This window comes from Triturus cristatus, chromosome 8, assembly GCF_964204655.1.
Source record: "Triturus cristatus chromosome 8, aTriCri1.1, whole genome shotgun sequence".
Taxonomy (NCBI): domain Eukaryota; kingdom Metazoa; phylum Chordata; class Amphibia; order Caudata; family Salamandridae; genus Triturus; species Triturus cristatus.
Window position 1 is genome coordinate 108,476,310 of NC_140591.1, and position 495,355 is coordinate 108,971,664.

General features: G+C 46.6%; 2 protein-coding genes and 1 non-coding gene across 4 annotated transcripts; 1 reads left to right on the forward strand and 2 right to left on the reverse strand.

The window, feature by feature from the left end:
- Positions 1 to 12,969: 12,969 nt before the first annotated feature.
- LOC146801649 (5S ribosomal RNA) lies at positions 12,970 to 13,088 on the reverse strand. The gene has a single exon (XR_014968346.1). It is a non-coding gene; the product is annotated as a 5S ribosomal RNA (ribosomal RNA).
- A 29,414-nt stretch (positions 13,089 to 42,502) lies between these two features.
- On the reverse strand, positions 42,503 to 266,902 carry TMEM39A (transmembrane protein 39A). Its single transcript, XM_085621131.1, has 9 exons — positions 266,502 to 266,902; positions 146,333 to 146,526; positions 128,119 to 128,341; positions 99,448 to 99,531; positions 78,945 to 79,099; positions 72,527 to 72,875; positions 59,093 to 59,280; positions 51,438 to 51,558; positions 42,503 to 47,270 (listed from the first exon to the last, which is right to left on the reverse strand). The coding sequence occupies exons 1-9, from the start codon at positions 266,538 to 266,540 to the stop codon at positions 47,037 to 47,039; spliced, it is 1,587 nt and encodes a 528-aa protein (XP_085477257.1). The 5' UTR covers positions 266,541 to 266,902; the 3' UTR covers positions 42,503 to 47,036.
- Positions 266,903 to 266,973: 71 nt separating this feature from the next.
- LOC146801651 (uncharacterized) lies at positions 266,974 to 326,756 on the forward strand. 2 transcript variants are annotated; one of them, XR_014967630.1, is made up of 4 exons: positions 266,974 to 267,209; positions 284,521 to 284,582; positions 286,037 to 286,073; positions 320,935 to 321,822. XR_014967630.1 is itself a non-coding variant. In XM_085621132.1 (4 exons), exons 2-4 carry the CDS (start codon positions 284,564 to 284,566, stop codon positions 324,113 to 324,115), a joined length of 429 nt encoding a protein of 142 aa, XP_085477258.1. In that variant the 5' UTR covers positions 267,031 to 267,209; positions 284,521 to 284,563; the 3' UTR covers positions 324,116 to 326,756. The 2 variants fall into 2 exon arrangements, 1 of the variants encoding a protein (XP_085477258.1); XM_085621132.1 differs by lacking the exon at positions 286,037 to 286,073 and adding an exon at positions 323,954 to 326,756 and having other exon boundaries at positions 267,031 to 267,209; positions 320,935 to 321,182.
- The last annotated feature ends 168,599 nt before the right edge of the window (positions 326,757 to 495,355 follow it).

Here is a 495,355-nt window from a genome sequence, read left to right on the forward strand (position 1 = left end):
GACCTTACCAGTCGTGACAGTAATTGTACTGAAGTAGTGTCCGGTGTACGTCCTATTCCTCCCCAGGGACTCTTTTTTTGCCTTCCACCATCAGTTCCCTGCTGCTGCTTGCCCTTCCTGATGTGTGACTTCAACTAAGACCCCAATCGCTATGGAAAGACCCGATACATTGTGTGACAACAAGAAAGAACTCAAAAGGAGCTAAGACAACAAGCATTCACTCGTCCAAATGTCTGCCTCATCCACACGCACACTCGAGCTTTCTTCACACACTCAGACACATGAACCAGCATTCAATACTGCATTACACCTCATCCAACTTTATAAAGCGTGACGCACGTCTTCACCTAGAATACAGGCAATTCTCATGCCCCCGCTAAAACAAATCTCTAAATTCTAAAACTACTCGCATAAACGCCCAGCATCCTGTTTTATTAGCCGTGGATTGCTCTGCCCCTTAAGATACGTAGTTTCTGCCCTTTGTGCAGTGTGTCCACTGTGGTGTTGTGTCCTCCCACTGTTATGCAATATGTCAAGGTATCTGGTGTTTTCTGGCTTGCCTGCTAGGCAGCTTGTGGTCCTGGGAATGCCTCTGGCATACTTCTTCATCTTCCCTCCTGGGCTGTTTGTGGTTTTTGGGTGAAGCTGTGCAACGTGCCTTCTTGGAAGCTCCCTGTATTGCCTAAAAGTGGTGTGGCGGTGTCTTGCAAGAGGAGGGTGTTGGCTCATCAGTGGATGCATGATGTGCGACCAAGTAGTTTTTACTGCCCTTCCTCTTTCCATCAATTTTCACAACTTTGGCGTTTCATGGCTGCTATACTGAGGAGCCATCTCGCTTGTGGAAAGCAGCAGACAGGCTCTCTCCATCTACTTGGAACTTCAAATGCTGAGGGACAGAGTGGAGAGGATTCCTCTATCTAGTCCCAGGGGCTTCTGGTGTTAGAATTGAAAGACGTGTACTTCCACATCCCTATCATGCCAACCCTCAGCCCTTCCTGCGCTTTTTGGTCGACTCCCACAACTTCTAGTTCCTGCTACTCCCCTTTTGCACCCAGGATTTAAATAAGGTTCTCACCTCTCTGGATTGGATATTACATTCTAAAAGGGTGAGGGTTTTTCCCTACTTAGATTACTGGGTAATTCCTGCCTCTTCTCTTCCTAAGGCAATGGAAGATACTGCTGTGTTGTGCTAATCTATGAGGGACCATCGTTTTCTCACTAACACTGAAATGTCCCACTGTCTTGCTTCTCTCAAGCCGACATCATCGGGACTCTTTTCCATACAGACCTGGAGTGAGTTTTCTCTTGTCTGTGGATCTAGTGGGCAGACTACAGTCTCAGGTCTCCATCTGTTGCAGGTGGCGCTGCCACTCTCTGTGACTGGTTGCACCTTAAAGGGGCTCATGTCAGCTGCTACTTGTGCATTTCCATAGGGCAGGTTCCATTTAAAGCCCCTGGTCAATTACATCCTGGGTCATCGATCTTTGGCCTCTGGAGTTCTGCCGGCTTTACGTTGCTCCTCAGTTAGGAGAGGGCAGGATGGGTTTTTGTGTGGCCAGATGCTCACTCAGTCTTTGACAACAGAGAACTTTCTAGAGATGAAGAAAGGTCTTTCAAACAGCCGCAGGCACCTGTTTGTCTCCTCAGTTCATTGCCAAAATACACTGGATTGAATTCAGAAGAGATTTAAAGGGTGGGGGACTCCTCTAGTTGATTTGTTTCCTTCTCCGGAGGATTCTCTTCTGCCTCTTATTTGCAAAGAGGCTCTTTATGCACAGGATGGGGAAGAGTGAGGAGGTGGATACCCTGTTCCCTTCTGTGGCCACGGGGGCTTCCTTATGTCTTCCCTATGTGTCTCCTTCCATTCTGCTCATCCTTGGGTTATTAGCTTGGCTTGAAAAGGTGAGGGGAGAGGTGGTAGCACCGGTGTGGCATTGCCATATTTGCTTCCTGGTTTTTCTGGACTTTTCTCGTGGTCCTCCCTTGTTTTTCCTTGTGCTGCTGTCTCCTCTCTCCCATCTCATGACTCCAGGGCTTTGGTGTCTGCTCATAATGGTCTGGAGGTTGATGGTCCTGTGTTTTAGGGAGGTGGCTCTGGCTATCCATCATGATTATCACTCTTATACCTTGAAGCCATATATGAAACACTGGCCCCACATCTCCTCTAGGTATGGTTTCTGGGGCTTGCAACCCCAAGAGTGTGATTGGTTTGGATGGTTTTAGTGGGAGATTGTTGTTTTTTATGCCTGGTTGTGTCAGCTCTGCACAGCCAATGCATAGCAGTTCAGGCCTTTATGGAATCTTAGTTTGTCTTATCCATGTTGATTACTCTACTTCTTGCTTTCTACATAGTTTTGTGAATTCTTGGCCTGTAGTTAACTGATAAGTTCCTTCCTTGGATCTGTCCTTCATCCTCCTTAGGCTGCCTTTTTATGAGTCTCTTTTCGATGTTCCCACAGATCTGTTTTTCGCTAAGATACTCTTTCTGGTGGCCACTACATTATTCAGAATGTTATCTTGTGCCATGACCCTTATATGAATTATTTCCCACCCACGGTTGTTCCAAAGACTAACCCATCTCTCCACGCTAAGGTGTTTACAGTCTTTCATGTTTCCAAGGAAATTGTTCTTTGTGTTTTTTACCCCGATCCTCTGTCCCCTGAAGCATCTCTCTTGTTGCCTGGAGATTCATATGAAGCTCCATCTTTACTTGTCTCAGAGGGATGCTTTTTGTAAGTTTGATGCCCTGTTTGTCACCTTCTGGGCTTCTACCAGAGGTGGTAAGCCTTCTGTGGGTACTGTGAGTCGTTGCATCAAATTGGCCATTTCCTCAACGGAGAGTACAGGCTGGTACTTGACTCAAGGGGAGTAAATATCTTGGTGAAGACAATACACTTCAAGATGCTCTTTGCTATAGGTTATCCCATTGGTGTCAGAAAATGACTTTCTTTCCACAAAAGCAAGCAGCATCAAACGTTCCTATGTTTCGAGGTGGATTCCTCTCATTTCCAATTCTGGGTGCTATTATTTGGCCTACAGTCTACGCCAAGTGTTTACCAAATTCCTAGCACCTCTTATTGGCGTTCTGAATCGCGAGAGCATTGCCAGACTTTCTATCTGGTTGACTGTCTGGTGGCCTCATCATCACGAGATACCACAGAGACGCTGGTCGCAAGAGTATTTTCAGTACTAAGACGCCATGGATTTCTAGGAAACCTAAAGAGATCTCCTCTGATGCCTGCTCAAGACCAGACGTTCATTGGAGATAGGTGTCGGAATAGCAAAGCGTTGATCACGCAGCCCAAAAGCAGGATCATCAAGATTCCCAGTCTACAAAATTCATGTGTCTGGACAATCCAAAAATGGCTGCTTGGTTACAGGTGCAGACGACCATATTCTTAGTATCTTGTTCAGACCTCTTCTGAACAAGATCATAAGGCACATTTTGGCCTATTGGTCTCCGTCATCCCAGTACTTGTCTCCAACGATTTCAATGACCCCGGATATGAAAGAAGAGCTTTCATGCCGGGTACTATCAGAGAACATTCTGAAGGGAGTCCAATTGTCACCTCAACACCCACTCCTACTGATGACCGATGCCAGTGCAACTGGATGGGGGTGGGCCTGGATGGGGGTGGGCCTGGATGGGGTCTAGACAGATCTGAGGTAACTGGGCCAGGGTGTAACAGTTGAGATTCTGCAGGTGGAGGGAGTTGGAGGCTGATTGGCCTGCACTTCTTGCATTTGTGCATCTTGTGGTGGGCAGAGCTGTGGTTATCAGAACTGACAACACAACCAAGACACACATCAACAAGCAGGGGGGCACAATGTCCCCAGCATTGTTGACCATTTTGGATCAGATCTTTCTGTGGGCCCAGAGCAAAATTATAGATTTGAAGGTGATCTATATTCAGGGGGAACTGAATGTTGGAGCAGACCGGTTAAGATCCTTCCTCATGCAAATTTTGCTTGTGCAGGCAGATGTTTGAAAAAATCTGTCAGAAATGGGGCCTTCCAAGGGTGTATATATTTTCATCAGCACCGAACACTTTTCTTCCTCTGTTCAGTCCAAGGGAGGAGAAGACTTGGGCAATTGATGCTCTTTTTTGCCCTTGGCCGGATGGAGTCCTCTATGCCTTCCCACCTTCTCTTTACCAATCAGATATATCAGATCAGATTGAGACAGGCGAAATCTACAGCGATTGTGATAGCTCCAGCATGACCCTGCCCTGCTTGGTTTCATCTGATTGTCGAGGAGGACTGACAAGGGGTTTCCTCTTCCAATACTTCATTCTCCTCTGTGATTTGCCTCCCCACCCCCCCCCCCCCGACGAACTTGAGAACTTTCAGGCTAACAGCCTGCAGGTTAGAAGGGCAGGGCTGATTAGGCAAGGAGTCTCATAAAGGGTGGCTTCTTCTATCCAGGATTCTAGAAGGACTTCCATTCTCTTTTCCAATGCTAGGCACTACACTTTGTTCTAGATATGGTGAGATTCCAGACCATTAAATCCTCACTCTGCTGAGCTGGTTCAAGAGTTGGATTTTCTGCAGGATGGAATTGTTTTAGGTGTGAAGGTATCAGCCCTTAGGATTCAATGGGCGACGGTTAGGGCCTTAAAAACCTCTCTGGGAATCTTCAGGATGAGGATGGTCTCGTTCACAGGTCATTTAAAGGGTTCCTTAACCATAATCCTTTCTCTTGGCCTGTCTGTCCTTCTTGGGATCTTTCTCTGCTGCTCGATGCTCTGAAGCAATCTGCCTTTTGAGCCTCTTGAGACCGTTAAGTGAAGGATGCTAACCATGAAAACTTCCATTCTGGTAGCGATTACTTCCAGGAGGAGGTTGAAAGAGTTAGGCTCTTTCTTGGTAAGGCATCCCTTTTTTCGAATGTTTGCGAACAGGGAGGTTCTACGACCAGGCCCATCTTTTGTGCCAAAGTGAATTATGTGTTTGACAGGGCACAGGAATTTGTTCTTCCAGTGTTTCACCTTAATCTTCGTTCTCCTGAAGAAGTGGAGTTGCACAACCTAGATGTGACTTGAAATTTGCATTTACTTGTGGACAGGGTTTCGGAGTTCAGGGGTTCTTCTTTCCTGTTTGTTTGTCGGACCGGCCAGGAAAGGGGAACCGCTTTCCATTCAGACTCTGAGTAGGTGTCTTTGATGCTTAATAGCCCAGCACAACAGGGAGTAGGGGTGCCCTTCTCTAGCTGGGGTGGAAGGTAGATCCACTGGACCCATGTCTACATCCCTCGCAGAATCTTAGGAAGTGTCTATGACAGAAATATGTAGGGCAGCGAAAGTGGCTACACCCCCTACTGTCATCAGGCGTTACAGGGTAAATTGGGAAATGGACATACGGGGGTTTTGGGATCCAGAGAACTTTCCACTATGAAGTAATAGAGGAGGGACTGAACACAAATAATCAACCTGAGTTGAGCATGAAAAGTCAGCTGTCCTGGTCTATGTCATTGCTTCATTCATCTCAACTAGTAATTAATCATAGTGAAAATGTGCGAGAGGTAATGTTCCAGTTACTTACCGGTAATTGTTTAACTCAGAGTATGTTTTCATTTAAATGAATTAGCCCTTCCCCCCCCCCCCCGCCGTGTTGTGTCCAGGCCAGCTGCGGTATTAGGGGGTTTGAGTCAACAAAAAGAGGAAGTGGTGAGGGTTTTAATACTTTTTCACTTTTTGAGGTGTTTGTGAGGCGCATCAGACTCACTTTGTAATTAATCTAAGCGGAATTATATAAGAGTAATGCAATTACTGGTAAATAATTGGAATATTAATCTGAGTTTTGCCTCCCACTGCCCCTTGCCCCTATGGATATCACCATAGGCTGTTTGCCACCTAGTGGAGGGTTTTTATTGCTAAGGAGAGCATGAATTGTTATTTTTTATTTTTCTCCATTGGTAGCAAGATAATTGCCTGCCTGTTTTCTATGAGCGGACTCCCCTCACACCGTTGCACTGTCACAAGGAAGGAGAGACTCAAAGTAATGAAGATTAGCAGTAAGTGATGAGGAAACTATCTCCCGTACCGCGCACGGTCACGCCTGTCACTTTGGGTTTCTTTGTGCACTCAAATGTAAATCTACTCTCTTCTCATGGGGGAAATAGAAGATTTAAATACTAATATGTAAATGTAAATGTACAGATATTTATATAGCGCAAATCACCAACCGGTCTCTAAGCGCTTGCTTAGGGAACCCGTCCTGGTATTCCCCTGTGAGATAACCCAGCAGGGCATCCACAAGGTGAAAGCCAGGCATCCCGCCGCGAGGGGCCATTGTGGAGATTAAGCAAGCTATTGCCCAGAGTCGCAGAGTGTGAACCCATGAATCGAGTATGCACTGGAGCGAGAATTATCGAGTCCATGGACAATTTATGGACTCAAGACCCAGCCGAGCCGGGAATTGAACCCTGGTCCCGGGCTGACCTCTGCTTCCAGGTCTGCCTACTCTAACCAGTGAGCCACACTTCTCCACTGTATATAAAAAAAATATGAGGTGAACTATAATAGTGACAAATATTTTTGTGTATATATGCAATAGAGGATGTCTATGTAATTCATGATGTATACCTGTCTGTATGACTTTTAATTTTAAAATCAATGAACTTCACGAATAAAGATGTTTTCCCAAACTGCTGAGATTTTTTTTCCCATCCATTCATCCTTTATTAAATCGGCTTTTTGCTCTTTGGCTCTGCAGAAGTGGGGAAGCAGTTATAGACATGTGCTAAAAGCCCCAATTACGAGCTCAGGGTGTTTGTGCAGGGATCGGAATTATGAGTTGTGTGATAATTATCAGGGTTGGGGTGCCCATAGGGCAGCGCTTAATGGGCTGCTCTGACAGTCGGTGTGTTTGACTTTTTTTGGCTGTTTGTGGGCCTGTTTTATGGTCGGGTGTGTCAGGTTTTGTTGTTTATTTCCCTGATATTAAAACAAACTGCCTGCAGGAAGGTCAAATCCATGCAGGCTTCCATATCTTGCAAAACAGTGTATCGTTGAAAGTTTAAAACTGCCCCAATTTTAAGCTCTCTGGTTCGCTAATAGGGGCCACTTTTATTTTGGTGCCTAGGCCTATTTTCTGTCCCCATCTAACCCTGCTCCTAATCCTGCTGCTGGGCTCAGCGCATTACCCCATAACACCGCTTCCTTTCTCAGGGTCTCTGGGAAGACAACTTCTTTACCGTGAAGCTCTGGCTGCAAGTCTCCATTTTTTTAGGACTCGCCTAGCGTTGCTGGGCACATGCGCAACTCGCTCAGCGAGATTTATTGTTAATGAGGAGTTTGAGAAAAGGGCTTGAAGCCCCGCCCCTTATTTCCATTGGCTTGCGTCACCGTTTATGGTAAAAGGTGGCATGCCATTGGAAATAAGCTTTCTGAGGTGCCTCCTTTTCGCTTTTTTGTCCGGCCCATCCGGACTGGATGGCCTGCTTCACGGCTGTCGTGAAGCAGTTTCTTATCGCAAGGAGGCGTGTTATGTAAACAAGCCGTGCGTTCCAGTTCGGCTGGGCCGTCCCAAAAGGGCACAACCTGTTTATTTTTGCATCGCGCTTTCACTTTAAAGTGAAAGTGCGATGCAAAAATAAACAGCGCTGCCTTCCCGCAGTGGCGAGCGATTGTTTTTCATTTGCAGCGCTGTCCACACGCTTGTTTTTCTTTTTTTGTTTAGCTTTTTTTCTGTCGGCCCCAAAGCTGAAGCTGGACATGTGCAGGGCCGACAGCATTCTCTTCTGACAGGCCACACCAGGTAATAAGTAGGGCGAAACATGTTCTGCAGGGCGAATTTTGACTGCGAAACTTTCGCCAACTTTTAGTTCTCACACACGTGCATGGCAGCGGCAGAGAAGGACTTGGAGAAGGGGAACGTGCACTTGGAAGGGATGAAGGGGGTGGGGTGGGAGAAGAAAACGTGTCACCACTTTGACTTGCCATCCACCAGGTCCTCGCCAACATGTCATAACAGAGCTGCCATTTTATGGCGCTGTCCTCAGCTTTCCCGGCCATGGCGCTGCCGGCGACCTTCATCTGACGCCACCGGGCCAAGATCAGACACCTAGTCAAGGGCCCCCCGCCGCTGCCTTGCAGGCCGTTTGCCTGTCAAGCCGCATCAGGGGTTGAGCACCGCCGGGAGCTCGGACCCATCCCCTCCGGTGCTTGTCCACAGGGCCGGCAGTGCGCTGCGTGCACGGTGGGGGCCAGAGTTAAGGATCTCGCAAGTGGGCGGCAAACTGCTTCACAGGCTGTGCGGGATAAAAATTTATTTGCACGGTTCTCGTCCGTTGTGTGTTGTGTGACGTTTGAGCCGATCAGGGATGGGGGAGGGAAGGGGTGTAATCGTACAGAATTAATATCTGCCTCTCCCCCATCCCACTCCCTCCCCAAAACACAGACATAACAGTTTCAGTGATACGGCGGGGGCACGGTTCAGATGTCACTGCACGCACACACAGGGGGACACACAGGTAGCAGCTGGAACCGAGCAGCTGAGTGCTCCTCACTGAAGGCCCGCAGCGGCACATGGAGGCGCTTGCACTCTCCCTCCGCGGCACACAACCCTAGGACAGGCCAGCCGGGAGGCGCTCACGCAGGTGGTTGTGCAGGACACCAGCCCTCCTTCTATCTATCTATCTGTCTGTCTTTTGTGTCCATTTATGTTGCTGTGTGTCTGCCATTTAATACCTGCTCTCATACTTCTCAGCCTGTTTGTGTATCATTATGCCTGTTTGCTCTGTCTGTCTGTCGGCAGTCTCCATCACTCTACTCTTGCCATTGGCGTGTTTCGTTAGATGTGTAGCCTGCTTTTACAAGAGGCCGCTCTCTTTGTAAACACACGCACATGGTCCACAGACAGGTGTAATCCTCGGCGATGTTCACCACGGCGCTGGTTTGCACAACTCTCTTAGGAACGAAAGTACCGTATTGTGTTTCACATCTACCAATCCGACTCTACATCAAATTGTAAAACAGTTATTTTGCCAAACTGTTTTTCTCACGAGAAGCCTTTCGCAATAAGACACATTTCTCTTCTGCTTGGATCGTGAAAAGATTGTGCTTAAATCACCATTCGAGCATCTGTGTGGTATATCACACGTACTGTTATTCCCACTAGACTATTTCAGAAGGACCCTGTCCTGCTAATACATTTATTACAGATGACGGTCCCACTGGTGCTTAGCCCCAGCTGTTTGTTTAGTGCTCTTCGCTTTGATGCACGTACGTGCGTGCAAGGCACCCGCAGCAGGCTAGTGCAATGCACGCACAGCGAGCTGGTCAGTAGAGTTTACACTTTAATGGAGATCGATTCAACATGGCTTGTGGTGTTATTAAAGCTTCGCTCAAGGCAGACCTGGAGCAACACTGGCAGACCGATCGAATGACACAGCCATGCACTGTCGGGCTGGAGCTACTAACGTCTGACTAACAGAACATGAATGGACACTCTAGAAAGTGTTTCCATTGATAATGGCCTTTTCATTGGTTATGCAGCATTGGGAAATTATCTCATGACAATGCCTACTAGATTACCCCTTACTGCTGTTTGGGTTAATATTGTAAAACATTCAGATGTAGAATTGGTACATTTGTTGCTTAGAATTGGAGTGAGCTAATGGTGAATAATTAAATCTCCACCTACCAACATTTTTCCCAACTACATCATATTATGCACTGGTGATAAAGGGGGCGACGTTGGATAGTACCGATTTTAGATTTAATTAAATTATCAATTAGAATTTAAAAAGAAAAGTAATCAAAGCTGGTCTGAAATCCATGAACAGGCAAGACGAACATGTATTCCCTTACTCCCAGATTACATATTCTCTGCCAGCGAGAGCGTTTTCTACTTTCAACTGCACACCTGAATGCTTTGGTCATGACTATATTTACATTTAGAATTACAATCTAAAAGAGGGCCTACGTTTGATTGTAGTCTCCTGCTAAAATCAGATCATCTCTGGTGCAAAATGAGGAATTTAATTGAACTGCATCATGTACATACGAGACAATGGATGCAATTTGCAGGTGAGTAAAAACATACCCCGGGGCCACTGGAACTGTGCAGCGATTTCCGCATAATTCTATTAATCATTAATGGATCAAGAGCTGGTAAAAACCCGGCAACACGTGTTGAGAGCTGGTAAAAACCCGGCAACACTTGTTGGTGCACAGTGGAAGGCCCTTCGCAAAGGATGACTAGTCACCTTTCTGTTGTTTATTGCCATATTTGGTTTAAACTATGCCCAGAGAGAGTTAAGAAGTGTAAAAATGACAAAATAATGGAGTAATACCTTCAAATCGAGCCAAATAAAGTTTGTTTTCATGGTTAAATGGTTAGTTAAAAGCATTGCATACCATTGAAACCAAATCAAGTACATTCAGAATGTTAAAACTGCTCAAAACAGTTCTAAAAACTATTTACATTTTTAACATTAAACAGTGCATTCTAGGTTTGTGCAAAATATCCTGCAATTAAAATATTATTACATAAAAAGTAATTTCAAATTGAGCAAGAATTTGTTTTCATCCTGACAAGGTGCAAGTCCGTGGTGCAGCTAAAGGCATAAATCTAGCTAGCTTGAAGTACCTGATCATGTGTTTTAACCTATAGAAATGTTACATTTTACTCCGGGTCCTACATTTTTTTTATTTTTTTTGTAATTTCTTTAAATAGCGGCATTAAAAACTTTATCCCCTTGCAAGCTAGAGGTACAGACGTGCCACTTAACCAAGTAGGTACCGCTTCCCCGCATGAGCCTATTTCCAGGTTTCTGTGGACTAGTTTTAGGAGAATTTTCCTTTTTGTGCCAATGGTACTGGAGAAACAGAAGATGTGGGCTAGTGACTCTTGATTATATCCACAAAGTCGCGAAGTTGGATTTTGCGACTGATGTTTCCAGAAGGGGATAAGATCTTTTGTCTCCATGTTGCCAAAATGAAATAACTAATAACATGAACTGGTGCTTTAATACCATTGAAAAATACGCTGCCAGGTACTCCTGGGGGTGTAAGTTGTTATAAGAGTTAATCACTGGTCAGGCGTGTCGCCTTCACACAAATATGTTCTTATCTATTTGGCGAGATGAGATCCGAGTTGACATATTTAGTGCTTTATTAAATGCAGATTTTCAAATGCTTGCTGCCCAGGCTTCTTGCATACCTAGATCATAAATGGCCTGATTTAGATGATTTCCCCAAGAGCCTTTTAGGTTGCTGATACTCAATTTCCAGCCAGCATAGGATGTTGATGGATCGCCTTTCAGAAGGTTGTAGTCTCCAGCACAGTTTGATAAACGCGCTCTTACACTGGCATGCTGGATAGTTCACGCCAAACCAAAGGCGTACTTGGGCTGATGAAGCTGACTTTAGGATATTAAACAAAGATTTATAAACCTTTGTTTGGATCCTGTTAAGAGTGGCTATTTCCCGACCCTGCATAATTCCATACCATAGGACAACATTGGCGCTAGCCGAGCAGACATAACCGTGAGCAGATGGGTGAATGACGGACAGTTCAGTTTGTATTATAATGTTTTGAACCCATAAATGAGCGACTGTGCTTTTGCCTAGATAGCATCTAGTTAGTATTACTCCATATGACCTGCAAATACTATCAGGAAATGTGCTGTATTATGCTGCATACCTTGCCTTTTCTTGCAGCATAATTTAGTCAACCCTGTCGTATAACTTGGTCCTCAACTGCCGCATAATTCCAGTGGCTCTGCAAATACTTCTAGCTGGCTATGTGGCACCATAGGATGAATGCCACTGCTGAGATATGCAGCGATGTGTAGGCTAGGACTTGGAAGCCTCAAAAGGTTGACTCAGCGTTACATATGGGATATAGTACCCCTTTACATGTATTACATGGATATTGCAAGTCATCAAGGAGTTCCATGACCATATTGAGGAACGAAGCTGAAGGCTGAGTTCCTTTATAAAGTTATGGAACTCTGAGGTGACTCACAATATCCTGATCAGGTACGACCGGGAGATCTTTTTTCCTTATAATACATGGTCACATCTTCACCTTTACCACAAACCACTTAAATCCTTGGTGCGTAGTGAGAGAAGTTGGCCTGGTATATGATGTCCACTAATTAAAGTGGGCACCTTGCACCAGTCCAAACAACCCTTATAGTGGTTTAAGAGGTCAAAGATAACCTTAGAAAGCTATCCAAGTGGTAGCTGTGGAGAGCAGCCTTCAGGCTCAGTCTTGAAGGAATGTTAAGCAGCTTGTTTTACCAGAATGCAATCTTGTTGGATTGGTTAAATGAAAGGAGAACCGCACAGTAGTTATAACAAGCATTTGCAATGCAATAGGTCACGCTTTTACGCAAGTTTAAGCTATTGGCATTGTAAATGACAATGCCCTTTATTTATGTTTTAAAAACGAAAACAAAAATAAAAGGCATTATTTGCAATGTCAATTGCACAAACTCACATAAGTGCGAGACCTATTGCATTGCAAATGCTTGTTTTAATCCAGGACAGGCTCCCCGTATGCAAATAATGTCCATGCCCCAGCCCTATGTGCGTATAGAAAAGAGAGTGAGGCGAGGGTCCGAGTACTGCCTGGGTCCATGGCCCTTAATGTCACCGGCCTGGCTCTCCGCCTCGGCGGCCCCCTGCTCCCGGGCTGCCTCGGACAGCCCAGCCGAGGGAGGGGGGCCCGGAACCGGGGCCGGCGCAGCCCATCAGCAGCAGCAGCTTGCAGCAGCTCCCCAGCCTGAGCTAGGGGTCCTCTGTCCTGTCTTAGGGCAAAGGTTTTCTTCATTTTTTTCAGTTTTTGATTGGAAAGTTAAGGGCCACGCATATTGTAAACTCGTTGCCGGTTTCTTTATGAATAAAATAAAAAAAAGACGAGAGCAGAATATTTTTTTTTTTAAAGTGCTATTAGCGAGTAAGATTAGGTGTGATTGTGCTACAAACGAACACCCCCTGGTGTCAGTGAGCGGCAAAATGTCTACAGCACCGGGAATTCCCAGGCGGTCTCCCATCCAAGTACTAACCAGGCCCGACCCTGCTTAGCTTCCGAGATCGGACGAGATCGGGCGCATTCAGGGTGGTATGGCCGTAGGCACGAGAGCGTGCCTGTTCAGGCCTCTTGTGCTGACGCAGCCCGCTGGTCCTCACCAGGCGACCCTCAAGTACCTTTGCACATTTCCCTTTAACACCTGCCCTCCATATCAAACTTCCTGCACACTGCCAAGCACAGCCCTCTCTTGCATACACTTGCTTACTTTACACTTTCGCACAGGCTGGGTGGGACCTCCCTTCTTTAGGGGCCGGCTGCTGGCACTAGCAGCAGTCTGCCATTTTTAACAAGCCTCGAGGCACTTGCTTCGCCCTGGCCTCCAAGGCACTCTGCTCAGGACACTTCTCTATGTGCCGGGGGCTGCAGGGACTCCCGCTCAGCAGCTGATGCTCACCCGAAATCCTAACTATCACACTTTAATAATTTTCTCCTGATAATGTCGGCAGGTTTGACCTCCTGAAACTTATCAGGAGAAAAGGCCTTTAAAAAGGCAAAAACATGCAGAATTCAGGGGCATATTATCAAGGGCCCATCGCTGCTTTAGTGGCACTTTTTTGCCGCTAAAGCGGAGATATTTTTATCGCCCTATTAGCAAGCTGTCGCTAACAGCCGTTAGCGACAGCTTACTGGCGATAGCGGCCGGTTTTATTATCGCCTTGCATGCCAGCGATATTTATCGCTAATGACATACAATTTAGGCGTTCTGTCTCTAAACTTCACAAAAACATCCACTAACCGCACTTCGCCCTATTAGCAAGCACGGCCCAGACCCGCGAAGCGATTAAAAAAAGTGTCGCTAAGGCCTGTTAGCTGCAGGAATTTAAGACCAGAAAAAAGCAGGTCTTAAAAATGTGGATAAGACTTGGGCCCACACTCATGCATGGTTTTGGTGCTGGACTGCGCTGCAAGCAATGTTGCAGCGCTGCCCTGTGACAAAAATATAGCGGCTGATTTACAATCCCCTTGCGACATTTTTACGACACCGTTGCGCCACTTATGTGAAGCAGCGGCATCGCAAACAATGCGCCACTATGTGACAGATGTACAACGTGACGTATCTAGTGAGATGCGTCACGTCGTAAAGTCCTGCGTTACATTATACCTGCGTCAGGTATAATATATGCAGGGTGGGCGTTCGGTCACAAGGAAGCCCCGTAAAAGTGACGCAGTGAAACCTACAAGATTTCACTGAGTCAATTTTACGTCCCCGCGGCGTCAAAACCTTACGCCTGCTTGTAGCAGGCATAAGGAGGGAAGCAGCATTGCAAGTATAGGATGCCCCTAAGCAGTGCTGGAGTAGCATTGCGCTTGCGAAACGACTCCAGCACTGCATCACCTATGCTCTGACAGATGCGTCACGCATCTGTCTCCTTGCGCCACGGTGCCCTGCATTGTAAATGCAGCGCATCCATGGTGGCGCAAGGAGTTCCTAACGTTACGTAAAATAACTAGCGTATCCCTGCTGATCTACAGGGATGCACCAGTTATTGTAAATCTGCCCCATAGTGCAGGAATGCGCACCATCACTAAGAGAGTGCACATTCCTGTGGCCTAGTCATGAAAAGGGTTTATGGGCTGCGACAAGACAGCGTTGCAACAATTCTCATCACGTCCTCCTTGCAACCGCTTGGATGCGCTGTACTCTCTGGACAGCGCTCCATGACGCAAGTAACGACAGAAACGTCATGAGTCCTGACGTATCTGTCTGTGCTAAAGTCATGCATTGCTGCAGTCGTGTCACAACCATGACGCAACTCCAGCAATGCATGGGGACAGCCCATCCCTGTGGCACAGCATCACCCTCATGCCTGCCATCAGACAGGCGGAAGGTACTGACGCAGTGCCGTTCATGATGGGTGCCTGAATGTCTGCGATGTTGGAGATCCATCGGTGGTGGTTGGGTGCTGTGGTGTCATCATCTGGAAGCATTAGTGGAGTTTTGTTGCGGAGGGAGTTGACGAGACGTTCTGCGGTGGCCTGGATCCAGCTGCGACGGGGTGCGATGTTAGTGCTGGCATCCGGTGGGCAAGGTGAAGACGTAATTCATCCAATGATGGTAGTGCAGGAGAGTCCGGTGTTGTGGCTATAGTTGAAGTACCCACTTGTGGAGGTGATGTGCCCGACCAAGTGGCCGGTTGAGGTGACTTGCTGCTTGCGTCTGATGTCGGTGACCTTCCACAGGAGGGAGTGGTGCTCTGGTCACTGGGGTTGCCCAGGTTGAACTTGAGTGCACCGAGTTGGATGTCGTTGGTGGATGGGAGACCCTGGGGTGCAATGAGGTCCTAAATGGGATTGGAGAATGGGGGTCCACGGCCCGGGGGGCCTGCACATGAGGGTGCCGCAGAGAATGTTCTTGGGCTTGGTCCAGATTTTGGAGTTGACGTGGTCCATGGTCACCCTTGGCACATTAGAGTGTTTGATCAGTCGAAGTGTGCCCCTGTAGGTGACGGCAATGCCTCCTTGACTGTTGGGGTGCTCCTTGTGGGTGATACTGCAGCCGTCTGTGATGGCGAAGGCGAAATCTGGTACGGAGCAGAGGTAGGTCCTGGCAGGCGAGCTGGAGTCCAGGGTTGATGGCGAGGAGGGTGCAGGCGGCGAAGTGGCCAAGAGGAATGCTCCTTTGTGCTGAGCGCGGACCAGGGGCTGACGGACGCAAACGGCGTAGCCTATGGGTTGCCTTAGTTACGGGAGACTACCATTACAATACAGGTGGTACATTGTTAACAACGCAACTCAGACAACGCGGGTGCCTTAACATCGCATTCGATTACATCGCATTGTGAGGTCAGTTATGGGGTAATTGTAACTTTTCCATGTTTGAATGTGTTTTAGTTGTCAGAAATGAAAATTGTTGTTTTTCTGGGGGTCAGATTAGAAGAATGGGGTGTGCTTTTGGGGTAAAATATGAAATTTGGGGTGTGCTTTCAGGGTAAAATATGAAATTTGGGGTGTATTTGGTGGTAAAATATGAAATTTGGGGTGTATTGGAGTAAAATATGAAATATGTGTTGTGGGATGAAATATGAAAAATGGGGTGTGCATTTGTGTCTCATGTGATTTTCCGGTGTGTTCTGGGGGTTCTAAAAAGGGATTCAAGGGTTCATGTTAGGTTTTGTTGTGCAAAGGTTAGTGTTGGGTTGCACTCACTGAAGTGGGAACAGTGATCTTGATGTCTCCGCCATGTAACGTCTACCCTACTGTTGCAATGTGCCTAGTATTAGTATGCATTGGAATGGAATGCAAGGTCGTGGCATGCGTCGCAAGTACATATGTGCCTTTGGCACACGAGTGGTACGCCCGCAGTGCATGGGCGCACAGCGGATACCAGTGAGAAGTGCAGGGGTGTCTGGGCAGCTGTGGGGTGGTAAACGCCGCAAAGAACACTGGATGCTGCATGAACGCAGGGATGTGTGTGTGAGCGGGTGTGGAGAAAATGTATTAAGGGAAGTCTTACTTCCAAGCCGGGTCCCGTGTCTTCTTGGCTCCTGCTCTCCTACGTCTGCTTCCAGGAATAGGAAGTAGCCAGCCAGGCTCCCTCCCCGGAGTCAATCACAACGCTGCAATGCAGTGGTGGGATTGGTAATTGGCAACGCGACAAGTCATGCAGCCCGAGACCGGAGGGGTGGGCATGTTCTCCATGTAGGCTGTAATGCAGCCTGCATTGCAAACAGAGAAGTGTGCATGACTGCATTGGGCAGCCTGAGTGGGCTGAACAAACAGTCGTTGTGCACTTGAGTGGGCATGCCGATCCGCCCATGCCCTGCTCCGTGTTTGGAGCAGTCCTACCCACCCTCACCCGAGGATACATAGCATGATTACATCAGTTAGTTAACCCTTATGTTCCCCCTTTATAAATTATTTTTTGGCTTCTCTTAACCCGCTCTTCTCGCCGCTGCTGCTGCTGCGGCCCGCACCCCTGTCCTCGCCCATTTCCGCCTCTCAGCTGATCGATCCTCCACCCTCCCCTCATACATGGCTGACGCATAGATTGCGTGCCTAATACAAGCCCATCTGCACCCGTCCGCAACACAACCACGACCATCGGCAGGGACCCTGGATCACGGCCACCCACTGCTACAGCACAGCCACCCTCCATGCACTCAATCTTGAAAAGTCAGAGACTGACATCAGGCCTCGGCTAACACAACCCACAGCCAGTTACCCTACCTCCACTGCCGCCAGAGTGTAATCACCACCCCCGGACTCCAACACAGCTGACCCCACCGACCTCAAGAAATACCGGCCCATCTCGCATCTCCAACTCGCGCACAAAGTTGCAAAGTGTACAGTCAACAGGGAACTGACACGAATCATTGATGGCAACGCCATCCTCGACCCGTCACAATCCAGACTACGAGCCAACCACAGCAACGAGGCGGTCCTACTCACCGCCACAGACGATATCCGCACCCTCCTGGATCAAGGCTACTCCGCAGACCTCATCCCACTTGAGCTTTCAGCGGCCTTCTACACCGTCTCCCACCGCACACCTGTCGGAAGAATTCATGACGCTGGCATACAAGGTACATCCCTAGACTGGATCTGATCAATCCTCCCAGGAAGAAGCCAAAGGATCCGAATGCCACCCTTCCTCTTCTATCCCACGTAAATCACATGCGGACTCCCACAGCGGTCATCTCTGAGCCCGACCCTGTGCAACATCTACATGGCCCCCCTCGCCGCCACCATCCGACAACACTGCCCCAACATCGTATTCTACGCTGATGACACCCAGCTCATCCTCTCCCTCACCAAAGGCCCCACCGCCGCCAGACTCAACTTCCAGGAAGGAATGCAAGACGTCGCAGTATGAATGACCAACAACTGCCTGAAGCTCAACGCCGAGAAGACAGAAGTCCTTATCCATGTAACCACCTCTTCAGCATGGGACTACACCTGATGGCCTTCGCCCTCATAAGCCCACCTACCCACTCGGACCACGCCAGCAACCTCGGCATCCTACTCGACCCATCCCTCACCATGAGCAGACCGATCTACGCCGTCACCTCCAGCTGCTTCAACACCCTCCATAGCCCTTCAAATGGATTCCCTCAGAGTCAAGGAAGACAGTCAGCCATGCACTTATCACCAGCAGAGTGGACTATGGAAACGCACTCTACGCCGCCATTTACAAGTCCCTACTCCGCAGAGTACCGACATTACAGTAGACCGCCACCATGGCTCGCCCTCGGCATTCCCCGGCACCAACACATCAGCCAACGCCTACGTAGACTCCACTATCTCCCCGTGGTGTAAAGAGTGACCTTCAAAATCATCACTCACGCCTATAAATGACTACACATCAACGTAAACAAATACCTCAACAACAGAATCAAATTCCATGTACACAAATGAGACATCCGATCTTCCAACCTCGCACTGTCCGAAACCCTGCACATCCACTGAGCCAGAGCAGGTGGGAGATCCTTCTCCCATATTGCATCCAATACCGGGAACGAGCTACCAGCAGACATCGGAGGTGCCCCCTCCCTGTACACCTTCATGAAGACACTCAAGAACTGGCTCTTCAGCTAACAGATCAGCGGCGCCCCAACTCAGTGCCTTGACACCCTCACGGGTGAGTAGCGCGCTTACAATTTCCCTGAGTGATTGATTGATTGTGTTATCATCATGTTATGATTGTTCCTCTTCTGCGCTGCTTGAGGTGGTGGGGCAACGCTCTTCCAACATAGTGGTAGAGCCGCCACTGGGGGTGCTTCATCTACATGTGATAGACATCAGCAACTCCCCTCCCAGGCCCTCATGCGCTACGTGTCCCACCTTCTCCTTACCTTTACATTGACCCCGTAGCACTGTCCACTGCACTCTCTCCAAATCTATGACTCAGCCAGCAGAAGCCTGAGCCAGGTGTGCTTTCGCTGGGCTGGGTACAGCAGTCACCGCGTTGTCTGCTGGTGGACCACTCGATGCCGTTGATGCAGCAGGGCTCCCTTAGGCATGTAGTTGCAGCGCTCAGACCACACAAGTGCGGTGTGGCACAGGGACCTCACCCTCCAGAGTATCCGGCCAGCCCAACATCATCCGTCCTGTGATGCAGGGAGACTGCACCCACCATTTGTGATCCACTACGTGCACCCCGGTGTAGTGGTGGATTGTAATATTCGATGCAGACCCCACTACGTTGGTGCGCATGGGCGCCTCTACCATTAACTGCTCCAAGGTGAACTTCTCACACAGGTCAGCAACGTGTCTCCATGTGACCTGCCAGAATTCACCACCAGGTACGGGTGATCATCGCACATCAATGTCTCCAGCCATGGCTCATCGACTCCACGGCTCCTCCACATCCCACTCCAGGCACCAGACGCAGGTCCAGCAAGGCATCCAGACACCAGACGCAGGTCCAGCGAGGCATCCAGGCACCAGACGCAGGTCCAGCGAGGCATCCAGGCACCAGACGCAGGTCCAGCCCGGCATCCAGGTACCATACACCGGTCCAGCGAGGCATCCTGGCACCAGACGCAGGTCCAGCAAGGCATCCAGGCATCATACACAGATCCACACACCAGACGCAAGTCCAGCGAGGCATCCAGGCACCAGACACAAATCCAGCAAGGCATCCAGGCACTATAAGCAGGTCCTGCGAGGCATCCAGGCACCATACGCAGGTCCTGCGAGGCATCCAGGCACCATACGCAAGTCCAGTAAGGCATCCAGGCACCAGACGCAGGTCCAGCGAGGCATCCAGGCACCAGACGCAGGTCCAGCGAGGCATCCAGGCACCAGACGCAGGTCCAGCGAGGCATCCAGGCACCAGACGCAGGTCAAGCGAGGCATCCAGGCACCAGACGCAGGTCCAGCGAGGAATCCAGGCACCAGATGCAGGTCCAGCGAGGCATCCAGGCGGTCATCCTGGTCAACATGGATGTTGGGTGGGTTGTTGATGTGTGCTGCACTTGGCCCTAGAAGCTGCATTGAACTTTTTTTTTTGGGAGTGTTTTGTATGGGGGGTGGACTGATTGGCTATTTTTTTCACACTTGCTGCTTAGCATGCGTTTTTTAAAAAGCTGATTGGCTTCATCGCTAGATTCCGACCACTATCGCCTATTTCCCTATCGCCATGAGATTAGCGGCAGTTTTCGCCGCTGATCCCTGAAGCGATCGCCTGTTATCGATGTGTTGGTAATACGACGCTAACATGGCGATAACTATCAGGGATCGACGGCGATAAAAAAAATGCCGCTAATATGCCCCTCACTGCTTCTGCACGTTACGTCTCGGTTTCCTCCTCAAACTCGGAATAGGAGGTATTTGCCAACCATGATCAATACAGCCCCCTGGCGTACTGGTATTTAGCTCGTGGTTGATACCCACCCTTATTCCGTGTAACTTGTAACGAAGGCCCAAGTGTCATTGATTACTAGTGAGCAACCAATGCTACCAAGGTACATTGAGCCTTGCACGGCACTGTTAATGTTAGTCTGTTCTGGTGTGACATGCCATGCACAGTCTGTTGTGTAATGCTTGGAAGTGGTTTTCATCAGACATGAGGTGTCGACCACTGGAGTGTCTGAACCCAGACTTTTCAATGCCATTGACAAGAACCCTCAGCTCTTTGGCATTTTAGACTCTTTTCCCTAGCACCATATTTAACCTGAAGTGACAGGGCTGTAAGAGGCCAAGAAGAAAAACATTGAAGAATTAGTGAGTTTCAGGGCATCTGTAAGGGTTTCCACTTACGATTGCTCGTGACCATCAAGGCGCATGAAGTGACTTCAGTGACGGCCAGAACCACCATCAGGTTCAGACCACCGTGTTGTCAGGGATTCTGGGAATATACAAGCATGAAGAGATGTACCTCAGACTTGTGTCTATGCCTTGGGTCTAGTTTGGAATGAGTTTATGCCGGACTCATTGACCACGATATAGCGGATGAAGTACATAGGTCACTAGCGCAGAGAGTGTGCCCAGCCTTTTGCCCAATTGCTGGACCCACGGGTGGCGGCCACAGCGTGGCCGGCCACAAGTAATCCTCCCAGTGTACCTGTGGCTTGTGTGTGGTGCAATATGCCCACACCATGGGCCAGATTTATCAAGGTTTTGCATGGCCCTTGCACTCCGCAAGGTGACGTAAGTGTGACACAAAACCCAAGTGAGATTTACCAAGCCATGGCTTGATAAATTTGGAGTAACACAAGGCAGCGCAAATCGATGTCTTGCGTTACTCTGCCACAGGGAGGCATTCCATGGGTGGAGCTGGGGTGTTCCAACTCATCCACTCTTGGATTATGGCCCATTCCCAGACTTACCCTTGATGGTAGACCTAGGGATGCGTCAGAATGCTATGCTTCCCCAGGTGAGGCATAACAAGAAAAAGCAGTGTAGCAAAGTAGCTTCCTGCATTGCGCTGGGTGAAAAAATAATAAATATGGTCTTAGTTTTCTACCCGCAGCTCTCTAATCTTCCCTCTCTCAGACATATTCTGTTCCAGCATTCAAATTAGCCAATTAGTATGGGGATGATGTAGACTTTCTAGATTGTGCCTTCTAATTGGCCAGGAATTATCTTTCCTTTGAAGACACCATCTGGACACCATTGTCCGTAACCAATTCTGCTGGAATCCTTTTTCTCACAAATTGTTTCTCCAACAACTCAATAACCATCTGTGTTTTACAAATGTACTTTCTGGCCAACGTGAAAAATAGTCTACAATGACCAAAGCGTACTTGGGGCCCGAACAAACCGCGTGGAAGGGCCCGTGTATATCAAAGGGGAACCTTTCCCAAAGCCTGTGTGGCCCATCTCCAGGCTGTTCTGGGTACGATGCAAGTATTTTTTTATGTCTCATTTCAAATGCATGGAATGCAATTACTTGGTATGTTGTCAACATCCTTGTCAAGAACGTCCGATCCGATTCTTCTTCTCACACTCGTACCAATATGGCTTTTGTGTGCCAACTTCACGACTCTCTTCTGTAGCCCCATTGGTAGCACTACCTCCTTCCTGCTGAAAACTAAATCCAGCAATGACAGTAATGTATCTTGACTCCAATGTTATTGCTCTCTCTTTGGAACCTTGCTATGATGTCATCCTACAAAATGTTAGGAGTCAAATCTTCACAGTTGACTGGGCTGAGCAGCATGCTGGCTGCTCCTGATGGGGTCTTGATATGTCTAGATCTGGTCTATTGTACCATCTTGACTAAAACTACCTGAAACCCATCTTGCGTACCTGACTCAATCACTACAAGTTTTTGGCGACGATCCTGAAGCGAACCTGCGTCTGTCAACTCTTCAAGAACCTCAAGCAACTTTAAAAATACAGAACCTACTGCAACTCAAGTTAAGCCAACTGGCATCCTGACCCCACCAGTGACCTCCCATCTGTCGCCCACAGCAGTCTGCCAGTTGTACCTGTGCGTCTGGGGAAGTGCTACTTCAAGAGCTACCCTTACAGTTTTGGGTGTCTACTCCCCATCATCTCTATGCGCCTCTGCTGTGCCTTCTGTGAGGGTAGCCTGCCATTCTACAACGTCTGTCCTCAGTGCCACACATCGCTGTCTACACTGTCTGGTGAAGAAGTGCGCTGTTTTAGGAGTGCGCCAGCCAAGCTGCTTTCTTGAGTGGCACTCACGCAACAGTGCCAGCTCCTTTCTAAACTGCAGCTCAAGTTTCTACGTGCTGTCCTTTTTCTCAATGACCGCATCTACTGGGATCACGTACTCAAATCTAGTTGTATGCCACTCCTACACTAGTAATTGTTCCAGACATCATCACGCTACAACCAGCTCTACCCTACCACAATTGTAACCCACGCTTCAAGGCTTTCCTATTTAATCCAACCCTGATTGATGCCCTCAGTTATCTGGGTGAGCCATCGCATCTGTTTGTTATGGGGCGGTATAAAGTCTGCGTTCTGCACATTGTGGTGAGTACTTCTTTTGACTTTATGGGTATTGGCGCTGCGTTTGCTTTCATCATGGCAGTTGACTCTTTGCAAGTTTCAAAACATAACGTAGCGCAAGCTTTAGTCAGTGCGCGGATTCTCACCTGCACTTCGAGGACGTGCTGATTCCTCCTAGACTCCTCTGTTATGAAGCAGTGACGATCCAATGCCTGTTGCTGGCTGCAGATGGACGTTCTCCTGCACAGGTGTGCAGGAAGCCACCCGGGACGACGTGATTTGCCTGCGGACATACTATTATTGGCGTTTTACACTGCTCTATTGGTTGTCACGTGCCACCATTTTTGGATTAGCAAATCTGTTCTACTTGACTTCCTGTCATTTTCACATATTTTCCTCCTCGCTGTTTCAAGATCGGTGGGATCGTTTCCTCCGTGTGTCTCTTCAGCACAACACAATTCAGTTTTTCCACTTGTTTGTAGTCCGAATCTGCATCACAGTCAGAGGAGTGTTTTGCCACATGCATTGATGCCGCAGTTTGTTGATCGCTTCGTTGAAACGCCTCAACATAAGTCTGGGCAGTGAGTTCTACTGTCTGTGGTCTCTTCACAAGCCCATGAGTTGCAAATCTTCTGGAACTAGTTTGTTTTTTCACAATACTATGTGCATACTTAGTCGTTTACTTCTCTTCACTCTGGTGACAGGCACACCATGTTTTAAGTACTGCCTGTCTGATTTAGGGTTACCATTCCTGTATATTTATGTGATTATTGTTACCCTTTCAGAAGGATGTTTCACGCAATCGTTGCCTGGGTGAGTATTCGCTCACTGGCGTTGGTCGAATGTCATGGTCGTTACTCTTTAACTGCTGTTGGACTTGGCCCTTTTTGCAGGGTCATCCCTAAACTTTTTGCCTTCTTCCTGCATTTTTTCTGGCCTTTTGTTGGCTGTTTTATGACTCTGGGCACTTTACCACTGCTGTTCAGTGCTAAAGTGCATATGCTCTCCCCATTGTAAATGTATATGTTGGTTGGATTCCATGATTGGCTTATTTGGTTTACTATCAGACCCCAGTAAAGTGCACCAGGAGTGCCAGGGCGTGTAAATACAAATGCCGCTGGTGGGCTTGCAGCACTGGTTGTGCCACCCACAGAAGCGGCCTGGTAAAATGTGTCTAGGTCTGCCATTGCAGAACCTGCGTGCCGTCTGGTACTGACATGCCGACTGGCAAGTGCACCCACTTGCCAGTCCCTAAACCTTCCCTTAACTTCATGTTAGTCACCCGTATGGTAGGCCCAAGGGCAGGGTGCATTGTACCATAAGGTAGGACAAGCCCTGATGTGTGTGGCATGTCCTAATAGTGAATTACAGCCATTTTCGCTTTTCACTATTGTAAGGCTACCCTGTTCTCATAGGCCAGAATGGGCTGTTAAGATTGTTACACCCTATGATCCTAGTTTAGTATGCCTGAACTCAGAATAATAAGGTACATCTTTTAGTAAGGTTTATATTAATATTCTGCGGTTGCAAATGCCACTTTTGCTTGCCTAACCATTTCAGCCCGCCTCTGCGTGATGTGGATCTGCTGTCTGGCGTGTGTGAGTGACAGGGCTGGGGAAACCCAGAGGGGCAAGACTAGGTAGCCTGGTGGTGAACAGGAAGATTGGCAGGTAGATGGGTGGGAGGAGTACACCTGGACTCTGAATAGGGCTGTGCTCTGCCACTACAATGCTGGCTCCGCCCCCTGTGGAGCATCTGATGGCTCTGCCCTGCACACTGAAAGAAGTAGCCTGCATCGCATCAACAAAGTGCTCCAGAACTGGACTGAACTAGGCAAGGGCCCCCCTGGCCTGGGAAAACAAAGGATTTGTGGTATAAATGTAGGAGCCCTGCTCCTAAGAAACTAGATCCTGTCCTGACAAGAAGAAACCTCTGTCCGACCTGAAGGAACTGGAAAAGCTGCATGGAGGAGTACTGTCCCTGACCTGGGGGATTGGCCTGCAGTGGTTGCCTTGCTGCTGAAGATCGCCTTGGAAAACGGACCGTTTTCCTCGCAACTTCGCTTCGAAGTGCTGTGTACGTCTCGCTGAGCGCAGCATACTCCCCGTAAGCTGATATCCCGCTGTCCGGCACAAACAACGCGTCTGAGGCCCCTCTACGAGCCATAGCTCGCACCGCAAAGGAAGGTACTGCCGGCCTGAGCAACGCGACTTACAGCCCCTACGAGCCGTAGCTTGCACCGTAACTGAAGGACATCGCCTGTACCCGCTTGCACCCCCCTGCGGATCGTACTCCAAGCGTACGCGCCTGCCCCCTGCTTTGGGAAAGGCTGCGGTGCGTCTGAGAGTCGTACGTCTCCTGCATGGAGCGTACTGTTCGCCTGTATCAGCAGCCTAAGTGAAGCCCAGCGATCCCGGTACGACGCGTAAACAGTGTCTGGCAGTACGAGCCGTACTCTCGCCCCGTCCCCTGAGCCTCGCACGCCCAAGGTCTCCTGTACCGTAGTACGCTCCGCCCGGAGGACATCGCACCGTACTGTGCGCCTGCTGCCAAGGAAGTGTCTGTGACGAACTCTGAAGCTTAAGGTACTGTGTGTCCGTCCTGCTCCCCAGCCTATCTTTAACCACGTATGAAGCGTACGCCTGGGAGCGAAGTGTACGACCCGTTCCCAAACCCATTTTCAACCGCGTACGATGCGTACGCCTGGGAACTAAGCGCACAGTCATTGAAATCATCGTTATACTCAAGAACTCTTTGCAACTAAGTATTGTGGGCCATTTGTAAACGCTAGTTTGGTCTTGTGCTAGGCCTGATAAATATATAAAGACTTATTTTTGATATATATCCCGTGTGGAGTCCATTTGTGGAGGGTCGCTGTATTACTGTGTGGGTATTCACAAATGCTTAACCTAAACGCCCTGAGATAACGCCTTGTCTGCTCGTGCCAAGCTACCTAGAGGGTGAGCAGGGGTTATCGTTAGAGTGTAACCCCTTACCCTGACTAGAGGAAAGGTTTCCTGCTTGACACAAGTACCTACCTGTGTCAACCAGAGAACCCGGATTCTAACATTGGTGGTCAGCGGTGAGGATTACGAATTTGCAATTGTGATACATACACAGTGATTGGTGAACGCCACATAGTGAAGGCAGACCAATAGCGCAACCCCTTACTTTTAATTTGCATTTTTGGGGAAATCGCCAGTTGTTAAAAGAATCATGCCTGGTTCAAGTGTTGTGGAAAGGGCAGCATCCCTCATCTCTGAAACTGAAGACGTGGAATGGGAAGAAAAGAGATTAGAGAGCTACACCAAGGCCCAGCTGTAGGGCTTCTGCAGAAAATTCAAAGTCCCCACTGTTGGATGTAAGCTCAAGGTAGATCTTTGCAAGGCGCTGAGGGCCTGGAGGGAGTCAAGAAAAGACTCTGATGAGGTGGAGGAAATTGAGCGGGCAGAGAGCATCGCTAGCTTGGGCAGAGGCCTGTCGCCAGAGGAGTTGGCCGACAGGAAGGAAACCAGAGCTCATGAGATAGAGATGGCGAAACTAAATGGGCAACTGGAGCTGGAAAGCAAAAAGCTGGCTCTGGAAGAAAAGAAAATGCAAATGGAGCATGACTTGATAATGAGGAAGCTTAACTTAGAGCTCGAGAGGCTTGAGACCATGAGCGTCTCAGCCCAGCAACAAGAAATATGTGTAGCTCAGAGATTGAGTTTTGCTGAGTGGGAGGAGGAATCCAGCTCAGATGGTGGCAGCAATATTGAATTTTCTAGTGCTGAGAGAGTAGTACACACACCCAGAGACATGGTACCTGACTTGAAGCAGGGGGTTAACATACACCAGGAGGTTCAAGGACATGAGGTAGCTCCAGTAGTGCACAGTGTCCCTGAGAGGGATAGGGTAACTGGTGCAGGGGTTCATGGTCCTAGTGGTGGGAGGGACACTCTACTGACTCTAGATGAGAGGTGCAGGGAGAGGGGTTCCCCCAAAATTGAAGTCCTGATATGTGAGTGTGAAGACCGCCCAGAAGAGTGTGGGTTGTGTGACAGAGACACTCAGATACTGTCTTGCCAGTCTCAGGAGAGTGGTGTGGAGTACGTGTGTGAGGCACTGGATGGTGAGGTGAAGGATAGTTTGGTTAACCCTGCTAGGGGGCTGTGTGATCCAATTGTGGGAGAGCATATTGTAAGTCCCTGTTTTCCAGAGCTATGCCAACACCTGTGGGAGAGTGAGTTCTCTGACCGTAGGGAGCTCACATTGGAGGCAGACCTTTTGGTGGAGTCCAGAGATCTGGAAAGGCATTGGGGAGTGATCCCAAGAGGAGTGGTTCAGGTATCTTCAAACCCAGTGTGGTGGAAGTGGCTCAGAGTAGCACAGCTATGTCCTGTAGTAGTGAGAGGGGTGTAGGGCCTCACGTCCTGTCTTAAAGGGGAAGGAGTGAGAACGGGTTATGTCCTGGTAGTGCCCAACCTCAGTCTCAGAGCTTGGATGGTTCTTTAAGGGAACACCAGGTGGGGAGCCTAGTCTGTCCTGAGGGGCTGCCTGTTGTGCGGGACCCCCTAGTGTCTGGTGAACGGGGAGTGTCTGTAAGCAGGCCTCCCTCAGTTCTGGTGTCTGGCAGTACCGCTCCAGTTGGGAGGGTGCAGAAGTCCAGATTGAGGGGTGAGAGGGGGAAAGAGTCCCAAGTGGAAGAACCAGTGGGTCAGGGGCCAGCCAGAAGGGCTGCGTCACCAGTGAATGACCATGGTGACACCACTTCTGTCCTGGGGGATCTTCGTGCACGGTCAGATGGACAGGGGTCGGGAGATCTGCGCCAGGCAGACGGTCACACGACACATGAGTTATGTGTCACCCTCTGGGGGGGGGGGGGGCATGCGTGCTCCCCGGGAAGTCCTGGTGCGCCAGGCGAGCGTTCAACCGCATGGGTTGGTCCCAGGGTTGGGAAGCCAGGTTCAGGTGTTGTCTGACCTGGAGGATGGGACAACTGTAATCAGTGTCCCTACCAGTCTGTCCTCTTGGTGTACCACTCCAGGTGGGAGGGTACAGCCATCTGGAAGGGGGTGCAGAGGGAGCGAGTCCTCGCCTCTGACCCCGGCTCAACTGAAGGGTTTAGACCCTAGGTTGGAGGGCCAGGTTCAGGGTGTCCCCCCTGACCTGGAAGCCCAGTTGCAGGATAGAACCCCTGAACTGGTGGCCGAATTGCGCAGGACACCTGCCACAGGTGCCCTGGCAATTCTGGAAGGGGTTACCACTACAGGTGGTAGGGTACAGAGCCCCGAGGAGGAGGACCGGGTGTGGGAGAAGCCACCCCAGTCTTTGGTCCAGCTGCCGGGTACCGGCCTGGGGCTGGTGGGTCAGTGCCAGGATGTCATACCTGACCTGACAGGAGAGAGAATGGACAAAGGTTGCCAAGCACCTGGGGCTACTGCCCCCCGCTCCCTGGCGCCACAGAGGTTTGAGAGCCCTGAGAGGCATAAGGCCTGGGTCTCATCCCGGACTACTGTCAGTAACCACTGTGGCATTTTGCTGTCTGTCTGTTGGGACGCACCTGTGAGCCAGTTAAGGCTAGGTGCTGCACAGGTGGTGTCCACAGGTGAGGAGAAGGGTTCCCCATGGATGGGCTTGGTGGGCCCTGAGAGTATGGACAGAGGGATTCCGTTAGGTTCAGAGTGGCGTAGAACTGGAGTCTGCCCCTGCAGTTGCCGGCCAGGTCCTTGTTCTATCGCCCCAAGCAGGAAAGACCATCACGGTGGTGATTGGTCTGCCCTGCGTTTTGGCTGGAAGGGGTTAGTGTTGGACTTGGCCCTTTTTGCAGGGTCATCCCTAAACTTTTTGCCTTCCTCCTGCATTTTTTCTGACCTGTTGTTGGCAGTTTAATGACTCTGGGCACTTTACCACTGCTGTTCAGTGCTAAAGTGCATATGCTCTCCCCATTGTAAATGTATATGTTGGTTGGATTCCATGATGGGCTTATTTGGTTTATTATCAGACCCCAGTAAAGTGCACCAGGAGTGCCAGGGCGTGTAAATACAAATGCCGCTGGTGGGCTAGCAGCACTGGTTGTGCCACCCACAGAAACGGCCTGGTAAAATGTGTCTAGGTCTGCCATTGCAGAACCTGTGTGCAGTCTGGTACTGACATGCTGACTGGCAAGTGTACCTACTTGCCAGTCCCTAAACCTTCCCTTAACTTCATGTTAGTCACCCCTATGGTAGGCCCAAGGGCAGGGTGCATTGTAGCATAAGGTAGGACAAGCCCTGATGTATGTGGCATGTCCTAATAGTGAATTACAGCCATTTTCGTTTTTCACTATTGTAAGGCTACCCTGTTCTCATAGGCCAGAATGGGCTTTTAAGATTGTTACACCCTATGATCCTAACAGACCCAGGGAACATGGTAGAAAATCGAGTTTAGCATGCCTGAACTCAGAATAATAAGGTACATCTTTTAGTAAGGTTTATTTTAATATTCTGCGGTTGCAAATGCCACTTTTAGAAATTTGGCCTTTGCTTGCCTAACCATTTCAGTCCGCCTCTGCGTGATGTGTATCTGCTGTCTGGCTTGTGAGAGTGACAGGGCTGGGGAAACCCAGAAGGGCAGGGCTAGGTAGCCTGGTGGTGAACAGGAAGATTGGCAGGTAGATGGGTGGGAGGAGTACACGTGGACTCTGAATAGGGCTGTGCTCTGCCACCACAATGCTGGCTCCGCCCCCTATGGAGCATCTGATGGCTCTGCCCTGCACCCTGAAAGAAGAAGCCTGCATCGCATCAACAAAGTGCTCCAGAACTGGACTGAACTAGGCAAGGGCCCCCCTGGCCTGGGAGAACAAAGGATATGTGGTATAAATGTAGGAGCCCTGCTCCTAAGAAACTAGATCCTGTCCTGCCAAGAAGAAACCTCTGTCCGACCTGAAGGAACTGGAAAAGCTGCATGGAGGAGTACCGTCCCTGACCTGGGGGATTGGCCTGCAGTGGTTGCCTTGCTGCTGAGGAAGAGGAAGAAAAAGACTCAAACTTTTATTTTGAATTGTGCTGAAAGATCTCCAAGGGCTTGTGAGTGAGCTTGCCCCCTGAACGAAGTCCCAGGACCAGTATACTTCACCGCCGTGAGATTGCCTTGGAAAACGGACCGTTTTCCTTGCAACTTCGCTTCGAACTGCTGTGTACGTCTCGCTGATCGCAGCGTACTCCCCGTAAGCTGATATCCCGCTGTCCGGCACGAACAACGCGTCTGGGTCCCCTCTACAAGCCGTAGCTCGCACCGCAAAGGAAGGTACTGCCGGCATGAGCAACGCGACTTACAGCCCTTACGAGCCGTAGTTTGCACCATAACTGAAGGACATCGCCTGTACCCGCTTGCACCCCCCTGCGGATCGTACTCCAAGCGTACGTGCCTGCCCCCTGCTTTGGGAAAGGCTGCGGTGCGTCTGGGAGTCGTAGGTCTCCTGCACGGAGCGTACTGTTCGCCTATATCAGCAGCCCAAGTGAAGCCCAGCGATCCCGGTACGACGCGTACACAGCGTCTGGCAGTACGAGCCGTACTCTCGCCTCGTCCCCTGAGCCGCGCATGCCCAAGGTCTCCTGTACCGTAGTACGCGCCGCCCTGCGCCGCCTGGACATTGCACCATACTGTGCGCCTGCTGCCAAGGAAGTGTCCGTGACAAACTCTTCCCCAGCCTATCTTTAGCCTGGGAACAAAGCGCACATTGAAATCTTCGTTAAACTCAAGAACTCTTTGCAACTAAATATTGTTGCCCATTTTTAAACGCTAGTTTGGTCTTGTGCTAAGCCTGATAAATATATAAAGAATTATTTTTGATATATATCCCGTGTGGAGTCCATTTGTGGAGGGTCGCTGTATTACTGTGTGGGTATTCACAAATGCTTAACCTAAACGCCCTGAGATAACGCCTTGTCTGCTCGCGCCAAGCTACCTAGAGGGTGAGCAGGGGTTATCGTTAGAGTGTACCCCCTTACCCTGACTAGAGGAAAGGTTCCCTGCTTGACACAAGTACCTACCTGTGCCAACCAGAGAACCCGGATTCTAACAACTGCCAATACAAATGTTTTTGCCATTGTTTTCTTTTTCCTGTTCACAATATGCTGTTGTTCTCATGTATATTTATTTACAGGTTTGCATGTCAAGTGTCTAAGAGATAAGTCATGGGTTCCAACCCATGTATTCGGGTTCCTACCCACATTCTACTTGAGCACTGTAATTTTCCCTCACGTCATGGGTAAGTCTTGGTTTCAGGCCGTGTCCTCTTGTATATATTACCCCACACAGGGTACATATACAGTTATCTTACACAGGGTGTACGCTGTGGGCCTGAGTCCGACCACAATTGTGTTCAAAGTTTATTAAACTGTTTTGGGTTATGTCATGAGTTCCTACTCATACGTGTTAAGTTAACACAGTCACATTACTGCTGTGCACGGCGTGGAATTTCCACACATGGATATCGTTTGTCAATTCATTTACTCTACATAGGGTGTGTATGGGGAGTACTCTAGTTCTACCCTTTCACAGGGGATCCATGCAAAGATTACAGTCCTTTTGCATTAGTGCAGGTTCCTACCCAGACACTTTCAGTTGTCGGGTCTCCACCCGGTCATCCACTCCACATGTTAATGTTTTTTGTTTCTATTGGTTCATGGACCCTAGATATACACCATGTAGGTACACAAGGGTTTCAGTCCTTTTTGCATTATCATATGGGTCCCTACCCATATCTGTTTTTGATATCACTCATCCTCTCTTAGTTTCTCTATGTAAACACTACAAGGACTATTGTTTCTATAGGTCTTAATCCCATCTGTCACTACTATAATCCCTTATCGTTTTAGGGGTTGCTGTTGGGCTATAGTCCTCCCAAACTTCACAGAGGTATATTATTATATTGAATATTATATTTACACTGTTGTCTTTACATTATATTTTACATTTTGTATTGATGATGGTGTTTCTCTTGGGTGAGGATTATCCTTCTACTTTTCCTCATCTTCCTTGTTTTCTTTCTTCATTTCTGTTCTCTTGGTGTTGTCTTCGTCTGGTGTCTTGTGTGGATTTTGAGCTTTACTCTGCTTTTCTGCCGTGGTCTCTTTCTCTGTATTTTCCACATCCTGTTGTCCGGAGTTTTGTTGGTCCTTTCCTCTTCTGCCTTCTTACATTCCTGTTCTGGCCAGTGGGTATGTTTTGGGACAGTTATTCGTAGCTCTTTTTCTTCTTTTCTCAGACGTTATTTTGTTCTTTTTCTTTTGTGTACAGAAGGGAGGATGGTTCTTATATCTTGGCTTTGCTTCTCTTTTAATTTTCTGATGCTCTATGCTTTAAATGGTTACTTGTTTCTGTTTTCCTCCGTTTCTCCTCATCTTTGGTTCTTCTTTCTTGTCACTCATTGTTGTTTTATTTATCTGTGGAACCTGGCTATGATGTCATCCTACAGAATGTTAGGAGTCAAATCTTCACAGTTGACTGGCTGAGCAGCATGCTGGCTGCTCCTGGTGGGGTCTTGATATGGTCTAGATCTGGTCTATTGTACCATCTTGAATAAAACTACCTGAAACCCATCTTGCGTACCTGACTCAATCACTACAGACAGTTAATACCTACACTCATAACGTCTGTTCTTCTCTCAGCTCACTCTTCTGCGGCCAACGTGGCTCCACATATTGACTGATGTTCTGCAGGACTTCATGCTTGGCAGTGTGTTCAATCCACTCTTAATGTGATATGCGTCTTGCTGTGCCTTTGCCCGTGCTTGCAACCACACGGGAGCATATTTCTCAACTTGTAACGGAGCGCTGCATTACAGGGAAACCTTAAGCAGATCTAAAGAATATCTATATATTTAAAAAACCATAGTTATGACACATTTGTACAAAGAAATGCACATATTTAGAAACATACATATAATCAAATTAAAAATGTTAACATACACAGCGATATGCTGTACATTAGTGTTTGAGTATGGTGGTTATGTAGGAAAAAGCCAACTCTTGAATAGTCTTCTGATAATTATCCGTGTCAGCTTCGAGAGGCTCTCTGACGCTATTTACCGGACGGCCGCTTTAAACAAGCATTTGCAATGCAAAAGGTGTCGCATTTACGCGAGACCTATTGGATTGCAAATGGTAGGCATCACATACAATAGGAGGGCAGGGGGAGAAGGCACGGACAACAGGAGGGCAGTCAGGGGGGGGGGAAGAAGGCACGGACAACGGGAGGGTGGTCAGGGGGGAGAAGGCACGGAAAACGGGAGGGAGGGCAGTGGGGGCATTAAGGCACGACAATGGGAGGGGGGGTGTAGTAAAGAAGGCACCACAGCATGTCGTGCCTGCAGTAGGAGAAACTCAAACAACCGAAGTAAAGGCGGCAAGTCGCCATGGAAGGTGACAAGTGAAGAGGAGGCAGTACAAAGGAGGGACTAACAAGCCTTCTGACGAATCAGAAGCCAGCATTTAGGATGGACAATAAAACAAGCCAATGGCAAATATGGGCAGAAATTGGGCGGGGCTTCTATTCCTACTCCTCTACAATAGGTCTCGCAGAGCAGCGTGTGCACGCTGGCTCTAGGCTCGACCTAAAAAGGACAACTCAAGAAAACCTTTCAGTACAAAGGGCTGGCCAAGCTTGTCGTTTTCATCAGAGCTCTAAAAAAAAGTACAACATCCTGAATAGCTTGCAGCACATGCTCCAAGCACAATGATTTTTCATTTCACAGTCACGCGTACACCCGCATACTATTACCAAAATGGCCGGTTTTTTCAGCACTTTCTCCGAGCATGTGTGCACAGGCATGGAATGTTGCGTCACTGCAAAACCCTCATTTCTACATTGATCCCGCATTATGTTCCTGGACCCTCTCTTCACAGGGCCCTGCGCTTCATCAACAATATGTGTTTCATAGGTGTAATTTTAAACAGAATGATCTTGCTTTAATAATAACTCATACCATTAGAGGACGCCAGAACCCACGTTTTTCTTTTTCCCTGGAGCACGTTTGGCTTTTTAGGTCTCGCCTGACCCAGCGCATGCGCTGGTCTGGCGAGACTTATTGAGAGGGCTCCAAAAAGTGCTATCAGGCCAGCCTAGAGCTACAGTGCATGTGCACGGGCACGCGCGCTGCGCTTTACCGCGATTACTTTCACGGCTGCTTTGCATAGCCAATAGGTCTCGCTTTTGGGACCTTATAAGTGTTTAGTTATGCAACCGTTGCATGGCTAAACACTTATAAGGTCCCAAAGGCGAGACCTATTGGCTATGCCAATGCTTGTTTAATACTTCAAACCAGGTGATTATGCCCCCTGGCAGCAACAGAACTGTCCGCAAACCCTGCATTAGATTTTTATCCAGGCCTCGCAACAACTTCTGGCAAGCCTGTGGAACACAATAATATCATTAGGAAGGGATCAGGAGACACAAGAAATAAAATGTCCTAATCAAATCTGTGGAAGCCATTAAATTCGATTAGGCTCTGAGCTGGATCAAGAGGGGCTGCTGAGGCATTACAGCATTGCAAGTAGAGAAAGTAATAGAGTGATCGTCTGAATCTGCTGCATGAACATAGTAGGAAAAAAAGCAGAAAGAGTCACGCCATTCCTGCCAAAGATAGCACAGCCGGATGTGATTGGTGGCCGCTTGACAACTCTGCAAAGGCTTCCGGTGGAACAGTGTTACTTGAAAGAATTGAACCCTGTTCTGTAGACTTTAAACCCTTCCTTGTGTTCCTTTCATCTTCTAAATAGATTCTTTTGAGTCACTCGTTACAAAGGTTTGCAGGTGTTTGGCATTTGCTAGTTCATGGTGTGTGTGTGGGGGGGGGAGGGGGGTTGTACTCATAGAGTCATGGGAAGAAGTCACTAGAGGGGTCACAGCATCTAAAGTAGAGGCCATCCAAGCACTGGAGCTGGTGTTTTCTTGAGCACTGCCATGTAAGTTACAAGATGGCGCCTCAAACCATGAACCAGTTCTAGAGGGGGAGAGGTTTCCAACTTCTGCTTGGAAGCGCAGGATGGAGATGCAGTAGGGGGTAGACGCCCCGCTTCTTTGAGTAATGTCTAAAATCCTTCATTTCAAAGTAAAATAAGCTATCAACGTTGTCAATACTTGTTAAGATTAAGAGCAGGCCAGGGTTCTTCCATTGAAGAACCTCTTAAAAATAAATAGATAATCGTGAATTAATGGACATAGGGCAAAATTTGTTAGGATTTAAAGACCACTTGAAAAGAGCATTTTGCAGAGACAAGACTTCTGGTGACATTTAGTGACAAATTACCTGTTACATCAGTCAAAACCTGGCAGGAATAGCACACTTTACACAAGGATCCTTGGCGCACTTTGCAATTTTCCATACCTACCCAATATCCACTTTTCAAATGGAGTAATTTGCAATTTGCCCTTTTTTGGGCACATTTTTGTAATTTTCAGAGGGTTAGGGTAGCTAGCATACTCCACAGAGCTAATAATGCCACAGCTAGAAATCTTTGCTGTGGACATAATGCATTAGACGAGGCACTCTGACATGCAATGGAAATGATGGAAAAATTACAAATTTCATAATTTGCGAGTGAGTACTTTTTAAGTTTCCATAATGCCGCAGGTAAGCAAAACTTGATGATCTTCCATACTTGCCCAGCTAATAAACACGGTTTATTTCCATAAAACATTGGCATCGATTTGTAAATTGCCCTCACGGCACTTTGCAAATTTGGGGTCACTGGGTGGGGGGAGGGTAGGAGGGAGTGAGGCGGGAGGAGCCTACCGACTTCTAGTGTGTTGACTGGCTAGTCTCGACCAGGCAGTCACCATAGACCGTTTTGTGACCTCCTGAGGCGAGAGCCTTGCTCTCGGAGGACAGGAACAAAGCCTGCTCTGGGCCGGGGTGTTCACACCTCCTACTAGCAGGATGGACATTCTAAAGCGGCGGGAAGCTTCAGAAGCTCTGCCGCCTTTATGTGACCCCGGCCCTCTCCAGATAGTGAAGGTGTCCACCCCCCCCCAGTCCTGCCCCACTTTTTGGCAGCAAGACAGGTGGCAAAATTAGTTAGATTAGGAGGTGTCCACATTCAGCCAGCACCTCCTCTAGGGTGGGCCAGCTTACGTGAACCCCTCTTTTCAGAATCCTCCATGTTATTTTGGCAGGAATTAGCCTTCTAGGGTTAGGGTTATTCTCACTTCACAACCTCTTTATGACCACTTCCTGTGGGAACACCCTAAAGGTAGGTAGACCATTGGCTACTACCTGTAACTCCCCTAAATTGAGTATTTAGGTGGCACCCCTGAACACAACTCGGATTCGACGGATCAACAGAAGAAGAACGAAGAAGAGTCAGTCACTGCCTGGCGAGACCAGAGGCAGAACATTTGCGCGAAACCCTACCATCCTCGGCCCTCTCTCGACAATCGCGACAGGATGACTAATCCTGGAAGCTGGTGAACTACCAAAGCCTTGGGTAGCCTGCCAGTACTTCAACAAATAACAAATGTCTTTCTTGGAGTAGAGGAGCTCCCTGCAGTCCGCAAGCACCGACAGAGTCGGATCCACCGTCTTGCGGCTCCCCAGCCTGACTGACCCCGCTGAAAGGTCAGATATGTCTCCCCACCGAGTGTGAAGACACCAGGACCAACCGGAGCTGTGCTGTACAAACCTCCTTGGTACCAGACGCCCCGCACCGAATACCAACCACGAGTGTCCAGTCCAGATCCTCACTACACCAGGACCAGGCAGCCATTGAGGGATGTCCGCATCACTGAGACCCACTTCGAGAGCAGCCCAGCTGCATTAATTTCTCCTCTTCCAGCTGTTTGACCCTGACAGCAAGGTGCATCTTTGCCCACCAGCCCAGCCGACCTAACCACTTTGCTCCTGAGCCTCCCAGCACGGGTCACGATGAACCGGTTGTGCTCCCCTGCTTCAAGACCCCTCATGACCTGAGCCCGTTTGTGATCCCTAGGACTTGCCCCTATGTCCCCCTGTGCAGTCTCTTTCCAGGTGGCCCCCCTTCTACGTAGTGCGTCTAAGTATCCACAATTATATCAGTCAATAATTGACATTTATCAAAAGGCCAGATTTTGGTTGTAGTGAAGTGTTCAGGTTTATTCCAGAAATATCATAAGTAGTCTTGACAGCCTACACGTTTCGTCCTTTGCTGGACGTTCATAATCGGAAGGAGACGGATCGGAGGCCACCAGCCTATAATTGACCCGTATCAAGGGGGAATTGGAATATTTTCAAGGCAGAGGTATATAAACGGTAGCAGACTTATGGAATGAATTACCAAAAGACTTAAAGGAATTAAGGAGCCCTGATGACGTCCAGCAAAGGCCGAAACACGTAGGCTGTCAAAACTACTTGATACGGAACAGATGACGCGGTTTATGATATTTCTGGAATAAACCTGAACACTTCACTACAACCAAAATCTGGCCTACCAATTTTTGGGTGGGGATAAATGTCAATTATGGACTGATATAATTGTGGATACTTAGAAGACGCTCCTTTTCCATAAGTAGTAATTGAGATATAAAAAGAAGTGTGGGTTTTCTAAATTGGTCTCGGATTTATTCTTGAGTGTGTCTCGTTTATAGCCTCTGTGAGTACAACAAATGTCTAGCACTACCCTCTGATAAACCCAACTGCTGGCCCACGCTACCACAAATAGAGCATTAGTATTATCTACTTTAGCCTCTGTAAACCAATTGGGGACCTGCTGGGCTCTCTGCACAGTGTACATCATGATAGAACACTGTATAGAGAGCCAGCTTCCTTCTGTTATCATTTACAATCTATTTTATTAAACTATTACGTATATGAAAAATAACATTTACAATCTTTTAATTTAAAAAACAAAGCTTAATTTAAAATGTTGTATACTTTATTTGATATGTTTCCCTATGTTTTAATGTTATTCCCTACCTCCAATAATTTCTATGGGAGTGTGTTGCAATACCAGTGGGTGGCCATGTTCGACTTACTCCAAAGCCACAATAAACTGTATGCGGAGGCTATTATAGACTCTGGCTTATCCAAGAACTCCCTTCCACGTCCTCTATGGCCTCTTGGTTTTGTGTGTCTTCTGGTGTGTCCTCATGACCCGCTTCACAGCATGAGCAGAATCTACCGATCTACAAATGGAGCCCAGTGCATGTACATTCAGTAAGCAGATATGCTGCCCATTGAGGATTATCTTGACTTCAAACTGGTGCTAATACATTTGGAAGACTAACCCCCTACCAAAGGCCCTTGGTAATAATAGTTGCAGCTATAGCGTTCTCTAAAATGTGAGCAAGCGCAGTAGTTTGAGATTTACAACTAGCAGACATCAGTACCACAAGAGCAGCCATGAAGTAATTTATGGGGCATTCAATGTTCTAGACCTTGCAGCCTGATGTGTGGTGAGCCAAATTCAGGGAATGGGGGAGCGGAGGAGTTGGTGGCGCATCATGGAGGGTGTCACAGTTACCAGATCCTGTGGACAGGAGTACAGTCTCTTCAGTGTATTATTACAAGCGGCAACCTACACTGTAATTTAAGTAAATTGTTTCCAGTCTACCAGCATTACAAGAAGGAGGACTGCTTGTAGAGACCACGCCAAATGTGTTATGGGTTGAGAGATTTGGCTACTGAAAAGTATTGGTGGCAACTTAGACGTAACTACCACAGATGATGGAGTGGACGGACAGCAGGCAACATGATCCCTATACGCGCCCGCTCTCATCCACAAATAGTTTGTGTACTGACCGGATGAGGTGCTCCATCATGCCTTCAAAAAGCAGGCATATGTTCAGCCTTTTTAGGAGTCGTATGAAGTTCTCAGACAATAGGAGAACATTTTCCCCGATAGTAGTCACGAGCCCATGGCCCCACCATCGAACGAGGTCCATTCCAGGATATTACATCAAGAGGGAGCACAGAAGGAGATCTTGCAGAACCTCTAATGAAAGCTTGGAAGAGTCCTGACTGCCATTAGCAAGGAGCTGGACCACCCATTGAGGGGCATCGCCTAAACCAGTTTGGTCAGATCTGGGCGTCGGAAATTTAATGAATGGGCAGTCAATGCAGCTGCCCGATCCCAACCTTTTGGCTATCAGGCGGCCTCAAACTTCTGTCAGAAGGAAAGCTCTAATAGAGTCAGTGTAGGCTTTGGCACAAGCGGGTCCGGCAATCTCTCATCACAAAGGTTAGGGGATGTATACTGTGTGGCATTACAGGGGCTGAAATGTGTGTCGATCTCAACTAATATTAGACTTGAAGTGGTCACAAGGTCAGCAGGGTTCAAATTGCAAGTGTTCTGGACGTTACTACCCTTTAATGACAAATTGGCATATAATAATATAGGATATACCTTTGTGGCCTGCTCATAAGAGGCTTCGAGAGTTCCTACACTCGCTGGATACAGGGGAGGCAAATACTGCCCTTTCCAAGTTTTATTTGAGTTGCCCGCCCAGGTATTCACCGGATCGATGGAACCACTTGCAGGAATGTTGCATGACAGGTGAGGGGTTGTGTCCTGCTGTGCATAGGCAGCCTCAGAACTTGTATGCTTGTCCCATTTACCCTGTGGCTCCTTCCTTATCCCCCTGACGTCCCAGCATCTGCCATCCAAACATTTGGCATTCATAGGCGTTGGATTCTGAAGGACCGTGATCCTACTCAACATGGAAGCTGCCAAACTGAGGGACCAACTGTTGAAGCGGATGTAGAAAATTAGATCAGTGACTGAGTTGTGGGTGATATGGTGATACTTAGAACATCAGCCCTATTGGTGGAGTGGCAACTTTGGTGTCCCTGTGACGCTCCTTTCATCTCCCTCTCGGATGCCTACGTTTAAGGGATGAGCAATACATGGAGGCCACCTAAAATAGGTTGTCCCACGCTCACATGCCAGCAGGACGTTTTCTCGGTCGGATTGTCTTTTTACACCGTCTACGACCATTATGGCTATTCAGGGGTCAATATCTTTGAGGACCAGTTAACATGTTTCCCCTTCTCTCATTTAGAAGGGGTCTTGATCATCAATGCACTCACTTTTAGTTATTTTCCCCATTGCCTTCAATTCTCAGGCTCCTGACACATCCCCAGAGAGGACTTCTATGTGGTATTGAAAGTCAAATTGCAGCTGATGAAGTCAGTTTCCTTTGGTGGCACCAACTAGCGGCAGCCCAGGAATGGTTACTCCTGCTTCAGTCAAATCCTCTGTTGAGCCATCTGTTCTCGGCTCTCTCCTGTCATGAGTCAAGGCTATTATCAAGGAAACTGAGGGGACAGCGCTTCCTCTGTTCAGGCTTCAATGGCGCTCTTCTTCATAAGGTCAAAGGAACTCCAGTGGCCATACTTTCAGTCCTTCTGTAAGGTTCAAGGAGGACGGCACAAATTGAAATCTAGTTCCGTCCGGAGGGCTTTGATCTGGCTTATTCGGCAGCTGCAGTATCAGTGGAATAGATGACTATTCTGAAAATATGGGCATTCTGGCAGCTATAGAGGACCAGGCCATTCCCAGGGAGTTGTGTGTTTCCAACTGTTTTATAAGCTCAGCAAGAGACACGTAGTTTACAGGAGAACCCTCAAAAGCTCCGCTCCTCGGGGTTCCTGGATCCGAAGAGTTTCAGAGCAGCAGCAGCAAATACCCGCCACAAAGTTGCTAGAACAATGAAGTCTAATGGAATATTGATGGACCAACTGTTGTATAATTGTGCCATATGTTGCAACATCCCATTGTGACTCTTACTTTGATTTATCTGTCAATGCCTTTCATCTTGCTCTTTCAACCCTATGTACAGCGCTCTGATACCCATGGGTCATGTGTGTGCTTTATAGAACACTCTAAATGAAAAATAAAAAATAAGCTAGCTGCTTACTCTTGCCCGGTAACACGCTGGCTTTTGTTTCCTTTTGGAATCCTGCTAAAACGCACTAAGTGGAGTTAGTCTGAAGTTGAACGACTGTAACAAACAGGGTTTGTGCCTAGCACTCTCCCATTTTTGGCGGTTGGAAATTCTTTCATTTGTGCCAATAAACATCTTGCTGAAAACTGTTTCTTCTCTCGTGGACGGCCCTTTTTCCTTGTGCCTTCTGTTATGACGTGTTTTTCCTTGCATACGGCATATCCATAGTTGTTTTCTGTTTCGTCAACGGTGAGGACCTCGTCAATAGTAGTTTTTTCGTCATCAACGATGACCTTGTCGATGGTAGCTTTCTCGTAGACGGTGATTCCTTTCTTACCGGCTACGATCTACGACATCATACTTTGATCATGTTGTTTCTCGCTCGTCATCCGATCTTTAGTGGACGATATTCTAGCACGCACAGTCGGAGGCTTGACCTTCTGTCTTTCAAATGGAGCATCTCCCTCACCTGAGGCACATTTCTTCTCCTTGCTCTTCCTGGCAATTTGCCCTCCGATGCTTTTCCAATTAAAGCATGAAACCTGCCAATGTCTTCTGGTGGCGGATGCCTGTATACCGACTCTGGACTCCTCTTTCGAGACTATAAATTGATTCCGTTCAGAGTCATCATCATGATCATCAGAATCTGCATTATCATCTCGATCACCATCTCCCTACCCCGCTGGTGACATTTGACCACAGTCCGAATATTGGTCAGCAAGATCAGATTTTACTCTAAGGATCTGTGCTACAAGAGACAAGTATAATCTTAGTTACCATTAAAGTGCCGTTTAAGTGTCCATTCGGGAGCACAGGAAAGAGGATGTCACTCACGCACCATTGCCCACACTGGCCATGCTTTCCCTCCTTTAAATAATGTTCTATCTAGAGGTGATAGGGAAGAGCTGTGGCGCCGCGGCCAGGGCGACTGACTTCGGAATCTGGGGATCACGGTTCGATCCCTGGTGCCGGCGGCAGATTAGCCCAGCACCATGTGACTCTGGGCAATAGCTTGCTTAATCTTCCCGACAGCCCTCAGCGCCTAGAGACCCTTACGGGCGATTGTTCGCGCTTTACAAATGTGGATTATTATACAGATCAGGCAGGGTTAAAGTCAATCAGGATAGAAATATACATTATTTGGACTTAGCATCTGCCTTGGAAGGGGGTAGGAGCCTTGAGTCAGTTAAAGCAGGCTATTTTTAGCACCAGACGTCCACTTCACCATCCTGTATGTATGAGGCAGGCACCTAAGGCATGATATTTATTCAGAAATGGCCCAGGAAAGACAACTTTTCCCCCATTTTGAACAGTTCTAACTTAATATGTTCTATCTACCATAAAGCGGTTGGTCAAAAAAGTAAATGTTTGTACCAATTTTATATTGTGGACATCAATAGTTGTTTCCATCATACCATCTCAATATGATAATATGATATTGAAGGCTAAATAGTGCCAACAGGTGTTCTGAGAGCCTTTTCAGTTGGCACTTTGCATCTTTACAACGCTCATTACCTTCCAACCCTGAGCACTTCAGATGCCGAGATATCCTTTTCACTGACGAGCGAATGCTGCAAACGCAAATCATTTTTGCAATGTTTAGCTAGAATAAACAAGTATATGTGCATATAAGTTCATTAACATCTATAGATTTACTGTAGAAGCCACACTCCATTTTTCAATACGATTAAAATATGAGACAAAATGCAGGCAATTGTACGAAATTCTTCTGTTTATTACTGTCCTCTGTCAACACTATCAAGCTTTGCGATCATCGACACAGGCATATGGCACTGAAAATGAGTGAGGCAACCTCGGTGGCCAGGTGCACAATTCCATGGCTCCATTTCGGTGTGTGTTTGTATACAGCTTGCATTTTCAATTCTGGAAACAGTATGGGACAACACAAAAAATAGGATATACATGCACTGATCAGACACAACCATTGGCATCACAGGTGTCACACATTTGCAGGCTGTGTTTGTAAGGTAGCCTCATCACACCGATGCTGAGCTAGCAAGTGACAGCAGAGCAGCTTAAGCCAGTGGCATTAATGTGGATTCCAACCATGGCTGGTGACAACACAAATCATTCCCAGCAGCCCAACCTGCTGGACGCGATACCAGAAGATAATGCAACACTTTCATCGGAGATGGCAATTTCAGGACACTGGTTCCAATAACGAACTGAACATGAATCAGACCCTTCCTTGATCGAAGAGGCAAGCTACGCTTGTGATCAATGGCAACAGCCAATCTTTCCGCCGTGTTGCGAATGATGTGGCTGTCGGATAGACCGTGCTGGACATCCTTCCATATGTAGTACGTCAAGATGAAGTCAGCAATACTGAAATGCTTTGTCCTTTTTGCAGTTTTGCATTTATAAGTTCCTCATCGCACAAATGGTAAAATGCTGCTAGAGCAACGCATATTCTGCTACTGACACCATGTTATCCAAACTGGCCGCACATTTGCGCAAGGTAAAGGAACATGACGCATTATAACAAGAGATGTTACTACTAATACTGCCAACGGCTGATCCCACAACCTCTCCAACCTAATCCCAACCAACAAAATAGCCCTTTTCAATCATTTTTAACACCAAGATACCCAGGTTCTTAAAAACAAAGGCTTTTGGGAGCTTTAGTTCCTAATGAGAAATAATGTGAACCAGGGCAATAATACACAATGGAATTTCTGCTACCTTACAATTTTGCTAGTTGTACTTAAACTTGGACTCTAATTTTCGTCACATGGTTGACAACTAGGAACCCTTAATTGAGGGCAACTGTATTGCACACGTCCAAGCCCAGATCTCGAGATCCATATACCATGCTTGATGCACAATCCTAATCCATCTCTCACGTGTCTGAAACATACTGGTCATATCTGCAGATGTAGCAGGCGGGCGGTGGCCCCCAAGCTCCATACACTATTTGACAACTCATGTAGGGAAGAACATTTTTGTTCATGAACCACTTTTCTGCATCAGGATGAAAAAATCTGACAGTGTGATCCTTCAAAAGCAGCCACCACTGGTAGTGTGATGTGGTTTTTGAGGTCAAAAAAGTTTTTAACTTACGCTTTCTCATCAATTATGACCAGGAGGAATTATTTTAAACTTTAAGAGACAGTTCTAAACTGGTTTCATGGTGCCCACAGACCTTCATGAATAACATTATAGCTCCGGGAGCTTCTTCCTGGGAAAGCCCCAGAGGACAAGGCCATGAGGTGGGACTGGAGGTCAGTCTGGCTGGTTGAGTCGTATAGACAACTAGAATTTTAACTCACATAGGATGCTATGTTAGAGGCTATTGGCTAGGACACATGCAACACAGTGCATTACAGCAATTGGGAGATCTCATTTTAATAGTAAGGAGAAGGACCAACGAGAATGTGATGGAATAAGAGACACAGGAGTTAGCAGCAGCGGTCAAAGATGTATTAACAAGACCTGGTTCCCAGCACAGACATGTAGATGGAGTCGGAGACCTCCTCTGGCAAGCTTACAATAGTGACACCGGCAGACGCAGAACCCTCCCCGCAGTGGTAGGCACAGAATGATCAGCAGAGAGTAGACAGAAAAGAGTTCTTTAAATTCTATAGGTGTGAGTACCTGAGCAATTAGGACTGGGCTTACAATCACTCATAATGGAGCCATTTACTACTCCAACATCCTACAAGATAGAGAGGCAATAGGTACAATGTCTAGAAAATGCGAACAGAGAGCAGCCTCACATTTGTTGGCCTCCACCTCAAATGGTTGGACATAATACACACAAATACATTCTAAGCATCATTTTGGTGGGCAAACGTTCGTGTGCAATGTAACTAAACAACAAATTAAGTCAGATACCACCATGTTCGGCATTTCCATCGAAGAGAGGACATATGGTACAGGAACCCGTTCCATGACTGACCCTGAGAGCATTCATATTTTTCACAAAATATTTATTGCACAATCTCTTCTACGAAGAAAAGCCGAGAAATTGCAAATTTAAAGATGATTATTTATAGTAGGATGGTGAAAATAATTATTTGAAGGCCAAGTTCACCGTGATTTGGCAATTTTTCACATCCATCAATATGTACAATATATGTAACGCTGTACATTTTTTCTGGGCCTTAATGCAACACGCACAGGTGAACATGGCTGTCAAAAATAGAAATTTGGAAATCTAATGCAAGATTTAAAAATGTGCATTCCTGCATATCTACGTACGCAGTATGCTTGCGTCCCAGAATGACAAAGTCTATGGATTTTTCACCAAATCAAGGCACCCGTGTTGCCTCCGGACCGCATGTGCGTGAAAGTACTCGCATTTGATTCAATAACAAGCAGAACCTACTGGAAAAAAGAAATGCATCAAGGGGAACAGGGAGGATCTCTTCAAACAGGACAGAGTAAAGCCAAGTCAACATACATAAATCCACTGGGGTCAACCGTAAAAAATGCCTTGGCTTACTTTGGTCAGCTTGAGAGGTCATTGGGATGCTGCCTACATTGCCTACTTACTTGCCACCTGTTTGTGGGTACTGTTGGGTGCTTGGGTTGAAGACCGACCAGGAGGTTGGCTCGGTCCATGAAATGTACATTCTGTTATAGGTGCAACAAAGCTTTCCGAATCTTCTTTAAAAAACAAGGAGGGCGAATTTGTATCGATCGGTGCTAAACATGGAGAATGGAATATGGTGTCAACGGAGGGATCCACATTCGTATAGGACAGGCATGCTCCGATTTCAGCGTCTGTATGAGATGGTAAAGTGTTCCATAAGAATCGCAGATAAAAGATTCAGCCTGTTGCAATCAATACATTCATAAGGAGTCCCTTAGAAGTGCCTGCTCGTTTCTGGTTACGTTCAATGAACAGAACACTCGACTTTGGATAAATGCAAACAACTATTGGTTTTACCTGCTTCTGATGATTAAACTCATCAAGTGGATTACAGGTGGATGAGAAAATCTGCAGAGGTGCTCAATGGGGAAAGCAGGTCACCAGACCACATGGAATGCGCCTAAACTTTGGTGCTTTGCCCAGGAAAAGCGGAACAAGACATCAGCCTTAGGGTAATGGGGCACTGATTAGTATAACAACCGCGTTCTTGCTTTCTACAGCCGAGCACCTCCAACACTGCTTAACCCAGGGCTTTCTGCAGTATCTCAGTAATACAACATACAAGCTCCAAGAAAAGGCAACGCAGCAAACCCACTCAAGCATCAGGAGAGAAAACCAGGCAAGTGTCGAAAGAAGCAGTAAGTGTGTTTACCTTTAAATAGATGCTCTGGGACTGCTAATACTGTGGCCTGAATGACCTGCAAACCAAGCTACACAAAGCAATCCGCACCAGGGCAAGATAAGAATACCATTACTGATGGAAAATGAGGCCTCTATAGACTATTGTGGTCAGACCATATCTCGATTACGGGTGTATTCCACAAAGTAGCAACCTTCACTTTGATATATAGAGTAACACTGGTAAACGCTGGCATCTATTTACTACGTACATTTCCTGCTTTGGTTTAGATTTTTAACACATTTTGTATTGGGAAATTTGTGTTCCCACAACACCAATTTTCTTGTTTGATGATAAATCATTATTATAAAAGGCAACTCTCACCCCTTCTTATTAAGACAGACATAAAGCATACACTGTAAACACTGTCTTACTCCTAGATGTGACTCCAGAAAGCTCTTTCAAGCGCCACCTTGGGCACCATGGTGAACACATGCGAACCAGGAAGCACATTTCAGGCAGAATCTATTCCCAGGTCATTCCTACCTCTTGAAATCCAAAGATCACAGCAACTCGAAGTCCTGGACCCCTTACATACATGTATATCATCCCCACCATCGGATACCTCAGTCCCGTGCACGATAACGCCCAGTGGTGGACTTTTAAATCTTATTTCTTAAGGTAAGACCAGACTATAATGGCACACGTGGCACGAGGTATGCAGGCATGTAAGGTAGATATAGAGAGACACACTCACACAATGTATATACACATATGTATATCAAAATACACACACATATATATACACGTATAAAACAACACCTGGTTTAATAAACGGAAAGACATTTAATAGCACATGATGCCCTCCCACCAAACAACATAGTATACAAAATATAAAATATCTTAAATATTTATAAACATTGCAAGAAAAAAATAGAACTGTATGAAAAATATTTTTTTCTTTGTGATCCCTGCCCTCCCCTAGTTCCTTGCGCCAGTTCTCGCAGAACGGGCTTAGTGCGCCTTCAGTCCAAAGCTGCTGTTGGGGTAGGAGTACGCCCTGCCCAATACAATGCGGTCCCGCAGAAGCTTGAATAGGACGTAGTAATTGCAGAAAAGGATCAAGGCCATGGAGAGCGTGTGGTTCCACTTCTCCGACCGCAGTAGGGAGTAGAGCTGGTACAGCACGAGGCTCCCCTCAATCAGGATCAGCAGGTTCAGCAGCCGTAATGGGCGGTGGAAGAGGAACTGGAGCGGAAGGAAGGCGGGAAAAACAAAAATTACAATAAAGAAATGTCAGCCATGTTGACACTTGAAATTAAGTAGCAATTCAGATATTCCCTATGCTGCTTTGCACTCTTCATCTAAACTTTCTTTCGATTAGGTACTGAACAACCGCACTTTACTGTATACTGGGACGATTCTGTACAGTAAAAACGTATATCTGCGGTACGACCACTTATGGAAGGACTCTCGCTAGACAAATTCCTGGATCCACATGAGAACTAGTCTATCGGTACAGGGGAAATGAGCCCATAATGGCATCTTGTTTGAACACAGGGAACTCCATTCCCGGACTAGTGTCGCAATAAGATGGGTGATTCCAGTCAGTAAAACCAAAGAGCACATGAGGTGTGGGACCATACTCCCTGCTGAGCAACAGAGGCATGTGCATTCTCTGCTGGTTGATAGGAGGCGTGAGGCTTTGGGAAAAAAACAACCCCCCCCCCCGACAGTTTTCAAACTATAATATTTCCAACTTGATTTTACCTCTGTGTGCAATCATCGCATGGCTAAAATATCTATGATTTAATATTGCTTTCCTTAAAATAACTTTTTATGAATAAAAACTGGCACAATATATACACACTTCTCATGTGCCCGGTAGGAATTAGTATAATTCTTGCATGTACACAAATCCTTCTTCCTAAAGTTGCCTTCTCTTTGCCACATTAACGTTTGAGACATATCTTGCACTTGTGCTGCTTGGATTGGTTTCACAGAAACGCCGATCTTGCTGACACAGAACACTTTGTGAAAATCCTATCACACTACCTTGGCATTTGAGGCAAGGCTTCTCACGTGCGTAAGACAATTGAGTTTTATCATTACATCCATACGGTAGCACAGATCTCTTTAGAACACAAACAATGGTTGCCCGATTACAATCTCGACCCAAGGCAAGGATGCCATTTTCTATTTATAGCCTTTTGCTTCCTAACATAATCAGCGGAGACACTTTTGCTGATCTCGAGGGGTCCCTGCATGCCGAAGCTTTCGTCTAGCAGCTGACTGACATCTCCGTGAGGGGTGTCCAGTTCGTGACCAAGACGGGGTCATACACTCTCACCCATCAGATAAAGGACTTAGATCATCCAGATGGGGGTTTCTTGGCAAAAAGCATATATTTATACTCCGGACACATAGGGTAGGTTTAGCATCATAGGCGAACACTCACTTTTTATAATATTTTATATGTAAGCATACATACCCTGTCTCAACAAGATGGTGGAGTACTTTGTTTTATTCTCTGTGTTGACACTCATTATACCTTTCATCTGCTTCTGTCTAATAATCATAGCAGCCCATATATTCTGTATAAGAATCACTCTGGGGAGTGGGCACTAGCAGAAGAAGTGCATATGCGTAACACCAGGAGAGATAACAAACTACCAGAAGTGCTACTAGCGTGGGGAGTTATGATTCACGAGATAGCCACGCACACCGCTCAATCCACACAGACAGGTTCAGAGCCGCTGCATTCTGCGGGGGGGGGGGGGGGGGGGGGGGGGGGGGGGAAGGCCCCAGATCCTAAGGAACAGACGCAAGGGGACCCAGTATAGGCGATACGACACATGGACCTCGAGTTACCCAGACCCAGCAGGATGGGGGGGGGGGGGAGAGGGAAGGGATGGGAAGCGACGAGAAGGGGTTCAGGGAGAGTTAGTTGGGGTAGGGGGAGATAAGTTGCTGTTAAGTTTTGATGATGTTTATAACACTGAATAAGAACAATATCGAAAAGTGACCGGGAGGACTCCTCCACTGATTAGACTGGTGGTCTAATTCCTGATTTGTATTATCACAAAAGCAGCAGAGGCGGAAACGATTGCTGTTGCTTGATGTACATTGTTTGCTGTGCTGGAGAAACACCTAATAAAGAAATTGAAAAAAAAAAAAAAAAAAGAAGAATCACTCTGGTTCAATAAATATTGAAAACGCCCCTTAGTATATTTCTCTGTGCAAAAGAAAAGCACGAGTGACTGAGCAAAAGTTTGCGGTCTATCACCAATGTTGCTGAGGGAACAGAGTTGTAATGGTCAGTGGTTGCCAGAAGCGTTCGCTCTCTGTTTCAGTTGAAGGGGGTGGGGGCAACAGCGGCACTGTGAGCTAGCTGATCCAAGGGACATGTCCTTCAGGGATGCGTGGAATCGGTCTGACACCATACTAAGTTTGTCGTTCGCAAACGCGCAGCTCCTACTAATTGGTGGAAACTACACAACACCCTTTATCCATATTCTTACGAATATTGCACCATAAGGCAGCATTGAACCACATTTTTATGAAAAAGATGTCTGCCATCTCATGCACGTCCTTTCCACCCACAAACACCTCCTCTCCTCTTTAAGACTTTTGCTCATCAGCCAGACATACTTGCTGAGTAACACTGGAATATTGTAGAACCCCTGAAGTTTTAGCTACCTGATGCCCACGGCCAGTGAGTAAACTGTTTCAGCACCAGCGTAAAGACCTCACCACCAGGGGGGTTGTAAACTCTCCCGCTCTGATCTTTGGAGGATTAAAGGACACAGTGTGCGTTATGAAGATCACCAGCACCGTAACATGAGTCAAAACTGGTGCAGATTCAGAGGCCACTTTATATGGAGAGACGGAGTGTTCTCACCCGAAGATCTACAGAAAACGTAATGTAAATAACGTAGTTTAACTATATAAGTCTTGTAATGTTGGTCAAAAGAACGGTAGGATATATATGACCACTTCTGAAGTGGGGATCGAAGTTCTCGCCAAAGGTTTATTTCGGATTGTGCGACAATGTGCATTTTATAGCAAAACTGTGAAATTGTGGAACTTGGTTGGATGTAAGACCACTTTACAAGGGCGTGGTTTTATAACTTTCCATAATGCTACTGGTAAGACACTGTGCAAATTGACATGATGCATCTTCCAAAGATTCTGCTCTGTGGCTTTCCACACTGCCTTCACTATGTAAAGGTTGCAAATTCCAGAATAGTATTTTAGACAAATTTACAGCAGGCAGACAATATATTTCAGATCCTAATTAAGAATGAACATTTATCCCTATCCTTCTAAGCTGCATGTCATTCACCTTACATTGTGAGGATATTCTGCGCCATCATTACATAATCATCCCACGTTTTCAGACTTCTCTAGCAAGCACCAGATGCAGTTTTCTTTAAAGCCCTGCGAGCAAGCACAGCTATGTTCCACAGTGCCATAGGCATCACTTTAATTTTTGCACACAGTGATCCATTTAGTTTACTTTGAAAGCCTCCACAATACTAACACAATGCATATTTTTGGCTAATTCCATAATCCCAAGTCTTCCCACCTTCATGCACCATAAACAGCTAGTAAACACTCTTTCCAAGTTTCCGTGATGTCCTCGATGGCGCACTTTGCACATTTATAATACTCTCATTAGCCCACCTGACTGGGTGGTTCAGTCCAAGCACATTAACTGGAGCAAATGGACTGAGGTAAGACTCTGTGATGTTCACAGATACTCACTCCCCCCATGCATTACAAGCCTGGTTGTCTTAAAAGGAGAAGTCATCAAGAAGGGCACATCAGTGGCCATGCTTCAGGTAGAAGAGCAAGAGGGCAGAAGCAGGAGGTATATTATGCCCATCTTTCTCACTCACCCCTCCCCAGATGCTCTACTACTTACTTGATGCTTCCTGCCCTTGAGACCGTTGGGGCAGGAAGCTTGCACCCTTTATAAGATCGCCGCCCATCATAGAAGAGGGTCCTGCTTCATTGATTCAGATCCAAGCATCCTGGCACCTTTGGACTTTTGTTAGACAACGTCTTAGGGATATTAGTATCAGAGGAGAGACACCCAGGAAACAATACATCCGGAGAGCCCACTCATCCTCCTCTGACAGGAAATTAAATTTGTGTGCAGAACAAAAATAAATATTGCAGGGTTGGACGAACTGGTGAGCAACATTTTACGGTGCAGTGAGTAACATGTTGATCAAGAGCTAAACAACAGGGAGGCTGATGTAAGGAATGGTTATCACCTGCCCCAGGGTTGGTAAGTGAGCTCAAAGATAACCAAACACAAACATTTCTGCAGAAAAGATAAACATGACATTACCAGAAGAAACACCCCACTTCAGATATGGAATAAAGACCCAAATGTGCTATACTTACGTAAAATCTAGCATGAGAAACATCTGAAGGCACTGCTACATTATAAGACCCAACGGCCTTGTACAAACATCGACTGTGTCGTACCAGCACCCCCTGGGGCCATATCGTGTTTTCGGACCAGCTGTAGAAGGAAGGAAGATACAGATCAGGAAAAGGAACATGCATGGTTTTTTTGGACAGTTGTGATTGTGCACTAGCTATGGGTGCAACAAGCTGAAAATATTCTTTATTGGCATAACAATATTCCACCTGACAGCTTGTTAATGCTCCCAATGGCAAAACAATATTGTGCCAGACAGTTTATTTGCTGTCCCACACTGGACCAACAAAAAACAGTACATGTCCTCCCAGTCCAGTGGGTGGCCATTAGGGTGCTAAAATACCCAATTTCTTTACGTAATTATCTTGGTGCCGTTCGCTGTGTATGGTCTTGCAAAGTAATACAACAGCTAAGGAACTCAGACTTTACAGGCTACAGGACAGGACTTGAGAGTGAGGGAACACAGCTCTCTCCAACCACACTCTGCTATACCAATGTATTGATTTAGCCAATTTGGTGAAAAAACCCCCCACATTTGCAGAGCAGCCAAGTCTCTTGGCCGTGTGAGAGATGGACATGAGAACTCAATGTTTAAAATGTGGGAATATTTAATCAGTAAATTGTAAATCTATTATACATTCTTTCAAGTGGTAAGTTTTTTTGTATCCAAAAATACTCCTCATTGCTTCCTAAAGTCCTTCCAGGTTTTTATCTCAACAAAGTCTTCCTTTCTAGGTTTCCCCACCTCCGCTGTTTGAATCCAAACAAACCCTTAAGTTATTTGAGTGCCCTGTGTTTTCATTAGCAGCATATAAAATACATCTGCAAGTATAGGTCTTGCCTTCTAATGTCCTTGGAAGTGAAAGATGCACTATAGGACATGTGATATCACCAAGTACGCAGTGGACATGAAGATTGGTCATATGCCTGCTGCTGGACAATATCACAGTAAACTCAGAGGGAAAATGCTACTTACCAGTATGCATCTGTTCTTGGCATGTAGAACTGCAGATCCACATACTTAGCATTAGATCGCCATCTGGTGTTGGGCTCGGATGCTTGCACCTTGTTGTTGTCTTGGAAGAAGGCTAGGGGACTCCTCCCTTGGACGATAGTGCTCATGGGCATCGACTCCATCCTCAGATTGTTTTGCGCCATGATGGGAAATGATGGAGTTAGTAGAAAAGAAAAGGATGTCCATGTGTGTATATCTAAGTAAGACACTACTGGAACCTATACAGGTCCCGGGGAGGCGGGTGGGCGTGTGTGGATCTGTAGCTCTACATGCCAAGAAAAGATGCATACTGGTAAGTCGCATTTTCCGTTCGAGGCAAAGGAGCTGCAGATCACACACTTAGCATATACTGTACAGCAGTGTCTCTCTTAGCGGTGGTCACCTGTATCGGTTGCAGTAGTTTGAAAAAGTGTTTTAAGAACAGCTTGGCCTACAGAAGCTTGTTGCTTGTCCTTCACATCAACACAATAGTGTTTAGTGAAGGTGTGTGTTGTAGACCATGTGGCTGCCTTACAAATGTCTTCTAGGGGAATGATCCCTAAGAATGCCATGGAAGCCCCTAGTTTGCGTGTTGAATGCGCTCTAGGTGGAATTAATGTGAGTTTAGCTTTTTGGTAGCATATTTGGATACATCTAACAATCCACCTTGCAATCCCAGCTTTGGAGATGGGATTATCTTTATGAGGTGGGGAGAAAGCTACAAACAAATGTTTTGTCTTTCTAAAGGATTTAGTCCTGTCAATGTAATAAAGTATAGCTCTTTTGACGTCTAGTGTGTGAAGAGCTCTCTCTGCTACGGAGTCTGGATTTTGAAAAAATACGGGTAACTCCACTGATTGGTTAAGATGGGATGCAGAGATGACTTTAGGAAGGAATTTTGTATTTGTTCTGAGAACCACTTTGTTACGATGTATTTGTAAGAAAGGTTCTTGTATGGTTAAAGCCTGGATCTCACTCACCCTTCTGAGAGAGGTGATTGCAATAAGGAAAGCTACTTTCCATGTAAGAAACTGAAGTTCACATTTATGCAGAGGTTCAAATGGGGGACCCCTGAGCCTAGTAAGCACGATGTTGAGATTCCACACCGGAGAGGGTGGTAATCTGGGAGGAATGATTCTTTTAAGACCCACCATGAAGGCTTTAATTGCTGGGACCATAAAAAGAGATAGGTGTTTTCTGTTTTGTAAGTAAGCGGCAAGTGCTGCTAGATGTAGGCGTATGGATGAGTATGCAAAATTACATCTTTGCAAATGTAGTAAATAGCAAATGATGTTCTGGATGGATGCATCAGTGGATTGATATGATTGTTATTGCAGTAAATGGCAAATCTCTTCCATTTTGCCGCATAGCAAGCTCTAGTGGTAGGGCGCCTGGCTTCTTTAATGATGTTCATACAGTCCGGTGGAAGTTTAAGGTAACCGAACTCTAGGACTTCAGGAGCCAGATTCAGCGGAGTTGGATCGGGGTGCCTTATCTCTCCATGGTTCTGCGTTCGTAATGATGGGGAGAGGCGTAGTTTTTGGTGTGGGATTAGTGAGAGTTCCAATAGTGTTGTGAACCACGGTTGACGTGCCCATGTGGGAGCTATTAGGATCATTTTGAGAGACTGTTGTCAGAGCTTGCGTACCACTAGTGGAATGAGTGGGAGTGGCGGAAAAGCATACGCAAATCTGCCTGACCAGTTCATCCATATCTCATTGCCCTTGGACAGCGGGTGTGGAATCCTGGCGTCGAAGGTTGGGCATTTTGCATTTTCGTGTATGGCAAATAGATCTATGTCTGGTTGGCCCCACTTTTGGAAGAATGGTAGAACAACTTGTGGATGTAGCTCCCATCCGTGAATCTGTTGTGTCTGTCGACTCGACAGATCCACAATCTGATTGTGAACTCCTGGAAGGTGTTCTAGAAGGAGGTATATGTTTTGTGGGATGGCCCATCTCCAAATGTTCTGTGCGAGCTGGGACAGCTGCAGAGAATGTGTGCCTCCTTGTTTCTGTATGTAATACATGGCTGTCATGTTGTCCGTCCGGATGAGGACAGCCTTGTTCTGTACATGTAGTTGGAATGATTTTAGTGCTAGGAATATCGCTAGTAGTTCCAGCTGATTGATATGGAGCACTTTTTGTTGAGTGGTCCATTTACCTTGGGTTGTGTGATTGAGGAGATGGGCTCCCAATCCTGTGAGTAATGAGTCTGTTGTCAGTACTATCTGTGGAACAGGTTCGAGGAACGGACGCCCTTTGGATAAGTTTGTTGTGTTCCACCACTGCAGAGAGCGATGTGTGCGGCTGTCCACCAACACCAGATCTGTAAGTTGTCCTTGAGCCGGATTCCACTGATGTGCTAGATATTCTTGTAAGGGACGCATTTGTACTCTTGCATAAGGTACAATAAATATGCAAGATGCCATCATGCCTATGAGTTGCATGAACACTCTGTCTGGGAGAGAGTGTTGGGCTTGAAATTCGGTGAGGAGAGCTTGTATGCTGGCTATCCTGGCTGGACTGGGATATGCTAGAGCTGTGGCAGTGTTTATCGTGGCCCCCAGATATTGGTGTACATGAGAGGGCTGGAGATGGGACTTGGTGTAGTTGACTGTGAACCCCAAGTTGTGCAACGTTTGGATGGTTTGAGGAGTGTGGTGAACACACTGGTTGAATGACTTGGCTTTTTTTAGCCAGTCGTCCAGATATGGGAAGACATGGATTTGTTGTCTCCTTAAGTGTGCTGCTACCACTGCAAGGCATTTGGTGAATACTCTGGGTGTCGTGGCGACTCCGAATGGAAGGACTTTGAACTGGTAGTGTTGTCCGTCCACTACGAACCATAGATACTTCCTTTGAGCAGGATGTATGGGAATGTGGAAGTAGGCGTCCTTGAGATCTAGTGTGGCCAGGAAGTCTCCTTGTTGCAGCAGTGGAAGCACTTGTTGTAGAGTGATCATGTGAAAATGATCCGAGTGTATATACCGATTGAGGGGGTCGGAGGTCGAGTATTGGCCTTAGAGTCCCGTCCATTTTGGGGATTAGGAAATACAGCGAGTAAACCCCTGTGCCCGGATGTGGTAAGGGGACTGACTCTATGGCTTGCTTTTGAAGCAGCGGGAGAACTTCTTGTTTTAAAAGTGTAAGATGTTCTGTGGACATTGGACGCTGCTTGGGTGGTATGTTTGGGGGGGGGGGGGGTATCAGTAAGTTCCAGGTAGTAACCATAGTGGATAATCTGTTTTACCCACTTGTCTGTTGTGATAGAGTTCCAGACAGGTAGGAGCTGTGTGATCTTCCCCCGACCAGAGTGGAATGGTCTGGGGGGAGCAGAGGGAAGTCAGTTTTTATTAGCAGGGGAGGTGCGAGTGCTGTTGTTACCTCGGCCTCTCCCTTTGGTGTTATTCCCCCGGTATCCTCCTCTAAAATATCCTCTGTTGGGGGATGTTTGAGTGGTATTTTTGAACGAAGATGAGGTATCTGCACCAACGTTTATTGGAGGCTCCTCTGTAAAAAGAGCGCCGAAAAGAGCCATGTGTGTGTGGAGACTGCAGTGCTCCCATGGACTTTGCAGTCTCTGTATCTTTCTTCATTTTCTCGAGGGCAGTGTCCACAGCCGGTCCAAAACTTTGTTCTTGATTGAACAGCTGATTTAGAATGGCTGTCTGGACCTCTTGCTTGAAGCCAGGAATGCGCAACCAGGCATGCCGTCTGAGCAGAACACTAGTATTAATAGACCTTGAGGCAGTGTCTGCTGCGTCAAAGGCGCATTTAATGGAGGCATTAGTTATTAATTTGCCCTCTTGAATTAAGTCATTTGCTTGAGTTTTCTATTGGTCGGGCAAATGCTGTAATAGGGTTTCCAGCTGGTCATAATGGGCCCTATCATATCTAGCCAGCAGTGCTTGAGTGTTGGCTATGCGCCAGTGATTGGCCGCCTGCGCAGCTACCCTTTTGCCAGATGCATCTAATAACTTGGATTCTTTATCCTGGGGTGGTGAATTCCCAGAAGTTTGTGAATTGGCACGCTTCCTTGCTGTGGAAACTACTAGTGAATCTAAAGGCAGCTGTCCTTTAATGTACGCAGGGTCGTCAGGGGCAGGTCTATATTTTTGATCGATTCTAGGATTAAGAATCCTAGCTCGTACAGGACCTTTGAATATTTCAGGGACATGTTTAATGACCCTCTTTAATCATTGGTAGTATTTGTACAGTTTTTTGGGACTGTTAAAATGTATCTAAAAGGAGGAAGTCCTCCTCTGTCGTGTCTGAGTGCATGTGCACACCGTGAAAAACAGCAGCCCTATTAATGAGTTGTCCAAAACCAATATTATCGTCTGGGGGAGATGGTTTTGTTGGGTATGGTTGGGGGCTTGGGCTGTCTGGTCGATCTATTGGGTCGTTGCAATCCCAATCGTCTTGTGGTATGTCGTCTGGATCCGTGAACGGGTGATTAGAATCTCCCCCCCCCCCCTCCCAAGTCATCATTATCATCATCTTGTGTTGGTGTATGTGGGGGTGAAGTTACAGGTATAGGGCGTGTAACAGGTTTTGGGAGAGGAAGGGAATTGAAAGGAAGGACAGGAGAAGAAGCAGGCATAGGTGAAGTGGCACAGTCCTTCTTGACAGGCACTGGAGGGGTATGTGCTGTGTCTGCCTTCAGCTTCTTGCATGGCACAGCGTGACATGTCCTGTTTTGGGATTAATGTAGATCTTTTTCTGTTTGGGATCGACAGGATCCAGATGAAAAAGTTCCTCTTCCTCGATAACCGCTTTCGGCGCCGTTTTTTTCAGTTCTAAGCGGGGCTGGGTTTTGTGATCTTTGGCCTTAGGAGGTGTGGTAGAATCCTTTGGCTTGGTTTTCGGTTCCGAAGGCTTGGGTTTCAGAGCCGAAGTATGATCTTTTGGTTTGAAAGTATTCGAAGCCGGTTTATTTATCGGCGTGGATTTTGGAGCCGAATGTTCTTTAGGCTTTGGTATCGAAGGCGCCGGTGAGACTAATACATGGGGTTTGCTCGGTCCCGAGCACCGGTAGGCTTGTCTTTTTTCTTCAAAGCTGGACCCGGAGGCGGGGCTTCTGAAGTGTGTTTTCGGTCGCAACTGGGGCCAACAGGCGGAGTCTTGACCAGTGCCTTCTGTTTTGGTGGGGTTGTGGTAGGGGCAGTAGTACTCACTCGTTGACCAGGAGTGATGGGGTCATCTGAGTCTTCTGCCTCTAACACGATTTGAAGATCTTATGAATCTTCTTCTGGGACATCTGGGCCTTCGTCGAAGATGTCCACTGGTTCCGGAGCTGATCTCTGCGCCATGATGTGACGTCGAGCCCGACGATCGCGAATGGTCTTTTTCGATCGAAAAGAGGTGCAGGCTTGGCAGCTGGGCTCGTCGTGTTCTAGCGAAAGGCACAGGTTACAGACCTTATGATGGTCAGTGTGTGGGAACTTCGCTCCACACTGGGGGCATTTTTTGATCAGCGTCCTTTCCATGAGCCGTAGGCCTTAACGGCGTCGATAGGCCCAGTGGCCCGCGTCGACGACTGGAATCGAACCGATGAAAGGCTTGTCGAAGATTTCGATGTTGGAAGTCAATTCGAAGAGGTAGAGAAAGTTTTGCGCATCGAAAAAAGTTTGAAAACAAATTTTGAACAGGTGCGCAAAAATTGCATCTGAACCCAATGGCGGAAAAAAACAATCTGAGGATGGAGTCGATGCCCATGCGCACTATCGTCCAAGTGAGGAGTCACCTATCTTGTGACTACAAAGACTTCTTCCAAGACAACAACAAGGTGCAAGCATCCGAGCCCAACACCAGATGGCGATCTAATTATAAGTGTGTGAGCTGCAGCTCCTCTGCCTCGAACATATCAGTTTTCGTGAAATTACTACCCATGTTAAGTAACTTTGCTTCTCCCACAACAGAGGTGCACTGGCAGCATGCAACAACTACATCAAACTGTCCCAGGACAACTGCAATGCTGTGCTATATTATGGACACAAATCAAACTCAGAAGATACCTACACTTTTCTGAATAAGTAAAAGTAGTGATTTGAAAAGTCATTATAGCAACTGCGTGAGTGGTTCCCACATATTGAGATCTGGCACCTTTGAACACAATGCCAAGTGGATGAAAGCAGTGAGAGCTGCCTGGCGCGGCGGCTAGTGTCGATGGTGACCACAGAGGTCTGCATGGTCGGGTTGCTCGGCAAAGAAGTCCACCAAGCGTGCTCAACGCCTATTCATGATAACCCTCATTTTAACTCCGCTCGTTCTGCTCTGATTAAGGGATCACAATGGTCGCTGTTTCATACTGTGAACTTCTGGGATGGAGGGCTACTCTCACATGGAGGTCTCCATCAACAGGTGTGCAAGACCAAGCTGAGACAATGCAAGAGCCTGATTTATGAGCATTAGATTGGTCACGAGGCATGAGTTGGTGTTGTTCACTATGCACCTGATAAACTCGATGTTACGAAAGCTTTGATGATTGGCACCACAGCAGTACATTCCTTTCAATCAATCATTCATCTGGCTCACCGTGTAACTAGCCGCTACAGGCAGATCACACAAAAGAGATTCTACACAGGCTAGGCAGGCCTACTTTGGATGGTGTACTTACATGTGCTGTGGAGTGTTGCTGTAAGACCCGTGTTCCAGTTTCTGCCACTTCCCCAGGTGTGCAGCAGACTTGTGTAGCAGATCGCAGTATTTGGGTGGCAATAGCTGTGTTGTGAGCATAACAAAGGCGTTGATCCACACCATGATAAGATGCTCACAGGACCATCGCATGTCGTAATACTGCGTACTCTGCAGAAGAGCAGGTAGGAAAGGTCAGTCTCAGAGAATCACAAGTACTTTTTTGAATGTTAAGCAAAATTATTTTTAAGTTGCTATTAGGGGAAGAAACTTCACATCACTGATCAACAAATGAGAATGTTTAACACAGAGTATGCCCAAAAATAGGCAACTTGACAGTGAACAGCCCATCTAGCAACCTGAACATACATTGATAGGCAGAGAGTCCTACTGGAAACATTCTGAATGTGCAAAGCAATGTGAGGACAGCAAAAATCTTCCTCCAGGAATTCTTACTAGTGCCAATGTGGAAGGGGATCCAAGTGTAATTAGGTGCCCAAGTGAAAGCTGTCAGTACATTAGCTTTTAAGGATATTAAAAATTACATACCTGTAACAATTGGTTTAACTTTCGTGGTGGTAGATTCTAATGTTGTGCGCTCTCCTACCATCTAGTGTTGGGTCTGGACTACAGCAAAGTGCTGCGCTCTCGAAGTCTTAAGTCGCAAGAGAGCGACAAATGGCACGTTATGCTCCCTCAATCAGATAATGCACAAGTAAAGAGACTTCACCTCAGATTCTGTACATATTTTATCCCATTGATAAGTGAATGTAATACAATTCTGCATTTTGTGACTTTAAGGCCCCCCTTTCTGGCTAGGTGGGAGGGAGGAAAATGAATCAACAACACTCCAAGCTGCAAGCAGCCTGCTACAGGCGAGTCACTTTTTGATTTTTTAGTATGTGTTTTGCAAGAGGTTTAAGCGTAGCAGATGGGAACAATGACTTCTTCAGAAAAATCTGACACACTCATGCTTCGTTCCTGGAATTTACATCCACAAGGGAGAGTTTTGTGACTAAAGTCCATGATTTTTTTTAATAGAAATTTCAGCAAACGCCATAGGCACTCCCTTCACTGCAAATGGAGTGTGAACACTCGGTGTTTGTTTTTCCCTTCCACGACAAACCTGAATGAATCTAACAATCAATTTAACTATATCTGCTTTGCAAATTGCCTTACTCTGACCTGGCTGCGCAAATTCAACACAAGTTTGCGTGGTCTTTCTTTTTAATTGGTTTAGAACAATTAATGTAGTAAATCAATGCCATCCTAACATCAAATGTAAGTACGGATCTGCTTTGTGGACTGGTAAAATAGTTAAAAGATGGATAAATATGAAATTACAATACCACCTTAGGCAGAAAACATGGGGTGCGTATGTAGGACTATCCTGTTTTTATGCATCTGCAAGTATGCCAAACACTTGACAAAGCCTGACACACAGCCATTAAGTTATAGTTACTAAGAAGATAAACTTCCATGATAACATGTCAGTGCATAAGTGTACTGCTCTGAAATGTGGCCACACGAGTCGAGTAAGAACAACCTTTAGAACCCAAGGCGGTGCTGGAAGTGCCCTAGGTAAAATAACTCTTGTAAATCCTTCCATTGTACCCTATAAATCAATGCATGTTTCCTGGTTTGCAAGCAAGTAGCAACTGCAGCCAAATTAACTCATAAATGTGGTAGCCATGCATGACTTCTGTAGCGATGTATGACTTCTGTAATCGGAAAATGCACCTAATATCCTGTATTGATGCCAGAAGAGGGTCCACTAATTTTCAAATGCTTTAGATGCAAAGCGTTTCCACCCTGCTGTAAATCACGCTCTTTCTGTCAGATGCCATACGTCAAGAATATCCATGCATTATCTGGAAAAGTTACTAAATTCTAAGATATCAGGTGCCAAATCCTAAGCTTCACTGACAACAGATTTGAGTGCAATATTTACCCTCTGCTAAATGTGCAAATGGTATTTGGCAGCTTGATAAATGGATATACCGATATTTCCTGCAGAAAGGGAAACCATGGCTGATAATCCTATGTTCGAGGATAATCTTTGTCATGAAAGCAGACACCACCTGCACATAGCATTTGGAATACGAGTTAGCGCGAGTCCTACTGGCGGAGCATGCAAAAGCCAAAAGCATGGCAATTCGATGAGGAGGCAAGGTGCCACCATTTTGTGTTTTGGTTCCTTCCATTGAAGCAACATCCGGGACACACTCTGAACCTGTATCCACGATCATCTGGTAGTGGATGGTTCTCTGATAAGTCCCTGGGTTCCCAAATGATGAAGCGAGCAACTTCTAGTGGGTGATGGGAATCTTTTATGCATACATAGACTTTTAATGCATACACATATCCAGTGTGATATTTTTGTGTTAACATTCAGACTTGTTGCAGTACTTGTAGTGTAGCACTTTCAAAGGTCACTTGATTTTTTCAGACCTCACAGTTTTCTTTGTTTGGTATGTTGATTTGATGATTATATACTGTTTGAGTCTCTAAAATCTTATCCCTTAGACCCCCACTCTATCTTGAGATATCTTATTATTGTTATTTGAGCAACTGTTTGGCTGCGGGTCTCTTTTTCTCCTCCTAAGGTTTCTGTCCCAACAGACAATAAGACCCTTTCACTGCTCTTTGGAAACGCGCACTATTTTTAAGCTATGGCGGAACTCACGGGCTTGTCCTTCGATGAAGACATGCTTCAGTCCATCCTGAGTACTAATCCTAGTATTCTGGATAATTTACCAACAGTCACCAGTAACACACAAGATGACTGGCAGATTTTAGTTAATTTGAAAAAAGCACATTCTCGCACTTTCATACACGGTGCAATAATGACGGAATACCTCAGGAACAAGTGCGCACCAATGGGCCTAATAGTAACGAATGCCCCTCGCCTGTTCCTTACAGACAAAACATTTCTCAAAGATTGGTCAATCATCGCGTGGCGGTGCACCCACGATTGGTTAATTTTAATTATCAGCACCGCTAAGAAAGCAGCGGATGTCATACTGTTGGAGATACAGACATTAGAGGGCCAGATCAAGGCATCAATTATGAGTGCCTTATACAAAAGGAACCTGGAAGAAACCAATAAATCCAATAAAGACCATAAAGATACCATCCTTCTGACCAAAATCGATAAATTTAAAAAGGATTTAGCTCGTTTCTCTTTTGAGAAAGTTTATCCTTATACGAGTGAGAACTATAACCCTCCAGAGTTCAACAGGAAAGGGAGAAAGTACGGGTCCAATTATTCCTCATCAGGCTCAGACACTCACTCGACAGATTCAGATGGGTCAAACACATCAGCGCCTTCTAATAGGACCTATTTTCCACGCTCCCGCCCCAACCGTAGGCGAGGCACACAGAACCAATATGAACAACTGAACCCTTGGTGGCCCCCTTCTCCATGGGGCTATCAACCATTGCCCTTTGCACAATCTATGCCCCCCTTCCCGTGTCAACCATCATTCTTCGGCCAGCAACCTTTTTTAGGACAGGGCCGAGGACGAAACAGAGGCAGGAAAAGAGGAGAGGCACAACCACATGTACACTGGCAATCAGACCAACCTCCACAGAACATCCGCAACAGGAAGGGTATACCACCAGCAGGGCAGAGTACGGATACGACGACTTAGTTGTGAATCTGAGTCAGAGGACAATTACTATAGCAGAACTTAACGTTCTTAATAGGGGTCTAGGATTTGTACCTACTAATGTAGGTGATCCCTTCCAGCTGAGACAAGAAATTGAAAAATTCTTTAGAAAAATACGTCTGCATTTTTTTCTTTAAAAATAAAGACCCAATGGTCGCAGATGCATCTGACCCTATGTATTTTTCAAACACTGGTTTAAGACCACCTTCTAACTTCAATCCTCCTGCTTATCTTACACCAGACCAGGTGAAAGTCTTTGAGCAAGCGGTTATACATGACATCACTCTACTCTATTCTAAGAGTGATCGAGTATATCAGAATTTATCCAGCATTGAGAAACAGGCTTTGAAAACACTCCAGAATGACGAGAGTATCACTATCAAGCCCGCCGATAAAGGCGGTGCTATAGTCATTCTGGACACTGTCACCTATCGAGATGAGTGCCTAAGACAACTAAATGACACCAAATCATACCGGGCTCTTGCAGAGGATCCTACAACAAGATTATCCATCGAGATTCACAATCTTGTCAATGAAGCTAGAGAGTCAGGCTGGATTACTTCGCAAGAATCTGAGTTTCTCATCACCAAATTTCTGATTATGCCGTATTTTAACATACTGCCAAAAATACACAAAATAACAAGACCACCACCCGGACGTCCTATCATATCAGGCATTGGTTCACTTCTGGAACCCTTATCCACCTTTGTCGATTTTTTCCTAAGACCCATGGTCAGAGAAATGCCCACTTTCCTTCATGACACCAAGGATGTCTTATGACTATTACCACAGATTGCTTTCAACATCGAGACTGACCTTCTGGTCAGTTTCGATGTTGAATCACTGTACACTTGCATCCCTCAATAAGAGACCCTTGAAGCCATCAGGGGTCTCCTGGACAATAGAGACCGTGATACCATAACACCTACACACTTTATCATGGAATGTGCCAGACTGGCGATGACGGGGAATTTCTTCAGATTTGAAGAAACCATCTTTCTCCAAGTCTCCGGTACATCAATGGGGAGCATTTTCGCACCCAGTCTGGCTAATCTCTATGTTCATTGTTTCGAACAGGATATTGTGCTCACTGACCAGAATCCTTTGAGGGCAGATTGCCTGCTGGAAGAGATACATAGACGATATCTTGGTGGTCTGGCATGGCACAGTGGCCACCCTTCTGGATTTTCACTCTTGGCTGAATTCTCAAAACAACTTTTTGAAATTTACCGTCACGCATGACAAGGCCAGACTTCCATTTTTAGATATCATGATCTACCCCACATCGGGCACTTTGGGTAGTGAATTGTACAAAATGCCTCAGACGAAGAATCCTCTTCTGAGATTTCACAGTCATCACCCTAAATCTCTTCGACAAAATCTGCCAGTAGGACAATTCCTGCGTATTCGCAGGAACTGCTCTACGAAAGATAGCTTTCTATCTCACGCTGATGAACTCTCCAAACAACTGAAAGCCAGACAATACCCGACCCACTTGGTAAAAAAAGCCTACAAACGGGCGACCAACAATAACAAAGACGCCCTTCTTGAACCTCCGGGTCCTAAGGTACCACTGACAAGAATGACTTTAGTCACCACCTTCAGTACACTATCCAACAATGTACAGAAGTCAGTACGCAAACATTGGCACATTCTTAATGTTGGAAATGACAATATGCCACTCCCCTTGTTTTCCTTCAAACGAGGAGCCAGTTTGCGTGACAACCTCATTCATACAAGACCTAAAGTAAAACCAGGTATGAAAGCATTAACATTATGGGATTTGCCACCCATACAGGGCCACTATCCGTGTGTGTCTTGTTCAGCATGCCCCCAGACTCAACAAACCAAATCGGTTGATTTAGGGTTAGACAAACCTTGGATCTTACGTAAACACACGAATTGCAACTCAGAAAAAGTGATTTATCAAATAACATGCCCTTGTTCACTCCGATACGTAGGGATGACAACACGCAAGATCAAAATCCGTATCGGTGAACATAAGAGTACCATAAGATGCAATAAACAAGCCACCAGATTAACCAGTCATTTTCTTGCTCTGAATCAGAAACCTGAGGATTTGAGATGGCTCATCCTGGAACAACCTCTCATTCCACCACACATTACTGACATAAAGAAATTTCTTTTCCTCCGAGAGCAGAAATGGGTTTTCAAGCTTAAGAGCGATGTCCAGGGACTAAATGACCAGATACCGTGGACATCGCTGTGATAAACTGGTAGGAAGTTGCATAACATTCTTAAGTGGAGGGCGAGCCACAAACTTGTAATTTGCTCTTTATTTGCAATTCATGCGATCACAATCGTTTGATACTGTGAGTCTATATATTTAAATATTCTCTAGTAATTGCTAATTGTTTTGGGGTCACAAATGATATGAATACATGTCTTTCATTGCTATGCCATCAACACCCTTCTGGCCTATCCGCGATTTTGCATATGACTTTCAACAACCTGATTGGTTATCTGCACCCTGTATAGAAAGCCTACATTTCCCATGTTAGCTCAGGCTACACGTGACGACGTCTCTATGTCATCACTCGGCGCCTCCCTCCTACGTCGAACCAACACTATGGGTTCCTGTTTTATAAATGACCAACATCACCATGGTCGAGTACCTCCCCTTCTGGCTCGGCAGCCGTTTGAGGTACCGACGGATAGGTAAGAACTAAAGCGCATACCTTTTTGTTCCTACTTTGCAAACAACGGACTTCTGTCTTTAATGAGACACGGGTTTTGCTCGACTAGTGGGGTTTCGTTATCTGCTATTTTCAACCGATTAAGAGCAGATGTAGTCATCTCTACGTTAAAATAAGTTTTTGAAAAAGGCTAGTTGTTTGGCATTAATCGATCTCCATGGCATACCTTTGTTGATTATATTAGTCACCACGTATGTAGTCCAGCATGTTATAACAACTAGCCTAATGTGGTGTTTTCTCGGTATTGTGGGAACGAGATATGGCACTGCTCATATGAGTAATTATGCTCAAACACGACAAGCCCTTACTACTACGGATACTTTTGGAGTACAGTCTAATAGTATTTGACGCCATTGTCCTCGAATAGCCATCACTGAGGCTTAGGTATCACTTACTACAAGACCTGACACGTCTACACAGAGGCATAGTTTTCTCGGCAGCCAGACTCCCGTGCTTTCCTCACCTGCCTTGGTTTTAAAGAAGTGCGTGTTTATATATTAAAGTATTGTTTGACTCATAGCATTAGATTATACAATACCTTTTATCTATTTCCTAGAGCGGTGCCTCCTCAGCCTGAGCAGTTGCCAGGTGAGGCGAGGCACATACCCAGAATTTTTCGGGTAAGTGATAAATAACTAGCATCTCAATCATTTGATGTGGTGATTATACTAACAAGTATTTTGCATAATTGAATAACTTTTCTTATGCGTCTTGTGACCTAATTATGTCGCTGCACACTTGTCGTTTACTTCTCACGTTGTTTGTTTCCACTTCTACAGGTAATTTCTCCTATACCTATCACAGGTTCAGGTTGTATGATTTACCTGTTTTTCACTTATAAAATTGCAGTAGCTTGTTATGGTCCTGACGAAAGCTGGGGTATAATCTATCCATAAGCTGAAACATGTAGACCAGGTTTTCAACACAGTTATTTGTTTAAACTGTTCTAGCACTGTTTTAATTTGGCATCAAGGTAGCACTCAAATAAAAGTTCTTTGTGCCTTGTTAACCAATTTTATTCATCACACCTCTTTCATCACTCGCACTGCATACATCACCCCGCACCATTTTGTGTTTTGGTTCCTTCCACTGAAGCAACATACTCATAGTTGCATCCGGGACACACTCTGAACCTGTATCCACGTTCATCTGGTAGTGGATGGTTCTCTGATAAGTCCCTGGGTTCCCAAATGATGAAGCGAGCCACTTCTAGTGGGTGATGGGAATCTTTTATGCATACACAGACTTTTAATGCATACACATATCCAGTGTGATATTTTTGTGTTAACATTCAGACTTGTTGCAGTACTTGTAGTGTAGCACTTTCAAGGTCACTTGATTTTTTCAGACTCATAGTTTTCTTTGTTTGGCCTCTGCAAATATCCCATATCAATGGAATGAGACTCCATGCGGGTCCACCTTCAAAACATTATCAAGGACGACTTCCACCGCCCTGCGATCTAGCCTGACACACCACCACCTGGCCCGCCCAAGTAGCAGCAGCTTCCTACTCGCCCGACTCCTAGTGCCGACGTCAGGCCAATCTGTTTATCCCGGTTTATTTTAATTCCTACTCTCACATGGTTACTTCACATAGCATTGTGTCATTCCTGAAAAACGACTGAGGTGGTAAGCTTACCCACAATGTCTCTACAACTTGTAATTGCTCATTCTGTGCATTACAACAAATACTACTCTGATACTGTCTGTAATGTAAGCATCCAAGCAAGAAAAGTATATCCAATTGCCCCTGACCAATCTATCCCCCGCCAAAAGACAAGGTTTCCTCTGGAATTATCCATTATCCTTTTGCTGTAATTTCTTGGAAACTTGAGATCCTGCCTTGCATCTAAATTTTCAATTAAAAAAAATTCCAAGATGGCAAAATGGCCAGGTATGAATAATATTGCATGGAAGGGGAGGCTTGGGATTCTCCACCATGAGGCCTCCCTTGTTCTGAATCTTGATTTGCCTTGAAAATTCCCCTGGTTATAGGATGACTCTGCGGAGACGTCTGGGATGTCTATGGTTGATGCTAGTGCAGCTGCCTTGGGTGATGGCGGCATGCTGTCTTTGGCTTAGTTTGTAATAGGGGCCAAGCTTTTGCAAGTAGCCCACTTTAAAAAAAAAAAAAAAAATACATATAAACTAGTCTAAGATTTCTTCCACTTTAAAAAATATGTCCTTCTTAAAATGTCACATTTAAAAGGTTTCGTGGAACTTGTCGAAATCCAGAGATTTTAAGCCAAGCAAGCCTTCTCAAAAGCAGACTGGTATTAATTTGCGTCCCAGCTATCTCTTTTACTTTCAAGGAACAGCAGATTTCTGCCTTCGAGAGGATCTTTCTTTCCTCAGCAAGATTTTGTACTTTTTTTGAAGGGTAGTGAAGGTCTTGGAGGAGCATCTCCACTGCCTCCCACTGGTATCTAATATCTCAATAACAAAGTCTGCAGATTGGTAAGCCATGGCTACCCTTGATGCTAATCTGCTGCCAGCCTTTTACTCTCATTGTCTGGAGAAGGGCCAGCCCTGCACTTCAATAGAGGTCTCTTCCTGACTCTGAACAACCAGTCTGGTTGCAGAAAGTCCCACAATGTAAATTGGATACAGCGGTGTAGCATTGCACTTCCTCGCCACTTGTGGAGTGATGAATCTGGCTTTGTCAGGCTTATGGAAGTTTCCTTCGTTGATTTTAAGATTGCCTGGAGGCCAGAGAGGATACCATTTTATTTTCTGTACAAATCTAAATCCCAATCAGGAACCGTGCTCTTCTGCATCTACCTGCCTGGTGATACTGTGATGAGCAGCTTATCATCAAGTGCTACTTTAATGAAGTAAACACTAAAAACCCTCCTTTACCAGGAAAACATGAGGATTCTAATTCCAATCAATGTTTCATTATTGCACTTTTGGGGAATTGGGGGGAAGTTTTATATAGTGCAAACTCGTCCCGAAGGTATCAGAGCGCTTTACACGAGCGCCAGTTACATTACAGACTGACACCTTTAAAAAAAAAAAAATAGTAAGGCACGGGGAGATTAAGTTATTTGCTCAGAATCACAGGATGTTGAGTATCCCTGCCGAGACTCGAACCCGGTACCCCAGCTTCGAGGTCAACTGCTCTAGCCATATCCTCCCAACTTAATCTCCCTGATCCACTTCTTCAGCCTCAGGGTCTACCTGAGGTGGTGCAGAAGAGCATACAGGGCAGTATCTGGAGCTTGTGTCTCTGGCGCAATAACTTCAATTTCTCTGGAACTGGATAGGATCTTAAGTCAAAAGAAACAACTTCCTCTAAGGTTTATCTTCGTTTTATCTGGGCGCGACCCTGTGTAAATGAGTCTGCCATTGTGGATCTCGTGGTTGTGCCAATATAAAATATTGTGCACACATGTCAAAGTTTGCCGTACATATAATCTCTGCGAATCATGGAAAACAATATGGTGGATTTAGGATAGGCCCAAGGTAATATTTCAGCTTAGGTCTTTTTGACATCAAATGTCCTTTGTAGGTTGATCTTACTTTAGCGCGTGGAATTTTTATTGTCTTTCTTTTCAAGTCAAGCTGCCTTTTAGCACCGAAAGGCTTTACACGCTGAGATCATAACTTAGAGGTGAGTACTTAGTAAACAGATTTCAGGCATTATGACTTACTGATGGTAGCAGGTGTTGAAGGACGGGCAACAATATTTGAACTGGCATATTTTCCAAAACACAAGGTCCTATATTCTGAAACCAACAGTAGATGGCAAAACAGTGCAGATCATGTGTATATACAGAATACATGCTAGAAACATTACATTTGTGTATACAGCAATTATAGTCAATATTACAGTATGCTAACAATCCATAGGGTAGAAAATGCACTAATCAACATTGAGTAGTGTCCCCCTTATAGCACAGCCATGGGCAACGGGATTGCAAAAAATTAATCAAGGTTTACGTAGTAGTTTACAACTCAAATGTTTATTGTAGATAATTCATCTGTGTTTCAATCTTCGTTATAGTCACAAGATTTGTAATTTGCAAAAGTAGATAATTCACTAGAACCAAGGACGTGTGGAGTAATCCTCAATGCATTTCGGGTATGGTTCTACCCTTCATCAGGATAAGTCCTATAAAGATATAATAAAAGGAGAGTTGTGTCGACCTGTTTGACTAAATATAAAAATTATAGTGAAGGTGAATGTTTTCATAACACCTAAACCCAGAAACACAACGAAGATTGAAACACAGATGAATTATCTACAATAAACATTTGAGTTGTAAAGTACTACGTAAACCTTGATTAATGTCCCTGCATAATGGCGGTCCCTTGATTTAAATTAAATTTCTCAAAAATAAAATCAAGTAATAAGGACAAAGATATATAAATGTAACTTTGTTAGGGTCTCAGTGCAGTCTGTCACAGACTTCCAAAGAGAACATCTTTCAAGAATCATTGGGATCTTTACATTTAATTATCGCATTTCATTCATTGCCGGACATCTGATGATTGCGGTTAGTTTTGTTGCCTGTGGCATCCAGGCTGCGCCATAGATCATTTTCCTTTCTTGCTCTCTCTTTTTGCCACTAGTGATTTTCAGTTCTTCCTCCAATACAATTTTCTGTCCTGCTACTCTTAAATTCTCCTGGCCATCCATGACCGTGTGAAAGAGGTACAAGTCTCTCCTGGATGAAAGAGCCTTCCATGCCTCCCCAAACACCTTTCTTTGGGCACTGATCTTATTCAGTGAATTATGGTCACTTCTAATTTGTTTGCTTCTCTGCGGAACCGTACTCTGCTTTAAGAAAATACATTTAAAACAAACAATTTTGGCCCACTATTTGATTTATGCCAAAATTCCAATATCAACAGCTGGTTCATCTAGAAGCTGACCGATCTCTGGGAACATATCATTTTTATGATCGATCTGCATTGGTGGGAGGCACATTCACTCGTTCAGGAGACAGGTGCATCGTCAAAAATGTTCTTCGGTCTCTATTTCAGATCATCTATTGTGTTAAGCAGCTTAGTTATTGAGTAGAAAGACCGATATTTTTCAGAGACTCGGCATCAATCATATCTTGTACAGACAGCATATAAGTTTGTCTTCTCAAATCAGCATTCTAGGCACTATTGATCCCCTCTGAAAGTAATCTTGCTGTCCAACTCAGAAACTAGATACAACTTTTTGAAATTTTTTCTTTCTTTTTTTGATTTACTTGTTGCTGTTCTACGATTCTCTTGCTACACTACTTACAACTGAGCTGCTTTTAGTCTGATTGTTCTTCTTCTAGTGGGGTTTACATGTAGTTAAGCAATGCAACTTGAAATTTGAGTTCTTACGGAGTTGTGCAAAAAGGTGTAAGTAGGAATTTTTGATCTCAATTTCTATTACCATTCTACAATTGAGATGTTTTGACCATGAGATTTATAAGTGATATTTATTGTAGAGGCAATGGGCGGTTATCTGTTCTTTTTTTAGATCAATTAATGTTTGGTGGGGTACTTGTTGACACCACGCTTCATACTTTTGTGAACTTGTCGCTCCTTATTGCGAGCTTTCTGAAGAGATCATAAACACCCTAAATTTGGGTTGACTGACAGTAAAGTTAATCCTGCCAGGACTGCCTCTCCTGCCAACACCAATCCAATCGCACTACCTCCTGAGCTTGATCCTCCCAGGACGACTTCGGAGTTTCGTAAAGTCTTAAATTCAGCAACACCAGAGGTTTCTAAGGTACACAAATACAGGAAACTAGAGCAATTTTTGCAAGACAAAACATAGGCCGAGTTTTCGGTGAAACAGAGGGAGAGTTAATAATGGAGGGCCTAGAACAACAGAGGGACTGCTATCTTTGGTAAGATATCTAAGGGACAGATTGGAAAAGCGCAAACTTGCTGAGATGTTTTGGGGGCCAAAGGACAAACCATTTTCCTGATGCGCAGTCTGGGAGATGGATCTTCACAGAAGGAGCCAAACAGGCTCTTCCCACTGCTCCTTCCCGTCTCTCCTTTTGGAAATCGTAATCCACAGAAATTTCAGAAAAGCGGATGGTCTTTCTCTGGGATAAAACAGGCGTCTTCCCACCAGACAAAAGGACTTTAAGACAGTTGCCTCAATGCTAACCTTTGCACGTCTAACAAAACCAGTCTCGAGTACACTACACTAAGATAGTTCCCTCCCTCACCGTTAATAAAAGAGGCATGAGGAGTCGCAGTACGCCATGCTTAAGTTCCTACTGATACATTAAAGCATCAAGATTATCAGTGACGGGTACGTCTCTCCCCACAGCCCGAGCACTACTTTAACTTTCAAGACATGGAAAAGCATATGCAGGGAATACATAGTAACAAAACTGGCTAAAATATGTAAGAAATGTGCAGAAAGGTTACATCCCAAGTAGTACAGATGCAAGGAACTGATAGTCAAGGTTTCAATGTCCATATGGTCTTTTCCATCTAATGGTACCCATGTCACTACCTTTGGATGAAAAATATGCATTAGAAAATAGTACTGGAAAATAATTAGAAAATTCTGGATCCTTAGGTGTTGCCTCACAATTGCAATGCATTAAAAACTAGCATTGAAAGCGTACACCATCGCGATCGCTCTGAAAGCGAAAGTGATCGCGATGACGCACGAGTTTTCAAAGTGCTGCTGAAGGCTAGCGGTTCGCGCGTGCACGCAATTTCTAGGCCGGCCAGCAGCACTTTGAAAACTCACCTCCAAAATGTCTCTCCGAGCCAGCGCATGCGCTGGGCTCAGCGAGACCTAAAAATAAAACCTCTATTTACTATTCGGATCTGGAGTATACATACCACAGCAACACAAGCTTTATTGCAGCACTGTCACATTGTTTACAAAAATATTCACACTCCTTTCTTATTCATCCAAGTTCAGTGTAGTGTTTTATTGCCCATGTAACTAACTGCCTACTACGCTTCAAAGATTACAACCCTTTATCATGTGTAATATGTAGGCGGGTAGCACGGAACGCTGGCTGCTTTCAATTATTTAGATTACAAAATATCTACACAACTCACCTTTACAAAACAGAGCGGCAGAAAGGCTACATAGTAGGCACTGAAAAGAGAGTTAAAGAGAACCTCCTTGATCCTGCGGTTAAAGTCCACCTTCAAGCATTCGACCTCATTTCGTATGAGATCTGGCGAGAGTGGACAGCTGTGGGAAGGAATGGTGGTGGGGTTATTGAACTGTTCTTTCAGTGACTCTCGAAGAAGTGAGAGGAAGTCTTTGGGTTTGACCAGACTGCTGACGCTGGACGCACTGTCTTCGACCAGGTGGTCCTGCACTAGGTAGCCGCAATCTGTAGGAAGAGGCTGAGTTCGGCTGTCCTGGTGAAAGCAGCAGAGCGGTACGTAGACACCAAACCTGGAGAGGGAAGAAAAGGGTTCGGAGTCAGAGTTATACAACCTAGGCAGGGAGGAAGGGGAGTATAGCGAGGGAAGGAAAGACTGAGAAAGACTAATGTACCAGAAACAAGTTAAGGGTCACTGCAGGTGAAATAGACTTGCAGTGTGTAAAAGAAAGGTAGAGGGTCAATGCAGATCTCAACAGTAAAGTGTCAAAGTTACAGAGAGGTGCAGGGAAAAAGAAGCAGGAAACAGGCAGTGTTAATAGGATGGGGAACAACGAAACAGAGGGAACCTGAAGCAGAGAACAGCCCGCTGAAGAATCTCTGATGTGTGGACCAGACACATGAAGGGTCCTTAAAGTATAAATAGAAAGGTGGATGACAGTGCAATGTGGAATGGATCGGCAGAGAGTTATTCCAGAAAGGAACAAACAGGCAGAGGGTCGATACAGCATGAAACAGAGGAGGAGATGGGTTGAGGATCATTGCAGCGCGGAGAAGAGAAGAGGGTCCCTCACACGGAGGTGTAGACATGTGGAGGGTCCCTATGGAAAGAATGAGATACGACATCCAGGTTTGCGTTTTTCCTCTACAACTGATCTATTGATTGCGGATTCAACAAGTCATTCATTTCACAGAAATATAATTGCAGTTGAATTACTATGTTATAATGCGCCTGGACCAAAACCCATAGCGCCTCCCATTTAAATTGCTGGCTTCTTACTCGCCTACTTCATTTAGGTATACAAAGGGCACGTTGGCTAACCAATTGTAGACAACACCCTGGAACATTAAGGAGAAGAACCAACAAGAATACTGTTGGGAACTCCTGTAGCAGCACCTGGACCTTGAGAAAAGGCATCGTAAAGTGTGGAACAATCAGAAGAGGGGAAGAACATTTGTGGAAATGGAACAGTCAGAGGAGGGAGGAAATGCCCTTGTTTGGAACAGTCAGGAGATGACAATAGTGCAGTGTATATTTAGACCAGGACAGTCACTGTAGCAGCTGCTGTACACTTGTGCCCTGCCTAGGAGCCTCCAGAGCGGTCTGTGGAAATGGTGCATACGGACAGCACAGGGTAAGGTTTTTATTACAAGATTCAGGAAATGTTCTCCTATTTAGAGTTTTAACTCAAAAAAAGGCCATAACAAAGAATTCAGTGCCATACAAAATTTTGCATGTCTTTAATTACCTGACATTTTCCCCCCAAATACATTTCATCAGGTTTTACCTTCTGAAACGGCACTGGAGAAAATTGCAGAGGAGTAATGTGTAGTGGTGATGTTTTCCCTTGACAAACAGGAGATCGCACAGGAACCTGAATTTAGCCCCGGCCTCAGAATTTAACCTTAATCTATCAGGCCCTTCCTCTTTAAAGGGTTATGTGCTCCACTACAGATGGGTGGGACCTTAAACCTGCGAAGCGGTCAAACAAGTGGGCACTCCAACACATTCATGACTTGGTCCATTTCCACGCTCCACGCTCACTGCAGTTTCCTTCCACCCCACGATGAAGGCCCTCACGAGTAGACTCAAGAAAAGCAGATTGTGAGTGAATCTCTTGCCTTGAGGGACAGGCAGAGTACAAAAGTCACCATAGTGAGTAACTTGTGTGCTTTGTTGCTCAGTCCTGTATGTGCTGGGGTATTTCTAAGCATGACGTTCTGCAGCACTACACTGCAGCTGTCAAGGACCTTGAAGCATGTATTCAACCCTGAAAGCAAAAAAGCAAAACAAACTGTTTGCTAAAGAAATCTCTGGGAAATCAGAAGGAAGTGTTGACAGCTCAAGTGTTGTTGGACATAAAAAATGGGTGGTGAAGTGTGCGTGTCCCACAATGGTTGGACACACACGGAGTTATTTAAATACCCCTCACACACCAAGAATGACCCATGGACAGCCGTTCGAGGATGCCGACGCAGCCTTTCATGTTACGAGCAACTTTCTGGAGGTAACAGCCATGTCCCCTTCTCCGTTTCCTTTTTGCTTTTTCATTTAGCATTGAGGCTCCTTCATTTCTCCACCCGTTCTCAAGGTTCATGAGGCAAAAACCTCACATACACATAAGTATGGATTCTTTTTTTCACTGTGTCTATCTCTATTATTAGAGAATAGTTCACGCAATTCATAGAGTGTGTGTTTTTTGTTGTTTGTTTGTAGTGTCATGTACGGTCTCTATTTCTTACAGGTCACCGCACTTTTTTCCTGCAATATTAGATCTATGGCTAACGATCACGTTTTGGTCACATTTGTGGCGCACCTCTTATGTTTGCAGGTACAATGTTTTTACTTCCTGGGACACTAAACACGTCCTTTCTTCTTTTTTCTTTTTCTTTTTCAGAATATACAAGTATACTATTAGGTATCGTATATTTATGCATTATTAGTTGCATCTTCACTTATGTTAATAGTGTTTTCATAAATAAGTACACGCTTTCCACATAGGAGGGATCTTAGCCCTGTCCGGATGAAGATGCTTCCGCATTGAAACATGTTGACGTATTAGGAGTAACCACACATTAAGTAGGGAATCTCCGCACCACCTTTTTACCAGCACCAACCCCCTCGACATATTAAAGTTTTTGTCTTAAGGGGCCAGGTCCTTTTTAACTCACATTTACATTCACCCCAGACCCTCCTTTTGCATCACACATAGCACTTTATCATCAGTGCTCCCGCGTAGTCGCAGGTCGTAGCACGCCCCGTCCCGCAGCGGGGCGGGAAGACCCCTATGATGAAGCATGACACCATGGGTCATTCTTGGTGTGTGAGGGGTATTTAAATAACTCAGTGTGTGTCCAACCATTGTGGGACACGCACACTTCACCACCCTAGTTTTCTGAACCCAGGTTTCTTGTTTTTCTTCAAGAGGTGGATCCTTATGTTTGGTAACTAATTCTGAGTGGAGGACGTATCCACCTCCAGTGCCCGTGTAGGGCTTTTCACCTACACTCCCTAATCCTGTTATTATTGGACATAAAAAAAGACCATCAGGCAAGCCACATTCAACAGCAAGGTTTTACAATCATCTTAAAAGAAAACAAGCCAATACTTCTCTGGAACCAGTGTGAAAGCAAAAAACTACTGGTTTGTTCCAGAACAGTTTCTCTACCAAACCAGACAAACCAGTTGGTGGAGCCCTGCTGCTCCCAAACAAGCTGGATGGGAACTTGACATCTTTCCGAACCCTTATTCAGAAAGTGTCAATAGAGTCATTCTTTTCTGGGCAAACTGCACTATTTTTCTTCATCTCAAAATCCGACCAATTCTGAACTACACATTGTCCGAAAGTACGCAACAAAGTGTTGTTGTCAGATTACCTTAGGAGGGCTTTCTTTAGGTCTACATTTCTAGTTTCACGTTTTACCTTGGCTGCTTTTAATAAGTGACTTTTTACATTCGTCAAACGTACTCGATGTACTGAGAAGTAGTTGCACATACAGTTCACTTCTTGGTAAGTTTTATTATCATGTTATTCGTACACTCTGTCCAAGGATGGGCACACAGAACGCGATGCCCCTACATTTACGTTGTCCGGTTGGAGACCGCTCTAGCCTTCTAGATACACCATCGCATCAGCTTTGCACCTTTGACACAGTGTGATTGGAGCAGTGCTTTTAATATATAAACGGCCTCTGAGCTACATTCGGCACGGGAGCACCTGGGCTGGGATTATCCTGCAACGAGACACAATGTGACTGAGATGCAGCCCTGCTGACTCTGACCTTTATCCTGCAAAGGACAGTAGCCTGCTCCACACCGGATCGACTTCCTGTTACATCATACCCAGTTATGGGGGTTAGGCTATCCAAAGGACCTGGCAGAGGGTACTCCATCTATGCTCTCAATGGTGTAGGTAGTGTTAGGTAGGAGTATAATCACACACTAATGCTATCATGGTTGAACTGTTTCTTTTTATCCCCATTTGCATACTGCTGCTACAATGCTTTGTTTCATCGGCCTAATAATTGCAGTACACGCTTTTTATACAGGATTACGATTGATTCAATAAATGTTTGATAATCCAATGTGCATCTTTCTTGTGTTTACCTTGATGCAAAAACAAACAGCGAGAGGGTAGATCTGTTTCCATGAATTCCATGGGGAATAAGACTGGTCGTGTTCGAGGTTGCCAAGACCATTTGGTACCCTGGTAAGGTTAGTGGTCCGGGTGGAGCACTGTGAGCTAGCGAGGAATTAGGGCAACATTTTCTGAATATATGTTTGATATGATTCCCCATATTTTGACGTTTATGTTGTCCAGATACACAGTCCTACTTAATTCGAAGGAACCATATAACAGTGTATTCTCAATTTGAAACTACATGTACCCACATCAGTATTAATGTGCTTTTACGTAGTGCTTCATACCATACTTCTGCCATTTCTAAGTGCTGTAAATAACAGATGTTACTATTACACAATTGAATGGCACCGACATGCAGGCTGCGAAGAACGAAGATCAGGTTCCGCAGACTATGTGAGTCTTGCAGGGAACAGGACACACCTGACTTTAATGAACGACCATTCAGATACTGGAGATCCTGAAACACCGCCTTCTGATATTCCAAGATTCAGTGATGAAGTGGCCGCTGCTTCTCCAGCTCCACATAGACCTCAGCCTCTTTAAATAGGTGACGAAACAGAAGACATTATTGACTAAAGTAAACCGTGCTTGATCAGTCTTTCTATAAGCCACACCCGTTGTGTTTGCGCATCCGAGCCTTCATATCCCTTCCTTTCCTGTGCACTCAAAGGCAGATGTTTAGAGAGCAAATTAGAAATGCAGACATGCAGTTAAAAAGGGGATCTACTGGATGTTAAGAGTTCAAGCAAGATTATGGTTAAGACTGGCTTTACCAAAAAGAACAGCTTCTCTACAATTAAACAATAGCTTAGAGCTTGCTGAAAAAGTGGGGCTATCTCTGGGTCTACCTTGCAACTCGCCTGAAAGGTATGTCACGTAGACACCCATGGAGAGAATAAGAATCTAGTACAGATACAACAAAAAAGTCTTTAATTGGGCCAAAGCCGCCATAAGCTCTGTCAGAAGTGCATCCAGACTATGAACGATTCTGGTTAAACGTGCAAGCTCTCCTAATATACAGAATGTATAGAGCCATGCACCCTTTAGACAACTGCCTCGGGAGGAACACCGTGAACTAGATCTCCTGATTCTGATAAAAATCCAATAAGAATGCAGGAACACGTTAATAATACTAAATTACATAAGAAGAGACAAGCACTTTGGCCTTATTGACATGTGCCCACTTGCAAACTGTGAAGGTCCACACATCTTGATCACAGTCAATTTCCAAGGGGACATTTGAACTGAGCTTGTGGCAAAGAACCCTATGATTTCAGATAATTTTTGATTTCATTCTGTGGTTGATATTTTGCAACTAAAGTACAGGACAACAAAGGGACCTAATGAGTTTGGAGATACACTTAAGTAAGATCTAGGGAGGGAAGGACTTCAATCTCCTTTGGTTCCACCCAAATGCCCTGATCTGGAGGCACAAAGTGATCCGAGGACCAACGATCCAAGGAACAGGATGAGCGAAGGTCCAATTGTTTGAGGGCCTCCATCACTGAGCGGGCCTAATGATCAGGCACTAAAATCCTTTCTAGGAAAGTCACTTGAAGTCCATCAGAAGGACAATTGGAAAACTGTACCTCAAGAAAAGGTGAGACTGAAGCCAAGGCTTAAGAGAAAGAAAGACACACCTTCACCGAGCAGCACCAGGAAAACGTATTACCTTGAAGGTGGCTCCAGATGTCTTACAAAGAATAATTCAGGGGCATGAACAACCACACTGCAGTGGAGCACAGTTGGGAGCGTGCAGGTATAGCACTGAGCTGGGATCAGAGGTGAATTCTGGGTGCAGCACCACAGCAGCGTAGTGTTGTGGGACTGGAGAGGAAGCGCCTGTGCAGCTACAAAAAGGAGTGGAGGACCCCGCAGCGAGGGTGAAATGTGTAATCTGACTATGAGAATGAGAAACCTAGGAAGAGCACCGATGTGAAGTTACAATATACATTGAAGGGAACATGGATTAGAACAAAAGGTGAAAAAAATACTCACGGGTAGCCGAGGAAGAGAAGGTTTAAAACAGAGTGGTTCCGGAACAGGTTGACCAGCGTCCAGCAGAGCACCCATCCACAGAGCGTCAACAGCACCAGGCGGGCGCTGATGAGGGCTGTGTACTGAACCATGGACGTCGTGCCCATCTGGGAGGCCTGCAAGCGACATGGAACCAGAGTTACAACAGGAACTGAGGGTAACATTCCTATCACACACTGCCCAAGAAAGACACTGGGGGAAAAAGAAACCGAGACCCACAGAATTAATTTATTCACCGAACCAAGGTACACATGGGAGCTCAAACATGAATGGCCACATTAGCCTCCATTCGGCGACGGTTTTGTTATGTTCTCTCTTTCTGGACAGCATTACGAATGCCGCTTGAACGAATTTGAACCTTTCCGTTAGGTAGAATTTCAACTATATAATTAATTTAAATGAACTACCCCAAAATTTCGGCGACAGCCTTTCATCCTATCTGAGCAATCAAACATAGCTAAGCTAGGGGAATATAATCTGTCTGGATACCGTATACATCTGCACGCACCACATCAAGTGAATGCAACCACTTTTATATGTGGGGAATCTAAATTATTTCAGTAAAGTGACCTGCTACTGTTGTTTATCTGTCATAATCATGCCTGGTTCCTGCTCTATGTTTAATTACGTTTTTTGCAACTACATACGCCTGAAGACTCAGAGCACCCCAACGGAATACACTGGACAAACAGATTCTGGGAAAAGGTTGAAGAATCTCGTCTCGACCAGCACCCCCAAAAAATACAGGCACAATCAGTATTTCTACACAGTCCTGATATGGGAAATGCAATCACCTTTTCATATTGTTTCATGTTATTTATAGTAAAGAGATTTTGGTATTGCACACATTTTCAGAAATAGTCTAGAGTGAACTCCTAGGGGGGGGACTACTCTGATGCCAGTTGTCCTTAAAGTGTCCCTCCAAAACATGTCACTAACTCACACCTATATTTAGGTAGTAGGATTATGCTTTTTTTCCCCACAGATGTGTCAATCATCCCTCACTTTTGATTTATGTTGACCCCCCCACTGAAAGCCAGGCACCCCACCTAAGAAATGTATCTAATTTGTACCTCAAAACAATACACAAAAATATAGAAACAAGTGTACATCGAATACTTTATGTAATTCAGAAATAAAAATATATGCAAAAATCTAAATTCTAATTGGAGGGCTGGAGCGTTTCAAAATTTAGTTTTCTTTCTAAAAGATGGCGTGATACGTTGGTCTCCTGCATACCAATTTGTCTTTTTTGCTCCAAATGCATGCTCTCTTTTTTATCATCTTTTTTCAGTGCTTCACTTGGGGCCACCGATTGTACTCCATTCCTTTTGCTGTACATGTGCTGCTCCCCCAAATCAAGATTATGATATAAATATAATATTCATCCTCCAATTTCAAATTTATTTATATTGAGTATTCTAAAAGAAATGTTTTAATGTATATATGCTTTCTTAATCTGTTAATATTATTTAAGTTTCTAAACAGTAGCAGACTCACTGAGTAGGCGTCGTAGCCCAGTAGGGGACCAGGCACCGCACAGATATTTAAAAAAAAAATCACTTCCTATCCACAGATCCCTAGTCTTGTTAAGCTCCCCAGATGCCACACTGGGTTCAGGAGCACTTGCAATAGCATCTGTGTGCCGGATGTTGGCACCATCAACGTCTGTTGTGATTCCGTCCTGCCTCCCAGCAGGACACAGAACAGAAGTTTAATTATTCAACCATCCGCATCCTAGAAAGCAGAATTGATAATTTACTGGAAGGTGAGACAGCTAACTTAATACCTTACTAATTACCAAAAGTCCACTCTGCAGAACAGGGAAGTAGGCAGGGGGTGAGCAATTTGCTATTACTTTTCGTTCTGCTGCTAAAGGTATATAGTGCAGTAGATGAAACTACGAACTGCGGATTTCTTACATTCTGTATCAATACCCAAGCAATGCCCTATCCAAGGAGGTGAGCAAAAATAATGGGGTGACCCGGTGTCCCTCAGAACCTGGGTGGGCGTATTATATAAATACAATGGTTCTGTCGGGAATTTCTAATTTCTTTTAGAAAGTTCAAAAAATATTCATTACATGTAACAGATATCAGATAAATGAGGAAAAAAGCACACACCAATAAAAAGTTAGCAATTTGGTAATTTAAGGGAATAAAGTATTATGGGCTGTCATAATACCCAAGTTCAAAAGAGCAAAATATTGGTGACTTGTGGTGATAAAGTGACATGTGATGATAAATAGTATATACAATCTATTTCAAATGCAGTAAAAGTGAATAAGTAGAATAGAAATGTACATTATTTCTTGATATGTCTTTATGGTTTTTCACATATGCTACAAGATCCTATGTGAATTAATGTCTGATCAGAAGCATTATGTAGACATATAAGGGTGCGTCTACGTTTCGACCCCGTGTACTGCGCAAAATATAATAAGCGTCACGGCGGGTCTTCCTCAGGACAGTGCAGATCGGTATACAGTCCACGTGCAAATTTTGGTTAATATCTGCGGGCGAGAAGGTTTTCTCAGTCAAAGTTGTAGTCCTGGTGAATCAGGAGGAGACCTTGAAGATTTTTGAGGTAAAAGGATGATGTCTTCAATAAATTTGGGGTTTTAAGCCAGTCGCATCATTTACGTGATCTGTAGTTCAGCACGTCTTGTCAGCTCTCAGTCTTGTGGAATACTCCACCAGAGTGACTTCCAGGAAGTCACTCAAGTGACTTCCTGGAAGATGCCCAAAACAGGAAAGCCCTGAACTAAAACAGTAGTCGCGGCCTTTCCTTTTGTGGAATGACCCAGACCCTTTCTAGAAGATTTTTTGGCCAGGTTATAATAGTTTGATGCAGAGGATAATCCACATTTCTGGACAACCTTTCTTCACCTCAGAAAACCCAACAAACAGCTGATCATCCACCAATACTTCTTAGTCCATCAATGTAGAAATGAACGGCCCTCCACTGATCCAACTGTTGTAGTCTTTTCTCCTCCTTAGAAGGAAGTGGTGGAGAAAAGAACAAAGGAAACATGATGGACTGTGCCATGTGGAAAGGTGACAACACCTTTAAGAGAAAGCATGCACGCTTCTCAGCACCAACTTGTAGTTTACAGAGGCTGAACTGACAAGGATTGCAGCGGACTGATGCGACACTCAGAAGAGATCGTAGTGAGAAACGCGGCCTTCAGAGTTAGGAATTTCAAAGTATAACTATAAAGAGGCTTGAAAGGAAAATACATTAAAAAAAATATTAGAACCAAATTGACCGCCCAGTCCTGTATAATGAATAGGGCAAGAGGAAACGTATGTGAATGTCCATTTAGAAACCCATTTCAAAGCGTGACTAGAATAGTGAGGTCAGAGCAAGCAAACAAAGGAAGGCTGAAAGGGCCAAGAAGTAACCTTTAACCCACAGCAAAGCCTTGATGGGCCAAAGATAACGCAAATATAGGTATGACTGACAATCTAGGATAGGCACAGGATCTACTTGCTTCTCCTTGCACCAGGAAACAAACCTGTAATGGCGGCCCGCAAAAAAATGTGTTTGGTGGAGGAGCAATGATTATCCAAAATTACATCAACCCCCTTGGAGATTAGATCAAAGCCCCATAATTGGTTCTGCTCAGTCTCCTCGCAAAAAGATGTATATTGTGGAGGTTCAGGTGCAGCTTACGGATATGCTGCTGGGACAGCACATACAACCAAGGAGGTAGCCGAAGTAGATGGCAAATACACAGAGAATGCAGTTCGGAGACCCAGACCCTCCTGGCACAGTCTGGGACCAGAAGGATCAGCTGTGCTCAGTTCCAAAAGACTTTCTTGAGGACCCACGGCATCATCGGCAGAGGCGGATATGAATGTAGGAGGCCGGAGACTCACTGAAGGCAGACCTTGTCTCACAGACACTCTTGAAGAGGCACAAAAAGATAGATGATGCGTATTGTGGAGGTAGAAAATTGGTTTTCCGAGGATATACCCTACCAAGCAAAATACCATTTGACACCTCTGGCTGCAGACGCCTATCATAATCGGCAAGATGATGTCTGCTGAGTATTTCGGCCCTGATGAACAAGTTACTTACCTTCGGTAACGATGTATCTGTAAGAAACATTAGTTAGTTAGATTCCTCACCTTAGAATATCCCCAGGCGTCAGACTGGATCCGGAAGATTTTTCGTCAGCAATACCCCTTGCGCGTCGCTAGGCGTCGTCTGCGGCTCCGCGTCCGTCGTCGGCGTCGTGCGCCGGGATGACGTCGTCGGAGTACTTAGACGCCGCCCTCGCGCGCTGACGTCAGTTCTTGTACATAGCCTTCCGCGCCAGGAACGCAGAGCCATGCAAAGACCGACACTGGTGCCAAAAATAAAATCTAGGGGCCTGAAAAGGATAACCTTAACCCTAGATGTCAGTTCGCAGAACGGGGAGGATGGGAGGGTCGGTGAGGAATCTAACTAACTAATGTTTCTTACAGATACATCGTTACCGAAGGTAAGTAACTTGTTCATCCGAAAGAAACACGTTAGTTAGATTCCTCACCTTAGAATAGATACCCAAGCAATACCATCCCCGGTGGTGGGTCTGCGAACCAAGATCACACCAGAAAGTCCTGGAGGACAGAACGGCCAAAGAAGCCATCCCTCCGGACTTGGCTGTCAAGGCAATAATGCCTGGCAAACGTGTGTAGCGAAGCCCACGTCGCCGCCTGACAGATGTCCTGCAAAGGGACTCCCCGTCCCAAGGCAGTAGTAGCCGCCGTGGCCCGAGTAGAATGGGCGCGCAGCCCAACAGGAGGGTCCTTTTTAGCCAAGGAATAGCAGATTTTTATACACAAAACGACCCACCGAGAGATGGTTCTTTTGTGCACAGCTTTCCCCTTCTTAGCGCCCACGTACCCAACAAAAAGCTGGTCGTCCACCCGGAACTGTTTTGTGCGGTCCAGATAAAAGGAGAGCGCACGTTTTGGGTCCAGACGGTGGAGCCTCTCTTCCTCTTTGGAAGGATGCGGAGGCGGAAAGAAGGTGGGCAAGGTGACAGACTGCCCAAGGTGAAACGGAGTCACCACTTTAGGAAGAAAGGAGGGACGAGGCCGAAGGACAACCTTGTCCGGATGAACAGACAGAAAAGGAGGCTTTGAAGATAAAGCCTGGAGCTCACTCACCCGTCTAGCCGAGGTGATGGCTACCAGAAAAGCAGTCTTTAGAGTTAGAAGACGAAGAGGGCAATTGTGAAGAGGCTCGAAGGGAGCGCACATCAGGAATGTCAATACCAGATTCAAGTCCCACTGAGGCATTACAAAGGGGACAGGAGGGAACGTGTGTGTAATGCCTTTGAAAAAGCGTGTAACCACAGGGGACTTGAAAAGAGAAGGCTGATCAGGAAGCCGCAAGAAGGCGGAGATGGCAGCAAGATAACCTTTCAGAGTGCCCAGGGCAGAGCCCTGCCGGGCCAGAGAAAGAAGGAAGAGGAGAACCTCAGAAAGAGGGGCGGAAAGGGGATCCACAGCCTTTGCTGTGCACCATGCCACAAATTTGTTCCACCGGCAGGCGTATACCGACTTTGTGGAGGGACGCCTGGCTGCCAGAATGATATCACAGACTTCAGGAGGCAAGTCAAATGGCATCAACTGCCGCCGCTCAATCTCCACGCATGGAGGTGGAGGCTGGACAGGTTCGGGTGGAGGACCGTCCCCTGCTGCTGCGACAGAAGATCCTCCCGAAGGGGCAGACGTATCGGGGGATCGGTCAACAGACTGAGTAGCTCGGGATACCAGTATCTTCGTGCCCAATCCGGAGCCACCAAGATGACTTGGGCCCGGTCGCGCCTGATCTTCTTCAGCACTCTGGGCAGAAGTGGTATAGGCGGAAAGGCGTACAACAGACCGCAACTCCACTCATGACGAAAAGCGTCGCCGAGCGAGTGCCGCCTTGGAAATTCCAACGCGCAGAACTGCTGACATTGCGCGTTCTCGTCGGTGGCGAATAGATCTAACCAAGGCTCTCCCCACTGCTGAAAGAGGCCGTGCGCCACTTCGGAGTTCAGACGCCATTCGTGATCCATCATGCACCGGCGGCTGAGTTCGTCTGCTCTGGCGTTCAGAGAGCCCGCCAGATGTTGAACCACCAGGGTGACGCCCTGGTGTTCCAGCCATGTCCAGAGGCGCAGAGCCTCCTGACAAAGGGTCCACGACCCCACCCCGCCCTGTTTGTTGCAGTACCACATGGCGGTGGTGTTGTCCGTGAACACCTGCACGACACTTCCCCTGACAGAGGGAAGGAAGGCTTTCAGTGCAAGCCGGATCGCTCTCAACTCCAACAGGTTGATGTGGAGACGAGACTCCGCCGGAGACCAGAGGCCTCTGATCTCCGCCTCTCCCATATGGCCACCCCATCCCAGGAGGGACGCATCCGTCACTACGACATGCTCTGGTTGGGGAAGGGAGAGGCTCTTGCCCTTGACCCACTCGCGGTCCGTGAGCCACCACTGCAACTGCTGTGCAGTGCCCTCCGAGATCAAGACATGGTCGGACAGGTTGCCGTGATGCTGGGCCCACTGAAACTTCAGGTCCCACTGCAGAGCCCGCATGCGCCGCCTGGCGTGATGCACTAGTAGGATGCAGGAAGCCATCAGCCCCAGAAGCCGCAACACTAGCCTGACCGAAACCCGGGATAGAGGCCGAAAGATGGGAATCAGGGCCTGTATATCCCGGACCCGCTGTTCCGGTGGATGGACCCGGAACTGCGCCGAATCGAGAACCGCTCCGATGAAGAGGAGCTTCTGAGAGGGACTCAAGTGTGACTTCGGCACGTTGATGGAAAACCCCAGCAAATGCAGGAGATCCGCCGTAGTCTGGAGGTGGGAGACGACTGCCCGGGGCGAGCCCGCCTTCAACAACCAGTCGTCGAGATAGGGGAAGACTGGAACCCCTGATCTGCGCAGATGAGCTGCGACCACCGCCATCACTTTCGTGAACACCCGAGGGGCACTGGTGAGGCCGAAGGGGAGCACGGTAAACTGAAAGTGCTCTTGGCCCACCGTGAACCGCAGGTAACGCCGGTGGGCCGGCAGGACGGGGATATGGAAATATGCGTCCTGCAAGTCCAACGCTACCATCCAGTCTCCAGGGTCTAGGGCAGCTAAAACCTGAGCCAACGTGAGCATCTTGAACCGTTCCTTTCGGAGGAAGGCATTGACGTTCCGGAGGTCCAAGATAGGGCGTAGGCCCCCTTTGCCCTTCTTGGGAACCAGAAAGTAGTGGGAATAACAACCACGACCTACTTCTGGACTCGGAACGCGCTCGACGGCCCCCTTGGCCAAGAGAGCCGAAACTTCCTCGCGGAGAAGATGCAAATGATCCCCCGAGATACGGTGGTGCTGCGGAGGCATGGCTGGAGGGGTCGTCTCGAAGGGGAGGGAGTAGCCCCTTCGGACGATTTGCAGCACCCACCTGTCCGATGTTATGGACCGCCAGTGGAGCAGGTGATGGCGAACTCTGCTGCCCACTGGCGTGGTATGGGCCTGAAAGCTCGGACTAGGAGGGCTTTGAGGCGGATGCTGCAGGGGTGGAAGTGGGCTGACCACGTCGGCCTCCATTTCCGCCACGGCGGAAGCCACGTCCGCGACCGCGCGCAGGTTGGTTCTGCGGCTGGTGGCTTTGCGGACGTGAGGAGGCGCCCCTTCCTTGGCCACGAAAGGGGCGAAAAGCGGAGGTGTGCGCCCGCGGAGCCGAGAGGCCCAAGGACTTGGCCGTAGCCCGGGAGTCCTTAAAGCGGTTCAGCGCACTGTCCGCCTTCTCACCAAACAGGCGAGTGCCATCAAAGGGCATGTCCATGAGGGTGGTCTGGACATCCCCGGAAAATGACGTGGACCGCATCCAGGCGTGGCGGCGGAGCGCCACCGTGGTCGAAATCGCCCGACCCAGCGAGTCCGTGGTGTCAAGCCCACATCGTATGGCGTGCCGTGCTGCATCCCTCCCATCGGCCAAAGCCTGGGTAAGACGCGTCCGGACCTCCTCCGGACACAGGGGCAGCACGTCCTCCACCGTATCCCACAGGGAATGGGAATAACGGTCCAAGAGACAGGCGGTATTTAAGGACCGCAGGCCCAAACTAAGGGACGAAAACAGTTTCTTGCCGAACTGCTCGAGTCTCTTGGAATCCCGATCCGGCGGAGCGGTCGGGAAGGAGGATTGGGAAGTAGAGGCCTGGATAACCAGACTCTCGGGGGTGGGGTGTTGGGACAGGAAACTGGGGTCGCCCGGAGCAGGGCGGTGGCGCCTGGCAACGTTCCTATCCACAGGAGGAACTGTGGAGGGCTTGGACCAGGTGCCCTGCAGAACGTCAGTGAGGGCCTCGTTGAACGGCAGCAGAGGCTCAGTGGAGCTTGCTGAGCTTTGAAGCACCTCAGTGAGGATGTTAGTCCTCACAGCCACAGCAGGCAACTCGAGCCCAAGGGCCTCGGCCGCCTTGCGCAGCACCACAGAAAATGCTGCACCCTCCTCCGAAGCCACGGTCGGAGGAGAAGTGAATCCAGTGTCTGGCGAGGTGTCCAGCCCACTGGCCTCCCCCAGTTCATCTGCCCAGTCCTGAGAAAGCTGTGACTGAACAGCCAGAGGGTCCTCGAACCCCTCCCAGTCGCCCCCTTCTTCCGATTCCTGATAAACAGGAGGAATGATCGGAACCGGACTGTAGAGATGGTAGGACTCAAGCGGCGTCGGATGCGGCGTCGGCGGACGCCGTGCCGGCAACGGGTCCGGATGAGGGCTAAACTGGGGCGTCGGCGTCACAGGCGTCGGCGGCGCCGGTGACGGCGTCGGTGGTTCAGGCGTCGGCGCCGGTGGAGGAGTGACTAGGTCAACCGGCGTCGACTGGGGCCCAGGCAAGGGCCCCGCGGGGACCTGCGGCGTCGAGACCGGAGTCGTCGACGGCGCCGGGGCCGGAGCCGCCGGCACGCGAGGTCGCCCAGTCGAGTCCGCGGGGCCCGAAGGCGCGCCAGCGGGCGTCGACGGTGGGGCCAGGCTCCTCATGGCCGAGAGGAAGGCACTGATCTCCGCCGGCGCCGCGTCAGCCCCAGGGACCGGAAGGTATGGGGGCGGACGCGGCACCTGCGGCTCCGCCGGAGCCGCGGGGGTGGAACCACTTGGACCCTCGGCCGAGTCGCGCGACCGGCGAGGGGAGTCCGAAGAGCGATGTCGCCGCTTGGACTTCTTAGAGTGTTTGGACTTACCCGACGACTTGGAGCCCGACGATCGATGGTGGCGTCGGCTAGGGCTCCGCGAGCGATCCTTGGACCTCCTCCTGGACCGGGATCGCGCACGACGCGGAGCCGAGTGGCGAAGCTCGAGAAGCTTGCGGGACCGCTCCCGCCTAGCCTTCGAAGTCAGGGCCTGACAGTCGTTGCACGACTCCGCGTCGTGGTCGGGGCCTAAGCAGTAGAGGCACCGGCGGTGGTGATCGGTCACCGACATCAGTCGATGACAATCCTCGCAAGCCTTGAACCCAGGCATCCTACCGGCACCAGATGTCGACAGACAAGGATCAAAAATGATCAAAAAAGATTTAGTCAAAAAAGACTAAAAGGGGTAGCTCTCCCGGATCTGCGCTTACTGGCGCGGAAAAAAGAAGAACTGACGTCAGCGCGCGAGGGCGGCGTCTAAGTACTCCGACGACGTCATCCCGGCGCACGACGCCGACGACGGACGCGGAGCCGCAGACGACGCCTAGCGACGCGCAAGGGGTATTGCTGACGAAAAATCTTCCGGATCCAGTCTGACGCCTGGGGATATTCTAAGGTGAGGAATCTAACTAACGTGTTTCTTTCAGATGTTGAGGGATGCCAGCAGGCGACTGATAGCAAGGGACATTCCATGAAATACCAGCCATCATCAAAGCCTCAGAGCTTCCAGACAGAAAGCATGAGACCCCACTCTGCCATGCTTTGTTGCAGTGTCACATAGGGGTCGTCCATCAGCTCCTGGATTGACCCGCCCCCGATAGAACGAAGAACAGTCTTTGAGGCCAGCTGGATGAGCAGCAGTTTCAGAAGGTTTAAGAGGTGATGCTGCTTCTTCAAAGACCAGAAGTCTCATAGCTACCTCGTCCAAGTGACCAGCCCAGAGATGATGCATCCGCTGCTACTGTGAGCTCCAGATGGGGCATGGAAAATGGTCTGCCACACCTCAGTTTGGTGTTTGCCATCCACCAGAATAGGTCCTTACCTGCATACTAGAGCTGGGCCCACAAATGCAACAGATTCCACTGAAAGGGTCACACATGAGAATGGGCGCGAAGTACCAGTAGACTGCAGGATGCCAAGAGCCCAAACAGCCCCAGAACCCTCAAGACCAGATCAGAAGCGGTCATGTAAAACGCTGGGAATCTTAGTATGGATATCCTGGACTCACTGCAGGGCAGGAAGGCCTTCAGGGCAAGGGGGAGAAGACCAGAGCCGTAAGAATTGCAGGTTTTCCAAGAATGTTATATAAAAAAAGACTTCGATATCCTCAAGCGTTTATGAAAATACGGGGCGGAAACACTACATCTGCATTACGTTCTAAGAGACCGCGACCCAAATGCTGACCAAATGCTGTGCTGGGAAGGTTCTACTGGGTGCAAAATGGACTAGAGCTTCATGTATTGGTGTAAATTCACTCTGTATTGACTGGGGCACTACTCCGTGACTACCACCCAGCACATATGTTTTTATTATCTATATTGCTTTTTAGTAAATACAGAATACAATACTTAAAAAAAAAATCATATTTAGGTTTCTGAAGCTAAAGCAGTCTCCTAGTTTTTTTCTTTTTGGGACACTAAGACAAGAAGATAAAAATCCCTTTTAGGAGGAGTTATCTCTGCAGCATCTGCTGTCAACAGGGCATGGTCTTCCTGATGATTTTTGCCACTTAAGTGTAGTTCTAGAGGACCTGACAGACACTGGAACTGAAAGACCTAATATGACTTCACTTTGTCCAAGGCTAACTACTCTACTACTCTACAACATCAAGTCCTTTCCAGTTATTAGAGAAAGAAACATGTCCCCCCCCATCCATTGGAAAAGATGAGAAGGCCTTCTCATTCGTGCTTTCTGAAGCAAATCTCAGCTGTGGTCCACTTTTGCCAGTACCCGTGATTGTCACTGGGACATCCCGATGTGTCCATGCAGACATGCGCAACAGGCGACTGAGGTCGAACAGACAAGGTACTAAGGCAATTACCTCCAAAAGGTTCATCTTGCAGTAAAGTCATCAAGTGTCAGGCAGCAACATTCATTTCTTTAGAACACAGTTAAAAAGGCCGTTCTCACAGAAAAACACCAATATGTTTTGCTGAATGTGAAGAAACCCTCTGACCTCATTGAGAACAATAAAAGGATCTACTCAACCTCTGTGCAGGTGTCATCCTGAAGGCATTTACTGCAATAAATACCGTTAGCGGCAGATGGGAAAGTGAAACTATAGAAGTCTACCGCATCCCGTCTCTTGAACTGTGGGTTCCTTACAGGGCCATCTTCCATTCTATGGACGATGAGAACATGAATGCCACTGAGTTGGGCAGCAATATCAACTGCTAATAAACAATCAGTCTGTGTCTTGTGTTATATATAATTATATTAATAATAAAACTTTACATGTCATAGGCACCCAGTTACACAATATATATTATGAAAGGGCATACTATTCAATTCCCATGCCTATCATGAATGCAGGATGCAACATGTCTGGAGTATCTTGCGGTACCTGTTCTTCCGGCAGGAGCAGTCTTCTCCAGGAATGCACTATAAGATGGCTGGTGACACCGCAGCAGATGATTCAACTCATGATGGAGGCATCACAGTCTGCTCCGATACCGCCCCGTTTAGCACGGGTAACAAAGAATCCTTTTGATGTTATTGCATTTATCTAAAATATTCTTTCTGCCTTCTGCCTTTACTGGGAAGAGCTCAGCCGTCTTATCTTGCGGTGGACAGTCAGATAAGCTGAGCGGAACACCTGACTGCTGTCCATCAACTACTTACAGGGGATATCAGGAAAATGACGAAACAATAGATCTTAAAACCCCAGCCGACATCATCAAACAAAGCCATGTTCTACAATAACTATTGGTGATGATTTTTAAGAGATGTTCAACAGACAAAATCTTTATAAGATGCCAATCTGCCATCTAAAGTACACATGAATCACTACTTGTCCCCTAAAAGAAGGCAGCACTTCACCCATACCCATAAAGGCGTCGGAGAAGCAGATGGACTTGGTCAATTTTAGGGTGGGAGGGGGGAGTTTGGAGGGGGTTGTTGGTGTGTTTATATGGCTGGCAGCTCTCACAGGAAGTGGGATATCTTTATCGCTGTCCTATCACTCAAGTGCAAGTGGAAACGGCACTCAAACTTTGCACACTTGTGTCATTGGGCACATCGCATGAGGATCACCACCATCCCAATACAGCAAATGTCCTGCTGCGTGACATGACCAGGGCTACAACGAATACCTGGGATTTCTACTCACGCACTTGGTATGGCCGGACATCCAGCAAGAGGGCGCAGATGCTGTTCAGATCCAAAGGATTTACTGCACATATTAAAAGAACTTTTAAAACCTTCACTTCTTTGTGCTGTTCACGTTATTGCAGAATCTGTTCTGTGTAGTTCGGAGCAAAGACTGGTACACCAGATACTCCCAAAGTTTGATACAAATGGTTGTTGGAGGATCGATACAATGGCGGTTAGGTTTCAACTTCACTCTCCTGCTAGTATGAATGTGTGGCTAATGTTACGTATATTGTTGATTGGATATTTCTGTAGATTGTGTTTTCATGAAAATAAGTATCAGTAATTAACCTTATTTGTTTTAACTTGCTATCTCCTTTTATAGAATTTCAGTCTGTTTTTAAGGAAATTCTTATACTTATTGGTTAGGACGCGGTGACATTTTAGGTGCTGATAATTCCGTAGGAAGTTGCAACAATTCTTGTCCTTTTTTCTTCTCTCATTTTTAATTTGCTCATACTCAATTTAGATCCTGGTACGTGTACAACAAATGATCAATCTAGTAACAAATAACCCTTGGTGGCACTGGTATACACACGTATGGGCATCAATTTTGGAATGGGTCTCCCACTTCGCGAATGCTTGCATGATGCATGACACGTGCACATATGTATTACGATGTATACCTGCGTCGTGATGAGTTAGTGCGCATGCGTCACAACATAGGTGCACATCTGGCATGACAACTAACATTTAACTTTTTTAAAATTTAGTTTACCTTTTCTAAGATGGTGGATGCACATCATGGTATGGAGATTTTTTTTTAAATGCGTACAATAGTAAAGTGTTCCCTGGTAGTAGATTTCAGCTGCTTGGCTCTCCCCTCCACCCGTCCCCCCCCCAAAAAAAAGACACTGGGGATAATGTGAGCACTGGAAGTCAACTCCCTCAAGTGGGGAGAGCAAGAGGGGAAATGTACCAGCTTAGGGGGCAGTATGAGGGGGTACAGGGTCACACAAAGGGGCAACTGCAAGTAAAAAACACACGCAGTCCCACCAAGGAGTGCTCAAGCGTAAATGGAACAAACTTTAGAAAAGCCAACAGGTCTGCCGTTGGCTACAAGCCTTTTGGCTTTTTCAATGCTTGTTTTGACTTGTCATGGTGTTTGTAAATGTTTATTGTTGAGGGATCTGCGAGCCCCCCAACACGATAAAAAATAATAACTGGATAAAATCCTAAATATTTTTTTGGTCTTAAAAAGCACACTTGGTCAAAGTGGTTCCTGGCACTGAAGGGAACTATGGATGTGCTGCGTGTGAAAGAGCATAATGCTGTCACTCACAGTGAAGTTAGCCAATAGCTGAAGTGTGATGACCCTCAGGCCCATCCTGTTTTATATAATGGGTGGAAGAAATATGCGAAGGACAACAACAGACAAATGGATGAAGAGGGCTGGCGGAGAGCATGTAAAAATAGGTATTCTAGAAATATAATTTTACAAAACCAAAAACTTTTGGCTATGCCGGACCTAGATGAAAGAGTCCCCTCAACTAATCAGTGGAAGGGTACAACTCACCCAATCAGGTGCAAGAACAAAATACTCCTCTGCTTGACAAACATGATGAATAGGGAGAAAAGCCACTGAATCAGAAGCAGGGAAGAGATCTAGACATCAAAGCCATCCAATCATGAACAAATGGCAAACCATCTATGATTGGATTGAATTCATCGTGCCGGATAGTGCTGGCGGTGTACAGCCCTCTGCGGCCCACCCCGCTGATTAATGACCTGTTACATGAAGTAGTCAGCGACCTGTGTACGAAGTACCAAAAGATTCTTGTCCTAGGAGATTTTAACTATCACAGGGACTCCATACCTAGAGATCGTGTGGCTAGTGGGTTCGGGGATAACATGACTATGATAGGGCTGAGACCAATTGTGGAGACACCCACCCACGAGATGGGCCACACCTTAGACCTGATCTGGACTACCTCCTCATCTACGCTAGTAACAGAGTGTAGACCCTGTAGCTGGTCAGACCATTATCGGATCAGCTTCGAATTTTCGTTATGCAGCCAACTAGATCACCCTCCCCAGTGTTGATGTCGGTACAGGAACTGGCATAAGATAGAGGAGGCGAGTCTGAGGGTAGCACTAACCAAGTCGGGTTACCAAGAGGCACAGTCAGACGATCCGGATGTGGGGTATGAGAAATTTACTCATCGGCTGAGGACAGCCATTGATGTAGTGGCCCCCAAACGAAGGGAGAGGATAGTGGACAGAACAAAGGGTGCCCCTTGGTATACCGAAGAATTGAGAAGTGGAAAACAGGCGGAAATCATATGCGCCATTGACTCGGGAAAACTACAAAATACAACTAGCGTTTTACAAAGCATTTCTGATTGCCGCAAAGTCTGCATTTTATGATTTGAAGCTCAGGGAACCCACTGACACTGAAAAGGAGATGTTTAACGTACTCAGGAAGCTGAGTAAAAAGAAGGAATTGAGGTCTGTCGCTAACCAGGAGGACTGCGACAAGATACAGGAATTCTTTTTAACCAAGGTTATAGAGACTATTAGGGAAATAGGCACTACTCGTATTAGTCGGTGTCCTTTCCTGGTGCGTGACCCACCAGACTTTGAGGGAGGCTCACTTTCTGTCTTCCCTGCTCTCGATTTAAACAGTCTGGTCCATATTATGACTAAAGTAAAGTCTGGGTCACCGGAACAGCCTTGCCCTCCTAGGGTGCTCAAAACGGTCCTCTCAGTGGTAGGGCAAGAGATACTGGCCCTGCTGAACTTGTCCTTGGCAACAGGGAAGGTCCCACACAAATTCAAGGAAGCCATGGTAACCCTTTTGCTAAAGAAAGCAGGGGCAGACCCGAAGAACCGGAAGAATGTTCGACCTATCTCCAGACTGCCATACCTGGCTAAAGTGCTTGAGCAACATGTGCTTAGAGTGCGCTCATCCTTTTTGGAAGATCATCAGCTGCTCCATGCCAGGCAAGCGGGATTTAGAGCCCACAATAGCACGGAGTTGGTGATGCTCTCAGTGCTAGAGGGGCTACGTATAACAGCTGATAGGAAGTCCCCTTCGGTGTTGATCCCATTTGACCTCTCAGCCGCGTTTGACACGGTGAACCACGTACAACTGGTGGATCGTGTCCGTCGGCTGGGAGTTACTGGGACAGTCCTCCAATGGATTGCTTCCTTTTTGGAGGGTCGGTCCCAAAAGGTGCAAATAGGGGAACGTAAATCTAGTCTTGGCGCCTTGCCATGGGGAGGGGCTCTGCGTTGTCCCCTCTGCTTTTCAATATTTATCTCCAGCATTGGCTAAACTGGATTGTCAGATATATAAATATGCTGACGACACTCAATTAATTGTCCGCATTGATAATTCTTCTCAGGCACAGCTCAAGGTACAGAACATCCTTCGGTTTACTATGAATTGGAGGACTCTGAATTCACTCAAAGTAAATCCGGATAAGACGGAGGTCCTTGCTATTGCTACGGGGGCTAGCACCTGGTCCAGTCTCTTCTGGCCACAAGAGCTTGGCACTACTCCGATACAAGTACCAGCAGTGAAGAGCCTGGGTATCAGGTTAGACTCCAAGTTAACGATGGATAACCAGGTAGCTGCTGTAGTGGGGAGCTGTGTGGGATTGATGAGGCAATTAAGGAAACTTGTACCCTTGCTGCCTTTCGCTACCATGCGCACTGTGGTGTCGGCTCTAATCCTGTCACACCCGGATTAGGCAACGCAGTATACCTAGGACTCCCCGATAAACTTCTGAGGAAACTTCAGGTGGTTTTAAATGACGCAGCGAGACTGATCCTTAAACTGCCGAGAAGAACACATGCCACACCATTGCTACGGTAGTTACACTGGCTCCCTATTAAGCAGAGGGCCAGGTTTAAGGGCCTGTGCATTGCACATAAGGCTAAGTATGGAGCGGCGCCTAGCTACATCAAAAACCGTCTGAAGCCTTATGTGCCTGGTCGTTGTCTTTATTCATCAGGGACACACCTGTTGGCCTGTCCGCGCTTTTACAGAACCACCTTGGGGGGTCATGCCTTCTCGGCTGTGGTTCCCCAAATCTGGAATAAATTACCATAAAGTCTGCGCCGGGAGACGACTCTCCTTCCATTTAGGAAGAAACTCAAGACCATCCTGTTCACCGAGGCGTTTGGATAAGTTCACCCCAATTCTGCCCTATCTGCAGGTGAAATGACATCCCGGGTTCATGGTAATAGCGCTTAGAGACCGTTGGTGATTTGGCACTTTACAAATATAGCATAACTTAACAAACCCACAGCCCACTTGTATCCATAAAATAAAAAGGCTGTCCAATAACTATGTAACGGAGACCTAAAAAGGACAGAAGAAAGCTTCGGAATGGTCAGGAAATTACAGCAAATTACAAGGTCACATGTACGAGCTGTGGAGACAATGGCAGATTTAGGAGTGATTATACAGTTTGACCTCTTATTTTAGGCCATATGATCATTTGCAATAATTCTGGATACATAAAATCTGAGCTCGAAAAATTTAAAAAGTGTTAAAAAGTAGTCAATTTTTCTCTGTGATATGGCACTGCAGCTCTTCAAAGTATTCTCCGGCTTTCTTCTAGTTTTTTTACTACTTTTCTGTCGTTCTCTCCAGCTAACCCCTAATCTCTCCCCTGTGCCACAGGAGGGATTACCGCTGTCCTGCTTCACTGCCTGTCCATCCCTTCCTTCTCTCCGCTGCTTCTGGTTTGCACCTGTACCTCTCCTTAGCCACTGTCGACAACTCCTAATGTGTAGGGTGGCCTCTCCTCCAAATGTATCTTTTTCATGCAGTTTGGGCTTTTTTCGACTACCAGACAATGATGATAGGTGGACACACAAATTCTAGGTCTGGGTTGACAGTGCAGCTGTCTGAAAGGTCTATTACCACTTCTTTAACATACACGTGTGCTTTGGCTCCACCACCATCCCACTGACCAGAAGATTTATCATTCCACCTTACAGAGTGTGCATCTATTTCAGGGGTCTCCAACGGGGAGCTCAGGAAGTCGCCAGCACCCTGGGAAGTAGCTGCCTGAAGGGCACCCCAGAACAGTACTTAATTCAGGTCTACTATAGCCTTATCACTTTGCAAGATTTTCTTTGAGTGTGTTAAATTAAAAAGAAAACAAATATTTGATAGAAAACCAAGTATTTTGACAACCAAACATGCTGATGTTTGAAAACAAAATGACTGAAAATCCCAAACAGATTTAAATTACTCTTTGAATGATAGGTCATACCAAGATGTGGAGATTTATAACTTTTAGTATTTTCTTTGTTCCAATGGGCACTTACTGCTTTGGCTCTTACTCAGGCCTGGGCGGCGAACTCTGATCTGTTCGCTGAGGTTTTCGCACTTCGCAGAGTTCTGAAAAACTCTGCTCCACGGACCGGAGTTTCTTCCTCGCTCGCGCTCACCAACAGTAAGTTGGCGAGCACGGAAAATCCAAAGCGAGACCGCTTCCCATCGAGATTTCTCAAAGCGGGCCGTTGCGGATGGTCGCTACCGTTCACGTTGACACAACTGCTGCTAGAGTAGAATTCTACTCGAGTGGCAGAAAGAAGCAGAGCCCTATTGCCCTGTGCGTGATGCCATTTGCGCTGATTTTACAGCATGGGACAAACACCCGGCACTAAAAATGAGTGCAAACGGCGCAAGGTAATGCACTCCACCACTCGCAGAACTCCGCATAGCTTGGCGGAGTTTTTTGTCACTTGCGGAACTCCGCCTAGGCCTACTCTTTATTTCATTAGTCATGAAGAGGCATTTTATTATGATACAGTTTTCCCGACGTTGCTGTTAGTAACTCTGTCTTATGTGTCGGGTGGACGGTGTTCTACTAGAATATCACATTTGAAATATCGACCAGCCAGTATATAGTATACAGAATATAGACTACAACAATATCATGAAAGTAAATATATAAAGGTAAGTATAGTTTTGTTTACGTTCTAAAAGTCCACATCTATTTTTCGTGAAGGTACATAGGTGTGGATTTTTGAATAGTAAATATATACTTACTTGTATATTTACTTTCACGATATTGTATTAGTCAATATTCCGCAAATGATATTTTGGCATCATCAAATATTGCAAAATACATCTGGGCAGCCACTACTGGTAATCCTGCAAGGTGTGTCCACTACTGAGATTGTCCCTGATATGGTCTGGATAAGCCCTGGACTTTTGTCGTTGATCAAAAGTAGCTCTTGTTACAGAAAAGGTTGGAGATGCCTGATTTTGGGACACACAAGGGTCTATTTTACATCTGAAACGTAATCTCAATCATCACACTGTCCGTCACATTCAATTTTTTCCCTTTCTAAATGCATTCTGCACCAAAAGCAATCCTCTTTTGCTATTTTCCCACCACCATTGGCAAAGCCAATAGGGCAGGCTTTAATTTGATAAACAGCATTTGTGCATAATATCAGTGGCCTCTGCCCCAGTTTTGGGGTGGGGAGGCAATGCATGGGGTGGTGGGTGGGATGGGAGATGGGGTGAGGGAAAAATAGTAAATTTAAAAAGGAACCTGCTTCTGTGGCCGGCACTGTGTGCTCCTCTTCCGACGCTGGCCATGCTGCACAGGCTCCCAGGGGGCAATCGCAGCGCTGCTATCATACTTATAATGCCAGCATGACCGCATCGCTGTGATTGGCAGGAGCAGGCTGACTTGACGCTCGCTCAAGCCTAGGGAGCCTGGGGCTTTTCTCCAACACAGATGGGTTGGAGAAACATGAGTGGGCATATCTGTTTGGCCGGCCTGAGACAGCACTTACAAATGCCAAAACACTCCTCCTTGACTGTGACACTCTGGAGGATGGACCCACCCCCACACTAACCTCTGCTGGGAGTAATGAAAAATAAAATGATAATAAACTGGTTTTTATCATTTTATTTTTCAGTGGGGCAACTCTCCTCCGCCACAACGGAGGAGCCGCCCTGCATAATATATGTAAACAACATCTTCGGATGACTGTGCTTTGTTGTGCTGGCACATTTAAATGAGGCTTTGCCAATACTTGCTACATTAAGTTATTTTTATTTTCTAAAGAATGCCATAAAACACCAGCTGACGCACTCGAGCGAACACAGAGATGCCGACACAGCGAGGGATTGCCTGCTGATTTTTTCAGCTCCCATAGTGCATATCAAGATCCTGTGGACTTTGTTACCGACGTTGGATATGGCATAAAGGAATACGTGTAGCGGGTGTACCCACCGATTGAGAGGGAGGTATTGTATCGGGGGCGCTGTGATTTCTTTCTCACTCGAACTGTCTATATATTATTGTATAAACCCCTGTCCTGAAGAGGCCTAAGAAGAAAAGGCTGAAACGTGGTCACGTCGACACTCTTTTGGAGGAGTCTTTGAATTGACAGTGATTTTTGGAACTGTGTTGTGTCACACTAGAGTTAGGCTAACCAGTGTAATAGTCATTTAGTGTTTCACTTTTTTGACTTCCTCTAAGTGGTTCGCCTAGAAGTATAGGGGGAACACTTGTGTGAATAATTTTCTTAGGGTTATTGTTATTTGTTTCATGTTTGTTTTTTATTGTAATGTAAAACATACTGTGGTTGATGTCAATTGTTTCGCCTTGAATAGGCGTCACTGCCCGTGTGTGATATACTGATTTTGATATATTAGCTATGAATAATGATTATTGCTGAGAGGGTAATTAAATGTGCTCTACTTGGAAAAGTGTTTCGTATCGTTTCCTTTATACCATTTTTTTATTGTATAAAACTACGTCCCATACCCAGGTATTAAAGGATAATTTGGGTATACCCCTAGTGTTTATGTATAAAATATTAATAGCCACAAAAAAAGAGTTACCTATTAAAGATCATAGCTGGCACACATGCTCTCAACGTTTGTTCACTGATGACAAAGTAAGAGGGAAAATAAAAGGGGCTGTGTAAAATCTTTACCTCTGAAATGAGAGCCCACACCAACCTTCGTGCCAGCATGACGGTGATGAATGCTGCCAGGTGATAGTCTATCAGGTGAAAGTTCTGAAAGAAGTAAGAGAGGGAAAAGTTATTTTAAAAAAAAGATCAGACCCACTGTGCAACACAAAATAAATAGAAATGTGAGTCTTCCAATGGAAGACCAGCAGCAGCCCCCTGGCATGTCTGCAGTCCTGACTTTCTTCACGATGGAGGCACAGAGAACAGTGTGCACTTACCTGAAGACGTTTGCTCTCCTTGTGCACAGATAGATGCGTTCACACGAGTACTTCAGCACAATAATCCTTTTCAATCTGGTCCTCCGACCACCAACCAAAATTGCAATTCACAGTTAAAAACACAAAAGCTACTGCCTCTCCTTTAAGCACACGTTTTTTATATTCCACCATTTCTGTCATTTTGAATCATTTAATGTTGATTTAAGTCTCTTGTGGATTGTGATGTAGTACCTCAGGTTGCCGGGGGCATTATAATGTCACAACGCACAGCAAAAAACCACAATTTTATTTGGTTTCCGAAATATATTTTAAACTGTATTTTTTGCTTTCATTTAAACATTCTTCTTTCAGAATTCATCAATCTTTAAAATGTATTCATTGTTATTTATAATGAAAATGATATAAATGTTTTTCAATTTCTCAATGCATTTCAATTTCTTATATATATTTTTTCCAAATTCCATTTGCGTATCAGTCAAAAAAGGCACACATATAAAACTCCAAGCTATGGGCACAAACAGTGTATAGTCTAAAACATCATTAACCAGTCTACCTGAAACAGTGTTTGGACTGCGCGCCCTGTGTCCCTGGCCAAATAAAAAGACGCCCGCCATTACAGCATTACTTTTCCTCAAAAGTCTGATCCCTGCTACTATTGTAGTGCGTGTTAGTTACATCCATTGGGCTTCTCTGGTGGCTACGTATAGCAAGTGTCCACTTCAATACACTTGTCCAGCAAATAGCTACCATCTGCCAGCACATACCAAGAGACTGCATTTGTGAACAAAGTGTTCTCCCCACTTCCCCTTAAAGAGTTTTGTGTTATAATGCGTGGAAGACTGCAATCTCCTTATGAGGGCTTTTATTATAATTCTGATACCAGAAAGCACCTGTAATAAGAAAATGATATCACTACTCACCTGCTCTAGATTATTACAGGTTACTTTCTACCACAGAAAATGAGAGTAACACAAAATGTGTCTCAATAAAGAATCTTAGTAGAGCATAATTGGATGGGGAATAAAGAGAGTGCTTAACAGAACTGAAACACCATGTAATTTCTAATCCGGTAGAGATCAGACATTAAAAAACACTATGAAGTACTTTGAGGAAGATAAAGACAAGGTGGTTACAAAAGGCAAAAGAGGGGACATTCTTAAAAAAATTAACAAAAAATAAAACATAAAAAAACTTCCCTCGAGGTTTTGAACCCCTCTCCATTGCCAGGCCCTAACAACGGTGTAGCTGCTCTCCCTCTGCAACAGTGGAGCAGGGGAACCTGATGGGCCTCTTACGCAGTTTGAGAGTGTGCTTCTTTAGGAGATTCTTTCCACAGTTTCAATCAACAAATAAACACATGATTTATGTGATGCAGCTGTATTATAATGCAGAGTACTTTCATAAAACATGTCTTGATTGTTCCACCTCCAACTCCCTCAGCAAATGTCCATATACACTTCACGCTTTAAAGTTCGGTCCTTCTCAAGCCGTGTATTTTGTCCCTCTCACTATCCCGGGTCTTTCGACGGGTCACCGGCCCCCTTTGTTGCTATTATCCAGCCCACTTTATGATAACTTAGGACGGTCACAATCGAAGTTACCAATTGAATTTACTATAATAAATATTAATAATAATATCAACATCAATAAAAAATATTACCTGCCAAATTTAATGGGAAATGCTTAGGTGACTGCTCATTGTTAGAAAAGCTTCGGGTTAGACAGTAGCTTTAGGGCATCTCTCATCTGTGGTTTGTTACCACAGTCTGGGTAGGACAGATTAGAATGAGAGAGGTCTTGGCCTACATTGCATTATGCCCACTAGTTTTATGGTGGTGTTAAACGGCAACTTCTGGATCACGGCGAGACGATCACTTGCCTCCTAATCTAGTGTCCATTCGTAAGAGGCGTCTCTCACTGCCCGGCAGTCACCCTGGGGGCTCTCCGGGGATCGGAGCACCTTCCTAGTTGGAATTTCGCTTGGTTGTCAGGCAATTTACCAAAACTGACAAAACTCTTGTGACGTCCCAGGTGTCTTCTTAAGGTTACCAACATGAGCACCAGTTACAGCAACAATGGCTGAAATCAGCACAATGACATATGAGGAGTAAATTCTTAATCTTTAGGACCAGGGATTCGTACTCTCAATTTGATACTTTGGGATGAATAAGAACCCTCCACACTTTACTAAGGTAGGACACACAGACGTCTTGGGTAAGAGCGATACCTCAGAAAATCGGACTAAACAAAAAAGAATAATCGTAAGCACTGGTTGACAAACTCAAGGTTTTAAAATTATTCTTCAAAAGTTCACCCGTGGAGAAAAATGACAGTCGATGCAGAGTGAAAAGTATGTTAGAGGCGATTATCTCAGTAGTGTGAACAGAAATTATTATCCAGCCTTAGCCGAAGAATTGTAGGTATAACATACAGAGGAGCTACTAGATGGGGATAATGCATGTGTACGTGCAGTAAGTCATGCAGGCAAATTGCTGACTGCAGCCATGACATCACAAGACTATCATCTTCCAGAACTTGATGGCACCTATAACGATATGTTGAGATCTACGATACGTGGTGTGATAATTGCTCTTCCTTGCATTTAGGGAGACTCTGAATATGAATGCCGTTCCCCAAATTTGAAAAATGACTTATTAAATACTTTTAGAAAGGGGGAAAGAAATATTGCCTGAAATTATCACATAATGGCATTAATAGATCATGCTAGTAAAGAGTTTACTGGCTAAACAATTACTTGCGTGTGCAATTACAGTACTGCGTTATAGACTATTGTTTACGGCACTATTCTTAAAGGGGGCTTAGGGAAAGATGCTCCACTGCGCATAAGAAGCGCACTAGAAGAATGTCCCAGTAGCAGCGGTGAGGAGAACTGCATCACTTAATTGTGACTTTGCAGACTTCTTCACTGGCTTTGAAGGATGCACCCAGCACTTCTATGGAAAAAAAATATTCTAGTTCGCTATTCAGGGAATGTACAGGAATACTTGGAACAGCGTAATGTTTGGCAGGTGGGTAAATTGCAAAAGACGCTTTACATGACTAGAGAGTTAGACAAATTGTTTAACCAATGGACAGCCGGTTTGCATGCTATCGTCTTTGACGTATGTTGACCCTAAAACTGGGTGGGGTATTATGTGGTCCTCACAGATGAAAGCTTTAATATGGATCACACCCTAACAGAGCTACAAAGTAGCTCAAAAGTTTTATAACATTACTGCAAATGGGTCATTAATGTAGTAATTCACATCAACTCTACATAGATCACTTTGGGGATGAGCAATGAAACATACTTGGGAAACTGGACACATTAGCCCAGAAAGTGCATCCAAATAGCATTAAAAGTAGCAAACCATGTCCTGCTTCGTCATATCCAACGTAGCACTACTGGAATTTTAATTTAGTGTTTTGTTGCAAAATCCACAAATTTCATATTTTTAGAATTCACCTATTTGATCATATGATCTTATTAGACAAAACTAATTTTCGAGCTTTTCCCAATTCTCTATTTCAGCATTACTTATGCGGCTTTTCTAGGCTTAAGGGTGTTCATATTGGAGCTTTTCATATTATGTTTTAGATATTGAACTTAATTTGCTTCTTTAGCACTTGAGGCAATCAAAGACGGACTATTAAACATAAAATACCCTCAATTTCCTGTAATGAGGATATTGAAAGTCACATCTAAGTTATACGGACTTATGAATTACAAATGCTGGTATTTCATTTATTCCATTTCATTGTATATGAAGGCAATTATCCTGTTGGCTTTTTGCCTCTATAGCCCTTGATTACGAGCTGAACGGTACTGGTGGGGTGGTAACGCTACGCTCAAACAACAGTACCTTGCGGGAGCACTCCTCAGTACCATGCAATTATCAGTTAATACTTATGAAATGGGGAATAATTACTCAGGCCGGTCTTTACTGGGTGGAATTCTGCATGGTATTATTCCCTTTTTCATGTGGATTGGAACTCTTTGGTGACGTGTAATGTCCTGAATCAAAATGAGATATGCAGCATCAGATGGCTTTCTTCTGGCAAAGCACACTGTTCTGTAGAGTTGCTTCTGCATGTAAAAATAACACTTCAGTAAAAGTAGGCCTACTATTTGTGGCCGTCTGACTTCTCGTTCAAGCACTTCCTTCAGCTTTGCAGTGGCTGCCACGGTTATTTCCCCACCCCTGAAGCAGGCTCCTGTTGGCGCCATACAAGGTAACACGCAGAGAGCCAAAGACGCCACAAAAGGAGGATGATGGGCACTTCCTAATCGCGTGCACCCAAAACGGACTCAACATATCACGGTGCCACCTGACGTTCCACAACCCAATCAATTGACACATATTTTGGACAAAAACAACCACAAGAACGCCCCATTAAACCTTTAAACACTAGCTGCGCTGGAGCGTTTCATACATTGGCCACGGCACAAATTCACTTCTCCATGGCCAAGATGCACTCCTTAAGATTACAAAACGAAATGTAAATCGTGTGGTTTAACACATTTTTTTTTTAGCAAATGTGCATGTCCATCAAGTATGTACTCGGAGGATGAGTTTTTTAAAGATTTGTTTCTGTGCAAGACAAAAGCCGCAAGACTATTTTTTCAGCACACGGTTCATTGTAAACTCATTTTTAAAATTGCACACCTATCAGATAAAAAATAATTATATATTAGGACCAGAAAAATTAATATGGAGTCATTAAATTGGGCAACATACAAGAGTGTCTAAAAGAATGTACAGACAAATGGAAAAAGAGAGTGGGGATAGGGGTTGTCAAATGCTGGGATCACAATGATGGAAAGAGCAATTAACAATTAAGCCAATACACCATCTAATGCATCATTTTAGGAACTAAACCGTAAACATAAACGCTAAAAAATACACATCCCAATACATAATGAGTGTTCTGTTAGCCCGGGAAGTATGAAACCTGAACAGAAGCTACACACATTTTAACTTTTAACCTATGTTTTTGAAGTCAGGCAAAGCATTTTGCTCGGTTTGCCAACTTTTGGCGATTTTCACTAAAAGCAATTTTTTCCAACATGAAAAATGACTTTTCGAAGAGAATTTCTATTCTAAAACACTTTTGCAAGAGAACCCTTGCATCGAAATTTTCTTTCACTTTTCTTCCACAAACCTGATGTTAAATGAGGATTTTCCACTAGCAAGTTGTTTTGTAAAACCTAATAACCTTCATGAAATTTATTAAAATTATGAAGGTTTATGTTAAAAACCTAAAACAAAACCTCACCAAGTTGTAAAGAAGACAATATTTGCGCACTTTTAGCGCCGCCATTAATGGAAGGCAAATCCAGGAACATTAATGGGTATGAACAACAAGCTTTTTACAAAAAATGTTAAATAAAGGAATCACTCTTTTCTTCTGCCACGTTCTCCACAGAATATGATTATTTTAAGTCGTTTAGTTATGGTAAGTTAACACTTAATTGGCCAATAGACAAATATTTGGCGGTGTCTCTCTTTTCTGTGTATATTTCTAAACTAGTCTGGGTGGAAACTGAGTTTCAGGTAAGGAGCATGGTATGGGGGGGGGGGGAGAAAGTAAAACATTACTTGCTGACTTTTCATGTGCAGTAGAGGACTTTGTTAAACAGGGAAAAACTTAAGTTTAACCCTAACAATTTTACTAGCTTTTTAAAATGATAGGATTGTTGTGGTGCTTGGAGGGTGAGATCTTTCTGAGGGGAGGGGCTGCTCTTGTGGGAGGGGCTGCTCTTGTGGGAGGGGCAGCAGAGTGACTTGCTGGATTTAGGATGCGTTACAAATTGACGGTAACAGTGTTACTGTTGGTAATTCTTCCATTTATACGGATATATTCTAAATACAGAGACTGGCTAGTACTGTAAGCTTAGTAATCAGAGGCTAGCGCCCCGGTAGAGTAGCATTTATTAACTCCTCCACTCAACGCCTTCCTGGTTTTCAGGGTTTGACCCAAAGGGCTTCTGGAGACCTGGAGCCACCAGCTCCTTTTGCAGCAACAGTCCTACCTGCTCTAGAACCTGCCATTGCAACAGAGATGCCCATGTTGCTCACTGGTGCCATCTAGTGTCCGGTGCATCCCACACCACTCATGAATTACCCCCTCAAGGATCCAGCTCAGCTTTACAACACTCTGTGTTTGTGTCACCGAACAGCGCGGAAGGAAACCGGTACCTTTACTGTTAGTACCCCAGAAAAAGAGAGCAGAGAAGGAATTCCACCCCACGGCACCCCTACTTTCAAGACTATCATTTCGTCTGTCAAGCAGAAACCAAATTGTGGCAGAAGTCTTACGATTATAAATAATTTTAGAATACTAGGGAAAGGTTACAATGTATCTATGTGCAAAATAAATGGAACGATGGATGCATTTACTTACCCATTAGAAAGTAGAAATAAGCTGATTTTTCCACTATCATGGTCATTCCAATGTGAATTATGTTACCCGCAAGACACCAAACATGCAGAAAACGAAACGAAGAAACATCCTTTGGCTAAAGCCTGCACAGAACGCTGTGCAAATGGACTTCTTCATAGTAAGCCGGTGGCTTGATTAAGAACCAGGAAGCACCACTGTCCCCTATATTGCTGTTCAAGAGAGTCGGTGAGGTCACCTGGCCCCGTAGCGGTTTCCATCCAGGATACAGCAGCTGGGAAAAACAAGCACTGGCAAATCTAATAGGTCTCACCTATATAAGATCTATTGCCGTTGTCAATGTTTATTAGCCATGTTGCAAAGCAGCGGCTGCAGTGCGACATGGCTGAAAGTAAAGAAAAGTGTGGACATGTCATAGCGCTTTCTTTTTAACTTTCAGCTATGTTAACAGTAGCTGCTATACAACATGGCTGAAACGTTAAAATAAACAAGCATTGGCATAGCCAATAGGTCTCGCCTTTGGGACCTTATAAGTGTTTAGCCATGCAACAGTTGCATAACTAAATACTTATAAGGTCCCAAAAGCGAGGCCTATTGGCTATGCCCAGCGGCCGTGCGGCCGCAAAAGTGAAAGTAATGGCGGTCAAGCGCGGCACGCACGCCCACACACATGCACTGTAGCTCTGGGCTGGCCTGGTAGCACTTTTTGGAGCCCTCTCAATAAGTCTCGCCAGACCAGCGCATGTGCTGGGTCAGGCGAGACCTTAAAAGCACTATGAATCGGCCAGCAATGCTCAAGTCATAGCGCTTTTTTACTGCTGCGGGAGGACGAGGGGCAAGAGGGAGGGTGTGTGTGGAGGGTGCAACACAGACAACAGAGGAATGTGTAAACAAGGAGGGAGCGAGAGGGAGGAAGAAATAGTACCTGAATCACAGCGCGAGCAGTGGAAGGGCACTAATTAAGTTGAATTAATCTGTGCTTGGTCCACGCTCAGCAAAAAAAAGAGGAACGGACGCTTAGCCTGTGCCGGCTGATTAGAAGGCACCAAGAAGGCACCAAGTAAGAATTACAAAGAAGCCAACGAATGGTATGCATTAGGTGAGCTGAAAGCCCCTTGTTGTACACAATAGTCTTGCAAGTGAGAGCGCATGCGCGAGCAGAGCATTTACTGTTGTAGGTGAGATGTAATGATACTCATGGCTGCAATTTCCTTTTCCTTCTGGATTATCAGAACTTTGATTAATAAAACAGACTGGATAAGGCAACATTCTCAGATTTTCTCTACTTTGAAAACACCAGAAAAATGGATCAAACTTTGAAAAGGCCTGTGATCATTGACAATAGTGACCCATTGTGGTAGAGGATTTCCAATCACATTTTACGGACACTACTGGGACCCTCAACACCTCCCCTCTCCTCTAGCCTTACTGAGACCTAATGATACGTATTCTCTAAATGGGCATACACGTCAATCACTGAGCTCAGGTCAAAGAGTTGGTCCCTTAATTCAAGGCATAGCTGGGCGACCAGGTGGAGGCATATAGCCAAGGACGTATCTTCAGAGGAGGTGGTTGTTTGGGGTGTGAGCCCCCACTATCTCCCCCAACACCAAATAAATGCATTCTTGACTCTCTACTTGGGCCAGAGAGCCCTCAGCCGGGTCTGCTATCTATGTGTCAGTTTTTCTCCCTTGCTCCAAGAATGAAAGACAAAATAGTAACCTCTGATGTAAATGGGAGGGAGAGGCAGACAGAATATATGTCCATCTGGAGGCTGAATTTCACAATGTGAATCTAAATAACCTGGAATCAATACCTGCTTCCATGCTTGTCCAAACTGTGCGATCCAAGGCAATTTTGTTATTTCACAGACTCCCTTTTAGGTCGAGCCTGGGCAGCGCATCCGCTGCTCTGAGAGTCATGCTGTACTGGAGTATGTATTGAAGCCCCGTCCACTCTCTGCCCATATTTGTCATTGACTTGTGTCACTGTCCTTCGTAAATGCTGGCTTCTGATTCTTTAATAGGCTTGTTAGTCCCTCCTTAGTAACGCCTTATCTTCATTTGTAACCTCCCATGAGGACTGGCCTTTTTTGCTTCAGTACGTTTTCTTTAGTCTGTCAGCACTATTTTCTTTAATGAGTTTCTCTTACTGCAGAAGGGCCTCTCGTGCGCAGTTGTGACCACCGGCTTGTTTATTTAACTCGTAGCAAACATTTAGAATGCAATAGGTCTCGCTTTTGCAAGAGTTTAAGCTATTGGTATTGTAAATGACAATGCCTGGTATTTATGTTTTAAAAACAAACATAAATAAAAGGAATTGTCATTTACAATGCCAATACCTCAAACTTGTGTTAATGCGAGACCTATTGCATTGCAGATGCTTGTTGTTTATTATTGCATATGAGAGCACTTTTAAATACCAGATTTCAATACGTGCGCTGTACTAGCACTGCCTATTTAACAGATTTATCAGAATATAATGCTGCTCCATCTACTATAAGATTGTAGGCCAGGTTTAGGAAGTTACATGACTACTGACTTGCCTCTTAGTTCACTAATGGCATCATCATGGAGGGGTGGGGATGGGGGGAGAGCCAGGCCTATCGCTTTTAATAAATGTCTGTCTGTGCAGTGATATAATCTGATGTTCTAAGGTAAAACACTTCTGCATGTTCAAGAAATAAAAACAACAATTATGTTTGTAGCACAAAATACATGCCAAACATTTTCACAGATCGGCTCGTGCACGTACTCTTAGAGCCGAGCCAATGCCTTATAAACGGAGAGGACTAGAAAAAAAAGAGCTTTGCCTCATGCACTGATGTGATAACTCCACCAGCACGGCTTCTTGTAGCAGAGACGAAGAAGTGTGTGTGCAGTGAAAATGCATATCAAATAAGTGATTCGATGGTGAGGACTCACGGTCGTTGTGCTGTACATGCCCGTAGTCATGAGTTCCCAGGGACAACTACCAGGCCCAGGTGGGACAGACAGGGGTATCGCTTCAGTGGGGGGATGACACCCCTCAAATGCTTTCTCGGCTTGGTAGCTGGGTCTGGGAGCCCCGAGTCAGGTCTGCTACGTCTGTGTTGGTTTTTCTCGCTGCTCACATTTCACTAAGAGGTTTTAACTTGTTTATCTTTTGGATCAGTAACTTAAGTCTATGTAGTGACCGGTTTACCAAAAAAGTAGCAAATCGGCACCAAAATAAATATTCCTTCAAAGGGTGCAAATGTCCTACTTTTTGGACTTCACCAACACTGGCAGTGGTAGACCTGGACAGCTGCACCAGTCACAAGATCCGGGAATACTGCTGGCAATCCAACACCCAAAACAGAATGAGATGACTGCTTGGAAAGAGTCTCACCAGTGGCAACCGCTCGGGTTACCGTTCCAACCCATCGTTTTTCGCCTGCTGTGCCACTCTAGACAGAGGCCCACCCAATGCAAATCAGCCCTAGCCTATTCCTCTTGGAAGCAGTCCACCCCAAACTTGTGTCCTCTCATCCTGCAGCTCACTGCTTTTTTAGTTGGGAAATTTGAGATTCACGGCCCCCGAATCTCGCTCACTAATCTACACCCCACGTGTAGCACAAGACAAACAACGTTTTCACTTTCTACCTGTACGAGGCAGCTAGAAACGATCCAATGCCAGGGATGGGGAGTGAACAGCACAGGGGCCTGGAGGGTCTATTTAAACACAGTCTTGAGCCTCTCGCAGCTCATCTAGAGGGAATGTTGAACAGGTGGCATTACGCGTTCAGCAGAGTGTCGCATATCAAAACAGTGTGCTACTAATTCAAAGCATCCAACTAAACAGTCGGTGCCCACTGGATCTGCGACAATGATTGCAGCACAAATCTGGCCCCATGCAACACCTAACATGTCCTACTTGAGTCACCAACAATCCACTCAAGCACCTTCCAACTGCCTGCAAGAGGTCAAGCATGCAGTCCATCAGACAAGGCAATAGCGCAACAAAGCCACACCAATTGCAGCCATGAGCTGTACAAATACCAATGATGGACGCTCTTATGAGGAGCAATGACATGGGAGAAGACTGGCTCGCAAACTAGAGCCTACAATAAAGAGAGGCTGCTGGTGATTTTACCACCTGATGGCATAATGCCAGCTGAAAGAGTTTTCAAAGAGGATACCACCCACGTAGACTCTGCTTTTTATGGTGTATCAATCAACACAAGGTGCCTTAGTATAAACAAGGAAAATTGACTTAACCCCTGAACATGCAAAAAAACTCTTCTAGATGTTGGATATAAACAATCCCTTGGTCCCACAAGGTGGCCTTTGGGAGAACCTGATCTCCTATAACGGCGCAAACCCTATATGGGAAAGACGTTTAAGACAAAATGAGGTACATATCTGGTTGGCACACTTGAACCCACAGAAATATTTATTTATTTAGTTTTACAATTTATTAAGCGCGTTTGCCCGTAGGCGTCTTGGCGCTATGACTTTCAGCAATAATCAGAAGGGATGAAATATAGCAGATGCAGTAAGCATGATTATTGGTTAAATAACCAAGTTTTCAGTAATTTCCTAAACTGAAGGAGAGTGTGACTTCGTTTGATGTGTGGTGGTAACATATTCCACATTCTAGCTGCTGATACCACAAAACGTATGTCTCCCCAAGACACAGTTTTTGTACGTGGGACAGTGATTTGTAAACTAGTCACAGATCTTAGGGATCTGGTGGGTTGATATAAGGTTAGTTGATCTTGAAGAACTTGTGGGCCTTGCTTGTTTAGGGCTTTGAAAGTAAGACATAAGGTCTTAAATTTGATCCTATTCCTGATTGTAAGCCAATGATAATCCCTGATGGTTTGACTAATAGAAGCAAATTTGGGGGTTTTAGAAAGCAATCTTGCCGCCGCATTCTGGATTGACTGCATTTTCGCTATCACCCATGTTTGAGCATTTGCAAAAAGGCCATTACAGTAGTCTAAAGATGAGAGAACTAAAGTGCTCACCACTGTTTTAGCCGCATTATCAGGTAGGAACGGAATGACTTTTTTAATAATCCTTAATTTCTGAAATGCAGTTGAGGCCATCTGATTTGCATGAGAGGCGAAATTAAGTTTATCATCGAAGATGATACCTAGGTTCCTAACTTTAGATACCGGAGTCGGCAGCGTTCCCATGGATGGAGGCCACCAGACGGATGACCACCCTGGGGAAAGTTTCCCAAATATGATCACCTCTGTCTTCTCAGAATTTAATTTCAGGCAATTCTCTGCCATCCAATCTCGGATTGCCAGCATACCATCCTGGAACCTTGCCGCTACCTCCTCCCCATCGTTCTTAATGGCAAGCACAAGCTGGGTATCATCTGCGTAAGAGGTCAGGCTCATCCGGTGTTGTTTAATAACCCTAGCTAAGTCCGACACATAGATATTGAATAGTGTCGGACTTAGGGATGAGCCCTGCGGAACCCCACGAGGCAACGCCAGGCTTGCAGATTTAAAAGGGCCTAGCGTTACCGCCTGTGTTCTGCCTGATAAGAAGGAGGCGAGCAGATCCTTGGCTTTTGCTTGAATGCCTAGATTTCCGACACGGTCAATCAAGATGGAATGATTGACCGTGTCGAAGGCCGCCGAGAGGTCCAGCAGTATTAATACTATAAATAATAAATATTAAAGATGCAAAACTATTATTGGGGAAGCTGCAGACTCAGACCCATATTAAAATAAAAAAATGCTAAAAAACACAACTTTTCTTTTTCTGGCTATAAAAGCAAAAATCACTATTGTAGTCTCTGACACTAAAGGAAATTGCTTGATGTGCAGATGTGTTCCTTGTAAAAGAGTGCCGTCACTCAAACTGAAATTAGGCAATGGCTAAAGTTGGGCGAACTACTGCCCAATGCTATATGCTGTAGTGAGCGGAAGAAAATGTGAATGACACAGCAACTGACCGGTGGATGAAGAGGGCTGACTGAAAACCGGATGAAAGAACGCTAGTCCAATTCTTGATCAGGCAGAGCGATATCCCACATATCTGCCATTCACAAACAAGCCAAAGGCTTGGTAATGCACCGGTGGCTTCCTCTTGCAAGCTTTGGCAAAGCTTCAGTCTTAATCCTGCTAGACATGGAGGAAACACCTCGGACAATGCAATCCAGATATGAGAAAGAACTACAAGCATAGATGAAGGAGGATATAAAAATAGTGAAACTATTTTAGCTGCAGAACATTAACAAGCATTAAAACTGCAACAGGTCTCGTCTTTGTCGAAGTTTGAGCATCTGGTGCAACAACATCAACTGTTGCATGGCTAAACACGTATAAGGTTCCAAAGGCGAGACCTATTGGCTATGCCAATGCTTGTTTTAGGACTTGTGCTCTGCCCACAACATGCACTCCCACTATGGAGTATGGAAAACTGGCAATGGGTTTTCCCAAACCGGAGGGCCTTGCTCTGGATAAAGGTGTCCCAACTCTCAGCGTGTGTGTCCTTGCGCTCAGTTTATTGTGCTATGACTCACTCCTAGAAGCACCACTGCAATTCTGATTCTGGTTGTTCGCTTTTTTTCTCTTGCTGACCCTCAGCAGAGAGCCGAGGGTCAGAAAAAAGGAACAGAGGGCCAAGGGGTTCAAAGAAAAGCAGTGGAGAGGCAGAGGGTTAGAAGAAAGCAGGCCAGGGTGTTAGAGGAAGAAGAAGTAGAGAGTTGAAGTGTGAGAGGAAAGGAAACCAAGAGGAGAGGAGGGGGAAGAAAGGAAGCAGGTGAGGGAGTTGAAGAAAGGAAGCAGGCGAGGGAGTAGAAGAAAGGAAGAAGAAAGTCGAGGAGTGAGAAGAAAAGAAGCAGAGAGGTGAGAGAGTAGAAGAAAGAAGCAGCGAGGGAGTACAAGAAAGGAACCAGGGGGCCAAAGAGTGAGAGGAAAAAGAAGCAGAGAGCCAAGGAGCGAGAGGAAAGGAATCAGGCGAGGAGTGACAGGAAAGGAAGCAGAGAGACAGTAGTGATAGGAAAGGAAGCAGAGAGGCAAGGAGTGAGAGGAAAAGAAGCAGAGAGATGAGGGATAGGAAAGGAAGCAGAGGCGAGGAGTGAGACGAAAGGAAGCCCCGAGGTGATGAAGTAAAAGAAAGGAAGCAGGAGGCCAAGGAGTAAGAGGAAAAAGATGCAGAGATCCAAGAAGTGGGAGGAAAGGACCGGTACCCACGCATAGGCAGAACCATCCGCTGTCAGCATATCCTGCGCAGACCGCTAACTCTCAGCAGATCGATCTTAATTAAGGGGGTCAGAAAGGTAGGGAAAAAAAGAATATATAAACCCAATTAATTACTTAAGTATTTAAAGTCGGATCCTTCTCCCTGAGCGCGGGATGGGTATATTTCACGCGGCGGCCGTGGCAGCCGCCGGAGATCCCGGCCTCGCCGCTGTGGCTTCAACTCGTCAGGGTGAGTGATGCTGCCAGCAACTAATCGTATGCCAAATAAAAGATATTTTATGTAATAAATAACCGCTACACGCAATTCAGATGTCATTTAGCAGTTTTATTATCAGTTATGCTATGTCCCCTTCCTCCATATTAATCACAATCTGATTTTTTTTTTTTTTTTTTTAAAAGAGCAGTTTTGACAGCTCTCAGCAGCAGTCGAGGGCGAGGCGTGGGGCTCCAAAGGAAGGAACCAGCCCTGGGTGCCTCACGCCGATACGGCGCATGCGCAGGGAGGCCAACCGACAGGAACCTCGCCATATTGAGTGACCCGGGGGAGAAAGCGGTTCACACCAGCCATAACTGACTGACTATCTGACAGCTTCGTCGGAGTCCGGGTAAAAAAAAACAAACATTCAGGAGCACACCCCTTCTCAAACACGCCGTACACCCAACAAGCACCAAAACGACCACCCCAGCAGAGGTATATCACAACTGCATCATGCCGTATACACCACATGTCCACTAACACAGTGACAGCAGGCTTCACTGCGGACATTAGAATAGTTTGCTGCATTAGCCAAATACGTCTGCTCCATAATCTGCTGATTTACACTGCAAAATGTGACTTTTCTTGCTACAACATTTAGTTAACCCTGCCGCATAATTTGGTATTCCCCGGTTGCATAATTCCAGTGCCCGCTCTGCCTCTACGGAATCCCGCGGGTCCACAGCTAAAACGCTGCACACCCCGGCCCTTCCGCCCTCAGAGGGCTAGACACGCAGTTGAATGGGGACAAGGCACTGCCCTGTAGGGCAACGCATGGGCTACGTAGGCGGACAAAAGGCCTGCAGAGGTACACCACCAACGGCACAGAGCACATAGAGATAATAGAGGAAAGTACACGTTATGCAGAGGTAGGAACCGAGCAAGGCGCCAACTCGGCTCTAGCTCAGCTCTTGTGCCATAGAGACTGGGGAGCAAAAACAAGCACTGACAAAGACAAATCTACTACTGAGGTAATTCATGGTCACCCTGTACTGTCCTCTGCGCCAGGTGTCCCTTAGAAAGAAGCATTGGGAAAGACCAGTGTACTACCAGGGGAGGGGGGTTACTGGTCATGACTCGCATTGTTCTCCTCTGAAGCTACCCCCCCCCCAAATCTCTAAGCGATCTCTTCGAGGCTGCGGCTGGTTCGGTTGTTTCTGAAGTGCTCGGCTCTAGTGATGCTTTGGGTCACCCCTTGATTGAGTTGGTGATGCCCCTTTAACAGGTCTGTCAGTCCTCTTAGAGACACCCCGGCCCCCAAATCTTTGGCTGCGATTTGAATTCCTGTTGACGGGCTGCGGAGCCGCCCCTCCTCCTTCAGACCGGGCTGTAAGCACAGCTGTGCCCCTCATGCACCCCCTGAAGCCCCCCCCCCCCCTGTTCGGCCGGTCAGTCCACTCACGGACTGATGCTCCACTTCAGGTAGGAAAATATTACTTGCAGCCACTGGGGCGGGAGACGCAGGAGACGAGAAGCACTGGGGCAGAGTCTGCCCCTGCGACCAATGAGAGGACCGCACACATTTGACGGAAGAGTCGCAGTGTCGTGAACGTGTCTCAGCAACACCCGTTCGTGCGCGTCACGGACTGATGCTCAACTTCAGGGAGAAAAATGCCGTCATTGTCCAATGCTGCGTTCTGTGATGGATGTAGGCAGATGTGAATGACACGCCAACAGATCAATGAATGAAGAGAGTTGACTGAAAGCCCCACAATGTGATATCCGAATTGACAACTGGTACTCGGTTCAGTACCGCAGCAACATGTAACAAGCGCTCCCATGACGTTTTCGTTTCTTTTCTGCCGTCCCACTTGGACGGCCTCGCCTTTTGCGACGAACGCAAAGCAGGCGAGGCCATCCAAATGGGACGGCTCAAAAAGCAAAGCAAATACGTCACAGACACCTCGTTTCCAATGGCTGGCCACCGTTTAGCATAAACGGTGATGCCAGCCAATGGCATCACCATTTGTTGGCATGTAGAGCTGTAGATCCGCATACTTTTGCACACATCACCATCTGGTGTTGGGCTCGGATGTTTGCACTTTCTTATTGTAGGAGTCTTTGTAGTCACGAGAACGGTGACTCCTCTTTGGTTAGCAGTGCTCATGGGCATCGACTCCATCTCCAGATTGTTTTTGCCATAAAAGGTGATGATGGAGCTAGTTAGAACTAGAAAAGATGTCTATGTGTAATGTATCTAAGTAAGATAGTACTGCAACACATATAGGTGTCCGGGGAGGCAGGTGGGCATATGCAGATCTACAGCTCTACATGCCAAGAACAGATGCATACTGGCAAGTATCATTTTACGTTCGAGGCATATGAGCTGTAGATCGCATACTTTTGCATAGAATAAACAGCAGTTACCCTGTTAGCGGTGGCTACCTGTATGTGTTGCAGTAGATTGAAAAAGTGTTCTTAGTACAGCCTGGCCCACACTAGCTTGTTGTTTTGCCTGCACATCTACACAGTAGTGTTTTGTGAAAGTGTGCGGTGTACACCATGTTGCGGCTTTGCAAATGTCATCCATGGGGATGTTTCCTAAGAATGCCATGGATGCCCCTATTTTGCGTGTGGAATGCGCTCTAGGGGGAATGGATAAAGTACGCTTTGCTTTTTGGTAGCATATTTGAATGCATTTAATGATCCACCTGGCAATTCCAGCTTTTGATATAGGATTGCTCTTGTGCGGTGGTGAGAAAGCTACGAAAAGTTGTTTAGTTTTCCTGAAACTTTTTGTCCTTTGAATGCAGTAAAGAATAGCTCTTTTGATGTCAAGCGTATGAAGAGCCCGTTCAGCTACTGAGTCTGGTTGAGGGAAGAATACTGGGAGCTCAACAGACTGGTTAAGATGGAAAGCTGAAACTACTTTAGGTAAGAATTTAGGGTTTGTCCTGAGAACCACTTTGTTGTGATGCATTTGCAAAAATGGTTCTGGTATGATTAATGCCTGGAGTTCACTTACTCTTCTGAGAGATGTGATGGCCACAAGGAAAACTACCTTCCATGTGAGGAACTGTAACTCACATTGATGTAAAGGTTCAAATGGGGGACCCATGAGCGTAGTAAGGACAATGTTTAGATTCCATTCTGGAGAGGGTGGAATTCTGGGAGGAATTATTCTTTAAGGCCTTTCATGAATGCTTTGATGGGAGGTACCCTAAATAAGGACAGGTGTTGTCGGTTTTGTAAGTAAGCTGCTATAGCTGCAAGATGTAATGGTATAGATGTGTATGCCAGATTACATCTTTGTAGATGAAGGAGATAACAGATAATATTTTGAGTTGAAGCATCTAGTGGATTGATTGTGTTGTTATTGCAGTAAATAACAATCTTTACCATATAGCTGCATAGCATGCTCTAGTGGTAGGACGTCTAGCTTCTTTAATGACGTACATACATTCTGGTGGGACATTAAGGTACCCAAACTAAGACTTCAGGAGCCAGATCGCTAGGTTCAGTTGAGCTGGTTCTGGATGTCTTATCTCTCCATGGTTCTGTGTGAGAAGCTTTAGGGAAAGGTGCAGCTTTTGGTGTGGAACTACTGAGAGTTCCAGCAGTGTGGTGAACCATGGTTGTCGAGCCCATGTTTGAGCAACCAGAATCACTGTGAGAGACTGTTGCTTGAGCTTGCGCACCAGTAACGGAATGAGCGGGAGAGGCGTAAAAGCGTACGAAAATCTGCCTGACCAGTTCATCCATATCGCATTGCCTTTGGACAATGGGTGTGGATACCTGGAGGCAAAGTTTGGGCATTTTGTGTTTAAATGTGTGGCGAACAGCTCTATGTCTGGATGACCCCCACATTTGATAGGATGGATGAAGAACTTGCGGATGAAGTTTCCATTTGTGAATCTGCTGTTGTTGACGACTGAGCAGATCCGCAATTTGATGGCGTATCCCAGGTAGATGCTCTGCTAAGAGGTATATCTTTTGAGGGAATGGCACATCTCCAAATGCTCTGTGCTAAGCGTGAAAGCTGCAGAGAGTGTGTCCCCCCCTGTTTATGTATGTAGTACATTGCTGTCACACTGTCCGTCCGGACGAGGACAGTTTTGCCTAGGAGATGTTTCTGAAATTACTTTAGGGCGAGAAATATGGCCAGTAACTCCAGGTGATTGATGTGGAGGAGTTTCTGTTGATGGGTCCACATACCTTGAATGGTATGAGTTAAGAGATTAGCTCCCCAGCCGGTGAGTGATGCGTCCGCTGTTAGTACTATTTGTGGAACCGGGTCTAAGAACGTCCGCCCTTTGGAAAGATTTTGTGTGCTCCACCACTGTAGAGAGCGATATGTGCGGCTGTCCACCAACACCAGATCTGTAAGATGGCCTTGAGTTTGGTTCCACTGTTGTGCTAGGCATTCTTGTAACGGACGCATTTGGAGTCTTGTGTAAGGGACAATTAAGATGCAAGAGGCCATCATCCCTATTAATTGCATGAACACTCGAGCTGGTAGTGAGTGTTGCGGTTGAAATTTTGTTATGAGGGCTTGCATACTGGCTATCCTAGCTGGGTTGGTGTATGCAAGGACTTTGGAAGTATCTATTGCACCTAGATACTGTTGGGTGTGGGACGGTTGGAGATGTGACTTGGTGATGTTTATTGTGAATCCTAAGTTGTGCAGCAGCTGGATCGTGTTGTATTTGTTGTACACAATTACTGCGTGACTTGGCCTTTATGAGCCAGTCGTCTAGGTAAGGAAACACATGAATGTATTGTCTTCTTAAGTGGGCTGCTACCACAGCAAGACATTTTGTGAAGACTCTGGGTGCTGTTGTGACCCCGAAAGGAAGGACTTTGAATTGGTAATGTTGTCCGTCCACTACGAACTGTAGGTACCTTCTGTGAGCAGGGTGAATAGGAATGTGGAAGTAGGCGTCATTGAGATCTAAAGTGGCAAGGAAATCGCCTTGTTGGAGCAGTGGGAGGACCTGTTGTAGCGTGGCCATGTGGAAGTGGTTGGATTGTATGTACAGGTTTAACGGTCTAATATTGGCCTAAGAGAGCCGTCCTTTTTGGGAATGAGGAAATAAAGGGAGTAAAACCCTGTACCTTGCTGGTGTAGGGGAACCGGTTCTATTGCATGTTTTTGCAAGAGAGAGAGAACCTCCTGCTTGAGAAGCGTGAGATGTTCTGTGGACATTGGACATTGTTTGGGAGGTACGTGGGGGGGTGGTAGAAGCAAGTTCCAGGCAGTAACCATACTGGATAATTTGTCTTACCCACTTGTCTGTGGTGATGGAATTCCAGATAGGCAGGAACTGTGATAGCCTTCCCCTGACCGGAGTGGAGTGGTCTGGAGGGAAGTCACTGTTTTGTGGTGGGGGAGTAGCGGGTATTAGAGCCACGTCCTCTGCCCCTGTTGTTATTGCCTCTGTAAGTCCCTCTAAAATATCCTCGGCTAGGGAAAGTTTGAGTGGGGCATTTATTTGTTGAAGAGGTGTTTTTTGTGCCAGTTGTTTTGGGGGCGCCCCTATAAGAGGAGCGACGAAAGGAACCTCTACTAGTTGTTGCATTTAGAGCCCCCATGGATTTGGCTGTCTGTGTCCTTTTTCATCTTTTCAAAAGATGTGTCCACAGTAGGTCCAAACAAGTGTTCCAGAGCCAAGGGTTGATTGAAGATGGTAGACTGTATCTCTTGTTTGAAACCAGATATGCGTAGCTACGCATGCCTGCGCAGTAATACACTTGCATCGATTGTGCGAGATGCTGTATCTGCTGCATCTAGGGCACATTTAACTGAGGTGTTTGTAATTAATTTCCCCTCTTGTACAAGATCGTTTGCCTTGGTCTTATATTGGTCTGGGAGATGCTGCCGGAGCTTTTCAAGATCATCGTAGTGAGCCCTGTCATACCTTGCTAGTAAGGCTTGTGAGTTGGCGATACGCCAGAAGTTTGCTGCCAGAGACACAACTCTTACCTGATGCGTCTAGTAGTTTAGACTCTTTGTCTGGCGGAAGTGCCTCACCTATGGTCTGGGAATTTGCCCGTTTACGGCCATTCGCCACTTCCAAGGAGTCCAGAGGAAGTTGACTTTTTATGTAAACTGGATCACTTGGAGCTGCTTTGTATTTTTTCTCAATTCTAGGACTGCGTACTCTTGCTCTGACAGGGTCTTTAAAAACCTCAGGGGCATGTTTAATCATCCCTTTAAGCATAGGGAGTGTTTGTTGTTTTTAGAGGCTGCGAAAAAGTCTCTAATAAAAATCCTCTTCCAGGGGGTCTGAATGGAGTTGAACCCCATGGTATTGTGCAGCTCTATTTATTAGTTGCGCAACCCTAATGTCATCTGGAGGGGATAGTCTGGAGGGGTATAAATCTGGCTCAGGTACATCTGGGACATTATAATCTTCTCAAGAGTCATGAGGTGGAATACTGTGGGTGTCATCATCAGTATATGTATCATGATGTGGTGGCTCTATGTCTTCATCCCCCCTAAATCCTCATCGTCATCTTGTGTTGCAAGTGATATAGGAGGTATTGGAGAGTGTGCTGGAGAAAGTATAATGGCCGGAAGCTCTGGAGGTAGTGACAAAGGCCTCATAGGTGAGGTGGCTGAGTCTTTTTTCTTTGAGGGTATCTCAGGTGTTTCTAAGGTGTACAATTTCCTCTTTTTAGGTGGTATAGAGGTGACTTGCCCAGTAAGGGGGTCAATATGCAGTGTCTTCTGCTTAGGATCCGGTGGATCTGGATGGAAAAGTTTCTTGGATGCACTGTCTTTTTTCGGCTCTGAGTGGTGTTTTGGCCTATCTTCCTTAGCTTTAGGAGGAGTTGTTGTGTCCTTCTGCTTAGGTGGTGTTTTCGACTCCGAAGATTTTGGCTGTTTTTTCGGATCCAAAGTTTTGGATTGAGTTTCTGGTATTTTGGGTTTTGGTGCCAAAGAGTCTGGAGGCGACGGTACCTTGGGCTTATGTTTCGGTGCCGAAGAGGGTTTTTCGGCACCGTGATGTGTCTGGCTTGATCCCGAGCTGCCTGAAGGCTTAGTGGGCTTCGGAGCTGGGCCCGGAGGCGGGGCTTCAGAAGCAGTATCACGGTGTCAACCCAGACCCGAAGGTGAAGGTGAAGGTGTTACCGGAGCCTTGTGCTTTTTCGGGGCCAGGGCGTCGACGTCAGTACTCATGATTCGCTGACCTGGCGTGATCGACTGGTCGTCTGATTCGTCGGCTTCGGAGACGCTGGTTTGTTCATCTCCTGTCTACGGTTCCGGATCATTGGGGCCTGCCTCAAAGATATCTTCCGGTGCCGAGACTGTTGATCTGGACATTTCGTGACGTCGAGCTCGGCGATCACGTATTGTCTTCTTGGAACTGAAAGAATCACAGGCCTGGTAGTGTCGACTCTCGTGTTCTGGAGAGAGACAGACTGGAGACCTCGTGGAGATCTGTGTGTGGGAATTTAGCCCCACACTTGCATTTTTTAAATGGAGTCCTTTCCATATGCTGGTTGATGGCGCCGATCGGCCTAACGGCCCATGTCTTCGACCAGACTCGAAAATCTCTTTGGAAAGTAGATGCGCGGCGAGAGATCGCAATCGAAACAATACCATCGAGAGCTTTGTGCTTCGTAGGGGAATCGAAACGACACCGACCCGGAGCGAAGCAAATCAGATCCGAACCCGATGGCGGAAAAAAACAATCTGGAGATGGAGTCGATGCCCATGCGCACTACTAACCAAAGGAGGAGTCACCTATCTTGTGACTACAAAGACTTCTACAATAACAAAGTGCAAACATCCGAGCCCAACACCAGATGGCGATCTATGCAAAAGTATGTGATCTACAGCTCATATGCCTCAAACATTACTTTATAGATAATTGCAACACCCCCTCCTTTCTTCCCAGCTCAATCACATGTTAGTAACTTATAGTCAGCTGGTATGACTAGGGATAAGCCCGGCATGCTATGGTTGCTTAAGCATGTATCAGTGATAAATACCAGACCTGGCTTAGTACTATTAATAATGTCCCAAACCTCCATACAGTGTTTGGGGATTGATCTGGAATTAAAACAGACACTGAAGCTCTAATCCGTCCTTCTTAATCTGCTTTCATGTGGGTCTTTCCCCCACTCTGTTTCTCCCTAGGTGAGGGGTGTAGGAAACAGCCTCTTTATGACATGGTCACCCCCACTTTTTGCCTGGTATCTCATGCAATTTTGACAGACAGAAGCGCACTGGGTTCCTCCTAACCAGGTCCCAAAAGCCAGATCGCTTTCCTTAAAACTGTTCAATTGTTCACCAATTGGCAACACCTTTAGCACACTCTGAAAGTTCCTAGCAAATGGTACCGCTGCTACCTAGGGCAGGGAGGCTAAGGGCTGCAGCATGTATTGTGCCACACTAAGGGACCCCTCGGCTCCTGTGTGCCATGCCTGCAGACAACGCATGTAATATAAGTGAGTCACACCTACAGCAGGTCTAACAGCCCCAAGGCAGTGTGCATTATATTACATGTGAGGACATATCTGCATGAGCAGATATGCCCCTGTGATGTCCATGTCGACTCTTGACATTGCCAGTGAACAGAGAAGTAATCTCGAGTATATGTACTGGGCACTGATGATGAAGAGTTCCCCAGCTACATGATGGCTTCACTGAAACTAAAAATGGTTGGTATCAAACATCTCATATTAAGTCCACACTGATTCCAGTGATGGATTCATTAATGCATGCACCCAGAGGAGAACTTAGAGGTGCCCCCTAGAAACCTACCAGCCTCTTGTGTACTGGCTGGCTGGTGTAGGCCAGCCTGCCACCACAGAACGGTTTCTGACCCCTTGCAGGTGAGAGCCTGTGCTCTCTGAGGGCAGAAACAGTGCCTGCTCCGGCCTGAGGTGTTGTCACCTCCTCTAAGCAGGATGGCTAAGTGATCATCATATCAAGGCAGGAGGCTTCAAAGGACTCTGCTGCATTTGATATGCGACTCCGACTCAACCCAAACTTGGGAGATGCCACCCACTGCCTTGAGGCTCATTTGGCAACAGGATAGGTGGGAAAATTAGCTAGCCAGGAGGCATTTTCCTATCAGGCTAGTACCACCCCTAAGGAGGGCTACCTAATACAAACACAAAAACAAGAATTACACCATCTTGGTTTTTCGTGGAATTCGGCTCAATGGGTCAAGGTTATGCCCACTTCACACAGAAAGTGCTCATACAGAGGGTGCAGTTACCCTAAAGGTAAGTAACCCATTGGCTACTACCTGTTGCTTCCCTTAACGCCCCTAAATTGAAAATTTAGGGATACCCCTGATGTCAGGAACTTAGATTTCAACCGATGTAGAAGAGCACAAAGAAGAGCTGCGAGAGAACTGAAGACTTGCTGTGGACTTCTGGTGCAGGCAGGGTTTGGCGCCAATCTCGACAATCGTGACCGAGTGACTTGTCCTGCAGCTGAGCAACTACAAGAACCTCAGTAGACTGCCCGCCCTTCACAAATTGCCAACAATCTCCCTTAGAGTAGAGAAGATACTCCCCTGCAGTCCGCCGGCACCGAACACAGAATCAGGTTTACCGTGTTGCCGCTCCCGGGCCAGTTTGACACTGCCACCCCCCCCAGGACAAAGTACCTGTGCTCCTGAAGGTCAGATCTGTCCAACCAATGAGTGGGAGGACACCAGGACTGACTGGAGACACACAGCACCAATTCCCGGGGTACCAGACCCCTTGCAGCAATCAAGGCCTGTTTAAGTCCAGTTGGGACTCTAACAGCACCAAGACCAAGCACCATATAGGGACGTCGGCACTGCAGAGAGCCACTTTCAGAGTAGACCAGTGGTCCTGATTTTGCACACTCCAACCGTGAGGGCCTTTCTTGCACAGAGCCCAGCCAACCTATCTACTCTGCACCCGAGCGTCCCAGCCTGGGTATCAACGTACCCCCTTGCTCTCAGGACCCTTGTGACCCGAGCCGCACCTTGGGAGCTCTGGGACTTGTTCCGAAGTCCTCCTCTGCAGCCTGTTTTTAGGTGGCCACCCCTTCTTTCCAACAGCATAGCGCGGAGGGCTACCAACATGACCAGCACCTCTGCACCCAGACACTCCAGGGCAGGTAACAAGTAACTGCTGGTAGTACTTTGGACCTTGGCCCCCAACGACTAAGTCCAGAAGGAGACCCCCAGAAACCGATGATAAATACCTGTATGCAACATGTGCCTTTTTTCCCCAGAGGAAAGCATTGCTGCGTAAAAACGCATTCAAGCGATCATTTTACTTTCCTGTAAAAACAAATATTTTAAAAAAATACTCACTTGATAACGAAGTTCTTCGTGCCAAAGTTTACGTAAAAATAGGACTTATTTTTCTAAATTAGTAACAGATTCATTCTTGAGTGTGTGTTACTTATTGCCTCTGTGAGTACAGTAAATTCTTGGCACTACCCTCTGATAAGCCTAAAAAGGATTGCCCACACTACCACAAAAAAAGAGCGTTTAGTGTTATCATTGTTGCCTCTGTAAACCAATAAGGGTTGCTTGGAATCTTTACACAGTGTACCTCGTTTTGGTCAACTATATAAAGAGCCAGCTTGCTGCAAGTGGTCTATCCTGTGCTCTTCCCAACTTGCTTACAACTCTCTTTGGAGCATACTAGTCTGTCCGCAAATAGCAGAAGAAAAAGAGCCACAAACCTTCCCTGGCCTACCCTTGTAGCTGCTAGCAATCCAATAAGACCTCACAAGAATATAAGCACCAGTTCTCATTAGCGCTTGTGAAATGCGCAGGGGTCCTGGCGACTGGCAACCGCCGGGCTTGCCTTTGGCGTGCCTGCCGCATGGCTGCACCGCACCAGTGTTTAAATCTATCCTGCCGGTCATGAACTAGACAGTGCCTTCTCCATTCCACCCGTCCATACCCCCAAAATGACAGATCCGAGTTGTGTGAGCAGCATTATAGATCCTGGTGGTATAACACTGCTGGGATCCATAAAATCGTTTTAAAGTGCCAAATGTAACCCCAACATTAAAACACACATCAATTAAAAACAGTAAAAAACAAATTGTGCAAAACCACTAAAGAGTCTCACAAACCAGCTTTGTATAATCTTTGTTCCCACGTGCCACACCTGTATTTAAATATATCCTGCTGGTCATGAACTAGACTGTGCACTCTCCTTTCCCGCCTGTCATTACCCCTAAAATGGCGGTCAGTGTTAGAGAGTTCGGTGGCATAACATACCACTGGGATGTAAAAACTCTTTAAAGTGCCAAATGTCCCCCAAACATTAAACCACGCCAATTAAAAACAATTAAAATGCAGTAAAAAACGAGTGTGGAAAACTACTAAAGAGTCTTACGAACCAGCTTTGTATGCTGAGTAGCATGGAAAGGCAGGGCTTAGCACTGTGCTAATTTGGGGGGCGGGGGGCAGAGAGATTGATCCAAGGCTAGTGAATCTCTCCAACTCAGAGAGGTTGTGACTGAAAAGAAGCAAAAAAAGGTTCTCCCTCACCACTGCAATTTCCTCCTTAAATTCCCTTCTTATACCTTCCTTATGGAAGAATGAATCCAGCTGTGAATTATTTGTTTTGACAAACTAAGCTAGTCCTTTTCAGCTTGCTTATATGTCAACTATTTGGCTTGTACTGCTCAAAAGGGCAATCCACCAACACTTCACTCAGGGAGGAGCCGATTGATCTACGATTCATGTAGTTGATGACAAGGCGCTAGCTCCTTTAGATGATAGGTGTGTCAGTGCTGTGCTAAGGGCAACTACATCCATGACAAGACATGACACGACATACAAGGACAACCTGTCTCAGTTTCCAAATCTTATATTTAACGCAAAGGTTTCAAATCTGTGAAACCAACCCATATTGCCGAACCTGTAGGCTGGATAAAGACAATATTTTGTCTGCAGTCTCTTCCGGGCAGAGTAACTTTCAGTGCAAGATCGGTAGCCACTCTACACACAGCTCTGAACAACCTGCAGCAGCGGCAGAGTGATCTGGCGAATGCTTGCTATCCTATTAAAATCACAGGTACAATTTGCATTATTATATCAAAGACAGTGAAATGGCATCACTCTTCAGTACAGATTCCTGGGCATAAGTTGTCTATATCCAAATTTTAATTTTCCACTACTTAATCCCATCCAGAATTAAAAGCATTCTAAAAACATTGCAGAGCCGGGGAGGAGGGCTTGCGGTTATCCGCAGGGTTCCCTACGAGTCAAATATTAGAGTTATCCTATAGGGTTCCACTAATTTTTTTGTTTATTTAGTGTACTTTGTCCCCTCAAATGACTGCGCATGCCTTACTCGTGTACTGCCCAGCTGCCCATGAGCCTACCCTGGCAGATAATGCTCCATACCTCACGAATAACGATTCATCAGCGTTGTCTCATTAATATTAACACAATATTTTGATGTGTATGCAGAAATGCTTTCACTTGCAATTTCATATATTTTCTTATATACTATGGAGGACTTGTGTTTTATTTGGCCCAATTTACAAATGGGAATCGACAGTGGATCGGGTCAGTAAACAAGAAAACAATACCCGTAAGGTGGGCTGGTATGCACACCGTAAATCCATCTTCCTCTTTCTATGGAAGAATCTCTGCTACTTTATAGGTGCCCCATCGCCAGTAGTAAACCAGTCTATGAATGGGTTACGTTTGACCATTTACAGGTCAAGCAAAAAAAAAAAAAAAAAAAAAAGAATTAGTACTAAGAATCTGGAGACAACATTACTACCTAAGCTGACCAATTCTTAAGAAGGTACAAAGCACAATTTAGGATGCCAATAAAGTATTCCTCAAGGTTAGTATTGCTAGTTATTCCTCGAGCCACAAAAAACACTCTTTGCTAATCTCAAAGAGTTAAAATCTCCAATGGCCTTTGTTTCAAAAATACAACCATTCCAGAAGATCTGTAGTAGCTTACAAAGATTCTACTCTTAGAAATTTGAGGAAATACTACGCAGATATTGACTTGAAACTCAAACCTCAAGCTAATCTCATATTGTACGCCAAATCTGATCTAACAGCTGTTACTGTCGTATAACCCATCCCAGGAGACTTTGCTCCTCTGGTTTTAAAGCCAGGTTGTAGTGGCTGTAAAGAAAAAGAGCCCAGGATCTTCCCTTAAATGCAAGTTCTGTGTCTGCTGTTAAACGGGTCGCCTCCATGTACGCGTGGCAAAGCTTTGGTAAAATCTTTCACTATCGATCCAACTCAAATTTACCTTATCCTGTCAAATTTGTCTCGGGACACTGCCAGGTGTCGGAGGGGCTTTACCAATGCTCCTGGACAATAAACATTCTTGTGCAGAAATTACAGGCATCCGGTGAGTGCAATGAAATCACCCAAGACATTGTACAGACAGATGTCCATTCTGGACCACGACACCCAAGAAGAGAGGCTGATGTCAGGCGTGTCAGACCACTGATTCTTTTGAAAACGTCAGCAATATTTGACACGATCATTCTGTTAGGACTGACGGACCAGCAGGCAGACGTAAAACATCTTGCTCGGAAATGGATATCCTCTTTATCTTCCTTTCAGCAATGGCTTTTTCCACCCCCTCTGTTCAAATCTCCAGATATCTCCATTCTCTAAAGTTGAATGTGGCCTGAAGGGGGGCATGCAGTAGACGGGTAACTGCTGAGCATTGTAGATGTATGAGAGTTGAATCCACGCCAGACAGAACAAGTAACTTCATATTTTGTGATCGTTTTCCTTTTCATGGCATTGTATGCAAAAGTATCTTATGTGGATATCCTAAATATATGATGTAGATCTCACTTTCCAGGACCTATGTTAAACACACCCACTGTAGGGTGAAAGGCAGGAGGAAAGGTTCGATTCATTGTTAGTTTTCCAAGGTTCTGTATCAAGAGTGCATTTAAGCAAAGGAAGACGGTCACACTGTTTTAGATTTTTGTCAATACTATGGTAGGAATTCATCTTCTGCTGGGTCTAATTAAACAGGCTTGAAAGCCTTGGAGATTATTTTAAATAACATACATGACTATTTTGTAGCACTGGTGAGTATGGCCAGAAAATGGACCTTTCACGCAGAGAAGATGGCCTAATGCTTTTAAGGTGGAGCAGCTTCTGTAAGGTTCGAGGCCGGATATGGTGGGATCGACTTATCCAGGGTGATTTAGTCTTTTCCCATTTATTTGTGGGATCTCAGGTAGTTACTCAATAAATAATTAGATTTCTTGCTAGTGTGGGGTATTTCGGAGAGAGAGGGGCATTGACTATTGTTTGAAGGGTCACATTAATGAGAGATGTTAGTATGTTTTCTGGGAAATTGTCATATGGAACTACAGAAATTCTGTTAGTGATTGTGGTTTGTAAGTAGATGGTCTGGAGCAAAGTGGGGTTACTGCTGTTGTAGATTCTGGTCTTGAAGGGAATGTCTTGGTGGCCTGTCCAACACACATCTGTGCAGCCAAGATTGCTGATCATTATGTATTTGGCCAACACTTAAAAAAAAAAGCAGGGCAGAGTGAGGAAAAGCAAATGCTTATGATGTGTGAAAGCGTTTCACGATTCTAGCGACTGTCATTTCTCCAGTGTAGCTAATACAACTAGCGCAGGTGGGTGCAGGACGCTGCTGCTTACCAGGGAGGTACAGGAGGCAGGATGGTTGTAAGGGTACCACCACACCGTCTTATAGATGTTGATGTACTGGATGAAGAGGGCCACCAGCAGGTAGATGAAAAAGAGGAACTCGAACAGAAGGCTCCCGTCCAGCGGCAGGTCAGGGATGTGGCAGTGGCGTACCGGTCCTGGGGTGATCAGGGCAGTGATGGGAGGCGCCGAGAGGCCGATGGCACTTCCATTCCTGAGAGACAGAAGGATGGAAAGTAAGAAAAGTCTCCCAGCATGAGCCAACAAATCATGGGTTCTGCAAAGTCTTAACAGATGTCTCCATTGTTTCTAGAAATAAAGAATGCAAAATATATCACCCAATCAGTTTTATCCCACATTAAGAGGGAGAATGATGTTTTAATAACTCACCCATTGTTCACTAGAGTTATATACAACATTGCTCTACTTGCCAGCTTCCCCAGAACCCATTGGGTCATTGAAGAGAGTCCCACAGGCAGCAGCCCAGCTCATCGAATGGCTATGTTAATGTAATGGCCCTCTCCTCCGGTCTGCATCACATTCCAGATATGCTGCATCGTCTACAAAATGGTCAACTCTAACACCACACCATACCTGGCAACCAACTTCAGGAGCCCAGGGACTGTCGGCAAGGCATGAAGCAACAGCAGCCCAGGTTGATAGCCAAGAAACGCAAGAAGGAGAAATTGCCAGTAATTCTCCAGCTGCTCCCTGAGGGCTTAGAACTCTGCCCCAGTCCAGGTGTGCCAAGCTCCACACGTGCACTTAGGGAAAGTGCTAAGGAGCTTACGCTAAAGAGCTTCCTCTTCATGCCGCCTCTGCGTCTCAAAGTTGCCGCCGGACTATCCAGCTCATCGAAGGAGCGCTTCTCAGCCCCACATTCCTTGACTTACTTACTACCCCATTCTGCTCCCTCCCAGATACCACTTACTGCACTAATACCAGCTAAGCTTTTGCAGGATGGCATCATTCTGAGGCCACAAGCTCTGGGGAAGAAGGCTCCCACAAACAGCTTTAGGAACCTGGGCAACCCTATTACTGTAATTATTTAATTGTAGCAAATGGCAAGACATGGGGCAGGGGTCTGTCTGGGGAAAGAAGAATTAGTACAGAAACACAAACTTGCAGGTTTTTGAGTTTTCACAAACATTTTGCAGGAGTGCACCACGAGGGTGAGAAAGGGGAGGGTGAACCCCAATATGACAGCACCATTTTTCATGGGGCTGTAGAGAATATCTATTTTAACAGAGAAATGTGTTTTGCCCATGAAGGATTATTTTAACTTTTAACGGAGTTCTCAAAGTAATCCACCATGCCGTATCAAGCAAATTGCCAGCGATGCTGATGTATGGCCAGTGGGCAAGGAGTTTGCCTTTGAAATCTACACTTTTTGAAGATTTCCACTCATACCAACACGGTTCTACGAATCCTCAGAAATGTGTAAATGTACGCACATCATAGACCTAGTTCTATGAAGTGTAGTTGTACTCACTGTTTTTTTGATCATGCGGTAAAACACTATCTATCATACATACACATTCTTCCACTTTTCCATCAGACTGCACACATTTAAAATCTTTTCTCTGTTTTCATAAGATCTCTATACAGTGTCTCATTTCCCTCTAACTTTGGAGATGCAACTTCAAGACCTGGCAAGTACTTTGGGAAACTGCATCACCAAGGGAAGACAGAAGAGACAACCAGAAGCAGTGAGGGGGTAGGAGGTTGCACGCGGTACAGTTGCCTCTCCTCCTTCATTTAGACCTCTTAAAAAAAGTCAATTGCACCATACTCCCAGCAGGAACATGTTGGGTGAAGTTCAAAGCAAGCTTCACTCCTCTACAAAGCATAGAATGCTATGAAAGCAATGGGTGACTTCAAAGTCCTACATCTACTTTTTCAAAACACTTGTCATTAGACAGGATGACTGCTTGGTGGGTTGAGCTCCCACTGCATAGAAAAGAGTGTACCCTGCACAGGTAAGGCAGACTGACCCTTTCCTGCATCCGGAGCCGACATTATGCATGGTACTCAGTTGTAATAGTAATAAGAGGCAATTCTCTTTGTGGGGTGCACTATGTTATAATCTGTGTACGCCTCTACCAGCCAGCCAGAAAGACACTGTTCAAGTTTGTGCACCCAACCTTTCACAAGTCCCATCACCTCACACATGCGGCCTGTCCTCAGGGCGTGTGTGTACCCAGATTATACCCATGCCAAGCCTGGCTCTGCAGCAACCCGTTGTGTGATACCAAATAGTCAGGTATGTCAGCGAGCGAATGCATCTCCTGCAGAGATGTGCGTGCAACCTGCAGGTTCCAGCTTGCGTCCAGCTGGGCGCTACCAAAGGCGTGAACAAGTGGGTTTTGGTCTTTGTAAGATGCAGGAGGCGTATTTTCAGCGAGCCATTGCAGTTCCGCAACTTTTCTGTTGTCAGTGAAGCCATTAATTGCACAATAATGCACACAGTGAGGCATTTTTAATAAAGCCCTTGCTACTTGGCCAGTCTGCCAACTTGTAGGGCTGTAATCATTAGTGTCAGTATTATTCAGCTTAAGTGTTCATTACAGTAACATCCAGCCCCAAAACAGTACCCCTGTGAAATACAATAGTGTTGTTTCCCCCAACGTCCATTTCGACCTCCAAGACAAGTAAATATTTTCAGTTTTCTAAAGTTCATCCTCTGGGACCATTCTCACCAGGATGTTGCAGTGCCTGCCTGCATCATCAGAAAGCCCTGCTTGCAATTACGATGATGATGTCCCATCACTGCCCTTTCAGCAGTAGCTTCACGTTTAACCTGCAGATCACACTCTGGTTACTGTCAGGTGCTACTCAGCCTTTGATCCTTCCAAAGCTGATGCAAAGACAGCAGTTCCATTGGGCAATTCCAGCTGCTGGCTTTACAGTTCTGTGATGCCTCGAAAAGAAAGCAGCTACTCACCTGCAACAACAGCTTTGCCTCTTGTAACTCTTCTAGAGTCACATGCAGTTCAATATGTCGCAATCTAGTGTTTGGTTTCAGAAAATATCTTTATATATACTTTTGGGTGTTGCAGCGCCATCCTGACCCATCCAGATGCCAACCATAAGTTCACAATGCAATTCACATTAGGTTTTCTCTGTTCTGCGAGATGTACATAAAGATTAATGTAGCCAATCTTTAGTCGTGTTACTTTAGGGATGCACTACTCCCTTCAGCAGGGAGGCAGGAGGGTCTTGTGAGTTTAGAGGAGTTTCAAGCCATACCACTAGGGTTACAGGTAAGTAACTAGTTCCTTTGGCAGCATTCACATGCTGTGCAACAACTATACAGTTCTATTTCGCCTATTCAGTAAAGGGACTTACCTGTTGAGTAGAAGCAAACAAATGCCATAAAGGCACCACAAGATCTTTTGATGATACTGTTAAGTTAAAGATGTTTCTCCAAACTATTTCACCTCATGATATGGACACAAATATTTGTAAGTCTTAAGAAAACAAATTATTTTTTCACTTGTACTTAATATGTCTACCTTCACAAATTTCTTGAATACATGGCTTTCTTCTTTATATCTATTTTCTTTTTTCTTCTTTCTCTGATATGGTGTTGACACGTCCCTTGTCACTTTTGCATTCCTTTCCTTTCAGATCTGGTGTATTAGCCTTGATCGGTCTCTTCTTCTATTTCTCGAACTCTTCTTCCCCCCTTATGACTAAAGCTTATTTACGTACTTGAGTATCTGGACAATAATGTTCATTCAAAGTGTGCACTGATAGTCATGTAGCAGCTGCGCATATGCTCTTAATGGACACATTGCCAATGCAAACTGAATAACCTCCCTTTTCACCTGCTGAGTGTGACTTGGATTTTCCCATTATGGTTTTCCCTGCACAGTAGCACCATAAATGGAGTTTTTCCAATTGACATATTGCTAAGGAAGCTCCTTTTTGACCTTGTTGGGCGCAGTTTGTTTTCTCCCAATAAGGTTTTACCTTCCAGGGAGAAATGTAATTGGAAGGCTTCTACAATACGCCTTGCAATAGTTCCTTTTATAACAGGCTAGCCCTTCATCAGATTCGGCCCTCCAACAAAAAAACTATTGTTTTTCTTATGAATTCTATCTGCTACATGTATAATACTATCCTAACATCCAGCGTACGCAGTAATTGTTCTGCCAATGTTTTAGGGTTTTGCAAAAATACTGGTAGTTGAATGGCTTGATTAATGTGGAAATTAGACATGAATGGCATTTGAAGTGTCAACTGCGTATATTTCGCTAACCATATGCAAAGAAGTAATCATGATTAAAATGGGGTCTTAAGTGTTAGATGATTTAAGTTAACCTGGTGGGCTGGTACAAAAGATAAAAACATTGGTCTACTCAAAACAGTGTTTACATTTGAAAACAATGGCGGCTAGATATGGGGCGATACTCTTTACTCCGGATAGGAAGATTTATTAGCAAGTATCACAAATAACATTTAGTGTCATTTCTCTTTAGTATATGCTGCTATAAGCAAAGAAACATTATGTAACCCCAGGTTCGACATCTTAGACTAGCCCCCAGGCGCCCACACTGTATCAGGAGAATTTTGCAGCAATGTTTTTGCACAAGGACAGGTGGCGTTGCATGGCTCTGCGCGGACTCTATCCTGCACCAAAGTGATAGATCGGAGCCACAGATATGTACCACCCATGCAATCGGACGTCAATTTCACGGGTTTTCCCTATGCACACCCTCAGACAGAGCGAGTGGCAATTGTTCATAACAGAGTGCCCAGTACTGGCTCGGGATCTTTTAGATGTGAAAAAGAGGCCACCCCGGAAAACGAGGAGGTGGGATGGTGATGAAATTAGATGGAGTATCCACTAGAAAGAGAGTTATTGAAGGTAAGTAAATTGTTCTTCTGCTGGATACTTCGAACTGGAGATTTCCCACCTTAGAGCGGATACCAAAGCAGTACTTCCCCAAGGTGGAGGACCCTAGAATGAGCTTAGGCCACAAAATTTTATAGAACCGAGCAGGCAAAATGTCCCTCCTGCCAGGCCGGAAACCCTGTAAGAAATTCTGGATCACGGTGGTAGACCAGCTGTGGTTCTATTGGATCGGAGTGCCAAGTTTGAAACGGGGTCTCACTCCACAATTTTAACACGATTATAGCTTAGTGGTGTTGAAAGAAAGGTACTGGCTTTAAAAAAGTAGAACCCGAAAAGTGAAGCTTGAGGAGTACTATTCTACTGCCACGGAAGTCCATCAGGGGTACCCCGTGATCCCCAAAAACTCTATGTGGCGCGACAGGCTGCACTTATCCGCTTCTACAGATTTCAACTTTGTCCCCGTGCAGATGACACAAAGACTGATCTATTTTAGTGAAGATAAACCACCTATAACTGGGAACTTCCAGCATTGCCTAGAGATGACGGCGGAATAGAAGTAATCTAATTAAATGTGGATAAGACAGCGGTGCTAATACAAGGCGGACCACTTGCGATCTGGTCTTCCTCTTGGTGGCCGGATTATTTAGGCCTACCTCCATCCCCAGAGCAGGCAGCAAAGAGTTTGAATGTGTATATCGAGAAGCTCTCTATGAATATACTAATTAATGCATTCTGTTGCGTCAGCTTGTTTCATATACATCAGTCTCAAAAGGTACTGCCTCTATTACCAGTGAAACAGTGAAAAACAGTGATTCAATTAGTGATCTTACCAAGGCTAGACTACTGTAATTAACTGCATGGAGGTCTGCTCCGTAAACTTCAAATAGGTTGCAGCTTGAACAAAATGCTAGGGCCAGGTGGTTACTTAATAGGCCGGCGAGATCAGTCTGCATGGAGGCAGATGCAAGGGCTACAATGGCTAACGATACAGACATTTTTAAATCGCTCTGTAACTATCATAAACCTTTAGCAAAGGGATAGATGTGATTAAATACCGCATTAAACTGTATTAACTTGCATGAGCTTTACAATCTGCATCAAGGTTATTATTGAGATGCCTTGATTTGAGAAGGCACATGTTGGAGGCAGACCTTTCTTCAACCAATCTATAAAAATTTGGAATGATCTTCCGATTAGCATCAGATTTAAACTCGATCACTTAAGCTTTAGGAAGAAATTTTAGGCTGGGCTGTTTGATCTGCTTCTGAATTCTTTCCTTCATATTTTAATTTTTTGGGGCGTTTTATATAGCACGAATTTGACCCATAGTTATAAGAGCGCTTTACATGAGCACCAGTTGCGTTATAGACGGACACATTCATTTTGTTAGGCAAGGGATGATTAAGTGATTTCCCAGAATCACAGAATGTTGAGCGTCCCTGCTGAGACTCGAACCCGGTTCCCCTGCTTCGTGGTTGACCGCTCTAGCCATTAATCGCATCCTCTCCCCTTAACGCTAGGACACCCTTGGTGCGTATTAGTCTGAGCTTTATAAAGCCAGGAAATATTTGACTCTATGAACCTTGTGGTTAAAATTACAGACTTGTACTGTACAAAACCTTGCATCCCAGCTGTCAAGACAAACCCTCTATTACGGCTTAACTGCTCTAAATAAACTACAGTCAAATGACATCCTGTTGTTTGCATTTCTTTTAATTAGCATCAACCATTTGTTTTAAATGCCTCTTTGGAACTGGATGTTTAATACTAAAGGTAAATAAAGTGTGACACAAATTATCTTGGCACTGCAGCCAAGCTGGCTATTTTCCAGGTCTGCTCCACCATCATACTCTGAATTCAAGGCTATTTCTTCATTGAATGTCAAATTTCACACTGAAGGGAAGCAAGGGAGTGTTGGTGGTTTATTAAACTGAACTGATTGCTGAACTGTATGCATGGAAACTCTGCTATTGAACGATATTCCCTCACTTTGCCTGTGTTTCCAACAGTGAGCCAAAGACCTTGAAGGACTTTGTGTGAACCGGTTGGACAAAGTCACAGGGAATTCGATCAGTTTTAATATTTCCTAAGCTGTGGTTCACTTGAATACAGGATACAACAGACATAGTGGAAGCGTCTTGATGTCTTGCTGGATTACAGTCAGGACAATGGTTCAGAGAGAAGCGGTCGCCCACATTTTGACCTGAATCCATCTATGGACCTATTTGTAAATTGCTGCAGAAGGGCACCGAAGCATCACACTCAAACCAGGAATGACAAAAAGACGAGCTCACTGGTTGAGAGAGGAATTCTGCTATGGTCAGAAGTGCAGTATTTTAGTGACTTTAATTAGATTTCTTTTCATTACAAAAAGTAGCAGTCAAAGTAAAGCGTAGAGAGCTAGAAATAAAGCGCATCAGGGCTATAAAAGTGATATTCTGGCAAATCAAAGGTATATCAAATATATCTTATAAAATATGACAACAACCACCTGGAACAAGAGAAGATCAAAACTACAAGAAGGGGGGCCTGAAACTGGAATCAGGACAGCAAAGTTAGAATCTGCAACAAAGGACAATGGTCACAGATAAGCTGGGGCAGTCATCGTCATGTTATTATTTACATAAAGTAAAAATTGATTGCAGATATTCACCATATGGTCACATCTAGCATCCATAATACAGTCCAGAACGTGCACATTTGTAATGAGCAAGTGGAACATAATCCGGGCTCCTGTTTGCACCAAAAGAAGCGCCAAAGACAAAGGCCTTTCACAGCGCTAAATGAGATCCGGCCAAGAACGCTGGTTCCTACTACGGCTATGATCATGCAATTGGAGCAGAACATTGAAAACTGCAGCTTCAGACAGCAGAGAACCCTAAACAGACGATTGGATCCATTATAACACTAGAGAAGAGAGCTAAAATTGAAGGGGGATAAAACCCCAAGAGAACAGGAAGCGGACTCTAAACACAAGTTATTGACCTACATCAGGTGATCAATACAATAACACCTCTCAGCATGTAAATGAAGTCTGAACTCGAGACGCTTTGAGGTGCTCAGAGAATTAGAAAAAGCGTGCTCCGCATTCCTGTAGGTATTGAGGAACCAGATAGGGAGGATTTGGGGCTTCCTGACGGTGTAAAAGCTCTTGTGGCGAAAATAAGTTACAGCACTACCGTCCAGGTATAAAAAAGTAAATGTCAACAAAAGCAGGACTTTAATAATCAGATTGGAAAATTAGGAGGCCCACAAATAAATCTGTTAAGTCTGCAAGAGGACACACATGCACACAGACTCACCAGGAAGGACTCAACTAACAGGTACTTGGTATTTTACCCTCTAAATTATTCTGGAGCATTAAAAGTCAGCACCACCAAACATGGTTCCTCTTAATTCTGGTTCATGGTTCCTCTTAACAGCTTTAATGAAAGCGAAATATCATCATGTCTGAATGGATCACCTCAGTGAAAGATGAACCATGGTGTTTGAATGAAAGGACACTAGTGCCTTTAAAATCAATCAGGATTTCGCAGTTAAATGAAAACTAAATATTTGGGAGAGACAAAGGAACTTGAGAAAAAGCAGGAAGCTCTGGAAGACGTTGAAATAGAAGAAAGACTGTAAACAGCGATCCACTTCCCAGCGAAATATCATGAAGAAAGGCGAGCCAGCTTCTAAACACTGGCCACAAAGCAGCTCCCTATGGGGAACAAAATGGCAGCTTCAAAGAAGGCAACACAAAACGAGGATGGACTGAATGCTGAACATCGTCAAACATTCACCCCCAGTCACAGATCTGGATGTAATCCATCATTATTTTGCTTGCCACTTCATTCCAGTTTGGACCCAACCATATGCAAATCAGCCTCGACCCTACTCTCCGTGGGTACAGTCCACTCCGAACTGCCAGACCAGGTCCTCCTTGGAACGAAAAACAAGCATCCTGGGACCAGTTTCGGGGCATCACCCCTCATCAGCAGGCTAGCTTGAAACCAGTGGCGTAGCGAGCACGGGACCCACGTATGGGAATACCCTTCCCACATAGGGCAAAATTGCAACACTGGAGGTGAGTGTCTGAAAAGTTTCAACGCTCCGTCCATCATCTTCTTGTGCTGCTAATTTCAAAGGAAGACCAAGAACCAAAAATCTGGCTTGCCTCTTTTCATTTCTAGAGAAACTTGAGTGTGTGGAGGATTTAACTTTGAAGATAACTAGGATGAAAGGAATGAGTAGTTGTACTGTGAAGAGTCTTACTTTACTCAGATCTCAACTCCCGGTACGGAATCGTCAAGATTAGGATCAGGAAAGCCTGAGCTGTGCCAACAAGACAAGTCTACTACCAACCGGGATGTTGTGTCAGAACAAGTTGACTGAATGAACCTTTGTTGACGCCTTCAGCTCTCTGTTCATTCCCTGTGCTAAAGTATATCCACCTGGGTGCGGGATGCTGGCACACAAACATGCAGCAAATATTCACACACATACTTAATATAACTGTGGACCTCCTACCTGACCAAAGAAAGAGAATTTAGAATGGAGAATCAAACAATTGCAAAACTGTAAATTAATATTCCCTCTTCTCTACAAGTAATTGAGAAGACAGTCGTTTTATCTTGGCTATTACAACCTAAACTAATTCTTGAAGTCATGTAACAATTATTAGTAAAAGATTAGTAAACGAAAAACCAACATCATCAACACATCTTATGGATTAAAAAAAGAAATGATTGAGCGAGTGAAGCATTTATGAAAAACAAAATGCAACAACATGCCCTCTGGCACTTGGCCTGCAACATGGCAAAGGCAGCAGAGACGAATTAAAGGCTGGAACAGAGGCCTCGCAATGCTTTGGCCAGGCATTCCAAAGGGAGCATGCCTGACAGCAAGTGCTGGTCACGAGATTTCCTGAAGTGCTTGCAGATTTCAAAGTCTACAGGACACTAAAAATCTGAAGAGATGAACGGAAGGGTAAAATAAGAGAAAAGCTAAAGAGGGAACGGACCACAGTGGGGAGAGGTCATGATTCTCCATCTTAGCTAAGGTACCGCCCCTTTAAGAGGCAGCACTTGGGCTTTGTTTGGAGACGCACTGTGCTCCCTGACATTCTAAGGTTTATTTCCAACCCCATGGAAAACATTCAAGCCTTTTTTGCTTCTGTGGATAAATATGTGGTTTGTGGCAGGTAGGCCACTTGTTCCATAGTATACATTTTATAAAAGCCCTTGCTCGCAGCTTCCTATCACAGGCCAAGGATGAGTGAAGGAAGCAGTACAGCTGTGTTCAGATGGGATTGACCCCTGCAGAGTAAACAGGTGTGTACCCATGCCCTAAGTGCCCAACTGCATGTGAAACTAATGGTATGCTGACATTCACTGCAGGCCCTGAAATCAAGTTAATATACTAGTATGTGTAAGGAAGCCTAGGCCTGCCCCGGACAATGCAAAATCATGGACAGCGAGAGATGCACAATGTGTGCCCTAATAGTATGCAGCGAACTACTACCCAAGCCCTGGTGTATCAGAGTGGTGTTGGTGGTGTACCATGCTTTTGCATCTGTAAAACAGAACTCCAGTTACTGAGTCCAATGGAATTAGGGGTCCAGTGAGTATGAGGGTGTCTGACTTAAAACCCACCCAAATCAGACTGCTCAGGAGAATTGGAGATTTTTCTCTCTATCCAATAAGTGGGCTGCCATTACAAACGGCAGCCTGGGGTATCGTGGGCCAATCTAAGACATAGGTGAGCTCTAGGGAGAATGCTTGTACAATTCAGAGGTGGGCATTGCCTTTATTCAGTGAAACGGATGAACATTTGGTCTGACAACTGTAGATTTAGTGCCCATGAACCCGGAGGAAGCACATGATGGTTGCAATTGGGCAGTATCTTTGGAAAAGCCCACGATCAGCATCAAGGGCTTCACCCAATGTCTGCCGCTCATTTTCACCGATTCAGTGATCATGATGAGAATAGGTTTGCGGATGAAAAGGCAAAAATAAGCTTACAAAACACCATAAACTCACAGAAAAAATATGTTACAGAGCATCATGTTTAAGATGAACTCTAAAAACCACTGAAGCCAGCTAGTTATGGTTAAAGGACCAGTGACCCATAAAGCTCTCTCCATAACACTCAAATGACACTTCGATTTAGGGTGTTTGAGGTAAGGGTGCTTCTGATAACCCAAGATTGTCAATTTCTGGACCAACCATCAGTCTGCTTCGTCAGGCAGGCCTGCAGGTGGGACGGTCAGTTCTGAACTTGCAGTGAGTTCCATGTAGAGCCATTTGTGATTGGCTAAGACGGGGGTGACCTGATGAAGCTTTCCAATATTAAAGATGAAGGAAGCCTCGTGTGCACGAGCATCCTAGGGACTCACAGGACAGATTTTGCATAATCCTGCTAGTAGGACACGCCCATAGTCTATGTGAAAGATGACAAGGTGACCAGGTCATCACAATGAATCCTTGTAAAGGGAGAACCGCCAGTAGCTCATGCTCTTGGTTGCCTCTTTGGCTAAGTTTCTAATGTGGGAGTCAATATTCAATTTAGAGCCCAGAGTGAACCCAACTCACTTAGCCCTGCTGACACTTTTGGTGACGGTATCTTTGTACTTAAGGGCAACGACCTAATATGCCTCCATTCTCCATCAGCAAGCGGAGAGATGAGGAGGACTTCTAGTTTCCTTGATTACACTTTGAGTCTTCTTTGGGATAAACAAGATTTAATCTTAATTAAGAGTGTGTGCGGTCAAGGAATTCAGTTCAATTTATCCTTAGGTGTAGCTGCCTCTGGAAGGAAATAGATGCACAATTTCTGGAGGACTCTGCCTAGTGCTTCCCAGGTAAGAGATGATGGGGGGGAAAAATGGAACCCTTGGGACTCCGTAGAGAGTCAATATAGGCAGAGTGAGGCATTGACCCTAACTTAGTCCAACATTCAGCTGGGAGTTTGTGCGATAGCCGGTTTCAAACGCTGCAGATCGATCAAGAGGCTTGGATCTCCCAATCAAAGATCCCTAGGGATTTACCTTGAGAGTGAGGTTTATGTGCTATAATGAGGCAGCAAACCAGAAAGGTGATCACCTACAATGTCACTTGCTGTAACACAGTCCTTTAGTGGACACACAACTTGCAGACGTTTCATCAGGAAGGGACGGCCAGCAACAGGACGGAAATGAATGATGTTTTTGGAATCAGCAGTGGGTTTCTTTGAAGGGGGATTCGCATGACCACGTTGCAGAGTTTGGGACTCGGGGCTGAATTTGTTCCAGATAGTAGGGGATTTTCTCACCATGCTGATGTGGGAACAAAAGACAAGCAAACAGTCTCTGCTACTTTGGTAATGAACTTTTCACGGAAGAAAGGCACGCATTCTTTGTATTGTGTTGCTGAGAGTATGTGGTTATCAGATTTAGTAGTTTGATTTCTTATAATTTAAAAAAGTCTCTTTTTGCAGTTTGTGGCAATTTCAGTTTGGAATTTGAGAAAGCTGCTGTGATCTTGAGAACCTGTTCTCATAGCCCTCTCTGTTTGAAATCAGAGAACGGAGTGGTACAGATGCAAGGGGCTGCGCCAACTATGTTCCAGGAGTCGCTGGGATTTACTCAGAGATGGATACCAACAACATCAGGTTATTTTGCATCACAACATAAAGGGGTTTCTCAAGGGACAATTAATCCAGGGTGATTTCTCTGTGCTATTTGGTGTCTCTAGCACAAATCTTCTGGGTTATTCCTGTTGTAGAGCGAAAGGCTTAGGGGAAAGAGAGACCTCTGGATGGGTAACCAACCAGCCAACCGTAGAGGGGGTTAAAAGCTTACCGCTTGTCTAGTTTGGAGGTAAGGTCTAGGATGGGGCCATGACTGTGCATAAGTTAGTAACTTAGTTGTGAGAGGCCACTTCTCTGTCTAATGATGCTCTGTTTGGGACGTCACCCTCCAAAATAACCATCGGAGGTTGAAGACCCCTAAAGAGATACAATCAAATGAGGTTAGTCTTGTGGCAACACGTTTAATACATTTAACCACAGAGATGAAGTTGTTCTCTGGATGGTGTTTGATGGCACTGGACTTTAAATGTTTGGATGGAGTGAACTGTTTTTCAGGAAGCGGTTAATGGAATAATGAAGGATTCGACAAGTGAAGCTGCGCCACCACTGCACTTTTACCAGTCAAGTGTACACTGGAATAACCTTGTGGGAGGACTGGGTCCATAAGTTGTTGGGTGGGTCGAGTGATCCATGTCTCAGTCAGGATCACACCATGGGATTGGTCTCAGGTTTTCGACCGTAAGGGTGCTAGATACAATACCAGTAACGTATTGCTTTGAAGGGCACTGTGCAATATTTTATAGTTGTTTGTTCGAAGGAAGGTTCTGCTCCAGTAGAACGAGTTAGGGGCTTATATTCACACACTATCGCAGGCGACTGATTTACTTTGTATAATTTATGTGGTGTGGTGCGTGTAATCTGCTCCTCACAAGAGTATGGCGAGTGCATACAAGGGGTTTTTCTAAGACAGTCCAGTTCAAATCAAATGAGTCCACATTTTTTAACTGACTATTTCATGTGTGGTGATGGGTCATGTTCAATCTATGAACCTCTTCGAGGTGACTGTTGACAGGAGCTTGTAATCTCAGCTGAAAGCAATGAGGGCTTGACGTGATCTCTCAAGTGTTCATTTGTGATGTCCATGTGTCGTTAAGTCAGACAGGGCACAAAGTGTTTTTGGTCAAGAGTGGACAAATGGAGGATAAAGGGAACGGCTGGATTGAGTAAGCATTACTGGTTTTCTAACTTCGAGGGAGCTCATGTGGGCCGATCTTTAAACTTCCAACTTGAATAGTCAAAGATGAAGATCAACGCTTTTCCGGGTGCTGGAAGGTTGGAGGATGCCGACCTTTCTTCTCAGCATCGGGAGGGAGAGTTTGTGGTTTTGTAGCCGCTCAGCTGGTTTCCAACTTGCTTAATTTCTTTATGGTGTGAATTTTGTTGCATGCTGGTGTATGGGATATTGCGGTAGTAGCTTCACTTGGTTGGTCCTGGATGAGCAGTAATCTGTACTTTTTATCATGGGGTCAACAGTTGTGTCAAGAGTTTGAGGGGCAGGCTTGCTGGCAAGGTACTGGTTCCGGCATAGGGAGGTCCTTTGAGGAGCTTTGTGAGATGCCAAGAGATAATCCAATACGACAGTCCCTGAACCAAGAACTACCGCTTGATGGAGGGATCCAAGACAAGGTTTTGTATCCTTAAGGGCATTCCCTGACACTGGCATCTGTCCAAATTACAGCTTCAGAAGAAAAAGCGAGCAGCTTAGTCCTCATTTTTCTATTGATTATTTTGCAGTACCACAACAGTAAAGAGACAAATCAATCATTCAAAATGGTACAGCACCAAATTTGCTCCAAATACTAAAACAAACCACAGTTCAGGTACAGCTAGCCATACAAGGCTAATCTCCTGCATTCCCCGGATGAACAATGGGAACTTCGCACAATTCGATGTCTGTGTGTGACAGTGTACGATTTGGAAAATACTTGGTGGATGGGAATCTGGGAGCTGCACTGATAATAATGAGACAGTCTTTGCCGCTCTGAAGTGTTATCACTGAAGGGTATAATAGCGGTCTCTTAAATGATAGTTTTGCCATGTTTTCTGTACTTTTTTCCAGCCAACCCTGCGGTGCTAAAGAAGAGGGTTTTTTTAAGGTAACTGCAGATGTTACTCACTACATAGATGTGGGGCTCAGGCAGGGGCAGCATTGCAATAATGAAGTTGTATGTTTCTTTAACGGATGGGCAATTAGGGGCATGCAACTATGGGATGAACTATGCCGCTGCACAACTACAATGGCCGATCATGTGGCTAGCCGCCAGACTTAGTCCAAAATTGGAGGACGCATCGAAGAACCTACAGGCACAGAATGTGTCGGAATTGTTAATGGGCGAGACAAATGTTATCAATAAAGAGGGGAACATGCGTAATGGGGACAGCCAAGTGGTGCTGGAAAGTGAATGCGCAGATGCAACACAGACCCTTTAGACCTCCAAACTCCGCCTGTGGTCACTACCAACTGTACCAGATCGGGCATCTTCTATAACATAAGCCCATTGACCGATGCAGCGATTACAATTTGGGGTGATCTTTTCGATAATGTTTCGTTTGATAATTTGCTGCAAGTGTACGAGCTGGACCCTGGACATTTTCTCTTGCATACAGCCTTAACACACCAATTGTTTCTTCATTGGAGCACAATATATGAAGCACCAAGGGTCTCCCCCTTGATACAGGTTCTACCAACACATGGACATGATAGGAAAGCAGTGACTATTTTGTACAATGCAGTGCAGAGTCATAGCAGGGCGAGATTGCCTCTGCACAGGGAGTGGCAGGAGATGTGTCTAGGAGTGCATTTTTTGGACGATAATTGGACAAGGTGCTTCAAGGGCGCAAAAGAAGTCTAAATAAATGCTAGTTCAATTGTCTTCATTACACTTACCTGACTCCTTAAAGAATTAATCGGATCTATCCTGGGGCCACAAATATTTGCCCTAGATGCCCAAAAGATTAAACTGATTTTTATCATATGAGACGGCATTCAGTGGCAGCTGCTGCCAATCCGACTAGGGGGGCAGCTTGGGGAACATATCTAAAAAAGTACTGCCAGTCGCCACAATCTTCTGCTCTTGTGCCATGCCTCGCTGCTCCCGGCACTGCAACCCCCAGGAGCACAGCAGGGACTGGGAGCCTCTGCCCCATGAGCACTGCTGATATCTCAGAGGAACAGCCTGAAAATATCAAAGCACGCATGTCGATCGGGCCACCCTAAGACGGCCGGCCAAACAGAAATGCGTTTGAGTGCCTACCACTCCTGCTCCCCCTGCTGCTGACACAGAGACATTGCCCGTCCCCACCCTAGACTTCGGCCTGGAAGTGAAAAATAAAAAGACAATAAAATAGTTTGTCGTCATTTTTTTTTCTTCGGTCTGTGGCATTTTACCAGTGGGGCGACGCCCCTCTACCACAGCGGAGGAGCCGCCCCCGACGGCATTGTCCAGAGATATACAAATGTGAAGAAGTGCTGGAATGTGTCTCTAGTCTGACTGGCAGATGGATACCTAGAGAAGACTCAAGATGCATTCTGGTGCTGATGGTCGGTACAAAGAACACAAGACACCTCTAAATGTATTTATCTGGATTAGTCCTGGCCAAAAGGGGCACAGTCATGTCTTGGAATATCTACTGCAGCATCAATTAGGGCATGGGTCTCAGATCTAAAGAAATAGGTGTATGCAGAAATCGATATGTTGTTTCGAGCACTGTGTGGGGATGACAAAGATATAGAAGAAATAGGGAGATTATCTGGAAATATTGGAGGAAAAGTAAAAAAAACAGACAACCTTGAAGATCTATATCCTTTATTTGCATTGCTGCAATGCTTCAGATTAATGTATGGTCACTTTTCACAGTCCTTTCAAGTTCAGCTAATCGATTTGTGGGAGTTAATGCAGATATACATATATAATTAAAATGCAGTGGAGGTGGTCTGTCGCTTGGTCCCAGCATGATCTGTTATCTACGTGCAATGGGGGCACTGAGGATTGTTTGTAATTCTTTGTCTTCTTTCTGTCATTTTATATTATTCAGCAGTTATAATCTACAGAAAAACGGACAAAAATTATAATTTGTTACCTTGGTCATGAAGAGTGAAAATGCACCGAACTCGTGTGAACACAAGCCCTGTTTAGGGACTATAACATGTTAACCACACCTTACAATACACACAGACACGCTGCTTGGTATGTATACGAACATGTATACGTCTTATTAGCTAGGAAAACAAAAGACAAAGAAATACTAAGAAAAAAAAGTAGCCATAGGAAAGTAACAGCATTCTCAGAAACTGAGTGTGCTATTTTCTAGGGGTTGCCCCCACAAATGGGGATGAGTCATCAACACAATACAAATACGTCTGAGTTTAATGTCCTAGAAAGATGGGGAAATGGAACAAGGCAAGAAAGTGACTTACATAATTATAACTCACTTATAATTGGCACAATTGGAATGTCATGAAGTCTTATCAACTTGATTGATGCCACTCCCTGCGGTTAGATTGTCCTTAAATTATTGGTCTAATCTGAAACTTCTGGACAGACCCAACACACATCAACAAAACACGGTCATAGTAAATATTGCTCACAGCACTAAGGTCAATGAAGACCACTTTGGAGTTATAAAATTGAAAATCCAGCCTCCAAAAGTAACAAAAGATTAGGAAGGAAGCGTGCAGAGTGCAACACGATGAAAAGAGCATCAAGATGTCCAGAGTGGTGGAAAAGAGGGCCGTGTGCAGAGATTCACCATTACAGATACCATTTAGGATGACAAGAATAAATGAACTCGAAAACTGAGTGCTGCATTACTTAGATTTAGTGGGGTCAATAAAGGACACAAGAATGGGCGCTTGCATTACAGAACATTTCAACTCTTATTAGCTGACGAGCCCGCGCCTAATGCAGCAAGAGGGCAGTGGTGTTTTCGACAGTAACCTCAACTACTTCATAAATTACGTATCCAGCATGGACTTCAAGGCACCACAGATACACAAGACTAACACATAAGGGCAGTGTTATGATTGGGGAACCACTAAAATGAGGTTTTAAAGTTCTAACATGTCACAAATTTCCAAAAAGACTAATGAAATTTTCTTGAAGTAAAAATGGACAGTGGAGCCCCTCATTGCCAGTACATTCCCTAGTCCCATAGTCAGACTGTCTACAGAGGGCAACGGTTCATTCATGTTCCTAACCACCAATGATGGAGAAGGCAAACATTCATTCATGTTCCTTACCACCAATGATGGAGAGGGCAACCGTTCATTCATGTTCCTAACCACCAATGATGGAGAAGGCAAACATTCATTCATGTTCCTTACCACCAATGATGGAGAGGGCAACCGTTCATTCATGTTCCTAACCACCAATGATTAAGAGCAACAATTCATTCATGTTACTAACCACCAACGATGGAGAGGACAACCGTTCATTCATGTTCCTAACCACCAATGATGGAGAAGGCAAACATTTATTCATGTTACTAACCACCAACGATGGAGAGGACAACCGTTCATTCATGTTACTTACCACCAACGATGGGGGGAAAGGAGGCATGTCAAAAGGCTTAATTTTCCATTCTGACAACACCACTATTTCGGTGGTGCCGACTTTATATACCCCCGCTTCAACAGTCACCCTACAGGAATCCAGTGATTGAATCAATTCCTAGTAGAGAGTAAGGAGTAAAGTAGAGAGTAAGCAGGAAGAATAAAGCAAAGTAAGATCTCACCTGTTTCTCAGCCCGGTGCCATTGCCACAGGTCCCGCCAACCAAAGTCTGGAGAGATGGCAACGCTGAACGGCTTAGCTGCTGCCGACTAGGACCCCTTCTTCCACCGGGCATGACCAGGAACCAATCCACTTCCAGCGCCACCAGCAGGCTCCTCCCCAGGACCCAGAAAGCAACCTCTAGACCTGCCACGCTCTAAGCAAAGAAAAACATTTAAAGTTAATTTTGTAATACATTAATTTAATAGCATCAAGAAACGTTATTTTGCAATACAATGAAGGTAAAAGCATCACAAATTTATAACGAGAGAATAAAGGTCAGCTGGCAACAATAAATCATAGTTGCTAAGTAAAGTTTTGCCAATCTTGTAAATTTTCCTACAAAAAAATAGTAGGTCACCCATCATTGCCACTCAAGGCAAGCCTATTTAAAGTTTATCCCAAGAAGTTCGAAATGTAATTACACAAACGCAGTCCACATTAAACATGCAGATAAATCACACTAAACATGTAAAGCATATCGACTCTGCAGCAAGAGATTGGTAAAGACAAAATTAATCTTGAACACCAGTGAGAAGAACCACAGGCTTCCCATTAGGAACAAAGGCACCTTGAAGACTCATCAAGATGCACAAAGCACTCTATAAAACTACCTCCTTCCTACCACTGAGGCAAATTACAAACATGTACGCCTAACCTACACTCCTTAATTAAAGCCAACCACCAACTAGTCACTCTAGCTGCCAACCAATCAAGCAATGGCAAATACCATCCACCTAGGGGCCAAACCACCCCCATATCCAAGACTGTAGGCCACCTTCTTTTCTTAAAGTCCCTAGGAATTCCTCTCTCAACCAAAAAGGTAGACTCGAAGAAACACATGACCACAATTAGAGGTTTAATGCCATGAAAAGAAATAAAACGCATAGACATGAACATTACAAAAATGCAAATAACCAATTATTTATCCAACATATCTTCTTACTAGCCATTGAACTGCAATTTGCAAGTCTGATTTTATTTTAAATCCAAGAGCTTAGCACAATTGTATCGCCCCTTGATCTTCAACCATATGGAATTCAGGTAAGAAGCTCATGAGAGCCCCGGCTGTGAGCGCTTTGTCCCGTTCTCAACCTCGCATCCGATTTTGAGAAAATTCACAAAGATTTAACAGACTAGTGAATTTATAATTTTAATCAAATTTATTTCATGGTAATTTAAACGCAAATGTTGTTCGTTATGGAGTAAACGCTGCTGCTTGCCTTAGACGATACGCTGGAATCCGCACTCAAAATAAGCGTTTCCAGATATGGTAGTAATGCTGGATTCATTCTTACGTGCTTAAGTGCCCGGGTAATTGAAGCCAGATTTCTATGTAGTCACATAACACAGAGCTATTCTGTGCTCAAATTTCCAGTTCTAAAAATGCTAAATGACTTCTATCCAATGTGCCAACTATTACACTATTTCCAATGAAAAATATGGCTAATGAGGATTGTTGGTACGGGAATGCCCATTGCACGGTGTACTGGCGTGCACCCCACCCCCTTGTGAATCAACTGCTTGTGAAACTGGTACCTGACTTTTTGCTGACCCAGCTCAAACACTGATCCTTTTATTTACCATTTTTCCAGAGCTCCATTGCACCTTATGATGTTAGAGCACCTTAGACAAAAACACATAATACATACAATTCTGACAGAAATACATTTGGAGAAAACAGCAGAAGCAACAGCAGTGGAGTTTGGGAAGGGGAAGGGGGCAGCAGGCGGAGCAAGAACACTGGAGGCTGGAGACAGAAGGGGGAGGGGAGCGGATGGACAGGGACAAAAATGAACCAACATGGGATTCACAGTGGTTTGTGAATGAACCAACAGCAGATTGACCAGATGAAAGTACAACCAGACATTTGAACAGCAGAACCTAGGTACTGGAGATTACATTAGACTCTGATACCCCTAGGAAAAATTTGAATAGGTGAGAATTTAGAGCTTTTTAAAGGACAAGATGAAGATACTAATCACATCTGCAGACAGTGAATCACAGGAGGGCGCAGTTTTGTCAGAGGAGGATTGTTTTATTATTATTATTTCATACTTATAAAGCGCCTGGTTAAACTCAGCCAGTGTGTCCCCGCGCTACGGTGAGAGCCGCTAAGGTATGCTACCGAACCATTAACCTGAAGGAAATAGAGGAGTCTTCAGATTTTTCCTAAAAACGCCCTCTGAGGGCTCCAAACGGAGACTCAATGGAAGTTTATTCCAGAGTTGAGCCGCCAAAAGGCGAAAGGAGCGGCCACCCATCCTGGCTCTCTTTACAACCGGAACACATACCAGCCCTCTCCCCTCAAACCTCAGGCGTCGAGTTGGAACATAAGGGGTGAGGAATTCCAGTAAATAGACTGGCGCAGTCCCATGAATAATGCGGTGGCAGACACAGCGCCTTGAACCAGACTCGTTCCCGAATCGGTAACCAATGGAGGTTTTAGAGCTTGGGAGGTATGGAATTTGGATGTGTCCAACAGGAGGGAATTTCTTATCCTGCTAGGTCTCATGCCTCTGGAAACGTTCGAAAGATCCGCTAAGTGTGCACGAAGGGACAGGTCATTCCCTGGTAATGCCAAGGTTCAAAACCGGTTCTGTGACTTAGGAGAGCACCAGGAGTACCCGCTCTTACCGATGGAAGACTATTGTCCATGTCCTGGGTTACGGACAAGAAGTGATGGGCGGGGAGGAGCCTAGCGCGCAACCAAGATGGCCGCGTAGGTGCGAGGCTCCCGAGGACCTCCGCGACCTCCTGAATTAATCCTGGCGATATCCTGTCCTTGTTGAGGGGACTGTGTCGGGGAACCCGAGCTGAGGCGCCACCCGTTTTTTGGGCTCGAATCGGACCCCGAACACCGGTGGGAGCATCGATCGAAGGTTGCGGCCTTCTCCTCGCCGGCCCCCCGGATTGGAGTAGTGGGGCGATCCGGGGACAAAGTGAATAACAGCGGCGAGCGGGGCTGGGCGACTCGCGTACCCCGCACTTTCACTTTCGCTTTTGCGCCCTCCTTGCTTCAAGCGGGGTCGGGCTGCGGAGCGGGGTGCGGTGGTGTGGCCTTGTCCAGGTGCCCGGCTGACCCGCCGGCGGTGGGTTGACCCGCGGCCCGGTGGTCGCCCCCGCCCCCCCCCCCTGACACCCGTGATTTGGTGTGGCGGCCCGTCTGGAGATCTTGGCACGACGGTGGAAGAGCCAGCATGTCCACCAAACAAGATGGCGACCGGGCGAAGATGAAGACAACTCGCCGTGGTACGGCGCACCAGGCCAATAGTATGGATCGCTACACGCTCCAGAAGGGTTCTCCGGAGACATCGCGGACATCCCCGGTGGGCCTGACGGAGGCACCAGCCCATCCGGCGGATCTGACCCTCCGGGACGTCATGGGCGCCATCGCGGAGATGAAGGCCTCAGTGGACCAGCGTTTCGATACCTTGGCGCAAAAAATTGACTCGGTCCTGGTGGATGTGGGCCTTGTGAGGGCAGACTTGTCAAAAACAAACGACCGAGTCGACTCCCTGGCCCACACCACAACGAGCCTCACGACGGACGTGGTGGCCCTCCGGAGGGAGGTGCGCCGGCTTGGCCAGGTGAGCGCCCTGATGGGCCGGCGACTAGAGGATTCCGAGGGTCGGGCCCGGAGGAATAATGTCCGTATTATTGGTGTGCCGGAGGGCCGAGAGGCGGAGGCGGCGGATCTCTTCGTGGAAGAATTGATCCTGACCCATCTCCAGCCCCGGGGGCTGAGTAAGCTTTTTGCGGTGGAGCGTGCCCACCGGGTCCCTGGGGGCCGCCCTAAGACCGGTGCCCCGCCGCAGCCTCTTATTGCCCGGATCTTTAATTTTCGGGACAGAGATGCCATCCTCCAGACCTCCAGGCAACAGGGACCGGTCAGGCTGGACAACATGGATGTACACTTCTACCCAGACTTTACTCCGGCGGTCCAGAAGCAGCGACAGAGCTTTCTTGGTATTAAACGTCGCCTAAGGGACCTAAACCTCAAGTACTCAATGCTCTTTCCGGCTAAGCTGAGGGTGGAGGTGGATGGCCGTACGCACTTCTTCGACCGGCCCGAGGCGGCTGGGGACTGGTTAGACACTTTGCCTGGAGATCGGGGCGGGGGGGGGGCGCGGCTGGCGAGGAGGGCCCGCCGGATCAGAATTGAGGGGTGACTGTATAGGCCTTGCTCTGGATGTTGTTCCTTTACCATATATTGCTTTCGTATGTTCCCCTCCCATGGAGGTCGGGTGGGGTCTGCTGGGGGCTTCCCTCCTCCTCTGGGGGACTAGTTAGTATTTAGCTATGGGGCGACAGGCACACTGCACTTTGGGGGGGCTGTCTGGGCTCATGCAGGGGTGCAGGGAGGGGGGAGTTCTGTTGGGACCGGGGGGTGGGGGGGGTGTGTTGTTTGTTAGCACCGCAAGGCAAACCCGCAACTGTTTTGTCGTTTTTAAGATGCTCGGTGGGGGACGACCGATTGTTTCGACGTATGATGGGGGGTAGGGATTTGACTGTGTTGTCATGGAATGTTTAAGGCCTGGGGGATAGGATTAAGCGTGGTGTGGTCCTGCAGTACTTAAAACGTATTTCACCAGATGTTGTCTTCCTGCAGGAGACGCACCTTATAGGTAACACCTTTCATGCAATGAATCGGCGGGGATATCGTTTGGCGGCCCACTCCGGCTTCACCTCGGGCTCGCGGGGGGTGGGTATTATGGTCAAGAACTCGCTCCCGTTGGAGATTGACGAGGTGCGCCATGATGAGAGGGGACGCTACACTGTTCTGGTGGGACGAATGGAGGGTAGAGTGTTTATCTTTATATCAGTGTACGTCCCGCCTGGGTTACAAGCCACTACATTTGCGGACCTGGGGCGCCTCCTTTTGGACCTTCCGAGTGGCCTGTTGGTGGTTGGAGGGGATTTTAATGCGGTTGCCTCCGGGTCTATGGATCGCCATCCCCCTAGGGACCTCCCCCGGGCACAGGCATGGCTGCCCGGTTTTTTAGACACGCTGGGCCTGGTGGACTGCTGGCGCTTAAAGCATCCTGGATTGCAACAGTACACCTTCCACTCGGGGGCCCATGGTAGCCTCTCGCGGCTTGATTACATCCTTGTCCCGGCGGCCCATGCAGGGAGGGTGGGGGAGGTGCGCCATTTGGCACGGGGTATCTCAGACCACTCCCCATTGTTGTTGCATTTCGATGTCTTCCCGAGGGGGGATGGCAGGGTGGCCCCGATTAATGCATGGTATTTGCGCGACCCCACCATTCGTGCCGACTTGATCAAATCCTTACAGCGCTATTTCGATGAGAATGTGGGGTCGGTCCCGTCTGCCATCTCTCTGTGGGAGGCTTTCAAGGTGGTTCTTAGAGGGGAGGCCCTCTCCTTTATTTCCAATGCCCGGCGGCGCGAGCGGGAGGAGGTGACCCGGGTTGAGGCCGAAATTGCAGAACTGGAGGGTGACCTGGGGAGCGGGGTAACAGACGCCAAGTTGCATGTGTTGCATTTAAAGCAGGCGGCCTATCGGGCCCTCGTCACGGAGGCGGCCAGGGGCCTCAGTAGAGAGCAGCAGGGGCGATTGTATGATGTGGGTGACAAGGCTGGCAAGTTGATTGCGTGGTTGGATAAGAGGGAGAGAGCGAGCCGCGTGGTGCCTTTGATTGAGAGTGTGGATGGAGTGTGTGTCACCGAGCCGGAAGCCATTGTCTCCTGCTTCGCGGACCATTTCCGCGAAGTCTACTCCCCGGTTTCTCCCTGCTCGGAGGAAGATTCCCATGCCTTGCTTCGGGACATCGCACTGCCCTCCCTTACGGGGGAGGACAGGGATTCGCTGGACGCCCCGCCCACCTCGGACGAAATTGCCTCGGCTATTCGCTCGGTTGCATCCGGCAAGGCCATGGGCCCCAATGGTATTCCCATTGAGCTATACAAGCTACGCCCGGATGTGTTGGCGCCCCACCTGCGCGCGATATTCCTTGCGGCCCACTCGCAGGGCTCCCTCCCGCCGGACCAGCGTCTGGCTACAATTGTGGTGATCCATAAGGAGGGGAAGCCCCGTGAACGGGTCACATCCTATAGGCCGATTTCGCTTTTGAACGCGGAGCCCAAAATCCTCGCCAAGGTGTTGGCTAACCGGTTGGTTGGCGTGGTGGGCGATTTGGTCCACCAAGACCAATCGGGCTTTATACCACACCGCAACACCGCGCTTAATCTGCGGCGCTTACACGGGGTGCTCGCGCGTGTCCCATTTGTGCGGGAGCCAGCCATCTTGGCGTCCTTGGACGCCACCATGGCGTTTGATACGCTCGAATGGCCATATATCTGGGCGATGCTGGCGAAGTTTGGGTTCGGCCCGGGTTTCGTCAGCTGGGTCAAATTGCTATATTCGGGCCCGTTGGCGCAGGTGGTGGTGAATGGGCGAGTATCGGCCCCATTCGCGCTGGGGCGGGGCACGCGACAGGGTTGTCCCCTGTCGCCTCTCCTGTTCGCCCTGGCCATGGAGCCCCTGGCGGAGTGGCTGCGGTGGCACCCTTCTATCCGTGGTCTCCGCTGGACCCCCGAGCATGAGGACCGCGTGTCCCTCTATGCTGACGATATCCTTTTGTATCTCGCCTCCCCGCGCAAATCACTGATCGTCCTGGTTGATGTTTTGCGCTCCTTCGGTCGCAACTCAGGCCTGGTCATCAACTGGGCGAAATCCTGTGTCTATGTGCTTTCCGGGGAGGCTCCGGCCCTACCACGGGACTGTCCGATCCAGATTGCCTCCCAAGGTTTTCGGTACCTGGGTATCTATATCACACTTGACCCGGAGGCCCGCTATGAGCGGAATTTGCTACCCCCCCTCCAGCGCTTGAAGGAGGACGTGGTGCGCTGGCGGCGTCTGCCGCTCTCGCCGCTCGGCCGAGCGGCCTTGTTTAAAATGATGTCCCTGCCGCGCTTCCTCTACGCCCTCCAGAATACTATGGACTTGGTCCCGGCACGCTATTTCCGTGAGGTGGAGGGCCTCCAGCGGCGCCTGTTCTGGGACGGGAGGCCGCGCATTGCTCTGGCTAAATTGACGCTCCCGTGGTACGATGGGGGGGTCGCCCTCCCGGACATTAAACGGTATTACTGGGCCTCCCAACTAGCTGCAATTAATCATGGCCTTTATGGGCCCGCCTTGAACCCGGCATTTGAGATGGATAAGATGCTCCTACCCGGTGGCGATTACAATCGCGCGCTCTACTCTGGCGCGCCCGACTCCCGTTTGACGGGACCGACGCGTGTCATGGTGCGTGTCTGGCACGCGGCTAATGCAGCTATGGGGTGGAAGGACCGTTTGACCCGGGCGTCACCGCTGTATGCGTCTGAGAGGCTGGGCTCCCTGTGGACGTCGAAGGGCTTCGAGAAGTGGGACACGATCGGAATCAGCACGGTGGGAGATCTCTGGACGAGGGGGGGATTCAAAACTTTTGAGACGCTGCAGGCGGAGTTTCAGCTGCAGGGCAGTGAGTACTTTCGGTACCTACAGGTCCGCCATGCGCTGGGCTCCGTCTTCCCGGATGTTGCATCCGTTCCGGAGTCTTCCCCCCTGGAGGACAGAGTGCTAGATGGCCATGTCCCGGACAGCACGATCTCCCTCATATACAAAAAATTGATTAACGATAGATCGTGCCTGCTGACTAGTCTCCGCGCGGCTTGGGTTGCCGACGGGCTGGAGCTGGACGACGAGGATTGGATTTCCGCGGTGGCCTCTCCGAAAGAGGTGGCCATCCCGGCTCGCCTTCGTTTCGTCCAGCTCAAGATCCTTCACCGGGTCTACGTGACGGGGCCAAGGCTTCTACGTATGGGTTTTGCCGGTGATGGAATGTGTAAGCGTGGCTGTGGTGCGTTGGCGACTTTCATGCATATATTGTGGGAGTGCCCGAAGGTGGAGCGATTCTGGCGTGGTGTGCATGAGGTTCTACGAGTGGTTACGCGTGTCGCGCTGCTGCCTGAAGCGAGGAGATGCTTGCTGAATGTCTGGGAACCTAATGACTATTCGGTCCCCCAGACGCGGTGGGTGACTCTGGGATACATGATAGCTAAGCGTGATATTGCCCAATTGTGGGGATCCCAGAGGCCCCCTGCGGTGTCGGCCTGGAAAGAGCATATGGATTGGTGTATGTTTCGTGAAAAGGTGGTGTATGTGGCGAGGGGTAAGCCTGGGGCGTGGATGAAACTCTGGGGCCCCTGGAACGCCTACCGCGGGGGTATTTGTGAGCCGCCACTACTACCGGCTGCCTCGCCTGCTCCGTCTCCCTAGATGGCCCCCCTCCCTCGGCCGCGGGCGCGCGGTCCCCCAGTCCCTGGTCCACTCCCGTCCCCCTCTTCAGAGTCTTGCTGCTGTTTGGATCCCCCACTTATGGAGCACGTGTTGTCACTTGGATCGCGGGTTGCCTTGCGGTTGTGGTTGGTTGATGTTGTTTTGTTTTAAGAAAATGGAACCGTACTGTGGGCATGGAGCTATGAGGCCTGCACCATTGATTACCCCTGTTTTCCTACTGTGCACCGCTGAGAGACTTTTTGCTGTATGTGTGTACTATGCTTTTGATGCTCTAGCGGCCGGCCGTGTGGTTGTAGGCCCATACCTGTAACTTCTATAAACTGCAATAAACGGTTTCAAAAAAAAAAAAAAAAAAAAAAAAAAAAAAAAAAAAAAGAAGTGATGGGCACCTTACTGACTTCTGCTAACTAATATTCCTCACTGTGCAGAGAGGAGTGGAGCCTACCCCCCGCACTCGAGGTTCAATTCTGCTTCAATGTGGCACCCAGATATTTGCACTGACATGGAGTGTGCGTGTAGAGTACGTATCTACATTGTGCATGTGTGAATCGTACGGGACAGCCAGACTGTGTGCAATAAAAGTATTGTGCGAACCAGTGAGATTACTTTTGGATGGCCCCTGGTTATAGCATGCTGCAACTTGGACAGGGGATATGAGCTGCTTGCATTCCTGTGGCTGGAAACTCAGAGGCTGAGGTGAGGGAGAATGGAGACACTGCTACCCTTAGAAAGTCAATGGGGACCTTTTAGTAATGGACTGTTTAGATTTCCTGAGCACTGCCATTTGGTGGAGGGTGGAAGGTGAGTAAGAAGATTCTGTATGCAAGCCTACCTCCATTAATTTTGAGTGTGGTATGGTTTCTTTTTTTAACTGAAAGGAAAAGAAGGTTTTTATTATGTATCTGACGTGAAAACTAGAAAAAAACAAAAAAACATTTGTTTCTTTGACAAAGCCTGAACTAAAGATTTTACAGTGCTTAATTTGAGGCAGTGGTTGCCGGTGGGGGCCTCTGGCACACATTACTGTGGACCAGCGCTCATTTTTCCTGATCTGACATTTTCCAAGCGGGGGGGGGGGGGATAAGATGAAAAGAACCACAAAGGGAGAAAGCAGGAACCTGCAAAAGTGAGCTGAAGGGGGTGTCCGATAGTGGATTAAAGAGGTGTGAGGGGCACTGAAGACTGCGCAGCCTTGGTATTCGATACCCTGACATTTAACAGTGAGGGCGCAGGCTTCTGAGCAGAGCTTAGGGCACAGAAACTCATTCTTTTACAAATCAAGTACTGAAGACTCAGCTTAGTTACTAGCTACAAAACACTTCTTCTAGAGGATACCTTAATGCATGCACGAGCCAGGAGGCCTGTACGGGACCCTACTGGCATCATAGTGGGTGGTGGGAGTAAACCACAAACCCAATAAGTCATACTTGGCATCACACCGGATTGTGAACACCACCAAGTGTTGGTGCTCACTTTGATATTCTTTAGAATGTCTTGGCAGGATATCAAATATGTACAGCCTGGGTTACTGGATGACCACCTGCTTGTGAGAGCTGCTATCCACAGGCATTAAAGGCTGCCTGCTTTCTGGTACCCAGAATGATATCCCAAAGCATAATAAGATATGGCCACCACTACTAGCATGGAAGTGGGATTAGAGGTTCACTCTTTGAATGTCTGGTCTGACTCTCGAGCTTAAGTGGCGATGGATTGTAGTCGCATTGTCTTTATGTAGATGCTAAAACCTCTTAAGGTGGTTATCAATTATAAGCACAGATCAACAGATACAATATGATATAATAAATAATAAAAATCATCACACAGAAAGACAATGTTCCTAAAAATCGAAAAATACATTTTAAAAAAACCAAAATAAAGTACAGACCTGATCACAAGCTGTTTTAAAAATAGATATTTTCATCATAATGGATATATACATATTATTCCATATAAACATATAATATCATTAAATGAAATCATAAGATTTATCATGTAAAATAAAGATATCGAAAAGGCTTTAAAACATATGTACTAATCAGTTTTTTTGTCAGAGTAGCGTCAGTAGATTTGTCTGCATGACAAGCATTTGCGATAATATTCCGTAAGAAAATATCGCTTAGGAAGCGCAAGTATACTTGTCTCAATATAGGACATAAAAATAGATCATGCCTGAGGTACTGAATAGAAGAGAAGCCATATTGACTGTCATTTCTGCCTTATATCATCTGCCCAAAGGTGTTTCTAGTAATAAAGCATTAGTTCAAAGATCAATAAAAAAAAAAAACTTACTGCATGTACATTCAGTATTTTAAGACATAGATGATAGATGTTCAGTACAGCTGTATTAGTAATTATTGTCAGAGTGTTTTGTTGTAAACAATAAGTTCTATCATTTGAATAACCACATTTTCTGATACTCCTTTACCTGGGCTATACTGGTCCAATTTGTATAGTTTTCAGAGTTAAAATGAAAACATTTCGGAGTTACTGCCAGATTTTTCGACAACGCAAAATTTAACTGCAGACTGTCCTCCAATTCACTTTTAACTAAATCTTGGGGCCTATTCGGTTGGGCCGCTTTCAAGCAAATGCCCCGGTGAACAAGATCGTCAAGCACTTCCGCACAGGCACTCATGATGCCAAATTCCAGATGAAGTGTATGTACAGAGAGAGAGGGGCTTCTGGATGGAAGTGAGTGATTTCAAAATCTCTCCTTCTCCTCGATCTCAGAATGCGCGTTTTTCTGAAGGAATGTATTCAACACAAATCTTTCTCGTTAGGGGGAATTGTGGCGTTAAAAACTTTCAGTAAAGTCGTTGTTGGTCTCTTACTGATGGCGGTGTAGAATGGAAGGCCTGCTCCATGCGACTTCACGTTCCCCTCTTTAGGTCTGATGTGCAAGGTATGGGAGTTTATCAGACCGAAACATGTCTACATAGGTGTAATTTTGAAGTCTGACCAGTCTTCGTCCTCCGATTATCCATCCAGACAGTCAATTTAAGCCCTGCTGCAGGGCAGACGGTTTCAACTAGGTGCAGTGAGCACTGGACCTTGCTGACTTGCTCCTGCTACAAAGTTGGAAAGGTTGTAAGGCCTTCCTAGGTCTTTTTTTGGAACTTTTTATTAATCAGTTGCTTATTACACTTGGAGTATTTAGACGATACAGGTTACAATAGGGCATCATGATAACTTCTATAGCAGTACACATTACAATAGTGCTGAGCTTTCCCACTGTACCCACCATACCCAGTACCCTCTCCCGGATTGCCATGTTCCAACCACCAGCACTCAGTCATTCCTATATTTGTCCCACAAATTCCACATTTTCTCCCATTTCTTGGGGCATCCTCTACTCTCGTAAACCACCTTTTCGGCTTGCTGACACCAGTGCAGGTCTGGTTTCCACGCCCCCACTTTCAGTGGTTCTACCGCCCCCCACGCTCTTGCTATGCTCAGTTTTGCCACACCTGATGCCAGCGTCAACCATATTCTTGTGTATTTGGGCCAAGAAGTCTCACCCGTCTCAGTCAATATGTGCCATCGACAGGGAACTGTGAACCCACCACCGCTGCCATCACTCGGGAAACCCCCTCCCGGTATCTCTGAATCCTGGGGCATTTCCAAAGAATGTGGAATAAGGTACCCACCTCCCCACATCCCCTGGCACACTGACCAGAGTAACATCTGCCCAACTTCTGCAGCAATGTTCGAGCCATTTAGGATCTATGCAGAATCCTAAGTTAGACTAGCCTAAACCTGGCACGGATAGCCATTTCCCTAGGGCTCTGCATGGCCTCCGCCCAGTCGTCATCCTCCTGCAGCCCCACATCCGACTCCCACGCTTCTCTTAAGGGGCCCAAAGGGTCTGCCAGATTATTCATAAACTTGCGATATATAAGCGATACGGCCTTGCCCACCATCGGGTCCATCAGCAATCTATCCTCCATTGGAGAGTATTCGGGGACCTGCTCTCCTACTGTTACATGGCGTTTCATAGCATGCCTCAGCTGTAGGTAGCGGAGCCTCTCCCCTTACACTAAATTATATTCTGACTGAAGGTTTTCAAATGTATTCATTTCACCATTTTGATAAACATCCCCAAGCTTTTCAATACCAATGAGGTTCCACCTACGGAAGCCCTCCAGGCGTCCCACCTCGGCCAAATGGTCAAAATCCCACAATGGGGTCTCCTCGGTCAGTCTAGACTCCCACCCCAACAGCTTTCCGGCATCACGCCATGCCTGGACAAGCGTCTTTGTATGTTCCAGCAGATGTGGTTGACGCCCCTTTCTATACAATGCCGCCGGGTAACTCCCCGCCCACAGTAGGGCCCGTAATTCTGCATCAATTGTTCGAAACACTGCAATCGGGATCCGATATGGGGTATTCTGAAGTATGTACAGTAACCGAGGGAGGGCCATCATTTTGAACATGACCGCCCGTCCTGCAAGAGATACCGGCAGTCTCCGCCAATGCATCACATCTCTACGCAATCTTTCTGTCTGTGGCTTTAAATTCAAAACTAAAGACCTCTCTGCCGACCTAGTGACCCAGATTCCCAAGAATTCTTCCCGTTGCTGCAAGGCCACACACGCCGACGTGAGCTGCAGTTTTTGCCCCGTTAAAGAGAAGACCAATGATTTCTTCCAATTTGTTTGGTACCCAGAGTATTTGCCAAACGTTCTAAAACATGGAGCAATCTATGAATTGTGTGGCGCGGTCTATGTACATACAGCAGAACATCGTCCGCATTCAGGGAGATATCAACATCAATCCCTGCACCACAGGATCCCTGCATACCCAGGCCGCCAAGGCCTTCCCAATTCTTGTTACGTGTATGTGGACAAGAAGAAACAAAACGCATAACAAATTAAAGCAGAAAAAGGCTACAAACCTATGAGATTTTTCCTGAACTTGGCCAAATCCCTGCAAATTCTCCTCCGCCCATTGTCTATCTTATCACTACTTCGCGGTGGGTGCTTTGTCTGAATATCAAAAAGCAACTTCCCCGATAGCCACCTGTCACCATCATCCCCTATCAGCTCTTGCTTAGCCGTAGTCAAGATACACAAATGACTCTTCCCTCAATCATTGAATTGCCACCGTGCTAGGGACACCTCGCTCTCTTTACATCCCATCTCACACATGAAGCAAGTAATTGAAGAGGTCATTCGATAAGCTTTTCAGACGTTGTGCACACAGAGTGAATACCACTTGGTGTTTACCAGGGGACGTGGCTCTATCAGCTCACGACACTTTTCCGCCCTTGGATTGTTTGCTTCAGGTCACCGTGGTTGCAATCGTTTACAACAGCATCATGCGGTTGGGTTTACTGCAGATTAGGTCGCTAAGCACTCTATCGCCAGTAAGGGACTAGACATTACTAGTCACTGTGCCAGGTGAGGACAGCCATTGCCTTGGTTCTGCGACACTACCTCGACTAAGCAAATTTTGCTACAACGACATCATCAGAAATACCAACTTTGTCAGGCACAAACCATGGGAAGTGCAGTGTGGTGTGGTGTAGGGTGTGATATACAGCATCGGAGAGTTTAATCTCCCTATACATGCAAGCTTTCTACTTTTTCATTGGAGACAAGTTTTATTGTTAGAACTTGCCCGTAGTAAACAAAATATCAAGACACTTGTAACAATTTACCAGTAGTGAAGTCACAAATGCCCCCGATGATTGCACGTGGCAACGCAGGTTCACGCCTTGCACTGCCTCCTCTTCACTTGGACACTGCAGGAGAGTGCAAGTAGGCAACACTGGTGGACTCCCACATTACTGTTCCTAAGACTTGCCGCGTTGCTTCTGATACAACCACATTTATACAGAAACAAGGGCATGTAGACAACATAAAGACTGTCCTATGTGAGGTCATCTCTCCTGCAGGAGCCAACAGTCCTTCACTTGTTTCCTAAAGTCATTTGTCTCCAAAGGACACCTCTGTGTCCATGGTCAGTCCCACAAAACCCCTCTCCTTGTGCATACACATGAAAAGGGAGAGCTGCACTTTAAAAAGCAGGAAGCATTTGTGTTGCTGGTCATCTCAAAGAATAGATTTGTACAAACTATCGCCTTATGTAGAATTGTGCTGCAAAACACTAGACTTCAATGTTTTTCAATTTTAAAAGAAAAATCACACTGAAGCTAAACGGCCCATGCAGCTGGCGCCCTATGGTTGATGGGTGCTGGGGGTCATTTGACCCTTCCCTCCCCCTAGGGTAGAGCCATCGTGGTACAGGGAAAGATTAACAACGGTTTCCGATAGAGATGGCCGCAGTCCTGGGACTTGTTAAATGTTTGTTCGTCAATGAACCTGCCCCCGAGAGCGCACACTTCCCTCTCCAAATGTGTTGCTGGTTTCAGCTTCTTCAGGAACGTGTGGGTGTTGTGTGTTCGTCATCACAACAAGTGCTCCAGGGGCAAGGCAGTGAGAGTGAGTGGGTGCAGAGGGAGGTTTTCTTTATATTTATGCTCCAGTGCTTAGTCTTTCTTCTAACATTTACTAATGCATTATGGTAGTTGAAGTCATGTTTAAATTTCGACTTGGTGGAAATGTTATTGTATTTATCAACATGGTGTACACAATAAAACTGCATGTACCTATTTTATTTAGGTACTCGTACTGATTTTTGCTCTCCATTTGCTCTCCTTGCCAAACACGCATTACAAGTCTACACTTCGACAACTTCCAGGAACCCTGAAGTTCATCTTTTTTTATTCCTATATACTTATGGTTCATATATTACATGGAATAAAGTAATGTGTAAGTAATGAGACTTTGGCAAGTAACCTTGGACATCCATGAACTTAAAAGGGCCCTCTGCTGTCCTATACGATGATGGAATTATTTACAGTTTGGGTACAGCTGGGGGTAACTTTACTACATATCATATTCTTAATATTACGGCAGACCTAAAACAATTTCCTTCCTTTTATTTTTTTTATTCCATGTTGCTTTTATCTCAGAAGTAGAGTGCAGCAAGTTCATGCTTGGGGGTTTTATAAGTCACAATGCTGTCACAGTCGGCACAAAGCCTTACCAGACCCAATGAGACCGGCAGCTAATTCCAAGTAAGTATTGAATGTTTAGGGGCGTGGTCTGGCAAAATGGCCAATCACACGCAATAAGCTGAGCCTCTCCAGGCCCCATAATCATCCTGCCGTTTCTGTGTCCCAAAAGAGAGCACATGGGCTTTCCAATACGACGCCCAGTATAAAAAGTTCTGGTGCGTTGCACTTCACAGCGCTGACCCTGCGAACCAGTTCACCTGTCACAATGTGTCATAGATCAACAAGAAAACAAAATTACTACTTGAAGTGAAAGTGAATATGGAGTACTGAGGTTCAAGCCGAGGTATCCAAAAACACCATCGAATACAACACCCAGAGAAGAACAGACCGGCGCGCGTTGCATGACCACAATAGAAAACCCGCTCTCCAACCAGACGAATCGGTGGTTATCATGCCGCGTACTCTACCAGTGAGCTTCCTTTTGTGCTCTGTTTTCCCTAAAAAAATTGCTTCATAGTACAAGTTACGCTGCTCCCCAATTATAGACTCTCCCTTAACTCTTTCGTTCTTTGCAGCTACTCCAAAGGCAGTGACCTCGTGCACAAGAGGTCTGGTAACCACATCTGCCTATGTTTCAGCTTCCCACTCTCACCTATTCATAAATACTTACTAGCATACTTGCATTATATTTCTTTCTAGATTTCTGAATCAAACTCTGGGACACATCATATCCACGTTTTCCGTGCCTTAGACTATAAATGTCCTACTTAACCCTGCTCATGTTAATGTTAATAAAATTTATTGAGCGCACGAATACCCGGAGGGGTCTTGGCTTTATGGAATCCCATGGGTAATAGGTAATTACTTATGTAATTCAAAATATACTTACATTGGTGCTTATCGGGCGTATCAATCACTATTTTGCTAAATCTTCATAACTTAAACAATTGTCACTGCTCCAATAAACACCTGGCCTCTGAAGCTCCCTTAAACCTCCAATGCTCATCTCTCTGAATGATGGAACTGACCAACTCCACGCCTAGAGCCCACCACACAAACCAAGACTATAATATTTTACATTCACCAACCACCATTTAATGGATCAAATTGAAGCTTTTGCATTATTTAGCAAACATTTCTTATCATATCTCTGGTGTTATTTTATATTGCATTAATTGTATATACCTAGGATTTTCATTTCTTAATGGCATTCGTCACTTTCTTGGCATTTTATGTTTTTGCAGACTAACTCTTACGTTATAATGTACTAATCGTATACCATTTATTTATATTGCTTTTTATTCTCTTATGCACTTTTGTTGTATTGTCCTCATACGCTAAACCCTATTTGCTTGTGAATGTTCCACTATCTTACTCTGTAAATATTCTAATTATTCTCACTTCTGCCCTGACAAAGCGACATTTCAACTGATTTTTGTTGCAAATCGTGTTGACTTGAGGTCTTCAAATTTGTTATATTGACGACTTGCTACCAACTCACGTGATCGAAAAATAAATGTATAATTTCAATCAAAACATTTTTGAGATTATTCCATGAATTACCACAAAAAAAAGCCTTCAATATGTCTGCATTTGTAGTTTTTTCTTGTAAAGCTTGGAAGGGGCTTTACACGTTGGAGCCTTTAGCAGCAGGTGTGATTTTGGGTCCTTCATCCACATCAGCATCAGTTTTGAGACCACAACTCCGCCACGGCCGGTCCTGAGCCCACCTGTGAAAATAAGAGGGTTATGCATGGGCTACTCCACCATGGGAAAAAAATCCCAGCTACAGAAACGTCAACCAAAAGACATCCCGGCATTGGGGAGAGAGGAATCTCCTTCACAGAGAGCTACGACACCTCGCGGTAAAAGCCAGAGATCCCTGGAAGCCACAAAGCAGATCCACCTACTTTCAACAAAGACCATCACCATCGGGACATGGAACGCGAGGACCATGCGCAACAGGCAGTGGAGGTGAAAAAAGACAACCTTGCCCTGCTTGGCATCAGAGAGACCAGATGGACACAGTATGGACAGCAAAGACTGGCTCCAGAAGGAATGCTGCTGTATTCTGGACATGAGGAAGAGAACGCCCCACATACTCCGGGAGCAGCACTGATGCGAATGCCAACAGCCAACAGCACTCATATTGGAAGCTCACGGTCCCGGAATCATCGCAGCGACCTTCCACACAAAGAAAAAGAGGATCAACATGAATGTTATCCAGTGCTGTGCACCGACAAATCACAGCATGGAAAAGAAGGGAAAAAAAGACTCCAGTCCATCCTGGAGAAATGCCCTGAGAGAGACATCACCATACAGGTGGGGGACCTCAATGTCAAGATTGGAAGTGACAACACTAGGTAAGGAGATGTCACGGGCAACCATAGTCTTATTGACAAACTTTGGATTATACCAAACAGGAGGGTCTAAGGAAGCGAATTGAGTGTAAAATTGAGAGCAGAGGTATAGAGTTCCAGTAACAAAGACTGTCCTACTGTAGGACGCTGGCTCTCTGTATAGTGCATTAAAACGAAGTACACTGTGTAGCGAGTCCAGTGAGATCCAGATAGATCTACAGAGGCAAAAGTAGATAATATCAACGCTCCGTCTGTGGCAGTGTGAGCGAGCAGTGAGGCTCATCAGAGGGGGGTGCTAATTTGTTGTTCTCACTGAGGCCATAAAAAAGACACACTCTCGAATAAATCTGAGGCCAATTTATGAAAATAACACTGATTTTATGTAATTTTTCAGATCAAGAAATTAGTTCTACCGTTTTCAAAATGAATTACACTTGTGCGCAAGTAAGCACCATCGACGTCGATGGGAAAAAGAGAAAGAAGCATATAAAATAATCACAGTTGGATTTAAAGGATCACCTTCGGGATCTAAGTAGGCAGCATGGCCAGACCCAATGATCCACCCGAGGTTTCTCCGGAGCGTACCGGATTCGGCCCACAAAGGGACTTCTAGGTAAGTCCAAGCGGAGCAGCAAGTTGACAAACCGGACTTCACGGGTTTGGTGCCGGAGGACTGCAAGGGAGTAGTACCTCTACTCCAAGAGATTTCCTAGGGGATTTGTAGAAGGCTGGAGGAGCTCCGGGATTCTTGGAGACCACACAGTTGCAGGACGAGACAGCACACCACGACTGTGGAGTCCTTAAGGCAGTAGGCAGGGTTTGGCACCAATTTTCTTCAGCAGGGCTTCAGTCTTTGGGTTAGCAGCTCTTCTTTGTCCTTTTCTTTGTGTCCATGGAATTGGAGTTCAGAGTCTAGGGATACCACCTAAAAAATAAATGTAGGGGTGTTAAAGAGGGGTGAGAGGTAGTTGCCAATGGACTACATACCTTTAGGGTGTCTACAACCGCTAAGTGACTACTTCCTGTGGGAAGGGGCACTACCCTGACCCTAACTGGCTAATTCCCTCACAAATTAAAATAAAAGAAAATGAAAAGTGGGCTCCACATCACCTGCCCCACCTTCAAGGTGGTGCTGCCTGAATCAACTAATTTCCCACCTGTCCTCCAGCCAAATGTGAAGCAGGAAAGGGGGGTGGCATCCAAAAGCTGCCTAGGTCGTATTTCAAAAGTGACATCGCCTTTGAAGCTTCCTGCCCTGGAAGGCCATCCTGGGCTAGAGGAGGTGTGAAGCACCTCCGCCCAGAGCTGGCTTTGTTCCTGGCCTCAGAGTGCGCTGGCTCTCACCCCATGAGGTCAGAAACATGTCTGGTGGTGGCAGACTGGCTAAGACTAGCCAGAGACCACACCAGTGTTAGGGAGGTTTTCAGGGAACCCTCTAAAGGGTCTCATGTGTGCATTTAATTATACAGCCAACCCTGGCATCAGTGAGGATTTATTAAGATGAAATGATTGGTACCAAACATCTTGGGGTACAGTGAAGCCACCATGGAGATAGGAAACTCGTGATGACAAGTATCCAGCCCATATACTCTCTATGGCTTTCCTGTGCACTTACAAAATCTAAGTATGTACTTGATATTGTAGGGTAGCAGATACGTCCACACATGGGATATAGTGCACCCAGCCGAAGGGCTATGAGGCCTGCAGTAAGGGGTACTTACTTATACCTCATTCAGTGTATGTGGGCATGGCACACAGGGCTGTGTGCCATTTCGACTCTTCGGTTTTCTGAGCACTAAGACACGCAGTCTGCAATGGCAGTTTGCATGGTCTTGGTTACGGGTCTCTGAGGTGGCACAATATGGGCTGAATTCCCAGTGGTCCCTCTTCAGTACCTATGCCCTAGGTACCAGGGGTACCATGTACTAGCGACTTACTGGGATGCTGAAGCTGTGCCAATCGTGGTACGGTTTTGGCGAAAGAGATCTGGCACTGGGAACCTGGTTGGAAAGAACCCAGTGCACTTTCAATTCGAAATCACATCAGACACCAGGCAAAAAGTGGAGGCTAACCATGCCAAAAGAGGCACTATCCTACACCTACCGACCAGAAAGAGACTTGAAAGTTATTCTTTTTATCACCAGGAAACAGCAAAGACTTTCAAAATGAGAGATACGCAAAATATGATGAGGGAGACTCAGGGTAAGGCATGCAGCCGCCATCCCAGGACACTTTTTACTTCTGCCTCTAAGTGTAGTGGACTCCTTATGCATAGAGGCCAAAACTAAATCGCACAAAGAAGTGCAACAAGGCAGTCAGGTGTCTGGGATTGCTTGTCTCCTGCAGACAGAACATGATCCTGGCAGCTCAAACCAGACTAGTGCTTTTGGTGGCAGGGTTGAAGCGATACACACACAGTCAGTCTTCTTTTGTGATGACACATACGAGCAGCTAAATTCATGGAAAACGCTGCCTGGCCTAGTCTTATCACTCTGGCAGGGTGGATCCCACTCTTTGAACATCTTCTGCACTCACAATTCTTGTTGGGTCTTCCTCCGCAAAGGCTGCATTCCCTTTGAGACCACACATAAAACTTGTGAATTTACTTGCACTAATCGCATTAGTCACAAGTCTTCTCCAGTGGCCACCATTTTATTCAGAATCTCCTTCTTTCTATGCTTCCTTCAGCAAATACAGCATTGCCTTATTGTTTTACAGGCTTTCTTGCTCTCGCCATTTTGGTACATTTTCTGCTCATCGTGTTCTTCTTCCTCTGGGGCCATTAATAAAGAAGCTCAGGTTATTACACTCTCCAGGATCTTCAGATTACATATCGGCTTCACGAGTTGGTCTATGACATGCACTTCACCCTGACTAGAACATTAGCCGGATGGCTTCGCAGCCCTCACCCATATCTGTCCACCGACTAATTTGTACCCTGAGCTGCAAAGGGGAATTTGCAGTGTTCCAGTACCCGATTTGTTTAGAGCCAAACGTCTTCCTAGTTTCATTGTTGTTTCTATAAATATATTGTTAATTACGGTCTGCTTGCCACTGTCCTTCCTCTGGTTGGTGCCTAAACAGTGTGAAGCTCTCTGCACCCAAACAGTGTAATAAGGCTGCCAGCTTTGTATCCTCTCAGAATCTTTACCCACAAGAAGCTATAAGTAAACTTTATATATTCCTAGTGTCCCTTTTAGACTAGGAGTTCTCCATGAGATGGTAAGAAACGAGACAGGGGAAAAAGACTGCCTTGTTTCTATGCCATTTACTTTTATTCACAACTAGAACACAACAAAATTCAAAAAACAAATATTCAGGGAAATTGCATAGTTCACACCATGTTGTCCTGTTAACAATAAGTCTGTACTACAACTACAAACGCGCAAGAAGCTACATCCTCAAGCCAGGAAAGAGTACCTACCCAGATGATTTATAGGCAACCATGATATAAAGCACTGCCTGGTGGGGTTCTCAAAGCTGGCCCTATCTCAGACTGGAAAAGACACACAATTGATGGATGGAATGCAGAACAAATCAAAACATTCTCCCCCAGTCAAGAGATCTGGGTTAAATCCATCATTCTTTTGCTCACCATGCCACCCCAGTTTAGACCTGGCCATATGCAAATCAGCCTTGACCCTGTGCCTCATGGGACCAGTCCAGCCCGAACTGCCAAGCCAGGTCCTCCCTGGACCGGACACAAGCAACCTAGGACTGGTTTCGGGGTGTCACCCCTCTTCAGCCAGGACAGCTTGAATCCAGTGACACACGTCTAGTCATACCCGGCACACTGAGGGCGAGAAAGCAAAAAGACACACAATTGATGGACGGAATGCAGAACAAATCAAAACATTCTCCCCCAGTCAAGAGATCTGGGTTAACTCAGACTGGAGCACTGCTAAGCGGAACTTTAATATGTAATGACTGTTCTGCAATCGCAGTAAGCCATTCACGGATTGTTATGATGCAATGGTTGATCTGATACCCTTTTGCCAACTTATCGCTTGACCCTTTTGCCAACTTATCGCTTGATCTCAGGCAAAGTATGCACCCCAGACATGCAAAACAACTCTACATTCATGGTTGTGAAAGCTCTGCAGCTGGAGGATCCCAAATGCTTGATCAATTCTTCTAGGGTGCCCTAACCCTCGTGGATCTTCTCCAAATATGCATGGTGCAGTTCTGACAATATAAACATGCTTATCTAGTGCACTCATGCAGGCTTATGCCAACCTCCATCATGCCCGGAGATGGTCTTCTTGCAGAAGCCCAAAGCACAATGCCTCACCGACAACAGGTTGCACACCAATCACTAAGCTACAGCGTTCCCACGCTGATGCTCCAGTTCAAAATATACTTCCTATTTGTCCACTTAAGTTTCCACAAAGCATACCTGCTCACTATCTAAAATCACTGGTAACTGTCGGAGGAGGCTCAGGCGCTTCTACAAATGTTATTAGAAGCCACAAACACATCCGAGCAGCGCATCTGATCCAAGGCTCAGCAGCAACTCGTCATCACCCAGCAAGAGCTCGCGACATTCGCCTCCACTTTACTCCAATGATTGACACTTCCTCACTTCACACATAGTGTTCATTTGATTGATATTGAATTTCCAATACTTTGATAATAGCCATTTTCGGGAGGATATATCTTGTGAATGTCCTACATTCTAATGACCTCAGAGTACTTCTCTCTGTAGCCGTGAAGGTCCATCAGATCCATCCTGAGCACCAAGAACCTAAGGGAATTAGAGGTCAGCTGGGGTGGCCTTATCTAGTGTCTGGATAGGGAACTGGATCCCAGATCAGCCCATTGTGGAGGCAGCAAACTCTATAATGTGCATGTCCACCAAGCCATGACATCGTTTCCCATCATTCAACCATCACGGTCTTCTTTAGTGGTCCTCATTTGGCAAGAGCCCCTTTGCTTCCAGGTTTTTTTAAAAGCATGCACCTTTGGCAACAGCTTAAAGCCAGACGCAACAACATGTGGGATTTTAAACCAAGATCTTCAACTTTCTTCCACCTTAGCACGATAGCCCTCATCTCTCCATGAAACTTTTTTTTATAAAGTTGACAACCAGATGAGGTGTTTTAGGGTCACAGGGGGATCTAAGACTGCCTCTTCCCTGATACGCTAGTCATTCCTCAATTCATATCCCTCCCAGTTTGGGGTGGAGGGCGTTCTGCCCTGCAGGCCTGTGAGTGCATGCAGGTGTGTGAGTGCATGCAGGGAGTGGTGCAACTGCAGCGGAGCATTTTTCAGCTTATCGCAAGGATTTCAAGTATTACGAGGCCCAGAAGGAAGCGGATCTTGTGCCTCTGTCAGGAGGAAGGATGGAGCAAGCAGTGGTAAAGTAACAGGCTTTAGCATCAGTGACGGGCACTAGGAGTATGTACCAGAGTGCAGGAGTGGTGAAACTTTGCAGTTTGAAAGGCAGTTGGTCTACAGCTAGCTTGTGGTGAGGGCGGGGGAATTTATCTGCATTCGCCTGGATTGTTGAATATCCTGTTAGTAGACTGATTTCCTTTAACAGCTGCATTTTGTTCCTGTATTATATTTAAGAGGAAGGAATGCTGCTCAAGCGAGGACTTTCACTACTGCAAACCAGGAACCAGTGGTATCCCTGGGCGTTGTGATTTGCTTCTTTTTATTTATTTGTGGGACAATATAAAGAACATCGCAACAAGAAATATTGTCATATCATGGATTTTGAAGAACAAACCTCGACAATTGACAGTTTGGAATATAACAAGCAGGATGGTGCTACGAGTGCATGCGAGTATCGATGGAAGATTCTGCGTGTATTAAGAAGACACTATTATATCTCACACAGTGCATTTACAAGGAGACACAATTTGTGCGTAGACAGTTCTACGGGGGCAGGAGGTGACAGAAGACGCCAGCAGTCTTCAGTGTGGAATTCTGTTCACCAGTTTTATAAGGCGCATGGCTACCCGAAAATTGGGCTTCACAGCGCTATCAAAAAGGTTGGCGCTATCAAAGAGGTTGGAGTGAGAGCATAAGCATTAAAAAGATTAAGAGAAAAGATAAGTCTTTAGTTTAAAAGAGAGGAGATGGAGCACAGATGAGTGGGGGATGAGTCTGAGTGATGAAGTTCAAGTAAATTAAAAGATGAGAACCCAGAGAGAGCACATGGAGATTTCTAGCGCACCAAGGAGGTTTTGTTACGCAGAGTGAAGACCGCGGTCAGGTAAGTCCCCGGCTACGATGTAGGCTTAAGCACAGGGGACAGACCATTAAGAGTTTTAAGACTAGGGCAAGTGGCTTGTACAAATACTGCACACTCTGCCGGTCCCCCCCCCCCCCTCCCTCCAAGCCACAGAAGTCCCACCAGCTGACATGCACCCCATGTACTGTGCGTTTAATTACAAATAGGAATTCAGAGGGAGGGGGGTTTCCTGGACTTTTTTTGTTTCCTTGTTTTTCTTTTCTTTTTAATTTTTTATTTTTTATTTTGCTTTATCGACAAATTACAAAGTCAATTAACTCATCTTTTAACATCACCCCTCCTCCCCCCACCCCGGGTCCAAGGAGAAAAGAAGAAAAAAAAAAAAAGAACAGAAAGGGCACATTATATTTACACGCATTAAGGCACAGTCATTCGATGGAATGCAAATTTCAACATTTTCTGTATATTAACAACAAGAAAAGAGTAGAAAATAGCTATCTTATCTAGGAAAGGAGAGCAGAGACATACAGGGGCCAGACGGGGAGGAGGGGAGAGAGGAAGGAAGGAGCCAAACATACAAAAGCAGTTCATTATACATCTTAAGTATTCAAAATGTCAAGCCATCTAGTCAGAGGATCCCAAACCACCAGGCCCTTTTCTCCTGCCCTTCTTCCCTTTTTAGCGTAGATTGCTCTTTCCAACCTATAAGTGGCAAGTCATCTAGCTTGCCATTGGCCAAAAAACGGGGGATTCGGATCTTTCCAATGCATAGCAATGCATATCCGCAGGATGGTCATTGCCACAAACAGCAGTGCGCCCCCTTCTTTGAGATCAAGTCGGTCGTATATGCCTAGCATGATAGTAGTTGGCATAAGTTGAGTATCTGAAGTGAGGATTCTACTTAAAAACAATTGTACCTTTTTCAGTAGAGGCTCAAGTTTTGGGCATATAGCAAACATGTGCACAGAGTCCGCACTATATTCTGTACAACGCGGGCCAGTAGTTCCAGGACCGGTTGCCCATTTGGCGATCCTACTAGGGGTTATATACATAAAATATCCCGTCTTATAGAATTGCGCTTGTGGTTTAGGGGATAACAAATATGTTTGTGCTAGGCCCAAGGCGGAGCAAAAGGCGTTAGGTGGGGTATTTAATTTCATCTGCCATTTAGCGTCCGTTTTTCTTAAATCATCTGGTCGTTGTTCATTCAATATGCAATAGATGTCTCCTATCCTCGGTAAATTAGAACCAAGCAGTTTGTCTATAAGGCCTACCACTGCAAATCCAGCGGACCCCCCAGTTATATTTACTAGATAATTCGTAATAGCATTATACTGGAATGTCTGATTGTTATTCAAATTATAACAAGTTTTCAGCTCTTCGAATGACCGAATACGGCCAGCGCTATACAAGTCTCCTAATCTACAAATGCCCACCAGATGCCATTGTTGCAAATATGCGCTTTTAAATATTAATGGCAGGTTATCATTGTTTCTAATGGGGGTATAAGGATTCAACTTAGCGATTCCAAATACTTTGCGAATATTACAAAAAACCTGGTAAGCACTAATCATCGTCTTAAATCTAACTCACTTATAATAACTGGATTCCAAATGGCGCCACAGACACCCCCTTACATTTTCCCCTTGAAGTAAGAGATAGGGAGAGGGCAGGCCTGACGGGCTTATGATGTGATCCTCATGCATTAGTTCACAACAGTGTTGTAGGGAAGCAGCCCAATAATCTAGTTTTAGATGGGGAAGAACCCAACCTCCCCTTTCCCCAGGTAAGGAAAGAAAATTGAAGGCCCTTCTCGGCTGTGTGTATGCCCGATGAATTGAGAAAACATTTGTTCAAAAACTAAGAGTATGCGACTGGTAAAAACAAGCGGAATTGTACGGAAAAAATAACGTAGTTTAGGAAAATATGTCATTTTTAAGACATTGCATCTTCCCACAATAGTTAAGTATAAGTTATCAATTTTCAGGAGTGATTTCCTCATGTCAGTAGCCAGAGGGGTCAAATTTTCTGTAACCAAAGTATCTAAGTCTGAAACAATGTTGACTCCTAGGTATTTTGCTTTCTTAGTAATTCTATTGTCTACCCAGGTTATATTTTTGTTAACAACAATCTGCATTTTTGTTCTATTCAGGGCATAGCCAGAGATCAGTCCAAATTCTTGAGCTTCTTGATCCAGAGCCCTGATAGCCAACTCAGGTTCCGGGGTTACTATGGCTACGTCATCGGCATAAGCCATGATTTTTGTATCTATACCAAGCCTAATCACTTGCGGAATTGAGGGATTAGCTTTGATTCTTCTTATCAGGGGGTCGATATAGAAGGCAAAGAGTAGAGAGGAGCAGGGACACCCCTGCCTCGTTCCTCTTGTTATCTTTATTTGTTCTGACAGCTGACCATTAATAAATACTTTGGCTGTTGGGTTCTGGTACAATGCTTGTAGGGCCTGGATCATTCTTGCTCCAAAGCCGGTCTGCCACATGATAGCCCAGAGAAATTGCCAGGAGACCCGATCAAATGTCTTTTCAGCGTCTAAAAGAATTAGCGAGATTGGGTCTCCTGTCACCTCTGTGGCATCAAATAAAGTGATAGTCCGGCGGACATGTTCGGTGGTGCCTTTTTTTGGAATAAATCCATGCTGCCACCTGGATACTAATGGCTCGATATTTGAAGATATTCTTATGGCAATAACTTTAGACTTTTTTTTAGAATCAGTATTGATTAATGTTATGGGTCTATATGATGTCATCTCCAGGGATGATTTATCCTTCTTAGGATATATCACGATTTTAGCTGATGACCAGGAGTTCGGTGGAGGGGTCCCCTCAAAAATGGACCTTACTACATTCGTAAAGAGATCTTTTATTTGTTCTGAGAAGATTTTATAAAATTCGACTGGTATACTGTCCATCCCAGAGACTTTGCCATACGGGAGGCTGGCCAGTGCAACTGCGATCTCCTCCCAAACTGGAGAGTTTTCCAGTACGTCGTGTACATCAACGTTCAGTTTAGCTGTCGGTATTCTCTCTAAATATTCTCTAATCTTAATATCTATATCTTTGGCTGATCCTCTTATCTCTTCTAAGTATAGCTTCTCATAAAACTTCCTAAATTCCTCTATTTTTTTGGGATCGGTGATTAACCCTTCAGTGTTAATTGAGGTGATAGTATTTGCAGTTATCTGTTGTCTGGTAGAAATGGCGAGCTGATGACCAATGCGTTTGCTCCACTCATAGCATTTCTCTCTCGATGCTGCCCATTTAATAGTTAATTTTTCTGCTAAAACAGTCCCCTTCTCTGATTTGGTAACCGCCACCATTGTCTGTGCCTCTAGTCCTACCTGAACCGCCTGTATTAATTTTTTTTCTGCTTCTATCATCTGCCTTTGTAATAAATCAATTTGTGTTTTTTCCTTTTTATTCTTTCGGATTGAAAAGCGTAATGTCTCTCCCCTTATGCCTGCCTTAAGGGTATCCCAAACCACCATTACAGATGCGGTCCCGATATTTATATTCAGAATTCCCGTATCCAGCCAGCCATATGTTCTCGATAGTTACTAACGTATAGCAGAGCCTTTTCAAATGTCCAATTCGAACTTGGTCTCTGGTTGCCCCAGCCCTCTAGGTTTAGAATAAGAGGATTATGATCCGACAGGAGTCGGGGGGGCAACATCAATAGAACAATCATGGATTAAAGCGGATGAAACATAAAAATAGTCCAGTCTTGCTAGCGACTGATGAGGAGCAGAGAAGAAAGTAAAACCATTCTGGTCAGACTTTGAATAAGCCCAAACATCTTTTAAGCCACGAGTATTTATTAAATTACGCAAAGCCCGAAAGACTTTGGGCTTTCTTCCTTCATAGCTCCATGAATTATCTAGGTCCCAGATACTGGGCAGATTTAGATTACCACATAGAATTACCGGAAGCGGCCAAAGCGCTAACTCTTGATTAACATAATTTATCACACCTGGATCGTCTAAATTACTCGCATAGACCGAACAGATCGTAAATAGAAGATTGAAAGATAAAGAGCACCTCCCCATAACCCATCTTCCTAATGAATCAGATTTAACCTGATTCACTACTAATGGTAATGTTTTACGCGCCTGAATCCCGACCCCCTTTACCCGGGCACCCTGCAAAGTTGCCCCAATAAGTTTAAAACCTAAAGAATTCAACAAAGATTTCTGGCCCCCTTCAATATGAGTCTCTTGAAGACATACTATATCCGCCCCCATCAGTTGTAATGACTGTGTGGTTTTCTGTCTCTTCAGTGAATCATTCAAACCGCAGATGTTTAACGAAACAATTCTAAGCTTGTTTTGTGAATTCATTGTTTTTTATTCTAATAATACCCTGTATGGTAACCTGTATGTAATCCTCAACAACCAAGTCCCCCCCGACCCACATCCCGCGACCACCTCCCCCCGCCAACCTCTCCAACCCTACACCCCATGCCCTCCACCTCCCAATCCCACCCACCGTCCAATCCCAGCCGTCTACAACTTGTCCAGAATCAAGCGGCCCGTCTTATTCATAGGCTCCCTAAAACCAGTCACATCACCCCCTTGTTGAAAACCCTTCACTGGCTTCCCATCAAGGAACGCTCGCTTTTTAAAATAGGATGTTTGACCTTCATGTCCCTAGCTGGCACCGCCCCCGCTTTCATCAGTGCCAAAATCAACTCCTATGTTCCCACCAGAGATCTCCGTTCTTCCACTCAGTTCCTTCTTAAAATTCCCCGCTTCCGTAAGAAAAAAACTGGTGGCTTCAGATTCACCATCCTTGCCCCTACTTTCTGGAACTCACTTCCCCTTGCTATCCGTTCTATCCCCTCCTATTCTGACTTTCGGGCTAAACTTAAAACCCACCTGTTTTCCCTAGCTTACCCTTCTTAATTCTCTTACTTTCCCCCCTCTGGTTTGATTCTGACCTATAGCGCCAAGAAACCGCATGGTGATAGAGCGCTCAAGAAATTCTTTTCAACTTCATAAAGCCTCACTTCCTGCTCTCCTATATTGCAAGTATAAATGTTTCCTAAAGTATAGCGTTGAATATTTTTAGAAAGGACAGCGCCAGCCTTTTAACCTTTAGCACCAGAGCATTCAATACGGACCCAGTCACCCTCCCCCACCCCCCCAAAAAAAGACAGTCAGGGAAACCCTGAATGATGGAAAGTGAGTGTGAGGCCCCCAGCCGCCGCCGCCCCGCTCAGTATTTAGTCCCTTAATTCCAGAGATTACAGAGATTTGGCTAGCCTAACTGACCCCAGTGAAAGAAGAAAAAGAATGCAAATAGTTTGATTTGTAGAAAAAATAAAAGGTGGGCATACAAATTAGATTTTTTTATTTTTTCCCCCCACTTTTAGTTAGGAAGAAAGCCAATCAGGCCCCCCCCCCCCCGATACGTTAAAGCTTACATTTTGGAAAGTTCGTCCCAAAGTCCAGGGCTTCATGCTTCATTTTCTCTTTCTCCCCACTATTTCCTTTAGATACTCTCCAGCTTTGATCAAGGAAAAGAAAACCCCGGGTCGATCCTTCAAATATGACTTTCAGCCTTGCCGGGTTCATCAAGAAAACTTGGGCCCCTTGTTGTTGTAGGGGAGTAATCATTTGGCACAGTCGCCATCTTCGCTCTACTGTTGCGTGGCTAAAGTCTGGTTTGGAGAAAAACTTAATTCAGTCTGCCTCTTTCTGGAAATTAGGCCTGGCCTGATCATATATTAATTGTCTTAAAAGAAAATTCCCAAAGAAAACCAAAAAAGCTCTAGGTTTCTCATTTCCAAAATTGCTGTCGTCCCGTTTATGCTTCAAATTAAAGGGAAAACGGTGCGCACTTTGGATCTCCTGATCCCAATTCCAACTAGTCTGCGATGGGAAGGCAGACCGAAGTAATTTTACAATGTATCCTCTAGGGTCATCTCCCTCCACGCCTTCCGGTATCCCTAATAATCTCAGGTTATTCCTCCGTAGCCGGTTTTCCTGTTCCCCAAGCTTAATCATCATATCAGTAAGGCAGGCCTCATGGGATGCACCTTGTTCTTTTACTTGAGAAACTTCAGCTTCGAGGGTCTCTGTTGGCACTTCTACCATTGAGACCCGATCACCAATGTCAGTGCAGATTTTATTTAATTTCCTAATTCCACCGTGAAGTTTTTTCGATGCTCCCTTCGCAGCGAGACTATCTGTTCTGACTTCTTCCTGGAGCTGCTTGATGGATGCAAGAATCGAAGATAAAGAAGGTTCAGACGGGTTTTCGATGGCTAGCTGTGGACTTGCGCCTAGTTGCAGATTGGGACTCCCATCAGGCAGAGACCCATGTAAGTCTAAATGAACCCGTTTTGGCTGGCTGCGCTTTTTGCTTTGGGCCTTTTTTTGTTTAATAGTTCTGGGAGCAAAGTCGTTTATCTCCCCTTCAGATTTGCTGGTTTCTGTTGTGCTCATTTGCTCATTGTCAGTCTCGGTTAGGGATCCGTCTGAGACCTAGAAGAAATTTTCATTTACTAGGTCTGGGGTCTGTGGATCTATTGATCTCGGGTTCAAGTTTTCGGGGCCACTTTCCTCAGTCACTTTATTCATCCAGAGAGTCATTCTTCCGGCTTCGCAATCAGGGGCAATAATAGCAGAGGCAGTGGAAGTGGCAATAACAGTGATGGCAGCGGAGGGGGCAGTAGTATCGGTAACCGCGAAAGCAGTAGTAGCGGTGATGCTGTCTTGGCCGCAAAGATTGAGCTCTGATATCTGGCCTGTCTCGCACACAGGAGCCTCTCCACCGAGTTCAATCATAGCACTTTGCGCTGTTTGCAGGGGGGACGGTATGGCCCCTTGTTCTAAGAGGACCTCAGTTGGACTACTTAGTGCGGTTGAAGCAGGGGTAGGTGTATTTTTAAGAATAGTAAAATGTCTGGCAATAGATGGGGAACCTCCAGTATTTCCCACTGTGTTCTCTTTTGAGCAGATTACACCTCCAAGCCTCCCCATATTTTTTTTGTTTGCCCCTGGGTCCCTTTTACCTTTAGGTGGAGGGTCCGGTCTATCCGTCTTTTCCGCTTTATCTTTCCCCCCCCCCCCCCCCCCCCCCCGTCTCCTCATGGATTGCAGTGGACTTTGGCTTGAGGGTCATTTCGTTGCTGCTGCTGCTCCTCTTCGAGTTTTTTGCCGCCCTTTCGCTGCTTCCGCCACCACTACCGAGCAAATCCAACCGCACTCGGACCCCCTCTGGCAAGGCCGCAGCAGTTCGACACTTACCCTTGCCTGAAGCGAAGCCCGCGTTACCGTGGAAGCGCAGCACCACGGAGACCCAGATGCGAGATTTTACCCCTCCTGAGCCGCTCCAAACATGGACAGAGGCTCTAGGCGTCCGGCGCTCGGGTGCAGGTAATGCCGAAGCAGCCGCAAACATCTGCCAGGTGAAAGTCCTTTGCTGTCGGGTCAGGTCTGCTAGCCGATCGCAGAGGCCGACAGATCAGAGCACCTTCGTGTAGCGAGCGGCGCGGCGGCCGGGAGAGAAAACGCTCACACTAGCGCCATCTCCTATCTATTTTCTACTTGTGTATCTTTTTGCTGGTTATTGTGCTGTATTTCGGAAATGTTTAAGTTTGTAGATGATAAAACAAGACAATATGTTATGTAACTGACACTGGATTGCTTCTATGTTGGTGAACATTGTATCTCTGAAATAGGTAATGAACCTCGGAAGGAAGTGTTTGTTTTTCACATTGTATGCCTAACTGAAAACAATTAACACAACTTTGACAAAACTTATTTGGCCAAAATATATGCCGTCATTATGGTGAAAAAGATTACATTTTCTGATTCCTAGAATTAATCTCTCTTCTTTTTGACGTATAGAAGATAGGGTCATAGATTAACAAGCATTTGCAATGCAATAGGTTTTGCATTTACGAGAGCTTGAGCTATTAGCATTATAAATGACAATTCTTTTTATTTTTGTGTAGTTTTTAAAACAGATAAATAAAAGGCATCGCCATGCATTGCAAATGCGTTCGGAGCCCGAACTATCAAAATAAAAGTGTTAGGAGAGAACGTGTCCTGCTTGCAACAGCAGGCAGGGCAAAGCTATTTGAGAAAATAGTGCTTGGAGGTTGTAATTAAAACCTACTGAGTAACAACGCACGTAACAGGGGGTGTCGCCATGGGAGGTTACAAAATGAGACAAGGTGGTATTAAGGTGGGACTACTAAGCCTATTGACCAATGAACAGCAACAGTTTACAGTGAACAATGACACAAGCCAATGAAAAATATGGGCGGAAAGTGGGTGGTGCTTCAAGTCCCTACATGAATGCAGCTTGCCTCGCAGCGCATGCACTGCCCAGGCTCGACCAAAAAAGTGTTTATATAAAGAATGTGATGTACAATGCACCTTCAGTTGTGGAGATTTTACCAAGCTGAATTGTTTTATATCTAATCTGATAGGGGGAAAAAGTGAAGCTTTTTATTATTACATATATTGCTTTTAGAAACTTTGTTATCGTACAAAATTGATTGTAGTATTATTGATCTAAAGGTTGGTTGCTCTTTTTTTGTATTTGTGCAGGTTAGCTTCCTATATGTGTAGTATTCATGCTTTTACCTTCTTATCGTATCTGCTTCCTTGTACAGTGCTCTGATACCCCTTACAGGTCATGTTCGCGCTATATAAAACTTTTCGAATAAATAAATGTTATTAACCAATTTCAATAAAGTTGTTAAAAAAACTTCTCCTCTCTCTTCGTCTGTCTCCCTGCCTGCTCTCTCCTCAGTTTTCAGTATGACTTCTCTTTCGCCTCCTATGATGACTTTGGTTTCACTCTCATATTCTTTTTCGTTTCCTCCGTTTCATCGTCGGTGCTATTCCTAGTCTGGCCTCCACCGAAGGCCTTTTCACTGGTTCCACCTGTGTTCCCTCGCGCACCCGTCATTCTTCCGGTTTTCATGCATCTACACTTGAGTTCTACAGTCTCACTTTCGCTTCCTCTCACATCTTCGCTCAGCTGTCTCTTCTCACTAGCTGAACTTTGCATCACTTTTCTACTCCCCCTTTCACGGTTTGTACCACTTTTATTTGCTTGCACCGCGGTTTAGTATAAGCAGTATAAAAAGCCAATAAAACGAACTGAAATGTCCGGTTTAGTGCAATGCTTCTATCATTGCACCCATCTCCTGCTTCCTGAAACAACGAAAATATATAATTTTTCTTGCCCTTACAAGTGCCTACCTTTGCTGTCCCTGATCGGCTAAACCACCGGCGATCTAAGCCGTGTTCATTGCTGATGTCACTGTCGCCCCACTATGACGTCACTTCCTCTTAATGACGTCGGGATCTGTGGGGGCTGTAATTACGCCACCGTGACGTCAGTGGCTTCTGGGATAGGATAGGAAGGGAGGGATGTGGGGTAAGCAGGTTCTGAAAAACAACTGGGCAAGAATTGACGAATAAAAAAGTAAGATGTAAAACCTGAAATAAAAAAAAAACATACAGGCAAGGATAGTTGACACAAAAAGAGAAATCTAATAGTTTATATTCGAAGCCTTTTTTACTGTACAATAGTTGACCTGGAGGGCAAGGCATACTTTCACATTTCCGGCCCTATTTTCAGGTAGTTTTGTGAAGTAGTTGGATGGCCTGGCGATCTGCAGCTGCAGGCCCTTCCCTCATGTTGAATATTCAGCATTTATCCGGGACCATTTGCACCAATCCATGAAAAAAGTAAATGCAGTGCTCTCACGCTGCGGTTTATGAAACACAAATTAAGCTGATGTGGGAACACTAACCCTCTCCATGTAGACCAATGTGAAGTTAGCCCACAACTGCACATTAGCAGTAAAAAGCACCTGGAGAAAAAGCCTAATGGGACAACACATCAAAGATTTCAGCTTCAAACATCACCCAGGTGCCATCTGTATGAAAGCACAATCACCCAGAGGAGGGCCAGAGAAGCGGTCTCCTCCCATGGATGCGCCCCCCCCCCTCCGCTGGACGTGGCAGACAGGGTATGGGTCTCCTCCCATGGATGCGCCCTCCACCCCGCTGGACGTGGCAGACAGGGTATGGGTCTCCTCCCATGGATGCGCCCCCCCCCCCCCCCCCCCGCTGGACGTGGCAGACAGGGTATGGGTCTCCTCCCATGGATGCGCCCTCCACCCCGCTGGACGTGGCAGACAGGGTATGGGTCTCCTCCCATGGATGCGCCCCCCCCCCCCCGCTGGACGTGGCAGACAGGGTATGGGTCTCCTCTAGGGGATATGTAGTCTTTCTGCAGGCTAGGGTTGGCGTTGTTGTCTCCTCTAGAGTTACAGCTCGAATAAATACCTACTTATTGATTTGATGTCCTCATACAGGTGGGAGGGGTGGGGGCAGAATCATTCTCTCTGATGGAACGGTTATTATTATTCTATAGGTAGGAGTTGTGTTTATCTACTTTAGTGGGCAGAGTACGACCTCTTCCCGATCGATCCGTCCGTCCGTCCATTGATCAAACCGTCTGTCCGTCCCTAGATCAAACCGTCTGTCCGTCCCTAGATCAAACCGTCTGTCCGTCCCTAGATCAAACAGTCTGTCCGTCCATAGATCAAACCGTCCGTCTGTCCATAGATCAAGCCGTCCGTCCATCCATAGATCAAAATCATCCGCGCGTCCATAGATCAAACCATCCATCCATCCATCCATCTTGATCCCATCCATGCATGCATACATAGATAGATACATACATAGATATACATAGATCCATTGTAGGATGCCGGCTCACTATATACTGCACTAAAAGGAAGTACACTGTGCAGAGAGTCCAATGAGACCAGATTGGTACACAGAGGCATAAGTAGATAATACTAACACTCTTTGTAGTGTGGGCGAGCAGTTCGGCTTATCAGAGGGCAGCGCTAAGCATTTGTTGCACAGAGCCAATAAACGAGATACACACAAGCATAAACCAGAGACCAATTTATAAAAATAACACCGATTTGTATGTATTTTTTAGACCAAGAACTTCGTTCTACAGTAAGTACTTTTCAAGATATGAGGGCTACTACAGCCTGGAGTGGGGAGTCATTTCCAAAGAGACAGTCAAAAGGGGTGGGGGGGGGGGTCTTTACTAACTACCACCCTTCTCAAAATAAGGGACCCAGCTATTTCTAGGGGTAATACAGCCACAGGCCAATCAATGACCTCCCGTGGGATGACCTTTACTCTTTTGGCCTCACCTGGGATATACTGCTCGGACAGAACTAGCCAGTCATGCACCACAGTGTGACTGCCACAGGCATCCATCCGGGCCGTGGCTGGGATTCCATTCACCAGTAGGTGGTGGAAGTGTTTACTCCTCTCTAGAATCTTCAGCTCGCCTTTTGGGCCCACTTTCCGGATAAAGGCTGGGGTGACCTCCTCGTCTGAGGAGTTACCTCAAAAGCTACACTAGGGTCCCCTGAAGGTGTACTAGTGGGTTTGTTTTTAGGACAAGGGTCCCCGGCTAGGTGCCCTGTCTTGTTGCAGTTAAGGCACCAAGTCTTCTTCGGATCCCAGTTCTTTTCCTGCTACCCCACCTTTATTTTGTGAGTTGTCTTGGGCCCACCAACCTGGACAGGTTTTTGGAGGCCTACACAGAACCCCTTACTTTTATCTTTTTCAGAGTGATCCACTTTCTTTTCCAGGGGCGTGAGGGGTCTTTTTGGCCTCTTTCTTTTGGTCATCCCCACCATGTCTAGTTTTGAACACTCTGGTTTTTACCCAATGTTCAACCTTCTTCCCCAACTCTTGGCGAGAGGCTGGCCCCAGGTCTACTAGGTATCGATGCAACTTTTCCTGCACACAATTTACTTAACAAATGCTCGGTCATGAGCAAATTATAAAGTCCATCAGGATCATGCATTGTTTCCTTGCAACCAACCACCTAGTGTTCATACTGAAAGGTCTACAAACTCACCCCAGGACTGACTCTGTTTTTTCTTAGTCTCCCTGAATTGTGTTCTGTATTCTTCGGTGAATAGTCCAAAGCCCTCAATCAGGGTACCCTACATGAGGTCATAAGACCCAGCATCGTTCTCATTCAATGCCAGGAGTCTATCCCTGCATTTTCCTGAGAAAAGTTCACACAAGATTGCCTCAATGCTTTTTGGCTACCCTTCTGCTAATGCAGGCTCTCTCAAAAGTAGTACACCACTTGGTGATGTCATCACCTTATGCATATTTAGGGCCAACTCCTTTGGGGAGTTTAGGGTCAGAAAAGTCTCCTCTCTCCCTAGGTATTATGATATTGCTGCCACCAGAGATAGGTCCTAGGCCCATCTCGTTTCTTTGTCTTTCTATGTCCAGAAGTTGAGCTTCTAAGTTCATCCTCCTGGCCAATCTTTCTAGGGCAAGCTCCTCCTTTTGGGGGAGCCTCCTCTCCTGAGACAGGGGTCTCCACCACCTCCTCAGCATCTTCTTCTCCTGTAGGATTCTCACTAGAATTATTTTCATCCGCTGGATGTTCTCTCTCATGTTCTGCCAAAAGCTTCATAAGCTTTTCTTTGGTAGCACGAGCTCCAGTTGCAACACCATAACCCCTACAGAAGGCCCACAGCTGGGAATATTACAACTGTATGGTGTCAGGTGGCGCGCCTGAGCTTGCTCCAGTGGGTTGTCCATTATTTCACTAAAGTTGGGACCTTTTTGTAACTTTAAAAAACCTTAACACTTTATTTGTCCTAACTAGAGTATGATTTTTAAATTCTAACCACTGAATATAGGGACTTAACCAAGGCCCTAACAGTTACTTTTAAAATTTAGAAAAATAGACCAATTGAAAAATACAACTGGCTAAAGGCAGTTTTAGGATTTATTCGTGTGGTCACTCATTGACAGAGTGGCATCAGCAAAAGCAAAGCTGTAGACCCCACTGCTGATCCACGTAGGACGCTGGCTCTCTAGATCGTGCACTAAAATGAAGTACACTGTACAGAGTCCAGAGACCCAGATTGGCATACAGAGACATGTAATGCGAACACTATTTGTGGTAGTGTGGGCGAGCAGTTAGGCTTATCAGAGGGTAGTGCTAAGCATTTGTTGTACTCACAGAGGCAATAAATGATACACTCAAGACCAAATCAGAGACAAATTTATTTTAAAATACACAGTTCTGTATGTAATTTTCCAGACCAAGAACTTCGTTCTACAGTAAGTACTTTTCAAGATATGAATTTTCGAAAATCTGTAAATGAATTAGTTTTGTACCATTCCGAAACATTGAAGTCAATGGGAGAAAACAGAAAAATGCATACAAAATCAAACAGTTGGATTTCAAGGTTGATTGATTGATTGATAAAAATTTATAACGCGCAAAACAATAACCCGCAGGTATCAAGGCGCCTAACAATACGATCAGAATTGAAGCAAACATCCTTACATATAGGCTTGCCGAAAGAGGCAAGTTTTGAGGGCACTACGGAATTTCTGTAGGGAGGGTAGGGATCTGAGGTCCAGAGGAAGGTCATTCCACCATTTGGGGGCCAGAGTGGAAAAGGCCCTGCCACCCCACTTAGCTCTTCGTATGCGGGGAGCTGTCAGAAGCGATTTCCCGGAGGAACGCAAGTTCCTTCCTGGAGTGTAGTGAGAGATGATGGAACCAACTCCCGAGTCGCTGTTTTTTGCAATGGCTCTATATGTCATGCATAAGACTTTGAACCGTATTCGATGTTCTACCGGTAGCCAATGCAGCGTTTTCCTGGCCGCCGTGGCCGAAGAGCGTCTGGGAATATCCAGAACAAATATAGCTGTGGCATTTTGAACTACCTGTAAGCGCTGCAGGAGGCTCCTGTTTAGCCCCGCATACAGCGCATTACAGTAGTCTAAGCGTGAACCAATGAGTGCGTTTCACATCCAGGATTTAGGTAGGAAGTAAGGACATGCCCAATGTTACAAAGCGGATTTTTGGGAGCGTCCCGGATTTGGACGGGAGCAGGGTGCAGAGGTCGTTGGTGTGAGAAGGTGGCCTGATATATGCTGTCCACTAGTTCTAGTGGGCACCTTGTATCAGTCCAAACAACCCCTTATGGTGAATGGTTAAAGACAACCTTTATTGAAAGCTATCCTAGTGGTAGCTATGGAGAGCAGCCTTCAGGCTAAGTCTTGAAGGAATGTAAAGCAGCTTGTTTTACCAGTCTATAATCTCTTGAATGATCAAATGAAAAGACAACCACACCAGGTATATATTCAAAATATATGTATTTAAGGTTAAACACACCCTTCTAGTCTCTTTATGAGACTGGAGTTCGAAGTACTAAATTTACAAGTGATTAAGCATCAGTAAAAGCACAAATACACATTTGAGCCTTAGGGGCGTACCAAATCATATACTAAAAAATTGTTATAAGAACCACAAATGTAATAGGCACTAGGCCTATTACCTCTAGAATCACTGGGACCCCAAGAAACCACCCAAGGTAGTGACACAGAGGACCCACGGGAACTGTATGCAGTGTGGAAACACAACCGAGGGTTCCTATTATCTTCTATGGGGAATGTCGCGGTTGGAATTTTAAAGATTAGGGACACTTCTAATCGAGTCAGGACCAAACCCTCTTGGACTTGGGTAATTCTAGGGCTAGCACCCACAAGAGTACTGGAGTACTCGAGTTACCTCACCCAGGGAAGCCGGGTACATAGGTGTCTTTTGGTATCAGGTTGTGTCGTCGATTTCAATGGAAGCCTGCAAGGAACTGCTGCTGCCGTGAAGAGGAGAAGTGTCCGGAGAGATCCAAGCCTGGATCTAGGATATAAGGAACCTGAAAGCAGAGGGGACAGAGTCTGGGTCACTTGCCAATGACCTAGGGCAGGATGGACCAATGCCCACAGATGTCGGGTGCTTCAGGTGAGTTGATGGGTGTCTTGACTTCAGCCACGAGGTCCAGGAGGCGTCGACGAAGTCCACGAGCCGGCTTCGAGCTTTCCCACGAAATCTGTTGAGTGCTGCGGTGTCGGCGACCAGAAAGGACCCAACAAGCCTTGGCAACGGCAAGTCACAGGAAATCAGAGAAAGGACGCGGTGCAGACCAGCAAGGTCTTATGGACTCACCCAGTGAGGGTAAGTAAGGGCAAGTCTGGAGCAACCAGAAAAGCCCCAGCAGAAGTGGAGTTGCCTTTGTGGGGACCTGCTAGCCAACGGGCTAGTGATCGCTAAGGTGCCTCGAGCGGTCGCACTTGGGGCTGGCCCACAGGTCACTCGTGGAGAGGAGGCCAACAATCTTCGGTGCAGGAGGTCCTCAAGGCTGGGGCTACTCGGAGCCCAAAGCACAACTTCGAGGATGACCAGGAAAATAGTGTTGCTGCAAAAGTTCACTGTGTTCAGGGGTCACGGTTCCACATCACCCACGATAGCCACAGGCCTCAGCTTTGCTGTGGACTCAGGGTAGCCTCGGGGAAGTCTGGAAATCCACCTCTGGGGATGCAGAGACTTCGGCATCCGGCGGGAGCTTCAGAATTGCAGACCGGTCAGTTGCTTCTTTGGTGCCTGCCAAGCAGGGGAGTCACTCCTTGACCCCAAGGCAGATTTCTTCCGTCTTCTAGTCGTGATAGAAAGTCGAAGGTCCAGGATATATGTTGCAGAGGTTCTTCCAGGGTAATCTAAAGTCCTGGGGACTGGATTCCTATACTTATACTAAGTTTAGGGGATGGACTAACTCCAAGGCCCCACCTATGGGTGGCCCTGGGGTGGGGGTGGTTACCCCCCTTCCCCTTTATCCAGTTTCGCACCAGAGCAGGGGCTGAGTGCCCCAGCAACCGGTTTGAACCGGGCTATGCACAGGGACACCTTGTGTGCCCCAGGCAGTGTCTCAAAAGCATTCTCTGAATGCACCCACCCTGCCCCAATACACATCTGCCTGTCTGGGGAGGTGGTTACACCTCCCTGTGACAGGAAACCTATTGTCCAGGCCTCCCCTGCCGGACTTTCCCTCAGCAGCAGGAGGCCAGACCAGTGTCTGTGGAAGTGGCATCCATTTTGTGATGCCAGGGCTTTGGAAAGATTTAACCGGGTTAAGCCAGTGTGAACATGTCTCTCCCTGTAGAAGGGTGGAATGCTACCCACGCCGCCAGGACTGGCCGGGGGGGGGGGGGGGGGGGGTGTAGTATTCCAAAGCGTTTGACACCAAACACAACATGTTTTGATGCAGCCATCCCAAAGTTAGCATTTACCGGGAGGTTATAATGCACTTAAGAGTATTTGGTATGGCTGTATCACAGAACAAAAACCTTTTACAGCAACTTGGTACTGCATTTCCGATCGTACAGCCACAAAGAAATGCTTACAAACTTGTTTTCTTCCAAACTTAATTTATTCCTTGTAATCCAAATTCATCAGTGCTTTTTCTTTCTTTCTTTTTTGTATTTATAATTCACGATAGGGCTGATCAAAAACCCAATTTTTTCAAATGAGGCAGTTGTGCCCATCCAGGCCTCTTACTACATCACGTGGGCATTGCAATTCATGTTGAGCAGTTATGATAAAACGTATCCCAATGCATTTCGGGCCCATATTTAGCCCTTCGTCAGGGGAAGCTGTACAGATTAAAATAAAATGCACCCTTTACGCTAGCGTAATGGGGTTTCGTTTTTTGTGAAATGCGTTTCGTCAGGATGTAAGAGGAGAGGCACAAATCCGGTCGGCACGCAAGCAGGAATAAACAAAAAAACATTCAAGCAAATTGATAAAATCGACGAAATTGGTGTGCATCTGCTACCTTTTTGTGTATCACAGAACAGCCATAAGGAAGCATTTCCGAATGCTGCAGAGGGGCTCAGCTCATGCTTGGGCACCCTCTCACATAAAACCAAGCACTCTGCCTTCAGGATTGTCAAGGCCTGCCATAGGAGTGTCTTATAGGTTTATATGTGTCTGTATAGGGTAGTGATATAGGTAGCCTATACCACAGTAAGGGGTGCATGCACACCCTTACCCAGGCTGCAGTAGCAGACCTGTGGTGTCATTTTGGAGTGCTTCCCAGAGGTGGCATAATACATGCTGCAGCCCCTGGTAGGTCTCTGAGGTACCTATGCCCTAGGTACATAGTATATCATATACTAGGGGCTTATAAGGCACTCCAGAATCCAATTAGATATGTACCTAATGTACATGGAAACCATTTTACAGAGAAAGCAGATAGACTGGGGCCCTGAATAGCAGGATCCCAGTCCAACTGAGTCATAAACCAGCAAAACACCAGGAAAAAGTGGGGGCAACCGTATAGTCAGATTCCACCTTCCTACAGTTGGTAGCTGGCACACTACAAAGAAGGGGGCCACCTGAAAACACGCTGCACACAGGGACTTAAAGGTAAGTCTGAGGGGTCTCACTCAAGGGAGCAGGTCATAAAGGCCTCAGGACCACGGGAGCACCGCTGGTTCATCAGTACCCATGCCAGGGGTGGGCTGGGTGCAGAGTAGATAGGTCAGCCAGGTGACGCGAGTCAAGATGTCCTTGTGGTCAGCAGCATGCATCTTCGAGAGGAGATTCCAGGACAGCTGGGCCACTGGGGTCTCGACGTGCCTCGATGGGTGCTTGCTTCCTGGGCAGTTGGAGTCTTGTTTGGACTCTTCGTCTCGGTGAATGCTGCAGAGGGTCTGGTACCCAGGGTATTGGTGCAGCATGGCTCGGGCAGCTCTTGGTGTCTTCAAACTTGGTGGGGAGGCCGTTCTGACCCTCTTGAGCTGGTGTACCACTTTTGGTTCGGGTGCGGTGTCAGAATTGCCGGGAAGCAACAAGTGAGTGCAACCAGATTCTGTGGTTCGGTGCTTATGGACTACAGGGAAGCGGTGCCTCCACCTCAAGGGAGTTCTTTGGCAATTTGTAGAAAGCTGGAGGAGCTCCTGGGTTCTTGGAGGCCTCACAGTTGCAGGACGAGACAGCACATCAGGACTGTCCAGTCCTTAAGGCAGCAGGCAGGATTTCGCACCGATTTTCTGCAGCAGGGCTTCAGTCCTCTGGTCAGCAGCTCTTCTTTGTCCTTTTCTTCTGTGTGTCTGTCAACTCTAAGTTGAAAGTCCAGGTTCGCCACCTAAATACTAAATTTAGGGGCATTTAAAGGGGATGACAGATAGTAGCCATTGGGCTACCTACCTTTAGGGTGTCTACACCCTCAAGGTGCTCACTTCCTGTGGGAAGGGGCACTACCCAGACCCTAATTGGCTTATTCCCTCAAAAACCAAGATGGAAGGAAATGAAAAGTGGGCTCCACATTACCCGACAGGGGTGGTGCTGGCTGAATGGGGACCCATCTTCAAATTTACCTATTTTTCCCACCTGTCCTCCTGCCAAACGTGGAGCAGGAAAAGGGGGGTTGGCATTCTGCACTAGCTGGAGCTGCCTCGGTCACATTTCAAAGGAGGCATCACCTTTGACGCTTCCTGCCTTGGAAGGCCATCGTGTCCTGGGAGAGGTATGAAGCACCTCCGCCCAGAGCAGGCTTTGTTCCTGGCGTCCGAGAGTGCAGGCCCTCCCCCCCATGAGGTCCGAAACAAGTCTGGCGGTGGCAGGCTGGCTAAGATTAGTCAGAGACCGCACCAGTGCTTGGTTGGTTTTCAGGGGACCCTCTAAGTGGTCTCCTGTGAGAATGTTGTAATAAATCCAACACTGGCATCAGTGAGAATTTATTAAGACAAGATGTTTGGTACCAAACATCTTAGGGGACAGTGAAGCCACCATGGAGATAGGAAACTTGTGATGACAAGTAACCAGAGAGTACCCTCTATAGCTTCCCTGTGCACTTACAATATCCAGGTATGGCTCAGATATTGCAGGGCCATATCTGCTCATGCATATACATCTACACATGGGATATAGTGCGCTCTGCCTCAGGGCTGTAAGGACTAACGTAGGGGGGACTTACCTATACCTAATGCAGTGTATGGGGGCGTGGCACACAGGGATGTGTTTCTGGGTAAGTGATCGGAGGCACACCATCTTAATTTTCCAATTGTTCTGAATTGCTCTACGCACGAATAATTTCCTCCCATGTGCAGACTTGGCCGGTGCCCTGCCTCACTGGCACAAATGTATCAATCTAAGAAAAACAGAGCACGCCCCCCCATGCCAGTCACACAGCAAACTCCTTCAGTACTCAGACTCCATTCTTAACTTGATAATCCTTTTCATTAAATTTTGTTCTATTTTTTTATCAAATCTTAATTCTTCAACGTCCTTGACAGTCGGATTCGTATACATCCAATGCATTTCGGGCTCCATAGCCATGCATGTAGATACGAGAAGGATGGGGCGGGAGGACACATTTGGGATTACTATAGGGCAATATAATTTGGTCACTGTACAAGGGGGATTATATGTTGGTGAAGACGGAGTTAATTTATTTTTTTTAAATGCATGTAGTGCATGTTTTAGCATAATGGGATAGGATAAGTATAGCTTACTCTGTATGTCTAAAGTAGTAAAATAATCAATAGTGTTTTTTAACTTTAGTTACCCCTGACGAAGGACTATGGAGGCTGAAATGCATTGGGTCTATGTGAATCAGACGGTCAAGGATGAACGTTGTATTCCCTGGTGCTACAGAAAAAGGCCTTGATAGGCATATCTGCAGCATTTGAAGCTATGGGAAAGCGTGAAGCCTGCCAAGTGGTTGGAGAAAGGAAAGAATTGATATTTGACCAAATATTTAATAAAATTGAATAAAAAGGATTATCAATTTAAGAATGGAGCCTCTTGAGTACTGAAGGAGTTTGCTGTGCAACTGGTATCGGAGCGCAACCAAGCCCCATTTTGCTTGGATTGACAGTGATGTGTGTCGACTTTTCAGTTTTCTCTGCACCAAGACGCGCAGCCTGCAATGGACGTTTGCATGGTCTTGGCAAAGGGTCTCTGGGGTGGCACAATTTGTGCTGTAGCCCCTGTGGACCATCTTTAGTCTCAATGCCCTAGGTACCAGGGGTGCCATTTACTACGGACTTATAGGGGTTGCTGAAGCTGTACCAATTGTACAGTTTTATGGAAACAACATTGGTACTGGGAACCTGGGTAGCAGGGACCCAGTACACCTCAGTAAAAGTTGCATCCGATCGTCCATCCATCAGTCCGATCGTCCGTCCATCAATCCATCTGTACCTCCATCAATCCATCCCTCTGTCTGTCTGTCTGTCTGTCTATCCATCCATCCACAGATCCATCCACAGATCCATCCATCCGTCCGTCCACCCATCCACCCACCCACAGATCCATCCGTCCATCCATCCATCCATCCACCCACCCACCCACAGATCTGTCTGTCTGTCTGTCCGTCCATCCATCCATCCATCCATCCACAGATCCATCCGTCCGTCTGTCCGTCCGTCCATCCATCCATCCATCCATCCGCCCACCCATCCATCCATCCATCCGCCCACCCATCCATCCATAGAACTGTCTGTCCCCCTGCAGATCTGTCCGTCCGCAGATCTGTCCGTCCGCAGATCTGTCCGTCCGCAGATCTGTCCGTCCGCAGATCTGTCCGTCCGCAGATCTGTCCGTCCGCAGATCTGTCCGTCCGCAGATCTGTCCGTCCATCCATCCATCCATCCATCCATCCACAGATCTGTCCGTCTGTCTGTCCGCAGATCTGTCCGTCCGCAGATCTGTCCGTCCGCAGGTCCGTCTGTAGGTCCGTCTGTAGGTCCGTCTGTAGGTCCGTCCACAGATCCGTCTGTCTGTCGATCAGTCCATCCCATCCATCCATCCATCAATCCAATCCATCCAATCCATCCAATCCATCCAATCCATCCAATCCATCCAATCCATCCAATCCATCCAATCCATCCAATCCATCCAATCCATCCATCCCTCCCATCCCTCCCATCCCTCCCATCCATCCCTCCCATCCATCCCTCCCATCCATTCCATCCATTCCATCCATTCCATCCATCCATCCATCCATCCATCCATCCATCCCATCCATCCATCCATCCAATCCATCCATCCCTCCCATCCATCCATCCCTCCCATCCATCCCTCCCATCCATCCCTCCCATCCATCCCTCCCATCCATCCATCCCATCCCTCCATCCATCCATCCATCCCATCCCTCCATTCCATCCCATCCCTCCATTCCATCCCATCCCATCCCTCCCATTCCATCCCATCCCTCCCATTCCATCCCATCCCTCCCATTCCATCCCATCCCATTCCATCCCATCCATCCATCCCATCCATCCATCCCATCCATCCATCCATCCATCCATCCATCCAGTCAGTCAGTCAATCAGTCAGTCAGTCAATCAGTCAGTCAGTCCCTCGCTCCCTCCCTGCACAGATCCATCCATCCATCCTTCTTCTTCTTCTTCTTCTTCTTCTTCTTTCCCTCCACAGATCGATGGATACAAAGGTAGGTAGGTCCACAAATCCGTTCATCCATCCACAGATCCGTCCGTTCACAGATCCGTCCCTCCCTCCCTCCCTCCCTCCATCCATCCATCCATCCATCCCTCCCTCCCTCCCTCCCTCCGATCCATCTGCAGATCCATCCGCCCATCCTCAGATCGGTCCATCCATTCAGCCGTCCATCCGCAGATCCGTCTGTCCAGCAGCTCCTGTCCCTGCTGCTGGGGTCAGACCCAGAGCCTGTGGGACACCAGCAGCTCCTGTCCCTGCTGCTGGGGTCAGACCCAGAGCACGTGGCAATGGTACCCTGGACTGGAGACTCACACGGCTGGCCAACGGTACGCTGACAGGGACATCCCTCTCGCAGCCTGGAGTCCTTGACCCCCCCCCCGCCCCCCCCAACCAACCAACCAAGCAGCAGAGCTCTCGGGGAAAGGAGGGAGTAGCAACGGGACCCCCTGGTTCTCGCTCCTCTCATCCTCTCTCGGGCCCGGGCTCAGCGGGTGAGTGCACTGATCGGGGAGGGATGCTGCCGGTGCCTTCCTGGTCACACTTCTGGGGCGCACTGACCCTGGGACGTGGAGGGGACCGAAAACTGAGAGGACAATGAGAACGCAAAGTGGCAGTGAACCTAGAAATGTTGCTTTTGGGGGGGGGTGGCGCACTGGCGTAAAAAAGCCCCCCGCAGAACGAAGGGGGAGGCGAGCTCCAGAGAGCCCCCCCTCAGCACACTTTCCTGGCCTAAGTGCTCCTAAGTGACTCCGGAGTGGCCCCTCCATGTATTTTGCAGGGGTGGCAAGTTACGTATCGCCCTGTGTGTATGGGGGGCGCAGAAACTAGGCTGGGGTATAACACGGCGCCCAAACAGCGCACACATGCATCATCATAGTTGGCGCGCACACCCACATGTGCAACGTAAGAAGGGCTGGGGCCAGGCCCATGTCAACCAATCAAGAGCAAGGGAGGGTAGAGGCAAAGAAAGGGGCGTGGCACAAACTTCCAATGCACCACAACGTTTGACAGCTGTGGGATAGATAGCCGCATCACTGGACCAGTGTGTCGGACTCGGACCCACACACCAGACCACAATCACAGACGTCAAGGACGTTCAGACCCCCCCTCAAGCCACGGCCGGCGCGAGGCGACCGCCCAGAATGTGAAGACACCAACGCGCACCACATCACAAACACAAAACTGATGTCAAGGAGACGTTGGCAGTCAGGGGAAGGGACTCCCAAACCTACCAAGTGTCAATCAACAGGAGCAAGACACACCCACTAGACAAACCGGGGCAGAGCGCTCCGGGGCAGGCAACACAATCAAAGGCACAAACACACAGGTGCAGAGTGCAGACACCACCATTGAAGGCACAGAGACACTACGGGCCCGAGTCTGACCGCGGGATCCAATACCAGCAGCAGCAGCCGGCTTCTGGAACAACCTCTCACCAGGCCGTAAACTAACAGCGCCTGGAGGCCCTTAGAAACTTTGGATGTGTTTTTTCTGGAACCATCCAAACACACTCCAAAGAGGCACCGAGTGCGTAGCAGCGTGGCCCCCATCCCGCCTTGCAGAAATGAACCCGGGCCGTGCATGAAGCGAGTGGGCGGAGGCAGCGCGTCGAGTGTGCCAGAGGCCAGCCCAGGCACGATAGGCGCTATATTTACACGTGGGGTGACACAAGTCGCGTGCCGAAGGCATGTCTGTCCTGGGCCGGCGTTTACCGCAACTGTTGAAAGCTGCGCATCTTATCTAACGTGCCCGCCATGTGCTTCCGCCCCTGCCGGGCTGGAGGAAGTGAAGAAAACCGGGACACGCTGCTGCGGAGCAGCAGACACTACTGCGCTTACTCAGCAGGGACAAGCTGCGGAGCAGGAGGCACTACTGCGCTTACTCAGCAGGGACAAGATGCTGTGGAACAGGAGACACTACTGCGCCTACTCAGCAGGGGCAAGACGCTGCAGCGCAGGAGACACTACTGCACTTACTCAGCAGGGACACAATGCTGCAGCGCAGGAGCCAGCAGGTGACACTACTGCGTTTTACTCAGCAGGGACAAAAAATATCTGTAGCAGGGACAACAGGCTGCCGAGGAGGCACTACTGCGTTTACACAGCACGAACAAGATGCTGCAGAACACAAGACGCTACTGCATTTACTCAGCATGGCCAAGATGCTGCAAACAAGGCACACTACTGGGTTTACTCAGCAGGGACAAGATGCTGCGTAACTGGTGACACTACTGGGTTTACTCAGCAGGGACAACATGTTACTCAGCAGGGACAAGATGCTGCAGAGCAGGAGCCAGCAGGTGACACTACTGCGTTTACTTGGCAGGGACAGGATGCCGCAGAGCAGGCGGCACTACTGCGTTTACTTGGCAGGGACAAGAGGCTGCAGAGTAGGAGAAACTACTGCGTTTACTCGGCATTTACACTCAGACGTGAGTAGCTGCTGATGCCCCGCTTTTACGGGTTGAATTTATTTCTAATAAGGAAAAGAAAATGAGGGCAGATAAAAGTCTGCCTCCAGCTCCGTGGGCCTGCTCTCCTGTTTGACCTGGCATCCTTGGCGTGGTTTACCCCTTGCCTTTAGACCTCCTGTTTGTGCGGACTGCGTTTTTGCTGGCCTTAGCACTCTGCACACTTTAATACTGCTAACCAGTGCTAAAGGGCTTGTGTTCTCCTTCAGATGTGTTGGTTTGGCTTATACCCAATTGGCATATTTAATTTACATGTAAATCCCTAGAAAAACGGCACTACCTTTGACCAGGACCTGTAAACTACATGCTACCAGTGGACCTGCAGCATTGATTGTGCTACTCACTTAAGTAGCACCTCGGTTTCAGGCCTGCCATTGTAGCCTGTGTGTGTGTAGTTTTAAACTGCCATTTTGACCCTGCAAAATAAACCTGATGCCAGGCCCTAACCTTTCTTTTTATTGCATACAATTCATCCATAAGGTAAGCCCTGGACAAGGTGCAGTGTACTAAAAAAGCCACACACAATGGGGAGCTTAGGTGTGACTGGATGGGTCGTCCCTGGCAGAATGGGAGGGATGAGTTGTGCCCAGCCTCACTTACACTTGAATAAGCTGTGCCCTTTCTCCACACAAAGGCTTCATAACTCTTACAGTTGGCCTGAAGCCAGAGCCAGGAAGGCAGGGCACCTCTGCACTTCAAAAGGCATGCCTCTAGAAGCTACTCCCCACTTTGAGGTCCAGTATTTATACCCAGTTGTGCCTTTAGACACTACCACTTTAGTGCACTTCTGGACCTGTGCATAGTCTGCCAGGAAGAATGACTGCCACTCTGCTGCCCTGCTGCTCTGAAAGACCGCTGCCCTGCTATGCTGACCTGCTGCCCTCTTGCCTGGGTGGAAAGGACTGGACCTGCATCTCTTGAACCCAGAACACAGAGTGACTCCAAGGGCTAGGTGACTGGTCTCCTGATCTGATATCTCAGGGACATAACATGCTTCCAACAACCTGGCACCTGCACTCTGCCATCTGTGAGTTTACCCTGCCAAGTGGTGCCACCCCAGTTCTGAACCCTTAGAAGAGGGCTTGAGGTTGTTCTGCCAGGCTCTGAGGATCCAGCGGAACAGGCGCATCTCATCTGCTGCGCGGCGCAACTCCAAGCAGAACCAACACATCTCTCCTGCTGTGTGGATTGGACCCATCACAAAGAATTGCATTGCATCTGCTTCCCGCAATGCTTTCGCAACCGCAGCGGCACGACGCATCCTCGGCGCAAGCCCTCGCACAAGTGGTCGACGGCAGCCTCGATGACGCCATACTCCACATCGCCGGTTTGCAGCTCCTCTGAACCAATGCAGCGCACTGACTGCGTTTCACATCCTCGATGCTGGACTTCGCATCGTAAGCCCCATCGATGGCATCCTGGGCTCGAACACAGGCCCTTACATCACAACCCCACTGCATTTCGGAACAGACACAGCACTTCAGCAGCAAGACAGATCCTTGACGCTAACCCTCGCAAAGATCCGAAAACCAGGATTTGAGGTACCTTGGTCAGCGCCCTAATTGGGTCCTTGTAGCTGGACTGCGGCCGACTTGAACTTGTGACTTTGTCCCAGTTCAGTGTGACCAGATATCCGCAGTTGGCGCTTTGTGCTTTTTGGTGCTATTTTTTTCTAAAATCTTTAAAATTGCATTTCTCGAGCTCTTGGATTTTTGTTGTTTTGGTCTTGTTTTATTTATTAAAGAACGTTCTATTTTTCTAACTTGGTGTGGGATTCTGTTCGGTGTTTTCACTTTATTGCTATTAGAAGTGTCGCACAAATACTTTACTCACTGCCTCTAAGTTCAGCTGGACTGCTCTGTGCCCACCTACCAGAGGGCTGAGCACAGGTAAATTTAGGGTCGGCTGATGCCTCAACCTGACAAGGATTGCGGCTGCTGCTTGACCAGGGCTAATCCTCCAGTAAACCAACAACTCAATTTCTCACATCTCCCTTCCTTAAAGTATTAGGTTCTGTGACACGTCACTTTACAAGCTGGCTGAACACTTATTGTATTAACCTCTGCCTTACAAAGTCAATAAAAGGAGTACCGCTCGATTTGATTAAAAGCTACCCGTAAAATAAGACGATGTTGTATTGCAAAAGCCTTGTATTGTAGAAGGTGAACAGGAGATCACCCCAATCACACAGATCCCTTCCACTATCAACACCATTGCTGCGATAAATGGTTTGCTTTTTTTCCCCATTTATTAAACATGTTCCTGAGAAGGACCTACCAAGTCGGAATGGCAACAGGGCGTTTTGACACTGCACGAGTGACATGGATCCAACATACATGCACATACACACATATACACAAAGGCATTCAATGTACACAGATTGCAACGTAGCCTAAGGACATTGGAATGAAAAAAAGCAGCAAAAGTGTGCAGTCCAGGGTTGTCGTACTTTTTGCGCCAGTGTAATGTTTATGCGACACAACGCGTGCCCCATAGGGCCCAGAAAGCGCTAGACATGACTGGTTATGGAGAATAAGTCTCGATGAGTTGGAACTGGACTCTTAGCAAGGGTCCAGTGACTCTCAGAGCACCATAACCACTATATATGAGGCGCTCTCGAATGAAAGACTTTGCATACACTCAAAGAGAGCAGAGCAATGCACCTAATATGGTTTTTACGGCTGCAATGAAAATATATTATTGGCTTTGAATTATTGCAATGAATACATTATTGTAAACTCACAAAGAGTATTCTAAAATAAGAGGGGAAAAGAATTAAAAGAAAAGCATTGGCAAAAGTTTGGCTCACCAACCCAGGCACAGAAGTGCTCTTCTTTTTAGGCGAAAGTGCATTTAAGACCAGGCAAAAAGCAGTCACTCCCAGTGCAAGCGGGCCATTGGCTAAAGCAGGCTGCCCCATTGCCCCATGCTGTTGTTGTGGTAGGTGGAACCAGAATGTGACGGACAGCTGAACAGACCAATGGATGAAGAGGCTGGCAAAACTGAGACTTGCCTGTTTGGTTCTGACCTACAGACAGCTTTAGCAAAGACCACTTTCATTTCAAATACAACATCAGATCTACTTGCAAGGAATGTTTATTTTTTGGCAGCTTTCATTTTTAAGGAGCACTTTATTTTTGTAATTAAAGGGCTTTTTTTGTCTTTTGGGCAGGATTCCATATTTGATGTCGAGACTCTGGAAAGGGCAGTGTCCTCCTTTAAAGCCGTGTTGGTGAACCCCGCACACCAATTTACACAGTCCAATCTGAAGTTTTCTTCTCACCTTTTTGAACATACAGGTCGCCCGACTTACGTCTATCTTTGTTTTCTTTAGAAATTCACTCCCTGACGAAGGGCAAGACAATGCATTGGGGTTTTCATTCGAATGATGTATTTAAGAACTATGAATAACCCTTTAACGGATTCACTTCAAAGGAACCGCCATATCTCATGAATACAATGAGGATATGATATTAGATAAAGAACTATTCAAATAAATCTTTTTTGAATTCACCAAAACTTTATTGGTTATTTTTACAAACTTTTGAACATTTATGCCATTGGCAGGGCGCATGGAGGGACATCTCCCGAGTAGGGATATGCTACCTTACTCCTTTAAAGCCGCACACAGGTGACTAGTCCACAAGGCAGGGCTGTAACAGGTACCGGGGCCAAGCGCCACATGTGGGCCCTGAACCTTCAGCGCCCTCCTCCCCACATCATCATAAGGCCTATGAATATTCAAGAGATGTGGGAGTCTCAGGGGTTCCTCAATCTGCGGGGTGGGGGTTTGCATGACTGCGTTATGCCACTGCCGCAAGCCTGAAGCGTGCGTTGATCCATTGACTTCCTTGATAGTGAATCCGCGTTCTCTCACAGGTCCACCCAGAGCAAGAGCCCACAGATTAGTGTATTTTGAACCTGGCGGAATGTGGTGGAAGCTGTTAGACGGGAGAGCGGTGTATGCCTGAGCTCCCTCTGTCCCCAGCCCTATTTAATATTTACCATAGATCACTCCTGGCCTGGATCCAAGACCGTGTACATTGGTGATACCCGGATAGCCCTGTGGAGCAATGGTAATGAAATCCAATATTTACTCTTGCACAAATGCCTGCAAATAATATTAGAACGTAAGCGCTCGGATCAGCAACATTCTTTGCACTCCCAATGCACAGGTGACATGCACAATGTCTGTAAGGTCTCGAATCGCTTTTGGAGTCTGGGTGCCGTTTACAGTTCTGGGATTCTTGTTAAACACATTCGAAGATGCCCAGTAACTCTGCATTTGTTTAAATTAGAGAATTGCCAGCAAGGACGGGGTAGAGTGACGTATTGTTTAGTGATACAACAAACAAATGATGGACGGAATGCTGACAATGCAGACATTCTCCCCCAGTCAAGAGATCTGGGTTAAATCCATCGTTCTTTTGCCCACTACCCCACCCCAGTTTAGACATGGCCATATGCAAATCAGTCTTGACCCTGTGCCTCATAGGAACAGTCCAGCCCGAACTGCCAAGCCATGTCTTCCCTGGACCGGAATCAAGCATCCTAGGACCGGTTTCTGGCTATCAGCCGTCATCAGCCAGGATAGCTTGACTCCAGTGGCGTAGTGAGCACGGGTCCCAGGGTCAAGACTGATTTGCATATGGCCATGTCTAAACTGGGGTGGTGTAGTGGGCAAAAGAACTATGGATTTAACCCAGATCTCTTGACTGGGGGAGAATGTCTGCATTGTCAGCATTCCGTCCATCATTTGTTTGTTGTAACGTATTGTTTAGTGATGGCATATACTGGATCCTAGAATGTGTCTGTGAGAAGCCCTGTGTGTGGGGATGTGATGTGTGTGGATCTGCGGTGTGGGGCTGCATTGCTTTGTCTGTTCCATTCTTCGGAGGTGTATGGTTGCCCAGTGCTCACCCTCCAGTGGCTCTTATGTTCGAGGCATATTTGCCCCTTGGGTGGCTTCACTGCTGTTCTTTGTGGCTGTGGTACGTTGAGGTGATCTTCTGGGCGGGCGGTATATAAGCTGATTTTAGGGGTTGAATAGGGCATTATAACTTGAATAGATGAATTGCAGAGAATTAGCGGCATGGATACATCTTACGCACATGCTCTTGCCATGAGTTGTTATACACAACTCATTGTTGGTTGGTTGTGGTAAACCAATGTGTGTTTAAACAGAAGAAGAAGAATTCTTTATTTGGTTTTTTACAACCATAAAAACGCTTAAAATTAGGAAAAATTTAAAGTTAAAACAAATTCACGATAAAGTGCATCCTTATGTCAGAATATATACAACATTTTTTTCCCAACTCATTAACAACCATGTTCGCTGGTTCACAATAAAATAAATCATTATGTCCGCATATGGGCAGGATCTTCCAACTTATTAATAGCCAAATTCACAGGTTCAAAATCTGCTTTCCTTAAGAGTGTGTCAATCAAAGTTAAAAACGTTACCCCTCGACAAATTCGAATATTTGATGACCCCCCCGCCCAGTGAGTAATAGTCTGCCTACAAGGACGAATGTTAAGGACTTTTAAGATTGGTTTTAGAAGCGTTCTTCTTGCTTCGCTGACAGTAGGAGAGACACACATCACATGGCATAGGGATTCATTACGATATCCACATAGTCTACAAGTTGTATCATGATATGTCCCTTTCCAACTTGGTTGCAAATCCTTGGTTTCATGAACCCCAAACTGATACGGCATATACTTCTTCTTTAGAAACAGTCTGAAGTGCGCTGCTAGGAAATCTTGAGGTTTTAGTTTTACATAAGAATTTATTACTGTCCAAGAATGTCGTCTTTTTGCCACTGCGTTTTTATCATCCAAGAAAGATAATTTTTTTGCGGCGCCGTTGCACACTCTATTAAACGCCATCCTCTCCATCTTACTGTCCCATGCCTCTTGAATGTCCAAATCCACCAGAGCTAATATTAGATGTTCACCCCATGATTCCGTTTTTTTTTGTTCAAACTGGGCCCTTATTTCTGTCCAGCATAAATTGTTCAAGGCGCCGGATTCCGAGGAGCGAAGTTTCCAACATAATTTCACAAAAAACGATTGCCTCTGGAATTTCTGGTTTTGTGACCCAAATTCCAGGCGAATCTGAGCTGGTGACACTGCTCTAGGGAGGTTAAAAACAGCTTTATACACTTTTGTCTGTGAATCATTTAAAATTCCAAATTCCCGACCATGCCATATTTCCAAACCATATGCCAGCGCTGGAAGTAATTGTGCTGCCATTGTTTTTAAAAGATGGCTATAAGAGGGGCAACTCAATTTCATTTGTAGCTGTTTGTATGCGAAAATTAAGGTTTGTGCCTTCGCTCTTATTGCACTTTTTTGATCAGTAAAGGACATACATCGCCCTAAATTAATGCCCGGATACTTGTAGGTGCCAACTTTTTCTTTTCCCTTGGCAAAGCACTTGAATTTTTTGGGTCTCGGGCCTACTAATCGCACCACTTTTGTTTTTTTCCTATTTATCTCCAGCCCCTGACAGTCAAAGTAGTCAGGTAATCAATGACTCTTTGTAAGCCAATAGGGGTTTGGCTAAGGACCATTATATCATCTGCATATTGCAGATACTGAATGTGGTCCTCTGTCAATTTCGGAGGATGGCCGTTTACTTTTGACAAATGGGTGTGCAAATCAGCAAGGTACAAGTTAAAAAGGCTTGGGGCCCAAAACACACCCCTGTTTCAGACCATTTTTAGGTCTTGCCTGACCCAGCGCATGCGCTGGTCTGGCGAGACTTATTGAGAGGGCTCCAAAAAGTGCTACCAGGCCAGCCTAGAGCCAAAGTGCATGTGCGCCAGCGCGCGCGCTTTACCGCGATTACTTTCACTTTCGGCCGCTTTGATGTTTGATCGCGATCACTTTCGCAGCCGCAGGGCCGCTTGGCATAGCCAATAGGTCTCGCTTTTGGGACCTTATAAGTATTTAGTTAAGCAACTGTTGCATGGCTAAACACTTATAAGGTCCCAAAGGCGAGACCTATTGGCTATGCCAATGCTTGTTTATATTGATCTTAGATGATGCTATGCTACCATCTCCCAGCTTTACCAGGGCCCAGGTTTCGCTACGGAGGGCTACTATGGAGTAAATTAGATCTTGCGGTACACCCCATCCTTTAAATTTTGTCAATAATCGTTCACGTGGGACTCTATCAAAATGTGTGTATACAACTTGATCGGTTCAATTTAAGTGCACAAAATTTGCCATCTGCGTGTGCAAATGTCAGTGCCGGACTCACCTGATCCAGCATCTATGTTATGAAAAATACACAAGAAATACAGATTTTAAGCAGTTTTAAGGCATAGTGTTGGGGGGTGGGGGAGGTTAAAGGTATTCCCAACGGAGGATCAGAGCGAGGCAACCGGGAAGGTGGGACACCAAGAGTCATATTGTGCTGTGAATTAACAATATGCAAACCTACAGTGGATGTTAAAAACGGGTTGAATTATCGTGAAAAACTAAGTAAACAGCAGGAGAGGCCAGAAAGGTGCAGGAAAAATATTTTTCATGTGAAGCTTAAAGAACGTTAAGGGGGGGGGAACATTTGGACTTTAATCCGAACAATAAATGTAGATTTACATCAGCGGAAATGTTGCTGTTTTATGGAAAATAAATCTGTCAAAATTGTATTCTTTGTTTGCGGGATTTTAGTGCATTCCAAGGAAAAAAGTACTGTTAGTGACGTTGTAAGCAGCAGCTTGCGATCATGAAGTTAATATTTCTCTGTGAATGTGCCTCTAAAAACCGATATGTTTTGGTTTCCAGGGAGGCGTGGTGGTCTACAGTATATTCCAATGCGCCCCATGTTTTGAGTGTCAAATACACCTGCCACGTCAGCACAGAACGTGGTTAGCAGCTGCAAACGCGACAGGTCTCTGGTTTTGAAAATCGAAGCGCTTATCAAAACTACTTCTTTGCAGCTCCATAAACTCGAGATAATTTCCCCCGCACTCTGGCAGTTTTGAGAGCCCTTGAAGTCAAGCACGCGGACACGTAGTGTCTCTAGGACGTGAACATAAGAGCGCCGGGAATTCTATCGGAAAGCCTGGACATTGGCAAAGTCAAGGCGCGCTTCATGTTTGGGGCATAGAAAGCCCGTCTTGCAAAGCAGGTGTCCTCTACAATTCCTTGGCGGGAAATTAAGTAAGGTCCAAATCTCCCTCCATCTTGCACGAGTGCTTCTGGGCCTGGCCTTCAGACACTGATGCGGGGCTTACACAGGGCCGGCTCTAGGGCGGTGCGATCGGTGCCACCGCACCGGGCGACGGGTGGGGGCGCCATGTTTATTGTTTTAAAAGCAGCTGTTGCCACGTTCCTTGTCCCAGCAATTTTCAAGCATCAATAAACATGTCAAGATAACTGCGTGATTATTGTTCGTTCTGTAGAGAGACCGGAGCTTTGTCTGGTAGTAGAATTTTTGACTCGTCGTAGCGCAGAGGGTTAATGTGCCTGCTGCAAAGAATGTGTTCCATTCAGATCACAAAGTGCATCTGCTATAAATAGGTCAATGGGTTATCGCTTTTGTCAGTGAGATCCTTTTGTTACTTGCAGTTTAAAAGTTAAAACCCTAATATAGAGCAGTGAGCTATTAACTTTAAAGAGCTGTATGCAAATTGCAAGGATTATATTACAGGTACATGTTTTTTTGCCCAGTCTTTCCTTATCCTAATATTGCAAAAAGGGTGCATTTGGGTATAAATCAATTCTTATTATTAAAGAAATCCTCTACCAACGTTGTTACATTTTAAATTCTGAATTTGAGCATTTCCAGACCAAGGACTCTTAAACTATACTGCCTACTAGTATGGATGACACGTGACTCCTACACCTTGTAGGCCTGTCTTATCTAACATTTCCTAAACACTGATTTACACATGTATGATTGTCTCCGTGCAATGTATGTGTGATGTAAAGTGTTCTGACAACTTAAACTGGTATGAATGGCGCTATAAAACCAAATGAATTCAAGAGACAATGGTTATGGAGACTTGGGAGGGGGACATTGTCAATTGGAGGTTGTGAGGGAATCCGTGGCAAGGTTGTCATTGGGGGAGCGCCAACAAACATTGTTGCACAGGGCGCCACCAGTACTAAATCCGGCCCTGGGATTACATACAAGGTTATAATCCTAATGAGTGCCTGGGTCTGGTACTCCACCCCCTTGCAGAACTGAGGTTTACGCTTGACTGGAGAAGGGTTTCTGCACGGGCCATAGACTTTAGACCCTTTTCATGGATTTAACAAAGCTAAAAAAAAAAAATAATAACATGAAACTTATCACTTTTCACATCCCATATTGTTCTCTCCTGCTGGCCAGGGTTGTCTCTACCACTGTATTACTCTGGTACAAAAACCGGCCATCCACACCTACAGCTAACTGGATCAGGGGAGCCCCAGGGGAGTACGAGAATGCCTTCATTGAACATTTTGCTGCTCACAAGTGTCACTGTCTTGCTAAGAGAGGGCCATCGGATGGCATCATTGAGATAAGGTCCCAGCCCTAAACATTTTCCAATGAACGCAATGCATCCTGGGAGTTGAAGTCCTAGTTCCCCTTCAATTGTAGACTACAATGGTTTGAAGAAGAAAACGCTGGACTGGACTATCATGCCCCTGATGACCTGGAGTTATTAAATTCAGTAACTAAATTAAGTGGCACAGGAGCAAAGCACACCTGCTCAATTTTCCCCATACATGCAGCTCTTCCTACACACATTTTGAAACTTGTGTATGGGTCGATGCACTTCACTGCACTTCTACCTGGTCAATTTGGGTGTACATCAGTTATTCAGATAGGTCCGGCAAGCTTAATGTCAAAAACTTGTGATCAGTCCTAATCTGTGTGTGTACATTAAATTTACATTATAAATCCTTGCTGCCACATCAAACGCTGCTCTGGCCATGCATAAAATTTGATACATTTGGAAACTAAACAGAAGTGCACAAATACTCTGCAGGCAGTATGCACAGGTAAAGACTCTAGCACACAGACTGAACATCTGCTTTCTTCTGTGAATCGTGTAGCGAACACACACAGCTCTCTGGTTTTGAAAAATTCAAAGTAGTGAAAACTAATTAGCATATTGAATGAAATCCTAGTACGTGATATCTAGCAAACGTTGACAACAGTGACAATATAGGAATTTTCATCAGTTAAATAATAAAACACAATGGATGTAAAAATAATAGTATAACACCAAAACCTCAGTAAGGTAGATGACGGGGCAGCACTTCGACGTGTCCGAAGAGGCTCATCAAATGAAGGCCTCTGTGTGATGGCCCCTCAAGAGGCGGTCTTCCCTTTTGAAACTTTTGCAGTTGCTAGAAGTTCCTCTACACAATGCAGAGCTCTGAACAGAGGTGCAGTTGCACGCCAGGATCTAGCCCCTCCTAGCAAGTGTGATATTTAGCTTGGGGTGAGTGACAGCTCAACCCAACCTCCAAATGTGTGAGTCTCACTCATGATGAGTGGGACCGGAGGTCTCTGCACAGAGCTCCCCAGCGACTCTACGTCAGATTCACTCACACCTTCAGCTTGTCCTGCCTTTTTTAGACACAACACTTTGTATGCTGGGTCGTTTGGGTCCATTGTTAAAAGTGAAGCTTAAATCCTAGAAAGTAATGTGTTGTTAATTAAAAGGCTACGATTGCTTGAATGCGTCACTGTTGACACGGCGGCGCATAGCAGCAACATCAAACGCAGCGCGTGCATGCGTACAGCAGACCTTTCCCATGCTTACGCCCAACTTATTCAGGGTACATACCGTTCCGACTCTCAACCTGTGCTTTTTTTACGTCCATTTAAGGAAGAGGAACGAGAAAGCAATGAAACGCCAGATCCATTTCTAAATAGTTGTAACAGATTATTCAATATAGAGGTATGAAAAGACAGTGCCCAGACACCGAATTTTCCCTTGTGAGCCATCAATGTATGTAAGGATCGTTATACTGCGTGAACATAGGTAGTTGGTCCCTACTGCATTGTATCTATGTATGCAAGGACACGTGTAGGAACTATACAACTAGGTTGCTCTACTGAGGGAGAAGACACTGGTAAATACCTTCTCTTTGGAACGTCAAACAGTTTGCCACTTTTATTCCTTCACTTTATTAGGGTGGACAACTGTGATTGGTCCCATTCCTGCAAGTGAAGTCTCTTTCCAAAAACGTGTTACTTGCTGGATTGATAAGAACGCCAGATGATCGCATCTCGAAGAGTGTAGCCACCCAACTCCAATCTAGAACTTCAGTCCAGATGTTCAATAGAGCTGATGTAGGAACAAAGCTCTCAAGTTTCTGGACGGGATGAGCGACTTCTGCATTCTGATCAGAACATTGGAATGTGTTGTTGAACTACAACCCCCAACACACATCAGGCTGTTAAATGTGTCCCTGATAAAATGAAGGCATCCGGAGCCTTATCGTTTAAGAGACCAAGGCCTCAGGTTCGTCTTCATCAACATCTCACTCACACAAACGCAAACTTGTAACCTCAGGGTGATTTGCAGGTCTCCATAAGATAGGCGATGGCGATAATAAATGCAAGAGGGCTGGGTCCATGCCAGATCACCATAAGAAAGATATACATACAATGAAACAAATGTACATTGTGATAAGTTATCCTAAAAACCTGGCATGTATTTAGACCTATGTAGGACACCGCTGCTCTAGACAGATATAATTGACCCCTTCTAAGAAAGCGAAGGGGTACGTGGTCACCCAGACAAGAGAAGAGATGCCACTTGCATTTTCTTCAAACTACCGATGGGCGTTTGTCTCTACCCATTCTAGTCCTTGTTTTGGTCTGTAAATCGTGTTATCATCTTGTCACATTTGCTTTGCATTCAAAGACAGAGGTCAAATATCAGACTCTGTCTTCTGAGGGAACTTGGGGTTTACTTTTCTTTCTCGGACTAGAAATTGAGAGGATTTATGTGAGAATGGTGCTGGATACTGAGGGTAGGAAAGGGTTTTTCCTAGCACACAACAACTTTTAAATGAACTGTGCATGTATTTCCAAATATATTAGAATTAAGAAACACAAATGAAACATATTTGTAGGTAAATCAGGAGTAAACAAATAAAATAATTTCAGAACAAATACTTTAATATGATCAGCTCAAACCAATACACTAAGCGATGGCATTTCCAAACCTTGTTGGTGAACTGTATAGTTTTATTAGTAAAACTATATGTCTGTGCAAATGTAATGGCCATTTCAATTGAAAATGTCTGGTCTGCAATGATAGTGTGCTACCGCACCATGCATACTCCATGTCACTGCACTCTACTCTGCACACCACTGCACTCTACTCTGCACTAATCTACTCTATGCCAATGCACTTTACTCTACAGAACTGCACTCTACACCACTCCAGTCTAGGCCACTCCAGTCTACTCTACTGCGCACAACTCCACTGGACACCACTCCACACTCAACTCTACCCCACTGCGCTCTACGCCAATCCACTGTATGCCACTCTAATCTGCACCACTGCACTCTATACCACTTTACTCTACATACTCTATACCACTTTACTCTATGCCATTATTCTACTCCACTTGCGCCACTCCACCCTATGCCACTGCACTCTACTCTAAACCAATGCACTATATGCCACTGCACTCCTTGCCACTCTCCACCACTGCACTCTACGACAATCTACTCTGCAACACTGCATGCTCCACCACTGAACTCTCCACCACTCTGCTCTGTACTACTGTGCTCTTTGCCACTCCACATCACTGCAACCTACGCCACTGCACTGTACCCCACTATGCCACTGCACTCTACTATGACCCACTGTAATCTATGCCATGGCATTCTATGACGCTGCATTGTATGCCACTGAATTGTATGCTGCTGCACTCTGTCACTAAACTCTGCTACACTCTATGCCAATGCACTCTACACCAGTTCACTCTACTGAACTCTACACCACAGCATTCTACACTAATGCACTCTACGACACTACCCTGCAACAATGCACTCTACGCTACTGAACTCTTCTCCACTCTACACTACCGCATTCTATGCTAATACACTCTATGTCTCTGTACTCCGCACCACTCTAATCTGCATCACTCCACTCTACGCCACTGCACTCTGCAACACTTCACTCTATGTGACTGCACTGTATATGACAATCGACTCTGCAACACTGTAATCTACACCATTGCATTCTACGATGCTGCATTGTACGTCGCTGAATGTATGCCATGCACTGTACGCCACTGCACTCTGCAACACTCTACCCCAATGTCCTCTACACGACACTATGCCACTTCACTGTACTCTCCGCCATTCTACTCTATGACACTCCACGGCACTCACCTCAACGCCACTAACTTTTAGCCATGTAGAACAGCAGCCACGCTGGTGTACAACAAGGCTAAAACACACGGATCCTTCCTTTGGCAAAACATACTGGCTTTGCCAGTGCTTGTAGTTTTTAAGCACACACGCCTGTTTGCTCAGGGATTACATGGTCACTCAACGCGCCCAAGGTACAGGACCAGTTCCAACGCAAACAAAGGTTTTGGAAAGTGAACAAAAGCACACCGCTGGCCTGCTGACCCGTCTGCACCGAGGAGGCGTGCGGCAATGCTGAAACACACCCCTGCACTGACCAACTGAAACCTGCAGCATACATGGTATATTTCAGAAACTTTGCAACAGTGGGAAAAAAGAAGAAAAAACAAGGACACATCTATTTTGCAACTACTCTATTGCATTTTTCACAGTGCACATAGGCGAGAAAGACTTGTTTGGGAACTTAGTGGGGAAATGGAAATTATGTGGGGGCGTGGTCCGGAAAGAAACGTGTACGGAAGCCCAGAGGGTGCGCATGTCAGACTGTTGACGACTATCGATGTTTAATCAGGACAATGCTATTCCTTGGACAGGAGATGGCAAGCTGTAGAATAACTGATAATGGCCATCGCTGAGACTGTATGGAGTTGTGACCTGAAGCAGAACTCAGTGAGAAGCCCGGGAACTAATTAAACAACTCATCCATCTATCTTCAAGAGAAAGAGTACAATAAATAACCAGCGCCAAAGGCAGAGCGGGTGGCCTGCTGTGTGCATAACAGACTTATGGCCCGATTTAGATGTCGGAGGACGGGTTACTCCTTCACAACGGTGACTGATATCCCGTCAGCCGAAATATAAATCCCATTGGGTATAATGGGATTTATATTTCGGCAGACGGGATATCCGTCACTGTTGTGATGGGGTAACTCGTCTGCCGAGATCTAAATCAGGCCCTAAGAGAGGCATTTAAAGGAGGGGGGCTGGTCCTATATCTATTACACAAATTATTATTATTATTTTTTTTTAACAACCAAATACAGTGAACCTACAATTTCTTTAAAACAAAAATGAGCTTCGACAGCAAAACAAATATTGTAGTCCATAAATTCAGTCTTGCAGAAATGAAAAAAAACAGGGTTTCGTTTGTTTGAGAAAAAGAAAATGATAAAGAAGTTATCCCACAACAGGTCGCCACTTCATATAATGGTGATCAGCTCTTAAAAAGACACAAGTATCAATTATCCAACAGCTCCCTCTCCACCAAAGCTGTAGAGAGAGAGAGCAGCAGACGCCTGGCCACCAGGCGCCAGAGAGGATCAGAGGAGCCGGCAGCAGGCACGTCAGGCAGCAGGCGAACGCAGGCGAGGCGCACATTGGCCTGCTAATCACCAAAGTTACACGTATATTAAGGCGGCATTTCAGTTGCTCTGAAATACTGAATTCCAGCCTTTGCTCAAAGTAATAACGCAAATTCCTAACAAAACCAGAAATGCACTTTTGAGTAAAAGTTGTTTTATCTCATGCTAAATCATAAAATATTCTCTAAAGTTTTATGCTTCACTTTTCTAAAATGTGAATTTTGTGTGTTCATATCGGCCTCATGTATACAGTGGAGCAGGCACAGAAAGGATGTACAATGTGATCCATTACATTAAATACACAAAACTGCGATTGTTGCCTTGACGTCAAAGCTTGGCCAACACAGACAAACTGAACTTCAAGACCCAGGTTTTGGACGGAAATGTTTGGATCCCAGACATTGTTAATGGCCTGTGCAGACAGATCAAAATGTCCGCCCACACCTCTGCGCGGGCAGGTGAGGAGCGAGGGGCGCGTCAATGAAGGCTTTGTACTCACTGAACCCTGGGATAATTGGAAGGGAGCTTTATAAATCAAGCTACTGTATGATGATCACACAACCGACGTGGTGACTCACAGCTGGGCTGATTGTTTTCGACATGGATTTTTGGGATCGAAAAGGACACTGCGTCCATCTGTTCCTTATAATTACGTTTAGGGGCTAGTGCAGTGTTTGCTTTGTGTTGTGCAGTAGAACCGACAAGATGTCAACTTAACTAGCTCGCGGTGACACCGGAGCAGTAGCGAATAGAAGGCTCATCCCATCGAGGGCGCTTGTAGAATCTCTACAGCCCTCGGGCAGGGCTAGGAGGACTGGAGTATGCGGGTCGTGGCCATCACAAATGCTTCTCACAGCTTCTCCCTGATACTTGAGATGTCAACTTTTTAAACTTGCGTTAGTTTAAGGCTCCCTGAGACAAGTTTTACATTGTTCAAACTATTTGTAGAACACACTAGATCGACCGATCAAGCATGAGGGCTGTGGAGGCTACGGAAGAGGGGAAGGAAAGAGCAACAATGTTTTATATTACAGCATAGCCTACTGGATGGGAGGACACACGTGTCAATTCCACTCTTGATGAAAGTCAACCTACAGCACATTTTATGTACCCTTCAAAAACACAATACAATAAAAGAGAGTGGTGCAAGTTGGATTGATATAGGGCCAGAAGCCACAGGCATCCCAGCTCTTAGAGATCTCCCCAGTAATGTGTCTCCTTAATTTCTAGCCAACGTTAACCTCTTCTGTGCCCATGACGAGATAGTCTCGTCATGGAGCACGGTCGCGCTGTGCCCATGACGAGACTATCTCGTCATGAAACCCACCCGCGTGGGAAACGCCCAGCACAGGAGGGGGAAAGGGCGTGGCACCGAAGCGGTTAATATTGAAAAAGTCGATGTGCGCAATGATACATGTGTGCATAAAAACAAAATCGAATTACTGTTGTCGAAATCACCCGATATGACCTCTCCATCAACCCAGAGTGAGAAATACATGGTCAGGCAGGCCCTGCGACCAAGGCCTGAGGCACCTGATTGACAGATCACAGGTGGGGTGGCACGTAACCAGCAGGACAAACGCGGGAACAGGAAAAACCTAGATTAGTGTCACAGATAGGCAGCGACACCTCAATGATCCTGGGAGATTGGCCTCAATAAAGCGCACATGGCAGGAGAGGCGCACGTTCCCAAACCACCATAAAGTTAGATGCCACAAGAAGTACAGAACACTCAGCCAATCAGGACACAGTATGTGCAACATACGCAATGATCAAGCGCTCTCCATGCCGGACACGTTACCCACTGGCCCTCATTGGCTCCACACAAGGTCGAGACCCACCTGCATTTGTTATCAGGAGGGAGTCATTTATGACTCCATGAGGAGGCCCACATTCCTTTTCTTAAAAAAAAATGATTTCTGAATTGTTTTATGATGCTCCAAGAAATGAATATAATGTCGCTCCGATCGACTGTACTTTGAGACAGTCCTCGGACCCCGCCTCTGTAACGGTTCTCCTGCCCGATGTGTTAGATTAAACCACCTGTTCCTGTCTTGCCAAACACCTCTTGTCTTTTCTTCTTTCCAAGGTAAATTCACGTTCAAGCAACACCTTGAAGCAAGCCAACCAGCCAATCTTAGTTCACCACACTTTCCCAGCACTTCTATTATTGGAAACCACCTCTCTGATTGGTTAGGACATGGGATCCAACAAGATACGGCTGTTCTAATCAGAAATACAGCATGAAGGACATTTGTTCATAGATGCTGCTGTTAAGAAAAGCCCAACTTTCAAGAGGGATGTTCTATAAGCAAAGTAAAGCAACATCCTCAAACCCAGCCCGCCAGCATCCGGTTAAAAGATCTACAAGTGCGCAATCAATCATACTGCTCTTCTAATCAACGTTCTCGTTCCTTCCAAGGGTCTAGTTCTTCTCACAGCACAACTTTTCAGGACTTGTTTTAATTATGCCTTCTCCGGGAACAGGTGTCTGTAATCTTTTCTATAATAGGAGCCTCTTGTGCTCAGTGAAATTCACCCAGAGTCACTAATAATGTTAGTGCTGTAATAATGACCACATTAGACGGGATTACATTGGCGGGCACCCTATGGAAGATTACCAGCAGTGGTCACCTCAGGGCAGGGTGGCCTGCGGTCATCACTCCGGTGCACCAGGCAGGGTTGTAAGCAGCAATGTAAATAAGGCTTTGTTAATTTGGACCGCCGTGCTCCTGCGGCTTCACGGTTATCGATTTAAACTACGGACCGAAACCAACCACTGCCTCTTGTATTCCATCCAAGCTCAAAATCCTTTACCGAGGAGAATGCTTTCTAAAACAACAACAAGTTATCTGCCAAGCTTTAATAGACACAAGTAATCGTATTACTCGTTCACACTTCATGGAAGACATTACAGCAAGGAGTGATTATTAGGAGAATTCACTACACAGTGCGTATGAACATAATGTTGCAAGTCTTGAGTGAGTAGGACTTGGTCACTTTGAAAAAAATCTAAAACCTTTCTTATCCGCGTTCAAGGAGATCACGATCCCCCAGTGCTTGAAATGGAAAAATAAAAGTGCAGGTACTCTGTAGCAGAGTACCCACTTGTTTCGGAAAAGTGCCGGTGCTCTCCAATTAAAAGTATTGCATTTCTCTTGAGAAGTGCTGGTACTCTCCCTCTCAAAATAAAAAAAGTACTGGCACTCTGTATCCGGACCACTTATAGCACTGCTATCCCCCTTATAAAGTGAAGCCGGGTCGCCAACTGCAGTGGACGCCATATCGGCAGCTTCAAACAGAAGGCTCCTGGCCACGCCACCACTGTGAACGGCGCATTTGCTGTGATAGGGCGCACTGCCCCGGTCCAAGTCTGGTGCATGCACTCAAGGATGCACTGAAGTGGAGAGTGGGACAGTAATGCAGCCGTGGCATCCTTTTGGAGGGCGAGCTCAATGGAAGGTCTTAGGAAAAAAATTATGATAAATATTTATACCCATTTCGACCAACCTCGGGATTGAGTCTCAATTAGGATGGTTTAAGGTCCTGTTCTCTGTAACTGCAAATGGTTTTTAAAGTATTCCTCAACTGAAACTTATTTTCTTACAAACACAAAATTGATTTTTGCTATCCAGTAGGACACAAGTTCTCCCCTCCCCCCGTAAAAACATTAAGTAATAATTAAAACATTTACATTTTATAGAGTACAACACAAGGAAGAGAAGGGATAGTTGAGAAAAGTAAGTCAAGCATTCAATTTTTACCCTGGGTACGTATGGGACAATACAAACGTACCACGCTTTAAAGGTAAAATATTTAAAAACACAATACACAAAATGCTGCAAACTTCCCAATCCTTAACTTTATATCTAAATAGTACTGGAGGCTGTAGATGCCACTTGGTTAGTGGTAAATTTTACCAGTTACTCTAGGAGATAAACAGGATACAAAATACTGTCCATGTAGTTTCACCCACTTCTGCTCTTGAGGCCAGCGTCTCACAGCCTTATTCTGCAAGTAGGCGTGGCATACGCCGAGAAATGCAGCAGAGCAGGTCATGACTAAGTGTGGAGTAAGCCACACTTCCTTAAAGAAAACAACTTTGTGAATTAGGCAATCAGTGAAGTGCTAATGCCCCTTTAACCATAACATTTCTGTTCACTCACTGCAAGGGGATCCAAGTCTATGACAGATGTCATTTTATGCCCCTGGGGTTTATCTTAAACTCTTGCTCCAGGCTAAACCAAGGTTCCTTTACCCTACACGTCATACAAATTACTCTGCAGGTTTATTTTCATTTTCAAGGTAAAACCTGTCCTAGAAAACATAGAAATGCACGGAGGCTACTGAAGCGGTAGATGAGGCGACGATGGTCAACACAAATCCAACATCCATTTACAATAGCTGAAGCGACACGAGCACAGTCGCCAACTTGGCAAGCGGCACTATGCATTGTAAAGCTACTGACTTCGAAATGGAGAAATTTAGTAAACACCTAGAAAATGCATGAGTACTTGACATACTGGACGGGGAGCAACTGAGAAGCGTAAGAGGTGGATACAGCATGTCAACGCTACTCAGCGGCGAGAGCAATGGCGAGAAATAGCAGGGCTGAGGGAGTGGGGTGCAGAAAACAAAACTTAAAAGAAAAGCAGAACAAGACAGGAAGGGACAGGGGAAGTGCCGGAGGAGCTTAGCAACATGGACAAAAGCAGGGTATTGAGATTTGAGAAAGGAAGGGCAACACTATGAGAAGAGCAAGAAAACACATGCGCTCCCCATAGAGTGCTGAAAGAAAAATAGGATACAAGTCATCCAATCAAATGCTTCATGGATGGGACCAACACAAAAGGAAGGAAAACTGTGCAATAAGAAGCAAGCAAATGAGACTGACAAGAAAGCCAACCAATGAGAAGCAGCGGGCTCTCCCTAAGACTATCTTAAGAATGGGTGTTGTAGAAACAGTACTAACTCTGACAACATGCATCTAAAAGCTGTCTGTAGACCAGACCTAAAAGCTGCCAGAATAGTACTTTCTTAATAAATGGCGTCTCCTGATCAGCTGTTTTATTTCCTCGCCATACCCCCAAAATAGCAATCAATAAATGTTAGTGAAAATAAATGTTGCCAAATAAAGTTAATTAATTATTCGGTGCAAGTGAACTAATAAACGAGCATTCATCCATTTAAAAAGCAGTGCAAATGACACATTGCATCTTATTGTCACAGTACGGGTTGGACTCAGGCGCTTCTTTGGGGTGTTTTGCTCTGGTGCAATACTTTTGTTTCGCTTTAAACAATGTCCGGAGATCCATAAAGGGTAATATGTCCTTCATTACTAATATATGGGGGAGACCCAATATGGCCTACTCAATTCCTCACTTCTAGTGAGTCACTGCCCTCCCCATCCTCAACCGTGGTTATAAATAGCATATTACACTCTGCACAGCCGTATGCAAACTATTTATAGTACAGATGTTAACTGGGGCAGCTTTCCTATGCTCAGACGTCATGAAGGCAGTGGCAGAAACCACATGCAAACAGGAATTAAAGGGTTTTCTATTCCTTGCTCTTTCTTTAGCTGCTCAGCAGCAAACAGGAAGCGCTTGTGGGGACGTGTGTAGCACCAGGGGTCAACTCTGAAGTCACCGAGGTCAAAGGAAGTGTCACTTCCGCTGTTCCTGGCACTTGGATGAATCAACATCTGTTTTATATTTCCCTCAGTTTCATGACATTGCATCCCCGCAGAGCACACGAGATGTAGCCCCTTTTCTACCTTGACAGTGATAGAATAGAAACCTCTAAGTAATGTGCCTCCTTAACTGTCTACGCCTTCAAGCAAGCCAACCAGCCAATCCTAGTTCACCACACTTTCCCAGCACTACTATAATATGAAACCACCTCCCGGATTGGTTAGGACATGGGATCCAGCAAGATGAGGCTGTTCTAATCAGAAATTGAGCATGAAAAGACATTTGTTCATAGATACAGCTGTTAAAAAAGCCCAGCTTTCAAGAGGGATGCTGTGTAAGCCAAGTAAAGCAATAATCAGTTGGGGCAACATAAATCTACAGGCAGGAGCATCGAGGGCACCATGTTTGGCCAATGCCCACCACACATTAGGCACTTTTTGAGCCTAAGCATAAACTGTGATTCTTGCAATACCCGAGTCGCCATCTATATCACTTACTACACATTTCGAACAAGAGGCGAATGTGTTCCACTAGATCAAAATATAAAAAATACTATGTTTTGGGCTGGGCAGTGCACACTTCCATTCTCCCTAGTACATCTTCCTTGTAAGATGTTGATTCAGGATAAGAATGGAGAATGTCTTTGAAAAATTAACAGGATCGAGCAGATGGTTGGTGTCTTCAATTAGATTAGAGGACATTATTTGCACTCTTCTTAATGAAAATGTGGGCATTAAATCTGCACCCCAGTTGCCTTCAGCGTCACCAGACGACATAAACAAGCACATTTGTCTTTCAGGCGAACTCCTTCCTCCAAACGACACCCACGGTCCAGCGAAGCATCTCGATTAGGTTCGCCCTGCAGACAGATTTAGCTCTTGAGCAAGCCTCGTGTTTCCCAAATAATTTGTTTTGGGTCAGTCCTCTTTATTTACTGGTCTGTTCAAGTGTCATTCACATTTTTCTTCAGCCTATCACAGCATAGTGGGTCCGCCCACTCCACCCATGTCTTGAACGGTTAGTGACTGCATTTTTTTCCAGATCACAGAGGCACAGCCACCAGAAAGAGTGCACTTCCGGGCCAGGGGTGGTAAGCATGAGCTGCTGGGCCATGCCTTTATTTCTAAGTCTAGAGTTGGCCAAGACCTTTTGGTTTTACTGAAATCATATAAATAGCATGCTTACTTATAGGGGCTTTCAGCCAACCCACCTCTCCCTTTAGTCTGTTGTGTCATTAAAATTTTTCTTCCGCCCACTGCAGTATGAGATTGTTCCAATAATTACAGAGGTTACTATAGCAAGAGGTGTATGTTGTGAAGAAAAAATATTTCTATTTTTATTCAATTTTTATAATTGGTGAAATAACTGACCATGCCTGATTGAGTAGTATTGTGTGGATTGGCGGAGTGACTGAAGGGGATGGAACAGAAACCATCTTTGGAGTCGAAAGACCGGAGAGCAAACACACCATCCATTAAACAGACGGCCTGATGGACTTCGCAAAGGTTATACGCGATTTTCACTCAGAATAGAAAGCATACCTCTGAAATATTCCATTCGCTCAAAGTTGTTTCCAGAGTGCCAGAAATGCCATCGACTAATGTTTGTCTTCTGCAGCAAAGTGGCTGGTGGTGCTCGTGGCCGCCGCGCTGCTCTTGTACCCAGGGGTGTGTCCCTCTTTACTCTTCACAGCTCCCCTGCACAGCCAGCATTACCAACGGACTGGACTGGCACGGCATGGCACAGCAATCTCCCTTTTCTTTGGCTCTCCAAAGTCGCCCAGGTTCTGACTGTGCCAGGCGGCTGCCTCCTGCCCTCGAGTACAGAGCACTGGTCCCTCAGGTGGCACTTTGAAACCCCAGGTGTTCGGCTCTGAATGTTCCCGCTGTGTTTTTACATGCGACACATGCCAACATGAGCCTATGACTCTGCACAGAGAACTGACGTCTTTTCTCTGAAGCGGTTTTTGGTCCTCGGTCAACCCTATCTTTCTTGACTTGCACCTTGAGAAATTCAGCATTCGGATGGCTTGCTGGTGCCATGTTTATTTTAAAGAAGCTGGGGTCAATTTCTGGTATCATGACACGCTATGTGCTTATGGGCCATCTACCCTGCGTCAATGATGCTCCCCACGAGATCATTGACAAGCCGTCTCACTCAAGACCTATCAACGCTGGCACATTTACCATCATCATTACATTGTCACTCATTCCAAATGTGACTTCTTACCAACACCACCCTTGCCACCCGGATAGCTCCTTCCCCTGCTCCAAGTGTGTGCATCACGGGGTCAGTTGAAGCACTTTACGCTACCCACAGGTCACCACTGACTTCACTCTACTTGTCCACTCCCTTGCTGAATCACACTACGGCTCTTGACAAGCATCCGGAGAGCTGCTGTAAGAGTGCTTGGTGCCCCACCCTCTAAAATATCAATCACAGAAGTGGGAATATATCTCAAATCTACCCATATCATGCAGTAGGCGTAGCGGAGTGCGAACCAATGCCCCATTGTGGACGTGCACTCATTAACCATCCTCACAGGTTGCCCAATGTACCACAGCTGCCACCACAAGAACCAATGGCATCAAAACACCCAGGTCCATTCTTGATGCTTACTGGCACGCTACTTGTGACAGCAAATCTCGTATTACTACTACCTCTGTGCTACTCGGCCGCCGTTATAAGGCCCTGGTATGTTGTAAATAAGCATTGCGATCTTGTTTCCTTGAACCAATGCTTCTTGCACTGTGTTGCAAAGCCCCAGAGAATTCCACTGGATGTCTACATTGACTGTCTGGAACACAGATGAATGAAGGGATTTTTGCTGCTGCTTCATCCAGTCTTCCCTCACCTTTAGTTACAGCACGACTTAATAGCGCCAAGAAGCAGGGAGAAGGCTATACTGCTTGCACTACACCCGCTCTTTCATGAGCAGGGGTAAACTTGCGCTTTTAATATACCTGTGGTGCCTATTTCCAGAGGGAGTAACAGAAGTTTGCACTGCTGCCAATATGGCCCTTGTTCTGGGTCTGCGTGTGAAAGAAGCTTGCACTCCATCTGCCTGTTTTGCCCATGATTGAAGCTTGGATCACGTGTTACCCATTCTACACATGTGTTTTGGTCTAAGTACAGCTGCTGACTATGCTGTAAATGTTTGCTTAGTGGAAAGCTTGCTTTCTCTGCTGAAGTCCTTGCGGTGCATGTTGTGAGTGTGTGAGGGATGCTTATACTACTAATGCCAGAGGGTGTGAGAGAGAGCGAAGCTTAGAAACAGAATATTCAGTGATGGTGGTTGTGCTGTACGTATTCTGTATGCATAGGAATCTTTCAACCTGTGCTCCTCCATTGCAATCTAGGCTTCTCCCCTGCCCACTTCAAGCCTCCTCCCCCTTTCCTCCATCCAATCCCCTATACACCATGGGTTCCTCATCCCAGATAGTTACCTTTGTGTAGTGAAAAGCTTCCCTTACATCCAGGGTGGAAACCGCTCACGTAGCAGCAGAGCAAGCTTTCCTGACTTGAGTTACAGGACAAGTGACCGCATCTTATGCTGGTTTACACACTCAGAAGAGGTACAGGTGCACCTGTGTAGGTTTTAGGTCAATTTATGCTAAAAAGAGCCTTCAAGATCTTGAATCATTAGCAAAGGCAAAAAGCGCTAGTTTCTATAAGACCGAAGGAAAGTGGAAATAATAAAACTCCACATTTGTAAAGCGCGAACAATCACCCGTAAGGGTCTCTAGGCGCTGGGAGCCGTCGGGAAGATTAAGCAAGCTATTGCCCTTAGTCACATGGTGCTGGGCTAATCTGCCGCCGGGGATCGAACCATGATCCCCAGATTCCGGAGTCAGTTGCCCTGGCTGCGGCGCCATACCTCCAAGAAATTGGACGTCAAGATGAAAACCGGACAGACCTGCGGGGTTGGCTTGAGGATTCCCATCTACTAGCGGGGCAACAACGTCATCAAATTAACCTTTTATTGAAACTAGAAAGGCTTTATAGGTGTTTATGAATGGCGGAGCCCTGAAAGTTTAGATCTGGATTGTATAATTGTTATCACCTGCTGCTACATATCTCTACTCTCTCCACAAAAGGTCTTGTATTAATTCCTTGGTCAAGTGAGACACTGTTTACTAGCTCTGATTAAAATATATTCTCCGACCTAGGTTGTTAATCTTAGTGAACACTCAGTTGATCCCAAATTAATAGTTAAAATAAAATACAGACTTTATTAATCCATACTCACATTGCATCCCCAAATAATATCACATTCATACAAGATTTATGCATGGTACAACTTGCAACATTTGTGATACCTACTTCAATTAGCAAAATTATTAATAAAGAGTTGTGTTTCTTTAAAAACAATAGGTGGCTGCAATAAAGGACTTCCATTAGGTGTAGAATTAACCATCTGCTATTGATACCCAAACACTCCATTTTCGGCTACAACTCAAGATAGTTAACATCAGCATTGGCATTGCCGATCCTCCTTAACTCGGGACACACCACCATCTTGGAGCTGTGACGCACATCAGAATCTTCCTGAATTTCTCCTCTAATACGCCCTTCGTTGACAGACCAATTACCATCGCGAACACTCTCCAAAGTGTGGCTTGCCAGAGAAGCAGAATCCGGATTAACAACACAATCCGAGGGATTATGGTTTCCACCCAAATCAACATCTCGGAATAGATTATCTTCGTCCTGCAGCAACATTTGAGAATTACTTCTTGACTTGTACATTTAACCAGTTTGTTGGGATTCCAACAATTTTCATCCTCCAGTCTGGCTGAAGACCTGCCAATATAAGCCACTTTCCGTGCAGCTGAGCACTTAGACACCCCCTTGGTAACAGGTCCACCGTTGTGGATTTTGACCAAATCACCTACAGCAATTGTACTAAAGTTAGTTTCTTTCCTAGTATTATGTAACAACTTAACTTACTCATAATTTGAACAACAACTTGTTTTTAGCTTCCTCATACATTTTAGGATCATAGACCTTTTAGAAGTGAAATGCACGAGCCGTCTAGGACACAAATCGGAGTAAGGCACCAGTTTGTTTAACCCTTCCAAAGGTGAAAGACCTAGGGTAGAGTGCGGTTTGCGATGATATGCCCACATTTTTTCTTCAAAGAAATTCTTAACTGTTTGAAGCCACGCTTTGGAGAATGCCATCGGCTGTAGTCAGTTTGTCAACAAACGACAAATTGATGATATGCAGGGCTGGACTGGCCGTAGCGGGCATCGGGCGATTTACCGGGTGGGGACGGTTTTGCAGCAGTGGGGGCTGTTTTTTTGTTACTGGGGGCCAGTTTTGTAGCGGATGCTGCCATATTGCCCCCTAGTAACAAAAGCAGCAGTGCTTCACACTTGCACCGATCTCCCCCCTCCCTTTGCTGCTCCCGGGGCTGATCCTACAAAATTGCCAGGGCTCCTTTGGGTTCCCAGTCCGGCCCTAATGGTATGCATCCCATCTCCTGACCTATGTCCGGCCAAACATCAAATTTCTTTAGCACCTGAAACCCATCATTTAACATTAATTGCCACTTTGAATGGGGCTTTTTGTTCGATAAGCATGCAGTTTGGCCTCACATCTTTTCCCTCTGTGCTTTACAGACTGATGGACAAACTGTTTGGAGACACGGTGAGAGTAGCTGCATGTAAAGATGACATCTTGATATGTGCTATCACACTACAACACAACTCAAAGCGTTCAAGGGTTCTGGGCAAGTTACAAGGGGATGATACTCCAATTGGAAAAATGAAGACTTCTATCTAGAGGGGTGGATTGTTATGGTAAAAAAAAAAAAAGTTTTTAAAAACATGTTCACAACTACAATAAATAGCACACATATAATTATCTCACTGCTTGTTGCCTGCACCTCTCTAATCCCTCCTTGAAACCAGGCACTCACGTGAGAAGCGAGAAACCATGTTTAAAAGCCCGTCATGGTCTTAAGAGCCTGCGGAGAGGCGGGCAGGAACCATGCATGGGCGGAGCAGCCGCAGACTCAGAACTGCGCTTAATTCACGCCTCTGAAGCATATAACCACGGCTTGAGAAGGGAAGAGAAGTGTAAGACCAGGCAGGCTCTGAGCTACTAGAAAAGGGGGTAGCGAGGCCAGGCGCGCCCCGCCTTTTGAGTGTTTTAAGCTTGTCGCGCTTTTCAATTCCAGTCTTCGGTCATCACAAGGAAAAACTGCATTTTAGATCTGGCTCTGGTTATATTATTAAGTGCCACTAATAAACCCTATACAAGCGGCTGGCTTGCAAGCAGCATCCTGGAGGGGCTTCGAGGGTCAGGGAATGATGAGATCCAGAGGCGGAGGCATTTTTTCACACAGTTATGAATTTGCAGCACTTACCACATAAATCATAATCCGTGGAATAATCTGCAGATTTTAACACAAAAACGGACTAGCTCAAACGGGTCAAAAGTTACAAAAAACACAGCAACATGCGTTGCTGAGCAGTGGAAAGCCATCAGGGTCGGACTGGCCGTAGCAGGCACCGGGCAATCCCCCGGTGCGCCGCACGGGTGAGGGCCGGTTTTGGGCCCCTGGGTGCCGTTTTTGTTACAGGACCGTTTTTGCAGCATAGCTGCAAAATCGTCCCTGTAACAAAATCGGTCGAAAACCGGCCCTGGCAAAGAGCTTGGCGGCACCCCCAACCCCCGGGGGGCCGGCCGAGCACTTTGCCAGGGCCAGTTTTGGTTCCCAGTCCGGCCCTGAAAGCCATACGCGGAAGCTGACTGGTCACCTTTAAATGGCTTATTGCTGTATCGGAGCTTTAAAGTTGCACTAATGAGGTAAAACCTTTGCTAAAACAGTGTTAATATGGGTAGGAAAATGACAAAAAAATTAAGTAACGCGGTCACAAAGTATGGCGCATTACACAGCACAATTTGCCATTTCTTGCCACATTAGTCAACTCAGCCACATTATTCCAGTGGCCCTGGCCATGAAACACAATTAATAAAATCGGAGATCATCCTTAAAAGAAATCAACTTTGTGCGACCTTTCAACCTGACTGCAAGAACCACTTGAAGAAAAAAAAGCATAGTGTCCCTATTTTCATTAGAAAACTGGCCCAGAATGCCCCGCCCCTGGCCAACCCACTTCCTTCTCTTCTGATGCAACAAAATAAACTAGTTCATCTGCAGCCTTTCAGGCGGAGATTTTAGGTGTAATTTTAGAAATCATACATTTAGAACCTGTTCACAAAGTTTTTTTCAGAACAATATTTTTTAAACTCCAGAAGGAATTGTGCCCCAGTTATGTTACATTTTTGTTCACTGAAAAGTACAGACACTGGCTTTATTGCTTTCATTGCACGAGAGCGGGGGATGGGGGGGGAAGGGGGGGGTTGGCATGACTCGGGTATTCTACAAAATATGTCTTCTGATCATGAAGTGCATTGCGAGGTTCACTAACCTTAGGCCTCTCCTCCATCTAAAGGGAAAAAAGATACTCTCTGGTGTAGATGGCACTACATACAAATACTCGGCTCGTTAATTCAAACTAGTGACTTGAGTCGCCATGTCTAAAGGGGATGGATACGCAAGGAGTAAACCATCCTGCTTTAACCGAGAAGAGGAAGCAAAGTACGTCTCACTGTTGCAGCAAATAACCAGGTTTTGGAAAGTTTGCGGAAAGAGAGCTAGATAACTAAATAGACTCATACAAGCATTTGGGATGCAATGGGTCTCGCATTAGTGAAACTTTGAGCTATTGGTGCAGCAAATGCTAATGTTTGGGGACTTTTTTTTTTTTATATCCCAGCAATAGCATAACTAATAAAACAAAAGCTACTAAGCAAGGAAAGAGTGAAGTACCGCAGGCTTTATCTAGGTGTTTCTGTAGAGTTGTAAAAGGACCTCTATTAGCCACATAAGGTACTGCACCTTTTCCTTGCTTCAGCAGGCAGGACAAAACTATTTGAGAAAATAGTGCTCGGAGGCAGTAATTAAAGCCTACTGAGTAACAACACACGTAACAGGGGGTGTCACCAAGGGAAGTTACAAATCTAGATAAGGCGGTACTAAGGAGGTACTACTAAGCCTATTGACCAATGAACAGCCAGTTTACAGTGGACAATGACACAAATCAATGAAAAATATGGGCAGACCTTCAAGTCTCTACCTGAATACAGCATGCCTCGCAGAGCAGCGCATGCGCTGCCCAGGTTCAACCCATAAAGTGGGAGAGCGTGTAGTGCCTGCAACAGCACCTAGGAGAAAGTAATTAAAAAAGTAGTGCTGACACACTGTAAATAAAACATACTGAGTAACAACACAAATTAAAGGGGCTGTCCTCATGGGAGGTAACAACTAAAGAGAGACTACTAAGCCTATTCACAAATCAAAAGCCAACATTTACAAAGGACAGTAATAGGAGCCAATTAAAAAAGATAGGCGGAAAATGGGCGGAGCTGAAAGTCCATACCTGAATACAACATGTCATGAAGAGACAGCGCAAGCGCTGCCTAGTCGAGACCAAAAAACAAAATGGCAAGCTGTAAAGTGCTGCTTAGGTGTTAAACACTGAGGCCCCGCTACCAAAGACCTTTAGAAGAGGATCAGAAAGCAGAAAGGAATAATCGGTTGAAAAGGGCTCTGAAGTAAGCTGGGGGACTTGCCATGGGTGACATATTTAATAAAAACAAAAATAATGTGCTTCGCCAGAGGAAGTCAATGCAGTTTCACAAGAACTAGTCGGACAACCAAGTTCTGGATGATCTGAAGCCATGAGAGCACGAACTTAGAGAAACAAGGAGATCTAACCCACTGCTATAGTCAAACACGATGGCATCCCAGCTTCTGTGATGGGTGAAGCAGCCTTATCTGGCTCAAAGTTTTGAGAAGATGTCGATGCGTAAAATATGTCGCCGGCCTTAGAAGCCCTCTCGCATCCAAGCCGAACTCATCTGCTCTCCTGCTGAAGACCTTTCATGCAAGTACAGCAGAATCCGAATCAATACCATCAGCTACGAGGAGAAGGTGACCTTGGAAAAAGAAGGGGATGTTCAAAAGCCCATCAGATCATGCCCACTGTAAAGTGCAAAACAAGCACTGGCAAAGGAAATAGGTCTGGAATTGACTGCTAGCCTTTTGGGTATGTCAATGCTTATTTGGTCATGGTTTTCCAAACGTTTATAGTAAGGGAAGCTGCTAGGCCCCTATCAATCTAGAAAATAAATGGCTAAAATAAAAAACAAATATGGCCCCCAAACCACAATCTGCCATAGTTGTCCAAGGCGCTTGAAGGATCGACTCTGTGCATGGATGTGCACCTTGTGAAAAGGCAAAAAGCCGCCAGTCACAGTGAAGAGGCCCTTGACGTATGCTAGAGTCGGTGGAAGAAAAACCTGAAGGACACAACAGCTTATGGATGAAGAGTAATTTTAGTGGAAGCAAAAGGTCTTACTAACGCCTGGATTACATAATAAAAGTGAGGTCTTTGATAAGGGCTGCCTCCTGGAATAAGCATGAATTAAGGATTGGCTTGTTTACATCACAGAAAATGAATCAGTTTACCGGCTGTTTACAATACAATGTACTTTTTGTCCTACATTAAACACGCCCGAAGAGGAGTCGTAGGAAGCAAAAAGCACAGACATGAGATGGGGCGTGTCCGGAGCATGTCCCAACCACCGCCTGCCAGTCATACTTGGCCTGGGTGGAGAGTCAACCAACAGTAGGCCTGAAACGGTGCACGCCTGCTCTCCAAGAAAAACAGTCTCCAAACGCATCTCACAACGGGGTTACGCTTGGAAAAACAAGGCGAAATAACAAACATGATGTAAGCGGAGAAAGAGATTCCCAGCACCTGGATTCTGCAACTAAAATGATGGCAGTATTGGCAGGACTAAAGAATATATCTCGAGGCAGGAGAAGCTTGCTGGAAGATCTTACCTTCCTTTTGTCTTTATAATTTGCTTGGCCCATCGAAAATTACTCATTTTAACACCAGGTGAACTACGTGCTCGTCAAAATAGTCCAATTTCTGTGTTACACCTGATTTTACCTTATGAGGCAAACGAGGCTCTTTGCTGTCTGAAACCAGGTTCACTTTTTTTAACCGCTCCTGGTGACTATTCAGAAGTTCCTCTTCCCCAAGCACCTACATCTTATTTACGACACAGTCAACACTACCTCCACGAGTCGTTTCTAGACTTCTGTAAGATCGGCGTGGTCACCCCTCTCCTGAAAAACGACAGACCCATCATCATGCTACATGTGCTCTTGAAAAAATGCTTATTAGTTGCAGCACAAATCTTTATCCCTAATTTAGGTCACTAAAGGAGTGGAAGGCATAGGGCTGGACCCTGTGCCTGTCCTGAAGAAGAGCTTAGGGGAAGCTCAAAACATGTTGACACCCACTAGGGACACCCGACTCATCATAACCAGACCCCCTAGTGCCTCACCCCTTTTTAATATATCAACTAGGAGCAAGAATAAAAGTGATCAAGCCCACTAGTTCGATATTTTTAAAACTCACTCCACTCTATACACACCACTACACCAAACATAGTCTCACAACAGTGCTCCTACGTATTTCCGCAAGTTGTAGCACGCCTCCACCCGCACCGGGTTGAGATGGCCCCTATGATGAAGCATGTCACCATGGGGAAACTCTGGTGAGTGAGGGGACTCAAGAAAGGACATTTTTCCTTCTTCTTTCCATTTTTTTCACCTACATTTGAGCGATTATTTCCTGCTAGGTTCTCTATCTGAGGTTTCGGATTTTTTCATTACATATGACATAGGAGGGAGGACCTAGCATTTCCCTCTACCTGCCCCCTTTTTTTGATTTTGGGTTTTTGCACGGGGCACAGTACAGAAGCAGTGGTATTTGCTACCGTAGATAACTTTCATAATACGAGCAATCTTAATCAACCTGCTGGTATAGGGTTCATTTATCACTCTAGGGCACTGATACAGTCGCCCATGCCATCCTCAACCCTCTGGCAGCCCTGAGTTTCACAGGCCATGTTCTTAACTGGCCCAGATCCATTTGCGCCCGATGCCAGTATCACTACCCCTTTTCTCAAATGAGGATTTGGGTTTCCCAGGGTTCCCAACTTTCACCCTTTCGATTTAACCTTTACATGCAGTCTTCAGGAAAGCTTAGCAGAAGTCTGATTTTCAGACCCCATGCAACTAGACACACCTGCTTCTGAGCCTGGAACATATGCCAGAGGCAAGACCTTTCCACCGTAGGGGATGCCACTCTGCGATTTAAGGCTGGACGGCTTCAATTTCTCCAAGTGAAAGGCAACTAAACCGAAATCCTGATTATTGAGGGTTCTCCCTCTGCTTGGCTCGCTGGCGACCAGCCTGTCCCCACCTCCAAGGTGAGCAAACGGGGCATGGGGTAGACTTTCAAAAATCACAAACGGTGGGCACCAGCTTTCAACTCCTCCGCTCTCTGAAAATCATCCTGCCCTTTCGTCCCTTTGAGGAAGCACCACACCCAAGTAGCAGGTACATTTATCACGCCACATCTGGATTAATGTAATGCTCCTTTTGGGGTTTCCATAGGATCAGGTAAAAAAACTGCAGAGGATAGGGCAGGAAGACTGGCTCTCGCACGCATACATTTGATCATATTTTTAGAACCTGCCGGGCATTACATTGGCTCCCGTGGAAGCCGGCCCTCTGGTGCACGGGCTCACTACTGGAGGGGCCCCGAGATGCTCCCTCAACTTCTGGTGCCCCTCTTCTCCTCAAGAGCCTTTACGCCTGGCTCCCTTGCTCTACTCTCTAGTCCACATTACAACAACGAAGGATGAGAAGGAAGACCCTTCAGGTCTTGTGGCCTAAACCATAGAGTGCCCTCCAAAGAGACCCAAGACACTCCTCCATTTCAGAAGTCTGAAACTTTTCTTTACTGCTAACTTTTTGTTTTGTGTTTTTTAGATCAGTCTGTTGTGCCATCTTCTGGGGGTTTTGTGTTTACAGCCGTGATACTTTCTGGTGGATGGTCGAGATTTAGAAGTAAATAAATATAAAATTACTTAATAACTATCACATTCATTATGTCGCTGCAGGTAAGCAAGGAGTCAAACAAACAAGCATTGACAAAGTCGATAGGTATGGTTTCAAGAAGCTGATACTGTGTTTTTTTTTTCTTACTTCTCGCAAGAGAATGTCACAAAGAAAAACATGCTGCCTACTAAAAATGGTGTCCATGTGCTTGCAATAAAAAAAATTAATTAAAAAAATACATAAACAATTGTATATACATTTTTATAGAGTACGGTGCTTCCTAGCAGGCACGAATAGTAGGAAAAGGAACAGAATTTAGTTTTTGGTTTAGTGAATAGCATAAGATTTTAATTAGTGTACAGAAAAGATCTAAATTACTAGATTTGAATAACGAGAGTATCCTATAAGGATGACAAAAAAATTACAAATGATAAAAGAGCGATAAGGATAAAACAATGGCAACAAAGTGTTGGCCCACTGGCACTGGTGTACACTTGGAGGAACACACATGCACATGTGAACAGGGGAAGTTCTGTCACTCACAGTGCAAGAGAGACAATTGCTGGCTCACTGCGCCATGCTGTACGCTGGGGTGAAGTAAACTGTGACTGACAGGCGAACAGACCAATGATGAAGAGAGCTGACCAAAAGAGACCCTATATGTATATATGAATAAATGTATGTATAGGAGTATGTAAATATGTGTGTGTATATATATATTTTTTTATAAGAGTTTAATTACATAATTGTCACAAGTCCAGACTTAAAAGACCGGTGTAAAAACAAAAAACAAAAAAAAAAAACATTGCTTGCGTTTGATTTTCACTCGTCTCACCGTGTTCGTTTGAACACTAAAGAAAGCAGCATCACGTTTACTGTCCGGAGATTGGCAAAACTGCCGCTGTGACCTATAAATGACACTTTGTCAGTTTGGGAATGAATGTCGTTGTCCTTTGTCCAGCAGAGCTCGTCGACACTCCAGTCACAGCAGCCCGCACCCCGGGTATGACAGCAGGAGCAGTGAAAGTTATTCACATAAGGATACCTCGCACTCGCAAATCCATTTACTCGCGCTTAATATCATCCCTGGACAATGTCATATGTGGGAGTCAATTCACTGCCTAGGGTGGGCGGTTCGAGGCATGTTGTATTATAATTAAGGCTCCCTGTTTTCCGTTTTTACTGATTTTTACAGATAAATACAGACAGAAAAACATTTATTTTCTTGTCTGTATTTATTTTTAAATGTGGATAAAAACGGAAATTGGGTGCTTTTTTAGTGATTCCAAATACACTTTGCCATGACTGCCAGGCCATTAACTGTGTGGATTGATAGTTAAGGGGATAAAAAAGCAATTTTAGTAAAGAGGCTTAAACAGCAGTAGATATGCACAAGGCTGATACTGAAATGTGCATATTTTCATATAAGTGCATTGATTTATCTTCTGCAGGTGTTCATATCACTGAAACCTGGCAGGCATTCAAGCACGACTGAAGATTAATTGGTTAAATAAATGCGGAAATATACCAGTTTCAACTTTATTTTTTTCTCAAAACCCATAATAAATATGGATAAATACAGATAAAGTTGACAAAAAATAAATATGGATAAAATACAGACGGAGATGTCAAAAAAATAAATACCATAAAACCGGGAGCCCGAATTATAATTTATATTTACGTGTATAGCGCGCTAATCACCCGATTGGGTTTCCAGGCGCTCGCTGCGTGGCATGGTGTGCCTTTACAGTTCGGTCCACAAGCATGGAAAATGGAGCACGGGAACGGTTGGAGATGCGCTGCTGTCAAGGGCAGAATAAAAGCCTTTTTCGGAGTGAGACACCAACATCCGCAAACTTCGTTAGGGTGTAAGGGGCAGACTCTCTCCATAGGGAAAACATTTTTCTCATGAGAGAAGAAAAGGGGGGGGGGGTGCTACTGCACAAAATCGCTGCAATTTGACGGTCCATAGTTTCACTCCGATGGCTACTGTGTATCCACCAAGGAGCAGCGCACACGAGAAAAAAAGCAACATAAGAAATGAGTGTATGTGGCGAGATTTATTTAATGTAATGAAGCGATGAGAGACCCTAGTACCTATTATAAGCGTTCAGAGGTCGTGCCGCCTTAGCCACATCACGTGGACAAGTCTGAGCTGGTGGTCTTGGGTGAGACTGGCCAATGAAAGGCCCCTTCTGTTAGATTTAGGGGGTGGAGTCGTTCTGAAATACGTCATATTAAAGAAGCTGAGTAGGTACCCTTCAGATTCAGCGTTCTAAATTCGAGAGGTGAATTGTGTTTCCTCTGTCCTTTCAGTGCTGCTTTATGTGCCTTTCAGAGTGACCAACCGGGTCTGGTGGCTTAGTGGACTAATGCGTCAACTGTAGGGGCCGGTGTCCGAACTCGTGGACACAAGTTAAAATCCCGGCGGGTCCACTCAGCCTCTTATCCTTCTGAGGTCGATAAAACGAGTACCATTGAGCTGGCCAACAATAAACATCTGTTATTAAGCGCCAAGATACCCTTGGGTGAGCGTGTGCTTTACAAATACACGTTATGCTCTGATCACGGCGGCTGGTGTAGTCATCATGTTCCAGACTTATCGGGGTTCAAGCAGGGTATTCGCACTGTCCCATATAACCAAGGCAGCCTGCCAGCACCGGATGTGGCACTACACTTCCTGGCATTAAATGCTCACCATACAGCATTACTGTATGCAGACGCCAAAGACCTCCCCTTACCACTTCATGGCCAACCACTGCACACCGCACATCCCGCGAGGCGTCTGATGACGTCATCCACCCCTGGCTTCCTACAGTCTTTCGAACCTGGCAGGTGTTCTCATAGTGTTTGAGGGTAAACGTATAAAGTCATTTCACCAGCTGTGTACCAGCTGAACCGCAGAATAGCTAAGGGCAATGAACATCGAACATACTGAAGTCAGAAGGCAGCCGGAGACAAGGGATAAAACAAAGAGGAAGTACGTTGTGTTTCTTGCCAGAGAACTCAAAAGGAAGTTCTGACGCCTAGCTTATTTAATATGGAGTGGATATGTGAAATTATTTTAAAGCTTAAAAGGGGCGAGTGAAATACCGATCCACTTTGGTGCTTTTTTTTTAACCCCCTCTTAAAGAAGAGTTTGGCGCTGCAGTGAGTACAATATGCGGTTCCCGCATGAGGCTCCGGGTACCAGATTGTGGATGCGGCGCAGCTGCGGGATGTCTTGGGTTCTGCAAGGATGCGCCAGGAGCATGACCCCTGCACAGCGATGACTGGAGGCCATGGATTGGCGGGGGGTGTGTGCGAGCATCCCTGCCCACTGATTGGCTAAAATGAGTGAGGGGACTCTGGCATCATCTCAGAAGTCACTGGACAGGGTGATTTTCAGTCCTCCTCTGTGGTTTGTTGTACAGGTGAAAGGGAGTGAAGAGGGTCACACACCTCTCAGCGCTATGGGATTGCGGGTGAGTTTGACACTGAGTGAAAGGCCCTCTCTTCCAGTCTTGGAGGAGCGCTCTGCCTCCAGGAGGCGGGTGATCCCAGCACAGCTGAGGGGCAGCCAGCCATTTGCAGGAGTTCAGCTTGGATGCCTCGGTGTGGCACGCAGCAGGGTCTCCGCGCCTGCATCCACCTGGTCTTTACGGTTCTATCAGTCTGGGAGAGGCGTCCAAGGTGGCTTCTCACCCCCTCGACCCAAGCCGCGCAGGAGCTCCAGACCCCTCTTCCGATACCTGGTGGCTTCCAAGGGTCATTAAAATGGGCACATGGGGAGAAAATAATAGCCAGCCCCCCCACAACCTGGGTTTCAGAAATCTAAAGAAAGGGAAGGTATTCCTAGATTCACCGTGACTGCTGCACCTGAAAACGACTTGCTTCTCATGTGCCTTAATTTAGCCTTTTAGCCTGGTGCCGAGGGCTGTAACTGTTGTTAAAGGCCCTCAATCCGAGCAGCTCAGGCCTATAACAAGAGAGAGGGCCTTTAACAACCGGTTTAGCTTGAGGTAAAAGAGATACAAGACTGCTGGAGCATTTCACCACTGAAGACGGGATGGTCTAAATTAAAAAGGGAGAAACAGAAAGACAAACATTTGGATGATGGAGCAGAGGGCTTAGACCAGCCATTATTAGTCCAGGGGGGCTTCATTTTCTTTAATGGATCTCTCAGCATTCTAATTTAAGTCTATCAAACCTGTCTTGATGAGAAAAACCCCCAGGCTATTTGATGAGGGGCAACAGGACATCCTTCAAATACCTGGAAAGATTCCTGAAGACTCTGTAACGAAAAGAAGCAACGGGGAAAGATAGTGCTGAAGCAGGAAGGAAATTGACTGCATCTTGTTGATTTGAATGTAACAAAGGAAGGAGAGAGGTCAGCGGGGCAGAACGGGTAAACCCTGATACAGTAGGTTGTAAATAAGAATGGGCCACTCCACTTGGAGATAGGAGAGCAGATCTGGGCACCAAAATGGTGGAGACGGACCAAGACTCGATATCCCGTTGTCAAGGGCTCCAAGACGGATACTAGATGATGTATATGCGGATACCCTATCAACATCTGCATGCATCATGGACCCAGAGCATCCTGCTGACCGGCTAATATATTGAACGTGCCTAATTTAGGTGTACAGATGTTCACTAGTTGAACAGCCTCACTAAGAGAGCCAAGGCACCTCCGGGTATTCGCGCGCTCAATACATGTTTATAACATAACTACGCACAACAAGATAGTTCACAGAGCAAGCACTCGACTCCAGGCCTATGGATGCATGGCTTCTTATACTTCTATCCGTCCTGTGGATTTCACACGCTCACGACTTGTAAATAATAGAGTTTCCTAACGTTTTTTGACCAACCTTTGGCATTTACTGGAGCTAAGCAATTTCAGCCTGGAGTTAATGATGACAATCCTCATGGTGGCAAAGACAGTAAACAAAGCGTTGGACAGGGCCACAAATTAGCAGTTATCTCTACTATTGGTCAAATCACCCCAGACGTGTATTCTATGCATCTATTTTAAAATGTGCCACGATATATAATGTTCCAGGACGTGCTAGATCTGTGTCTAGCTCCACATCACTGAAGTCGACCCCACCTCCAACATGCAAGTATGGCTTTAGTATAGATACAAGTGGAAAAGGTTGTCCTTCTCTGGGGTGGTCCCAGTCGTTGCCGTCATTAGCAGTGGCGGGGCCCTGCCACTCCACCTTTTTCCGATGCAGGAAGAGTATCCGTCAGGATGAGCAAGGGTTAGCCCGACAGACCCTCTTCATGGTCTGGTCAGACAGGCACTATACACACGCTAAATGTGCAGGCGCCTGGCTGCCTGAGCCACAATTTGCTAGGCTGAAGATTTAACAGCCTGTGGGAGGGACCTCCCCAGCCCGGCAACGTCTTCTGTGAGTTCCCTTCCACCATGAGGAGGGGAAAGTCACTGATGGACTCAGATCTGGCTCTTCAGTTCCAAGCCCTGAAGTGCCCAGGGTCGAGTGTCCATCAGTGATGCTCGTCACAGAGTGGGGTGGGTACAGCTACGCCACTGACTCCCAATCTCACCCTGCAACGAGGTAAGAAAGGTCTTCCTCTTATTGGCTGAACTTTGGCAAAGTCAGGGAATTAGTGGATGCGGCGGGATCTTCCTTCCACCAGGAAACAAGAGAGGCTTCTCTCCCGCCACCCAAGCTCACTGCCAGCGCCCAGTATTTTTTTCTTGTATTTAATGTTGATTGCATGCTTGTGTACATGTATCAATGTTTGTGTTTTTGTGCCAGCGAGCATGCGGTGAATGGGTGTGTGCATGTGTATGTGCTGGGTGTGAGTGTGAAAGAGTATGCGGGAGCGCGCCCCACCCCTTCTGCACATGACGGCCACCTTAGGGTGGTCCATCACAAGAGAGGCAGAGCAAAGTCCGGGTCATATTAATTTACGCATTCGCTGTATCTTGACTCTAGAGTACTTCCACCAACAAACGATTGTAACTTGCTGAAAGGTCACGTTAAATAATTACAAATATGCAGCATATCTGAATAATTACTGTCATTATTTAACTACCCACAGGTACTCATTTTGTTTACATTTAAAATGAACTAAGAACAATTTTAACTTTTGACCCCCACATCTGCGATAGAATAATTGCCTTCTTCAAAACGTATTATGAATGTGAATTTGTGACCTCTGAACTTCGGAGCTCCATACCTGTGGTGCAAGCTAATTCTCTTCAGAAGCATTTCTCTTCAACTACTTTTAATTGGTGAGATTACATTGCCTTGCATGAAACCCCCCTGCTGTGTACTTTATTCCTTCTGCACCCTGGACAATGTCACTTCTTTCCCACCACTCCCCCCCGCCCCCCCTCTCCATCACTCCACAACTCCCTTAAGCATCTTTCTTTATCTTGCTCAGCAAACCCAGGTCTGATGCAAATGGTACAGGACACTCAGCATGCCCTCAAACTGCCCCCTACATGAAAAAAAATCCCTCCATGCCAGTTCAGTCCATTGTCCATTGTTCAACTTCTAAACTACAAATTCAGCACTTGCTGAACCAGAGTAAAGAGATAAAAGGTAACTTCTGATTCCAATACACAAAGGATCTTGAGAAAATCAATCAGTAACTAAATGATTAATGAAAAATAGATAAGGAAGTGCCAGTCTGTGCCACCCGAGCTATGGGGCGATGTCCACAATACACACCAGGCCCAGATCCGTGTAGGGATTCATAAGAGAAAACAATATGGTTTTAAATCTAATTTAGGGTAGGAAATCTCCTTCTGGAGTCATCACTCTCACGGCAGGATTAGGGAGAACAGAGGTTCCTGCCCCAAGGCTGTACACAGACCCCAAAAGGTAGCAATGGCGCCATCTCTTAGCACGGTTGAGCACTACGCTCAGCAGAAGGAATACTGCCCCATCCTCGATACGCAGCTACGTTTGTAACATCTCGATTGCGGCTCAAAGCATCAGTATTTTGGCCTTCAATCCTCTATGTGGATGAGTAGCAAAGTTTCTCAATGATGCACCATTTTTTAAATCAGGATGTAGTCTATACTAGATTCAAATGACGAGGATAAATTCCCATAAAAAACTTTGGGGACCAAGGACACCCAATGAGCACCCAACATTCAGGTCAGGAAACTCATAACTCAAACCATTAATCTAGTCATCAAATCGCAACTGGCAATTATTGCGACATTTCCTCTTACGAACTGAATTCTTGCATTACCATCAGAGGACGTTGGGCAATGAGGGGCAAACTGCACTTCAACATTTGACATTATACAGGGATCGAGGAAGAAGCTATACTTTGGATAATGTCTTTTACTCTAATCATTAACCTTCTAAAAAACTTTGCATTCAACTTTTACTACCTGCATTGTACTGCAGCTTACAACCGCTATCCTTATACCTGCCTCATCCGCGGAGGCACCAATTTCCATTTAGAATGTGCTTGCAGTCAAAGCGAGTAAGGAACCAACTGCAAATTATACTATTGTTCACGCCCTAACATAATTAGTGATTTCAATGTTTGCTAAGAGGGTCACATGTTCAAATTAAATTTGCACAATACAGAATGCTGTAAGGGTGCTGTGTTTGGAAGTCAGTGAGGGATTTGCCTGGCTTTGGTGGCCATGCCGTAAAAGAGTTAGCACACCCTGCTCATTCACTTGGAAAGTCAAAGATTAGCAATCTTAATGTATGATGCCTTTTACGCCCGCATTAGCAAAGGAAGTAAAACCTTAAAATGAATAGAACACACTTCAAATGAAAAACATCACAACCCGTGGCAATGATTCGACCCCGTGTCCCATCTCCAGGTTCTGAAGGATCAGTTTTACTCATTAACTCTAGGTACTGTAAACTAGATACTGAATTAACAGCACAATCTAGATTTGATTTCCGGTGACTGGCTATTCAGTATTTTAACAACTGACCAATGATAAGTTACAGCCGAAAAACCTGACTTTCAGCCAAACAATGCAGAGCAATTACTTTATTAAACAAACAAAAGGCGATAGGAAGAAAGGTGGCCATCTGTCCAAACCACTGCAACCGCTCCGGGTAGCATTCCAAACTATCGAAGGGTTGAAAGGCGACCCAGAGTGACTGCCAGTTGGTTATAGTATTTCAAGCCCTTCTGCAGTCTCCTTGTGTGTAAAATGACTTTATTAACCACTGTTCGGCTGCCCTACGCCGCGGCACGGACAGGGAAGCAGGCTTGGGAGCGCCTTCAATGAAAAAAATTTAGATTTAGTTGCCATTTCGCAAATAAGTTAATCATTTCAAGTATTCGTCAGGCCTTTAATTAAAAGATTGATTGGCAGGTGGCACTGAACATCTGTAAGGCACTTGCCCTAAATATGTTCCAAGTATTATCGGGCATGTGCACATCCGGGCACAGTGGCATACAAGTCGTTTTTCCAATTCCTTCTTGGTGTATTACAATGCCCCAGGATGTAAAAAAAAAACAACCCCCAATTATTCTCACAACTGACAAGTTTGAATCCAGTGTAGGTCTATCAGTGAGATCTAGGATAAAAGGATTTCGGGATCGCTTTAGGTTCAAGCAATCCACCAGGGAGGTGTGACGAGCACCTGTTCATCCTACCACTCGCGACTTGTTATCTTAGCACAGAGAGATTTCGGAGGCAGAATGACCTTACTGGCGACCAATGCTCACATCACCAGCGCATCATGAGCAGCACATGACATCATAAGAGGTCAAATAAGGATTTCGCAAAACAGCCATCTTTACAGTTCTGTTATAGATTAGAATCCCACCACACACCCAGTTTTTTTAAGACGTCATTTTAAGGTACAGTAGACGCAAAGCAACACGAAAGAGGCGTCAAGTGTTCAAACTGCTCACGCAGGGCCAGGACTACAGTTTGGTGACCAAAGCGCATAAAGCGGTCGCTGCTTCGCCCTGCCACGCAGCCACTCATGGTCGAAACATGGCCTTAATCTTCCGCGGTGTTGCTCAATGGACACCTTACTTACCACCCTGAAAGCACCTAGACACCAAGTAAAGGAGGTGGTGGTGCCTGGGACTGGCAGAAAATGTGAGTACACACACTAGGAATGGATTCTGTTTACAATTCAGACAAAGTCCTCACTAAAAAAAGTAACAAACTTAAATTGAGATTTTCGCGAACTTCCTCCATGGTTTCACTGCTTCGGATACCTAAAAAATTTCAGTTCTTAACAAGCAGAGAGAAGTATTTGCCACCAAAGTTTGACGCAAAGTGATTGAGTAGATATACCTGTCTTTAAATAGCTTTCAGCTGTTTATAAACTTAAGAAAATAAATACTTGGTCTTTGAGAACCGCTTCCCTGGCTCACCATCACGTCGTTGCTTGCAATCTCTGCACCTGAGATATACTCGGATCTAAATTTACCTACGGGTGGGTGCTGCGCAGGAAACATTTCTGCCACATAAGTTTCGTTATCACAGTCGCATTGAGACGGTGTAACACCCACTTGCACGCTTCTTCTAATGTGACCACTAGAGCGTGACCTCCCAGAAAACAAGGCATTGTTTTATTGGCCAGTAGACTGCTTTGGCCAGATCTCACTGCTTAAATGGCACAAACACAGCGGGAACACTTGTGTACTGTTGCAAGAGTGCCCAGGTGCCCCACAGCTGCATGCCCAGCAACTGGTCGCATTACAATATCTTCAGCAACTGCTGTACACTTTCATTCCCTACTAGAAGTCGCAACAAGCATTGTCAATGCCAATAGGCCTGGCTTTTGAATCAGTGACTCATCAGGCAATGAAGGGTTTAGGCATTCAATCAGTCATCTATACATGCACCCGGTCACTCGCCTTTGAAGTCGTGTCTATTCAGCCACCCACAGCCTAATTCTTGCTCTCTCCAACTTAGACAACCACAATAAAACACATACACACAAACTCAACACACACAAGATAAATTATTATAATAAAAAGTAGCAAAGGAAAACATGCAGCCGCCTAAATATTGCAGCCAAGAGCTTGCAACAACAAAATTAAACCTCTCCGCAGGTGAAAGTCCTGCAATGGTATTCTGCAAGGAGATTCCTTGATCTGAAGTTGCAGCACGGTCGCCATCTTCAGAACCCTTGTGCTGCTCATCTTAGAATGGTCAAAGTGAAACGATGGACACTACCATTCCATGACGACGGTCTGGTCTCGAGGCTTTTGTCTCATGGCACGTGGCACAAGGTAGATAAAACGAACAGTAAGCAAGCCGCCTGCTCGCACTGCCTGGGGAGCCATGGGAGAGCTCTAAAATAAAAAAAAGATGAGAAGGAAAGAAATGAGAAGACAAAATGGTAAACTAAAGGATTGGTGGCACTGAGGCGCACTCGTTTTCAGACTGTATTGGTGGTCAGAAGATCACGACACTCAGGGCAGCAGCCGACACATTTCTCATGATGGATGTTGCGATGGATGCAAGCACAGTGCGTCAGCCGCTGGCGCCATGGGCATTTGATGGACAACAGCATTTTCTGAATGAAAATTACAGTTGCCATAAATATATATATAGTCCTCGAAAGGGCTTACTAGGGATTATCCCATTTTACATCTATCCTCACGGTTGGTTAAGGTAGGTCGCCAACACCAAACCCCTTCCCTAAATCAAACCAACAGCATTTGTGAAGTGCCGCACGGTCACCCATATGGGTATCTGGGAGCTGGTCTTGCATTTCTTTCTGAAGTCCGCCAGCGAGGGAGCTGCACGTAGCGGGACAGAAAGGTCGTTCCAGGTATTGGCAGCAATGTAAGAGAGGGAGTGGCTACCACTGTGATGGCTGCAGGGGGGGGGGGGGTGGGTTTGCGAGGGCAAGTGAAGAGAAGTGCAGGTGTCAGGAGAGTTGGTGGAAGTTCATTCAGAGGTTGATATCGGCAGGCCCAAGTTCGTGGAGGGCTTCGTAGGCGTGCGTGAGGATCTTGAACGGCCATCTCCTCTGGATGGGGAGCCAGTAGAGGTCTCTCAGGTGGGGGGGGGGGGGCGATGTGGGTACGTTTGGGGAAGTCTAGAACGAGTCTGTCCGTATTGTATGGAGTCTTCTAAGGAGCAGAGTTGAGATGCTGGTACAGTGGACGTTGCCATAGTCAAGGCAACTAGTGACGGGGGCCTGCGTGACAGTCTTTCTGGTGCTGGTTCGAAACCATCTGAAGATTATGCGGAGCATGTGGAGTGTGTGGAAGTGGGAGGATCATTGGAGTGTCATCTGCGTTGGAGATTATGTTGAGTCCATAAGCCGACGTCTGCGAGGGGGGTCATGTAGATGTTGAACAGGGTAAAGCTGGTGGTTGATCCTTGTGCTACGCCGCATATGATGTCGTTGGGTGCAGAGGAGAAGGGAGCCAGTCGGATGCTCGGTGTGCGTCCTGCAAGGAAGGAGGCGGTCCACTTGATGGCGTCTTGCTGTATGCACATGTTGTAGAGATCTGTTGAGGAGAGTGTTGTGGGAGACGGTGTTGAACGCAGCGGAGAGGTCAAGGAGGATCAGGGCCACAGTTTCTCCACAGTCAAGGAGCGTTCGAATGTCGTCTGTGGTGGCAATCAGCGTGGCCTCACTGCTGCAGTTGGCACGGAACCCTGATTGTGACTCGTCCAGTAGATGGTTTTGTCCCCTACTATCATAAGTTGTGAGATTTCATTTAACAAAATACCGCCCTACAAGCATTTACCACGGCGGCGTAATAACAATCTACCGTGAAAAGCCCATTACCTTTAAATGCATGCTTTCCACAATAAATAAGCCAGGCCTACTTTGCATAATACACAGATTGGTTCTGTGAAATTTGTCATTTTTCCCAGTGAACCAATAAACTTTGATCATTGGCTTGATACCATAACCAACACATTCCTACTGTTAGCAGCCATCGTGCATACAGTTCCAAAATTTCAAATATTTATGAAATGACAATTAGTAAAGCAATACAAAACCCCTCACGAAACGACTGAACTAGGATTATCCATGATAATCTGCCCGGGGTTTGTCACAGGGCACGACTAACACCAAAATATCTGTCTACAGCCTGTAACACAGCACAAAACAATCCAATATTGAAGGAATACTGCCTTTAACAAATGAGCCAGTCCTACTGTCTTTGTCATAATGTTTTATAATAAAAGAGATCAGATCTATGAATTTGGCTTTAACTTTTACCAGTGACTCAGTCGGCCCTATACCATTCATCGTTGGCATACGGCCATAAACTACACAGGCCTACTGTACTAAGCGTGAGCTTTCCAACAAGGCAACCACCAGGCATTCAGACACAAAATTAGAAATGTAAACAACATTATGGTTGGTAAAGCAAACCACTAGGCCTCCTAAGAGTGCAAGAGTGCAAACCTTCTATCCCCCCCCCCGATCCCGCCCCTCCAGCAGGTCAGAGGAGGTAACAACACTAAAACAGTGGCCTGCTACAGTATGCGGAGAGATTTCATGTATCAAAATATAGCCCTGCAGAATATAATAAAGTAATAACAATCCTCCCTTAAATGACTAATAACTTTAACATATACTGTTTACAATATATAAGACAGGCCCACAGACGTCATCATAAAGTTTTCATAATAATTTTTTCTTTTTTTATAGTTTTATATAGCGCGAACTAGCCTTGAGACATCAGGTATCAGAGCGCTTTACATGAGCACAAGTTTCGTTACAGAAGGACACATTGATTTTTTTTTTTTATGTGTTAGGCACGGGGAGATTAAGTGATTTGCCCAGAATCACAGGATGTTGAGCGTGTTGCCGAGACTCGAACCCGGTTCCCAGCTTCAAGGTTGACCGCTTTGATTTAGCTTATATTGCGTTGCCCGTGGCTTGCCACCATAACCAACAAGGCCCTGGTATGTTGAAGCATACGTTTTCACACAAGGCAACCAGATAGGAACAACCAGCTTAATTACGCAATCCTCTAGAAGTTGTTTAATGGCATCACAGCACCATGTGGGTGACCTTCGACCATCACAGTGGCGTATGTGTGACTGAAAACAGAAGAGCTTTGCTTGACAAGGAGCTTGGCTCAAGCAACTCTTTGAATGATCACAGCTGTTTTGAGGGTACACACCGTCCGTGGTAGCACACTGTGCCAAATCAAAACATGTACTCAGATGAGTCAACATCTGGGCGGAGGCACAGTCCCTCCTGTAGGGCTCCTGGAAGTTATTTTTGGATCACATAAAGTCTAGCAAGAGCTACGCTGTCAAGCTAGGTCTAAAAAGCACATGAACTCTAGGGGCTAACAAGGCATCACCTTAGAGCGGGGTGTAGGACAAAGCAGCAGTTGGGCATATCTAACCAGTAGTGGTGCATTTCCATGCATTTCAAGGTGTCAATCGTAACTACGTTGTCGTTTCAGCTGGTGTTTCTCCCTGCTCCTCTTCTTGGTCTTTGCAATCCCTCTGACTCAAGTACTTGACCTTTGTCACAAAAACAAAATGTATACGTATGCGGGTGATACTCATACACATTTATCTGCGCAACAATAGGTTACTCAAAGACTGAAGTCCTTATCACTGGAGGTGCTGGGTCAAAGTCCCCTTGGAACAACTGGACAGTCAATCGAGAATCCCTTACTAATAGGTCAGGTCAGAAATCTGGTTGTATGATGTTACAACGCATTCCGTTGCAAAGCATGCCTTTACCACGCACGCATTACAACGCGAATGCCATTACCACGCATAACCTTTACCACAAATATTCCTTTACCACGCATACATTTACAACGATTTTCGTTGTAAATGTATGCATGGTAAAGGCACCTTCTTTCTAAAGGTTATCTCATTCCCCTTGTCCTTTTTTTTTTTTTTTTTTTTTTTTTTGAAAAAGTTTTTATTGAGCAACAATTCGGTCACAAGTATGGGCCTACAACCACCCGGGCCGGCCGCTAGGTACATAAGGAAATATACACATATCAAAGTTGCAATCCGTTCCCAGGGCACTGCCCCGCAGTGGCTCAAGATAGTTCTCGAAGAACAGCAAGCGTCAGTCCAACAGTAACAGAAACAAAAGAAAAACAATAAAAACAAAAGGCGAGTTACGAGGGATACCAGTGCGGTTCAGGCTCCCCCCGGGAAACTCCAGTCAGAACATTTGAACAATCCGCTAAAGAGAGGAGTACCGGGAGGCCGGGGACGGAGGGGGGGGGGGAAAGGGGGGTCAAGGAAGATGAACGTCCCTATGTAGTTGGTACAAAAAGCGCCAGGAACCGTCGAGGGTCAGGGGGACATGGCGATATCAGTGTCTACCAGGGGGGGCGTACAGATGCCTCCGCGATACGCATTCCATTGGCCCCAAATTCTACCCCATGCCCCCGGCTTGCCACGGGCCACATACACTGTCTTCTCCCGAAACATACACCAGTCCATATTCTCCTTCCATACTGACACGGTGGGCGGCCGTTGAGCGCCCCAAAGTTGCGCTATATCCCTCTTGGCAATCATGTTCCCTAGGGCCGCCCACCGAGTCTGAGCCGCGTTGTAGTCATTGGGCTCCCACACATTCAGGACACAGCGACGCACCTCCGGCAGCAGTACAACCCCGGTGACCTGTCCCATAACCGTGTGGACCCGGCGCCAATAGTCCGCCACCTCGCGACACTCCCAAAGGATATGAAGAAAGGTGGCGCTGAGCCTGCAGCCTCGTTTACAGAGCCCGTCGTCGGAAAATCCCATCGCGACCAAGCGCGGACCCGTAACATACACCCGATGGAGAATCTTGAGCTGTACCAACCGGAGACGAGCCGGAATGGCAACCTCCTTGGGGGACGACAGTGCAGACTGCCAGTCTTCGTCATCCAATTCGACCCCATCCCCAGTCCAAGCCTCCCGAAGGCGCACCAGGAGATCCGCCCGGTGATTAATCAATTTTTTATAAATTAAAGAAATAGTACTATCAGGGACATGTCCGTCAAGTACGCGGTCCTCGAGGGGCGAGGAAACAGGGACCGTGGTCCCCTCCCCGAAGACCGAGAGCAGGGCGTGTCGAACCTGGGCGTAGCGGAAGAACTCCCTGTCGGTCAGCTCGTATTCGGCCTGGAGCACCGCGAAAGTCTTGACCGCGCCCTTGTGCCACAGGTCTCCCACTTTGCTGATACCAATCGTGTCCCACTGGTCAAACCCCTTGGTGGTCCACAAGCTGCCCAGGCGGTCGGAGGCAAACAAGGGAGTAGCACATGTCATTCGCTCACTCCAGCCCGTGGCCGCAGTGGCAGCCCTCCAGGTCCGCACAGCAATCTTAGTAGGACCCGTAAGGGTCCGGTCAGCCAGGCGGGAATAAAGTGCCCTGTTGTAGTTCCCGCCGGGAAGCAGGAACTTGTCCATCTCATACGCCGGATTCAAGCCGGGCGCATACGTGGCGTGGTTAATGGCAGATAGCTGCGAGGCCCAATAGTACCTGCGAATGTCAGGAAGCGCGATGCCCCCGTCATACCAGGGGAGAGTGAGCTTGGCAAGAGCAATACGCGCCCGGCCGTTCCACACCAGTCTCCTCTGCAGGCTCTCCACCTCCCGAAAGTAGGCCACTGGGATAACGTCAAAGGAGTTCTGGAGTGCATAGAGGAACCTGGGAAGGGACATCATTTTAAACAGCGCGGCCCGACCCAGCGGGGACAGGGGCAGCCTGCACCACCGGGCCGTGTCCTCCCGCAGCCGCCGAAGTGGACGCAGAAGATTCTGCTCGTAGCGAGCCACCGGGTCCAGCGAAACGTATATCCCCAGGTACTTAAAGCCGCTCAGAGATATTTGAATCGGGAGCCGAGGCGGCAGGAGAGGAGGACCACCAGCGATGGGATAAACGCAGGATTTAGACCAATTGATCGTGAGACCCGAATTGTTCCCAAAGGAGGTCAGAACGTCAAAGAGGACGTTGAGTGACTGCCGCGGTGAGGTGAGGTACAGGAGAATGTCGTCCGCATACAGCGAGACCCGATCTTCAAAGCCCGGGCCCCACCGGATCCCTCTAAGCGAGGGCTCCCAACGGAGCCAGGCAGCGAGTGGCTCCAGGGCGAGAGCAAAAAGCAACGGGGACAACGGGCACCCCTGCCTCGTGCCCCTGCCGAGGGCAAAGGGCCGAGAGACCCGCCCATTCACCACCACTTGAGCCATGGGTCCCGTGTAAAGGAGCCTCACCCAGCCAATAAATCCCTCCCCAAAGCCGAATTTATCCAAGACGGCCCAGAGGAATGGCCACTCAATAGTGTCAAATGCCATCGTGGCATCCAAAGAGACCAGCACGGCCGGCTCGGTGAGGAGCTCCGCCCTGGCGAGGACCCCGTGCAGACGCCGCAAGTTAAGAGCGGTGTTGCGGTGCGGGATGAAGCCGCATTGGTCCGGATGAATAAGGTCGCACACGACACTCAACAATCGATTGGCCAGGACTTTCGCCAGGATTTTAGGCTCTGCATTGAGCAGTGAAATAGGCCGGTAAGAGGTACAGCGGTCACGCGGCTTGCCCTCCTTGGGGAGAACGACTATAGTGGCCAGGCGCTGGTCGGCCGGAAGGGAACCCGCCGCAAGAGAGTCGCGGAACATGCGGCCGAGGAAGGGCGCAAGCTTATCAGGACGCAATTTGTATAGTTCAATGGGCAGACCGTTAGGACCCATAGCCTTGCCCGAGCGAAGGGAACGAATCGCGGTCGCTATTTCATCCGACGATAAGGGGGCGTCCAGCCGCTCCCGGTCCTCAACGGACAGGCCGGGCAGAGCAATATCTCTCAATAGGAGGCGAGAGTCATCTTCGTCCCTGTCAGTCACCGGGGAGTACACCGCCCGGAGGTGGTCAGCGAAGCATTCCACAATCTCATCCGGTTCAGTCACACACCCACCATCCGCAGCACGCAACTCGGGGACCACACGATTCACTCTCTCCTTTTTGTCCAGCCACGCAATCAACTTTCCCGCCTTGTCCCCAGCGTCATACAATCGGCCCTGCTGCTCCCTATACATAGTTAGGGCCGCGTCAGTGACCAGGGACCTATATTCGAACTGTTTCAGGCTAAGGGCATGTAGCCCGTCCGGAGTAATATTCGCCTCCAAGGCCGACTCCAGCCCCGAGACGTCAGTCTCCAGCTTCACCACCGCCTCGCTCCTAACCTTCTTGGCCACCACTATCTGGGCGAGGGCGTGTCCGCGTATAACAGTTTTAAAGGCTTCCCAAAGGGACAACGCAGACGACACCGACCCCTCGTTTTCACTGAAGTATTGGTCCATGGCCTTAACCAGGCTGTCACGAGTCACAGGGTCCCGCAGGTACCAGGGGTTAATGGGAGCTATCCGCCCTGCGGACCGCGGCCCGGTGTCAAAGAGAAGCCACAGCGGAGAATGGTCGGAGATACCACGCGCCAGGTGTCTGACCTCTCGAATCCGACCAGTCTGCGCCGCTGGCATAAGGAAGTAGTCTAACCTGGAGAGACTCCCATGCGCCCCCGAATGAAAAGTGAACTGGCACTGGGTCGGATGCAGTAGTCTCCAACTATCCACCAAGCCGAAGGTCTCCAACATCCCACCCAGCCATGACTGGGCAGCGGGGAGGGTCCTCGGTGGGTGACGATCCAGTTCACCCGAAACCACAGAATTAAAGTCCCCGCCCATGAGCAGGAGGCCGTCCGGGAGGTCAAGCAGCATTCGACCCAAATCAGCAAAGGTGGAGTTCTGGAGGCCCGGGGGGACGTAGACTGAAACCAGGGTAAGGGGCTGCCCCTCCCACCTCCCAATCAGACACACATAGCGCCCTCTGTCATCCGAGACTATCCTCGTGATCTCCACCGGAAGGGAGGTTCGCAGGAGAATGCCCACCCCCCTGGAGCCAGTTGTGAAACCAGAATGGGCTACGAGGCGGTATCCCCCTCTGTGCATCGCATGGCAGACACTGCCGACCAAATGCGTCTCCTGGAGAAACACCACATCAGGAGTCAAACGGCGCAAATATTGCAGTACAACACCCCGCTTAATACGGTCCCCCAACCCATTGACGTTCCACGACATAAGCCTCAACCCGTCTCCCCCCATCCCCTCCAATAGAGCAAGAAGCCCCCAGCCCGCCGCACCGCTCCCAAATATGGATAAAAATCAATTCCTCGCCCTGTAAACAAAAAACACACAACTAAACAACCCCTCTTCCCCCCCAACCCCACCCCAAGTCCACCGCCCCCCACCCTGCACCCCTGCGGGCCTAAGCCCCCCCCCAACTTGCAGTGTGCCTGTCGCCCCGCTAACCCCATTCTACAAAAAGACCCCGGAGGAGGAAAGGGACCCGAACCCGCCCGCACCCCTCACGGGTCCTGGTAAAACACAGTATGCAAAAGAAGTAAGACCCAACTGTACAGTGCAAAAACGCAAAAGCAAGGACCAAAGGTCAGTCTAAGGGGACCCGTCACCTGCGGTGCCCCCAGAGGGCCCGGGCCGGCCACCCCCGTCCGGCAGCGAGTCCAGCCAGTCACTTGCGGCCACAGGAGTGTCAAAAAAGACTGTCCGCTCTCCATGCTCCACTCGAAGTTTCGCCGGGTAGAGCATCGAATACTTCAGGCCTAGCTCGCGGAGACGGCGCTTCACCCCCTGGAATCCCATCCGCTGTTTCTGGACCAGTTGCGTGAAGTCCGGGTAAAAGTTGACGATCGAGTTCTCGTAGCGGACCGGGCCACGGGTCCGTGAAGCCTGCAGAATAGCATCGCGGTCCCTGTAGTGGAACAGTTTAGCCACGATAGGCCTCGGGGGGGCCCCCGGCCGCGGCCGGCCGCCAGGAACCCGATGGGCCCGCTCCACAGCGAAGAATTTACTTAGGCCAACAGGGGACAGCTGCTGCAGGATAAGTTCCTCGACCACGAGGTCCACCGGGCGGCTGTCGGAGGACTCCGGTACCCCAATGATACGGATATTGTTTCGTCGGGCCCGTCCCTCGAAGTCCTCAAGCCGCCGGGCCATGTGGTCGTTGACCACTCTAATGTCCCCAAGCGCGGCCCGCAGATCCGACACCTCCGCACCCAAGGTGGAGGTCCGTGTATCAAGGGCCTGGACCTTCTCGTTGGTTTTAGAGAGGTCGGCCCGAATCAGGGTGACGTCGATCGCGACAGTGTCGATCTTACGGGCCAGGGCCTCATATTGCGTCGCGATAGTTTCCCTGATGCCCTCGATGGCGCCCATAATGTCCTGTAGGGAAGGTTCCGCAGCGACGGTCGTGCCTCCCCCCGCAGCATCCGGGGAGAGGCCAGCAGCGCCAGGGGACCCCCTGCCCTGGGTATAGCGGTCCATGTTGTTGCTCTGGACCGCTCCCCCGCGTAGTGAGGCCTTGGTCTTGCGCCCCTCCGGTCCCCCTTTGCCCGCCATGTGAGCGCCGTCACTCAATGGGACCTCCGATCAAGGGGTGCACGGGCGCCAGAGAAAGGATCACAAACTGTCGGTGTAGGGGTCGGAGGCGTCAGACCCGTCCGTAGCAGATGGAAGCAAACCTCGGGCAGAGGCCCAAGAGGCACCCCGCCACCTTGAGCACGCACGCCAGCTGATCTCCTGAAGGCCAAAATCGAAACCGAAAGTGCTGAATCGGTGACTGGCACCGCGCTGAGGCCGCTGTTGTTCAATTGCAGCCCGGCCCCACGGATCACCTCCACCCCGGCCTCCTCCGTCGGGTGGGTCCCAAAAGTTCCGGCGACGATAACTCAGGATTCCCAGGTCCGATTAGAATTTTGGAAAGAGCTATATAGTCAGCTGGTCTTCTTCTCTCAGATTCCATACACCAACTCAGGATAGTCTCAGGATTTATTCCGAGGAGCAGAAAGGGTCCGGGGAGCCCTGTGCTCACGCGACCATCTTGGATGCGCGCTAGGCTCCTCCCAACCCCCTTGTCCTTTTTAATTTTGAACATGGAGTGCCCACACAAGCTCTGCGTTGTGACCGGTTACCAACTGTCCATTTTGAAGCTTTATTGTAACACGCTCGAAGTGACGTGGTTTGCATTTTTTCAGCACTCTACTGTAAAACGCCTCCCGTCACAAGACTGCGGCACGTAGTGACGGCCGCGTCGGGTGGCTTGCCGGCAAGATGCGCTTCATAACGTTGCAGAGCAGCATGCGAGAGGTAAAACGTCACATAACCCGTGGGGAATCCGATATGGACGTAAGAAACTGCACGAGACGATCACGGAGAACAAAAGGTAGGCGCGTGCGTTCCATGGCTCGAGACACTTCTAATTTTAAATTCACACAGAGACAATATGCAGGCACTTTCCACGTTGTGCCCACATCTGTAAATTAAAACCTAGCGCATTTAAAACATGGTGCGTTTTTGGGGGGGTGGGGAGACGCCCCCAAGCCCCCTTTTTTAAAAATTTTTAGCCTTTACCACACGATACGTAGTAAAGGTATGCGTGGTAAAGGCTATTCGTGCTAACCACACATGCGTTGTAATGCATGCGTGGTTAAGGTTATGCATGGAAACGGCCGCATTGTAGTGGCCGTTTCCCCAGAAATCTGGCCATCAATTCTGACTAGGAACTCTATTTCCTCTCCCTCCCAAAATTACCGCAGAGCTCAAGGGAACCAGCCTCCAAATCTTTCTTTTGTAAAAAAGACATCTTGCTTCTCGAAACTGACCATCAAATAGAGGTTATATAAGCTCTGATCCTGGACTGACTGGACGACTTCAAACTATCTGCACAGGCCTCCCTCGAAAAATCACCCGCAGGCTGCAGATAGCGAAGAATGAGGAACCAGAGTAGGATCGCAGTTATGAAAATGTGACACCACACTATGCTGCGATGAAAGTTCTCCCTTGGTTCCCTGTAAAAATCAACATTTTAAAAACTACGCGTCAAGCATAAAGCGCACTAGGGTGACCGGCCAGCTACCTGCATGCTCTGGCTTGACTGCGTTCCAGGAGGAACCAAGCCACCCTGACCTGCACACCTGATCACAAGTGACTAAAGTAAGAAGTACCAGGGCCTGGAATGATTCTACAGCCTCAGCCGCCCTCCAAAGGACATTTCCTTATCTTCAGTCAAGAAAACTCCCCGAACGAAACTTTTCAAACAATTTTTCAACTAAACCCTACATTATAATGGGGGCAATCTCAGATCTAGGCTATGCATGCATCTCGAGTCCACCTCTGTGCCTTTTAGTTCTGCACATTGACTTGTGGTTTACTTTTCTTTTCAGTACTCTTGATTGCCCTAAGCGATGTGCAATGTTTAGAAAACTCTTGTAAGTACAATAATAAATAATGTGATTTATATGTTTTCTTTTCCATAATAAACATTTGCAACTTGTCTTTATAGAGAACAAGAATATCCCTTACCACAGCTTTCCGAGTAGAGTTAGGTCATAATGTAAATACATGAGGTCATACTAAATTAATTAATTCGAGACGGGAAGCGTACAGAGGCAAACTATTTTCTTTTTTTTCTTAGCACCCCTGATAGTTACGGGTCAGAGAAAAGGCTTCTGGCTGTGAAGGATCCATGTGCAAATAGAACATGCAAAACCATCTAGACTGCCAAAAACTCTACTTTAGATAAACACTTCCCTCTGACAAAACTCCTAAATCCAGCCAGACTCACACCCCGCCGACTGTAGCACTGGGTGAATTTACCTTTCCAACTCCAGTCCTGGCATGTTTTGGGGAAAGAGTCTGATAGCGGCTTTACATACATGGGGGGAGCGCACACACAGCACTGAGCAGAGGTGAATGGGTCAAACACAGACACATTTAGCATAGTAAGATGCAGATGCATTTTGCTTAAAATGACTCACTCGCATGCACATTTAGTGGCAAGATACACAGAGCCATTACCAGAAAAGTCAAGTTTCCCATTGCTCGTCACTTGAATAATCAATACAGTGCGGATGGGTCTGTTCCCCAATATGTCTTCCATATACACGTATTCAAAAAGTCATTGCTATGTAAACTGTCTTTTCGCAATTATCAATTCCCCCTGGTTCATTAATATGCAAATGGCCTCCATCAGGTGTGCACACTTCACCGCACATAGAAGCACAAGGAGGGACAGATGTCTGCGAGGGACAGCAAAAATCTATGCTCCAACCTTGCACCCGTATCGCAGCTACTGCAACTTGAAGAGGAAGGGGCTTGCAAGGCTAATCCCCGGTGTACATCTGAAGCGGGCATCACAAGAAATGGTCAACTTCCTGGGAGATGGCTTGCTCCTCAGCTGTTGCCTATACTGTAGGTAACCTCAATCCAGCTCACCAGGGACTACATGCCTGTATGATCCGTTCCAATGACCAACAGGTGTCAATCATCGAATGCTTTGCAACTACGTGAGCGATTGAAGGGTGCTGACAAAATCCCTTGTGAGGTGCAATGAGGGGGGACACACATTCAGCTTTGGCAAAACCCAATATTTCTCGCCTTTCAATGGTGTTACCAGAGCGTTTAGCTTTGCCACTCATTCTGCCATCGAAACGAAAAGCTTGTTAGTCAATAAAGGACAGCATTGGCAAATAATTAAAAATTGCGATGATGTATACACGTTCATGAGTCATGATACAATGGACATTTTTTTAATATTTAAATTTACCATTCCAAGATGGTGGACAACCATCTTGGAGAGGTAAATTAAAAAATTATTAAAAGTGCGGCCTAAGCATAATTTTTAAGATAGAAGTGGCCAAACTGCAAATTGTAGCTTCCAGTACTTCTAAAAAATAAAAATAAAAATGAAATGGGAAGAGAAACAGATGATCAGGGTGGGGCGTTGGATTTTCAGAGGTGGGAAAGGAAAACACAAACTGAGCGGGGGTAGGGGAGCAACAGAGAGAGAGCATGGGAGGCAAGATGTATGAGGAAAGTTGCACACAGGTGAGAGAGCAAGAAAACATATGCACTACCATGGCGAGCTGAAAACAAAATAAAAAAAATATTTCCCTGGTGTACAGCCATGCATGGTGATATGTTATCCTGTCAAAAGTATAGTAAAGAAGCTATGCTTTCGGGCAGGGACAAACACAAGCAGAGCAAGAAAAGTACTCAATTACGTCTAAGCAAATAAGATTGACAAAAAAAGTCAGCCCATAGTAAACAAAGGACTTACCCAAAGTTCAATACAGGTACTGGAATTGTCCTTTTAGGTCTTCGACAACTGACAGCTAAAAGAAGTCTGTAGGGGAGACCAAAAAAGGCCTGGCACCATAATCACTTCTCATTCCTATACCAATTGTCATGCCAATTCTGCACAGAGCTCACTTTGCAAATGCAAAGACACCCAATCCAAAAATCTGTTGTCATATATACTGCTTTTAAGAAAAAAAAGTTGTTTCTCACCTTAGTTACTAAGGAATGCACTCACTTTCTCTAAATTACTAGGATAGCCAAAATAAAATCCTCAATATTCTTCAGTTGCTCTAAATAATGTTCACGACAATTCCTCCAACTTTCGATTCGTCTAGTACAGCAAAAAATAATCTATTATTTTATTTGTGCTTCCTCTTTTCATAGGAAAACAACACAGCACAAGTTTACATACTGTGAAAATCGTTTTTTTTGTGTTTTAAAGGAATCTGCTGTGTAAGCAAAAAGACAGGTCTTGATGGATTTGAGTCCATCAGCTTTAGCAAGTCTGAAGTCCTGCTAGGTTCTGGTAGGTGTCAACTCAAAACCTATGGGTGCATTAACCCGCTGCAAAACGACCTGCCTAATAGACCCTAAATATGCAGGTCACAATTGGCAACCTCCTTTGATTGGTGACAAACACGAAGATGTCCGCCTGCAAGGAACAACAGGCGACCACTCCTGTGCTTGCATTTCCAACATGGTTCCCAAGAAGGAAGCTGTCAAACAGGGACAGGTTCCCTTTTACAACCGTGTTACCACCTCCTTGGAAGAGTCAGTAACTTTTCCATGGCCAACTGGAATTGCATCTGCGAACCACCAATGCACATCACACAGAACCACAATTTAGGTGGGAACGCTAATTTATAAATTTGAGATACTGTATGAGTCAGTAAACCCATTTTGGGAGTCGGAAATTATTTTCTGACTCACAAAATAGGTTCCACTCACACCAAAATGCCATTTTGCGATGTGTAGTGTCTGTGCCCGCAAACTAGCTTGTTTGTAAATGTGGCCCTTACAACCTGTGTTTTCAGCAGATCAGTTTCATTTAGCTAAGCCCCAACATTTCTATTAAAATTTGCATTCCGTTTTTAATATTGGTTTGTGAATTAAATAAAATAGTTCATGGTTTGCGTATCTGTGTTTTTGAGAAGTGCAAGTTACTGTATCTTTGGGTTTTGTTTTAATGTTCAAATCATGGAAATTGTTTTCGAATCGGGGTCCCAGGCTTCCAGTAAGGACTCAGTTGGTTGGTCACCGGAGTCGAATGTTTAATGGGGTTCCCTAGCTTAGACTAGTAATGAATAAGTGTGGGGGGGGTCTACAGAAGTCAAAAGGTTAAAACCACTGCAATAGATCCGACGTGCCTGCAACAAGCCCTTGAGAGTAACCTGTAATCTCTGTGATGTGGGCAATGAGAAACGTGAGGAAAATAAATATTTGCAATTGCCCTCGTCTAGCGCCACAGGGCATTTCTGATTGATGGCTTTAACGAACCGCTGGAGCATCGGTTTTGGCAGAAAGCCACAACAGAGAGTGCGTACAGAAGCTTTTTAAAGGAGTATTGTACCCTCCCATATAAGACCTCGTCCATCACTGGGGCAATCTGAGATGCAATTACACTGCCGGCTATGTGAAGTACACCAAGGCCCCTATTCAAGAACTCCGATTAATATCTTTCTTATTATCGCAAGGTATTTCTGAATGTTCCGAATAGTGAGACTGGAATTTTTAATCAGGAGACCTAACAGAAAAAACGGCGTAAAATTAACACTTTTAGACTATTTGTTTAGGTGCGGGTTTTGGCTGCAGAGCTGACAACCAGACCTACAAGCTACTCCGAGCAGGCTTCAGGTCCGGCCCTTTCAACCTTTTTCCTAGTCCAGCCTCTTTCCGCCATTGGTTTGAATCTGTGCCAATCACGTCATGGCTCAGCCCAATGGAGAAATCATCTCTCACTTGACGCTACTTGCTGTGTGTGTGTATCCTTCCACTTCACTGCACTGAATTGCAGGAAGGACTTCTTGGCAGCCATAGCGGTCTTTTAGTCTTGCTCGAATCTGCGAATATTGCAGGAATTACCACATTAAACCAGGCCTATTGGCTTCGCTACTGCTTGTCTACCATGCCATGAGTTTCTCCCAACAATCCAGGAGGAACTTAGCTCTCCCGTCACCCTCAGAAGCTTGAGTCTATACCAGGAGTGTGGAGAACTAGAAACATTTAAACCCACACAGTTACTGTTTTCATTTCCCATTGAAAGTTGCTCTGAGTTTTAAGGACTCCAGCTGCCGCTGCCTTTTAGAAATGCATAAACTACTGGACTCGTGGTGTTCAATTTAAAACAAACCAGTAGACAGCCACCAGGGAGAGGGCGTCCCTGGTCTGTTCATTTAACTAGCTCAATTTCAGAAGAAAGAAAAGATTAATCTTTCATTTGGTATTGGTTTTAGAAAAATCAGTCCATGTGTGTCTTGGAACGTAATTAAAAAATCATTCCCCCCCTGAGATTTAAGCATCTCTATGATGAGTCTATGAAAGTGCTTCTGCGTCAAGCAGAGGGTTTTGGTACAGCGTAAACTAGTCATTAAGCTCTCATAAGTGCGCCCGTCATTGATAAAACTTAACTAATCTGGTTAACTGATTTACAGAGCGTGCCCTCTGGTCAAGCTGCAAGTAATGGGTCTGCACAAGCTGCCTTTCCTCTATTTTTGACAGATTTAAGAATCATGGAAAGGTTAGGCTCGGTTATTGATTTCGCAGTTTGCCCTGAAGTTAAAACTGACAGATATCTTTGCCTAGAAGCTTAGACAACTCATCGCATCCTCTGAAAAACAAGTCTGAGGCCCCAAGGTTTTAGCATTTGGAAACAACCAATGGCAAAGCTAATAAGTCTAGCCTTTGTAAGCCGTTAGCCGATCTTTTGACTTTATCAATATTCTGTGCGGTTGTTGTAGAAGATTGGCAAAAAGAAAAAAAACAGACATTACAGAGAGCATAAAAAAGCAGTGTTGGGCTCCCCAGCACGATCATATATGTGTGCATCTTATCCTCCGTGAATGTGCATGTATGTGTCATGATGCTGTGGCAGCATGATGACGAATATGCGTCCGTGTGTCCCCACACATGCATGCAGACATTCGTCATGATGCTGGAAATAACTCTTATCCTTCCAAAATAGCTGATATGATGCTTGAACAGTTAAAGGGGAAAAAAAGCTGCGGGTGCCAGGAGCAACATGTATGCAGGGAGGGAGGGGTGGGGAAGCACAGGTGAAAGCAAGAAAAACACATGCCCTCACATGGAGTGCGCAAAGAAAAAGAAATAATAGTTCTCTGAATAAAGGCAGTCGAAGGATACAACTCATCTAATCAGAAGAACAGTAACGCAGCTTTGCTCCAGCGGAGGGACAAACACAAGAAGAGGAAGGAACGCCAAGAAGCAAGCAAATGAGATTGACAAGAAAGATCAACCAATGATAAGCAGTGGAGGACCTAAAGCCCGCTGTAAGGACTGGTACTCTACACAATAGGTCTTTTGACAAGACATGGATAACCACACGGCAGATGCAAGGTATGGAGGGAGGCTTGCTGGAGGCTTATATCAAACGTTTGCCCTCAATAGAGATTTTCGTAAGTCACATATCCTTCCAATATTATGGAATACCTTACATTGGATTCCTCCATCGTAGTTTTAATTTTTTTTATATAGTTTCTTGTTTGTAGAATTTCATATTTGAGGCAAATTGTTAAAATGCAGTATTGCCCTTCTTTTACTAAAACTGTATATTTTTAAAGAACATTGGCTTCCTTCCTTTAAACAGGTCTTCCAGTTCTTGTCCCAGTGTCTTTGGATCAAGTCACAAAAAGTTTTAGGATTAGTGGGTGTGCAGGCTGAAAAGAAGTCGTGCACCTGCAGAAACGATGATGCGTGTGCACACACTGCTTTGTCCAAACACATCTACTCATTGCCAGATCTGTGCACGTGGCTTGATCAAGGACTTGATCCAAACACAGCGACTGTTCCTCTTTGGCGGTCCGGACCTGGTATAGGGTTGCTACAGGAGAAGGTGCAAAAGAGGATAGAAATACATTGTCCATATTGCAAGCTCAAATACCCCGATGGAAATCATGGGCAGTGGACTACACAATTCAATTCCTATTCCTAGGAGAAGTTTGCAAACTTAAATATACACGTTCAACAACAAAAGACAAACAAGTTTTGCACGCGAGATTGTGGATCATGTTCCACGTAGGTGCAAGTGCCAAATGCATGCCCACCCCAGCAGACTGGGTGTCTTCACCCACATTGTTTGCGTGTATAGAAGGACATACCTCACCAGCAAGGATTACTGGCTACAATACTTGTGCTCACGGGTGACACCCATGTCACTTTAGACTCTGAAGAGATTATGTTTTCAATTCAGAATTATCTGCAATTTAAAGAATATCTCAAACTAAGTCATTCATCCAAGGTTCTAATCGTTAAACTAAGTGCACAATCTAGAACTAAAGTTTTTTTTATCCAGACTGAGCAGAAAGAAGCAGTATGCAAACATGTATGTTAACCTCTTAACATACGCATTCCACCATATTGTGTATTTCCAGACCCTGCATATCAAGCCATGAGCAAATAGGACTTTTTATGGTCTGGGTTGACAGTGCAGCTGTCGCCAGACATGTGAGACTCACCAGGACAGATTAGAGGGGTATAGGCTGAAGTAGCGCAGAGTCGAGTGGCACAGAGTGGCACGTAGAACAGCACTGTGTGGAGTGGCATAGAGTAGAGTGCCGTAGAGTGACATTGTGTTGGTTAAAGTAGAGTACCATGGAATAGAGTGGAGTAGAGTTGCAGAGAACAGAGTGGCAGAGAGTGTCGGAGAGAAGCATGAGTAAAGTAGAGAGGAGCAGCGTGGATTAGAGTGGAGTGGCACAGATCAGAGTGGATTGATGTGGAGTGGAGTGGAATAGAGTGGTGTAGAGTGCAGCGACGTGGAGTAGCATAGAGTGCAGAGGGTAGTACCGTTGTGGGTGTAAGTAACTAAAGCATGATCTATAGAGATGGCAGAAAGAGTGAAAGCAACATATATGAATCCATAGCTTGTGTTAAAAGTAGGAAAGCACATTGTACGTCCAGAACGAATACCGAAATGCTCATAAAATAAAATAAAACTAGTGCATTGTAAAAAGACAAGGAAAAACAATCAAAGACAAGGAAGAACAAGAGCTTGGTCCATGCTCCAGCTCCAGGGAGAAGCTAACATAAGAAAGGAAGGGAAGTCTACGGGAGCTAAGCAATCGAAAGATTGCAAATGACAGTGACAAAGAAAACACCCAATGGTACGCTGTGGGCGGGTTGTAAGCACACTGAAATGTAAACAATAAGTCTCACAGCACTGTGTAGGTGAGACCTACAAATGCATCTCGGAAATTACAATCACAGCATCCTTTTTTAATTTATGGATCACGTTCTTCGCTGCTTTCTGTGTTGTAGTTAACGATTTACAAAGATCTGGCCGATATGTCATAGTCCCAGCACATGATCCCATCTTAAAAAGTCAGATACTTCATAAACAAACTTCAGATAAAGATGTCAATAGGAAACTAAAACCTCTTTTAAAAATAGGGCATAATTGTATGCCGTGTCATATCTTTGTTTTAACATTGGGATCAGACGTATGTTAGTTGCTCGAATTACGCTGTGGTCGTGTATTAGGCTGGATCGATAACTCTGCCATCAGCATCTTCTTGTGGTGTAAGAGTGATACCATGCACAAGGCATGTGCAACGCCTCAGATTTCTGTTTAATTATTTTGCTGAGGCAAGACAAGCATGACAAACTCACTACAACAATGGGAAATTGTGCCTTAGTTTGTTTCACAAGACCTGAATGGTAGGATTTACCTTGTTTCTAATAGCTCTGGGTTTTAGCACAAAAAGGCAAGTAAACTGGTGGTAAGCCGATAGGCCACATTTCACATTATATGGTATATTTGAAAGGCTGGCATCACAACTAAGTCATCAGTGCACGGCTGGATAAGGATTTAGAACTTCGGGTTATGTAGTTATTGAGATCACCAGTATGCAGGCACCTAGTACAGCACGCTCTTCATGTACTAGTGAAAAGTTCATTTTGTTGCCTGTAATATCCATTAGTCTGCTTCCGTTGGATGGAGCAGCTTAGCAGTGGACTGCATGACGAGAGCCTCTAACGCAAAGTTCAAAACGCATACCAGCCAGCCCCCAGAACAGCAGAAATTACAATTCATCCGCATCTTTAACTGTTCGGAGACTGTTGTCAACCAGGTCAAGGGTTATCTACCCAGGAGCCAGTTTCTAGTCAAACATTACCACTAGAGTTGGGACCTGCTGTGCCAACTCCCTGGGCCACCTCAAACACAGCAATACAACAAGATCTAAACCCCAGACCAGTTGGTACACAGAGGACCTCAGGCAGACGAAGCGCCACTGCCAACAACTGAAGAGCAAACGGAGAATAAGCCAGGACAGACAGGAGCATGTTCAAATCCAACCTGAAACGCTCCCACCAAAAGATACGGACGACCAAAATGGGCTAATCTGGCAAACTGTATTGATGCCAGCACGAAAAAAAGAAAAGAAATCTTTATGAAGGATTTCACCTTCCCAGCAGCCACCTCTAACGCGATAAACCCTCCCAGAACCTCTGCAACAGTCTCTCTCAAATCTTCAGCAACACAATCCCCGCCATTTACAGCAACTTCAACCGCCGGCACCATGGAGTCCATCCACTCAACGGACTCCTGCCCCACCACTCTCTCTCCAGAGAACTGCAACCCATTAGAACCATGTTTACAAACATTCTGAACGCCTCCACCTTTTCTGCGACCTTCCCCGATGCTTGGAAACACGCAACTGCCCTCCCACTGCTGAAGAAACTGTCTGCAGACCCTTCCGCACTCAGCACCTACAGATCAATCTCCCGCCTACCATTCCGGCCATGGTCTTCGAGAAAATCATCAATAGGAGCCTCGCCGAATACCTCAATGACCACCAACTCCTCGATACCACTCAGTCTGGTTTCAGACCCAACCATACCACAGAAAATGCCCTCATTGCGGCCATGGATGACAACTGCAGGACTCTGAATGGAGGAGACACGGCAGCCCTCAGCCTCCTAGACCTCTCCGCCGTGTTTGACACGGTCATCCACCCCATCCAATGCCTACATGACACTGGAACCCAAGGACACGTACTGCGGCGGATCTGTTCTTTCCTGACTGGAAGGACTTAGTCAGCCTGGCGCCACACACCTCGAATGGCGCCACACACCTCGAATGGCGCCACACACCTCGAACGCCCGCTATTTCATGTGTGGAGTTCTATTGGTTCTTGATATGCAAATGAGCACAATTCAAACTCCTCACCCACACTTTTAAGCCACCACACAACACTGGCCTAGCATACCCCAACAATTAAATTAACTTTCACAAACCTTCCAGACACCTCTGCTCGTCTGGACTCTCACTTGCACACACCCCACACACATGGAAAACCTTGAATATCGCAAGAAGCTGAAGACCTAACTTTGAGTAGTCCCCCTAGGTTTGGTTAGAGTCACAACTCCTTAGAACCAGGATATGTGTGATAGCGCGATCTAATCACATCACCGAGAAGCACTCGTATCAGCAGTCTCAGCAGAAACTAAAAAAAAACCCTTAAAGAACAAGGATTTAACTGCACAGCAGGAATAACCAAGAATAGCGGTTGTTTTGTGTGGATCGATGCAAGCACTGCTCCGGTGTCCTTTGGACAGTGGGGTTCATAAACTAACTTCCCACCATGACTAACTTCACTCCATAGCTGTAAAAAAAAAAAAAAGAAACAACCTTAAGTATTTAACTTTGCTGTCCTGTGTTGCTAGGCTTTCATGTCACGATAATTGATAATGCATATTACATGCAAGACGGGCCTGGTTGCACGCAAACACAACTGCATTTAGCGATAAGGAATATGTGCAACAGGCACAGGGCCTAGAAGAGCAGAATAATCACTTGCAGGGGTAATGCTCGCAGTCCTACGTGCAATCACCATACTACCCGTTTAGAAACTCCAGGTTTTAAAACCAGTTCAAATTAACAAGACAGGGAAGTAAAACTCGCAACTCCTCTTGCTCGAGCGCTGTAAACGCAGCTTCCAGGGAAGATGCTCTTGTCGCGATCCCTATAGCAAGGAAGAACAGCCAAGTAGCGTTTGCTTCCAGGGTTTCTGCACGCTTCCCCAAAAGGGTATTGTTCATACACTCTGTAGCAAAGCAGGAGCAGAGCGTGAGGGGCCCTCCTCACTCCAAAAGACACCATTAGTGATAACGGTATATATGAAAGTACCGGTGGAGGGGCAGAGTTAGTCACATGGACCACTTGCTGAGGGGCTGAATTCAGACTGTTGAGCGGATGACAGCATGAGGTAGGCAGGGAATCCATACAGCTAGGAAAGTGGTTCTTAGCCTGTGGTCCGAGAGCCCTTCGAGGTCCGCGAAGCCTACTCAGAGGGCCCGCGGCCATTAAAACAAGCATTGGCATAGCCAATAGGTCTCGCCTTTGGGACCTTATAAGTGTTTAGCCATGCAACAGTTGCATAACTAAATACTTATACGGTCCCAAAAGCGAGACCTATTGGCTATGCCAAGCGGCCTTGCGGCCGCGAAAGTGATCAAACATCAAAGCGGCCGTGCGGAAAGTGAAAGTAATCGCGGTCAAGCGCCGCGCACGCGCCCGCGCACTGTAGCTCTAGGCTGGCCTGGTAGCACTTTTTGGAGCCCACTCAAAAAGTCTCGCCAGACCAGCGCATGCGCTGGGTCAGACGAGACCTAAAAATAGTAATAATATTAAAAGCAATGCAGAATCTACTGCACCAGCACACATGTTTAGATTAGGGCATATTTCAACTGAGGAGTGCCGGGGGGGGGGGGTGTACTCAGAAGGGAACATTCTTTCATATCTTGTGGGATTATCCGGTTATACAGACCTATTGGATAAGGGTGATCCGCATCATGACACAGAGGTGTTGGAACAGGAAATCCCTTTGGATGCTAGATGGCATTTATTGTGTGTGTCTGGAGAACTAACTTGGCCCAAATATCAAAAAATCTGGTTACAGGTGGCTGCTATGGTTGCTAAAAGGAACGTTGCCGGGGCATGGAGAGCGAGCCAATCGCCTAAGGTCTCTCAGTGGAAACGAGATATGGACTGCTGCTGTGCGGCAGAAAAGACAATTTATGAAAGCCGGGGATGTCCCAAGAAATGGAAAAAAGTTTTGCAGCAATTGGAAGATTACAGGGGAATTGGGGGGGAGGGGGTGGAGGGCATTGATCAGTTAGGGGGGGTGGGCTCCGATTCTGACTATTAATATACGAACGGGTCTTGATTAACAGAACGTGTACGCTAATGAAACTACATGCAACCCATTGTAAGCATATGACCATGTATGTTAAAGCTGACTATTGTTTAATAAAAAGTAGTTAAAAAAAAAAAGTAATGCAGAATATACAATTAGCGAAGCCAAATTTAAAACTTTTTCTATATTTGCTTGTGTATTAAACAAAACAATTTAATATCTGAGCATTTTGGGGGTTTATAATCGTTCTGGTATTTTTTTTGTATTATATTGAGTTTCAAATCATAGAAATTGTTTAGGCCGGAAGTCCCAGACTTCCAATAATGATTCAGTGGGGGTCTCAGCTTTAAGTAATCGTTCAGTGGGGATCCCCATAAGTAAAAAACGTTAAGAACCTCAGAGCTACATAATTAATACACTGGTAGTATCGAAATGTGTGACGAAAGTTCGCCATGATTTGCATATTATCTGCAGATTTTTTTTTATAATTGTAATTATTCTGATACATTTAAATATAAATAGACGAATACTGCAGAACACAATCAAATAAATGAGAAATAGCATTCATTGTGGGAGTGTATCGATATGGGGGTTTTAAGGGCAAGAGTCCACTTTATTATCACCTGCAGATAAGAGATTCTGGGACAATCAATCAATCAGGGTTCTTATAAAGCGCGGCTAATCACCCGTTAGGGTCTCAAGGCGCTGACAGGTTTGTCCGACTCTCAGCACTCCAGACCTTACCGAGCATACCTGGCTAGAAAGGGGATATGAGAGACTTTAATCGAAAAAGTGGCATTTCCTTTTGGGGCTGTAGGGATTGGCCATGTTGGCGATCACGACCTTGCATAACGTGCAACGTAATTTCGATCACCATAACATCTCAGCTGGCGGTGCAAGAAGTCTTGGAGGAGCAGGCACGTGCAGCCAACTCAACCCATGGTTATGAAAACTTAATTCGCACTCTGCTGTATAATGTAGTCGCTCTATGGTTTTAGGTCAAACGTTTTTGTTGCTAAACTCTCTCCGACAACAGGTTTGAATAGCATAGGCAATTTTAGCCAATCAGAATTGCTCCCTCGTGGCAGAAACCAAGAACAATATATTTTTTTTTAATAATAGGCAACTGTAAGAACAAAGGTTTTGCACGTTAGAGCTCGCCTCTTTTAATGAAAAGCTGGTTTGCGATCACGCCCATGTCTTCCTCACCTGCAGCACGGAAAGCCCAAATGACTGGAGACTCTAAGATGGTTTTGAACTTTTATCCAACATGCGCATGACGCAGCCAACAAATGATGTAACTTTTTTGTACGCTTATGTTAACACCCTCAAGCCATGGTAAAGATGGTACACGGGCAATCAACGCATCTGCAGCTGTTCTCTGCAGAAAACATACATGAACATGCCACCACAGAACATGGCTGGGCTCGGTGAACCTCTCAACAGTAAATGCCAGTCAATTTTTCGGGACATATTAAGTTTCCCAGGTTATTGTTTTTACACGGACAGAAAATCTGTTTCCCTGCTTGCATTTATCCTTAAATACAGAAAAAAACAAAGTCTGTGTTCCTTCACGTAAATCTCAATGTGATCAATCAGGATGACCAGACCTATAGTTATGACAACATTGGAAATGTATTTAAAAAAAATAAAAATAATAAAAATATATCACATTTCTTAATGAAGCTCAAATAGCTGCAGACGTGAACATGTTTGCACTACAGTACTGATTTCTGTTGAGTGTACTGTATTAAACATGTATGGCTTATTGCAACACGAAAGCTGTACAGGCATCCAAATATGGGTCTATACTCGTCGGATAAATAAATGAGGAAATATACTAGCAGCAACATTTGTTTATAGAACAAAAAAAATGTGAATATGCCTGACTAACCTCAACACAATACAAAAATAAATATTTGACAAACGCATGCTAAAATCTAAAACATACCATAAAACTGAGAGCCCTTGTGATATGCACAAGTAATAGTTATACACCTTGGGTTTCAGGGGAGATTTTGTGCATGCCTTTACTATTTGGAGGGTGGGACGGTCTGGTGCAGGGTGTGTGTGAGCTCAGCCTTAAAATTCAAAGAAAATCAGTGCTCCAGAAATGGCTACCAATCATTTCCATATTATAGGTGCTACAGAATGTTTTTATGGCGCGCGCCGTGACACCAGGAGCGCATTCCTGGCCTACAAGTCGCAACATGCTGGAGATAATCTGGAAAAAAAAGGGAGGAAAATGAATTGCACACATGAAATGGGTCCAGGCAGGTAAATTAATTTTTTATTCAATTTCCTTTCTGAACTACTCTGCTGGAAGTCACTTTACGCTTCAGATTTAACCATTAGATAAGCAAGATTTTGGGACCAGTACTGGCGAGCATGAGCACAGAGTTCCAAGTGAGCCAATGCCTGCCAGGACTGAGCCCTGGGCAAGCAAAACAAACACTGGCAAAAGCCAAAAGATCTGCCTTGTATTTCGGCCCCGACTAAACATTAAAGAAAGCCTGCAGCGGTGAAGCTCAAAGCACAAACATTTGCTTTCTGTATACAATGCATAAAGAATTCAAAGTGTGGTGATTCAATGTACTTCAGAGAAGCAAAATCGGTAGAGAGCTCATACAAGGCACGGTGATGCACCAAACAGCCAATGCACAACACCATGTACATTTTAATTAACTGGTAACAGTAGGTAACACAGTCAGCTGCACCCTCAAGCCAGACCTAAAAGCCAAAATTGAACCAGGGCTCTACCAGGCCCTCTATTTCTATCCTTGGTTAACCGAAGAAAAGAAAACCAGCGCCTGCCTGCCCATCTCCGACAAGCTGGAGCTACAACCCTACAATCAGTCACTTGTAGAGCTCACTACTTACCCGTGAGGGTCTCAAGGCGCGGAGGGGAGGGGGTGCTGCTACTGCTCGAAGAGCCGGGTCTTGAGGAGTTTTCTGAAGGTGAGCAGGTCTTGGGTCTGCACCACCAAAGGTTTGGTTTCTGACACAGGGACAAAGTGTCATGGGGGATAAGATTGTTTTTCACTGGACTCCCAGGCCAAAAGGTACCATTGTATTCCAACTAAAGTTATCACGGCTTACTTTTGCTTGTACATGGTCTGGTGTTTTGTCTTCAATAAGCCCAGAAAATGGTGCTATACAAGTATCTAGTTGTTGATTTCGGTTTTGCGTTGTCCAATGAGATTCGGTTTATAACTGTGTTAAGCAAATGAACACTACTTCACTCGTATAAAACTACTCCCTTAGGCCTCGCTACCTAGATATGTTACTTAGGCCACACCAAGTTTCAAGTATTTTTTATTTGGAATTACGGAACCCTGAAGCAGCCACACCATTTTTGATCCTTCAATTCGTTTTTCACTTACAGCGCTGCAGTTTTACGAGGGGATCGGCATTGTGCACCCAGTGCCACCAGTAAAACTACCGAAAAAGTATGAACGTAGACAAGTTGCAGGAATTTCCCTTTGTGATGTGGCACAAACGGGGCATCTATCTTGTAGGTTTACCAAGCAAGGAACAGCTGAACCACATCCACAAAATGGAATGCAGTGTTTCCTAAAAATTGCCTTTGTTTGTACCACAATTCTCCATTGTGACTCAAGTTCACCAGAGTTGTCCCCTAGCTAGCTCTGCTTTCGGCATCATCTTAGGCGCATGTGTACACGTACAGGTATTCACACAGGGCAGACGTGACTGGTAGCAATAGAGTGCTGTACAGGGTAGAGTTCAAGAGAGCGTTCAGAGAGTCATTCGCGCCACGGAGTATCGAAGGTGTCGAGATACAGTGCTCTTTGAAGAGATGAGTCTATAGCTGTTTCCTGAACTGAGTAAGAGTCGAAGCACTTCTGATGGTGAAAGAGACGGTATTCCACATCCTGGAAAGATCTCTCGACAAGGCTTGTTTAGTCAAGTTTTAATGGTTTCTTTTTCACAGTAGGTCTTCAGTTTGATGATGTTCTGGCTCAGAATGTGGCGTGGTCCAATGTTTTTCTGTGGAATTTGTAAAGAGTTTGGAGTCTTTTTTTTACCAAACCCATCAAAGTAACCAGCAAATGCATATCAGAAACACTGTCCTTTGTTACCAGAGGTCCATTCTTGATTAAGGCTTGCAATCGATCGATCCGACCGGAGATCACCTCATCGCCATCTTCTGCTAAGCCAAGTTCGATCCACAGTCTGAGACGTTCAGTTGATGCCGAATGAAAGTGAGGTGCTACTAGAGACAAGCAGTGAAACAAGCGCTACATAAAATTGACACCTGAACGAATACATTGAAAAAGTCTACCATTATAATCATTATGCACATTCTACAGCAACAGAGCAAAAGTCTGCTTCATGCATCCTATGGTTCAACATTCACCAAGAAGGAGGGGAAACGGCCTTTACAACGCGGGCAGAGCCACGCGTGCCGTTTCCCTGCAAACGCAACCACACTTGCCTTAACCAAGCATGTGTGTGGTTAAGCCAGTGTGCGGTCTAGATGTCAAGAACAGGAAGCGTTGGGACAGAAAGCTTGACGCGGACAGGTAAGAGGGGCTCGGGTTTTAACTGTTAGGGATGGGGTTGGGTTGTTTATACGGCAGGGGCAAGAGTTTTAGGGCAGGGATGGGGTGGTTTGAAGGGTTCGTGGGGGGGGGGGGGTTAGGTTGTTTATAGGGCAGGGGCCAGGGATTTACAGCACAGGGCGGGGGGGGGGGGGGGTTAAGGGCTTGGGTCAGGTTGTTTATGGGGCCAGGGTTGTAGGCCTCAGGGAGGGGGGGCTGGGATGCGATCTTTATCACACATCCCTTTACCAATCATGCCTTTACCACGGAATTGCGTGGAATAGGCATGTGTGGTAAAGGAATGCGTGGTTCAGATGCATTCATCGTTAGGGCTGTATTGTAGAGGCGCGTGCGGTTTAGCCAGGGGTGCCTTCGTCATACAACCAAAAGGAGGGAGAGGAGGTCTGCAAATCAAATTCACCTGTGTGAAATAGAATGTTGACAACTTTTCCAATGAGAAAACCTGGTATAGAAAGACGGATTGCTGTTGTTGAATAAACAAGATGCCATTGTAAATGCATACTCTCAGGTCGCCATCTAATACAGATTCACAAGAAGTACAAAGCAAGCATTGGCAAAGCCAATAGCTTTGGAGTTGGACAGACGCCTTTGGCTTTGTCAATACTTTATTGTCTGGTCATGCTTTTTGAAAGACTTAAAAAATTGGCTAACAGCAAAAGTATTTTTGGGGCCTAAAAAGCACTCTCTGTCTTAGTAGTCTGTGGGACGTAAGGGAACTACCTGGTGTGGGTGTGGCCCTCGTGAGCAGAGGGCAGTGATTCGCAGTGAAGTTACACAGTGACTGAAGTAGGCAAATCCATTGTCCCGTTCTGTATGCGGTGTGGCCCGATGAAACTATGTGAATGACACAATAACACACCAAGGGATGAAGACGACGGGCCGAACAGACCCCAAAAGTATATAATACACACAATTTTAGTAAAATCAAAAGGTCCTGCCAAACCAAACATAAAAATTAATAAAGAAGTGTCATAAGGATGTAGACCAAAATTACATGTAATTCACTAAGATACCTCCAATCCAAAAAAGTTGTTTTCTAGGTACACCTATAATCACAAATCAAGTATGCCAAGAAATATGTACGCAGCTGGCAAGACAGAAAGAGGGAGAGATTAATAGCAGCACAAATGCACCCCGGCGTGACTACTGCAGGAATTCGAAAAAAGAATGCCAATAAGGTTCAAGGAATAGGTTTTCTGTTGTGCACCCTTATACATTTAATTCTCCAAAAATCCATGTTATGCTACTTTTTATTGCACGGTCCAAGAACTGACAATTAATTAATATAACTCGTACTCTTTTGAGGTCCTATATCCAAGTTTGAAGGATAGCATTAAACAAGTTCGATAGAAGGTGTTAGTAGCCAACACATAAATAAAGTCACAAAACCGGCCACTATCTTAGCATACCGTTCACCGGGTATCGAAATGTGCTTACTGCACTAGATTAATGCAGCGTCTGCCAACCTCTCTTTATACCTGGTTATTGAACCAACATTCATTAACTCTCAGGATCACATAGGCGTCCTCATCCTCCAGCACACGTCACAATAAACAAGAATCACATCCAAACACGCCCACTGGATAAGATCCGTCTGGAGAGAGGTGAGGATTGGGTGAGCATTTTCCATATGTCGAGGCAGAGCAACATTGTGTCTTCTCAAGCACTCCTTATAACTGAAAAAAGGGAATTTTCGGACTCTCTGTATTAATTTTACATTAATATGACTCCGATTTAAGGTGCCACTCAAACACTGAGGCCATGTTCCACCCTATGAAAGCATTAGCTGTTGGTGCTGTTAGTATCAGAACAGACAAGTGTCACTGACCGATCACTTCACGTCATGGTGTTTCCATCCTTGGGCAATCGTCTAACAAGCTAGAGCTTCTGGGAGATGTACCAATAGTTAACTTCACTCGAACCAACTGCACTTTAGAACCAGTGGCAACGTTCTCCTTAAAGGGGCCAGCCAGTTAATGATGTCACAATAGGTCTCAAAACCCCAGCTGGCAACATCAAACAAAGGAACATTCTGGAATGGTAATTGTTGGCGACTGTTATGGTGAAGACTGGGCAAAGAGACAAAGGGTTTTCTATTCAATTGATGAGGTGTTTGATAATTGGAGGGAGGTCAACTACATAGTTGCAAAACGGCTCCTCCAGTTCAGACAGTAGACAGGTCACTGCCTCCATGGATGTTCATTGCCACTGCAATTCAACTACTACATGCACAACTAGAGCAGTCTAGGCACACGTGTCACCTAAGAAGTCACTCAGCACACGCGTAGTCAAGCCAGCCCTCAGGCACACACCTTGCTAGAGCAGTCCCTCAACAGACTAAAGCAACTGACTGTACATAATAAGAGTACATCTGGAACCTTCTACATATATGTAAGATTAGCAAATGGAGCCTTGACATTTGGACCACCACAATCTAGCCCTAAGCTTTCATTTAGGAATATAAGGTTTCTGCAAAGTGTAACTTCCTGTATTTTCAAATGAACCAACGCGACTAAAATGCCAGAGTACAAGAGTTTGCAAAACGAAAGCATATGACAGGAAGATGCAATACACTGTGACAGTCACTTCGAAGCCCTACGTGTGTATCCAGAGTTTTAAAGCTGTTTAACTGGTTTTGTGCGTGTAGCCTGATGTTCATTCTGCATACGTGTAGACAAAATTCACTTATACAGCTGTGCAGCCAGAGTTAGCATCGTATGCATCTTTAGACCGCAATCTCTTCCACAAAAAGTTGCACTTTATACACAGAAGGCAGACTTGTCTCCTACAGCATTGTAGGCACAACTGCCCCTCACATCAAAAGTTATCCCTTTACACATACGCAACCGTATTGAATCAACTGGAATAAAAACAGGCTGCTTAACATGTTTTTGCAACATAAATTATGACGTAGCATCCCCAAAGTGTAAACTCAGATGGTACATTCCTAAATTAAAGCCAGGCTCTCTAAAGCAGGCTGTAAAGCGAGATACTCACACATGGAAGTGCAGAAGGGGGGTGCAGCAGGACAGTCATCAGATGAAGAAGCCCTCACAGCACACACCGGGCAGAAATACTTTAAGGCAATTGACTCGGGGAAGGGTTTGGAACATGCACCCAACCTCCTGGGAGTCGGGTGGCGATATAAAGAAAATCCAACTATTGCATGATGGGAAATTGGGAAAAGTTGCACTGGCAGCTGCTGGTCCTGGTTCCGGGTGCAGGAGGAGGCAGTGAATGGCGGTGTAGGTACAGTCTTGGGTGGGAGGGGGGGTGCTGCAGCCCAGATGTGAGGGGTCCCCTCCCCTCTCTAAAAGCAGCCTGCTCTCTGGCAGAGACCTGCCACTGTTGCAGCTGCCCAGAGAGACGTGGCAGTGCGAGCTGGCAGCGTCATCTGCGCGCGACTTTCCCCCTAGGCTCCATTTGCCACTCAGAAGATGGCCGCCGAGGCCGGTCACGGTGGGCAGCCATGCTGGAGGTGGCATCGAAAGGCAGCTGCTTGTCTACTTACCGGCGGTGAAATAACGAGTCTGTGGAACCTACAGGGAAATATTAATGGCCAATACAAATCAAGGAAGCAACCTACCAGCCTCTTCAGCCAATCCGTTAACGAGTACCATTCCATTCCATACTCCAGCTTGAGGCACTGATCGGCAAAACAGAAAGTTTTTATTTACCTCTCCGTGAACCTTTTTGAAACTAAAGGTGGGTAAGGCAGGTGAGGGTGGCAGGCAGAGGCGCAACTAGAGCCAAATTTCGGTGGGGGCTGAGCAAAAATTTCGGGGCGGGGCTGAGCAAAAATTTCGGGGGGGGCTGAACTTTAAGCAATAGGCAGAGTGGAGCTGCAGGGGCTCTTAGAAGGGGTGAAACAACAGCGAGGCCTCATTAACATGCAAATGGTCTTTTAAAGACCTGTGAAGTGCTCGGGCGCGGCTGCTTTTATGCCCGGGAAGGTGTCTCATCCCGGGCTGCCACACACGACGGGGGGGGGGGTGGGGCTGAAGCCCTGTGAGTCCAATGGGTGTTGCGCGCCTGGTGGCAGGGGCCTAAGTTCCAAAACACGCCCGAGTCACGGAAAAGTCCATCGTGTGTAACTTACAAACAAATAGTTGTAATGTTGTAGGGTGCCAGGCAATATGTACTTTCCCCCACAGACACTCTAGAGACGTTCTAATTGGTAATTGCGCCTTTATTACACTTTGTATGCACCTGTGGAGAGAGCGCCGGGCAACACGCTCCGATCGCGTCTCTCGTTCGCGCCGTTGTCCTTCGCGCATGCGCTGTAGCGTCCAACGTCCGCTACACGCCTTTGCGTCACCACGTAGTGCGCGCGTCCACTAGACCGCGACACTACATATCTCCCCCTTTTCACACCACTCACACAGAGTCCCCGACCCGGAGGTCAGTCCATTTCAAAGTCTCTGAACTTGGATGGTCTCACCACTGCTCTTCCCCCCCGTGTGTGCCTTACCGGAGTGGAATGTCCTTCTCGGCTTCCCTCTGTGACCAGGCCTCCATCTGTACCTTTCGGAGAGCCCTGACTCTCTTTCTCTTTTACCTCGCCATCTTCTCTCGTGGTCTCTCCCCCAGGTCTTCTCCCTGGGTTGTCTCTCTCTCTCTCTTGCTCACCGCCCATGTCCTCCCTGGGGCCTCCTTCGGATGAGTCTGTGTCCTTTATCACCCCCTCTGCCGGGTTTTCTTCTTCCGTGCACTCTCGGGGCCACTGTAAGATCTTATTGCATTTTGCCATGTGCTCGTGTGACCACACGTTACCGTCACTGAGCAGTGCTGCCCTGTCATACACCTCTTCTACTCTGAGGGGTGGGGAGTATTTGCTTTCTCCTTTCCGCTTAAGGATCGCCAGCTTCACTCTGACCCACTCCCCTTTTTCCAACGCAGCATCTTTTGTCTTCTTGTGGCGGTTGTAGTGCTCCGTGTAGATGCGTTGTGCCTTCTGCAGGTTGTGCTGCACCACTGCCGGAGACCATTTGCTAGTGATGGACTTCTCCTGCCATGCCACATTGTCTTTGGTAAAAGGTTGCCGTCCCCGTAAGATCTGGAAGGGACTGTACCCCGTTCCCGTGGGGGTGATGCGGTATGCCCATATCGTGCTGAGCACCTCCTTTTCCCAGTCTTTACCTCTTGTGATGGCCGCCTGTATGGAGCCCATCAGCACCCTATTGAACCTCTCTACTTGTCCATTGCTGGATGGGTGGTAAATCGAAGTATGTTTGAGTACTATGCCATTTCTGTTCGCGAACGTGACCCACTTGTCGGAGATGAACTGGGGGCCATTGTCACTGATGATGCTCCTGGGTATGCCTTCCCGAAGAAACATCGCCTTGAGGAAGCGTAGGATCTCGTCCGTGTCCATGACCTCGTTGATGTGCACTTCTGGCCATTTCGAGTATCTATCCACCAGTACACATAGATATTTGGGGATGCCTTGGTCGTCCAGTATTGGTCCCAGGATGTCCACTGCTACCTCTTCCCAAGGGTTGCTGGGATTAGTGAATTTCCCTAGGGGTGGTCTCATCGGTTTGAGAGTCTTGTCTGCCCCTTGGCATTGCGCACAGTCCTTCACGTGCCTCTCAACGTGCGTGTCCATTCCTGGCCACCAGTAAGTTTGTTTTGTTCTGGCCTTTGTCTTCACTATTCCCAGGTGGCCTTCGTGAAGTATGGCTAGCAGGGTAGGTACGATGTTCTCCGGCGGCACCACCCTGTCACCCCTGTAGACGAATACTCCATCGTTGCCCACCGACAGCTCTTCTCTGACTTCGTAAAACTGCCTGATTTTTGGACCTTGTCGCCTCCTGTCCGGCCATCCCCGCACAATGCACGCCTTGATCTCCTCCATGTCGGCATCCACTTCATATGCATCCTTCCAGTCCTGCCTGCTGATGGCCTTTTCCGGATCGTCCGTCAGAGCCACCATCTCGTCGTCGTCTCCCCTGTCGTTGGACGCGTTGTCCATCGCAGATGCCCTGCTGAGATAGTCCGCTATTTTGTTCCTGGAGCCCGGGATGTATTCCACGTCGTATCTGTACTCCAGGAGTTTCAGTGTCATTTTCGCTATCCGGGGTGTGGCGCTGGCATGGCCATCGGATGTCAGTACTTTCACGAGAGGCTTGTGGTCTGTCTTCACCTGGAATCGGGTCCCCCACAGGAACTGCCGGTACTTCGCCATGGCCCATACTACCGCTAGCATCTCTTTCTCTATCACGCTGAACTTTTGTTCCGATGCTGTCAGCGTCCGGGACGCGAAGCTGATCGTTTCCGTGCCACCTTCTGGTCTTTCTTGCATGAGCACGGCTCCCAGTCCCTTTTCACTCGCGTCCGTCATCAATATCGACCGCCCCTGGGGGTCGAATCCTTGCAGCGGGACTGCTCCGCCAATCTCCCGTTTCACGGTGTCTAACTCTTCTTGCGTCTCCTCCGTCCATCTGAACGCCGTCTTGTCCCTCGTGAGCTGCCTCATGTGGTGGGTTTTCGTGGCAAAGTGGTGGACGAATTTACTGTAGTACTCTGCCATCCCTAGAAACGACCGCACTTCCTCCTTGGATGTGGGTGGCGGTGCTTCGCAGATGGCCTTTACGTTCCCTCTCTTCGGCGTTATTCCTTGTGCCCCTATCTCGTGTCCCAGGTAGGTGACAGATGTCATCCCAAAATGGCACTTCTCCCACTCTGCTGTGAGGCCCTTCTCCTCCAGGATCTTCAATACTGCCGACAGTTTCTTGTCGTGGTCCTCCTGCTCCGTCCCCATCACTAAGATGTCGTCCTGGAAGTATTGCACTCCCTCAATGTCCTTGAATAGGCGGGCCATCAGCTTCTGGAACACCGCCGCTGCCGAGGCGAGACCGAAGGGCATGCGGCAGAATTGGTAGCAGCCGAACGGCGTGATGAACGATGTCAACTTTTTGCTCGTCGGATGTAGTGCTACTTGATGGTACGCCGATTGCAAGTCTATGGTGGAGAACCATTTCACTCCTTTCGTGCGGGCCAACATTTCCTCAATGCGTGGCAAGGGGAACCTCTCCACCACTATGCACTTGTTCAACTCCCTGAGGTCCACACAGAGGCGCACTTTGCCTGACGGTTTCATGGCCACCACCAAGGGGGCCAACCACTCCGCGCTGTCAATGGGCTCAATGATTCCTCCTTCTTCCAGTCGGAGGAGCTCCTGTTGCACCGCTTCCCTAACGGCAATCGGGATGTTCCGTACCTTGTGTGCGACTGGCCGGGCGTTGTCTTTGAGGATGATTTTGTGGGAGAACTTCTCCAGCTTCCCTATCTTCCCGCCGAAGACCTTCGGGTGCCCGCTCCGCCATTTTCCTGCCGTCGACTCCTCTCCGTCCAGTGTCGCCAGCACTTGGGTGTCCCCTCCTGCGTTCAACTGTATACCCAACACTCCTTGGTCCATCCAGCCCAGGACTGACGGTCCTTTCTCTGCGACGTACAGCTTGCAGGTTGCGCTCCTCTCCTTGAATTGGAACTTCATTGTCTTGAACCCTACCATCGGGATCGGGTCCCCTGTGTAGGTGACAGGTCGGATGTCGGGGGGTTCCAGGTGTGTGCCCCACGTGGGTCTGAACTTCTCGCTCCATACTGAACGTTGGATTATCGTGTAAGGAGATCCAGAGTCCGCCACGATGGTGATGGGTATGCCTCCTACTATCATGTCGCATTGGGGCTTGCGCGATCTTCTCTCCTCTATGCCCAGTACCTGGTCCTCAATACACAGGACTTCCTCGTCGTCTTCACGGCCTTCTGCTTCTTCCCCCTCGTCCTGTGCCACGAATTTCACCGCCTGCTGTCTTCCTTTCCTGCGGCAAACCTTTTCGTAATGGCCGACTAGGCCGCAGAACGCGCACTTGGCTCTGAACGCGGGACACCGTTTGTCGTGCGCTGCATGATTCGAGCTGCCGCACCTGTAGCATTTCATGGCCTCGCCTTTGCCCTGTTTCCATGTCGGTCCGGGTCTTGGTTTCCCTGTGGCCGCTCCTCTGTACTCCCCCGTCGTTTGTTTCCCCCGCGTCTGGTGGTCCGCGTCGTCTACTTTGTTGACTGTGAGTCTGGGGGCCTGTTCTCCTTTGGCTGCATCCGCACAGCGTTTCGTTAGCTCCGCTCTCTTCACTATGGCGATCACTTCATTTAGCGTTGCATCTCCATTCGCCCATAGTTTGTCCTGTACTGACTTGCTTGTCGTGTGCATGACGATCTGGTCCTTGATGAGTTCGTCCTGCAGTCCGCCATACCTGCACGTCATCGCCAGCTTCCGCAGTGCCGCCACATAGTCATCCACGGATTCTCCCGCTCCTTGCTTCCTCTGCTGGAAGTTATAGCGGTCGATTGAGGTGCACACTGCCGGTCGGTAGTGGTTGTTCAAATCTTCTATGGCGTGGGTGAACACGTCTGTGTCTCCTGCTGGTCTGGTGATCGGTGTGAGATTTTGGAACACCCGTATTCCTTCTGGTCCTAGGTTGTGTAGGAGTATCCTCTTCCTCCTGGCGCTAGAGAACGCCTCCTCGTTCTCATCTTCTAGCGCTTCCAGGTAGTTCCTGAAGTACTCCCTCCAGTCTTCCCACTTCATTATGGGTTCTCCCGGGCGTGGTAGGAACGGTATCGGCGTCGTCAGAGTCGCTGACTGTGCACTCATTTTGGCGTCCACTGGCTTCCTTGGGCTGCCTGGTGCGTCCGTCCCCACACCCCTACTTCGGGTACCTGGGACTGCGTTCGAGCCGGCTGCTCCGTCGTCCCCTGACTCCGCCAGGATCTCTTCTGCGGCTCCGCCGTCCGTCCGCGATATCCCCTACCACGTGGCTGGCTCTTCGTTGCCTACGTGCCACTCTCCGGCTTCTTTCTGCCTCTGCCGCGCTCTCCCGGTGTGTAGGCGTCTGCTGTTTCGTCTCTCCGGTCTCTCACCGTGTATGGTGGTGTCTCTCCTGGCTGGCTTCTCTGTGCTGCAGGTTAGGGGGGCACCTTCCGCCTGTTGCACCTGGGGTTCTTCTTGTCCCAGTCTCGTCGCCACTGTAATGTTGTAGGGTGCCAGGCAATATGTACTTTCCCCCACAGACACTCTAGAGACGTTCTAATTGGTAATTGCGCCTTTATTACACTTTGTATGCACCTGTGGAGAGAGCGCCGGGCAACACGCTCCGATCGCGTCTCTCGTTCGCGCCGTTGTCCTTCGCGCATGCGCTGTAGCGTCCAACGTCCGCTACACGCCTTTGCGTCACCACGTAGTGCGCGCGTCCACTAGACCGCGACACTACAATAGTGCCGTATAAAAGACTGCTTAGAACAAATAGTGCGTATAAAAGACTCCTTAGATAATATCTATATCAAATAAATGTAACTATATATGATTATATTAAAATAAACACAAAGGTGCACCACTAAACACAACAGAGATTGGACACATAACTAATGATCAGGTCTGTGTCCAAAATATTCGTTCATCAATTTTCTTCTTTTTATTCAGTTTGCATAAAAGACATTGGAGGAAAACAGCCGACACGTTTCGTCCAGTAAATGGACTTCTTCAGGGCGATTACATAAAGTTGGCACTTCCAAGCAAGGATTTCGTGGGAGTAACCATCACAGACGCAAGTGGGACAATATGATAAAAGTAATTTCACCAGGGTTTGATAGAAAAGATGAGATTTGATCCCAATAGATTATAGGGAAGTCACTAGGTATGTATACCCGATTAAGCTGAGTCAACAGTCTCACTGGAAGAAGGCAAGCCATAAGTATTATACATGTTCACCGTCTCATACCTTCAGTATGGACACACGGCGACCTGGTAGCATCCCGAGCAGAGCCTTCCAGATCTCGTTGTGTGAGGTTGCGGTGGCGAAGGAGAGGTGCCTGCCCCAGGTACAGGTGATGCAGAGGTAGTTGTATGAGTTAGACTCTACATTGGATAAACAGACCTCAGTTTGGATAGCTAGAGCAGACAAACATCTATGCAGGAGCTTGAAATGCGACGAATCTCTGGCAGTGGACTTTCCAGGACGTTGAGCGGTCACTATATGTCCATTGCTCTTCATAACCTGCAAAAATAACAGTTGATGGACAGAATGCAGAACAATGTCATACATTCACCCCAGTACAGCGATCTGGGCCTAAATCCATCGTTTTTTTGCTCACCATGCCACCCCAGTTTAGACCTGGCCATATGCAAACCAGTCTTGACCCTGTGCCTCATGGGAACAGTCCAGCCCAAATTGCCAAGCCAGGTCCTTCCTGGACCGGAAACAAGCATCCTAGGACCGGTTTCGGGGTTTCACCCCTCTTCAGCCAGGATAGCTTAATTCCAGTGGCATGGAGAGCACGGGACTCATGTCTGAGCATACCCGTCCCACTCAGGGTGACAAATGCAAAAACAACAGGTGATGGACAGAATGCAGAACAATGTCATACATTCACCCCAGTACAGAGATCTGGGCCTAAAGCCATCGTTTTTTTGCTCACCATGCCACCCCAGTTTAGACCTGGCCATATGCAAATCAGTCTTGACCCTGTGCCTCATGGGAACAGTCTAGCCCGAATTGCCAAGCCAGGTCCTCCCTGGACTGGAAACAAGCATCCTAGGACTGGTTTCGGGGTTTCACCCCTCTTCAGCCAGGATTGCTTGATTCCAGTGGCATGGAGAGCACAGGACTCACGTCTGAGCATACCCGTCCCACTCGGGTGACAAATGCAAAAACAACAGTTGATGGACAGAATGCAGAACAATGTCATACATTCACCCCAGTACAGAGATCAGGGCCTAAATCCATTGTTTTTTTGCTCACCATGCCACCCCAGTTTAGACCTGGCCATATGCAAATCAGTCTTGACCCTGTGCCTTGTGGGAACAGTCCAGCCCGAATTGCCAAGCCAGGTCCTCCCTGGACCGGAAACAAGCATCCTAGGACCGGTTTCGGGGTTTCACCCCTCTTCAGCTAGGATTGCTTGATTCCAGTGGCATGGAGAGCACAGGACTCACGTCTGAGCATACCCGTCCCACTCGGGTGACAAATGCAAAAACAACAGTTGATGGACAGAATGCAGAACAATGTCATACATTAACCCCAGTACAGAGATCAGGGCCTGTCAGGGGGTCCCCACCTGCCATGAGCCGGGGGAGGACTTTAATCCCTGTTCGTTTCCGCCCCGACTGCAGGACGGACATGGTCCCTTTAAGACAGACCGGACAGTCCCGGAGGAGGGAACCCCGCCTCTGACGTCTCCGGCCGTCCTCCAATCAGATGCCTCATTGCCGTTCAAAAGACGACGTCAGGGAGAACACAGCGCGACGCAGCCAGGAGAGGAGACGCCGTCCAGAGCAGATACGGAAGTACTTCTGAGCCAGGAATCGGAGGAAGTCAGAGCCTTGCCGCCACCGGAGGAGAGAGACGGTCCCGAGGATTCGGCGTCCCAGGAGAAGAAAAAGCCGGGAGGCCAACAAGACCACGCTCCGCCCCGCCACACTTCTGGAGAAGTGTGGCACCACAAAGTACGAGCCAGATTACGGGGACTCGTATTCCCACCGAGAGGGAACAAGTAGGGGTGGGTGACGGTGGTTACGGGACAGTCGGGTGGGATTTTAGAAAGCTCACTTCCCCTACACGGATACGCTGTTGCACGGTGAAGGTTCCCTGGTGACCCCGTCACTTCCCCGCCTCCTCCTTTTTCACGATCAGTATCCCAACATTGGATATAACCCCCAACTTCTCTTTCCTTTCTACCCGAGAGTCACCTCTGGATCCCTGTCAACCTCAAGTCGGAAACGTCCCGGGCTGAGAAGGAGAACGACCAGACTAGACGACTAAGAGCTCCCCGAGAACTCCGGCTTCGTCACAGACTGTTCCTTGGGCGAACGCTTGCTTTCTTTCTTTCTTTCTTTGAGCTAGAACTACGTTAATAAAAGTCCAGATCCTTTGAACCCACTGCAGATCCTGGTCTTTATGTTGTCTTTAAGTGCGACCCTCCATCACTTCTTACAAGTGGCGAGCCAGATAGGAGATAACAACGACCATCCTCTGACACAAGATGGAAAACCTCATTCAACAAATGAAGGAAGGCCAGGATAAACTGGAGTGGGCAATCGGACAAACCTCCACTCAAGCTGAAGCCGACCGCACAGCCTTTACCACTGCCATACAGACTCAGGCCGCTAGCCTCTTGAAGCTGGCAGAGGGTCAGAACCAACTCATGGCAGCCCTAGGACAAGGGAGAACAAGTGCCCCTCTCCCAGGAACGGTTGTCCCTCTACAGAAGTTCACTCAAGGGGAGGATCCTTTGGCTTTCTTTTTGAACTTCGAAAGGGCCGCTAGGGCCAGCGCTTGGCCCGGTGAGAGGTGGCCTTTCTATCTTGCCCCTCTATTAACAGGGGAGGCGCAAGCCGCGTATCAGATAGTTAACAAGGACGGTACTTCCGGTTATGCTCTGGTAAAACAGTATATACTCGACCGCCTAGGGGTAGATGAAGAGACACATCGACTTAAGTTCCGTCAAGAACGCGGTTCCCCAGGAGACCTTCCAAAGACTCTGTTCTTTAAATTAAAGGCAGCCGCTGACCTGTGGCTCAAACCCCAGGAGGGTAATATGGAAGAGGTGATGAATAAAATATACCTCGAACAGTTTGTGGAAGCATTACCTTATGGGACACAACGGTGGTTAAAACAGCATGCTGGCTTAACGCTTGAACATGCTGTTGAGATGGCTACATCTTATGCGAGGGCCCAGGGACGACCCCCTATAAGAGAACCCGAGAGAACCACTAAGACCAACCCGGGCAAACTGGAAAAGAAATATATGAAGCCTCCTTTAGAGCCTTACCGACCACGCCCCCTCAAACCGGACGTCCAACCCAACTCTGGTCCTCAATGCTATGACTGTGGGGAGTGGGGACATATATCAAGGTATTGCCGAAAAAGAAAAGAAAAGGAAGAAGAACCTATGGACGTGAGCTACGCCCCCTATTCTCTTCTATACGCCCAAGAAACAGGCCCCATCTTCTATGTGAGTTTGAATATATATGGGAAAGTGGTTCGCGCTTTACTTGATTCAGGATGCAGGCATTCGGTGGTTAGAAAAGAATTGGTCCCCCCCTCATGCCTTATAGCGGGGAAACAGGTTCACATAAAATGCGTACATGGGGATGTAAGGGAATATCCCATAGCTAAGATCGCCATCTGCACTGCCGCAGGCACCCGAACCGAAGTAGTCGTTGGGGTTTTACCTACTCTACCAGAACCCGTGATCATAGGTACCGACAATCCGGGCTTCGTCACTCTCATGTCTGATGCCTTGCAGGGCACTTCCCATACCAACCTTCTTGCTTCCGAACCATGGGCTAGGGATACTCATTTTAGGACTGCTCAACTAAACGACTCTTCGCTTACTAATGCTTGGCATATTGCTCGTTCAGGTCAGGACCCGATAACAGTCACCTATCCCACATTTATTGAAAAAAACGGGTTGTTATATAGGGTAGCCAAACCCGATGCAGTGCCCCAACTCCTGGTACCCGTTGCCTTTAGGGACCAAATACTTTTCTTTGCACATGCGCACTTACTGGCAGGACATTCAGGGGTAGAAAAAACCGGGCAGGCCATTTTGCAACACTTCTTTTGGCCAGGGATCTATGCACAAATACAACGGTACTGTCAAAAATGTCAGATCTGTCAACGAAGAAACCCCTATGTTCCACCTCCGGTACCTTTGAACCCATTACCGATCATAGGTAAACCTTTTGATAGGATAGGCATGGACCTTATAGGTCCCTTACCGAAATCAGCTAGGGGCCACCTGTATGCATTGGTCTTAGTAGACTATGCAACTCGATACCCTGAGGCCTTTCCCCTCCGGGCGGCTACATTGACAGCAATCGCCCAAAAACTCGTCGAGGTCTTCGCTAGGATGGGCTTTCCTCGCAAAATCATTACCGACCAAGGAACACCTTTTGTCTCACGCTTAATGACCCAGGTCTGTAAACAACTCCAAATCACCCACATAAAAACCTCTGTCTACCATCCCCATACGGACGGGTTGGTCGAACGCTATAATGGGAGCTTAAAACTCACCCTGAAGAAACTCCTATCTGGGGATGGTAAAAACTGGGACTAACTGCTGCCATTGGCTCTGTTTGTACTTCGGAGCCAAAAACAAGCCAGCCTAGGCACCTCTCCTTTTGAATTATTGTTTGGTAGAACTCCAAGAACCCTCTTGGAAATTACCAAAGAAAGCTGGGAAAAGGAAGGAGTACACGAAGCAGAAACCTTGCTAGATTACACCCGACAACTCCAAACCAGGTTGCATAAACTAAGGACTATGGCACATGAGCACCTAGCCATAGCCCAGGTCAAGCAAAAAACGTTTTATGACCGGGGCAAGAAATGGAGGGAGTTGGATGTTGGGGAATGGGCCTTGGTGCTGCTGCCCTCATCCACTCATAAACTGAGGAAAGAATGGAAGGGCCCTTTTAAGATTATCAGGAAGATAGGTAGAACTACATACATCCTACAAATTCAAGGTAACAAGACACAGATGTGCCATATCAATTTGTTAAAAAAATGGCTGGGAACACCTCCTCAACCGGTCAATACTCTTACAGTAGCCGAGCATACCGTGTATGACACCCCTATTAACTCTGACCTAACAAGCGGACAGCGTGAGGAAGTACTATTAGTTCTTCTCAAGTACGCGGATGTCTTCTCAGATCAACCAGGGAAGACCAACATAGCAATACATTCCATCCCTACATCTCCCGGGACGGTGGTCAAACAAAAGCCCTACCGTATCCCCGAAGCTAGGAGACAGGCCTTCCAAGAAGAGGTTAATCAAATGTTGCGCTCTGGGGTGATAGTACCCTCCCACAGCAACTGGTGTTCTCCGGTTGTCCTCGTCCCCAAACCGGACGGCAGCATTCGATTTTGTATCGACTTCAGAGCCGTGAACAGGGTGTCTAAACAAGACGCATACCCCCTTCCTCGGGTAGACGAGTTACTAGAACGCCTTGGGGAGGCTCGTTATATCACCACTATCGCCCTCACCAAGGGGTATTGGCAGATTCCCCTCAACCCTGCAGATCAAGAAAAAAACGCTTTTTCTACCCCCTCTGGCCATTATCAGTTTACAGTCCTTCCATTTGGGCTACACGGTGCTCCGGCAACATTTCAAAGAGCCATGGATAAGGTATTGTCTTCTCATACTCACTATTCTTCCGCTTACGTGGACGATATTGTCGTCTACAGTAAAACATGGGAGGAACATTTGATACATTTGGAAAAGATACTCTGTAGTTTAAGGACAACAGGTTTTCACATCAATGCGAAAAAAACTAGAATAGCCTTGAGGAAGGTGAAGTATCTAGGATATGTCTTGGGAGATGGTAGGATAGAACCCCAGACCGAAAAAATCAAGGCTATCCTTGAAGTTTCCTATCCCAAGACCAAAAGAGATCTGCGAGCTTTCCTGGGCTTAGTGGGCTATTATAGGAGGTTCATTGCTCAGTTTGCCGACTTAGCTGGCCCTCTCACTGACCTCTTAAAGAAAACCCAGTCGTCCCCTAGACTACCTGCCCCTACTCCCAGGGAAATCCGTGCCTTTGAGTCTCTAAAGACCGTCCTCACTACTGCACCCGTGTTGATTTCCCCGGATTTCTCTAAACCCTTCATCCTCCAGACGGATGCCTCAGGAGTGGGTATAGGGGCAGTCCTGTCACAGGTGGATCCAGGGGGGTCGGAGAGGCCGATCCTCTTCATCAGTCGTAAATTGTTCCCCAGGGAGGCCGCTTACTCCACTATCGAGAAAGAGTGCTTGGCAGTACGTTGGGGAGTGGACAAACTCAGATATTACCTGGAGGGCCGACCGTTTGTTTTGTATACGGACCATGCCCCACTGACGTGGCTACAAAGGAACCGGGGTCACAATGATCGCATTCTCCGATGGTTCTTGGCTCTCCAACCCTTTCAGATTGAGGTTCGGCATCGGAAAGGTCTGGAGCAGGGGAATGCGGATTTCTTGTCCCGCTTCCCCGTTTCCCCCGATCGGGGAAATCCCGGGGGAGGGATGTGTCAGGGGGTCCCCACCTGCCATGAGCCGGGGGAGGACTTTAATCCCTGTTCGTTTCCGCCCCGACTGCAGGACGGACATGGTCCCTTTAAGACAGACCGGACAGTCCCGGAGGAGGGAACCCCGCCTCTGACGTCTCCGGCCGTCCTCCAATCAGATGCCTCATTGCCGTTCAAAGGACGACGTCAGGGAGAACACAGCGCGACGCAGCCAGGAGAGGAGACGCCATCCAGAGCAGATACGGAAGTACTTCTGAGCCAGGAATCGGAGGAAGTCAGAGCCTTGCCGCCACCGGAGGAGAGAGACGGTCCCGAGGATTCGGCGTCCCAGGAGAAGAAAAAGCCGGGAGGCCAACGAGACCACGCTCCGCCCCGCCACACTTCTGGAGAAGTGTGGCACCACAAAGTACGAGCCAGATTACGGGGACTCGTATTCCCACCGAGAGGGAACAAGTAGGGGTGGGTGACGGTGGTTACGGGACAGTCGGGTGGGATTTTAGAAAGCTCACTTCCCCTACACGGATACGCTGTTGCATGGTGAAGGTTCCCTGGTGACCCCGTCACTTCCCCGCCTCCTCCTTTTCACGATCAGTATCCCAACATTGGATATAACCCCCAACTTCTCTTTCCTTTCTACCCGAGAGACACCTCTGGATCCCTGTCAACCTCAAGTCGGAAACGTCCCGGGCTGAGAAGGAGAACGACCAGACCAGACGACTAAGAGCTCCCCGAGAACTCCGGCTTCGTCACAGACTGTTCCTTGGGCGAACGCTTGCTTTCTTTCTTTCTTTCTTTGAGCTGGAACTACGTTAATAAAAGTCCAGATCCTTTGAACCCACTGCAGATCCTGGTCTTTATGTTGTCTTGAAGTGCGACCCTCCATCACTTCTTAGAGGGCCTAAATCCATTGTTTTTTTGCTCACCATGCCACCCCAGTTTAGACCTGGCCATATGCAAATCAGTCTTGACCCTGTGCTTTGTGGGAACAGTCCAGCCCGAATTGCCAAGCCAGGTCCTCCCTGGACCGGAAACAAGCATCCTAGGACCGGTTTCGGGGTTTCACCCCTCTTCAGCCAGTATAGCTTGATTCCAGTGGCATGGAGAGTACGTGACTCACATCTGAGCATACCCGTCCCACTCGAGGTGACAAATGCAAAAACAAACAGTTGATGGACAGAATGCAGAACAATGTCATACATTCACCCCGGTACAGAGATCTGGGCCTAAATCCATCGTTTTTTTTCTCACCATGCTACCCCAGTTTAGACCTGTACTCGGGTGAATGTATGACATTGTTCTGCATTCTGTCCATCAATAATTCTTTTTGCATTTGTCACCCTGAGTGGGACGGGTATGCTCAGACATGAGTCCCGGGCTCTCCATGCCACTGGAATCAAGCTATCCTGGCTGAAGAGTGGTGAAACCCCGAAATCGGTCCTAGGATGCTTGTTTCCAGTCCAGGGAGGACCTGGCCTGGCAGTTCGGTCTGGACTGTTCCCATGAGGCACAGGGTCAAGACTGATTTGCATATGGCTGGGTCCAAACTGGAATGGCATGGTGAGCAAAAAAACGATGGATTTAGGCCCAGATCTCTGTACTGGGGTGAATGTATGACATTGTTCTGCGTTCTGTCCATCAATAGTTCTTTCTTCGTAACCTGCAGCAGGTCGGCTTCAACTGGAGCGTCAGACTTGCGCTTCACCAGGATTCGGTCTCCCTCTTTGAAGGCCGTGTCCCTAGTGCCTCAGCGTTCATCAGCATATGTTTTCATCTTGGATTTGTTCAAATAATCTGGTTTGCTTATCTTGTCCGCGTCGGTCGACATCGCCTGGTTCCATTGTGGCAGTTGCGTTCCCATGGCTCTCCCAAACATCAAGGTGGCAGGGATTTCACCTGTGGTGAAGTGGAGAGTAGACCGGTAAGTATGAAGGGCCAAACACAGACCAGGTCAGAGGTCATTTCCTTTTAGCACAGCATGCTGAACCACTCTCTTTAGAGTGTCCATGAACCGTTCAACAACCCCATTCGACTCGGGCCAGAGAGGTGTGCTTTTCTGATGCTTGACATTAATGCTTGTAAGAAAATCTCTATTCTTGACTGTTGAAAGGTGGGTCATCGTTAGATGTTCGAATGGATAGAACACCCCAGGTTGCAAAACCATCGTTCAATACCTCATTGAGTTTATCAGGTGTAGTTGACAACATGTCTTCCATGAGGGGAAATCTTGAGTATTCATCATTTATTACCATGAGGCCATTATTGAGCGGTCTGAAGAATTCAACAGCAATCTTCTCCCAAGCTCGTTTTGGAAGATCGGATATGGTTAACAGGTGCTTCGTGGTTTTTTGGGAGACAGACAGTTACAGAAGTGACAGGTCTTTAATTCTCTTTCGACTCTTTTATCAAGGTGAGGAAACCACATTCGGTCTCAGAGAGCTCTCTTAGTTGCAGTAATGCCACAATGACCATTGTGAGCCAATTCAATAACTTGTTGTCTTAGGCTCGCAGGAATGACAGTCCTCGTACCTCGTAATATAATGCCTTCTTGAGTCGCAGACAGTTCTTCTCTGACATTTGTGATTCTTGATATTTAAAGTCATCCATCAGAGGTCGAGTATGTTTCCCCCAGGATTGTTGTGGAATAGTGTCTTAGAGAATAATCGTATTGTATTGTAATTGCATTTATATAGCGCTTACTACCACTGATGAGGCGTAGAAGCGCTTTTTCGGTGAGTAGCACACTTCTCCGGGACCCAAAGAAGATTAGTGTTGAATTAGTATAGTGAAACATTCAAGTAAATTTTAAGTGGTGGATAGGTTAGTCATTTATTTGAATTCGGAAGGATAGCAGAAGGATAGAAGAGGAAAAAAAATGTTTGTATTTATATAGCGCTTGTTACCCCTGATGGGGTGTTGAAGCACGCTACTCCGGAAACCCATAATGGATTGGTGCTGAATTAGTATGGTGAAATATTTGAGTCGTGGATGTTAGTCAGTTATTTGGAGAGAGAAGGGTAGCGGAGGGATAAAAGGGAAGAAAGGTTTGCATTTATGTAGCACCTGTTACCCCTGATGGGTGTTGAAGCGCTTTTCTGGCGAGTAGGACACTACTCCGGAACCCATAAAGGATTAGTGTTGAAAATTAGTATAGTGAAGTATGGAGTAATTTGAGTGGTGGATATGTTATTCAGTTATTTGGATAAGAAGGGTAGGTTGCGGGACAGAAGAGGGAAAGAGGTTTGTATTTATATAGCGCTTGCTACCCCTTGATTGGGTTTTGAAGCGCTTTATTGGCGAGTAGCCCGCTACTTTGGAACCCATAAGGATTACTGTTGAATTAGTATGGTGAAACATGAAAGTAATTTGAGTGGTGGGTATGTTAGTCAGTTATTTGGATTGAGAAGGGTTGGGGAGGGGTAGAAAAGGGAAAAAGGTTTGCATTTATATTGTGCTGGTAACCCTGATGGGGTGTAGAAATGCTTTATTGGTGAGTAGCACGCTACTCTGGAACCCATAAAGGATTAGTGGTGAATTAGTATAGTGGAATATGGAATTTGAGAAGTGAACGTTAGTCTGCTATTTTGATTGAAAAGGATAGTGGAGGGACAAAAGAGTGAGATTTTTTTTTTTTTTTGAGTTCATAGCAGTCGGAGGAGGCTTTTGGATGAGCAAAGATGGGTTTTGAGGGGAAGAGTCAGAGGAAAGAGTTGAGAAAGGTTTGTTTTGCGGGATCGGTATAGTATAAAGAGGTGTCAGATGATGCAAAAAGGGGTAGAGTAGGAGAGAGTCTACAAAGGGTTATTTTGGGGATCATAGTAGTGGTATGGGGTGTGGGATAAATGAGAGTGGATGTAGGGGATATATTGATAGATGTATAGGGTGAGAGATGGGGTAGTGCATTGGAAAGAGTAGTAGAAAGAAGTTTGAGATGAGTCAGAAGGTTGGGCCAGAGGATATATTGAGAGACGTATAGGCTGAGAAATAGGGTAGTGCATTGGAAATGCTAAATTAGAAGAACGTGATAAATATATAGATCCATAAGTAAATTGAAGGTATATAGATGCATAATGGAGGTAAGTATATATAGATTAAGGATATTGATCGAGGTACAGGATGAGAAATAGGGGAGTGCACTGGACATTGTTTTTTAAGGAGAAAAGTAACAGACACACAGATCCAAGTACATGGAGGTGCATAGATGCACAATGGAAGGAGGTACATGTAGACCAAAGATGATTTTTATTTATTCATTTATTTACAATCACATAATTATTCTACATGTTTATACAAAGCAATACACAAAGATAGGTACATATCTATACTGAAAATAAATGCTTTTATACAGAGGGATGTGCTGTGTATTTCTGTTGGCGTGTGGTGCTTATGTGGGGAAGAGCCAATTCTTGAGTCATTTTCTGAAGATAAGGTGGTTGTCGGTGGATCTTATGTTGGGGGTAAAGAGTTCCATAGTTTGGCTGCTTGAACAGAGAAGGGAGTGCCACCCATGTATTTTTCCTTGTATCTTGGGATTTTGAGGCGAGATGCTCTTTTAGAGCATTGGTTCCTTTGCTGAATGTGTTTAGTGATTTTATTCCTGATGAAGAGCGGTCCTGTTCCGTATATCGCTTTGTGGGTGATACAAAGCAGCTTGAACATGGATCTTCTGGCAACCAGTAACCAATGCAAGGCTTTCAAGGCAGGTGAGATGTGGTCTTGAGGTTTGATATGCAAGAGTAGTCTGGCAGCCGAGTTCTGAATCCGTTGTAGTCTTTTCATGGTCCTTAAAGGTGTTCCGTGGTAGAGACTATTGGCGTAATCGAGTTTGAACAGAACAGGGGAAATGGTAGCAGCGTTTTTATAGTAACAAAGCTTGATCTTGCTAGTTTGTCCACTTGGGCTTTCATCGACAGCTTGGAGTCCATGGTCATGCAGAGATTTCTTACTTCCTTTAGGTGGTGATCCCAGTTCATCAGGCCAGGCGGCAAGCGGGTCATAATGTTTCCAATCGCCACACGTGAGTATTTCCGTTTTTGAAGCATTCAATTTGAGATGGCTCCAAGTCATCCACTGATCCACGGCTCTGAGACAACTGAAAATTGGGGATTTTTCAATGTCTTTGGGGCATTCCAGTTGGAGGAGTATTTGCGTGTCATCTGCATAGTTGTCAAAACCAACACTGGAGGTGGGCCAAAGGCAGTAAAGCTGGGCCGCTATTCATATATAACAAAAAAGCTGCTAATACTGCAACAAGTCTTCAAATTCAACTTCTCTTATGAGGACACATCTTGAAGTGAAACAAAAAGTGTCCGAGATCTTTGTTTTCCTTGAATTAATCAATTAATTCAAGGAAAACAAAGATCTCTGACACTTTTTGTTTCACTTCAAGATGTGTCCTCATAAGAGAAGTTGAATTTGAAGACTTGATATATGATCTGCATAGTTGTAGCACGTGAGGCTAAATTGATTGATCAGTACTGGTAATGACTTCATGTAGATGTTGAAAGGCATGGGCGAGATGATAGAACCTTGAGGGACCCCTGCTTTTGTGGAGCATGGTTTGGACGAGAAAGGTGGGGTATGGATGACATCAGTTCTGTTTTGAAGGTAGGACGTGATCCAGTCTAGAGCAGTTCCAACTATGCCGGCTTCATAGAGTCTTTGTTTCAGGGTGTCATGGTCAACCGTGTCAAAGGCAGCCGAGAAGCCCAAGAGGAGTAGCGCAGCAACCCCGCTGCGGTCAACTGTATTCTTCAGGTCATCCCAGATGGCAAGGAGGGCAGATTCAGTGCCTCTTCCCGGACAGAATCCTGTTTGGAAGTCTGAGAGTATGTCATTCTCTTCAATGAATTGTGACATCTGGGCCAAAGCTGCTCTTTCTATCAGTTTGCCCAGTAAAGGTCCATTTGTAATGGGTCTGTAGTTGTCAGGGTTCAGCGGGTCCAAGTTTGTTTGCTTCAGTAAAGGGCGTATGTGTGATTTTTTGAGTTCTTCTGGAAATATTCCGGTAGTTAAGGAATCGCTGATGATTCTTCATACTGGGGTGGCAGCAGAGGTTGTTAAAAGAATTGTCTTGAAAGTTTGTGGTGGACAGGGGTCCGAAGGGCTGCCGGCAGGCCTGCCTGCTTGGACCAGGTCCATACATTCATCGTGTGAGATGTGTTGGACGGGACGGAGAGGCTGGGTTACAGTATTCTTGGATTGTTGTTTTGTACAGGGGTTAGTGCTGGTGCTCTGTTTCTGTTTTAAGTACGAGTCCAATGTGTCTGCTTTGTCTGTGCAATGATTTGCCAGTTTGTGAAATTTTGAGTAACAGGATGAGTTCATTCTAGGCAATTTAGTTTCCGAAATTCATTGAATATTTTATAGAATTCTTTATTTGCACATTTAGCATTTTGAATTCTGTCTGAATAGTACCTTTTCTTAGCTTTTTTTGATAGCTGACTTGTATAATCTGTTAATTTTTTGTAGGTGAAGGTTGTCTTGTTTGGTGTTTGTTTTGAGCCAGGTACGTTGCAGCTTTCTAATTTGTTGTTTTATGTCTTTTATTTCTATGTTTCTCCAAGGCGCTTTTTTTTCTTTTGTGCTGTTGTGTGGTTTTGAGTGGTATAGATTTTGAACCGAAGATATTGTTTCCAGATTTCTAGGTGACTGTACCTCTACCTGCTAACAACGCTAGCGCTATTTGCAATTCGCTTTTAAAATTCCCGTTTTTGTATTTGCTTTGCTCTTTATTTTGTTCCCCCTGATCTTACTACATCATGTTCCTCATACTTGCACTTTAAAAGTTTACCTTCACCGCTGTTTAGCGGGTTCTCGTCATTGGGGATGTGTGGATGACTTGCAGACGCCATTTTGCTTTGGGAACTGCTAGGGCAATCTTGGGCGCCATATTGGAGGAGGAGGCGGGCTCTCTAGGCAAGGCCGGCGCATTTAAACCGGGCACTCGCTCGCGTCAGCTGGACTTGGTGACTGTACCTCTACCTGCTAACAACGCTAGCGCTATTTGCAATTCGCTTTTAAAATTCCCGTTTTTGTATTTGCTTTGCTCTTTATTTTGTTCCCCCTGATCTTACTACATCATGTTCCTCATACTTGCACTTTAAAAGTTTACCTTCACCGCTGTTTAGCGGGTTCTCGTCATTGGGGATGTGTGGATGACTTGCAGACGCCATTTTGCTTTGGGAACTGCTAGGGCAATCTTGGGCGCCATATTGGAGGAGGAGGCGGGCTCTCTAGGCAAGGCCGGCGCATTTAAACCGGGCACTCGCTCGCGTCAGCTGGACTAGGTGACTGTACCTCTACCTGCTAACAACGCTAGCGCTATTTGCAATTCGCTTTTAAAATTCCCGTTTTTGTATTTGCTTTGCTCTTTATTTTGTTCCCCCTGATCTTACTACATCATGTTCCTCATACTTGCACTTTAAAAGTTTACCTTCACCGCTGTTTAGCGGGTTCTCGTCATTGGGGATGTGTGGATGACTTGCAGACGCCATTTTGCTTTGGGAACTGCTAGGGCAATCTTGGGCGCCATATTGGAGGAGGAGGCGGGCTCTCTAGGCAAGGCCGGCGCATTTTAACCAGCCATTCACACGCGCAGCGGTGACGCGCACTGGTGGGCGCCCTCCCTGCGCCGGAGTCGTGCCAGAGTCCTGCCCGTCTGCGCTCGTCCACGCCTCGGCAGGGCTTGGCAGGCTGCGCAGGGGGATGACCATGTTTACGGCTGATAATTTGCGCAGCTTCAGAAACAGGGTGAGTGATTGTATGCATGGACCACTGGACCCCCTTTCGGGCCCTTACCAATGCCCTGGGTGCAGTTTTGAACTTCCTTTGCCCATGCCCGTTAGGGCATTAGAGCCCCCTTCCAATGTTAGTAACTCTGCTACTCGCCCTCTCGTCCCCCCTCGCTCATCCACTTTCAAAATACTTCACCTAAACGTAAGATCCCTAGTCTGTCATCATTTAGATGTCTTTACTGTGCTCACGGATGAAAAGCCGGATATAATGTTTTTAACAGAGACCTGGCTGCACGATAATGCCACGGCGGCAATTAACCTTGCCTTGCCTGCAGATTACACTATGCACACCTTACACCGTAACTCGAGAGGTGGTGGGATCGCAGCGGTCTTAAGAACGTGCTATCCTTGTCTATGGAACGCTGTGAGCATTGCGGGTTGTGAAAGTGCCCACTTCGCTATCTCGTTGACTCCCCAGTTTACTTTTTCGGGCTTGGTTATTTACAGACCCCCTGGTCCCGACGACGCCTTTCGGTCAGCCCTTCCAGAGGTAGTCTCTGCCTTAGCCCTTAGATCAGCTAATTTCAGTGTAATCGGAGATCTTAATATTCATATGGATGCTCCTCTATCCTCGGTGGTGGGTAGTTTCCTCACAGATCCTCAGGCACTTAGACTACATCAGCTGATCCATGGGCCCACTCATGTTGGGGGTCACACCTTGGACCCCTTTCTGACGAATTTGGATTGTGTGGAAGCACTGCCACCGAAACCAATTATCTGGACAGACCATTATCTTATTGACATTCGGATCACTTTGGCTGCTTCTCCTCCTAGAAATACTACATCTGTCATTTTTAAACGTCCTTGGAGGAAGTTGAACCTGGAGGCTTTTCAGCTGCTGTTGTCACAACACATACCAGAATCTCCCATTGATGTCACCTCTGGATATGACCATTTTTGCAATTGTTTTTTCTGGGCTCTTGACACCTTAATTCCAGCGGGCTGGAGTAAGACTAGACCGGGCCACTCTAGCCCATGGTATGACGAATCTCTCAGGCTCCTTAAGGTTGCCTGTAAAAGGGCAGAAAGAGCCTGGCGTAAGGCATATGACGTTACTCTCAAGCAGGTTTATCGAGCCAGTATTAAGGCATACCATCGAGCCATCTGCAAAGCACGTGCCTCCTTCTATTCCTTACAATTCAGGAACAGTGCAAATCCAACTAAGTTAATCTTTAAGGTTCTTAAAGATTTAACTAGCAGGAAAGCCGCTACGTTGGGGAATGGCTCCCAGGCTCATTGTGATGGACTAGCGTCATTTTTTGTTGAAAAAGTGGATGCGATCTATAGATCTTTTCCCCCCCCCTGCTTCCTCTCTTAATCCTGTAACGTCTATGAATGACTTTTCTAGTCCATTACTGGTGCTTCCTGCGCCTTCTCAGGAAGAATTTGACTCCCTGGTGGTGAGGGTCAAATCGGGCTCTCCAATGGACCCTCTGAGACCCGCACAATTCAGGGACCTGTCAGAGCTGTGTCTTCCGTTTCTTCTCAGTCTTATTAAGCTATCTCTCAGTACTGGGTCGGTACCTGTAAAATGGAAGCAAGCCATGGTTATGCCGGTACTGAAAAAGGCAACATTAGATCCTGCAAAGCCAGAGCACTACCGGCCCATCTCTTTGCTTCCATGGGTCTCCAAGATCGCTGAGGCTCATGTCAATAACATCCTATCTGGCCACCTTTTAAATACAGGTATCATTCACCCCTCCCAGAATGGCTTTAGAGCAGGCCATAGTACGGAGACAGCCCTGGTGGCTATGGTTGAGCATCTTCGTACTATGTTAGACTCTGGTCAGACGGCGGCACTGATCCTGCTGGATCTCAGTGCCGCCTTTGACACGGTTTCCCACCCGATCCTGCTCCAGAGGCTGAGAGAAGCGGGAGTTAACGGCACTGCTTTGGGTTGGTTTCGCTCTTTTCTGGCCGAGCGTACCTTTAAGGTTTGTACTCCCCCTTACGAGTCTTCTCCCCGCCCTATTTCCCAAGGAGTTCCGCAGGGTTCGGCACTTAGTCCGACCCTGTTCAATTTGTACGTGAGACCGTTGACGGAAGTTGCCAATAAATGGGGTCTCACTATGGTATCTTACGCCGATGATACCCAATTAGCTGTGGCTCTTAATGGGTCTACCACGCTGAATTCCTCTAATTTCCAACAAGCTCTTAGAGAGGTGGCAAGCTGGATGACCGACAATCGTCTCCAACTTAATGCCACAAAAACAGAAGTCTTAGTGCTGGGCAAGGAAATCCATCTTTGGGGAGACGACAGGTGGCCTTTAGAGCTCGGCCCAACTCCCATACCAGTCACCCAGGTGAAGAATCTTGGGATTCTGCTTGACGCCAATCTATCATTCATCCCCCACACAAAGAAAGTTGCGGGCACCTGTTTTGGCGTTCTTCAGAGTCTCAGGCCTATTCTTAAATTCTTCGACGCTTCTACCAGGCAACTTATAGTGCATGCCATGATTCTTTCCAGATTGGATTATGCCAGTGCACTCTTATTGGGCACCAATCAAGCAGAGCTTACACGCCTTCAGCGCGTACAAAACGCGGCTGCTCGTATGCTGATAGGTCTGCCTAAATTTTGCTCAGTTAGGAGCGCCATTTCTGATCTTCACTGGTTGCCCGTTAGGCAGAGGATAAAATTTAAAGTACTGTGCCTGGTTTTTAAAATTCTGAAACTGGCTTCCCCTCCTATTCTGTCTCAGACTATCTCCTACTACACACCGGCTAGAACACTTCGTTCAACCGGTCAATTTTTGGCCACAATCCCTCGCTTTAAAAAAGCCAGAATGGGCGGACGCTCTTTTGGTGTTTTGGCGGCCAGCCTTTGGAACACATTGCCGTTCAGTGTTCGGTCCATTCCGGACTTGCTTCCTTTTAGGAAAGCGGTGAAAACATTCTTGTTTCCTTTGGTCTAGCGATCTTGGTTAGCATGCTCATCTGTTGGTTGTGTTGCTCGTCCTTTGTAGCGCCAGGACGCCGCTTGGCTGTGGCATCTGTGCGCCTTATAAATGATAAATAACATAACATAACATAACATTTGTACTTGATGTTAGTTTTGTTTCTAAGTGTTCCAAATTGAGTTTGTTCCACGGCCGATAGGTGGATGGATGTAAGCTAGTTTTAGGTGAGTCCCTTAGTGTTGTTTTATGTTGGAAAGTAAGCAAGTGGTGGTCTGACCATGTGACTGGAGTTATAGTTTGAAAGGTAACTAGTTCAGTATTAGCAGAAATGACATCTAGGATGTGTCCAGCGATGTGTGTGGGTTTGTGGACGATCAGATGCAGGTTCAGTGCGTCTAGGCCAGTGATTGTTGTTTTTGGATGGGTCAAATTGGGTTTGTCAAACCAAACGTTGAGGTCACCCAGAATGCTTAAGTTGGAGTGTATTGTTATCAGGTTTGAAACCGTGTCTAGAAGTGCATCTGGGAATGTCGCCTTGCTAGGCGGAGGTCTGTAAAGCAGCAGGAAGTTGCAGGATGAAGACGGTGTAGGATTGCATCTTGTTAGAAGAGCCTCACAATTCTTTATGGACATGTCGTCAACTTTAGTGATATGTAATGTTTGCCTGAACACAACAGCTAGACCATCTCCTTTTTTGCCTATATGATTTTGGGTGATCGTTTGATAGCCTAGGAAGGGCTTCATGCAGGACTGGAGCCATATCATCTCCCAACCATGATCCAGTTATGAATAGTATGTCTGGTTTTGCATCTGTGCGAAGGCCGTACATGTGATGTTTGTTTTTAGAGAAGGATCGAGCATTTATTAGTAGACAGTTTAGAGAATGGCCTCTGGTGACAGTGAGACTTTGTTTTGTAGAAGAGTGATCAGTATTGTGTGGGTGTGTAGCAGGTGTGTTTTTAGTGCTGTATTAGGATAGCAATTGTGTACCTGTTCTGTATCATGTTCCTCATCCAGCATGCTAAGAAGGCCTTTTGATGGGTCTGCGTGTGTATGTGGTGGAGATGGTGTTTGAGAGTGAGTTGGTGTGCTGTGTTGTTTTCGTGGTGTAACGTTGTGCAGTAGACATGGGGAAGCAAAGTTGTGAGGTGTGGCGCATCGCTTATGTTGTTTGCGTGTGTTTATGGTGGAAGGTGTATGAGTCAGGGGTGGTGGTGCAGCATGTGGGTCATGTAGTAAGGTTCTAAATTGTCCAATGGATGAGAGGCGTTTGGAAGACAGTTGCTGTGTTGCTGTCTCTGTCTTAGGTGTGGTGGAAGAGAGAAAGCTTGGCATCGGAGTTTGGTCCTTTGTGTGGTTTGAAAGGTGGGTGTAAGTTTGTATTTTGTGATGGTAAGTATTTTGAGGTGTTGCGCTTTGAAGATCTTGTTGTGCGGGTGTGTGTGATATGTTTTGTTTTTGAGGAGTAGTGAAAAGGGGGGGTGCTGGTGTATTTGTTTCATGCAATGGATTTGGTTGTACAGTATTTTTTGTGAGAGGAGGTTGTAAGGTAGAGGGGGCGGTGATGTGTTTATGAGTAGAGTGTATGTTGTGTGTAGGAGGGAATGAAGTAGAGGTAAGAGTGTTTGTCTTATACTGGTTTGTTGCAAAAGTTAAAAAGTGTGTTGGTGTGCAGTGTGTGTGTTGTGCGTTAGTGTTATTATGGTAGTAGGGAGAGGAGGGTGTTGGTTGGACTAATGATGGAAGGATGAATATATGTTTCTTTGTGATAAAAGGTGCTTTGTTAGGAGTAATTAGAGCAGGGAGCGTGTGTCTGGATGGGATGAGGTTATGTATGGTGTTAAATGGGGTTGTGTTCGTGATGAGTGGATTGGTTAGTGGTATAGGACAGAGTTGTGTACTATTTGTAGGTGATGGTGGGTATGTGTGGTAGTTGGGATAGAAGGGTGTATAGATGTGGTTTGGTTGGGTTTGTAGTGCATGCTGGTACATTGGTCCGTGCATAGGGTTGTGTGTGATGTACATTTGGTGTGAATGTGTTACTATGTTTGTGGATGGTGTTGGGTGGCTATTACTGAATGCAAACATGGGCAGCATTTCTGGCCCTAGTCCCGAACAGGCTCAAACAGGTAATTGCCCTTGTCCTCTCCGCCCCTTAGCTGAGACGCCCTAAGCTTCGGCCTTTTATAGCCCTAGTAATCAGGTGACCCCTTCAGCCAATGGGAACTCTAGTCCTAACCCTATCCAATCACAACACTAGCCAGGGATGTGGAATTCCTCTAGCCCGACGCTCGGGACATATTGTTTGGTGTCAAGGGCAACAAGTTTCCATGTGTATTTTGTCCTTGGGACAAGTAGGCCCAACCCCCTACATCACAAACCCTTTGACTGCCAGTTTACAGTACCACATTATGGATCAGGGAAAGGCTTTGCCTGCAGTTAAGGTAATATTTGTGTCCATTTGTTAATGCTGTCCAAACTTGTATTTATGGTTCATTAATGCAAAACCTTTTATTATTATGGTGAGTAATTTAAGTACATGTAAGTTCAGACTGTACTACTGACAGTGGGTCCAGTATAAAAATGTGTACACACGTTTTCAATATTTAGCAATATGAGGCTATGCATACTGCTCCCAGAATGCTCTCTGATTAGATGCAAATATATGCAGAAGCTTGAAAGCAAGATTGATTATTCTGTGCTTTCAAAATAAAATGTTCACAAAAAAAATGCAAAAACAAACTACTGTAACATTTTAGGTACCATTTTCCTGCAGCATCATTTAGTCAAATGTGTTGATGTATGCTAGTGTTTCCCAGAAATGTTCATAATGGAAAATCAGTGTAAACCAGTTTTAATAAGATTCTGGGAAACAAAAATAAACAAGCATTGGTAAAGCCAATAGGTCTGAATTTGTTGGTCAGCCATTTGGTTTTGTCAATGCGTGACTTGTTTTGGCATGTTTTTTGTAAAACCTTATTGGTGTGGGAGCTACCGGGCCCTCATTATTACAACCATTGGCAAAAGCAAAAATTGTTTTGGTCTCAAAAAGCACACAGTGCCACAGTCGTTCCTGGCACTGAACAAAACGACTATGTGTCGATTATGCTCCTTGTGAAAGAACAGAATGCTGTCACTGACAGTGAAGCTAGCTGACAGAGAGAGAGACAGAATTTTAATATACACAAAATGTCATGGTTAACGCCAGACCTAATCAGGGGCCCAATTATTAAAGTCTCAAAAGTGCACTCATGCCCTTGCATTAAGTGCAGATATATGACTTTCATGAATTCACAAGACTGTACAGAAGTAGGCCAAGAAATAGTACTCCTAGAAAATATTTGTGAACTCTATTTTAGCATGAGCTAATATGCAGGTGTAGATGTGCTCATGCGAAAATCTGAGTGTTTGCAAGTTCACTTTCCCTCCAACCATTTTCTCCCCAACCCTGAAAGAAGTTTTATGTCTGCCATTGTCAGGAGTAAATTTCCAAACTTTCTCAGTTTGGGAAAAGATTAGAGAAGAGATGGTAAAAACCCTTAAAATATGCAAATTAGTAGGTTTGCACAGACTCAAAAGGGCATTCCAACCCTGGAACTGATGCTTACCTTCAGCGCTAGTATGTAGATCTGCTGAAACGTGGCAACATAAGGGAATTGCTAGTATTCAACCCCTACTGTGGAAGGAGCCCTGGCATAATCAGAGAGGCTATTCCGGAGCTCTTATATAATGAGATTGCTGCCATAATTTGTCACCGCATTACATGGCACTAAAGGGACAAGTGGATTTTGTTACAGGACAAGTAGATTTAAGAAGCAAACTGCCCCATGGACAAGTAGATATTTTATGAAATTCCACACCCCTGCTAGCCCTAAAATCTAGAACCAATAGGAGACCAGGACCTTACAGCCAATCTCAGCCCTAGTCCAAGCACACAATAACTTTCAAAAACCCTGATCTCTACGTCCAGTAGAGGTCCTAGCCCTACCAGTAGTCCCAACCCAATTCCAAGCAACCAATGGCACAGGAAGCCCTAGTCCCTACTTCCAATAGAATGCCTTACCCTACTCTTAGTCCCACACTTAGTTCAGCAACCAATCACACCAAAAGCTCTAATCTCTACTTCCAATTAAAGACCTAACTCTAGCCCTAGTCCCACCCTAGTCCCAACTACCAATAACACAGGAAGCCCTAGTCCCTACTTCCAATAGAAATCCTAACCCTAGCCCTAGTCCCAACCCTACATTGATTGAATCGCAGACCCAGAAACCAATCACAACCCTCAAATACCCAACCAATGAGGACACTAACCCTAATCCAATAGAAACATCAGATACAACCACCAATCGGTGCACACATGTACCAACCACTAGCAGACTATATAAGGTCCCAGCGACCTCAGACAAGGTTTGCTGGCCAGGGAGCTGGGAGCTGCTTCTCTTGTTCAGAATCTCCTAGGAGACAGACAGGCTCAATCCACACTTTGGACTTCTGCAGGTCAGGCCCCAACTTGTCCTCTGACAATAGTGTTTGTATAAAACGTTACTCCCTCTCCTGGCCAAAAAAACGAAGTGCACAGTCCCTATTAAACACAGTTTAAACAGCACACAGAAGATCACTGCTGCCTCAGAGCACCCTCTGATGTAGAATTTCCCAGTTGCTGGGGAGGGGGGGGGGGGGAGGAGTAGGAGGGGCTGGTTTCACTGACTTTGTAACACAAAATGGTGGCTGGGGGTGCACTGATTAACATACAGGTCTTAGCACAGAGACAAGGAAATTTGGAGGTAAAGCTGATACTCACCGGGAATGAGAGGGAGAAACTACAGAGATTTAGGACTGCAAATCCCACAATTCAACACGTTAAATGGAAGCAATCATGGGCAGGAAAAACCACAAGTTTGAACACAAAACAGGTGATTAAATCTGCAATCACGGGCAGGTTAAAACTACAATTTTAAACTGTAACAACCACAGGCAAAGACAGTAATCACAGATAGGTGAAAATCGTATTTTAAAACTTTTTTAGGAAAGAGGCAGCACTAGTCTGCCTCCTTACCACTTCCTGGACTCTACTCACTGCAATCTGGGGCACGGGTAGGCTGCAAATCACAAGATGGAGGAGAATGATTTGGGGTGCACCCAGCAAAGCCTTAAGGGCAGGTGTGAGAGGAGGGCTCAGAGTTGCCTGGGAGCTGAATAGCCAATCACCAGTCCTAGGTCTGCTGGGGGTGGGGGTGGGGGTGGGACTGGGGAGCTGCTTCTCTTGTTCAGAATCTCCTACGAGACAGACAGGCTCAATCCACACTTTGGACGTCTGCAGGTAAGGGCCCAACTTGTCCTCTGAATTTGTTGAATTCTGTTTTCCGCAGCCAGTACTTGTTCTACTGACAGAGTGTGAGTCGTGCTGGATTTGACTGTGAAGTTCACATAAGCCTCAGCCGCTTTGTACAGTGTATCATGACACTGTAAGGGCACTTATGAAAAGTAGTTTGTGGGATTTTGATCTTTCGTTGGCTGGTGCATAAAATGTAATCATATTCTTGCAATCTCAACCCCCACCTTTGAATTTGAGGGGGCATCTTGACTTTTGGATTCCCAAAAATGGTGAGCAACGCCTGATGGTCAGTGACAAAGGTGAAATGTTTTCCATTTAGAAACACATGGAAGTGTTCACAAGTCCAATCCACAGCAAGGCTTTCTCAGGTTGGGAATAAGCACGTCCAGTTTGTGATAGACTCCTGCTTGCATGAGCCGCAATGTGTCTCTGTGCATGTTCACGACCATTGTGTTGAGCCAGGATTGGACCCAACCCCACCGGGCTTGCATCGGCCACAATCTTTGTAAGTGATTCTGGATCAAGATAGGCCATTTCAGGAGTGCTCTCAATTGCATGTTTCATTTTCTTGAAGCCGTGATCACATTCATGCAACCAGCCTAGCACAGTATTCCGTTCTATCAAGACTCTCAATGGTGCACTCACCGTGGCACAATCACGAATGTACCTGGAACAGTAACTGGCCATGCCAAGGAAGGACCACAGCATGGTCACATCCTGTGAAGGACAAGTGGACAATAGAGCTTGTACTTTAGCCAGGTCTGGTGTCATCCCCCCTTTAGAGAGAACATGACAGAATTTGAGCTTTGTTTTGTGAAACTCACTCTTTTCTGCATTCAGTTTGAGACCTGCATCAGCAAGTAAATGGCAGACTTGTGTCAGGGCTCTAACACGTTCCTTTTGAGTGGCCCCGAAAACCTGTGTATATCATTACTGTAATTAATGGCATGAGTGACTGGCTGTATTATGCGGAGAATGACATCCTGAAAGAGTTTGTCAGCTGACAATACCTCAAAGCTTAATCGTTTATATCTAAATAAACCAACAAGGGTCGAAAAGATTGTAATGTACCTGCCATTTTCTTCCAGTTCAAGTTGTTGATAGCCCTTGTTCAGATCAAGACAGGTAAATACTTCAGCACCATTTAGCTATGTAATCATATCTGCAGTGTGTGGACCTGGATGTAGTTCTCGCACGATTCCCTTATTGGCCTGTCACATATTAACACAGATGCGCATGGCACCTCTACTGACCTTCTTTGGAAATACCACTATGAGTGAGACCCAATGCATTGGACCAGTGGAGCGCTCAATGATGTCATACTTTAAAAGCGTTTCCAGGTTTTTTCAAGTTTCCTGCAAGTGAAAAGCAATTTGAAGATGTCATTGAGCAACAAGACAAATGGCCTCATTAATGTGAAGCTGCACCTTCATGGTTTTAAGCTTTCCTAGTCCATGAAATAAGGACGGGAACTAACTTACTGTATGTGCGTGTACATTATAGTTGATAGAAATCTGACCCATTTCAACAGCCGTGGTGAAGCTGAGTAAGCATGCACTCAAAGAAGTGTCTCGAAGAACATGTATCGACGTTTGCACCTTTTGTCTTCTGGTGCCGGATGTTTGATACAAATGATCCTTGACTCTGTAGTGGCGTGGAAGCAGCCCAAGTGTATATCTTTGTCTTTGAAGGCGTACAATGGGGCACAGAAGACAGTTCATGGTAATTTTCTGCCTGCATGATGTTTATTGATGTACTGTTGTCAATGATAAATGGTATAGGTCGAGAACTGTTCACTTTGAGTGTGATCTTAGGGCACTGTCCAAAGAAGTTTGGTTGTTCCACGTGGCGACTTCTCTTAGATTTGGGCTCTTCCCTGCATGATGCAAACCTTATATGTGCATGTTGTTTACTAGTAGACACCATCTTCGCACAGCCATTTTCTTCACTGTCGCTCGACCCTGATGTCAAAGTCAGTGGTCGATGACTTAGAAGACGATTGCCTTCGCTCAGTTTCCACTTGCCTCACTTGATGTTGCAGTATGGCCTTGTGGACATGGATAGAGCACTTCTGTAACTTTCTGGCATCCTTTTTCTTTTCTCGACTTGATGTAGTTGGTTTCTGTTTCACTCTGCAAACCGTTATGAAATGGTTTTCTTTTCTGCAGCCCTTGCATACTGGTTAGATGGCAGTACATTTACCTTTGTGCAGAAAGGAGAATCGGCATTGGCTGCACAATTTCTTTTTCTTCAGAGACATCATTTATAGTCCTCGATCTTGTGTCTCTGCTTACTTTTTATGTTCAATGCTAATTCATTTCAGGCTACTCCAGCTTCCATATCTGCTGCCTGTCGATTGGATGTTCTTCTGCTCTCGCAGCCATGAGAACTCGCTCTAGACTGAGTGTCTCATGCAGCAAACTTCATCTGAATGGGTTAGACAGGCACCCATCAATTTCTCCGATACATATGGAACTCATTGAACTTGCATTGCTTGATGAGTCTCAAGTCTTTCATCAAATTCATCCGTCGTTTCTCCAGCTTGCTGTCTAGCTTTCTTGAAGATGTACCTTTCATAGTCGATGTTCGGCATTGGATTGAACTTAACCTCTAAAGCCGATTTCATCAACTTGTGGTATTTTCTTTATCGCTTCTATCACTCTATCACCTGCAAGGTTCCATGAGTATTTGTTGACCTTGTCATCTGCTTTTCTAGCACGTCGATGAAATAGTAGAATTTCTCAATTCAGGCAGTCCATCTTGACCCAATATTAAACTTTTTGGAGGCGTTGAATGGAAGCGGAGGTTTCAAAAAGGCGGTGGCATCGTAATGACCCTCCGGCGCTGTCTGCTGTCCGCTGCCTGCTAGGACCTGCACCATTCATGCCATCTTTAGGCCCCAGCTGCGTGCTTGCACCATGATGTAGTGTGACCCCTTTTTCATCTCTGTGGGTAAGTGTCGGGTTTATATATTGCACATGTTCATCGTCTCTCTCAACCTTGTGCATTGTACCGGGTCTTCACTGCTGTTAGCACTTCTTGGCGCCTGTATGCTTCTACTTTTGATGCTCTTCGCAGCTGGCTCTGTCCACCTGCTGTGCTTTTCATTATGTACGCTTAAAAGTTCATTGTTGTGTGATGGCTCAGTACCTCTTCTTTCGGCCTTACCAGCGGATTCTGGGCCAAGTGTAACAGAATTTTCTGTAAGGCCTTTGCCTTCTTTGAAAACCGTGTACTGGTTGGAGTGGCGCTTAAACTTCTCATACGCCAACCGTCGATCATCACTTCGACTAAGGCACACGTGACACGCATGAGCAGTTTGCTGGATCTCAGCAAGCTCCCTGGGAGAGCACTCTTGGATCTTCGGGTTACGGATCCCCTGACTCCTCGCCAGTTGTAGCGTCCTCCCCAGCCCTGTGCCATGCAAAGGCTCCCCGGAGCTCTGCAGTGTACTTCTTTATGCAACCGTTAACTGACTTGCAATACGTCACAAGCGTTATTTAACTACACCTAAACACACCCCAGAGCTTACGTCATTCCGGTAAATGTATACAAGACACTGCACCAGGGTTCAATGGTTCACGAAGGAGCCGCTCATCTAGTCCCAGGTTTTTTTTGTTTGTTTTCTGTTTATCTTGTATCAAATCGGGCCTGCAAGTCCCAGAATGTAAGGAAAATACCTTGACTGGGTGAGCCACTCTCCCATGGACCTGGGAAACCTGAACTATCTGTAGATTATGTTTATAGATCATTCGGGACTTATTTGCATGTATATGTTGTCGAATTCTGCTGTTAATGGCAGTGAAGTTCAGTGATGAGAAGTCATTTGCTCAGGATCACACAATCTGACATAATCATGTCACACAGTCAACAAATATGTCACATGAGTTATCTCCCGTCCCGAGATGAACAGGAATGGTTTGGGCGTGGGCATACCCTCATGTTCCAGTATGTATGGTAAGTACACTCAAGTTTTCCAAATCTATGCATGTGTAACTCATGCAGTCTAGTTTTTTGTTTTCAATTCTGGAACCTGTATTCCTGTTTTTCATTTTTATAAATTAATTAGAAATCTCAGATGCAAAGCAAAACACACGGACGCGAGGGGCTACTCACACATGGACCTGGAAACTTGAAAGCTCTGCTTCAGTCTGCGTGGCATAGTTTAACGCCTTTGTCTGCCCCTGCAAGTGTGACCAAGCACCTCTGGGGTTCCCCACGTGGTGGACACAATCCCCTGTCTTCTGCCAGCTTTGAGGCTCATTGCCAAACGTCCAAGCCCATGACCCTCTACAAGGAACGCTGCAGACTGAGGAGCACTAGCAGGCATCATCTCAGCAGTGTAGGTGAGGCCACAGGAGAAGTGTGGCTCAATGGTTAGAGCGGCAGACCCTGATGCAGAGGTCTGGCCCGGGACCAGGGTTCAATTCCCGCCTCGGCGGCTCTTGGATTCAATTTCCCCGGACCTGATAATTCTCGCCTCGGTGCCTATTCTAATCATGGGTCCCACTGTGCAACTCTGGGCAATAGCTTGCTTAATCTCCACAACGGCCCCCACAGCGCTAGGATGCCTGGCTTCACCTTGGGGGTGCCCAGGAGTGGACATCTCACAGGAAAACCAGGAAGGGTTCCACAGCGGTATGAATACAGCGCTACGAGACCCCTGGGTAGAAGTGCGCTATATAAGTACAAATACATTTACATTTACAAAGCTAAGACGGCCTGCAATGACCCGCTGTGGTGCTCTAATTACGTCCTCTTGCAACTAGGCTATAGAGGACTATGCAACATAACGAATTTCTAAGATGGGCCAGAAGGTGAGGGAAGGGCCCTAAACGGTTGTGTCCCGCAAATAGAAGGGAATGTGGAGAAAGGAAGATGAGGTGACCACCTTAGAGAGTCTTGCAGTGGCCATCTCAACCTAGACTGATATGGGACTGACGGTGTAGTAGAGCTCCGAGGCAGGTCCAGAATTGTAGAAGACCCAGATGGCCTCAATCTGAGAGAGAGCCCTCAGGCCCCCCCAGGGACAAGAGAAGTTTACCTGCCGCGTGAGAAAGTGTGTAATGTGCAGAGACCGACAACTAGTAGCAGCCCTGCCCCAGTTTCAGTCAGAAAACGGGGAGACTCCAAAACAGATAGCGGAAATGGAGGCATCCCTGATCAATCTATTATTACTCACTTAACCAGAAGGACCCCCACTGAACCACTAAACAACAGCTGAACTAGGAAACTGGGGGAGATGCAGCGCTAGGGAGAAAGTCCAATCAAGGAAGTGCCTTGAGGTGCCCCAAAGATGCAACATTTCACAATCCTCCCAGTAGTAAATCGAAGAGGATCCGCTGTCAGAGTTGCCAAGAAGGGGATCAACCCAGCTTCCCAGGGGACAGACCACGAACTTCCTGGAGCTCCTTGAAGTTCTACACCCCAACCATAGTAGATGGGGGACACACCTGTCAATAGCTCTGGCCTTTTCTTTGATGCAAACTGAACTCAAACACTTTTCCTTTTCTGTGGGAAGGAAAGGAACGACCAATGCAGACCAGTGCGTGAAGCCCTGAGTGCCACTAGGAATCTATCCAAGTGCTTGGTGGGATCACCGGCAATAGCACATAATGTTTAAAAACCCCATTCCCCAGAGAGGGACACCCTAACACCTTTAATTAAACCTACGCAGTGACTACTTGAATTGGCCAGGCAAACGCCCACTGAAGCCAGGCCCCCGGAGGATACAGCACCTCCAAGCCTGAAACATATCTAAAGGTATGAATACCACAAGCTACAACCACCGTAGACAGTCCTTCCCACTTTGCAGCTGACACCATGACTTGAGTACTCCATAGGAAGTACTCACACATCAAAGATCTACAAAAAGGTCAGTGAAGTGGAGAACTTGGTATGGAAAAGAAGATCAACTTCAGAATTCCATAGGAACCAGGCGAAAACAAACACAAAAGATTTTCTATGGCAAGTTTTCCAGGAACTTAAAGATGTGATCAAAGGCACCAAAACAGATATGCAAAAAGTCTTGCGGAAGATACAAAGGGATGTCTACCTGGGAGATATTTGACAAGCTGGAAACAAATCTTGATGGGGAAGTCGAAGACTGGAGATTTACAGCAATGCTTGCTTCAACTCAAGGAACAACATACCTCCCTCCAAGAGAATCGTGAAGACCTAGAGAACAGGTTGAGGTGTAATGATATATGCATCCCTGGTGTGCCTGGGGACATCACCGGTGAAGACTTCTCAAAATTCCTTGACTGGAGAGAGTGGGGGGCGAGCTGATCGAAATGGGCAGAGCCGTTATGGTCATCTTCCCAATTATAGACCTGTATCACTCTCTCTGGATATATTAGTCTGTGTCCACTGCTACCTAGACAAAGGGACATTTGTGTCTAAAGTGCAACGGGGACACCGTTTCATTTAATTATAAGCAGCTCGATGTCTTCCTGGGTCTCTCCTGGATAGCCCTGGCAAAGAAGAAGTCCTTCAAACCAATCAAAGGCTTTCTGAAAGGTAAATATATCAAATAAAGATGTGAGAGCATGCTCGTTGGCGGGTGTGTTAGACTCACATGACAACACATGTAACTGCAACATTGAATGTCAATGACATGAAACTTGATGGCGTCGAACCCCAACTTTCACCGAATGCCAACTCATTTGCGTTCGCTCTGGACATCCACCTTGCCCTGCAGGATTACACAGCCAAAAAAGAGATGCCTGGTACCAGCCCTCTCTTCTAAATAGAAGGAAAGCGTTTCTTACTGAAAGCAACTTTAGAACTGCTCTTGCATCCGGATGGTGGTAACGCCCTGCTCCAGAGCCTGCCGGGTACCACAAGGACGTCTCTCATGTTGCAGCACCTATCGTCTAGGGTCTGAAGAAATATGATCACGATGCCACCATCATGATGCAACTCCATTGGCTCCCCTTACCGGCTTGCACCATCTTTAAAACCAGCTGCATCCTTTACAGAGCCATCACAACCAGCACCCCACTTATCTTGCAGGCAGGCTCACATTTCTGGTGGTCCTCGGCACACCCGCAGCCAGATCACCATCAGACTGCAGATTAAGAAGTGAAAAAAAGAAAAACAACCGCAGGCTTTTTCCATCTGTGCACCCAGGACCTGAAACAATATCATCCTCCTGTCCATCCGGACCGCCCCAATTCTGCTCCAAGTCAGGAAGAGTTGAAGATTCACCTCTTTAAAGACCACAACACCACAAGTTTTGTGAACTCTTTTCGTCTTTCAACCACTTGCTTTACCTCTCTTTCTGTTCCCCAGGCCTTATGACAGTGTCTTAAACCTGTTATCATTGGAAATTGTGCTGGTGTCAATTTCTGTTGCTTTCACTTCTGCCTGATAGTTGACTCTGACTAGCTCAAAAGGTTTAGCTAAAAGACTAGTTTTTCTGAAGCGTCTGCATTCCATGGATGATAACCAGAAGACCAGTGATAAACAGTTCAGTTGAAGTAGAAAATTGTCAGAAACTGCATTTCATTTAGACATCCAACTTCATCTAATGTATTGACCTCCTGTCCTGAGCTCAACAAAGAGAAACCACAGCCCTCTTCACCGCGCCAGCCATCATTTGTTCCATTAACATATTGGAGAACTCAACATTTTTGTGAGTCCACTCTCTCAAGATCTTGAAGAAAACGTTCCTTGATCCCCTCAGCTCTGTGAACATTAAGCAACATGTCATCACGCCAATCCAAACAAAAGGCAATACTGTTGACCTTGTCTTCAATGCTGCCCTTAAGTGGCCAACAGCCATAGCAAATGGACTGGTCTGACCAACCGCAGTTTACATTCATCACACAATCCTAGACAACCAAAATCTATCAATCTCGGGTCCTAATCTCATTGACTCTCTTAAAGAAGACCTTGCACCTTTAAACCGCACATGCAACATCAACACCTAGTTTGCTGTACTAAAATGCACACTGAAATACAACGTCAACACTCATGAGTCTGAAGCTGCGCAACGCAAAATGAAAACCCACTGCACCTCAAGTTCACCAATAGCAAATAGGTTTGTTAGGGACTGCTTATGAGCAGGCCACTCAGGTGTGGGAGCAACGCTCCTGGGGTTAAGGTCAGCACTGCAGGGGCCAATGACCAGCATAGGAGCTGCACCACCAGCATCACTGGGGGGGGGGGGGCGGGTGCAGGGTGCAAAGAGGATGTCAGGGACCCTGTGCTTCTAGATGGAGACCTTCTGTTTAGCAACGTTGCTGCAGACTCGGGCAGGGAGACTTCCTGAAGGCGACCACCGGCTGGAGAGGTCAGTTGGGATCTCAGGGGGTGCCCAGACACAGTCAGGTGGGCCACTAAAGACAGTGGAGCGTCGGGTGCAAGGGTGTCTTCTGGCGTTGGGTTTTCTTACCAGCTCCGGTTGCGGTCGGGGAAACCCTTCAGGTTGAGGCAGCAAGTGTCGTCTTGAGGCTTGAGAGAGATCGGGTCTCCATATCCCAGGTCAGGATCCATGGGGAGACCTCCTTGGGGTGTTGGGCCAATAGATCCGTGGGCGTTGGGTGCAGAGTGGTGCGGAATCGCGGAGTCGCCGGAATCCGGATTCTGTGGTGAGTCTTTGCTTGAGGAAATCCGGTGCTCACTGAAGACAGGGTCTGTAAGAGGGTTGTAGGGCAGGTCCTCCGGGTTCTGGGGGTTGCTGGCTGCTGCACACTCCGGGGTTCTTGCTGTGGGCAGGTCGTAGACAGGACATGCCTATAGGGCTGGGGCCAAGGCAGTTGATGTCTTCTTCTCCTTCCTGGGTCAGCGCGGCTCTTTGGTCCTTCTTCTTTCTTCCTCGAATCTGAGGAGGCAAGGTTCAGGGTTGCCCCTGAATACTAAATTTAGGGGCATTAAAAGGGTGTGCAGGTCAGGGCAATTGGTCCCTTCCTTGGGGTGGGTACACCCCCTATTAATCCACCCTCCAGTGGGAGGGAGCTTGTGCCCCTCCCTAATTGGCTGAGCCCCTCATCTTTAAGACGGAGGGGACTGAGATGTGTGCTTCGCCTCGCCTCCCTCACCTGAGGGGTGGGGTTGGCACACCTCTCTTCCTATCTTGGTTTTACTGCCAATTCACCCAACCAAAGTGGGGGCCAGAAATGGTGGGAGCCAGTTGCTGGGGGCAGCAAAGGGCAGGGACAGTTTCCAAAGGCGGCAGGCCTTTGAAGCTTCCCCTTTCGTGGACCCAGCCCATCCTTGGGGAGGAGGCATAATGCCTCTGCCCAGAATGGGCTTTGTTTCTGGACTCGGAGAGCGGAGGCTCTCTACCCAGGGATCCAGAAACTGTCTGGTGGTGGCAAATGGCGGGCAGCTATTCAGGAACCACACCAGGGCTGGTCGATTTTCAGGGGGCATCTCTAAGAGGCCCTCTGAGTGCATTTTACATTAAATCCCACACTGGCATCAGTGTGGGTTTAATGTGCGGAGAAGATTGATACCAAACTTCCCAGTTTTTACTAAAGACATTATGGAGCTGTGGAGTTTGTAATGACCAACTCCCGGACCATATACTCTTAATGACTTTATTACTCTTACAATGTCTAAGAATGGACTTAGACACTGCGGGGGTACAGGGCTCATGCCTCTGTACCCTCGTCTTAGGACTAGTGCACCCTGCTAGAGGGGTGACTTACATCCGCTTTAGACAGTGGGTTGCAGGCAGGCATGGCATGCAGGTGTGTGTGCCATGTCGACCCTTCACTTTTCCCTTCACCCAAACACGGAGCCTGCACTGGCAGTGTGTGTGGCTGTTAAGGTGCAGGGCCTGTAAGGGTGGCACAATAGCTGCTGCGGCCCTTAGAGGCCTTCCCTCTTCACAGTGCCCTTGATACCCATGGTACCTTTTACAAGGGACCTACTTGTGGTCGGAGAGGTGCCAATTATGGATACAAAGGTACAGTCTTGGAAAAGAGCTCAGGCACAGGGAACCTGATTGGCAGGGACCTAGGGCACATCAGGTCAGGTTGCATCAGATGTCAGGCAAAAAGTGGGTGGTACCCATGCAAAAAGGGGCACTTTCCTACATTGTTATACTGTAAAGTAGATGGAAAGAGAATGTATAATATATAGGAAAGCTATTGAATCTGTTACATTGTCTGTAGAACATCGCAGTAATATTCTATTACATTGCTTACGGTTAGAAGAACAAGTAGTATTTAGGATTTTTCCGCAAATTGTTCACCAGGAGGGGTGGAGCAACAGTAACACATTTTATGAATCTTTGATATACCATCTACCAGTTTAATCTTCATCTGATATAAGTTTCACATTAGATCGCAAAAGGGGGGTGAGACGTTTGATGATATTTTAACACCTATGTCCAGTAATTTTGGAACCATGTGTGACAAAAGGATTAGAGATCAGATTATCGTTAATGTATGGAATAAGAAGATACACAAACAGCTCTGAGTTTTTGGGGCATCCCAGTCTCAAATATATTATTGCCAGTGCCATTGACCAGGCAGAGCAATGGTTGAGACTATGAATGAGAAAAGAGTAGAGAATAAATGTTCTGGTGCAGAAACATGAAGTATGAACCACTGCAGCATGATATCTGAGAATCACTCCAAAAAAAGTGACAAGACATTTGCATTTTATAGAAGTGGTAGCTTGAACCATGTCTTTGAAGTTCTGTCCTGCTGTGGCCACAGAAAACAAGAGTTGTGGGAAGATCAGCCATTTTGCTAGATGTTGTCATGAAAACAATAGGAATATCACATTTACGAAAGGGAAGGTATGGAGCTGAGTCATATGGGAATCATTATTGTAACAAAGGAGGGTCTAAAGGCAGGTCATGTTTAGTGCTGGTCCTTGAAGGCAGTAAAGATAAGAACAACTGTAGAATAAAGGTACTGCTCACAAGTTGAGTCACACTACAGGGTAAGAATGTTTTCCTTTTGGCAGACTTTGTGTAGCCATTAAGGGGCCTATTAGGTTGTAGTGTATTTGATTGGAAAGCTCAATGGAAATTAAGTGTAATTTTCAATCCTCATAGTAAAGAACAAGTCCTGATTGCCAAAGACTGTGAGTGTGGAGAATGGATGAAGAAGAGATATCCTGTGTTTTTCACAATTGTTTAAACAAATCCATTCCTGTGAAGCAGAAACTGACCAGTGTTCCCTTGAATGTTTTATACGAGTTGAAAGTGCTGTTCGATGAGCTGGTCAAAGAAGATATCATTGAAGTCTTGGAGTCATCTGCGTCATCTGAGTTGGTGTCTCCTATTGTCTTTGCCAGGAAGGCAGATAATAATTTGAGATTGTGTGTTGACTCGAAGGCACAGTCAACATCCTTCTGGATTGTCACCCACTTCCTAATATAAATTATTTGGTGGCCCAATATAAATGAGTTGGTGACTTATATGTTTGAGTTGATGACCAGTCTGAGGAGACTAAGGATTTATTTCCACCTTGGAAATTCACTCAGCTTACTACCAGGCTGTTTTGTCTCCAGAGTCTCGTCCTCTCACCCCTTCCTGATGCAACACAGCTCGTACTATTATAAAAGGATGACATTGGGTCTAGCCTCTGTGGTGTCAGTTTTTCAAAGAACGATTGTGAGAAGTTGGCCTGGCATATGCTGTTCACTAGTTAAAGTGGACACCTTGCACCAGTCCAATTCGACTCTTATGGTAGATAGGTTTAAGACAACCTTTTAAAGAAAGCTATCCTAGTGGTAGTTGTGGAGAGCAGCCTTCAGGCTAAGTCTCAGAGGAATGTAAAGCAGCTTGTTTTACCTTATAATCTCTTGAATTACCAAATGAAAGGACACCACACAGGTATATATATCAAATATATATGTATTTATTACTAGACACACTCTACTAATCTCTTTATGAGATTAGAAGCCAGGAACACATTCAAATATCAACGTTTCACAATAAGTTAAGCACAAATATGGCTGGGGCCCTAGGGGCGTACCAGATCATATAATAAAAAAAGAGGTTTAGGAAAGTCGACTTGCAGAATTACAAGGCCTAGGGCCTGTAGAATCGCTGGGACTTCACTACTGCAGTGAAAGCAGGTAAGTAACAGACCCACGGGAGACGCATGCAGTGTGTGAACACAGCCGTGGGTTCCCTATTGATTACAATAGAGCAAGTCGCGGTTGGATTTTTAAAGTTTTAGGGTACTTCGAGGAAGTCTACAAGCAAGCCACGTACAAGGTAAGTAATTCGAGGGCCAACACACACTAGGGCACCGGAGTGCACGAGTTACCTCACCCAGGGAAGCCGGGTGCATAGGTGTCTTTTGGTGTCGGGTCGCGTCGCTGTTTTCTATGGAGACCAAAGAAGACTTGCTGCTTGCGGCGACTGAAGAAGTGTCCGGTGGAATCCAAGGCTGGATTCTAGATGCAGATGACCTGAAAATTGAAGGGACAGTGTTCACAGTCACGTGCCAGTGACCCGGGGCCAGGAAGATGGATGCCCACGGATGTCGGGTGATCAAGGGTGTTTTGACTCTTCGCTCACGAGGTCCAGGAGAGATCGACAATGACCAGCAGCTGGATTCGGAGTGTCCCACGACGTCTGCAGCTGATGGCGGTGTCGGCAATCGGATTGTAGCCAACAAGCCTTGGCAACAGCAAGTCTCGTGTGGAGTGAAGAAAGTCGATGGTGCAGACCAGCATGGTCTGAGGGACTCACCCAGCGAGGGTAAGTGAGGGCAGGCCTGGAGCAGCCAGGGGAGCCCTTTGAGTAGATAAGAAAGTCTTCAGGGGACCCAGAAGCCAACAGGCAAAGGATCGCGAAGACGCCTCTTGAGGAAATGCTTCACAGGAGCCCACGGTCACTCGGGATGGGGTAGGCCTCTGATTTTCGCTGCAAAACCTGCTTGAGGCTTGTTCCACAAATGGTCCAAAGCACAAGTTCGTAGAACGTTGTGAAGGAGTTGCACTCGACAATAGTGCACAGTACCCGGGTATTGCTGTTCCTCGTCACTCGTGGGGTCCACTCGCCTCAGCTCTGCTGGGGACTCACAATGGCCTTGGAGCAGTCAGGAAATCCACTTCCAGGACTGCAGGGACTTCGGACTCCGGCGGGAGCGGGAAAGTTTGCGACCGTTGATTCAAGTTTTTGGTGCCTGCCAAGCAGGGGAGTCACTCCTTGACTCCAAGGGAGATTCTTCTGTCTTCCAAAGGTAGTGGAACGTCGAAGGGCCAGGATTCTTCTTTGTAGAGCGTCGTCCAGGGTTATCTACTTTGCAATGGCAAGGTTGACTATCTTATACTGAAGATAGGGGAGGGACTAGCTCTATGACCACTTCTCTGGGAGGGTCAGGGTAGGGGGTGGTTACACCCACTTCCCTTTGTCCAGTTTCGCACCAGAGCAGGGACAGGTAGCCCCTGAACCGGTTTGAGCTGGCATATGCACAGATGAGCCTACTGCTCCCCCAGTGCAGGACTTCAAAGCACTCTAGGAGTGCACCCACCCAGCCCCAATACACTAAATCCTGTCTGGAAGGTGGTGACACCTCCCTGTGACAGGATGCCTATTGTTGGGCCTCCTCACTGTGAGTTTCAGTCAGCAGCAGGGGGGCAGCCCAGTGTCTGTGCTGGTGTCATCCATTTTGTGATGCCAGGGCTCTTTCAGATTTCTACCGTGTTACCACAGTAGGCACATGTCATCCCCTCTAGAAGGGTGGGATCATACTCCCACGCCAGTTACTGGTGTGGGGGTATGATTCCAAGATGTTCGACACTAAACACGACATGTTTTGATGCAGTCATTCCAAAGTTGGCATTAACCAGGAGGTTATAATGCATTTAAGAGTATATGGTTTAACCGCATCCACAAACAGCCACAAGGAATAGATCCTACCAGCTACAGAGAAGTCCTGCTCATGCAGAGGCACCCCCTCACATTGTAAACCAAGCACCCTGCCCTCAGGATTGATAGGGCCTGCCTTAGGGGTGACTGATAGGTTTATATGTGTATGTATGGTGAGATATAGGAACCTATACCTCTGTGAGGAGTGCTAACACTACCTCACTCAGGCTGCAGTAGCAGGCCTGTGGTGTCAGATTGAGTCTGCCTCCCAGGGGTGGCATAATACATGCTTCAGCCCCTGGTAGGCCTGTGAAGTGCCTATGCCCGTGGTACCTAGGGTACCATATACTAGGGGCTCATAAGGTACCACAGTATCCAATCACTAGTGCATCTGGTATGCACTCTAAGTTGTTTAGAGAGAACAGAGAGACTGGGGCCCTGATGAGCAGGGACCCAGCCAGACTATAGCCAGAAACCAGTGGTAACATCAGAAAAAAAGTGGGGGAAACATAAGTGCAGATCCTACTCTCCTACAACGATGCATCATATATTATAAAGATCTTGAATATTATGTGAAATGCTTTCAATATGTCATGTTGATTTTCTCCAAAATGAGGCAGGGCATATGAAACACATGTCTGAAATGTGTAAAAGATAAAGGGCCTGATTTAGACCACCGCGGTGGTCCCAAGTACTCCGTCAAGCTGACGGTGGTCTGCTTGCCGTTTTTAGATGTTGTGGCTATAGACAGAAGACTGCGGCTTTTCACAGTGTGGTCATGCAACTAGTCCTTGGTCAAGTTACCAGGAACAGGAAAAGGTAGGTGCACCAGTAAAAACCCACCATCCAAACCAATGCAGCAGACTTAGACCACCACTGGTACTTATGTTAAATAGTTTGACGTCAGGCTCTTATTGATCTCAATAACAAATCAGCACATACCAATTCAGGCTACATAACCATTCAACCATCAACAGTCCAATCGCTTAACCCTTTTTTCAATATCTAAGAAACTCCCGAGCTGCTTCTAGGTGTAAAAATAAAGGTCTACTCTTCCCCATTTCACTCTCAGGAGGACCGGATACAATAGTCCTTTTAAGATCTAGCTCAGAGTTAGTTTCAGGACCCACTGCCTCATTCTGCAACCAGCTCTATATCATTGGCCTTCCGTCCTCTGATTAGCCAGTGGGCCACAGGCCGACAATCCTAAGGCGATGGCCTTTCACCCCATTTTCCAGGAATACACTTTTGGACTCTAGATTAGACGGGAGATGATAACACATTGCTCGAAATGCTTCTCTGTTCCGCCTTCTTTTTATGGTTTTCCCACCCAGCCTCCAGAGCCCAAACCTGTTGATCTAAATTCCCTTGGCTTCCTCATTACTATCTACTCCTTTATTTATTGTCTCCAGTATATCTTCGAGTGGCAAAATCTGATTTCCAATCCTTTGGCTGCGTTGCTGTGGGTCTTTGAGTATCATCATCATTACCAACTCTCTGTGGGTTAATCCTGGTGTAGTAGCAGGGCACACTTCCATTTCAGTCTCGGGATCTTTCCTGCGTGAAGAAATCTTTCTTCTCTCTTTGTGGCTTCAGTTTTAGTTCTCACAGAGATATGTCCTCCAAAGATAAATTTACCTATAATTGAGTGAAGTAGAGGTTTCCTCTGGTCTAAACAACTCACTCCAATGAAGAGGTAAGTGTCTGCCTTCCCCTCAAAGCCTCCGGAGGTCCTCATATTGCAGTAGTGGCCGCCATTCCCACCGGGGCACACTCTCCCCACTGCCCGGTGGATCTACAAGTCCAGGTCCACCCTTTCAGTTCTGCCCTGGGTGGCACACAGCCTTTCTGGTTTGGGCCACCCCCATTTCCATAAACATGTGGCCCAAGAGAGAAGAGGGTCAATTCCTGGATTTACGATGGGGCACATGCCTATGGGCTTGGAGGCAGGTTCCGTCGATGGCCCTCCCCTCCCCCCTTCCACCATCAGGTTCCGCTGAACTGGGTGAACTTTGAACTTTAATTTACGGATTCTGTTTTCTCTCTTAACTAAACAAAACTTAAGTTTAAGAACATAAACTTTTATTCAGTCTCTTGTCATCCGTTCTGCTATTTACACAATAGTAGATATATATAATTTTAGCGCTCCAAAGGCTTGGCTCCCTAGTGGGCCAGCAGTGGCCATTGGATCCCGATGCATTTGTCGGCCTTTTGTGAGATCCTTGACTGCTGACACTTTCTCCAGTTGGGGATGAGAGTTTGATCACTCTTATGCTCTCAGGACAGTTTCAGAGCAAGTTGGGAATTTGTTTACAGAGAAGACCCCAGTCTTTGATTAACTCCAGGCAAGGCCCGTCTAACCACCTGCAAGCGCTTGTATACCCTCACGGGTGATTAGCACGCTACAAAAATCTACATTTCAAAGCGTAGCCGAAGCTTCTCGATTGTCTAAAACCATCCTCCTGCTTGATAAACATATGAAAGTGTGAAGGATTTTACGCATCCTCCATTGTTTATGGTTTGTTCCACTGGTTAGTTTGGAATATTTCCATCAGTTCTTATGTGCTTTACTTCAGTATTTTGTTTTGTATATTTCTTTATTGAGATTTTCTTATTGAGTACAGTTAGTACCCTGGAAAGTGGTACACATACACGAATATGTACAAAAACAAAAAGGGAAATTACAGGATAAGGGAACATAAAAAATAAAAATAAACAGAATATATGAGATGAAAGGAGCCAGCACATGCAAACTCGGCCTTGCACATTTCCATACATTGTGCTAATTCGAAACAGTAGAAGTGCAGATTACAATCTTACCAGTAATGCTAATTATTGCCATCACTATTGCTGTGCCGCTTCCTCTCTGGACACAGCATCCTCATATCATTCCGTGAACCCACGCCAGACGAAGGCCATTGATGCGGTCACTGTAAACGTAGTGTAGAAGTGTATCCAGTGCTTTAAATGGGCCGGTACTCACCGGTACTGAGTACCGGCACTTCTCTGCTGCCAAGGAGAGTACCGGTACTCATCAAAGGTAGGGTCATTGTTGCTTTGGCTCACGCGCAAGAACAAGGCTGTCTGACAGCCAAAGCGCCTCTAGACCAAGCTGAGCCACTTTTAAACAATTCAGCAGGGCTCATCTGCATAATGTCCGGTATTAACCACCACGCTGTGTTTGACAGAGCAGGGTCCATTCAGGCCCTATGCTGTCAATCACATTCACACCATGGTGTGCATTTGTGCACACACTCGAATCCAGGCATCCCGCTGACAGCAGCAATAGCAGCAATTAAGGAAGCCATGGGAGATAACGGGTGTAATATGGCCTTAATCCCACCTGAGTCTTTTGTGTGAGTGTCTGTCTTTTGTGTGTCTGGGTGTTTGCCTGCTTGTGCGCACATGTTTGTATGTGTGTGAGAGAAGAGCAAGTAAAAGAGGGAGGGAATCCAGACACTAGGGAGGTATTTTAAAGGGCAGTCTTGGAATGCTTTGTGTGAGCATTGCTGCTTGTTTCTGTGAGTGCGCACTCAAGAATATACAAGTATTCGGCCATATAGTAGAAAAGTGTCTTATGTCGTCCTTAACCCCGCCTCTAGCCCCGCCCACTTGCTACACTCATAGCTCATTTTAAGAGTACCTGCACTTATTTTTTCCCATTTAAAGCACAGAGTGTATCCCCTTCTCCAACTCAGTCATTGCCCCTCCTGTACTGTGCCCCCCCCACCCCACCCGGTATCAACATCCTGAGAGTAGTGGGAGCATCCCCAACTGCAGGCCGAGGAGTAGGAGAGGTAGGGGCCCTTGAAGACGTTAAAAGGGTCCCCAAATATCAGCAAAGAGGGTAACTGATCTTATAAATGTGCCGTGCACAGGTGGCCAATCAGTACATGTCAATGAGCCACTCCTTATGTGTGGGCACCAGGGGTGAGCGCCGTAGTATGCACATTGTGACAACCATAAGGGCTGTCAACGCCCACCTTCTCCAGTGGAAGGATTAGTGATCGATGTCGATAAAGTGCAGAAAGGCTAATTGAGTCTCGAAAGAGTATGTAACTAGTGGAATGCAGTGTCCCCCAATTTGAGCACCAATACTTGACTAGGGGCCGGATTACGAGTTTGGCAGGTATCCCAAACGAGCTGGAAATTCTGTCCATGTATTACAAGTTCCATAGGATATAACGGAATTGTAATTTGGCGGAAGGGATATCCGTCACGGTTGTCACGGAGTAACACTGTCCGCTGTACCGTAATCAGGCCCTAGGGAAGGAGCACAGTATATGATAGAGGTCACATCCATCGATGGACAACGCCAGCAAGTGTCGGCTGGAATTAGGCCGGCCTGTGGTAATATGTATTTGTGTTTGCCACATACATGCCTCTCTGCGTAGATAACTTTGTGTCTGCCTGCATTCTTTGTTTTCTGTGTTCCATGCTCCACCACTGTTTAACTGAGGCATTCTGGTGGAGTTGCAGCTACAGCTGCCTGCTTACATGTGGTCTCTGATTAAAGGGAGCTGTATCTGCCTCTCTGAGTTGTTTCTTTCCGCTTCCACATTGGGGACGAGTTACTGGAGCCCACTGCTATCCTGAACACTTCGTGTATGCTGTACGGCAGATTTATTTCTACCGTGGATTTTACCGACCGAATCTACATTTTAGCAGGAACTTTCAATCGAAACAGGAAAGCACAAAGCCTGTGCACTGTAAATGTAATTCGCTTCCCCGCTGTATTCCTTCATTTTTTCAAGTTTGACCAAAACGGTGCGCCCACGCCCTCTAGTGACCGTCAACTAAAACGCAGGCCTTGCACTTATGGCACGCGTTGATGACAATTTGGAATGCATGAAGATGAATTCACTGCCTTCAAGGCCAGTGCTATTATGACGTAATAATAGTTTAGCGAACCAGGTTCAGCTTGTTCGAATCCGAGCGTGGAACGCAGCCCTAGCATTGTGTCACTGTGCTTTTATGATTAAATAATAGACAATTGGACCGTCATCAATGAACCTGCTGTGCCGTTCTTCAGTTTGCAAATTCTGTAACTCTCATATAATAACTAAAACTGATCAGCTTTACAACTTTGCTAGTATATGCGGCCATAATACAATATTGTATTTTGGAGTTGGCTGTTTTCTGAAGTGCTGTACATGGTTAAGAGTCTTTTTGGTCAATCCACTGAACACCTTTTGGGTCTTTTCCACCACCTCAAAATGTGTGTACAACTGTTTCTAAACTCCCATGGCTTTGCAATCTAGAAATCCTCCACCGCCTTTTATGAATGAACCGGCCCATGCTTCAATGAAATGGGGAAGATGGATTCGACTCTTCAATAATCACATGTTAGCCATCAGGCAATACATTTTTATCGGGAAGGAAGAAAGGCATTTTATTAAATCTACTAGGAGCTAAGGGAGAAAAAAATATTCACACGCTTGCCTCCGTTAGTACCTCCTCAAGGCGCTGAAGCACTGGAGTATGATTGCTACACCGAGGCTTTAGACAGACTGCAAAACCATTTCAAGAAGGGACCCCATATCGCCATGGAGAGGTTTCATTTCAAAACACGCCGTCCGTTAGTTAATGAATCTATTGAGTCTCATGTTGCAACTTTAAGGGAAGCCCCGGCACGTGCTTGGATGGGAGAGTAGTTCCGTTCTTGTGTGGGGAAAGTCTTTCATCTTTAGAACTGATCAGAAGCCATTAATCCCGTTGCTTAACAGCAATGAACTGAAAGGCGTCATATACACGGATTAGATTGCCGCCCTAACTATATGAATACAACTGTAAAGTAACTTATATTCCTGGTCCATTTAATCTTCGAGTGGATTGCTTGTCCAGGATACCGATTCAAGACAAACAAAAGGGGCTGTTGGAAGGTAAGGAAGTGTGTGTTGTTGCCTCAGCAGGAGATGTGGTATCTCTTATTCAACACGTCATTAGTGAAGATGAATGGTGTAAAGCTACTCAAGAAGATAATAATTTATGTAATGTTCACAAAGACATCCCCCCAGGAATGGATGGCCAAAGCAAACATCTATGAATTCAGAACTCAGAGCATTTTGGAAAGTCAAAGAGGAATTATATTCAGAAGGGAAGCTTATTTCGTAAATGTCCTGTTTTGTTCCACCGAAGGCACTTCGGGCACAACTTATTTCACTGGCACTTTCAAGAAGACAATAAAGACACGCCTCTTTCCAAGATAAACTCTCCATCCTAGTCCTGACACATTTTCTCTTCTCTCTGTTGGTCTTTTGGGATCAGCGCTGGGGTGCCCTTTTGCTGGGGCAGCCATGCGCTTCAAAAATCACGTAACACAACACACACATACGATGGACAAGTTGGTGAATCGGGTACCAAAAGGAAGTTAAGGTGACCTTATGTGCATCATCAGATTTCAAACTTTGTCAAGAAATGTGAACAATGTGAAAATTGTGATAAAGTTTCGAAAATGGCCAATTCAGAAATTATGTTTCATGAATTTCCATTGGCACCGTGGAAAGAACTTGTAATAGATTTATTGGGGCCTTCTGAAGGCTGGTCATAGGGGAAAATCAAGGCTCTCATTGTCGTTGACTGTTTTTCAAAGTCGGCAGGATTGAAGTGGATCTGTAGCCCTAATGCAGATCCTGGTATCAGGATATTGCTACTTCCATTACTTCCGATAATGGAATACAATTTACATGACACAAACTTAACACGTTTTTAAACATTTTGTAGTGCACACAAAAAAATCTGCCCTGTACTCTCCTAATATGAATGGATTGGTTGAGATTTTTAATAAAGTAGTTTCCGATGGTGTCCAGCTGGCTCTCAAAGCTGGACGCTACGTAAAAAAAATCACATAGCTACTGTATTATAGGCATACCACTGTACACCGCATAATAACACTAGATTTACTCCATTTGAACTTCTGAATGGATTGAAACTTTGCACTGTGCTTAGTCCTGTATAGCTTATTGGCAATTTAAAATCTCTAAATTTGAAGAAAATGTATATTTGTGCTAGGAAAAATGTAGAGTCGAAACAACACATAGCAAAATTGAATGTTGAGACTAAACTACATTGTAACTTAAAGGGTGGTGATTTAGTCAAGATTTCCAAACCTAAATAGTTAAGATAGGTAAGACCACATTCTCAAAAGTTCACAACGTTGTAAGAGTAGGTACAACTTTAGAACAATGGAATAACGGGACTTGGTGGAGTAATACATGCATTGCTAAATACAATGGGAGCAAAGAGAACCTTGAGAATGATGATGAAGAGAATTTTATTGGGAGCGAATATGTCTGTCACAAATAATGTGAGATGTGCTCTTCATCAATCTAGAACAGCTGAGCTGTGCAATTGATCCGAATCAGTTGTTCCAAAACTATCTATAACGTCTAAGTTCCAGCGGATTTTACCGCAAGTTGATGATTTTAGGTTAACCAAATGATTATTATCTCTCACATCTTGTACATTGCAGAAATGTTTCTTGTAAGTTTAAGGATTATATAATTGGCACAATGTCACACAATTGACAGTGATAATTATACATTTAGTTAATTTCGCTTTTGTTTAATTTCACTCTTGTTTAATTTCACTCTTTCAGTCCTTTCGTCTTTGTTGTCTCCCTTCTCATCTTTTTTTTTTTTTTTTTTTTTATTCTTTTTATTAACAAACATAAACATGTTGGTCACGTCACAGGTGCCGGTAATTGGGGTTACAGTGGTTCAGCCTTGGACCCATAAACATTATTGCAACTTAATATGGTACAGCAGAGCAGGAACAGACAATATCATCATTTTATTGGGTTAACATTTCCTCAAGGGGGGAGAAGCTGCGGTTCACAGATGTTACCGCGATACGCATTCCAGGGAGACCAGACCGCTACCCATTTCCCGGGACACCCTCTCGAAACATACACTATCTTTTCCTGCAGCATACACCAGTCCATGTCTTTCTTCCATGCACCAAGCAATGGGGGCGCTTCCGCCCCTTTCTCATCTTTCTTGTCAATTCTTTGATATTGCCTTATTTCTGCATCACGTCTTTTACCTTTCATCACCCCCATTTACATATTCTGCTCATTCTTGTGTACCTGCTTTCTTAGAACAATTACTGTTCTTGGTGTGTAAATTATTAAAGGTAAGACATGTGTGGTAGCGTATATAGTTTTGCCACATGCCTCTCTGCTTGGATGCCTTTGTGTCAGCATGCATTCTTTGTATTCTAAGTTCGTTTACTGTTTAGGGAAGAGGTGTGGCGCTGCGGCCAGGGGGACCGACACGCTTGGGCTCACGGTTCGATCCCTGGCACCGGTGGCAGGTCAGCCCAGCACCATGTGACTCTGGGCAATAGCTCGCTTAATCTTCCCTACGGCCCCCAGTGCCGGGATGCCTCCGGGTAGCTGTGCGCTTTACAAATACTGGATTTACATTTACATTTACTGTTCAATGGATGCATTATGTGGGAGTTGGAGATACAGCTGCTTACCTTCCAGACATTGTGTGTTTGCGCTTATTAAAGAAAGATTTATCTTTCTCTCCACGTTTCTGATTCCACAGGGCCTTACACGACTTGTAAGGTGTCCAATACCAATCATGCAAAATCTTGAAATGGGAATAAATGTGCTTTTCCAAGTGAGCGGTCCTGGCATTTCATAACCGCCGTCCAGTTGTCCTCTGAATAGGCTATTCCTAGTCGGTCCTGCCAGTAAGTTTGGGATGCTATTTGTGTACTATAGGAGTAGATATTATCAATGAGTATTTGATATATATTGGAGACAGCGCCCAAAGATAGCCCCATGTCCTGAGATAGTCCAAAATAGGCGAGGCTGGGAGGTGAATGGGATCCTGCCCCAGAGAACCCCGTTGGCAGTGTTGTATTTGCCAATTTCGCAAAAGGTGTGTCTGAGGCAACGCAAACTGTGATTTAAGCAAAAGTGCAAAAATAGCCCTCAGTAAGTAGGTCTACAATTGTCTTAATCATCCCAAGTGGACAATCGGATCGGCTTCCGGCCAATTGGACCATAAAGTAGCCTCATTGTGAACAGCACTGTTTATGCCCAGCAGCTGATGTGAGTCTTTCCATGTTGTCCACAAAGCCCACAGGGTGGTGGGGCCAGGCGCGTAGCTTAGTCAATGAGATTTCAGGGTGTGAATCGCAAATTTCCTAACTAAAACTGAAGGGTGCTGGAATGACCAAGGTTTGGGATAAACTGTTCCCATGAGGAACAGGTTCAATACTGATTTGCTTCAGGGGGCCACTGTCTAAGTTCCTGATTAAAATAAAATAACAAGTTAAAGCCTTTTAGTCAAACAAATATGATGAGAAAAACCAAGAAAGGCATTGGAGACATGCATTTATTTGGGATGGTGTCAGCCCCAAACCTCCCCACCAAATTAATGCCCCTGGGTAGGCCAATGTGGAGATTTCATAAGTCTGGGTATTGTACAAAAGTCCTAAATCCACTGGGGCCTGTGCTACTTTAGTATTTTGAAAAAACTAGTGTTGGGATGGAAAAGTCCCATGCATGGTAATGTATGGTAACCTCAGCCCGGGGTACCCCAGCTGCACGTGGATCTGGACAACTGGTTATGAAATTGTTCATGGGACATGCATGGATCATGCGTGCCGTGACTCGGGCCTACCTTGATGGACTGTGGTCACCCTTGACGTCAAGGGTGTCAACTTTGAAGTCTGTGACCTTTTTGTTGAGATCTCTGGTCACTGCCACAGCCTTTCTTGACGTCAGGGAATATTCAGATTAAATAGCAGAAGAAAAGACAAGAAACCCCTGAGGAAACTTTCCTGAGATGTTACTGGAGGGGCCAGAGGGGAATAGGTAGTGACACTGGTCCTCCATGGCCCTTTACCTGCCTATTGCACAAAACTTGTTTTTTTGTGTAGCAAATATTTCATTGATAAAATTACGAACTGAGAAATAACAGCATGTACAGTGACATGCAAGTCCAGCTTATACCCATGTGGAGATACAAATGTTGATTGTGATAGATGTTCCAAAAGAAAACAATACTTATATATAACATTTAAGAAAGGTAGAAGAAGGGAGAGATGGATTAGGGAATGAGCTATGGAAGGAAGAAAGTAAAGAGAGAAAGAGAAGAAGGACAGAGAGAAAAAGAAGTGAAAGAAAGAGAGGGGAAGGTGAGGGAGGAGTAGTCAGGATGATTATGACAATGTGGAAGTAGCAAGTGTCTAAGCAAACTATGGGGGGGGGCATGTTCCAAGAACAGGTGCATGAGGAAGGAAAATATCTGCTTTTTTCCATTCAAATGTAAATGATCTTTTCATGTGATGCATTCTTGTACATCTCCGCATGCCATTCCTCATGGGACGGCAATCCTCAAAATACAGATTTTTGCATCTGTAACGGAAGTGACGAGCATAGCGGGTCAATTTGGGAATGTCCGATAAGTCATGGAGGAGAAATAGGGGTTCTGGAAGTAGCAAGGGCAAACCCAAAGATTCCTGGAGCGTAGACCCTACTGACATCCAGTTTTGAAGTAGTGTAAGAAGGAGAAGGACAGGAGATGCAAGTTGGAAAACAGTATTAAAGTTGTTTGAGTGCAATTATTGTCCTTATACTAAGACAAGAGTTCCTTTCGAGCAAGGTTTTCAGGGTAGCTCCTTTGAATTGTATTGGTTTTCAGGCTGAATGACTGTACTAGAGGTCAAGAGAAAGCCTCTTGAAGGCCCTTAGTGGAAAAAAATGTAACACAGAGACATCTGCTCAAACACATCAGGGTAACAAACAGCCAGAGATAGATGATTCTGGCCTTCCATTCCTTGCAAAACCTGCCTCAAGGTGTGGGCTGCCCCCGGGACCTCCGTGATGGGGAATCATTTTCCTGCTGTCCTCGGGTGGAGTCCTATGGGAGATACATCTTGATTGACTGTGCGCTCTGCGGTGAAGACATGTGGCGTTCTCATTTCGTGGGGTTCTGTGGTCATAGTGGCCTCTTTGTGTGGAGTGTCTGAGTCTTTGTGGTCTCCACTTCCTCCTTCTAGTCTCACGTGCACTTTTCCTTCGTATGAAAGAACCTACCCAGACTGAGAAGTCTATGCACCATATCCCATAATGACACTTGCTTTGGCCTCGCGCACGACGTCTTACTAGACAAGATTCCTGTACTCTGTCACAGGTCTTGGCAGGTAAGAAACAGGGAAATACTCTAATGCAGAAATCCGCATACCACGAGCCTGTGTAGACTCTGTCATCAGCATGTCATTGGTGGCGGAATGAGCCAGAGGCATTGTAATGTATATCGCAGAGTCTGGGGGAAATGGTTGGGGGGAGATCTAGACTTAAAGGGATTATTCAATCTCATTTTATTTTGATTCTATTAGTGTCCGGATACTGGGTAGCGCAAATTCGTCTATGCTATCCTAAATTATTATGGTGTGGTACTGATTGGCTGGTGCATTCCTTTTACAAATCAATACAAATTTGTTTATAAAAAAAAGAGCATTGAAATGAAAAGGTCCCAGAGTCCAGCAGTGGCAGATTCCATAGTTTCACCTCTACTATTTCTCACACACAGTGGAAAACCCTTCTCTTGAGTCACAGAGGAAGATGAAAAGCCTGAAAACCCAGCGGGGGACTATAAAAGACCCTTCCAGAACAAGCGCTCGCTGTCGCTCTGTCAGAGCCAACAAAGTCTTCCTTATGCCAAAATGTAATGGGGAAAATGAAACCTACCTTGCAGAAACACTTCAGATTGCAGTGACAAGAACAACATGGACAAAAAAACACAAACAGTTGATTTATGTTGTTAAAGTAGATAAAACGGTAAGTCCCTGGGTCCGTCTCTGTGCGACGCGCTGGGATAGCGGATGTTCATGGGCATCCTGAAAGTGAAAGCGCTGTTTTTTCTCTCTTCTATGCTAAATGTTTAAAGAAACGTTTTCCTTCTATTTGTATTGCTTATAAAAAAGAAGAACATGTTGTTAAGGAACAAGGCTAATATCCGTTGTTAGTATACATTTTTAGGTTTGTCTTGACAACTTTCTAAGTCTACAAAAACTATTTTTCCAATATATAGAAAGTGTGCCCTTCAGCCATTGGCTTGTTTAATTAAGGCCACTCTATCCACTGTTTTGAGACTTTCTCAAGTACATCTTGGCTCTGCACAGAGGGGCATACTTCTCTCACCTCATGCTATGGCGTGTTTGGTGTATTGTTCCGCCTCCAAGATGGTGTTTCAATTTCAATGCATTGTGTGCACTGTTTTCAGCCTGCGGCAGTGGCTGTTTACTGAACACCAAAGCCATCTTGAAACTACTCCACCCACTAAAAGCAATGCATTCTGCATTATAAACAAATGTGTGTTCAAAGTATGTGTTAAAAAATAAACATGTAAATGTTTTATATTATGTTCTGTGTTATTTAAAAAAAAGAAAATCAGTTTGGAGTGGAAATAAATACTACCAAAATAAAAAAAAATTATGGTATTTCCTTGAGTAGGGCACCAGAGGCACCGTCCTCTCTTTACTCGCCCAGAAGCAGCAGATGCAGTCTAGTCCTTGGTGCAGTCTCTCCTAGCCAGGTCCAAGGAACAGCAGTCCTTCTTCGACCCTCTCTCCAGTACACGTGTGATATGAGGTCTGAGTGCCAGGGGTGTCACATTTACGCCCGCAACGTGCCCTCTGGGATGCAGTGACTATTACGCAATAGGCTACAAAGTCCCTTCCCAACTGATGATGACTTCCTGCAATGTGTGGCATCTATTTATGCAATGCGTGGCATCTATTTATGCAATGCGTGGCATCTATTTATGCAATGCATGGCATCTATTTTGGCAATGTGTGGCATCTATTTATGCAATGCGTGGCATCTATTTATGCAATGCGTGGCATCTATTTTGGCAATGTGTGGCATCTATTTATGCAATGCGTGGCATCTATTTATGCAATGCGTGGCATCTATTTATGCAATGCGTGACATCTATTTTGGCAATGTGTGGCATCTATTTATGCAATGCGTGGCATCTATTTATGCAATGTGTGGCATCTATTTTGGCAATGTGTGGCATCTATTTATGCAATGCGTGGCATCTATTTATGCAATGCGTGGCATCTATTTTGGCAATGTGTGGCATCTATTTATGCAATGTGTGGCATCCCGCTATCCAAGAGTGCAGCATTCTGCCCACTCCCAAGATTACAGAATCCCTTTCTCCGTGCGTGGAGCGTGCTAGGTCACTCTAGAGGTGTGGCTACCCGAGGGCTACACACTCATGGAAAAAATGTGGCGACTGGTTTCCCCTCTCTGTTGCCAAAGCCAAGCTGTCTACCAGAAAAACAGAGCAGCCCTCTGGTCTGTGTCCACCATTTGCCCTTCAAAGGCGGCTTCCCCTTTGAAGCTCGCCTTTTGGGCTCACACCCTGTGTGGTTTCCTGCCAGGGAAAGGTAATACTTCTTCCAAACTGCAGGCCCGTATTGTTTCCTTTCCTGGTAGTCATTCCCACCTCTCCCCAGGACAGCAGAAGACCGTCTTGCGGCCAGCATCCGTGAATGGCCACAGGAAAACGTGGGCAACAGGGTGTCCATTTTCTAAAGTTGCTTTTTAGTCAAATGCTACACTAAACTCGACTTGGGCATCAAGATGGGTTTAATATAGCAAATTAATTTTATACCTTGAAGTGCCAAATGTAGTAGTCTCATTCTAGGGTTAGCACAGCTGAGTTGTCAGCATGTATCACTGTGTTTTCCACAATAAAAAGGAACAATGTAGGGTTTCACTGTCAGGGCATATAAAACACATGTCCTGCTTTTTAATACACAGCGCCCTGCCTTATATTAAAAAGGGAAGTCTGGACTTTATCATTAGTTTAATTGGCAAAGTTGAGTTAGCAGTTTAAAACTGCTCTACCGTTCTGAAGTGGCAGGCTGGGAGGCATGTTTTTACTTTGTCACACTCATGGTGGCACAATAACTGCTGCCGGTCGTGAGAGGTACTTCATCTTACAGGCCTTGGGATCACTGGTACCATACACTATTGACTTATCCGTAAGTTAACTTATGTCAACTGGCTATAAGTCATCCACACATGCACTTTTGAGGGTTGGAGCACTGGCAATGACGTCTGATTAGCAGGCATCAGTGCACTCTCAGAGTAAACAAACCATCAGTAACAGTCCATAGCTTTGGGGGTGATTATTCAAAAAGAGACATTTCCTTACAGGGGGGCAAATCATGTAATGTTTCTGTTTTCAGTATAATGGAGGACCTGCTTCCTAAAAGCAAGAGTCGAGAAACATTTTTGCATTTGATTTTCCCTATCGCTGTAAATATATTCTTCTCTCTTTCCTTAAGTTCCTATTAGAGTATGATGTCAATGGGTATCACTTGGTATTATAGTGCCTTTTCTGCTTCAAGGGGCAGTGCCACCCTAGATCTTACACTGTGCCCACAGCCCCAGGCACATCCCAGGAGACGAGCTATAGGAACATGGAGAAGGCACACAATATTGACTGCAAAATCACATGAAAATAGGTTGCTTCACTTTTGTTCCAAAAAGAAAATGCTGTGTCTTTCTTTTTTTAACTATCACATCTCTAGGTGAGAGAAGTGAGATTGAAGATGGATTTGCTGAGGACAAAGGAGACACTTGGAGGAAATGCCGGTGAAAGAAGGAACACGCATGAAAGGCCTGCTCATCAGTATATGCCAGTGAAAGAAGGAACACGCATGAAAGGCCTGCTCATCAGTATATGCCAGTGAAAGAAGGAACACGCATGAAAGGCCTGCTCATCAGTATATGCGCATTGGATGCACAATTCTTACCAAAGAACATTGACTATGAGCAATACACATTCAATCTCACATCTCAAGAAAAGAGAGAATCGATGATTGATTTAATCAAATTTGGTCAAATATTGCAAACTCAGCAAATATTCTGGTGAAGGTGCACTCCACCTACACATGATAGAGAAATGCCTGTCAGATTTGCTCCAATGTTGACTATTGAGAGAGAGCTACATACTAGACGAAAATGAAAAGTTGAGGCAGCTGAACAATCAAACAGAAGCTCAAGCAAAGAGAATTGAACAGGAAAAGCTGAAAAGAGAGAAACAGACATTCTGGTTCCAAAATCAAGTTTAAAAATTGATGAGACATCACTCATAAAATGGGAAATCAGGAGACTTACATAAACATAGGGACAAACAATCAAGCAAACATAGGGGAATAAAATGCTATCATTATATCAGATCATACCCACATGACGGCACATATCCTGCAATAAGACAAGAATGTCACAAATGTGGGAAGGACAAATGTTGGACCTGGCATCCATGGCACGGGCTTCTCCTGTATTTTTTGCATTTGCCTCCTGTGTTTTTACTGTGTGTTGGACTTCATTTTTGCTGGTCAAGTTGTTTTAGGCACTTTGCCACTGCTGTTCAGAGCCAAAGTGCAAGTGCTCCCTCTGTAAATTGTTGTCATGGATTAGTGTTTCCTTAATAAACGTATTTGGTTTACTGTTAAGTCCCTAGTACAGTGCACTGTGTGTGCCCAGGGCCTGTAAATCAAATGCTGCTAGTGGGCTTGCAGCACTGATTGTGCCACCCACACAAGCAGCCTTGCAAAAGTGTCTCATGCCTGCCATTGCAGTGCCTGTGTGCAGTTCATACTGCCATGGTGACCTGGCAAGTGCACCCACTTGCCAGGCCCTAACCTTCCCTTTTCTTACAATGTGGGTCGCCCCTAAGAGAGGCCCAAGGTACCCGAGGGGGAAGGGTGCAGTGTATGAGAAAGGTAAGACATGCACTGATGTGTGTGGCATGTCCTGATAGTGAAATACTGACAATTTCGTTTTTCCCTATCGAAAGGCCATCTGTACCATTGAATAGAATGGAGAGTTTACTTATAACACCTTATAAGTACAACTGCCCATGGGAGCAAGATAGGAAAAATGGAGTTTAGTATGCCTGAACTCGGATTGTAAAGATGCATCTTTTTAGTAAGGATGCTTTTTACATTCTGTGTTTGAAAATACCACTTTTAGAAAGTAGGTATTCTCTTGCTTAGGAATCCAGTGTGCTTCTAATAGGTTTGTGTATTGACTGTCTGGCTTTGGATTGGCAGGGGCTGAGGGTGTGCATTCTGTTCAGATAGACACGGGGTAGAGGTGTGTCCTGCTTTTCCAGGGTGAGTCAGGGCTAGGCTGAATAGACTTGGGCTGCATACAGAGTAGGGGGAGGAGATTTCTTTCACACCTGAATGGGCCTGGTCTGCCTTGGACAATGCTGCCTCCACCTCCTGCCGGGCGGCTGCACCAGAGATGACAAAACTGGTTTTGGCTGGGCAAAGACACTCTCTGCCTCCAGAGAACAAAGGATGTTGTACTATAAACAGTGGGGCCCAGACCCTAGACATTTAGATCACTTTTGGACTTCAAGAGGAACCTCTGCCAAGGAGAAGAGGCTGGAGGAGAAGTTCTGCCCCTTTGTTGTGTGCTGTCTGGGGTTGGCCTGCAGTAGCTGTTTCTGCCAAAGAGAGGAACTGTGTGTGTATATCCTGCTTGACAAGGTATCTCCAAGGGCTTGAGGTAGAGCTTGCATCCTGTTCAAGAAGTCTCAGGAACAGTAAAGACTTCACCATCCTTCTGGGCACCGTCTCTGGAACTGCTGGTTTCAGTCGCCACAGAAGAAAAGAGCAACCAACTCGGTCACCGAGTCCGTCGCTGGTTCTGTGTCCTGAAGGCACAGCAGAAGGCACAGCCGTACTTTGCACCGGATCTTTGATCTCACCAACGCCGCTGGCCGACCATCAAAAAGCTGTTGCTTGCACTGCGTCCTGTGGGCACCACCTCGTTTCACTCTGCCGGGATGTCACCGACACCGTCGCTGCCCGACCCAAACATCGAGCGGCTGCGTCGCCTGCTGCATGACCTGCCAGCACCAAATCAAGCACAGCCTTACTCCACATCGTAAGCCTTGGTCTCACCGACGCTGTTGGATGACCATCTCCGAGCCGCTGCCTGCACCGCTTCCACTTCATAGTGCAACCGCAACGGTTGCCCCAAATAACTTGTACCGCTTCCACTTCACATCGCAACCGCAACAGTTGCCCCAACTGACTAGTACCAACGGGATTGGCTGCAACGAGAAAGGTACTGTCTATGAGTCTGTCAACGCTTTAGCTGGTCCGTACCGATGCTGTCGGCTGGAACTGTTAGACTCTGTTGTTTTCAGCATTGCTGTAGCCCCAAATGGAGCTACCGACTCGGAAGAACCTTGTTGTTGAGAGATAGTTCTGTAATTTAAAGGTTATCTTGCAAAGTACCTATTTTTACAGTATTGTATGTTGGATTTTTGTCGTATTTGGTCTAGTTGGTTTAGATAAAGTTTTGCTTATTTTCTAAACTGGTGTGGTGTCCATTTGTAGTGTTTTCACTGTGTTACTGTATGCTTTCACAAATGCATTACACACTGCCTCTGCAATAAGTAACCCTGGGCGTAGTTTGCGTAGTAGCTCTACGCGTATCTACACAAAGTGCACTTCGCACTACGCACGCTACGTGAACTGCGTAGTGCGGTAGGGAAATGCTGTTCGTACTGATTGCACAGTGCCGGATGCTTGTCCGCACTGTGTAATCATTGCAAACGGCATCTTGCACATTGCAAGCGGTCGTTTTCTGCCGCTCGAGTAGATTTGTACTCGAACGGCAGCTTTTTCAACGCGGACTGGTAGTTTCTCATCGCAAGGGGTCGCGAGCATACGTGACCACTCGCAATGAGAAATCTGACCTCCCCACGTTGAGAATCTCGCTGGGAGGTTTATTTTCCCCGCTCGCGATCGGCAACTTGATGTTGCTGATCGTGAATGAGGAAAAAGTCTCGCCGGGATGTTGATTTTGCTCGCTCGCGGTCGCCAACTTGACGTTGAGGACCGCGAGCAAGCAAAAAATGCCCGCTACGTGTTTTTTGCACTGTGCTATGTGCAATTCGCGTAGTGCGTAGTAGCGCGAATTACGCACGCTCCGCGAGCGTAGCGTAGTACTACGCACAGGGTTAGCAATAAGCCTTTCTGCTCATGCCAAGCTACTAAGGGGGTGAGCAGGGGTTATTTTAGAAGTGTACCCCCCTCACCCTGACTAAGAAGAAAGGTCGCTACTTGGACAAAGGTGCAAACCGTTGCCAACTAGAGCCCCCTATTTCTAACATTGGTAGTCAGTGGTGAAGATCCAGACTTGCATTTGTGCCTTACATACAGTAATTGGTTTACACTACTGGTATAGTACAGACCGTTACGCCACCACATACCGCTGGTGAAATTTTTCCTTTTGGAGTTTCTGCAACTTGAGAACTGCCAATTTTCTCATCATGACCAAGCCAGTATCTATTGCATCTATTGGCATCGAATTTGAAGAAGATGGGTTTGAAACCTACACTGTGTCTCAACTAAAAGCCATCTGTAAGATATTTAAAATCTCTGTAAGAGGCCTCACCAGAAAGGAGGAATACCAAAAGGGTCTGAGGGCCAGGTTGGAATCCAGAAATGTCAGTGGGCAGGATGAGGATCCTCTGGTGGAGTCGTAGAATTTGGATGGGCAGCAGGAGGGGCTGTTGAATCTTCCAGGGGAGAGGGTACCTTCCAGGCATGGCAGCAGTGTGTCTTCAAGAGGTCTCTCTCCAGAGGAGCTGGAGGACAGAGAGAGAGATAGAGTGCATCAGAGGGCGCTTGTTAAGCTCAGGCTGGGGAAGGAGTATAAGGAATTGGAGTTGGAAAGGCAGAAATTCTATCTAGAGGAAGAGAGGATGCTCTTAGAGCACGAAAGAGGTTTGAAGAAGCTTGACATAAAAGCCAAGAGTGCAGAGTCAAGTTCCAATGGTGGCAGCTTGTGATCTGCGCCTGGAGAAGGGAGAGTATACATCCCCAAGGAGGTGATCAAGGACTATGTGAAAAATGAGGGCATTGGCCAGAGGTTCAGGGGTATGAGGTAGCAAGGAGGTCCCACAGAATACCCGAGAGAGACTGGGGAGCAGTGTTGTGGAGCTGCTTCATAACAGAAGGGAGGGAAACTTTGATCGCCTTACCGGGCGAGGAGCAGATTATGAAGGAAGCCTTGATCAGGAGATATGGCTTAACCCCAGAACTGCACAGTCAGAGGTTTAGAACCTGTAAGAAGCTTGAATCAAACACTTGGGTGGAGTGTGTTTCCTATTTTTGCAGAGTACTGGATGGTTGGGTGAAGGGTAGCCAGGTAAAGGAATTTCAGGGGCTCTATGATTTGGTTGCACTTGAGCACTTGTCTGGTAGTTGTTTTCCAGAGCTACGGCAGCATTTGATTGACAGTAGGCTGACTGACCCCAGGAAGTTTGCTGTGGAGGCAAACCGCTGGGTCAGTACCAGGGTCCATAAAGGTGATATAGGAGACTCCGCCAAGGGTGGGCAGGGTCCCCAGCAGAAGAGTGGAGGGGGACAAGGGTAAACAAAAGGAGTTCCTAAAAGGGCACCAAAATAATTCCCAAGAGAACTGAGGTCAAGGTTCCCAGCCCCCCAGTGGTAAGAAACCATAGGTCCCTTCAGGTAAGCCTGCAGTAGAAGGGTCCTCCCACGTGTTATGCGTGTCCTCAGGTGGGCATTGGAGATCCTAAGTATACACCTGCACCCCCTGGTGCACCGCCCCGTGGGTTGACTAGTGTAGCCTTGGGGGAGGAGCTGGGCTCCCTGGAGGTGTGGGAGCCAGCAGAATTGGCCCTGGTCTCACTAGGAGACAGTGAGATGGTCCCAAGGACCCACATGCCCGCTAACACTAATAAATACGGGCAGTGAGTGACCATTAATAGCCATAGTGTGCAGGCTCTGAGAGACACGACAGCCAGTGTGACAGCTGTCAGTTGTTGGCTGGTGTCTGAAGAGAGGTGGTCCCCAAAGTACTTTACCCTGTAGTTGCAGCTTACTTCTCGGTGTGCCTCTGCAAAGTGGCACAGGTTCCCTTTGAGTGGAGGGGTACTCAGGTACCTTGAAAGCAGTTGTGAGGCCAGCCATGCCTTTTGACTGTCTGCTAGGTAATGATCTGGAGAGTTCCCTTTGGGGGAAGGTGGAACGTAGATCTCATTTAGAGATGTTGGGTCTGCCTGAGTGGGCGTGTGTGACCGCTCGGTCAATGGCAGCCGGTAAGGGCAACCGAGAGGACCTGGAGCCTGGAAGATTGGTCAGAAAGAGAGGAGACAGGGGGCACGGGAGACCACCCCTGGCATTCTCATGGTCTAGGAGGAGGCAGACCTTGAGGGGGATGCCCTGTAGCCTACAGGGAAACAAGTGGCTGAACTGGGGGACCCGCCTGAGCTGACCCATTGGCAGCAGGAAGGAGGCACTTCCAGGGAAGAGTTCTGTGGGGAGCAGAAGAAGTGCCCTTCTCTTTTTGGTTTGCGGCAGCAGGCTGCAAGCCAGGCGGCAGGTGATCAGTCTGGGTCACATTGGATTTACTGGGAGAATGGTCTGAATAGTGAGCCTAAGGTTGCTGAGCCTGGGTCAGCCCGTGAGCTGGTGGTACCCCAGCAGTTCTGAGCCTTCCTACTGGGTCTGTCTCATGACGTGCCTCTAGCTGGGCATTTGGGGCAAGACGACCTTTGAAAGGCTTGTCACCCACCTTTACTGGTCCCAAATGCGCAAGCATTCTGATTCTCATTGTAGGTTTTGTCAGACTTGCCAGGCAAGTGGCAAGTGTGGGAGGAAGTGCAAGGCTCCTCTTCAACCTTTCCCTGTCATCAGCACCCCCTTTGAGAGGGTGGACATCGACATTGTGGGGCCTCTGGACCCCAAGAGAGCCATGGCCAACAGGTTCATCCTGGTCTTGGTCGACCATCCCACCCGGTACCCCGAAGCCATCCCTCTCCGGACTGTGACGTCCCCCGTGGTGAGGCGGACATTGATGGGGATCTTCTCTTGAGTGGGATTCCCCAGAGAGGTGGCGTGTAGCCGGGGGACCAACTTCATATCTAGGTATATGAAGTCCATGTGGTAGGAGTGCAGTGTTACCTATAAGTTCACCACTCCTTACCAGCCCCAAGGAAATGGGCTGGTTGAGAGATTCAATCAGGCCCTGAAAGGTATGATTATGGGTCTTGGTGAACCCATGAGGTGTAAGTGGGACGTCCTCTTACCATTCCTGTTGTTTTCTTACAGGGAGGTACCGCAGAGGTCCTTAGGGTTCAGTCCCTTTGAGCTCCTGTATGGGCATCCTGTAAGAAGACCTCTGAGTCTGGTCAAAGAAGGCTGGGAGAAAGGTCCCAATAAACCTTCCCAGGATGTATATAGCTGCATGCTGGCCTTCAGGAACCAGACTAAGCACCTCAGACAACTCGCTCAGGCGAATCTGGGAGCCAGCCAGGAAGAGAGGACGCAGTGGTACGATAAGAGTGCCACTCAGATCGAGTTTCAGCCTGGCCGCAAAGTGTGGGTCATGGCCAAAGTGGAGCCTTGTCGCTCCAAGACAAGTGGACTGGGCCATTTGAAGGTGGTAGAGTGCAAGAGTAAAGTCGCCTATCTGGTGGATTTGCAGTCTCCAAGGAACTCTTTGAGGGTCCTATATGTGAACCGCCTCAAGCCCCATGTGGAGAGGTCCCAAGTGGGCATGCTCCTAGCCACAGATGATGGAATGGAAGAGGAGACTGAGCCTCTCCCTGACCTCATGTCTGCCAAGGAGCATGATGGGTCAGTGAATGGAGTAAACCTCTCCCCCGCCCTGACTCCTGAACAGCAGAGTGACTGCCGCCAACTATTGGGACAGTTTGCTGCTCTGTTCTCCCTCACCCCTGGTGTCACTCAGTGGTGTGTCCATGATGTGGACACTGGGGACAGTCCTCCTGTAAAACGCAAAATGTATAGGTTGACTGACAGGGTCAAAGCTAGCATCAAGGAGGAAGTCTCCAAGATGTTGGCTCTCGGGGTGATTGAGCCATCCAACAGCCCTTGGTCCAGCCCAGTGGTCTTGGTCCCAAAGGTTGCTGCACCAGGTGCCACGGCAGAACTCCGGTTCTGTGTGGACTACTGAGCGCTCAATTCAGTCACCAGGACTGACACGCACCGCATTCCCAGAGCTGATGAGCTCATAGATCGGTTGGGAGCTGCCAAGTACCTCAGCACGTTACATCTGGGTTCCGGCAGATTGCCTTAACTGATGGGGCAAAGGTGAGGTCCGCATTTTCAACCCCAGATGGGCACTACCAGTTCCGCATGATGCCATTTGGTTTAAAGAATGCCCCTGCCACCTTTCAGAGGTTGGCCAACCAGGTGTTGGCCGGACTGGAGGATTTCAGTGCTGCCTACCTGAATGACATCGCAATGTTCAGTGCCACTTGGGAGGAACTCCTGTGTCACCTTTGGGACGTGTTGACATCTCTGCAGACAGCAGGCCTCAAGTTCAAGGCCAGCAAGGGCCAGATTGGGCAGGGATCGGAGGTGTACTTGGGACACCAGGTAGGGATCGGCCATGTGGCACCCCTACAACCAAAGATTGATACCATTCTGGCTTGGGAGCCCCCCAAGACCCAGACAGAGGTGAGAGCCTTTTTAGGTCTCACCGGGTATCACAGGAGGTTTGTCAAGGGATATGGGACCATTAATGCCCCCTTGACTGAACTGACTTCCATGAAGCAGCCCAGGAAGGTGAACTGGACTGACGCCTGCCAGAAAGATTTTCATGCCCTGAAGACTGCCATGTGCATGGCACCTGTGCTCAAGGCACCCAACTTCTTGCAGGAATTCGTGGTGCAGACAGATGCTTCAGACCATGGCGTGGGAGCTGTGCTCTCACAACTAAATGAGGAGGGCCTAAACCAACCAGTAGCCTTCATTAGTAGGAGGTTACTTCCCCTGGAACAGAGGTGGAGTTTGATTGAGCGGGAGGATTTTGCTGTGGTCTGGGCACTGGAGAAGCTGAGGCCCTACTTGTTTGAGACTCACTTCTGGGTTCAGGCCTCTCAGATGGTTAATGCAGATGAGGGGTGAGATATCAAAGTTGTTGAGGTGGTCCATTTCCCTAAAGGGGATGTATTTTACAGTGGACCACCGCCCTTGTACAGAACTCGCCAATGCTGATGGTCTGTCCAGATTTTTCTGCCTTAGTGAAGAGAACTCCCAAGAGGGTGGGTAGTTCTCCCCATATTTCAGCTGGAGGGGACACGTGTTGGACCTGACACCCTTGGCGTGGGTTTCTTCTGTATTTTCTGCCTTTGCCTCCTGTGTTTTTACTGTGTGTTGGACTTTGTTTTTCCTGGTCTAGATCCTTTGGGCACTTTGCCACTGCTGCTCAGTGCCAAAGTGCAAGTGCTCCCTCTGTAAATTATTGTCAGGGATTATTGGCTTATTTAGTTTACAGTTAAGTCCCTAGTGCAGTGTATCCAGGGCCTGTAAACCACATGCCGCAAGTGGGCCTGCAGCACTGATTGTGCCACCCACACAAGCAGCCTTGCAAAAGGGTCTCAGGCTTGCCATTGCAGCGCCTGTGTGCAATTCGTACTGCCATGTCGACATGGCAAGTGCACCCACGCTACTTGAATACCAGTTATAGTTTTATTATGGGTATTGCCAGCCTCCAAATACTATGTAGCACGCAAAGCATTTTTTAAGCAAGAAGATCATTAGGTTGAATTACAGATAATTCTGACAGCGTAGTGCGCCATTGTAACGTATTGGGTTATTTTTTACAAAGAGTTCTGCCGTACCCTCGGTGGCAGCACCCACCAATAAAAATGATGTCATTTGAAAGTATTGCAAATACCACTGAAAACTGTGCTGAGATTAAAGCATATGTCTGAACAAGCTACAGAAATGTACGCACGTATTAATGCTACCAAATGTTTTGACGCCTGTGAAGGGTCAATTGCCCACCAACGGAATCATCTGGACTTTATCTAGAAGGTAACTTAAACAGCGACTCCATGTCTCCATTTTAATTCAGTATCATAAGAGTAAAAGGATACCTCGGGGACTACGGTTAGCCTTAAAACCAATGTTGTTTCGGTTCCAATTCAATAAATGAATCATCGAAAAATGGTCTGCCGTGCTTAACAAATGTTCCTTGAACTTAATATTATTGCTGATCGAAGAACTGTCAAGAACCATTAGGAAGAAATTCACAATACACAGCGTAAATTGTCAAACAGGATGGAACCAGAAGTATGGAAAAACACTTTAGAACAAATCAACATTAGACTTGATAGCTGTGGAAATGAATTAAAGGAGTGGAAATTAAGGAAATCTAAAAGAGACACCATAGATTATAAATTAAACAAAGTATATATTTGGGCAGAAGTATACGCACAAAGGAGATCACCATGCAATCCAAATACTTCTTCTGAAGAAAGTATTGTTTCAGATCATGACATTGTACCATCTAGGACCCCCGTCAACAAGGACGTCATTCAAAGAGAGAATACATTATCCGGTCAGATCAACACTGATATCCCTGATACTCGAACAATAACACAGAGTCTTTTTTATCAAATGGTCAATACCCAGTACAATCTCTGTACTGGCAGCCGTGGAGAAGATAGGATTGGCATTGGATGAGACTCGCTCCACGTTGGAATCCAAAATTGACAAGGTCACCTCGGATTTCACCCTTCTGAAAGCGGACCATCACAAACTCGGAAACAAGGTACGCCTCCAAGAACAAACACCTGCAGAGCTCAAGCCAGTCACAGATAGTCACACAGCAGCCCTCCAAGACCTGATAGATCATGTGCACAACCTAGAAGACAAGGCAGAAGATGCGGAAGGACGCTCGCGTCGCAACAACATCCACGTAGTGGGACTTCCGGAGGGAGAGGCGAGTCGACAGCCGGAGTACTATGCTGAGCGCTGGAGCCGAGACTTGCTCCCCGTTGGCACCCTGTCTCCTCATTTTGTGGTTGAGAGAGCGCACCGAGTCCCAGCACAAAAACCACCACAGGGAGGTCGCCCATGTCGATTCCTCTTTAAAGTTCTTAACTATAGAGGCAGGGACTCGATCCTCCGTGAAACCCGCAAGCTGGCAGACATAAAGATTGCTAGCGGCCAAGTCATGATCTTTCCAGATTACTCGGCGCAGGTCCAACGCCACAGAAGCGCGTACACACCCGTGAAAAGACAGCTCCGGGAACTCGGTCTAATTTATTCCTTGCTATTCCCTGCTAGGCTCCGTGTTGTTGCAAAAGAAATGGCGCGCTTCTTAGATTCACCCGCCGAGGTCTGGGACTGGCTAGATGAATCAGGAACACTGACAGGGCCCAAGCCCCCTGCGGAGGAGGAACCTAGCTGACTCAATAGGAAACAAAACCACCAGGGCAGACGCAATCGGCATCGCTCAAGAACCACTGCGAATTCCACAATCCCCGAACCAGCACCGAGGATGACGGAAAGGCAAGAGGAACCACAATACCAAACTCAGACTTCCGCTTGAGTCCATCTAGCTCCTCAAGCACAGGGAACTCAACGCCATACAGACTTGAGGACCCTGAAGAGTTCCCTCTGCCAGAAGTTACGCCACAAACAGCCGATGACATCATATGACACTTCCCACAGCCTCTGCTGAATTGCTGAACACAACTCACGCAAGTACCTGCCGCGCTGATGAACTGTTGTGATATATATAATGCTTCAAATGTTACTGTTCTTTTGCGCAACGTGGCGCTAACTTACACACTGCTGCACGCAACATATACCCAACACCATGCTGGGCATGAATGGCCCACAACCCCACTCCCTCGCACTGAGGATAGGCCGAGGGGATACACAACCACAATATGGCATTCAGGGGTAACCCACTTCCTACCGCGAATACACGGCGCGAACCCACGGCACACGTCAGAGTGACAAACGTTTTTAGCCCTAGGTTTGGACGAACTCCCACTCGGAATTCGCCCTCTTGGTTACACATAGTTCAGTTTATGCAGCTACCCTGTTCTTAACACCCTTGAGCTGGAGCACATCCCTGCAGGCCAGACTCTGCAGCACTTTGCCCCCCAATGCCGACCTTGTAAATGTATACGGGATACATGGTGCAGATCAACGTAGTCAAATGGAACGTGCGCGGTATGCACACACCGTCATGCAGATAGTCTATGTATGCTTACCTGCAGCGCAGGGCCGCTGACCTAGCGCTACTCCAGGTAACACACATGTCCCAAGTAGAACTAGGGCACCTCTGACACAGATGGATGGGTCAAGTTTATGGTACCAGTTACTCAGCGCACGCACGTGGTGCTCTCATCTGGGTGAAAGCAGGGGTTCCCTTTACAAGTGACGAGGTACTGACCGACCCAGACGGCAGATATGCACTCGTGGGCGGCAGACTTAATGGTCAACCTATCCTTATTGGGGCCTTATATGCCCCAAATGTTAATCAGCCCGCATTATTAGACGGTCTCACAAACATTCTAGCACGGTGGAGTGCAGTCACCTGGCTCGTGGGAGGAGACTTTAATTCTGTGCTCGGTGTGGACTTGGACAGATCGTTCCCGCCCTTGTCCAGGACTGCAGCGCGGTCCAATGCACAGGCTCCCACAGACTGGCTGGCGCACTGGGCGCTATTAGACATATGGTGCAGCATTAATCCACAGGCTCGAATATACTTGCACTACTCAGCGGTACACCGCTTGCATGTACGCCGGGATAGAATAGTGGGCTCCCCTGCACTGCTTCCATTGGTCCTCCGTATAGAATATCTAAGCCGGACACACTCTGACCACAACCCCCAACTGCTGACCTGGGACCCTGAGCACCCGCCTGCCCCCACGTGGAGACTTCAAACTGCTGCACTTGAAGATCCACCATTTCGCTCCTCCTTGGGCACGGCGATCCTCGAATACTTTGAACTTAACGAAGACATGGCAGGAGATGCAATAAAAGAATGGGAAGCCTGCAAGGCTACGATACGGGGACACTGCATGGGCGCCACATGGAACATATGCAAATCTCTCACCTCCAGTCTGAACACAATAGAACTAAAACTACAGAGACATGAGGCGGGAGGGGAGGGCGGGGGTAGGGATGGTCACCGTCTAGAGACACTGAGGGCGAAACACTCTGAGTTGATGGAACGCCTCAGCTGCCATAATTACACCATGCACACGGCCTGCACCCACGCTGCTGCTGATCGTGCAGATTGACTCCTGCCTGGCTAATTTGCCAGGAATACTCCCACACACCTATAGTGGCGCTGAACGATGACACGGGGCTTCTAATACATACACAATGGGACATCCACGCGCCTCTGACGCAACACTATCAAAGTCTCTACCAATCCCAAAGTCAGTACGAACCGCACGCCCTCTCTGCTTTTCTAGAGCGGGTGCAACTGCCCGAGGTAACACGGATGCACAATGAGATACTGAACGCGCAGATCTCGGCAGAGGAGGTTAGAGAAGCCATTATGTCCCTAGCTACGGGGAAGACTCCGGGGCCAGACGGACTCCCGGCAGAATATTACAAGGCATATCAAGTGTAACTGGTGCCCCGACTATGTGACCTTTATGGAGCCGCGGTGGACGAGGGACGGCTCCCTCCCACGCTAATTGAAGTGCATCTGATTTCATTGGCCAAGCCCGACAGAGATCCAACAGACATGGGTTCATATCGACCTCTTGTCCTGCTCAATATTTATTACAAAATCATAGCGAAAATCCTAGCAGACAGGTTAGCACAGGCAGTCCCCAATCTAGTGCATGCAGGCCAAAACAGCTTCGTACCATCCCGAAACACCTTACTTAATCTGCGTTGTTTTTTTGGAGTCGCAACATACTCCATATGTGAATGGCCGAGGGCAGGCTGACTCGTACTCGATCTCAAGAAGGCATTCGATTCTCTTGAATGGGACTATATGTTTGCAACCCTCAAAAAATACAAATTAGGCCCTGACTTTTTACAATTGACCCGCCTACTCTATACCAACCCTGTGGTCAGAGTGAATCTGGGACCATACGTCTCCCCTGCCATTCCAGTGAGGCGTGCGATGAGGCCGGGCTGCCCGTTATCTCCTCTCCTCTTTGCGCTCGCTAGGGAGCCACTGGCGGAGTCACTAAGAACACAACTACACAATGGCATATTGCTAGGCGATGGCACACACGTGGTGTCACTATACGCCAACAATATGCTGATCTACCTAAGAGACATCACTCAGGTGCCAGAACAACTAGCCCAAATCCTCAGAGAATTCGCTGCTGTGTCGAGGTTAAAAATAAATGTTGCTAAATCTAAACTATATTCTTTTAAAGAGAACTGTTGCGACCCAGCCCTGTTGCTCAATGGCGTGAGAGTGCAGTGGAGGGCTGACACATTTCGATATCTGGGCATACGGGTGTATCGCCAGCCACTGGACCTCTTTGACGGTAACCTAGGCAGAGCTCTGACAGCTGTGAAATCCCAGGTGCAATTCTGGAGTACACTCCCTCTCGCTGTGGTTGGTAGAGTGGCACTGCTCAAAATGGTGACCCTGACGAGATTTCTATACTACATTTCCAATCTGCCCATCTATGTCCCCGCTTCCTTTTTTGCTACACTGGAGAAGATAGCCAGAGATTATATCTGGGCTCCCAATCGACACAGCGTGGCGATTAAAGAACTACATTTACCCATTGATCACGGGGGCCTAGCAGCACCTTGCTTTGAGCACTAATATCTGGCAGCCCAACTTCAATGGATCGCCAGATGGATGGCAGACACAGCGACCACACGCCCATTTTACACACTCTCCCAGCTACTTGCACTCTTTCACCCCGGCACGGGGGTGCGTCCCCCTGAACCCTGTTTCCTGAACGTAGCTTACAGGTGTTACCGCAGAAGCCTCTACTTAACGCGAGACACAACGCCTTATGCTCCGGGCCGAACAACACTTACAACTGCTACACTGCAGCCCTGGCACGACGCGGGTGTACAAACCCTAGGGGATCTCTATCGTGAAGGCTTGCTTATCCCCTACATTACTAGTGTCTGACGAGGGACTCCCGGCAGGGCAATTCCTCCTTCACCAGTAATTGATAACAATACTCTCAGTGAAATGGGGAGACCTTGCAACGGAACCGCAAACACATCTTACTGTGCAATATTTACATGTCATGGGACGGGGTCGGCACCTGATGTGGTGGATCGCGGCCTCGTTGTGGCAGCACACAGCGGTAAATCTAGCCCCCCCTCCGACACAAATGGTAACACGGCCTGGGCCAACAATTCACAGATAAAGACTGGGAATGGGCGCGAGCTAGCCCAGTACAAATCCCTAGGAACGCTCGATTTAGACAAATCCAATACTACATCATGCAAAGAGCGTACCTCACACCAGCCAACATCAACAGGTACTTCAACCGCACCGACTCAGCTTGCCCCAGATATGCTACCGTGGATGCAGGGGGAACAACCTTTACAACGCAACTTTTACAATGCACTACACTTACAACGCATTTTTTACAACGCAACATCCACTACAACGCATTCCATTACATCGCATGACACTACAACGCATTTTTAAAAACTACCTTTACAACGCATTCCATTACATCGCATACTACCTTTACAACGCATACCATTACAACGCATAATATTACACTACACTATCCAACACTTACCCTACTGTTGCACCCCCTGGAGTTAGAATAGTAATTTTTACCCCTATACTATCCAACACTTACCCTACTGTTGCACCCTCTGGAGTTAGAATAGTAATTTTTACCCCTATACTATCCAACACTTATCCTACTGTTGCACCCCCTGGAGTTAGAATAGTAATTTTTACCCCTATACTATCCAACACTTACCCTACTGTTGCACCCCCTGGAGTTAGAATAGTAATTTTTACCCCTATACTATCCAACACTTACCCTACTGTTGCACCCCCTGGAGTTAGAATAGTAATTTTTACCCCTATACTATCCAACACTTCCCCTACTGTTGCACCCCCTGGAGTTAGAATAGTAATTTTTACCCCTATACTATCCAATACTTACCTTAAATGCAATGTAATATTATGCGTTGTAATAGTATGCGTTGTAAAGGTAGTATGCGATGTAATGATATGCGTTGTAAAGGTAGTTTTTAAAAATGCGTTGTAGTGTCATGCGATGTAATGGAATGCGTTGTAGTGGATGTTGCGTTGTAAAAATTGCGTTGTAAGTGCATGCGTTGTAAAAGTATGCGTTGTAACATCATACATCCGGATGCAGACTAAGTGCACATGCTTTGGGGCTGCACCAGACTGACCGTGTACTGGGAGGGGTGGCAATCAAGCTCAGCGCCTGAACTGAGAGAGAAATATCTTTCGACTGGCCAACTTATTTACTACAGATATTCCGTAGTACACAAAACACCAAAGTCACCTCCAGATTCCTGGACCTGAGCATGGTGGCAGCGAAGAGATTAATCACTAAAAGGTGGAAAGCACCTGACCCCCTACACATACAGGCATGGAGGCGTTCCACTCTTGCATGGGCCAGGGCCGAGGGTATAGCGATTCGATGTGAGGAAGCCACAGGCCTCAGGAAAATACCTATAACCACCAGTTGGGAAGCGATTCTGGCGGCACTACAACAATATACGGATCAGCCAGATCAGCCCGCACATAGACCTGACCCGGTGGAGTAACTCCGTGCACACGTCCAACACCCTTACAACCATTAATAGGCACTAGACTCGTTGCCTTCCAACTGTGAATTGACACTCCGGAGCGTACTCGCTCCGGCCACCAACCACCACAGCAATAAATAGGGGCAGATTAATCGACACACACGCGCACAGCAACTGGCAGCTGCATGGAGCTTCTTCACCTCTTTTCCAAGTCCTGTAAACCGCCTCCCCCATGTTTTCTTTCCCCCCCTTTCTTTATCGAATGTACAATATGTCAGATGGACCTAAGCTGAGCAGGATTTGGTGTGATGCTTTCTATGTTACACATCTATGCAGCGAATAATGTAATACGATATATGTGATGTTGCCAGGCAATCGTGGCATTTACGAGCTGACACGCCATCCTATCCGCTGCGAAAAACATATGTGCGATGCATCATCAATGTACAGAAAAAGATAAACACTGTTGCTACATGTTGTAGCAGTTTGTTTCAATTGCTGGAAGTCAAATTGTAAAGCCTACAAAACAATAAAGATATTATAAAAAAAAAAAAAAAAAAACAGATCACCAAGCACTTGTGGAAATGTTTGGAAGCCCCGAGCAAAATTGCCTCTGAAAACAGTGCTGTGGGCAATCCATCTTCATGAATACTCATACTTTATCCGTCACAAACCCTAGAAAGAGAACAACCCTGCAGACTACATGTCTCACCACCCACTCCAAAGGAAGAGAAACAAGCCTTCTCCTGCAGAAGAATAACTGAACTTTGTAATGAGCCACTCAATACCGCCATCACAGTCATTAAACATGATCGAAGAAGCCATGCAAACTGATTCCACCTTTGTCACCAATTTTGTGTTGCCTCAATTCAGAGCAGCCCGGGACTTTAAGGCATCCCTCACAGAGGAGACAGCAGTGGTTCAAGGTTGCCATTAACTTCTTTGTTCATGGACTTGGATGCCTCTCTATTTAAAAGGAAAACCAAAGGGGATGATGGACGGAGTGTTGAACAAAGCAAACACTCACCCCCAGTCAAATGATCTGGGTTTAATCCATCATCATTCTTTAGCTCACTCCGCTACCCCAGACATGGCCATATGCAAATCAGTCTGACTCTGTGCCTCATGGGCCCAGATCTCTGTACTGGGGTGAATGTATGGCATTGTTCTGCACTCTGTCCATCAACTGTTGTTTTTGCATTTGTCACCCCGAGTGGGAAGGGTATGCCCAGATGTGGGTCCCGTGCTCTCCATGCCACTGGAATCAAGCTATCCTGGCTGAAGAGAGGTGAAACCCCGAAACCGGTCCTAGGATGCTTGTTTCCAGTCCAGGGAGGACCTGGCTTGGCAGTTCGGGCTGGATTGTTCCCATGAGGCACAGGGTCAAGACTGATTTGCATATGGCTAGGTTCAAACTGGAATGGCATGGTGAGCAAAAGAACGATGGATTTAGGCCCAGATCTCTGTACTGGGGTGAATGTATGACATTGTTCTGCATTCTGTCCATCAACTGTTGTTTTTGCACATCTCTTTTTAAAAGGGGCCTTTTTCAGAAGCCCCTCCTTTCCTGTTGCCTCAGAGTTTATCCCAGAAGTTGCTGTTGGGAAGTTCCTGTTGGTACCGGCCAGATTGCTGACTTGCCCATGCAGTCGTGTCCTTCCGCAGAGGACATAACATCTAGTACAATTACTTTCCTAAAGTTGCAATTCAGGACAGATTTTATTTATCTATAACCAATTAACTAAAAACCATATCTTCAGTACCATATTCATTTTAACCTGTAAAAACATAATTACTCATATTAATTTTGGCAGTATGCAGCTCAAGTTTGAGTTAACTGACTTCACCACATTTTCATCAGTGATTAGTGTAGTCACTGTTCTCACTTTCGCCCCAGTGGTAGGATTACTGTCCGCTCTGTTTAGGCTATCACTATATAAAAATGCGGAATTTAGGGAAAAGTGACAATAGTTGGGGCACGTTTCCTTTCATGCAACAGAATGTAATAAGAAATCAGATTTTTCTCTCTTATTGGGACAGTGCGCAGCTGCGGGAGGGTTTCAGGTGTGCTCCTGAGAAGGTACTGGAGGCCTCTCTGGACATTTTCTCAATGCCTATCTTTGCTCGGTCGTAGTGTCTGAGCCAAACCCCAAAAATCTCCTGAACCCCAATATTGTATGATCCCCCAATTTTGCCTTTGTCAGTCCAGCTGTGTGAATCTTCTCATTGTTCTAGTAATAAGGGACGGCCCTCCCCATCAACAGCATACATTTAGCAAAGTAAAATCAATAATTTGAAACTGGGATCACTCAAAAACTGAGTTCTACATCAAGATTAAGTTCTAAAAGATTCAATACATAATCGTTAATAGAGCATTACTAAGTAATACGCGTAATTTGCTATGGAGGCTTACACACGTAACACAGAATCATGATCATGACAAAAACCCTGGCTAAGCAATAACATCTTTCTAATTTCTAAGTGCCAAATCCATAAAGAGTACCGACAGCATTCTATGTGAGGAAAGAAAGTCTTGACATAATTGGATGTCGCCCCCCTGGTTCTTCAAAACCATGGGTTTTATACACAATTTGTGCATAATAATTAACAAAAAAATGCAAATTCTGGATGGTATGATCATGGTTAGGTCCCACTGGCAAATCAATAACAATGTTGTTAGCTCTAAAGGATTCTTATCACCCATTTCTTGAGGTTAAAAAAATCTTCAGCCTCCATCATGAGCAACTGCCCTTTGGAGATCTACAATATATATCATATGAAGCATTTCTTAACAATAGCTAATAGTGCACTGTTCTTCTGCACACCTGCACCCACACCTCCAGAGGAAATCCTTAAAAATGATATATCAAGGAGGAGCCTAGCGCGCAACCAAGATGGCCGCGTAGGCTTACGGCTCTCGAGGGCCCCCGCAACCTCCCACGTCTATCCTGACTAAATCCTGGTTAATTTCACGGGCTTTTGCAAATTCAGATCGGACGCCAGGAACCCGAATGGTTGCCCTCCGAAGTTTGCGGCCTGCTATTGCCTTGGTCCCGATCTCGAGTTGGTGAGGTGCCCGGGTACGAAGTGAACAACAGCGGCATGCTGGGCTTGACTTGCATCGTACCCCGCACTTTCACTTTCATTTTCAAGTTTGTTTTCTGAGACCGGCTGAGGGACCTTGGTGTTTCAGAGGAGCGCGGATGGCGGAGTGTCTGGCCTGATTTTCGGACTATACACGGGCTTCCTGTCTGCGACTGCTGTGTTCTATTGAATTAGCTATCTGGTCCCTGTCCCTAGTGCTGGCGGGTGCCAACCTTGGTGGCCTCCGGAAGATGGCGGCGAGACTAGACGGAGACAAGTCGAAACCCAAGTCAACCCGGAGGGGAGCCTATACTCAGGTCAACAACATGGATCGTTATGCGCAGACAAAGGGATCCCCTAGTGGCTCGCATAAATCGCCTGAGAGGTCTAAAGAGGTCTCGGGCCCATCGTCAGAATTGACCCTGCAGGACGTCATGGGCGCCATTGAGGAGATGAAGGCTGCTGTGGGTCAGCGGTTTGATACCCTGGCTCATAAATTGGACGCGGTCCTGATCGATGTGAATTTGGTCAGGGCAGACCTGTCCAAACCCAACGAGTGGGTCGACTCCTTGACTCAAGCGGCGTCGAGCTTAACTGTGGATGTGGCCGCCCTGCAGACGGAGGTCCGTAGGTTGCGGCTAGCCAGTGACCTGACGGATCGTCGACTTGAGGACTCCGAAAGCAGGGCTAGACGGAACAATGTTCGTATCATTGGAGTGCCGGAAAGATCGGAGGAATCTGCTGCTGATCTTTTTGTGGAGGATCTGGTGATCAATCGTCTCGCGCCCAAGGGATTGAGCAAGTTCTTTGCGGTGGAGCGGGCCCTCAGGATTCCGGGTGGTGCGCCCAAAGTGGGTGCTCCCCCGCGGCCTATAATCGCCCGACTCTTTAACTTTCGGGATAGGGATGCTATCCTTCAGGCGTCGAGGGTGGCCGGGCCGCTGAAGTTTGAGAACTCTAATGTCAGCTTTTACCCGGACTTCTCGCAAGCGGTCCAAAAACAACGGCTGGGATTTTTGGGCGTCAAACGGCGCTTGAGGGACATGGAGCTGAAATACGCAATGTTATTCCCGGCTAAGCTGCGGGTTGAGTTCCGGGGTCGCTCACACTTCTTCGACCGGCCGGAGGCGGTTGGAGACTGGTTGGATGCCCTGCCTCGGGGACAGGATCGAGACACTCGGATGGCGGAGAGCGGAGAGGATTTGGTGGAGCAGGGCTAGAACTTGGTCCCTGGTGATGGACTAGACTGGTGACGTTTGGTACCTTGGCTCAACTGGACACTGTTTGACATAATATGCCCTTCAAATGCCTGGAGGTTGCGGGGAGCTTATTGGGGCCCTTTCCTCCTTCTGGGGTTCTTTTTGAGGTATATGTTAGGGCGACAGGCACACTGCGAGTTGGGGGGGCTGTTCGGGCTCAAGCAGGGGTGCAGGGAGGGGGGAGTTGTGATTTTGGGATTGTGGGGGAGGGGGTTTGTTGGGGACTGTTTGTTTGTTTCGCAAGGCAATGTGAAGTTCTCTGCTGACTTGTCCGGGTTGTGCTTTCCGGGATGTGGGTATCATGCACGGGAGTGGGGTGGGGGGTAGGGGATTGAGAATCCTTTCGTGGAATGTGAATGGATTGGGGGACAGGATCAAGCGCGGGGTGGTGCTGCAGTTTTTGAAACGGATTTCGCCCGACATTGTTTTTCTGCAGGAGACACATTTGATTGAGAACTCCTTCCATGCCCTAAATAGGAGGGGCTATCGCCTCGCCGCTCACTCTGGTTTCACTTCTGGCTCTAGGGGAGTGTGCATTTTGGTTAGGGCCTCTCTCCCATTGGAGGTGGACGAGGTGTTTCACGATGATAGGGGGCGCTATGTGGCACTGGTGGGGAGATGGGAGGGTAGGACTGTTTCGCTCGTTGCTGTTTATGTGCCTCCGGGGTTACAGACGGCTACATTCGCTGATTTGGGGCGTCTGGTCCTGGGACTCCCTGGGGGGGTTCTGGTGTTGGGGGCGACTTTAATGCTGTTGTCTCCGGGCTGGAGGACCGTTGCCCCCCCAGGGATCTCCCTAGGGCCCAGGCCTGGTTGGGTGGCTTTTTGGACACTTTGGGACTTGTAGATTGCTGGAGATTGATGCACCCGGGACAGGCGCAATACACTCGGGGGCTGTTCTGCTTGGGTTTTCGGATCAGATAGAACCCGCTCATCAGGGCCTCACTAACCCAGCCAGAACGTTACCCCCTCCCTAGAACCTATTTACAATCCTGCAACCACATATATATCTATCACCTAAGGACAGGGGATTCCTACTATGCATACCAAGACCTCTTACAATCGGCGGCCTCGCGATCCCATACGGATCCAGACCTCTCTGCCCCTACGACAGTATCACAAGTGGCGGCCTCGCGGTCCCATACGAACCCAGACCTCTCTACCCAGACGGCAGTCTCAGCACAATCGGCGGCCTCGCGATCCCCTACGGATCCAGACCTCTCTGCCCATACGACAGTATTACAAGTGGCGGCCTCGCGGTCCCATACGAACCCAGACCTCTCTGCCCATACGACAGTATCACAGATCACAAGTGGCGGCCTCGCGATCCCATCCGAATCCAGACCTCTCTGCCCATACGACAGTATCACAAGTGGCGGCCTCGCGGTCCCATGCGAACCCAGACCTCTCTACCCAGACGGCAGTCTCAGATCATAAGTGGCGGCCTCGCGATCCCATCCGAATCCAGACCTCTCTGCCCATACGACAGTATCACAAATGGCGGCCTCGCGGTCCCATACGAACCCAGACCTCTCTACCCAGACGGCAGTCTCAGCACAATCGGCGGCCTCGCGATCCCCTACGAATCCAGACCTCTCTACCTAGACGGCAGTCTCATACGACAGTTCATCCTATGATCACCATAACATAATCAGTCTCACTATTCATCAGATCACACAAGGATTGCCAGTTCGGGCATAGCCTGTTCTCAGGTTCGAGGGGCTCCTCTTTCCCTTATTCAGTTACCACTTACCTGATCAGGGTTAACATCTGTTCATGTAGCCGCAGCTGTCTAGAAGAATAGGCTACCCTCTTATACAAGAACACGCAGCACATGTTGGTTCACTACAAACTGGATACTTTATTACTCATTACATACACAATCACATAACATTACTATATAACACATAACCTGCAAAGAAAAGTGAAAGATTAAGTTGTACACTCTAATAAGAAAGGGTCGACATCACCTTAGTAGTATGTAGCCTGCACTCAGTGGTCATCTAGGCTCCCTTCTCGTCTGTGCCTCGGCTCGCCTGGAATCACCCTTCTCCGAGTCACTGGGACCTCTTCCTTATCGGCTACTCTCTCCTCTCTGGCTATTCTGTTAGGAAAGCATCTGTCTCTCGGTTCTTCTCCGCCTTCAAGATGGCGTCTGTCTTCCCTGGAATAAGTAGTAGCTTTACTGCTAACGGCTAGATGCCGCCTACGGACTGAACATGTAACTGCCTCAGACTTTCACTAATATAGAGGTGCATTTCCTCATGGAAAATTCCGGCCCGTAACCTGCCGCCCACCAAATTCTTGTACCTCCCCGTACCAAGAACACGTTCCCAGCCGGCCGGCCTGATGTAGTGTCTTCGGCATGAAGAAAAATACAATCCTTCGATAAGGGCCGGCCTGAACCGGTTCTCTCCAAGCGAATAACACCTCATAACTAAAACATTACTTTTGACCTAGAAGCATCCCAAGCTGCCGGAGCATACAGAAAGATGGAGTCTCTCCCGTTTGAGGCCTACCAGGCCTGAATTCAGCACAGCTCCATGAAATACCCTCACTACAGGACAGGTTATCCCTAATACTAACGAATCTATCCCCTAGGCTATGTGTGCAAGCCCTGATCTATGGGGAAGAGCACAGAATCATGTCGAAGTGCCTAGTAAATAGGCTCCATTCACTACTCTAACCCTTAGGCTTGAATGGTAAGAGACTGAAGTCACATTCAATCATTGTGCCTCACAAGAAGGCCGGGAAAATCGAGCAGAACATTTCACCCTTGACTTCAGTCTATTATACATTCATTAAACAGAACTAATATCTGTGGAAGAATAATATGAAACAAGACTAACTGATCTATGTCTAGTACCAGGTGTGCAGAATTGAAGTAGTGAAGGAATACACTGAATAAAGCAACAGATAGAAATCAAAATGCCGATAGCAATCAGAATACCTCCTAATATTTGACGTAACAAATGCAAATCAGGTAACCAATTAAAGAGCCAGTCAAACCAGCCCTGGTCAATGTGTTTTCTAACTTCTTCTGTCAAGTCATGTAATTTATCAATGTGAACCTGAATGGATTTTGTATGATCCGACAAGTTAAAACAACAAAGACCCTCAAAATCAGAACAATCGTGTCCATGTTTAAGCAAAAGATAATCAATGGCCGCTCGATTTTGCAAGATAGCCCTTCGTTCACCCTGGGCATCTAATAGCATGTCAGACAGGATTGTAGAAGTATGATTGATGGATTTTACCATCCAGCAGGCCATTTTCCCAATAGATTTGGCATTATAAACTGCCAAAGCAGGAACACCAACAATTGAAACAGCCAGGCTAAGGTATTCAGACTTGGAATATAAATGCAAAGATGAGTCACAATCCTCCTGTAACCTCACTGTATCTCGAATCACACGAGAGTTGGCATTCGGATGTGATGAAAACATTAATAAGCTCAGTCTAGTAATGGCACAAGGGCCTCCAGAAATATTTGCGGGGATATATGGCCAGGAAGTATTACCACATGAGAAAAGCCATCCGGCAGGTAGTAACATCGTGCGATAGTGACTGGGGGTAACTACCATACTCTTGCAAGTCATGTTATTCTGAACAGAAGTACATGTTTTCGGTGTCCTTTGAAGGCACAAAGTTCGTTCATGAGCGGTGAATGAAGTGGCACCTTTCAATTTTAAACGCATACATTCAGAAATCGCACTAGGATCACAAGTAAGGAAAAAACATAAATCACCTTGTGTGATATTATAGGTAACTATTTGGGACTGGACGGGCGGTATCGGGTCTGACAGTACAGTACACAAGGGGCAATACTCATGGGCAGCGAAATCGCCCAGAAGAACATTGGGGCGAGCATTTGATATATTAAAAATATGAGTCAAAGTCTCCAGTGAAGCAGGGACAGCAACCAAACAAGTTGCCAGTATATCCGTCACCGATCTCATCGGTGTCAAGCAGAAATGAGGGGCCTTAGTCACTTGCTTGGCCAATGTAACCCAAAAGTTCGGCGACGAATCCCACGCAGCGAAGGAACGCGACACTCGGGTTCTCAACTCAGCCCGGGTTGATGGGATCCCTCCTCTCTCGTCGTACCAGCTCAAAAGGAGTCCAATGCCGACACATCCTGCAGCAACAGTCCAAAGAATGATCTGAAAAAGAATCAAATACAGGCATTATTCATTCTCGTAAGTAACATTTGTCAGCCGGGACTGCTTCCCAGCTATCTTTCCCTGGTCTCATAACTAAAATGGTGTTGTCTTGACCGGTTGCAATCACTTCTGCTTGTTCAGGGGGATTCTTAGGCGACTGCACCCAAACTCTGGCCCCAGGATTATCTGTGGAGCCAAAACCTTTCTGGCCACGTACAGTTAGCAACGTTGGGGCAGTGCCTTTTGTCATCTCACCACTGAAGACAGGCATTATTAGCAATTGAGCCACTCGGTCAGTTTTATGTATCAGTAAGTCAACCTCACTGCTATTCAGCAGGAGCACCTTAATCTCTCCCTGATAATCACTATCAATGATTCCTCCAAGCACCTGAATGCCTTTTACAGCCAGCCCCGATCTAGGGGCAATTAATCCGAAATTTCCAGGTGGTATATGAACACCAACACCGGTTTCAATGATGACTCGATCTTTACTTTTTATAATGGTGTCATCCATGGCATGCAAGTCTAAACCTGCCGACACTGGGGTCGCTCTACATGGAGCCAAAGCTCCGGGAGTAATCTCCCAGTACATCACAGTCTCTCTGATCTCATTGGGCTTAGCATCAACATTTGGAGGAAACAAACGCATAAGTGGGGATTCAGCATTTAGAAAAGGACGGTTATTCAAAATCAATAGCGCTTGAGGCAAAAAATCTCGCCAATTCTTATACTTGTCATCTGTTAATTTGCGCAATTGGTCTTTCAGCAGGCCATTCAACCTCTCCACAAGACCCGAGGCCTGTGGATAATATGGTATATGAAACACCCATTCAATATTGTTTTCCACACAGAATTCCTGTACCAATCTTCCACGAAAATGGGATGCATTATCAGATTGAATTTGGAATGGCACACCATAATACATCATAATCAATTCCAATGTTTTAATAGTATTCAATTGGGTAGCTTGCTTACAGGGAAGGGCCACCAACAGGCCACTGTATGTATCAACAATGGTGCAAACATATTGACAATTCCTACTCATAGGAAGTGGACCAATGTAATCAATCTGCCAAATTTGAGCGGGCAATTTCCCGCTATGTAAATGACCTTTAACAATTTGGGGCACTTTGCGCTGCCTGATATGCTGACAAATGGGACAATGTAGAATAACATTTTTGATTAAATCTAGGGGAATATAAATTCCTCGATCAGCAGCCCACCTGCTAGTGGCTTTCTCTCCAAAGTGTCCTGCTTTCTGGTGGGCCCATTTCGCCAATCCCGCAATATCAGAATCTTGCGTGTCCACCACTGCCTCAGCAATTTTAGATTTCTCATCTGCAATATTATGAAAGAATTTGTCAAGAGAGTCTATCGGGGTATGAGCATCCACATGGAAGATTGTAACAGTACTCTGTGGGAGCATTTCCCAAATCTCCTGCCATAATTCTTTTCCCCACAGTTCTTTTGAATGGATTTTCCAACTATGGGAATGCCAAGTCGGTAACCAAACTGCCAATCCATTGGCAGTAGACCAAGAATCGGTAAAAATATGACATGTGCCAGGTAACTCTTTTTTCAGAACTTGATAAACAGCATAGAGTTCAGCAAATTGACTGCTCTTACCCTCACCAGTTGTACTCAGCAATTTTTGTGTGATCGGATTATAGGACACTGCCTTCCAATGCCGTTTCGTCCCTATGAACCTTGCTGAACCATCCGTAAACCAGACATGGTTTCTGTCCTCTGCGGACAAATCATCAAAAGGTTTACCCCACTTAACAGGAGACTCCTGTACTAAAGGTACGGAACATTCACTCTCAGTTTCAGTTGATGGCGCCCGTGCCACCTGCTCATGCAAAGATGCAACTCCTTTTTGTCCCACACGTGCCCTGTCTTGTATATACCATTTCCATTTAATCACACTCGCCTCTTGAGCGTGTCCAATTCGGTGAGTTTTCGGCGAACTCATAACCCACTGCATGATAGGAATTTCAGGTCGCAAAACTATATCATGTCCCAAAGTCAATTGCTCGGTATCCACCAGAGCCCAATAACATGCAAGTAACTGTTTCTCAAAAGGTGTATAACGCTCACCAGCATCAGGTAACTTTTTGGTCCAGAAACCTAACGGTACTCTACTCTTGCCTTGTTTCTGCCACAAACTCCAATTCGCATAAAGGCCTTGTACAGACACATTCAAATCCACATCACCATCACATACAGGCCATAAATCCAGAGCATGCTGAATTGCTTCTTTTGCCAGACTGAACGCATCTTGCTGTGGTTTACCCCATTCAAATGCATTCTTTTTACGAGTGACCTGGTACAAAGGGGCCAATATTTGACTCAAATGAGGAATATGCTGGCGCCAAAATCCAAACAAACCAATGAAGCTTTGGGCTTCTTTCCTATTTCTCGGAACTGCAAAATCAAGAATTTTCTGTTTAACCTGAGGGATCACTTCTCGGTGCCCTTCATGCCAATTAATACCCAAAAATTTCACAGCCTGGGACGGACCTTGTAATTTATCCGGGTTGATTTCCCAACCTTTCTCACGCAAGCACTCAATGACTCTATCCAATTGGGTCTGAACTTCCTCTTGTGATTCGCCTTGGATCAAAATATCATCAATATAGTGACATATCTGAATTTGTGGATGAACCGGTACCTCAGCCAGATGCTCTGCCACCAGCCGGTGACATATCGTAGGACTATGCACATAGCCCCGAGGAAGACTTCTAAACGTCATCTGACGCCCGTTCCACGTAAAACTGAATTGTTCCTGACACTCAGGGGCAATCGGAATCGAAAAGAAAGCATTAGCAATATCAATGGACGCATACCATGTACCTGGATGTTTTTGGATTCTTTCAATTAGGGTAATAACATCCGGTACTGCAACAGTCAAAGAGGGTGTGTGTCTATTCAATTCTCGATAATCAACAGTCATGCGCCAAGAATTATCACTCTTACGTACAGGCCAAACAGGATTATTCCAAGCAGAAGTAACTGGGGTTATAACTCCTGCATCCACCAACTCCTGAATAGAGGTACTAATCTCTTCATGACCACCTGGAATACGATACTGCTTCTGACGAACCACTTTTGTCGCCTGGGGAACTTTTATGGGGGGCATTCTTAAACGACCAACCCGTACAGGCCTGGACGATATATAATGTTTAGTTCCAAATTGGTAACATCCATCATCTAAGTGCAAAGTCATTCCTTTCAAAATATCAATTCCAATTATGAATTCTAAGAGTGGCACCACTAATACAGAGTATTCTTTTCTAGGAATTCTACCTATTCTCATTTCAAGTAAGGTTTGAACTGCGGGAGTTTCCTTTCCACCTAATCCGGTAATTGTAAAAGGCTGACCTTTAAACTTCTTTGATTTTCCATGAATAAGAGTGGCCTCCGCTCCTGTATCTACCAATGCTCGGGCCCTTTGGATATTACGATGTCTCCAATAAATATCAATATCTACATAGGGTCTATTATCTCTGTGAGCCCATCTGTGTACTGGAGCTTGACCTATTTCCTAGTCCTTTTTACTATGTTCTGTGTACCAGGATAAATCAGGATAAAGACTCTCACGTTTCCTAGGTATCGATACCTCCTGTTCATATCCATCTCCATTACGAAATGGATTACTGTTCCCTGCATTGTACTGCGGGTTTCGATCGGCCAATATGTGTCGATCCTCTCTCCTTCTCAACTCAGGGGATTGATCCCTATCATCCCTACATCTGCTGTTAACATAATCATCTCTCCCTCTCTCTCTTTCCCCCTCTCTCTCTGTCTCTCTCACGACGGGGGGACAAATCACGCACATAACGTCGATCATCACGATGATCAGAGCGCCCATGGCGGTCGTCATCACCGCTACCGTCAGAAAAACCACGATCACACTCAGTCGTCCGAACACGCCGGGCACCCTCCTTTCGATCCAAGCCACGTTTGCGAAACATTTCCCACAAACGAGAAGTAGTCTCACCATCAATGTCCTCCTTCCGCACACCATCGGCCATAAGACCAAAAAACATATCACATCTAGTAAGTTTATTGTCACCAGGAGTACGAGTGTCAGGCCGGGACTGCCGTTCAGGTTTAAACCACTCACCCAACTCACCGAGTTGGCGTACCGATTCCAGCACCACAGATAACATGTTACCAGTCTGATTAATCAATAAAGTCATCATGACCTGCTTATAAGCAACAGGGGAAGAACGAATAATACGATTCCGCACAGAAGATGTCAAGAAACCATCAAGCAACCTATCGGCAGTATTTAGAAAAATTGCCGTTTTCATCACCTCCTCTTTGAGACGTTGCGCAGCATCGCGCAAAGTATACCACGGTTTGTCATTCAGAGGCCAGTCAGACTCAGTAGGATATTTTTGATTACAACCCTCAGTCGCCAATTGAAGCAAAGAAATTTGACCACCACCATTAAAGTTACGAAAATGATCCTGTACAGTAGAATCCGAACTCAAGGAACAAAACTTCAAACAATCGCCAGCATCCAACATAATGCCAGCAGCGCCCAGTTCATAAAGGCGCACCATCCATGTGAGTAAGGGCTCACCAACTCTCTGCCGAAATCGCTGCAAAATATCACTAATTTCTTGTTGAGTAAAATCCTCCAAAGAGTCTAAAGCAATACCATTCGGAGCACCGGGAGCCTGCTGCACCTTCCGCCGAAAAACTGGATGCGCCGAGACCGCGGGATGAGCATCACAAGGAGCTCGACCAGTACACGTAGAGGAACAATCAGTGGAAGAAGCATCGACCCCGCTCGAAGGACGAGCGCAATCACGGGGTGCACCATCAGAGGCGCAAGAAGCAGATTTACAAGCACGGCCGGAGCGAGAGGACTCGCGCTTGGCAGACTCCTCACCTGAGGAAGGAGAATCACTCGAGTTCCAGATATTACCATCCCATTCATCAGGATTCCAATCCAGTCCGGCTTTCGCCACGACCAGACGCACCTTTCGCGTCGAAACCCGACCACGCCGATTCTTGTATTTATAACGAGCAATTCGCACGGCCGCCCTCTCGGCAATAGTTTGGTACGTCTCAAGTTTATCAGCAAGCAACTTATTTTGACACCGCAACAAAGTATGAGCATTCTGAATCTCAACAAAGTTCGCTTCCAAATCCTTATGCAAGTTCTGTAACTTCAACAACCTCTCATGCAGAATTCTCTACGCAGACAGAACAATCCAACCTCTGCGTCCCAAAACGGGAAGCTCATCACCCTTAGATACAGGCGCCTTCTGTAAGCAAGTAATCACATTAGACGGCTCCGCCAGCTCCAAAAAAGAATTCCAATTCTCACTCAAACCAGTAGAATCAGCCCACTCACGGGCTAAGGCTTCATAAGGCGTTGAATCCCAGCCGGGAATATCAACGGGTAACTTAAAAGTAGATTTCGACTTTCTAGAAAACATGTTTGAAAAGAAAGAAAAAGAGAAAAAGAAAAAGAAGAAAGAGAAAAGAAAACTACACTCACAATTATATAGAAATAATATACAAACGAAACCACGCACGCACCGAAAGCAAACACGATACAACCACAACGCACACAGGTTTCGTAAACGGTTCGTGACGCCAAATGTTCTGCTTGGGTTTTCGGATCAGATAGAACCCGCTCATCAGGGCCTCACTAACCCAGCCAGAACGTTACCCCCTCCCTAGAACCTATTTACAATCCTGCAACCACATATATATCTATCACCTAAGGACAGGGGATTCCTACTATGCATACCAAGACCTCTTACAATCGGCGACCTCGCGATCCCCTACGGATCCAGACCTCTCTGCCCATACGACAGTATCACAGATCACAAGTGGCGGCCTCGCGATCCCATCCGAATCCAGACCTCTCTGCCCATGCGACAGTATCACAAGTGGCGGCCTCGCGGTCCCATGCGAACCCAGACCTCTCTACCCAGACGGCAGTCTCAGATCATAAGTGGCGGCCTCGCGATCCCATCCGAATCCAGACCTCTCTGCCCATACGACAGTATCACAAATGGCGGCCTCGCGGTCCCATACGAACCCAGACCTCTCTACCCAGACGGCAGTCTCAGCACAATCGGCGGCCTCGCGATCCCCTACGAATCCAGACCTCTCTACCTAGACGGCAGTCTCATACGACAGTTCATCCTATGATCACCATAACATAATCAGTCTCACTATTCATCAGATCACACAAGGATTGCCAGTTCGGGCATAGCCTGTTCTCAGGTTCGAGGGGCTCCTCTTTCCCTTATTCAGTTACCACTTACCTGATCAGGGTTAACATCTGTTCATGTAGCCGCAGCTGACTAGAAGAATAGGCTACCCTCTTATACAAGAACACGCAGCACATGTTGGTTCACTACAAACTGGATACTTTATTACTCATTACATACACAATCACATAACATTACGATATAACACATAACCTGCAAAGAAAAGTGAAAGATTAAGTTGTACACTCTAATAAGAAAGGGTCGACATCACCTTAGTAGTATGTAGCCTGCACTCAGTGGTCATCTAGGCTCCCTTCTCCTCTGTGCCTCGGCTCGCCTGGAATCACCCTTCTCCGAGTCACTGGAACCTCTTCCTTATCGGCTACTCTCTCCTCTCTGGCTATTCTGTTAGGAAAGCATCTGTCTCTCGGTTCTTCTCCGCCTTCAAGATGGCGTCTGTCTTCCCTGGAATAAGTAGTAGCTTTACTGCTAACGGCTAGATGCCGCCTACGGACTGAACATGTAACTGCCTCAGACTTTCACTAATATAGAGGTGCATTTCCTCATGGAAAATTCCGGCCCGTAACCTGCCGCCCACCAAATTCTTGTACCTCCCCGTACCAAGGACACGTTCCCAGCCGGCCGGCCTGATGTAGTGTCTTCGGCATGAAGAAAAATACAATCCTTCGATAAGGGCCGGCCTGAACCGGTTCTCTCCAAGCGAATAACACCTCATAACTAAAACATTACTTTTGACCTAGAAGCATCCCAAGCTGCCGGAGCATAAAGAAAGATGGAGTCTCTCCCGTTTGAGGCCTACCAGGCCTGAATTCAGCACAGCTCCATGAAATACCCTCACTACAGGACAGGTTATCCCTAATACTAACAAATCTATCCCCTAGGCTATGTGTGCAAGCCCTGATCTATGGGGAAGAGCACAGAATCATGTCGAAGTGCCTAGTAAATAGGCTCCATTCACTACTCTTACCCTTAGGCTTGAATGGTAAGAGACTGAAGTCACATTCAATCATTGTGCCTCACAAGAAGGCCGGGAAAATCGAGCAGAACAGGGGCCATGGGAGTCTCTCGAGACTTGATTACATGCTTATGCCGGCGATCCAAGCTGGGATGATTGGGGAGGTGCGTCATTTAGCCCGAGGTATCTCTGACCATTCTCCCATATGGTTGCAACTGAAGGTTGTCCCTGGGGCAGAGGGGAGAGTAGCACCCATTAACCCCTGGTATCTACGTAACCCTAAGATCCGCGCGGAACTGGTCAAGTCCACTGATCACTACTTTAATGATAATGTGGGGTCGGTGTCGTCGGCCGTCTCCCTATGGGAGGCTTATAAAGTGGTGGTCAGGGGGCAGGCCTTGTCCCTTATCTCCCATGCTAAGAGGTGCGAGAGAGCAGAGGTGGTTCGCCTGGAAACTGAAATAGCTGAAATGGAGGAGGACTTGGAGCGGGGAGTTACTGATGAGAAATTGCACGTTCTCAGCCTCAAACAATCGGATTATAGAGCGCTAGTCACGGAAGCCGCTAAAGGGATGAGTAGAGAGCAGCAAGGACGACTGTATGATGTGGGGGATAAGGCCGGAAAGCTGATTGCCTGGTTGGATAAGAAGGAGAGAGCGAGCAGGGTGGTGCCCGTGGTGGAGAGAATGGACGGAGTGCGTGTGACTGACCCTGTGGAGATCGTTGACTGCTTCGCGGATCACTTCCGCGGGGTATACTCTCCGGTTTCTGTGCGTTCGGAGGAGGATTCTCATCTGTTGCTTAGAGACATTGCATTGCCAACCCTATCGGAGGCTGATGCAATATTGATGGAGACGAAGTTGTCGTCAGATGAGATCGCTCTGGCCATTCGCTCGATCGCATCTGGTAAGGCTGTGGGTCCTAATGGTCTTCCCATTGAACTGTATAAGTTGCGTCCCGATAAGATAGCGCCGTATCTTCGGGACATGTTTTTCGCGGCACGTGCGGCGGGTTTCCTTCCCCCTGACCAACGTCTCGCCACCATAGTTGTGATACACAAAGAGGGGAAGCCGCGAGATCGCTGCGCCTCCTATAGGCCCATTTCGCTGTTGAACGCAGAACCCAAAATCCTGGCAAAGGTATTGGCTAATCGGCTGGTTCGGGTCGTGGGTGACCTGATTCATCAGGATCAGTCCGGTTTTATACCCCATCGGAATACTGCCCTGAATTTGAGGCGGTTGCACGGCGTGCTTGCTAGAGCGGAGTTTATACGTGAGCCGGCCATCTTGGCATCTTTAGATGCCACTATGGCATTCGACACTTTGGAGTGGCCGTATATTTGGGCCGTGTTGGCGAAATTCAAGTTCGGCCCTGAGTTCAGTGGTTGGGTAAAATTATTGTATGCTGACCCATTGGCTCAGGTTGTGGTGAATGGTAGGGTGTCGGCTCCCTTCGCACTGGGGAGAGGTACGCGGCAGGGTTGTCCGTTATCACCCCTTCTTTTTGCACTTTCTTTGGAGCCTCTCGCCGCTTGGTTGCGTTGGGAGCCGTCGCTGCGGGGTATTAGATGGACGCCGGAGTTTGAGGACCGTGTCTCCCTTTACGCGGATGACATCCTTCTGTACCTTACCTCTCCCCGACAGTCGCTAATTGTATTGGTGGATGTATTGAATTCCTTTGGTCGCAACTCTGGCCTGGTTATTAATTGGGCCAAGTCATGTGTTTACGTCCTCTCGGGCGGGGCCCCCCTCCTACCGCGGGATTGTCCTATCCAGATTGCTACACTGGGGTTCAAATATTTGGGAATCTTTATCTCTCTGGATCCCGCGGTCCGCTATGAGCGAAACCTTCTCCCTCCCCTCCAGTGATTGAAGGCCGACGTCGCGAGGTGGCGACGACTTCCGCTCTCGCCGCTCGGACGGGCGGCATTGTTTAAAATGATGTCGCTACCTCGCTTCTTGTACGCTTTGCAAAACACTCTAGATGTCGTGCCAGCCCGTTATTTTCATGAGGTGGAGGGTCTTCAGCGCCAACTGTTTTGGGACGGGCGGCCGCGGATCGCTCTCGCCAAGTTGACGCTCCCTTGGTACGATGGGGGGGTTGCCCTCCCCGATATTAAAAGATACTATTGGGCGTCTCAATTGGCGGCGGTGAACCACGGGATATATGGTCCTGCCTTAAACCCGGCCTTCGAGATGGATAAATTACTGCTTCCGGGCGGGGATTATAACAGGGCGCTGTATTCGGTGACCCCGGATGCGCGGTTGACGGACCCACGCGGGTCGCGGTACGTGTGTGGCATGCGGCGAGTGCTGCGATGGGGTGGAGGGATCGCTTGACTCGGGCGACGCCGTTGTATGCCTCCGGGCAGCTGGGTTGTTTGTGGAAAACGAAAGGCTTTGAGAAATGGGATATGATTGGTATATGTAAGGTGGGTGATCTTTGGGCAAAGGGGTCTTTCAAAACGTTTGAAATGCTTAAAACCGAATACAAATTAAATGATAGAGAGTACTTCCGGTATGCACAAGTTTATCATGCGCTGTGTTCCGTCTTCCCGGACACTGCTGCTATCCCCGAATATTCCCCGCTGGAGGATAGAGTGTTGGATGGCTATGTGCCTGACAGCACTATCTCTCTGATCTACAAAAAACTTATTAATGATCGCGCGGACTTGCTGATCCGTCTCCGGGAGGCATGGACGGGCGACGGCTTGGAACTGGACGATGAGGACTGGGTATCGGCGGTGGCCTCCCCGAAAGAGGTGGCGATCCCGGCCCGCTTACGATTTGTACAGCTGAAGATCCTCCACAGAGTGTATGTCACGGGGCCCGGTTTGCTACGTATGGGTTACTCGAGGGATGAAATGTGTAACCGTGGATGTGGCCTGTCGGGCACCTTTCTTCATATCCTATGGGAATGTTCGGAGGTTGTGCGATTTTGGAACGGTATCCACGCCGTAATGGAGGAGGTCACGCATGTCGCTCTGTCGCCAGAGGCTAGGAGGTGTTTGTTGAATGTCTGGGAACCGAATGACTATAATGTGGCACAGACGCAGTGGGTGACTCTGGGGTACATGGTGGCTAAGCGTAACATAGCACAGCTGTGGGGTTCCCCGAGGCCGCCCACGATCGCGGTATGGAAGGAGAATATGGACTGGTGTATGTTTAGGGAAAAGATGGTGTATGTGGCGAGAGGCAAGCCTGGGAAGTGGACGAAGGTATGGGGTCCATGGAATTCCTATCGTGGACATATCTGCACCCCGCCTCTACCATTAGAGGTCGATATTGCTTTGTCCCCCTAGCCACGCATTCTGCGGGATTGTGTGAAGTGTGTTCTATGTTTTGTCTTCCCGTTGCCCCCCGCTGCCACTTCCTGTCAAGAACTGCTTTGGATACTATACGTTGTCCCCCGCCCTGGGAAGCGCACGCTGCTATTTCGGACTCTCATTGCCTTGAGTGTGTTTTGCATTTAATAGAAAATGAAACTGTTTTTTCCGATTGCTCTTGGCCTATGGCCACAGCCGGTTGCATGTGCTCACGAACTGCCGGGAGCTTTGCTTCTGGTTCATTTGAATGTGTGGCGTTGCATCGCGGGCCCTCGGGCTCTGTAGCGGCCGGCCCTGGTGGTTGTAGGCCCTTGTATGTATTTTATTGTGTAATAAAGGTTTCTAAAAAAAAAAAATAAAAAAAATGATATTTCAGGTCCATGATAGAAAGTTTCATTCACAATACACGTGTTCTGGTGAAACAGTGGGGTGAGAAGTTAAGCAGCGGGTAACTGATTGAGAGGAGGAATGAGCAGGAGCAAGATGAGCAGAACACACACAACGTCATCAATTTGAATTAAATGGTGTTTTCACATGAAAATTTGTAATACCTAAACGACATTTTTTATCACACTTCTAAATGAGTTAATTATGTTTTTTTAAATGAAAAATCATTAGTTCTTCAATTACAGTCACATGCATCGTTAAAATACTAATTCACACAAATAATCTGTCACCCAAAAATGCACATTAGCAAAAGGGTTGCTAGTAGTATGCAAGGAATTGCAACATTTATTGAAACTAGGAAATGTGTGGGTTTCAGATATAGCCCCTAAATTCCATTCACAGCTAGTATTGTTTCCTAAAAACGGCAGCATTGTGGCACCAGCGTAAATCTAGAGTTATTCATTCTAATTCAACTATGATGATTTTGTTTGAATTGGTATTCTCTGATTTCATATTTTGAGGATTGTTTTTTAACATTATTTTAGTAATTGTACAAATAATTGTACAGTGTATCTAGAAAGGAAGCAAGCATTGGCAAAATTCAAGTATGGTATGAAGCGCTACACATATGTAATAAAACAATATACAATTTATGCACAAAGTTAGCACATAAAGCATGACCTCTTGGCTTTGCCAACACTTTTTAATTTTGTAATAAGTTTTCATTATTTTTGTATACATTTATGTGGAACAATATACAAAGGTAAAGTAATGCTGTAATTTCATAGGCACTCCATTTTGTTGCTTATTTGTCAGATTTTTTCTCTCCTGTTTTTTTAAGAAGAGTTTCAGCCTCCGGCTTGTGTGGAGGGGTGGGATCTAAGGGGCCTATTAGGATGGCAGGCGGACTTTAGTCCGCCCACCATCCTGGCGGTGCTGGGACCGGCCGCCAGACATGCAGCGTTCCCACACCGCTAAGTAGGATGCGACCACCACCCTGGCGGTCGCATTCTGCATATTTGACATTGCGGCGGGTGCTGCCTCGCGGTGCCTGTCACCTTGTGCATGGAACTGCAGGGGGTATCATGGGCACCCCCCAAGTGCACTCCCAGCACCCCTGGGAACCTGCAACTGGCCCCCAAAGCACATCCCCGCCAGCCTTTCCATGGTGGCTTCGTCACCATGGAAAGGCCTATACAACAATGCATCATAATATGGATGACGGTGCCTTCTAGGCACTGCCAACATATTGTGCCCCAGCTCTGCCCGGCCGGCCATCGGAACGATTGCCGACTGCCGGAAAAGTGGCAGACGCACTTTGCGTCTGCCGCGATATAATGGCGGGGGTAATTCGGGTTACGAAGGTGGGCGGATTGCAATAATAATGACCTGTCCCTTATGTTCATTAAAATCACTCTATAAATAGGGATCAGCAAGATAGGAGCAGCCAAACACTGACTATGTCCCTCCCATGGGCGTGTCTCCCAGACGTTATTCTGCCAGCCCTGTTTCTATTACGGTTACGAGGCTGTGTTTCTGGGTAGGGATGATGGTGAAGTCTATGAATAAAATGGAAATGTAGCTAATGTTGGATATGCCATGCATAGAAGATTATTAACGCACTTTTGTTTAAATTTGTTCCCACAGTTGTTACCGGGCTGGCACAAGCCATCAGATTGCCCCCATGTACATGCGATAGGACTTCGGCACTAGACACTTTACATATTATTTTTATCTGTCCAAAATGGACTGCTTTGCGTCACACGTATGTTTGTCCTGATGTTGTGCCCTTGAATTTTAAGCAAGTAAGTTTATTGTATCTGCAATTTCAAGCAATTTAAATGTTTGCTGTTTTTTATCTCGGTTTTTAATGGAGGTATATCATGCTCATTTATGTAATTGACTATGTTTTTACTGTTGCTATAAATTTCTTTTTCTGTACTTCTATAATTGTTTCCACAAATTGAATAAAGATATTTTTGATTGACTAGGGGTGTAGTATGGGGGTAAGACCTCTTGAGATCCAGTGTTTTCCTTATAAGGAGGCTACTGTGTGTCTGTCTTTCTTTTGGGGGGCTATCGTCCTATCACGAAATATTGGTAGACCTGACACGAACCAAGGTCTGCATTTGAAAGTGGTAGGGCGATCAAGTGAATATTTTGACCCACTTTCAGGCCCTGTTAGGAACTAGGAATGCACGTAGGTGCAACCCTAAAGCTCTCAATCATGTTCCGTTATACTTATAAACAGTGTTCATAAACGGCCACAATTAAGAACTCTGGAGATGAGGCTGAAGGCAGTGCAAGTTTCTCACACTGCCTGACAGTGGGCAAAATAAAATCATTTTAAATTAAAAAAATAAAGTACTTACCTATTCCTCTCTGGTCTTGCAATCCACTGCTCCAAGGCAGGGAGGGGTCTCAGAGCCAAACCCCCTAACCAATCCAGGTGCTCTTTTCAACATCATGAAATAAGCGCCAGGATTGGGTTGGCTCATCACTCCTAGAGGCAGGCACTGGAGGCCTGCGCCTGCTCTCCACCCAGATGTCTAACACAGCTTGGGTTGGAGAGGTTTAAAGTGCGCATGTCAGGCTAGCTGTCACAAGCCAGCTGGCCAAAGTGACATGCGCACTTTAAACTGGAGTGTGCACAACTCCTCCTTCCCTGCTTCCAGACAGCAGCAATGGCCCCACCCTGCCCTGACGCTTAGCTCGGGCTGGCAGCACTGAAAAATAAAATGGTAATAAAATTATTTTATTACCATTTTAATATTCATGTGAGCTGCGCTGGTAGCAGGGTTGGCGGTGCTCCTCCACCCTAATGGAGGAACCGCCACTGTATTCCTCAGAATTGCTGTCTTCCTCTCACCAAAATGCATCAACAGACTTCCCTTGTTGTAAATTGGCAGCGATTGGATTAGCATTAGCGGAATCCATCTGGTATTTAGAGGCTATCTTGTCCATGTTGTAGAATCCATTTGTATTTCTGGCAGCCATTTTGTTTGCCATGTGCTCACTATGTGCTTTGTCCTCCCTTAGTGTTGACTGCTCTTGTAATCTGCCTAGCAACAAACTATATTTAGTATCCTCTACTTCCGCACATGCCCAGTTGAGTTTGCAGCTGCTAGTATCATGTAACTGTCAGGATATGTGTTGTGATCTCTGTAGAAAGACACCTGGATCCAGGAGGTATTCTTAAGCCATCTTTATTCAGTCTCCAGTTCAGGTTACATCTGTCTCTACTCCAGCCAGCCTAGTGTGGTACCAGCCCCACCAGGAGCAGCCTCCCTAGCTGCTCAGCCCATCTTCAACTGCCAACACTCATCCACTCAGACACCCAGGCATTCCATGCATCACAGGCACACCAACATTCCATGACCATCTCACGCTCTGGCTGAGCAGCTAGTGGCAGCAGTGCTGGACTACAATGTTAATCAATTAAGTCGGATATAACATTATCCCTTTTTCTTCAACAAAAACAAACATGCAAGTGATAAACATCAAGGAAGAACTATCCACAAGAAAAAATGAATAGTACAAGTCCCACGGATGCAAACATAAATCAAACATCGCAGGAGCATCAAGAAGAAAAATGAATAATAGTACAAGTCCCACGGATGCAAACTTAAATCAAACATCACAGGAGCAAGAACCATTAAAGCAAGAAAGGACGGATAAGATACATACATATGAACAGCAATATCTCCCATCCCTCCCTAAAAAGAATTAAAAAACATTTTGAAGCAAGCATAACATTCCCTGAAATACATTTGAAGCATTTTGCATCAACCACTGTGACGTGATGCACTACAACGAAAAAAGGGTAAAAGACCCCACAAAACCAATGCCCAAAAGTATAACTCAAAGTAGCTCTAAAGATAGCATACCCTACAACTACAAACCCAAGAGAAAGGGAAACAAACAAGTATATGGATCGTCACCCATAACAACTCACGTGAAGGGATGTACATCAGTACTGCGCGCAACTATAACCCAACCCTGTGTGAGAGTTAACCATGAAACAATGTACATTAGTACTGCGCGCAACCATCTATGGACTAAGCCATAACTCTACCCTGTGTGAGGGTTAACCTAGGTACTCCAAACCCCTTATAGAGGTTACATACCCCCATGTAGGAGTAACCAAACAATAATACGAAAAGAGCTCTTGATCCCATCCTCGTCGCCAAAATAAATGTTGTGATCTCTGTAGAAAGACACCTGGAGCCAGGAGGTATTCTTAAGCCATCTTTATTCAGTCTCCAGTTCAGGTTACATCTGTCTCTACTCCAGCCAGCCTAGTGTGGTACCAGCCCCACCAGGAGCAGCCTCCCTAGCTGCTCAGCCCATCTTCAACTGCCAACACTCATCCACTCAGACACCCAGGCATTCCATGCATCACAGGCACACCAACATTCCATGACCATCTCACGCTCTGGCTGAGCAGCTAGTGGCAGCAGTGCTGGACTACAATGTTAATCAATTAAGTAGGATATAACAATATGTTTACCAGTGTTAGCAAACTGTTAACTCCTCCCACTTGTCGACTGTGCAGTTTCTGTATGACCATATCTGTGCATAACTTATTTATTTATTTATTTAAAACATTTATATAGCGCAGCTGTCACCTGGCAGGTATCCTGGCGCTGAGAGATTACTCCTAAGATGAAAAGAGACGGGAGACTGGGGAGGGGTTGCGAGGGATTTAGGGGAAGAGCCAAGTTTTAATCCGCTTTCTGAATGGAAGGAGTTGTGAAATTTGGCGGATGTCGACCGGCAAGCTATTCCAGAGTTTAGCAGCGGCCACTCTGAAGGATCTTCCCCCAGTCCTTACCTTGTTGAATCTGGGTACCCTCACAAGGCAGGCTGAGGCGGATCGGAGAGTTCTGGTGGGGGTGTACCAGGAAAACATTTTTAGTAGGGATCTGGGGCCAGTTCCGTGTAGTGCTTTGAAGACAAGGCAGAGTGTTTTAAAGGCTATTCGCTGCTTCAAAGGGAGCCAGTGTAGCTCAGCTAAGGCTGCTGTGGCCGAGGATCTCCTGGTCCATCCGAGGGCTAGTTTGGCTGCGGCCGACTGGACTCTTTGGAGTCTGTCCAGTAGCACAGCTGGGGACTCGAGCAGAAGTGCATTACAATAGTCAAGGCGACTAAGGATAGTGCACCTGACTATTAGTGCTCGAGCCTGTGCGTGGAGTAGTGGCATGATTTTGCGTAGAGAACGCAGTAGGGCCGAGCAGGTGGAGACTGTTTTGGTTACCTGCGTTTCCATGCTGAGTTTGTTGTTTAGCATAACACCCAGATTGCGGACACTAGTGACCGGCTGTGGTTTTTCTGGGGTTTCCGGGGGCCAGAATTCCGTGGGGAATAGGCGAGGAATCCGGCTCCCAGTGCAGAACAGTACCTCGGTCTTGGAGGAATTGAATTGCAGGGAATTATTGTGCAGCCAGCCGGCTGTGTCTCTTAGGCAGTCGTGGAACGATTCCATGGGAATTGAATCTTCCCCCTCCCAGGAGAGGATAAGCTGGGTGTCGTCCGCGTAGTTTATAGTTTTCAGTCTGTGGGATTTAATCAGGGTGATTAGTGGTTTCAGATAAACGTTAAAAAGGATCGGGCTGATGGATGAACCCTGGGGCACCCCGTGAGGTACTGGGGAAAAGGCGGATTGAAAAGGGGGGAGGGACACCGCCTGTTTTCTATCTCGCAGGTATGAGTGGAACCAGAGCAAGGCGGTGCCGTCGACCCCTGCCTCTCTGAGCCTCTTTAGCAGAATCACATGGTTGACCGTGTCGAATGCGGCAGACAGGTCCAATAAAATCAAGGCCACTGCGTGGCCTCTGTCTGCACGCATACGAAGTTCTTCCATGGCTGTAAGCACAGCCGTTTCGGTACCATGGGCTGGGCGAAATCCGAATTGGAAGTCGTCCAGAATGCGATTCTGCTCTAGATGTGTCGATAGACAGGAGCTAACCCAGCGTTCCACAACTTTCGCCGGAAAGGGTAGGAGCGATATAGGCCGAAAGTTAGATAGACACTCTGGGTTCAGTGAGGGTTTCTTTAGCAGCGGGGTGATGAGTGCTTGCTTCCAGGGGGTAGGGACAAATCCACAACACAGGGATTGGTTGCAGATCCTACGGAGGGTGCGGAAGAGTTCAGTTCCACACGCTTTCCATGTTTTTGGTGGCAACGGGTCGAGGGGAGACCCAGAGGTGATTCCGTGTGCCATTCTCTCGAAGTCTGCTGTCGAGATAGGGGGGAGAGTCTGCAGACATTCCCTGGGTATGAGTCCTGGGCTCAACGGATCGAGGTAAGTCGTGGCTGCCCTGGGGGAGTTGGGATTATCTTGCGAAGGGGGGATGGCAAGATTGTAGATGATGGTCTCAATTTTGTCCTTAAAGAACTGTGCGAGATTATCACAGAGGGTCTGTGAGGGGGGGATGGTTTTTTTGGCACAGTCGGGGTGGATAAGGTTGTCGAGGATCTGGAAGATGCTTTTGGAGCTATTTGCGGCATTGACTATAGTGGAGCAGTAGTAGGTGGATTTGCTCCCAGCGATGGCAGATTTATATTCCAGGAGCTTGTTTTTCCAGATAATTTTGTTTGTGTCGCAATAGCCTTGTCTCCACTTCCTCTCAGCCTGTTTACAGGCTAATTTGAGGGTTTTCAGGGAGTCATTATACCATGGGGCAGATGCTCTGCCTTTAGGTTTGCATCTTTTTAATGGAGCTATGGAGTCCGTAGTGGATAATATCCTCATGCAGAAGGCTCTGTAGTTGTCTTCAACCGAGTTAATAGGGGAGAAGCTGTCTTCCATGTTAAAAACGGCGGTGGTAGAACTCAGTTTTTCCAGAGCTTTCCAGTCTCTGTACATAAATTCTGGTAGGGCGTTATGATTCGGCGTACTGTTTTTTTTGCTGGTAATGTGGAATTTAATAAGAGCATGATCTGTCCAGCTCATGGGCAGAATGTCGTTCAGATGTATTAGTTCAGAACTGGAAAAGATGAGGTCAAGTCGATGACCTGCTGAGTGGGTAGGTTGTTTAACCAATTGGTAGAGTCCAACGCTTTCGCAAGAAAGCAGGAGGTTTTCTAGACCAGTGTCTAGACTACCGTTTGGCCAGAGATTGAAGTCCCCTAGGATGATTAGTTTATTGTGAGAGGTTGCCATGTTTGTAAAGTTGGTGAGTAGCGCTTGCTGTTGTTGGGAGGTGAAAGTCCCTGGAGGACGGTAGCAGATAATTGCCGTAAAAATACCTCCGGAGTGGCAGTTTATGGAGAGGCCGAGGATCTCAGTCCCGGGGACTGAGTCCATGTCTATGGTGTTAATGTGCCAGGAGGCTCTGTAGATAATACCTACTCCACCACCACGGCCTTTGGGTCTGGGAAGGTGCAAAATTTTAAAGTCCTGAGGGCATGCCCATGCTAATTCAATGTCACAATCTGCGTGAGTCCACGTTTCGGTTAAGAAGAGGACATCCAGGTGATGAGATTCGATGAGGAGATGAATTTCGTTAGCATGCTTTGGCAGTGATCTGACATTCATAAGGCCTCCCAGGAGCAGACCCTTATATGCGAAGTCATGCAGTGGAAAGGCGGAGTCAGCAAAGATGGGCTGACCTTCGTGTGGGAATTCTCGCAGGTTGAGCAGGGTTTCACGGGTATAACGTGGGGTTTGCGAGCAAATTTGAGCAGAATTGTCTGCGCTAGTCGCGTCCTCGTCGTGGACGAGCGCAGACGAGCTTGCCTTAAGCGCGCCTTCGGCGCGCCATCGTCGCGCCCGCTGCGCTCGTCCGCTGCGCTTCCGGCATGGATTCATGCTTTATAGTGAGTGCTCTTGGCGTCGGAGGGGGGGAGGGGTGTGGCCAACAGAGGTGGGCGTGGCTCGTGGCTCCCTCGAGCAGGCAATGGGGGCAGAAGCGAGCGTTTTGGCCGGAAAACAGCGATTAGATCTGCTGCTCGGCGTGGTTTGAGGTAGGTGCCAGGGGTTGGTGCAGTAATGCAGCAGTTTTTAAAATCACAGTAAACAATGTAAAAACAAGATTTTCTGTAGCGCGGCTCACGGCTTTTCGCCTCAGGAGTGTCTCAGTAGATAGTGCCTCCTCTCAAGTATATTTGTACCGTCTTCTTTTAGCCCCTGTGTGGGTATAAAAGGACCATGGCCCTGCTGTTCAGTGTGCTACTTCATTCAATACCGAAGGGTGCTGTCTGAATGTAGTTCCACCTCATGAGGTTTATTAAACTCTGTATTTTCTATTCCAGTTTCTGTGCCAACTTCTTTCCAATAGTCTGAGGACTCTATGCAGAGAAGGGCGAACCCCTTGCACTGGTAGGCCTAGCTGAGGCCTATTTTCTACAAATTGGCGCCCAACTCGGGGCTCATCGAGAACTCGGATGCCCGAAGGATTGGTCGCGACGAAGGATTGGAATCTCGCTCTGGACGTGATCACTGCCCGATAAGACCCGAGTCTTGGCATCCGCGGCGGCTTTTCCTTTCTTTCTGATCTGACCATCCAGGTGGCGCCGGTCCTCGACTGAGATCTCTTCTGTTGATTCGCCGTGCAGTGACCATTTGGTCTATTTTAGAACTTGGCAGGAAGAATCTGGACACCAAGTGATTGGTAAGTGTCCTTCTGCGGCGCTTGCTGTTGGTTTTGATGCCTGTGATTGGTAAGGTAGTTTAGTAACGCTTACTGTGGCTTTGAGATTGTATATTTGTGTTGGCCAACTTGGTTTGTTTTGACATATGTGACTTGCAATTCACATAGGCAGGTAATGAGGAGAATTTTCTCTAAGTGAATTGATTTGAACGGCACATCGTACTAAAGGTACCTTAAGTGCTACTTTGATTATAATACTGCATATTCTGCACTATTTTTGGCATGCCTGTCTTTAGCACACTTCGTAGGATGTGTTGCTTTTGTAATGGTACCTTGAGACTTGATGAAGCACAACCAGCCCCCCCGGAGGGGACGCCTAATAGGGATATGTACATTAAGTATGGTCTTTCTTCTATAATGTACAGCACATTATGGAATAAATACACGCGTAAGGATCCTGAGTTGCGTTGGCCTATGTATGGGTCATTTGATTTATGAAAGATTGAGTATGTGGAGCAATGTATGTTTAAACGAAAGACTAGGCACGATATGTTTGATTGTGTACGAATGTGGGAGAAAGAAGTGCGTGAACGGATGAAACGTGAGCAAGCCTTGATTGAAAAAGAACAGCGGAAAAACGTTTATGTGAAAGCATTAGAGTTAAAGAACAAAGAAATGAAAGAGTTGAAGGAGAGAGAAGATAGGGAGCGCGCTTTACAGGTATTGATTTGCGTGAACTAAACAAGTGTATTGTACCACAATTCCCTGTGGTCCCTGATATATCATCATTGTTGACAGCAATTGATTCCGAAGCAACATTCTTTACTGTAATCGATCTCAAGAATGCCTTTTTCAGCGTCCCAATAGATCCGGAAAGCCAATACTTGTTCGGATTCAGTTTAAATGGGCGCAGCTTTAAATTCTCACGCGCTCCCCAAGGATTCACAGAAAGCCCCAGCATCTACAGCCAAGCACTGAAACGAGAACTTGACAGTATCCACATGCCAGTCAATACTGCACTGCTTCAATATGTCGATGATCTGCTGATCACCGCGAGAAGCGGACCTGAATGTGAAAAAGCTTCTCTGACAGTTTTACATTTCCTAGCCGACAAGGGGCACAAGGTGTCTCCTTCTAAGCTGCAATTCTGTGTCCAGCGAGTTATCTATCTTGGTCACTCGCTGTCCAAGGAGGGAAGGCAGCTTACACCAGATCGCATCCAGTTAATTGCTAACATGTCAATACCCCAGACACAAAAGGAGGTGCGGGCTTTCATAGGCCTCACTTCATATTGTAGGCAGTGGATCCCTCAGTACGCATTTCTAGCAAAACCACTCATTCAGTTAACCACACAGGAGGCAGCCACATCGACTGTTCTCCCTTGGACTCAGGAACATACACAAGCTTTTGAAAGCCTAAAGGAAGCTTTATGTCAAGCACCTGTTTTAGCAACACCATGTTATAGCAAACATTTTACACTCTTTGTTACAGAACGCGAAGGTACTGCCTTGTCAGTACTCACTCAGGATCAAGCAGGATCACGCAAGCCATGTGCTTATTTTTCCAGTACATTAGATCCCGTAGCTCAGGCTTTGCCTGCATGCCTGAAATCAGTGGCAGCGACAGCTTTAGCAATCAGACAAAGCGATGCCATAGTATTAGGACACCCATTGACAGTACAAGTACCACATGCAGTAGAGGTTCTTGTGAACCGAACACAAACACAACACTTGACCATAGCAAGACTTACCGGTTATGAACTGACATTGTTTCAACCACACATAGAGATCCGACGGTGTAATACATTGAATCCTGCTACACTATTACCTGTAATTGGAACAGACCCACTAGCTCATGATTGTGTTGAAATCATTGAAATAAAGACGAAACCTAGACAAGACTTGACAGATGTTCCATTGTTAGATCCAGACCTGACGTTGTATGTAGACGGATCGTGCATGAGAACAAGTACAGGAGATTTAGTGGCCGCGTATGCAGTCACAACAGACACTGAAGTTATTGAGACAAATTGTATAGATACTTTGTCAGCCCAAGCAGCAGAACTTATTGCTCTAACACAAGCCTGTATTCAAGCCACAAATAAGAAAGTTAATATATACACTGACTCACGTTATGCATTCGGAGTTGTACACGACTTCGGCGTGCTGTGGCGAGAGAGAGGTTATTTAACCTCCCATGGTGCCCACATTCAGCACGGACCCCTCATTCATGCCTTGTTAGACGCAATACATCTACCCACTGCTATATCGATTATGAAATATAAAGCACACACGAAGGTTACTGATACCATTTCTCAAGGCAATGATTTAGCTGACAGAACAGCTAAACAGACTGCTCAGAATCGCACATTAGACATGACAAAGCCAATAGTTCAGACACCAACACAGTGTATGACAATTAAGGATCCCGCACTTGACGTAATTGACATACAGACACATGCCACAGCAGAAGAAATAAAGAAGTGGACTGAACTAGGAGGGATCCAGACAGATCAAGGATGGATGACGAAGGAGAAATCTGTATGGTTTCTCCCTGATTCCATGGTTCAAGCCATTATAGCTACAGTTCACAGTCCAGCACATTTAGGAGAGAAGGCTATGCTAGACAGCATTCAGCACATTTGGTTCAACAAACATTTACGAGCAGCAGCTAAACAAAAAGTTCGTACCTGTATGATATGTTGTCAGTTTAATCCAGGAAAGAGTGTTCCCGTAGAGCAGGGTGGATTTCAGCCTCCTGACCATCCTTTTGAAGTCCTCCAGATGGATTATATTCAGATGGAACGTTGTCGAGGATTCAAATATGTTCTCGTAGTTGTCTGCGCTCTCTCCCGTTGGACAGAGGCGTATCCCGTATCAGATTACACTGCCCCGACTACTGCCAAGCAGCTAGTTCGAGAATTCTTCCCACGGTACGGTTTACCACGTGTTGTATATTCAGATAACGGCCAGCCTTTCTCATCCGAATTAATGAAACATGTCTCACTTTTGTTGGGATATCAGTGGAAATTCCACTGTGTCCGACACCCCGAGGCAGCAGGTCTCGTGGAACGACATAATCAACTTTTAAAAATCAGATTGTCTAAAATATGTCAGGAAAAAGGTGTGGACTGGATAGTAGCCTTACCAGTTGCGCTATTTTACATGAGAATGGTAGCACACTCTCGAACAGGGCTATCCCCTTATGAGGTGATCTTTGGTAGACCACCGAATATGTGGGGGACGCCTATACCCCGTAAAATAACTGATGTTGACTGTAATATGCTGACAGATTACCTGGCTTCCTTGATGTCTGCACTACAATCTTGTCGTTCACAGGTAGTCGCAGCTTTTCCCGACAACACCGAGGTGAAACCTCATGATGTAATTCCCGGCGATTATGTTCTCGTCAGGAATTTCGATCGGAAAACCCAACTGGAGCCAAGGTGGAGGCTTCCTAAGTTGGTCCTGCTGACGACCAGAACAGCTGTGAAGATCGAAGGGAGAAAAGGCTGGGTGCATTCCAGCCATATCAAGAAATTTCATGGACTTCCTCCTGACACAAACAGTACTCCCCGTGTGTCTTCCCCCATTGACTCAAAGCTACCTTTGGCTGAGGCCAGTAGCACCGAACTCTATAAGCAGAAACTCAGGTCCAGATCCAAACTGTCGGACGATTTGATTGTTTAAGTCCTCTCCAAGGTGAAGCGGTTGAATCTGTCCCGACATGTATCCCTTAGGTCTGAATGATGTAGAGTCCAGAATCATAATGAAACGACATGCTTATTGTAAATTACTGCGTAGCCACTGTATTGTGACTTTATTAATTTTGTTTTTCTTGAGTTTTTTAATAGTTACTGCAAGTATATTGTTGCATATGTATTATCCTGTTTCTAAACGTGCTTTCAATATAACTGATGAACATTCTTTTAGTGACCTACCCCCACATGAGTTGTCCTATAGACTTGCGCTGCGCAATAACACATTCATTAGTATGTTACATCATTCCCATCAGACTAGTAATGCCACCAATTGTTGGGTGTGTGGCCGACTCCCTCCCTATCAGAATAACAAAGGAGTTCTGCCTTTCTTTCCACATCCGTTCACACACAATGGCTCCTGTGGAGCATGGTTTAGTTTATTAAATTCCATAGACCCAGACACAGCAGTTTATCAACAACATTGGATATGGGGAAATCTGAATCTAGTTTTATTCAAAGTCTGTCACCCTAATAAGGAGGGTCACCCCAGTAGAACAGGAACTGATTTAGAAAATGAAGTGTATAAATTAGGTAATTTTACGCCTAATCTTATGATTTTGAATGTCAAAACCGAAGTTGAACTAATTCTGCCCACTATGTCAGTATTTCCAGTTAAGGGTGAATTATGTGTAAGAAAAGTTGGTTCCATACATATGGGCCATAGCCAATGCGTTACTACAGTAGAATATCGTGATCAAGGTAAATCTTCATTTAGAGCTTCTCGCCATTCTTACTTTATATGTGGTCAGACTGCATATATGCGTCTGCCTCGAGATTGGGATGGTACCTGTTACATAGCATTCCTTTTGCCACCTGTTTTTCTAGCTCCCCCTGATTATTATCGAAATGTTCATTTAGTACACAAAAGAGAGCGTAGAGATCTCCCAGTTGTCGATTATACTGAGACGGCATGGGACAAGTATGTAGATTTCAATAAAGGTATCTTTCCCTATATAGGTACCATATCAAATAGTAAGCTGATACGCAGACTCACCAAGACTCTTGAAGCTGTAGTAAACGAGACTATAGCCGCCCTAGGCAATCTGACAGAGGAACAATCAGTGATGAGAATTGTTGTTCTCCAGAATCGTCTTGTCCTTGACGTCATCCTGGCCGATAGGGGCGGAGCTTGCAGGGTCATCGGATCCAGCTGCTGCATATTCATACCAGAAAATTCGCCATCTGTATATAAAGCTATAACACGCCTTCATAAGATTGTAAGCCAGATACACGAAAATCCAGGCACTTGGACGTGGTCCGGGTGGTTTTGGAGTGTGATATCAGCCTGGGGATGGAGAGTTCTATCCTTCCTAGGTATTGGCCTTCTTATGCTCTTCAGTTGTTGTTTATGCCTGCAATGTGGACCAGCGATTTGTGGTCTGTGTGCCACATCATGCATTCCATATCACAGTTCTCGTTCAAAATACCGGAAGAAGAAGGAAGAAGAAATGATGCTCCATGAGCAAATCGATGGAATGATGAAGATTGATATCTCTTGAAGGGCAAGTAGGGGACAAGGAGGGAATGTGGAAATGTGGATTTTCCTGATCAGTTATGTCCCCTATCTTGGACCCCAACGGTTCTATATGCATGTTACAAGTACATGTATGTTCCCTCCAGTTCCAGTTTCTAAGACGCAAACATATGTGTGTCTACCGTCGACATGTTCTCTGTCAGATCCGCCATCAATGGGCTGGATATTCGATTCCTAAGTATGAAAGGCCACCGACTTTATATGGCTAAGTTACTCCATTTTTACAGTTCAGGCAAGTAGGCCCGATTCTGTCCTCAAAGCCTTTCCCTGCTCTCTGTCTCTGACAGCTTCAGCTTGAGCTCGCATCTGTATCCATGAACTTTGTCCTACTCCCTGTGCAGCTAACGGTGCCTGCCTCGGCCAGTTTTCGCCTGCCTGCCAAGAAGCTGTATTTCACCTTCGAATTATCTATTTTGCTCTCCAGCCGATGCATTCCTGTCTAGTGATTTAGGTAAACATTTCCTTTAGCTCACAAGCAAAGGACTCAGCCTTTCCGTCCTCCTGCAAATGATTCATAGCCCTGCTGCCATGGAAAGTTTTCTGCCCCTCGCATCTCATATAGACACTTAGACGTTTGTGCACGCACACAGTCAGTATAGACTAGATTCTGTCCGAGAGTCCTTCCTTGTGGATAACATAGTTCTCTAAACATAGGATGTTAGATATGATTTGGGATTAGGTTGACTTGACCCCCCAGACTTCTCGTCTCCACATGTAGAGCTAAATGTCAAGTCCCCTTCACCCCCTAGTTGCACGTCAATCACACGTCATGCTGCTGCGCGCGCATCTATGCCAAGTATTATCTTATAGATCCACCTATGTCTGATAATCCTAACCAATCATGTTTCTTTTATTCCTTATTACGCCTAGTTTCGATTACGTACCTGTTTTGTCACTTTTCTTATCAAATGTTACGCCTTCTACATTCGTTTCATTGTAATGTACTTATTATAAAAATGCATGTCTGTCAATAAAGTATTGTACTTCACTTCCTGAACCCTCGTGGTGACGGAACCTGAAGGCCGCGACTCGAGTCGGCCATTTTTGATGGAATAAAGCCCATTTAGAAAACCTCTTATACCACGGATTCTGCCTCTTGTTATTTTGAGCTATTTTTACTTTATTTTAAGATTCCGTATGAAATTCAGTCCGGTAAAGAAGATTTTATTTACCACAAAAGAACAAAGAAATGAAAGAGTTGAAGGAGAGAGAAGATAGGGAGCGCGCTTTACAGGTAACTGGCCAATACCCTGTTCGGAGGCCCCTTTATGCTATACTTAATAAACCACAAGATGATTCCTTATTATTAGATCGTCCTCCACCTCCGTATACTGTTCCTTCTGCCCCCCATGAGTTAGATGAGGACTCTAGTTTGGAGGAAGATAAGACGCGAGAAACTCGTTCTATGTTAACTGCTGCACGCTCGTCTCAGCTCCGATCTGCTGCTCGTAAAGCAGCTCATGGAACTGCCACCGCCCCTGAAATTCTTGATAGTATGAGAGGGTGGTATGAAAGGGAGCATCTGTATTTTACTGAGGTGTTTGCCGGTGAGGTCCTTGAGTTGTTTAGGAAATATTCTGAGGAGTTAGAGCCTAAGGATATAACAGATGATTATAAGCAAATGCATGATGGTCTTTTTGTTTTCTCCCAGGTGGCTGATACAATCAGGCGTTTGGTTAAACTTCGTGTTGATGCAGTCCGCTTGCGAGAGGAGAAAAAGACTGCAGACGGGGCTGTGCAGACCTCTCAGACCGGCATGGCACAAGCTTCTCCCTCTGGAACAGTTAAGATTATGATAGTCCATGCGAAACCTATGCGGGAGGCCGCGCCCTTGTATGTTCCTCCTAAAGGACAGGGTACAAGCGATGATAAGGCCTCTCTTGATGCAAAGGGTTATTTTATTTATAATTGGGTTTACACTCCTTGGAATAGGACGGATGTTATGGCACTTAAAACTGCACTGCCTAATCCGCGGAAAAATCCAGCCGCTTTTTATGAGGAAGTTGAAGGTGCTATTAGTTCTTGCACTATGACTTTGCCTGATATTGATTTATTTTTCGGATTGATATTACCGCCTGATATGTGGAGAACTGTTCGTAAAATTGATGATCAAGCAGCTTTTGGGGCATTATGGAGAGACTTAAAACGAATGGATGCCGAAAGGGAACCCGCACAAAAGCCATGTCAGTTAATTTTAGATCTCCCTGCAGCTATATTAGTTAAGTTAAAAACGATTATTCCTCCTAAAAAGATAGATTGGACTGTTTTAGAATCTTGTAAGCAAAAGGCAGATGAATCGGTCTCTGATTTCTTTACACGCTTTGAAGAAGCATTCCACGATTTTAGTGGCCAGTCTTTGACAGATGACACAGGCAGACATCTGTTTGTCGATAAATATGTCGCAAACCTGTTGCCAGGAATAGCTAGTCGCCTAAAGGCCAGTGAGAGTTCCTGGATCACGTCTTCCCCGGTCTCCCTTTTGACTATGGCCCAGTATTATGAGCGCCAGGAATTAGAGGCAAAGGGTAATGAGGACAAAAGGACTAAAGAATTGAAAACGAAGATTATGTTGGCTCAGGCTTATGGTCCGTCTTTCAGAGGTAGCGATAGGGGTCGACGTGGGTCTTATGGTTCATCTTTCACTTCTTATACTCGTTCGAATTTGTCTGCTGACCAGTGTGCATACTGTAAGAAATTTGGCCACTGGGCTTCGGATTGCCCAGCACTACGTGCTCCGCAGTATACACGTGGTCGGGGACAAATGAGAACTCGACCAGGATATTCAGGGCCTAGAGGAAACACAGGTGATCGTGCTAGGTTTGATACTAATATACGTGGGCAGGATGGGTTTAACACTTTTGATAGAAGGAACCAATATCAAATGTCTGATTATGTGCCATCTGATTCTCAAGATTCTGCTCATGCATAGGATTGCCTAAGATGGGGTTAGGAATCAGTTGAACTTCCAGTAGATCAGAGGGGTCCCTATGTTACAGCGAATGTCTTGGGCTCCACTGATCAGTTTCTGGTTGATACAGGAGCTACTCGTAGTGCCTTGTCTAAACAATTGGTCCCAAGGGCTCCCCTGTCTGGCTTACCCATTACATCGATAGGTTTCGATGGAACCCCTTCCCTTAGCCCATTGTCGCAACCACTTGCATTCTATGTGGATAAATTTACTGCTCCATGTCCATTTTTGCTTTCCCTGAATACACCAGACAATATTGTGGGTCTTGATATGCTTAAGTATTTCAGGGCTACGATACGCTGTTCTCCAGAAGGTGTCTGTGTTATCTTGAATGACAACCATCCTGTGGCGGAGAGAGCTTGTCTTGCGAAAGAGGATATTGCATTAGCCTCACTTCCTAGTACTTTGTGGGCTACTTCAGATACTGATGTAGGGCAAATGGTTATTCCACCAGTACACATTAGTGTCAAGGAGGGCGCTGTATTGCCACATTTGCCTCAATACAAAATTTCACAGGAAGGTGAAGAAGCACTCACAGGTATTGTCCGTGATCTTATTGCAGTGGGGGTTGTTGAGGAAGTTCCCTACAATATTTGTAACAGTCCGATTTTTCCTATTCTGAAAAAAGATACTGACACTAAGGTCTACAGATTCATTATTGATTTGTGAGAAGTTAACAAGATTGTAGTACCACAATACCCCGTGGTTTCTGACATAACCACACTTCTTACTCTGGTTCCCCCAACTGCGACTACATTTTCTGTGATAGATTTGAAGAATGCTTTCTTTTCGATCCCTATTCATCCTGACAGCCGATATTTGTTCGGTTTTACCCTGAATAATCGATCGTATAGATTCTGTAGAGTTCCTCAAGGCTATACTGAGAGTCCTAGTATTTACAGTCAAGCATTGAAAAGACAACTTGATTCTTTTGTTTTGTCTGAAGGAGTGGCTCTCATACAATATATCGATGACATCTTGTTGGCAGCTGACACCCCTGAACAGTGTGAAAAATGTACTTTGTCCTTGCTGTCCTTTCTTGCTTCCCATCATCACAAAGTATCACGAAAGAAATTGCAATATTGTAGACCGAAGGTAACCTACTTAGGTCACCTTCTGTCTAAGGAGGGACGTGCACTTACACCAGATCGCATTCAAGCCATTTTAGACACACCAGTGCCCCGTACTCAGAAAGATGTCCGTGCATTCATTGGCCTTACTTCTTTTTGTAGGCAATGGATATTAGGATTTTCACATTTTGTTAAACCCTTGCTGGCACTTTTAACCAAAGACACCCCAATGCCTCTTCCATGGACAGATGAGTGTGAGACTGCTTTCCGACAGTTACAACAAGCTCTTTGTTCAGCACCAGTGTTAGGAACTCTAGATTATACGAAGTCTTTTTCATTATATGTACACGAGAAAGATGGATGCGCATTGTCAGTTTTAGTGCAGACACACGGCGACAAACAGCGTCCCTGTGCATATTTTTCAGCAGTTCTTGATCCTGTTGCTCGTGCGTTACCTGGGTGCTTCCGTTCAGTTGCAGCAACAGCTGTGTCAATACGTCAGAGTGAAGGGATAGTTTTGTCACATAAGCTGTTGGTGCTAGTACCCCATGCGGTTGATGCCCTTTTAAATCAGACGAAGACGCAACATTTAACTAGCGCTCGTCTGACAGGATATGAATTGACATTGTTGGCCCCTCACATCACACTAAAGAGATGTGCGACATTAAACCCAGCCACTTTGTTGCCATACCCGGTGACTCAGTCTCAGTCACAGGAGTCTCATGATTGTATATTCCTTACTGAGGAACAGACAAAGGGTCGTGTTGATTTACAAGACACGCCCCTTTTAAGTGTTGATGGGGAGCTATGGGTTGATGGGTCCTGTTTGAAGTTACCAGATGGTACAACGTCAGCTGCATATGCAATTACAACACTTCAGACGGTAGTTGAGACAGCTCGTATCCCACAGAAGTCAGCTCAGGCAGCTGAGCTAATAGCATTGACACGAGCGTGTGAACTCAGTACTGACTTATCTGTGAACATTTATACAGACAGTCGCTATGCCTTCGGAGTGGCTCATGATTTTGGGCTACTCTGGAAGGAGAGGGGTTTTCTTACATCCCATGGGGTGCAGATAATGCATGGAGAATTAGTGCATAATCTCTTGACTGCTTTAACATACCCGAAGAGAATAGCGATTGTTAAATGTAGCGCACATACGAAAATAGTTGATAAGATAGGGCGAGGCAATGCTTTTGCAGACCAAACAGCCCGTGAAACTGCTATGCAGCGAAGCACCACGTCCATGTATGTAGTAAAGTCACAAGCTGAACGCTGGCATGATACCAGGCAGGAAGTGCTAGATATGCAGAAATCTGCTTCTGCAGAAGAAATTGAGCAATGGTCCAAGGAAGGAACATTGGATGATGAGGGCTGTTGGAGGAATAAAGAGATGAGTAAGTGGAGATTGCCGACAGCTTATTTACAACCTATGATTCATATGGCACATGGGCCGGCACATGTTGGAGCCTCCTCGATAACGAAATTGCTTACGCAAGTTTGGGAGCATCCAGAAATTGCCGGCACAGCTAAAAAGATGGTACAGTCCTGTCTGATTTGTCTTCAGCATAACCCTGGAAAAGGGACACCAACTCCAAAAGGAGGGTTTGCTACGCCAACTGCACCTTTTGAAGTCTTGCAAATGGATTACATCCAGCTCGAGCGCTGTAATAACTTAAAGTATGTCCTAGTAGTGGTTTGCGCCTTCAGTAAGTGGATCGAGGCATACCCTACGAAGGACACTACAGCTCTCACCACTGCAAAGGTGCTTTTGAAGGAATGTTTTCCTAGATTTGGTGTTTGTAAATTTTTATGGAGTGATAACGGTCCCCATTTCATTGGGCAAGTTGTCGAATACGTCCTGAAGGGGTTAGGAATAAAACAAAAGTTCCACGCCGCCTTTCATCCACAATCAGCAGGGTTAGTGGAGAGGTATAACGCCACACTTAAATTAAAATTGGCGAAAATACTAGCCTCCACATCCCTGAAATGGCCAGACGCGTTACCTTTGGCACTGTTGTCCATTAGATCAGTGCCACATTCGCGGTCTGGCCTTACTCCCTATGAGGTGGTGTTCGGCAGGCCTATGAACATTTGGGGAATTCCTAAGCCACGTCCCTTACACGACGTACCGTGTGTATTGATGAGTGACTATTTAGCACAATTGACTGACAGTTTGATCTCTATTCATCAACAGGTTCGAGAAGCTCTTCCGGACAGGTCTGCAGGTGAAGGCCATGGACTTCGGCCTGGAGATCAGGTGATGATCCGATCGTTCCAGAGGTCGAGCAGCTTGGAACCGAGGTGGCGCGGCCCGGAGCAGGTGCTCCTATCGACGAGAACTGCGGTTCGAGTAACGAATAGGAGGAATTGGGTGCACTCCACCCACTGCAAGAAAGTGCCGTCTACCTTGGTGGATCCTGTTGCTTTGATCGACCATCGGGACATCTTGGATACAGAGAAAGGCCAGGCCATATCACCTGACGAACCTGAGGAAGTCTTCCCGGACCACACGATTCCTGGAGTATCCCGATACCAACTGAGACCACGGAAAGAACCTGCATCTTCGAAAGAGACTGGTTGAGCAACCTCCCTGGGTTAGTGAAACGGAATGCTGATGTGGCAATGGGGGGGGATCAGTTCTGTGTAGTGTAGCGACACCTGTCTTGACCCTCGGTGAAGAAATCAACGGCTGCCCAGGGATAAGAGCTCCAACGGTTGTTTTGACAAATAAGCTGATCATGTCCACAATGAGATCCACTGTTTCTAAGAGGAAGATCATTTGTACTATGGGGTTTGTTGTTGCTATGGTGGCTGTAGCAGTAATAACCTGGTTCGTTGAGAAGGTGGCTCCTGCCTGAGAACTTTTGATTGCCACTACTCCGGTACCAGTTGAACACCACTACTTCACGCTTCCCTATCATGAACGGAAGCATTGACAATCCTACTTGAATAATACCTTCATTCAGATGCTGCATCATACTCACAATGCCACGAATACTACCAACTGTTGGGTGTGTGGGATGATACCTGCACATCAGAAGAAAGGAGGAACACCTTTTATTCCTCTTCCCTTTTCTCATAATGGTTCTTGTCAAGCTTGGTATGCGCTTTTGTTTGCATCCGGGAAACGTACAGTAGGCGGGCTTCTTTTTCGCCTCAATAAAGTATGCTACCAAGACAAAGATGGCTATCCTCAAGCCAACGGGACTAAATGGGAATGGGAAGAGTATCAACCGGACAATATTTCAACGCCATATATTTTCACAAATATGAGAACTTTTCCTAGTAATAAACAATTTGTGATTTCTGTTACTAGAGCTAAAGCAGATTTATGTGTAAGCAGTGTTGGAAGAATTCCAGTGGGGAAAAGTGAATGTACTGTGATTCTGCCTATTGAGGGTACAAATAATAGCACTTTCATAGCCTCACCCAATACTTACTTTATCTGTGGTAGCCACGGATATTATCACCTACCTGTTGGATGGTCAGGCGTATGCTATGTATCTTTTCTATTGCCCCCTGTGTTTCTGGCACCTGCATCCTACCACCGAGACTTTAAGTTATTTACTGATATCTCTAAAAACAGATATAGTAAGGACAATAAGTGTTGACGAAGTAGACCAAACAGATACCACTCTACAACAGTATGTTGATTTTAATCTGGGTTTGTTCTTCTTTGTGGGAGCTGCATTAAACAGTAGGAAAATTAGACGATTGACTAGAGTTGTGGAAGCTGTTACCAATCAGACAGCCCTGGCGCTTGGGAATATTACAGAGGAGCTGCAAATTGCAAGGATTGTAGCCCTCCAGAATCGAATGGTTCTAGATGTTGTTCTGGCTGATCGAGGTGGTGCATGTCACATCATCGGTAGCAGTTGTTGTGTATTTATACCGGATCACTCGCCTTCAGTGTATGACGCAATATCAAAACTGCATAAGATTGCTGCAGAAGTTCATCCAGAGACTGGTACCTGGACACTAGCTGGATGGTTCTGGACTCTCGTTTCTGCTTGGGGCTGGAAGCTATTAACTATCTTGTGTATAATTATTACTGTTTTATTTACATGCTGTGTATGTATTCAATGTGGTCCAATGCTTTGCTCCCTTTGCATTTCTGCTTGTATACCTGTTAAAAGGAATATTGAAGAGATCAAGGCCCAACAAATGTTGAATGAAGAAGTGGCCGAAATAAGGTTAATAGATGTAAGTAATACATATTTAGATTACCCTAGAGGAACAGATGTCTTCAGCTAATGCTAAAAGGGCCGTCTGTTGTAAATTGGCAGCGATTGGATTAGCATTAGCGGAATCCATCTGGTATTTAGAGGCTATCTTGTCCATGTTGTAGAATCCATTTGTATTTCTGGCAGCCATTTTGTTTGCCATGTGCTCACCATGTGCTTTGTCCTCCCTTAGTGTTGACTGCTCTTGTAATCTGCCTAGCAACAAACTATATTTAGTATCCTCTCCTCCCGCACATGCCCAGTTGAGTTTGCAGCTGCTAGTATCATGTAACTGTCAGGATATGTTTACCAGTGTTAGCAAACTGTTAACTCCTCCCACTTGTCTACTGTGCAGTTTCTGTATGACCATATCTGTGCATAACTCCTCTCAAGTATATTTGTACCGTCTTCTTTTAGCCCCTGTGTGGGTATAAAAGGACCATGGCCCTGCTGTTCAGTGTGCTACTTCATTCAATACCGAAGGGTGCTGTCTGAATGTAGTTCCACCTCATGAGGTTTATTAAACTCTGTATTTTCTATTCCAGTTTCTGTGCCAACTTCTTTCCAATAGTCTGAGGACTCTGTGCAGAGAAGGGAGAACCCCTTGCACTGGTAGGCCTAGCTGAGGCCTATTTTCTACACCCTCACCATCTCCCTTCTGCCCTATGAGAGTCCTTGGTCCACTCTCAATGACAGCATCCTCTTCATCAAGTAAAGCCAACACACTAGCCACTGGGATGACCCTCCATAGTATTGTGATGGGATACCCATACACACGCTCCATATAGTGAACTGAGATAGCTAACAGTGGCACTGTGTGTGTGTGTGTGTGTGTTCTAGCGCAGGGGTTGGGGTGGCATCACAACTCTCTATCTAAGGATTATTCTTCCTAACAGCCGAAGTCAAGGCTGCATTCCTGCTCCAGTGCCTGGATACCCTCACAGGTGATAAGCTACGCCATACAAATCGATTTTGTGTAACATAACATTGTTAATTCTATTTTTCGTAAGTAACTTACGTTGGGAGACCACTTAGTTTTGAAACGGGTCGGTGATTGCTATCTCCTACCAGATAGCTTGACACTATAACAAAAAAAATACATTTTGATATTTTTGGCAGCTGTGATGATGGGTAACATAAGTCCATGAACCGGGTAAGTTATGTATAGAGTGCAAGTGCGAGTACAGTTGTTCATGCATGAACTACACTAACATCTGTTTTAAATATAACCCCCTTATTCTCATAAAAATCACAAATGGTGGTCATCTAAAGGTGGGCCTGGGAGGAGCAGCTGCCAAAACTCGTCGATGTCCTGACCACTCAGCTTGTAGTTTGCCCTGCTCTTTTGGAGTCACCGTAACTACTTGTGGGTAGGTTTATCAACACTTTACGCCAGTGCAAAGTCACAACAAGTTATGCAAACCTGCTCACAGTGTTGCTTGAAGTATTTATTTTCGAGTGCAAAACTTTCCCTGCACTGGAGTGTAGCCTAGGTAATACAATAGCTCTTCCCTAAATTGCTTTGAGAGGGCACCCTATTGTGCTCCATGGGTGCGACCACCCGACCACCCATGTGTTTTTTTTTATGCACAGCCCCTTCTGCTATGAATGGTAGGCAGGGCTTTTTTCTCCCTGAGGCAGGCGTTGAGTTGGAGAAGTCTAACTTTTCAAACATTGCATGGGTGCTGTACAGCGCACAACCACGGTGTGGAAAGGTGTCTATGTTATTGAGGCATAGTATTTTGTACTGGAAGGATGCCCTACCAGCACAAAACCTAAACTAGTGAGCTGTCTCCCCCAGCACAACACAGCACAGTAACTTTTGTTGCTGCTCTATGTTGCGCTAGAAATTAATACATGCAACCCTTGTTCCCAGCAGCAGAGCCTCAGCTGGCCCTGCTGCTGGAACCCTTTGACAACGGTACACCTGCCACAGGTCTACAAACATAATACCTGCGCAAGCCACCTCAAAGAAACTGTGTGATCCTGGGGAAATCTGTCATTTTGCAATTTGCAGGCTTTGGGACTGCAAAATTCATCAGTATTGCTGCCCCAGATTCTCTGACAATATGTTTCAAAGAAGAAAAGTTGGCGATGAGATAATATTGTCATATACCGCCATCTAGTGGACTAACACAATATACCAGTTACAAACAGTGGCTATTTCCACATTAGGTCGAGCCTGGGTAGCACATGTGCTGCTCTGCGGCATGCTGTATTGGAGTATGGAATTGAAGCTCTGCCCTTCTCCGCCCATATTTGTCATTGGCTTGTGTCATTGCCCTTCGTTAAATGCTGGCTTCTGATTCGTTACTGGGCTTGTTAGTCCCTCAATAGTACCGCCTTGTCTTCATTTGTAACCTCCCATGACTACTGGTCCTTATACTTTGGTTATTACACGGTATGTTTTTTTTAGTGTGTAAGGACTATTTTCCTTAATGAGTTTCTCCTACTGCAGGCACAACATGCTTTCCTGCAACAGTCAGCACGCCATGCACGCTCTCACTTTCCAAGCAGCCCGGGACAATGACGGCCGCTTCTTTGAAATGAAATAAGTCTTGCATTTATAAGAGTTTAAGCTATTGCCATTGTAAATAATAATGCCTTTTTTTGTGTGTTAATTAGCAAAATAGATAAATAAAAGGCATTGTCATTTAAAATGCAATAGCTTAAACTCTCGCAAATGCGTGAGGGGAGTTTCTTTCAGTACCCTAAGAAATGATGCTTATTTTCTGCTGTTGATAGGGTGCTTCGGTCGACGGTCATGTGAATCCACTCCGAAGTCTACCACCATTGCATAGCTGTGGATAGTGACCTGTATCTTCAGCGGGAAGAGGGGAGTAGCGGGAGTGAAAGCGTGTTTAACTTGTACTGCTAGTTGCTTGTGGTTAACTACAACCCACCGAGAGAGAAACAAGGGAGAAAGCAGAAGTAAGAGAGGAAACAGTGACAAAAGTAAGAAATGTGGGATGAGTTACCACACCGTGGAAGACTCGGAGAATCTGCGCGGTCCCATAACCGTACAAGAGGTGCAATCTGCCATCAAGGTCTTGGCCGGAGAAAAAGTACCAGGGTCCAATGGCTTCCCAGTGGAGTTTTACACCACGTACGTGGAAGAACTAGATCCCAAATTGGTAGAAGTCTTCGCCGCAGCTCGTGCTGCCGGTCGACTGCCATCTATCGCAGGCGAGGCATGAGTTAATTTCCTTTCAGAAACCAGGGCGACCCCCCCACTATGTTCGAGCATATTGTCCACTGTCAATGCTCAATATGGACTATAAAATAGTGAGGTGCATATTGGCTTCCTGCCTCCTCCCTCACATGTCCACACTTATACATCCCGACCCGAATGCTTTCGTTCCTTATGCCGAACACAGAATTGAACTTACGTAGATTGTTCTCCATCTTAGATACGATGTGCCGAGAGGAGAACGAGGCAGTGATAGTTTCGATCAATATAGAAAAGGCATTTGATAAACTGCAATGGAACTACCTGTACCAGGCGATGGAGGGACTGAGATTGGGGGCACGGTTTTTCCAATGGCCTAGTCTCCTCTACACAGGACCCACTGCACGGGTGTGAACTGGCAGGGCAATTTCCAACTCCAGTGTGGTTGGGAGGGGAACCAGACAAGGTATCCCCCTCTCTCCCCTGCTGTTTGCCATCGCAGTGTAACCGCTGGCCGGCAGGGCTCTAGGGGGGACATCATAGCTGGGGCTGAACCATCAAGGTGCTTGCCACAGGATTGTGCAATATACAGAAAATATGCCCCTCTTCCTTGCCAACACAGAGAGGCATCTACCAGGGGCAGTTCAACTGTTGGACAAGTTCAGCAGCTTTTACGGCCTTCGCATAAAATGGCAGAAGTTGCTAGCGTTTTCCCTATGTCGACATATGCCGAAACCCCTGGACTTGTGTGGGCTCATATGGGAGGGATCCTGCATGAAATATCTAGGAGTCAGAGTTTATCACGATCCCAGAACTGTCCTGGGAGGTAACATCGGAGCAGCTAGAAGGGCTTTTCGCTTTCATGTGGAGTTTTGGAAAACTCTCCCCTTGTCTGTGTCAGGAAGAATTGCAGTTGCAAAGATGGTAGCACTCCCCGCCTACTTCTTTGCCGCACTGCCAATTGTAATCCCGCAAACTGTTTAAAGAATTAAACTCACTACTGGTGGAACTTACATGGGGTGTGGGCAGACGAAGGATGGCAATATCCAAACTGCGCAGACCTACCACTAAGGCGGGGCTGGCAGCGCCTGATCTTGAGCTGTATTACTTGGCGACCCAAATTCAATGGTTTAACCACTGGCTACACTCACGGTTGAGCCCTGAGGGGGAGGTCCCGGGAGGATCCCCGGGCCTCGGTGCACTGCTCCAGATACTAAAGATGCCCAAACGGCCTGTTATAGGAGGCTCTAGAGAAATACAGACAACTCGACATTGCTGGCAGCCTTGCATGCAACGCACCCGCACCCTCCTACCATACTCTCCGCACATGCCTTTGCAGGCCCCAGAATTTATAAACAGAACTATGGGGAGTTCTAGAATGGTCAACATTTGGCATAATCCAAGTAGGTGGCCTTTATAGGGACGGCGAGTTGTTGTCATTTGAGGAACTACGGAGGCCATGACAAGTCTTACTACATTACACAGTGGCGATAGCCGTGTGCAATTATTGTTGACCTGGGACTACAGAACCCCCAGCACACCAATGTAGCAACACATTCCGTACCACATCAGGTATAACACAGGCAATTACTCTCCTACGTGGTTCATTCAGGGCAGATATCAACACACCTCCGAAACAACCGCGCCAGAAATAGGAGGAAGACGTGCCACTCCCAATTACAGATACGCACTGGGCCACGATCTTCGCCAACACCTACACAGTCAGGCCCGGTTCTAGCGGGTGGGTCAGGCCCACCCAAACTTGAGCCTTAACCACCCAAACATGAACCTTGGCCCTCGCAGCGACGTCAAGAAGACCAACAGAAAATGGGCACTATAATTTAAAACGTTCCTCTGAATGTTATTAGGTCTCGCCTGACCCAGCGCATGCGCTGGTCTGGCGAGACTTATTGAGAGGGCTCCAAAAAGTGCTACCAGGCCAGCCTAGAGCTACAGTGCATGTGCGTGGGCGCGCGCGTCGGGCTTTACTGCGATTACTTTCACCTTCTCGGCCGCGCGGCCGCTTTGATGTTTGATCGTGATCGCGATCACTTTCACTTTCGCGGCCGCACGGCCGCTTTGCATAGCCAATAGGTCTCGCTTTTGGGACCTTATAAGTATTTAGTCATGCAACTGTTGCATGGCTAAACACTTATAAGGTCCCAAAGCCGAGACTTATTGGCAATGCCAATGCTTGTTTTTCTTCTTCTAGGAGTTGCTTGATTGGGCCTGGGCTCTTTCTCACAGGCACCCCCAATCACGCATCTCCTTTTAGAAAGATGGGCTGTGTCCCCGCCCATTCATGCAGGTAGAATAGGGGCGTGGCGAAGGGGACAAATCCTTTCTTTGGCACCTGGTAACCTTTGCGTGCTGCGTGGATATTTTCTTCTCTATTCAGCGCTGGAGAAAAGGTGTTTGTTTTTGCTGATTCACCTTTCCTGGCCCCTTGAGCTGCTTATCAGATCGGGCTGTAAGACTGAGTTCCAAAGGAGCAGATAAGAGAATGTGTGGCTATTCCATTATTTTTAGGTCTCGCCTGGCTATCGCGCAATCGATCGCATAAGCGAGACTTTAGTAGGGGCTTCAGAAAATGCTCCCAAAGGCTTCCCAGGCGGATCGGGTGGCGGTTACGCGCACAACCACGCGCATTCCATTTGCCACCAGCTACTTCCTGCGCGTGCGCCGCCTCACGCATTCAGAGAGATTTAGTAAGGGGCACAAGACCTTAGGAATGCGGTTTATGGCCAGTGCATGTGAGGCATTCAAGCGCGAAGCTGGCATCTGGCATCGGATTTGAAAGCAGCAGACTGCTTTCGCCAACGTGCGCTCGGCCTCACTTCCTGCATCCCCTCTTACAACAATTAACTTTCGTTATAACTCACACCCCATATGCTCGTTTCCTTCCACCCTTCCTTTGATGTTAGCTTTTCTTGTTGTTTACAAACCACGCCACACACTGCTGCACGCCACACACTGCTGCACGCCGCACACTGCTGCACGCCGCACACTACCGCACGCCACACACTGCTGCGCACACTGCTGCATTACACACTGCTGCATTACACACTGCTGCATTACACACTGCTGCACGCCTCACACTGCTGCACGCTGCACACTGCTGCATGCCTCACACTGCTACACGAAACACTGCTGCACGCCTCACACTGCTGCACGCCTCACACTGCTGCACGGCACACACTGCTGCACGGCACACACTGCTGCACGCCACACACTGCTGCACGCCTCACACTGCTGCACGCCGCACACTGCTGCACGCCGCACACTGCTGCACGCCTCACACTGCTGCACGCCGCACACTGCTGCATGTCTCACACTGCTGCACGCCTCACACTGCTGCATGCCGCACACTGCTGCACGCCGCACACTGCTGCATGCCACACACTGCTGCATGCCACACACTGCTGCATGCCGCTGCACGCCACACACTGCTGCACGCGGCAAACTGCTGCACGCCGCACACTGCTGCACGCCGCACACTACCGCACGCCACACACTGCTGCGCACACTGCTGCATTACACACTGCTGCATTACACACTGCTGCACGCCGCACACTGCTGCACGCCGCACATTGCTGCATGCCTCACACTGCTACACAAACACTGCTGGACGCCTCACATTGCTGCACGCCTCACACTGCTGCATGCCACACACTGCTGCATGCCACACACTGCTGCATGCCACACACCGCTGCATGCCTCACACTGCTGCACGCCTCACACTGCTGCATGCCGCTGTATGCCCCACACTGCTGCACGCCACACACTGCTGCACGTCACACACTGCTGCACACAGCACACAGCTGGTCGCCGCACACTACCGCACACCACACACTGCTGCGCACACTGCTGCATTACACACTGCTGCATTACAAACTGCTGCGCGCCGCACACTGCTGCACACCGCACACTGCTGCACGCCTCACACTGCTACACAAAACACTGCCGCACGCCTCACACTGCTGCACGCCTCACACTGCTGCACGCCACACACTGCTGCATGCACACACTGCTGCACGCCACACACTGCTGCATGCCACACACTGCTGCATGCCTCACACTGCTGCATGCCTCACACTGCTGCACGCTGCACACTGCTGCACGCCTCACACTGCTGCACGCCACACACTGCTGCATTCCGCACACTGCTGCACGCCGCACACTGCTGCACGCCACACACTGCTGCACGCCACACACTGCTGCATGCCGCTGCATGCCACACACTGCTGCACGCCACACACTGCTGCACGCAGCACACTGCTGCACGCAGCACACTGCTGGACGCTGCAGACTGCTACACGAAACACTGCTGCAAGCCACACACTGCTGCACGCCACACACTGCTGCACGCCACACACTGCTGCACGCCACACACTGCTGCACGCCGCACAATGCTACACGAAACACTGCTGCACGCCACACACTGCTGCACGGCGCACACTGCTGCACGCCATACACACTGCTGCACGCCACACTTTGCTGCACACTGCTGCACGACACTGCTGCACGCAGCACACTGCTGCACGCCGCACACTGCTGCACGCCACTGCACACCACACAGTGCTGCATGCCTCACACTGCTACACGAAACACTGCTGCATGCCGCACACTGCTGCACGCCGCACACTGCTACACGCCACACACTGCTGCATGCCACACACTGCTGCACGCCACACACTGCTGCACGCCACACACTGCTGCACGCCACACACTGCTGCACGCCACACACTGCTGCACACAGCACACTGCTGCATGCCGCACACTGCTGCATGCCACACACTGCTACATGCCACTTACTGCTGCACGCCACACACTGCTGCACGCCACACACTGCTGCACGCTGCACAATGCTACACGAAACACTGTTGCACGCCACACACTGCTGCATGCCACACACTGCTGCACGCCGCACACTGCTGCACACCACACACTGCTGCACACTGCTGCATTACTCACTGCTGCATGCTGCACGACACTGCTGCATGCAGCACACTGCTGCACGCCGCACACTGCCGCACGCTGCACACTGCTGCATGCCACACACTGCCGCACGCTGCACACTGCTGCACGCCGCACTCTGCTGCACGCCGCTGCACGCCACACAGTGCTGCATGCCTCACACTGCTACACGAAACACTGCTGCACGCCACACACTGCTGCACGCCGCACACTGCTGCACGCCACACACTGCTGCACGCCACACACTGCTGTACGCCGCACACTGCTGCACGCCGCACACTGCTGCACACCTCAAACTGCTGCACGCCTCACACTGCTGCACACTGCACACTGCTGCACGCCACACACTGCTGCACTCCACACACTGCTTTTATGCGAGTTTATGCTACTGACATTGTAAATGACAATGCCTTTTATTTGTTTTAAAACCAAAACATAAATAAAAGGCATTGTAATTTTACAATGCCAATAGCTCAAACTCTTATAAATGCGAGACCTATTGCATTGCAAATGCTTGTTTTAAATCAGCAAAGGCCCAGCAAGATACATACTTCATGTATGCTTCGAGAATGTGTGGCTATTTGTTCATATTTTTTAAATCTGTGAGGGCCCAGCAAGACACATACTGTGTGTATGCCGTGTATATATCATTTAAATAGTTTGTATCATTTTCATGACTGGCTCAGCCACATATGCAAGACAGCAGTAAAAATGTCAAGATAACTCTGGTGATTAATGATCGTGCTGGAGAGCAATCTTTTGTCTGTTTGTAGTTTTGAAATGCAGATAAACTGTAGTTTATGTGGATAGCTCAGTGGGTTAATGCCTTTGTTACAGAGATCCTTTTGTTACTTGTAGTTCAGAGGTCACAGTCCTAACATAGGACAGTGACTTAAGAACTGTCATTAAAGAGCTGCATACAAAGCTGAATGGTATAATTAGAACTTCTTTTTTGTGTGTGTTGCGATATAGTTCGAATTTTCCCAGTCTTTCATTATTCTAATGTTGCTATAAAGAGTTGGGGCAGATATACATTTTAATCAGTAAAGCCAACCACTGGGGTATGCTTTAAATCCTGTGTTTGTGCTTCTCCAGACCTAACCCTCTTAAAACATACTGCCCACCAGTATGGATGACATGTGATTCCTACACCTGGTAATCCTCATTGGCTTATGTGACATTCCCAATAGGCTGATTTACATACTTGTATGATTCATTGTCTCTGCATAATGTGTCCATGATATAAAGTACTGTGAAACCCTACACTACGAGTAGCGCTATACAACAAATGAAATGCATATGAGAGAAGGGCTATGGAGAGATGAGGGGCACTGTTGGAGGGTGGCAGTGAGGGAATCCGGGAGGGGGTCATGGGGGAGGGGCTATGGAGCGATGAGGGGCACTGGTGGAGGATAGCAGTGATGGAATCCGAGGAGAAGGTCATGGGGGGGCTACAGAGAGATGAGGGGCACTGTTGGAGGTTGGCAGTGAGGGAATCTGAGGAGGGGGTCATCGGGGGCTACGGAGAGATGAGGGGCACTGTTGGAGGTTGGCAGTGAGGGAATCTGAGGAGGGGGTCATCGGGGGCTACGGAGAGATGAGGGGCACTGTTGGAGGTTGGGAGTGAGGGAATCCGGGAGGGGGTCATGGGGGAGGAGCTATGGAGCGATGAGGGGCACTGGTGGAGGGTGTCAATGACATAATCCTAGGAGGTGGTCATGGGGTGTAGGGGGGGCTACAGAGAGATGAGGGGCACTGGTCGAGGTTGGTACTGAGGGAGTCTGAGGAGGAGGTCATGAGGAGGAGAAGCTACGGAGAGATGAAGGGCCCTGTTGGAGGGTGGTAGTAAAGGTATCTACGGAGAAAGAGGTTATTGGTGTGGCGCCAAAAAATACTTTCGCACTAGCGCTAAAGCCGGCCCTGTCATGGCCTTTCTGTTTTGGTTTATTTAATTAGCAGTCGGGTCATTAGGGCCACTGTGGAACATATTTTAAAGTGTGTACTAATTATATTTACTGTTATCTTAAATGTTTTAAGTTTGAGGGTGATTTTACAAATGTTTTTTACCAGGAATAATGAAAAAGGAGCCAGATGGTTGCTGATATGGGGCTGGGGCCCAAGGTCAGCTGTGAGATAAGGTGCTTGTGAGATGAATAGTAGAAAATGGATACTCAGGCCTGCGAGGGAGGGTGCTGCAAAGTCCGGGTCAGGTGGAGGTAGTAATGAAGAGAGATTCTCTCTGAAGGCTGGCAACGAGGGAGGCAGCGTAGTGTTACCTGCCTGTTACTCCCACCTCAGAAACCTCCTCTTCCTGTCAAAGGCACCTTACATGGGATGCATTTAAAAAAGAATAAAGAAACGTGTGTTTCATTTTTTAAGCTGCTCTTAAATAATATTTTCGCATCCATTCACAAAGGGGAAGGGGTCCCCTGGCTAACCCTTCCTCTTTCCGAGTGGCTTTCCACCTACTTGAAGTAGGTGGTAAACTGCGAGTGTTTTGCAACTGCAATTGCGGTCACAAAACAATGATACATACAAATGCGGCTTGCTATTAGGAAGGAACGCCCTTGGAATGCCACTTCCTAATACTGCCTTGCACAATAGCATTTGTACATGCGAGCAGGGGAGGAGTGGTGTGCCCACTTCTGAGTGCGCAAAGACTGTTTGGCCACATAAGCCCCTGGCTGGGCAGCGTCCTGACCAATCACAGTGCTGCTTGCAGCGTTGTGATTGGGTTAGGAGAGGGAGCCTGACTGCCTGCTTCCTGTTTCTTTTTAATGAATATTATTAAATTAAACCCCCCCCGCATGACCTAGCCACGTGGCCCCCCGCCCAACCCACCACTCCCCCACACAAATTCCCCCCGCGAGTCATGCCGGCCGTGACTGCCGCAGTGGCCCACCAGAATGCACCCTTGGCACACCCAAATAAAAAAAATCCTGGAGCAGGGCCTGTACACAGTGTCCGGCAATGCTAGATTTAAATTAATTAATGATCACTTCTTGCACAGAGTGTACCTTACAGTGGGGAAAACAACATATTGCGCACAGACAGTGGAATGCCCCAGATGTGGGGAACGAGAGGCCGAAATGCTCCATAGGGTGTGAAACTGCCCTTTCTTTACAAGATTATTGGGCGAGAGTAGCAGCCTGCATTAACAAGGGCACGGACAGAACACTTTCTTGCACTTCACTGGTTTGCCTGCTTGGGGGGGGGGGATAGGGCCATCGTAACAGCATTATAGGCCCTGGGCCCTGCTTACACAACCACTCACAGGAATAAAAATGTTTAATGAAAAATGTGTGTTAAATTCTGCTCTGCATGGGGCCCCTATGCATGTGGGGCCCCGGGCAACTGCCCAGCGTGCCCAAGTGTTAAGACAGCACGGTGGGGGGCTTCCCTCCGCCTGCCAAGCATAAGGTGACAACTACATTTGTGGACTTAGCACTAGTACTAGCAAAATGTGAGATCACAATGAAGTGGAAGGCCAGCGCAAGCCCCCAGATACACAAAGGGAAAGGGACCCTCATTCTATGGGCAGAATACGAAGGAGCAGCACTGTTCCAAGAGGCGAGGAGGGGCCGCAGCCCCATAGACAATGCTAGGGCCTTGGAACACCTTAGTGGAAAGCTTAAAAGAGCCCGATAGGGATTCCCCCGACAGTTCCTAACTCCCTGATCAAGCCCCAGATGTAACATGAAAAATGAAAGTTGCTGGGAGTGGAGTGCAGACGGGGGGCTCCAGACGACAGTTTTCATTGCTTAAATGTGGGTGGCAGCTGACCGCCAGTCGAGCGTGCCGGACATATTGCACCTTGTTCCTGTACTTGTTTTGAGTCAGGAGATAGGGGAGGGAGGGAATAGGGTTAGAGATCAGTAAGCCTGTTCAATATGTACGTATCAGGTTGACCACCGATCACTATATTGTACGACCTAATGTGATTGGACACCACTGATTATATAAGACTTGATATATGTGCACTGCAAATTTTCACCTCTTGTGTACAATTAACTCGTATTGTACCGTATGTTTTCTAAAAGCAATAAAAATCTGTTAAGAAAAAAGGAGAAAGTGGGATAAAATACTCTACAGGAGTGAAAAAAAGAGCCAGGAAGTGTATGGTGACAAAAGAAAATGGCTGGAAGTGGAAGCAAGTATGCCTGGGCGGAGTTTGCGGAGTTGCGCTACTCGGAACTCTGCGAAGTGGCAAAAAAACTCCGCCCTAGCTACGCGGAGCTCCGCAAGCGGCGGAGTTCCATAGAAAAATGCCGTTCGCGGTGATTGCACAGTGCGGATGCTTGTCCGCACTGTGCAATCATCGCAAACGGCACCTTGCACAGTGCAAGCGGTACCTTCTTTCCCTTTTCTGCCGCTCGAGTACATTTTTACTCGAGCGGCAGCTTTCTCAACTCGAACAAGTAGTTTCTCATCGCGCGGGTTGCGAGCATCCGCGACCACTCGCAATGAGAAACCTGACCACCCTGCGTTGAGAAATCTCGCCTGGATGTTTATTTTCCATGCTCGCGCTCTCCAACTTGATGTTGACAATCGCGAACTAGGAAAATCTCACCCGGAGGTTGCTTTTCCTCGCTCGCGGTCACCAACTTGACATTGACGATCGCGAGCGAGGAAAAAACTCCGCTCTGCTACGCGAAGCGGAGTTTTCCGGAACTCCGCGAGCTCCGCATAAAGCGGAGTGCCGGAAACTCCGCGAGCGGAGCGTAGTTCACCGCCCAGGGTTAGAAACAAGCATATGCAAGCCTGCTATTCAGCAGCCCTGACGTTTGGCTCGCAAGAAGAACTCTGGGCCTGAGCACGTATCCATTAATTTGCACATTTTTAAGACCGTTTTAAAAAAATGTCACACCAAGCCTACTTGTAGCACATAATAAATTACATTTGTTAGTAGATACACATGGGAAAGATACACAGGTACGTGTGATGTGATTTTTGTGGTTAAATAGAGGAAGCTAAACAAGTGATGAGGTCTCTGACCCTGCTTTCGTAGGATATCCGGGGGCAATAGGCTTCAAATTCAGAGAGTGCTGCAGTAGAACCCCAGCACAATTGTAATTAAAGAGCAGGTGGGGAACTCGAGTGGAAGTCTTTTTTCCATTTCCCTTCCGAAGTTCTCCTTCCTCTCTCTTTACTGTTCTAGCAGATGCTTGCTAACAGTATAAAGATAAATGAACACTACATATTCCTATTTTGATGTTCCAAGTAGTAGTTTGCAGGTAATGGCAATCAGACTGCCAGGGCAGATATAAATCATTTGGGTGGATGGTAGGAGGCGATCATGGCCAACTCAACACCCAACAAGATTTCCATCTAGTATGGAGACTCCTCTCAAGTAGTGCTTAATATGTAAACAATAAAGTGCCAGTGCCCAAGGTATTTCACACGGGTCCAGTGCAGCTGAGGCTACTCACACATCACATTAAACTGTAAGTATAAGTCCTAGTTTTAGCATGTTTTTAGGATATATTAAATAGGTACATGCTACACTTATGAGCTCTGCTAAGAAAATACACACACACTGCCACCATAGGGTGCATTCTCTTAAAAACGTGCAGGCAAACACCGGCACAAATTAAGCACTGCTCTCGAGTGACTGAAACAAGAAGTCGCACAATCGCCTTCAGAAGGCTAAAGTGTGTTTTAAGCCGGTGAACAACTAACAGAATGTGGAACAAACATTTAACCCATCTGGCTTGTGCAGAGAGGCGCACGTGGCAGCAGAAAGCCCAGAGTGTTATATGCAAAAATATGTGTCAAGGCCCAAGGTATTTCACTTCAGCCAGCACCACCTACAACTGCTGCCGAATGGCAGTGCCAGCATTAACTACTAACCATCACACTTAAACAAATGTGATATTTGATATTGCAGTTCACCCCAAACTGTAGGGAAGGCCTGGAAGTGCAATTTTTATAATTTTGTAATATATTGAATTGCTAAACACTCCTCCTGTGGTACAAAATAGGCGCAGAGCGGCACCATGTGGTGTACTCTATTAAATAAGTGCCGGTGTTTAAAACTAAGTCCAGTGCCGAGCACCAGAAAACACCAGCACAAAATATCCACTGAGCTTATTTCGTAAAAGAAAAAATGTGGGGGGACAATGTTTTCCCAAGAAGCCCGCTGCTGAATGTTGAAGTCGCCGAGTACTAAGGCTGCCTAGTTTTGATTCCACCTCCTACCTCTTTCATTCACCACCATACACTCTGCCCCTTTATCTGCCTCTTGCAGGTTCTTTGTTATACTTTCTTTCGCCTTTGTTGCTGTTTTACCATCTTTCTCTGAACCCTATTTTCCCTCATTTTTATACCTTTGTCTCTCTTGTCTCCACCGAGAACGCCTGTCTCAAATTAAACACTGCACGTCTACAGGATCTACCAACAACCTTAATCCAGTATTCGGGCAGAATTTTTCATAAACAGTGATTGACAAAAATAGAAGGCAATATCAACAACAAGGGACTGTTGGGCTTTTGTTATAGAGGGCCAGCATACATGCCCTGTCAAGCAATAGGAGAAAAGAGTATGCAGTCCCTCAGGGTGGAGAGTGGGGGAGAGAGAGGGGGAGAGAACAGAGGAGACAAAAGAGGAAGGGGGTTCCTCTTGTCGAAAGTAGGGTCCTCACACACCCAGCAAGCTAGGTGTCATGCTTCATCATATGGATCTGGTCCTCGTCGGGTCGGCGCTGCAATACCCGACGGGCACCCATAAAGCGGCTCTTTAGCGGAGATCTTTTGTTGCTGCCCGTATGGTGTGGTGCATGTGAGGGGCCTAGTGGTGTAGATGTGAGTGAATGAAAGTGATATAAAACAAGTTGGATAGTCCAAAATATGACTTTATTCAGGCTGGCTATCCACCTGACTAAAAACAAACGTAGAGTGGCAGCCTGCTGACATCAGGGTTCAGCCCAGCTATGCTCATCTCTGTAGGTCAACATGTTTCATGCCTCGCGGTCCTAGTGATCCTTGTCAATTCTTCAGGACATAGCGTGAAAGAAAAACTATCTACACAAATGCGGTGGGTGCAGATGCTACCTACCACATCAAGTACTATGGGAACAGTCTCTCCATGTATGTCGGGTAACCTAAGGGAAATATAAAAGGTGACCACCACAGTATCAATGAAGAGTTCTAGAGTCCTCTCTCCAGTATTACAAGAAACCATACTCTCTCTCAGCGATGGGTCATGCAGAGCGTTGTAGTTATCGCAGGGGAGGGTTGCTTGATAGCCACAGTGTAAATTAAATAACCTTGCTAGATTGTGAAGTTAAAAACAGTATTAATGAAACTACAACTAAAATTCAAAATTAAAAACAGAAGACTTGTGGACCTCGTGCAGCCAATGCACGTTGAACAATATATATTAGGGTAGGTGAAATGACCACAGGGACGCTGATCGCCTAAGGTGGAGGTAGCACTCACCTAACTCAGTGTTACCACCTGCTCCAGTCCGTGTTCGGAGCGGGACCGGGACACCTAAATCGGGTGTCCTGCGGGTGACAAATATACACATGAAACAGAAAAGGCCGTGAATAACAGCACGTGGTGATGCAGGGGCATAGAGAGCTGCCTCATCGCTAGAATACCAAGTATGAAAAGAGAGGCCCCCGGGGAGGGAAACGCCTGTAATCCAGGGCTTCCGACAGCACCACAAGGGCCAAAACTGCAAAGCTTGTTAATGCCCTCAAGACAAGTCCTAGCGTGTGCGACGACTCCCAAGGGTAGTCGGGCCAGTGGCTAGTGTCTCAGGGTAAACTGCCCGCAATTATGACCCCAGCTAGTAACCGGACAGTCTGGCGTTGAACCATAAATTATGGTCAACCCTCTCAGGGAAGTTAAATAAATCACATGGGGGTCAATTGTGCACTGCGTGGTTACATGTATGTTCAAAAATCTGTGCCGTGCTCCTGGGTATCACTCCCTGCTGAAGAGTGTGGATTAGTCAAAATGAAGTCGCAACCCCACCTCTGTGGGGTGTCTCCCTGGGCACTGGTCTGTGGCTGAATTAGCTTATCTTGGTTGTAAGTAAGTATATTACTCGTTTGCTTGCTTGATGTTCAAAAAAAATTTCTTTCTTTATTCACATTCAAATCCTCAATATTCCGGGAAGAACTTCATTTCCCAAAATGCAACATAAATGTTAAAAAAATGTTTTGAACATCAAGCAAGCAAATGTGGCGTCCTTTTCTGAAAGTTGATTTTGGCTAAATCTTGTTTGACCAGTTGTTCGAATAGATCAATGGTTTTGTGGCTCGTGGGGGCTACATATGTGCTGGTGGGTCTCAACCCTCTTAATGGGTCATCTTTCTCTGTTGTCGGTTCCGCGATAATGTTCTCAAAAAAATGTCGTAGACGTATTTTTCTCATGAATTTGTAGAAGCTGATGTGGAATTCCAAAAGGTTAGATGGTGTAGTGGGCACGAATGATGTCCCCTTTTGTAATGTTTTAAGTTCAAAATCGTTGAAGTGATAACCAGATATATTGATCACCAGGTTGTTTATTGGGTCCCTTTCTTGTTCTTGTCCCTCTTGGCCGCTGTAACGTTCCTCGTTTGAGGTGTATCTTTCCCTTTTGTTTTGTCTTTTTCTTTTGGCCCTCCTGGGTCGTCCTGTTCTTCGCGGCCTGGTTCTAAAAAAGGCGTTTCACGAGAGGTTGAAGCAAGCAAACGAGTAATATACTTACTTACAACCAAGATAAGCTAATTCAGCCACAGACCAGTGCCCAGGGAGACACCCCACAGAGGTGGGGTTGCGACTTCATTTTGACTAATCCACACTCTTCAGCAGGGAGTGATACCCAGGAGCACGGCACAGATTTTTGAACATACATGTAACCACGCAGTGCACAATTGACCCCCATGTGATTCATTTAACTTTCCTGCTCAACAATTGTGGCACGCACATAAAACAAGATGTCATATGAGGAGATAACAAACCTCACAGAATCCAGGGCGGAGACATTCGCCTTCGCCAATGAAGAAGTTTCCAGGATATATGCATTAATACAAGAAGAAACCACTGAGCTCACCACTAATCGCAGCAAAGAACAGAATATCAGGCAATTACTTTATCTGTCAAGAAAGGCAATCAATCAACGGCTACACGCTAGTACGATGATAAGATACCACAAGGCACAAAGAATCCCGAGAGGTCTGAGAATATCCCTTAAACCCTCATTATGCAAGAACACACAGAAATTCACAGAGAGATGGTATGCAATTCTTAATAAATGCTCTTTGGACTTGATCCTACTTATCATTGAAGAACTGTCAAATATATTGGAAGAACTAAATCAAGAAATTTCGCTCATAAAAACTGAACTGGATAAAACCATGTCCGCTGAAGAACTTACGAAAACATTAGATGACATCAACAACCAACTTTCCAAACACACACAAGAAGTTAATGAAAGAAAAATTCGCAAATATCGTAGAGATACGATCGACTACAAGATGGGGGAAGTCTACACATGGGCCGACATCTACGCCAAAAGGCGACAAAATAGACCTTACACCATGCAAACAGATACATCTTCTTCAGAGAATGAAACCATAACAAGACACAAACCAACATCTTTAACCACACCAGAAACACCAGCTTCAACCTCTCGTGAAACGCCTTTTTGAGAACCATGCCGCGAAGAACAGGACGACCCAGGAGGGCCAAAAGAAAAAGACAAAACAAAAGGGAAAGATACACCTCAAACGAGGAACGTTACAGCGGCCAAGAGGGACAAGAACAAGAAAGGGACCCAATAAACAACCTGGTGATCAATATATCTGGTTATCACTTCAACGATTTTGAACTTAAAACATTACAAAAGGGGACATCATTCGTGCCCACTACACCATCTAACCTTTTGGAATTCCACATCAGCTTCTACAAATTCATGAGAAAAATACGTCTACGACATTTTTTTGAGAACATTATCGCGGAACCGACAACAGAGAAAGATGACCCATTAAGAGGGTTGAGACCCACCAGCACATATGTAGCCCCCACGAGCCACAAAACCATTGATCTATTCGAACAACTGGTCAAACAAGATTTAGCCAAAATCAACTTTCAGAAAAGGACGCCACATCGAAATCTCAGCACTAAAGAACATGCGACCTTAAAAGCCATATCTAACAACACCATGATTACCTGCCAAAAAGCGGATAAAGGGGACGCCCTTGTAATTCTGAACACCACCTACTATCAGGAACAAGTTGAAGCACATCTAAAAGATGAGAACACCTACATGGAACTGCCAATGAACCCTACAGAGGAATTTAAAGCGATCTTAGCACACATAATTCAAAGAGCAATAGATGGAGGCATCATCAATGAAAAAGTGAAGAAATACTTAACTCAAGCTCACCCCAGGAGTCCCAAGTTTTATCTGGTACCAAAAATTCACAAGGATCCCATTCAACCTCCTTGTCGTCCCATAGTCTCAACACGGGGGAGTATACATGAACCTGTAGGCAAATTTTTGGACAGATATCTACAACCATGCGTCCTAAAAATGAATTCTTTCCTCAAAGACACCACAGATTTCCTGAATAAGCTCAATCGAATAAACATCAGTGAAAAGGAACCCATACTGCTTTGCACCATAGATGTAAGATCTCTATATACATCGATTCCACATCAAGCAGGAATAGAATCCGTAGAAAAGGCCCTACTAAACTCCGAATATGAGGAAGGCATGAAGGTGTTTCTGATGGAACTCCTACAATTCACCCTCCTACATTCTTATTTCAAGTGGCAAGATACTTGGTACTTACAGAAGACCGGCACTTCGATGGGCAACTGTGCCGCGCCTACATATGCCAATATCTTTATGAACACCTTTGAGGAAGAACACATCTTAAACACCCAGCCTTGGAAGGATCAAACATTACTGTACTTGAGATTTATTGACGACATTTTCCTAATTTGGAAAGGCACTTACAAAGAACTAGAGGATCAAATGACCATACTTAACCTCATAGATGACAGAATTCAATTCACTTATGAGATAAATGAACACACCATTAACTTTTTGGATGTTAACATCACCAAGACTCCGAGAGGCTTTGAAACAAATCTTTACAGAAAAACCACGGATAGAAACAACACTTTGACATACAACAGCTTCCACCCTCAACCCCTTAAACAGCATTTACCATACTCCCAACTACTGAGGGTAAAAAGGATTGTCTCAGACTCCGTTAAGCATATAGAACAACAAGAAGATATGCTACAAAGATTCAGACAGAGAGGATATCCAGAACACATATTAACACAAGCCAAAGATCGAGCTAACAACACCACCAGACAACAGTTACTTTCCACACAACCCAAGACTACAACTGATAGAATAACATGCGTAAGCGAATACTCCACCATGAGCCAACACCTGAAGAGGTCGGTTAAGAAACATTGGATGCTATTACAATTGGAACAGGATTTCAAAAACATTTTTACCCAGGAACCCATATTTGCTTATACCCGCTGTAAAAACATAGGCGAACTCATTAAACATTCAACAACGAAGAAATCTCAAGCTGCCTACAAAGGCACTGTTCCTTGTTTAAATTGCAGTAATTGCCACAACATCATCAAGGGCACTTACATCACGCATCCCATGAAAGGCCACAAAATCAAACTTCATGTCACAGCCACATGTGACACATCAAATATCATATACTTACTGAAATGCCCGTGTGGTAAAGCCTACGTTGGCCAAACAGAACGAAAACTAAAAATCTGCCTAAATGAACACAAAAGCAACATCCGGACTAAACAAATGAAATCCATGGTAGCTCACCATTTTACAGAGGCGCAACACCACAACAGCCAACTAAAAGCTTGTGTCTTAGAGGTAGTGGAAAAACAAGAAGGGAAAGACAACCACATATCATTGTTGCAAAGAGAAAACTTTTGGAAATACCATTTAAATTCATTACAACCACATGGGATGAATGATAGGGTGGAATTTTCATGCTATCTTTAAACAATGTTCAGTACATGGACATCTCCTAATCTTGGCTCATCCACCCATTATACTGCTTTTGGGTACCATTTCGGACGGCCATTGTAATTTCGTTGTATCGTTGATTGATTGTGAAAACAAAACATGCTGCATATTAGTCATATTTCATTGTACCTGTAAATACAGTATTGTATCACACACCACACTCACAATTAAGCATTTCGTGGTCACTTTTCGACATAACTTTTTTTCCTCAATCTGTTCTTTATTTATTCACGCAATAGACCCGGTTAGTCTTTTTTTTATGTTGAGTCAACGTACGTAAGCACGTCAGTTACGTTAAAGCTCACACTACGCGGTAACTCAGAGCCATCACCTCACCGACGGTAGACTCCTCAGCGTATAGACACGTCAGTTTCGCAGCATCGGTAAGACCTTAATATAACTAGCGACCTTAATATAACTAGCAACTGTATAAATTGGGCACTTCAGACGTTTATCGCAACTTAGACCTGTTGCTTCACCCCACTGGTTTATAGTACCGATACAACTTTGATAATACGAGTCACTATAGAAGCCGGGCACTGTAGAGCTTTTTCAGAACAATTAATCACGACGGCAAATCTTCGTTGAACACCATATTGCTATAAACACAGCACCTAGCACATTTATATCACACTTTGCACCACTTACGTATCTTAAGGCACCCCTCTATAGTTCACACCGCAAACATCACCACCTTTCTGGTTAACCATACGCGATTATAACAGTGCATCATGTAATTCGTTCTTGTATCATTATACATAGATTAATTTTTGTTTCTAGATGTTCCCTGACGAAGGCAATATGCCGAAATGCATTGGAACGCTGATCAATACGATGTTTTGAAACAAACATTTATGTTGCATTTTGGGAAATGAAGTTCTTCCCGGAATATTGAGGATTTGAATGTGAATAAAGAAAGAACATTTTTTTGAACATCAAGCAAGCAAACGAGTAATATACTTACTTACAACCAAGATAAGCTAATTCAGCCACAGACCAGTGCCCAGGGAGACACCCCACAGAGGTGGGGTTGCGACTTCATTTCAACCCTCTCAGGGGTCATCCCTTAGGTCCTACAAGGTACAGAGCCCATGGCGAATTCCCATCTTTGTTTACTCACGTTTAGTATGTCACCGGAATGGGCTGGAACACCTGCCCCTCGCCGCTCGAGTCGGGGAGTCCCGCGCCATTGTGGAATCGCGCAGAAATACTTGCCGGCATGGGCAGGGCTGAGCTGGCTTCCGGGTAATCTTCACGTGCAGAGGTCACATGGTAAAGTTAAATATCTAGGTTACGAGCAAGCGCTGCTCGTCGGGCCAAGCGGCCATCTTATAATGGCATCAAGATCCAACGAAACCCGGATAGGGCTGCAGAGCCATCCAGGCTGCTCTTGTTGGCACTGCAGAACGCGATGTTAGTGACACCAAATTCAGTATTGGGTGCAGGACGGAACATTGTGGGGAATATCAGTGTGTATACACCAGTACGGAGTGTTCATTGGAAAAAGCTACATAAGAAATTTCGTTTTGCAGCTCCTGGAATAGCAAGTAACGTGTCGCAAAATCCTAGTGGTAACTCACTCCCACTGGAGTTTCTTACAGTAAGACACCAGTGCTGCAATCTCAATGTGGCCAAAATGGCTGGCACGCCTCCCCAGCATAGCCCCGTATCGCCTATGTCATGTTCAGGTGTAGGGGTAGTGTCAGTCCAAGGAACTCACAGAGTGTACAAAGTGGGTACGGTAGCTGGCCTGTAGAAGACTGCCATCGCTACAAAGGTTCCTGTGTGTTGCTGGCAGGCGTTGAACTGCACAGTCAAAGTATGGGCAGTGGAGCTCAGCTGTTCGACAGAGAGGACCACGGAATTTCATCGTTCAAGCCGTCCCGATCCGAACTGAGGCGGTGTACCTATCTCTGTTCTATCCTGAATAGTGCCCTCTGTGGTATTCTGGGATGGGTTTCCAGCACCAGCCATCGTAATGAATCTGGGGTGTGTCCCAGGTCCTTGTAGTGAGTGTACATCTTTGTTTTAGCCCTCTGACATCTAATGTTACTTTGGTGTTCTGTTATTCGTGTTTTCACTAATCTAAGAGTCATCCCCACGTATCTCTTGTCACACGGGCAGGTCACTAGATAGATGCAGTGTGTTGTGTTGCAGTTCGTGTGTGTCTCTGTATTTTCCAGGTAAAGGTGTTAGAGAAAATGACCGCCTTGGTCACTCCAGTTTGGTGACCGACTGAACAGCTGCCACACGGGTAATGACCTGTGACTGGAGGGAGGTCCCACAGTGTTCTTTGCACATTATTACTCACAATCTTGAGTCTAGTGTGTATGAGAATGTCTTTGAGGTTTTGTGTCCCCTTAAAGGCAAATCTTGGTGTAGGGATATTCAGTTCACCAGTACTCAAGATCCCCCTGTGTCTTTTAATGACGCTTTTGATGTGTGTCGAATTCGATGTAAAGGACATTACACACGTCAAAGTGTCTATGCGTTCCCTGTGGTTAGGTTGTAGTAGGGCCTCACGAGGGTTATTCCGAGCTCTCGTAAGAGAGTTTCTTATCTGACGGTCAGGATAAACCCTCTGTCTTAGGTTGGAGTCTAACTGTTGTGCTTCAGTCTTGTAGTCCACAATGGAGCTACAATTTCTCCTTATCCGAAGAAACTGTCCAAAGGGCAGATTTTCTTTCAGAGCCTTAGGATGGTGACTGCTGTATAAAAGTAAGCTGTTCCTGTCCGCAGGTTTTTTGTAAAGTGTCATGCTTAGACCTGTGTCATTGAGCATGACCCTCAAATCCAGGAACGGTACATCTGTGTTGGAGATAGTGTGGGTAAATCTCAGGTACTGGTTTTGTGTGTTGATCCATTCACAGAAGGCCAGACTCGTGAGATGGTCCCCCTTCCAAAAAATCAGAATGTCGTCAATGAACCGCCTCCATAGGGTCAGGTTGTTCAAGTAAGGGTTGTTGGGGTGCCTAATGATGTTCTCCTCGAAGGTGGCCACCCTGGCACTAAAACTGTAAAAGTCAAAAGGCTTTCTTACTGGTAAAATATGTCTTCCTATTGAATGGAAGAGCCTACAAGGCGAGCTTCCTCAGATGCATAGGGGGTAGCACTTGTTTTTACTCTTGCTGCAAAAGAATGACTCCCATGAGTTGACCACTGTGGATTTTTAGCGTACATGTGCAAAGGAAGGGCGTCATTTACAAGACCCCTGCGCCACTGGAGCTTCACTTTTTTTTTATGCTCCAGTGGCGCAGTGTGCTAGCCCATATTTACAAGGCCACGTACAGCCTGCTTGGCTTTTCATGGCCTTGTAAATATGGTCCTGTAGGAAAATCGGATCTGCTTTTATAGTTACCCCCCACTTTTTGCTGGTGTCAGTATGTTTTGTTGACTAGTCTGACTGGGGTCCTGGTAACCAGGGCCCCAGTCACTGTGCTTCTCCCTAAATTGAATATAGTAAGTACTTCTGTACATCCACAATTGGCTAATGGTGCACAATTATAAGTCCCAAGTATATGGTAATAAAGGTACCCAGGGCATAGGTACACCAGGGCCTTCCATGGGCTGCAGCATGTATTGTTCCACCTGTGAGATACCACTCAAACTGTGACTATAGGCCCCCCATTGCAGCCTGTGTGAGCTGGTTTTAGCACCACTTATGACAGATATGGGCAGAACAATAGGTTTCCTGTCGAAGGGACATGTGACCAATTTCCAGACAGGACTTTGTGTATTGGACTTGGGTGGGGGCTCTTGCCAGCACCACCAGACTGCTTTCAAGGGCACATTTGGTGCCCTCCTTGCATACTCCGGTGTGAGCCAGTTCAGGGAGCCCTTGGCTTCAGCTCTGGCATGAAACCGGACAAAGGACATGGGAGTATCCTCCCCTCTGTCCAGCCCCTCGCTAGGAGGGACCCCATAGTCATCCTAACCCCCTTCCTAGGGTATTTAAGGGCCTACCTGTGGGTGGGTCCTCAGATTTGTTGTGGGACAAGACTCAAGACTGAAACCATGTCACTCTTCGACCATCTGAACACTTGGACTTCGCTGGGTTTCGCCTGGAACCAAAACTGCATCAGGGAATAGTCCTGCTGCTCCTAGTCTTGCTATTCTGCAAGTCTTCTTCACCATCAGTAACCTTCCTTGGAGTGAAGGAGTCACTCCCCTGCATCTGCAGGCACCGCAACAAAGCTGACTGGTCTGCTGCTCCTGACGCTCCATGGACTTCAAAAGGCTCAGCATCACAGGTGGTAGTTCTGCAACTCCCTCAATGCCTGACCTGTCCTCTCTGCAATTTTAGAGGCCAGTAATGCTTGTCTGAACCGCTGGGACCAAACCCCTGTGCACCATGGTGACTTGCCGCGGCTTGTTGGCTCTGCACTCCAGAAATCTTCAGGCCACAATAAGCTCCAGCCTCCAGCATCTTTTCCAGCTAAGTACAGCATCCTCTGCACCATGGTACCTCATCTTTGGTGAGCTTCTCAAGGTCCTCTTGCGACTCCTGTGCCTTCGGCCTGTGGATCCTCTTGACGGTCTTCTTCTGGTCCAGTGGGCTCCTCTGCTTGCTCAGGGCCTACTCTGACTCCCCTGTTTGTGGTGAGTCCCTAGGACCTTGCTGGTCCCAACATTGCTCCTTCTTCGCTTTCCATGCCTCTTGCAGCTGCCAAGGCTTGTTGGTGCTCCCACCAGACACCGACCCCTGGTTCTAGACTTCTAATGTGGGACAGCTCATGCATGGCTCTTGGTCTTCCTCAGCATTGCCTGGTAACCACAGCTGCGGTGACAAGTTCACCGTCAACTCTTCTGAACCATCCGACATCAGTGGACATTGCTCTTCCATGCCTCCTGATCACCTACGAGTGGCATAGACTTTGTCCCCTCTGCTTGCAGGTACTTCGCTTCAAGAATCCACCCTTGGAACCACCGGACTCTTGCACAGTCTTCTCAAGCTGCATCTTTCCTGAAGTCCTACATTGTGGTCCACGGCTGTTTCTGACATCACTTCCCACCTATGCACCCGGCTTTCCTGGTGTAGATATCTTGGTTCCTGGGGAATCCACGGGTGCGGTGACTCCCTAACCTTCTGTCTTCCACAGGGTTTCTTCAGGGTCCACTAGGAAGGGTCCTTTTTCTCCAAAACGGCAAACACAACTTTCCTGTTAACTTCAATTGGACACGCAGCAGTGTTTCAGCACTGTGCACAGCCTCCGTGGCATTCGGGGGTACATAACGTGGGTGGTTCCTTGTGTCCCCAGCTCCTCTGAGTCTCTTGGTCTAAGTCCCGACTTCGGTTGCATTTCTCATTCCACTTTTTAAGTATATGGTTTGGTCTCCCCCATGGAGACCACTGTGTTTTGTGCTTACTTACCTGTTTACAATTTAAGTATTGTTGTGTATTTCTATTTATATCTCTGGGTAGGAGATAAACCAATGTGTGAATGAGTGTTGTGTAATAAATAGATACATTTTTATACATACAATGTGTGGTTCTTTTTCGTTTAACCTACAGTACATGATTAGATCTGGTAAAACAAGCTGCTTAACACTCCTTCAAGATAAGATTGAAAGCTGCTCTCCACAGCTACCACTTTGAAAGCTTTCTATGATTATCAAAGACCACTAAAATCACCATAAGGGTTGCCTGGATTAGTGCAGGGTGCTTCACTTAAATAAGTGTGCACCATATACTAATACAGCCTCCTACAGGTCCCCTTTCATGAAGCACTTTTCATGAAAGGGGCGTGCCAGTGGTGTTGCTGTGGGTGTTCCCAGAAACACCCGAGGTGCTTCGAGGAAAAATACCTTTATTTCTCCTTGTTTTTCCCTTTTCTATGTGTGCTGCATTCTGCAGCACATACAGAAAGAGGAAAACACCTCTTGTGATTGTTTTTGTGCAGGAAGGTGTCCCTTCCTGCACAAAACAACCATCTCTTCAAGGCAGGCCCCCTTGCACCATGGCGCAGTTGTGTCTGCGTTACCGCATGTCAGCCCATTGTGCACCAGCGCAGTGGGAAAGGACAGGAATGCACCGTATCTCATTAATACGGCGCATTCCGGCCCTTTTCTTTTGACGCAATGCAGCGCAGCAAAATTCCTTGCGGCGCTGCCATGTGGCAAAATTTTGTAAATAAGGCCCGATGTCTGGATATACATGTTGTAAAATCTTTTCCTCTCGGAACTATGGTTGAAGATAGAGAAGCTTGAGGTAGGGAGTTTGCAGTAGAGCAGTGTGTTTCCTAAACTGCGGGTCGCGATCCACTTTTGGGTTGCAAGCCGATTTTTGGTGGATTGTGAAAGTCCAATAAAAAGATAAAGATGTATTTAAATTCTGTATTTAATTTGTCACATTTGCTGCACTTCAAAGACAGAGGTCAAATGTCAGGCGATGTCTTCTAACAAATGGATTCTTATTTTATTTTAACGTATTGGTGTTTTACAAATTACTCTCAATTTGCAGTCAGAGAATGAAAAGTAAAGTGAATTATGTGACAGTCTTGCTGGGGCACAGAGTGTGTGAGTAAAAAGGCTGTAGGATGCATTTTTTGTAACAGACAGCAAAATGTAAATACACTTTTTCGCATTCAGCTGTTAGGAAAGCACAAATGAAGCACCTTTTTTGTAATTCTGAAGTGTGATGGAAGCAAAGATTTTATTTGCATCAAAACAAATCAAGAGACGTTACTTGGTGATTACAAATGATAAATATTCACTGAAACTCGATTTCCACACATTATCATTTGTGTGGTATATAGTTTAATTAGTAAAGCTTAATGTCTATGCAAACTTAGTGGCCTTTTCAGTAGAAAATGTGCTGCCTGTAAATGACAGGGAGCTGCCACAAATGCTTTAGTTACATTTTAAAAAATCCCCCGCCTCATGGCCATTAAAGCTGAGTTGCTTTCGTAAGTTTATCTTTCTAAAAAGTAGATTGTGGTTCTAAAAGGTTTGGGAGGCACACAGCATTAAGAACCCTTATTAAAAGTGAGGCACCCGTGGCGCAAGGAGCTTTGTAAATAAACCTCACCATATGTTGAGTCAAAGCGTTTTGTTAAACCAGTACCTTCTTCCTACCACTAGAGATCAGCCTTGTCACTGTGCAGTCACACCAAAAAGCGAATTTCTGTTTCAAAGTTCTAAATTCCAAGTCCTCGTCCCAAACCGTGTACAACAATCTGCTTGGCACTTGCATAGCTTGAACTGTACAGATTTAAACCACGTTTTTTCTGGTTTGATGGGAGTTAGAATTTGTACAATTTATGAGAGCCTATGTAAAATTATGGTTATTGTAGACCGAATTGTACAAAACGGCACCAAGGGGTTTATCCTTTTTAAAAATGCATAATTTAGATGTTGCCCAGGTTCTTCCTCTGCAGCACGCGCAGGTTAGCACGGTCGCGAGATCAGGTAGGAAAGGGTAGAACAGCGAAAACTAAGCACTCAAAGAATACCCCCCCCCCCTGCATTTTATATGGAATAGGTCTGTAAAAGCAATCGTGAACTCAAACAAGCATTGGCTTAGGCAATAGGTCTCGCCTTTGGGCCCTTGCAACAGTTGATGTTGTTGCACCAAGGATATTGTGCTGCATAACTAAATACTTATAAGGCCCCAAAGGCGAGACCTATTGGCTATGCCAATGCTTGTTTTTTTAGTCCCAGTGCCTGTCGGAGGCTTAGCTGTGTTTACTTTTTAGACTGAATAGCGGCTGAGGAAACAATAAAGGAGAGGAAGGGATTAAAGAGCAGAAGAGGGTGAAAGAACGGGGAGGAGGTCAGGAAAAGGTGATGAAAATGGAGAAGGTGCAGTGACACTGGGGTACAGGGGTGTGTTGGGTGCTGCACCTCATTTATTGCAGCATTTTAATACCGGCTGGGGGCTTAGATTCATTGCTTGCACTATGGCCCATTACCCCCAGGCTGCCACACTGCCGGTCTTGGGTGGCTGTACGGGTCCAATTTCACTTCCACTTGCTGTGTACCAAGCTCATCAACCATATTACTGTGCCCACAAAGCCACTGAAACCCCAAGGCAAGGAGGGAGAGAGGAAGAGAGGGGGGAGGGAAAGGGGGAGAGGGAGAGAGGCGGAGAGGGGGAGAGAGAGAGGCAGACAGGTAGAAAGAGAAGGAGAGAGAGAGGGGGGAGAGAGGGGAGAGAGAGGAGAGGGAGCGAGAGAGAGAAGTGGAGAGAAACAGAGAGGGAGAGAGAGAGAGCGAGGAAAATATAGAGAGAGAGAGGCAGAGAAATAGAGAGGGGAGAGCGAGAAGGAGGGGGAAAGAAAAAGAGAGGGAGAAAGGGGATAGAGAGAGAAAGGGCGAGAGAGGTAGAGAGAAACAGAGTCGGCGAGAGAGGGGGAGAGAGAGGCAGAGAGGTAGAAAGAGAGGGAGAGAGAAAGGGGTAGAGGGAGAAACAGAGAAGGAGAGAGGTGGAGAGAGAGGGGCAGAGGGGTAGAGACAGAGTGAAAGGGGGAGAGAGAGGGGAAGAGAGAGAGAAGCTACCAGAAGTCTCCACGTCTCAAACGAGTGTGGCGTTCTTCCAGCGCAGCTCGGATCTGACTTTAATGTGCTAATGCGTGCTTGCGCATGTTGAAGTCCCTAAGCTTGTAGTGCTAAAAAAACATGGCACAGGCGTATGAAACAAAGTACAAATAGCCTCCACATATTGGTGCATTCGTGTGTCTGTGAATGTTTGCACATCAAAACTAACTAATTGGTGGGTTTAAGTGAGGCAAAATATTTTCAATCAGCCACTTGCAAAGAGAGGCGTAAATATCATGCATGCAGCATACAATTCAACAGATTTACGGTTCTGTCGAATTATCCAAAAACCGTGTGTCTGAATGTTCTTACATTTTAGAAATCCCGCTGTCGCTCAGGGAGCTTTAACTCAATTAGTCCAGGTGCAGCAGTCATAAAGCGGTATATTGCGAGTTTATCGTAGAGCGTGTGTGTAGCCCGCATCACCATCGCCATTTGTGCTGCAGTAAGAGTTACACTGCGAGTTTAGGTAAGGCAAGAACGGAAAGGTCTTGAAAGAGTCAGCTGCTGTGTTCTGTGTAGTGTTTTCATTCAGCTATGCCTATGCATCTTTGAAATCTTGCCTGATGCATAAATCAATTTTGCAACAAATTGTCAAACACTGGGAAAGTCTGTATAAACCCTTTTAACTGAATATGTCTGCAGGAAATACTTTAACGGATCTGTTTTGCCACCTACTGGATGCAGCTTTGAGACAATGCCGAATAGTTTTCTTTTTGACCTACTGCATTTTTGAACAAGCAAAAGTGACGCAGCCGCCCGTGAAAGCGAAACTGATCGCGATCATGTAAAAGAGAAGGGGGGATTAGGAATAGGGAGGCAGAAGCAAAATCGAGTCGGAAGAGGGGGGGCAGAGAAGGAAGAGAAAGCCGGGGAGGTGGAGAGCGAGGGCTCTCTGTAAACATACTGAGGGAACCACACGTGTGTGTGTGGCCGCGAAAGTGAAAGTAATTAGGCCAGCGATGCGGAAGAAGAGATAAGAAAGGCAGATGGTGGCGTGCACGCGAGCGTGCACACAAGCTTTATGCCAGGAAAAGCTTGTGGGTAGCACTTTGAAAAGCCCCTTACTAAAAGTCGAGCAGCAGCGCATGCGCTGCTCTAGGCTCGACCTAAAAATGAACCTTAACAGTAAAAAACACACATTTAAAGGGTTTCCCCTGTCTCTTTATCACCTATTGGGCTATGAAAAAGTGAATTGTATTTTAATACCCTGTATTATCTTTGTAATCTAAATGTATTTGAATGTATATGATATTTTTATTGCGTGAACCAAGCCAAAAGGCAGCGGAGCGCTGTGCAGTGTCTAAGACATGGTTTCCATCGTTTTCTGTAGTGAGAGCTACTTGCGGTATAAAAAAAATCCTCCCGAGCTACTATTAAACTTTATTACTGCAAAATAGTGACCACTGTGTTATGTTAACATTACACTATGACCTCCCTAGGCAGGATTATAAGTAGTGACCACCCAAGCATTTCAGATGAGGGTACCAGCAAAATGGCCAGGAATAAATAAAATAACAGCCAAACTCATTGCACGCCCTCTGGCACAAAGGACATAACCACGGAGATAAATCTCTGCAACGCTGCCTAAATTATCATTCAACTATCAAATTTAGATGGGTTTTTGGAATTGCATCATGTTGTCTTTATCCACATATAATCTTCTAAAGTTAAACATATTTTTTTATCAAATACCAATTACTATTTTGAGCAAACAAACTCAATTTTCCATAAGCAAAATCTTTTCTGATTTTTTATTTTTTTTTGCATTCAAATATGCTTTCAGTTTTCATTTTTACAAATACAATCTAGTTCTCACATGTACGAATACCTCAGATGGACAAATTCTGCTTCAAATGCCCTGGCATTACAATCATAGGCAATGGTTGGTCACCATGAAACCAAGGAGTGGCTCTCTGCTCTACTCCTGTCTCACAGACTTCAAAGCCACCTTTGACAGCATCCCCAGAGCTTCCCTGTGGCGCAAATTGCGGCACTGGGATCGACCAGCTAATTTACTAAGACCAATTGAACAGCTGTACTCAAACACCTGGGTGGGAGTTAAACTAGGGGACGGCACGTGCATTTCGAAAACGATCGCCACAATCGAAACAAGGTTGCCTACTCGCCCCCTTGCTTTTTAATCTGTACATCGCTGACCTGTCGAGGCCCTAGACAAAGTCAACTGCCACCCTCACAAAACTCAGAGGTCAATGTATCACACACCTGCTCTATGCAGACACCTTGTGCTGGTAAGCCAAAGAAAAATTGGCCTTAAGCATCAACTGTCCACCCGACACGCTTACACTGTCAGGGACAGCCTTGAAATAAACCGTACGAAAGCCATGACGGTCACCTTTGGAAAGAAAACAGCAAGATGTGGTAGGGGGCATCTCAAGGGGAATGGCACGACGCTGAGTATTAATGACTAGGCATCTATCTGGACAGTCAAGGCACGTTTAAATCTCATTTGCTCTCCCTAAAAACAAAGGCACCAGCCTCTGTGGCTTGAGCGAGGAAACCATCACTCAAATATTATGTATCTGCCCTTCTTTGGTGCAGCTAACAAAATATCTGCTTTGCAGAGACTTTGGGGGTGATTTGGATGGTGGGCGGACTTAAGTCTGCCAGCCACCCTTGCGGTAACGGGACCACCTGCCTGCCATGCGGCAGTCCCACCACCCCAATTATGATGCGACCACCAAAGCGGCGGTCGCATCAGGCATTTTAACATTGCTGGGGGAGCTGTTGGCTGCAGCACCCGCCGCAATGGTAAAATGCCATGTTGTGCATTGCCATGCACAAGGTGGCAGGCACCGCGCAGTGCCTGCCACCTTGTGCATGGAAATGTAGGGGGGTACCATAGCTACCCCCCAAGCGCAGCTCCCACCCCCCCATCCCCCGGGGGCCCGCAATGGGCCCCCAAAGCAAATCGCCGCCAGCCTTTCCATGGCGACATCGCCGTCATGGAAAGGCCTTAAAGTCCACACATCATACTATGGATGGCACCACCATATATGTGCCCCAGCTCTGCCTGGCCGGCAATCGTAACGATTGCCGACCGGCGGAAAAGCGGCAGACGGACTTTACGTCTGCCGCCTTACCCACTGCTGTTGTAATCTGGTGGTGTGTAACTCAGGTTACGATGTCGGGCGGATCGCCACCGTAATCAGCCCCTAAGTTCGCTTGGGAGTCCGAACCTGCCGTCAAACTGTAATCACCAGTCTGAACCAGGAGAATACTACACTAAATGTCAAAACTGTTAAATTCCAATTGATGGCCGCAGCAACACTGGGCTCCACAAACACCCCCCTTGTTGCAGAATTCGGTCCTTAAAAATGTTCCGGCAAGAGGAATGGTATGCAAAGCATCATTGCACAGCCGGTACTAAACATCAAACGTCCGCATCAGCCTTGGGACTACTTGTGCTTTCCTTATCTGCTCTGGCCATCACAATGAATGTTCGAGGAAAGCTCAGAGACAACATCTGAAACATTCTTGAGTTGATTGTTTGCGGCCTCGAGCTCAGCACTTTTTAGGTCTCGCCTGAGCCAGCGCTTTAGCGCTGCTCTCGCGAGAGCTTTTGTAAAAGGGTGATTTGGAAGTGCAAACCAGTGCTTTCAGGCCGCCAACTACAGTGCATGTGCGCCGGGCTCGCGCACCATTTGGCAGGCTGCGTGATCATTTCGCGGCCGCTTTGATGTTCTCAGTGAGCCGCGCGGCCACTGAGAACATCAAAGCGGCCGCGAAATGATTACTTTCACTTTAGCGGCCACACGGCCGCTTTGATGTTTAATCACGATTGCGATCACTTTCGCGGCCGCACGGCCGCTTTGCATAGCCAATAGGTCTCGCTTTTGGGACCTTATAAGTATTTAGTTATGCAACTATTGTTAGCTAAACACTTATAAGGTCTTAAAGGCGAGACCTATTGGCTATGCCAATGCTTGTTGTTTCTGCTCTGCTGTATAAAAACGAATGCTATGGGGAACGCTTAGGCCAATTATTACAACCTTCGCACAGGCTAAAATGTCGGTTCTGCACTTCGCACTTTCTCTTGCACTCTTTGGCACTTTGCTTTTTGCTCCTTCATCTACTCTGCTGCTAAGTATCCGACTAATACGGATCGCTTCTCCTGCTCTAGTGCTAAGTTTCTGTCTATAAAAATTGTCTGTCTTGCACTTTTGCCTCTTTTAAGGCCTTAATTAACTCCCTCTGGAGCCCGGGGATTTGTTTTAATGCGTTCTTACGGGTCTTCCTGTTCTGTTTTAAACTGTTGTCCTGAACATATGCCATGAGAGGCATGCTTTTAAAGGTTTTAATTAACTGTACAATAAATTGTTACTTACTTACATAAGACCTAGGATGCATGCAATGTGCCAATGATGGGTACCATTATACCAGGATGACCATTGTGCCAAAGCTGGGCCCATTATGGCCAGGAAGCTCAACATATATCAGCCATGGCCATTATTATTACATAAAGTTGGGGATGGCTAAAAGTAGGCCACTTGTGTTCTTAATATGTTAACAATGGCTGCCAGTATGTCACAACTGTACCAAGGATGCCCAAAATATGTGAGGGATGACCATAATTATGTCATTACAAATGCTATGCCATAAAAAGGCACAATTGTGTTAGAGATGAACCCTTATGATTGTAAGTAGCCAATACTTTTGGTGATCTTCGACACCAGGCAGGGCTTCCCGGTTACAGCACAGTTTAATAGGGAGGGATACCATGTCACACACACACAGGCACACACATAAATGTGCAAAAATGCATACATGCACACAGATGAATGCACATGAGGCTCTTAATTGTCTCAGCTCTGGTTCCATACCCTGCTATCCTCAGCTCTTGGGCTGAGCTGTGCTTCCTTTGTTAACATACACAGACCCTCTAAATGAGATGCTAAGCTCAGCTTCACCCCCAGAGCTACTTCGAGGGTACTGGTGAGCTGCCAGTAGCTCACCAGCTACTCACATTGAACATTCAAGATGGCCGCCGAACAGGAGCTCCTCCAGAGAACTCCGGGTTGGGGATCACCAAATCGGTCGATATCCCTGTCTAACCCTGCCATCCATCGCCCTGCTGCCCATTTACATTCTAACACAACATACTGGGACCCGCTGACTATATTCACGGACCCCACTCACCTTCCTTCGGACCGTCTGCCATTGGATGTGATGTCCGCTTGAAGAACCCATCGGGTGCCTCGCCCCAGCTGACTGACGAACGATTACCGGGAGCCCCCACCGACCGCTGATCCCTATGTCGAGGTCTCCGATCATCTGGCATCGACTCAGGCCTGGGCTGTTGGTGTCCGGCCACCGGTCTCCCAGAAACCAAGACCACGGTGAGTCACCTGGTCGCTGCCAACTCATCTCCTTGGGCCCCCGCGACTGTTGCCCGTAGGGGGCTGACCACCTGAGCTGCGAGACGGGACTCCTGGGAACGGGAGCCAGGAACCTAGACCCCGGTGAGTCCCAGGAACCAAGACCCCAGGAACCAACATCCAAGACCCCGGTGAGTCCCCCGATCGCTGCCCTCTTAACGCCTTGGGATCCCAAGCCTGCTGCCCACAGGGGGCTGATCCCCGGAGCCGGGACTCCTGGGAACGGGTGTGGTGCTGGGTGTTTGCAGAGCCGCTGGGTCGCTGTCAACCCTATTAAGGGTAGACCCTCTTCTTCACGGTAGCGATCGTGCTCCCCTAACTGGAAGTGGCAGCTGATCCTACAGAGGAGAGTCCTCCCATCCATCCCGGGAGCGACCATGCGTTTCTGAGCACTTCCCCACCACAGACCTGATAAAGCCTTTGTACGTGAGAACGAGCTTCCAGTTGCTGGTAGGCAGCGGACCATTTACTTCCTGACGGTCCACATTTGCCTTCCGGTCGCTGGTCATTCCACTGAGCGTGGAGAGCGCACTGTTCGGGGGGAGCCTAATTCCATGCCGCGTGCCTCTGCAGCTGTCACGGTCCAGCGATCGCCCCAGGGAGGCACGCGATTGAGTTGACTCTGAGTGTCTCTTGTGGTAGGGACACGAATGGGATCAAGAAAACTGCATGCTGCTTAACAGACAGATTGCGTTCATTTGCTTTTGCTGACACGGACACTGTTAATTTTTTTATTCTTGTGTTTCTGGTCACTATCTGCAGCCATGACGCCGTGGGGCAATTCATCCATTTTGATTCCCACCGCCGTAGCACTGAGACGAAAACTAACTGCCTGTCAATACAAAATGGTAGCTTATCTTGCGGCCCTGAGGAGAAGACCACCCAGGGAGGGCCCCTGGGAAAATCAAAACCATGCGATTCGCCCTTAGGACTCTCCAAGGAAATAGGACTCTGTTGAGGACTTGGCACTGAAAACAAACAAAGGACTACAACTACCAGAGGAGTCAGTCTCGACCTAGTGGCGGCCATCTTGGAATGGCCTTTTCCATCTAGAGTTCCCAGTAAAAGACCCGATGGCTCGGGATTAGTACAGGGAACTACTTATTATTTGCACGCCCTAGCCAATTTTTAACAATGACTCCCTATGAAGGTACCTTCCAAATGGTCACGGACATGAAAATATTTATGGATAGTTAAGCCACCAACTGTGACTACAGCAATGATCGTAGATTGCAGTATAAAAGGTGTGCTCCATCCCTAACACTTGGTGGCCATCTTGGAGTGGTCATCCTACCTGTACCCCTATATCACACACTGGGACGTTATGTCCTCCATGTGTATTTTGGGAGTGCTATACTCTACTGGATCTCCCTTCTACAAATAGGAGACACACACCATCTTACGAATTACATGCAGGTGGGGTCCTTCTACTCATATTCCTTACTATTTCTAACATGCCGTCCCTATGAGTGACCAGAATTGACCCTTGACTTCGCCGTCTCCTCGCATTGTACCCTCCCCCACCATAGCTGCTTCTATCATCAGCCCTATTGAAGGCTCACTCTCTCAAGTGGGTTTCAATGCCTTTAATATTACTTATCCCCCTAACCTTACTAAGAATGCGGCTAAAAAATTCAAACACAACTTAATCAAAAGACACCCAGAAATACTTGTATTGGATACTTATTTCTGTATGTCTAATGGCAACATCCTGAATGGCCTAATATTCTTCACGAACATAAGAGTCCAATGGAGAAAAACCCTCATATCCTTTTTCCAGGTCAAACAGATAAGAAAAACACCTCATGGATTTAGTCTTTCCATTACTTCCTCTCCTATCTTCAAAGCCGATCTCACCATTACCATTTAACAACGGGATCGGTCTCACTCAATCATCCGATCGAAACCTAGAGCAGTTCGACAAACTCTTTGTGGATATCAAACTCTGTGGCTAACAATACGACCTCTTTGCGATAAGATCTAGCACTAATCACAATAAGGGTCCCCCAAAGTGATGCTCCCAGTTCCTCCTCAGATTCACCTCCCTCCTCGCGCACCACCAGTACTTTGTCCCTGACGGGTGGTGAATTGACCGATCCACACATTTCGCGGCCAGTAACCCTCTCACCTTTACCAACCTCTTTGTCATCGCATCCTGGAACACCGCAAGTACTCAGTGACCAACCCCCCCTCCCCCTTGGGAACCTCCCTTTACCGCCTCTGACCCCTCTGGCACACAACGATACCCTTCCTCCTCGCCAGATCTCCCCACTCAACTTCCACCCCTTTCCCAACTCCCAGACTTGGTGGCAAGCCTGCATGATATTTCCCTCCAGCTGCACCTTCTCACCCTCGAAATGCACAATTTGAAAGCCCTCTCAATAGAATATCTCCCCTTGATAAGCTCCCTCCTCTCTCATCTGAATCTGCCCAGAGCCCCTGCTAGCGCCAGTGTTGGAGCTCGCCTTGACCAACTCTAGCCCCCCATTATCTCTAAAGCTGTACCCCTACCTAACGCACCCTCTTGCCCAGAAGTTCGATGACCTATCTTGCGCCCAACAAAATCGTTGACCTTCTCAAATCTTACTCGCCTAGCACAGACACCAACAAGATTCCAATGGGACTAATTCAAGCCATTCACCCTAATCCAAACAGAGAACCCCCCCACAACCTCAGAGTCATAAACAATGACAACCTCACAAGAGTGAATATCATTCAGACTCCTCCCCCCACACACCTACACAACTTAAATGCATACTACTCAACTGCAGGTCAGCCAAAAGACACGCCTCCGATATCTTCGACCTCATCCAACACAAGGAGATAGACATCATCATTCTCACTGAAACTTGGCTCAATCCCTCGTCCACTCCTATCCTAGACCTCCTAGTGCCCCCCATCCATGACATATTTTTGCCTAGACAGAGCTAAGAAGCTGGGGGGTGGCCCTGCTTGTATACATTGGAGCACGCTCGCGGTCTCCCTCTCAGAGTCCTCTATGCCATCAACATGCAAATACTTTTGTCTCAACATCTCTAGTAACAATCACCCGGTGTGCAAACTACACACATTCTATCACCCCCCTAGGCACAACCTCCCCTTCATCGGATAATTAATGGAAATCATCTCTGGCAATGTGGATTTCGCGCTGTCCCACATCTACCTTGGGGATTTCAACCTTCACTGGTCGAACCCTAATGACCAAGCAGCAACATGCCCCAATTCTTTCTTGAGTGATCACGAGTTGATCCAACATTGAGACCGGCCAACCCATATGAAAGGGGGAACTCTGGACCTCATCATCACCAAGGGATACACCATCACAATGGATTCCATCATCCCCTGCGATTGGTCTGACCATCACAGCATTTACTTCCATATCAACATGGAGGTGTCTCTGAGAAAGGCTCAACCAATGAAACCGAAGATTTGGAAAAGGGACCTCAGTGATATCAACACAGCCGATCTAGCAACCCGCTGTAAATGTGCCCTCTCTTCCTAAGTGGACGTGTACCAGGTCCATTCACTCACAGACTTTTACACCTCTGCTATCTCTAGCATTATGCATTCCACGGCTCCACTCCCACAAAAAGACGCATCTACAAACATTGCCATGCACAACGTGGCAGGCACAGCGCGGTGCCTGCCACCTTGTGCATGGAAATGTAGGGGGGTACCATAGTTACCCCCCAAGTGCAGCTCCCAGCCCCCCCATCCCCCAGGGGCCCGCAACAGGCCCCCAAAGCAAATCGCCGCCAGCCTTTCCATGGCAACAACGCCGCCATAGAAAGGCCTTACAGTCCACACATCATACTATGGATGGCGCCACCATATATGTGCCCCAGCTCTGCCTGGCCGGCAATCGTAACGATTGCCGACCGGCGGAAAAGCGGCAGACGGACTTTACGTCTGCCGTGTTACCCACCGCTGTTGTAATCTGGTGGTGGGTAACTCAGGTTACGATGTCGGGCGGATCGCCACCGTAAGCAGCCCCTAAGTTCGCTTGGGAGTCCGAACCTGCCGTCAAGCTGTAATCACCAGTCTGAACCAGGAGAATACTACACTAAATGTCAAAACTGTTAAATTCCAATAGATGGCCGCAGCAACACTGGGCTCCACAAACACCCCCCTTGTTGCAGAACTCGGTCCTTAAAACTGTTCCCCCAAGAGGAATGGTATGCAAAGCATCATTGCACAGCCGGTACCAAACATCAAACATCCGCATCAGCCTTGGGACAACTTGTGCTTTCCTTATCTGCTCTGGCCATCATAATGAATGTTCGAGGAAAGCTCAGAGACGACATCTGAAACCTTCTTGAGTTGATTGTTTGCGGCCTCGAGCTCAGCACTTTTTGTTTCTGCTCTGCTGTATAGAAACGAAAGCTATGGGGAACACTTAGGCCAATTACAACAACCTTCGCACAGGCTAAAATGTCGGTTCTGCACTTCGCACTTTCTCTTGCACTCTTTGGCACTTTGCTTTTTGCTCCTTCATCTACTCTGCTGCTAAGTATCCGACTAATACGGATCGCTTCTCCTGCTCTAGTGCTAAGTTTCTGTCTATAAAAATTGTCTGTCTTGCACTTTTGCCTTTTTTAAGGCCTTAATTAACTCCCTCTGGAGCCCGGGGATTTGTTTTAATGCGTTCTTACGGGTCTTCATGCTCTGTTTTAAACTGTTGTCCTGAACATATGCCATGAGAGGCATGCTTGTAAAGGTTTTAATTAACTGTACAATAAATTGTTACTTACTTACATAAGACCTAGGATGCATGCAATGTGCCAATGATGGGTACCATTATACCAGGATGACCATTGTGCCAAAGATGGGCCCATTATGGCCAGGAAGCTCAACATATATCAGCCATGGCCATTATTATTACGTGAGAGCGGCCCCCATAAAGTTGGGGATGGCTAAAAGTAGGCCACTCGTGTTCTTAATATGTTAACAATGGCTGCCAGTATTTCACAACTGTACCAAGAATGCCCAAAATATGTCAAGGATGACCATAATTATGTCATTACCAATGCTAGGCCATAAAAAGGCACAATTGAGCTAGAGATGAACCCTTATGATTGTAAGTAGCCAATACTTTTGGTGATCTTCGACACCAGGCATGGCTTCCCGGTTACAGCACAGTTTAATAGGGAGGGATACCATGTCACACACACACAGGCAAACACATAAATGTGCAAAAATGCATACATACACACAGATGAATGCACATGAGGCTCTTAATTGTCTCAGCTCTGGTTCCATACCCTGCTATCCTCAGCTCTTGGGCTGAGCTGTGCTTCCTTTTTTAACATACACAGACCCTCTAAATGAGATGCTAAGCTCAGCTTCACCCCCAGAGCTACTTCGAGGGTACTGGTGAGCAGCCAGTAGCTCACCAGCTACTAACATTGAACATTCAAGATGGCCCCTGGACAGGAGCTCCTCCAGTGAGCTCTGGATTGGAGATCACCAATTCGGTCGATATCCCTGTCTAACCTTGCCATCCATCGCCCTGCTGCCCATTTACATTCTAACACAACATACTGGGACCCGCCGACTATATTCACGGACTCCACTGACCTTCCTTCAGACCGTCTGCCATTGGATGTGATGTCCGCTTGAAGAACTCATCGGGTGCCTCACCCCAGCTGACTGATGGACGATTACCGGGAGCCCCCACCGACGGCTGATCCCTATGTCGAGGTCTCCGATCATCTGGCATCGACTCAGGCCTGGGCTGTTGGTGTCCGGCCACCGGTCTCCCAGAAACCAAGACCCCGGTGACTCCCCCTGTCGCTGCCAACTCATTGCCTTGGGCCCCTGCGACTGCTACCTGTAGGGGACTGACCACCTGAGCTCTGAGACGGGACTCCTGGGAACGGGAGCCAGGAACCTAGACCCCGGTGAGTCCCAGGAACCAAGACCCCGGGAACCAACATCCAAGACCCCGGTGAGTCACCCGATCGCTGCCCTCTTAACGCCTTGGGATCCCAAGCCTGCTGCCCACAGGGGGCTGATCCCCAGAGCCGGGACTCCTGGGAACGGGTGTGGTGCTGGGCGTTTACCGAGCCCCTGGGTCGCTGTCGACCCTATTAAGGGTAGACCCTCTTCTTCACGGTAGCGATCGTGCTCCCCTCACCGGAAGTGGCAGCTGATCTTACGGAAGAGAGTCCTCCCATCCATCCCGGGAGCAACCATGCGTTTCTGAGCACTTCCCCACCACAGACCTGATAAAGACTTTGTACGTGAGAACGAGCTTTCAGCTGCTGGTGGCAGCAGACCATTTACTGCCTGACGGTCCAAATTTTCCTTGCGGTCGCTGGTCATCCCACTGAGTGTGGAGAGCGCACTGTTCGGGGGGAGCCTAATTCCATGCCGTGTGCCTCTGCAGCTGGCACGGTCCAGCGATCGCCCCAGGGAGGCACGCGATTGAGTTGACTATGAGTGTCTCTTGTGGTAGGGATACGAACGGGATCAAGAAGACTGCATGCTGCTTAACAGACAGATTGCGTTCATTTGCCTCTGCTGACACGGACACTGTTAATTTTTTTATTATTGTGTTTCAGGTCACTATCTGCAGCCATGACGCCGTGGGGGAATTCATCCATTTTGATTCCCACCACCGTAGGACTGAGACGGAAACTAACTGCCTGTCAATACAAAATGGTAGCTTATATTGCGACCCTGAGGGGAAGACCACCCAGGGAGGGCCCCTGGAAAAATCAAAACCATGCGATTTGCCCTTAGGACTCTCCAAGGAAATAGGACTCTGTTGAGGACTTGGCACTGAAAACAAACAAAGGACTGGAACTACCAGAGGAGTCAGTCTCGACCTAGTGGCGGCCATCTGGAATGGCTTTTTCCATCTATAGTTTCCAGTAAAAGACCTGATGGGTCAGGATTAGTACAGGGAACTACTTATTATTTGCACGCCCTAGCCAATTTTTAACAATGACTCCCTATGAAGGTACCGTCCAAATGGTCACGGACATGCAAATATTTATGGATAGTTAAGCCACCAACTGTGACTACAGCAATGATCGTAGATTGCATTATAAAAGGTGTGCTCCATCCCTAAAACTTGGTGGCCATCTTGGAGTGGTCATCCTACCTGTACCCCTATATCACACACTGGGACGTTATGTCCTCCATGTGTATTTTGGGAGTGCTATACTCTACTGGATCTCCCTTCTACAAATAGGAGACACACACCCTCATACGAATTACATGCAGGTGGGGTCCTTCTACTCATGTTCCTTACTATTTCTAACATGCCGTCCCTATGAGTGACCAGAATTGACCCTTGACTTCACCGTCTCCTCGCATTGTGCCCTCCCCCCACCATAGCTGCTTCTATCATCAACCCTATTGAAGGCTCACTCTCTCAAGTGGGCTTCAATGCCTTTAAGATTACTTATCCCCCTAACCTTACTAAAAATGTGGTTAAAAAATTCAAACACAACTTAATCAAAAGACACCCAGAAATACTTATATTGGATACTTATTTCTGTATGTCTAATGGCAACATCCTGAATGGCCTAATCTTCTTCACGAACAGAAGAGCCCAATGGAGAAAAACCCTCATATCCTTTTTCCAGGTCAAACAGGTAAGGAAAACACCTCATGGATTTAGTCTTTCCGTTACTTCCTCTCCTATCTTCAAAGCCGATCTCACCATTATCATTTAACAACGGGATCGGTCTCACTCAATCATCAGATCGAAACCTAGAGCAGTTCTACAAACTCTGTGTGGATATCATAAACTCTGTGGCTAACAATACGACCTCTTTGCGACAAGATCTAGCACTAATCACAACAAAGTTCCCCCAAAGTGATGCTCCCAGTTCCTCCTCAGATTCACCTCCCTCCTCGCCCATCACCAGTACTTCGTCCCTGCCGGGTGTTGAATTGACCGATCCACACATTTCGCGGCCAGTAACCCTCTCACCTTTACCAACCTCCTTGTCATCGCATCCTGGAACACCGCAAGTACTCAGTGACCAACCCCCTTCCCCCTTGAGAACCTCCCTTTACCGCCTCTGACCCCTCTGGCACACAACGATACCCTTCCTCCTCGCCAGATCTCCCCACTCAACTTCCACCCCTTTCCCAACTCCCAGACTTGGTGGCAAGCCTGGACGATATTTCCCTCCAGCTGCACCTTCTCACCCTCGAAATCCACGATTTGAAAGCTCTCTCAATAGAATATCTCCCCTTGATAAGCTCCCTCCTCTCTCATCTGAATCTGCCCAGAGCCCCTGCTAGCGCCAGTGTTGGAGCTCGCCTTGACCAACTCTCACCCCCCACTATCTCTAAAGCTGTACCCCTACCTAACGCACCCTCTCGCCCAGAAGTTCGATGACCTATCTTGCGCCCAACGAAATCGATGACCTTCTCAAATCTTACTCGCCTAGCACAGACACCAACAAGATTCCGATGGGACTAATTCAAGCCATTCACCCCAATCCAAACAGAGAACTCCCCCACAACCTCAGAGTCATAAACAATGACAACCTCACAAGAGTGAATATCATTCAGACTCCTCCCCCCACACACCTGCACAACTTAAATGCGTACTACTCAACTGCAGGTCAGCCAACAAACACGGCTCCGATATCTTCGACCTCATCCAACACAATGAGATAGACATCATCATTCTCACTGAAACTTGGCTCAATCCCTCGTCCACTCCTAGTGCCCCCCACCCATGACATATTATTGTCTAGACAGAGCTAAGAAGCTGGGGGGTGGCCTAGCTTGTATACATTGGAGCACGCTCGCGGTCTCCCTCTCAGAGTCCTCTACGCCACCAACATGCAAATACTTTTGTCTCAACATCTCTAGTAACAATCACCCGGTGTGCAAACTACACACATTCTATCACCCCCCCTAGGCACAACCTCCCCTTCATCGAACAATTAATGGAAATCATCTCTGGCAATGTGGAGTCCGCGCTGTCCCACATCTACCTTGGTGATTTCAACCTTCACTGGTCGAACCCTAATGACCAAGCAGTAACATGCCTCAATTCTTTCTTGAGTGTTCACGAGTTGATTCAACATTGTAACCAGCCAACCCATATGAAAGGGGAAACTCTGGACCTCATCCTCACCAAAGGACACACCATCACAATGGATTCCATCATCCCCTGCGATTGGTCTGACCATCACAGCATTTACTTCCATATCAACATGGAGGTGTCTCCGAGGAAGGCTCAACCAACAAAACCGAAGATTTGGAAAAGGGACCTCAGTGATATCAACACAGCTGATCTAGCAACCCGCTGTAAATGTGCCCTCTCTTCATAAGTGGACGTGTACCAGGTCCATTCACTCACAGACTTTTACACCTCTACTATCTCTAGCATCATGGATTCCATGGCTCCACTCCAACAAAAAAATGCATCTACAAAAATTTCCAAACCATGGTTCAATGGCAACCTAAACTCAGAACGTCGCAACCTAAGGGCAATCGAACGAACCTGGAGATCCACTCCATTCGCAGACCGGCTAAAAATCCTTAGATCGGCAAGAAGCTCTTATAACAAACAAATCAAGAGAGCTAAGGTGGACTATTTCAGATCCCAACTTAACCAAGCTGCAAATTGCCCCAAGAAACTTTTTGAACTGGTTAAACAACAATCGGTGGAAGCCCCTAATCGATCTGACTCTGAAGTCAGCCCTCCCTCCTTTTGTTTGCAAATCTGTTTTTATTGAGTTTGAGTTTAAACTTTCGTACAGGAGGACATTGTACGGCATCATGCTACACATTCAGTAAGACATAAACTTATACAGACTTATAGAACATGCTGACTGCCAAATCGGGGGGGGGGGAACAGCCTGATGTCCGTGTGCGCACCCACCACCACCCCCCCCCGGGAGCCAGCCACTTCGCCCGTGACAACTCCGATGTCCTCTATGCAGGGGGGGCCAGCACCACCACCCACCAGCCAGTGAGCCGTACGAGGGCAACTAAGCTCGCCTACACGACTGAGGCATCAATAAAGTCGGGAAGGTTACGTGTAATACAAAAGGAAGAACCCATAACAATGGCAGCGTTGACAGCGATTCGCTTGGTGCGCTCCTACCCCCTTTCCACCCCGACCCCCCCCCCCCGAACTCCAGGAGTACCCCTCAAAGTCCCAATGGGCGCAGATGTCCCCGAGCGTCCCCATACGCCCCATCCGTGAGCCAGCGATAATGGGGGCTATGCCATGCTATGCTATCTCGTCAGCGAGTCTGCCTACACTGCGCCGCCGCCTGCGCCAGTGCCATCCTGTCTGGCCTCGCCTGTGCAGCCTGTGGCACCCTCCCCCTCCGAGCGCCGAAACTCAACAAGCAACTGTTCCCAGCGGTCCGCCATGGGCTCCCTCCGCAAAGTCAGCCCTCCCTCATGTGATGATCTGGCTGCTTTCTTTACTGAGAAATCAAGACTCATGAACATGGATCTGGAAACCAGGCAGGCTCTACTGCTACCCAATGGGTCTGCGCTCCCCCCCGGCCTTCACTGACAAGTTCGAACCGAGTAGCCGGGGTATCATGAACAATGCATCCTGGAACACCTTTACCCCCCCTCAATGAAGGTTCTTCAGAGTATCAACCCATCTAATCACTTCAGCGGCCCGTTACCACCTTCCATCTTCAAAGAAATTAAGGATGCCGTCTCTCTCATCTGGACAAAGATCGTCAATGCCTCTTTGTCACAAGGCACGATCCCAGAATGCCTAAAAGCTGCACAGGTAACACCTTTACTAAACAAAACTACAGCAGACAGCGCTGATCTTAACAACTTCCGCCCTATCTCTAGCATCCCCACACTAGCCAAACTCCTAGAAAAATGCATACAATCGCAACTCTGTGTGCACATCGAAAATTTCTATCTCCTGGACCAACATCAATCTGGCTTTCGTAGTGGGCACAGCTCTGAATCGGCTCTCACTCATGTGATAGATGACATTTTAAAAATGCTTGACTGAAATGAATCTTACCTCCTTATCCTCCTTGACGTTTCCTCTGCGTTTGACACTGTCAATCACGACAATCTCCTAGCCGTTCTGGAGCACAGGATGGGCCTCTCTGGTCATGAGCTGCTATGGTCTTGTCCTTCCTCCAGCACAGATCCCAAAGAGTGAAGGCGAACCACTCTCTCTCCCAGCCATCACCAGTCTCCATGGGGGTTCCCCAAGGGGCCACACTATCTACCATACTCTTCAACCTGTTCCTGGAACCGTTAGCTAATGAACTAAATTCCATGGACGTTCTCTTCCATATGTATGCAGATGACACCCAACTCCTTCTGAAAATCTCTTCCCTGGATAACATCATTTCACTCAACTCCGCCCTACTGACTACTCAAAACTGGTTAACTGAGAACCACCTCCTGCTAAACACCTCCAAAACTGAATACCTCCTCATTTCTCCCCTGAAACACACTCCTAAATTCAACCTCTGGATGAACCAACTCACCGCCTTAAACTGCTTCCCCCGCATTATTGACTCAACTAAATCAATCAGAATCACCCTGGACAAGCACCTGAACAAGAAGACTCATATCAGCAATGTGTGCAAGGGAGCTAACCACCTTCTGAGGATTCTCGGGAATCTCAAGCCTTTCCTACCACAAGCTGACTTCAAGCAAGTGGTCCAAGCTCTTGTTTTGCCGAGACTTGAATATGGCAGTGCTACGCTCTGTGGCCTCCCGAAATATACCTTGGCCCCACTAAGGGCATCATTGAATGAGGCGGCCAGATTGGTTACGGGCACCAAGTGAAATGCACACATCTTCCCAGTCTTAAAATCCCTAAAGTGGCTGCCCTAAGAAGCAAGAATACAGCTAAAGATTGCCTGCCTGTCTCACAAAGCCCTCCACTTCAAAACCTCCAACTATCTAGCGCAAAAGCTAGAACTATCCGGAGGGGGTAGACCGTCTAGGAGTGCTAACTCTCTCTTCCTGAAACCTCAGATCTTTCACAAAAAGAGAACATGCCAACGAGCTTTCTCCATCTCTGCACCGAAAATCTGGAACTCTCTTTCACCGGAAATTCGTAGAATCTCCTCCAAGGTTGCTTTCAAATTGGAAGTAAAAAGATTCCCCATGAACAAGTTCTTACCTTAACAGGGTGCACGATCGTCTGCTCTAATGCATTGGTCTTACTCCTTTAAGCCCAGAGCTTGATGCTAATCATGTATTTTTCTTTCTTTTCTTTTCTTTTCCCTTCTTCTTCTCTTGTTGAATCATTTGCTCCCCTCCTATGTCGCTATGTGTCAGTTACTACCCAATTCTTTGCTGACCCCTAGGATTTGTGACTGGGCTTGTTATGTGAGCCCTATTTGATTAACGGTCTGTTTTATATTCCCATTTGACTCATGTACTGAACTGTTACCTTCCTTTCCTGCAAATTGTAAAGCGCTCTGATATGCCTCGGGCTCAAGTTCACACTATAGAAAACTTTATACATAAAATAAATACTTGTTGGAGACCCCTGTGGCAGCAGTAGAATTAATTTGACATTTGTATTGTCCTGACGCATACAAGAATGCTTTGCTGGCATGCGCATACGCAGATGCATGAACAGGAAGGGAAGGGGGAGAGCCGTGGGGGTTGCACCGAAGGAGATTGGACGTGTGCTTCAAAGTTCCTTCCTTGGCTCCTACAACGAGGCTGTGTTCGAGTTATACTAAGTTTTCACCAGGTAACGTTTCATTAGGGAGACCAATTGGCATGGAGGCAAATTCTGGGCAGGACTGTGAAGACTGAGGACACAGGGTCAAAATTCAATAAAAGATTCAGACCAAACATTCAAGTTGAGGGTCCCATCGGAGTAGAAGTCCACTCACTGTATCAGTGGATTTACCACATTTGTATGGCTCCATTTGTTCACTGGGCTCTGTATGCCATCACCTTTAGGCGTTACACCCACGTGACGCTTTATGTTCTTGTCCAATAGTAAATTGATGCCTTTGCAGTGTCAACGTCATCACCCCTATCTGAATCTGCCCCAATTTTCTTGGAGAGGACCGTAACAGAAAAGTCTTGATAATATCTCTAAATATTTTTAAACTCTCGGCAAAAGTTTTTGAAACTTTAAGATAAGTGATTTTTTCACCTTCTTCTAGTTGAGATAAGTTGATAAAAACATGTCTGTCTCGCCACTCACTCCATTAGATGTCAAAGCTAAATACTGAATGATGGATAGAAAGGGAGCACAGGCGACAATCTGAAAAACCCTACACGGACTCCATGATCATCAGACCGGGGATTTGCACCACCACTTGTGCATCAAAACCCACTGCGTAACATCCGTTAGTGCTCTGGTGCCACTAGACCAGGCCAGAGTTAGTGTTACAGCCAAGGGTCCACCTCTGGCTTCAGGCCTCACTCATGTGTGTCTCATACACTCCAATCTGGGGTCTGGAGCAAGATCCTGGAGAGAGCTGAACCCAGAAGAAGTTGCCAGAAAATTGTAATAGTTGAAAGGTTATAGGAGTGCAAAACATGGTGCCCCAAGCTGCCCTCGTCCAGGCAAGGGATAGTAAGCTGGCTCCTGGTGTCAAGCATACAAATGCAGCATACGTGGAATAGTGGAGAGCAGCAGAGGAATGTAATGTGGAAATGTCCTTCTGTTCAGAAGGGGAGCCAGGCCAGAGTTGTGTGGCTGGGAGGGTAGCTGTGGGCCTGTGTGAGGCTTTGTAACAGATACCAGGTTAGACAGACTGCAAGCTGCTTCCCATGGCTGCGACATCAAGGAAGCAAGCAAGACTTTGGAAATGTTTCTGAACGATAGTCCACAGTGGACAGTGATGTGCTGCAGGTGTGCTGGTGTGGTGTGAAATGGAGGGTAGCAGTGCGGATTATGGAATGGGGTGGAAAGTAGCTTTGCTGAAATGAATTAGAACATTATACTTTGGGCTTTTTCTCAGCAAGATATCTTAGTATATTTTCCCCGTACTGCATAGGCTTATTGTTACCTTGCCTGTCAAAGGAGCACATCTTGGCAGGGTCAACTCAGCCTTTCATTCTTCCCAGAATGATAAAATCAGAGGAGTGAGTAATGTTAATACTGAATTGAAGATGTTGGTGGCACATGTGGCCCAGTTTAATTTTTGGATTAATTTAGCCTGATATGAGGCCTCAGCTGGAAGTGCTTGTCTTCACAGTGCCCATACACTGGTTTCTTTCACTGCAGGTGTGTTAGCATGCTTCCCGTTAGCTGGAGATAGGCTTATTGCTTGGTATTAGAGGACTGATAGTGAGGCCTGCGAGGAGGACGTTGGAGAAATGACGGTGAAACGAGGCCCTCTGTTTATGGCGTACCAGGAGGGTGAGATGTCCAAGGCTGCCAGCTGCATACCTAATTCTGGGGAGATGGGAACTCGGGGAATATGTCGACCCCCTTTCACGCACGGTGATTTGATTGGCTCTTGGTGGTGGGAGAGAGATATGAATGTTTTGAAGCTACTGCCTTTTTTTTAATGGTATTTCCAAAGTTAGTTAGGCGGACTTTCCCTTGACTCCGAAAGGGACCGTAGCTTTTTGCTGACCTTTCCCTGAGGGTGAAGCTTCATGCTGAACACTTTTCTTTTTCCTTGAACTTTTACAGAAGTTCAACTCCATGCTGACTCCTTCTATGTTTCTGGCTAGAAATTCTCTTTAGGGATTTTGCCACAACCTAAGGTTTAGATTAGAAAAGGGAAGTTTCTTTATGGAACACTTTGTGCTGCAGTTGGCGTTCTTTGCATTGTAGCGGTTATTATTTTATATCTCATTTTATTACGAATTAATTTACTGGCACATTTTAGCCTTCAAGCTATGTTGTTGTACCTTCTGAATTTATTTCTACTTTGCATATACAAAGGATGGGTTAATGTTTTAAAATAAATCTATATATTTGAAGTAATTTATTTCTGGTCTTCATTGTGGAGTCACACGGGCTTTACAAACTGGAAATGGATTTCTGATGTTAACTCCTTTACCACGCTTCAAGTCAACTTTAAAAGGTCCATATGACAATGAAAAAATATATTCGAAGATTTTACTGAGAGATTGAGGTGCAGATTACCAAGGTCCTAGAAAGGGTACAGGATAAAAATTAAACTAAGTGAGAAAAGCAGTTCTTGCATAGATACCTCAACCAACAAGTAGGCCAAAACCATAGAGTATGGGCGTCCAGACAAATGACCAGCCCATTCGATGGATGGCAATCATCCATTGTCAATTGTACCACCATCAAATTGTTGTCTAAAATGTTGGGACTAAGGTGGTGCCAGTAGGAGTCCAGCAGCATTGAGTCTTCCAAATCTATAGTTCAAAGCTGGCTCATTGACATTTATAATTTGGTGGCATTTTGGAATTTGCAGTTCATATAACAGTTGCAAGAGAGAGAGCAGCCATTTTTTCTTCTACAATGGCCACCACCATAGAAGACAGCATTGCATATTGCTAGTTAGCAGCCTAGCTGTTATAAATCCCGACCAGGGGCCCCTGGTCCCCTGGCCCCTATGTAAAGGGTGCACCTTCCCTGATTGTGCCTGGCGCACCTTAAAACAGGTGCACCAGGCACAAACAGGGAGGGTGCGCCCAATTACATGGGCAACCGCAAACTCGCTCTACCCTGGGGGCAGCATATTTCTGTGAAAAACGGAGAAGCTGCTATGTTTTCACAGTGCAGGCGGCAACCTTCTGAACTTTAAAGGGGATTAAAGATCCTCTTGCAGGCGGGTGCAGTCAGTGACTGCACCCGCCTGCAAGCGGATGTCTGGGGGGTCTATGGGACCCCATTTCCCCCTCCAGAGGGCTGCCTTCACTGTCAGTACGCCTCCTGGGAGCTTCTTTGCCTCTGGCCCGCATCTGTAAGACGGCACGGGCGCAGAGTCAAAGGGATTCCCTCATTTGAATGGGGCATGCAAATGAGAGAATACCCCCTGAAGATAGCGCTTGCGCTTTATGTATGCAAGCACTATCGGTATTACAGAAGGGGCTGCACAAGCATCTGCAGCCACTTCTGTAAGACCAAAATGGGTGAAAACACCCATTGCGCCCTCGTGCACTTGTGTAATACGGCCCCTGGAGTGTAAACTTTGCAGCCTGTCTTGTATTGCCTCAGTCTAACCATTCTCTCTCCCAGGATCAATGGGGCTCATCATTTAGAAAGGACCCATCGTGGCCCGAGTTAGTTACTGTGCATCACACCCATTCATGTGGAGGCTCGTTGAGCATCTACACCCGAAAAGGACTTTAAGGCACTGCTCCCATCAGCCGGGAGGTGTCAAGGATGCACTGTTTCCTTCTTGAGGACAAGGACCCAGGACCAGGTGTGTCTGACCCCTGATCAGCTGGCCCCAGAACACCACAGATAGATTACACTGGAAGATGGTTTGTCAAGACTATTTTCAAAATTCTCAATGAGAAATTACATTTGGTTAAAGAAAAGGATATTCCATATGGTGGCATAGAAGAGTGTGGGTGGGTAGGTCGAGAAATATTTGAGAGCACAGGTTTATTTATTGAAAGTTTATAAGGTGCGAACATGACCCAGGGGTATCTGAGCACTGTACAGGATGAAATACACACATAACAGAAATCAAGAAGTTCACAAGAGGGTAATAGGGCATGGAAAGAAATCTTCCCACCAAAATAAGTTACAGTAGGGCATGTGTACATCTCTTCTAGAAGATTATGGATATCTACGGAAGTCCATAGTCAATCTCCTTTTATGGTTGGATCTGTCAATTTATTAGATACGTCTCGATCAGCAGAGCTTTCTCGCTTTTCTTGACAACCAGATTGGATGGGAGCAGTTTGTGGTGGGGATGTAGATGGGAACTGCCTATGCCAGGGTAGTGCTAGAAAAGGTGTGGCGATGGATTCATTTGTGTACAAAGGTGAGCAATTTGCATAAGGTCCAATGGTAGCTTGTGAGATATCTCTACTTGTCAGAGAAGGAAGCATTTCATCCTTCAGATGTCAGTGAGTATCTTGGAGTTGAGTAGTAACCGCAACACTTGTTGTATGTACAGTTCTATAGAAAAAGGCAAACAAGCAGTGTCTGCATGAGCAAGGTATTGTTATTGTGATTAAGTTAAGCAACAAAGTGCTTGGCAAGGAACATTTATATTTTGTTAGTACCATCTCAGACATGAAGTGCTGCCCCGACAAGATAATTCCTCTGAACCCCGGATGTGATGGATGGAGGAAAAGGACCGGTGATTTTAGACAGTAAGAGATGTTCCACTCCACAGTTGTTTATCCACATATTTACATTTAGATACATATTTAGAACCTGAGGCGTAGGGTCATACAGTGACTTGACAGAATCAATCGCTTGTTGGCTGTAGGAGCAAAGGTAGATCCGGAACCCCAGCTCCCAGGGCTCAAAGGCATCGATGTAGCCAGATACCTCAACTCTGGGTGGGAGCCGTCTGCGATGAGAAGGAATAGACCATTGTAGAGCTGGCTGGGCATCAGGCAGTGCATGAGCATCCATCATGGAATGGTTCATAGGCCACCAGTGGTGGATCTGCTCTTGGGATGCCGGGAGACTAAAGCGAAAGATATCCCGGTGTTCATTGTCAAAGTGATGGTAAATTAAAGTGATGGAGCTTAGGATGACTTCTTTGGTTTTGGTAGAGAAGATGAGATGGCCATGCATTAAACCTCAAGACACAGGAACTGGGCGTCGGGTGCAGGAAGTGGTGGTAAAGCTGCGTAGGATGAGTCAGAGAAGTGGTGAGCGCTGGGCATTTGATGCCCATGGTAGTGGTGAATGAATATGCTGAGATATGGGGAAGGGTTAGGCTGGAGGAATAGGGTTGGGGAGGAGGGCTTGTAGGGCATGTAGGCAGACGAAGATGGAGTTGTGGTTACGTTTTCTGCTGAGACTTAATTTCTAAGGAATAGCAAGTTTTTGGGGTACATCAGTGCTTTTTTGTAGGTCCTAGGGCCATCAGAAGTTGTTCGGTGAGTAACTTATGTTTACCACTGATACCACTGGGCCTGGGGCACAAGTGCACTACCAACTGAATGCCAAGCATTCCTTTGTGTATTACCAGGCAAATACACAACAAATATGTAGGTCTTGACACTTCAAAGAATATAACACTGGGACAGAGACGGGAGAGGGGCAATGTGCCCTTAGAACTCAGATAGTGTGCGACACACAGTAAGATCTTTGTTTACAACATCAGGGATACCACAGTGTAAGCTCCAGGAAGGTACAACCCCAGATTGTATTCTAGCATGCACTTGTCTAATCACCACAATGCCTTTATTATGGGGGTCAATGGGCAACATTAGTCTATGAGAAGGAGTCAGGATGACCCAGTGATTCCAGGATCTCTTTTGATCTGGACAGGTTACTATACTTGGGGTCCAATGGTCTCTGTTAATGGGGTATGCGAAGGGATCTGTTAGGACCATGATCTGCTCTTTGTCCTCATCTCTCTGCAGTCGGAGGGTCAAGCAAGATAGCTGAGTGTGTTGAAACCAGTGCTTCGTCGATCATACTAAAACCATCATCCAGGAATGAACAGGACGCCCAATCCAAACTAGGAAAGAGTTTGGCTAATTTTTGGAAGCGACCCAAGAGAATCTGCACCGTCGGTCTAGTGACTGCCGAGCCTGGCCCACTGGGGCTTCCGGTCCCCCAAGCTGTAGTTGGATGTTACCTGGAACTTTTCTGAATACTAATTATGGCTCCTGTGACTGTAGATGTGTAAGTTAAAGATGACACGGTTGTCATGGGAAATGGCCTGGGACCGCCCGGCTAGCACCAAGGGGGTGTCACATAGTTTATGGACCTGAATCTTGTGCCCACCCACTGAGCACAGCCTAGTTTAGGAGTATGCAATCCATGGCCTCTACCTTACTATGACCATGTTATGTATGAGGGTGCTCCCAGCAGTTAGGGCTGGTCACTCTTCGTTCAGTGCGGCCGGCCCTCACCAGTGGAACAGACCAGAAGGGTCAGCAGGGAAAGGAGGGAATCCTAAAGTGTGCCTGCTTCTCGAGGATGCCCAATGCAGGCCCTACACATCTGCACTTCTTGGGATGCCAACCATCAGTGAGCCACACTGTGGGCCCGATCCACAAGGGTAAACTGAGACGAAATTCTAACTTTACGACCTTCAGGATTCACAAAGGGCATTTACGAGAAGTAAAGTTAGACTTTGTCTCAGTTGAACTAAGTTTTGGCCTTAAGTTTAATTGAGACTAAAACTGAGACAAAAGTCTGACTTTACTACTCGTAAATGCCCTTTGTGAATACCGAAAGTCGCAATGTTAGACTTTCGTCTCAGTTTACCTTTGTGAATTGGGCCCATCGTATTTTCAAAACACACAAGTCCCAGGCTTTTCCCAAACACCACTGTCTTTGTGGTCTCAACTAGAAACCAACTTCCCGTCCAGTCACACGTGGACTCTCAGTTGTTTTGGGTCCTGAACAGCAGTCTGTTGCCTTTCCGCTAGGTCTGCGCTATAAAAAATGCCACTTACAGACATACCACTCACATACGGAGCTAGGGGGAACCTGATATCTGGGAAATGATTAGTGTATCTCATCCTACGCATTCCTGGAGAGCGGTTCATAGTGCTGTAGACCGTAAGGTCAACCCCACAACAGATAACACTAGGCCAGTAGTACAGGTAGTGTCTGGGACCTCACCTGAAGGACAGATGATGTTCAGTAGCCCTCGGGGTGATAGGCCGAGTATGCCATAATATGATGACGGGCAAGGAGAAGGCCCGCCCCTCTGCTCTTCCTCTCTTGAATGATGAACCACAACTTCGGCCATGTTTGCTGATTGCAGATGTGAGCAGCAGTTTCACTTCAGTGATTAAAAAACAGATGTTCCCCATTGGTAAGATGCTTGGGGCACCTACACATGGTCCTCGTTGGTCAAGGTCTTGCTGCACAATGCAGTCTGATTCACACCTCCTTCAAAGACTCGGTATGTAGCCATCCTAGGGAGTTAGCTTTAGCTAACGCATCCTGTCCAGTCACAGACAGGCACACGTGGCTCCTTGACCTCTGATGGCCTTCTTTGTACGTCTGACGGATGGCATTTGTATGACCGGCATATGGGGGCCAGCAGTGCTTAATTTGAGCCAATGGTTGCAGGTGGAGCCCACCAGCACTCATATTTTGGGGACCGGGGCTTCTTTTTCCTTGACCAAGAGCAAGAGAGATAAAAACACACAAACAGGAGTAAGAGAAAGGTGGAAAACATGTGACAATTGGAGAAAGCAGGAACCCGCAAGAGTGAGATACAGGGGGTGGAACAGTGGCGGCTGGTCCATTAGGGGCGTTGGGGCAGCACCCCACAAAAGAATCGGCCAGTGAACAGGATGGAATGTAAACAGACGAATTGACAGCTTACAATTCGTCTGTTTATTTATTTATTTGCAGGTTTATATAGCACTGGAATCGACTCCAACTGGAGTATCTCTGCGCTTCTGGCATAAGAATCCTATATCAGGAGTGGAGCATGCGGAAGGCATTAGATTGCATTTGTGAACAGCAGGGTTTTTAGTTGTTTCCTAAACACCAAATGTTCAGAACAGGAACGAATAGCTACAGGAAGACAGTTCCACAATTTAGGTCCCAACACTGAGAGTGCCTTACTTCCGTGCCTGGCTTTCTTAGCACGCGGCACTACCAGTGAGTGCCCATTACTGGATCTGAGCGTTCTAGATGGAATGTATGGGATAAATTTCTTTTCCAAATAAAGTGGACCTTGTCTATTTAAGCTCTTGTGTATTAAACAGCAAGTTTTAAATTTTATCCTTTGACGGATAGGAAGCCAATGGAGTTCTTCTAACAGAGGCTTAGATGCTGTTCTTGGGGGGGCATTTAGAACAAGGCGAGCCGCGGTGTTTTGTATTACCTGAAGTCTATTCAGTACTCCCTCATTTGCAGAGAGTAAGAGACCATTACAATAGTCAATCCGACTCATGACAAGGGCCTGCACCAGCGTTTTCCTGAATTGCTCAGGCAGCAATGGAAAAACTTTACGCAGCAAGCTAATAGTGTGGAAGCATACGCCAGTGACATAGTTCGTATGTTGTTTCAATGACAAATCCTGGTCAAGGCGAACCCCCAGGTTTTTAACAATCTGTTTGGGCTCAGGTGCTATGCCTAGACCAGGAGGCCACCAGTCAGGGGTCCAAAGTATTTTTGCTTCACCAAACAGCATGACCTCCGTTTTATTTACATTACACTGTAGGTAGTTGGAGGACATCCAACATGCCACAGCTTCCATGCCAGCAGAGAAAGACCTCCTCAATTCCGGGGTAAGAGTCTTAAAAGGGAAGAGGAGCTGCGTATCGTCCGCGTAAGACACGGGGATGAAGCCAAATTTACGCATCACTCTCGCTAGGGGTGCCACGTAGATGTTGAAAAGTGTTGGGCTTAAACAAGAGCCCTGTGGCACCCCTTTCGAGACTTTCATCTCTGCTGAGCGATACGTACCCATGGTGACAGTCTGGGTACGATCAGAGAGGAAGCTTCCCAACCATGCCAGAGCTTTGTTCTTCACCCCCACGTTCGACAACCGGTCAGTAAGAGTGTTATGTGACACGGTGTCGAACGCTGCTGACAAGTCCAGTAAGACCAAGATCACTGAGTAACCCTTATCCTGGAACATGTGCAGGTCGTCCATAACAGAAAGTAATGTAGACTCTGTACTGTGTTTCAGCCTAAAACCAGATTGAGAGTGGTCAAGGCCGCCCACAGTTTCAATAAAGTTGGAAAGGAGTCTGTTGACATACTTTTCTGTAAGTTTCCCAAGAAAAGGTAACAGTGAAATTGGTCTCAGATTGGATAGTTCAGACCAGGCAATGGTGGTATTTTTCCTGATGGGCCTGACAAGTGCACGTTTCCATTCTTTAGGGACAGACCCTGTACTCAGAGACAGATTAATAAGTTTGATGATAGTGGGACATAATGTGTCAAATAGAGAGGGTATTAATCTAGCTGGAATGGTATCGTCTGGACTACCACTTTTAATCTGTTTAACCAGTACAGATAGCTCCTCATCAGTAATGGGGGGAAAGGAGTCCAGAGTGTGAATGCCATGATCAAACTCTGTATTTTGAAAGGCAGAAGCTACGTCTGCAACCATAACAGCATTGGATGCCACAATTTTCTCGTAAATAACATCAATTTTATTAGAGAAAAAAGAGGATATGTTGTTACAGAGCTGCTGAGATACAAGTTCGGTGCTTTCACACGCTACTGGTTTAACAAAAGAGTTAAGTACCTGGTAAAGAACCCTGGAAGAATTCCCAGCTGCCGTGATTTGAGAAGTTATATGTGTTTTCCTCGCACTCCGGATTGCTTTATGATAGCTAGATAGCGAAACCCAATAGAGCTTTCTATCGCTCTCCAAATGGGAGGATCTCCATCTTTTCTCCAGTTTTCTAGCTGCTTGTTTTAATATTTTCAGGTCATTGGAGAACCAAACTTCCTGTTTCTGAGTAGGCCGGGATTTGAAGCTCTTTATGGGGGCTATATTATCTATGGCTGCTCCAGACGCCGCTTCCAATTTACTCAAAACACTTTCCACATTGTCCAAACGAGTAATGGAGGGCTCAATAAAGTTGTTGGAAAAAGCTTCTTTATTAACTTTGTGCCACTGCCGACGGAGACAGGGAAGAGCAATTGGTCTGTGCAAAGTGTTAGTAGAGTAGGAAGAATAAAATTCGATAATATAGTGGTCAGTCCAACTTACTTGAATGGGCGGAGAGCATGTGACTGCCGGAAATTTGGATAAAATCAAGTCTAATGTGTGTCCTGCCCGGTGAGTTGGCCCAGAGTTCCTTTGGGTTAGCCCAAGTAAGGATAGATCATTTAACACAGATTGTGCCTCTTTACAGTCTATCACATCACTGTGTATGTTGAAATCCCCCACCAATAAAAAGTCCCTGTCAATAGCAATATGGGGGGCAAGAGCCTCAATTAACGTGTTGGAAAAATTAGTGCATGGACCTGGGGGGCGATATACTAAAGCACCCGTCTGGATGTTTTTAGGAGAATAGTGAAATTTAAAAACCAATAATTCAATGACTGGTGAGCTCAATTCAGCCAGAATGGTACAGTAAATGTCATGTTTATGTACAATGGCTATCCCCCCTCCTATCTTGCTCGGACGGTCCAGTCTAATTATTTTGTAACCTGAGGGAATTGCTAACGCAATTGCTGGATTAGAATGGGGTTTGAGCCAAGTTTCTGTAAGAAAGCAAAAATCAGGCTCACAGGTAGAAATTAGATCCCATACCTCAGACGTATGTTTAGAAAGGGATCTAATGTTACAGAGTAAGTTTTTCCTTCCGACAAAGGATTTACTTCCATTCATTTTAACGCTTGCAAAATGGGTATTTTTATTAAAACCAGTCTCCTGTGAAACTATACCAAATTGAGCTCGACAAAAGCGGCAAGAAAATGGGCTGTCTAACTGGAGACATCTTCCCATCATACACTCTTGAGGCTGATGTTGAATCTGGCCTATCGCAAGGAGTACCTGTGCTGAGTAGGTCGTCCTAGGAATCGGCGTAGATGGGTGGTCAGTGTTGTTTGGCCCCATAGCCCCTGGCCCCGTCCTGTCGCGGACGGGCGCAGACGGGCAGGTCTTTGGCTGGTCTTCGGCGCCGTCAATGGCGCCCCTCTGCGCGCAACCGCTGCGCGCTTCGACCTCCGAGGGGCTAAATAGCCCTGTGTGGATTGATGTTAGAGCGCTAACCGCTCGACAGTTCCGGTTTTACTGGGCGTGTCTTGCTCTTGTCTGCCCGCCCTCCGCTCAACGGTATTGGCTACCGAGTCGGACCAGGGCGGGTAGGCTGAAACACCGAGTCAAGACAGAAACCGGCCCCGGAGCCCCACACAGTGCAGAAGGAACAATAGGCTGTCTACTAAATGATGTACAACACAGATGGAAATGTTGTAGCAGTGCGTGTAAGTAAAAACAACGCCGCAAGTGATATTAAAACGATTTTCTAAAAACGTATTAAACAATGCCAATAGCCAATAGCACGCTACACTGTTTGATGCTCAATGCTCCGTTCTGATAAGGGTTTACCTGACGCCAAGCGGGGTCGGGAGACACTGCCACTGTCCTCCCTTACCGCAAATGGCCGGTCCTCCTCGCCGCCTAAATAGCCCTGTGTGGATTGATGTTAGAGCGCTAACCGCTCGACAGTTCCGGTTTTACTGGGCGTGTCTTGCTCTTGTCTGCCCGCCCTCCGCTCAACGGTATTGGCTACCGAGTCGGACCAGGGCGGGTAGGCTGAAACACCGAGTCAAGACAGAAACCGGCCCCCGGAGCCCCACACAGTGCAGAAGACACAATAGGCTGTCTACTAAATGATGTACAACACAGATGGAAATGTTGTAGCAGTGCGTGTAAGTAAAAACAACGCCGCAAGTGATATTAAAACGATTTTCTAAAAACGTATTAAACAATGCCAATAGCCAATAGCACGCTACACTGTTTGATGCTCAATGCTCCGTTCTGATAAGGGTTTACCTGACGCCAAGCGGGGTCGGGAGACACTGCCACTGTCCTCCCTTACCGCAAATGGCCGGTCGTCCTCGCCACCTAAATAGCCCTGTGTGGATTGATGTTAGAGCGCTAACCGCTCGACAGTTCCGGTTTTACTGGGCGTGTCTTGCTCTTGTCTGCCCGCCCTCCGCTCAACGGTATTGGCTACCGAGTCGGACCAGGGCGGGTAGGCTGAAACACCGAGTCAAGACAGAAACCGGCCCCCGGAGCCCCACACAGTGCAGAAGGAACAATAGGCTGTCTACTATGTTTACATTTTTCGGGCCGCCTGTGCGCTTCATTGCCGGTGAAAGTGCGCTGTGCGCATGTCACGCACAGCGCACGCAAGCAGAGACGAGCAGGAGTTAAAAAGATGGTCTGCGCATGTGAGAGAGGAGCAAAGCCCCTCACTCACATTCACAAACCATTAGGTTTGCTGCTCATGCCCTGTGTAGAGCAGGAGTTTGGAGATAGGCTCCTGCTCGGGCGGTGAAGCGTTTGGCGCAAAGTCGCCCCATGCCCTATCAAATACCAGGAAAGTAAAGAAGGTTCAGCTGCCCGGCCCTCCAGTCTCCTCCTAATTGGCAAAAGAAAAGAGTGGGGAGAAGTTACTTCCACCACGTAACTTGCAGAGCAGCATACGTGATGCGACGCGGGACCGGAGAAGATGGCTGGTAAGTTCTTTTATTATTGAATAAATTAACTTCCCCCCCTACCCTCTCCAGTCATGCCGGCTGCGCCTGCTGAGCGCTGCAGGTACCCACTGAGCCAGAGACGACGTGGACCGATACGTTTTTTTTAATTATATTTCAATTTGAAACTTCCCCGGCCCCGCAAGTTTAACGTATCTCGGCCCTCGTGTAACACTAACCCTTTTCCTATAAAGATTTTGCAGGGTCTGACATTGTTGTATATGGACGCATGGTAGAAACTAAAGGCCAGGGACTCTCGTTTTAATTGAAATGAGTGTCCCTGGCCTTTCGTTTCTTTCTACCATGCGCCCATGCAACATACACACACAGCGTGTGTGTATGTTGTATATGAAGGGAGGTATGGTAGAAACCAAAGGCCGCGCATTACATGGTTTAAATGAAATCATGAAATGCGCGGCCTTTCGTTTTGTACCATGCCTCCCTCCATATACAAAAGAAACACACACATGTGTGTGTGTGCAGTGCAGGGCTTTAAGTGGGATGATAAAACTGTGGGGGGAGGGTCTCTGTGGGGGCGTCAGCTCAACATCCGGTGATTCAAAAAAATGATTATGTGCTTGTGTAATGCAACTGGTGTTCATGTAAAGCGCTCTAAGTTTGTGCCATATAACATGGAAAAAAGAGCCTCTTTCAAGTCACATCAAATGCAATGACCGGTGCTACTATTGCAGAGTTTTGTTTTTTTCCCCAACCCTGAGGGTAAAAAAAGAGAGCCCCATATAGACCCACCTCGGCACCTGCTTTTAAGAACTGCCAATGCTGAGCACCAGCAAGACCTGGCCCACTTAAAACCCTGTGTGTGTGTATGTTGCATGTGGGCGCATTGTAGAAATGAAAGGCCAGGGACACTCGTTTTAATTAAAACGAGTGTCCCTGGACTTTTGTTTGTACCATGCCTCCATATACAACATACACTGTGTGTGTGTGTATGTAGGCATGGTAGAAACAATAGGCCTCACACACTGTGTGTTTGTTGTATAGCTTTAAAATGCTATATTTGGATCCCCTTTTTTCAACAATTTGCAGTCAATATGTGGTGTAAAACCCACCATTTAAATCCATTTTTTCAAACTTTTCTTCCCCGCACCCTCCTTTTGCAGTTCGGGCTCGCTCGCTTTGCTTCGCTCCCACATTAGATTAGGGTACAACGTTTTCGCCTCACCACTTTCAAAATCCACCAGCCGCCACTGGGGTGTATTCGGTACGTCGATATTGAATAAATCCTGCCTGGGACGTCTGAGAACGATGACAGGCCCCGGCTCTCATTCTTTTACAAATTAAGCACTGGGGACAGAGAATATTTTCCTAAATAGAGAACAAGCATGTATTCATTACAGTTTGGAGTGTAGGCAAATCCTATATGAACACAAAAAGAAAAAGATGATGGGCAGAATGCTGAACATTGTCAAACACTCGCCCCAGTACAGAGATCTGGGTTTAATCCATTGTTTTCCACGCCGGTCCAGCTTGGACCCAGCCATACGCAAATCAGTCTTGACCCTGATCCCATGGTAACAGAGCCAGCCCAAACTGCCAGGCCAGGTCCTCCGTGGACCAGAAACTAGCAATCTGGGACTGGTTTCGGGGCATCACCCCTCATCAGCCAGGTTACCTGGAATCCAGTGGCATGGAGAGCACGAGACCCACGTCTGGGCATGCCCATGTGTTGCTCAAATTCTATAAGAATCGTGTTGCTAACTCTAGATGGTATAAGAACAGTCTCTGGTTAGAATCTTAGAAACTCAATTTGAGAAAGTGCAGTATTAATGGCTGGTTTCCCCTGTGTAAACAGACACGGACTTTTGCATCGGTGATTTGAATCAAGAGGATTAAACATACGGCCTCAAATCTCTTGCCTGTTTTTTGGGCCATTTAATGGAGTCAGGAGTTACTCAGTAGCAAAGCCAGGGTGTCATGGACTACAGTGCAAGGAAGAAAATGCCCCTGGACTGCTGGCTGAATTATAAAACACATCAACAATCACGGTTTGGTGGAATCCTTGGCCCCGGTGCTACTGCACCTGCTGCACCAATGGAGCCACGCCCCTGGAGTTATTTAGAGTTTCTCATGGAAATAGGTTTTCAAACAACCAAAAACATCTGAGAAAATGGGAAAGAAGACAATACTACTGCAGCACACTCCTCACACAAGTTGTTTGACCCTAAGAGGTGCAGGGCCAGAGCTTCAATGTTATCCTCCAGTTTGGGGGTGCAACTGACAGGTTTATACTAGGGGGGGCAGGGAAGGTTCTCTCACATTGGCTGTCGGTGTTTCGAATCTTTTAATTGCAGTTCCAGTTGTAATGTGTAAGGCACTGTACATTAAAAAAAATAAAACAAATCCCAGATAATTATTGATATGAATGTAGAAAACACAAACACAGAATCGTTTTCAGTAAAATCATTATTCATATGCATACAAAAGAAAAAGTCCAGAGCCGTTTTCCCTAAAGCATTGTTCACCAGAAGGCGTTTTTGTTCGTCTTAAGCAGTGTTTAAAGCTCAGCGATGCGCCTCCAAACTCACTGCAAAAAACGCACTTTAGCGCCCCACAGAACCCCCAAAACAGTGAGCTTTTAATGTGCCTCCAGCACATGGTCCAACATGCACAACATCAACCCCTTCGTCACTGAAACAGGGAGTAAAACCTCGGGCTACAGCCATGAGCGTGCTGAGCTGGCACGGATTAAAAAGTGTATTCGCTTTCACCCTTCTTCTGTGCCAGGCCGCGCCATTGTGAACACATAATATGTGGACCCGAATCAAAAGCCAGGGCTCTCTGCGCTGTTCTGCGTTGCGAGATTTAGCAGCACAAAGGAGTGGTTTTAAATCCTCGGTCAAGGGGCAGGATGGGGAAATGCAAATTACACATAACTTTCAGTCTTCCACCATGTACATTAGAGCCGTGGCCCCCAACATGTGGTCCAGGGATCCCTGGGGGGCCACGACTATCTAGTAAAGTAAATAATATTAACAGATTAAAAAAGTGTATATAATTAAAGAAGCTAAATTACAATTGAACATTTTAAATTGTGCTGTAAATGAAAGGAATTTGAAATTGGAGGCTAAAATTTAAATGAGTATCCTCAGTTGTTTTGATGTGTTTGCCGATTAAGTAAAGTGTGTTATCGTGTGTGTATTTGCTTGAACGCTTCTTTCTGTATTTTTATGTGTATTGTTTTGCAGTAAATCATCCACAAACTTTAGAGTGTGGCCCTTGGCTAGCATTTATGACCCCGGAATCTAATAATGATTCGAAAGGGTTGGGGGGGGTCCTTGGATTCCATCAATGATATATTGGGGATCCCCACCAGAGGCGTAACGATAATTGAGGGGGCCCCCTGCAAGGTACGTGGAGGGGCCCCCTCCAGGCTCTATCAGCAGCTGCCCGGCCGAAGTGCAGTGCTGAGGGGGCCCCCTGGAGCTTGGGCCCACACGCACTGCAGGGGGGGGGGTGCGGGGGGGCCTGTGTTACGCCCCTGATCCCCACAAGTCAAAGGTTGAGAAGCACTGCATGAGAGGGCCCTTTAACTCATCACAGGCTCTACAAGCTCAGGCAGTAGTTCTCTTCCAAGGGTGGCAGAGTCCTCACAGCTCCAGAAAGCAGCCCTCTGCTGGGGGTTACATGGGCCTTAATGACGCCCTGCGGTTGACGCGGCCATCCCTCCCTGCTTCAGGAAACAGACATGTCATTTAGGTTAGACTTGCCTTTCAGTAGCTGTATGTACTACTAAAAGTGTCATATAAAAGCCATCAGCATGAATGACCCAATGCCGCCACAAGTCCTACAATGAGCAGCAAGTGTTCTCTGGCACCAAGGAACTGGAGCTCTAACATCAGCAAACATCGCCCCATACTGCAAGAATTAGCCATGAAAGGTCTGCTTTAAATATACTTGAACAGGTTTATTTTGTCCATAAACATCATAACTTTCATCAGAGGACTAAAGACTCACCACGGTCCAAACCCCACCATCCCCTTAAATACCTCTGCCCCCCCCCCCTTAATATAAGAACTGTTCGTAACCCTTAATGTGACCAAGAAAGTATTGTAAAGGTGACTGCTTCATGGATCAAGGACTCTATACAAGCCCCTTTTAAGTTTGTGGTACTTGGTAGGTTTCACCTTTTCCTTTACCCTCTTCCCCCTGCCCTCTCCGGTGTGATGTCTTCCCTTCCCTCCCCCCATCCCCAGTTTCGTCACTATGCTGTTCTGCGTTTTCTCCTCTTCGTAGCTTCTGATGAGGCAACATATGACCTGTGGCACTATTGTACCTATATATGTGTCTCATTGTTCTCCATAATGCGCTCTAATGCCAATCTGCTGGAGGGGCGCTATATAAAACTGTTAAATAAAAAGATACCACTAGCTTGCCTCTTCAAGAATTACATTGTATTTGCCCTAATCTTTGGTAATACTATTTCCCCCACCCTTCAACAAAGACTGACAGTTTCTGAAAATAGTTTTCAGTTTTTGTCCAATAAGCATCAGTGTATCATTTTCTTGAAACAAAAAGGCATCCAACAAAAAATAGCAGATTGTTATTTTAAGTAAATACACAAATTATGCCCCCAGATTTGATCGTATCATTTTCATGAGCTGCTCTCACATGGACGCATACTTTCTGTGAAATACAAGAAAGCTTCAACAGTTCGCAAAACCATCCTTTGGTTTAACGAAGAAGTAAAAAGTGCAAAAATAATAACTACACCGGCAGTTAAGGTGTATTTATCTCTTTATTTCCCTTACACGACTGACTGACCAAAATCACACGCACCACAAAACAGTGATAGAGTGATGGATCTTCTGGGGAATGTTCTTCCCTCCTGATGATTGCCCAGACCCTGACAGGATCTTCCACAGTAGGCCGAAACATGTCGACACAAACTGGGATGCCGTACTACAGCTCCTTGAGTGCATTTGTTGTAACTATGCCTTAGGCACAGATCAATAAAGTCCTGTAAGTTACTATATTTTCACTCCCCTAAATATTTAATTTGGTCCCCTGTTGACTTCAGTAGCGCTTTCTGTGCTTCTACAAAGAGCCCCAAGGGCAGGTCACAAGGTGTAACTTGTCACCACGGTGAGGATGGGCCGATGATGAAGCATGTCACCTCGGCAAATGGGTCCCTTCATCCTTTTTAGGGATGACCCTTAAATATTGGGTCTTGCTTTTTTTATCACTGACCCCCAAATAGAAGGGATCCGTGCATTCTTCCTTCTGTTGCAGCGGTCTAGAGCAGTGCTTCCCAAACAGTGGGTTGTAAGACGATTTTTGGTGGGTCACTAAAGTCCAAGCACTAAATAAAGACGCCTTTACATTCTGTATTTACCATGTCACATTTGCTGTGCATCAAAGACAGAGGTCAAATGTCAGGCGATGTCTTCTGCTGCTTATTTTTTAACACGCAGACTGGTGTTTATGAACTCCTCTCACTTTGCAGTCAGCGATGGAAAAGTGAATTATGTGACATTCCGTCTGGGGTGCATGGAGTGTGACAGGGAATGAAAGGCTGCAGGATGTCATTTTTTCCTAACACACAACAAAATGTAAATACCTATAAATCAACTGGACACATTTAGCAGTTGTAATTTTGAAGTCTGATGGAAACAAAGTTTATAATATGATCAGAGCAAATTAAAACACTTTCATTGGTGATGCACACATTGTATTGTATTGTAAATGCATTTACATAGCGCTTACTACCCCTGACGAGGCGTCAAAGCGCTTTTTCGGCGAGTAGCACGCTGCTCCGGGACCCAAAGAGGATTAGTGTTGAATTAGTATAGTGAAACACGCAAGTAAATTTAAAGTGGTGGATGGGTTAGTCATTTATTTGGATTCGGAAGGATAGCAGAAGGATAGAAGAGGAAAAAAAAAAAAAGGTTTGTATTTATACAGCGCTTGTTACCCCTGATGGGGTGTTGAAGCACGCTACTCCGGAAACCCATAACGTATTAGTGTTGAATTAGTATGGTGAAATATGAAAGTAATTTGAGCGGTGTATATTAGTCAGTTATTTGGAGTGAGAAGGGTAGCGGAGGGATAAAAGGGGAAGAAAAGTTTGCATTCACGTAGCACCTGATACCCCTGATGGATGTTTGAAGCGCTTTTCTGGCGAGTAGGACGCTACTCCGGCACCCATAAAGGATTAGTGTTGAAAGTTAGTATAGTGAAATGTGAAGTAATTTGAGTGGTGGATATGTTATTCAGTTATTTGGATAGAGAAGGGTAGGTTGCGGGATAGAAGAAGGAAAGAGGTTTGTATTTATATAGCGCTTGCTTTCCCTTGATGGGATTTTGAAGTGCTTTATTGGCGAGTAGCACGCTACTCTGGAACCCATAAGGATTACTGTTGTATTAGTATGGTGAAACGTGAAAGTAATTTGAGTGGTGGGTATGTTAGTCAGTTATTTGGATTGAGAAGGGCAGGGAAGGGGTAGAAAAGGGAAAAAGGTTTGCATTTATATAGCGCTGGTAACCCTGATGGGGTGTTGAAATGCTTTATTGGCGAGTAGCACGCTACTCTGGAACCCATAAAGGATTAGTGGTGAATTAGTATAGTGGAATATGGAATTTGAAAAGTGAACATGTTAGTCTGTTATTTTGATTGAAAAGGATAGTGGAGGGATAGACGAGTGAAGGATTTTTTTTTGTTTAGGTCATAGCAGTAGGAGGAGGCTTTTGTATGAGTAAAAAGGGTTTTTTAAGGGGACGAGTCAAAGGGAAGAGTTTAGAAAGGTTTGTTTTGGGGGATCTTTATAGTAAAAGGTGTCAGATGATGCATGGAGGGGTAGAGTAGGAGAGAGTCTATAAAGGGTTATTTTGGGAATCATAGTAGTAGTATGGGGTGTGCGATAAATGAGATAGTGGATGTAGAGGATATATTGATAGATGTATAGGGTGAGAGATAGGGTAGTGTATTGGAAAGAGTAGTAGAAAGAAGTTTGACATGAGTCAGAAGGTTGGGCCAGAGGATATATTGAGAGAAGTATAGGCAGAGAAATAGGGTAGTGCATTGGAAATGCTAAATTAGAAGAACGTGATAAATATATAGATCCATAAGTAAATTGAAGGTATATAGATGCATAACGGAGGTAAGTATATGTAGATTAAAGATATTGATCGAGGTACGGGATGAGAAATAGGGTAGTGCATTGGATATGCTTTTTCAGGAGAAAAGTAACAGACACACAGATCCAAGTATATGGAGGTACATAGATGCACAATGGAAGCAAGTACATGTAGACCAAAGATGATATTTATTTATTTATTGATTTATTTTCAACAACATAATTATTCTACATGTTTATACAAAGCAATACACAAAGATAGGTACATATCTATAGTGAAAATAGATGCTTATATACAGAGGGATGTGCTGTAAATTTCTGTTGGCGTATGGTGCTTATGTGGGGAAGAGCCAACTCTTAAGTCGTTTTCTGAAGATAAGGTGGCTGTCGGTGGATCTTATGTTGGGGGGTAAAGAGTTCCATAGTTTGGCTGCTTGAACAGAAACGGATGTGCCACCCATGGTTTTTTCCTTGTATCTTGGGATTTTGTTGAATGTGTTTGGTGATTTTATTCCTGATGAAGAGCGGTCCCATTCCATGTATTGCTTTATGGGTGATACAAAGCAGCTTGAACAAACATTCACTGCAACCCTATTTCCACACATTATCATTTGTGTGCAATATAGTTGTATCTATAATACTGTGCCTCTGTGCAAATTTAATAGCCATTCCAATGGAAAATGTGCTGTCTGTAAATGACAATTCGCTGCAACACAATGCTTTAGTTACTTTAAAAATCACCCCCCTCGTGTCCAGTAAAACTAGGTGGGTTGGAAAACTTTGTTGTTCTAAAAAGTGGGTCTTGGTTTTAAAAAGTTTGGGGAGAGCTGATGTATAGTATTAAGGGAGGATATAATCTGACACACTATAGCAGTTTTCTTCCCTCCCTTGCTTGTTGATTAAATATACAAATAGTACCCGCTCTTGATTGAAAGTACCACTCTCTGTAAGGCCATCTGATGTCGAACAGCAGCAGCCAAAAGGCTGGCAGACCAGAAACAATCCATGGTCAGGGTCATTGAAATTATGTGGCAAAGGAGGACCAAATTATGTGGCAGGGTTGGACAAATTATGCAACAATAAAAGCCAAATTATGTGGCATAATGTGCCACATTTTGTGATAGTATTACTTCACTCTTTTGACATTTATACACCTGGTAATAGTTTTTGTGAAAACAGTTCACCTTATTAGTAAATATTTAACACCCAAATACAGCAATAAGCGACTTAAAGATGACCAGTCAAACTTTATGAAAAGCGTTCCGGTGCGCAGGAACCAGAGTCGCCATTTCTTTTGTAACTTTTGATCAATTTGAGCTACCAACAAAATTCTTTTTCGTCAAAATCTGCAGATTATACAGCAGGTTATGGATTATCTGGCAAACACAGCAAATACATTATAATGCGAAAATTGCCCCAGCTGCAGAATCGCATAATTCCAGTGACCCTGTCTGGGGTACACAAGCTTCAGGGCTTGCGCCAGTGCTGAAGACGTGCCCGGCCGCACAGGTGAACAGCTTCTTGTCACACCTAACTTCAGACTTTAGGTTTTTACACATACCCATATGACCGGTAATGTACGGGTAAATACACTGGTTCAATAGCAGAAAGGCTAGAACCAGGATTGACATCATACAAAACAGGAGGGATCTGTGCTCCTATGTACAGCCTGTAATCAACATGCTCTCTCAGGCCTGACAGCAGTCTGTGAACAGTGGAGGCCTTCAAGCTTTCTCCAGCAGACACTTATTCCAATGACAGGCTAGCCAACATCGGACTTTATTAGGACAGGTTCGCTTTGATGATTTCAATATTAATTTTGTCGGCCGGGCTTCTCTCTCTGTAGCCATAAGAATGGATACTTCTAAATGAGTCCATTAAAATAGGTTGTGACTCCTATTTTATTATATAGATGTGTGTGTTATACATTGAATATACCTCTTTCCCTTGCTGCTTGAGTGGGTAACCTATGTTACAAAAAGTTGTCGTCACAAAGCAAAGTTTCATATTTATTTGTTGTCATTTATTTATTTATTTATTGTTTCCGTGAAGTTTGTTCAAGCCAAAAGAGCATCAGAGCGGTTTGGAGAGGTCACTAGACATGCAAAGGGCAAAAGAGCTTCAGTGACCAGTGCTTAATTTGAGCTGGTGGTTGCCGGTGGGGGCCTCCAGCACTCATGTTTGGCGACTGGCACTTAGTTTTCTGCATCAGACATTTACCGAGAGCCAGAGAAGGATAAACAAACAAAGCATTAAGACGGAGGAAGAGAAAGATGGTAAAACCGCAATAAAAGGAGAAAGCAGGAGCCGGCAAAAGTGAGAGAAAGGGGCAGAGAGTGTCTGGTGAAGGATTAAAGAGGCATGAGGTGGATTTAAGACTATGTAGTATTTGGCAAGCCAACGTTTAATTGTACTGGACGCGGGTTTATGAGCAGAGCTTTGGACATCGGCACTCATATTTTTTTTAACCCCTTCGCTGCTGCGGACATTCCGCTGCAGCGCTGGGGGGGGCAGGGGGGCAGCGCGGTGGGCCTGTGCTCATGACGGAGCCGCGCCGTCATGAGCCACAGTTGAGCTGTGCTCATGACGGAACGGTTCCGTCATGACTCCGCCCATTTGCGTTGTCCCCCCGCACAGGCGGGGAAACAGCGCCGCGTAGGCGGAGCGGCCGCCAACGGGCGTGTCATGACGGAACCGTTCCGTCATGAGCACACGGCAACCGTGGCTCATGACGGAACGGTTCCGTCATGAGCGGGGAAGGGGTTAACAAATTTAGCACTGTCAGCAACTATGCGGAAGTCAAAATACTGAGAAGGAAAAATAAGCAGAAACAGATGATAACATTTAGTTGAATCTAACTAAACAAGAAATTTCGATCAGATGGGCCAGGTCTGCAGTGTGAGATGACGGTCGCCTTTGCTCGCGCTCCCACGCGAGCAACAAACTTCAGAATAATCTACCTTGCTTCTCCTATTACCACAACATGAAGAGCTGATCCAGGATCGGAGGCTTAACATTAGCCCCGGCAGTGCGAGGGGGCGAGTTCCAGGGGGGCCCTTTGGACCCTGTGCTCTGGTGACAGGCTCCTGACTGGGTCAGGAGTGTGGGGAGCCTACTCCATGTACTTTGCAAGGGGGCCCCCTCATGTTTTGTTACGCCACTGTCCAGGATTTGGACACAACGCTGACGAGATGGCATGCTCAATGCAGACGTCGTGGTGGGCCAGGGACCACAGAAGCCTCCACTATAAATAGGGCAGTAAATGGGCTAGCTGTGGCCCAGCTGTGTGGGCGGAGCTGCCCTAATGGGCCAGGGCTGGCTAAGAAGCACAGCCTTACAATCGAGGGCCCCAAGACTGCTCACCGTGGCCGCTACCGCGGTGAACCTGGGACTTCGGGTAAGGGGCTTCCACATGATAGGGTAAAGACCCAACCACAACTGAAGCCGTATTTAGTGGGTTACATTAGTCACATAGAACAGAAACACTAGGCACAGGTCTCATAAATATGGATTTCCTTACTCCATGTTAACTGATAGTTTCCAGAATAGTTCATGATAAAAATTCCAGAGCATTGTGCAAAATTAATTGAATGGCATCACTATGGTGAAAGTTATGCACCAGGGTATAGCAAAATAAAGTTGAGTTCAAATACATGTACCTTCCGAAGCAGCGGCATCACCTTCTCCTACCTGGCCGCCAGGACCTGGAATGGCCTCCCGCTCCATCTACGGACTGCACCCGCCCTACAGAAGTTCAGAGACGGCCTAAAAACCTGGGGCCTTATTTATGAGGCCCTTACGCTGCCATTGCATCACTTTTTGTAACGCTGCGGTGGCGTAAAAAATGCACCACATTGCACTATATGTACCAAGTGACGCATCTAGGCAGATGCGTCACTTTGTAAACCCCTGTGCTGCATTATACCTGCAAGAGGTATAATGTATGCAGGGTGGGTGTTCCAGTGCAGAAAAGGCTTAAAGAAGTGTTGCAGTGAAATCTATGAGATTTCACTGAGACACTTTCTAGACGCCATTGCGTCAAAACCTTACGCCTGTCTCACAGCCGGTGTAAGGATTGACACAGGCTCTTTCAAATGGGGCTTGCCCCATGTGAAAGGACACATTGCTGGAGTTGCGTCTGTTTTCAGACACACCCCAGCAATGTCCCACTTTTGCGCCAGCAGATACATGAGGAATACTGATGTATCTGTAAATCCTTGCGACATGGAGCCCCGTAGAATAAATACGGCGCATTCATGGTGTCGCAAGGAGGGTGCACTGAAAAGTGTTGCATTGCTGTTTTCATGCAGGGATGCAACACTTTGCATAAATGAGGCCCCTGGTTGTTTGACTGACAACTCATTGTTGTTTGACCGAAGACACTTAGCACAGACGTTCAGTATATATAGGTCCATGTCACACAACAATTGCACATTAAGGCTGAGTTGCATTTTAGAGTTGCAGCACACTTGTTCCTGAGTATGTGAGGCCCCCGGTCATGTGAGTGCAGTCAGCTGACCTTATCCCATCCAGTTGTAGGATAGATGTTTGCTTTGCTGGTATTGTCTGTATGGGTCGCCGTGCAGACTGCACACGCTGCCTACTTGTGCTCCGAGTATATTGGTGAAGGTTGCTTGGGAATAGGGGCACTAGAAGTGCAACAGGTACTGCAGCACCCCGAGAACTGGAGGCAGTCCAGAAAAACAATGAAAAGCAATGATGCCTTTCAACCCTTTTTATTTTCACAGCAGCATTAGATATTTGTTCAAATGCAGTGAAAGGTCAGTGGTACTACTACTAGGCGTAACTCACAATGAGGCCCTCACTCTCATAACACTTTCCATTGATTTACCCTCCATGAGGCTGAACTTGTTGTTTCGTACACAGATCCCAAGAGTCAATCCCATTCCACATTGTTAAAAGCTTCCGCATCTCAGCCTCCCATCCGTGTCTGATATTCTGTAGAATATCTGCCTGTGGTGCGGCTTCGTGATATCTTGATGCTGAGTTTTTTGGTGTTCTTACCTTTTTGTAACTTGTTTATCCGGGTCGTGATCAAATTTAAGCTATACTTAAGCTGAAGGAAATTCTAATTTGCAGGTGTTTGTAGAAACGCCAAATGTTTGTGAGATATGTCAGACCTCTTGATGTGGTATTGGGGGAATTGGTTATGCGACAAAGTAAGTGCAACAACAATGTGTCAACCCTCACTGGCACACTCCATGGCAAGGTTTAATCTCTTCTTGGGACTGGAATGTTTTTATGCAAATGTAGGAAAAAAACATACAATTCCTGTTTTTGAGCTCCTGTACTTATTACAAGCACCATAGTGACTTCAAAAAGTGGACTGTTCCCATGAGGCACAGGGTCATACTGATTTGCATATGGCCATGTCTGAACTGGGGTGGCGGAGTGAGCTAAAGAATGATGATGGATTAAACCCAGATCAGTTGACTAGGGGTAAGTGTTTGATTTGCACAAAAGTTTCGTCCATCATCCCTTTTGGTATCGCTTTGTTTGCCTTAAGTTGGCAGGGTATGCCCAGACGTGGGTCCCTTGCTCACTTTGCCACTGGATTCAAGATAGCCTGGCTGATGAGGGTTATGAACCCGAAACCGGTCGCAGGATGCTTGTTTCCGGTCCAGGGAAGACATGGCTTGGCTGTTCGGGCTGGACTGTTCTCATGAGGCACAGGGTCAGACTGATTTGCATATGGCCATGTCTGAACTGGGGTGGCGGAGTGGGCTAAAGAATGATGATGGATTAAACCCAGAACAGTTGACTGGGGGTGAGTGCTTGCAATGTTCAACACTCCGTCCATCATCCCCTTTGGTTTTGCCATATCCAAACTGTGCATAATATTTGTATCAAGGGTCTCAGGAGCATTATGTCACATGTGTCCACCATCCTCCCCAAACAAGCTAATCAAGGCAGCCGCCTTCCCTCCCTGAAAGGATGGGAGAACTGTCTTATGGTCTTTTGAATACAAATGTGGGGCACATTTGGTGTGTCTCAATTTTACCAACACACTCTTCTAGACAGGATATGTCTGCTAACCCCTCCCCATGTAGGTTTGCGCAGGAGACAACCTGTGTGGCTTACCTTTGTGCGTGACGTCACTTTACGTACATGCAAGAGGACGTGGGTGTGATGTCGATACTATTGTACACGCACCACAAACAATAAACCTCTGATGCTGAAGACCTCACATGAGAGACAGATGTGGCCTCGGGCACCGCAGTCAACGATGCAGTGAGCATTAATTATTAAGAATTCATTATTTAGTGCTTAAAGTTAGGCCAGCTGCTTGAGAAGTTAACATAAATTCGACTTGACATCTGGGCTGAAGAGGGTTGCCTAGCAGCCTTTAACCGGATACAAAACGTGCCTTCTGACAGAGGTATTATTCACTCGGAAGACACCGTCAGTTTTGGAAATCTCGCTCTGCTGGGGAGCTGGCGGTAGCAGTAATGTGAAATAACCGGAGGCAAAGGCATCTCTGTTACCTGACCTTCTAGCGCAAAAAAAACCCATAACAGTGTTAGTTTCAGAGGTGCAGTGTGTGATATGCAGTGTGTGATACGCAGTGTTACAGTTGGGTCAGAAGTGAGAAAATGGCCAAGGGGAGTTCTTTTTAGGCCTTGCCGACCAGACAGTTTCAGTTGTCTGGTTGCAGAAGACCTCTTGTGGGCTATCCCAAAAACGTACAGTGGGCTTAGAACCCACCCACTGCTCCCATAGGTGGGCTTTAATATCACTCTTATTTCCTTGCTTCTAATTCCATGGCTTTCCTTGTGTCTGTCCCTCCCTTGGAGCATAGCCTCTTTACCATGCTTTTGACCTGGAACCTCCCCTGCTCACTTTTAGAGAGCTATTTTTTCCTTCTTCTGAAGCAGGAGAGTGCATGTGTTTTCCAGCTCTCCTCCTCGAGTGCTTCTTCCTCCTGGCAAATACCCGCCCTGCGCTCTGTGTTGCTCTCGCCCTCATGTGCAGACTCTGTCTCAAATTATTGTCCCCGTGGCCAAATTTCCCCCGTGCTCCGTATTGTTCTCTCTTCCACTCGTGTTGCTTTTCTCCTCCGTCTTTATCCCTTCTCTTCCCACCCTGCTTTATTTGTATTTCACCTCTCTGCCCACTCCCTATTGATTATCCCGTTTGCTCCTCTGTTGTTCCTCATGCTTTGCAGCCATTTTAATATTTACTTTTTAATTTCTTTACATTTCTTGCAGGACCCTGCAGCTCCCATTTGCTACCCACATCCTCCGCTTTGCATCAATGCTCTTAAATGCTCTTAAAAGCAATTGACTATGTATTTTTTATTTACCTAAGAGTTGTCCAACATCTTGGATTAGTAATTTAAAAAATAAATAAAGAACCACCCACGTCATTTGGTAGGCGCATGCATGCGTGGTGGCTCATACATCATCACGCATGCGTGCACCTACTGAATGACGTGCGCACAAGTAACATTATGACACGTCCTGTCCTATCCAGTCTTAGCACCAGCACTTTGAATCATTAATTGAGCTTAACTTATTTTGCCAGGGAGCGTATTGCAGTATTAAATTTGATTTTTCCGGCCCTGAGGTTAAGGGAAAGGTATACAATCTGATTTTTAAATCCCAGCTAGTTAGTTTTTGCCCAAGCACTTTGAATAATGAATTATGTTCAACTTGCCTGGCTAAAATTCATGGGAGTGATTGTTAGGAAATGATTTACGGACTAGATGAAATTTGGTCTAATCTTGTTAAAGCCCATATATTGTCATTCTAGTTCTTTTTAATATTTTTGATGATAAAATATGTATTTTGATGTGCTCTTATGATTTTATTATAAAATCAAATAAAGATCTTAATTAAATGAAATGACACATCCTGTCATGACACACTTTTTTTTCTGGCACACTTTTTTCTTTGTCTTTTTATTTTTTTGCATGTGCTGCACACCATCGGCAAAGAGCATTTCGCTTTTTAGGTCTCGCAGACCTGCGTTGCAGCGCGCATGTGCTGTCGCTCTGCAAGTCTTTTTGTAATCGGGTAGATTTCAGAAGGGGACTTGAAGCCCCGCCCATCATTACTATTGGCTGGCGTCATCGCTTATGCTAAACGTTGGCTTCCCATTGAAAACGAGGCTTCTTTGTTACCACCCTGTCTCGTTTTGGGCTCGCCCATCCGGACTGGATTTTTCACTTGCAGCGTTACACAGTCTCCTTTATTAGTCGGGACGCACTATATTTTTGTCACAATGGCGACAGCTTGTTTACGGACCCCAAGCAGCACCGCGTCCTCCTGTCGCCATCTCCCTCGAGCGCCCCCGGGGCCGTCCAATGTGGCGACAGCTTGTTTATTATGTGTTGCAACGTGTTACTGCATGGCGCGGCTTCAGGGGGTAGGCGGCGTGTTTTCTTTCAACAACTCAGTGCCTGCCTCCTTTCATCTGTTGGCATGGTGTCCAATCTTTTGTTCCACGGCTCGTGCCAGTGTAGGGGTGGGTTCGGGCACTTCTCCCTGCATCTCTTCCCAAATTCCAGCTGCCTCGCAGCACACCGCAGCTTCATTGCCTGTGAGGCATGCATTTTTTTTAATCAGCTGATTCTCACAATTATGTCAATAAACACCTCTCACCGCCATAGAAGGGGAGGGACTCTGGCAGCTGCTTTCTTGTATCAGATGTGCACATACACATTTTAGTTTTATTCTATTACATGCATTGGGGCAGGGACGGGGCACAGTTATGTGTTGGATGAGGTTTGCAAAGTATTTTCAATACAATCGGTCTCAGGTTACAAAAGTAAATGACAATGCCTTTTATTTATGTGTTGTTTTTTAAAACACATAAATAAAAGGCATTGTCATTTACAATGCCAATAGCTTAAACCCTCGCAAATGCGAGATCTATTGCATTGCAAATGCTTGTTACCATTGCTGTCCAACATCGCCAATGGTGTTGCCTCTGGGACCTTCTGCCTTTGCCAATTCTTATTTTATGTTCTGTAGGCTTCTCGTATAAAACAAAGCTCACATCATAATATTCTTACTCCTGACAAGACCCTAACGCACTTTCAGATGTAAGGGGCTAATTTATTTGTAATGCATGTTTGGAAGAGTGTTAGTAGAACTTTAACCTATTAGTAGTAAGTTTTGATGACAAGTGTGAGGTTCAGAAGTGTGTGCCAATCATGTTGTGGCAGATATCTAAGTGGGATGAGTTGCCAAAAAGTGATGATTGCAATTTATGTACACAAAGCAATACGTCCTGTAACCTGATCGAATTCATTGGAGGGACTAGCCAGGTCTGAATAATCCTATTTTTTTTGCGCGTGTGAACCAGAGCGTGCATTATGTACAGAAAAGAGCCCCTACTGTTGCAGGCTATTTTGAAGAAAGAAACGATGAACGGTGCAGTGATTCTCTGTCCCAGGTTCCACCTTTGACTAAGAGTCCGAGTTACTATTGTTTTAAACGAGATTCCTCCTAGAGCTGGCCAGTACACTTTGCTCCCTGCACTCTCGTGTCACCGCTATGGGGCCTTGACTTTGTGGCTTAATCCTCGAATGATTTCCGACTTCCTGGAAACCTTCTGGACTTGACTTGTATTCAGGATCCATGGCGCGTTTTCTGGTAGCCCAAAGCCTCCAGTTCCCAGAATTCCATGCCCATTGCTTCATCTCCACCCTTGCCGGCCGAGGATGGGTGGAGGAGTCCACACACCTGTGATTGGCAGGTGCTATCTTGACCACACCTGATGAATGTGATCTTGAGTGAGCTTTTGAAGGCTGTGTTGGCTTCAGTCCAGTGTTGATCATCGTAGCAGGGGCATAACGCAGGCCCCTGTGGCGAAGGGGGGCCCCAGGCTCTTAAGGGGACCCCATTCATCCTAAGGCCATTGAATTTCTTTGAAATATATGAGACTTGGGGGCCCCTTATCACATGCTGCAGGGGGCCCATCATTTTGCGCTACGCCACTGCACTGTAGCCGTGTTCCAGTCGGGCGGCCCCTCGGTTTCCAGAGATGCCCGCGTCTTCAGCTCGAGCAGTCCTTGTTTCCCGAGCCTGCACTATCAGCAGCGTGGCCCTCCTTGCTGCTCCTGCACTGCTCATAATGTGGTCTTGTTTCCTGAACCTGCACTATTTGTAATCTATTCTTGTTTCTTAAAGTAGCACTGTCCTGTAGGGCCTCCTTGGTTCCCAAGTCAGCATATTCCAGTGCATCCTTGTGGCTCAAATGTCCATTATTTCAGCATTACCTTGTCTCAATCCGAGCCCCTGGCCTTCCTTTCCCTCTTCCTTAGTCCCAGTTCCCTGAGTCCCACCTTCTGATCCCTGCTCCAGTTTCCTAGGGTGATCTATTTGCTTTTTTTCTGCCAAATGTTGCCTGTGTTTTCCTTGTTTCCTGTTGAGGCGCATTCCTCCCTGGATCATTGTCCATCGCGGATGTGCATTGAGCTCTCCTCCCTTGCTGTTACCACCTCTCATGCTCCTGGTGAGCACCAGGACGCATGGGAAGGGCGGACAACCTAGATGATGTTTCTCGTCCACTGTGAGTATTGCATTTGTATCACATTTCATCACATCACTATAGGTATCAACTCCACTGACCCTGCCTGTGCATGCACATCGTACATGTGTATTTTTGCAGTCAACATCTGTACATTTACTAAGTTTTAGTCTTATTGTGTGGAGCTTCCGAGGGCTTTTCCTCACACTCCCTTTACTCTACTGTTATCGCCATGTCTGGCACGCGCTGGGTGTTAGTTATTCTGAATGCTGAATTGCCTTTTGGGTGCCTGTTCTTTCAGAACTAGACTTTCTTTGGTACCATGTGCAGTACTTCCCTATTTCCTCCTCTGACTCTATGTGTGATCTTGGGCAGCTCTGTTGCCAATAACTCTTCAGTTTGTCTGACTGCTTCCAATAGAAAATGTGATAGCTTTTTCAAGTGGTTTGCCCTGGAGTTGTATAGTTACTGAGAGTGGTTTGTGCCATTTGAAATACCATCTGGGTATGGAATGCAGAGATGCTTGTGAAGAATTTTATGCATGCACATGCTGCATCCACGATACATTGTGGTGGGATCTATTTGTATTCTTGCTGGCTGCTTTACAGGTTCTGTAGTGCCGCTGCAGCTGGTTTTTCGTGTCTGGTTCTGTTTTTCATACCATGCCTTTTGAGGCTTCTAGTTTCAGATTTTACAACCTTACATCCAAGTTGAAAGAGGCAGCGCCCTGGAAGTGTTTTTGGTGTAATGATGCTTAAGGGCAAATACTTTGTTGAAAGTCCCAGAGAACCAAGCATGGAACATGTTGGCAGACATCAATGAGTGCAGTGGGGAAGTAGCAAAATAATTCCCACTCCATATTGTCATGACTGAAATTCTTCCATGGGCAGGCAGCTGGTGAGATAGTTGCCATGGGGATATTGAGGTTTAAATTGAAGACATGGTGATCACTCTAGGTGACGGGATCATTTCTAAGATATGTTGACTTTTGAGTCTGACTGGTGGAGTTATGTGAGCACAGTGACTACTGGTAGGAGTGACGTGCTTCAAGGGTAGTGAAGATGGTTGAGATCTGGCCAGTTTGGGCTTGTTCATATAATAAGGTCTCATAGGACGCAAGGATTTGAATGGTCTATTGTAGTATATGAAACTGTCCAGGAGAACATCTAGAGTGGCTGCATTGTGCCGTAGCAATCGATGAATGAGAAGTAAGGAGATGGAGAAAGTAGTGACTGATGAGAAATGGCTAAGTAAGGCCTGGCACTCCAATGTTAAGACATTTTGATGCTGTAGAATTTTTTTAAGCCACTCCCTGTCAGAACTCACCCGGGAACAAGCTTCAAAAGTCATTCTCTGGACTCCATGGGGTTGCAGATGCCTGGGTGGATCAGGGGTACATCATGGAATGGGAGGGTAATATTGTGTTTGTGGAATACTAAGTTATTGAGGTTTGGGAATCATGCATACAATTATTGCATATTAACTACTCCAAGAAGGTGTCAGTTAACTGTGTAGGTAATAGGGGTGATACCTATCCAAGATGGCAACCAGGTTCCTCTTCCCGATCACAGGAGGCAAAATGGTGAAAATGGCTGTATTTCTAGATGAACTTCACCTGGCAGCTGTGCGTGTTGTATTGGGTGGGGTTCTGCAGGGCTACAATAACCTATCTTTCACATTCAGCGCTGATGGATTTATCCAAGTTCACCTGTGTCACCTGTGGATGGGACGGTAAACCTTGTAGAACTGCGCCAGAGTTGTAGTTTACACAATAGTGGTGGCAACCAGAAGGTCAGTATCCCCATATGGACCTGTTGAAATTGGTGCCCCCCTCTTTCCAGTAAAGCAGCATACCGTGAGTTGCTAGGACTGAGATGGGGTAGAGTCTGATATCTTGGGTGGCAAGGATTCAGAAGACCGCCCTGACAGCTGCTCTGGCACATATGGCTGCAGGAGATTGGGCTGGGTGACTTTGCGCTTAGCATTTGCCAGGAAGAATTGGTAACCGATGAGATTGTGGGAATTCTTGATCATAGGATTCCAGGGATCAGTTGATTGCTCTGGTGATTTCTCTGATTGATAAGGCAATAGTGGGCGTGAGTGGTGAGTGATCTGCAAGATTGACAGTGGTCCTTATCAGAGAAGCAGCAACATAAAGAGGGTGGGCATACACTTGGCAACTTAGGCAAAGATCGTCCAGTGAACTGGTGAGTGTTCTGATGGTTGCAGTGGCTGGAATGGCAGCAGGGCGTGAGCGAGGTGTGATCCGAGGTTCATGCTGATGTGGAAGGCAGAGTCTGGTTTTAATGGGATCAGGATGGATTAGAGAAGGTTGTGAGAGAGGATACTTAGTGGGGTGATTAAAGAGCAAATAATAGAGAAGATTATAGGAGAGATGTGATGAGCAGCCATGCTACAGGTAGAAGGTCTGCAGTCATTTTTACACTGTCGCTGTACGGGGTGGGACAATGGCTGCTGCAGTCCACTGGTGACATTTACCTTTAAAGCCCTGGGTATACTTTGTACCATATTCTAAGTATGTATAGGTAATAGGTAAGTTAAGTATGCCAATTAGGGGTATGCCAATGTCACCATGTTGAAAGGGGACCACAGGCACTTTATCTCTGGTTAGCAGTGGTAAAGTGCACAGAGTTCTACAGCCATAAAAAATATAGGGTCCAGCAAAACGAAATCTTCCTTTCTCGCTAATTTATGTTTTTCGGTTCCATTATTATTATTGTTATTACATTCTTTTTTAAAGGCCATGTGCTTCAGAATAGACCCTGGCCTGTAGCACTCCAATGGTATCGAGACGGCTCCCAGCGCCTGGAGCTCACTGGTGAGCAAGGAAAGTCAATAGGCTCTCTGTTACAAGCACGGGGCAAGGCTGGCGGTCGGGTGTTGCCGTGCTGCAGTGCTGCCGCTGCAGCTGCTAGTGCACTGGCCAAGCCTGGTGTATGTGCAGATAAAGCAAGCGTAAAGTATGTGCAAGGGAGGGGCTGTCCCTGGCCTTGGCTGGCTGCAACAAGTCTATGCGAGATGTGTGAAAGAGTGTAGAAAAGTTGGATTTTGGTGAAGGGGAGGGTCTAAAGGTGGTGGAAGCTGGCTGAAACCCAGTCAGAGAGCAAACTTTCCGATGGGAATTTCAATGGAAAATTGCAGTTTTGGGACCCCCTTTCTTCTTAGTCCTTGCTTGATGGATCAGCACAAATCTTTCCATGAAGGAACTAAGGTTATTAAGGAAACAAAAATACCCCTCCCATGCCCACCTCTGTTTTTAGGCCTGCCACTGAAGCTGGGTGTATTCTGTTACACATTGTGGGCCTATTGCTAATGTCTTCCTTATTAGAAACAGCCTCTCACACTACAGTGTGTCTGGCACTGAAATGATTATTAGGTGAGTATTTTGCTAGATGAAACGTTAACGTTGTTCAGGAATAAAAAGGCACCAGACGGTAAGTGCAAAATATCAGGGTTCTTGAATTCCTAATTGCATAGTTAAAAAAAATGGCTGCTTCAAGAACATTTTGATTTCAACAAAATATAATTTAAATATAAGATTTATTCCGTCGGTATATAATTCTAGGTCTTCACCTACTCAGCCTTCAATCTGTTCGCATAGACAAAGATGAGTGCATAAACCTCATCTACGTTTTCTTTCATTTAAAATATGTTTCTTATTTTTAGATCTTAGTATTGAAATTCCGTGTAAATATAATAGTAAAGCTCAGTCGGTTTAGCAATTACACCTCAGATATGTCCTAACCCCCAAAAGTTCCACTCGTAAGTAATTTACTTACCTGAGACCCTTTAATCCTTTTTCTCCCATAGGAACCAATGTTGTGAGTTTTGTTCCAAAAAATGTTGCAAGTGTCGAGTTGAACTTTTGAATGAAGGCAAAAGTAACTAAATTACAAACCTTAAAAAGTCTTACTTACCTTGTATTGTGAGATACCCTGTGTGGTATCTAGGCATACCACCCGAGTAGTCGATGCAATCTAAAAGTAATCCAAAAGTGTTCTAAAAATAATTACTGTGTAATTTCAACTGTTTTTAAGCCCAATACAAACCTGTAACGATTGCATATTCAACCTTGTAAAGTCTTGCATTTGAGAGTATATTTTACTTTAACCATAACACAAAATGGAGCTCTAGGGGCAGAGAACAGGTCGTCCCCCACTCTTAAGTCTCTATAGAACAATTGACCTGTTCCCAAGGTGAATATACAGTTCATGCATCTATACCCGTTGTCATGTATTTTTAGACAATCTATACAGCATGTGGTTACACCATCTATGCTACTTATGGGTATGACTCACCAATTAAGAAGGAAGAAGAAAATCATACGAGGTAAAATAGAAAGAATGTCTCTGTAACCCTCAGGTATATGTCTCTAAACACCCAATTGTGGTGGAAAAAGTGTAGAATAGGAACGAGGGACTGAGGGACTCTGAATGGTTCTATGATACTCCTCAAACCTTTGTTCTACAATGTGTCGAGATCGCACTAACACAAAACTTTTTCGCATATAAGGAACAGCTATACTTCAAGGTGTCCGGTACCTCGATGGGGGCTACCTTTGCCCCTAGCCTGGCATGTATTTATGTAGGCCAATTCGAGGCTTATCATATTCACCCTGATACCAATCTCTTCCAGAGGAACATTGTCCTCTGGAAGAGATACATAGATGATGTTCTATGTATATGGGAGGGCTCGGAAGAGAGACTCAACGAGTTTCTAACTTGGCTCAATGGCCTAGATGGCTGCTTGAATTTCACATGGTCGGTGAGTAGGACATCTGCAGTATATTTGGACCTCGATATCCAGGCCGAGCATGATAGGCTGGTCAACACGGTCCATCAAAAACCCACGGATAAAAATTCCTTACTGCATTATAGATCATTTCATCCCAGAGCCCTCCGGGATAATCTACCCGTAGGACAGTTCTTGAGATACCGCCGCAATTGTTCCACCTTACAACAATATTCTGAACAGTCTTATGTGCTAGCCAACAAGTTAAAGGACCGAGCTTATCCAATCAAGGTCATCAAACAGGCAAGAAATCGAGCGTACAACACGCCTCGCGCTGCCTTGTTGGGACTCCTAAGAAGAATGGTGATTGTATTCCAGTAGTGACCACTTTTGGCCCACTTTCCACCAAAATCAGACAGATCATTCGTAGGCATTGGCATTTGTTAAGCACTATGAACATGCGAATGCCGCCACCTCGTTTTGCATTCAAACGATCAGCCAACATCCGAGACCGATTGGTCCATACTAGACCAAAACAAGATCTTCGGGAGATCAATATCACGCAGGAACACTACCCATGTGGGAGCTGCTCTGTGTGTGCGTTTACATCTGTCACTAAAAGTGTTACCCTTGCAAACAATAAAATCTGGTTTTTAAACAAATTCAGTAATTGTAACACATCTAATGTTATTTATAGACTGACATGCCCCTGTGACCTTCATTACATCGGTCTTACCAGTAGGAAGGTTAAAATCAGGATACAGGAACATCTTAGTACACTACGTGCAGGGAAACTGAGCACAAGATTGGTGCAACATTTTCAGTCCCAAAAACACACTCCTAAAGATGTGCGTTGGGTGGTCCTAGAGAGAGTAATGGGGGACCACTTCAACATGGAGACCAGACTAAGCACTAGGGAAGCACGTTGGATTTACCAGGAAGGTGTAGATCAGACTGGATTACATGACCTCATTGAGTGGAACAGGGTAAATACATAGCTCACTCCTCATTTATACCTTTTACAATAAGCACTCGATGCGTTGCATGCTAGAATTAGATACTGGGGTGCCACTAACGCCTTGAAGCGCTATTAGAAATGAGCACATTTTCAATAACTGCTAATTAGATCCACACCGAGAAATTCATCTATGATACAGGCACCTGACAGTACACCAGAGGGAATTATGTTGAACCGACAGTCACAGGAATAACGAAAATACATTGATTGTCGCGAATTGCTGTTGATGTAGGCTATCCTAAATGGGGATGTTAAGTGACAATAAAGTTATGGGGTTTTGAATTTTCGACCGTAGCCTGAATTGTGGATGTCTGTGTCATATAGGGGCAGACATGGAGTGAGCAGATAGTTGAGGTACCACACATTATCGCACTAGGGAGACACCACTATACTACACAATTGGTGCTGTTAGCATCCATATATCTAATAACCTGCATTCGTATATGGGACAATACTTAATTGTAAATAAGGCGAGTGTAGTATGTTCACTCCGGTGATACAAACAAGAAGAGTCATGTATTGTCATCTATACCGCAATCGTTAAATTCCATTCGCCCTGCACTGTAAGTGGGGGAAATCATAAACAACGGGTAGTCAATCTGCTGAGACTACCACTCCAATATGGCGGTGACGCAGACACCAGCTACAGTACCACACGAGACACTCCCTGATGAAGGCGGGACCTTCCAGGTCCGATCACGGGGTGAGCGTGAGCACATTTATTTCCATGAAACGCCACAGCCGGTTGATGCGGTGCTGAGTTAATGCCGGACGCGCAAACAGCTACGGTGGGTCCTGCCATGTGCGAGGGTGGCTAGAAAGGGTCTCCCCTTAAAAGGCTTGATTGGCTTCTTTTGGGTGATTTAAAGTAACTATAGTAAGACCGTAGGCTATAGAGCGAGATACGGGGTGGCTGTGAGGGTACTACGTTGCATTTTAAAACAACGGGGGGTCCAGAAAAGATTTCTCTGATATTTTTAAGCGTATCATTGTAGCCACAGCTAGACTTTAGGTTACACAATGGCAAACGGGATAGTAGCGAGGTTGAGGAATAACACAGAGATCTTCACACCATCAGTGTGAGGCATACCCAGCAGGCACATAACAGAAGGATAGACACACATTGAATAAGCCAGTTTCAGTGTCTACCAAGCAGTTTTGTGATTCTTGGTTATGTGTTACAGACTCACAGTAGGAGTTAACTGGAAGAGCCTTGAAGGAGTGCAGTTTCACACACAAGAGCTCGAGGGTAAAGGTATACCCACGTCGGGCAATATCCCGGTAAATGACATGGTGGATACGCACTAAGGGACACAGTATATATCAGATTCTCTTTGCTAGATGCCAATTAATTTTGCTATGTGTTGTGTGTTTCTTTTCTCTTGTCTCTTACAGAATTGTTTTTATAAAAAAAGATAAGCGGAGGTGCAGGGTTAAGCGACAATACCCCACGCGCTGAAGAAATTGCCGTGAGTGTACCCAAAGGCAATGAAACATGTCGGCATTTTAATAGGAGCAGACACACAGCATAGAATAAAAATCGTAAGCCAGTGTGATCTAGCTCAGAACTGTATATAGTTGTGGGGTTTCACTTGGTGCACATATTACTGCACAAGTTATTCTTTATCACACACCCTAGCACTTTGTCTTTTGGGTTGTTACCCATTCTTCTTCCTTTACGCAATTTCATTTCCAGAGCAAGGTTAGCTGATGATGAGATCTTGAGGTAGCAGGCGAGTACCTTCCTGCTTAAACCTCCCTGGTGTTGCTACCGTGAGGCATCCTCGTTCCTTCTCTACACTTTTTCCACCACAATTGGGTGTTTAGAGACATATACCTGAGGGTTACAGAGACATTCTTTCTATTTTACCTCGTATGATTTTCTTCTTCCTTCTTAATTGGTGAGTCATACCCATAAGTAGCATAGATGGTGTAACCACATGCTGTATAGATTGTCTAAAAATACATGACAACGGGTATAGATGCATGAACTGTATATTCACCTTGGGAACAGGTCAATTGTTGTATAGAGTATATTTTACTTACCTGTTCCAAGTCCTGCTTAGTTCTAGAAATAAAACATACGTATACCTTTTTATACTTACCTAATTGGTCTGGATTCTGTCTCTGATTGTGTGCCATCTGCCTTGATTGAGTGAATACAATAAAGGTTTAACACACCCTCCTGATAAGCCTAACTGCTCGCCCACACTACCACAAAGAGAGCTGTTAGTACTTGTCTAATTTAGCCTCTGCTATACCTCTGAGGACTCCCTTGACTCTGAGCACACTCTACCTTACTTTGGTATAGAATATAAAGAGCCAGCTTCCCACACATCTCCAAACTTTTTGCCTTAAACATCCTGTTTTCTGGCCCCCTTTTTGTTGGCTTTTAGAACCCTGTGCACTTTGCAACTGCTAGTCAGTGCGAAAGTGCTTGTGCTCCCTCCTTTAAACATGGTGAATTATCTTACACCTAATTGACACATTTAATTTACTTAGAAGTCCCTAGTAAAAAGGTACTGCATGTACCCAGGGCCTGTAAATGAAATGCTGCTAGTGGGCCTGGAGCACTTATTGGGCCACCCACTTAAGTAGCTGTTTTAAACATGTTCCAAGCCTGCTATTGCAGTCTTTGCATGCAGTTTTAAAAAGATAATTCGACCTGAGAAAATAAACCTTTTGCCAGGTCTAAATTGTCATTTTTAATACATATAAGCCACGCCTAGGGTAGGCACTTAACAGCCTATATGGCAGGGTTTAGTTTATTTAAAAAGTGGGACACTGTAATTTTAAGTTTTACCTGTCCTGGTAGTGAAACATTTGTACATTTGTTTTTCACTACTATGAGGTCTATCTCTCCCATAGGAGAACATTGGGCTAACTTATTACATTTAATAAATTATAACTATTGATTGGGAGCAGGTAGGAAAGTCATGCCTAGTGTCTGCGGAATTGTAATTTAAACCCCTCTTTAAGGGTAAAGTCGGATTTTAAAGCACAATTCTGAAGATGAAACTTTTAGAAAGTTGTCATTTTCTTGTCTTATCCATTTGGTGCAGGCAGCCTGTTCCAGGGACACATAACAAGTTGGTCTTTTGTTTCCTCTCCTCCTAGACAATTTCACAAAGGAGGGTCTGGGTGCTTGCAGTATGCATCATCTCTGACTTGATAGGGGTGGATTTGTCACCTACCACACTACCTTGCACGTCAAAGGCACTGGCTTAGCTAACACACAAGGGACTTCACATTAGCCTATTGTGCCCACAGACAGACTGGGACTAGGGCAGGGAGGCAGGACATTCCAGACACCTCTGTAGTGAGAACCTCCAGAACCTTTTCCCACTTCAAAGTGGGCACTAGGTTTAAAAAGGGGAGCCTCAAATCCATCTTCATTGCCCCCTTTTATCTGTGGATACTACAGAAAAAGGATGCCCTGCTGCTTGAGGCCTGCCCACTTTGCTGAGTAGGAAGCCTGGACCTTCTCCCTTCATTCTAGACTGAAGTGAGTCCAAGGGTTGGCTAACTGACCTCCTGTTCTAAGCTACAGGGACACAACAAGTTTGAGATGCCTTTCTATAACTTCCCAGCTGACCTGCTGCAACTGGACCTGCTTGGACCTGCAACTGGACCTGTCTGAGCCCTGCTGGCTTCTGTTGAATGTGAATTCCTGATCCTTAAGAGGTGCCTCCCAGATCCTAGTCCCTTGGTGTGGCATCAGCTGAGCTCCTTTTTGAAGAAAAGGAGAAATCCTGAAGTTTTGGTCTCTTTGCGGTTGCAAACGGGCCCGTTTCCACCAAGATCTTGTAGGCTGCTGTTGTGGAAATTTAGTTCGTATCTGAACATTATCTGCGCCATCTTGTCTTTCCCCAGCACCACACGAAAAAACACACGGCAGCCATTTTAGGCACCATGGCCTCTCTCCCTGCTCATTGTCGATCGCCAGCGCGTCCCCCTGGCGCTGCGAACATCCCCCACGCGCTGACCACCCCCGCTCTCTCATACACGGGCCATAAACCCTCTCCTTCTGCGCGATCCTGCCATGGAACCACATCCAACGCCTGACCGACATCCCATACATGGTCATACATCTCTTTGATAACCCCCTTCCTCTGTGCCCGATTGTCCGGACCGATCCCAGGCCATCACCTAGCCCTGCGGATGCAGTTTATTGCCCCTACTATAAGGGAAACACCCCACATCAAAGGGATTACAGTAGATCAAGGCCCCCCCACCCCCTGAGACCCGACCAGTCGCACACACCCCCGGGAATTGGCGGAATGTCCAGCTGTGTGATAGCCATCTCCTACTGTGATTGGGGTGGGGACTTCCACTGTAGATATGTGTGGGAACGAGCTTGAAGTGGGGATTCTGAGGATGTTCTTTCATGTATCAAAGCGATCTCAAGAATGTGCCATGTATGATAAACCTGCAATAAAGTCATAAACCTGTGTATAAGAGGCCAGGCCTCAGAGATGTGGTTAGAGCACCTCGTGACGATACCTTGCTGTCTGATCTGATGTGTTCTACTCCGACGGAATAAAACTTTATTTCCTGCCTTCCAGTCTCCGGCGCCTGCCTCTTTTGTTGGTTAAATCATCGAATGGTATAAGAGGCGATTACCGCCGGGCAAATCTTGAAAGGTTATCGACTGCAACTGCCGCTACCATTTAACAATTGGCGTCCCAAACGTGGGGCCCATCAGCGACACGTGGATCCAGTGGGAGAGGTCCCGACGACAGAGTGAACAACTGCAACGATCGGGAGAGCTCCTGCCCGATAGACCCTCGTCTGGCAGCCGATCATCCGAACTTCACTGGTTCCGAACAGACCTCTCTCGAGTGATCTACGGTCCTGACTGGGAACCATCAGGAGTGCCGCGGCAATAACGGAGAGTAGAGGACGATCGGGCGCTGGAGGCGGAAGACGAGAAACTGTCCATGCGGTCTGGGTAAGGTCGTGAAACACGACAAATTGCGATACGATTGATTGATTGATTGAAAATACTAGTATTACTTATTAATTGTTCTCCATGAGATATTCGCTGTCTACAAACGGGGAAGAGTAGAAATACTCTCTCTTCCTTTGCAGATAGTGAAGGGTAGGTAACGCAGACTTTTGTCCCCATTGTAACCCGTCGTGCCTATTTTTATCTCCCCACTGATTGATTGTCCGAACATTGATTGTTTTGAAGAATAGTGCTCTTTGAGATATAACGTAGAATAGAAATATTCTGTCTAGTCTTTGCAAATAGTGAAGGGTAGGTAACGCAGACTTTTGTCCCCATTGTAACCGGTCGTGCCTATCTCTTTCTCACCATTGATTGATTGATTGTCTGAACACTAGTTGTTCGATATTGGTTCTTTGGAGGTATTCTCTGCTTACAAATAATGTGGAACAGAGATATTCTGTCTAGTCTTTGCAAGCAGTGAAAAGATAGGTAGTGCAGACTTTTGTCCCCGTTGTAACCCGTCATGCCTATCTTCTCCCCACTGATTGGTAGTTGGTTCTGCCCGGACCGCTTATTAGAGGTGAACCATCCGGCTCCACTGGAGGGCACCCCTAATAAGGACATGTTCACTAAATATGGACTAGTCGCCGTAGCTTATAGCAAGCTATGTCATAAATATACAAAGAAGGACCCCGAGAGTCAGTGGCCACTGATGGGATCCTTCGATGACCATAAAATAGAAACGCTAGACATAGCTCTATGTGGTAATAAAACAACGCCTACTATGCTTGACAGTGTCGGCATGTGGCGCAAAGAAGCAACGCAACGGAAAAAGAGGGAAGAAGTAAAAGCAGAAAAGGAATTACGAAAGGCAGCTCACCTTGCCGCTAGAAAGTTAGAGGAAGAAATAAAGGAGAGAAGGGAAGCTAAACTAAAACAAGAACCTGAAACATCAGGCCAGTACCCTGTTAGGACCCCCTCTATGCTCTACCCTGAGTTGCCTCCCAAGCTACGAACGAATGACGAATTGCTATTAGGTCCCCCGATCATCTACATGCCCCCTCCATACGCACCCTCCCAACCGGTAATGCAACACCCACAACCCCCAAACACAAGCGAAAGCAGTACCAGGGCCTCGGTCCTCACGGCCTCCGCGCCGGCCGAGCCTCTTGTACTGAACACAACGTTGGCGATAACGTTAGACGACCCTGAGATGAGAAAGAAAGATTCCACCAGAATGAATCGACTAACAAAGGATGAACGAGCCGGAATCGATAAGATAGTAAGGACACTGGTAGAGCGAAAGGAAAGTGAGGAGTATATAACAGACGTGTATAACTCGTATGCTGACAACCGCAGACGACACTTTGTCGTACGACTTTGTTATCACGCCCTGAATACATATGAGGATAGGTACCACGATAAAGGTCCCGAAGGCTTAGCGGCCCTATATAGGAAGGTAGACATTGGGGAAGAAGGAGAGGGCGATGTGACGGACCTCTTCACTCGTACACTCGAGGTCCTCCGGCACCTTAAAAAGCACAGACAGACAACCAAAGCAGAGACCTCCATAGCGACTGAACCCCAGACAGGAAGGGCTGATACCATGATGCCCATCAAAGAAGCCGCCCCCTACTGGGTCCCCCCACGAGGTCAGGGAACGCATGACGACATCAACCACCAAGATGCGAAGGGAAGGGTTGTATATAACTGGGTCTACCAGCCATGGGACCGACAAGACATTTTGACCTTTAGAAAAACCCTACCCGACTTAAGAAAGAACCCGACTGCCTTCTACACCGAACTAGGTACGGCCTTAGGTTCGACAATAATGACCTTAGCAGATATCGACTTGTTCTTCGGGTTATGTCTGCCGGCTGATGTGTGGAAGCAAATCCGGAAAGTCGACCACGCTGAGCCGTTCGGATATACCTGGGTACAACTCGATACCATAGACAAACAGCAAGAACCGGGACAGAAACCCCCGAAAGCCATATTGGAGCTCCCAGACAAGATTGTACAGAAATTGAAGACTCTAATCCCAGAAAGAAAGGTAGACTGGTCGATAGTGACGGCTTGTCGCCAGAAACCCCAGGAGGATGTGTCTGAATACTTCTCTCGATTCGAGACCGTGTTTTCCGATTATAGTGGCCAGGACATGACCACTGCAACCGGACATTACCTCTGTGTCCAGAATTATGTGAAGGGTCTGTCACAAGAAGTCTCCCAGAAGCTACAGGCCAGCGAGAGTAGTTGGGCAGCCTCCAAACCCGCAGCAATCCTCCAGATGGCCCAATACTACGAACACCAAAAGAATGAGAACGATAGGGCCTCCGAGAGAAAGAAAAAGGAACTGAAGGAGAGGGTAATGATAGCACAGTTGCAAGGGGTGACCATAGGAAGGGAGCCCCCTAAAGGGAATTACCAACCAACCGCCTCTAGAAAGCTACCCCCTAGAGACCATCCACCTGCACCCTACACCGGACGAAGAGATTTAGACGGGAACCAATGTACGTTCTGTAGAGGGTTCGGACACTGGAAATCCCAGTGCCCGGTCCTTCTGGAAATGAACAAAAATAGGGACACCAGAGACATGGCATATGACCCCAGAAGTAGAGGACAGGGACGAGGGTACACGAACGACGCCATCAACGACAGGCCAGGCAGACCAAACACCTTTGATCGCCCCCGACAAAACCAGTGTCAGCAGTCCGACTACGAAAGCACCCATGACTTTGCATAGGACCGCCAGGGGCAAGGGAGGGATCCAGTCGAACTCCGTGTTGACCAGCAAGGTCCTTACGTCACTGCTAAGGTCTTGGGCACAAAGTCTCCATTTCTGGTAGATACTGGGGCGACACGTAGTGCGTTATCTAAACGACTGATTCCTAGGGCACCCTTGTCTGGCTCACACGTAACCTCAATAGGCTTCGATGGAACGCCCTCCACTAACCCCTTGTCAGCACCAATCTCCTTTGACTTAGAAGATAACACCACTGACACGACCTTTCTGCTCTCCTCCAACACCCCCGATGCTATTATGGGACTCGATTTGCTAAAACATTTCCGAGCTACCATCCAATGTTCCCCAGACGGAGTTCGAGTCATCCTGCACGATAACCCAGATCTGTTCAGACCTTGTCACACACGACGTATGCTCTCTATAACCGATGCTGACCTGTCCCTACTCGACACGTTACCCTCACATCTATGGGCAAAAACCGACTCAGATGTAGGGCGCATGGTGATCGACCCAGTACACATAACCGTCCGACCGGACGCAGTGCTCCCAAAGCTTCCACAGTATCGAATATCGCCCGAAGGCGAGATGGCATTGGTGGAAATCATCCAGTCCCTAGTCGATGCAGGAGTAGTAGAAGAAGTAGTCAGTAATGTTTGCAACAGCCCTATCCTACCCATTGTAAAGAAGCAAGGCGAGAGAGATGAGAAAGCATACCGCTTCATTGTTGACTTACGAGAAGTTAACAAAGTAGTCATACCTCAGTACCCCGTGGTCTCAGACATCACCACCATCCTCACCCTGATTCCGTCCACTGCCACCACCTTTACTGTTATTGATCTCAAGAACGCATTCTTTTCCATCCCCATCCACCCAGACAGCCGCTACCTGTTCGGCTTCACTTTAAAAGCCCGCTCGTACAGATTCTGTAGGGCACCCCAAGGCTACACTGAGAGTCCCAGCATTTATAGCCAAGTCCTCAAGAGACAACTAGATGCAGTCCAATTACCCGATGGAGTGGTGTTAATACAGTACGTCGATGACATTCTTTTGGCGGCCGACACCACTGCACTTGCTGTCACAGCCACCATTCACCTCCTCCACTTCCTTGCGGAGAACGGTCACAAGGTCTCCAGGAAGAAGTTACAGTTCTGCCAACCCCAAGTGACATACCTAGGCCACCTCCTATCCAAGGATGGGAGGAAACTTACACCTGACCGAATTCAAACCATCCTAGAAACCCCTGTTCCCAAAACTCAGAAGCAAGTGCGGTCTCTAGTAGGCCTCACCTCCTTCTGTCGACAGTGGTTGCCAAACTTCAGTCTTATTGTAAAACCTCTGCTTTCCCTGTTGGCTAAAGATGCCCCCTTCCCTCTCCCCTGGACACCCGAATGCCAATCCTCCTTCAAAGAATTACGAGATGCCCTTTGCTCAGCACCAGTCCTAGGAACCCCAGACTACACTAAACCTTTCTCCCTCTATACCCACGAAAGGGAGGGATGCGCGTTGTCTGTCCTAACCCAGTCCATAGGTCCTAAACAACGCCCTTGTGCCTACTTCTCTGCCACTCTTGACCCTGTAGCCAGAGCTTTGCCCGCCTGCCTTCGAGCAGTAGCCGCCGCTGCTGTCTCTATCCGGCAAAGTGAGGGGATCGTGCTCTCGAACCCCCTCACTGTATTGGTACCCCATGCGGTTGACACCCTCCTGAACCAGACCAAGACTCAACACCTGACTAGCGCACGACTGACTGGTTACGAACTGACTCTGCTTGCACCCCACATCACATTAAAACGATGCACCACTCTGAATCCAGCTACTCTACTACCTCTCCCTGACACTGACCCCAATGCGTCCCCTATACATAACTGCGTGACCCTCACCGACGAACAGACCAAGAGTAGGGTTGACCTTCGAGATACTGCCTTCCCGGACCCTGACGGAGAACTGTGGGTAGATGGCTCATGCATCAAGCTCCCCGATGGCACCACCTCAGCCGCCTATGCAGTCACCACAGCCCGAACAGTTGTAGAGACAGCCCGCATCACACAGCGATCCGCGCAGGCGGCAGAACTGATCGCTCTCACACGGGCATGCATCCTAGCAACAGGGACTACCGCAAACATTTACACAGACAGTCAGTACGCCTTCGGGGTAGTTCACCACTTTGGGCTCCTATGGAAAGAGAGGGGATTCCTGACTTCACATGGCACACCCATCTTACATGGAGATCTAGTCTCTGCCCTGACCGAAGCAGTCCTCCTCCCCACACGGCTGGCTGTGATCAAATGCCAGGCACACAAGAAGGTGACAGACATTATAGGACAGGGAAATGCACTAGCTGACATTACTGCCCGAACCACAGCCGAGAATAGGTCCACGACCCGTATGTACGTGACCAGGTCACAAACTGAGAAATGGAAGGATGCTAGGGAAACGATTAGGGACATCCAATTAGCCAGCTCACCACACGAATTAACTGAATGGGCACGGGTGGGATTGAAGGACGATGACGGTTGCTGGCGAACTAAAGACTCGAACAAATGGTTGCTACCTGACTCATACTTGATCCCCATGCTGACCATGGCACACTCCCCAGCGCACATAGGGTCCGCCCCCATGATCGAACTCATCTCCAAAGTCTGGCACAACGACAAAGTCCCAGACTCAGCCAAACGTCTGGTCCAACAATGCCTGGTATGCCTCCAACACAACCCTGGGAAAGGAACTGCTGTACCCCGGGGAGGGTTTGGGGTTCCCAATCACCCCTTTGAAGTCCTACAAATGGACTACATCCAGTTAGAAAGGTGCCAAGGTTTGAAGTACGTACTTGTCGTTGTGTGTGCCTTCAGCAAGTGGGTGGAAGCCTACCCAACCCGCGACAACACCGCTATGACTACCGCAAAAGTACTACTGAAAGAATTCTTCCCCCGGTACGGCCTTTGTCGAATTTTGTGGAGCGACAACGGCCCCCACTTTGTAGCCGAGGTTATCCAACTCATCTTAAAGGGGCTGGGTGTAAAACAGAAGTTCCATGCGGTCCTCCATCCCCAATCTGCAGGCTTGGTCGAGCGACATAATGCCACATTGAAGCTTAAGATAGCCAAAATAGTTGCCACCACAGGACTGAAATGGCCAGACGCTCTCCCGCTAGCATTGCTATCAATGCGTTCCACCCCCACCAAACACCACTTAACCCCCTACGAGGTCGTCTTCGGGCGGCCCATGAACCTTTGGACTGCACCGAAATCAACATCCATCCACGACGTCCCGGACGTCCTCATGGCCGACTATTTGTACAACCTAACTAAAACATTGTCTGTTATCCATCAGCAGGTGCTGCAAGCCATTCCCGATATTTCCAGGGGCCCCGGGCACAACATCCAACCCGGTGACTTTGTCTTAGTGCGTAACTTCCAGCGCACCAAGAGTCTGGAGCCCCGGTGGACGGGCCCCCTACAAGTCCTGATCACCACCCGAACAGCTCTTCGAGTAGAGGGGAAGCGCAATTGGCTGCATGCACACCACTGCAAGAAGGTATCATCGACCCTGACGACCACGGACAACATCACCGCCCAAGAGGAACTTCTGGACACAGACCGACCATCCCTGAGCCGCTGCCCGGATACGGAGACACTTGAATTAATGAAATATCCCGATCCCACTGTGCCATCCAAAGAAGGGTATAACCTACGACGAAAGGAGGGAACTTCGGCTAAGCAGACCACAAACTAAATTGAAATCTCAGAGCGGTTGCCTAGCCACTTCAAAGGCCACCAGGAGAGAAACTAAACAAAGTCTGTGGCTCTGCCCGCTACCAAGTCCCTTGAAGGTGATGGAAGCACCCGACATGAAGATGATGGAAGCAACCGGACGTCCGAAGATCCACTACAAAAATCCAAAGACTGACAAAATGCACAGCTCAAAGACTATTGCACTTTTCATTACCCTTCTCTTTTGCCTTCTCCTCGTGGTCACCTTCTGGATCGTAGAGGAGAGCGCACCTGCTCATAAGACATTACTGACCACCGTTCAACCTACCACCATGAAAGAACACCATCTGATCTCACTTTCACCCCAACTCCGAGAAAGGCGTAAGGAGTTCTGGAATAACTCTTTTGTGCAGTTGCTCCACCAACACAATCTTGCCGCCAATGCCACAAATTGCTGGATCTGTGGATTACTACCACATGCCACCGGACACTCTATCCCTTTCATCCCTTCACCTTTTTCGGTCCATGGCTCCTGCCTCGCTTGGCTAATCCTCCTGCAAGAAAGCTACAAGGATAATGCCACTTCCGGCAAAACTGTGTCACACTTCTACCATGGGTTCTGGCTGAACAAAACTGGAAAAACTTCTGCTCCCTTCTGTCCTCTGAGATCAAACACTTCCTTTCACATGGACATCCCTGCCAAAGAACGAGTTGAGATGCAGGTGTTCAACAACCCAGCCAGACCCACCTTCTCTTACCTCCGGAAACGGACGGCCGCCACCCTAACAGTGGCCCTATCCGTCATCAACATCACTGGACTCGTGTGCCTCGAAGGCCTGGGGGCGCAGCTGGTGGGCCACAGCTCCTGCCTCATCACCCGAACATTGGACTCAGTTGATCCACCCTCCTTTGTTACCTCCCCAAATATGTACTTCGTCTGTGGTACTAAGGCCTACACCTGGCTTCCGAAAGGTTGGGGAGGCACCTGCTACATCGCTTTTGTCCTTCCTCCGACATATGTGGCTCCAGCAAACCATCACCGACAGAAACGTGCCAAAGACATTGTACAAGCCGACTCCACCGGAGCACAGTTCCTGGATGCAGTAAAGGGACTTGTTCCACTCTGGGGTCCAATGGCAAACAGCCGTGCCATCCGCCACTTAACCCAGGCAGTCGAAACGGCGATGAACATTACGGCTGGCATCCTCGCCAACAACACCGCTGAGCTTCAAGCCGTCCGCCTGGTGGCTCTTCAGAACCGCCTCGTTCTAGATGTGGTTCTAGCTGATCGTGGAGGAGCATGCCGCATCATTGGGTCCAGCTGTTGTACCTACGTACCGGATAACTCACCCTCAGTCTACAAAGCAATTGAACACCTCCACAGACTTTCCGCAGAGGTTCATCAGGAGCAAGGAGGATGGTCACTTGGAAGTTGGTTTTGGGACACTATTAAAAGTTGGGGATGGAGGCTGTTTTCATTTATCCTAATACCGATTGTGATACTATGTGGATGTTGCTTGGGGATTCAGTGTCTGCCACCTTTATGTTCGCTTTTTATGAACTGTATCTGTCCTAAGACTCTGGACTTTGAAGCCGAACGTATGAAAGCTTTGTATGAGGTAGAAATGCGTAATATTATGGGGATAGATCCGAACTAAGCAAGCTGGCGAGATATGTTAAAAGGGAGGACTGTGGAAATTTAGTTCGTATCTGAACATTATCTGCGCCATCTTGTCTTTCCCCAGCACCACACGAAAAAACACACGGCAGCCATTTTAGGCACCATGCCTCTCTCCCGCCAGCGCGTCCCCCTGGCGCTGTGAACATCCCCCCACGCGCTGACCACCCCCGCTCTCTCATACACGGGCCATAAACCCTCTCCTTCTGCGCGACCCTGCCATGGAACCACATCCCACGCCTGACCGACATCCCATACATGGTCATACATCTCTTTGATAACCCCCTTCCTCTGTGCCCGATTGTCCGGACCGATCCCAGGCCATCACCTAGCCCTGCGGATGCAGTTTATTTCCCCTACTATAAGGGAAACACCCCACATCAAAGGGATTACAGTAGATCAAGGCCCCCCCACCCCCTGAGACCCGACCAGTCGCACACACCCCCGGGAATTGGCGGAATGTCCAGCTGTGTGATAGCCATCTCCTACTGTGATTGGGGTGGGGACTTCCACTGTAGATATGTGTGGGAACGAGCTTGAAGTGGGGATTCTGAGGATGTTCTTTCATGTATCAAAGCGATCTCAAGAATGTGCCATGTATGATAAACCTGCAAAAAGTCATAAACCTGTGTATAAGAGGCAGGCCTCAGAGATGTGGTTAGAGCACCTTGTGACGATACCTTGCTGTCTGATCTGATGTGTTCTACTCCGACGGAATAAAACTTTGTTTCCTGCCTTCCAGTCTCCGGCGCCTGCCTCTTTTGTTGGTTAAATCATCGAATGGTATAAGAGGCGATTACCGCCGGGCAAATCTTGAAAGGTTATCGACTGCAACTGCCGCTACCATTTAACACTGTGACCACCAAGGCGAAGCTCCGGTAAACCTTACTCTTTGTGCTACAGCGACCACCAGTGACGACTGGTAATACAAGATCTGCACTTTGCACTACAGCATCGACATGCTGTGGTGGACGCCATTGCGAATCTCCAGCAACGACCATCCGCGAAGCCTGGCCTGCTCTTCGTGCTACAGCAACGACAATCCGCAACACTCTTCCTGCTCCTCACAGCCTCCTCAATAGCTAATGGAACTCTCCGTGCTGACCTTTAGAAGGTCATTTTTTCAGTGGGACTAAACTGCTCCCTGTATTTGGCTCGCACTCGATTGTGGCCGACCTGAACTTGTGACTTTTACCCAGTTTATTAAAATGTACTCTATTTTTCTAAATTGTTGTGGGATTTTTCTTGTATTGTGTTTTGACTATATTACTGTTTGTGTGCTGTATAAAAACTTTGCACATTGCCTCTAAGTTAAACTTGACTTCTTTTGTGCCAAGCTACCAGAGGTTTACGCATAGGTTAATTTAGTGACTTTTTGTGGTTCACCCTGACAAGGGTTCTGGCTGTTGGTTGAATGGATTTCACCCCATCACCTAACAACAGGTGCAATTGTCACCTATTGTAAATCAGGCAGTGCCTAATTTGTAAAAGAATAAGTGATGGTGCCCAAAGCTCGGCCCAGAATCCCTAATACTAATACTAATAATGTTTCCTCTCTTGCACTCGGTAAGTGTCTGATGAAGAAAAATAACTGCTAGCATCCAAAACTTGAGTGCTGGTGCCCCCACCGGCAACCAACAGTTTAAATTAAGCACTAAAATCAAGTATCTTTTTCACACTTGCAGGAATAAATTAACGTTGCACTCACTCAGCATGAAAACATGAACATAACGTGCTGCTTGTGTTGTTTTCTTTTAATTAATGCGTAACAGTTTTGAGTGTGAAGAGTGAGGGGTAATAAAGAAAATAATTACCTTTAACAAAAACACAAGCATTCCTTTTTAGGTCTCACCTGCGACAGTGCATGAGCTCTTGCTAGCGAGAGATATCGTTTTCTACACGGGGCTTGAAGCCCGCCAACTGCTTACCATTCGTTGGCTTCATTGTCACGTTTACTTGTTGCCTCGTAATTGGCCAGTGTATGCCAGCTTCATTTCCTCTTCTTTTGTGTGGATCATGGACCAAATACTGATTGCTTCATCTTGATTAGTGTCCTTCTGCTGCTCCTGCTGTGGTTGAGGTACCCTTTTTCTTTTTTCTTCTTCCTTCTGTGTTGCTTCTTTTTTTATATTTTCTTCCCACCGTGTTGCTTCTAATTGTCTGTATTGCTTCTTCCCTCTTTAACTACTGAAAACAACCATATATGTGTGTCAAAAGCAGCCATGAGCATGCTGATCACTTTTACAGTTCTTTTGAGAACAGAAACCCTGGCAATAAAGCTGGATTGAAATCGTTTTCACCAAATGAAAGGCTATAGTGCTGGCTCTTATTACTTATTATTTTGTATTTATACCAGAATAGTAACCTTTTTACACTTTCAGAATCTTCCATATAATCATACAAACCAGTGGCGGCTGCTAAGCAAGAAAAGTGTATGCGGGGGGCAGAGCAGGGGAGAAAAATAATAAAAAACAAATAGCGCTTACCTGCAGCCGCCGCCTCTATGGTCTTCTGCTCCTTTCGACTACGGAAGTCCATACACGGGCTCCATACTCCCCATCCAATCGAGCCGCTTCTCTTATGCTATTACCAAGTATGAGAGCACCGCCGGGAATGGCCTGAGCAGGCTGGTTTGATGCTTGCTCAGGCACAGGGAGTCTGTGCCATTTCTCCACCTGGCTGTGAAACACAGCTGGGTTGGAGAAACCTAAGTGTGCATGTCAGTTTGGCCTTCCTAAGACGGCTGGCCAACCTGACATGCACACTTGTAGTAGTGCTCACCACTTCTCCCACAGTGTCAACCAGGTTGGCCTGACCCCGCCCTGCCCTTCAATTGGCATAGTGTGGAAAAATAAAATGTAATAACCCGTTTTATTATACTGGCATGGGCTGGCCTACGAGCCTATAGACCCTGATGCAAAATGGGGGTCAGTTCCCTCTGTCACTATACCTTTTTTCCCCCAGCAGAACGAGTGGACTGCGGACTTATTTCCACAAAGAAAGCGGACACTGGTATGTGGGAATGCGGCCCCTTTAATTCAACCCCGGCCGGTGGACAACCCGCATCCCAACCCAACGTCAGCACCAGCTAGCCAATAAGACGGGAAGACGACGTCATTCCGACGGAGCACGCTTCCGGAAGGGACCAGGAGGAGGAGGAGACCAGCACGAGAGTGGGATACCGGAGACAAGCATCGGAACTAGCGAGACCGGTCCTACGATCTGAGGAGAGTAAAGAGGAACTGAAACAGCCAGGAGGCCACCGTCCCCATGCGTCGCCGAGCCATGCTTCAGGAGAAGCGTGGCTTTCCAAGGTACGGAGCCGGGTTGCGGGGTGGGTTGGGGCACGGGAGAGGTCTGACTCATAGAGGGTGTTTCTTTTCCCCACTCAGACCTCCTGCTCCGATTCCCGACTTCTGGCACCACTTGCACTTGTTTTAAGTAGCACCGAACACTCACTGTTAATCCCTCACTCCCCGTCCCCCCCCCCACGAAAGTCAAAGCAAGAATACTGATTGCTTTCCTCTCCTTCTTGCATGTACCTGAGCGACGCTGGACCGAGGTACAGACCAGACCCAGGGACATAAGATCCGCAGCCAGGGAGAAGAAGACTCGGACAAGAAGTATTGTCACGTGCCTTACTGCTGACTTTTAAAAGGAGGAGGTGTTTTTTGTTCAATAAAAACCTGCTTTACAAAGACCTGTTTTACGGAGCGTTTTGTCCCCACGCCCACAACTGGTGGAGAATGCAGGCACAGCCTCCATTAGTACCCCAATAATGGAAACCCTAATCCAGCAACTCATCCAGGCCCAAGGAGAAGTTAGGATGGTCCTTCGAGAGACAGATGTCCTCGGCCGAAGCAGACCGCACTATCTTCTCAGATGCGATGTCCTCCCAGATGGACAATCTACAGAAGATAATGGCCGACCATGTCACCCCTCCCCAGGCCCGGGGCCACCGCATGGACCTTCAGGGGTTGCATTACAAAAGTTCCAGACAGGGGAGGACCCGGACGCCTTTCTCTTGAACGGCCCGGGATTGTAGTTGGCCAGTAGACAAGTGGCCCTTCTTCCTTGCCCCCCTGCTAACTGGCGAGGCTCAAGCCGCCTATCAGGTGGCCAATGCTGATGGGAACACCCCATATCCCACTATAAAGGAAATCATCCTAGATCACTTAGGGATGGATGAGGAGGCCTTCAGGTTCAGGAGAGAAAGAGGCGGACCCGGCGATAATCCCAAGACCCTTTTCTTTCGGCTAAAGGCAGCGGCAGATAAGTGGTTAAAGCCGAACGAACGCTCCAAAGAGGAAATCATGGACTGGATATATTCGGAGCCATATCTGGAAGCCTTACCGTATAATACCCAGGAGTGGCTACGACAACACACGAAGTTAACAATGGCACAAGCCATTGAAATGGCCACTACCTATGCACGGGCTCAACCCCGGCCAGCTGGTTGGGAGTGTGACAAACCTGCAGAAACCTGAAAAAAAAGCCTATCGCCCCCTCCAGAAGCCTCCAGACCAAAACCGATAAAAGTAGAAGGCCCCCCCTTTAGAGGCCCGCAATGCTTTGAATGCGGAGAGTGGGGCCATACTGCTCTGGTATGCCCCCGGAGAAAGCCAACCGAGGAACTGATGGAAGTAGGCTACCTCCCAAGGACCGTCCTCTACAGCGCCGAGTTGGGAAGCACGTTTTACAGAAGTGTGATGGTGAATGGGAGAACCGTAAAAGCCCTCTTAGATTCGGGGTGCAGACAGTCAGTGATTCTGGAGGCCTTAGTGAGACCCACACAATTCCTCCCTGACACAACAGTACACATCAGGTGCGTACATGGGGATGTCAAGCAATACCCTGTAGCAGATATCAGACTACACCCCGAAGGAAGGGAGCCCTACATTGTGAGAGTTGGGGTTTTAGAGACCTTACCCGAATACCTTATAATAGGTACAGACAATCTGGGGTTTTTAGACATGATTTTTTCATCCGTACAAAACCCATCCGAAGAGAGGGAAAAAGGGGGGACGAGGTCTGCCTTAGTATCCCCCGAACCCTGGGTCATGGATAGGAGCTTTAGGTACGCTCAACTAAACGACCCTACTTTGCGGTATGCATGGCAGAGTACCCAAAACCCAAATCCCTCCGTACCACAAACGTACCCTCACTTCACTGTAATCAAGGACCTGCTATACAGGGTAGGTTCCCAGGGCTCTGATCCACAACTCTTGGTCCCTATGGCATTCAGGGATCAGATCCTTTTCTTTTCGCACTCTCACCTCACCGCAGGGCACATCGGGGCAGAAAAAATGTCCCAGAACGTACTCAGATATTTCTTTTGGCCTGGGGTATATGAGGAGGTAAAAAGATACTGCCAGGAGTGTGATATTTGTCAAAAAAGGAACACCCACCGCCCACCACCGATTCCTCTACAGCCACTCCCGATCATCGATTCTCCCTTTGAACGGGTTGGCATGGACCTTATTGGTCCCCTACCGAAGACAAGGAGAGGGCATCAGTACGCACTGGTCATAGTCGACTATGCGACAAGATACCCCGAAGCCTTCCCCCTTAAAGCACCAACATCTGCTAGCATAGCTGAACGTCTTGTGGAACTGTTCTCAAGAGTAGGGTTCCCTAAGGAGAACCTGACGGCTCAAGGGACCCCTTTTGTGTCCCGTCTCATGAAGGAGGTATGTAAGACTCTTAACCTCCGACACCTTAGAACTTCCGTGTACCATCCACAAACCGATGATTTGGTGGAACGGTACAATGGGACCTTAAAATCGGTCCTCCGGAAAATGCTCCAGAACGATGGGAAGGAGTGGGATCAACTGCTCCCCCTTGCCCTGTATGTGATCAGGAGCCAGGTACAAAACTGATTAGGATATTCCTTGTTCGAAATGCTATACGGGAGACAACCCAAGTCTCTGTTAGAAATCACAAAGGAGGCCTGGGAAAAAGAGGAGGCAGAAGAAACCCGGGGGTTTCTCGAATACACACAAAACTTGAAGAACAAGATAGGGAAGCTGCAAGACTTGGTGTTTTCCCAGCTGGAAAAGAAACAGGAGAAACAGAAAGCCCTGTACGACAAAGGAAAGAAATGGAGAAGGTTGCTTATCGGCGATTGGGTCCTTGTCCTGTTGCCCTCATCTACCTGTAAGTTTAGATCCAAATGGCTGGGTCCCTACAGAATCGTTGGTACAATCGGTAAAACGAGCTATAGGGTTCCGATAAAACCCTCTAGAGTCCAGAATTTTCATATCAACCTCTTAAAAAAATGGTTAGGGCCCCTACCTGCCACAGCTCATTTTGCCATGCCTTCCTTACAGCAGTCACAAAACACACTAGGAGAATTAGTGGTAAATACAGACCTTACGGGGGGTCAAAAGCATACCCTTGAAAAAGTCCTACAACCCTTCTACCCCATATTCTCAGACAGGCCAGGAAAGACACATTTGACAGAACACGCTATAGAGACAATTCCTGGGAAAGTAGTAAAGCAAAAACCCTACAGAATAGCAGCAGCGAAAAGAGAAGCAGTACAAAGAGATGTGGATCAGATGTTGAAATTAGGGGCCATCCGCCCGTCCAGAAGTGAGGGGTCGTCACCCATAGTCATGGTGCCAAAACCTGACAGCTCCACACGTTTTTGTATGGACTTCAGGGCCCTGAATGCCGTCTTGACCTTTGATGTCTACCCCATACCCCGAATAGATGAATTAATAGAAAAACTAGGCAATGCCTCCTACATCACCACATTCGATCTCACAATGGGGTATTGCCAAGTCCCTCTCAAAGAATCTGATAGGAAGAAAACGGCTTTTGTCACCCCTGAGGGTCTTTTTGAGTTTACGGTTCTCCCATTCGTATTACATGGGGCGCCCGCTACCTTCCAACGCCTCATGAACCGGGTTCTAAATAAACACCATTCTTTCGCATCAGCATACTTGGACGATATTGTGGTGTTTAGCCCCACCTGGGAGACCCATATGGAACACCTGCAGGCAGTATTAACCTCTTTACAGAACGCGGGTTTCCACATCAATTCAAAGAGGTCCCGGGTGACCTTTCAAAAGGTCAAATATTTGGGCTTTGTCTTAGGTCACTGCGTAATCGCCCCCAGTCAGAGAAAGTAAGGCCATTTCTGAAACCCCCTTTCCTATACCCAAAAGAGACCTGAGGGCCTTTTTGGGGCTTTTGGGATACGACCAGCGGTTTATCCCCCATTACTCTGAAATTGCGACACCCCTGACTAACTTGCTCCGCAAGGACCAAAAGAACGAAGCACTTCACCATCCTACCCGGGCGTTTCTCGATGCCTTTCTTAGACTGAAAACAGCCATTACCACTGGCCCAGTACTAATTTCTCCCAACTTTACTAAACCGTTCACCTTACACACAGACGCATTAGATTATGGCATAGGCGCGGTCTTTTCTCAGGAGGCTTCGGATGGTACTGAGCACCCCATCCTCTACATCAGCCGGAAACTGGTATTATTATTATTATTACTGTCATTTGTAGAGTGCGCAGCTACCTCCAACGGAGGTGTCCCGGCACTATCAGAAGAGCAGGGAAGTCGTTAGGGCGCTGCAGAGTACTAAATCCGGTCGAACAGCCATGTTTTCAGGGTTTTCCTGAAAACCCGTTCTGATGAGGATTTTCGCAGATGTTCTGGCATAGAATTCCATAACATGGTTGTTCTTACTGAGAAGGCCCTGCCTCCAATCCTAGATTTCATAAAATGAGGGATTACCAGTAACTCCTGATGATTTGAGCGAAGAGTTCTAAGTTGGTGGTATTTCTGGAGTCTTTTCTTAAGGTATATTGGGCCCGAGTCTCGGGATGCTCTAAAGGCCAAGGTTAATGCCTTAAATTCAATGCGTCTTTTTACAGGCAGCCAGTGAAGGCTCCGGAGAGGTGGAGATATGTGATGGCGAAAAGGGACATTCCTAATCAGTCTTGCTGCCGCATTTTGTATAACCTGCAGCTTTCTGACAAGATACTCTGGCATACCAAGATATAGACTGTTCGCATAGTCCAGTTGGTAAATAACCAATGCATGGACTACTGACTTTCTACAGCTGATTGGCATTAGCTTCAGGAATCTTCTCAGCGCTTTTAGCTTCCAAAAACAGGCGGCAGCGACCTGGCCTATCTGGGATTTGCCTGACAAATTGGCATTGAATTTAAATCCCAGATTTCTGACTGAAATTGCCGGTACCGGGGAGGGGGGGGGGGGGTTCAGTTCCGTAGGCCACCAAAGTTCTGACCTGGGGGGAGATGGTTGGTTAAAAAAGAGAATCTCCGTTTTTTCTGCATTTAGCTTCATACAGTTGTCAGTCATCCAAGAGGCCACTTTCATTAGGCATCTCCTGAAGTTAGTAAATGCAGCCTCCGAGTGTTCCCTAAAAGAGAACACAAGCTGCGTGTCATCCGCGTAGGAGATGACTTTCACCCCTAGTTGTTCAATTATAGGGGCCAGAGGGGCCAAATAGACATTAAAAAGGGAGGGACTCAAGGCCGAGCCCTGTGGAACTTCAGATATCAAAGGGGTAGAAGAGGACACATGCGGACGAAGGAGCACTTTCTGGGAGCGTCCCTCCAAAAAGGAGCGGAACCATTTCAGGGTGGTTCCCGTCACTCCCAGAGAGGCAAGTCTCTCTAGGAGGATCTGGTGCGACACCGTATCGAATGCTGCGGATAAATCCAGCAGCACTAACATCGCACAGTTCCCTTGGCCCATCGTCTCCCTTACTGTTTCTGCCACTACTAGCAAGGCTGTCTCGGTACTATAGCCTGTCCTAAAGCCTGACTGTGAGTCGTGAAGCAGTTTGTGGGACTCCAAGAATTCGGCCAGCTGTATTTGAACTTCCTTCTCCAGTATTTTGGCTGGCACTGGAAGAAGTGAGATAGGCCTGAAATTCTTTAAATCTGCTGGGTCTGCATCTTCTTTCTTCAGGATTGGGTGGACAAACGCAGTTTTCCAATTGGTGGGATAGATACCTACTTTCAAGGAAGAGTTCCAAATCGAGTTAAGCACGGGGTTCAGCCACGGGGCCAGGATTTTAAAAAACTTTGGAGGACAGGGGTCGGCTGGAGAACCCGATTTAGCTTTACAAAGTTCTGACAAAGAAATGCCTAGGCTCAACGGACGGAATTCAGACCAACCCTCCGTATGCAGGGTTGTCGGAAGGATCTCAGCCGATGGCCTTGGGGTGGTTAATTTAGGGAAGGTTGCGTAAATGGTTTGAATTTTTGTCTGAAAAAAAGTAGCCAGATCCTCGCATAGGCTCACAGAGGGGGCAATCGAGCTTTTCAAGACTTGTGGTTTTAGAAAGTCCTTCACAATCTTAAAGACTTCTTTAGATGAATTATCCGACGCCTTTATTTGACATGCGAAGTAGTCCTTCAGGGCTTTACGTTTTAATTTATGGAACCTTTTTAATGCCATTCTGTAGGTTCCTTTAGCCCCAGCCTCATACTTTTTCCGCCATAGCCGCTCTAGCCGCTTGCATAGGCTTTTCTCCTGCCGGAGTTCTAACGAAAACCAGGGGGCTGTAGGTTTTTTTCTAGCCGATTTCACGCTGTTGAAGGGAGCTACTTTATCTAGAGCTGCGGTAATCCATTTATCAAAGGCCGATATGTCTTGATCGGGGTCTCCTGTAAGTAGCAGCAATGTATTCTGTAGTTCTAGACCCGTGAGCTCGGGTAGAACCTTCCTCCAATTTCTTCTTGCCTCAGACTCCAAACTGGACCTACTGGTCTTCATCCGACCTGTTAACGTAAAAGGGACCAATAGATGATCAGTCCAGGTCAGTGGTAGAGGGTCCATTACACTAAGAGTGAGATCGTTTGAAAAAATCAAATCGAGTATGTGGCCTGCAACATGCGTAGGGGCAGATACCCTCTGAGTCAGGTTTAGTCCTAACAGAGTATCCGCCAGTTGTAAGGCTGAAGGGCAGTTTACTTTGTCCATATGGACATTAAAGTCCCCAAGAACTAAAAAGTTGGTATATTTTAAGGATAGGTCTGCAATAATGTCAAACAGCTCCTGCCAGTGCGAGGGGAGTGAGTCAGGGGGTCGATAGACTAATAGACCTGCATACGAAAGAGTAGGGGCCACTCTAATACAGAAAGACATAGCCTCAATGGGACCTGCCAACTTGATTATTCTTGAGGAGATTTCCCATTCCTTCCTTAAAATCACTGCCAATCCCCCCCCTCGTCTATTATTTGGCCGATTCGCTATTGCCATCCTATAGCCCTCAGGGATAGCCAGGCCTAGGTCTGGATTAGAACTATCTTTTAGACAAGTTTCCGTTAGAAACATAATATCCCAAGAATTAGTTTCTAAGTTGAGCCATATGTCATCTGAATGTTTTGGTAGAGACCTGCAGTTGATCATGCATGCCTGTAGTACCACTGATGGTCGTGAGTGTGCTGTTAACGATGGTTGAAACTGTTCCCTCGTGAAACCAAGTATCCTACAGTGGAGAAAGAATGTCTTGCCATCAAATGGGCAATAGACAAGCTGCGTTATTACCTTGAGGGGCGACTCTTTACCCTATTCACGGACCATGCTCCACTCCAGTGGATGGCACGTAACATCAGCCAGAACCCCCGAGTGCTTCGGTGGTTCTTGTCCTTGCAACCTTATTCCTTCACTGTTAAACACCAGAAAGGTTCTGATAACGGCAGTGCAGACTTCCTGTCTCGAGTATTCCCTCTCCCCGAACGGGAGAATCCTAGGGGGAGGAGTGTTACGGGCTGCCCTATGAACCTATAGACCCTGATGCGAAATGGTGGTCAGTTCCCTCCACCACTATACCTTTTTTCCCCCAGCAGAACGAGTGGACTGCGGACTTGATTTCCACAAAGAAAGCGGACACTGGTATGTGGGAATGCGGCCCCTTTAATTCGACCCCGGCCGGTGGACAACCCGCCTCCCAACCCAAGGTCGGCACCTGCTGGCCAATAAGACGGGAAAACAACGTCATTCCGACCAACCACGCTTGCGGAAGGGACCAGGAGGAGGAGGAGACCAGCACGAGAGGGGGATACCGGAGCCGAGCATTGGAAGTAGCGAGACCGGTCCTATGATCCGAGGAGAGTAAAGAGGAACTGAAGCAGCCAGGAGGCCACCGTCCCCACGTGTTGCCGAGCCACGCTTCAGGAGAAGCGTGGCTTTCCAAGGTACAGAGCAGGGTTGCGGGGTGGGTTGGGGCACGGGAGAGGTCCGACTCATAGAGGGTATTTCTTTTCCCCACTCAGACCTCCTGCTCCGTTTCCCGACTTCTGGCACCACTTGCACTTGATCCCTCACTCCCCGTCCGCCCCACGAAAGTCAAAGCAAGAATACTGATTGCTTTCCTCTCCTTCTTGCATGTACCTGAGCGGCGCTGGACCGAGGTACAGACCAGACCCAGGGACATAAGATCCGCAGCCAGGGAGAAGAAGACTCGGACAAGAAGTATTGTCACGTGCCTTACTGCTGACTTTTAAAAGGAGGAGGTGTTTTTTGTTCAATAAAAACCTGCTTTACAAAGACCTTTTTTTACGGAGCGATTTGTCCCCACGCCCACATATACTTTTCTTTTTTCCCAGCTGAGAAAGCAGAGGGACGATGCTCCTGCGCCTTAACGGGGAACCGCCACTGATACAGACTCACTCTTCAAAGAGATTGGACATCCTGTGTCCTTTAACATCTCTATGGTTGTGGTCCGTCGGCTGCGCTGCCGCCTCTGGTGCACGAAACCAGGGTTCAAGCCTCGAGGTCGCGTCCACATCCTGTGATTCTGAGCAAATCACTTAATCTCCCCGTGCCTGAATGTGTAATGTAAATACGGTGCTATGTAAAGCGCTCCAATACCTTTGGGTCGAGTTCGCGCTCTATAAATATGCAAAAAAAAAAAATTTAGGTTTAGGTCATATTGTCATGGTCGTTGGGAGCTGCATGACAGTACCTTACTGGCGAATGAGAATATCTTTTTGCTGTATGAGCTGTACCCTTTTATTTACCTCCACTTCCCTCAGGACAGTACTGCACTAAGACTAATGGTGGCTTCTACCATTCTTAAGATATGTCTAGGGCTTAACTAAAACATGCCTGTTCCATTCATTCATTTCCACAGTCATTTAGTCCTGCTCGCTCATCTGATTGCATCAGAAGGATTATGGGCCCATTACAAGTGGGCCAGTATTCTTTTTTTCATCAAAAAACTATTGTTTTCTGACAAAACAAGATAACAAGTGGCTCAGTATTTCTGGTCACTTATTCACCTGCTAAAAACAGGTGGAATATATGGCTATAAAATGACCCGGTGATAGGGAAAAGCTGAATCTAAAGGTGCAATATGACTGCATCCTACATGTTATTCACTATTGGTACTATGGGAGAATATAGAGGAAAAAACATATTGTGGGACCAAATATTATTGCAAAAATATCGAGGACCACAGTGTCAAGAATGTAGGTGCAAATAGGTAAGTGCATGTCCATGTTTTGGTGTACTGTATCCCACAGGGATGCCAGAGTTTCCTTCAATGTCTGCATATACCCCAAAAGGGGTCTGCTCTCATCTTCCTCTTCTGTCCATTGTTCTGCAGCCATTTCTAGTAGTTTTCAGTGCTGTCTGCCAAATAGGAGTTCAAAGGGGCTAAACCTTGTGGACTTGCAAAGAGGACAAGGGGTAATTTACAGTCCCAATATTTTCCTGTCTCGCTAATCAACTTCCGAAGTATGTTTTTTATGGTCCGGTTGTACCTCTCCACTAAACCATCTGTCTGAGGGTGATATACAGCCGTTCGGATGTGATGTACTCCCAGAAGCTTGCATATTTCCTTCATTAACGTAGCCATAAAGGGATTCCGTTGGTCGGTGAGGATTTCCTGTGGGAACCCCACTCGGGAGAAAAAGGACATCATAGCCTGGGCTACTGAAACGGTGGTCATGCTTGTGTGGGAAATGGCCTCTGGATAACGGGTGGCATAGTCTACTAGGACTAGTATATATTGGTGTCCCCTAGCAGAGGGAATTAGGAGACCAACTAGATCCATACCTACCCGGTGGAAGGGGACGTCAATCAGTGGTAAGGGTTGTAAAGGTACCTTTTTATCCTTGGAAGGACTGATCAACTGACACCTCTGACAGGTGGCACAGAATCTAGAAGTCTCTTTGTAAACCTCTGGCCAATAGAAACGCTCCAATAGATACTTCAAGATGTTTTCCTGCCCATAATGTCCACCCCCCACTTGGTGGTGGGCTAAATGTAATGCTTGTTCCCTGAATGCAACAGGTATCACTAGTTGTTCTGTCTGGGGTTCATTACCTCCCGTGTTTCTATACAGCAGACCCTTTTTTATAAAAAAAATATGGGCCTACCTTGCTTGGGTCTGGTTCCTGTACATGCGTTCACTAAGGTGCTGTCCTCCTTCTGTGCAGTTTGAAAGCTCCGTGAGGAAGCGTTTCTGCTATCTGGAGAACAAGGCATACATGAAGCAACAGTAAGACAGGCATGTGGATACTTTTCCTTCTCCCTCCTTTTCTTACTTCTAGTTTCCTTTCCCCTGTCCTGTGGACTCTGTATCGGTCCTTCATGGAACAGGGCTTCTTGTAACCAGTCTTTGTCAAGTGGAGAGTTTGTTATGGTTGTTAAATACTCATGGAAGTGAGGTAGATCGGCGCCTAAAAGTACCCCTTCAGGAAGTTAGGGAACCACACCTACCTTTCGGACTTGAGGATAGCCATCTATTTCTACTAAAACGTCTGCCAAGGGATAAACCCTAATGTCTCCATGCACACAGGAGACCAGTACTCTTTCACCTTCGCATACTTTCGCCAGGGGAATCAAGCCCTGAGAAACTACTGTATGATGACAGCCTGTGTCTAGTAAATCCTCAAGCGATCGTCCCCTCAATCGCATAGTCTTCTTATACTGCTCCCTTACTCCTCCAGTACTAAGTATTCTACCCCTGGACAGTCCTACCTCCATGGGTTCTGCGATTTCTGTGTAGGGGACAATTCCAGGCTATGTGACCCCATTCGGCACACCCACCAGAAACATTGGGGACCCACCTGTAGCTGAGGATTTTTTTGAAGGGTTCTATTCATAGGTCTACTTGGGGGAGTGGTACGCCTATCTCCACTGTCTATGGAGGTTCTGGGAGAAGGTTTGGGAATAAGGACAGGTCCCCTCCCTGTTTGGGCTTTGAAATCCGGGGCGTGGTATAAGAACAAGCTAACTCTACAGCTGTATGGGCGGTCAAATTTGGATTTTCTTTGACCCATGCTCTCGTATTTAAGGGTAAGTCTTCGAGGTAATGTTCCAAATAAACCTTTTCAGTGACTTCCTCCATGGTGGATGTATAGGGCTGTAACCAATGGTTTCCCAAGTCCCTGACCCTATAAAAGAGAGCCCTGGGGTTGTCTCCTGTCACCCACTTTTCTTTCCGGAAATGTGCCCTGTAATATTCATGATCACATCCTAGTCTCTCTAAGATGGCCCTTTTTATACCGGGGTAGGGGGTAACTCCGGCCGGGTTAGCAACCGGATAGGCTGCTTGTAGCTCACTGGACAATACCGGGGCGACATACTGTCCCCATCTTTCTGGAGGCCAAGTGGTGGTAGTGGATACTCCTTCAAAATTAGTTAAAAAATGATCAGGGTCTTCTCCCTCCTGAACCTTCTGTAGGACACTCCCTGGGAGATTAGGATGAACCCTGGTGCTAGCGATGGCGTCCGTTAGGCGTAGGATAGCTGTATCTTGCACTTTTTGGTTGGGGGTGAGGAGTATCGCTTGTTCTTTTAAGACTGTTTGGAAGGACTCCCTCTCTTTTTGGGCGTTTTAGTTTTGCTGTTCTCGGACCAACTGCAAATGTCTTTGTCCTTCAGCCAGAAGGGATATCATAGCCTGCATGGTAATGGGTTGGGTCAACTTTTGGCCTTAGATGACCAGATCCCACTTCTGACACCACTTGTAAGTTTTGGTCCGAAAAGAGTGGAGTGAGGTACTACAAAGTGCTGTCAATGAAGACATCAGGCAACGTAATGTTAGGTTATATGGCTGTCCAGCCTTGTTAGGTTTTAATAGTCAATAAATGAAACTGAGGTCATTAAAGCCAAAAGAGTTCCAGACAAAAAGAAAACCAAAAGTCCTGGGTCTTAACCCACTATAAGCCTAGAATTGAGGTCGACAAAAGACAGTCTCTAGTCTTCCCGGTTCCAGTGTAGGGCCTTCAGTTCAGGTTCCCCTACTTCCTGGTTCCCTCAGGTTCAGTGGGCATTCCAGTCGTCCCAGGGAAAAGAAGTAAAAACAATAACACTGGGGTCAGTCTTAAATCCTTATTGAGTAAGAAGTGCTACCGTCACCAGCATGCTTTCTGTCACCAGAGTGAAGGGTAAGAAGTGAGGGCTTCTATAGGAGTGGTGTAGTTCCTCCCAGTCCTTTCTTCGACCCTTGTTCACTCTTCTCCTCCCCTCCCTGCCCACCTTCTTAGATACTTTAACCGGGGCACTTGCCTGGAGCCACGGTCCTCCGGGACTGCAGCAAGGGGTATCGGGGCATCCTGTAATCCTCTGGGACATCCGGATACTTCCGCCTTTTCTTCTTCTAGAAACGGGTCTCCTCCGCAGCCATCTCCTGCTCCTCCGACGCTCTGTTCCATGGTCCTGGGTCCGGTCCCGCCACACGTTGTCTCTGCTTCCTGCTCTTCGGTTCCTCGCTTTTCTTTTGGCGTCAGACGTCATCGGGGGGCACCGGCCGTCCTCCAGACCGCTGACCTCCCCTCCTGAGAGACGAATGCTGGGATCCATGTTGGAGTTCCCGGCTAGCAGAAGTTCCTTATTACAACCACCTAACAGGGATTTGTCAGATCACCCACCCTAGGCAAATGTAGGTGAGGTAGCGCTAGTTAGAAGTACACTATAAAACAGTACTTATATGCCAGCATATTTTCGCTGTTATTGCACAATGGTGAAATGGTTTATCTTTTTTCACTATTCTCGTTATGATAATCCTGGTAATCTGTTTCATTCTATTGATAATCGCAGCAACCGTATTTTACACAAGAATCACAATAAATAATGAAACGCGTTGCTGAGTTTTTCTTGTGTATTTCTTTGGATATGCATGAGTAACCTAACAAAAGGTTTCTAGATCTGTTACCACAATTTCCTTGGGGGATCAAGATTGTCATGTTCTGAGGTTGCACACACATTTGCTATCTTGTAAGGTAAGGGTTGCAGATAGTGCACTGTGAGCTAGCAGGACTATAATCTACCATTTCCTGAGGGTGTGCACGGAATCGGTCTGGTACAATCCTGACGTTTATGTGTCCAACAAACACACAGATTTACTGGGAAGGTACAAGCCGTACGACACACCTTGACGAAAAGAACATGAGGACCTATTCAGCAATGTTGCAATCCAATCTATGGTGAGAAGAAAATGTTGTTCCCATGTCTAGTGTGAGATTTTTCTCTGATGTTGGAGTCTGCAACATGAGAAATGGATGAGAATAATGAACCCCTGATGATACTGCTCCAGCGGAAAGGGCAAATTTACATATCCTCCCTGCGTCACAGACCCGTCATCACGCTTATTCATTCATACATTCATTGGTGGGGCCCATAACACCAACACTCATACGTCTCACTCCAAATCTGCACACAGGAGGACAGAAGCGCTGGACATGTGGGGGTACCTTATTACCTATAGAAGAAAATCTTTACATTATATATATTATTTACATCAGTACCTATAGAATCCTAACCTTTAACATCAAGGCACTCCACCACTTGGTCGACGGACAAATTATTTGGACTGGTTGATGGTGATTTAGAACCAACCAAACACATTTAAAGCTTTGGAACCTTTAATCAATACCTTATTAAAAGAATCACAAACTCATTTGCTGTTAATCAATGTTTAGTTTATCTAATTAATTCACGTTCGTTGGCATAGTCAGCATTTTATCAAATCTGCGTAATTTCATTGAATATTTGGCACAAATTTACATACAATTATATTTACCTAAATTTTGATATTAGTGACCATTTCCCAAAACCTGTCAGCCCTGCATAATCAATTCCTTCTGGTGAAATCCTTCAATCAAATGCAGGCTAAAACCCACGTATGTCGAGGAAAAAGTTATTTCACTCGGCACGCCAAAGTCCCAAAGGTATCCAAAGGACCAAGCAATCGTGCAAGCAAATCGATCAGCAGTCACCAACGGAATCTCGGAAAAGCCCTTCGGTAACGCACTAGTCTATACCCTCCGCTAAGTTCCCCTTTTATAGTAAATTCTAAGATAATCGGCAACATTCTCTGAGAAGCGAAACGTCCCGATTGGCTAAACCCCTAAAAATTGAAATACTGGACGTTGTTCCCAGGTTCTTTTGTTTCTCAAGGAATCGAATATGTCATCTTTTAGTTTGTACAGTTCTCATGCAAAAGGTCCTGAAGTAACAGCATGTAGACCTCTGAGTACAGGTCGCTTATTGTCTTTTCTGTCATTCACACTAGCTGAGTTCTGGCAATCCTCCACGTTCCTATCCTTGATGAGGAACACAGTGCTGAACTGGAGGTCGCCTGGAGATCTTCAGACTAGAGCCATCCGAGTCTGCGCAGTAGACATCGCGCTCACACGACGGTGGCCACTTCCGAACTCCATTTTGAATATCGCGTCCTAGTAGGCCCGAATGCCAACTTAAGCAAAACAAACATAAAAAGTAATTAATATACAGAAATGAAGATTCTAATGTTTAAACCAACACTAATCCCAATATGTATTAGTAGTTTCCTAGCTTATAGCAACATTTAAAGCAGTAATACTCACCATTCCACAATACCAGGAATGCAAACCATTACAAAAGCAACATAAATCATGCAATTTCTATCAAAATACGTCCTACGGTAAATATGCGTACCACAGTTAATCATTAGAATTATTTGCCTTGCAATTAGCAATTTAGTCCCACTTGTAATTTGTGTTTATTAAGGTGCAAGGTTGATTTGTAGTAACACTCCAAACAATTAATACAGGTTAATATTTAGAATAGTTACGTCA

Coding starts and splice junctions, on each gene's coding strand:
- LOC146801651 (XM_085621132.1), top strand. Junction 321,183..323,953: donor TTGTTAAAGTAGATAAAACG/GTAAGTCCCTGG, acceptor TCACATCTCTAG/GTGAGAGAAGTGAGATTGAA.
- TMEM39A (XM_085621131.1), bottom strand. CDS start 266,540: ATGACTGTCCTGCTGCACCCCCCTTCTGCACTTCCATGT. Junction 128,342..146,332: donor GGCACCGGGCTGAGAAACAG/GTGAGATCTTAC, acceptor TCTGTCTCTCAG/GAATGGAAGTGCCATCGGCC. Junction 59,281..72,526: donor TGCCGCTCTGTTTTGTAAAG/GTGAGTTGTGTA, acceptor GCTCTTCTGCAG/AGTACGCAGTATTACGACAT.